The sequence below is a fragment of the Amblyraja radiata genome, chromosome 25, assembly GCF_010909765.2.
Source record: "Amblyraja radiata isolate CabotCenter1 chromosome 25, sAmbRad1.1.pri, whole genome shotgun sequence".
In the NCBI taxonomy this organism is placed as follows: domain Eukaryota; kingdom Metazoa; phylum Chordata; class Chondrichthyes; order Rajiformes; family Rajidae; genus Amblyraja; species Amblyraja radiata.
The window spans coordinates 5,506,497-6,083,212 of record NC_045980.1 but is presented as its reverse complement, the minus strand read 5'-3'; the positions used below and the strand labels follow the sequence as shown (position 1 = coordinate 6,083,212).

The following is a 576,716-nucleotide window of genomic DNA, read 5'->3' as shown; positions in this document are numbered from 1 at the left end:
AAATGAAATGAAATTAGTTGTTTGGCCTGCCCTGTGCTGAAACTGCAATGGAAATGGAAATGGAAATTAGGTGTTTAGCCTGCCCTGTGCTTGAAATTGAAATGGAAAAGGGAATGGAAATGAAATGAAATTAGTTGTTTGGCCTGCCCTGTGCTTGAAATTGAAATGGAAATGGAAATGGAAATGGAAATGAAATGAACTGAGTTGTTTGGCCTGCCTGAAACCACAAATTGTGGCCCAGAATGCTCGCCAGGCCAGGAAAAGTCCAGAAAAAGTGCCTTTCACTGAGATTTCACTCAATTTGTTTTAAAGAACCCATGTGGCCCATCAGGCCTGTACTAGCCCAGGAGGAGTCCCTTCGGCCCATCAGCAAGTTTTCCCCCAGCAAGTATTAAACCTGTATTTTTCTCCCTCCCTTCATTGGCTTCCTGTGAGATCCTGGCCAGGATAGACTTTCCTCCTTCATTGCTGTGATCTACAGAAAAAGATGGAAAATGTCTAAAATTCATTTTCCACCCTCTCCCCCTTCTCTCTCACACTCTCACCTGTTTTGGGCAGAATTTCTGGCAGTTTCTGATCTGCCAGGCCTGAGTGACTGAGCTGCCAGCCCACCAGGCCTGAGTGACAGCTGCCAGTCCACCAGGCCTGAGTGACTGAGCTGCCAGCCCACCAGGCCTGAGTGACTGAGCTGCCAACCCTAGAATCCATTCGGCCCACAATGTCCATGCTAGCCCTCTGGAAACCAGTCATTTTGGCCCACAACACCCATACTAGCGCTCCAGAAAGACTCTCCCCCCCCCCCTCCCCACTGCCCACCAATATTGGAATATGTGGAGAGGTGGAATATTGCGTTGGGGGACCATCCCTCCCATGTAAACATGGGTCCCAACGGGTCTCACTTAGTCTAGTTATAATATACAATAAACAAAAAAAGACAATAAATTAATAACCCTAATACCAGTGCAAAAAAACTAATGTCCTTAGTGCAACATGGTTCATAGTTGAGGTTATTATCATGTAGTGTTGAAAATCCTGATGGTTGTTGGGATGAAGCTGTTCTTGAACCTGGTGGTCAAAGTTTTCACACACTACATTGTTCCAGGTGGCAGGAGTGAAAGTAGAGCATGGCCAGGCCGGTATGGGTTTTATGATGATATTGGCAGCATTATTGAGGCAGTGTCTCCTACAGATCCGAAGATAGACAAAAGAATGCTGGAGTAACTCAGCGGGACAGGCAGCATCTCTGGAGAGAAGGAATGGGTAGCATTTCAGATCTGAAGAAGGGTCTCGACCCAAAACATCACCCAATCCTTCTCTCTTGAGATGCTGCCTGTCCCGCTGAGTTACTCCAGCATTCTCAGAGCCAGATTTACGTTTAAGCTAGACAACCTTAAGCTTAGCGCCTCGAGATCTAGGGGCACCTAATCACCTCACTGCCTCACCGGACCCGTCGAACCTCGCCGTCCTACCGACCATCTGCCCACCGGGACCTCCAACTCTTTGCACGCTGACCCTGACCACTCCACCGCCCTCCAGCAGCCCGCAGCCGCCACCATCGCCATCGCCTTACCTGCAGCCTGGTCCAAGCGGTCCAGCAGCAGGTGGAGAGCCAGCCACAGGTAGCAATGCTCACATCTGTATCAAGCCAGGTGCTAAACCAATCTTGTAAGCTTTGATTTTTTTCCATTGGCATTAGTGAACCATAAAACACAGAACAGTACAGGACAGAAACAAGCCATTTGATCCACAAAATCTATGCGGACCATGATACCAGTTACAGACACCACATCTGCCTGGACATGGTCAACACCTCTTCATTGTCTGCCTGTCCCTGTGCTTGTCTAAATGCATCTTAAACATTGCTATCGCATGTGCTTCCACTACCACTCCTGGCATTGCATTCCAGACACCTCAGTGTAAAACCTTGTTAATTCTTCTTTAAACCTTCCTCCTCTGGCCTTCAAACTATCCCCTTTAATATTTAACATTTCCATCCTCGTGAAGGAAAACCAGATGAAGATAAAGTAAATACTACTGACCGCAAATCATAGAGACAAGAAAATGTCGATGCTGTCTAAAAGAAACAAGGCACTGATGCCCTATGCATCTGCAGTTGGGGATGTCCACTCTCTCATGCCATGGCTTACCAGAAGCATTAGCCTCAGGTTGTTCCTCAATTTCATTCATTTCTACTTGACCATTTTATGAAGCAAACTGGTATTAAGAATGCACTTCTTTCAATATATTGTCCAACATTAAATAGAGAGATCAGAGGGAAATTTCAAATAAGCTCTGAAGGAACATATATTACTTTTCTCAAGTTTAAAAAAAAAACTGATTAGCAAATTTTCCTGAGCTCCTGAACAATGCTACAGTTCAGAACAGTTAATACAAACCATGTTGAGGTACAAATGAATGGAAGGCTCATAAAATGATTCAGATTAGTTCAGCCAAGAATTTGGGAAGGGAGTGGAAGGGAACAGGTGAGGAACATTCTCTCTGTGACCACGTTGGCTTCCTCCAGGTGCACCGGTCCCTCCCAAATCCCTGAAAAGCGTGTGGGTTTGTAAGTGTACATTGTTCCCAGTGTGTAGGGAGTTGAAGTGAAAGTGGGATAACATAGAACTAGTGTGATCAGGAGATCGACGGTCGGCAGGGAATCGGTGGACCAAAGGGCCTGTAACCACGCTGTATCACTAAACTAAATGAAACCAAACTAAAATCTTGATTTTGCTGTGGATAGAAACAATTCAAATAATGCAATGGTGCTTATGTGTTGACACCTGTAGTATCTGGTGCTCAGGGATGAAATATTTCAAATAATCAAAGCACGTGAAACAAAGTGAAATCTGGTGGATATAGGAGATAAAATCAGAAGTGCTCAAATAAATCATTTAATTTCAATGGGATGTACTTCAAATATGAGAGAACGACTAAGAATGATGAGTATGAGTGCACTGCACTAGCTGGTTTAATGCAGATGGGGACATAATGATATCAGCTTCTGCTGGATTAAGTCAATTCAAGGAGAGGATACAGTGGCATCAATGAGAACATCAAATAGACAGAAATATTGTGAACAGGTTAAATCTGTAAATAATGCTAATGAGCACTCTTGTCAAAAAGGGAAGAACAGTGAAGTGCGTGTGAATGTATGATGTCTCCCCACCCTTTTGTATGGAGCTGAGTCATGGACCACCTACAGCAGGCACCTGAGAGCCCTGGAACAATACCATCAAATTTCCTTATGAAAGAGTCTGAGGATCTGCTGGGAGGACAAACGCATTTGGAGGAAGCCAACATGACCAGCATCACCACAACAATAATGCAGGACCAACTTCGATGGACTGGCCATGTCATCCGCATGTCCAACACACGTCTCCCTAAACAAATCCTGTACTCTCAATTGAAGGCGTGTCAGCGAGCCCCCGGTGGGCCAAAGAAACGCTTCAAGGACAACATCAAGAACAATCTGAAGAAATTCCACATTACATCGAGCAACTGGGACACATTGCAATAGACAGGCGCTCCTGGAGGAAATCCATGCCGGAAGGAGCTGCACGTCACGAAATGGAACTACGCCGTGTCGCAGAGACAAAGCGACAGCACGGTAAGGAGAGAGCGAAGGGGGCTCGACGACTACCAACCACCGCCAGTCTCCACTGCCCACATTGCACCAAGGTGTGTGGATCGTGGATCGGCCTCTACAGACATCTGCATACCCACAAGTAGACGACCCTATGGAGAGGAGAGGACAGTCATACTTGTTTCGAGTGACCGCTGATGATGTTGAACATGTAGGGCACAAAAGCTCATGTGCGGTTAGACTGAAAATAAGACTGGCACGATGGCACAGCGGGGAGTTGCTGCCATACAGCGCTTGCAGCACCGGAGACCCGGGTTCGATCCCGACTACAGATTCTGTCTGTACGGAGTTTGTACGTTCTCCCCGTGACCACATCGGTTTCCTCCCACACTCCAACGACAGACAGGTTTGCAGGTTAATTGGCTTGGTATAAGTGTAAATTGTCCCTTGTGTGTGTAGGATAGTGCTTATGTGCGGGGATTATGTGGGTGCGGACTCGGTGGGCCGAGGGGCCTGTTTCCACGTTGTACCTCTAAACTAAACTAAAAAATATATATTTGAGCAATTCTCCACATCTCTCCATCATCCTCAATGCTACCCTGACTTTCCAGGACAATACATCGCAACGTTCACTAAAACCTTTGTCTCCCTCAAATTGCTACCAGCCCCGGGGTGAGATATATTTTCATGCCGTCAGCAAGAAGCCATGTGCTTGTTTGACGTTTGAATCAACCAGACTTCCACAGCCCAGGAGTACACAGTTTGTAAATTGTGTCATTATTTCTCATAATCGGGATGTGTAAATAGATATTTCCGATTCTGAAAACTGTGAATTCTTTATTCATATAATTTATATGAATAGAGTTAGTACGTAGACACAAAATGCTGGAGTAACTCAGCGGGACAGGCAGCATCTCTGGGGAGAAGGAATGGTGCCTGTCTCGCTGAGTTACTCCAGCATTTTGTATCTACTTTTGATGGTGTCTACCTTCGATTTAAACCAGCATCTGCAGTTCTTTCCTAGACTTACTATGTGTTTGAACATAAGACAGAGGAGCAGAATTAGGCCATTTGGCCCATCAAGTCAGCTCTGCCATTCAATCATAGATTAACTATTTTTCCTCCAAACCACATTCTCCTGCCTTCTCCCCGTAACCTTTGACGCACTTACTAATCATCAACCTCCACTTTAAAAGTGCCCAATGACTTGGACTCCAAAGCCGTCTGTGGCAATGAGTTCCAGAGATTCACCACCCTCTGGCTAAATAAATTCCTCCTCATCTCTATTCTAAAAGACTTTATCTCAGAAAAATAGTCGTTTTGTTTATCTATAATAATATGCGCCACACATTGGACTCTGGTAACCATCAGTAAAGTGTAAGCATTATTTCATGAGCACAAATTCTCATTGGTTGTTATCGTTGGTTCTGCAGGGAACTGCTGGTGTTCAGTCATTTTCAATAAGGTCGCAAACTTTCTCCATCAGATGGGAAAAAATCCAAGCAAGACCCAGTATTTAGAGTGGCACAGATTGATCAAGGACCACCAGCAAGGATTTGTTCAGTGAAATAGTCTGAAGAAGGATCCCGACCTAAACACTGTCTGTCCATTCTCTCCACAGATGCTGCCTGGCCCGCTGAGCTCCTCCAACACTGTTTTAGATTAGGGGTAAGTTTGTATGACCTCATGAATTTTTGGAGAAGGTGACAAGGCAGACATTTGACCTTATATTGATAAGGCATGTGATATAGTCCCGAATAGCAAATGGATCAAGATTTCTATGGGATCCAAGGGAAAGTGGGAAGTTTAGTTTAGTTTTAGTTTAGAGATACAGCGTGGAAACAGGCCGCTCAGCCCATCGAGTCAGCGCCAACCAATAATCACCCATACACTCGTTCTATGTTATCCCAGTTTTGCATTCCACACACCACGGACAATTTACAGAAGCCAATCAACCTACAAACCTGCACGTCTTTGGAATGTGTAGGAAAGAACTGCTGAAGCTGGTTTACACCAAAGATAGGCACAAAATCTCTGGATAAAAGGAATGGGTGACGTTTTGGTTCGAGACCCTTCTTCAGACTTCCACACATCTGAAGATAGATCTGGACGCGAAACGTCACCTGTTCCTTCCATCCAAGGGATGCTGCCTGTCCCGCTAAGTTACTCCAGCATTATGTGTCTGTCATTTTTGGAATGTGGAAGGAAACTCAATCGCCTGGAAAAAACCCACGTGGTTACAGGAAGATCGGACAAACTCTGTACAGTCAGCACCCGTAGTCAGGATGGAACCCGAGCCTCTAGCATTGTAAGACAATAGCTCTACCACTGTGCCATTGTGCTGCCCCAGTGGATTAAAATCTGACTCGGTGGCAGAAACCAAAGGTTAATAGTTGACAGAATGTTGGTGGCAGGAAGGCTGTACGGAGTAGGGTCCCATAGGTTCAGTACTGGGCTCCTTCATGGTGTCGGCCACTATTCAGGTGTTTGCCTTTGGTGTTAACATTGACAATGTGATCGAGAGTGAAGAAGAAAACTGCAACTGCAAGAAGATATCCACAGATTAGTCAGCTGGGCAAATATAACTCAACACAGTGTAGTGGGCAGCTATGTAATTGTGGATGGAAAGCAAGGCAAGACAGTGTGCAATAAGTGGTATGACACTAAGAAATGTAGAGGAATACTTACAGTGTATGTCCATAGATCCCGAGAAATAGCAGGAAAACTATTTCAAGTGGTTCAAAGGGTGGCAGGGTACATACATACTTTTACAGCTGTATAAGACGGAGTGTTGTGTTTGATTTTGGTGACCCTGCTATAGGAAGAAAGTTGTTCGGCTGGAAATAGTGCAGAGAAGATTTACGAGGATGTTGTCAGGACTTGAGGACCTGAGCTACAGGAAGACGTTGGACAAGCTAAAAATGTATTACTTGGAGTGCAGGAGGATGAATGGTGACCGTTTTGAGGTGTATAAAATAATTAGGAAAATGGATAGGGTGAATACACTGAGTCTTTTACCCAGAGTGCGGGAATCAAGAATCAGAGGACAATGTTTGAAGGTGAGGGGGGAAAGATTTAATAGGAGTCTGAGTGGCAACTTTTTCAACAGAGGATGGTGGGAATATGGAACAAGCTGACAGAGGAGGTAGTTGAGACAGGTACTAACAACATTTAAAATACATTTGGATAGATACATGGATAGAAAAGATTTAGATGGATTTGACCAAATGGCTGGTGAGGCTAGCATAATTGGGGCATCTTGGGTGACATAGGCAAGTTGGGCCCAATGGCCTGTTTCATGCTATATGACTATATGACTCTAGATGTAGTGTATAGAAGGTGCACCCCAGAGATTGGAGGAATGCAGGGTTCACTTAATCATTTATCAAAAGCAATGCAGCAAAATCAATATTAGAAAAGAATAGAAATGCAAGCTCTGCCTGTTATTCTAATTTGATGAAGGATACGTGAGAGATGTCAATGAATAACAAAAATATAGGGAAATATCTGGATTAAAAATAGAAAAAAGGGAATCTACCATCGTTGCAGCAAGAATGTTCAAATGCATAAACTAGATTAAAATGCTGTTCTATTTGAAAACACTTTCGACTTAATTTTTCAAATGCCATTCACAACAGTGGTTGTGGTTAATAATTCACAACATGTGTAATAATATAAACTAGTTAATACATTAAAAAAAAATCAATATATTGTCTTACAATCAATTAATGATGACAAGAATTCTGTATCTATGGTCAGCTCCCTTTAATTGAAATTGCCTGCATTAATTATTCACCAGCTCAAATGTTCTTTTGATACTGCTGCATTATCTACAGATTTCAATTTATTGGATAATTTAAATAGGATGTACTGAATAGTCATTATTGTACAGCATGGAAATCAATCAAAAGATAGGTGTATAATCAGCAGGCAATTCGAAATTGCCCATTTTATTCCATTACCCACAGTTGATATGACCCTCATAAGGTTTGAAGTTGTTTCATGAAGTGCTAAATGTTGTCGGAGTCAGATTCAGACTGGAGAGAGCATCCGCTAAACAAGGAAAGACGTTTGGCTCATTTAGTTTATTTCTGAGCGTCCAAAAGTGCTTTGCAGCGAAGATAATCGATGCAATCACTGGGAAAGGTATTGCAGCCATCTCCCACACATCACGTCTCAGAAATTGCATTGAGATAAGTACCTAGCACATCTGGATTAGGGAGTCAGGATCCCATCTGTTTACTCGACTCAATTTTGTTAGGTTCCCTGGGATTCCCTCAGACCACAAGATTGGCTCAATCAACGCAGACAATAGTTGGGCCTTTGCAAAGTACTGCTATGGATTAAGAGGATAATATAAATCCTGGGCATTCGGCTACAATAGGATGTTCATTAAACACGCCGCTAGATTTTTCAATCAGGCAATTCCCTCGGTCTATAATCGTAAGGGGGAGGGGGAGGTGAATTGTTCACTGTCACTTGTATTTTAGGATTTGACAGGGATAAATTTACACCCAAGTATTTGAAGTTTAGCAGAAGGGCTTAGTTTCCATAGAATATGTTTCCATAGAAATGTGCCCTCAGTCCCTTGAGCTGAACATCTAATATGTCAGCTGTTAGTTGTACTCTACTTCCAAAAGTTCAGACCTTACAACCAGCGATGAATTTCAACTTCAAGTATCCCTTGCTTACCCTCTCTCTCCGTCCTTCTCCATCCTAATTCTCCGACTAGTTCTACTGTCTTCCTGATTAAATATTACTGAATGTATGCCACAGTGAACAATGAACCATTTTCTATTTCCTATCGTCATCTGCTTTGATCTGTCGTTTTCACGCTTTACCCTTCCACAGGTCTACGCTCCCTCACCCCTGACTCTCAGTCTGAAAAAGGTTCTCGACCCGAAATGCCACTCATTCCTTCTCTCGAGAGATGCTGCCTGTCCCGTTGAGTTACTCCACCATTCAGTGTCTATCTTCGGTGAATTTCTAAAGGGTCTGTCCCACTTGGGCGACCTAATCCGCGAGTTTGCCCTTGACTCATACTCGCAGCATGGTCGACACGAGGTCGTAGGAGATCTTGGTAACTCTCCTTCATGCTCGTGAGTAATCCCTGTGTACTCGAGGCTTCAGGTAGGTCGCGCCGTATTTTTCAACGTTGAAAAATGCCCGCGAGTAAAAAAGGTCGCCATGGTCAAAATCCGAATTTTTTTTACCCGTAGTTTTAGTCGTAGTAGGTCGGCATGTTAGTCGTAGGTAATCGAGAGTAGTCAAAGGTAGTCATAGATAGTCTTCATCACAGTCGAAGGGAGGTCGAAGGAGATCGAAGGAGGTCGGCTTCACTCTCCACTATTCGGTGTCCAATTTTACCAAACCCAGCACCATCTCAATCAGATACAAGGCCAAACGGATGGTAAAGCTAAGCCTTAGTTTGTGGGATGCATCGTGTTCTACTGTCATATGTTGTGCTGCCTAATGGTAAAGAGTCATAGCATGCATATGGCATGATTTAACTGTCGATTATCAGCACTTTCAGATCATTGAAAGCTATGGGATTTGATCCAGGAATTCCATTGTTACAAATAAAACTCTTTTATGGGAAACTTTCTGAATTAGTTGATTGTCTTTGGAAATGAACAAGGGGGTTTGAACAGTCTAGACACATGTCTGTCTGCAACCTTTTGGAGCAGAGTTTTTTATATTTAGTGTTAAGCATGCACGAGAGCCATAGACTCCAGACACACTTTATCAGGGCTTCCTGGCTACCAGCCTTAATCAATTTGGCAAGCTCACTGAGCAAAACCCTGCCAATTCTAGAGAAAGCACAGAGAATGGAAAATACCATCACAATATGGGGAGAAATTATAGCTACACATGGATTTGGCTTATCAGTAGAAGAATAAGGAAGGAACATGGAAGTAATTTGTCACCAAGAAAGTTATTAAAATATAGAATGACCCCCACCTCAAATACCCATTGAAATAAAACCACAATTCTATTTGTATTGGAAAAGTACATAAAATGTACATAGTGAATGGGAGAGAAATGGGAAGAATGGCTCATGTCTGTGAGCGGAAACCCACATAAAGCAAATAATTGGAGAGAAAGGTTTACATTTTCAACTGCAATTGAGCTGAAAGGGCAATGATGACCCAGGGGATCTTTCTCCTTTAGCCACTGATCGTCCACTTGTCCCCTGAAACACACAAGAAACAACTTCAGAACAAGGGCGGCACGGTGGCGCAGTGGTAGAGTTGCTGCCTTACAGCTCCAAAGACCTGGGTTTGATTCCGACTACAGGTGCTGTCAATAGACAATAGGTGCAGGAGTAGGCCATTCGGCCCTTCGAGCCATTCAATGTGATCATCCACAATCAGTATCCTGTTCCTGCCTTCTCTCCATATCCCTTAACTCCGCTATCCATAAAAGCTCTATCTAACTCTCTCTTGAAAGCATCCAGAGAACCAGCCTCCACCACCCTCTGGGGCAGAGAATTCCACACACTCACAACTCTATGTGTGAAAAAGTTTTTCCTCATCTCTGTTCTAAATGGCTTACCACTTATTCTTAAACTATAGCCCCTGGTTCTGGACTCCCACAACATTGGGAACATGTTTCCTGCCTCTAGCATGTCCAAACCCTTAATAATCGTATATGTTTCAATAATGATCCCCTATCATCCTTCTAAATTCCTGAGTATACAAGCCCAGCTGCTCCAATGTATGAACATATGACAGTCCCGCCGTCCAGGGAATTAACGTGAAACTTTAACGCTGCACACCCTCAATAGCAAGAATGTCCTTCCTCAAGTTTGGAGACCAAAACTGCACACAATACTCCAGGTGTGGTCTCACTAGGGCCCTGAACAACTGCAGGAGGACCTCTTCGCTCCTATACTCAACTCTTCTTGTTATGAAGGCCAACATGTCATTCGCTTTCTTCACTGCCTGCTGTACATGCATGCTTACTTTCAGTTCATGATGAACAAGGACCCCCAGATCCCGTTGTACTTCCCCATTTCCCAAATGTCTGTACAAAGTTTGTACGTTCTCTCCGTGACTGCGCGGGTTTTCTCTGAGATCTTCTGTTTCCTCTCATGCTCCCACGTAGAGGTTTGTAGGTTAATTGGCTGGGTGTAAATGTAAATTGTCGCTTGTGTGTTAATGGGCGGGAATCACTGGTCGGTGCGGGCTGCCTTGCCTTCATCGATCACTTTAATCACCTCCTCAAAAAAACACGATGACATTAGTAGGACATGACCTGCAGCAGATAAAGCCATGCTTACTGTCCCTAAGCCCATTTCCTTCCAAATGGGAGTAAATCCTATTTCGAAGATACCTGTCCAATAGCCTCCCTGACGTCTATAATTCCCTGGATTATCTCTACACCCTTGTTAAACGAAGAAAAATTATTGCCAACTCTTCAGTCTTCTGGGACCTCACCTATGACTAGTGAAGTTGCAAAAATCTTCTCTCAAGGAGGCAGCAATTTCCTCTCTTGCTTTATCAATAACCTGGGATAGAACCCGTCAAGCCCTGGGGATTTATCCACCTTAATGCCCTTCAAGAGCCCCAACATCTTCTCCTTCAGGACCTCTTATTGCCTTTGCATATTAGTATTCTCCACACTGATCTCACTGTCTGCTGTGTCCTTTATTTCCTGCTCCCATTAAACTCACCAGGTTCACTTGATTTTTACATTTTACATTATTACATTGCCGTTTAAAATGGAAAAGAGAAAGATAAGTTAATTTGGGTATTTACAGAAATAACATCCAATAATCTGAAATATTGGTGAGTCTACACCGCCCAAGTCACGGGTGCCCAATTATTGGAATTTTACTGATCCTCTTTATTTCTCCGCACATTCTCATTAACACCCTCCAGTTCAAGCATTTTTCTACACACGTGCAACTATTTAGATGACCGACTGACCTGTGAAAGGAAATCGGGGCACCCAAAGGAAATCGATGCGGTCACAAGCAGAACATGCAAACTCCACACAGACAGTGTTAGAAGTCAGAATTGAACCTGGTTCATTGGAGCAATGAGGGAGCATCTTTACTAGCTCTGCCACTGTGCCGACCTTTTAATTGAAGCAATTCTAATATAACCTCAAGCTACCAATCGTAGAATCATTACATTTTCTAAACATAAAACAATGCAGTGCAGGAATATGCCTTTGGTCCTCCAATGTCCACATCAACCAAAATGAAAGCTCATTTTTTGTCCATGTTGGAACTTCGTGATGCCGATGACTTCAGTGCTGAAGCAGCTAAGGTTTTGGGTGATGTTTTTGACCTAACGACCGGTTGACACAGACTCTGCGGGCTGAATGGCCTGTTTCTATTCTGTATCAGTATATGGTGTGATCACTTTTTGGAATAGTTGCAGGCATCCTACAGTGCAGACTAATTTTGGATGGTCTCCAAGAACGGATGAATGAAAAGTTCAAAACATACCCATATTTGCCACTAAATTGTTTTCTCTTTTGGGAAGAGAATGGAAGCTGTGCGAGAGGAAGAGAAGTAAAACGTGCAAAGTGTTGTTTGTTCTGCAAAGGTTATGTGTAGGGATGGGGCCAGGGGGAGCTTTGCTGCCTTTTGTTTTATTACAGCACCCCTGAGAATCTCAAATGGAAACCATTTGCTTGTCTTACATTTCTTGGCCAGCGCTGGTGAAGGTTTTCACAGCCTGGTGATTATCCAAATTAAAGACTCCCAGCATTTGTCAATGCCTGATGAGCATATTTCTGGGCAGTCTGTCTGATGAGAAATCAGGACCAGGAAGCTGATGGAGCACGGATCAGGCCGTGAAACTCCAGCGCCATTACTGCGACATAAAACCACCCACACACTTACGTAGTATTCCACGGAAGATGGCACCTAGATATCCTTGAAGGGGAAAGGAGTATCTTTGAGTTTAGTGATACTCACACAAAAACTGCATTATATACTAATTACTAGAAGAGCATAGGAAGGAACTGTGCAGATGCTGGTTTACACCAAAGATAGACACAAAATGCTGGAGTAACTCAGCGGGGCAGGCAGCATCTCCAGATAGAAAGAATGGGTGAAGTTTCGGGTCGAGACCCTTCTCAAGTAGAGTGGTTTTTATGAATGAGTATTTACCTTTGAAGTGGATAACAATATATTCCAGTTAAAATACTGTGTAGGAAAGAACTGCGGATGCTGGTTTAAATCGAAGGTAGACACAAAATGCTGGAGTAACTCAGCGGGACAGGCAGCATCTCTGGAGAGACGGAATGGGTGACGTTTCGGCTCGAGACCCTTCTTCAGACTAGAGTCAGGGTAAATATCTCTCGTTTCTCTTTCCCCTGTCACTCAGTCTCAAGAAGGGTCTTTACCCGAAATGTCACCCATTCCTTCTCTCCAGATAAACTGCCTGACCCATTGAGTTACTCCGGTATTTTGTGACTATCTCCAATGTAATCATCACTAGCTACCCACAAAGAAGCATATTAGAGTCCAGGTACCTCGACAGCAGTCAGACACGGGAGCATCACTTGACTGTGGTACAGTCAAAGCAAATATTAATGTCCCAGTTACTGTCCCTGGCTGAGGTCAGCTAACACGGCCGAGTTGGTTATGAACAATGTTGTCGCCTCGGATCGCTTACTCAGCTTCTTACTCTTCTCTACAAATAAAATCAGCCTTCCATTTTTTGCATCAGTGAACTTTTCCATTTGAGTTTTGCCCTTGGACACCAAGTTGGCCTTCGGGAGAGGTGGGGGGGGAGGGGGGAGTTGACTCAATAACACAAGCAAACCTCACCTTTCCAATGACAGAATATTCAACTTTACATCCTGCAGCAGAACGCAGAATGCTAACAAGATCATGGCAAAGATCAAGTGATCCAACTTGAAAATAACACCAAGATTTTCTCACAATGGCATTGTTACAACATATTTTATTTTATGATAATCCCCTTATTTACTGCTCTGTATTATTATGCTTTTCTGTGTATATTTTTGTTGCATTTCGTTTCCCCAATCTGGGAGGATTTAATTCTAAGTACCCTGGCTTCATCTTTTCATCTACACAACCACATATGCAATTACAGCCGTTGCATTCATTATATCAATTTTGTGCTTGTATTATTAATGGACCCTGGCTAGCTAGGAATCTCTTTGTCATTCAGCAACATAAATTACAGTCATTCTTATTTCTTCTTTTCTCAATGTCACTCATTTGTCATGCGTCGCCGGATAAATCTTCTTCTGATTTCTCTCAACATTATAACCTTTTAGAAAAAATATTCAAACAGTGTGTCCAATTGAAGGGCTTTAATTGATTACTTTTCTACAAAGCAAATATACTTTGCTGATTTTTCTCAAAATAACTAAAGTATCATGATAATCATTCCATTATGCGCTGCATAAACACGTGTTAATATATACCAGGATCAGAGGAACAAGGTTATATTTACCCTTATTAAACTAAACTAATAAGATTTTCGAATGGCTAAATATCACTTTGCATTCAGTTATCTCCAGTCAAATATTTGATCTCTTTTGAAAATTAAACCTTTGCCCTATTTAATCTATTTTGGTGTGAAATAAGAGTATATTTATTACATATTTATGAATAATATTAATAATGCATAACAATATCAATAAAATAACACATGGCAATAGCCGTGGTCAATAAATTAACAGTTCAAAAGCGCTTTTTGCATTTTGGCAATAACTCTGCATCTCAGGCGCAGCCAAGAAAGGTTAATGCTTATGTGCCCAAGAATGTTTGAATTAATCTAACCCAAACAATCCATCAGAATTGTCATTTTATTTAGATCACAACAGGTGCCGTCTCACTTGCCTTGGGGGGCTATTCGCAGCTGAGAAATGCGGAGTGTTCTGCGCAAAGCGCACCCATTACCAATGGGCAAGGCCACTGTTAAACTGTGAGGGTACGCCACTGATGCCACATCGTTGGGCGATCAAAGAAAAGAAACAAGGCAATAAAGTCCAGCAGTGAGGGATTAGCAATCACATCCATATTTAATAAGCGTAGATCAAGTACACTGCTTGAATGATCATTGCACTACTAGATAAAACTTTGCAGATCAATACAGTGCTTTCAGCCCTGAGCATCTTTGTGATTTATACAATATTTTATGGAAAATAAAATTGCTTCAAGTATTTTACTTCAAATGTTTCCGACGACAAAGGATGAGGCAAAGTAAATTAAAAGTTGTACACATTTAAAGGATGGATCTCATTCAATTTTACTTATGATCAGCAAACGACAATCCTCAAATATACCCTTGTAAATTCCCCCTTGATAATTAACACTATAGTCTCTATATATGCTAATATATCTGTTAATGCCTTACTTAACATTCTGTGAGCATATAATAGCATCACATAGCAAAGGAAACAGTATTACGGCAATGATGAAGTGTAATATGGTAGTGTTTAGGAATTCAATTTTTATTCAATACAGAAGGGGCTTAAAAGTGTGCGATGAATCTTCTGGAATGCTAATCTCAAAGCAGCATCCAATTTCTTTTCACTCGTGTGGCGACAATAAGAATGCAGTTCAGACAGAGTGCAGTGTGTGTAACTATTATCATGTGTCTGATGCATGTTAAGGGTAGAAAGCCCATCCTTGTGGAAGTGATTTATCATTATGACACCTCACAACGCCAGGCTGGCATGGCCAAAAATGACGTCTTGGATAATTGAATGCAGACCGGAAGGAGACTGAATAAAGGGACCTACATTCGCTGTGGTGCAAAGCCTTTATTTCTCCTTGCGTCTGTTCTGGTTTCTAAATGAATTGTAATTTTTTTGTTCAGCCCAGTTAAAAAACAACCTGTCATTTTGTTCGATCTCTTTCATTATCTTTCAATCCATTCAAGCGGTTCTGTAAAATACAACACATTGTTTGCACGCTGTTAGCAGGCTTGTGTGTAATGACTTGTAATTGTACTGGAGTGTGCTCCCAAGCTTAACAAATTTAGACAGAGGGTTCAGACAAACAACTTCAGCACCCCCTAATGGTAAATACATCCATTGTAGTCTGTAGATCTTCCATTGTGTGCTTCAGAGTTCTGACAGGCTCCACCAGATATAAACAATTTTTTTTAATTAAAAGTAGAATTAGTAATTTGAACAATGATTTTTATTTTAAATTTTGTTATTCACAGTGCACCTTTGAGAAATGAAATAGGAAGCATGGGTGAAGAATTCAATTCCTGCCCCTGCCTGCAGGCTTACACAGGTATTTTAAGTATTCATATAATGTATTTTCGTAGGCACAACAATGGCTGCAAAGTCCCATAATGTAGACTAGAGGACATCTCCACATGAATACTGCAACATATTTGCAATTTGATTTTGATTCACACATTTTGCCATTGGAACTTCTAAATTAGTTGTAAACAGAACGATTGCAAACATTTACCCAGCCCTCTGCATTTAAAGGGTTAACTACCTTTCCCGGCAGGAGGATAGTTGCTGGCTTCTGTTAGTGGCTGAGATTATAAAGGCTTATTCTGGATTCCTGTAGTTTTGCAAAGTTAATCTTTAGATTCTTTATTTTTTCCTTCTGAAATACCCAAGTCTCCGGATATCAATTTATGATGTGCTTCTTTTGTATTTTTACATTTAATATGTTGTTAATTTGAGTAGTTTGATACTGAACGCACCAAATATTGACGTGGATTTGCTTTTCCGTACTCTGTGAACTCATTATACATCACTATTGTGTCTGAATGCACTGTAAATAAAGCACAGATGGGGTTGACATGTTTGGTCATATCTTGTGCAAAACTGCAGAAGCACTTGAGCAAGGTGGATATATCGCTTATCATCTGGTGTCAAATGCTTAAAGTTAATACCGTGCCTATGCAGTGTACAAATGTGGCTTTCAGGGTGAGAATATGTCCCTGCAGCAATCTAAGGCAGATCATGGTGCTGAGGGCTACACTTCAGGTTAAAGTCAAGCACAGTATTGAGCCATGCTATAATTATTCTTAAATGCACTTACAACAAAGAATAATGATCATCAATTTAGATCTGGCCAATTTTATACTGTTTACTATAAAATAGCCGAGAGCCATTCCTTTCCTTTGATATATTCACTTACATGACCAATGAAAGTAGACAAGGTATGGTGAACTGTGGAATTTGTATTATCTGAAAAATCTAAGCACTTGAGATCATTTGCATATGTATTAGAGCAATATGATGCAGACGTTCAGATGAAAATTATCCATCCATCATGAAAGCAAATAGATGAACCCATTTATTTGAACCCAATTAAATAGCAGATAGGAAAAAAAACGGTATGTGAAACTTAAACATCCGCACTCTAAACACATTGAGCTTAGATCCAAGGTCTGAATCATTTGGCAGCAGAGCTGTGGCTAAATAGAGCAGATGGAAGTCACGGCTGGTAAGGTTTGGAAGGTGGATGATGCTTATTTTAAATGTAACATCATAGCATTATGATACCATCAGTGGAAACACAATTTTAGTCTTCTATTTTTGTCATTTTTTCTTCAGTATTATAAGATCACCCTTCTCTTAAAATGAGACTTGGCCAAGATTAAATGCTCTGTCATTTTAGGATCAAGCATTAAAGCAGCCAGCGCAGAGCTTATTATTTTTGTCTCCAGCTCATGGCTTACCGACAACTTCCAAACCTGATGTATTTGTGATCTATCACCAATCAACTTCCGTTCATTGAAGATCATTTAAACCACATAGACACATATTCATACATATGGTGACGAATAAATATTCGGTTAGTGATTGCTCTAATATAATGCAGGTAAGGATTCATGCAATAGTGTTAATGCCTATGTTAAAAATAAGAGCTTAGCAGAAATTAAAACCTCCATTACATGATCAGGTCTCATAGAATTTGCTGGGCAATGACAGTGTTTTTTCTTGACTGCATTTCTTTTTTTTTTACTTGTATTTCGCTAAAATCTGCATACAGACATCTTCATCCCAAATCAATACAACTGCATTGTGAAAGTGACCTAAAATTGGCAAGGCAATAATTGGAAATGGGATACTGCCAGTTTAGTGATGAAGTAATGTGTAATCCCTGAAAGTCAGAAGCATATACGGTAACAGGTTCTGGAATTAGCTAGTAACTGATTGCCATGTAACGGAAATGTATATTTAGATATGGAGGTATATGACGAGAAAGAAAATCAGATGCTTTATTTCTTACATTTTACATTAGATATATTAATAAATGCTTCTGTGTGTGTGTGTATTTACTTAGTGGAAGCATAGCTTCAGTACGAATATTAGACAGTCTATGCCATTTCTCATGATAAAATGAGAGAACAAGAGGCAAGAAAAACACGTCTAGCCTCAGGCGGAATGGCTTACGTTGAGACTCCTGCCGTTTGCAATGAAAAGGAAACGGCCATCAACATTCATCCGTTTTCCCCTTCTATCCAAAAACCTCTTCTTCTGAGGCAGTCCCTCAGGAACAAGGACGACTTGCTTCAGTTCCGGTTTGCTAGGCTCTGGGGTCAACATGAGAAATGCAAACAGTCAGGGCTGGAGGCATCTGATGGGGCAGTTGGGACACACGGTGATTTTTTTCTATAATCTCAATAATAAATAATCAATAATGAAAAATCTCAATAATAATATCTTAATAATCAATAATAAAGATTCAAAAGCAATTTTCCTTTAATGCATGACATACAGAGGGATTATAACCAGCATCAACACCTCCACCACTTATGACTGAGACTAGATGGAATCGCTCTTGGCTCTGCTGTTCATTGTCTTTAATAATATGCCGTTGTCTTTAATAAAAGTTATTAAATGCTTCAAGGGTCTGAACTTTGGCCATTTTTTATTAGTTCTCCAGTGGAAACTGAAGTCATCCCTTTGTTTGACCAGTATCTGCATTTCTATTCCATCTTCCCATTTATGATTTACGTTGGCTGATTTGTTTGGCAGTACTGTGGTCAAAAAGGCTTTTGCACATAGGACTTCATCAGCCAGATGTATGATTGAGTAGGAAAGTTGGGAGGTCATGTTGCAGTTGTATAAAACATTGCTGAGATCACATTTAGAGTATTCTGTTCAGTTCTGGGCACCATGCTATAGGAAAAATGTTGTCAAGCTGGAAAGGGTACAGAGAAGATTTATGAGGATGTTGCCAGACTAGAGGGTCTGAGCTATAGGCAGAGATTGAGTAGGCTTGGACTCTATTCCTTGGAGCACAGGAGGATGAGGGGTGATGTAATAGAGGTGTACGAAATCAAGAAAGGAATAGATCGGGTAGACACACAGAGTCAAGAGTCAAGAGTGTTTTATTGTCATATGTCCCAGATAGAACAATAAAATTCTTACTTGCTGCAGCACAACAGAATATGAAACATATTACACAGTAAACAATGTGGTAAACGAGAGAAAAAAAAAGTTCAGTGTGTACATATACACATACTAACAAGTACACATACATCTATATTACTAAAAGTAAGATCTTGACTGCTTTTGACACTGCAATGTGATTTCCTAGAGAACGGCGCCACTTACGGCAGTCATTTTTGGCCACCTCGCTCAGAGTCCCCCTCCACTGGACTGGAGGATTATTCCCATCGATGAAAAAGCAGAGAGATATTAATGTTTTTTTTAAATTCACCATTCTCTCTGCTGCCCCCGCTGGCGGCAGGGGGGAGGAACTATAAAATCCGGAAATGTCGTGGCTCACTCGGTCTCTGCCAGACGGAGGAAGCGAGAGGGTCATGGCTCTCTGAGCTGCGAATAACACTGAACGCACGTCTACTACACGGGATGTGGTTTTCAGCAAATTTGTTTGTTGTTTGCAGTGTTTGCCCAATTAGGTTGGCTTTTTTAAGGGCTTTCAGCAAATGTGTTTTGTTGGCTTGCAAAGTGTTTTTGTCCAATTGACTTGGCTTTTAAAGGGCTTGTTTGCAACAGTTTTCGGATGGATAAAGCATGAATAAACATTTTATTAGATCAGGACTGTGTTTAATTTCAAAATTGGCGCTTATTCTGTGACTTTCGCTTAGTTGCAAGATGGCGCTGATAACGTCATTTCCGGTTAGCAGCATGCTGGCGCTGAGTGCGTCATTTCCGGTTCGTGGCAGGAAGCGAGAGGGTGACGTCAAGATGGCGCCGAGTGCAGGTGCCGTTGAATAATTCAAGAGAGCTGACTGCTCTGTCTATGGTGAGTGTGTTTGTTGGTTGTTATGTTAAACATGTTTTTGCTTCAGCAGCAGCAGCAGCCTCTACAGGAGGCTTTAAACATTTGTTTTACGCACTGTATATTCAACACGTTCTGAAGTTACTTGGCATTTTAGTATTGGGTGAGTGTGTGTGTGAGTGTGTGAGTGTGTGTGTGTGTGTGTGTGAGAGTGTGTGTGTGTGTGTGTGTGTGTGTGTGTGTGTGTGTGTGTGTGTGTGTGTGTGTGTGTGTGTGTGTGTGTGTGTGTGTGTGTGTGTGTGTGTGTGTGTGTGTGTGTGTGTGTGTGTGTGTGTGTGTGTGAATGAGTGTGTGTGTGTGTGTGAATGAGTCTGGCTGTGTGTGTGTGTGAATGAGTGTGTGTGTGTGTGTGTGTGTGTGTGTGTGTGTGTGTGTGTGTGTGTGTGTGTGTGTGTGTGTGTGTGTGTGTGAATGAGTCTGTGTGTGTGTGTGTGCGAATGAGTCAGTGTGCGTGCGTCTGTGTGTGTGTGTGTGTGCGTGTGTGTGTGTGTGTGTGTGTGTGTGTGTGTGTGTGTGTGTGTGTGTGTGTGTGTGTGTGTGTGTGTGTGTGTGTGTGTGTGTGTGTGTGTGTGTGTGTGTGTGTGTGTGTGTGTGTGTGTGTGTGTGTGTGTGTGAGAGAGAGAGAGAGAGAGTCTGTGTGTGAGTGTTTATGTGAGGTGGAGGGTGTGTGTGATCAACAAATAACAAAAACTATATACTAGACTAAGTGGGAACCAACGGGTCCCATGTTCACAGTGGAGGGCTGGTCCCCCAACACAATATTCCACCTCTCCACCAATTCCAATATTGGTGGCCAGTGGGGGGTGGGGCTTTCTGGAGTGCTAGTATGGGTGTTGTGGGCCAAAGGGACTGGTATACAGAGGGCTTGTGGGCCGAATGGATTCTTGGGGTGGCATTGTGGACCAAATTATTGGGCTGGCAGCTCAGTCACTCAGACCTGGTGGGCTGGCTGCTCAGTCACTCAGGCCTGGTGGGCTGGCAGCTCAGTCACTCAGACCTAGTGGGTTGGCTGCTCAGTCACTCAGGTCTGGTGGGCTGGCTGCTCAGTCACTCAGGCCTGGTGGGCTGGCAGCTCAGTCACTCAGACCTTGTGGGTTGGCTGCTCAGTCACTCAGGTCTGGTGGGCTGGCAGCTCAGTCACTCAGGCCTGGTGAGCTGGCAGCTCAGAAACTGCCAGAAATTCTGCCCAAAACAGGTGAGAAACTCCGTGAGAGAGAAGGGGAGGGTGGAAAGTCAATTTTAGCCATTTTTCATCTTTTTCTGCAGATCACAGCAATGAAGGAGGAAAGTCTATCCTGGCCTAGATCTCACAGGGAGCTAATGAAGGGAGGGAGAAAAATACTGGACTGAGGTTTAATACTTGCAGGGGGAATACTTACAGATGGGCCGAAGGGGCTCCTCCTGGGCTAGTACAGGCCTGATGAGCCAAAGGGACTCTTAAAAAAAAATCTAAGTGAAATCTCAGTGAAAGGTATTTTTTCTTGACTTTTCCTGGTCTGGCAAGGACCTTTTGGGCCAAAATGCTCCTTCTGGGCTTACACGGGCATTTTGAGCAAAAGGGACCGGCTTCTCGGCTAATGGTCCGAAATTAGTGTTTTCAGGCAGGCCAAACAACTCATTTCATTTCATTTCTATTTCCATTTTGCATTTCCATTTCAAGCATAGGGCAGGCCAAAGCACTCATGGCATTGTCATTTCATTTCCATTTTGCAATGCAGTCTCAAGCACAGGGCAGGCCAAACAACTCATGGCATTGTCATTTCATTTCCATTTTAGATTGCAGTTCAAGCACAGGGCAGGCCAAACAATTCATTGCATTGTCATTGAGGGCTAACAAATCATTTATTGCAAGTACATTGCAGACTCACAGTTCAGTTGATTCACAGCTTAGAATCACAGTTGTGGCCTCTCCTTCGCGATCTTCCAGAATGACTGACTCACGTCCAGGCATCCGGGGTTTTAGAGTCCTGACCTCCCACCTCCCCCCGGAAGGACCTTACCTTCATCATGTGATTGACAGGCAAGAGGACCAATCAGCTGATCTCAATATCAGATCAGAGTCATTACTTTTTTATTCTTCATCGACCGGAAAAATCCTTGGGGCTGCCTCAGCGGAGGAGGTCTTTGAGTAAGATGGCCAAACATCATAGTGATATAGGGTAGCGTTTTTTCTCTAATCAATATACATCGCAGACAGTAAGTGGTCAAGGTGAGACTTTTAGTTATATAGATACACACACAAATACTCAAGAAACACACATAATAATAATAATAATAATAATAATAGTCTATTGTAGTTCAGAGCTTATTTGAGGTTGTAGTGTTTAATAGCCTGATGGCTGTAGGGAAGAAGCTGTTCCTAAACCTGGACATTACAGTTTTCAGGTTCCTGTGCCTTCTTCCCGATGGCAGGGGTGAAATTAGTGTGTGGCCAGGATGGTGTGGGTCTCTGATGATGCTGGCTGCCTTTTTGAGGCAGCGAGTACGATAAATCCCTTCCATGGTGGGGAGGTCAGAGTCAGCGTCTCTTGCCCAGAGAAGGTGAATCGAGGACTAGAGGACATAGGTTTAAGATGAAGGGGAAAATATTTAATAGGAATCTGAGGGGTAACATTTTGACACATAGGGTGGTGGGTATATCGAACAAGCTGCCAGAGGAGATAGTTGAGGCAGGGACTATCCCAACATTTAAGAAACAGTTAGACAGGTACATGGATAGGACAGGTTTGGAGGGATATGGACCAAATGCTAGCAGGTGGGACGAGTGTAGCTGGGGCATGTCTGCCAGTGTGGGCAAGTTGGGCCGAAAGGCCTGTTTCCACAATGTATCACTCTATTACTCTATTGTTGCATTGAACAAGAAAGTTGAGAGTTAAGTGATAAAGTCAGAAACAGCCCCTTTTACCCTCCATGTCTCTGTATGGTTCTGTTTCTACCAGACCCTATAGCCACATTATGTCCATGGCCTTCAATGCTTTGGCAATTCACGTAATTGTCCAGATGATTATTAAAGGTCATACGAGTATAATTGGTATTATTCCCGGTGGTCTGTACAAATTTAGATAATAATAATAATAATAATGGATGGGATTTATATAGCGCCTTTCTAATACTCAAGGCGCTTTACATCGCATTATTCATTCACTCCTCAGTCACACTCGGTGGTGGTAAGCTACTTCTGTAGCCACAGCTGCCCTGGGGCAGACTGACGGAAGCGTGGCTGCCAATCTGCACCTACGGCCCCTCCGACCACCACCAATCACTCACACACATTCACACACATTCACACACAGGCAAAGGTGGGTGAAGTGTCTTGCCCAAGGACACAACGACAGTATGCACTCCAAGCGGGATTCGAACCGGCTACCTTCCGGTTGCCAGCCAATCTTTGGTCAGAGGCTTTAACAATCCAAATCAAATGTGAAACCAGAGACCAACACAACACCAAAGCCAAGAGAGGGATGTACATTTGTGTAATGTCTTGGCAGTGTTTGTTTCAATATCATCTTGATTTCATTAGCATGAACAATAAAAACAAACCAACTATACAGTGCACCTCTGAAGATATGAATTTAAAAGAGAATGATCATAGACCTGAAAAAACAAGCAAGTGGTTTTGCAAACACCTGCAGTGATTGATATTCCACAAGCCGGTTGAATCAGACGACACTAAATGATCTAAACTGTTGCTCCAGTATCCTCACTCGCGTCATTTGCATCTTTATTTCCGCATCCAATTGGAAAATGAGTCATGCAGAAGATTAGAGTCTGCCATGGGAGGACATTTTACAGTGAAAGGGACAATTAAATGGCAGCATCACAATGAGGGTCAAACATTCCAAAGGAGTTCAGTGAATGCTAAGCCATTAGAGACATTGGCTGAGAGGTGGAAGAATTTAGGAATCAACTCAAAACGGGCAAAAAAAAACAAAACCAAAAGCATTGTGCTGTGTCTTACAGATTATACTAAAACATATTCTGCCATCTCAAATAACATTTTGTAGTTGACCAAGAGAATTCTCCTGGGATTCTAGCCAGCAATTGTCTCCAAACAACATCATTAAAAGAGATAATCTCACCATTAGTAATTGAAGTTTGTAGGACCTTACTATGTATAAATTGACTATTGTTATTCCTTACTCTGCAAGAATCGGGACCCGGAGCAGGGCCTTACATTGCCCGGCGCGGCTTTGAGTGGCCGTGGGACTTGCTAGCGCCCGCCGGGGGCTTTGACTTTGACTTCGGGAGAGGAATGGAGAGCAGGGGAGAGACAAGACTTTGCCTTCCATCACAGTGAGGAGGAGATTCACTGTGATGGATGTTTGTGTAAATTGTGTTGGTGTGTGTCTTGGTTCTTTTCTTGTATGACTGCAGAAACCAAATTTTGTTTGAACTTCATGTGAGGTTCAAATGACAAATAAACGGTATTGTATTGTATTGTATTGTATTGTATTGTATTGTATTGTATTGTATTGTATTGTATTGTATTGTATTGTATTGTATGGCAATGCTTCAAAGTAGTGCTTAATTATCTCTAGCCTATCTATAAACTCTAAACTGCTTTGGGAAATCCTAAGATTATGAAGGCACTGCAAAGATTCAGAGACTTTTTGACCGTACACATTTGAAAACAATACAATATCATTGCTATTTACCTGTCAAAACTGGATGGAATTTTGCAATGGAGCTTTCAATAGTGAGAATATTCATTAATATAACGAAGAATGTTTTTTGAATTTCTACCATCTGGAACACCAATCATTTGAATAATCTTATTTTCTCCCGCCCTTTTTCTTATAAGCAAGTAAATTGTGAATATCATGGGGAAATGAGAGAACTCTTCTTGTGATAGTAAAATACGAAATGAGGAATCAGGAAATCTGTGGGTGCACAATCCTATCATGCAATCCACATGAGTATGAAGAACGGTTGCGACTCGAAAAGTCACCTATTCCTTCTCTCCAGAGATGCTGCCTGTCCTGCTGAATTACTCCAGCATTTTGTGTCTATCTTCGGTTTAAACCAGCATCAGAAGCTCCTTCCCAGACCTATCATACTACCTGTTGGATCAACAATGGCTGTATAAAATCTTTAACCCAGTAGCTTACCACTTGAGCTACCAATAAAGTGAAGATCGGGTCATTAAAATTTTGATCATTATGCTAAAAACACATGTCGGGCATATGAAAAGAATTAAGTCAACACAAAGAATTTCTCACTACTATCATTAAATAACTGTGTTGAGAGGAATCTTTCATAATTCAATCTGCATAATTCATAAAGAACTACATTAGCTATTAATTCACTCGTGACATGGGGACAGAAATGTGGTTTCTTAAGAGTGATATTTGAACTAGTCTATCTATAAATCCATTGATTATATTTAACTACTAATTGTAACAAAAATATTATAATACAATTGTAATATTAAATAAATATATTTGAGGATTGTTCATACACCTGGAAGAAAAGTATACATTGCTATGTTCTCAAAACTTTTCAGAAAGATGACCAAGAAACTTACTTGTCTGTTTCACATTCACTTATTTTCTGCCGGGAGCAAGAGTTCTGAATGTAATAATAGAGAAATAGTTTGTCATTACTCACATGCCGATGTTTTTTTTTGTTGTTGTTTAAATGGAACACAAAAATACTCTTCTGTGCCTAATCTAATGAGCTAAGCAATGAATCAAAATGTCATAGTTCACCAAGTTCAAACGCTCTAATTAATCCTCTTTGTACCGCTCGAGATTTTCTGAACACAACTACTAAACATGTCAAGGAGTTTTCAAAGGAATCTTTAAAATTACATTACATTACAGAAAGTAAATTATTCTTTTTTTTTTTCTCTCTTCTCAGCCACTAGACACTGAGGAAAATAAAGCAACACGTGTGGAGCAAAAGAAAAAAGATTGAGCCAGAGAGGAATTCATGAAGCAAGTGAAATAACTGATGATCAAGGAAGTCATTCTCTTTATACATTACAGCTAGACCTGAGACACGACTTCACTGATGATTTGCTTGTGGCCGCATTTGCAAATCCCTCAGGCTCGCTCACACTGCAACACTGTTTCAGCATCTGAACAGAGATGACGCATTCCTTTGCACAGAGTGGGTGTTAAGCAGTGAACTGCAATTAAAATATTTGTCATTCACAGGTGAGTGAATCAGTGCCTTTCCACAACAGAAAGAAATCGTTCTCAGGCAAAATTAAATAGTGAAATAAAAGTGAAATTGAGCTGCCATCATGGTGTTGAAATTGCATTGCAGAGTTCATATTTGGCAGCTGAAAATAACTTGGATAATTTGTGCTAATTATAGCAGCATTTCAGGCAAGGAATGCTTTAAACTGTGCATTCTTTCAAGTAATATGATGTAAAACAAAACAGTCAAGGATATATTTTTTCATTTATTTTGGAGGTTTGGCCATTGCCAGCAATGCCTGCATTTATTGTCCATGGTGGTGAGCTGCTGCCTTGAAATATCAGTCTTTCTGGTTTAGTTTAGTTTAGTTTAGAGGCTAGAATGTTGTGTGGGGAGCTCTGGGATCCAGTCCTGGTGATGCTGAAAGGCTGGTAATATATTTGCAAGTCAGGATGGTGTGCTACTTCAAGGTAAAAATGGAGATTGTGGTGTTCCTATGTGCCACCTTCCCTTAGTGGTAGATGTGGCTGGTTAGAGAGTTCCTTCAGAGAACATAAGCAAATAATTCCAATGCTTGTTTTTGATGGTGCTTTCAGTCGCTGTTATTCATCGGCTACTGACAAATGTTTAGGAGGTAGTTTAGTTTGGTTTAGTTTATTTTAGTTTAGTTTAGTTTAAAGATTCAGCGTGTAAATAGGCTCTAGGTCTTGCTGCAGCAGGGATAGACTCTTCCATTTGCTGAGGGCTTGCGAATGGAATTAAGTGTCCACTCCCACTTCTGACACAAGTGACACAGGAAAAGGAACATTGATGAAAGATCTGAAGATGAAAATGAAAAGGGATTGCAATTATGGAAAGTCAGAAAAGCAGAAAATGCTGGAAATTCTCACCAGATCAGGCAGCGTCTGTGGAAAAGGAAACAAGGATATTGTTTCCTGTCCAAGACTTCACCAGGACTGTAATCGAGAGCAACAGAGAAGGTGGGAGAAAGCTGAATATCTGTGATAGGGCGAGACCAAACAGGTTAATGTGGCAGTTAGAAGCTTTTTTGGCAGTGTTATGTGTTGCTGGAGGGCTTGGCCAGGAGGACAGGCTGTGCTAATGGGGAGGGAATAACTGAACCATAACCACAGATGGGTGACTGGCAGAAAGGGCCAGTTGAGCGTGTTGAGCAGGTTGTCGGTGGGTACGGGCTGCTTGATAATAGCTTCCATCATTTTACTGATGATTGAGCCAAGACTGTTGGGAATTAGCTGAATGGGATCCATCCTTCTATTTTTGAACAGGATATGGATGGGCAATTGTGCACATCACCAGGCAGATGCGAGTAATGGAACAGCTTGGCTGCCGGCGTTTCTGGCTCTGGAGCACAGGGTTGCCGCACCACAGCTGGGAAGGTATCCGGCCTCAGAGCCCTCCCTCTATCCAGTGCTCTCAGACATTTCTTGACATCACATAGAACATAGAACGTGGAACAATTCGGCACAGGAGCTGGTCCTTTGGCCCACAACATCTGTGCCGTACATGATGCCAAGAAAAACTAATCTCATATGGCTGCAAATGATCTATTTCCCCTCCATTCCCTGCATATCCATGTGAATATCCAAAAGCGTCTTAATCACCACTGTGGACACAAAGCTGGAGTAACTCAGCAGATGAGGCAGCATCTCTGGAGAGAAGGAAGGGGGCGATGTTTCGGGTCGAGTCCATTCTTCACCACTATCATATCTGTCTCCACCACCTCCCTTGACAGTATGTTCCAGGCACCTACCATGCGCTGTGTAAAATAAAACCTGCCCCACACATCTCCTTTAAACTTAGCACCTCCTACCTTAATCCCATGCCCTCTAATCGTTGACATTTCCACCCTGGGAAAGATGTTCTGATGGTCCATCCTATCTATGCCTCTCATGAAGTGAATCAGATTGGCTGGAGTCTGGCTTCTGTGGTGGTGAGGATCTCGGGAGCAGAAACAAGAAGGGTAGTTTCTGCCGAAGATAGACACAAAAAGCTGGAGTAAATCAGTGGGTCAGACAACATCTCTGGAGAGAAGGGTCTGAAGAAGTCTCGACCCGATACGGTACCCATTCCCTTCTCCAGAGATGCTGCTTGACCCGTTGTGTTACTCCATCTTTGTGTGTCTATCTTCAGTTTTGCAAACCAGCATCTGCAGTTCCTTTCTGCACAGGGTAGTTATGTGGCGTTTCCAATTGAACATGGCTGTGAATGTTTCAGCCTCTCAGAAACCAAGCCCCTCCATCTCTGACAATGGGGATATTCTTGGAGCCTCCTCCTACATCCATTAGTCATTTCATTCACGACTACCATTCATAAGTTCATAAGTCACAAGTTAATTTACCACCAGATGTGATAGAACTGCAGAGATTTTCATTCTGATCCCTTGGCTGTGAGATTGCTTAGTTCACACTATTGTACACAGCGTTTGCTGTTTAACATGCAAGTAGTCCTAAGTTGCACCTTCGTTATGCTGGCACCTCATTAATTTTAAGTATTATTTTGTACTGTTGCTACAATATCATTCAGCACTCCTTAGCTTCCAGTTCTACTGTTTTATGGTTTACTTTAGTTTAGTTTAGCTTAGTTTAGAGATACAGTGCGGAAATAGGCCCTTCAGCCCATCGAGTCCACAGCGACCAGCGATCCCCATACATTAATGCTATCCTACACACACTGGGGATAATTTCCATTTTTTTATATCAAGCCAATTAAACTACATACCTGTACGTCTCTGGAGTGTGGGAGGAAACCAAGGATCTTGGAGAGAGCTCACGCAGGCCACTGGGAGAACGTGCAAACTCCATGTTGACAAGCACCCGTAGTTAGGATCGAAACTGGGTCGGGGGAGAGTGGGTGTGTGGGGGAGGGGTGTGGGGGAAGGGGTGTGTGGGGGAGGGGGCATGTGGGGGAGGGGGGCTGTAGGGGAGGGAGGGGTGTGTGGGAGGGGGAATCTTCAAAACATTCATCACTTTTGTACTATTTCACTGATCGGAACAAAACTTATTGGATTTGCAGCAGAGGAGAATGGTGAGTAAGGTGGTGAAAAATCGTAGCGCTATGGGGGATCATTTTTGCACAAATTTAATTACAGCGCAGACAGGAAGTGGTCAAGATGAGAGTTTTACTAATATACTAGACTAAGTGAGACCCGTTGGGTCCCATGTTCACACAGGAGGGCCGGTCCCCCAACGCAATATTCCACTTCTCCGTCAATTCCAATTGGTGGCCAGTAGGGGGGGGGGGCTTTCTGGAGCGCTAATATGGGTGTTGTGGGCTGAAAGGACTGGTTTCCAGAGGGCTAGTATGGACATTGTGGGCCAAAGGGATTCTTGGGGTGGCAGCTCTGTCACTCAAGCCTGATGTGCTGGCAGCTCACTCATGGCTGGTGGGCTGGCAGTTGACTCATGGCTATTCCTTGAAATTCCATTTCAAGCAGGGTGCAAGGCCACCAAATTCAAATGCAGTTTCCTACCATTTCAAGCAAGGTGCAAGGCCACCAAATGTAAATGCAGTTTCATGCCACTTTTAGCAGGGTGCAAGGCCACCAAATTCAAGTGCAGTTTCATACCACTTCAAGCAGGGTGCAAGGCCACCAAATGCTAGTGGAGGAGGAGGAGCCATCTTGGTGAACGGCTGCTAGCCAGCAGCCGTCCGTTTTAAATTCGTTTTTTTAATAGTTTTTAATGAGTCCTGTTTTTTTGTTTGTAGGGGATATGGTCTTTTAATGTGGGGGGGTAGGTGTAACTTTATTTCTAGGTCCCTACCTGGTCGGTGTGGCAGCCTTTTCTCCGGGCTGCCCGTCGACCCGTCCTCGTGGCCTACCTGCGGGCTTGGAGCACCGTTTCCTGGCGGGGACCGCCCAGCTATTCGGCCTCGGTGGCGGCACAGCGTTGGAGCGCTGGAGCGGAGCGGAGCGGGCGATGCCTTGCCTGGGTCGCCGCGCTGGAGCTCTGGTGAGCTGGACCGCCGAGAGCAACATCTCCGGGCTGCGGGTCTGCGGAGCGGAGAGGCGGCGTGCGGAGAGGCGGCAGTGCAGAGAGGCGGCGCCGACTTTATCATCAGGAGCCTGGGAGCTCCAAACTGGCGCGGCCTTGTCGGCTTCGGCAGCCGCGGGCTCCAACCAGGAAGCGGCCGTTCCAGGTGGCCCAGCCGCCGAAAGGACTCTCCCGACGAGGGTGCAAGACCACCCGGTGAGAACGGCCAGGGACATCGGGCCTCCGTAGAGGCAATTGCGGTGGCCTCAATAGGCCTGACTTTGGGGTGAACATGGGGTGGGGACTGGACATTGTGTCTTCCTCCACAGTGGTAACCATTGTGGGGGGATGATTTTTTTGTCTAATTGTAGTCCTGTAGGTCTGTGTCCAAGATGGCTGCCGTGAAGAGAGAGTGGACGCTGGCGCGCTTTGGCTGCCGCTGCTCTCTCTTCACACTGTGTTTTCGATTTTCTGTTTTTGGATTGAATTCTGTTTTTAATTTGTGTCTCTGTGATGTCTTTTTTACCTGTTCTATTCCGATTATATGTTTTTATTCCGATTACTATGTAAGGTGTCCTTGAGATGTCTGAAAGGCGCCCATTAAATAAAATGTATTATTATTATTATTAGTGCTGTTTCATGCCATTTCAAGCAGGGTGCAAGGCCACCAAATGCTACTGCAGTTTCATGCCATTTCAAGCAGGGTGCAAGGCCACCAAATTCAAGTGCAGTTTTGTACCACTTCAAGCAGTGTGCAAGGCCACCAAATACAAGTGCAGCTTCATACCACTTCAAGCAGGGTGCAAGGCAACCAAATTCAAATGCAGTTTCATACCATTTCATGCAGGGTGAAACCACCATAAAACCACACAAAACACCACATAAACAACACACTCACAGTTCCGTAGACATTCAGTGTGTTCAGTTGATTCACAGCTCAGACAGAGTCATGACCTCTCATTCCCCCATCTTGCAGAGACTGAGTCACACCCACACTTCCGGGTTTCATAATCCCTCCCACCTCCCATCGGAAGGGGAGTGGCCTTCATGGCATGATTCACAGGAGAGAGATTCGCAACATTTTTTAAACACTAATAACACTTTTATTTTTCATTAATGGGAGGAATCCTCTGCATCTGATGAGCGGGGGGGGGGGGGTAGGGGGGCTGAGTAAGATGGCCAAAAATCACAGCCATAAGTGGTAGCATTTTCTCTAAAATCAATATATAGTTCAAACAGGAAGTTGTCAAGTTTACTTACAACCATTTGCCATTTCGAACCAACCACCACCAACAACCATTTTCAGTGCTTTATTTCAAACCAACAACCATTTGCAGTGCTTTATTTCAAACCAACCACCACCAACCACCATTTGCTCAAACCACATTCTTCCCACCCTGCTTCCTGTAAGGACTCCATCCCCTACTCCCAATTCCTCCGTCTACGCCGCTTCTGCTCCCAGGATGAGGTGTTCCACACTAGGGCATCAGTAATGTCCTCATTCTTTAGGGAACGGGGGTTCCCCTCCCCTACTATAGATGAGGCTCACACCAGGGTCTCTTCCATACCCTGTAACACTGCTCTCTCTCCCCATCCCCTCACTCGCAACAAGGGCAGAGTCCCCCTAGTCCTCACCTTTCACCCCACTAGCCGTCACATACAACAAATAGTCCTCCATCAGTTTTGCCACCTCCAACGTGACCCCACCACTCGCCACATCTTCCCATCTCCCCCCCTGTCTGCCTTCCGCAAAGACCGCTCCCTCCGTAACTCCCTTGTCAATTCTTCCCTTTCTTCCCGCACCACCCCCTCCCAGAGCACTTTCTCTTGCAACCGCGAGAGATGCTACACTTGTCGCTTTACCTCCCCCCTCTACTCCATTCAAGGACCCAAGCAGTCATTCCAGGTGTGATAGAGGTTCACCTGCATCTCCTCCAACCTCATCTATTGCATCCACTGCTCTAGATGTCAGCTGATCTACATCGGTTAGACCAAGCGTAGGCTTGGCGATCGTTTAGCCGAACACCTCCACTTGGTCCGCATTAACCAACCTGACCTCCCGGTGGCTCAGCACTTTAACTCCCCCTGCCATTCCGTATCCGACCTCTCTGTCCTAAGCCTCCTCCATGGCCGGAGTGAGCACCACCGGAAATTGGAGGAACATCACCTCATATTTCGCTTGGGGAGTCTGCATACTGGTGGCATGAACATTGAATTCTCACAATTCTGTTAGCCCTTGCTGTCTCCTCCCCTTCCAGCTCTCTTAGCCCTCGGGCTCCTCCTCCTCCTTTTTCCTTTCTCCCCCCGGCCCCTCACCCCCCCCCCCCCCTCCCCACCCCCTATCAGTCTGAAGAAGGGTTTTGGCCTGAAACGTTGCCTATTTCCTTCGCTCCATAGATGCTGCTGCACCCGCTGAGTTTCTCCAGCATTTTTGTGTACCTAAAGGGCACTCAAGGTAATTAAAACCACACTCACAGTTTAGTAAACATGTGTTCAGTGTTATTCACAGCTGAGACTGAGAGACGTGACCCTCTCGCTCCCCCATCTTGCAGAGACTGTCTGAGGCACTCAACACTTCCAGGTTTTATAGTCCCTCCGGAAGGCGCATGGCCTTCAGGAGAGAGAATCTCAACATTTTTTAAACACTAATAACTCTTGAATTTTTAATCGATGGGAAAAATCCTTTTGTCCTGCACAGAGGAGGGGGACTCTGAGTAAGATGGCCAAAAATCAATGCGTAAGTGGCAGCGTTTCTTCTAAAATCAATATACAGAACAACAGGAAGTGGTCAAGATCAGACTTTTAGTAATATAGATAAAAGATAGATGAATGAAAGATATGCAAAAAGGTAACAATGATAAAGGAAACAGGCCTTTGTTAGCTGTGGAATAGATGAGAACAAGTACAGGCAATGAGACTCAACAAGACGACTTTGAAGTTAGTACGACTTGGGTGGGAGAAGTATGGAAAGATATGACTGAGTTTACAATATTTAGCATAATACTGAACTGATTGTGTAATTGGAATGATGTAGTAGTTCATAAGTGTCATTAGCTGATGTTAAATGTAGTACTACAGTTGATGTTTAGAAAATAATCCGTATAATGTATTAATAGTCAAGCATTGTTCAGGTGACAATTGTATTACACGATGTGAGATTTGTTATTATGAAGCCTATTTCGAGAAAAGAACTATGGAAATTGTCAATGCCTGGAGTGGATTCTGTAGACATGTTAATTGTTGTTTATAGTGTAGAATTTGAAGTCAAGAGGACAAACAACCTGTCTGAAGAAGGGTTTCGGCCCGAAACGTTGCCTATTTCCTTCGTTCCATAGATGCTGCTGCACCCGCTGAGTTTCTCCAGCATTTTTGTGTACCTTCGATTTTCCAGCATCTGCAGTTCCTTCTTAAACAATCTGTAGATTTATGATTGCTTCAGTCTATTTATAGGTCTTTGTATATAATTAGTTCATATATATCAATAATCAATTATTAAATTTATGTAAATAGTTGATGGTTTGCATGGCTTCATTATGGTCTAGTTATCTAGTATTACTGATTATCATATATTTAGTTGTTGTGTTGTTACATTAAGGTATCTGTTAAGCTGCACCAAGTAAGAATGTAATTATTCCATTCCTGGTGCATATGACAATTAAACACTCTCGCCTCGATACTTGGCTACATGGTGGAACAGTGGTAGAGTTGCTGCCTTACAGTGCTTACAGCGCCAGAGACCCAGGTTCGATCCCGACTACGGTTGCTGTCTGTACGGAGTTTGTACGTTCTCCCTGAGACCGAGTGGGTTTTCTCCAAGATCTTCGGTTTCCTCCCACGCTCCATAGGCGTACAGGTTTGTAGATTAATTGGCTTGGCATAAATGTAAAAATTGTCCCAAGTGTGTGTGGGATCGCTGGTAGGTGTGGAATCGGTGGACTGAAGGGCCTGTTTCCACGCTGTATCTCTAAACTAAATTAAACTAAACTTGACTTTATTATCCTTCATTAAGGTGGACTATAGTGTGTACGAATGTGATGTCACCTTTAACAACTGTGTGAATCATGACTTTTAGTTCGATTGTTGTGTCAGCCATTGCTGTTAGTTAAATGATGACAGCCTTCAGAAAAAGATGCCTCATTAGTAGCTTTCTGTGTTACTTCTCAGAATAAACAGCAGAACAAAACACCATATTACCACAAGAAGTAGAACAGGAATTAGCCATTCAGCCTCCTGTCTTCTCCAGGGTTGATCCAATATTTTCCTCAACTTCACTTTCCAGCCCAACCCCCCCCCCCCCCCCCATTACCCTTCATTCCTTACTGATTAGAAATCAATCACAGCCTTAAATATCTATAAGACGTTTCCTCAGCAGTGTTCTGTAGCAAGGAGTAGCAAGACTCACAGCGTTCTGTAAGAAGAAATTCTTCCCCATCTCTTAAATGGGAACCTCCTTAAAGTGCCCTCTGGTCCCAGACTCGAATCCTCTCAATATTTACCCTGTGTAGATTTTAAGAAATGTATTTATTTCAACAAGAACACATTTCATTCTTTCACACTCCAAAGAGTCCCAGCCTGTATAATGTTTTGTTGGAGAACAATCCCTTCCAAACTGGGATCACCCAAGTGAGCGTTCTCTGAATTGCCTCCTGTTCACAGTGCTCTAGGTGTGCTCTCTCTGATGCCTTCTGCAGCTGTAGTACCTGTACACTCCAATGCCCTTAAAATAAGGGCCAGCGTTTCATTAGCCTTCCTACAATTGCTGGCGTGCTGTGCTCCATGCACAAGTACCCTGAATCCCTTAGCACTGCGGCTTTCCACACCATTTCCTTTAAGATCTACGGATTTTGGCCAAACACAAGCAGGTGGGACTAGTGTAGCTGGGACATGTTGGCCGGTGTGGGGGAGTTGGGCCAAAGGGCCTGTTTGCACACTGTATCACTCTATGACTATGATTTCAGTTACCCGAGCCAGCAGATTGATCAGACTTTAGCTTCATCAGTTTGCCTAATATTATTTATCTTATGCTACTGATGGTATTTAATCCCTCCCTGACATTATTCAACATTCTATAGGATAACCCTGGTATCATTAAGATTGATGCAAAATATCTCATTAGCTCCTCTACCACAATTATTTTCCAATATTCACTTCTTCATCTTCTTCATAAGTTTTTATTGCCTCTTTTTATTTATTTTTACTAGCTTGCCTCATAATTTATTTTCTCTCTCTTTATTATCTTTGTGATCATCCTTTGTTGGATTATGAATTTAGCCCAGTCTTTGCGACTACCACCAACATTTACTTCCTGGTGTATTTTCCCTCGTAACCTAATACCCTCCTTAACATTCTTGGCTAACCATGATTAGTTTATCCCTCCCTTGGAACCTATCTTCCATTTTGAAATGTAGTTTTTTTTTGCAATTTTGTGAATCTTGTCCATAAATGACCTCCACCACTTTCTCGCTGTCTTTCCTGCTAATCTGCCACCCATCCCACTTTAGTGAACTCTCTTCTTATCCCATTGGACTTCTTTTAAGCATAGTTAATTTTAACCCAACATATTTACACAGCGTCTCTAACAATGGCAGGTATAGGTGATTGCTCAGAAATTAATTTACACTCATTAACTGTGAAGCTGCTACCCTACATCACCAGAGTTCAATCCTGGCCTTGAGTGCTGTCTGCGTGGTGTTTGCATGTTCTTCCTGTGACTGTGTGGGTATCCTCTGGATGCTGCAGTTTCCTCCCGCATTCCCAAAAGATGTGCAGGTTTGTAGATTGACTGGCCTATGTTTATTAGGCTTAGTAAAAATTCCGAATCAATTTCAAGATCCTCCTCTATGTCTACAAAGCCTTCAATGGGCTTTCCCCCACCTACATTAAAAGTCTTCTCACCCACCACTCCACCTCCAGGTCCCTCAGATCGGCCGGCGGGGTTGCTGAATATCCCGCGGTCTAGGCATAAGCTCAGGGGCGACCGACCGCGCCTTTGCGGTTGCAGCTCCTAGACTGTGGAACATCATCCCTCTTCCCATCAGAACTGCCCCCTCCATCGACTCCTTTAAGTCTAGACTAAAAACTTATCTGTATTCCCAAGCCTTTCTTGACGTCCTCTGAGCGAGGGCTATATGTATATATGTATGTAGTTTGTTTGTTTATACTATTCTTATAACAAATGTAAAGCACTTTGGCCAACGAGAGTTGTTTTATAAATGTGCTATATAAATAAATGTGACGACTTGACTTGACTTAGTATGTTGGGACTGGATGGGAAAATGGGAAAACATAGAACTTTTTACCAGAATGCTGCCTGGATTAGAGGGTTTCAGCTGCAAGAAGAGGTTGGGTCGACTTGGATTGTTTTTTCTGGTACGTCAGAGATTATGGGGAGACATGATAGAAGTTTTTTAAATTATGAGAGGCTTAGATAGGGTAGACAGTCAGAACCTTTTCCCCAGGGTGGAAGATTACAGATTTGTGGGACAAGCTTTCTACACAGAGAGGGGTGGGGCCTTAGTTGAACGCATTGCAAGGGGTGGTCCTGGAGGCAGATACAATAGTGGTCTTTAAAAGGCTTTTAGATAGGCACATAGAGATGCAGGGAATAGAGGGATATGGATCATGTACAGGAAGATGAGATCAGTTTAACTTGGCATCATGTTCGGCACAGACATTGTGGGCTTGTGATGTACTGTTCCATGTTCTATGTTCTATAACTAGTGCGAATGTGTGATGAATGGTTGTCGTGAACTCAGTGGGCGGAAGTGTCTGCTTCCATGCTGTATATCTTTCAATTAATTCTTTCAATGAATACAATGAATTCTTTCTCACTGTCTTTCCAAATTCATTCCTTTATATTCTGCCCCAAAATGCAATTTATTGACTTCAAAGGAAGTGAATTCTGCAGGCACAATGCAGCACAATATATTCAACGCACGGCATACTGTACTCATCTTCCTGAGTAAGCCCTCATGATCAAAGATGACTTGCCTCCACTCCAGTTTTTATGGGTTCGGTGGTTGTTAATTCAGCCAATGTAGGAACTATCAACGCTTCCACAGACAGGACAGGAGGTACTAGATGGTACAAGTGGATGGCTGCTTTATGAATTGGTGCAGTCCTTCCATTCCTTGTGCAGGGCTTCTGTGTGCTCCTGATGCATGGCTCAAGGTTATCAATACCATCCCAAATGGTCCTCCACTTTTAGTGGTCATGGGCTAGAAGTTGCCAGGATGCGCCAGTTGCTGGGACTTCCCTTTCTGCCTCTATTTTTGGAGGGGATCCATCTATGAGCTCCTTGGATAGAGTGAGAAGTGGCAATTGGCCATCTGAAGAAGAATGTGAACGATTATTTATATTTATTCCTAGGATGTGAGCTCACTGCCTTTTGTTTTTGTTCCACAGCTGCTCTCAACAGCGGTACAGCTTATTAAGCTGCAGCAGAGGACAACTCTTCAGTGTGGAGATACAGGTCATTCAAAGTAACAATGTACTTAGAAACATGCTTAGAAGGACAGCGCTGAATTCATTTAGTTTAGTTTAGAGATACAGCATGGTAACAGGCCCTATAGCCCACCGAGTCCGCACCGACCAGCGATCCCCGCACATTAACACTACCCTACACACACTAGGGACAATTTTACATTTATACAAAGCCAATCTGCCTACAACCCTGTACATCTTTGGAGTGTGGGAGTGTAAATAAGCTTCCTCCCCCCAGTCTAGTTCAGTTAATAAAACACTGATTCAAGCACTGGAACAGCTAAACTTTATTTTTGGATAGCACAACAAATTCCCCTATACGATACCTAACCAACCGTGAGTTTGATTCATGTATCTGCCTGGCCAAGCTCTTCAGCCTCGTGCAAGCAGAGACACTCCAAAAGGTCACGCAGTTCCAAGCGCTCTTCCAGAAGATCAACAAAGGACCTCATGGGGGCTGCCTTTTATAGGTCCCCGAACCTTGAGGGGCCGAACTACAGAAGGGTGGTCTGTTTACAATCCAATTAAACATAACAGATTACAACAATACATGATTGACAGTTACACAGACCAATGATAAACTCTTCTTCACAGTGTTGCAGAAGAAGCTTCTAGAGGAATCTAACAGAACTTGAATAATGCAACATTTACTCTGGAATCCAAACAAACCAGCTAGGGGCTTAACACTTTAACCAATCAACAACAGCAGAGTAACTGTCTAGCAACATTATTTACAATATGTACACTTAGTTTGCATTCATCCAATTAACCTCATGCATTTTACATTTCCTTGGATGTTCTCTGCAGAACTCCCATCCATCTGTCAATTGAATATGCAACACTGATGCCCCAGCAATATGCCCCAGACTTATTGGCACCATTCAGAAGCTTGTCCTTTTTCAGCAGAGAACACCAGACTTGACCGAAATGGCCTGTCAATACATGAGTTCTTATTAAGTTTTGGGTACTATGGCGGCCAATTTCAGCCAGGATTAACAGGAGCAAACCAAAGATCTTGGAGAAACCCCACGCAGGTCACGGAGAGAATGTACAACCTCCGTACAGACAGCGCCCGTAGTCAGGATCGAACCCGGGCCTCTGGCGCTGTAAGTTAGCAACTCTACCGCTGCACCACCATGCCGCCCTGCTGCAATGCCATACTGCCCCTGCGCACCTCCATGCTATTTATTTAAGGGCATTGGAGAACATTAGAAAGGTGAGAGCAGAACTGAGAATATGCAACTATTAGAAAAGGCTGTAGGAGCGAAGAGACAGAGAGGTGACCAATTGAATGTACATCAAATTATTAAGGTGTTCAAATAGGTCGATGCAAAGGGAATACACAACCATAGACAGTGGATATAAGAGGCCCACTATTTAACCCATTAAGGAATTCAATAGAATATTCTTAACTCAGGAAATAATAAGACTGTGGGCATTTCAGTCTGCAGAGTGAATATTCTGAACTCATTTAAGGTGAAGCTATGTAACTGGAAGAGGTGAAATTAAACAGGAAGATTGATAAACTGTGCTGAAGTGAGAAGCCTTCTATTTCTTTATCTTAGGGCAGCACGGTGGCAGCGGTAAAGTTGCTGCCTTACAGCGCTTGCAGCGCCGGAGACCCGGGTTAAATCCTGACTACGGGTGCTGTCTGTACGGTGTTTGTACGATATCCCCGTGACCTGCGTGGGTTTTGTCTGAGATCTTCGGTTTCCTCTCACATTCCAAAGACGTACAGGTTTGTAGGCTAATTGGTTTGGGAGTGTAAACTGTCCCTAGTGTGTGTAGGATATTGCTAGTGTAAGGGGATTACTGGTTCATGCAGACTCGATGGGCCGAAGGGCCTGTTTCTGCGCTGTATCTCTAAACTAAACTAAACTAAATGGCGTGTATCTGTCTTGTAAGTCCAAAATAGTTTAGGAATAAATGACATGGGTTTGAGACTGGTAGTGCCAACTGATATTTATAGCCATTTGTTTCAACTAAAACCTACAACTTTTAACTATATATTGAAATTCTGAAAGTTTCACAGCAAAATTTAAATTCAATTGGTCCAGCAATAAAACTGCTTAGCTAACATTGTCCATTACAGGCGTAAGGTGACGTCAACATATTAGGAGGATTTTATATTTGCAAGGAAGATAATATATTTCCATCTGGAATTTCACCTAACAGAACAGGTTCAAAAGCAATCCACCTCAATGGTTTCAGAATCCAGTGTAACAAAGTCCACCATCTGCTGAAAACAGTTACGGAGGCACATTGGCTGATGCCAGCGAAATAAGCTGACAGATCTTGGCAGACATAAGCCACATAGAATGGGAACCATGCAAACATTTTCACAGTTACAGTGTTCAGGCTCTGGTTTCAAACGCTTCTGCAACTCGTGGCAGATGCTGCAAAGTCCTCTCACTAAACCTGACTGACTTGGTTGTTCCAGAAATCAGTTGGTTAGTGGATGGGGAGAGAGGGGGAGGAACGGGCCTTTGTGCTGATGGGGGGGAAAGTATACATCGGGACTTTGTCTCCTCAATCCTGCAGCACTCCAGCACGAAAGTAAACCCAAAGTTTCTGCTGACTTTGGCATTGCCTGGACTGTATGTTTGGTACCTGTGTGGATTTAACAGATGCCAACACCAGGTGGAGGATTTTATTAAACACACATCACTTTGCACATTTGGTTTATTAAGACTGCTATACTCTTTTGAACATGCAGTCTGTGTGTGTGTGTATTTTTCAGATTGTGTTTCCCTCTCCCCATCCGCTCCTCTCCCATTGACTCCTTTTCATGGTACATTGTCCCCTCGGAGTTGCCATTATACATTGAAGAGCCTCTTCAATCAGTGGAAGCTAATTGTTCACCTCAAAGGAAGCATCATTTATTGAGTCTAATCCAGTCAATATCCATCACACATACATAACCTCCCCAATGACGTCTTTTATTCTTAGTCCAGCATTCCCTGTTTGTTTTAAGCAGCCAAAAACATAACTTTTTTAGGCAGGTACACAAAAATGCTGGAGAAACTCATCGGGTGCAGCAGCATCTATGGAGTGAAGGAAATAGGTAACGTTTCGGGCCGAAACCCTTCTTCAGACGCAATTGGCCCAATAAGATTTATTACAGACATCAATTTGGGCTGAATGAAAGTAGGCATTGTTTAATGTAAGGTACACAAAATTGCTGGGGAAACTCAGCGGGTGCAGCAGCATCTATGGAGTGAAGGAAATAGGTGACGTTTAATGTAATATGGGCACAAGTGATCTAGGTTCAACGTCTGGCCATAATTGGGGTTGCCATTCTTGAGGTAGATTTGAGAAAGGATGCTCCTAATTGTCTTAGCGCATCCAGGCTGGAGAGAGGACAACGGGTCTCTGACCACTGATGTGTGGCTGAGATTTACAGCATGGAAACAAGCCCTTCGGCCCACCCAGTCCACACTGACCATCAATCACCCGTTCACGCTGGTACTCTCTTATCCCACTTTCTCATCCACTCCCTACACATTTGCAGGGGCCAATGATCCAACAAACCGCATGTTCTCCCTGTGACCGTTGGGTCTTCCTCTGGGAGCTCTGGGTTCCTCCCACATGCCAAACATGTATGTGCAGGTTTGTAGGTTAATTGGCTTCTGTAAATTGTCCCCAGTGTGTAGGGTAGAACTAGTGTACAGGTTGGTTGGCATGGACCGAAAGGCCTGTTTCAACGCTGTATCTCCAAACTAAACTAAACGTTACCGACTGCAGCACCGTGCCGCTGAGGTTATATTAGGTGACAGGCAAAGAACGAATCATATCCAAGTGAATAAGCCAAAAGCTGGTTCCCTTTCTGTACTACAATACGTTTCCTCACACAGATATGGAGTGAGAATGTGATCACTAAAATCCAATAAACGCAGAAGAAAGAGTTATAAAGATCCACAGAAGTACTAATAGGAGACATTGAAAATGCTGGAGCATCTTCCTTATGTTTAAAGCTGAGGATCCATTGGATTTTGTCAGTTTGCTTTGAAGGAAGATGTTGCCTCGTGGAGAAACCTGAGAAATACAAATATAAGATAGAGGAAATCAGAGGACAGCAGAGCTGGAATCTGGGGCTTGCTAGCACATTGAGCAGTCAAGGCACAGCTCTTGGATGTGTTTCAGAATGTTAGATAAGCACGGTGGGGAGAATAGAGTGAAAGGCTTTACAATGGGGTGAGATGAAGAGAGGTGGGTTACAACTCCACATAAATACACATGGATGAACTGGCCTATTTCAGGGCTCTATATTCACAACAATTCTATGAAGTAGACTGCCAATAGTCAGTGTCCATCAGCGTCCATCTGGTACTTGGATGAGATGCCCTGAGGCGACTAATTCTTAAAGAACCAACAGGAGATATATATATGGAGAGAGAGAGAGAGAGAGAGAGAGAGAGAGAGAGAGAGAGAGAGAGAGAGAGAGAGAGAGAGAGAGAGAGAGAGAGAGAGAGAGAGAGAGAATGAGAGCAGACGAGAGGAGAGATAGAGAGAGAGAGATATAGCGATGCGCGAGAAGCTAGTGAGAGGAGCGGCGGATACATAGTCGAGGCTCAGAATTCTAGCTCAGTGCCATCTTCTCCTCTCGCGCTCCGCTTGCGCTCTCGCTGCTCTCTCTCTCTCTCGCCGCTCTCGCGTCAGCTCGACAATGAACGCGCGCTCGCTCTCCTTCGAATGCGACTCGAGAAATATCTGCCGAGATCTCTCTCTCTCTCTCTTTCTCTCTTTCTCTCTCTCTCTCTCTCCCCCCCTCACTTTCTCTCTCTCCTTCTCACTCGCCTCCTCTCACACACACATGCGTGCGCTCACACACAGTAGCATTTGACAACAATGCATAAAACACATGCAGATAGATGCGCACACTGTAAATAGGCATATAATTCCACACACATACAAATGGACAAAATACACACAAAGTGCACAACAAACATCCTGACACACACACACAACGAATACCACACACTGACATACAACACACAAATGCACAACACTAACAGCTGCATTGTAAAGCAAACACTGACACACACTTTCTTTCACACACACTCTTGTAAAACACACTGACAAATGAAATACACACAGAAAAACACACAGGATACAGCTCACCAAACACAGACCAACAACACATACATATAAAGTATGTTACAAAATAATATACTTAATTAGCACAGGGAACACATGCAAACATACACAATAAAATACAAACAAATGCAGAATGTAAAACACAGAGTACATAAACAAAACATTCTGTGGCATACACGCAAGAAACACACACACACACACACACACACACACTGACATAGAGCACACATTGAATGCAATCACCTCCTATAAGGCAAAATCAGGAGGCAGCTCAAATGTCAGCTAAGCATCACTCCTTGACGAGCTCAATGCGTTTTACGCACGCTTTGATAGGGAGAATACTGATGTGCCTTCCCGAGCCCCCATTCGCCGTGATGGTATTTCAGTCACAGTCACAGAGACCGACGTCAGAAGATCCTTCAGAGGGGTGAACCCTCGGAAAGCACCTGGACCTGATGGTATACCCAGCATGTTTTAAAAACCTGTGCAGACCAACTGGCTGGAGTTTTTACGAACATTTTCAACGTCTCACTTCTGAGGTCTGATGTTCCCACCTGCTTTAAAAGGGCATCAATAATACCAGTGCCCAGGAAGAGCAAGGTGGCGTGCCTCAATGACTATCAACCAGTGGCACTAACGTCTGTCGTGATGAAGTGCTTTGAGAGGTTGATCATGGCGCAAATCAACTCCTACCTCGACAAAAACCTGGACCCACTGCAGTTCGCTTACCGCCACAACAGACCAACGATGGATGCGATCTCACTGGCCCTCCACTCCACTCTGGACCACTTGGACAACAAAAACTCATATGTCAGGCTGTTATTCATTGACTACATCTTGGCATGTAATACCATCATCCCCTTCCAAGCTGGTTACCAAGCTCTCAGATCTGGGTCTCTGCGCATCCCTCTGCAATTGGATCCTCAACCTCCTCATTCACAGACACAGTCTGTCTGTTTTGGTGGATATGTGTCATCCTCAATAACAATCAGCACGGGAGCACCTCAAGGCTGCATGCTCAGCACCCTGCTGTATTCACTCTATACTCATGACTGCGTAGCCGGACATAGTGCGAACTCCATTATCAACTTATAGAAACTTACAAAATTCTTAAGGGGTTGGACAGGCTAGATGCAGGAAGATTGCTCCCGATGTTGGGGAAGTCCAGGACAAGGGGTCACAGCTTAAGGATAAGGGGGAAATCCTTTAAAACCGAGATGAGAAGAACTTTTTTCACACAGAGAGTGGTGAATCTCTGGAACTCCCTGCCACAGAGGGTAGTCGAGGCCAGTTCATTGGCTATATTTAAGAGGGAGTTAGATGTGGCCCTTGTGGCTAAAGGGATCAGGGGGTATGGAGAGAAGGCAGGTACGGGATACTGAGTTGGATGATCAGCCATGATCATATTGAATGGCGGTGCAGGCTCGAAGGGCCGAATGGCCTACTCCTGCACCTAATTTCTATGTTTCTATGTTTCTATCAAGTTCACCAACGACACCACTGTTGTGGGACGTATCACTGATGGGGACGAGTCAGAGTATAGAAGTGAGATCGACCGATTGACCAAATGGTGCCCGTACAATAACCTGGCCCTCAACACCAGCAAAACCAAGGAACTGATTATGGACTTTGGAAGGGGTAGGATGGGGACCCACAGTCCCATTTATATCAACGGGTCGATGATGGAGAGGGTCAAGAGCTTCAAATTCCTGGGCGTGCATATTTCCGAAGATCTCTCCTGGTCCGAGAACACTGATGCAATCATAAAGAAAGCACATCAGCGCCTCTACTTCCTGAGAAGATTACGGAGAGTCAGTTTGTCAAGGAGGACTCTCTCGAACTTCTAAAGGCGCAACGTAGAGAGCATGCTGACCGGTTGCATCGTGGCTTGGTACGGCAACTTGAGCGTCCATGAGCAGAAAAGGCTGCAAAAAGTAGTAAACTCTGTCCAGTCCATCATCGGTTCTGACCTCCCTACCATCAAGGGGATCTACCGCAGATGCTGCCTCAAAAAGGCTGGCAGCATCATCAAGGACCCGCACCATCCTGGCCACACACTCATCTCTCCACTGCCATCAGGTAGAAGGTACAGGAGCCTGAAATCTGCAACATCCAGATTCAGGAATAGCTACTTCCCCACAGCCATCAGACTATTTAACACAACTTCAAACAAACTCTGAACTATAACAGCCTATTGCACTTCATCTGTTTATTTATGTGTGTGTGTACATATGTATACTAGACTAAGTGGGACCCGCTGGGCTGGTCCCCCAACACAATATTCCACCTCTCCACCAATTCCAATATTGATGGCCAGTGGGAGGGGAGGGGCTTTCTGGAGCTCTAGTATGGTTGTTGTGGGCTGAAGGAACTGGTTTCCAGAGGGCTAGTATGGACATTGTGGGCCAAATGGATTATTGGGGTGGCAGCTCAGTCACTCAAGCCTGATGTGCTGGCAGCTCACTCACTCACGGCTGGTGGGCTGGCAGGTGACTCACGGCTATTCCTTGAAATTCCATTTCAAGCAGGGTGCAAGGCCACCAAATTCAAATGCTGTTTCCTACCATTTGAAGCAGGGTGCAAGGCCACCAAACTCAAGTGCTGTTTCATACCATTTGAAGCAGGGTGCAAGGCCACCAAACTCAAGTGCTGTTTCATACCATTTCATGCAGGGTGCAAGGCCACCGAATTCAAGTGCAATTTCCAACCACTTCAAGCAGGGTGCAAGGCCACCAAATTCAAGTGCAGTTTCCTACCACTTCAAGCAGGGTGCAAGGCCACCAAACTCAAGTGCTGTTTCATACCATTTCATGCAGGGTGCAAGGCCACCACATTCAAATGCAGTTTCATACCATTTCAAGCAGTGTGAAACCACCATAAAACCACTATAAAATCACTATAAAACACCACATAAACACCACACTCACAGTTCAGTAGACATTCAGTGTGTTCAGTTGATTCACAGCTCAGACAGAGTCGTGACATCTCCCTCCTGCATCTTACAGAGACTGAGCCAAACCCACACTTCCGGGTTTTATAATCCCTCCCACCTCCCACCAGACGTGGCATGGCCTTCATGGCGTGATTGACAGGAGAGAGATTCTCAACAATTTTTAAACATTAATAACACTTTTATTTTTCATTGTTGGGAAGAATCCTCTGCATCTGATGAGCGGAGGGGGACTGAGTAAGATGGCCAAAAAACACAGCCGTAAGTGGTAGCGTTTTATCAAAAATCAATATACAGTGCAAACAGGAAGTTGTCAAGTTTAGACTTTTAATCATTTGCCATTTCAAAGCAACCACCACCAACCATTGGCTTTGCTTTTACTTCAAACCGAGCACCACCAACCATTTGCTGTGCTTTTACTTCAAACCAAGCACCACATTTTTATTTTCAAACCACATTAAGGGCACTCAAGGTCAGTAAAACCACCCTCACTGTTTAGTAGACATGTGTTCAGTGTTATTCACAGCTCAGACTGAGAGACGTGACCCTCTCGCTCCCCCATCTTGCAGAGACTGACTGAGGCACTCAACACTTCTGGGTTATATAGTCCCTCTGGAAGGGGCGTGGCCTTCAGGAGAGAGAATCTCAACATTTTTTAAACACTAATAACTCTTTTATTTTTCATCGATGGGAAAAAATCCTCTTGTCCTGCGCCGCGGAGGGGGACTCTGAGTAAGATGGCCAAAAATCACAGCCGTAAGTGGCATGATTTTTCTAAAATCAATATACAGAATAACAGGAAGTGGTCAAGGTCAGTATAGATATTCTATGGTATATGGACACACTGATTTGGTCTGTATTTATGCCTACAATATTATGTTGTGCTGCAGCAAGCAAGAATTTAATTGTCCTATCTGAGACCCATGACAATAAACTCTCTTGACTTGACTTATCACAAACCATTGACAGAGAGAACAAAATATTGCCCTACAAAAATACATGCATAACAAAATGCAGTTACTTGAAATACAAGCCAAGGATGCAACAAAATACACATTATACATTTGAACCGCCGCTGACACATGTATAGGTCTCCAACAGCAGCAAAACATAGAAGCACACACATCAGGCCCACATCACATAAAGAGCATTCAACAATAGAGCCATATTGACACTCAGTTCATGCATGCCTACACACACAAAAATGACATACTGGGACACACGTGCACATTCGTACACACACACACTCGATCAATGACCAGATCACTTAAGGAAAAAGGGAATTTGAAATTATTTAGAAAATAATTACATTTTAATTACAGTATCCAAGCACTGGATCTCATGCACAAATGTAATATTGTTGAGCAAGTAAATAATTAATGACATGAACAGTTAAATCATTTCCTTTCATCAACTTCTTCTCTGAATTGCTCATAGTAATTCTACAGATTGTCATCAATATTATTCTATTTGAGAATTCAAAGTAGTTTCAAGGACATTAGAGCCAATATATGGAGATTATGAATTTGTTTATATTAAACACTCATACTTGGAGTCTTGCCAAAAAATGATCAGCAAAAATGTTTGAATTTATATGAAGTCATTAAAATAAGGTTTGGGACCAAAATATAATGACTAGCAAACAATGTGGTTCTAGATAATCATTTAGCTGTGAAAATGCATGAAAATGTGATTATTTATGCCTGAAAAATCATTTGTTTAGAGTCTTGTGTTTCAGTCTTTTTTTTTTAAATCATCATTGGGTCGATTCCACCGAGCACTTAACCCAGCATCTGTGAAAATGAATTTTTAATAATATTTTAAAATCTGACTAAAAGCAAAGGAGGTTAATGTGCTCTGTTTGTGGCAGAACTATCTTGTATTGCAGTGAATCTGTTCTGATTGTTCTAACCTAATCCAATTTGAACTCAACAAATCTTAATTACTGGATTAACTGCTTTTTATTTCAGTAATTGAGATTTTTTGGAGCTCAGATATAAAGCACGGCTCCCAAGGTGATTCAGTGAGTAAATACAAGGGCCAGTTCTCTAATCAAAGGGGAAAACGAACCCACACTTTCTCTCTCTCTGCAGTGTGTATGTTTTCAAATGTGTGGGACTGCTATTTACATAATTAGAATATGGCGGGTGTGGATAGGGTAATGCTTAATTAATAGACACAAGAGGTGGGGTGATTCCTGACTGCAGCACCCTTCAATGACGGATGCTTTTGTTGAGTTTTCCTGTTTCGAAGGGCGGCTGTTGCTTGCGGAAATGGATGGAGGAACACTGAGAATTGCTGCGTACGTTGAAATAAAGCTACAGGCTCAAATCACAACAGGGAGATATTGTAATGATGATAGTCTTTGTAAAATAAACATACATTAAGCACAGGACAATAATAGCGAACAAATTCACTAGAGTTTACAATATTTAATGTCGGAGTAAATGTGAACAAAACAAAATTGTGTTAATAGACACGAAATGCTGGAGTAACTCAGCAGGACAGGCAGCTTCTCTGGAGAGATGGAATGGGTGACGTTTTGGGTCTCGACCCTTCTTCAGGTCCTGAAGAAGGGTCTCGACCCGAAACGTCACCCATTCCTTCTCTCCAGAGATGCTGCCTGTCCCGCTGAGTTACTCCAGCATTTTGTGTCTATCTTCGGCAGGCACGGAAATCGCTGTCAAAACGTGCGGGGGACACAATTTCTTGGTGGCCGCGCGCGCGCATGCGCATACGCACACGCGTGCGAGGTTTGGGCCGTGGGCCCTGTGGACGGTAACATCGGGAGCTGACCTGGTTAGTGACCGACTCCGAACTCCAGCAAAAGCAGCTTCGATCGCCCCGAATCGTGGGGCTTGAATCGTCCCGTTCACGGGGTCTTTCATCGGCCGGTGGGGGCTTCAACATCAGGAGCCTCGATCGTCTCGATGCAGCAGTTTGATTTTAAGCCGCACCGGGCACTGAAATGCCCCGCGAATGGGCCGATTCAGCCCTTAGAAAGCGTCTGATAAAGTCCGGATTACAAAACATGGGTGGGGGGAGGGAAACGTGTTCCCCTGTCCCTCCCCCCAGGGTTTCTGCCCCTGATCTTCGGTTTAAACCAGCATCTGCAGTTCCTTAATGTTGATCTGAGTGAAATTGTCCAATTAATGCAAATGCACAATTAAAAAAAATATTTATGCCCATAAAATGTATTTATGACCATACTTTTCATTAACTTAAAGATGTCTCAAAAGAGAATTAAAACCCAAGAATGGCTTTGAAGCAAAGACATATTTAGAATTACGGGAGCATAGTGCCGAATTGGTAAAAATGGTCAACAGAATGCACAGCAAGCAGTTAGTTTGTGTTGTGATGGCACATTAATGACGCAACTCGCCCCGACCATACTCTTTATAGCCCCAAAGATAGACACAAAATGTTGCAGTAACTCAGCAGGACAGGCAGCATCTCTGGAGAGAAGGAATGGGTGACGTTTGGTGTTGAGACCCTTCTTTAGACTATGTGTTAATCTATCTTGATCTAATTTATGCATTAAAACATTCTTGCTGGATCAATTCCCTTTTCTATTTTTTCTATTTATAATCCAGATATTTCCCTATATTTTTGTTATTCATTGATATTTATTTATCAGACATTCCAATAATGTGATGGGATCATTTTTTGTTCATCTGAGATGGTGGCCAGGGTTTGACCCCTCAATGGAAGATGTCACTTGTGAACTGTCAAAGCTGCACTGGTGATCAGCCAACGGGTTTTGTTTGAAAGACGTCTGAAGAAGGGTCTTGACCTGAAACGTCACCCATTCCTTCTCTCCAGAGATGCTGCCTGTCCCGCTGAGTTACTCCACCATTTTGTGTCTATCTTCGGTGTAAACCAGCATCTGCGGTTCCTTCCTACACTCTTTATATCCCCTCACTCTAGCTGCAGCTCCAACCACAGGCTTCCTTCGCCAAGTTCCTAATGTTTCCAGACCAACTTGCACCAATTCTCTTCCTTCGGCTTTGAAAGACTGTGGCAGGATGGAGAAACTTCATATCTGGCCAAATAAAGCCTAGACGTAGCCTATGAATGATGGCCCTTAGAGCAGCTCCACCCCTCTGTTCTCACCTTCCAACATTGACCTGCCATAATTCAGGGGGGTCAGATGTCGGGGTCAGATGCCGCGGAAGCAAGGTAAAAGACACTTCACTTCATTCTTCGTGTAGGAGGGAACTGCAGATGCTGGTTTACATGGAAGATAGACACAAAATGCTTGAGTAACGCACCAGGACAGGCAACAACTCTGGAGAGAAGGAATGGGTGACGTTTCAGGTCGAGATCCTTCTTCAGACTGAAGGATCTTGACCCAAAACTTCACCTATTCCTCTTCTCCAGACATGTTGCCTGGCCCGCTGCATTACTCCAGCACGTTGTGTCTATCATTTAATTCTTCAAATATATACTTTAGTTTAGTTTAGTTTAGTTTAGTTTAATTTAGTTTTATTTTGTTTCGTTTCGTTTAGTTTAGTTTCATTCCATTTAATTTATTGTCACATGTACTGAGGTACAGTGAAAAGTTTTTTTTCATTGCATGCTATCTAGTCAGCGGAAAGACTGTACATAAGTACAATCAAGCCATTCACAGTATACAGATACAGGATAAAGGGAATAGCATCTAGTGCACGATAAAGTCCAGTAAAGATTGATTAAAGATAATCTGAGAGACTCCAAAGAGGAAGTTGGCAGCTCAGGGCCGCTCGCTAGATGATGATAGAATGGTTCAGTTGTTTGATAACAGCTGGGAAGAAATTGTTCCTGAATCTGGAGGTGTGTGTTTTCACACTTCTGTGCCTGCTGCCTAATGGGAGAGGGGAGAAGAGGGAGTGTCCGGGGTTTTACTGCAGTTTATACATACAGTCCTCATTGCTGCGTAATGTTGTGCAACACACCACAGGTACAGGCCATTTGGCCCACAATGTCTGTTACAAACACAATGTTGTTAACTGATCTCATTTGCCTGCATTTGATGTTAAGGTCAGGTCTTCTTTCCTCTTGGACTCCCTTGCTGTTTGACCAATACCTTGCTCTGCCATGTCTAATTAGTGGCTGATGTGCCATCAAAAGAGGTTGCACAGAATGCTGAATGTGGAATAAGTCTCTTTTACAAGAATGATCCCAGGAATGAGTAGGATAACCTATGATGAGCGTTTGCCCTGTACACGCTGGAGTTTAGAAGAATGAGTGGGGGCCTCATTGAAACATACAGAATAGTGAAAGGCTTGGATAGAATAGATGTAGAGAGGATGTTTCAACAAATGGGAGAGTCTAGGACTAGAGGTCATAGCTTCAGAATTAAAGGACATTCTTTTAGGAAGAAGATGAGGAGAAATGTCTTTAGTCAGAGGGTGGTGAATCTGTGGAATTCTTTGCCACAGAAGGCTGGAGAGGAAAGTCAGTGGATATTTTTAAGGCAGAGATAGATAGATTCTTGATTAGTACAGGAGTCAGAGGTTATGGGGAGAAGGCAAGAGAATGGGGCTAGGAGGGAGAGATAGATCAGCCATGATTGAATGGCAGACTTGATGGGCCGAATGGCCTATTTCTACTCGTATCTCTTATGACCTTATCACCTTATGAAAGGGACAGACTAAGGTGAACAGAGAAAAGAAAAACAGAAATGCTGGAGGGGCTATGGAAAGAGCTATGGAAAGAGAAAGTAGTGAATGGTTCAGATCAGGGACACTTCCTTATATATATGAATGTGAAATGACAGAACATATTTGCCATTGGAATATCAATAGGTAATCTAATGATAGGTGAGTCAAGAGTCAAGAGTGTTTTATTGTCGCACTAGACTCAGTGGGACCCGTTGGTTCCCATGTTCACACGGGAGGGCTGGTCCCCCGATGCAATATTCCACCTCTCCACCAATTCCAATATTGGTGGCCAGTGTGGGGGGGGCTTTCGGGAGCGCTGGTATGGGTGTTGTGGGCCGAATGGATTCTTGGGCTAGCAGCTCAGTCACTTAGGCCTGGTGGACTGGCAGCTCAGAAACTGCCAGAAATTCTGCCAAAAACAGGTGAGAGACTGTGAGAGTAAAGGGGGAGAGGGTGGAGAATCAATTTTAGACATTTTTCATCTTTTTCTGCAGATCACACCAATGAAGGAGGAAAGTCTATCCTGGCCTGGATCTCACAGGGAGCCAATGAAGGGAGGGAGAAAAATACTGGGGTGAGGTTTAATACTTGCAGGAGGAATTACTGATGGGCCGAAGCGACTCCTCCTGGGCTAGCACAGGCCTGATGGGATGAAGGGAATCTTTAAAAAAAAATCTGAGTGAAATCTCAGTGAAAGGCACTTTTTCTGGACTTTTCCTGGCCTGTCACGGGCCTTTTGTGCCAAAATGTTCCTCCTGGGCTAATACGGGCATTTTGGGCAAAAGGGACTGGTTTCTCAGCTAATAGGAGCCTTGTGGGCTGCATTAGTGGTTTCAGGCAGGCCAAACAACTCATTTCATTTCATTTCCATTTGCATTTCAAGTACAGGGCAGGCTAAACAACTCATGGCATTGCCATTGCCATTTCATTTCCATTTCCATTTTGCATTGCAGTCTCAAGCACAGGGCAGGCCAAACAACTCATGGCATTGTCATTTCATTTCCATTTTGCATTGCAGTCTCAAGCACAGGGCAGGCCAAACAACTCATGGCATTGTCATTTCATTTCCATTATGCATTGCAGTCTCAAGCACAGGGCAGGTCAAACTCATAGCATTGTCATTTTATTTCCATTTTGCATTGCAGTCTCAAGCACAGGGCTGGCCAAACAACTCATTGCATTGTCATTAAGGGCTAACAAATCATGTATTGCAAGTACTTTGCAGACTCACAGTTCAGTTGATTCAAAGCTGAGAATCACAGCTGTGGCCTCTCCCTCGCGATCGTCCAGGCATTCCCCCCTCAGAAGGGGCGTTACCTTTATCATGGTGATTGACAGGCGAGAGGACCAATCAGCTGATCTTAAGATTGTTTAATCACTCATAACTTTTTTATTTTTCATCGATCGGAAATATCCTCTGGGCTGCCTCAACGGAGGAGGATTGTGAGTAAGATGGTGAAAAATCATAGCGATATAGGGTAGCGTTTTTTCTAAAATCAATATACTGCGCAGATAGGAAGTGGTCAAGATGAGACTTTTAGTTTTTAGATGTGTCAGACGGAACATTGAAATTCTTACTTGCAGCAGCACAACAGAATATATAAACATTGTACACTGTAAGTGTGTATATATGCACATACTCACACATATATATATACACATAAAAACAAACAAACAATATTAGTGGTTTAATAAAAAATAATAGTTGATGTGATTCAGAGCTTATTTGAGATTGTAGTGTTTAATAGCCTGGGTAGACAAAAAATGCTGGAGAAACTCAGCGGGTGAGGCAGCATCTATGAAAATAATAGCCTAATGGCTGCAGGGAAGAAGCTGTTCCTGAACCTGGACATTACAGTTTTCAGGATCCTATATCTTCTTCCCAATGGCAGGGGTGAAATGAGCATGTGGCCAGGGTGGTGCAGGTCTCTGATGATGCTGGCTGCCTTACTGTAAATCCCTTCGTTGGTGGGGAGGTCAGAACCGGTGATGGACTGGGCTGTGAGATTCTATACTTTTAGGACTTGCAATAGCATTGTGACGTGGTGTCACAGGGAGGGCTTTCTCCACTTTGTCTTGTGTGCAGGTGAGCCCTCTGTCAGTGGCTCAGTTTGGTTTTCATCTCTGTACTGTCTGCAGATGCTGGAAGTACCGACCTTCCCTTGGGAGAATTCTGCTCCCTGCTTCAAACCTGGGGCAGTCGCGGCCTGCACTGAATCACGTGCAAACAGCAAGTCAGAACTTGTTTTTCCTGGAGAATGTTAATATATGCAGATGTACAACCTATGCATATTCCATGAGAAACATAACCTTGAAGGTCCGATAACCAGGGAATAATAATGGAAAATATCAGGACCTTTGATGTTGAAAATTATTGATCAGTAAGTCCAAGAAAAACAATATTGTAGCTTTAAAATGTATATTAATCTATCTGGGATCTAACTGTTGTAGGAGTGGATGGTTGAACTTCAATATTTTAATATTTTATCGTGATATTGACATATTATCAATAGGCATCAGGGGAGCTAGTGCTGGTGATGAACTTCCTTTCCTTCTGAAAAAAGCAACATATGTGCTGCTGGAAAAGTACAATCATTCTGTAACCATGTGTTAAATATTCTAATGCAACAATATGTTACATTCTGGTATTTATGTTGCTCTGCAAGATATTAAAGCAATATTTTAATATATGCGACAAATATCTTTTTCTGCGCCACTGTTGTACTTCCGGTGGCGCTGGTGCCAGCAGCCTCCACCTTCAGCCCGGTATCTTTTTGTTTTTTTGTTTTTTTAATTGTGTTAAAGTGTGTTTTTTATGTTTTTTTAAATGTCTTTATGTGGGGGAAGAGGGTACGGTAAGGGGGATACCGTCCTTCGGTCGCTTCCTGGAGAGGACGCGACTATTATTCGAGTCGCGTCCTCACCCCCCCAGCGGCCTACCTACTGGATTGGCGCGGACTTTCCTGCCGGGATCGACCGGAGCTCCAGCAGCGGCGGGACAGCGCTGTAACATCGCGGGGCTGGCGATGCCTTACCGGGGATCGCCGTCTGGAGCTCGGAGTGCTGGGCCTGCGGCACCGACATCCTGGAGCTGCGGTTTGCGGAGCTCCCAACGCGGGCGGCGCTGATGGACAGCGCGGGGTCCTGCGACTCTGCCCGGCTCGGCCTGCGGACTCGGGAGCTGCGGACTCCGGCTGCGGGAGGCGGCTGATCAGGAGGTCCGGGCCGCTGAGGAGGAGGATGTTCACCGCCGGGGATCGGCGTCGGCGTTCCACCAGCCCGGCGTGAGGGCCTGAACATCGGGCCACCCGGGGCAGCGACTGCGGGTGCCCAGAAGGCCCAGACCACGGATGAACATCTGGGAAGATCAGAGGGGAGGCTGGCTGGACTATGGTGCCTTCCTCACCTTGGTGCCACTGTGTTATGTTGTGTCGTGGACTTTCTGTGTTTGTGCTTTTCTTTTTTTAATTCAATTTTATTTTTAATATGTTTTATTATTTATTATTTATTTATTTTTATGATACTGCCTGTAAGGAAAATTCATTTCGTTGTCTCTAATTGAGACAATGACAATAAATTTGAATACAATACAATACAAAATTACTGCCTCCCCATCACCCCCACCCCCAGAACCTGGCTCCTAAACGCTTTGTATCTGTGCAAAAGATCCAAATCTCTTGATATACTTCATATCTGTGGAGAAATGAATTATACGTTCTATATTTTTTATTTCAATTTATAATAACTAAACTTATATTTATAACTATACTTTATAATTGTACTTATGTTTATATATTTTTAAATATTTACCATAAACTAAGGATAGTTCTACCCTTCAAGTGTGGGTGAAAAAATGTTGTCCGTTTTTCAGATGGATTATTACCATGTGAAGTTTAATACATACCCGTCATTAACATTTTACAGGACTTTACATAATCAAAATTCTACAATGGTCTGAGAGCATTTCTTTGCTTTCTGAGATTCCAGGACGTTGACTTCATTCAACCATGAACAAATGTCATTGGCTTAGATGCATTTTATTTAGAATTCCTTTTCAACTCGCAAGGAACGTTCATCGAGGGACCATTTTATGAATGTATCTTGAACAATGGAGCCTTTTATTCCTACTGTTCATCTTGTGCAGTGCCTCCACAGTAAGTTATAATCACAAACAAAAAAAATCCTTAGAGTTAGCCTAATGCTGTCAGATGCATTTGAGAATGCGGTTGAGAGTTTGTATGCATCAATAAAACAATCGCAGTAGCTAAAACCTTCAATATTCACCACCGTCAGGTATCAGTTCTAAGGGACCTCCTGTGTCAAACTTACTGAACAGGCAATAACACTTTGGAAATCGTACAGATGTTATAGCTTGCTAGATGAAAGTTGCAATATCCACAAATTTAGTTTTTTTAGTTTATATATACAGCGCGGAAACAGTGATCCCCGCACATTAACGCTATTTTGGCGGTTGCAAGAACGACAACCAAGTTTTATTAACTTATTTATTTCGAAAATAACTTCTTGATTCCCAGGTCCTTACAAACACGTCTGGCCACAACGGTGGTAAGCACACACCTGCCACGCAAAAACGAAACCGCGCGGAATCAGCAGTCCCTCCCGAGTCACATGACCGCGGCTTCCGAACGCCGGGTTCGATACCTGCGTGCGCCAACAGGCACTGCTACACTATCCTACATACATTAGGGACAATTTACAATTATACCAAGCAACTTAGTAAGAATGTTACAACATTTTGAGATTTTAAAAATCAAGCCTGTAATCTACCCAATCAGATAAAGCATGAAAAGAACGTTCATTTGATACCCAATTCACTTTCATATCTGCAGTATTTAAAAAGTTGTGGTCATTTTCATACTCAAAAATTAGCATCCTGTTCCCTATTGCTTTTCCATTGACAACACAAAACCTGTGATCAAGGACAATCAAAAGCCCATAACTTTCTTAAAAATTAAGAGAACAGAATGAAATTTTCAGTTATTGTAGATTGAAGCATTCTGAAACAAATATAAAACATCTTACTTGGCTGACCTGAAATTAAAGCATATAATTAGATAATTACCTAATTGTAGCTAATTACAAAATTGAATGCTGTGACAGAAATAGTAATAAACAGCCAGACTGCCTTGAAAATTCCAAAATGTGATATTCTCAAGATCAGAACATTAATATTTTTGTATTATATGCTGTATGTCTGTAACAGACAGGTAAAGAAATTACAATTTCTAGCAAAAGTCTTTATGGAGAAGATCAGCTGCTAGCTGGTACATTGGCATATCATAATCAGTAGCATCATCATACTCCTCAGATTGCAACCAATAAGTAACTCTGTACACCATGTTTTTCCTCAAATTTACAATTTTGGCATTGTAAACTACAAGTTTTTGCTCTTAAAACCATGCATGACATGCTTTTCTGCCCACTACTTTCCCATTAAGAATTACCTGTAGATCATCACATTTGGAGTAGTCCAAATTCAGGTAATCTCTGCGAATGCTGTCTAAATCAGTCTCTTTCAATTTTTTTCCTAGTTTTTTCCTCTTTTTCGTGTCCCGAGCACGCTCCTTGTCTTTATGTCGCTTGATGATTTCTGCTCTCAATTCCTTCTGTTTTTTCTTCCATCTGTGCCTCTGCACTGTCCCCCATGTCACTGCCTTACAGAGCACCTCCTCCCTACGATGCTCCTCAAGATTATCAAGATAATTGACTGATCTATTCTTGCAGGCCCGCATCCTACATGACAAATAACACATGGTGGCATTGGGAGATTTCTGTTTCGATGAGCTAAACATCCCCATTATCTCCTCCGCATCAATGTTGGGTGATCTCCACCTTCAGTTTCTCAGTTTCAAGTTTCAAGTATTTACTATACTGCCTTTCCAACACAGTGATGACAGCTTGAAGACAGCTCCTCATCTTTGAACTGAACTGTGGATGCACTGGTAGCTCCCGAAGTTTTGTCAATGTGGCATGAAGATGCACCTCCTCACCGAAGAAATCTTCCCTTGCCATTATCAAGTTCTCTGGATTTTCTGTGGCTTCCTTTAGAGCAGCAATTACCCCCTTAACCACTTTGATGCCGTCAACATGGTTGATCTGATTCTGGTTTGAAGTGTAGAAGCGCTTCATCCAAGGCCCAGTCAGATATTTGCCAAGTAAGCCTAATATCTGAAGTTCTACTTTTGCTTCAGCCTGGGTGAAGTCATGGAGGATGGCGCTTCTCAACCCCCCACAGGATGTTCCGCTATTCAGCAGGGCAACAAAGTCATCATAATGTTCTATGAGCTTGCCAATAATATGGAAAAGTATTTGCAATCTGTTGCCGCGGTAACAAGGACACCTCGGGGGACGTTCCTTTCATCCAAAAATGCAACAAATCCTTTTGGGTCCCCTTTTCCATTCTTGTAGCGAAGTTTGTTCATCTACAGTATGACATTTCCTGCTAGACAGTCTTTTACAAACAAGAATTTTCCTCTGGATTGTTTGTGCATTTTAAGGGCTGAGGGAACTGATGTTGCGATGGAGTCAAGAGGATGCAAGTGGCAGTAGAGCTCATTCAAAGATTTACCCCACTCACTGTTCACAATCCTAATAGCAGCATGATTAGCTGCACACCTGTCACTCAGTGTATGTTGTCGATTATCTTTTGCCTGGTGTCTTGGAAATCCGCTTGCTCATTGAAATAAGTGTAAGTTGTTCACAAATTGTCAACAGTATTGCAAATATGTTGCGCATAGTCCTCAGCAGTCCTACCAGCCAATTCATCGACTGCTGCAGAAAGACATTTATTTGTGGTGGTGAAGTGTACACTGCTAATATGGGTCTCTTCTTGGGTGGTTGCATCAAAACCCACAGTCAAATCCTTTGTTGCTAGGATCATCTCTGCTGTCTGCAACTCAGCAATAGCTCCCAATTCTCGGGCCATAACGTCAACTGCACTGTGTCGAGGAACATGATCCGGATTAAGTCCACTCCGCTTGTAGAACTGGCTTATCAGGATTGGAATGTTTTTACAAACAATATGGATAAAGTTATTAACTTCCTTTCATAGAATGTGAATGAGTTGAACCATCCCATTAAGAGGAACATTTTTTTTTAAAGTTCTTCGTAGACTAAATGCTCAGATTATCTTTGTTCAGGAAACTCATGTAAGGAAAGGCGACAATCAACGATTTTTTAAGTTTTGGAGAGGACAGCAGTTTCATTCAAATTCACAGGCTAAGGTGAAAGGAGTCTCTATTTTTATTGACTCCTCAATTTCGTGTGTTCATTATGAAACAGTTTCTGATCTATATGGTAGATTTTTGATGATTACTGGTGTTCTTCATAACCAAAAAGTTGTTATGGTGAATGTTTTTGCATCTAATACTGATCACCCTGAGTTTTTTAAACAGTTAATCGTATCCTTTCCTAATTTAAATGAACACCTTTTGATAATGGGTGGAGATTGTAACTGTTGTTTGAACCTCTTGATGGACAGATCTGTGTCTGATCATGTGCTTCCAAATAAATCAGCTAGTTTTATCAATTCTTTTTTACTTGACTCTGGAATATTAGATGTCTGGAGATTCCTACACCCAAATGACAAAGATTTTTCTTTTTTCTCTCCATAGTCACTCCAGGATTGACTACTTTATAATAGATTCTCGGCTCGTTTCATCGGTCACTGCGTGTGAGTATGATGCAATTGCTATTTCTGATCATGCACCATTGAAACTATCAATTAAACTTCCTGATTCCAAGTTTAGTGCTAAACAATGGCGATTTAATACTACTTTGCTTCAAGATCTAAATTTTGTTAATTTTATTAAAGGTCAGATTGCTTTTTTCTTCTTAACAAACTCTACTGAAGAAATATCCAATGGTGTAATCTGGGATGCTTTTAAGACATATATTCGTGGACAAATTATTTCATACTCCGCGGGATTAACAAAACAAACTCAAAAAGAAATACGCACATTGGCTGATGGAATTAAAGAAATTGTTAAAAAATATTCAAAAGCTCCTAGCCTAGAACTCTATAAGAATAGAGTTGAACTTCAATTGAGACATGATTTGTTATTAGTATCACCGATTGAGAATCAGTTACTCAAAACCAAAAGTCAATTTTATATACATGGCGATAAATCTGGCAAATTACTCGCCAATTAGTTGAAAGCTGTGTCAGCCAAACATCAGATTATTAAAGTAAGTAAACGGGATGGTACATTGACTGTAGACCATGATGATATTAATAAATCTTTTCAGGAATTTTATTCCTCCCCATACCAATCAGAATGTCCTACTGATTCCAATATAATGCATGAGTTTTTAAAGAAACTGAACTTGCCAAATTTACCACATAATGAGTCTGTTGTTAGATGAACCCATCACAGAGGAAGAAATACAGAAAGCAATCCTCTCGATGAATTCTGGTAAAGCTCCTGCTTTAGATGGGTTTACAGTAGAATTTTAAAACTATTTCTCAAGTTTACTGTCTCCCTGGTATGCAAGGTTTTTAAAGAAGCCTTTTTAATGAATAGATTGCCACAATCCTTTTATGAAGCATCTATTTCTTTAATTGTTAAAAAAGATAAAGACCCTACTGAAGTGACATCATATAGACTGTTAGGCGCTCCCCCCCCCCCCCCTGGTGAATGCTATGTACTTACCTCTCTGTTTCTCTCCCAAGCACAGGCCTCGTGGCTGTGAGTCTGGAATCGAGGGGTTAAAGGCTCCTGTACCCGATTGGCCCAGCTGCGTCAGGTGACGGGTGACTCATCTGAAGTATAAATACGAGAGCTTCCCAGGATTCTCTTCTCTTCGTCGTAGACTCTGACTGATGAGCAGACTGTTGGTGGGGGCCGAGAAAGCCTGACCACATGGCATAGAACTTTGTGTATTTTCACCATTCCTTGTTAACAGATATTGAGTTGGGACGGATAAGGGCTGACCTTAGAGTTTTCGTGTATTTTGGTTTCAGGGTTGTATCTCTTTGGGCAGGTTTTGGAATCTCCGGTTCGACGGCCCATGGCGTGGCTGGCTGGAGCATTGTTAAATTGTTTGTCGGTTTATCCATATCCCTGACTGGGTTGTTTAAATCAGGTTTGAGTTTTGTGTTCCAATGAATAATTAAAACTGTTTTTTTGAACCTGAACCTGGTTTTTGACTTGTGTTACGTGGCTCTGAAGTACTTGCATTCGGGAGTCGTAACATAGACCTATATCACCGTTAAATGTAGATTCCAAAATTCTTTCCAAAATATTAGCTATGAGATTGGAAAATATTTTACCGCAAATTATTTCTGAAGATCAGACAGGTTTTATTAAAAATCGTTACTCATACTGTAATCTTTGGAGATTAATGAATATTGTATATAGTGTCAAATAAAACTTCAGAATTTGTCATTTCACTTGATGCTGAGAAGGCGTTTGATAGAGTAGTATGGGAATACGTATTCAATACACTGGAAAAATTTAAGATTGGTCCAAAATGTATTTCTTGGATCAAGCTGATATATCATATACCTCAGGCCTCTGTACTAACAAATAATCAGAGATCCTCTTTTTTCAGGCTCTTTTGGGGTACTAGACAGGGCTGTCCTTTGTCCTTTACTGTTTGATGTCGCTTTGGAACCTTTGGCCACCGCTATTAGGGAATCCCCTAATATTTCTGGTATTGTCCGTGGGAATTAGACACATAAGCTATCTCTTTATGCAGATGATCTGTTATTATTCATCTCTAACCCTGAGAAATCTATTCCGGCAATAGTAGCACTACTTAATCAATTTAGTAGTTTTTCTGGTTACAAACTAAATCTTAATAAGAGTGAGCTTTTTCCATTAAGCAATCTAGTTTCGAATTATGAACAGTTTACATTTAGTCTGGCTACCGAATGTTTTATTTATTTAGGCATTAAGATTACCAAGAAACACAAGGATGTATTTAAAGCCAATTTTACGCCTTTAATTGACCATATCAAACATCAGTTTACTAAATGGTCACCAATGTCCTTATCTTTAATCGGCCAAATCAATGCTATTAAAATGTTTATCTTACCTAAATGTTTGTATTTATTTCAGACGATACCAATTTTTATTGATAAATCTTTCTTTGATATTATTTACTCCAAAATGTCTTCATATATATGGCAGAATAAAAATTCCACACTAAGTAAAAAATACTTACATAAATCAAAAAAAGACGGCGGTTTGGCACTGCCGAACCTTAGATACTACTATTGGGCAATTGCTCGCTATCTAACGTTTTGGACAAAAGATTTAGAAGATACCCAATGCCCAGGATGGATAAATCTTGAACGTGATTCTATGCAAGGGCTATCACTGACCTCTAATCTAGGGGCCTCGTTACCTTTTACAATTAGGAGATTAGCAGATTATTATGACTAACCCAATAATAAGACATACATACCGAATATGGTTTTAATTTCGCAAGTTTTTTGGATTGAATTATTTTATCTTATCGAGTCCTATCATATATACTTTTTTCTTCCAACCTTCTAGTACTGATCAAGTCTTTCTGTTATGGAAGCGGAAGGGATTAGTAGCTTTTCGTGATTTGTTTTTGGTAGTTGTTTTATGTCTTTTGAACAACTCTCCAATAAACAGAATCTACGTAACTCACATTTCTTTAGATATTTACAAATTAGACATTTTTTAGGGCTATTTTACTCTTTTTTCCATTACCACATCAAACCAAAATCTTGGAAACAATTTTACATTTGAACCCTTATCAAAAAGGCTTAATAACGACTATTTATGAGATGAAGGGGGCGCCGTCCTGTGTGGTATTGCTGCCCAGCCTGCAGCTGTCCGTTTTTTCTCTCTTTTTTTAATTTTTAATTAGTTGAGTTTTTTGTTCTGGAGTTCTAGCCTTTTGTATGTGGGAGGTGAGGGGTGGGAGGGGGGAAACTGCTTTCTAGGGTTCCTACCTGGTCGGAGAGGCGGCTTTTCTCCGGGCTGCACCGTCGACCCATCCTCGCGGCCTACCAGCGGGCCTGGAGCGGCGTTTCCTGTCGGGGACCGCCCAGAACCTCGGCTTCGGAGGCGGCACAGCGCTGGAGCGCTATCGCGGAGCGGGCGATGCCTTGCCCGGGTCGCCGCGCTGGAGCTTCGGTGAGCTGAAGACCGCTGATGAACATCGAGGAGCTGCGGGTCTGTGGAGCGGCCAGCTGCGGGCGGCGGTGCTGACTTTAACATCGGGAGCCTGGGATCTCTCGGCGAGATCACCAGTTGTGGAGCTCCATCCAGCGAGGCCTTGTTGGCTTCGGAAGCCGCGGTCTCCGGTAAGGGAAGCGGCCGTTCCAAGTGTCCCATGCCGCTGTGAGGATTCTCCCGACGCCATCACCCGCCGAGAACGGCCTGGAACATCGGGCCTCCATAGCGGCAACTGTGGAGGCCTCAATAGGCCCGACTATGGGTGAACTGGGGATGGGGACTGGACATTGTGCCTTCCCTCATAATGGGAACCATTGTGGGGGGATGTTTTTATGTTTAATTTTTTTTATTACGGTTATGTCTGTATTCTTTCTTTATGTGCTGCATGGCAAGAAGCATTTCACTACACCTAGGTGTATGTGACCAATAAAATAATAAAATAACCTTTGAACCTTTGATTTTGAAATTACAAATAGATACCTTTGATAAAATTAAGAATGACTGGGATAGAGAACTCCAAATTTCTCTATCTATAGAGAAATGGGAGAGGATTCTTCAATTAGTTAATACTTCCTCAATGTGTGCAAGACACGCTTTGATACAATTCAAAGTGGTTCACAGAGCTCATATGTCAAAAGATAAGTTAGCTCATTTTTATGGTCATATAAATCCTACCTGTGACAGATGTAATTCTGAAGTGGCCTCATTGACTCGTATGTTTTGGTCCTGCCCACTTTTGGAAAAATACTGGAAATAAATTTTTGATACTATTTCTGTAGTTTTAGGTATTGATTTACAACCTCATCCTATTACTGCAATTTTTGGGCTTCCAATGTTAGATTCTATTCATCTGTCCCGTTCCGCCCATCGGCTGATTGCTTTTACCGCATTAATTGCCAGAAGATCTATTTTATTTAAATGGAAAGACTCTAATCCTCTGACCACACTCCATTGGTACTCTGAAACAATGTCATGTTTAAATTTAGAAAAAAATTAGGAGTGACATTGTTGAACCCTTGGTTAAATTTGATAGGGCTTGGGGAAGATTTATTCAACATTTTCATACGACATAAATTGTGTCCTCTCCAACTGTTATAATAATTATTTTACCTTCACACGGTGGAACGGACTTGACGACAAACAGGGACTTAAATTGTTGAAATTCTTCGCAGCCCAGATTCTGTTTTGCTTTTTTTTTCTAGTTTAGGGGAGTTTTGTTTTTTTCCTTTTTTCTCTTTTTTTCTTTTTTTTCTTCTTATCTTTTTGTTTATATATATATATAAGTTCTCTTTTAAACACTTAACTATATTTACATAGAGACCGGGAGGTCTATATTCAATGTGTATTTTGACACTGGACTCATATTTAGGTTATACCTGTTATTAATCTAATCGTGATCCCTATGTATCAATATTATTGTTATGTTTATCATTATTTTGTTGTTGTTTTGTTTTTGTTTTTGAAAAAAACAAATTAAAAGATTTTATAGGAAAGAAAGGATTGGAATGTGGGAGTTTTGTTTACAATACAGTCAAACACATGCATCCTTGTTGTTGAGGAGTAAGTCTTCTGGTCCACCTTTGATCAAGATCAAGATCAAGATCTAGATCAAGATACATTTAATTGTCACATGTGCCAGATGGCACAGTGAAATGAAATTCCCATACAGCCATACAATAAAAATAAAGAACACAACACACTATAGAATTTGACATAAAACATCCCCACACAGCAGAATCCAAGTTTCCCACTGTGTGGGAAGGCACCAAAGTCAGTCTCTTCCTCCACTGTTCCTCGTGGTCAGGGCCTCCCCAAGCCCTCCGCAGTTGCAGCTACGGGCGGCCCGATGTCCAGGACCGCTCGCCGGGGTGATACTAGTCCGACGTCGGGGCTGCGGGACGTCCTCAGCGGCATGAACACCAGAGTCGGCCCCCTCCTACCGGAGTCGGCGGCTTCCAAAGTCCGCAGGCCGCGCCGGGTGGAGACTGCTGCTGTAGACCCTCTGCAAGGCGCCCCAGGACTCCACGATGTTGTTCAGCGCCGCCCGCGTTGGAAGCTCTCCGCACCAGAGCTCCACGATGCTGGAGCAGCGGCCCAACGCTCCGGAGCTCCAAACGGCGACCCAGTTAGGCATCGCCCGCTCCGCGGTAACTCCAGCGCTGCGCCACCGCTGTAGCAGCCCCGGTCCGGTTCCCGGTCCCCGGCAGGAAAGGCCGCTCCGATCCAGCTGGTAGGCCGCGAGGTGGGGGGCGAGGACGCGACTCGGAGAAATAGTCGCGTCCCCGCCAGGAAGAGACTGGGAAACGGTTTCCCCCTTACCCTGCCCCCCTCCCCCACATAGAAAAGTAAAAGTTCCCCCCAAAACAGACTTTGGACTAACTGAAAATTTAAAAAAAGATAGAATGACAGACAGGCTGTAGGTAGAGGCTGCTGCCAGTGCAGCGCCCCTAGAGGACAGCGCCCCTAGAGGACAGCGCCCCTAGAGGACAGCGCCCCTAGAGGACAGCGCCCCTAGAGGACAGCGCCCCTAGAGGACAGCGCCCCTAGAGGACAGCGCCCCTAGAGGACAGCGCCCCTAGAGGACAGCGCCCCTAGAGGACAGCGCCCCTAGAGGACAGCGCCCCTAGAGGACAGCGCCCCTAGAGGACAGCGCCCCTAGAGGACAGCGCCCCTAGAGGACAGCGCCCCTAGAGGACAGCGCCCCTAGAGGACAGCGCCCCTGGTGACTTGACAATACTGGCAGCCTCCAGAGTTTTGATTGTTTCTTTGAGGACATGATTGTCAAATTCGAGGTGTCTCACATCCTCTTCCCTGTCCTTTAGTTTTTCCTGAACTTTCCTGTACTGGTGAATTGAAACAGTTTTCATCTTTTTCTTACTGCCACGAACCTTGAGCAATTGTCTGTGTGCTTTTTTAAGTCCCAAAAACTCTGCCTTGGTCTCAGCACACTCTGGTGCAAAAGTATTCCCACGTAATTTGGTTTTGAGTTCCTGAATCTTTCTGTCCTTTAAATCTATTTGGTTTTGCTTTCTCTTTAAGGCTTGATTAACCACACGTTTTGGAGTTTTCAACTGTGCCCTAAGTTCACTGATCTTTGTGCGATACCTTTGTGCAAGAGCGACCTTGGATGTGGACAGAAAGTTTAGACTTCTCTTCGTTTTCTGTTTCCTTGGTGAAAGACTTAGAAATTCTCTGCTACCTCTTGTTGAAACACTATTGGTTCAGGTGAGGCAGCTGCTGTTGTTGGCGTTGCTAGATTCAGTGGAGGATGCAGACTATGACTATCATCGCCCATGTCCTCAGTGTCTTGAAATATGGGCACTTGGCTTTCGGCTGATGTCAAGGATTCAATATCTTGAGCACCAGGCGGTGGAATGTCATCTAAAGAAATGTGTTGACTGCCTTCTGGAAGTTTAAAAGTTTCATCACAATTTTCATAAATGCTCCAAGTTCCTTGGGATTGCTGAGTTTTTTAAACTTAAGCAAAGTCCGATTAATGAGAGTCCTCACCTTTGAGTTAACAGCAGCACATGAATAGCTTTCTGCATCCGACAAAGAGAAATGTGAACTCAGCAATTTCTCAGTTTCAGACAGACTTTTTCCAAATGAAGTACAAGATGTGTCCATTTTTAAGATCCCTCTTAGACTCGGGCATGACTGATAAATTCACTTCAAGGTGAACTCTAGCTATGCCTGGCTGGGCTTTTGGATTGACAAATTTGCATTTCTTCGTCAGAGACATCTGTTTAAAATGTAAAGAAAAAAAAACACTTAACAGCATTAACAGAAACAAGTTATTATTTGCAGTTTTAGAAAAAAAGGTAGAAATGATAAAGTTAAAGGCTAAAACAAATAGTAAATACCCAACAAAAAACTCATATTCATCGGTTTAATCAAATCAATTCAATTCATCTAATCAATTCATCTATTCATCTAAATTCAATTACTAGATCAAAGCGTCTAGCCATTTCTGAAAAGGCTAACATTTTTAAATAGCCTAAATATCCAAATAACAAATAACAAACTGATCCCATTCACACAAGAATTCACAATATAATATGATTTTTAAATCTCTCTTTGTCATGAACTTATGTGCCAAATGGAAGGAATTTAATGTTCAATTCCCATAAATTAATCCAGAAACATCCACTCTCAAGATAATCAAAATCATTATTTTTTGCACAATACATCTGACTAAATCTGTACTGTGGATATTTAGAATGAAAATATTGGTCATGGATGGACAATAACACAAAATATAGATGATTTAGATGTTCTTATGACATGATTGTGCAAAAAAATAATGAATTTGATTATCCTGAGAGTGGATGTTTCTGGATTGTGGTCGATTGGAATGTTGCCGTTGCCATATATTTTAAGCCCATATCGGCAGGCAAGACACGGCCAATTCGTATGGGGCCTAAATAATATTTTCGCATCATGATTAGAATGAAGCCACGCCAAAAAGCAAGATAATATTTTAAATAAACAACATACCTTTTGTTTTGTCCTGATCTTGAGATCCGTGATGTTGAAGGCATTGAAGGTGTTAGAAGTCGCTTTTTACTTCAATCCAGCGATTAAATCGTCCAACAATTTTTTTTTAAACGAACCGGGAATGGAAGCCCGAACGGTTTTTCTTCATCAGCTAGCAGCCTGAGGAAATCCCTCTCCGACAACCAATACAAACCTGCATTTTAATCCCGCCCCGCCCCCCCCCCCCAAAGCCTCCGGAGTCGCATGCACAGGCAGTGGCAGATCTGTAGCACCGCTGATGGTAGGTTTTGTAACAATGCCACACTTAGCCTACAAACCTGTATGTCTTTGGAATGTTGGAGGAAACCAAAGAACCCGGAGAAAACCCACGCAGGTCAGGGGGAGAACTTACAAACTCTGTTAGGATCGAACCCGCGTCTCTGGCGCTGTAAGATAGTAACTCAACCGCTGCGCCACCTTTCTGCCCCTGTTAGATAAAATATAGTTGAAATAACATATTACATTTTTTAAAGTTTAAAATCACCTATGTTGATAGAATTATAGTACACATACATAAAATTAGTTTTTGAGATGGGGTTTGCAAGAGAGCAATTATATCTCAGCACAACATTGAAAATTAAATGAAGTACAAGAGTTTCAGGATTTGCACTCAAAGCACTCAAGGGATGTCTTGAATCCAGATACCCAGAGCTGTGATCTGCTGCACCACTGTGCTTCCCTTGCTTAGTTTAAAGATACAGCATGGAAACAGGCCCTTTGGCCCACTGAGTCCACACTGACTAGCAATCACACATACTACACACTATAGTATGTAGTAAATTGTGAACTGTGACCTCCAAGTTCAAGGTCAACTTCGACCGAGCAATGATCAAGCTCTTAATCACTGCACAACCCTAACCATTATCTCAGCAACTAGGATCTTCAATGGACTTTGTACTATGGACATTAGCTCTGCACTATCATGGTCTGCTTACCCTGTATTAACTATTACTGATTTAGTGTGTTATTTATTGTACATATTTTTGTGCATTTTGCATTAATGTAGCAAGTAAGAATTTTATTGTTCCATTGCAGTGCATAGGACAATTAAACATTCTCGATTCTTAACTCATGAAATATTTTAGCAACCAGTACTTGTCAAAGACAAAACAAAATCTTTTACTCACTCTGTGCATAGTTTTCAGTACTTTCAATTCCAAGCACTAGTATAATTGCAGGCATTGATCCAAACCTGATGATGATCCCAACAATAAATGCTATATCTTTAATGTAGAAATATGCACCAGAGCTCGTCACAAACAATCGACTGAGAAAGAAATAGATTCTGATGGAAGGACATACTCGGGTGGTGAACTAAAGCCTCAGTCATTTCGATTGAGGAAATTATGACTGATCTTTGAGCAAGCAGACTATCAGCAAAAATGCAATGGAGAGGTTGAAAAAGCTGTTGGAGATACCTGGTGGGCCAAAGGGCCTGTTTCCATGCTGTTTCAATCAATCACGAAGGACCTACCTCTGATCAGATTAACAGTGCCTAATTCACCACAGACCAAAATCAATCAATCTGATGCCTTTCTGCTCAGTATTGTTCAGTCTCAGCCTTGACTTAGGGTTCAGGAAACCTTGCAATGTAATAGAGACTTTTGTAACCCTTATCTTTTATGCAAAAGTTATGTGCCTCCTTCTTTATCGCAATGAAAGCTAAAATGCTTTTATTCAACTTTATTTCCAGTTAGGCCAAAGAGTAATGCATATTTCGATAAATGTAAAGCTGAAGGTATTAGGAGGCAGAATTTGTTTTTTTCTGGCTCTCTGCTGCCATCTTCCTGGATTCCTCACTGCACAACCAATGGTTCTAGGGACCAATGTGAAAATTAAAACGTATTCCATCCTATCTGCCTTTAATGTAGGCCAGGTATCGCAGCTTACCCTAAGGTATTTTATTCTTTTAATTACTTCACAGGAAAATTCACTTAAAACTGCAAATCATCAGCAGCAGACTGGGACATTTCAGTTTGGAACAGACCGACAACCTATATTACTTATGAATATTGAGTTCTCTAATTCCATCCTAGTCGTCCTACTAGTTTCACTGTCGTCCTGCTTAGTTTCACTGTTCCTATCCCCTCGCTATCACCTATTCCACAGCCAACAATGGACCATTGTTGGCTCCATCTCTCCTTGATCATCGGCGCTGGCTTTGATGTGTTCTTTATTCATTTGTTCTTTGTACCTTTTCACACCTCTAGTTTCCCTCTCCCTGACTCTCAGTCTGAAGTAGGGTCTCAACCAAAAAGATCACCAATGCCTTCTCTCTAGAGATACTGCCTGACCCGCTGAGCAACTCCAGCATTTCGTGTCTGTCTTCGGTGTAAACCAGCAGTTCCTTCCTACACAGAGAATAATAGTTCACAGATATCTTCAAAATTATAAAATGGTTCATCGGTTGGATACGGAGATATGGAGGAGCTTCTCATTTGCAGGCGCGCAAAACAGGATCATATGAATCTGAGCACATGCCCCAGAGAATCAATGGCATTGATACAAAAGCTCATTTATAAAGCATTAGAAAATGAACTGCATTTTAGTTTAGTTTAGTTTAGAGTTACAGCGTGGAAACAGGCCCTTTGGCCCACTGCCACGACCAGTGATCCCAGCACAATTTTACATTTAAACCAAGCCAAGTAATCTACAAACCTGTATGTGTTTGGAGCGTGGGAGGAAAACAAAGATCTCGGCGAAAACGCACGCGGTCACGGGGAGAACGTACAAACTCCATACAGACAAGCTCCCGTAGACAGGATCAAACCCAGGTCTCTGGCGCTGTAAGGCAGTAGCTCTACCTCTGTACCACTGTGCTGGCCTTCATCTGACCGTCGTTGAAGGAGCGAGAATTTGGGTGGCATTTCCTTTCAATAAGACAGCTGAAAAATGGGGCCAGTATCTGATGCTATGCAGTTTAAAGTAAATATTCCTGTCAGTAATGGAAATAATGAAATACTTTAGGTTAAGGTGAGATATCTTGAAGGGGTTGAAGCAGAAAGCATTGGCACCTTTAAGGAGGGTAGGTCGGGTGCCAGATGGGAAGTCGCCCAGTCCAGTTAGACAGAAGAGCCAGTTACTATGCTGTGGATTCCTGAAACACTCTCTACCTCTTTGGTGGCCCTCGGACTATCCTTGATGGGGCTTTGCTGGCTTTACCTTGCGCTAAATGTTATTCCCTTATTGTGTATCTATACACTATAAATGGATCGATTGTAATCATGTATTGTCTTTCTGCTGACTGGCTAGCACACAACAAAAGCTTTTCACTGTACCTCGATACATGTGACAATGAACTAAACCTGGAAACACACAAGGCTTATGTTCTATGATTCACTTTGTATAATATTTGATTTGTATTAAAATCCTCATAGCAATTTGTTCAGTAATGTTTAGGCTTAAGCTAAGGTTACTATTGTCACTTGTGAAGAGGTACAGTGAAAAGCTTTGTTTTGTAAGCTATCCAATCAATTCAGATAATACTAGATGTCATAAAACCAGAAGGCCACAAGACATAGGATGAAATAGGCCATTCGGCCCTTCGAATCTTCTTTGCCATTTGATCATTGCTGATCTATTTTTCCTCTCAACACTATCCTCCCCGTAACCTTTGACACCCTTACTAATCAAAAACCTACCAATCTCTGCTTTAAATGTACCCAAATATTCCACAGATTCACCACTCTCTGACTAAAGAAATTCTTTCTCATCTTCACTCTAAAGGTATGTCCTTTTATTCTGAGGCTGTGTCCTCTGGTTCAGAGTCTCCCACTAGTGGAAACATCCTCTCCACATCCACTCTATCCAGGCCTTTCATTGTAAGGTAGGTTGCAGACAACAATAAACTACCTTAGGGGCTCCAACTCCAGATTTTCTTGAGGTTTACTCCTGGAGCCTTTTCTATGACTGGATATGGCCACAAGGCAGTGGTGGTTTTAAATCAGAGTATTCCCTCTCCGAGATGGATTGCCTTCCCAGGCTGACGAGCCCCATCTGCCCGAGACTCGTGGGGGTGGGACTGTCTACCTTCCCGTGCAGGTCTTGGCTTAGACATTAAGGATAATGCCAATGCACTTTGGTGAAATCGTTGCGTGGTTTTTTTTACACCCACTGATGAGGACAGAGAGTTTAATGCCTTAAAAATTACAACAAATGTTGTCCTTAATTATTATTAAGGGTATTATGCTGATGAATGAAAATGTGTTTTATTACTGAGTGTAATAGGAGACAGCACGGGCTAGCCAAATTGGGAGAATTCAATGTTAATGCCATAAGGACGCAAGGACCCCAGACGGAATATGAGGTGCTGTTCCTCCAATTCTCCCAATTTGGCTAGCCCGTGCTGTCTCCTCCCCTTCCTTAACCCTCTAGCTGTCTCCTCCCACCCTCCCATCCGCCTGCCCTCGGGCTCCTCCTCCTCCTCCTCCCCTTTTCCTTCTTTCTTTCCCCACCCCCCATCAGTCTGAAGAAGGGTTTTGGCCCGAAACGTCGCCTATTTCCTTCGCTCCATAGATGCTGCTGCACCCGCTGAGTTTCCCCAGCAATTGTGTGTACCTTCGATATTCCAGCATCTGCAGTTCCCTTTTGAACACTTAATCTACAAACCTGTATGGCTTTGGAGTGTGGGAGGAAACCGAAGATCTCGGAGAAAACCCACATGCTCACAAGGAGAATGGACGAACTCCATACAGACAGCACCCGTAGTCAGGTTGAAACCCGGGTCTCCGGCGCTGCGAGCGCTGTAAGGCAGCAACTCTACCGCTGCGCCACCATGCTGATCCTGCCAATTCTTCTTTGATTTTGTCTCTGCACAATGGGAGGAGCTTTCAAAGGAAATAAATTAATGTGACTTCCCTCTTGTCTTAATTCTTGGACAAAATGTACCAACCTGTGATAGAATATTGTGAACTGTGGACTCAGTGAACAATTGGTGTCTTCCAACGGAATGTCACCTTTGCACACACATTCGTGCATAAATTACAGCCTGCCGCCTCTTAGACACTAAATTAAAATTCTGACTACCCTGTTGACTAGATGTATGTGATCATCATGCATTATTTTCAAGAGTTCTTCCCCAGATACTTATCTCTCAAGCCATATCAAAGCAGAAGGCATCACTTATAGGATGAGGCAAGTTGACCTTGGAGACAATCCTGTTACGACAATTCAGCGTTATTTTTCTCCATTCACCTTGTCCACATAATAAAAAGTTGATGTGTGCAGTTTGCATGTGTACTAGGCGGGCACAAAGCAACGATGGAGAGATGAGGGCAGCCCTGCTATAATACTAATTTGGCACCGCATTGTACCATGATTCTGCACCGGAACATCTGCCAACATTAAACCCCCCAAAGGACTCTCTCAAAATGAAGATGTGAAAGAATAAATTAGTAAACAAGGATTTTATTATAACACTAGGATCAATACGTCTTTGTGCTCACCCAAACATTGAATTTAATTGCAATTAGCTACTGTCTGGAAACCTGCTGGCAGTGAGAACTGATGGAAGGTTCACGTATCAATATTGGAGGATGTTCAGATTGGGTTTGATCGTGATTCTTCCTCAGTCAAGAAGTCCTCCAAATCATAGAGTGCCAGCTGGCACTGGGCTGGCCAGCGGTGTCCGGACCGGCCACCATTTCCCACCTCCCCATGGTCTCAACCCGAAACGTCACCTATTGCTTTTCTCCAGAGATGCTGCCTGACCCGCTGAGATACTCCAGCTCTTCCTTCACCCAGAACATGAAAGACATGTCTCAAAACAGACTGGGCTCCATGCCACAAGTGTCCCAGACATTGTAACCCCCCGACTCACCTTACAAACACCCCCTGATGAACATTGCTGTTGGCATTAGCTTTTTAAATCATTTTTAAGTCTCTGATAGTCAACGAGATTTGGAAACTGTTCAAATGTAATGCTGAGGCTCTATAAGGCACTGGTCAGGCCGTATTTGGAATATCGTGAGCAATTTTGGGCCACCACATCTGAGGAAGGATGTGCTGGCTTTTGAGAGGGTCCAGAGGAGGTTTACAAGAATAATTCCAATCAGGAGTCAGTGGGTTAACATTTGATGAGCGTTTGACGGCACTGGGCCTGTACTCGTTGGAGTTTAGAAGAATGAGGGAGAACCTCATTGAAACATACAGAATAGTGAAATTGTCCCTAATGTGCACGGAGTGGATGCAAAAGCAGGACTGGAACTGGAACTGGAACTGGAACTGGAACTGCTCCGTTCGATGGTTGATGGTCAGTATGGACGCGGTGAGTTGAAGGACCTGTTTCCAAGTTGTATCTTCCAATCAAACAAGATAAACTTAGAAACATTAAACTGTCAAAGTCGCCACAGCCAGATATAAAAACAACTTTTTTCCACGAGCAGTAGCTCTACTCAACAGCCAAATGTCTGTAGCCTCCTTTTGCTCTGGTATTTTATTTCATTCTTCACATGTTTAAATTATAATGTTTCATTTTTAATTGTCTACTATAATAATAATGGATGGGATTTATATAGCGCCTTTCTAATACTCAAGGCGCTTTACATCGCATTATTCATTCACTCCTCAGCCACACTCGGTGGTGGTAAGCTACTTCTGTAGCCACAGCTGCCCTGGGGCAGACTGACGGAAGCGTGGCTGCCAATCTGCGCCTACGGCCCCTCCGACCACCACCAATCACTCACACACATTCACACACAGGCAAAGGTGGGTGAAGTGTCTTGCCCAAGGACACAACGACAGTATGCACTCCAAGCGGGATTCGAACCGGCTACCTTCCGGTTGCCAGCCGAACACTTAGCCCATTGTGCCATCTGTCGTCCCGCCTACTGTATATCTACTGTATGTTACTTGCGAGCAAAACACCAAGGCAGATTCCTTGTATGTATACATACTTGGCTCATAACATTTATTCAATTTATTCAATTCAATTAAAATCAATTCAATAAAGATTTTTTTTTAATTCAATCACTTGGCTACAGTCAGTGTTTTTCTTAGAGTCAGTCCTCTTGAATGTAAAATCCACTGCCGGGCTCAATGGTGAGTCTTGTGTTAGAATGGACATGGACCATAAGAAAGGGGAGTGGGTAGACAGGACCAGTATTCCCAACACTGCTCTAATACATTAGTGAATGTGGAGTCAGAGAGAGTTGCAGCACAGAAACAGGCCCTTTGGCAACCCAGCAGTATGAACATTGACTTCTCCAAACACGTAACCGTTGCTTTCCCGCTCTCTACATCCCTCCCCCCTTCCCAGTTCTCCAACCAGTCCGATTGTTCCGCTGAGTAAATTTTATCTCCATATGCTTCGTTTTCACCTTCTCCTAACTAACAATAATCCATTCTACGTTTTCCTTGATCTACATCCCCTTTGATGTCTCATTTTCACACCTTACACTTCCTTATCTCTGTGTCTCCCTCTCCCCTGACTCTCAGTCTGATGGAGGGTCTCAACCCAAAACTTTACCCATTCCTTCTATCCAGAGATGCTGCCTATCACACTGAGTTACTCCAGCATTTTGTGTCTATCTTCAATGTAAACCAGCATCTGCAGTTCCTTCTACTGACCACCAACCACCCACTTATATGATCTTGTGTTTGATTCTCCCTGTATTCTCATCAACAACCCTGTATTCTATCACTCACTTACACGCTGGGGGCAATTTACCTGTAAACCTCCTCGTCTTTGAGATGCAGAAGGGAACCAGAGCACCTAGAGGAACCCCACACGATCACAGGGAGAACGTACCAACTCCACACAGTCAGCACCCGAGGTCAAGGTTGAACCTGGTTTTGTATCTGGTACCGTGAGCTAATTGCTCTAATGGCTGCATCATTGTGTCTTCAGTCAGGACTACGTCCAAAAAAATTATGGGTTCTAGCAAAAGGTTAATCGATGTGAAATATTGCCTGTTCCAACATACACTGCAGATCCATTGAGTAATTCTACCTCTTAGAACACAAAATGCTGCACTAACTCAGCAGGTTTGGCAGCATTACTGCAGGGCATGGATATGCGATGTTTCGGGTCAGGACTCTTCTTCAGACTGAAGGAGTCTTCTGAAGAAGTCTGAAGTAGTCACAACTTGAATCAGCGCCTATTTGTATCCACCAAAAATGCTGCCTGAGCCGCCGAATTACTCTGGCAGTTTGTGTTCTATGTGAAATTCCAGCATCTGCAGTCCTTTGTGTGTGTGCGTCTCTCTCTTAATTCTACCACTTTTGACTTTGAACTCAGTTTAAAAGTCAAACGAGGGAAATTTTCAAACATCGCTGCAGCCTGACTTTGCAGCTTTGAGGGATAATGTTTAAAAATGTTCACAGATATATTCTGAAATTGGGGAATAGAAACCATATTCATTTGAAATACTAATACCAAGGGGCAGTTCCACAATTACAGCTAAACGTGAGTGAAAAAAATGTGTTGCCTATTTTCGAGCAAGGAGTTTGGGAAATGTAATCTTTACATTCTCACATTGGTTTAACACTGCAAAGCGGCAGGAACTCAGAGGCAGCTGTGTTTATGTCATAGATGGATTAGCATTGCCTCTGAATGCCTAATTCTCAACAAACATCTGTGTGTGGTGTGGAACTACTGAACCAAGCATAAATCGCCACCTACCATGTACAACCCACGTTGGAAGAAGATGAACACTTTGGAATGTAAAACACATACTCAAGCTGCCATTTTAATATGAAGTAAGTATGTATATGTTATTAATATAGGCCTATGAAAATTTTTTAATTGCACCTATTATGTCTCCCCATTCCCCACTCGGCTGTCAAGTGCACACTACTACACACTAGAAAGGAAAGCTGTTTCTGTCATTAGGCAGCCGTCGAGAATGCAGTAAAACATAATTAACAGACTAAGGAATCATTTCTTTTCACTGCACCATCTACCAACTAACTCTTGCATGACCTTGCTCAGATATTGAAAGAATGAAGGTCTGACTATCATGTTTTATTATTAATGTCAAAATGGACACGAGGTGGATGTCCATTGCAGAATAATTAAACACAGAAGTTACATTTACATTGCACCTTTCACAATGTCACCATTCTCTGCAATGCACAATAGTCAATTAAGTGCATTTGAAACAAAGTAACTCTTGTAATGTCCAGGAAGGAACTGCAGATGCTGGTTTAAACCGATGATAGACACAAAAAACTGGAGTAACTCAGCATCTCTGGAGAGAAGGAAGGGTGTTATTTCAGATCGAGAACCCAAGTCTGAAGAAGGGTCTCGACCCAAAATGTGTCCCATTCCTTCTCTCCAGAGAAGCTGCCTGTCCCGCTGAATTCTTGTGTCTATCTTCTTGTAATGTCTGCTCTGACTTCTGTTAGGGAGGAGATTACCAGAGAAAAAGGTTCAAGGGCGTGTTCACAGTTTCCTTGAAAAAATGCTACCTCCCTGGTGACTCCTGGCATCTGTACACCCCTGACTGTTCTAAGTGGAAGAGGAACATTCATGATGGTCGGGAAGCCGCAGGAACTTGGCAAAGTAAGCCTATGGTTGGAGCTGCAGCTATTGTGACACCAGAGTGAGAGGGGATAAAGAGTGTAGGAAGGAACTAAGTTCAAGTTCAAGTTCAAGTTCAAGTGAGTTTATTGTCATGTGTCCCTGATAGGACAATGAAATTCTTGCTTTGCTTCAGCACAACAGAACATAGTAGGCATTGACTACAAAACAGATCAGTGTGTCCATATACCATTATATATAAATATATCCACACATGAATAAATAAACTGATAAAGTGCAAATAACAGATAATGGGTTATTAATGTTCAGAGTTTTGTCCGAGCCAGGTTTAATAGCCTGATGGCTGTGGGGAAGTAGCTATTCCTGAACCTGAACTACCGAAGATAGACACAAAATGCTGGAGTTACTCAACGGGGCAGGCAGCATCTCTGGGGAGAAGGAACGGGTGATGTTTCGGGTCGAGACTGTTCTACAGACAGAGTTACTCCAGCACGTTGTGTCTATATTCATGATGGTATTCAGCACGTTGAGTCCATGCATTGGGACCACATAGATATGTGGCTCCCTCCACAACTTCTTGATTCACTCATGCCTTCTCACACAAACCACCCCCTCCCCAGGTACTTTCCACAGCAACTGCAGGAGATGTAACATTTGTTCTTATACCACCTCCCTCACCTCCATCCAAGGACCCCAGACTCTCCAGGCGAGACAGATGTCTACGTGAACCTCATCTACTGCATTGAGTGTTCCCAATGTGGCCTCCTGTACATCGGCGAGCCCAAGCATAGACTTGGTGACTGTTTCGCTGAACACTTGCACTCGGTCCACCAAGGCCCACTGGATCTTCTGTTTGCTAGCCATTTCAACGCCCATCCCCTTTCCCACACTGACCTTTCCATATTGGGCCTCCTCCATTGCCAAAGTGAGGCAACAGGCTAACTAGAGTAAGAGTACCTCATATTCCACTTGGGTATCTTACAACCCAATGGTCTGAACATTGAATTCCCCAATTTCAGGTCACCTCTAACTAATTCCCCCTCCCCCCCCTCACATCACTACCCTCCTACTCTTTTCCCCCCTCTGGATTCACAACCCACAACTCATCAACCCTGTCTCACACCTTCTGTTCTTATCTTTGGCCTTTGTTCCAACCTTATCGAAAAACACCCTCACCTATGTCGGCCTATTACCCTTTGTCCCGCATCTTCCCTTTTCCAGCTTTCTTCTCCCCACCCTACAATCAGTCTGGTGAAGGGTCTCAACCTGAAGCATTGCTTATCTATGTTCTCCAGACATGCTGCCTGATCTGCTTAGTTACTCCAGCACTTTGTGTCCTTTTATGTAATCTGGCTGCTTGAAATATCAGATTGTTGGTTGCTGTGGATCCATCACCTGGCAAATGTCAACCTGTCCAGGAGATGGCAGGCAATTGAGAGAGATGTGGGTAGAGAAGCTTGTGAAATAATCAGAGATGGAGCATATCATGGGCAGCTGTCTGCCAGAACTGTTAACATAAATCACATCACTTTGCAGATCAGAATAAGCTTCCAATGGCTGTTTGTGGGTTTGTTTCCATAATCAGAAATGTGTCCTGGTCTCATCAAAATGAGTAAGATGAAATGGATTCTATTAAAGACTGTAACAACAAAGTGATGGGCAGACATTGACAGCTGAGCGGGGATTCCAAATGGCAAGAAATTCACACCATTGCCAAACAAAGATAACATTATCATTTGATGGATATGGAATGAACTCAATTTAGATTATTTACTAATTTTATGTATGCATTTCAAAGGAAATCTGCTATCTAGCGTGGCACGGTGGCATAGCGGTAGAGCTACTACCTTACAAGCGCCAGAGACATGGGTTCAATCCTGACTACAGGTGCTTGTCTGTATGGAGTTTGTATGTTCTCCCCGTGACCTGCCTGGGTTTTCTCCGAGATCTTCGGTTTCCTCCCACATTCCAAAGACGTAGGTTAATTGGCTGGAGGTAAAATGTAAAATTGTCCCTAGTGTGTGTAGGGTAGTGTTAATGTGTGGGGATCGCTGGTTTGCACGGACTCAGTGGGCCGAAGGATCTGTCTCCACGCGGCATCTCTAAACTAAACTAATCTATAGCTCAAATGGTAGTCAATAGCAGTGATTATTTAATTGTTGCTTCTCCAGTACACTTTAGTTTCATGGAAGCAATAAGTGTTGTAGATTATTTTAATTTCAGTTTGTTATTGAAACTTTACGATAATATGCAATGAGGCCTTTAACTGCAGCTTCAAAAAACATTTTTCTTCACAATTCACTCAATTGCTGCTTTGGTTGCAAAATACACAATTCCCCCTGCGAACCAAGAATATGTCCAGTATGCAATGTCAGTATATTTATTTTAATCAAAAAGAAACATATTTTGGTTTTACACTTAATACGCATTCTTACTGTCCATTGCACACAGTGGATGGTGATGATGGTGTAGATAGGATTAGTGCAGCAATCTGACCTACTTCACAGCATTAGTGCCATCACATATTGTCCTGTGTTGCCATGCAGCAAATGTTGCATGTAAAATGAATTGTTAAAAATAAAACTGATTATGATCTGAAGACCATGACAAACTGCCCTCTTCTAAATCAGCTAAAAATTAATAAAGTTGTGTTTTTTATGTTTGTCTTTATCCATCGTCAGGAAGTCAGTGTACTGATTTGCATCTAAAGTGTACTGATTTGCATCTAAATTTGTCAAAGACTGTATGTTTTTCTCCAAAAAGGCAAGTACAGATGGAGAACCGGATGTGTTTGTTCATGGAACAAAACTTAAAATTGTAAAGGAATTTAAATATTTAGGAACCGTGATTGACTCACAGCTCGGTTTTAAACAACAGGTAAAAAGAACAGTGAATTAAATTAAATTTAATTTGTCCAATTTTAGATATATTAGGAATAATTTAACTACTGATTCGGCTAAATTATATTTTAATGCTATGATTATGCCATACATGACCTACGGTATAACGACTTGGTCATTGGCATGTAAGTCCACGATAAAGCCTGTTGAAATTGCTTACAAACAAGCCTTAAAAACTCTTGATAAAAAGCCCAGAATGTACCATCACTGCAGCATCCTTAAAAAATTTGATCTGCTGAGCTGGGAAAATGTAATAAATTATTCAGACTCAATTTTAGTTTATAAAATCATCCATGGACTAGCCCCACCTCCGTTAAAAGAATTTATAAAGAAGAACATAAATAGGTCGACAAGAGCAGCATCCAGGGGTGATTGTGTTGTCCCGTTTAAGAAAAGTGTATTTGGCCAGACAGTATTTTCCTATAGAGCGTCGCATACCTGGAACGCGATCCCCTGCTTCATACGGGATCTGCCAACCATCACCACATTTACAAAACAACTCAAAAAATGGTTACTGGAAAATCAAACCTGTATTCATAATCAACCGTAATATAATCATCTGGCAGTCTTTTATTGTTACTTTTTAACTTTATTGTCTGTTTTGTTATGTTTTTTGTTTGTCTTTTGTTTTGTTTTGATTCTTTTCTTATGGATTGAATGTGTTGTGATGTGTTAACCTGGTTTACCAGAGGGACTACAGATGGAAATTAGCCTATAGCTATAATCTTGCGTATTGCATGCAAATGTTTATAAATATGCACTGTCCTTAATAAAAACATCTAAAAATTTTTTTGTTTTAAGTGCCAATCGGTGGTTTCTGCTCAGGGAGTGATGGATCATTCCCGTGCATGGCTCCTCGACCTTCCTCAATTACATCGCCACTGTACTTGCGCAAGGCCAAGGAGATGTGGAAAGAACGTTTCTACCAATGGGGGAATGCAAAAGCAAATGCTGAATGTAGAAATTACTCTCAAAGAAATCTAGGGGAAGAAAAAATGTCTCTGCTCAACATATGGGTGACGAGGTCCATATCACCAAATTGCATGGGGGGGGCACCAAGGTGATAGCATCATGCACCATTAAACAGGCCATTTAGCCCAACTTGTCCATACCAAAGAAGTGGCCATCTAAGCTAGTCCTGTTTGTCTGTGTTTGACATATCTCGCTAAATCTTACCAATCCATGTACCTGTCCAATTATCTTTTAAATGTTGTTATTACCTACCACAACCAGAGAACAGTGCTGATCTACTCTCTACCTCTTTGATGGCCTTCAAACTATCCTTGATCGAACTTTACTGGCTTTACCTTGCACTAAAAGCCTTATCATATATACACTGCAAATGGATCAATTGTAATCATGTATTGGCTTTCCGCTGACTGGTTAACACTACACAAAAGCTTTTCACTGTGCCTTGGTACACGTGACAATAAAACTAGACTGAAACTGAAACTATTGTACCTGCCTCCATCACATCGCCAGGCAGCACGTTCAATACACGCACAACCCTCTGTGTTAAAACATTGCCCTTCAGATTTCAATTAAACCTTTCTCCTCTCACCTTAAACCTACGCCTTCAAGTTCTTGTACCCGGAGAAGAAAACTCTGTGCATTTACCCTATCCATGCCTCTCATGATTTTATCCTCCAAGCCTCTCGTGATTTTATCCTCCAAGAAAGATCACCACCCCCCCACACACCGTCCAAGCCTGCCCTTCATATAACTCAGTAACCCCAAGTTCTGGCAACAACCTTGTAAATCTTTACTGCACTCTTTCCAGCTTAATGGCATCTTAACCCTAACAGGGGCTAAGCAGTTCAGCCTTCAATACCATAATACCGAATAAGCTCATCTCTAAACTCCTGGGTCTTGGTCTTGGGGGGCTCCATCTACGACTGGCTTCTGGACTTCCAGACCGGCAGACTTCAGTCAGTTAGAATTAGTCATAACATTCTTCTCACCCTGAACCTCCACATTGGTGTTCCTTAGAGTTGTGTGTTCAGTCCACTGCCCCACTTCTTGTACACCCATGACAGTGTTGCTAAGTCCAGCGCCATGTTTATCTTTAAGTTGTGTAGGAAGGAACTGCAGATGATGGTTTAAACCAAACATAGACACAAAAGGCTGGAGTAACACAGCGGGCCAGACAGCATCTCTGGAGAAAAGGAATAGGTGATGTTTCGGGTTGAGTCCGAAGAAGGGTCTCGACCCGAAACGTCACCTTGTAGCAGCACCCAGTGGTGAGGGTGGGAAGTCAGAACCCTCGTCATTGGTCGGCACTGTCACGTGACCGCGGGGGTTAGTTCCTGGGCTTTTAGTTAATAATTAGCGCTCCTCGCTTCGACAGGAGCTGTACCCGTTAGCTAGATTAGGTACATGGTATTACGAGCTTTCGTTTGTGTTTTGTTAATAAAAACCATTTTGCTCAATCTGCCTGGTCTCACTGCAACCTAATCTTTTAGTTCTCTTATGATATCACTATTGTCGGTGGGATCAATGACAACGACGAGAAGGAGGACACAATAGAGATTGGGAATCTTGTGTCATGGTGTCAGGATAACAACTTAGCGCTTAATATCAGCAAGATCACACCACATGGTCCACAGCAGCTTAACCCTCAAAATAGAGGAGCATGAGGTGAGGCGCACGCTGCGGGCCATCAATCCGAGGAAGGCTGCTGGACCCGACGGCGTCTCTGGACGCGTGCTGAAGGACTGCGCAGACCAGCTGGCTGGAGTCTTTACGAGGATTTTCAACCAGTCTCTGGCCCAGTCCACTGTCCCACCCTGTCCGAAGTCCTCCACCATAGTCCCCTTGCCCAAAAAAACCCACATCTCCAGCCTCAACGACTACCGGCCAGTCGCAGTCACACCAGTGGTGATGAAGTGCTTTGAAAAACTGGTCCGGGGTCACATCACATCACTCCTGCCCCGAAGCTTTGACCCCCACCAGTTTGCGTACAGAGCGAATAGATCTACAGAGGACGCTGTAGCCACAGCTCTCCATGCTGCACTGTCCCACCTGGAGCAGCGGGGGAGCTATGTGCGGATGCTCTTTGTGGACTACAGCTCTGCTTTTAATACCATCCTTCCCCACAAACTGGTGGACAAACTGGGGGACTTGGGACTTCCACACTCCACCTGCATGTGGATAAATAGCTTCCTGTCGGGTCGCAGCCAGAGAGTCAGAGTGGGCCATCACACATCCACGGCCCTCAGCCTCAGTACCGGCTCTCCACAGGGCTGCGTGTTGAGCCCCCTGCTCTACACCATCTACACACATGACTGCACCCCCGCCCACCACAGCAACACCATTGTCAAATTCGCGGATTACACCACGGTGGTGGGGCTCATCTCTGGGGGGGATGAGTATGCCTACAGGGATGAGGTGGAGCAGCTGACAGTGTGGTGTGGAGAGAATAACCTGCTCCTCAACACCTTAAAGACCAAGGAGCTCATAATAGACTACAGGAAGAAGAAAACGGACATTACACCATTAATCATCAGAGGGGACTGTGTGGAGAGGGTGGCGGATTTCTGCTTCCTGGGAATCCACATTGAGGAGGACCTGACATGGAGCATGAATACCTCTGCGCTGCTGAAAAAGGTCCAGCAGAGACTGCACTTCCTGAGGGTGCTCAGGAAGAACAACATCACTCAGAGACTTCAAGAAGTCTGAAGAAGGGTTTCAGCCCGAAACATCGCCTATTTCCTTCGCTCCATAGATGCTGCTGCACCCGCTGAGTTTCTCCAGCATTTTTGTCTACCATCACTCAGAGACTGCTGCTGTCCTTTTATCGGTGCTCCATAGAGAGCATCCTAACATACTGTGTATGCATGTGGTACACCAGCTGCACAGCGGCTAAGAGGAAAGCGCTCCAGAGGGCTATTGACAACGCCCAGAAGATTGTCGGCTGCCCTCCCCTCACCTTGGAGGACCTACACAGTTCCCACTGTCTCAAGAAATCCCAGAACATTATAAAGGACATTTCCCACCCCGGACACTCCCTGTTTGAACTGTTGCCGTCAGGCAGACGGTACAGATCAATGAGGACACGGACAAACAGACTCAAAAACAGTTTTTATCCCACAGTAATAACTACACTTAATATAGCCACCAAATGAGCGCAGGTGCGCTACATACCAAAGGGATTGTGCAATCGACAGAAGAATGTATGGTTCTGTGTTTATGCTTGTTCTTTTTTCATGTTATTTATTTTAGTTGTTTATTTCAGATATTTTCTTTTACGTATCGTTAGCTTTTAGATAATGTGTGAATGGTGCACTGACTGAATAGAATAGAATAGAATAGTTTCTTTATTGTCATTGTAACATGAACCATGTACAACGAAATTGTAAAATGTCAGCCAGTCAGTGCACCATTCAAACATTTGTAAAAGCTAACGATACATACAAGGTAAAATATTTAAAAAGATAAACAACTAAAATAAATATCATAAAAATAGCACGCATAAACACCCAGCCCTACATCCTTCTGTCGATTTCACAGTCTCTTAGTATGTATCGCCCCTGCGTTCCTTGACGGCTACATTTAGTGCCTTTATAGCAGTGGGGTAAAAACTGTTTTTAAGTCTGTTTGTCCTTGTCCTTGTAGATCTGTACCATCTGCCTGACGGTAACAGTTCAAACAGGGAGTGTCCGGGGTGGGAAATGTCCTTTATAATACTCTGGGATTTTTTGATGCAGCGGGAACTGTGTAAGTCCTCCAAGGTAAGGAGAGGGCAGCCGACAATCCTCTGGGCGTTGTCAATGGCCCTCTGGAGCGCTTTCCTCTGAGCCGCTGTGCAGCTGGTGTACCATACGCATACACAGTATGTTAGGAGGCTCTCAATGGAGCACCGATAAAAGGACAGCAGCAGTCTCTGAGTGATGTTATTCTTCCTGAGCACCCTCAGGAAGTGCAGTCTCTGCTGGACCTTTTTCAGCAGCGCAGAGGTGTTCACGCTCCACGTCAGGTCCTCCTCAATATGGATTCCCAGGAAGCGGAAATCCGCCACTCTCTCCACACAGTCCCCTCTGATAATTAATGGTACCATGTCCGTTTTATTCTTCCTGAAGTCTATTATTATCTCCTTGGTCTTTAAGGTGTTGAGGAGCAGGTTATTTTCTCCACACCACACTGTCAGCTGCTCCACCTCATCCCGGTAGGCGTACTCGTCCCCCCCGGAGATGAGTCCCACCACCGTAGTGTCATCCGCAAATTTGACAATGGTGTTGCTGTGGTGGGCGGCATTTATAATTTTGTTGTACATGTTTACATGTTATAATGGCAATAATTGTATTGTATTGTATTGTATTGTATTGTATTCAATTTATTGTCATTATCTCATATTAGAGACAACGAAATGAATTTTCCTTACAGTCAAGTATCATAAAAGATAAATAAATAAAACATATTAAATAAAACAAAAGCACAAACACAGAAGTCCAACACACAACATAACCATAACACAACACAGTGGCACCAAAGTTGAGGAAGGTACCATAGTCCAGCCAGCCTCCCCTCCGATCCTCCCAGATGTTCACCCGTGGTCGGGGCCTCCCGAGCACCCGCAGTCGCCGCCATGGGCGGCCCGATGCTCAGGCCCTCACGCCGGGATGATGGGACACCGACGCCGAACCCCGACGGAGAACATCCTCAGCGGCCCGGACCTCCAGTTCAGCTACCTCCCACTGGAGTCCGCGGCTCCCGAGTCCACAGGCCGAGCCGGGCGGAGTCGCAGGACTACGCGATGTTGATCAGCGCCGTCCGCGTTGGGAGCTCCGCGATGTCGGTGCAGCAGGCCCAGCACTCCAAACGGCGATCCCCGGTTAGGCATCGCCCGCCCCGCGATGAATCCAATGCTGCACCGCTGCTGCTGCTAGAGCTCTGGTCGGTCCCGGTAGGAAGGCCGCGCCAATCCAGTAGGTAGGCCGCTGAAGGACGGTATCCCCCTTACCGTACCCTCTTCCCCCTAATAAAGACATAAAAAAAACACAAAAATCGCACTTCAACATAACAAAAAAAAACAAAAAGATACCGGACTGAAGATGGAGGCAGCTAGCACCAGCGCCAATCCTAAAATGAAGGAGTTGGCTGTTGACCTAAGGAAGCAGGAGAGTGAAGATAACCATCCTAAACAAAGCTGCTGTCAAGATTGGCATATAGACTGCTTCATGGTCTGTGGCATTCATTACCCCAGCACCTTAACTGGGCCCTTTACAATGATGCAATGATCAAGGAAGCACATCAACAAATGTATTTTCTCGGGCATCTGAGAACATTTGGCCGATCCACAAGCATTCTCTCAAATGCCTACAAAGGCGCTATAGAGAGTATTTTGGCAGGATGATCTCAGCGTGGTATGGCAACCGCTCTGCTCTTGATTACCAGAGAGTGGTGAACACTGCCCAGTCCATCACAGGTTTGTCACTCTCCTCCATCTAGTCCATCTTTGCGATGGGTTGCATCGGGAAGGCTGGAAGTTTGTCATGGATCCCTGCCACCCTGCACATCCCCTTTTCTATCTTATACCTTCTGGGAGGAGATACAGGAGCTCGCAAGCTTAGACATTCACACATCTACTCCCGCACTGCTAATGGACTCCTGAACAAAGATCATAGATCACAATGAATGGTGGTGCGGGCTCGAAGGTCCGAATGGCCTCCTCCTGCACCTATTTTCTATGTTTTTCTATGATCTTTGCTCCCGAACTACTGTAATCAACTCTTTCACACCCCCTTCATGGAGGTAGTGTCATGTCCTCTTACCCTCAACACTACTATGGAAGTTATATAGAAGAACACTTAATTAAGACATTTATCATAGCCAGCAGGTGTCAGCTATTTTACGTAATCAGACATCAGCTTATGTACTCACATGATTGTTAGCCATTAAATCAGCACTTAATTAAATCATTTATCTAGTAATTAAGGCGCTAAACAAGTTACTTATTTTTACTTTTGCACCTTTGTATTCTTAATAAATATATTTGTATCTTTGTGTGTAAACTTATAACCTAATATGTAACAGCATAATATGGTGTGTGTAACCTTGGCTTTAGCTGAAACATAATGGTGGCAGGACATAGCTGAGAGATTAAAAGTTCAATTTAAGGGTGGCGAGCGAAGGAGAGATATGAGGGGAAATGTAAAGTTTAATAAGATTGAACCAAGGTCGGAAGTTAACGGTGGCGAGACAGAGAATATTAGAATTGAAGATAGATTGATGCGAAAGGAGTACAGCATGCAAGATGATGTAGCAGAGATAGGGCTGAAGAACTGTAATAAAAACCTGCTTGGTTCTGTGGATCGGAGAGCAATTAGAGAACGGACAGGTGGTGTCCTCTCTGAATGTTCCAGCCGAATATTTGCAAATAAAGGCTTTCGGCTTCTTGAAGAATTCTCCGTGTCTGTGTCATCCTATCCAACTTTGAGTCTTAAAACCACGACACTACCTCATCCACTTATTCTGATATTGTATTTCAGTATTTTTTTTTGCTCTACTTCAGATTGCAATCTGTTGACTGGCTTTTGCTGGCTTTACCTTGCACTGAATTTTATTCCCTTATCATGTATCTATGCACTGTAAATGGCTCGACTGTAATCAAGCATTGTCCTTCTGCTGACTGGATAGCATGCAACAAAAGCTTTTCGCTGTACATGTGGCAATAAATTGCACTGGCAGTTGTATTTATTCTTGTATTGATCATTACTAAATGTGGCCTGTGGAGTATTCACTCTGAGAGCTTCATGTCAACAAGGAATTTCATTGCACTCTGGTGCATATGACAAGAAACTGATCTGAATTTGAATCAGACATTTTGAAAATGAAAATGTGAATATTCCTTTAAAGTTGGTGTTATTACTTTTTCAGCTTCTTTTTCACACTAATGATTTTTGTTTAGAATATTCATTATTTCATGTTGGCTGTGTTCATAAACAGGTCTTAACTGCAATGTAAATTTACATTATGAATTATTCAGAATCATTGAAATGTCTTCAACCACCAGAAATGCAATAAAATTGTTAAGCTGTTAAAATATTTTGATTTCCTGTGATTCCTGAATATTCCATTACAAACACAATCATACCTTTAACTGAAAAAATACACCAGACCATTTAATTTAGAATCTAATGGGAAAATGTATTTGTCCATTCTGGACCTCTGTGGCCTAGATCTAATTCACAAATATATATTGCATTAATGCGGTAATTGTTGTATCAACATTCATGGAGCATTTCTATAGTTTTGCTCAAACTCTGAAACATTATTTTGGAAGTGTGTACTTTTAAAGCCTTCTAGTGTAAAGATGCAGTTTTGAGGTTGTAATCAAAGCAGACCGCGCCACTGCCCCCTCCCCGAGCCAATCATAAGGCCCCCTTGTCTGCAACAAGCGGCAGGGGGCAGGGGTGGTCTACCCAACTATTGCTGTTGTGTTTTGTTCACCAACGTTACGCATTTCCATAGAACGGCCTGAGAAAGGCTATGCTCCCAAACAATGAACACGGGTGCGAGGTCAATTCTAGGAGATAACGTGTTTTGCAAGATTCTCATGATCTTCCCTGCAGCTGGTCAATAAGAGATGCCAATTGCCACATCCGCACAGCCTTTTCCCAACCATAATTAAGTATCTGGAGATTTTTAATTTTCTTCCACACACACTGAGACTCAACAGGACGAGTTTGAAGCTGATTGACGCACTGAGTTACTCCAGCACTGTGTGTCTTTTTTATAAACCAGCAGTTCCTTGTGTCTAATTTCAACAGCGGCAGTTTCCTCAATGGAGCCCAGTTTAGACAGTTACATACAATTACCCAAATACATGGCAGCATTGACTGCACCAATGGTTCACCGACTCAGCATTATGATATTCTGGGAACACGTGATGTGCAGATCAAATGTTCTCCTGTGGTTTAGTGTGGAAGCCAGAATACAAGCACGATTCCTTGGAAACATGGGTATTCCCATTCCAAATTTGGTAGAAACCCAAAGAGGGCCTTCCTCAAACTTTTGGTTTGACCTGACATGTTGATTAAATAATTGCAGTATATGCCATACAAATAACCCTTGCCACGAAAGGTTGTGTAAATACTGACTGAAGTGGATCTGCCACAGGTTTGAGGGTGTGACCTGGATGGTCTGGCCCTCCAGCTTGGATCCCTTGTTGTCTTACGTCTGTTCTTACCAGGCTAGACACAGATGATGGATTTTGCTGGCCTGATGGGGGCGCGAGAGGTCACGACTCTCAGTCAGAGCTGTGAATAACACTGAACACATGTCTACTAAACTGTGAGTCCCCTTAATGTGGTTTGAAAATGAAAATGTGGTTGGTTTGAAAAAGCAAAGCAAATGTGGTGGTGGTGGTTGGTTTGAAAAAGAAAAGCAAATGTGGTGGTGCGGGTTGGTTTGAAAAGGCTTAGCAAATGTGGTGGTGCTGATTGGTTTGAAAAAGCATATAATTAAAAGACTAAACTTGACCAATTCCTGTTTGCACTGTATATTGATTTTAGAAAAAACGCTACCACTTACGGCTGATTTTTGGTCATCTTACTCAGAGTCCCCCTCTGCTCATCAGGTGCCGAGGATTTTTCCATCGATGAAAAATAAAAGAGAAATTAGTGTTAAAAAAAATGTTGAGAATATCTTTCCTGCCAATCACGCCATGTAGGCCATGCCCCTTCCGGCGGGAGGGGGAGGGACTATAAAACCCGGAAGTGTGGGCGTGGCTCAGTCTCTGCAAGATGGGGAGAGAGAGGTCATGACTAACTGTCTGAGTTGTAAACCAACTGAAAACACTGAATGTCTACTGAACTGTGAATGTGGTTTTTATGTAGTTTTAAGTGGTTTTATGTGGTTTTTATGTGTTTTTTATGGTGGTTTCAGCCTGCTTGAAATGGTATGAAACTGCATTTGAATTTGGTGGCCTTGCACCCTGTTTGAAATGGTATGAAACTGCATTTGAATTTGGTGGCATTGCACCCTGTTTGAAATGGTATGAAACTGCATTTGAATTTGGTGGCCTTGCACCCTGCTTGAAGTGGCATGAAACTGCATTTGAATTTGGTGGCCTTGCACGCAGATTGGTCTCCTGTCTTGTCATTCACCGTCGGTGCCCGCCTCGCCCAGTGTTGTCCGGCGTTGCATGGCCACAGCCACAGCCACACAGCCAGTTGGCCGGCAGCGGCTGGAGAGGACGGCCACACTATCACCTTGTGAAAATAATGATGACAGCAATTGTTAAGTCAATTCTAACCATTTTCTGATTTAATATAAATAATAAACAGAAAGATATTAAGCAGCCGTACTTCCATGTAAGAGTCACATGAACAATTTATGTTACTAATGTAATTACTATCAGCCATTAATTTGGATTTTTTCCTATTAAGAAGTTACTGAAACATTAACGTTTATTGAAAATAAAATTTAACTGTTTTCTAATTAGATGGTAGCTTTCCAACCAATATTTTTCAATGCATCTGTTTTGTTTTAATTCCGTGGATGTAATAAAATCTATGAACCCCACCTGAATTTCCCACATTAAAAAACATGAGTCTGAAGAAGGGTCTTGACCCGAAACATCGCCTATTCCTTTTTTCCAGAGATACTGTCTGATCATCTGAATTACTCCAGCTTTTTGTGCCTACCTTTCATGTAGAATGTACTCTGAAATATCAGCTATGTATCAATATGTATATTTTAGTAATTTATACGATGGTTCAGTAAAGCACAATTCTTGTATCACTTTCCATATTGGATTGTTAATTAGGCAACTTTTATTATCTAGGTTTCACTGATGAGGTTTCTTATTACATTGAAACTAAACCAGACTATCGTTAACTTAAAGTGCCTTTCTAATTGACATTTTATTTAAATTACATTTGCCAGAATTGACCATTTATTTCGATAATTCCAAAGGCTTTCTTTGCTGAATACTAATGATTTTATTTTATTCATTCAGACATTGTATTAATAATACAACTGAAAATGAATAAACTTCATAAAATCACTTCAAATTTGTTAAATATATCTACACTAGCATTTCAGTGTAACTATCAGTAACATAGCCAAAGAAATGCTGATACTTACACTCTGCTACATGCTGGATGGTCACAAAGTTACAACGTTTATACATTGTAGCGGAAGTAGACACAAAATGCTGGAGTAACTCAGCGGGACAGGCAACATCTCTGGATAGAAGGAATTGGTGACATTTCGAGTTGAGACCCTTCTTCAGATTGAGTATCGGGGAGACATAGAGATATGGAAGGGTAATGCGTGAAAACGGGGATGAAGTTCAAGGAATACGTAGAATAGATCATTGTTAGCTAGGGGAAGGTGACAACACGGCTCATAAAGATAAAATTTAATCAGGAGGACAGTCAGACTGGTCGGAGAATTACGATGGGGGATGGATGGAGAGAGAGGGAAAGCAAGGGTTACTTGAAGTTAGAGAAATCAATTATCATACTGCTGGGTTGTAAGCTGCCCAAGCGAAATATGAGGTGCTGTTCCTCCAATTATCCAGGCAGCTTAGCTAACTATGCCCTAAAATAGAGGATGGCTTGATCACAGCACCAAAGTCAATGGGCACAGAATGTGATATGATCTTCCATCATAAATATTGATGCATGTCAACTGACATGAACTTTGCACAGCTTTGTAGAATAGCTAATGTTTAAGTTTGTATGTAGATAAATTGATCACCAACAAATCAATCTGAAGGTAAATGCAATTTTCAGTGAATCCCATACATAGGGAACAGCATTGTAAAGTAAAATATTAGTTGGTATAGTATTGGAATATAGATTAGAATGATTAATGTCGATTTTAACTTTGAGTGATTCTGTATGACAGTTGATAGTGAGTTTGCAGTTCCATTTACATCTCTGTATTTTTTTATTCTATTGCCTTCAGAGGAACTAAAGGCCAGGAGAGATACAATATGAATGTAGCCTTGTTTTTACCCCTTCACGATCCGTCCCAATGACGAAAGCAAGTAAGTAAGTAAGTTTATTGGCCAAGTATTCACATACAAGGAATTTGCCTTGGTGCTCTGCCCACAAGTAACAACATGACATACAGTGACAGTTACGAATGACACTAAACATTAATAGGTACACATAAATGCAGCAGCATCTATGAAGCGAAGGAAATAGGTAACATTTCGGGCCGAAACCCTTCTTCAGACTAATGTAATGTAAAAACATTAATAGGTGTTTGACTCAAGTATTGTCAAAACTCAGTGAGCATTTATTTGCCCTTTCTCCAGCCATTTGTTGTGTGCATTATTGTGAAGTTCCTACCAACAACACAATGATGTCAGTTTAATGTTGCATTGCAAAGGGCATTGGACCCACCGCATGATTATGTTCTGCTCATTTTGTGCTGACAAATTCTGTTTTAATTTGAATCACTTGGTAAATCCTACTCCTTTCAAGCAGAAGAAATATGAAACTCCAAAGACAGAAGATGTTATGCGCTGTCCCTTACAAATGTAAACTCAAATCTGAAGAAAATCAGTGCTAATTTATAAATTTGCAGGTCCAAATGGATAAAGATCCTCTTCATTTGCTACAATTGAGTTGGTCCAGCTACACATGGATGCCTGATCAATATGTTTGTGCCTGTGATTGTGCCAGATAACAGGCTCGGGCAAAGACCAATGTCACTTGGGTCCTCTTTAATGCAATGCCTTTGCTGTCACGGTGATGGATGCCCTAGTTTGAAAATGCTGATCCAGTCTCTCCGCTGTGCCATTTTAACATAGCCCGAGCTCTAATAATAGCTTCATCTTCCCTCACCAATTAAAGAAGTTAGTTATGAATTTCAAAGTTCAGTTAAATATCATCTGTTAATTCCGAGAAAATTACATTTGAAATGATAATGTGCTTCATTTTGAGAAACGCAGACATGACAAACAAAAACATGCTGCTGAACAGATTAATCAACAGTATCAAAGAAAGATTCAATTAACCAAGGCCAACCAACCATTTAATCTCTTCTGACAGAAACTTCATAAAGATGCCATGGATTTTAAAATACAAAATATTGTAATAAAATTATAAATGTTTTTGCTAATATCAAGCCTTTGCAATTTCTTGTTGAGCTCAGGGTTTAAGTGATCAGTCACACTGAGCTTTATGATAATTATAGGGCTTTCAACTGCAAATCAGAAGGAAGAGCTAATAAATCAGCTATGTGGGCATTTTAGATGCGATGTAAACATCATGAGCTAAATAAACTTTCAGATACTTTTAATGCACATTCTGACTGACATTAACCATTGAGTTCAATGGAAACATAAATGACAAGGGGTGTACAAGGTGCTGCTGCCTCATTTCCCCCACTTTTATCAATTAATAACAGCCTTGAGATTATAGCAGTCTGTTATTTGTAAATTTATGTGTGCGAATACACTCTCACTTCTTTCAGTACCGTAGGAATTTTGTATTTCCCAATTTATCCCTCTTTATCCAAATGCATTGACCCTTGCCGCGACGTGGCTCCACAAGTGTGAATGCTGTCTCCGCCCCACATCCATTCTCTATGCGTCATTGAGCATTGGCAGGCATTTCCGAGACGAGTGGTATCATCAGTAGACTTGATCCTAGACTCACTGACTTGAACACCCGTGGACTTTCCAGCAGAGGTCACTGTACAGCATTAAAGTGTGGAACCTGAACGATCGGTCTCTCTCCCTCTGGAAACAGTCGCTCCGTGGTTGCAGGCACAGTGCATAGCAGCTAACTTATCGAGCGCTATCAAACACAGAACCTTTTAAAACAAGTTTGTGTGAGAAAGAACTGCAGATGCTGGTTTATACAAAGAAAGACACAAGAGAAGAGACAGACACTTCAGGAGAAGGGTCTTGACCCAAAACGTCACCCATTCAATCTCTCCAGAGATGCTGCCTGTCCTGCTGAGTTACTCCAGCATTTTGTATCTACCTTTTGAAACAAGATCACCCTTACAATGTGGATCTTGCGAGCAGGGCTGATATTTATCGTCCATGCCTTTGGAGCGTGTGAAGTGCTTTCTTCCTCAAATACAGCCCTGTGGCAACATTTGTAATGCTGGTGGGAAACTGGGAGAGTGGCACCTGACTGTCACTAAGATTTCACTCAGATTTATGTTCACCAATAAGAATTTAATGTCATCATCAGGTCCTGAGTCGGGAAAGCAAAACACATTTCTTACTAGATTGAGGTTAACGCAGCAGATTCATCATGAAGATAAAAACCAAAGAGATCCAAGGAAAAATTACAATTGTATGGAAAACTGTTTGATTGGAAGAAAGCCAAGAAGAATGGCCAACTTGAGTTCGAATGAGTGAAGGACTGAGTGCTATGGGTTCAGGAGCCGTTTCCTCACTGTGTGCGATATATATTAATGCTTTAATCATGGACCATACAAATAGAGTTTGCAGGTGACATTAAAAAAAGGCAGCAAAGTTGACAGTGAGTTGTAAGTTCTGAGCTTCATGAAGATACTGATTGAGGTCATAAAATTTTAAGAGATAAAGACAGGATAGATAGTAAGAATCATTTTCCTTTTTCGTGGGTACCAAAAACGAGAGGACGTAGGTTTGAGGTGACAGGAAAGAGTTCATGGAAAAGAAGGGGATCAGAGGGAGAATGTATTTTTTGTGCACGCACACGTTCAACACAGTTGGGTTGGTTATGAGGAGAGATCAGATAGGGAGAGGAGTGTGTGTGTGTGTGTGTGTGTGTGTGTGTGTGTGTGTGTGTGTGTGTGTGTGTGTGTGTGTGTGTGTGTGTGTGTGTGTGTGTGTGTGTGTGTGCGTGTCAGAGTGTGTGTGTGTGTGTGTGTGTGTGTGTGTGGGGGGGGGGGGGGTTTGCTAGAGCAAAGAAGGCTGATGAATGACCTTACAAAAGTTTGTACAATTATGAGAGGCATTGATAGAGTAAAAATATCGTTTTTCCCCATGGTAGGGGTATCAATAACAAGAGCATACATTTATGATGAAAGGTATGAGCTTTGAAGATGATCTGAGGGATAGTTTTTTTTTCCCCACACAGAATCAGATATTAAACTATGTTTATGAGAAATTTAGACAGTCACCTGGCATAGAAAGGTATTGGTCTAATGGAGGCAAATGGGATTCGTATAAATGAGCAAAATGGGTGAATAGTGGAGGGCCAAATAGCCTGACTCCGTGCTGTACAAGTCTGTGATTCTAGGAAGTGGGTGCAAAAGCAGAAATTGGAATTCAGTCCAAAGTAATGTGAGGTCATGCATCTGGGAAGAGTGAACAAGGCAAACAAATACATGATAGATGGGAAGATTATGAGGCATTTTCAAAATCTTGCAGTGCATTGCTCAAAGTAATAGGGCAGCTAAGTAAAGTGGTTTGGAAGACATGGCCATTTGACTTTTTTCACTAAGGTATAGGGAGATCATGTTGGAAGTGTATGCTTTACTTGTTAAGGCAGAGCCGAGTTTTCTAGTTTCTCCATCCACAGATGCTGCTTGGACCTGCTGAATATTCCAGCATGTACTGTCATATTTCAGGTCCAGTATCTGTACTGTCTTGCTGTAAGAGTCCTTTGGACAAGAGCTTTGCAAGGTTGTTGTCAGAACTGGAAAGGAATATTTATATAGTAGAAAAGTAGAAAATGCTGGGGATACTCAGCACATCAGGCATCACCTTCGGAGAGAGAAACAATTACATTTCAGGTTAGTGACCATTTAATGCAGGACCATGGACCTGAAATCTTAAAAATGCTTTCCGCAAGAATCAGTGCTGAACCATCACTATTTACAATCTATTTATAATATGAGGTAGTTGAATGGACAGAGGATTTGTTGATAATACAAAGGTGGGTGAGAGATGGTCACAGAGTGTCTGCAAGGGGGTATGAACAGGTCAAGTGAGAGAGTAATTAGTTGGAATAGGGAATTGAAAGTGCGAAAAAGTGCGATTTTAGCAGGCAAAAATAGATTTTTTAATATATGGATATGGGGTGAAGGCAGGAACGGGGTACTGATTGGGGATGGTCAGCCATGATCACATTGAATGGGCCGAATGGCCTACTCCTGCACCTATTGTCTATTGTCTATTGTGTCCCCGATGTGGCCTCCTTTACATCTGTGACACCAAACATTGACTTGGCGACCACTTCACTGAAACCTGCACTCAGTCCACCAAGGCCTATTGGATCCCCCAGTTGCTAACCATTTTAAAATCCAGTGAGGCTACACGCAAACTGGAGAAATAGCACCTCGTTTTCCGCTTGGGTACCTTGCAACTGAATGATATGAACATTGAATTCTCTAATTATGGTAACTATCCTACAAACCTTACCACCATTTTTTCCCCCAACCTTCCTCTCCTCTCACCTCCCTGTGTCCCACCAGAACATGCCAACATGTGTCCCCCCCCCCCCCCCCCCCCTCCCCCCACCCATCCCTTCAACCTACGTTGCTTCCACTAACTTCACAATTCACACTTCTAATCTCACAGTTTTGTATTTTCATCTCTGGCCTTTGTCCAACCACCTGCTTATCAAAATTCACATGTATCCACTATTAATTCACCAGGTTTTATCCTGTCCCTCCTGCCTTCCAACTTTCTCCACCCCTCACCCCCAGCACAGTTTGAAGAAGGGTCCCACTCTGAAGACTCACGTATCCATGTTCTCCAGAGATGCTGCGAGACCTGCTTAATTACTTCAGCGTCTTTTTATGTAAATGAGCATCTGCAGTTCTTAGTTTCTTCTGCTTATGTTGATATTTATTTTGGATTTCAGTGCCTATGTAAGAAAGTTAAAGTATTCTCCAGTACTGGTACAGACATTCGATTTATGCATTTAATACGTTGTATTTACAAAATGTCAATTAGGGGCATTTTTTATAATATATTGAAAAATAAATTGCACTTGATTGCATTTATTTTATTACCATGTAATTTAATATTGACTGTAACCATAATTTTGTACTCCCCTCCATGAATGGATCAATTTCAGACTACAGCTAAATCTTGGATAGACAAAAAAAGCTGGAGTAACTCGGCGTCTCTGGAGAAAATGAATAGGTGATGTTTCGAGTCAAGATCCTTCTTCAGACTGGGGTTGTAATGGAGGCATTTCGATGAATTTACTGCCCAGTGGATTTTCCCATCCCTCTGGCCCATAAACAGTGGTACAAAGGGATAGGTACATGGTTCCCTGAAAATGAGAACACGGAAAAACAGGGTGGCAAGGAAGGCAAATGACACACTTGCCTTCATCGGCCAAGGCATTGAGTACAAGAATTGGGATTGACAGAAAACATTCCCAAGGATGATGCGTGGATTGGAAGACTTGAGTTATCAGGAGAGATGAGATAACTTGGTTTATAGTAAAACAGCCTTAGAATCTGAAGAAGGGTCAGGACCTGAAACGTCATCCATTCCTTCTAACCACAGATGCTGCCTGTCCCGCTAAGTTACTCCAGCATTTTGTATCTATCTTCGGCGTAAACCAGCATCTCCAGTTCCTTCCTACAAAGCAGCCTTAGATGTGATGAGATTGAACTACATCTATCCATCTATATAACTAAAAGTCCACTTTTAGTTATATGGATATAACTAAATATGGACCACTTCCTGTCTGCGCTGATTTTAGAAAAACACTACCATATATTGCTATGATTTTTGGCCACCTTACTCACAGTCCTCCACTGCTGAGGCAGCCCCGAGGATTTTTCCGATCGATGATAAATAAAATAGTTATGTTTAAAATATCTTGAGATTAGCTGATTGTTCCTCTCACCTGTCAATCACCACGATGAAGATAACGCCCCTTCCTGGGGGGGGGGGCAGGGGGCAGGACTATAAAACCCCGGATGCCTGGACGTGAGTTAATCACTCTGGAAGATTACGAGGGAGAGGCCACAACTGTGATCTGCTGTGAATCTACTGAACTGTAAGTCTACTGAACTGTGAGTCTACACTTTATGTGTTTTATGTAGTTTATGTGGTTATGTGCTTTATGTGGTTATGTGCTTTATGTGGTTAACCCTTTACGTGCTTGCAATAAATGATTTGTTAGCCAGCAATGTGCTTGCAATGAATGATGATTTGTTAACCCTTAATGTGCTTGCAATAAATGATTTGTTAGCCAGCAATGTGCTTGCAATGATTGATGATTTGTTAACCCTTAATGTGCTTGCAATGAACGATTTGTTAGCCAGCAATGTGCTTGCAATGAATGATGATTTGTTAACCCTTAATGTGCTTGCAATAAATGATTTGTTAGCCAACAATGTGCTTGCAATGAATGATCATTTGTTTATCGTTAATGAGCTTGCAATAAATGATTTGTTGGCCCTTAACGAAATGAAATGAGTTGTTTGGCCTGCCCTGTGCCTTTGCTTTTACTTTGCATTTGCTTTGCTTGACCTCAGCTGAAATGAAAGCAAATGGGTGGTATTGTTGGCTGGTCCTGCCTGCCCTGTGCTTTTGCTTTGCCTTTGCTTTGCTTGAGCTCACCTGAAATGAAAGCAAATGGATTGTATTGTTGGCTGGCCACACCTGCCCTGTGCTTGACTTGACTTGAAATGGATTGACTTGACATGAAATGGTTGAAAAGGATTGGTAGAGAGGTGGAATATTGCGTTGGGGGACCAGATCTCCCGTGTGAACCTGGGATCCAACAGGTCCCACTTAGTCTAGTAAAGTAATATAGGGTACAGGGTAGATTGGGTAGAGAGCCAGTCTGTTTTCCATGATTGGGGTGTCCAAACCTGGACAGCATAGATGCAAGACTCTTGCCTCTTTTTAGCAGCGAGGATTCCCAAGGCCTGTAAAGCCAAGTCAGTATGCATTGAAAAAGGGAAACACTGAAAGTGAAAGTATGCACCTTCCTTTACAACTGACTCAGACCCTACAGATCCTTCATCATGCTTCAGTTAAAACTAGAAGAGAGTAGGATAAAAAGAAGGGTCTCAACCCGAAATGTCGCCTATTCCTTCGCTCCACAGATGCTGCCTCACCCGCTGAGTTTCTCCAGCTTTTTTGTCCACCTAGGATAAAAAAGTAAGCTGTGTCCGTTTCATGAGTTTATCTTTTTAAACACCTTGGCTAACCATGTAGGAGCTAAGATTACTGCAATACAGTAAGAAGCCATTTCACCTTTATCATCTGAGCTGGTTCTTCAAAAGAGACAATCATTGCTTCCACTCCCCTGTTGCTTCCCCTTAGTCCTACAAAATGTTTCCTTTCCACATGCTTTTGAATACAAGTTATATTTAGAAAATAAAGGCAGCAGGGTGCCATCTACTTCTTCGATTAACAACAGGATGATATAATTCAATAATAAAATGAGGTAGAATTAAACATGTTGAGAGATACCGAGACTAAAACTCTGAATTATTGTGAAGCTCCAGGTCTCAAATAATAACGTAATGAAGCCGAAACATTTTGCTTTAAAAATAACCCTCAGACTGCAAAAAGGTACATATTTGCTAAGGATAGATAGACAATGCTGGAGTAACCAACCCAGTGGGACAGGCAGCGTCTCCGGAGAGAAGGAATGGATGATGGAAATATCACCGTCCATCTCTCCAGAGATGCTGCCTGTCCCACTGAGTTACTCCAACATTTTGTGTCTATCTTTGGTGCGAATCAGCATCTGCAGTTCCTCCCTATACATATTTGCTAATATTCATTGTTTAAAGTGTTGTAAAATTATAAAGAACTAAAAGTGATTCTCTGCCCATGTCCTCGGCATTAATTTGCCCCTTTCTTCATCAGACTGAATGGGAAGAAATGGCTGGTGATTAGATGTAGAGTGACTGAACATATCTCAACATTTAGCGGTGAGCCATTAACCGTAGCAAAGTGGATTGGTTTGCAACTTTAACCTTCTGGCATCCATCACAAAACCTGCCCATATTTCATTTTGCTCTTATCTCTCCACAGTTCCTCTTGACATTACTGCAGTCCTTGTTTTGTCAAAATGAAACCTAATCCTGATGAACTATCATCTCCTCCAGATGAATATACATGGCATCCTCACAGACAATTCTATCAAAGATCATCTTCTTCTGTTCTCCTTATTCATTGTTTTTTATTGTGTTTGGTGCATTTCGCTTGGATTAAGCCACATTGTGGCATCTTGGGGATTTTTTAAACATTAAACATATTGTGCAGTGACACGTTGTTGTTCCAAACAAACAAACAGATCGAACACAGAAAAGGAACAACTGAGTTCTCTGAGTATCACCACATACAATATGGAAACAGGCCCTTCATCCCACCGAGTCCACGATGACAATCGATCATCTGTTCACACCAGTTCTACATTATCCCACATCCTCTTCCATTCTGTACACACAGGGCATTGTACAGAAGCCAATTAACCTTCAAACCCGCACGTCTTTGGGATGTGGGAGGAAACAGGACCATCTTGAGGAAGCCTACGCAGTCAGAGGGGAAACGTGTAAAATCCACACAGAGGTCAGGATCGAACCCAGGTCTCTGGCGCTATGAGGCAGCAGCTCCACCAGCTGCACCACTGTAATTGCAATAGTAATAAATGGAATTAGATTTGCCTTTTATCAAAAAACCTATTAATGATTCAATGGGTGTTTAAATAGCTTTAGAGCTTTAAAAAAGACTCGAAAGGGAAACAGTTCTGGAAATAGTGATTCAAGATTCAAGATTCAAGAGAGTTTATTGTCATGTGTCCCAGATAGGACAATTAAATTCTTGTTTTGCTTCAGCTCAACAGAATATAGTAGGCATGAATAAATACAGAACAGATCAGTGTGTCCATATACTATTGAATATATATATATATATATATATATATATATATATATATACACACATAAATAATCAGATAAAGTGCAATTTTAATGTTCAGAGTTTTGATTGAGTTGAGTTTAATAGCCTGATGGCTGTGGGGAAGTAGCTATTCCTGAACCAGGATGTTGCAGATTTCAGGCTCCTGTACCTTCTACCTGAAGGCAGCGGGGAGATGAGTGAGTGGCCAGGATGGTGTGGATCCTTGATGATGCTAGCAGCCTTTTTGAGGCAGCGACTGCGAAAGATCCCCTCGATGGTAGGGAGGTCAGAGCTGATGATGAACTGGGCAGTATTTACAACTTTTTGCAGTGTTTTCCGCTCCTGGGCGCTCAATGTGCCGAACCAAGCCATGATGCAACTGGTCAGCATGCTCTCTACTATGCACCTGTAGAAGTTCGAGAGAGTCCTCCTTGTCATACCGACTCTCCGTAATCGTCTCAGGAAGTAGAGGCGCTGATGTGCTTTCGTTATAATTGCATCATTGTTCACGGACCAGGAGAGATCTTCAGAGATGTGCACGCCCAATAATTTGAAGCTCTTGACCCTCTCCACCATCGACCCTTTGATATAAACGGGACTATGGATCCCCATCCTACCCCTTCCAAAGTCCACAATCAATTCCTTGGTTTTGCTGGTGTTGAGAGCCAGGTTATTGTGCTGGCACCATTTGGTCAAACGGTCGATCTCACTTCTATACTCTGACTCATCTCCATCAGTGATACGTCCCACAACAGTGGTGTCGTCGGCGAACTTGATGATGGAGTTCGCACTATGACCGGCTATGCAGTCATGAGTATAGAGTGAGTGCAGCAGGGGGCTGAGCATGCAGCCTTGAGGTGCTCCCGTGCTGATTGTTATCGAGGCTGACACATTTCCACCAATACGGGCAGACTGTGGTCTGTGAATGAGGAAGTCGAGGATCCAATTGCAGAGAGATGCGCAGAGACCTAGTTCTGCGAGTTTGGTAACCAGCTTGGAGGTGATGATTGTATTAAATGCCGAGCTGTAGTCAATGAATAACAGCCTGACATATGAGTTTTTGTTGTCCAAGTGGTCCAGAGTGGAGTGGAGAGACAGCGAGATCGCATCCACCGTTGATCTGTTGTGGCGGTAAGCAAACTGCAGTGGGTCCAGGTTTTTGTCGAGGTAGGAGTTGATTTGCGCCATGATCAACCTCTCAAAGCACTTAATCGCCACTGACGTTAGTGCCACTGGTCGATAGTCATTGAGGCACGTCACCTTGCTCTTCTTGGGCACCGGTATAATTGATGCCCTTTTAAAGCAGGTGGGTACCACAGACCTCAGAAGTGAGAGGTTGAAAATGTCCGTAAAAACTCCAGCCAGTTGGTCTGCACAGGTTTTTAGAACATGACCGGGTATACCATCAGATCCAGGCACTTTCCGAGGGTTCACCCCTCTGAAGGATTTTCTGACGTCGACCTCTGTGACTGTGACCGGAATACCATCACAGCGAATGGGGGCTCGTGAAAGCACTTCAGTGTTCTCCCTATCAAAGCGTGCGTAAAACGCATTGAGCTCGTCAGGGAGTGATGTTTCGCTGACATGTGTGCTGCAAGCATATGTGGAGAGAGAAAAACAGGGTAACGGTATTAGGTTAAAAACAATCTGCTCGAGGAACTCATCGTATCAGGCAGCATCAGTGGAGGGAAATGGACAGTCGATGTTTCAAGTTGAGACTCTTCTGCTGGACTGGCACTGAGACCTCACCCAAACCATCCATTTCCCTCTAGAGATGCTGCCTGACCCGCTGAGTTCCTCCAGCAGCTGATGTTTTGCTAATGATTCTGATCTTATAGAGGTGTATAACAGCATGAGAGGAATAGATCGGATAGATGCACAGAGTCTCTTGCCCAGAGTAGGTGAATCGAGGACCAGAGGACATAGGTTTAAGGTGAAGGCGAAAAGATTTAATAGGAATCTGAGGAGTAACATTTTCACACAAAGGCTGGTGGGTGTATGGAACAAGCTGCCAGAGTTTTCAAGAGAGGGTTAGATTTAGCTCTTAGGGCTGAGGGAATCAAGGGATATGGGGAAAAAGCCAGAGCATGGTACTGATTTGGGATGATCAGCCATGATCATATTGAATGGCGATACTGGCTCGAAGGGCCGAATACCTTACTCCTGCACCTATTTTATATGTTTCTGTAGGAGATAGTTAAACGCAGGGACTATCCCAATGTTTAATAAACAGTTAGACAGGTATATGGATAGGACAGGTTTGGAGGGATATAGGCCAATAACACAATGTGCATTAAAACATAAGCTGGAGGAACCCATCTTGCTTCTTATGTTCCTAAAATAAAGTGTAAACCAATACATAAAATAATTAACAATACTTCTAAATAATGAGAAACATTAAACTAAACTCACAATTTATTCAGAGGCCTATATTACCTTGAGCCCACACAGCTGTTTCTCGCCATTCAAATAAACAGAGTAGCCTTTCCCGACACATTTCCTCTCGATGGATTCCCCAGTTGGTGACTGTGGGTTTGTGCTTCACCATTGGGCTCCATGAGAGTTTTTAGAAGTGTGTATATTTCATTCCTTCATCAAAGGATTGAACACATAATTCACTTCTGAGAATGTTGCAGTCCGTCAGCAAGAGGAGGCAGAGAGATGCGCAAAGGCAATCTCACAGTCCAAACATGGGCCAGTGGACTACCTGGGAAAACATGGAGCATCGTAAGCTTACCTGGAAGGATCTGTGGGAGATGGAAGGAGCTTCATCATCAGAGCCACCTACGATGTTCTTCCCACACCCAAGAACCTAAACCAGTGGTTTGGAGAAGAACCATCATGTTCTCTCTGCCAACCCCCCCCCCCCCCCCACCCTTGACTCCATTCAAGGACTCCAGCAGTCTTTCCAGGTGCAACAGAGGTTCACCTGCACCTCCTCCAACCTCATCTATTGCATCCGCTGCTCTAGGTGTCAGCTGTTCTACATCGGTGAGACCAAGCGTAGGTTTGGCTATCGCTTCACCCAACACCTCAGCTCGGTTCGCAATAACCAACCTGATCAACCAGTGGCTCAGCACTTCAACTCCCCCTCCCATTCTGAATCCGACCTTTCTGTCCTGGGCCTCCTCCATGGCCAGAGTGAGGCCTACCGTAAATTGGAGGAGCAGCACCTCATATTTCGCTTGGGCAGTTTGCACCCCAGCGGTATAAACATTGACTTCCCCAATTTTAGGTAGTCCCTGCTTTCTCCTTCTTTCCACTCCTTTTCCCAGCTCTCCCACAGTCCACTGTCTCCGCCTCTTCCTTTCTTCTTCCCGCCCCCCACCCTCACATCAGTCTGAAGAAGGGTCTCGACCTGAAACGTCGCCCATTTCCTTCGCTCCACAGCTGCTGCCTCACCCGCTGAGTTTTTCCAGAATTTTAGTCTACTTACATCATCCCTGTCGTTTTACATTAAAATAAACAGAATATTCTCAAATAGATATTGATTTGAATACTGTTTGCTAATGTTTGCGTTTGGCCTTTGGAACGTGTTTATTTTAGGCAATCGACATGTAAGCAGAAAGCTAACTTTAAGACTCAAATGACCTCAGCCAGACAAGCTGGTCTGGGCCTGGTGCTCCCAGCTCATCAAAATTATTAATTAGTGTGTCAGCTGCAGTCCCTACATGCCTCGATAAACATATCTCTACATTAGTCAACACTGTTTGGCTGGAAGCTGAAAGAAAGACAATTTGCACCTTTCCCTTAAATTCCTTCTTACAGGCAGCAAATCACAATGAGCAGATTGTTTGCCTGATGCAAAAACAAATCTGTCAAATTAATGGGGATTAAAATTTGTCCCAAGTGCACGCTTCTTTATGTAGATTCTGCGCATCTCCTGGTAGTTCCATATCCAATTTGTTTTGACAAACTAGTATGATAGATACCTCCATATATTCAGATCGTTCTGCAAGCCTGATCTCTGGTCATTTCTTTATCCTATTAACAGAAAAGAAACATTTTAGGTTATGTATCTTCCCCCAAACTATCATTGTATTCTTTTTCAAAGCAAAAAGCTGCCGGTTTTATAGCATTTTTGCCCATATACCCAGAAAATACTATTGAAAAAGATTACATATAACTAAAGAATGCGTTGAATGATAATTTACCACAAGTAGTCTTTAATAGCATTGATTCAAATCAAATTAATTTCTTACAAGGCAAATTAATATTTTCTGTCAAAAACTAGATGATCAATTTTTGAAGATTAGGCAAAAAAGCTCTGATGTTTTGAATGTCCAATACCTAGTTAAAAGACCCAAGAAACATAAGCACACTAAAAAAAACACAATCCTATTAACTTTTTCGCTGAATTCAGGTTGCTTGAATCATTGGAAATCACAGTCACGGAGAGATCACTGTGAAAGATTGATGAGAATTAGGACTTGAATTATAGAAAATAGGTACAGGAGGAGGCCATTCGGCCCTTCGAGCCAGCGATCGTCCCCAATCAATAACCCGTGCCTGCCTTCTCCCCGTACCCTTGATTCCACTAGCCCCTTGAGCTCTATCTAACTCTCTCTTAAATCCATCCAGTGATTTGGCCTCCACTGTCCTCAGTGGCAGGAAATTCCACAAATTCACAACTCTCTGGGTGAAAACGTTTTTTTCTCACCTCAGTCTTAAATGGCCTCCCCTTTATTCTAAGACTGTGGCCCCTGGTTCTAAACATTGGGAACATTTTTCCCGCATCTAGCTTGTCCTGTCCTTTTAAAATGTTATATGTTTCTATAAGATACCCCCTCATCCTTCTAAACTTTAGTGAATACAAGCCTAGTCTCTTCAATCTTTCCTCATATGACAGTCCCGCCATCCCAGGGATCAACCTACGCTGCACTACCTCAATCACAAGGATGTCCTTCCTCAAATTAGGAGACCAAAACTGTACACAATACTCCAGATGTAGTCTTACCAGAGTCCTATACAACTGCAGAAGAACTTCTATACTGAAATCCTCTTGTTATGAAGGACAACATTCCATTAGCTTTCTGCACTGCCTGTTGCACCTGCACGCCAACTTTCAGTGACTGGTGTACAAGGACACCCAGGTCTCGCTGTACTTCCCCCTTACCTAACCTAACCCCATTGAGATAATAATGGGAGGTAATTATAGAAGGTAAATATCTGTATACAATCGTAGAGTCAGTGTGATACAGTATGGAAACAGGCTTTTCAAACCACTGGCCACCAACATCCTATTTATCCTAATCCTGAAATAGACACAAAACGCTGGAGTAACTCAGCGGGACAGGCAGCGTCTTGTGGAGAGAAGGAATGGGTGACGTTTCGGGTCGAGACCCTTCTTCAGACTAAGAGTCAGGGAAAAGGGAAACGAGATATGGAAGGGAACAAAGAGAATGTGAAAAGGACAGATCAAAGCAGACGATGATCAAGGAAATATAGAATGGTTTATTCAGACCACATTCTAACTAACTCCCTTCAGATTCTACTGCTCACCTATGTACTAGGAGTAAATTACAATGGATAATTAACATACTGACTCTCGTGTTTTGGGGATGTGACAGGAAAGTGGAGCATCCAGAAACAATCCGCACAGTCACAGGTAGAATATGTAAATTCAATACAGACAGCAAAATAGAGAGCACCTGAGGTCAGGTTTGAACCCAGCTGTCTGGTGTAGCAACACTGTGGCTCCACTAGCTGCACACCCTGCTATAATGTTAACCACATCATCTTCATCAAAGGCAATGCAGTTAGTGTCACAGTGCAAATGGGAGAAGACAAATATTAGATAGGGTAAAATATATAACATGGAACTGCTTTATGGATTGGCTTCACTCAAAGTTATTACCGTTAAGTATTTTTGTCCAAAGGGTATATTATAGGTAGCTGAAGGAAGCCAGATTGTAAATAGCAGAAACTGCAACCACAGTCTTTCCATTGATTCTTATACAATAGTTGTACCAGAGGACTGAATTGCTGCAATGGTACACTTCTGTTGATAAGTTTAGTCTAGAGATACAGCCCGGAAACAGGCCCTTTGGCCCAACGAGTCCGCACCGACCAGCGATCCCCACACTATCCTACACACACTTGGGATAATTTGCACTTATACCAAGTCAATTAACCTACAAACTGGCACGTCCTTGGAGTATGGGAGAAAACCGAAGATCTTGGAGAAAACCCATGCGGCCACGGGAAGAACCTATAAACTCCATACAAACAGCACCCGTAGTCAGGATCAAACCCGGGTCTCTGGCGCTGCAAGCGCTGTAAGGTTAGTAAGTTTAGCCATCTCCCATCTGCACGGTGGCGCAGCGGTAGAGATAGCTAAACTTACTAACCATAGCCAGAAAAGTACTAGTGATCAATAGTTACCGACTAAGTTAATTCCCACCTTAAGCATGGGCCTAGAAGCAGGAGCCACCATTGATGTCTTAAAGACAAATCATTCAACTAACAGATTGATTCCTCAAATGAAGTAGCAGAGAGTGCTGATGGGGAAACAAGGAAATCTCATTAAACTATCTGTTGCTAATTATTCTCACTCATTAAGAATATAGTACATAACTCAAGTTAGCACATTATAAGAGGAATGTCTGGAGGGTTTCGAGAAGGTTTCGTGGGGCAACACCAAGGAACGAGTGCTTCAATTTTGTGGGAAGGTTGAAGAGGTTTGATTGACGAGGAATGTTCCCCAGAATAGTTGAGGAAATGTGAGATCAAGAGTCAAGAGAGTTTTAGTGTCATGTGTCCCAGATAGGACAATGAAATTCTTACTTGCTGCAGCACAACAGAATATTTAACATAATACAAAACACAAGATAAAAGTTCAGTGTGTCTATAAACCATAGAGCATATATACACAATAAATAAACCGATATAGTGTAATAATAATAAGAGACTGTTATTGTTCAGAGCTTATTTGATGTTGTATTTAATAGCCTGATGGCTGTAGGATAGAAGCTGTTCCTGAACCTGGATGTTCCAGATTTCAGTCTCCTGTACCTTCTTTCCGATGGCAACGATGAGATGACTGTGCACCTGTAGAAGTTCGAGAGAGTCCTCCTTGACATACTGACTCTCCGTAATCTTCTCAGGAAGTAGAGGTGCTGATGTGCCTTCTTGATAATTGCATCAGTGTGCTGGGACCAGGAAAGATCTTCGGAAATATGCACGCCCAGGAATTTGATTTTTTTTTACCCTTTCCATCATTGTCCCGTTGATATGGGATCGTGGGTCCCTATCCTACCCCTTCCAAAGTCTACAATCAGTTCCTTGGTTTTACTGGAGTTGAGAGCCAGGTTGTTGTGCTGGCACCATTTGGTCAATCGGTCGATTTCACTTCTATACTCTGACTCATCACCATCTGTGATTCATCCCACAACAGTGGTGTCGTCGGCGAACTTGATGATGGAGATCGCACTATGTTTGGCTACACAGTCATGAGTAGAGCCAGGATGTTTAGGTGCTAAAAACTCTGAAATAGGCAGGCAAAAAGGCACAATAAAATTACAAAAAAGGCACTAAAAAGGCATTTATTGACAAAAAAGGCATAATAAAGCATGCATTTCCACCTTCAAAATATGGTTAAAAATGATAATATAATGGTATTCTACATTAAGTGAGCAAAGTTGCCTGGTTGCACATAATTACCAGCATTTTTATCAAATTGTCTAGTGTTAAACTATGCTGTCTGTCAGACAGAATATGCTACTGTTGTGAGAAACTTCTTTCTACCGCAGCTGAGGTCACTGGTGCATACCAGAAACAAGCTACCGACTCTATATTCATGTTGATATCTTGTGCATAACAACTACCTTTGAGACTTTAGCTATGCTTTGTATTTCTTCAAGATCTTTGTTAGCTAAATTCACTCTCTCACATTTTCCTTGTATGTCTTTACCTACATCACCAGGAATTTTACGGATATCGTCAGTTACTTTGTTGAAAACCTGCAAGTTATTCACTAATGTTTCGCCACGTTTCTCAAGGGAAGTGATAGCTTGTGGGAAGTTTGCAAAATTGGAAGCAATAAACACAAGATCCCGGTGGAGGGACATTTTCTGCAGGATTTCACTGACGATCCTGACTGCAGCAGATTCTTCTTCTTCAAAACAGTTGACTATTTCTTTTATCTTTTCAAAATTTGCTGCATAATAGAGTACAGCAGGGAGCCATGCGCCTAGTCAAAACGGGCTGAGGAAGTAGCGGAATCTCGGGTGCCATTTCCTTGAACAACTGCACACGTGACAGTGCTTTGAGGAAGATTTTCTTGATATCGGAAACTAGGCGATCGCCATTTGGAAACAAGCTACGTATGTGCTTGACAATTCTATGAGGTCCTTGAGCTAAGCATGTCAAATGCAACATTTTGGGGAATAAAACTTTAAGAGCACGAGCAGCTTTTTTAATGTACGGAGCAGCATCAGTCACAAACAGAAGAACATTCTCGTGTTATGTACCTTCTGGCCAAAGTACAGCAAGTGAAGATGTAAACAACTGAGTAATAGTTGAGCTGTTTGACTTCTCCAATACTTCCGATGTCAACAAATACTCCTTTGATGGTTGACCTGCCTCCAGGGTACCAATGACCACATTAGCAACATATCTCCCCACAGCATCGGTTGTTTCGTCTACTGAGATCTATATTTTGTTGTATACAACTTCATCTCTAATTTTCTGCACAACAATGTTGAAGTTGCTGTCAACATAATTTTTCCGTAATGATGACTCACTTTGTATATGTTCCTCTGTGTATTTCTCTAAAAAACCACTGAGAGATTTGTTTTCCAATTTCCACAGTGGAATTCCAGCATCAATGAATGCCTTGCACAGATCATTCAAACTCAAATTTGCGTCTGGAGCCAGCAGTAAATGTAGTGAGGAGACAAGCTTGGGTATTTGGCTTGGGTAGTCTACACCCCAGCGGTATCAACATTGACTTCTCTAATTTTAGATAACCCTTGTCTTCTCCCTCGCCATACCCAGCTCTCCTTCTAGTCTACTGTCTCCGCCTCTTCCTTTCTTTTTCCTGCCCCTCCCCCCCACATCCGCCTAAAGAAGGGTCATGACCCGAAGCGTCGCCTATTCCTTCTCTCCATAGATGCTGCCTCACCCGCTATCTTTCTCCAGCATTTTGTGTCTACCTTCGATTTTTCCATCATCTGCAGTTCTTTCTTAAATATATCTTGGAGAAGGCTGAACCAACGGGCAGCGGCACGAACGAATGAACGACCGACGGTGGCGCCCCCCCCCCCCCCGTTTTGCCTCAGTGGTGGAAATTTTCTTGTAAGTTATACTATGTTAACACGTTAATAATAACATTAATATTAACGTGTTAACATAGAAAACATAATTGTAATCACGGTACAATTAGAGAAAATAGCACGACCCATTAGCAAAACGGCAAAAAAAGTGATTTTGGCACGATTGTGAAAAAGGCGGTATCTTGATGAAATGATCAAAAAAAGGCATGAAAAGGCACATGGCATTTATGGCAAAATACTGGCCCTAGTCATGAGTATAGAATGAGTACAGCAGGGGGCTGAGAACGCAGCCTTGAGGTGCTCCCGTACTGATTGTTATCGAGGATGACATATTTCCACCATTACGGACAGACTGTGGTCTGTGGATGAGGAAGTCGAGGATCCAATTGCAGAGGGATGCACAGAGACCCAGATCCGTGAGTTTGGTAACCAGCTTGGAGGGGATGATGGTATTAAACGGCGAGCTGTAGTCTATGAACAACAGCCTGACATACAAGTTTTGTTGTCCAAGTGGTCCAGAGCAGAGTGGAGAGCCAGTGTGATCACATCCGCCATTGACCTGTTGTGGCGGTAAGCAAACTGCAGTGGGTTGAGGTAGGAGTTGATATGCGCCATAATCAACCTCTCAAAGCACTTCATCACCACAGACGTTAGTGCCACTGGTCGATAGTTGTTGAGGCACGTCACCTTGCTCTTCTTGGGCACTGGTATTATTGTTGCCCTTTTACAGCAGGTGGGAACCTCAGACCTCAGAAGTGAGAGGTTGAAATTGTCTGCAAAAACTCCAGCCAGTTGGTTTGCACAGATTTTGAGAACACAACCGGGTATACCATCAGGTCCAGGCGCTTTCCGATGGTTCAACCCTCTGAAGGATCTTCTGACGTTGTCCTCTGTCACTGTAACTGAAATACCATCAGTGAATGGGGGCTCGGGAAGGCACATCAGTGTTCTCCCTTTTAAAGCGTGCGTAGAACGCATTGAGCTCCTCAGGGAGTGATGCTTCGCTGTCGTTTGAGCTGCCTCCTGATTTCGCATTGTAGGAGGTGATGGCATTCAAGCCCCGCCACAGTTGCCAAACATCCGTCTCATTCTCCAGCTTGGAGCAGAAGTCAATTTTGGACTTTTTAATGGCCTTACCAAGGTCGTATCTGGACTTCTTGTAGACCTCTGCAATGTCAGACCTGAATGCCCGATCTGGTCTTCAGAAGAATGCAGATCTCATGGCTCTTCCAAGGCTTCTGGTTAGGAAACACTCGGAAGGTTTTTGTTGGGCTGCAGTCTTCCACACATTTCTTTACGAAGTCTGTAACGACTGTGGCGTATTCATTCAGGTCCATTGCCGAGTCCTTGAACATTGCCTAGTCTATAGACTTCAAGCAGTCCTGGTGTTCCTCTGCCTCTTCCGATCAGCTCTGTGCAGTCCACACCTCTGGGGGTGCTCTCTTCAGTTGCTGCCTGTAGGCAGGAAGAAGCAGCACCACAGTATGGTCGGATTTACCGAAGTGAGGGTGATAGGCATCTTTGATGGTCGTGTAGCAGTGGTCGAAGGTGTTTGGTCCTCTGGTGCTGCAGGAGACATGTTGGTGGAAGTTAAGGAGCGATTTCTTCAGGTTGGCTTTGTTGAAATCCCCGGCAATGGTGGTAAACGCCCCGGGGTAGGTTGTCTGGTGCTTGTTGACCACGGCGTGCAGCTCCACCAGTGCCAGATAGATGTCTGCCTGGGGTGGGATGTAGACAGCGGTCAAGATGATGGAGGTGAATTCCCTCGTTAGGTAGAAGGGGCGGCACTTCACCATCAGATGTTCGAGATGTGGAGAGTAGGAGGTAGATAGGACTGCTGTTATGGTTTGTTTCACTTCAAACAGACGAAAAAGCAATAAAATTAGTAATCAAGTAGTAAAATCGTTATTTTGCCAGGGGGGTGCAGTAGTAAATGCATACAGTATGTAAGAGGAGGCGCTGTCCTGTGCGGCTGCCTGTCCTGCAGCTGTCCGTTTTTTCACTTCTTTTTTATTATTTTTAGTACGTTAAAGTGTGTAGTCGGGGGGTCTAATCTTTTTATGTGTGGGGGGTGGTGGGGGGGAAGGGGGAAACTGCTTTTTCAAGTCCCTACCTGGTCGGAGAGGCTGCCTTCCTCCGAGCAGCACCTTCGACCTGTCCTCGCGGCCTACCAGCAGGTCCTGGAGCGACGTTTCCTGAGGGGACCTGGCCAGAACCTCGGCTTTGGCGGCGGCACAGCGCTGGAGCGCTATTGCAGAGCGGGCGATGCCTTTCCTGGGTCGCCGCGCTGGAACTCCAGTATGCTGGGACCGCCAATGAAAACATTGTGGAGCCGCGTTTCTGTGGAGCGGCCAGCTGCGGCGCTGAACTTTACATCCCGGAGCCTGGGATCTCTCGCCAAGATCGCCAGTGTGTGGAGCTCCGTCAAATGCGGTCTGTTGGCTTGGAAGCCGCGGTCTCCGGTGGGAAGGCGGCCGTTCCTGGCACCCCAAGCCGCTGAGGGTTCTCCCGACGCCGGAGCACCATCACCCGGCGAGAACATCGGGCGCCGTGGCGGCGACTGTGGAGGCCTCAATAGGCCCGACTCTGGGTGGACAAGAGGATGGGGACTGGACTTTGTGCCTTCCCCCACAGTGGGAACCACTGTGGGGGGATGTTTTTGTGTTTTGGTGTTGAACTTCTTGAATGCTATGTTGTATTTTTATTAGTGTGCTGCAAGGACATCTGAATTTCCCCTGAATAAGGGGAATAATAAAGTAAATCTAAATCTAAATATACAGACTATGGGTTCACTCTATCCCCACACAAAGGGGTAATGTTTAATCAGATATATTTATACCGCAATAATCAGCGATTCAGCAATACTTTATCTTACAGAGCATTGTACAGCCTCTTGCTTCTTAAGATTGACAGGTTCTTCCAAGAGAGGAAAGGTTTGCCCATATGTGGTCATGATGAGGAGGTTATTTTTCTGCAGATCAAGCATTTTGGTTTTTTACTTTATTGACGCACATTATAATCTTATAGAGCAAGGGTAGGAGCCAAGCGTCTGAACATTCCCTTGATTGTTTTGCTCTATGTTAGAAACATTCAAGTATGTGCTGTTATCTCGCTAGTGTTATGGAAGAATGGCAAAAACATATTTGTTAGCTTTGCTAGTATATTAGGAGAAAGGTGAAAGCCTTTCTTTGCTTCTAATTTTACAGCTGAATCCATTTTTGTGACTTTTAAATCTTTTAAACTTTCTCACTGCCACGTCTGAGCACCACGCAGAGTTGACTCTGAGGTTGACACCCCCTCCTCTCCCTTTCCCAGTTGACAGTGTACGGTCCATGCGATGGATGGAGAAACCTTCAGGCTGGACTGTTGAGTCTGGGGAGCTGGGGATGAGCCATGTCTCTGTGAAACAGAACACAGAGCATCACAGATATAAAAGAGGTTTACAAAATTAGGCGTTTTAATAATGTAGGAAGAAGGTGCTTCCTTGAGCAAATGGTACAGTGGGTTAAAGGACCTGTTTCTGTGTTGTATAACTCTATGACCTGGCCAGTGGAACTATCCAAATACAATGTCATGCACTGTGCAGTCACACCTGTGGTATTCCAGATACACCTTTACAATGCTTAAAGAAAGAATTATTCTAGCTGGAGTCGGAGATAGAGGAGGTTGCCTTATGCCCCTGTCCCACTTAGGAAACCTGAACGGAAACCTCTGGAGACTTTGCGCCCCACATAAGATTTCCGTGCGGTTCTCGGAGGTTGCAGGTGGTTGCAGGTAGTGGAAGCAGGTAGGGAGACTGACAAAAACCTCCGGGAACCACACGGAAATCTTGGGTGGGGCACAAAGTCTCCAGAGGTTTCCGTTCAGGTTTCCTAAGTGGGACAGAGGCATAAGGATACAGAGGGAGTTAAATCAGCTGGAAAGTTGGGAATATTCAATTTAATCCAGACAAGTGAGAGATAACACACTTTGGGAAGTCAAATTCACGAAGCACATGTAGAATAAATGTCAGGGACCTTAGGAGCATTAATGTTCAGTGAGAACTTAGAGTGCAACTCCACAGCTCGCTAAAAATGACAACACAGATGGAGAGTGTAGTGTAGAAGGATTTGGTATGCTTTCCTTCATAGGCCAAGGCATGCAGTACGAGCTGGGACTTCATGTTGCATCTGTACAAAACATTGGTTACACTGCATAGAGTAATGTGCACAATTTTAGTCGTCACACGACTGGAAGAGTGTGCAGAAGAGATTTATCGGGATGTTAGAAAAGGAAACAGAACATTTGAAAAACTCAGCAGGTCAAGCAGCATCTGTGGAGGAACTAGATGGGGAGGATATGATGGTCAGGCAGAACCAGGTGGGTGATGGGAATGGGAGGGATAAAAAAAAAAGAGAGAAGAAAGCTAAGAGACAAAAAAAGCTGGAGTAACTCAGCGGGTCAGACAACATCTCTGGAGAAAAGGAATATGTGACGTTTTGGGTCGTGACTATGTCTGAAGAAAGGTCTCAACTGGAACTATCACCTATTTCTTCTCTCCAGAGATGCTGTCTGGCCCACTGAGTTACTCCAGCTTTTTGTGTCTATCTTCGGTTTAAATCAGCATCTGCAGTTCCTCCCTACAAAGAGAGCTAGATGGTTTTCACTCCCATACCCTCTGCCAACATGGTTCCACCTGCTCAGCATCCCCTCTACCTGTTTCTCCCCATCACCTATCAGCATCCACCCCACTCACCTGTCTCCACCATGTTTCATCTACTCATCTTCTCCTCTCCACCTGCTTTACCCATCACCTACAAGCCTCTGTCTCAACCCACCACATCCTGGTATATACCAGCAATCTTTCCTGTTCGCTTAGTCCTAATGCAGGGTCTTGATCTGAAATGTGGACTTATGCCTCCATAGATGCTGCTTGACAGAGTTCTTCCAACACTCTGTTTGTTGTAGATTCCAGCATCTGCAATCTATTTTGTCTTCATCGGAGATTGCAGTTATAGAGATTAAATCAACTGGATTTATTCTCTCGTTTCCCTTATCCCTAACCAGTCTGAAGAAGGGTCTCGACCCGAAATGTCACCCTTTCCTTCTCACCAGAGATGCTGCCTGTCCCGCTGAGTTACTCCAGCATTTTGTGTCTGAGATGTTATCTTTGCATTAGCACTGTAATTTTATTTGGTGCAAGTGATCAATGTTAAATATTAAATTTGGTTCATGACCGAACTTAAAGTAATAGATTATGGTAATAATTAGGAGTTTCAAAAATACAGGTTTATTAATAATATATAGAGACTACTCCCTGTGGCTTTATTAAATATGATAGTCATATTTCATCCACAAGCAATTTATGCCATCTAAAACTGTGTTAGTAAGATACTAAAAATATATGCACTCCCTGACAAATGCCATGTTATTCATGATCATTAATATTACTCGTGTTAATGGGATGGAACACCGGGTGACAAAGTGAATTATACAATTGTTCTTTTAAGATTAACTATGATAGTTAATTTATCCATCTAATGCACTTGACAAGACAGAGGTTAAATTTTAACCAAAGCTCAATCAGGAGAATGGCAACCAAAATTTCGTTTACTTACAAATTAACAACAATATTCCAGCCACTGTCTTCTCCACAGTGGCCATTATTGGGCAGTCAAATCAGCTACTTGTGTCAAGCAGTCAGTTCTCATAACTCTGATTTTGGTGCACAGGCACACTGTTGCGACTGGGACAGAAACTGTGCCTGGTTCATTCAGGTCTATCTGAAGTCACTGCCAAAGAACACCCTAAAGGTAAATTGTTATTGATTTATAAGAAACAACAGCAGTATCAGAAGCATTTGAAAATATGATGCCACTGTAAAGTGGGAGGGAGGTGAGGCAGAGCCCGAGGCATAAAAGCAAAGTGTTCAATTATTTAACTGCACAATAGATACTCCAAAACAAATGACCTAACAGACAAGAGCAAAAGCTAAAGTATCAACATTAAATAAGTAAACAGATTCAGTAGGTTAAATGTATTAGTTTGAACAATGTAAGTAACTAACATGGTATTAAAATACTGGAGAAACTCAGCGGGTGAGGTGGCATATATGGAGCGAAGGATTTCATTCGCTCCATAGATGCTGCCGCACCCGCTGAGTTTCTCCAGCATTTATGTCTACCTTCGATTTTCCAGCATCTGCAGTTCCTTGTTAAACATGGTATCAAAGATGATTCAATGAGCATAATAGATGATAAACAGTATATAAATTTATTATTTTAAAAATGTAGGTGTAGCAGGACTGCAGAATGTGGCCATTTATGGATCGTGCAATTGTCCCAGATTTGGACCAAGAAACTGCCTGGACAAGCTTCAGGGTCAGATTTATTGAGCTGGAGTCCTAGTTAATGAGGCTCCAAGGTGATAGTGGAACATTTGAGTATTTTATTCCAAATGAGTGATTACGGATGGAAGAAATTGGAGAAGAAAGTTCAAATTTGACCTTCAGAGTAGGGAAAAACAAATAAAAGCATTGCAGATGGTGTACGGGATATCTCAAGTTCAATCACAGCATCAGGCTCAGAACATAGGTATCCGTGGTTTATGCTATCGTGTTTTCCAGATCATGAGGTTGTGGAGTCAAATACTGTGTAGGAAGGAACTGCAGATGCTGGTTTGAACCGAAGATAGACACAAAAAAGCTAGAGTAACTCAGCGGGTCAGGCAGCATCTCCGGAGAGAAGGAATAAGTGATGCACCCATTCCTTTTCCTCAGAGATGCTGTCTGATCTGCTGAGTTACTCCAGCTTTTTTGTGTCTACCTGGAAATACCAATGCCCTGGACTCAAGATAACATTTACTGAACTCTAAACATTCTACATTTGACGTTGCAGTCTTGTAAATTCCAGTGGGATTGTTCAGTTGTCAAGTGGGAAGAAAGAAATGCAATTAGTAGGTCTGCAGGCAATGAAGAGACCAGCTGGGAAGAGTTCCAGTTAATGAGGAGAAAGAAAATGCAGGAACTCATTATAGGGGAAAATGTGGGGTGTGTGCAACAAGCATGTTGTTGGCCATGGATTCAAAGCAGCGTTTGGGAAGCTAAATAGCTTTCTGTTTTGGACCTGCAGTGGGCTGCAGATATCAAATGTGTGACCAGCCTTACCTTGCCCAGCCATTCAGAAACAATTGCATGGAGTCAGTTGGCAGGCAAGATCTTTCACAAAGGGTGAGGCTGCCAGGTGGCAGGGGAGAGAAGTGGGTCTGCAGCTGGTCAGAATAGGCCACTAATGTGTCAAATCTGAAAAGCTTAGGGGGAAAAAAAAGCACTTATTCCTTAGAAAACAATACATTTTGGAAGCATTCTGTTGCTTTCTATTTAAGGACTGCCAATTAGTTCTCTCAACAGCCAGGTTCCACCATGCATCCTTTATACACATCCCATTGGAGATGACTTCCAAATTCTGCAGTTATAAAACTGGTGGTCCTGGATGAGCAATCAGTTTCCAACCCAGTTATTCACACACACTTGCTTACATTCAAAGTAACTCCCTTTGCAAATTCTAATCACTTTTTTCAACTGGTTTCCATAATTAAATGGACTCCTGCCTGTTTCGGACATGGCAGGTGCATGCCCATGAAAGTGGCTACCTGAAAGTTGCTTCAGATGTACAAATCAGATAACATCTTCAATTGCAGACACACATCTTCAAAGTGAAAATGTGCCAATTGCAAATGCTCATTTACTATGCAAATTGCTCTCTAGTTCCAGTCAAAGTATACCTTGGTAAATACTACAGACGGAGTCCAACTGACACAATAACGACTGCCAAAAAGTATGTTTATGAGTCACTGAACTACCTATTTCATAATTACCCCCTCTAAGGGCAGCACGGTGGCGCAGCGGTAGAGTTACTGCCTTACAGCACTTGCTACACCAGAGACCCGGGTTCGATCCCGACTAAGAGTGCTTGTTTGTACGGAGTTTGTACGTTCTCCCCATGCCCGCGTGGGTTTTCTCCAAGATCTTCGGTTTCCTCCCTCACTCCAAAGACGTACAGGTTTGTAGGTTAATTGGCTTGGTATAACTGCAAATTGTCCTTCGTGTGTGCCGGATAGTGTTAATGTGGGGATCACTGGTCAAAGGACCTGCTTCCACACTGTATCTGTAAACTAAATTAAACTTACCCACAATTCGGTCAAGATTATAGGAGGTGCAAATTCAATTTCATAGGTCTGTATGTAGTAAATGTATGAATGAACAGGGTAACAAGGCAACAGTAAAGGGGCTGTCCCAATGCGGCGACCTAATTGGCGAGTTTAGAAGAGTTTAGGAGAGTTTGAAAAAATGTCATGTTGAAGACCTCCTTCGACTATGTAGAAGACCTCCGTCGACCTCCTTCGACTATGTTGAAGACTAGCTTCGACTAGCTTCGGGAAAATTGGACACCGAATAGTGGAGAGTGAAGACGACCTCTTTCGATCTCCTTCGACCTCCTTTCGACTATGTTGAAGACTATCTACGATTACCTTTGACTACCTTTGATTACCTTCGACTACCCTCGATTACCTACGAATAACATGCCGACCTACTATGATCTACTTCGACTAAATCTACGAGTAAAAAAATAGTTTTTTCCATGGCGACCTTTTTTTACTCGCGGGCAGTTTTCAGCATGTTGAAAAATACGCCGTGACCTAGCTGAGGCCTCGAGTACGCGGGGACTACTCTCGAGCATGAAGGAGAGTTACAAAGACCTCCTAAGACTGAGTGTCGACCATGCTGCGAGTATGAGTCGAGGGCAAACTCGTCAGAACTCGTGGATTAGGTCGCCGCAGTGGGACCGCCCCTTAACACAAAGCCCTCTGCCAGGTGTGATGAAAGCCCAATGTCAGCATCAGCATGCAAATGACTGTGATGTACTCACTCACTTCCCATTGTCTCGCAGTTAATGAATTATTCAGAAGCAAGCTGTTTATGATGTTAAAATAGCTGGCTCAGTCAGCATTTCAGCAGCAAACGTAAACCCTTTACATAACTTGCATTTATCTCAGAAAAAAATTAATGCATAAGTTTAACCACGCAGAAATATCATACAATTTGAGCAAAAATCCTTGCTTGGCCAAATGGCAAAAATTCTGAAAGCTTTAACAAATTAGCATTCATACTCTTTCTCTTCTTCCTTCTGTGAAATTACATTTCTCAATTGACACCCAAAGATCTGAACTGAATTCAGAAAGATAATTTCAATTAAAATTTAGGCTTAATGTGAGAACAGAAGTAGAAGTATGCCTCTGATCCCCTATTCAATAAGATTATGCCTTTCCCACTTTACCACATGTTCATCAAATTATGACATAAGACTGCTCAAAAATCTATTGACAATGTCTTTCGATTGTTGTTATTGGTTTATTATTGGGCCATATTTCACCCCACTTCCTCAAGTCAATGACCAGCTCCTTCGTTTTGCTGACATTTTGCTGACATTGAAGGAGATTATTTTATTGGCACCATGTCAAGTTTATCGTCATATGCACGTACAGCGAGGTACAGGTACTATTAAAATCTTGCTTGTAGCTGCGTCACAGGCATAGACTCAAGACACAAATACAAATTATAAAGAAAGATGGTGAAAAAAGAGTGCAAAAAAAAAGACATCTGTGTAAAATGGCACAATTAGAAAACAAGTCCAAAGTAGTACAAGAGGTCATACTTAATGTTCCATTGCTGAGGTAGGATTGGGGCTGCAGTGGTGTGGTCAAGAACTTAACAGCTGCAGGAAAGTGTTCTTGAACTGGGCAGTGGGACTTCAGTCCCTTCTGTCCAAAGCAAGAAGCAGCAAGAAGAGGATGTGGCCCAGGGCTACCTTCCTTTACTTCAACTAGTCATTGTTTGAGATCGAGCCCACTATGGTAGTGCCGCCTGCAAAAATGGAGTTTGAACAGAATTTAACAGCTCAGCCGTGAGTATACAGGAAGTTTAGTAATGGATGAAAATGCAGCATTGTAGGGCACCAGTATTGCGAATTATCATGGACGATGTTTTGTCAACTATCCTAACTGATTGAGGACTATGGGTCAGGAAGCCAAGGATCCAGATGCAATAGGAGGTGTATAGGAAGGAACTGCAGATGCTGGTTTATATCATAGACATAAAATGCTGGAGTAACTCAGCAGGACAGGCAGCATTAGAGAGAAGGAATGGGTGACGTTTCAGGTCGAGACCCGAGTCTGAAGAAGGGTCTCGACCCGAAGCGTCACCCATGCCTTCTCTTCAGAGATGCTGCCAGTTCCGCAATAGTTGAGTTGAGTTGTTGGTCCTGGAGTTTGCTTGAAATTTATTACTTATGCCATTTAATTCAAAGAAGATGATTCAAATAGAAAGCATTTTATCAGGACGCATCACAGCTTGGTTTGAGAATAGCTCCATCCAAGAGCGCATTAAATTAAGTGTTGAAAAAGGCACACCTCCAGATTCAGGGAGCTTCTTCCCAGCTGTTATCAGGCAACTGAATCATCCTACCACAACCATAGAGCGGTCCTGAACTACTATCTACCTGATTGGTGATACTCGGACTATCCTTGATCTGACTTTGCTGGCATTACTTTGCACTAAACGTTATTCCCTTATCATGTATCTATACACTGTAAATGGCTCTATTGTAATCATGTTTTGTATTTCAGCTGACTGGATAGTACACAACAAAAGCTTTGAACGGTACATGTGACAATAAACTAAACTGGAACTGAAATGTGCTTAAATTCTAACTTTGTTAATTGAAATTATTGGATAGTGCATTTTTGGTGCGAAAAACAATCAAAACTGCCCTGCACTTCCACGCAAATTGGACAAACAGCACTTAATATTTTGCTTGGGCAGTTTACAACCTATGGTGATTTATCTCATGTCAATTAAACCCTGCATCCTCTCTCTCCTCATAATATTCTCCTCCTCTTAAATATTTCATCCTCCTAAATATTTCCTCACAGTGAAATTACTTAAAGGAACAAATTTCACCCCTACCACATTTTCTTTACATTGCTTGGATATAGGTTTGAATAAATAATCTCAACACTGGAGGAAAATGACTACCATTTAGTAAAGCCTGGGAAAATGAAATACATACCTGAACACAGCCATGAGGGATGCTTATCCATTGCAGATTTCACATTGGTTTGGTAATTTTCACTGTTGACTCTGTGGAGCAAAATAAGACACAATGGAGGCGGTATTCTTCCACCTCTAAGTATTCTACTAGCAAATCTACAAAGGCGGTGAGCGTCATTCATACATTATTTGGTTTTAACTGCTGGACATTCAGTGGATTTTAAAATAAAACCACAATTGACCTTCATTTGAACGTTTAGAGAGCAGAATTTTACTCACTTTTGGAAGAAACCCCTATATAGTTCCCTCCTGGCCAACATAGGTAGCAATCTAACCAAGAATGTTAGTGGTGAATCATATAATCTTTTCAGATTATGCTGTCTGTCTGAAATCTGAATGGAAGCTACCTGTCTCAAGCGAGTACCTACAATGGAAGTGCACTTTTAAACATTGTAAATGAGGCTGATTCAGAATAGAAGCTTGGAGCAGGGAATGAGGTGAGCGGGTGTGGGGGGGATGCCTGTAGTCAGTGGGAGATCAAGACACAAAATAATGAGTATGGTTGCAAGTTACTGATGTCAATTCTTATAATTGTCATTTAATTGGACGTTATTCCATTGACATTAAAAAAATGGTTATACATCTTGTAGTTACATTTCCATTTAATCGCATACACAAATTAAATTAGATTACATTAAGTTAATAGAAACCTCAAATAGGAAATATAAAATAGAAGCACATGATTTGTTCTAGCCCTCAGATTGATATTCTCTACATCATACTTCAGACATAAACATATAGAATAACAATTGTCTCATTTTAGCGTTTTCTTTTTACTAATCCTTTGTAACCAGCTCATCTGCATAGAGACTTTCAAATTAAAAAAAAAATAACGCCTTTCAACCTCAAACAATCAATGAAAATTCATGATTTTAAAATTGAGATTATTACAACCATAGGGCTTGTTTTATCTACAATTCCAAAGATTTACTTTATTCCAAAGATTGTCAGGAAACTCGAACAGGCTTTTCCCCCCTTTTTTTGTTTTTATCTATATTGTAGAAAATGTCCCTCTAGACTTTTGCTTAGTCTTTCATTGATTAATGGGTTGTCACCTTGGGAGTGCTGACATTATCAGGAACATGGAAAGATTACAAATGATCTTTAGTTTGTGCAAAATGAAGTACAATATCACAGAATAGAAACTTATCCCATGTTGCTCGCACTATATGTTGTAATCATGCACAAAGAACTCAGCTACTGAAATTCTGTTACATTGACTTCAAATAAATTGAGTATCAGAGACAGAATTCAATGTGCTTTCATTACCACATTGCAAGCTACCAATACTACCAAACACAAATCTCTAACCCCATGATAATATAGAAGGTATATTGTCAATATACAATATTGCCAATAAACATGATATTTATTATATTAATTGGCGATATCCTAATGTCAACAATGCCAGCACTCTCCATAGTTTGCATTCTATACATCACTAAAACATTTCAACTCTGCTGCTGCAAATATCGCAGCTCACTTGTCTCCAATATGCTAGTGTCCTTCATAAATTGGCAAGACTTAGTGACAATCAAGCAAGCAAGACGCCTGAACTGCTCATAAATCAAGTGTTGTGTACATCTTAATTTTGATAAACATATGCATATATTTACATATCTTGCACAGATTAATTTCCAAATATGCAAATAAACTGTAATTAGTGTAGCAGATGATTCTTTATTTACTGGCAGTAGTCTGCTCAGGCTGCAATGTTCAGCACAACACTAATTACAGATTTGGATGGATACTGTTTGGCATTTGGTTGTCTTGATTGCTGCAATCAAGGCAGTTCAAAAGCGACAACAAAATAAATATTAAATACTGATATAGAAAAGAAAGTTATTGTAGTTTCTTATTTTAAGAAAATCTGTATTCCTTCCACAGTGAAAGTTTGCCCAAACAAAATATGCCTTAATTATAACTCCCATTTAACATAGATTACAGCGGAAGTAGTTCTGGCAGATCTTCTCCATAGCAATACTTTGCAGCAGGATCTCGGTAGTTATTTTCATGTTGAACGCTCTGCAAGGAGGACAAATACATTAGTTATATTGAAAAGGGAAAGCTTCAAGGCATTGTCATCAAATAATAATAATTGAAGACTATAGTAGCAGTGCAGTCCATAACTCCAATTAGTGAAAATGTAAGCAGGTTGTAGGAATTAACATGGAAAGTAAAATAAGTGAAATTGTTTATTCTCACAGGCCTTATTGATATTCTGCCAATGAATTAGTCAACCTTTGATCAGAAACTTTTGGAAACTATTCAAATTACTTCTTTGGTCATTGCTTGGGCTTCAGAATGACCAACTTGCACTTCAACATTTAGAGATGTGCAAGAAATGTGTGCGTGATTTTCTTCAGTAAGGGATAGCCTGGGAAACTAACTACGGACCTGAAGGAACCAAATCTTGGTACATTGGTGGTGAGGTGCAAGATCACTGATGACCAGGCTCTGTTACATGGACTCCTCAGATGCATACATAGATTCACCCTGATTTGCATAACAACTGCACACACACATTCAGACACAGACACTTGCACACTCTTGCTCAAAATTGAGACTGTTCCTCCTCCTTAACCCATCTCTACTTCCATTTTCTCCTCCCTTCCAACCAGCCCCCTCCCCTTTTCTCTCACTCCTTCTCTTCCATCTGCAGTTTCACTTTTCTCTACCGCCCTCAACCACACTCCGTGTCACATAGGTTCTTATAATAGAAACATGTTTTTCTAAGCTGAAGGGGCCTTGTGGTCAAGAGATCTCTTATTGTTTTTCAATATTTTTTGTTGCAACGTCCCTGAATGGTGATATTATCCTCAGTTTGCTCAAAAGGCATTGAATTAGGTAATAGCAAATATAGAGAGGAGGAAATTGTTTCTCTTGGAGAATGTGAATCTTTAGAATTTTCCACCTCAAATATTTGTCTTCCCAGAAGTTGTGGCAGTGGGAACATTCTGTTAGGTTTCATCAGAAATATCACACTGTTTTCAACAGTCCTTGCTATACTTTCAGGTTATTTCTTCAAAATATTTTGCTATATGTGTCGATATAATAAAATTAGAAACTATTCAGTGCATTCAGACTACATAATGTTTCAAAACTAAATGCAGCCCTTTTGAAAGTTAGCCATTTGAATTGTTGTAACGGGACGATAATATTTCAAATAAAGATTTTGCTTACAGAATAATGATAAATTTAATTTGACAATGTATAATTATCTAAACAAAAATATAATGGTAATCATAATTAACATAGCATGCATCTGTAATATGTATTTTTCTGATGTGCAGTCACCAGAATTCAATTAACTACATACCTGAGAAGATGTTCTGCACTTTGCCAGGCAGAGCTCAAAGTGGTCCTCAATTGCTGTAAACAGATTTTGGAAAACTTCTGCAGCCCTGTTTAGGAAATGTTCTAATAGAGGTTGCTGAAAATGAGGAAACAACCAGATTACAAATGCAATTAGCAAAAAATATTTCAAAAACTTATCCAGAAATTAAACAGCTTTATATTCGTATGGTTAACTCAAGAAGAAATGTTGCACATGACAGAACTTTCCAATAAAGCTCATCAAATTAGCACTGAAGGAAAGAGTTCTTCGTGTAAATTCCCAGCAAAGCCAGATTATTCACTTAATAGATGAACTATTTAAATGAATGAAATATTTCTACTGTCTACTGCAAAAGTTTTAAAATGCAATTATGATTAAGTTGAAAATCCAAGTACTTTTCAACTATGACATTTACAAAACAATACTATTTATAAAATAAACGCTAACTATTTAGCAAACATCATTGGGACAAATAAAATAGAAACTGGTCTAATGCATGGACTTGCTGTTTCTCTGCCTCTCTGCACTTACCTGGGCCTGAAGAGTAGTCCTCATTTTTGAGAGGCTTCCAGTGTATTGTGTACAGAGTAGTCCATGGGTAATATAACATAGACATAAAATGCTGGAGTAGCTGAGCAAGACAGGCAGCATCTCTGGAGTGTAGGAACGGGTGACATTTTGGGTCGAGACCATTCTTCAGACCCTGTGTTTATAACCTTTTTTGGTTTAAACCAGCATCTGTAGTTCCTTCATACACCATGGGTAACATAGTCCCCACCCTTCTGCTCTCAAATGGCTTGTCAGCCTTTGACTGCTCGCAAGGATGATGCCAGACATTGAGAGCTTGAATTACAACAATAAGACTCGATAGGCTGGGGCTGTTTTTCCTGGAGCGAATCTCAGGGATGACACTATAGAGGATTATTAGGAGAGGCATGGATGAGGTGGATGGTCACAGTCTTCTTCCCAGGGTAGCAGAATATAAAACTAGAGGATAGACACAAAATACTGGAGAATCTTAGTAGGACAGGCATCATCTATGGAGAGAAGGAACAAGTGTTGTTTCGGATCGAGACCCTTCTTCAGTCTGAAGAAAGGTCTCGACCCGAAACATCACCTGTTCCTTCTCTTCAGAGATGATGCCTGCCCCACTGAGTTACTCCAGTAATTTGTGTCTATCTTCGGTTTAAACTAGCATCTGCAGTTTCTTCCTACACATAAAACTAGAGGATATAGGCTCTGGATGAGAGGGGGAAAATATTTGATGGGGACTTGAGGGGCAACATATTCACACAGAGCAAGGTGGGAATCTGGAACAAACTGCCAAAGAAAGTGATAGAGGCTGGGGTAATCCCAGGAACCCAGGAGTGAGTAGGATGTCATATGATGAGCGTTTGATGGCACTGGGCCTATATTTGCTGGAGTTTAGAAGAATGAGGGGGAACCTCTCTGGAGAGGATGTTTCCACTAGTGGAAGAGTCTATTACTGGTGGTGATAGCCTCAGAATTAAAGGATGTTCTTTTAGGAAGGAGATGAGAAGGACTTTCTTTAATCAGAGGGTGATGAATCTGGAATTCTTTTCCACAGAAGTCTGTGGAGGCCAAGTCAGTGGATATATTTAAGGCAGAGATAGATAGATTCTTGATTAGTATAGATGTCAGAGGTTATGGGGAGAAGGCAGGAGAATGAGGTTAGGAGGGAGAGATAGATTAGCCATGATTGAATAGCAGAGTAGACGTGACGCCAAATGTCCTAATTCTACTCCTGCCACTTAATTATATGTATAACGTTTAAAGTCATTGGGACACAGATACATCAACAGGAAGGCTGCGGACGGATATGGACCAAACACAGATCAGCTTAGGAAAGCACCTTGGCCAGCATAGATGAGTCGGGCTAAAGGGCCTGATTCCGTGGTGTATAACTTCAAAGCAAGGCTTCTTCTGCAACCTTTTTTCATATAACCACAAAAGCTAAACTTTACTTCATAACTGATTTTTGAATGCTGAAACATTCAATGGTTAACTCATAATTAGGGTGGCACGGTGGCTTAGCAGGAGAGCTACTCTGCCTGACAGTGCCGGAGAACCGAGCTCGTTTCCGGCTATGGGTACTTATTTGTATGTAGTAGTAAGTTCTCCCCGCGTGGATTTTCTCCGAGATCTTCAGTTTCCTCTCACACTCTAAAGGCGTACAGGTTTCTATGTTAATTGGCTTGGTATAAATATAAATTGTCCCTAGTGTGTGTAGGATAGTGTTAGAATGTTGGAATCCCTGGTCGGCACGGACTCGGTAGGCTGAAGGGTCTGTTTCCGCGCTGTATCTCCAAACCAAACTAATTGTTTCAAGTTAGGATTTTAATTATATATATACACAACAACATTCAGTATTCACAATCTAACAGATATCTATATCCTGAAATAAAACATTTACTCACCTTATTTGGCTGTAGACAACAAGAAACACAATACTCATACACACTGCAGCAGTCATTAGGCAAGCAGGTGTCACATGCATGCAGTTTTGTGCTTGGTGCATTTATACTGCAGCAGCCATTTACAAGCAAGTTCTTCCTTTCACATACATAACCTACAAAAAAAAGGATAAAAAGTAAACAATGTTAAATCTCTAAACACATTTTTCGGAATGCACAGCTTGTACCAGAAAAAAGCTGTTAATATGTTAAGGAATATACATTATTCAGAAGATCAGTGTTTTAAAAAAACATAATAATTCGTGCACTTTCTGGTGTATTTAAGAAAATGAGGAGGTGGACGCGATCAGTCCTTGGAAACCAGGTCCTGACGAGTTGTCTCACCTTGTTCATCTGTAATTAGCAGTTTACCCTGGACAGAATTTCGACATTGCTCATTTTGTCTGCTGCTGTTACCCAGGTTAAAACGCACTTTCCATACAATTCGTCGTTCAGGACCTCGAAGCTGCAACAAATTTCGGTCGAGTACCGTTCTTTCCTCCTGAAGGGAGAAGATACAAAAATGTCATGACACCAATCATCAGGCACGTTGGAAAAAGTGTGATGCTTTTTCCTCTTGAAGTGTCTCAAACCATTGCATCATAACGAATTTAAATATTTTTGAAGTGTTATGATCAGTATAATAACGGGAATGCAAGAGCGAATTTGCGCATATCAATCTCTTTGACGAGATGAACAGTATGAGACAGTATTTTGGATACAAGTGTCAGACAACACACTGGGAGAAGTCCTCTACTCTTTTCCAATAGTCGTAACCATATGAAAGGGTCAAATTCAGTTTAATATTTTATCTGATAAAACAGTTCACTTCATGCTACCATGGAAATAATGAGCATGTCCTGAAGTGGAGCTTGAATCCCTGGTGTAATACAAGAGCACCCATCATTTCCTAATTTCTATGTTTCCTTTAAATCAATAAAAGAGAACCATATCCATAAGTCGCACCCACTCCCATCACATATGCTAAATTTTCAGCTAACGTTTTTGCGTTGATTTGAACTATTGTACCCATCAATGATAACCTTATGATATATTTTTTAACCAATTCTGTGAATAATTTTGCAATTTGGAATTTTTGTATTATATTACAAATTAAGCTACCATCATTATTTTGGTCAATTTAGTTCTACTTGCTTTACACAATGGAATGAACTACTCAAAAATACAAAAAAATTAATATGGCTCTTAAGTGGTTGTTTCGCACACCACCAATGTGTTAACAACTCAACTAATTACCTGGACAGGATGTAGAATTTTTAACATCTGTTGCTTGTACAACAGATTATAAAAAATGTCATTATGAGTAAATGACAATTTTAATTAAAAATCTTTCTTAAATAGATGATTAAAAGACTCATCAACAGCTTTGGCTATTACTATGATTCATGTTTTACAAATGTTAGAGGACGCGATACATTAATTTTCACAAGTAATCTCAATGAAAATAAAATTCAGTGAGCAGATATTCACATTTCTGCCAAAATCTTTACTCTCGTGACTCAGTTATTTTAGCTATAAACACTTCAATTTAATATTACCACCTACATTTTAAGTGTACATTATCTACTACATCTTTCATTTCATAAAGGAGAAGCTTATCTACTTTTGATGACGTTGCATTCAAGTAAAAAGGGGCAATAAATCCAATCAAAATTTAGTGACATTAAAAAGCTGGTCTCATGCCGGTTTCAAGTTGTTGCTGCAAAAACCAAACATAACTAAAACCTGACTTCTAATTAATTTTACTGACTCCAATGGCTTAATCTTAAAACATCCATAGTCCACGATCGTCAATGTCATAATTCCAGCTGACGCTTCCAACCACTCTCATGGCAGCTAACTGGAAATAATACATGAGCTTAAAGAGAAAACTATTTGGCTGCATTATCCTCCCACCCACCTGCAGTCTGTCTCTTTTCACAAGCAGATGTGGCACAATAACAGATGCAAGAGTCTCATTAACAGCATCTATAAAACCATTTCCAACTTTGACTGGATGGGTTAGTTTGCCTGGTTTTTTTTAACTCAGATTTCGCTTTCTGCATTTTCTCCCTGCTGACTATCTCATTAAGAATAATTCCAAAATTATTTATCTTTCTGCAAATCCATTGCTGCCAATTGGTCTGAAATCACTAATTAAAGTTCAAAGTGAATGGATTTGTTCTTCAGACAATGACACCACACAAACTCCATGTCTCATTTCACATAAAATTCAGATTCAGATTCAATTTTAATTGTCATTGTCAGTGTACAATACAGAGACAACGAAATGCATTTAAATAAACCTTTAATGAGTTCCCTTCCAAGAGTTAGGTTCACTGTAACAAGATTCTAACTACCTCGGGCCCTTTGGAAAGATCTACTCCATAAATTATTTATTCTATTTGGAGAGGCTAAGCCAAATCTCAGTGTTTCACTATTTTGAGAACATTTGTACACTAATATAATCAAATAAGTTAAACATCTATCTATTTTCCCATTTTGCAGCAATGTTATTTTGTTTTAGACCCAATCCTACATAATTCAATCTGACACTTCAGTGTAGTTTAGCAGGTCAGACAGCATCTCTGGAGAAAATAATAGGTGACGTTTTGGGTCGAGACCCTTCTTCAGACATGACCCGAAACATCACCTATTCCTTTTCTCCCGAGATGGTGCCTGACCCGCTGAGTTACTCCAGCATTTTGTGTCTATCTTTGGTTTAAACCAGCAGTTCCTTCCGACACACTTCAGTGTTGTTTTGCAGGTGTGCTGCAACACTAGCGGTTACTCTTTATACAAGATGTTATGCCTTGGATGCAATCAGATGGATTTTAAAAAAACTCCCCCAACATCGGGAACATTTTCCAGTGAATATGCCCAGTCGACCCATTCTTTCATCATGTCAGTCCTGCCATCCCGGGAATTAACCTGGTGAACCTACTGCACTGATTTAACAGCAAGAATTTCCTTCCTCAAATTAGGAGACCAAAACTGCACATAATACTCCAGGTGTGGAGTCTAATAGTCCCTACGTTGCTCAAAATTAATACTGTATTAATATCTTCAACGGGGAGTTCCAAAAGAGGCTAAGTACAGAATAGCAAATAAGTAAGGAATATCAACAATAAGCCAGGTGATTTATTCTTTTTCTGGTTGTTTAGTTCTTCATAATGGTGACATTGGTGGCCTGTCACTAAAACAAATATTGAATGAAAGAAATAATATTAGTATATGACAGATTTCAAAGAATATATCACAATTTCAAACATTCGAGAAATGTCTTTTGACTTTAGACAATGTTTATTTCTCTGCACACTGGCCTTAACACCATTCATAGCCTCACTGCGTGTGTGTGTGTGTGTGTGTGTGTGTGTGTGTGTGTGTGTGTGTGTGTGTGTGTGTGTGTGTGTGCGTGTGCGTGTGCGTGTGCGTGTATATTATATCTTGTGACAGCACTATATTTTACAAAGTTTCCATTTGGGACTGGGGATCGGCAACATGGTCAGTATGTTGCCACGCCCATTGAATTAACACCCAACCTTAATGACTAAATAGTCTAATCTCCTTTATGTCTTAATGTATAAAATTGCTTCATCTAATGCTAATCTTAGCTACTAAATAATTTAGAGGTGATTTTGTGTCATGCTCATCTAAATTTTATAAATCAACAGATGTTAGAACAAACTGATATTGCTGTTATTTATCTTAATTTATGTCCAGGTAACATGCAACAATTTGTGATAGAAGCAACCCTGGCAGTAGAAGATTTGAAAATAAACATCTGATTCACAGGTGGAGATTATTTAAAAATTCCTATTCAATTATTCTAATTGCATCGTCCCTGGGTGACTGAATTGGTCTGTCAATTTTTTTTAAATGCTATAAAAACAGAACCATACAGTTTCAGTGCATTTTTGCTGCAGCATCTGCAAGGGAAGGGGTTAATGACTTGAAAGCATTATTTAACAAATTGCAATTTGAAAAATAACGCAAGATCAAGATTAGGAAGACATGGCAACAAGATTGGAATTGTTAACCATCTGCCAATTGACACCTAAATTACTCGTTATTGCTACGTCCACAGTGTGTTAATGTGAGTGGTAGAAAGATTTACTGTGGCTCACTTCCAATAGCAACTAGTTTAAAAAATAATAAAATAATAATATTTGGGGAATATGCTCACAAAATCTGGTGGCATAAGAGAGTGGTTGAACATTTTTAAAATTATTTATATCAACTAAGTTGCTGTATTTATTAATTTCACTTTTACAGAACAATTTTTTTTATAAGAGAGCATTCAGCTTTTTAAAACACTGCCCCTTTTTGTGGAAGTGTTAACTTTGATATATAGTTCTATTACCTCCTCTCTGGCTATTTCTAAAGAACCTTAAGAAATAATTGAGGGTCATCGATTTAACTGTGGGGCTTTTCTATTAGAGAGTTGTTCCCATGATCTCTCCACACCCATACTCAAAATGCCCTGCATATGAATAGTACTTATAACACAGAAAGGGTCTGACATTATATTACAAAGGGGCTGAAGAGGAAGACAAGAAGGACACAGAAGAAAAGAAGGTGATTAAAATCTCAGTTCAAATGCATGCTTTGTGAACACTGATAAAGAACAAAATATCTAGCCCAGGTTTAGAATTTATGGACGATTGGCTGAATGATGGATTTAAAAAAAAGGTGACCATGAAGTAAAAAGCCAGACAGCTTCAGCCATGGTTCCAAGTGTGCAAAATACAGGCAGCAGTTTATTATAGATAGACACAAAATCCTGGAGTAACTGAGCAGAACAGACAGAATCTCTGGATAGAAGGAATGGGTGACGTTTAGGGTGGAAATCCTTCTTCAGATTGAGTGTTAGGGGAGAGGGAGAAACAGAGATAAGGAAGTGTAAAGTGTGAAAACAAGACACCAAAGGGGAAGTTGCTCACGGAAAATGTAGAATAGATCATTGTTAGATAGGAGAAGCTGATAATGAAGCATACAGAGATAAAATGTAATCAAGGGGACAGTCAGACTGGTCAGAGAACTACAAAGGGGGAGGAATGGAGAGATGGAAAGCAAGGATTACTTGAAGTCAATATTCATACAGCTGGGGTGTAAACTGCCCAAGCGAAATAAAGCAAGTGGGAAGGAACCAGCATCTGCAGTTTCTTAAGCTGGAGGAGCACAATCTGGCTCTACGCTACACATGAGCGGTGTTTGGACCACAACAAGAAGGTAGAGATTTGATAATTGAATGCAGATGGTATTTACCATTAAACACTAATAGGAGATGCTAACAGGTTGTTTTCAAATTGGCTCAGAATTTATTTGCGGTTTATGGGACTCAGTAGATTTACCAACAAAATGGAAGTTTGGATAACATCTCAGGAGAGTATGTAAGCTCACGTATCAGTTTGTTTCAGTTCCTTCAAATAAATACTTGGCAGGACCATCGAGTATGCAAAAAGATTTATTCAAGCATTTCGGATTGCATGAGGTGGGGTGGAAGGTATACCATAGCACAGATAGAGAGGGAAACATCATTAACCTGGACTGTTCTGACATGAGCCTATTAAAGATGAAAGCGACACATTTCCATCCCATAGCACTTTATAAAGGTTTAGCTTCCTTCATCTCCCACAACAGCAACACCTCTTAATGGTAAACTGATACTTTAATGTCACATGTTCCTAAGTACAGTTAAATGCTTTGTTTTTGCATAAAACCCAGTAAAATCATACAGCAGACCTTACACAAGAACAGTACACAAGAATCGCCCATATCTGCCGCCGACAAAGTTAGAAAAAGTTAATCAAACAGCTTTATCTTCTGCTTACCAGACATGAGTACGGTTCTCATATCAGGTGTTGGTAGATTTCCATAGGAGCAGCTATATCAATCACCACCATCCCCATGTTTTTGCTCTTGATCCTTTCAGAACAATACCCAGGGTGGAAATGTTAAATACTAGATGAGAGGGGAAAATTTTAAGGAGATTTACGAGACAAGTTTTTTTTTGTAGAGAATTGTAGGTACCTGGAATGTGCTGCCAGGGAAAGTTATGGAAGTAAATACAATAGCAATATTTAAGATGATTTTAGACAGGCACAGAAACCAGCAAATAGAGGGAAGATGGACACAAAACGCTGGAGGAATTCAGTGGGACAGGCAGCATCTCTGGAGAGAAGGAATGGGTGACGTTTCAAGTCAAGACCCTTCTTCAGACTGAGGATCAGGGGAAAGGGAAACGAGAGATATAAACTGAGATATAGAACAAAAGAATGAAAGATATGCAAAAAAGTTATTTTGATGATAAAGGAAACAGGCCATTATTAGCTGTTTGCTAGGTGAGAACAAGAAGCTGGTGTGACTTAGTGGGGAGGGGTGGAGAGAGGGAATGCAGGGGTTACTTGAAGTTAGAGAAATCAATATTCATACCACTGGGTTGTAAGTTGCCCAAACAAATTATGAGATGCTGTTCCTCCAATTTGCATCTGGCCTCACTCTGAAAATGGAGGTGGTCCAGGACAGGAAGGTCTGTATGGGAATGGGAATTAAAGTGTTTGGCAACCGGGAGATCAGGTTGGTCCAGGCAGACTAAGAAAATGTGTTCAGAGAAATTGTCACCCAGTCTACGATTGGTCTCGCCGATGTATAAGAGTCCACACCTTGAACAGCGGATACAGTAGATGAGGTTGGAGGACGTGCAAGTGAACCTCTGCCTAACCTGAAAGGACTGTCAGGGTTCCTGGACAGTCGAGGGAGGAGATAAAGGGATAGGCATTACATCATCCTGTGGTTGCAGGTGAAGGTACCTGGGGAGGGGAGGGGGTGGTTTGGGTGGGATGGGATGAGTTAATCATGGAGTTGCAGATTGAACAATATCTGTGGAAGGCGGAAAGGTGTGGAGATGGGAAGCTTTGACTACTGGTGGGATCCCTTTGGAGGTGGCTAAAATGTCGGAGGATTATGTGTTGTATGCGACGGCTTTGACTTTGACTCTGACTCTGACATCGGGGGGGAGAGTGCAGTGGAGAGATAAGTTTTTTTTTGCCTTCCATCACAACGATGTGATGGATGTTTGTGTCAACTGTGTTGTGTCTCGGGTCTTTTTGTTTTGTAATGTATGGCTGCAGAAACGACATTTCGTTTGGACCTCAAGGGGTCCAAATGACAATAAATTGAATTGAATTGAATTGATGGGGTGAAAGGTAAGGACTAGGGGGACTGTCCCTATTGCAACTCTGGGGAGGGGGAGCAAGGGTGGAGCTATAGGGTACCGAGGAGACACGTGTGAGGGCCTCATCTAATGATGGAAGAGGGGAACCCCCGTTCCCTAAAGAAAAAGAACATCTCGGATAGAGGGATCTATACCATGTGCTGGCCGATAGGATTAGTTTAAACTGATTTCATGATTGACACAGACATTGTGGGTTGAAGTGTGTGTTCTGTGCTGAACAGTTCTATGCACTAATACAGGTCTTCTTCTTCTTCTTGCGTATGGCGTGCACAGCCTAAAGTTGTAAGGACAACTTGTTCTATTTGATCTTATTTGATTGTGCACACCAGGTTGATTGCATTCGTCGAAACAGGCGGACCACGTGAAGGTTGCAATCTCCCACCCCACTAATACAGATGACATACTGAATCTACTATTCATAAATGCAAAAATCTGCTTATAAATACCAGCGATTATTTAAATTTCCCAACACGTTTGTCACAGTGAGAAGCTATCATCTCATCTCCAGCTAGTTCTCCAGCCTCATCTCCAGCACTGCATCCCCAGACCCATGCTTGAAACTAGCATAGTGAATGGACTTTGTACAATGCAAACTTTACTTCTTCTTTCTTTGGTTTGTGATATTTTAATATTTACCAATGCATTTAATAATAAAGTAATTAAAAAGTAGATTCAGGCTTTTTGATTAGATGCTGACTTTTCTCAATATTTCTTTTATTTTACCTCTAGGAAAACACCCCAAACCCAGTTGAACCACCTGAGTAGATTTGAATATTTGCTTTCTTCAAGCAGGTATAAATCACTCTCCTGTGGTGTGAAATCAAACTATTTATTCTTTAGCGCAAAGTTCTGCAGAAATATGGCTCAAACCCGCAAGTACCAGATTACTCAAACCCAGACAAAAAATGCTGGAGTAGCTCAGCGGGACAGGCAGGATCTCTGGAGAGAAGGAATGGGTGACGTTTCAAGTCGAGACCCATCTCTGGACATGCCTGTGCCTCCATCCTTTACCTCATGGATTCCAGCTCTGGTTCCAGACATCCCAGTTCACATCCAACCCGGAATTTCTCTCCAGAGATGCTGTCTGTCCCACTGAGTGACTCCAGCATTTTGTGTCTACCTTCAATTTAAACCAGCATCTGCAGTTCTTTCCACCACATTACTCAAACTGAACTGCTGCCATCCACAAGCAAATTGCTCTCTTTCCCTGCAGCAAGAGAAATAATGTAGGAATTAGATAATCTTGGTGCATGTTGATCATAAACATAATTCTACATTTCCTGCTGCAGCATCGACTGCCATCAGTAACGCACTATCCTGCATTTCCAATACTTAGACATGCTGGGCTGGATCACGCTGACTGTCATCAGCAGTTCCAGTCAATCCGGCCAAATTCAGCCCCAGCCTTATGAACCCTCAGCCGTCTGGAGGGGTGGAAGATTGCAACCTTCACGTGGTCCGCCCTGTTTCGACTAATGCAATCAAGTCGACGTGCACAAACAGAAGATCAAATAGAACAAGTTGTCCAACAACTTTAGGCTGTGCACGCCACACGAAAGCAAAAGAAGCCGTCTGGAGAAGGGTCTCGAACCAAAACGTCACCATTCCTTGTCTCCAGAGATGCTGCCTGGCCCGCTGAGTTATTCCAGCATTTTGTGTCTATCTCCAAACTTATGCAAATGTGTAGTGAAATGCGGTGTTCTGGGACTTAGTGACAGATTTTGCCTCCATGCAGCACAACTCTGCCTTGCTATGATTCCCCAGCATTAAAGGACAGGAGTTATATCTCCACTGATAGCCTTTAGGGCACAGATATGTGAAACACATGGGAAGGTGTCGCTTTTCACAAGAAAAAATTGCTTTTATCTCATATTTGAATTATTTTGAGGTATTCTGCATTTATAATTTACTGTGTTTAATAATGATTTCCTTCTAATTATTTATGTCAAGTTAATCGTTTTTAAATTTCTCTGAATGTTGGCTCAGGCATGCAGAACAAGCTGCAGTGTGTATAGTACAGCTTTGGTAAGTCCAGGCATGTAGCAACAGGAGGAGCGATTACAGGCAGCCTTTCTCCGATATTGCTTCAGGCTTATTAATATGGAACCAATGTTCTCAATTTCTCAGACCATATTTTGCTTCCCCGAATTCCCAAAGATCTCAATCATGGCTCCAGACTCACTTTTTCTTAATTAAAAATATGTTCACATCCAAACTCTTTCGATATTTTTACGGCAGAGATAGATAGAATTTTGATTAGTACCACTGGGTCACGCCGTCAGCGATGGCAGTCTCGCCAACGGTTTGTCTGTCTTTTCGTCTTTTTTGTTATATTTAGTGTGTTTTTAAAAGTTTGTGATAATGTTCTCTGGTTTTATGGGGGGGGGGGGGGGGGGGGAGAACTTTTTTTTCAATCTCTTACCATGCGATTGTTTTTCGGATCGTATCTCCGGTGGCTCTGCAGCCTAACATGATGGAGCTGGTGGCCTTGCTTGAAACTGACTTTGAGCCCCACCACGCGGCCGTGGACGTACCATCGGAGCCTGCGATCCCTTGCCTGGGATCGACGCTCCAACCGCGGCCTGTGAATTTCACCATCGAGGAGCTCGCAGTCTCGGGTAGAGACTGATGTCGGGAAGCTTCAAAGTCGCAGGAGGTTCGACTAACCCCGACCCGGGTTCCGATCGCCCTACGCAGGGGAGCTGAAATTCCCCCCGATGCGGGAGCTTGATCGCCCCGACGTGGAGGGCCCAACCACCGGCTATGGGAGTCAAGATTGTCTCGTCAACGGAATGCTCGAGGCCCCCGACCGTGGGAGAAGAAAGAAGGGAAGAGATTGAACTCTTTTTTCGCCTTCCATCACAGTGAGGAATGTGGAGGAGTCACTGTGGTGGATGTTTATGTTAAAATGTATTTTGTGTGATTTGTTGCTTTTTATTGGTATGACTGTATGACAAATCAAATTCCTCGTATGTTGCAAAACTTACTTTGCTAATAAAGTATGATTATGATTAGTATAGGTGTCAGAGTTTATGGGGAGAAGGCAGGAGGGAGAGATAGATCAGCCACGATTGAATGGCAGAGTAGACAATGGACCGAATGGCCTAATTCTACTATCACATGACCTTATTGAATCCCACTGAATTCAATGGATAATCAGATCACGCTTTAAACATTTTCCTCCACGAACATACCACGCTCACTGGCAGAGTTTATTGATTCATATATCATTTCTCTTTGCACTGCCAGAAATAATTTTTACTATTCTTAAATATAGTTCTGGTCGACAGAAAATATAAAGTGAAATACATCGCCTATTTCCATCCTCGTTTCTTAAATTATTTTTCTGCAAGGCCTGTACCATAGTACAGTGAAAAGCTTTGCTTTGCATGCCATCCAAACAGATCAGATGTACTATACATATGTACAATCGTCAAACTTAATTACAATAGATAGAAGAAAAGAGAAGATGCAGAATATAGTTCTCAGCATTTTGACCCAAAACAGCAATTATTCCTTTTTCTCCAGAGATGCTACCTGACCCACTGAGTTAGTCCAGCAATTTGTGTCTATCTTGGGCATTAGTTCTATAGACTGCCCAATGTCCACAATGGGGAACTGGTGAATCAGGCCCAGTGTATGGAAGGACCATTCAGAAGCCAAATAACACAGGGGATGATGCTGTTCCTGAGTCTGATCGTTCGCACTTTCAAGCTTTCATACCTTCTGTCGTACGGGAGTTTGAAACATTAATGAATTATTTTGCTTCGCATCTTTGATTTTCCCTGATATTAAAACCCTACTCTATATGACTGAGGAATATAATTTTAGTTTTTCGGAAAATTACTGAATGTAAATTGGCACCCACATTTTCTCTATTAGAATCACGACTACACTGCACAAACAGTACTTTGGCTGTAATAACCAGACGGATTCCTGAATCCTGGTTTAACCAGATTTGCATTTTCATTGAGAAGATTGAATGGCGATCCAATTGAAATTCACGAAATACAGATAGGGCTCGAGAGGCGAGAGGATGTTTTCTCTGGCCCAGATTGAGGTGCCAGAGTCTCAGATTACAGGGCTAGAGTATTAGGATTGAGATGAAGAGAAATTTCTTCATTCAGAGTTGTGAACCAGTAACATTTTCTAACACCGAGGGGTGGTGAGGCCATTAAGGAGATAAATAAATTATTCTGTTATTCTGCTGTTGCTTGAGAAATGCTGTAACTGGAATTTGGCAGATTAGGTAATAAAACTGAATCTCAACACATTGTTTTTGTCACATTGCTCAGAAATAACAAAATGAACTTGCATTTAGATGTGGAAATAAAAGAGGTTGTGATGTAGATCTTATTCGTAGATGAGTGGAATAGATTTATGGTTAGGAATTCCAAGTTTGATGATCTGGACACCAGAAAACAAGGCTATATAATAATGGGGGGGAAGACAGTAAGCAGGGACTGCACAAAGAAAGACCTTTGCATATGACAAACGCCAAAGAGATGTAATAACAACAAAATGTAAATATCAAGCAAGTCAGACTTCACCTAAGAAGAGAGAGAATTAATGGCTTTTCATCAGGACTATGAATAGTTACAAATCAATGTTTTAAGTTGCAAAGAAGGGGGTGGTGATAAGCAGTGGGGACATCTGGAGAGAATATAGGAAATGTACGTGTGAGAAGTGAGACAAAGTTAGAATGAATAACAGAAAAAATGGTGGTGCTGGCTGAGAGGGGTTGATAAAGGCTTGTTAATCACAGCTCCCCACCTTACCGATAATGTAGCTGAAACATATCAATGTCAAACAATCACATACTGATGGGAGGTCATTGACCTGAAATCACTATTTCTCTTTTCATAGTTACACCTTCCTCTGTGTAATTTCAGCATTTGTGTTTTTCATTTCAGACTTCTATGATTTACATTTTGCTTTTAAATGACTTTGAAGTGCAATTGCTACTGTTACATAGTATAAATAAAACCCTGGAGTGCTAGAAACATTATGGAAACTACAGCATCTGCGAAATGAGAAACATTTTTAGTTTTTTAAGTTTTTATTTCAGATTCCCAGCATCTGCACTTTTTTTGATATTCGTTCAGTGAAATACTGAATGCAGGAGCATGTTTGTAAACAGGATAGACGCAAAATGTTGGAGTAATTCGGCGGGTCAGGCAACATCTCTGGAGAAAAGGAATAGGTGACGTTTCAAGTCGAGACACTTCATCAGACTAATGCTAAACAGGATGATATCATCAAGTGTGGGAAAGAAACTGCAGATGCTGATTTTAATTGAAGGTAGACACAAAATGCTGGAGTAACTCAGCGGGTCAGGCAGCATCTCGGGAGAGATGGAATGGGTGATGTTTTGGGTCAAGAACCTTCTTCAGACCATCATCAGGGTTGGTTAAGAGAAAAACAGTCAAAACACCATATAATCTCCGAGCTCTGGTTCATATCAGGCCTTTAAAATGCAGTTGATCACCAGAATAAATTGTCAGGGCAGGTTTAACAAACAATTCAAGGGTGCAGTATTCCTTTCATTTTGTATTGAATTGTCAAACTAGATTTTGTTCTAAATCCTGAATTAGAACATGAACTACGGGTTTTTTGACATTCGAAGGATTGAAGAGCTTTTAGACTTTAGAGATACAGTGTGGAAACAGGCACTTCGGCCAACTGAGTCCGCGCTGACCAGCGATCACATTTTACACTAACCTATATACACTACGGACAATTTTTACAATTTACTGATGTCAATTATCCGACAATTCTGTACGTCCTTGAAGTATGGGAGGAACGGGAGCAAACCTATGCAGTCACAGGGAGAACGTACAAATTCTGTACAGACTGCACACGCAGTCAGGATCGAACCCAGGTCTCTGAAGTTGTAAGGCAGCAACTCTACCATTACACCACTGTGCTGCTCAATTTGTCAATGCAATACTCTTTTAATTTTTTGCCAACACCTTTACCATCCCCATTTTAGATCTGCCTTCAAATAATCATAAATCTGCTTCTCTTTGCCTCTTTTCTTCCTCATCCCTTATCCTTAGATTTTAATTAAAAAGCAAATAAGCAATCTCAGTCTGATTTCAACGGGTTGCTTACCAGTATTCTAAAAGCTATTTTTACAGTGTATGTCCAACAAAGGAATATCTGCTAATCTCTTGGTTTTCCAAGCACAGGAGTCCAATTAAAGTCTCCCTGGAACAGGTGTACTATTTTCTGTCTCTTTTGCCTTTTTAGAAGGTTTTGTAAAATGTGTCCTACCTCCAGCAATGTATGTTCTATACTCCAAACCGAGATCCAATTAGTTCCCCTCTACCAATACCCTTTAGCAGCACTTTGATGTATATTTGCAGAGCAATGACTTGCAGGATATAGACATGTCGCTTACCAGGGCATCGGAGATGTGATCATTCTTTAGGGAACAGGGGTTCCCCTCTTCAATTATAGATGAGGCTCTCACCAGGGTCTCCTCTATATCCCGCAGCTCCGCTCTTACTCCCCATCCACCTACTCGTAACAAGGACAGTGGGTGGATAGTCCCCTTTGTCCTCACCTTCCATCCCATCAGCCGTCACATACAACATATAATCCTCCGACATTTTCGCCAACCCCAACGGGATCCTACCGCTGGCCACATCTTCCCATCTCCTCCCCTTTCTGCTTTCCGCAGAGACCATTCCCTCCGTAACTCCCTGGTCAATTCGTCCCTTCCTACCCAAACCATCTCCTCCCCGGGTACTTTCCCTTGCAACCGCAGGAAATGCTACACTTGTCGCTTTACCGCCCCCTTCCACTCCATCCAAAGACCCAATCAGTCTGAGGCAGAGGTTCACCTGCACCTCCTCCAACCTCATCTACTGCATCCGCTGTTCCAGGTGTTAACTTCTCTACATCGGCGAGACCAAGCGCAGGCTCGGCAATCGCTTCATCCAACACCTCCGCTCAGTTCGTACTAACCAACCTGATCTCCCGGTTGCTCAGCACTTCAACTCCCCCTCCCATTCCCAATCTGACCTTTCTGTCCTGGGCCTCCTCCATTGCCAGAGTGAGGCCCAGCGCAAATTGGAGGAACAGGACCTCATATTTCGCTTGGATAGTTTACACCCCAGCGGTATGAACATTGACCTCTAATTTTAGATAGCCCTTACTTTCTCCCTTCTTCCCCTCCCCCTTTCCAGCCCTCCCATAAAACCACTTTTTCCGCCCCCCCTCCGACATCAGTCTGAAGAAGGGTCTTGACCCGAAACATCGCCTGTTCCTTCTCTCCATAGATGCTGCCTCACCCGCTGAGTTTCTCCAGCATTTTTTGTCATACCTTCCAGCATGTTTATATTCTCTTTTGTCACCCAATTATAGGGCTGCGGCCTCACAGCGCCGGAGACCCAGGTTCAATCCTGACGAGCAGGTTTCTAGGTTAATTTTCCCTAGTGTGTAGGATGCAAAACTGGGATAAAATAGAATTATCGTACGGATTGATGATTGGCGTGGACTCAGAGGGTCGAAGGGCCTGTTTCCACACTATACCTCTACACTAAATTAGAATCATGTTTGGTCTGAGTCTTCTCAGTAAACTACTTGTCTAGTTCAAAATTCTAGAGCTGTCAATGTTGACAAAGTATTAAGAATGATGAAAATGAAACATACTTATCCTGAAAGCTGACTTTATCAATCACCTGTGACTGGTCATGCCATACAAACAGAACACCACAAGTAAAACCACCCATCACCTTTTCCTTCGCTCCATAGACGCTGCTGCACCCGCTGAGTTTCTCCAGCACTTTTGTCTACCTTTTCCATCCATCTTATCCTAAAACCAAATCACTGTATTACACTCCCCAAACTATACAAATCTAAAGATGCCCCTTTCTGATTGTGTTGGGGGAATCTTAAACCAGTACAGCAAAAGATGGGGCCTTTGGGCCCACAATGTTAGAAACATAGAAAAATAGGTGCAGCGTTAGGCCATTCAGCCCTTCAAGCCAGCACCGCCATTCAATAGGATAATGGCTGATCATCTAAAATCAGTACCCCGTTCCTGCTTTTTCCCCATATCCCTCGATTCCTTGAGCCCTACGAGCTAAATCTAACTCTCTCTTGAAAACATCCAGGGAATTGGCCTCCATGCCTTCTGTACCAAACTTGATACCAAGCTAAACTGATCACATCTGTTTATACATGACCATATCCTTCTATTACCTGCACTTCCATATCAGGGCTCGAAATTAACGGTTGCCCGGGTGCCATTGACCACTCAAAGCGCCGCTGGGCAACTAAACACCGAGTAATTTTGCCCGGCTTGGCAACCAGATACTGGTTTGTACCGAAGATAGACAAAATAAACTGGAGTAACTCCGCGGGTCAGGCAGCATCTCTGGAGAAAAGGAACGCAACGTTTTGTGTCGGCGGTGACGGCTGTATTGCGTGGGAAAGATACTAGGTGCGGGGTGAGGAAGGGCCGCAGCGAATGCCGGGACCCGAACAGCAGCTCCATCTCCTCCTCCTCCCGCCCCCCGCCCGCCCTGATAAGGGCCGCTGCTTGCAAACCCGCGCTTTCAATACAAACCCTCCCGCACGCCGAGGCCGGGAGGAGGGAGGGAGGGGGAGGCCTCGGCGTGCGGGAGGGTTTGTATTGAAAGCGCGGGTTTGCAAGCAGCGGCCCTTATCAGGGCGGGCGGGGGGCGGGAGGAGGAGGAGATGAAGCCGCTGTCGCTCGCTGTTCAGCGCCCATCATTCGCTCCGACACTTCTGAAGCAGCTGCACCAAAGATACTATAGCTATAGGATCTTTGAGCTGCACCGCTCGGCCCGGTTGGCTGGTGGAGGAGGGAGGCGGTGGCGAGGAGTTCCCAATGGCCAAGGCAGCGGGGCAATGTTGTTCGAGGAGCGCTGACCCTCCTTCCTCCCCACCTCGCCCCCCTTCTCTCTCTCTCTCTCTCTCTTGTACGCCCCCTCCACCCCCCCCCCCTTAATCCAGGGACCCCTCCTCTACATCCAGCACTGATGCCCATTCCTGCCTCTATTCAGTCCTCACTGACATCCCCTGTGCTCCCCTCCCCATCTCCCCCCCCCCAATCTATTCATCCTGCGCTGATCACCCTTCCCACCTCGCATTGATTCTCCTGCCACCCCCCACCCATCCTGCACTGGTTCCCCAATTCACCCTGTACTTACCCCTTTCCCATCCATCCTGCACTTCTCCTCCATCCATCCTGTACTAATCTCCATCCATCCTGTACTAATCCACACATTCAACCCGTACTGACCCACCCTCCATTTACCCTGCACCTTCCCCTCATTCATCCTGTAGTGATCCCCCATTCATCCTGCACAGACCCTCCGATCCACACTGTACTGACCCCCCCCCCCCCCATTCATCCTGCGCTGATCTCCCCCCCCATCCATCCTGTACTGATCCTCCCATTCAAGAAGAATGGGGGGAACAGTCTGAAGAAGGGTCTCGACCCGAAACGTTGCCTATTTCCTTCGCTCCATAGATGCTGCCTCACCCGCTGAGTTTCTCCAGCACTTTTGTCTGTCCCCATCCATCCCGTACTGAACCCCCCCCATTCAACATCACTGACATCCCCCGTGCTCTCCCCTCACAATTTTACCTACTCCAACCAACACGTACTAATTCACCTGCCTCAATCCATCCATTCTGCACCGACTACCTTCTAATCCCCCTCCCCCCCCGCCATCTATCCACCCTGCACTGATTCACACACACCCCCCTCCCTGACCCTATTGTCCTGGAAATGTCTTCAGAGTGAACATTGACTATGTTTGATAACGGAATGCAATCAAATGTGTTTTAATTCCCAATGTTATTATTTGTTTTAATCCATAAAGATGGATTAATTTAATTATGAACACGTGAAACATTAAAACCGCAGTGTTCGATTGTCACTGCTACCGTTGACACGTTATTACAGAATTCATTTTAACGGCAAATCAATGCTCTTAATATGGAATATTAGTTATTTAATGAGCAACATTCACAACTATACGTACGCATATATGTTACCATGGTCCAGGATTTATTGACACAGGTTGATCATACGCTGAATAATTCAACCACATTTTTGCTTGGAAGTGGAAAGAACTAATAGAAATTGCATCAATTGCAATGTGTAAAAAGAGTTGAGATACTGCCTTATAATTTTGCTGCATGTCATTGTGGGATATATCATGTCTTGATTGGTGAATGTTTAGTTTGTGACTTTATTTGAAGCAGAAATAATATGTGAATGCTTCATTGGGTACAATTCTGATTGGTAACTATGCACTTCGTCCGAGCACATTATCGCACGCGTCATGCAAGCCATCTTAAATGACCACCTAAACTGTCATTTGGCAACCTAAAAAGCTGCCAAGGTTGCCCGGCTGGCAACAGGGAAAAAATGTTAAGCGAGAGCCCTGCATATGCCAACGTAAAAGCTTCTAAAACGCCACTATTGTATCTGCCTCTTCCACCACCCTTAGCATTGTGCTCCAGGCCCCTTCACTGTATAAAATACTAGCCCCACAAAACTTACCCCCTCTCACCTTATTGCTCTGCCCTCTAATGCTGGACAGTTCCACCCTGGGAAAAAGGTTTTGACTGTCTACCCTATATATGTCACTCACAATTTTATACACTGCTATCAAATCTCCCCTCAACCTCCAACATACCAGAGAAAACAATCGAAGTCTATCCAATGTCTTCCTGCAGCTGAAACCTTCTAATCCATGCAGCATTCTGATAAACCTTCTCTGCACTCTCTCCAAAGCTTCCACAACTTTCCTGTATTGGGGCGACCAGAACTGCATGCAACATTCCAAATGTGACCTAACCAAAGCCCTATTGAGCTGCATCATGATTTCCCGACTCTTATATATATATATACTAGCAAGGAAGGCAAACATATCATGCCTTCTTTACCATCCAATCTACTTGAACTTTAGTGAGCTATGAACCTGAACTCCAAGATATTGCACACATTCCAACTCTCTTTCTCTCCCTTCTTGCACAATGTGTCCATGGTATCGTGAATGCATTTTGTTAAGCACAGTAGGAATAGTAGTAGACCATTCGGCCTTTCATGAATGCCGCATCATTAAGATCAAGGTTAATCCTCGCACGTTTCATGTTTTCTAATTTATCCCTCAAATCCAATATCTTCCAAAATATCTCCGACTCTAAAATACATTTAAAAAAATGACCATTCACAGTTTTCAATAGCCATAGAATTTCAATGGTCTACAATTGTCTGAGTGAAGAAAGTCTTACTGTCTCAGTTCTAAATGGCTAAACCTTTATCTTCAGTCCTCTGTGCTCCCCTCAAGCCACCTGGAGTACTCGAAACACATCCTGCTCCACTGCACCTGGGATTGTTGGAATCTATGATGAGATAGGATTCACTAAATTCAAAGGTTATCAGCAATGTTATTAATCCTTCAGATTTATTTGAAAGCTATGCTATACAAGACAAGATACACCTCCAACGATTTATAAGATAGCACTCAACTGTATCATGAAAACCATAAGAAATAGTCATGACATTTGCAGGCAGCTTTTCATGTGAATGTGAAAAACAACATTTTATAATAAGCTCTGGGAGATAGGAAAACCAGTTGTCAATGAAGAATTGCATATGAACATAACAAACACGTATAGCAGTAAGCCTTACAGCAGATCGAGCATGCTCTGTATTCAGAGCAGGGCAGATCCAAGTTGACCACTACACCACTCTTCCCTCTCACACCCCAAGACTCCCTCATAAACTGCCTCTTGGTGTAAAGAACTCCAAAGATTCACAATCCTCAGAGAAGTCTTCTGCTCACCTCTATCTGAAATGGGTAATCTCATCTTCTGAAATCATGCTCACTAGTTCTAAATACCCCAGGATGGGAATAAGCTCCTCTGAGGACCAATCCTCGCGATCCGATTACACTGTGTGTGTCAATAAGACCACCTTTAATTCTTCAATACACAAATGAGTATAGGCCCAAGTTGATCAACCTTATTTCAAACAGCAACTTATTCATCCCAAGAATCAATCTACAGAACTTTCTCAGAGATCCCCCCCCCCCCCCCGGAAGTCCCACCTAAAATGTGGCGTCTGGGCCGGCTGAGGCCGATGATCTCGACTTCATTGGGACTTCCCCCCACGATCAGTGGATCGGACTAACCCCTGCGGCCGAGGCTCTGGAACTCTGGCCCGGCCGGAGCTGGCAAATCTGGTCCCATAGCCGACTTCCGAGGACGACTTTATGGACCGATATCCCAGAACGTTCCACATTTGCCTAGGCGACCCATTCCAGTACTGTTGGACTCCTGTCTAAAGCCGTGTCCTCTGTTGGTCCACTAAAACAGATAGTCCAGCAAGACTCTGAAACCAAGGATGCCGGAAAATTGGAATTGTGGTCCTTCAACCACAATTCATCCACAATTGTTTTGTTACAAATCAAAGACCGCTAGCAAATTTGTCACACAATTTCCCTCTGATAAAACTCCTTATACTTCAAAATGCCCTGTTTTTACCTCCTCAATATTGGATTTTAGCATTTTCCCAGATAGTTGTTAAACTAACTAACTGCTGTTTTCTCTCCCTCCTATGCAACCTCTCCAGAATCCAGGTGGTTTACAACCAACATATCTACCAGTTCACAGCCTCTTCCTTTGAGATCCTAAGATGCAGACCATTAAGGGACTTAGCAACCTTTAGCCATGTTAGTTTGTCTGGAACCTTCAACATCTCAGCTTCCTGGTACAGATAAAGGAATCATTCTGAGATTCCAAGTGTACATCCCAGATAGCAGCTGTGAGCCATATCAAAAAAAAGTTATATCTTAATGTCATTATTACTACTACTTAGAAAAATATTTCAGTACCAGTTGATTCTTATCTTTCATAAACTGAAGCGCTAAATTCAAAAAATTAGGTCCAAAGGAAACCAATTGAATTGAATTGAATTGAATGCCTTTATTGTCATTCAAACCTTACGGTGATCAGAATCTGGGAGGAACACAAAAGGATGGAGGTGGGGAAAGTTGGAAACTTGTGACCACTTGCAGCTCAGATGGTTGAAAGATGACGGGCTGGTTAAACCAGGTAGGGAAGGTACCTCACTTCTCTAGATATGTGAGAGGGAGGAACAGTGGCCTCACCTCTCTGGATATATGGGGTGGGGAGGGGGATCACCTGACACTGTGTGGATGGGGGAGGGAGGTTCCGTGGTCTAACCTGTCACTAGACACATGGGGGTGTTATGTGCAGTGGCCTCACATGTCTCTGTACACATTGGGGAGAGAGTTATAGTGGCCTCATATGTCTGTACAGATGGGGAAGGTACAGTGGCCTCACCTGTCACTAGACACATGGGGGTGTTAGGTACATTGGCCTTACCTGTCTCTGTACACATGGGGGAGGGAGGTACAGTGGCCTCACCAGTCTCTGGGTGTATTGGGGGTGTCGGGTGCACTGGCCTCACCTGTCTCAAAGTGCTGCGTAAGAAATAGACGAGCGAGAGACCGAAGACCAGGGCGAGGACCCAGCGTTTCCTCAGCACCTTGCGCCACACCATAGAGATGCAGTGCACCATGAGGCGGCCAATCCCCGAGCGCTGCTACCGGCCCTAACACATCACGTCCCCGGTCAACGATGCACGATAGTCGGCCGCCAGTCCACAGCGCGCCCCGGACTCAGGCCGCCCGCCCGACTCAGGCCGCCTGCACGCCCGCCCGCTCACTGCGCGCCCCCGACTCAGGCCGCCCGCCCACTGCGCGCCCCCGACTCAGGCCGCCCGCCCACTGCGCGCCCCCGACAGGCCGCGCGCCCCCGACTCAGGCCGCCCGCCCACTGCACGCCCCCGACTCAGGCCGCCCGCCCACTGCGCGCCCCCGACAGGCCGCGCGCCCCCGACTCAGGCCGCCTGCACGCCCGCCCACTGCGCGCTCCCGACTCAGGCCGCCCGCCCACTGCGCGCTCCCGACTCAGGCCGCCCGCCCACTGCGCGCCCCCGACTCAGGCCGCCCGCCCACTGCGCGCCCCCGACTCAGGCCGCCCGCCCACTGCGCGCCCCCGACTCAGGCCGCCCGCCCACTGCGCGCCCCCGACTCTGGCTCCGGCAGCAAAACAACCGCGAGCACGCCGCAGGAAGTCCCGCCCAAAGATCTTATAGCGGTCCCGCCGCTCCTCCAGCGCCTCTCTGCGATTGGCCCAACCTCCCCACGCCGCTGCACAAACCCCTCGCTCATTGGCGGATCCAGCTGCCGATCAACCCATCTCGACCGCTCACACGTAAGGCGCGGTGACGTCACGTGCGGGGCATGGGGAAAGGTGAAAGGTCAAACAACAAAGGCAGCCCCCGACAGTCAGGTGGCTACTGCTGCAGGGGATGCATGGGGTTGAATGGAGCAGAGATGCTCCCTGTACCCGGGACTATTTAACCTTAAACTCTGTGACAAACCGTCCAAATGCAGCATAGCAGCCCCCTCCCCTTTATACAATAACCCCAAAGCCATCGCCAATGAATATTAACAGTTGAACTGGGCGTTTCCACTCATGCTGAGAAAATGTAATAATCAGAATATTACTGTCTGCAAATTGATGCTTTATTCCAACATGATAGTAAATAGGCCTAAGACAGATGAGAAAAGATTCAATGTAATGCTATTTGTGAAGTGTAATTTCCAGAGCTGCTCAATTTACTGCTCGTTTTATACAAAATGTTGATTTGAGTATAACATGTTGCTACATCCTTCACTATCCAGCATGATTAACATCTGTGTTACAAATTTCCGTTGCATTTAGATTTGTTTTTCCAATTTACGACGGACTGGAAGAAGATGCAAAGAAGGCATAGTAGTAATACAGATAACGTTCCACCGGAGAGGTAAGGCAAATCTACAGTTATTTGATTAGAAATAAGTGGTGGGGAAGGCCAAGTATCATACTTGTCAATCTCATCTTAAAAAATATTTCATGAATATTAATGTATTCATTTGTATATTGCAAATGTGAGTAGTTAGCTTTAATTATTTTACAATGGGGGAAAATTGATTTTTCAGTAACCTACCTGTTTGTAAGATATTGGCATTTGATTAAATTTGGATTTCTGTGTCATTTTAATTCTTGAGAAAGATCACAGAAGATCCACAAGTATTATCATGTTTTAAAAAAAAAACATTTTCTATTTTCTCTCTTTAATGATGAGCCTTTATAAAAAATTTTTTTTTAATTCCTGTAGTTTACATGAACATTGTGTGTCTAAAATACAACTTCAGAGATTTAAGATTTGTAACGGTTTGAATTTGTCTATTTCCTCCACCAATTATCCTATAGTTTCTGAGTACTGCCATATTTGTACGTATGCATTATTTATTCGATCCTTCGTCCGTTGAGCTCAAGGGTGGCCATGGTATCACAGGTTGGTTTGAATTCTGTGGGCACGTGGAAGGCTGCTCAGGATAATTTGTGCTTTGAACCGCACGCGGCGCGTTGCAAAGGAGATTCTGCTTTGAGTTGCATGATTAACGATGAACGGGTTGCAGTTGTGAGATCATTGCTTTCGCTTCTGTTCTACCTTGGTTCATAAGCTCTACATTCACATCGACAGGTGGAAAGATAAAGAGTAAGGTTCTCCCAGTTCTCTGGCATATATTAAAATGCTTCAAGGGTGATTAAAGAAACTCTTGAAATGTTTATTTTGCCATTAGCGGGAAGGCTTACTGTTCTTTATAACCTGTCATTGAAGATCTCCTTTGTTAGTCACCCATCTGATCAGTATTTAAACCTACCTGTGTTTTAGCATCAATATGCAGGACTTTCTCATGCCATCGTATACTTATCAGCTTCCTCTGACAGCCTATGTGGAACTGGCTCAGCATTACTGCATGGTTACCAAGACATTAGATGTCACCCTCCTTTGGCGTGTAAAACATGGGCTGTGTAAAGTGCTAACACCCACTCGGATTTCATAAAATAAATTTAGTGAAGGATGTAGTAGGTAGGAACTGCAGATGCTGGTTTACACCGAAGATAGATACAAAATACTGGAGTAACTCAGCGGAACAGGCAGCATTTCTGTATAGAAGGAATGGGTGATGTTTCAGGACGAAGCCCTTCACTCTGAGAGTCAGAGAGACACAGGCATAGAAAGGTAAGGTGTGAAAACAAGGCATCAAAGGGAAATTCAGCTAAAATATTTTTGACGGTAAACAAAAAATGCTGGAGAAATTCAGCGGGTGAGGCAGCATCTATGGAGAGAAGGAATAGGCGATGTTTCGGGTCGAGACCCTTCTTCAGACTGATGTCGGGGGGGGGCAGGAAAACAAAAGGAAGAGGCGGAGACAGTAAGACTAATGGGAGAACTGGGAAGCGGGAGGGGAAAAAGCAAGGGCTGTCTAAACTTAGATACCGCTGGGATGTTAACTACCCGTGAACTATGAGGTGCTGTTCCTCCAATTTGCGCTGGGCTTCACTCTGGCAATGGAGGAGGCCCAGGACAGAATGGCCAGTTGACTTCTCTAATTTTAGATAGCCCTTGCTTTTTCCCTCCTTCCTCTCCCCAGTTCTCCCATTAGTCCTACTGTCTCCGCCTCTTCCTTTCTTTTTCCCACCCCCCTCCCAGACATTAGACTGAAGAAGGGTCTCGACCCAAGACGACACCTATTCCTTCTCTCCATAGATGCTGCCTCACCCGCTGAGTTTTTCCAGCATTTTTTGTCTACCTTCAATCTTTCCAGCATCTGCAGTTCTTTCTTAAACATATAGAATATTTTTGAAGCAGCTCCCTCGAATTTTGTAGTCACATACTGAAGGGAGCTGTGTCTGGTTCCCAAAGGAAGAAAGCCACTGTTAAAGAACTCTCCCTGTGCCACACACAGCAAAATGGCAGGGAAGACTGCTTGATGAAAAAGAAAAATGTGAAAAGGGGGGAGAGGAGGAGTGGGAGGGGAGGGGAGGGGGGGGGTTGGGTGGGGGAGTGGAGGAGGAGGAGGAGGTATGGCATTGCTCCTGTGCATCTGACCAACCCTCGTGGCTTGATCACTTTCTCTGTCATGGATTACACAAAGCCATGGCAAGTTGTTATCCAGTTTATAAGACTCGTGTGAAAGAAGTGGCTTTGAATTTGTGGGACATTGGTACCAGTATTGGGAAAGAAGGGAACGGTTCAGACGGGACGAACTCCGCCTGAACCCGACTGGAACCAGTCACCTGGTAAACCGTATAACCAGGGCTGTAGATAGAGCTTTAAACTAAATAGTGGGTGGGGGGGGGGGGGGTCAGCAAATTGGAAGTATAAGGATGGAGTTAAATGGAAAAAGAGTGCAGGAAATGCTACAGAAGTCTCCCAAATTAATGGGACTGTAAATTCAAGAAGGGATAAGAGAGTAAGGTCGGGTAAAATTGGGACCGGTGTGAGAAAGGAGGTGAATATTTGAATGGTGGTGTATTTGAATGCGGGTAGTATAAGAAACAAAGTGGATGAGCTTGTAGCACAGTTAGAGATTGATAGGTATGATGTTGTGGGAATTATAGATGTGGCTGCAAGAGGATCGGAGCTGGGAGCTAAATATTCCAGCTTATGTTCCAGGTTATACGTCATATCGGAATGATAGGAAGGTGGGCAGAGGGGATGGGGTAGATCTGTTGGTCAGGAATGAAATTTAGTCCTTAGTGAGGGGTGACATAGGATCAGAAGATGTAGAGTAATTGTGGATAGAGCTGAGAAATTATAAAGGTAAAAAGAACGTAATGGGAGTTATTTATAGGCCCCCAAACAGTAACCAGGATATTGGATGCAAGTTACATCAGGGGATAAAATTGGCAATTGGTAAAAAAGGCAATGCTACGGTGGTCATGGGAGATTTCAATATGCAGGTAGACTGGGAAAATCAGGTTGGTACTGGATCCCAAGAAAAGGAATTTGGAGAGTGCCTCCGAGATGGATTCTTAGAGCAGCTCGCCGTGGAGCCTATCAAGGAAAAGGCAATTTTGGATTTAATGTTATGTAATGAACCGGATTTGATATGGGAACTCAAGGTAAAGGAACCATTAGGATGTAGCGACCACAACATAAGTTTTAATCTGCAATTTGAGAGGGAGAAGGTGAAATCGGATGTGTTGGTATTGCAGCTGGGCAAAGGGGACTACAGAGGCCTGAGGGAGCTGGCCAAAGTTGATGGGAAAGGAACCCTAGTACGGTTGATGGGAATTTCTGGGAATAATCCGGAAGATGTAGGATTTTTTCATTCCAAAGAAGGAGAAAGATTCTAGGGGGAGAAAGAGGCGACCGTGGCTGACAAGGGAAGTCACGGACAGTATAAAGCTAAAAGAGAAGGCGTATAACATAGCAAAGATTAGTGGGAAGCCAGAGGATTGGGAAGCTTTTAAAGAAGCACAGAGGAAGAAAATACGGGGAGAAAAGTAGAAATATGAAGGTAAGCTAGCCAATAATATAAGAGATCCTTCAGTTATATAACAATGGTACGAAAATAGGTGGAGGGGCAGGTAGTGCAGAGAAAGCAGGGACTCTGCAGAAGGACTTGGACAGGTTGGGACAGTGGACAGAGAAGTGGCAGATGGAATATAGTGTAGCAAAGTGGAGTCATGCATTTTGGTAGCAGGAATAAAGGCATACACTATTTTCCAAATGGTGTGAGAATCCAGAAATCAGAGGTGCAAAGGGACTTGGGAGTGCTGGTGCAGGATTCCTCAAAAAGTTAATCTGCGAGTCGAATCGGTAGTAAAGAAAGCAAACTCAATGCTAGCATTTATTTCAAGAGGGCTTGTATACAAAAACAGGGATGTAATGTAAGATTGCGTTTGGAATATTGTGAGCAATTTTAGGCACCATATCTGAGGTAAGATGTGCTGGCTCTGGAGAAGGTCCAGAAGAGGTTTACAAGAATGACCCCAGGAATGAGTAGGTCAACCTATGATGAGCATTTGCTGGCACTGGGCCTGTACTCGCTGGAGTTTAGAAGAATGAGGGGGGGAACCTCATTGAAACATACAGAATAGTGCAAAGCTTGAATAGAATGGATGTGGAAAGGATGTTTCCATTAGTGGGAGAGTCTTAACTAGCGGTCATAGCCTCAAAATTAAAATTTTAGGAACGAGATGAGGAGAAATTTCTTTAGTCAGAGGGTGGTGAACCTGTGGCATTCTTTGCCACAGAAGGCTCTCGGGGCCACGTCAGTGGATATTTTTAAGGCAGAGATAGATTCTTGATTAGTACAGGTGCCAGAGGTTATGGGGAGAAGGCAGGACAATGGGGTTAGGAGGGAGAGATAGATCAGCCATGATTGAATGGTGGAGTAGACTTAATGGGCCACATGGCCTAATTCTACTCGTATTCCTTTTGACCTTGCGTCCTTGTCATGGGTTAGTGATCATACCGTGCAGCTAAGAACTGATTTGCACATTGAGGCTACATTGCATACTTCAGAACAGACAGCAAAATGGCTTTGTAGATGTTCATTTTTGTTAATTGACTGATGGCTCTGCCCTCCTACATAACTGCATGTAGATTGCCAAAGGCTACATTTATTTTGGTAATTCTGCTGTTGAATTTTTAATCAATGTGAATTGCAAAAGTAAATGAACTTTGGTAGATGATACATCCAACAATGTATTGCTTGTATGAGTCCAGTTTTAAACTGCAGTGTATTTTCTGAACTTGTTTTATTTTCTCTTTTGCAGATTAAGAAGTCAGACAGTTGGTTCAGAGACCAGCGTGGATGAGAATGGTGTTTTTGAAGGGCTCAAACCTGAAAGCCCATCACCTCAGCAGATGTTTGCTGGTTTGACTGGTCTTCAGGCAGGGCCAATAAGTGCAGCTTCATTCCAATCTGGTCTAGTATTGGGATCCTCACTCGGTGCCTCAGTTGGAACTGGAGACGTGTTTATTCAGATGACCCCGCAGGAGGAAGGAGCCATTCGCACAGAGAACATGCAGTACCATCACCGCCACAGGCATCACCATTATCACCACAGCCACCACCGCTCCTCCCTGTTACATGTTTCTGGTGATCGCCATGGCAATGTGGAAGATGGCAGTGATGAGCCTGGAACGCCGGCCCCAGCACTGTCTGAGCTCAAAGCTGCCATTGCATGGCTTCAGAAGGGGCTTCCTTTTATCTTGATATTACTGGCAAAAGTTTGCTTTCAGCATAAGCTTGGTATGGGTATTTTAATGTTTTTCAAACTTACTTCTGTTAATAACAGTTTGCTGAGCTACAAATTCTGTGTTGATTATTACTGATTATTAATTACGCCATGGCAACTTTTGCAGTTAGTCTTCGGATTGCCAGAATGAGTACTTGAGAGCTTTTGTGTTCACATCAATCGGGTCTCCTGTATATCTGCTCTGATTCCATTTGCAATCCTGTTATTCCAGATAGTAAACCAATAGCAGAACATGGTTTGCTTAAGTTCTACAAAGCGCATCAAACGCTCTTATTTTAACAGCCTGTTTTAGTTTAGAGATACAGCGTGGAAACAGGCCCTTTGGCCCACCGAGTCCGCACTGACCAGCGATCCCTGCACATTAACACTATCCTACACAATTTTTGCATTTATACCAAGCCAATTAACCTACAAACTTGTACATGTTTGGAGTGTGGGAGGAAACCAGAGATCCAGGAGAAAACCGGGATGATACTAAACATTCTGAAGGAAGATATCTAGGCCGAATCACATTACATTAAACAACCCTCTCGTTCCATTTAATGCATACAACCATAGTTCCCACTTGTGGTTATCCATTGTTAATTCATTCTCCCTGCATTCTCATCACCTCTCCCCGAGATTCTACCACTCAGTAACACGAGAGGCAATTTATAGTGGCCTATCAACCCACAAGTCTTTGGGGTGTGGGAGGAAACCAGGGCATCTGGAGAAAAGACAGTCATTGGGAGAACACAGGAGTAACTCTTCACTAAAGTAGAGGTTAGGATTGAATTGAGGTCATTGGAGCTGTGAGGCAGCAATTCTACCAGCTTCACCACTGTGCTGTCCTACATCTGTCCTGTTATATGTTTGGGTTTTCCGGTTGTTATTGGATTTCTCCACAGTGCTTCTAACCCTCTGACCCCATAATGGTGCCCACCTACTTGTATTGAGCTGGTCTAAGAACAGAGGATAAACTAATTAACTCTCTAATCATGAGAGCAAAGTGGAGCAGATAGCAAGAGAGCCACAGTCATTTCCTCCGGAAGTGTTACCTTAAAGGGTTTCTTTGAGTCATGCAGACCCTTTAGACCACCATAGCCACGCTAACCATTCTACCTATCTATTTTAGATCATTTTGCCTGCTCTTGGTCCATAGACTTCAATGCCTTGGTGATTCAAGTGCTTGTCATCTTAAATGACGTGAGAACACTTACTTCCATTGTGTCCTTAGAGAGCACTTTCCAGATTACAACCACTCTTTGTGTGAGAAAAAAAAATCCCCCCTCAGATCCCCTCCAAGCATCCTACCTCTCACTTTATCTGTGCCCTTTTGTTTTAGACAGTCGACCAAGGGAAAAGACTCTTAAGGTCCTGTCCCACTGTATGAGGTAATTCAAGAGTTCTCCCGAGTTCTCCCCTGATTCGAGCTCGTGTAATGTATGTAGGAGCTCGTGGATGTCACGTAGCGGCTCGTACGCGTAACGGTAGGTAGTCGGGAAATCCGGTCAACTCGTGACGTTTTTTCAACACTGAAAAATGTCCACGAGTAAAAAAATACCCGTGATGAAAAAATGTTTTACTTTTTACTCGTATGAGCCCGTACCCGCAACGTACATTACACAAGCTCGAATCAGGGGAGAACTCGGGAGAACTCTTGAATTACCTCGTACAGTGGGACTGGCCCTTTACTATGTACACTATCTATTCCATTTTGACAACCCTCGCCTGCCAAAAGCCACTAAACTATTTTTAAATGTCTGATAATCATTAACATTTTGAAACAATTCAATTAGATTTAAATGCAAATAAATGTAATTTTATGAATCACTTTAAATTCCTGAAAATTAATTAAAATTAAATCTAACATTAAGATTAATGTAGTATTTACTTATGGCAATGGTGCCTTTAATTTCCATGGGGTTATGCAACTTGAGTCAGCTACAGCTGGGATAAAATGAAGGGCACAGTTGCAAAGTACATCCAGTCCCTTGACTCAGAACATTGAGACTCTGCCACAGGGCATTTCTCTGGCTTCTACATTTCCTATGCAAAATTCAGAAATGAGAATCAAATACACCACTGTAGAGCTAACAGTTCACCATGCAACTACGAGCTGCAGAATACATCACAATATTACTACAAATGAAAACATGGCCTTTTTATAGCTTAAACCTCACCCATTTGTAACATTTGATTAGTTCTGCTTCAATGGGGTTTAAAATGGGTGGCATTCTTATAATTACAGACCATTAATAGTTCATAGTCATAAAGCAGGAGAAGCTGGGCAGCACGGTGGCGCAGCGGTAGAGTTGCTGCCTTATAGCGCTTGCAGCGTCATAGACCCGGGTTCGAACCTGACTATGGATGCTGTCTGTACGCAGTTTATATGTTCTCCCGTGACCTGCGTGGGTTTTCTCAGAGATCTTCAGTTTCCTCCCACACTCCAAAGACGTACAGGTTTGTAGGTTAATTGGCTTGGTATAAGTGTAAATTGTCGCTAGTGTGTGTAGGATTATGTTAGTGTGATGGGGATCGCTTGTTGGTGCGGACTCGGTGGGCCGAAGGGCCTGTTTCCGCGCTGTATCTCTAACTAAACTAAATTAAAACTGTCTCTTCAACACCGTGTTCATGCTGACTCTCGACTATCTTCATATTTGTCCCAGCTCTTGGATCATAGTCTTCTGTTCCTTGTTGTATCAAGTGCTTGTCTAGACATCTTGTGAGAATACCTGCCTCTAGAATCCAACCAACTTCTATGCAATTAAGGTCGTCCTTGCATTCTCTCTAAACCCTTTATCCTAAAACTATGCACTCTAGTTCTAGAAATATTATATCTATTAAGGTTTCCTACTGTCTGTCGTATTCATGCCCCTCATAATTTTGCGTACCTCTATAATGCCGTCCCTCTGCCTCCTCCGCTCCAAGGAAACTAACCCAGCCCATCCTGTCTCTTGTTAGTAGAAAACTCTATTTCAGTCTGGTGAATCTCCTCCATACCCTCTCCTCTCCATAGTGTAATGACCAGAAGTGTAATTTACCACATGTCTACAAAGTCCATACAATATCTGGTCACACTTAGCAATTGACAAAATGGAAACAAGGAATAAACACTTCTTCGCATTGAATGTGTGACATTAAAGTTACCGGAGTTTGCCATTTCAACATCTAATATGTTTAAGCATGCTTTTAAAATAGCATTTTAAATATTAGATTGACCAATTGTGATGGAAGATTATTGACTTGAAGAGTTAATTTTATTTCTTGTTCTATGGTTATTGTCTGATCCATTGAATATTTCTATTCTTTACATCAAGGCTGCTTTGCTTATGATTATTGAATTGAAACTGCCTTTCAAACTAGCTTTATTCATTTTTAATTAGAAGCTGCACAGATATGCAAAAATATGTAATTTGAAAATCGGAGATCTGTCAATATTTGTCATGTTGTGTATTATTCAATAATCAATTGAGCAACTATCACTTCAGAAACTGGTTCTGGCAGTTCAATATCACCATCTCCTTGCAGCTATGTTTGAGAATGTTCCCAGTGAAACCACTTATAGGTAATCTACAACTATCCTTCAAATAAGATGATCTTCATCCTGATCAGAAGGCGGATTCATTTTACTATTGAAACTATGTTGCCAAGTGTACACCTCGACCATTGCTCAGAATATCTGAATTCATTCGATAAGTAACTGATTCTAATTCTATAAGACTAGGGATGATGACAATGGAGCTGGGTTTTACTAGTCAATTCGCGTATTTGTGAAGGGTTGGAAAACTGGGGTGAAATAATACCCTGAAACATTATCTTTTGAAACCACATACAACTGTTTTTGTTTGCATTTAATACAGGGATTGCTGTATGCATTGGAATGGCTAGTACTTTTGCTTATGCAAATTTAACAGTGAAGCACCAAGTTTCTTTGAGAGTAAGTATTTCATCCTTAATGGCATTTCTATTTTTACACCCTTCAACCAGATAGATTTTGTTTTAAAATTCCTCCCCCTTTCCAATTCCAAGTCTGAAGAAGGGTCTCGCCCGAAAAGTCACCTATTCCTTCGCTCCATAGATGCTGCCTCACCCGCTGAGTTTCTCCAGCATTTTTGTCCACCTTTGATTTTTCCAGCATCTGCAGTTCCTTCTTAAACATTCCAATTCCTTTTATTTTTTCACTCTTTGCCTTTTCTGTGGTGTTGTTCTGCAGTTGTAGAAAAACATAACTTCACATTCTCCATTCATTCTTTGGACCTTTTGAATCAGTGATAGTGAGGAAGTTATGTATCTGTCCTGCTGTTCTGAACTTTAGGGTTCCTCAGATAAATTCCTTAATTGTGTGACATTATATAAATAGGGCATAGTGAGATCAGCTGGAAGGGAATCCACTTACTACCAAGTATGTTTGAAAAAACTATATTAGTTTTAGCTTTTTAATGATTTATTATCTGATTGCCATTGTATTCATTACTTGACTGCAGCTAGGTTTTGACACTTTATTTTGCCTGGGGTAAGATTGTGTTTAAGAAGGCTTCCTTTTAGTAGCTTACCCATACTGCAGTCCTTATCTGAGCCAAGGCAGTAAGTCTTGACAAGCTGTTCATCTTTTGGAAAGCGCAACAATTGAGTCCACTCTGCCCTCAATCACATCCACTCAAGCAGTTTTCAGCAGGACCACTGGACCTGGACCAAGAGTGGGAACCTTGCCTATTTTGCCTCTCATTTGTAGCTCCCTAGAGCCACGCTGCATGAGATCAACTAATTTGGCACAGACAGGCTCTGTATCTCATCACACAGGTTATTACAGTTCACATTCTGTTTAGAGTTCCTACTTCTAACATTTTGCGAGGAAGAAGATTGATCATTTTGCAGTGTTGATTTCTGTTAATTCCTTACTGATTTATTAGTTGAGAACCTTATAGTTATTTTAACTGAGCGATGAATCCTTTAACAATTGACAGTATCACAAACAAATCGCATAAAACATCCAAGAAAATAATGTCATTCTGATTTTAGAAAAAGGGGTGAAACACAATAACATTGCTTAATGTTGATGTATTAAAATAAGATTTCAGCACATTTTACAGTGAAGCAATCTTGCTTCCCACGTTGAGATCACTCTATAAATCAATTCTGATTTTTCTTTTCTCACATTTGAGGCCAGAGTGAGCTCACTGTACTTTAATTCTTCTTAAGTATTTTTGCGTATATAAAATGGAATGTCATTGCCATGTTGCACTCATCTGGTACTGCACTTTCCAATTAATCTAGAGACCTGACTAATGATGTTAAAAGGAACACTTGACAGTTGACTGCTACTCCACTTATGAGTTCACCTTTGCCTTTAAAACAAAATTGTATTCAGTTATTCTTTCAATATCCTATAACTTGTATTTTATTTTCACACACTTAAGCCATTGCTACTTGCATCTGCCCCAGAGATGAATCTTTGGCTCTATCCCTTAGATTCCCTGCCCCTATAATTCCCAGTCCCTTTATGACCTTATCTGCACATGTACATTTACAATCTCTCCACCTCCCCTCTTCATGTTTCAAGTACAGCTGCATGGTTGAACATGGAGACTTGGGTGATTTGGGATTTACTGCAGCTAAGCGGGAAAGGCGAGTCCTTCAGCATCAACTTCAGCATCCAGCAAAAACTCCATTCACTTGTCACTGATTCCAATCTCTCTCTCTCTCTGGCTACTGTCTGAGGTTGTATAAGACTATCTGCTGTGTAATAATTACCCTAAATATTTGCTGAGCTTTTGGTCGAATTTCTTCTCCAATGCAAGGAACATTACTGACCACAGAGATGTCCAATTAAGGTTATCTACTATGAAACCCCTCATCATATCTTTAGCAACACAATATTTGACTCTGCAGTAATTTGGCTCTCTGTCCTTCATCTGACAACTTTGTTTTATCTAATAATATAAACCTGCCCCACATCAAACCCGGCCCTTCCATTCTTGTTTCCTTTCAATTCCTTGAATTTAAAATGTTCTCATCTGATATCTAAATTCCTTTGTTACATTATTCAGCCTATGTTGGCAATCTCCCCTAATCCTAAATTTCCTCCGTACCTTCCGACTCATCACATCTCCATCTTAGCCCTCTCCTGTCCTCAATTCCTTTACTCAAATATTTGGTAAATAGAACTGTGGTCACCTAGTCCTCATGTCTTATATTTCCTGTCTAAACCTTGTTTTACACTCCATGCTCCAGCATTAAATTCACCCTATATCCTTGACAAAGCCTCCTCTGCTTAATAGCATATAACTTTTGATGATGATTCCTTTTAAAATCGCAATGTAAATGCAGAGTCACTTGTGTTTTTGACAATCGCGTTACAGTAAAATATATAGCTATTTCTTGGAAGCCTGCTAAAGGTAAAGACATTTTTTTGGAGACTAAAACAACCTCAAGAGCATTTTTTGTGACAAAGATTCAATGTTTTTAATGTTAGTGTTTTTTATTCCAACAGGAGAAAAGATCAGTACTTACAGCCCTGTGGATATTGGTATTCCTCATAGGGAACACGGTGTTTTTGTATTATACTTTCAGCACCCAAGAGCTCTATAAAAGGTAAGATGTTTAGGTATAATATTTTCCTTTAAATGATATTTATTTAAACGTGTTATTTTGAAGCTTATTTGTTATTGAGAGGTTTTCCTTTTTCAGAATTAATTTTCAAAGTTGCAGAGCATTTGTCAACTTGGTATTTATTGTCCATGTTTTGACCCTTTGAAAGGATGAACTTTGCTTCTTATTATTCGATTATACTTGATAGAACATACAAGGCCACCTCCGTAGGTAGTCATGTAGACACCGGTTAATATAAGAATGGTGGGTACGTTTTCCCAATGTCATCAGTTACTAAGCTTAATACTAACTGAGGTGTTAATACCTTGTGTGCATTTTGAATTCTACTTCACTGCAAACAGAGACAGGAGAGCATTGATCGGCATTCAGTCATTGTTTATCCAATAATCAAACGCCCAATTCATTGGATATTAAAGATCGATAATGCGGCAGTTCTAAAATGTAGAACAATGATGGATGTAGAAAAGTGATCCCATCAAGTTGCAATGCATTGACAACATTACTAAAGGAGCAACAATGGAAATACTCCCAAATCTCCTTGCACGAAAAAGTACTAGAGGATTGGAAATACTGCATTATTGTTTAATATTAAGGAGCGAGGTAAACCTGGCGACTTTAGCCGGTTGGCTTAATAACTGTGGTGGGAAACTCAATATTTAATCCAGGTAAATTGAATGGTACTTGAACAAGTATTATTAATATAGACAGTGCACAGATATTAGATAGATTTGCCAAAAAATAAAATCCTGCGGGGTTATGGGGGGGACTCGGGTTGGTGGTGTGAAATGGGCTAAGCCATAGAAAGCAGGCAACAGTGGTGAATGGTTGTTTTTGTAGTGGAGAGACCTACGTGCCAGTATTGTTGCCAGTATTTAAGTTTGGGCCACTGTTCTATTTGCCATCAATTAATGACTTAGACATTAATTACACAGTATACAGCATGGAATTTTAGCAGATAACAGGAGCATTAATTCCTTTGATGGACCAGTGGAGGACGAGACGTTACTCATATAAAATAAAGGGGGAGAGAATTAAGAGTGATATGAAGAAAAAATTACACGATGTGTAGTTGTAATCTGAAGGTAGACACAAAATGATGGAGAAACAGCGGAACAGGCAGCATCTCTGGAGAGAAGGAATGGGTGACGTTTCGGGTCGAGACCCTTCTTCAGACTAATCTGAATGCAGGCAAACAGATTCCATTGTAGTCTTCCAGAGGGAATTGTATAGAGAGGAACATTTTGTAAGGCTGTGGAGAAAGGGTAGGGTGGGGATTCCTAGGTTGTTCTCACAGAGCTGGTACAAACACGAAGGGCCAAATGGCCTCCTTCTGTGCTGTACTCATTCCATGGTTCTGTGAAATTAGATAGCTGCTTCAGAGCAAGTTCTACAGCAATTAACTAAATGGCTGCCTTTGCTCTACAATTGCAGGCAAAAATACTGAGCAAATTTACATCACTTTCCTTTGTTTTAGGAGCCGTCCTTTGTACAGATGTGGCAAGAAGAGAATCGCACATTTTTGTTTAACACGATTGGAAACTTTATTTGCACAAAATTGTGGTAACCAACTATGAAGCAGAACTAGTTGTGTAGTGCAAACCAGAAGCTTTAAGTGAATGTAGATCAGTAGTCTGAGCTGAGACCAGTGCAAAAAAAACCCCACCAGGATTTGGAATTTATAGTTGGAGCATAACCGGTATGAGAAATTGTACTATTTAGAGAGTCTATTTTTACATGTTTACAGATTTGCTAGAATTTTCTCAGCTTGACTGCCCAAGAAAGCTAGGTATGAGCACTACAAAATGTGTAGGAAGGAACTGCAGATGCTAGTTTACACCGAAGATAGACACAAAATGCTGGAGTATCTCAGCGGGACAGGCCGCATCTCTGGAGAGAAGGATTGGGTGATGTTTCGAGTCGGGACCCTTCTTCAGAACTTCTGAAGAAGAGTATTGACCCGAAACATTACCCATTCTTTCTCACCAGAGATGCTTCTTGTCCCGCTGAGTTACTCCAGCATTTTGTGTCTATCTTCGGTATGAGCACTATATGCATGCAGGAAAATTAATTTCCTATAATGTTTATCCCTTGGCTTTTAATAATGACAATATCAGTACAAATATTTAGGGTATAAAAAATCTAATGTGTAAGCTGCGTAATGATGTGAATATTACATTCCACTATGTCAATGATTGGGTATTAATTACAGTACAAACTTTTGTTAATTACCTTTCTTTCAATTATGTTCTCATGGAATTATTTTGGTCTTTATTTCACCCCTGCATGGCTTACAAGTTGTCATTTTGTGTTAACATTGGTTTTTTTATAGGTTTCATTTTTACAGTCAGATTTTTGAACGTTAGTTGAGCCAAGTGTTGTGTTAAACTGAATCTCTCATGCAATGTGAGTATTTGATTTTGTTTCCATTATTTCATACTTCACTTTTTACTGCTCTATGTAATAGCTAAATACAGACCCAATTTATATTATGATTTTTGAATAGCCTTTGACTGTCAAGAAAACATTTCACATTTCAAAATAATTAATAGGAACAGCATTAGGGCTTTCGGCCCATCATATCTATCCCGCCATTCAATCATGGCTGATCTGTCTTTTCTCCCTCAACCCCATTCTCTTGCCTTCTACCCATAATCTTTGACACCCTTACTAATCCACAACCTAGCAATCTGCTTTAAAAATACCCAAAGATTTTCTCTCCACGCCTGTCTGTGGTAGTGAATTCCACAGATTCACCACCGTCTGGCTAAAGAAATTCTTCCTGATCTCCTTTCTGAAGGTACGTTCTTTTATTCTGTGTGTTCCCTCTGGTCCTAGACTCTCTCACTAGTGGAAGCAACCTCTCCACATCAACTCTATCCAGGCCTTTCATTATTCGGTAAGTTTCAATGAGATCTCCCCTCATCCTTCAAAACTCCTCCGAATATAGGCTCATCCCTGCTTTTATATTCTAGTCCAATTGAATGCAAACATTGCATTTGCCTTCCTTACTACCGATTTATCCCTCAAATTAACCTTTTGGAAATCCTGCACCAGCAAAACTGACATCTCTGAATTATAATTCCTCTCCCCATTTAGAAAATAGTCTATGCTTTTATTCCTATTACCATTGTGCATGACCACACATTCCATCTGCCACTTCTTTGTCCGCTCTCCCAACCTGACCAAGTCCTTCTGCAGACTCCCTGCTTCCTTTACACTACCTGCCCCTTCACTTATCTTTGTATCATCCGCAAACATGGCTACAAAGCCATCAATTCCCTCATCCAAATCATTGATATACATCATGAAAAGTAGCAGACCCATCACTGTTCCCTGTGGAACACTGCTAGGCAATGGCAGCCAACCAGAAAAAGCCCCCTTCATTCCCACCGTTTGCCTTTTGCCATTCCACCAACCTTATATCCATGAAAGTTTCTTCCCTCTCATACCATGAGTTCTCATCATGTTTAACAGCCTCTCGCGCAACATCTTATCAAAGGCCGACTGAAAATCCAAGTAACCAACATCCACTTACTCTCGTTTCGCTATCCAACTATTTACTTCCTCAACAAATTCCAACAGCTTTGTCAGGCAAGATCACCCCTTCACAAAATCATGCTGACCAGTCTATTTTATGATGTGTAAGAAGGAACTGCAGATGCTGGTTTAAACTGAAGATAGACACAAAAAGCTGGAGTAACTCAGCGGGACAGGCAGCATCTCTGGAGAGAAGAAAAGGGTGAGGTATCGGGTCAACACCCATAAGGGAAATGAGAGATATGGACGGTGATGTGGAGAGATAAAGAACAATGAATGAAGGATATACGAAAAATTAACGATGATAAAGGAAACCGGCCATTATAAGCTGTTCGTTGGGTGAAAATGAGAACCTAGTGTGACTAGGGTGGGGGAGGGATAGGGAGAGAGGGAATGCCGGGGATACCTGAAGTGAGATAAATCAATATTCATACCACTGGTCTGTCAGCTGCCCAAGCAAAATATGAGATGCTGTTCCTCCAATTTGCATTTAGCCTCACTGACCATGGAGGAGACCGAGGACAGAAAGGTCTGTGTAGGAATGGGAAGGAGAATTAAAGTGTCCAGCAACCGGGAGATCAGGTAGATTCATGCGGGCTGAGCGAAGGTGTTCCACGAAATGATCGCCCAGTCTGCGTTTGGTCTTGCCGCTGTATGAATCCACATCTTGTACAACGGATACAATAGATGAGGTTGGAGGAGGTATAAGTGAACCTCTGCCTAACCTGAAACAGAGTCGAGGGAGAAGGTATTGCGATAGGTGTTCATCTTCTGGCGGTTGCTGGGGAAGGTACCTGGGGAGGGGGTGGTTTGGGTGGGAAGGGATGACTTAACCAGGGAGTTGCGGAGGAAACCGTCTCTGGGGAAGGCGGAAAGGGTTGGAGATGGGAAAATGTGGTTAGTGGTGGGATCCCGTTGGAGGTGGGCGAAATTTCGGATTATGTGTTGTATGCGACGGCTGATGGAGTGGCAGGTAAGGACTAGGGGGACTCTATCTCTGTTGCGACTAGGGGGAGGGGGAGTAAGGGCGGAGCTGCGGGGTACCGAGGAGACACGATTGAGGGCCTCATCTACAATAGAGGGGAACCCCGTTCCCTAAAGAATGAGGACATCTCGCCTGTTCTACTATGGAACACCTCATCTTGGGCGCAGATGCGGCGTAGACGGAGGAATTGGGTGTAGGGGATAGAGTCTTTGCAGGAAGCAGGGTGGGAAGAAGTGTAGTTCGAGATAGTTGTGGGAGTCAGTGGGTTTGTAATTGACGTCAGTCAATAGTCTAATTCCTGTGATGGAGACTGCGAGATCAAGAAAGGGGAGGAAGATGTCAGAGATGGCCCAAGTAAATTTGAGTGAAGGATGAGAATTGGTGGTGAAGTTGATGAAGTCCATGAGTTCTACATGGGTGCAGGAGGTAGCACCGATGCAGTCATCAATGTAACGGAGATAGAGTTCGGGGATAAGACCAGTGTACGCCTGGAACAGGGATTGTTCAACGTACCGTACAAAAAGGCAGGCATAGCTGGGGCCCATGCTGGTGCCCATAGCTATGCCTTGGACTTGGAGGATGCTGCCTGTCCCTCTGAGTTACTCCAGCTTTTTGTGTCTATTTTATCATGTGCTTCTAGTACTTAGAAACATTCTTAATAATGGACCCTAAAATGTTACCAACCACTGAAGTCGGGCCAACCAGCCTATAGTTTCCCCTCTTGCCATGCTCGCTTCTTGATCAGTGGAGTAACATTTGCAATTTCCCAGTCCTCTAGGACCACTTCTGTCTCTAGTGATTCATGAAAGATCGCTACTAATGCCTCCACAATCTCTAAAGCTACCTCTTTCAAAACTCTGGGGTGTAGGTCCATCTGTTCCAGGCAACTTATCAACCTTCAGACCTTTCAGCTTGGTGAACACCCAGCATGCTACATTTCTTTTGGAACTGATCCAGTAACCAGAGATTTAAAAACAAGTTTTTTTTTAAATGCAGGATTCTGAAATTGGGAGACATGTCAAGGACAAGAAATCTTATAATTGAAGCCCAAATATTATCACCCTATTTACCCTTATTACTCCATTGGTAGTATATTCTATTTAGGAACTTCACTGTTTGTCATCCTTTGGCATTTCACAGCGACATGAACAACCAGGATAGTCACCAAAATCATGGTTGAACACGTTAGTACTGGGAAATTTAAAAAAAAGGATGGAAGCTGTTTATAGATGAGGGCTTCCTAAAGAGTAAGGTCAAGTCAGCTGAAGGTTCTGCCAGTAAGCAGATATGAAGGGATAATGGGGTACATGAATGTTGAAGAGAAATAATCAAGTTATTTCCGATGGGCCCGACCAAAATATTCATAGCGTTAGAGGAGGGGAATTAAGTCCTGGGATGGTTGATGAACAAGTGTGTTAAGTTCAGGACCACTTTGAAATAAAATGTATTTATGTTGAGGTTCACAGAGCCTGTGTGAAGAGGAATAACTGGTGAATAAGATTTGTCACAGGTTAGCATGTAGAGGCAGTTAATCCAGTCTATGGTTATAAAAGAAATAGAAGTGTTGAAGTAGAAGGACAAATATTCTGGTGGAAAGTAGGTTTGGGGCTTCGAGATGTCAACTGAGGTCAAAAACAAGGTCACATAGAGTCTTACAGCACAGAAACAGGCACTTTGAACCAAGTTAAGAGAGAGAGAGAGAGAGAGAGAGAGAGAGAGAGAGAGAGAGATATGGAACTGTGATAAGGAGGCAAAGTTTGCAGGCTTCAGTAGTAGGAAGCAGTGGTTCATCCAGGGTAATATCAGGCAGACTTCCTGGCAGCACAAACGTCTGCAGAGGTGAGTTTATGACGTGGATGGAGTTGTAAAACCTTAAGTCATTTCTGCTAAGAGGCAACATTTAGGGAAGAAAATCAAGGAGAAAACTTAGAGCATCTCTGATCTTCTCCAGGGGCAGGGTACACAGATAGAAAGGAGGCCATCACTGGAACTATCGTGGTTCCTCTTGGATTGATAAGAATATAATCCAAAGGAGATTTTATGAAACTGAATAATTAGTAGGGACAAGACAAGTAAGGATAGATGTCCTGGAGAGAAAAGAGATGAAAGTCATCATAAGTGATGAGAATATCATTTGTAATTGTGGTTAGAGCCGGCTTGGCATTATGCATGAAAGGCTTTGCCTGGAGAGAAAGGGAGCATTGATATTCTAAATGATACAAACATGAGAATAAATGAATTTATAGGAGTATGGCTTTAAATTTTATATTTGACCACAGTATATGCCAACGTAGGTCAGGAAGGCCAAATATTGAATAATCTTACCTCATTAATCAATTTCAAATATAGAAATTCTGTGTTTTAATTCATTCTTGCTGTGCTTTTTTAAGTTACTGACATTTTCATGCACAGAAAATAACATTCCTCCTCTATAATACTATATTTTTAAATGTTTGAAAACTGCATCCCCAAAATGTAGTCAAAACAAAGGATGGCAGCTGCGTGAAAGCTGGTCAGGTAGCTTCTGTGGAGGGAAATGGACAATCAACGTTTTGGGTCGAGATGAAGATTCTGCAGTCTCTTGTGCCTCCATATTCAAAATTTAATTGGGAATCCCCAGAACCATCGGATGTGTCCTCATCCGGTGATACATATCATGTCAGTGACAGTAGTTATCAGGAGGATTTCCCTGCTGTGAAATCTTCCGGGTGGCAGATTGTGGTTGCTACTTTACATTAAAAATATGCTGCTTTACCTAACTTCTCTTTTGATTTCCATTATTTACTCGAACTATAAATGCAAAATTGTTGTACCTCTGTGCGATAACTTGTGATTTATGCCTTGATTTATTTACGTGATTTATTGCTAAATTATCTGCACGATTGGGTATAATAGTATTTTTGAACATAATTCAGATATTTTACATGTGTCCTTGTGCTCTGTTTTTCTTTTCAGTTTGATATTTCTGAAGACTAGTGTGGAAAGCATGGATTTCTTTGATTTACTTTGGATTGCAGGAATCACAGACTTTGTCCTGAAATACATCACAATTGGTTTCAAGTGTTTGGTCCTTATTCTGCCCAGAATTATCTTAGCTTTCAAGACAAGGGTATGTTGTTCCAACTTCCTGTTCATTCCCATGCAAGGATTATTATTATTTTTTTATCAGTGATGCTTTAATTTGACACAATTGTAATTCCATTCTAAATGCTCTCTTTTCCAAAGTGTGGATTAAACAACAGTTTGTATTATTTCAAATTGACAGAGGAATGTTTCATGATCAGCAAAATAGTGTCCAATAATCTTATTTATGGAGGCTTGGCCTCGAAATTGCTGCTGCATTGTGCAATATTTTGCACACCGTCCAGTATTATCTTTATAGATCAGGTAGATGTACAGAGTCTCTTGCCCCTAGAGTAGGAGAATCGAGGACCAGAGAACATAGGTTTAAGGTGAAGGGGGAAACGATTTAATAGGTATCTGAAGGGTACCTTTTTTACACAAAGGGTGATGGGTGTATGGAACAAGCTGCCAGAGAAGATAGTTGAGGCTGGGACTATCCCAACATTTAAGAAACAGTTAAACAGGTACATGGGTAGGACAGGTTTGGAGCGATATGGACCAAACGTGGGAAGGTGGGACTAATGTGACTGGGACATGTTGGCCGGTGTGGGCAAGTTCGGCCGAAGGGGCTGTTTCCACGCTGTATCACTCTGACTCTATCTTTTTTTTTAATTTGACTGCGAAATTTGATCCAATACTTTGCCAACTGCTGTACTGGCTCACCTGCTGCGATTTGATGCAGCTCTACCCTGTTATGATGCATAGAGGTGTAAATTGCTTCTTTCGATGTCACTCTGGAGCATTGCTCACAAAGGGAGGCTTAATGGGAGGTTTGATGTTTGATAGTTACCCGGACATTGGTACATTGGCCACTGTCATGGTCTCCTTCCCGGTGAGTGCCTTCACTGTTTATAATCTACGCCACCAACCCCTCATCCCTTGCAAACTCATAATCCTTTTATAGAAAGTGCTTCCCCATCTCCCTCTCCCCCCCGGCGCCCCACCCAATCATCTTCTCCCCATCCAACCCCCACTCTGTATATAGCCAAATTCAGTTGTATAAAATCTTTTGTATCACACGTGTTGTCTGGGGCTGCTTCAGGCAAATGTGTTGAGATGTTGTGCAAAACGGATCAGTACTGCTTTACCATGCACTTCAAGGCATTTTGCAATATGTAGATGCCTGGTTTTAAATTCACTGGAACGATTAACTATGCCAGTCGATTGTACGATCACTTATCAGGATTATAATTTGAAATGACCTATTTGCTTGTCTTCTGTTGATGCACTAATCAATATTTGTGGCTGGCCGTGTATATTATGTGCATGGTGTAGCTTTTTAAAATGATTACAGCTTGACGAATGCAATCTGTACTTCAGTATTCTATGAACCTGAAGTTCCTACTTATTTATTGTTAGTCAAGGAAATTTTATGACATGAAAGGATACCCATTGTCTCTGTGACAATCAGGAAAAACCCTATCTAACCTAATTCAACCTTATAGCACCATCTCCGTAACCCCAAACGCCATGGTACAGTTTAATGTGACCAAGGTTTCTGACTCTGATTTCTCTCTAAATCCTTCTATCAATTGTGTTCACGCTAAGCCTAGTCAGAGTACTGGAGTAACTCAGCGGGTCAGGCAGCATCTCTGGAGAACATGGATAGGAGACGTTTCAGGTTGGGACCCTTCCTGAGGGATCCTGACACAAATCATCGCTTATCCATGTCCTCCTGAGATGCTGTCCAAGCTGCTGAGTTACTCCAGTGTTGTGAGCAAGATTGCAGCATCTGGAGTTCCTTGTGTCATCCTCTTCTTCTTGATTCCTCTGCCAGGAGAAATAGACCCTTCCTAATTATCTAGTCCACTTATAATTTTATATACCCCAATTAAGTCTCACCTTAGTTTCCCCTGTTGCAAAGGGAAACAACCTAGCTCATCCAATCTTTATCAGACCTCGTATCAACTTCGTACATCTTCTCCTACACACTTTGTAGAGCAATTACAGCTTTCCTTTAACATGCTAATCAGAACAATACTCAAGCTGCTGCTTCATTATTTTCCGTACAGCTTGAGTGCAAGCTTGAGTCCTGCCCTTGTGTTCTGTGCCTTAGCTAATAAAATTAAGTATTCTTTTTAAGGTATACTTTGTTAACCACCTTGTTTAGCTACCTTAAAAAAATCTGTGGACAGGCACTCCGAGGTCCACCTGTTCCAATACGCCATTTAATTTCTTGTGATTTTTCTTTATTCACTTGCCCTGTTGCCACCAGCAGAACGTATTTTCTGACCATCTATGCGATGCTCCTTGACCATCCCTACCCATATCCCCCATCATCCATGGCTTCTCTGATCTGCAGTGATCCAAGGTAGAAGATGTGGCATGTTTCTTCATGCTTTCCTCAAAATTGGTGGCAAAAAGACCACAGGCACTCTTTTATCAATAATATAAAAAAAGTATAAAGAAAAACATTTTTTGCAAGACATATTTATGTGAAAATTTACTATTATAGAGTGCATGAATGCAACATGGATTAAGGAAGGTCTAAATATTGATTGACATCAACCTATGTACAATATGGCTCCATAGATAATGTTCATTTAAGTAAACATGACAAAGAATAAGTTCTGGATGGATTCCTCAGTTTTGTTAACCTTTTATTAGACAGATTAAAGTGCAGGGAGAAAACAACAGATTGATGAACAAGTTAGCCATTGCTGAAGATAAATTGAGCTCCCCTAGTGCAGATCTTGCCCTTGTCAGATTGTCAGAATGAGTGGTTAAATTGCTATAAATCTTGCTCAGACATCACCCTTAAATTTGGGTCACTTAAACCAATGCCAGCACCACTGACTCTTGTTTTCTAAGCAGTTACTGAATCGCCCTAGAAGGCCAGTGGAGATTGCTGTGAAGTATGATGTCATTATATCGATTGAAAGATCCTTTCATGCCTCATTACCATAAGATGCTGTTGGGACATAACTTCCATGACCTGTTATTCCTGTTCCTTCAGTGTGCTCTGGGTTGAAAGATTTTGTGGTGATAGCTGCAGATTCATGCCATTATACATTGTCACTCATATTTTAAGTAAGTTGCCAATTTGACCTCCGATTATCTAGAGGTTAATGTATTTTATGACAGAACAAAAGGCAAATCCTTTTTATTAAAGGAAGGCACAGCACCCACTTTTTTTTCTTCACCAACCAGACAATAAATATAACAGCTTTAGTGATATCTGCTAACCAACTTAGATAATGTTCTTGGAGTGAAGAGTAAAGAAAAAAGCAGGCAGATTAATGTGATGAGAATTATTGAAAACACATAGACAATTAAGTTACCAAAGATCAATTGTGTGACTCAGCAGATAGTGGATAAAGTAGGGGTCTAGCAATTAATTACCTTTGATATTAACTCTTTCCAACAAAGGTCATTTTCCACATTCCCTTAACTTTGTTCCTATCTTTCTTCAGTTTTGGGTAAATTTGGAATCCAAGTTGATTGGGAGCGTGGGTCCTGAAAGCAATAGTTTTCCTGCTGCCAAACTTTCTTTGGCACGACTGATGAGGAATAAAATGGGGGATATTTGAGGATCCTAAGTAAGACATAAAAGATGATTAAATGTTTGTGGTATTACTGAGCAAGGTAGAATAATGAACAGCTACCAGGCTCTGGCTTGTACCATATGCACATTGGATTATTGAAGAATCAATAAAAACGTGCAGCATGTAAATATTGTAAACAACAGGGAATTCACACCGATCTAAGCTGGAAATTGATCTTCCAGTTGGATACTGATAGCAAATGTTGTGATGTAATTTGCGAAATTGTTGTGCGCTGTCATGTGAGGATTTTTTTTCATACTGGATGTTTGAGCAGATTGGTTGTACACCCCATATCAATCTTTGCAATACTCTTCTGCCAATGCTGTGGTGAAACTTGGAAATGGTGCCCTTGCTGTCATCTTAGCTAATTGATAGGTCTGAACTCAATTTCCATTATTGCACTCTTGCCTCCGTCAAATTATGCACCTTTTCCTCGATTGTATTGAGGGATGTGGGAGATTGCAACCTCATGTGGTCCACCCTGTTTCGACTAATGCAATCAACCCGACATGCAGAAACAAGATCAAATAGAACAAGTTGTCCTACAACTTTAGGCTGTGCACGCCATACGTAAGAAGAAGAAGAAGAAGAAGGGATATGATCTAGTTTTTTTTAAGGAGTTTTAGCATGGGAACTGATTTAGAGGAGCAGGAAGATGAGAACTGAGATTTGCCTATTTGCATATTGTAGCGGTTTGCTTATTTAAAAGTTTTGGACAATATATTGATGGTCAAACCTGTCTTTGTAATTTCTATCCCAGTGGTTAAAGTAGAAAATAGTTAGATTTTCCATTATATTGTTACATTTGGGGTGGGTTTTAATTCCAAAATAAATTGATGACAAATTTATCATCCAGTAGTGATACCTTCTAAATAGAGGTATTTCATCATCAGTGAGTAAAAATAATAATACATTGGGAATTCAGTGACAAATGGGGAGGACACTGTCCAGCAGCACCCTCACATCACGAATGGATATTAAACCTAAAATTGCCAAACCCTTCTTTGTGCAGGTAGACACAAATTGCTGGAGTAACTCAGTGGGACAGGCAGCATCTATGGAGAGAAGGAATGGGTGACATTTCGGGTCGAGACCCTTCTTCAGACTGATGTCATGGGAGTGGGTGGTACAGAGATAGAATGTAGTCGGAGACAGTAAGACTGGTGGGAGAACTGGGGAGGGGATGGAGAGGGAGAGAGAGAAATCGAGGGCTACTTGAAGTTAGAGAAGTCAATGTTCGTGCCGTTGGGGTCTAAGCTACCTAAGCGAAATATGAGGTGCTGTGCCTCCAATTTGCGCTGGGCCTTACTCTGACAATGGAGGAGGAGGCCCAGGACAGAAAGGTCAGATTGGGAATGGGAGGGGGAGTTAAAGTCCTGAGCAACCGGGAGGTCAGGTAGGTTAAGGTGGACTGAGCTGAGGTGTTCAGCGAAACGATCGCCATGCCTGCGCTTGGTCTAGCCGATATACAGGAGTTGACCCTTGAAATAGCGGATACAGTAGATGTGGTTGGAGGAGGTGCAAGTGAGCCTCTGCCTCACCTGAAAAGATGCGGCACAGACGGAGGAATTGAGAGTAGGGGATAGAGTCTTTATAATCTATTATTTAGCTGACTATCCCAATTCCTCCGTCTACGCTGCATCTGCGCCCAGGATGAGGTTTTCCATACCAAGTTATCGGAGATGTCCTCATTCTTTAGCAATGGGGGTTCCCCTCTTCCATTATAGATTCCGACTACATTTTTTCTCTGTACCACGCACTCCCCTGACATTAGTTGAATAAGGGTCTCGACCCGAAACGTCACCCATTCCTTCTCTCCAGAGATGCTGCCTGTCCCGCTGAGTTACTCCAGCATTTTGTTCCTACCTTCGATTTAAACCAGCATCTGCAGTTCTTTCCTACGCCTGCTTTGTACAGAGTACATTCTTTGTCAGTGAGACAGTGCTGTATGTTGTGATGTTTTGATCATTGGATCGCAATCTGGAGAATAGTGAACTTTGGGTTAAGCAGGGGTTATCACCAGCTTTCTTGCAAGTTCTCATTTTGAGTTCTAAAGTCTTTGCAAACTTTACAACACAAAGACTTTACAGTCTTTATACTTCATTCACTCCTGGACATCCACTGGAACAAAGCAAAGTACTTTGAAGTGTAATGTAGGAAACAGCAGCCACTGTGTCTTGAGTATTGCCACAGAACATTAAGCATCAATGTTTAGATAATCTGCTTTCAGTGATGTTGATTGAATAAAAACGCTGGCCTGAACACCAAGATCTCCCCCACTGCTCTTTGAATCTAAGATCTTTGCTTTGAATAGAGGTGCACGATTTTTAACTTACACTTGAGAAGGCAAACAGGGCTGTAGGTTTAGTAGCTCGGTTGAAAGGTGGTACCTGTGGCATTGAATACCTTTCACTTTTACATTGCAATATCAGCCTAAACGTCTGAGCTGGAATCTGAACCTATGTAAATCTGTGTCGGAGCACAGGGGAAGATTGCCATCACTGCACACAAAGCAATGCAGCTCCCACTGTGAAGGGTGGAATCAGAAAATACTCAGTGATTTACAGAATCAATAATAAGTGTGTGGTTGGTGGCGAGCAGAAGGAATTAATATCATATTATAATGGTTTCATTGTTTTACAACAATTTGACTTTTCCACTCGAAATTTATTATGACAAAACATCCCATGTGTTTTTCAGGAGCATTATTAAACCAAAAAATAGCTCAGACCCATATAATAAGACAAAAGTGCACTTGATTACAAAGAATGACATTTAAGATGGCATCTTTCAGGATGGTAGAGGAGTAATTTGGGGAAAGTAATCCAGAGCTTAGGCCTTGACAACTGAAGGCAGAGTTGCCAGTGGTGGAGCAACCTTGATTTGGGATGATCAAGAGGATAAAGTTAGAGGAGTGTGTAGGAAGGAACTGCTGGTTTAAGCAGAAGACAGACACAATAAGCTGGAGTAACTCAGCGGGTCAGACAGCATCTCTGGATTAAAACATTTTTATTAAAACTCTACGTCATGGCGGACCCGGAATTCATTGAGGTGGGGGCGGAGGGAACGAAGGTGAGGCCTCTGTTGAGGACAGACTGTTCCAAAAACTGGGTCTGAAGAAGGATCTCGATCCGAAATGTCACTATTTCTTTTCTCCAGAAATGTTGTCTGACCCGCTGAGTTGCTGCAGCTTTTTGTGTCTATCTAAAGCAAGATAGACCACTCCTTCTAAATGCAATGGGCTGACGTGTAGTACGCAACGGAGCGGAACGTGGGCCTTTTTTTCCATTCATTTCAGTAACCTGACCCGACTCGCAGTGTAATCAACGTTGCGGGGGAACAGTTTGTGTTAATAAATTATGATTCTGAAAATGAGGAGAAGATTTTTACCAAGTAACTTTTATTTTTACTAGGATGTTTCCGTATCCGGCTTCCGTCTCCGCACTAGTATGGGATCTTTGGTGCGGAGACGGAAGCCGGTTACGGAAATGGGGCCGAAAATTACCCATGAATCTGCCCATGACCGTACTACGTCTTTTTCGTCGAGTGATCTATCTTGCTCGCTATAGGATCTTTGATCTAAAGTTAATGGAGCATTAATATCTTGAAGGTAAAGAGGCTGAAGGTGTGAACAAGGATAATGAAGGGTGACGCCTGAGGGGGGGGGAGGGGGATATGAAATAAGAATGAGAATTTTAATAAAGGAATGTTGCTAAGCAGAACCCGGTGCACATCTGCAGAGACAGGAACAATGAGTGAATGGGAACTGATGTAGGGCAGTGTGGTTAGTAGAGTTCTTGATTACCAAGATGTAGTAACAAGGAAATAGAGATTGTTGAGTTAATAATATTTAATTCAGGTACATTGAATGTCAACTTCTTGAACGCTTTAAAGACAGTGGAGTAGATGAGTTAATGATGAGCTGGAGCTAGGTGGGATCAGTTCAGAACTTTTACCACGTTCGAAGATTGCATCATTGAGAGCCAGCTTATGAATAAGAAATCTGAGGAGGCAAAGGATAGATCCTTGGGGAATGCCAGATTTAACAGCATGTGTGTGGAAGGCGGGATGGTGGCACAGCAATAGAGTTGCTGCCTTAGTGTCAGAGACCCGGGTTTGATCCTGACTATGGGTCATTATTTGTACGAAGTTTGTACATGTCCCCTGTGACTGCGTGGGTTTTCTCTAGCATCTCCTGTTTCCTCCAACACTCCAAAGACCCACAGGTTTGGAGGCTAATTGGCTTAATATAATTGTAAATTGTCCCTAGTGTGTGTGGGATAATGTTAGTGTGTGAGGATCGCTGGTCTGTCGTACTCGGTGGACCGAAGGGCCTGTTTCCATGCTGTATCTCTAAACCAAAGTAAAAAGAAGCTATTGCTGATGAATCGGGGTCCATGATCGGATGGATATGAATGGAACAATGTGAATGTACTTGCATTTAGTTAAACCGGAAGGGAGAGATGTTAGAGGAGGGTGGTGTAATCTAGCCATCATCCTCATTGACAAAAACAAAGAAGGAAGTTATCTTTATCAAAGTATTACAGAGTAGGACCTCTCTGTCCTGGGTCTCCTCCATGGCCAGAGCGAGCAACACCGGAAATTGGAGGAACAGCACCTCATATTCCGCTTGGGGAGTCTGCATCCTGGGGGCATGAACATTGAATTCTCCCAATTTTGTTAGTCCTTGCTGTCTCCTCCCCTTCCTCAGCCCTCCTGCTGTCTCCTCCCATCCCCCAGCCTTCGGGCTCCTCCTCCTTTTTCCTTTCTTCTCCCCCCCCCCCCCCCCCCATCAGTCTGAAGAAGGGTTTTGGCCCGAAACGTTGCCCATTTCCTTCGCTCCATAGATGCTGCTGCACCCGCTGAGTTTCTCCAGCTTTTTTGTGTACCTAGGATTTGTGATTGTTTGGCATTGTAGCAAGGGTGGGAATTTCATTGTGGTGTTCTGAGTGTTCAAAGACATTGAAGAGGAAAGGGCATTGGACATGAGATAGCAATTAGTAAGGCTGGAGGTGGTGTTGTTTATTTTGGAGGAAAGATGGAAAGTCAGAGTTAACAGACTGGATGATCTTGGTCTCAGCAATTTAATAACGTCCATCAAATTCTTGATGTAATTGGGGTTAAAAGTGGAGGAGACGGAGCTGAGGGGCTTAAGAAGACAGTTTGCAGTAGAGAAGATACCAGGGGGATCTATGAAATTTATGTTCATCGTGGAGCGCATCATGGAGCGTGGAGGCCGCCCAAACCATCAAAAACCAACCTCCCGTCCATTCACTCCATTGGCAAGGCCAGCAGTATAATCAAGGACGCGTCGCACCATGGCCACTCATCCCCTCTCCCATCGGGCAAAAAGTATAGAAATGTGAAAACGCACACCTCCAGATTCAGGGATAGTTTCTTCCCAGCTGTTATCAGGCAACTGAACCATCCAACCATTACTATAGAGCAGTCCCGAACTTCTATCTAACTAATTGATGACCCTCGGACTATCTGTGATTGGCCTTTACGAGCTTTATCTTGCACTAAACGTTATTCCCTTATCATGTATCTGTACACTGTGAATGGCTCGATTGTAATCTTGGATTGTCTTTCCGCTGACTGGATAGCACGCAACAAACGTTTTTCACTCTTTTCACAAAAGTTTTTGTTGCGTGCAACGTTTAGTGCAAGATAAAGCTCGTAAAGACCAATGGAGTGAATGGACGGGAGGTTGGTTTTTGATGGTACACATGACAGTAAACTAAACCAAACTTAATCTAAACTAAGCGAAACAGTGAGTGGTTTTATTAGTTAAAAACATAGCCGTTGCTGCTTTATGTCGTGTCACCAAGTGTCATCAAGAATAGATACATTAGTTATCGAACAAACTTGTTCTTGGAAAAGGCAGCCATTGGATTGGTTGAGTCAGTTTATTTCTATCAGAGCACCAGAGAGAGATTTCAAATGGCAGCCGGAGAACTGGTTGAGTGATCAAATTTAGCTAATTGAGCAGTACATTTTTTTAAAAGGCATGGTGTAGCAGAGCGGCTGATTGGGAGCAGGCATGTTGGGAGAGAGGCTGCGTTGAGGGGATGTGCTGTGTGTTGGAGGGTAAGCGTGAGGCTTCGGCGAAGAGGCTGAGCAAAAGCTGAGCTGAGGAGAAAAGGGGGTAAAGGTACTGTGCTGTCTCTTGTGTGTGACTGTTCTCTTTTCTTCTTTCCACTTGGTTTTAGTGCAGTCGTAATGGCAGGCAATATGCTCCCTGCAGCATGTGGGAAGTCGGGGAAATGCTGGTATCCCTGATGACTACACCACTGGGAATTGTGTCCAGGTGCAGTTCCTTACAGACCACGCCAGGGAACTTGAGCTGTGGCTGGTGGACCCATGGAATGTCTGGGAGAATGAGAGCTGCATTGATAAGAGTTATAGTGAAATAGTCATGCTTAAGGTACAGAGAATAGGTTGGTAACCTAGGACAGCGTGTAGACAAAGATTGCTGGTGACCCCTGTGGCCATTCCTCTTCAAACCAGGTGTGTCCTTTTGGATACTGTTGAGGGAGATGACCCGCCAGGGGTGAGCAGCAGTAGCAGTCAGGTCTGTGGTACTCAGCCTGGCTCTGAGGCATAGTGGGGAAGGGTGATGTCAGGCGGAGCCGTAGTGTTAGGAGACTCGTTAGTCAGGGGGGCAGACGGGAAATTCAATGGCAGCAATCACGATTGCAGGATGGTGTGTTTCCTCTCTGGTGCCATGGTCCAGGATGTCTCAGAGCGGCTACATGACGTTCTCAAGGGAGAAGGTGAGTCGTTGTGCACGTTGGCGCAAATGACATAGGTACGAACTGGGATGTGGTCCTGCAAAATGAATATAGGAAGTTAGGCAAAATGTTAAAATTCAGGACCTCCAGGGTATTCTTCTCCAGATGATTCCTGGTGCCACATGCTAGGAAGTATGAAGGTAGGGACAGGACGATAGGACAGATGAATGCAAAGCTGAGGAATTGGTGCAGGGGGCAGGGATTCTGGTTTTTGGACCATTGGGATCTCTTCTGTTACCAGGACTTGAGGAGCTGAACTATGGGGATAGGCTGGGCAGACCAGGACTTTCTTCATTGGAGCACAGGAAACTGAGGGATAATCTTATGGAGGTGCATAAGATCATGAGGGGAATAGATTGGGTAATTCAGAGTATTTTACCCTTGGGGAAATCAAGAACCAAATGATATATATTTGTGGTGAGTGGTGAAATAATTAATAGGAATTTGAGGGGCAATTTATTCACACAAGTATGAAAAAGTGGGTATACTGGACAGGTGGGTATACAGGAAGAGCTGCCAGAGGAGGTAGTAGAGGCTAGTACTATAACAATATTTAAAATACATTTGGACCGGTACACGAGTAAGAAATATTTAGGATGGGCCAAATGAGGGCAGGTTGGTCTGGTATAGATAGGGATCTTAGTCAGCATGAGCAAGCTGGGTTCAAGAGTCAAGAGTGTTTTATTGTCATATGTCCCAGATAGAACAATGAAATTCTTACTTGCAGCTCTTTGATGTATAAAATATGGATACAGTGCCTCCATAATGTTTGGGCCAAAGACCCATCATTTATTTATTTGCCTCTGTACACCACAATTTGAGATTTGTAATAGAAAAAGTTATGTGCTTAAAGTGCACATTGTCAGATTTCATTAAAGGCCATTTTTATACATTTTGGTTTCAGCATGTAGAAATTAGAGGTAGATAAAAATGCTGGAGAAACTCAGCGGGTGAGGCAGCATCTATGGAGCGAAGGAAATGGGCAACGTTTCGGGTCGAAGCCCTTCTTCAGACTGATGTAGGGTGGGGGGGAGGGGTTGGGAGAAGAAAGGAAGAGGAGGAAAGCCAGTGGGCTGAGGGAGAGCTGAGAAGTGGAGGAGACAGTAAGGGTACCTGAAATTAGAGGTCAATGTTCATGCCGCTGGGGTACAAACTGCCCAAGCGGAATATGAGGTGCTGCTCCTCCAATTTCCGGTGGTGCTCACTCTGGCCATGGAGGAGGCCCAGGACAGAAAGATCGGATTCGGAATAGGAGGGGAAGTTGAAGTGCTGAGCCACCGGGAGAGCAGGTTGGTTATTGCGGACCGAGCGGAGGTGTTCGGCGAAGCGATCACTAAGCTTACGCTTGGTCTCACCGATGTAGAGCAGCTGACATCTAGAGCAGCGGATGCAATAGATGAGGTTGGAGGAGGTGCAGGTGAACCTCTGTCGCCCCTGGAACGACTGCTTGGGTCCTTGAATGGAGTCAAGGGGGGAGGTAAAGCGACAAGTGTAGCATTTCTTGTGGTTGCAAAGGAAAGTGCCCCGGGAGGGGGTGGTTTGGGTGGGAAGGGACGAATTGACCAGGGAGTTACGGAGGGAGCGGTCTCTGCGGAAAGCAGACGGGAGGAGATGGGAAGATGTGGCGAGTGGTGGGGTCACGTTGGAGGTGGCGAAAATGACGGAGGACTATTTGTTGTATGTGACGGCTGGTGGAAGGTGAGGACTAGGGGGACTCTGCCCTTGTTACGAGTGGGGGGATGGGGAGAGAGAGCAGTGTTACGGGGTATCGAAGAAACCCTGGTGAGAGCCTCATCTTTGGTAGAAGAGGGGAACCCCCGTTCCCTGAAGAATGAGGACATCTCCGATGCCCTGGTGTGGAACACCTCATCCTGGGAGCAGATGCGGCGTAGACGGAGGAATTGGGAGTAGGGGATGGAGTCCTTACAGGAAGCAGGGTGGGAAGAAGTGTAGTCCAGATAGCCATGGGAGTCAGTGGGTTTGTAGTGGATGTCGGTCAGAAGTCTATCACCTGCGATGGAGATAGTGAAGTCGAGAAATGGTAGGGAAGTGTCGGAAATGGTCCAGGTGTATTTGAGTACTGGGTGGAAGTTAGTGGTGAAATTATAGCTTTGTTTATACATAGTTCCCCCATTTCAGGGCACCATAATGTTTGGGACACATGGCTTCACAGGCATTTGTAATTGCTTATGTGTGTTTAATTGCCTCCTTAATGCAGATAGAAGAGAGTTCACAGCACCTAGTTTTTCCTCCAGTCTTTCCATCACATTTGGAAACATTTATCAATGTGAGGACCAAAGTTGTGCCATTGAAAGTCAAAGAAGCCATTATGAGACTGAGAACCAAGAATAAAAGAATGAGACATCAGCCAAACCTTAGGCTTACCAAAATCAATTGTTTAGAACATCATTAAGAAGAAAGAGAGTACTGGTGAACTTACTAATCGCAAAGGGACTGGCAGGCCAAGGAAGACCTCCACAGCTGATGACAGAAGAATTCTCTCTATAATAAAGAAAAAACCCCAAAAACCTGTCCGTCAGATCAGAAGCACTCCTCAGGAGTCAGGTGTGGATTTGTTAATGACCACTGTCTGCAGAAGACTTCATGAACAGAAGTACAGAGTCTACACTGCAAGATGCAAACCACTGGTTAGCCGCAAAAATAGATAGCTGGGTTAGAGTTTGCCAAGTAGTACTTAAAAGAGCAACCACAGTTCTGGAAAAAAGGTCTTCTGGACAGATTAGAATTAGAATTAGAATTAGATCCTTTATTTGTCATTCAGACCTTTCGGTCTGAACGAAATGTCGTTGCCTGCAGCCATACATGTAATAATAAACAACAAAACACACAATAAACACAAATTAACATCCACCACAGTGAGTTCACCAGGCACCTCCTCACTGTGATGGAGGCAAAAATCTTAGGGTTACTGTCGCTTCCCTCCTTCCTCTGCGGTGAGGCGATACCCCACCGGGCGATGGTAAGTCAGTCCCGCGGCTCACCGAACTCCGCGAACGGGCCGGTTCAAGCTCCGCGGCCCGGGGTGGTCGAAGCTGCCGCCCTCCAGTCCAGCGGACGCAGCTGTTGCCGCGGCAGCTCCGGAAAACAGGCACCAGCCTGTGTCCTGCGAGCTCCCGACGATGTCGCCTGCTGGCCCGCAGCCGAGCCCCGGATTCAGGTCGCCGCCACCAGAATGCCGCCTCAGCCACCGGAGCACCGTCCCCACGCCGGACCGCCCTCACGGGAGCGCCGCTCCAGCCCCAAGCCGGGCCGCCCCCACGGGAGCGCCGTCCCAGCCTTCGAGTCGTGCCGCTGCCACCGGAGCGTTTCAGCCCAGCACCGGGCCGCCCTCACCGGAGCGCCGAGTCATGCCGCTGCCCGAACGCCGCCACAGCTCGAAGACGGCCAGCCTCGCGTTGGTGAGTACTGGCTGGCTCTACCTCCGGAACCTCGAGGTCGGTCGCAGGTTGGAGGCCGCCAGCACCGCCGTTAGGCCTCAGTGCAGACGGAGGCAGAGAATGAAGATGAGATGAAGATTAACATATCAGAGTGATGGCAAGAGCAAAGTATGGAGGAGAGAAGGAACTGCCCAAGATCCAAACCATACCACCTCATCTGTGAAACACGGTGGTGGGGGTGTTATGGGTTGGGCATGTATGGCTGCTGAAGGTACTGGCTCACTTATCTCCATAGATGATACAACTACCGATGGTAGTAGCATAATGAATTCTGAAGTGTATAGACACATCCTATCTGCTCAAGTTCAAACAAATGCCTCTTGGTTTCTTGGTCTTCCAAAATATTCCAAATGGAATTTAAACTGGAGGTGGTACCTCATGGTGGTACCCCATCTCCCCCCTCCCCCACACCTCTCTCCCCTTCCCCTCTCTCCTCCCCTCCCCCACCCCTCTCTCCTCCCCCTCTCCATCTCCCTCTCCTCACCCCTCTCCCTCCTCCTCCCACCCCCATCCCTCTCTCCCCCACCCCCCTTCCCTCTCTCCCTCCGCCCCCTTCCACCTCCCCCTACCCCTCCCTCCCCACTCTTCCACTTCTCCTACTTACCCCACTCCTCTCCCTCTCCCTCCCCACCCCTCTCTCCCCCCTCCCTCCCCTCTCATCCCCCACCCCTTCCCCTATCCCTCTGTCCCTCTTCCACCACTCCCCCTACCCCTCCCTCCCTACCCACTCTTCCACTTCTCTCCCCCTCTCCCTCCCCACTCACTCCCCTCTCTCCCCCCACCCCTCTCCCCCTCCCTCCACACTCTTCCCCCTACCCCATCTCCCTCCTCCGCAGCCTCAGCTCCGAGTCGGGCCGCCGCCGCCGTCTCAGCCCCGAAGACGGCCAGCCTCGCGTTGTAAGTCCTGGCTGGCTCTGCCTCCGGAGCCTCGAGGTCGGTCGCAGTTGGAGACCGCCAGCTCCGCCATTAGGCCTCAGCGCAAAAGGAGGCAGAGCAGGGGGATACAACAAGAAAAAGTCGCATTCCATTGGCCGGTGGTTCATTCTACAGCAAGACAATGATCCCAAACATACTGCTAAAGCAAGATTAGGAGTTTTTCAAAGCTAAAAAAAAGGTCAATTCTTGAGTGGCCGTCAATCACCCGATCTGAACCCAATTGAGCATGTCTTTTATGCTGAAGAGAAAACTGAAGGGGACTAGCCCCCAAAACAAGCATAGGCTAAAGAGGTCCCATTCTGGAGAATACGACCCAATCTCCATTTATGGGGAAAGTGTGGAGAGAGTGTCCAGCTTTAAGTTTCTGGGCACTCACATTTCAGAAGACCTCACATGGTCCACAAACACCGCCGCGCTGGTCAAGAAGGCACAGCAACGACTGTTCTTCCTGAGGACATTAAAAAAGACTGGTCTGCCCCAACAGCTGCTGACAACGTTCTACCGCTGCACCACAGAGAGCATACTAACGTATGGCATCTCTGTGTGGTATCTCAGCTGCACGGAGGCGGAGAGGAGAGCTCTTCAGCGCGTCGTCAACAGAGCGCAGAGGATCATCGGGACAGAGCTACCAGCCTTGGAGGGCATCTACCACACGCGGTGCCTCAGGAAGGCCCTCAGCATCCATAAGGACTCATCACACCCCTGCTACGGTCTGTTTCAACTACTTCCCTCCGGCAGACGTTACAAGGCCTTCTACGCCCGAACCTCCAGACTCAGGAACAGTTTCATACCAAGAGCTATAGCGGCTCTGAACCGGCCCTAATGAGTGCCCCCCCACCCACCCCCTTTGGACAGTCTCCCTCAGATGGTCACGTCAATCAATTCAGCTTGTTTATTTATGTATTGTATTTATTTACCTTTCCTGGACATCAGTAGAGCTGCACACTAAATCTCGTTGCACTGACGTGCAATGACAATAAAAGATATATTATTATTATTATATTATTATAGATGGCTGCAATACAGGCCTGGCAGAGCATCACCAGAGAAGACACCCAGCAACTGGTGATGTCCATGAATCACAGACTTCAAGCAGTCATTGCATGCAAAGAATATGCAACAAAATACTAAACATGACTACTTTAATTTACATAGCATTGCTGTATCCCAAACAGTATGGTGCCCTGAAATGGGGGGACTATGTATAAACACTGCTGTAATTTCTACATGGTGAAACCAAAATGGATAAAATGGCATTTATTAAAATCTAACAAAGAGCACTTTAACCACATGTGATTTTTTTTTCTCTATTACAAATCTCAAATTGTGGAGTACAGAGGCAAATCAATAACTGATGGGTCTTTGTCCCAAACATTATGGAGGGCACTGTAATTGCTGATGAATTTAAATTAATGACCACTTCCCAATTAAGTTACATGAATGAGTAAACTGTTGAAGCTTTGCTTCTTTGAATACTGCATGATGCTTATACTTGTCCTTTCATTGCAATGAAAATAAATTTAGGACGGATATAAAACAGTTTGCCAATTTGCTGTCCCCAATTGTACACAACCTAATAAAGTCAAAATAATGCCATTCTGTGGCATTTAAAGAATTCTGCATGGAACACTAATTGATGCAAAGCATTCCCTTTATATGCAGTGAAATGACGTAACCTTAAAGCACTGGTTCTGAAAAAAATTATAACATTGATGGAACCCCTTTAGTATAACAGATAGAATGCTACAGTCTGATGGATCCTAAACTTTTCTCCAGAAATAGGTTTACTGGTGGACTCCTGCAGCAAGCATCTATTGGGAGCAAAGGTAAACAACCAATACCGACCGCTTATGCAACAAGGTCCACCTTTTTGACAGCCACATGCTTTTACCAATACGTGAGAGGACTGTTTCCATTGTGTAATGGGACCAAAACTCCCACTCACCTGATCGACTGTGAAAAAGTTACTAACGTATCCAGAGAGTATTGTCACCGCTTTTAATTATTAAGTCTGTTGAAAACCATTAACTGTAATGCTCACTTTATTTTTCTGCATATTTATTTAAACTGGAAGTACTGATTACATCATGGAGGGATTTTGCTTTCAAGAGCTGTTGTCTTTGGAGATCTAACCATTAATCAGGAGTACTCCAATTTTAATTGTATAGTCCAAGTTAATTTTAGTTCCTTTGCACCACTGGGCACAAAGATTGCTGCAGCCCAATTTATCTACATGATATCATCACTCTGCACTCACATATTAAAGAAAATATTGTTTCAAATTTAATTTTAGGAGAACATGATGTATTTAAGAGGTAACTAGATAAGTACTGAAGGAAAGAGGATAGAAGAAAATGCTGACGGGGCTTGCGCCAGGCATAAAAAAAATAGCCTTAGCCAAAATATATCTGTATTGCAAATTCAATGCAATAACTACAATTCCCATTAAATTACCAATTGCAAAAATCATTTTTTTAATCCTTTGTCCACTTTCCCCCTCTGCTTTATCCCTCCCCTCCAAGGCTGGTTAATTATATTGGAGAATGTTTCCAGGGGTGCTGGCAGGCTACTTGTCCTTTACCCAAACGGCCATTCTTCATGTCTGAGTCTAGTCGGTGAGTGCCAATTGGCAGATCCATCACAACCAAGCTCAGATCCTTCCTGCACCTGTCACCAGCTCAGGCTATCCAGCAGGGGTCACTGGATAGTGATCAGGACTGAGGAAACCAGGCCATTTCTGCACCCTCCCCCCATCCCTCCCCCCACCACCCTCCTCTCGCTCCAAGCTTCAGGATGCACGACTAATTGTAACAACAACATTGATCTTAAATAGAACTGCTACGGTTGTTTTTTCCCACATTTGTGATGTCTGAATTAAACACCTCATCTGGAAATAGAATGAGTCATTTGGGGCCATGTCAACAAACCTTGCCTTATGTAACCAGCAAGGTTTTAGTAATTATTGTTTTAGTCCTGTTTTGTGCAAGGTGTTGCTTAGTAGTCCTGTAATTGCTTTCTTTTTAGAAGTCTCATTGTACAAAATGTTGCCAGCACTGGTGGCTCTACTGGCTAATTGGGATATTAGATCTAAAACAATTGTGGTCATATATTTGTCCGAAGCTGTTAGCTATACGGACTAGAAATGAAAACTGCCCGGGCTGCTTGCTGCAGAACTGACATCACTCAATTCCCTAGAGATATGAGATCACAAAATGCCAAAGCTATGAATGATTATAATTGTTCAAAGCACAAAAGATTAGAGTGACAGCTTGTTATATGATCTCATCCCCGAGTCCCATGAGATATCTGTGCAGTTTTATTGGGTGTTACAGTATAAAGTCTGTCCTCCAGCACCAGGCAAGGGGGAAAAGGATGACACGTGAATGTGGCGATGTCAGATTTGACTCATGGTCTGTGGACCGCAGGCAGGTGACTTTTTATTCCTGTTGCAATGACATCATGCTATCTTTGCAAGGACCCATGGTTTCCATGCCAACTGTTGTGATGCAGCTGCTCTTGGTGCAGTTTGTGTTTATACCTGAAAATGTTGCAGTCGCAACCTTTCGATCAGTCAGACGAGGAAAACTTAACCCCTGTCTCCAGGTTTTGGAGAATAAATGAATTAGAATGTCAATTTGCTAATCAGCTAGATAAAAAATTTAAAACGTGCCAGTCTCTCAACAGAACAAATTGTCAGTACCTGAAAATTAAAAAATATCTGTTCTCTTTTGGGCTGCTTACATAGAGGTACATCTGTGTACCTGCTAAGGAGCTGTTAGTTTTTTGGGAAGTAAAACCACAGTCAAGTAAGCTTTCAGAGAGTTTTGAAAAATGGAATAACAAGAATATCAGTTTTAAAGGATCTCTGAGGAAAGAGATCTGGAACTGTCAGTGAGGGAGTGGGGGGCGGGGGTTGGGGGGGGGGGGGGGTAGAAAGAAGGCTTGTGGCACTTGTATCTGGGAAATCAATTTTTGAGATGTCGGAATAATGTATTTCAGGCACAGAGAGACCGAGGATGGATGCAAGTGTATTTGTTTTTAGCTGACATTGAGCTAAAGAAAACTTAAGTTCTTTCAAGACTTCCTGTTAATATGGGCAGTGAACTAGCGTGGCACCTGCCTTGTTAGTTGGCTGAGTCTAGCATAATTGAGTGTCACCATAATATTAAAGGATTCGTTCCTTTGTTTGAGGAAATCGCTACTGAAAGGTAGCATGCAAGTGATTAATATGATGGGACCAAGATTGCAGCCATGGGGCATGTCATTCAATGGCAAAACATTCGTAGTCATTTGTCTTCTGACAGATAAGGACGGAACCAAAGGAATTTGATGTCAGTCTGTCAGAGTTATCTGAATGGTGCACTCTCGTATCTGATTTGGAAGGTCATGGGTTCAAATCCCAATCTAGAGATTTGAACTAATTTGGTCTAATGCTCCCCAGCCCTCCAAAATAGAAACATTTGGGGGAAAAGCAATGGTCTTCTCCTAATATACCAAACAGTTTGTTCCATACATTTTTCTTAAACTACATTGTTTTTTTTAAATCTGGTAATTTAATATATTTGGTTTCAGGGACCTTGTATACGGTGGCTAATGTGTTTACATTACAACAGAGACTACGTCAAAAAATACTTCAGTGACTGAAGCACTTCTGGTGTCCTGTAAACATGAAAGACACGATGAATACAGGCTTGTTGTTCACTCGGGATGGATCATAGGAAAGGCATTAGAGGAAGTGAGTAATCAAAAGTACTGCTGAGAGTGAGGCAAGCAAGTATCGAGAGACATGTCTGATTCCCAGTGATGCAAGACACTAACTTTCTATGTTGGATCCCTTGTCAGGGCAATATTTATGTTCCTTTTCGGACTTTAAAAAGTTTGCTTTGTGCTTGTAATAGGTTTCATCCAGGTCCAGGCGTTTGCAGTTTTTCTGTTCATCAGATTGGCCTCAAATAATCAATTAGCTGTAGTTTTATTTTCTTTCTTTTTACTTTTACAGGCATGTGTTAATAAAGTTGTGAAATTATGGAATAGAATTAAAGACAACTACAGATTAAATTTGTGTTAAATGACTTGTGCCTTTCTGGAATACAGTAGTTCCTCACTTTGATCACTAGTTGAGCAACTAGAACAGTTTGTTTAAGAAGGAACTGCAGATGCTGGAAAATCAAAGGTAGACAAAATTGCTGGAGAAACTCAGCGGGTGGGGCAGCATCTATGGAGCGAAGGAAATAGGCAACGTTTTGGGTCGAGACCCTTCTTCAGACTAGAAGATTAAACTAGAACAGTTTAATAGTTCAGTATTGACAACGTTCAGAATTGTAAAATAATTTTGTTTCTTTCTAACCTAAAGGTGAAGGGGAAAAGATTTAATAGGAATCTGAGGGGTAACTTTTTCACACAAAGGGTGGTGGGTGCATGGAACAGGCTGCCAGAGGAGTTGGTTGAGGTAGGGACTATCCCAAAATTTAAGAAACTGTTAGACAGGTACATGGATAGGATAGATTTGGAGGGATATGGACCAAATGCTGGCAGGTGGGACTAGTGTAGTAGTAATAATAATACACTTTATTGTCATTGTACATACATACAACATTGTACACACATCCAACATATCAGATAATAATGACAATGGAAACAAAAAAAACGTAATCGTCAGAATGTGCAATATTTCACAGTATAGTGTTGTGGCAGTACAAAATATTGGCTATGGGCTGTGTTCAGTTCAGAGTGGTGATGGCCTTGGGGTAGAAACTGTTTGTTAATCTTGTGGTGTGTGATTTGATGAACCTGTAACGCTTTCCTGCAGGCAGAAGGGCAAACAAGTGATGTGCGGGGTGAGACGAGTCCTTTAGTAAGCGTGATGCCTTCCGCAGGCAACGAGAGCTACAGATCTCTTCCAGGGCCGGCAGGTGTGTGTTGGTGATCTTCTGGGCTGTATTGATGACTCTCTGCAGAGCCTTCTTGTCAGCCGCAGAACTGTTGCCATACCATGCCAGGATGCCATGAATCAGGACACTCTCTATGGAGAAATGTCATAGTAGAATGACACTAGCAGCTGTTGTCGCAAGTTGGCACTAGCAGCTGTTATGGCAAGTTGACTTTCCTGAGTGATCTTAGGAAGTAAAGCCGTTCTTGTGCCTTCTTTACCAGGGAGTGAGTGTTAGTTGATCACCTGAGATCTGCTGAGATGTATGTGGGTGCCCAGGAACCAAAGATCCTATATCAAGCAAGATAGACCACTCTTTCTAAATGCAATGGGCTGACGTGTAGTACGCAACGGAGCGGAGCGCAACGTGGGCCTTTTTTTCATCCATTTCCATAACCCGACCCGACTCGCAGTGTAATCAGCGGAACAGTTTGTGTTAATAAATTATAATTCTGAAAATGAGAAGATTTTTTCCAAATAACTTTTATTTTTACGAGAATGTTTCCGTAACCGGCTTCCGTCTCCGCACTAGTATCCTATGGGATCTTTGGTGCGGAGACGGAAGCCGGTTATGGAAATGGGGTCGGAAATTAGTCATGAATCTGCCCATGACCGTGCGACATTTTTAGTCGAGTGATCTATCTTGCTTGCTATAATATCTTTGCTGGAGACTCTGTTCACTCTTTCTCCATTGATGTGCAGTGGGGGATGGTCACCCTGCTTCTTCCTGAAGTCAATGATGAGCTCTTTTGTTTCCTTTGTATTGTGCTAAGTTGTTCTCTGAGCACCAGCCTATTAACCTCTGTACTACCTCCTCCCTGTAAGCGGACTCATCACCCTCAGTGATCAGTCCAGCCACTGTTGTGTCGTCTGCAAATTTAATGATGGGACATGTTGGCCGGTGTGGACAAGTTGGGCCGAAGAGCCTGTTTTCACACTGTATCACTCTGACTTGAACCTAAAGTGGATCTTTATTTTCAAAAATTTTAATATTATCCAGGTAAAACAAAATATTCTCGTGGGCAGTCTTGTAATTAGACTTTTTTTCATGAACGAATACACTTGAATTCAGACCAACCTGACTCAAATGCTTTTCCTGAAGTTAAGAGCTGAGAGCATAGTTCTCCATAGCATTATACCAAATAGGATATGTCACAGAGAGAAGTTTGACTGATCTTTCAAATGCAAATTTTCACACTAATACAGTGGAGGGCATGTTGGGTGACAATCTATTTTTATTATTGTAAGATAAGCATTGCAATAGAATACTTCTGACTGATCTGCATACAATAAGAAAAACTAAATATCAGTATTAAACAAATATTCATTTATATTCATAATAACCCCATTGAGGTTCAAACGAAATGTTGTTTCTGCAGTCATACATACAAGAAAGAACCAAGACACAACACAATTTACACAAACATCCATCACAGCGCATCTCCTCCTCGCTGTGATGGAAGGCAAAGACTTATCTCTCCCCTGCACTCCCCATTCCCCTCCCGATGTCAGAGTCAAAGTCAAAGCCCCCAGCGGGCGATGGCAATTGTCCCGCGGCCATTAACGCCGCGCCGGGTGATGCAAGGCCACGCTCCGGGTCTTTTGACATGCTAAATAACATTACCTATTAAAAATGGATAATCCTTGATATGATGTCCTAATTTTGAAGAAAAATATTAAAGCATACTTTTCGTGATGCCTCTAGGCTGAACGCACCATGTGTTGTAAGATACTTACAGTCGGGGAAAAGCCAGGTTTGATCTGTTGTTGTTGCTGAATTAACTCCAACCAGTGTGACAGCGGGGATGCAATAACTGGTTAAGGAAATGACTGAAGGTTTTTTTTTTTTGTCCTGATTACAGTTTAGTAATCCTAACTGAAAAGTGCGCATTGTGTTTACGAAGTGAGGAGCGATATGATTCAATGTTCTGGGCTCACATTAAGGATGCCTACTGTGGTGCAGGGGACGATGGCAGTGACAATAGCGATGCTGGCAGTAGGGTGAACTCGCGTGATATGTTTTATTTACAGTGACAAGAAAGACCAGGACTGCATTGGGGGTGCTGTCCCTTGTTGTCATGGCACACCTGCTGCGGCTCTGGCGATCTCGGGCTTTTCCCGACAGCTCTGTCCTGGTCTCGAAGGAGGAGGCTTGGCAATCTCAGGCTTCTCCCTGGTGATCATCCTTACTTCGAGAAGAGGTGCTGGCAGTCCCAGGCTTTTCCTTGCAGCTCAGCTTTGGGGCTTGAAGAGGCAGTGCTGGTGGTCTCTGGATTAGCCTGGCGGCTCAGATGTTGCATGTGTGTGCGCACTGGCATCTCAGGTTTACCATGGCCTCAGTAGAGGTGCTGGCTGTCCAGGGCTTGTTCCTGGCAACCCAGTCTTGACCATGTGGTTCCGTTGGTGATCTTGGGTTTATCCCAGAGGCCTATTCTTCCGCAAATCCCATTCCTCCCATCTCTCCCCTCCTTGCTGGAATGCCTGGGTTTTATATGGAGTAGACAGACAAGGTTCAGGTGGGCTAACCCGATGTCAGCTAACTGGACCCAGCTGTTACCGATGATGCTGAGGGTTGGCCTCTCCTGGCCTCTGCCAGTGATAGAGATCAGAGCGACATGCGAGGGAAAGGATGCTGTCACTCTTCCTCATCAAATTCACCGGTGATTGGCTGTGAAGCTGTACCTTGTGGCATTTAAGAATAAAGGTGGAAAAATTGTAACTGAGGAAAAGGGGACCAGCATTTCTGAACTAATTATCATCCCTAGGCACTGAAAGTTTGACCTGTTTTCCAGGACTCACGATATAGTGGCAAACTGACTTAATAGACGCCATTTCAGCTGTAATTAGTGACCCAAAATTAAGGAGCCAGGCAAGGGCATATACTGAAGACATCTTTTACAACAGGGCGACAAAAATGCTGGAGAAACTCAGCGGGTGAGGCAGCATCTATGGAACGAAGGAAATAGGCAACATTTGGGGTCGTAACCCTTCTTCAGACTGATGTGAGGGTAGAGGGGGTGGGAAGAAGAAAGGAAGAGGAGGAGCCAGTGAGCTGAGGGAGAGCTGAGAAGGGGAGGAGAAAGTAAGGACTACCTGAAATTAGAGAAGCCAATGTTCATACCATTGGGGTGCAAACTGCCCAAGCGAAATATGAGGTGCTGTTCCTCCAATTTACGGTGGGACTCACTCTGGCCATGGAGGAGGCCCAGGACAGAAAGGTCGGATACGGAATGGGAGGTGGAGTTAAAGTGCTGAGTCACCGGGAGATCAGGTTGGTTATTGCGAACCGAGCGGAGGTGTTCTGCGAAGCAGGGCATTGGTGTTTATGTTGTATAATCTTGACAAACGGTGGAGTTAAGAAGAAATTGTCATAGAGTGATACAGTGTGGAAACAGGCCCTTCCACCCAACTTGCCCGCATCGGCCAACATGTCCCAGCTGCACTAGTCCCACCTGCCCATATTTGGCCCATATACCTCCAAACCTGTCCTAACAGTTTCTTAAATGTTGAGATAGTCCCTGACACAACAACCTCCTCTGACAGCTTGTTCCATACACCCACCACCCTTTGTGTGAAAGATTGCGTTTGGTAAAAGAGGAGGATGGTAACAAATTAAATGAATGGATTAGATTAGAGACATTGCTGTGATGTAATTGGTGCTGGGTCACTTTGGGCAGACCTATGGGTCACCAAACGATGACAGTGATTAATTGACATTAGACCAACCAAATGGTCATTGTTCAAAAGCATCTTCATAGTTTATATGTCGAAACGAAAGGCAAGAAGTAATACACCTACTCATTCTTGCTTTCCGTTTTAAATTGAATACATTGAATCAGAACAAAGTATAATTACTGGAAACAAAGTGCATGTACATAGCAGGTGTTCCAGTTCATGGAATATAAGTGTAGCATTGCTCGAATAATGAAGGTAAATTTGTCTAATTTAATGTAGAGTTAAGTATTTTAAAATTGTTTTGCAGGGATCTCTGTACCTTCTGATAGAGGAAGTGAGCCAGTTACTGAGGTCTTTGATTCCTATCCAGCTGTGGTACAAGTGCATCATGGAAGGAGAATCGACTAATAGCTATTTATTGGAAGGAACCCTCATTGTTCTGTATAGTCTTTGCAAGGTGAATAATTTTAAATAAACTGAGGACGGCTTTCTAAAAAGTTATGCTTTTAGTCTTGTGCTAACAAAAGGTTTATTGAATTTGTTATGTTCTATTGCAGCAATAACACGTGGAATCAATTTAGAGTTGATTTATAAGCTTTTAAATATTCTGAAGTTTCAAACCTTTTCATTGCTCTGCAGAAATAATCTCTTCAGGACAACAGCTCGTTCGTTCCACTAAGTGACCACAAAACTAAGAACAAAAGTACAATTTGCAGAATTTACTTTTTTTGTGCTTTTTCAGAGAACACTTACTTTGTGCTGAAGATAGACGCAAAGTGTTGGAGTAACGCAACGGGTCAGGCAGCATTTCTGGAGAGAAAGGATGGGAGATGTTTTTGGTTTGAACCCTTCTTCAGACCCAAAATGTCACCCATCCTCTGTCTCCAGAGATGCTGCCTGTCCCGTTGAGTTGCTCCAGCACTTTGTGTCTATCTTCAGTATAAACCAGCATCAGTGAAATATATCTGCCTCAGTGATGTTGCTTTAAATAATGAAACTGGATAGGATATCACTTTATGTGCATTGTTTCTACAGTTTATCCACCATTCTTGCTTTGACCTGTAGCGCATTCTCTCTTTATAACATGCTGCAGTTCTTGGATGTCTGTGGTCGAATCGGTGGTTTGCGAAAGGCCTTGAAGATCTTGTGTAAATCACAGGTAAGTTTATTTTTGCAATATTTTCCTGGGGCATTTTTTTACAGTGAGGATGGGCATATGCAAGGGCACTTTCACTGCACAACTGGTGGTCAGGTTAACACAGACATGTCAGCATGCTGACTGTTCCTATCCATCGCCAAAGATCCAGTGGTGCCCACAGGTGATGATATAAAGAAAATGAAATGTTTTTATGCATTCTAAATTATATTAGGTGTTTGTGTTAAAATTATTCAGTGTTTTACAGAAGTTTGATGGAAATGGGCGGTGCAGGCAGGATTGTGGTCAATGAACGGGTGCAAGCAGAGATCTGATGGAAATGAATGGACACAGGCAGAGATCTGATGGAAATGAATGGGCACAGAAAGGGCTCTGGTGGTCAATGATTGGACACAGGCAGGGCTCCAGAGAAATGATTTGAACCAAGGCAGCGTAAAATGTATCCTGATGAAGGGTCTCGACACGAAACAACACCTATCCTTTTCTCAAGAGATGCTGTCTGACCCACTGAGTTACTCCAGCTATTTGTGTCTGTAAAATGTATCCTCCTGGTTTTGTGATCATTTATGCTGCTCATTTGGAACAAGTGGATACAAGTCTGGATACAAGTGGGTTGAGGATTGAAATGGAAACAAGGGGTCCGGAGCTAAAATCTCATTATGAAAGTGAATCCCGTAAATCTGGTAATTTGTGAGGCTGGCAACATAACAATTGCAATGAAAGCTGACAGATTGTTGTTAAAACCCAGCTGTGGACGAATATCCTCGAGGAAAGGAAACCTGGTGTGTAGGAAGGAACTGCAGATGCTGATTTAAAGAGCTGGAGTAATTCCGCGAGTCAGGCAACATCTCTGGAGTCTGAAGAAGCGTCTCGACCTGAAACGTCACCTATTCCTTTTCTCCAGAGACGTTGTCTGACCCGCTGAGTTACTCCAGATTTTGTATCTTATCTCCGAAAGGAAACCTGGGCTGGATTGTTTCATGCGGCATGGGCTCTATGGGCCGAAGGGTCTCGCTTCTCTGCTGTCACCATTCTCTGCTGCTATAAACGATCTGTACCGGGACTGATCGCAGACCACCCAGTCTCTGTGTGATTGACTCGATGCTCTCAGCAGCAGCCGAGAAAGCCACTCGTGTAAAGCAATTGCCTCCAACACCTCCGAGCGATTACGGAGGGATGATAAATGGAATTGGCAAAATGCCCGCGAGCTGGTCGCTCGCTGTTCCGCCTTCACAAGGACTCGGAGTGTGGTCGAGACATAATGAAGAAGAAAATAAATTTAATGTGGGAAGCCAAGGAAAAAAATTAAGTCAAAATATCTTTCATTGCAAATAAGGACGGGGCTTTACAGCATAATTGATGTCAGGCTAAGAGCCGCATTAATTTTACAGCTACTGATGTAATCTACAACTCCAGAGGAGGTTGAAAGCAGCATCTGCAGTTGCTTCCTACACACTCCAGAGGGGCGACTACGTTATAGTTTTGAGTGTGAATTCTATTCTAATCAGGTTACATACTTAGCGCTGACTTCCAAATCATGGCAGGCTCTCCTCGGCGTTATAGCAACACAATTAACCTCATGTCAGCTCACTTCGTCAGATGTATTTAATATATATTATTTCTTAACTTTAACAATTGGGCTGCCTTTGTATTCACATCACCAGCCGCCCAAATACATTGTGAATAGCCCCCAGAGGGCAAGAACAAATGTATAAAGATACGGGAGACCTGGGATCTTAGCGTTTTACATATTAAAGCCTCGGTATTTTTTTTCTCTACATTGGGGGAATGAGGCGATGTTAAAGCTGTGCACCACTCATTGCATTTGCCTCTCTTGTGCCAGAGCTGCGGCGTGCGAGCGACCAGCCAGCAGTGCAGCGAAGCTGGGGAGATCTGCCCGATCTGCCAGGCAGAATTTCGAGAACCTGTGATGCTGGTTTGCCAGGTAAGCGAGAGTAAAAGTAAAGGGTTTTATGCGTGTGTGTTCACGCATGCCCGCCAGCCAACCCTTCCCTTGATAATCTGCAAATCTGGCGGCGATCTCGAGTTTCCCGGGCAGAAGCTGACGGTGTTAATCAAGGTAAGCGGTCGATATGAACATTAATAGCGGGCGAGGTCGCTAGATAATAGCCCCCTTTTTAGTGAGAAAACCATCAATTATCGCTGCGTTACATTTGAGAGTTTTCAGCCTGTAATTTTGTAAATGGTGGGAATCAGAGGAACATCGCGACAGAGGCCTTCCTTCCTGCAGCGATGCAGAACTGCATGGGGAAAGCCGGCAACACTCCGCGGCGGGGCAGGGGCGCGCTAGGGAGAGAAACACCTCAGGCTTCAAGGCCGATCAGATTTATCGACCTGAATAAAATGGTACTACTTTGGCCTCCACGGAGGGCGGCTGGCCTGTTGAATGTTGCCAGCGCCTGCCTATTTTGGTGACGAGAAAAGGGCTTGCTTTCACAGTACCGTTATGTTTTGGAAGATGCGTTAGTTCGGCAGGAGGCGAAATGTGGTTTAAAAGTGCAGTGTAGAGTAGAGTCTAGAGCAGAAACGCACCGTAAGCCTGGGTTACAGGTGGATCTGTGATCACCTGTATCCAGGGCAACCTGTGATTAGAAATGTAGTGTATGGGCTGTAATTGTAATGTGAATGAGCACCAGAAATATTAATCACCTAACCCTAACTCAATGGGTGAAGTTTTGGCAGAGAACAGAGATCTTACCCCATCCACCCCCCAAAGACCCTCTAAAACAAATCTATTTGCTGAAAAGAGAGTTAATAGTTGCGCCGTGGTCGGGAGATCAACTCAGAGGACTTCTTGGGGCATGGTTTGGGGGACTTTTGTGTTCGGTTAGCGGTACATCGCCTGCTGCAGCTTTTCATTTTGGGGAATGTTACTGACTTTCTGTCCGCTCTGCTCTCTCTCCCTCTCTCTCTCTCTCTCTCTCTCCTCCTCGCTGCTCAAAACGCCAGCACGTCTTCTGCGACGAGTGCGCCTGCCTGTGGTTCGACCGGGAGAGGAGCTGTCCATTGTGCCGAACCTCTGTCACCGAAACCGTGCGCTGTTGGAAGGACGGGACCACCTCGGCGCACTTCCAGGTGTACTAAACCCCGAGTGAGATCCATGGTCAGCGCTCGCCGCCGACAATACTGAAAGCTTCAGCAGCCCTGGGGAGATGCGTGGATTTGTCTGCGCGACAGCTGAAATGGAGCTTAATATTAAGCGAAGAGCCTGCTTCTAACATCTTCAAATCGATGCATAGATATCTCGAGTCATTCGCTGCTTTCTACATTTATGGTTTAAACAATCATTTTAAAGAACCAATGGAAATATTTATTCGTGCATTTCAATATTAACCTTCACCTTGCAGTTGAATGTTCCATTAAACATGTTTGGTCCCCATTTGATTGCTGTAGTTTGTAGAAGATAATCCTCCTTAAGTATCCGTTTTCACTTAAATCACATTTGTGATCATTTAAAAGATCTTGGAGCACTTCGCTGGTTAGTAAACATTTATTTAAAGGTTCAAGCGCGTTTTCAATCATTCTATGAAACAACAGTCTAAAAACATGACCCACATTGTTCACGTGTATTTACAGTAAGAACAACTTCTTAAAAACTCTTGTACACTTACAGTTGCATGCAGTAGAATCAGCGACTCTATTCAACTGGTATAAAAACCGTGGTAACAAATGTTGCACTCCACATTTTTAAAACATGCATTTTTTTTTAAATTAACTCTGATGTTCTGATCAATGGAGGCGGTGCAAATGTCTTCGGTATCTCTCCTCCGCATTTCCAGTGGTTTGTTCAGCCCGGGTGTGGGCTGCGTTTCAGTCCAGAGCAAAGCCCCGACCTTTATTGCATCGGTTGAATGACAGACCTGTCACCTGAAAAATAGGAGGGGAGAAAAAATCATTTTGATATTGTTTACTATAATTGAATAAATGTTTCTGTCGCAAGATTTATGAAGTTTTTTTTCTGTAAACATGGGGGCCTGGGTAATATCACGCAACATTTCTTTCAACGAAGCGCGCGAACCCAATATTTGGAGGCTGCTTGAAATTAAAGGAAGTTCACAAAGTACAAGTAATATCTGAAGTCATTGATGGAAGGCCACTGCTCCATTGACGTACTCCACTTGGGGGAGAAGTGGGACGGTGGCGAGAAGTAGATCTTAATTATATCTTAAGTTCTAGAACACATGTTGCAGGAAGTCTTGTAAGTTAAACCGAACACGTTGGTCGCAAACAAAACGAGTATCCCAGAACTCAAATGTTCTTAAGTTTCACCCATCGCCTCAATTGTCCTTAATTTTCTCTTCCTCTCCTTGGGAGGTAGCAAGTGCAGCGCGAGTTCCACTGGCCCACTACAGTCCTGCTGGACCCAGTTAGTGTGAGTTCAATTGGCACACTGTACAGGGCAAGTGGACCCAGTTAGAGTGAGTTCCCCTGGCACACTACAGCATTGGTGGACCTAGTTAGTGTGAGCTTCACTGGTACACTGTACAGCGCAAGTGGACCCAGTTAGAGTGAGTTTCACTGGCACACTGTACAGCGCAAGTGGACCCAGTTAGAGTGAGTTCCACTGGCACACTGTACAGCACTGGCGGCCCCGGTTAGTGTGAGTTCTCCTGGCACACTGTACAGCCCAAGTGGACCCAGTTAATATGAGTTGGTAGCCGATGGGAGACAACCCAACTAAGAAGCATTGTATCGTCAGAACACATACACACATGATGCAGCTGCGCTGACTGGCTCTGAATCAAAAGGAAACCTGGCTTATTTTCACCATCAGCTCAGAGATGGCGTTGTTGGCCAGGCCAACTGCATCATCCCCTTAACTGTCCAGCTGAGATCAGCTCCCTCAATGGAGCCCAAGACTTTCCCGATAGTGTGACTCGGTGCCACAGAGTCCGGTGAAGCAAGAGTTGGTTAAAGGGGCTCGTTTAAAATAAAGCTAGATCTTTGGATGTATGCATCTTTGTCTTTCAATTAAAAGGATCAAACAGAGACTGGTGTCAAAGCTGCAGAAACGCCATAGACCTATTCTTTTTTTTTTTAATATGAACTAAATTCTAGTTTCAAACGTCCCATTCCAAGCGGAAAGATATTTTCATTAATGTTATTATTTAAAATATAGATTCAGCATCTCAAACCAAAAGTGATAATTCATTTAACCGAGAAGATTAAGTACTCTGGTTTGATGTGTTTAATCATAATACTGGGCGATTGAAAACCCCGTCGGCTCCGCTTACCTGTTGAAGTCCAGATCCCAGGTGTCAAACTTCCTACAGGTGTTTATTTCTGATGAGGATGAGGAGCGCTGTGACATGGACGAGCGTACAAATGGTATAGAGGTGCCTGTTGCTGACGTTTGTACAGGTCCTGTTCCTGTCGACCGCTTTCCTCTGTGCCCTTTCTTGCAAATGGTCCCCTATTATCCTCAACCTTCTGGCGACCTCTTGCACTTCGGAGCAGCGTTCGTCCGGCCGGCTTGAGGCGCACAAACACACCGTCCTGTCCATATCGCCTGCTTGCTGACACATTGCTAACCAACTGCAACTACCGAAAACCTCAAAAGTCAGTGCGTCCGTCGTTAGGAGCTGTATTATTAATTAAAGCTGCCTCCAAGTGTCACATGGCGTTCCGAGGGATTTACATCATCTCTCCCCCCGTGTTCAGCTTGTGTTGGAAGGTAATTCTTAACTCTTTAGGTGCTGGACCTATTATTTAAATAGTTGTTCCTCCGGGTTTCCAGGCATTGCATTAAAGGTATAAGCTTGCTGCAATATATTCCACTTACTTTTATATTCTGTACTCTTGGAATTGGATTCCCGGACTAATTTGTAGTTACAGATGAAAGATGTCAAAAGTTTCAGAAAATACTTTCTACCACACATTTGCTACTTGAAGTTTTTAAATTGTGTTTAATGTGTATGCTACCAAAATATTTTTTTAATAAAGGTTTTCCTCTTTTCTTGACGAAGCACGACATTTAAATTACAGGATGGAAATAAATATCGCCTCCGAAAGATGTTGGGGGCAGATGGCTAATTGTTTTCCCCTGTGGTGCATTAGGAATTTATACCTGCAAATTTGTCACATTCTCTACAGAACCCTGTTGTCAAAACTAACCAAGTGTGAAATCAAATGATGAAAGTTCCTTCACAGTTCCAATGAACATGTCTCTAAGTTTGCTTCGCGTTTTACACCCCAGTTTATTTCAGTTCAATTGGCGACTATCACTGGTTGGACACAAGACAATTTTCAATTAATAACTTGCGTGTTTTAAAAGATTATTGAAAGGCCGAATTGATACATTGAAGGATTGATGGCCCACCTTGAAAAAAACATTAGAATAGCGACCAACCGATTACAAAAACGACTTTGAACCAATGAATCAATTCATCCCAAGTTTCTGGAATAGGTCCACCTTTGCTTTCTTTTTCCCCCATTTCTCCCAGTTCCATCTCGCAACGATATTTTATGTCTGAAGAAAGGCCCCTACCTGAAACGTCGCCTACCCATGTTCTCCAGACATGCTTGTTGGCCCGCTGAATTACTCCTGCACTTTGTCTCCTTCTTTGTAAACCAGCACCTGCAGTTCCTTGTAACGACTTTTTAAAGTTTTTATTGGTCGTACTCATTCCCCCGGGGTAGATATCTCATGATTAAAGGCAATGTCTTCCTTTTCCAAACTCGTCCTCGGAATGAAACTCTTTCTGGGTGAATGATATCTCTTTCTCTCTCCGATTGTAAAAAACGAGGTGAAATTAGTTTGGGCGGTCCAGATCTAGTCTTTAACGTGTCTTTAACGTAGTCTTTAACATACTCACAGCACAAGGCTTCACATATGTGCCATCTTAAACCGGCAAGCAAGAAGAACGACAGATGACGCATTTGAGAAAAATAGTTAGAGTAAGTTGTACAAAGAGCCAGTAGATACTGCCAACAGGATAAATATAACTTTTATCATTTCTAGTATTGTTGATGGTTGGGAGAAAAGACCTTCTTTTGTTCAAAGCGAAGGGTGGTCTTGGTGGCGAAGGGTGGTCTTGGTGGGCCGAGAAGAAACACGACATTATTTTTGTACGTTTTAAATTCTGATCTCACTTTAAAAATGCCCACAACTACGACGGCGTCAGTAAAATGTAACAAACCTCACACGATCACATCTAAATATAATAAAACACGATAAATAATCTAAAGAAGGGTCTCGACCTGAAACGTCATCTCTTCCTTCTCCACAGAGATGCTGCCTGTCCCGCTGAGTAACTCCAGCATTTTGTGCCTAACTTCGGTATAAACCAGCACTTGCAGTTCCTTCCTACGCAAATAATCCTAAAATCTATCACCTAGGAGTTTGCGTTTGCTAAACCGGGTTGTCCAGAATTGCTTTGCCAACACATAATGACATTACACATTCTCTAAAACACTCTCACAGGGTATATTAAGATAAGTGTTTATGTAATACAGTATAATCTTTCTAATATGTTTTAATACAAGACATAAGGCATAAAAGCCTGAAGAAGGGTTTCGGCCCGAAACGTTGCCTATTTCCTTCACTCCATAGATGCTGCTGCACCCGCTCAGTTTCTCCAACTTTTTTGTGTACCTTCGATTTTCCAGCATCTGCAGTTCCTTCTTAAACACTAAGGCATAAAACATCGTGTACAAACACAGGAGACGGCATATGCTGTAATCCTTGGTAAAAAAAATAAACAAAGTGCTGGAGGAACTCAGCTGGTCAGGCAGCATCTGTGAAGGAAGTGTAGATGCGACATTACGGGTCAGAAGCCCTCTTCAAACTATTACCCCGTGCCTTTGCATCACGAGAATATGCTAAACACATCGTTGAAGTGCGTTCATTAATTTTTATACAAGTAAAATGATCTTACATGATCGACATGTTCTGTCCCAGAAATACTAGGGGACCGAGGATCCAGTGGGAGGGAGGAACTGAAGGGAATCCACATATGTCAGGAAATGGTGTTAGGTAAACTGGTCGGACTTAGGCAGATAAATCCCCAGGGCCTGATGGTCCGCATACCAGAGTTCTGAGGAGGTGGCCCTGGAAATCGTGGATGCATTGGTGATCATTTCCCACTGTTCTATAGACTCTGGGTCAGTTCCTGTGGACTGGAAGTTAACCAATGTAACTCCACTTTTTTTAGAAAGGAGGGCGAGATAAAACGGGGAAGTATAGACCAGTTCGCCTTACATAGTGGGGAAGTTGCTGGAGTCGATTATTAAAGATGTGATAGCAGCGCATTTGGAAAGCAGTGACAGGATCAGCGAAAGTCAGCATGGATTTATGAAGGAGAAATCATGCTTGACGAATCTTCTGGATTTTTTTGAGGATGTAACAAGTAGAATGGATAAGGGAGAGCCAGTGGATGTGGTGCATCTGGACTTTCCAAAAGTCTTTGACAAGGTCCCACACAAGAGATCAGTGTGCAAAATTGGAGTACATTGTATTGAGGGTAGGGTATTACATGGATAGAGAACTGGTTGGCAGACAGGAAGCAAAGAGTAGGAATTAACGGGTCCTTTTCAGGATGGCAGGCAGTGGCTAGTGGGGTGCCGCAAAGCTCGGTGCTGGGACCCCAGTTGTTTACAATATATATTAACGATTTAGACGAGGGAATTAAATGTAACATCTCCAAGTTTGAGGATGACATAAAGTTGGGTAACCGTGTGAGCTGCGAGTATGATGCTATGAGGCTGCAGGGTAACTCGGATAGGTTGGTTGAGTGGGCAGATGCATGGCAGATGCAGTATAATGTGGACAAATTGAGGTTATCCACTTTGGTGTCAAGAACAGGAAGGCAGATTATTATCTGAATCTAAAGTAGTAGCTGGACACTTTAATTCTCCCTCTCATTCCTACACAGACCTTTCTGTCTTCAGTCTCCTCCATTGTCAGAGTGAGGCTAAATGCAAATTAGAGGAACAGCATCTCATATTTCGCTTGCCAGCTGACAGCCCAGTGGTATGAATAATAATTTCTCTCACTTCAGGTAGCCCCGGCATTCCCTCTCTCTATCCCTCCCCCACCAACTTCCCTCCGCATCGCCCTGGTTAACCCTGGTTCTCTGCCACAGAGGGCGGTGGAGGCCGGTTCTCTGGATAATTTCAAGAGAGAGCTAGATAGGGCTCTTAAAGATAGCAGAGTCAGGGGATATGGGGAGAAGGCAGGAACATGTACTGATTGGGGATGATCAGCCATGATCACATTGAATGGCGGTGCTGGCTCGAAGGGCCGAATGACCTACTCCTGCACCTATTGTCTATTGTCATCCCTTTCCGCCCAAACCACCCCCTCCCCAGGTACCTTCCCCTGCAACCACAGAAGATGCAACACCTGTCGCTATACCTCCTCCCTCGACTCTGTCCAGGGACCCCGACAGTCCTTTCAGGTTAGGCAGAGGTTCACTTGCACCACCTTCAACCTCATTCACTGTATCCGTTGTTCAAGATGTGGAATCTTATGCAATGGCAAGACCAAACGCAGACTGGGCAAAGGTTTCTTGGACACCTTTGCTCAGCCCGCGTGAACCAACCTCATCTCCCGGTTGCTAGACATTTTAATTCTCCCATATCTACACAGACCTTTCTGTCCTCGGTCACCTCCATGGTCAGAGTGAGGCTAAACGCAAATTGGAGGAGCAGCATCTCATATATCGTTTGGGCAGTGGTATGAATATTGATTTATCTCACTTCAGGAAGCCCCGGCATTCCCTCTCTCTCTATCCCTCCCCAACCCAAGTCACACCAGCTTCTCATTTTCACCCAACGAACAGCTAACAATGGCCTGTTGCCTTTATCATCGTCACTTTTTTGCATATCTTTCATTCATTGTTCTTTATCTCTCCACATCACCGTCTATACCACTCATTTCCCTTATCCCTAGCCAGTCTGAAGAAGGATCTTGACCAGAAATGTCACCCATTCCTTCTCTCCAGCCTGTCCCGTTGAGTTACTCCAGCTTTTTGTGTCCATCTTCAGTTTAAACCAGCATCTGCAGTTCCTTCTTACACATTATCTAAATGGTGTCAGATTAGGAGAAGGGGGTGCAACCAGACCTGGGTGTGCTTGTGCATTAGTCACTGAAAGTAAGCATCCAGGTACAGCTCGCGGTGAAGAAAACTAAAGGCATGTTGGCCTACATTGCTAATTTGAGTTTAAGAGCAAGGAGGTCCTACTGCAGTTGTACAGGGACCTGGTGAGACTGAACCTGGAGTATTGTGTGCAATTTTGGTCTTCTAATTTTTTGGAAGGATATTATTGCTATTGAGGGAGTGCAGGGTAGGTCACCAGGTTAATTCCCGGGATGGTGAGACTGACATATGATGAAAGAATGGGTCGACTGGGCTTGTATTCACTGGAATATAGAAGGATGAGAGGGAATCTTATAGAAACTTAAAATTCTTAAAGGATTGGACAGGCTGGATGCAGGAAAAATATTCCCGATGTTGGAGGAGTCTAGAACCAGGGGCCACAGTTTAAGATTAAGGCCATTTAGGACTGAGATGAGGAAAAACGTTTTCACCCAGAGAGTTGGCCAATTCACTGGATGTTTTCAAGATAGTTAGATTTAGCTCTTATGGCTAAAAGAATCAATGGTAATGGGGGAAAAGCAAGAACGATCATCCATGAACATAGTGCATGGCGATGCTGGCTCGAATGGCCTAGTCCTGCACCTATTTTTCTCTGTTTCTCTGTACATAGTAAGCTGTCACATAAAGTAAACTAGTCCTGTCGATTGGCGGCCAAGACAGCAAATAACATTAAACTCATCTTTAATGAACGTGTAGGTGATAGATGGAGTTAGTGCATTGGGAATGGGGGCGCGGGGGGGGGGGGGGGGGGGGGGGAGGCGGAGCAAGATGGGCGCGGGGTTGAGAAGGTAACGGCGCCAGCTACTCAGCCTCCCTCACCACTGCACTGATACCAGTCACTCTTTGTCCGGTTCTTTATGTGGTTGAACCTCATCTTTCTGACCGAGTCAGGGAAGCCGACAACAACTCGTTATCCCAGGAAATCTTACAGAGATGTTATCTGAATAACTTTAAAAACTTAAAACTTATGCCATTTACAATAATGCATGCAGGGTTTGGGATGTTATGAAGCTGCCGAGAAACCACCTGAACACTGAGAATCCACAGGGTTTTATTCCACTCTATGATACAGAAAATGTACATTCTATTTATATTTGATGCATTTGTTATTGCATTGGAGTGTTAGAACGTCTTGTGTAAAACACAGAGTGCTGGAGTAACTCAGCGAGTCAGGCGGCATCTGAGGAGGGAATGGAAGAACTTGGGTTCCGACCCGAAACTTCGCTGCCTGTCCATTCCCCCCAGAGATGCTGCCTGGCCGCTGAGTTACTCCAGCACTCTGTGTTTTACACAAGACGTTCTAACACTCCAATGCAATAACAAATGCATCAAATGTTGGTTTCATTTCAACCAACAGTCATGAATCGCGAAAGATCTTTCTCAACTACGCCAAACCAAAAAATGTTGCAGCGTTGCATGTTTTCTATCCTTATAACGATCTGCATAATTACCAGAACTGCATGAATCTTTAAAATGGAAATGTCATCACCACCCAGACCTTCTGCAATGAAGAGGGAAAATATATTCAAAATACGCACAGTGCAACTCACTTTCTGTAACAATCTTGATTTAAATCTTTTTATTTGAATTTCACAGCAATTTGCATACATACAATGATAACAGACAGTGACAGTCAAGGCATAATTGGGCAACAGTATGTAAGCGACCATCAAAGCCCTTACCCTTACCCACCTTCAACCCACCCGAATCAGGTCGGAACCAAACGGGGACAAACAACACTCACATACATACACATCCACACAAATACAGTAAGATAAACGAAACAAAAAGTACTAAAAAAAAAAAAAAGGGGTCACTAATAACAGTAAATAAGTAAGTAATTAAATAAATAAGTGTGGGGAGGGGGGGGGGGGGGGGTTAAGGGGAGAGCAGCTGCAGTAGAGCAGAACAATGGTGGAGAGCACTCAGTCCTCTTCCGAGTCCGGGGACAAGTTGAGAGAGTTAACAAGTTCCAAGAAAGGGTTCCATGTATCTAGGAATGTCTTGGTAGAGCCTTTGAGAGAGAACCTAAGTTTTTCAAGCTTTAAATTGTAAAGCACCTCCTAAAACCAGCAGGCGTGTGTCGGGGGACAGGTGAGCCTCCAGTTAAGCAAGATCAGTCTCCGGGCTAACAAGGTTGTAAAAGCTAGAACCCGTTTCACCGCAACAGAGAGGTTGGTGTTGGGAGGGGTACCGAAAATGGCTGACAGTGGGTTTGGAGTAATAGTCTGGCCGTAGGCTCTGCTTATCAAGTTGAAAGCACTCCTCCAAAAGGCTGCTAGCTTACGGCAAGACCAAAACATATGGCTATGGTTGGCAGGAGATTGATTACATCTGTTGCAGGTGTCCCTAACAGCGGGGTAAATTCTAGATAATCTTGCATTTGTGTAGTGGACTTTGTGAAGGACTTTGCATTGGATTAGGCCATGACGGGCACATATGGAGGACGAATGGATCAAATCCAAGGCAGAGTCCCATTGCTGGTCTATTAGTTTCGTATTCAGCTCGCCCTCCCACGCAGCTTTTAATGAGGTATGAGGTTTCAATATAACCGACCCTAACAAGTTATACAAAACAGAGATGCATTTCTTCCGGTTGGGATCTAGAGCTAAGATGGTATCGGTCAGGGTTTCAGGGGGGCGATTTGGGAAATGGGGGAATGTCTTCTTCACAAAATCCCTAATCTGGAAAAAACGAAAAAGGTGGGAGTTTGGGAGGCTATAGTTGGACGAGAGCTCCGCAAAAGACGAAAAGATGCCATCCTTGTATAGGTTTTTGATACTACTGATACCGTTGCTATGCCAGGTTTTGAATGCGTGGTCTGTACTTGAAGGTTTAAAGATGTGGTTTTTAAGCAGTGGGGTCAAGATGGAAGGGCCTTGTAAACCGAAGTTTTTCCTGAGTTGACTCCATATCTTGAGCTAGAGGGACGCAATTGGGCCTGCACCCACAGATGTTATAGGAAGGGGGAGTTGGGAGCATAGGACAGACCGCAACGGGTGACGTGAACTCGCATTTTCCATGTGTACCCAGGTCGGTAGGTGGTCGCAATCATCATTCATCCAATACAGGAGTTTTTGCAAGTTAGCTGCCCAATAGTATCGCCTAAAGTCAGGAAGTGCCAAACCGCCGTCACTCTTAGGAGACTGCAGTATCGCCTTTCGGATTCTAGCCGGTTTGCTACCCCATAAAAATTTAGATATTGTCCTTTCTAATTTATCAAAAAAAGATTTAGTGATAAGTATAGGGACGTGCTGGAAAAGATACAGGAATTTGAGTAGGACGACCATCTTGACCAGATTTATCCGGCCCACAAGGGATAGCGGTAAAACTGACCAGCGGTCAAAATCTCTTTCAGCTTTCTCAACCAGAGGCAGGAAGTTTGTGCGGAACATATCAGATAAGGGTGTTGTGACAAAGACGCCGAGGTAGCGAAACCCGTCCTCTGCCCATTTGAATGAGGTTAAAGAGCGTGGGAGCTGCTTAGCCGATGAGTTAATCGGTAATAGCTCACTCTTTTGGTAGTTAAGTTTATAACCAGAATACGAGCCAAACCGTTCTAAAATATTCGTAATCACAGGGAGAGAGCTGACTGGGATCGAGATGTACAGGAGCAGGTCATCCGCATACAATGAGACTTTATGAGTTGTGTCGAACCGTGTAATACCTTTAAAGCCCTTCTCTGAGCGTAACCAGACCGCCAAGGGTTCTATCGCGACAGCAAACAGAAGTGGTGATAACGGGCAACCCTGTCTAGTACCTCTCTGAAGGGGGAAGTGGGGCGACAGTGTGCCGTTTGTTTGTACTGAGGCCACCGGGGACGAGTATAATAGACTGACCCAAAGAATAAAACTGTTACCGAGGCCAAACCTGTCCATAGCCTCATATAGGTACCTCCACTCGACCCTGTCAAAAGCTTTTTCGGCGTCGAGGGAGACCACTATCTCCGGGGTCTCACTACTCGGTGAATGGATGATGTTAAGGAGACGCCTAGTATTGTGGGAAGACTGTCGGCCTAGTATGAACCCTGTTTGGTCTAACGAGATAATAGAGGGCATCACTCGTTGAAGACGGAGCGCAAGGGCTTTAGAGAGGATTTTGAGGTCCACATTCAGGAGCGAAATTGGTCTATAGCTACTACAAAGCAGGGGATCTTTCTCCTTTTTAAGAATTAGGGAGATAGTAGCCCACGACAAGGTGGGCGGTAGGCGACGATGTAAAAACGCCTCATTGTACATATCTCTCAGGACTGGTGCGCGGAGAGCAGAGAAAGATTTGTAATATTCTACAGTGAAGCCGTCAGGGCCCGGTGACTTCCCGCTTTGCAGCGATGTGATGGCTGCTTGGACCTCAGCAACAGTTATGGGACCACCCAAGTCTCTCGTGGCTTCATCGTCAATTCGGGGAAACGTCATACTACTGAGCATGTCACCTGCAGTGGGAGGACAATCGGAAACGTATAGTTCAGCGTAGAATTTAGCAAATGCTTCATTAATTCTAAGAGGATCAGTATGAATCTCCCCTAAACTGGATCTAATGGCTGGAATTAGCCGTGAAGTCGCCTCGGTTCTGGCCTGATGGGCCAAAAGCTTCCCAGCTTTATCCCCAGATTCAAAAAAGTGTTGCCTAGATTTAAGCAGTCGTAGCTTGGCTTTATTAGTAGACGTGAGGTCAAAGTCTGTTTGTAACCTAAGGCGTTCTCTATAGGTGTTCAAAACGGAACTGTAGATGCTGGAATATCGAAGGTACACAAAATAGCTGGGGAAACTCAGCGGGTGCAGCAGCATCTATGGAGCGAAGGAAATAGGCGACGTTTCGGGCCGAAACCCTTCTTCAGACTCCAGCGACTCCAAGACTCTATAGGGTCTGGGTCAGATGCATATTTGTCGTCAATGTCCTTTAATTTTTGTAACATGTCTGCCGTTTGGGACGTCTCGGTTCTTTTCAGGTTGGAGACAAAAGAGATAAGTTGGCCTCTGTAACAATATTGATTAAAACATTGCGACCTGTTTTTTTCAGTGCGAGGTTGGAATACGGTGCGAGGAGAGCAGAGAAAGCAGAGAGCGAGGTTGGAATACAGTGGTTTAACCTGTCTCACAAGTGTTTAGGCAAATGTATTAACTGGAGTGCATTTGCAGCAGGAAAAGACACAGCGCGCTGGAGTAAATCCGCGGGTCAGGCAGCATGAGCGGTTGGAAAGAGGTTGTACAAGATGCCATGTACATCCGAGGTCTTTCGAAGAATGCCCAATGTATGCTTTTTACTCTGCGAATGATCCCGCAAAGCCAGCGAAGGCGTATAATAAAATACTTTAATTTAAAGCAACCTTATTCATGTGTGCTCACCAGAGGTGAAGAAGATTTGTCATGGGTAACAAATGACTCAAACTGTGTGGGGGAAAAGTAGCCATAATGCTTTCCGTTTTGGTTAAAACTTCGCTCTCCTTGGCCTTTACACGCTTGTTTCATCTGCGAACCGTATCGTGTCCGGCGCTTGATCTATTTTATTTGTGAAATATTAACCCATAAAATTGGCTGGTGATTGGAATGCGGAATTATAATTAACTATAATTAAAAATAGTAACTTGTTTTTAAAACCAAGGAGCTAATTCCCGCATTTAGATTGCATCAACTTTAATTAGACCATAAACGATCTGTAAACCAAATGCTGGAGTAACTGTGCTGGATCGGGTGGCATATCTGGAGAAATATTCAACGGATTAGGCAGCATCTCGGGCTCTTCTCCAGAGGCGCTGCCTGACCCGCTGAGTTACTCTAGCACTCTATTTCATTTTTTGCAAACCAGCATCAGGACTTTCCGTCACAGGAAATTGATTGTGTCTGCATTTACTGTTGATTAGACTGGAGAACGGTTCCACTGTTTTTAAAGTTCCGAACTGAGGTCCACGAGCTAGCACAGTGCCGAATGCTCGAGGTGAGGCTTGAAGTCGTCGGAAGGAACAGATCTGTCCTTATCAACGTTATCGTGGTAGTGATAGCAAAGCGGATTTCATATTCAGCTTCTTGCAAACATGTAACCGAATGGCAAGGACCATTCTCAGTCAACACGTGAACAAAAGGTAATGAACAATTGTAAGTACATGGAGGAAAGATACGTAGAATAGAGTCTTCTTTCTCGGGATAAAAATGTAATCCTGGAATTGAAAACAAACTAATCTGCAGCATTAATAATTGACACAGACCTGAGTAAAAGTGGTAACGAGTGAGTGAGCAAAATCCTCAACTGATGGACTCCACCCACAGAAGATAATCTCCCAGACAATGGCCATTTCGGAGAATCAGAATCAGAATCAGAATCACACTTTATTTGCCAAGTATGTTTTGCAACATACGAGGAATTTCATTGGCCAGGTCAGTCATACAATTAAAAGCAACAGATCACTCAAAAACATGGAACAGTACAGCATAGGAACAGTCCCTTCGGCCCAGGGCATCTGTGCCGAGCATGTTACCAATCTGAACTGCCATACTAAACTGTAAATGTGCCTGCACATGGTGGACATCCCTCTACTCCTTGTCTGTCCACGTTCCTGTCTAAGTGCTTCTTACAGGTTGCTCTTGCATCTGCTCCCACCACGTCCCCGGTAGTGATTTCAAGGCACCTACCACTCTATGTGTGAAAAAAATGCCACGGCAACCTTCTTTACATTTTCTCTCTCTCTCACCTTAAAGCTATATAATCTACATCTGTTGATATTCTGCTCATAACAAACACTCTCTAATCCAGACCGACTTCATGATGAACCCTTTCTGCACCTTATTCTCAATTTACACACCTTTCCTGTAACGCAGTGACCAGAACTGCACACAATGCTCCAGGTGTGAACCGAAGACTCTATAGGATCCGCTATAGGATCTTTGGTGTGAACGGATGATCGATGGTCAGCGTGGACTAGGTGGGCCAAAGGACCTGTTTACAAACTGCATCCTGTATCTCAAATCATAATGAAGCTTAACCAAGATGTGTTGCTATCTTTTATACTCGACGCCCCCAACCAACTGATGAAGGCAAGCATGCTCAACGCCTTATTTACCACTTCATCGTTCGTGTTGCTATTTACATGGAGCTATGGACTTGCTCCGCAAGATCTCTCTGCGCATCAAGGGTGCTGCCATTTGCCATACATTTCCCTCTTACATTTGATCATCCAAAGTGTAACATCTCACATTTGCCCACATTAAACTCCACCTGTCCTCACTGTCCACAACTGTGCCCATTTTTGTGACATATGCAACCTTACTAATCGATCCGACTGCATTTTCGCCCAAATTCCACCTAGATGCAGGGCAGAACGCCTCAGGAGACCCTTCTTCTCTGCGGCTATCAACCTTTACAACTCCTCCCCCTTGTATCGTGGGGTAGACTGAGACTGACTGCCCCCCCCCCCCCCACCCCCACCCCCCAATCTTTGCACAGCCCTAATCCTTTCCACTCGTCGCTTTAATTTCATGTTTCAAGTATTTTGTATTTTATATGACTGTTGGTAGATCAATTTCCTTCCTGGGATCAATAAAGTTCTATCGTATCGTATCGTATTATTTATAACAGCAGAAGGCACACGACTGTTACATGCGGAACGCCACTGGCCAGACACCTCCAGTTAGAATATCACCGCACCCACCACTACCCTCTGTGACCAAGCCAATTTTGAATCTAATCCACCAAGTCACCTTTCATAAAGACAGTTTGCAGATTTCCGTTAGGTCTGCAATGCTACCGAGTCATTACTTGCTGCTGTGGTCCAAACTTACCATCAAAGTATGCGCACCATTGGAAATACCAATAGAACAAAGCTTACCGAAGTTCCATTTCCTTTCTCCGCTTTGTTACTAAAAGTAAAATTAATATAAAATAAATGAGGTGACCATTCTGCATAATCCCGTCACCATAATACCTCTAACGTGCAGGTATGTACCTGCGAGGCGATGTGTCAATAAAAGTTGCCTAGCTCTGTACCAAAAGTTACCAGGAGAGTTGCGCAACTGCAAATGAGAAGAGAGTGTACGATGGGACTTGGCTGTAACACACACCGATGACTGAAGGAAGACTCGCGGTTGTAGTGCGAAATTCACGGCCCGAAAAGTTTTAAGGGCCAATGAGTACTTTGGAAGTTCAGTCAATCTGATGTGGAGACATAAAAGTAATTGGAAAAACACTGGAACGCAATAACTGCCCATAAGCACGAACTGGACATAAAACAGGACAGTTGCTGAGATGTGTTCAAGGGTCGTTTATTGTATTTCCGAAATGATGTTTTTGCATTCCCGCTGTAACTAGCCTAGCTTCGGAAGTTGCCAGGATTTCAAGTTCAAGTTCAAACAGAAGAGGGCGAGGTTTTCTAATTTATCTTAACTCCGACTGTGGTAAAGTGAGGGTACTCTCGCACAACGGGAACACAGAGGGATTGGACTTTATTCAGAGGGTAAGAACATCCTTGATTTTTTTTAATGGGCAATCTAAATGTGCAACATATGAGGCTTTTTGGAATGATGAAAAGCATCGTGTTGGCAGCTGGAAGTACGCAGGTTATACATAGTAACTGATGCATCATAGCGCGGGACCCGGGTGCACCACTGACATCAAACGACCGACATTACTTAGATATAGGTGTGCATGTAAAAAAAAAATCAAGATTTGCTGATACGGAACATGAAATCGTGGGGAACAGTTGAAAAGATGATATAATTCTGGAGGATCCGGTGGACTGGCAGAATGGGCGGGGAAGTGGGAGGTACAATTCAGTACTTATAAGATTAAAAAATGGCAGAAAGAACCAAGAAAGACAATTGAGACTATGCGGCACCGTTCTAAAGAGTATGCAGAAACACAGGGATATGCATTAAGGTTACAAAGTGACAGGACATGCTGAGAGAGCAGTTAATATAACATATGGGATCCTGGGCTTCTTAAGTAGAGGCATAGAAAACAGAGAAGTAATATTGAACCTCTTTAAAGTGCTGGTTAGACCACAACTAGAATGCTGCAGTCAATTCTGGTCACCACACTTTAGAGAGGATTGATTGATTGAAAGATACAGCATGTGAAAAGCCCTTCAGCCCACTGAGTCCATGCCAACCATTTATCACCTCTTCACACCAGATGCAATTTACAGAGGTCATTTAATGTACAAACTCGCACGTCTTTGATATATGGGAGGAAACCTCAAGCACCCAAAGGAAACACATACAGTCACAGGGAGAGCATGCAAACCCCTCACAGACAGCACCCAAGGTCAGGATCAAACCCGGGTCTCTTGCGTTGTGAGGCAGCAGCTTACCAGCTTCACCTCTGTGCCGTCCTAAAGGGTGTGAAGATCCTTGAGAGAGTGTGGAAAAAAATACACTAGAATAGTTCCAGGTTGAAAAATCCCAACGGCAAGTTTAGGCTGGAGAAACTGGGGTTATTTTGCATGGAACTAAAGTTGACAGGAGGTTTAAAGGAAAAGTACAAAATAAAGAGAGGATAAATAGATAGAAGCTGCTTCTCTGCCTGGATGTTCCCATGTACAGATGGGGATTCAGGGATGGAGGTTAGGAGAAAGTTCTTTCATACAGAGTTCATTCTGGAACTCACTGCATGGAAGGGTGCTGGAAAGAGATAATCAGGGGTTTGAATAGGGAACTGGTAAGCCTTGAGGATAAATCATTTGTACTGAAGAGAAAGAGTGAGACAATGGAATTGCTCTGATAGGAGCTCCTAAATTCTGAAAGTTGAAAGCAAAGTCTAAAGCTGACATGGACAATGGGCCAAATTAGTTATTCTCTGTTGCACTCAATCTATGATTATTGAACTGTTATCTGCAATAAGGTCTTAATTAATTTGGATCAGACAAATAACTTTGTATCACACTTCAGTTTTGACAACCTGCAGCTAATTAGAATGTCAGAAGGTTCTAAATTCACGCTTCATCCCAGAGACAAGGATAATATTCCCGGCTTGTATTCCACTGAGCAACTGCTGAAGAAGTTATTGTTTGGATGAAACTAAAACCAAGGAGTGTGGTTTACAAAGGCAAGTTGTGAACAGGTAAGTGCCTTTGGCGCTACCTTGAAGCAGTGAAATGAGTTGTCTTCTGCAGTGCACATGGCCGATATCTATTCCTAGATTCATGCAGCATTTTCACATTTTCCAATGAGAGAGGAGACCATTCCACCCATCATGTCTCTGCTGGATCTCGGAGCATTTCCTTCATATGGTCGTAAGTTCATAAGGAATAGTAGAATTAGGCCATTCGGCCCATCAAGTCTACTCCGCCATTCAATCATGGCTGATCTATCTCTCCCTCCTAACCCCATTCTCCTGCCTTCCCATAACCTCTGACACCTGTGCTAATCAAGAATCTATCTATCTCTGGCTTAAAAATATCCACTGATTTGGCCTCCACAGCCTTATGTGGCAAAGATTTTCAGATTCACCACCCTCTGACTTCAGCCCCAATCCCCCACGTATTTGCCAAAAACAGATTCCCCATGATTCTCCGGCCATCCATATACATGTTGCGATTGACGTATCACTACATCTTTGCAACATTAGGGATAATTGTGTGGACATATCAAAGTCTACTGATAGATTAATTATAAATGATGGGACATAGATTACGTTTGTCGCAATCATATACCACTTTGTAAATTGATATCAACAGATGCTGTCGACATTTTATAAAACGAAAGCCCCAAAACAATGCAGTCCATTCTCTGAGAGTGGCTGAAAGTCTTCTGCTCTCCTTGTAGATGTATCAACCATAAATAATCATAGATATTTATGGTCATATTTATTTTATGGTTATGTTTACTTAATAAGCAATAAATAGTATAATTTTATATTTTACTGCTCACACTTTACAAATTATTATATTTCTTATTTAAACCATTCAACAATCTTGACTGTACTTTAACATGTCTGCTTTTGTAAAAAGTGCTCACCCTTACAGAGAAGGGCATGTTTTACTCCCCAAAATTGATTTATTTTCTTTACATTCGACCTTTAGCTGTAAGATTGTAAGCAACGTGCTAATCTCCCAGTTTTTAATACTCGAAACGCCTTATGCAAACTTCTTCTTAAATTGGTTTCCAAAATGTAAATTTTATCAGACAAGACCTCTTCCACAATGTTTTAAAACTACACATTAATTGGAAATGATCTGCCTTGTTTGTATATTCAGTGGACATTTACTCCATCACAATGTGGGAATCAGGTTTGCACACTTGCACCTATTTGTGGTAAACTAATCATTGCTAAAAGAGCAACAAAACACATCAGTAGCAGTAAGGAACGTGTGTCAAACACAATGAAAGACGATTCTTTGAAATATCACTATGAAAAGAAGCTAAATAAGCTAACTCCATCATCAAGTTTGCCGACGACACCACTGTTGTTGGACGGATCACAGATGGTGATGAGTCAGAGTATAGAAGTGAGATCGACCGATTGACCAAATGGTGCCAGCACAACAACCTGGCTCTCAACACCAGTAAAACCAAGGAACTGATTGCGGACTTTGGTAGGGGAAGGATGAGGACCCACAATCCTGTTTATATCAACGGAACGATGCTGGAGAGGGGCAAAAACGTCAAATTCCTCATTGTGCATATTTCCGAAGATCTTTCCTGGACCCAGCACACTGATGCAATTATAAAGAAGGCACATCAGCGACTCCAGTTCCTGAGAGGATTACGGTGATTCGGCATGTCGAAGAGGATTCTCCTGAACTTCTAAAGGTGCACAGTAGAGAGCATACTGACTGGTTGCATCGTGGCCTGGTTCGGCAACTTGAACGTCCAGGAGCAGAAAAGACTGCAAAAAGTTGTGACCACTGCCCAGTCCAACACCGGCTTTGACCTCCCCACCTTCGAAGGGATCTATCGCAGTCGCTGCCTCAAAAAGGCAGCCAACATCATCAAAGACCCACACCATCCTGGCCACACACTCATTTCACCATTGCCATCGGGAAGAAGGTACAGGAGCCTGAAAACTGTAATGTCCAGGTTCAGGAACAGCTTCTTCCCTACAGCCTTCAGGCTATTAAACACAACAACAAATAACCTCTGAACTGTAACAGACTATAATTATTATTGCACTATATTTGTTATTTATTGAGATTGAATATGTGTGCATGTGTATACACAAACTGAACTTTTTTTTCTTCTCCCGTTATGTACCAAGTTTACATATTCTGTTGTGCTGCAGCAAGCAAGAATTTCATTGTCCTATCTGGGACATATGACAATAAAACACTCTTAACTCTTGAATATATAAAATAAAATAATTTGAATCTATCAATAAAAGTAAGGAGAGTCATCACCAATCCAATGAAGTCTGAAGAAGGGTCTTGATCCAAAACGTCACCCATTCTTTCTCTCCAGAGATGCCGCCTGGCCCGCTGAGTTACTCCAGCATTTTGAGTCTGTCTTCGATTTAAACCAGCATCTGCAGTTCCATCCTACACATTCTCCAAATATATGTGCAATATTACTTTAATTACTCCTTGATTTCTCCATTGAACTGAAGGCACACTATCGGAATGAATATCAGAATGTTCCAAACTCCTTTACAACCAATTGATTACTATTGAAGAGAACAGCACTCACGGTGGTCAGAGGTATCCACAGGCTCCTAAAAAAAAACCTTAAGACCAGCACCACCCGTATTCCATGCAGAAACCAACTAAGTGCTTTGAATTAATCCATAGCAAAAGCTAGAATGAAGGAAATCCAAAGAGTACAGCAAGCCACAGTTTGTGTCCTCACCGACACACAAACGTGAATCAGTAAAGCATACACCAAGGATCTATTATTTTACATTGGGAAATCAAAAAGCAGAAGCTACAAGCTATCTAAGAGCCCAAGATATCACAAAGGTTTAGATGGGACTAGTCTAGTCTCATGCATCCAGACCTATGCATTCCCAGATTTTACTCTTCCACCAATACCTCAGTTTGAACTAGCATATCTAAAGCCACCCAAATTGAATGGGAGACTCTTGATAAAGTACAGCAAACAATTTGTTTTCAGGCATGTTACAATTTGCTAACTGGCACTTCAGAGGAAACAGCTGGGCCAGGCTGGGGAAGCAGCTGGACCAATGGAGAGGCAACACTGAGGCAGCTATTGGGCTCTGGGATGGGCCAAGCCAAAGAAGGAATCACGCCAACAACATGGCCAGAACGAAGGAGGAGCTGCACAACCGATGGACAATGGTGAGGAGCAACTGGGCCAATGGAGGAGAGCAGCGAGAGAGCGGCTGGGCATCCCATGATCAATCTGCATATTTCATTAACCAGCACCTGTCAAGTCTGCCTTGTGCCAGAGTAGAAAAACATCATTGTGTTGATGTAGAAACAAAGAACTGCAGATGCTCCTTAATACACAAAAGGACACTGGAGTAACTCAGCAGGTCAGGCAGCAACTCTGGAGCATGTGTATAGGTTACGTTCCAAAGTCTGAAGAAGGGGCTCGACCCAAAAACTTCAACTATCCATGTTCACCAGAGATGCCACATGATCTGTTGTGCTACTCCAGCACTTTGTGTCCGTCATTGTATTGATATTTTGTATGTTGAAGACTACCATTTGCAAATCGGAAATGTTTCTCCTGAGTTGATAAATCTTTTGCTGTGCCTTTTGAAGCAGTTTGGAGAATGGGATGGAGGCTATTCAGTGGTGAAACAATCAATTATGATTATACTCTGAAAAAAGAAAGAAAAGCCTAAAACAAGGATTCCCTTAAAGACCTCAATTAGGATTTTGTTGCCTTCAAAACCAAGGCTTAAAATGTTACCCTTTAGCATGAATGATGGATTAAATGGCTCACAGTCACAAGTCTATGAGTTAAAGTCCAGAGTTTAAAAGTTATTTTCTGTTCAGTTGCAGCTGTCACCTAATCATACACATGAATTTAGAAGATTGAGGGGGGATCTTATAGAAACTTACAAAATTCTTAAGGGGTTGAACAGGCTAGATGCAGGAAGATTGTTCCCGATGTTGGGGAGGTCCAGAACAAGGGGTCACAGTTTAAGGATAAGGGGGAAGTCTTTTAGGACTGAGATGAGAAAAAAAAATTCACGCAAAGAGTGGTGAATCTGTGGAATTCTCTGCCACAGAAAGTAGTTGAGGCCAGTTCATTAGCTATATTTAAGAGGGAGTTAGATGTGGCCCTTGTGGCTAAAGGGATCAGGGGGTATGGAGAGAAGGCAGGTACAGGATACTGAGTTGGATGATCAGCCATGATCATATTGAATGGCGGTGCAGGCTTGAAGGGCCGAATGGCCTACTCCTGCACCTATTTTCTATGTTTCTATGATTGGTATGCTTGGAAGTAATTTGCAAATAGCAGACTAACTGGTGTAAAGGTAGTAGGGTCCAAGTAAAGAGAAAGGCAGGAGAGACTGCAATTTCAGGAAGGTTGCTGTATCAGTAATCTGCAGACTCTGCTTTTATCTGGTGGCATTAATATTTTATGTGTTGACAACCTATACAGATAAGATTGATAACCTAAATATTGCTGAACCTACAAGCATGTTAAAGGCCCCAGGAGAAAAATCTTCTATCTCCATAGTACGGGTATGCATTCAGCACATAGGTGATATCACCATCATAATGTCAGCAATATTTCACTGTATCATGAAAACTTAATAAGCATTGATTAATAAACAATAGACCATTTCGGCATTAGATTCTCCACTAATTTACTGTAATCACTACTGAAATGAATAGCATAAGCAAGTGAGAGGATCTGCTGTGTCAATATGAGGGGCAAGCACAAAAATTAACAAACAAACCACAAAGGTAAGAATTACCGATTTTCATTGTAACTTGGCACACGTCACAACAATGAACCTAAACCTACGCCTAACCGAGCCATGTACAACTTGGCACAGAGGCAAGCAAATCAGAGAGTTGAATGTATGGCCCAAAGGGTGGCATAGGAGAAAGAGGTTTCAATTTATGAAGCACTGGCAACAATACTGAGGAAACAGAGCTGACTCAAGCTTTACTTGAATTAGACTGAGTCCAGTGTTCTGGAAAATTTAATAATTAAGGCTGTAGATGAAACTTTAAGATAACTAATGGAGTTATTTACGTATGGGGTTACGATAAAGGTAAATGTAGAAAAAGGGGCCAGGCAAGAGCACATTTTAGCAAAATGAGCGAGAATAAGTAGTGTCAGAGGACAGTGTTGTGTAGTGGGGAGGGGGTCTGTGGTCCTATTAGAAGAGGATCATTGCTGTCTCTACTCATAGTCATAGTCTTCGAGGTCAGAAACAGATCCGCTGACCCACCAAATTTTTGTTGATCACCAAGCACTCATTCACACAAATCCCATTTTATCACAGATTGCGATTCTCTCTCCCCAGACTCCCATCTATTTCTGCCAGATTCTAAAGCTCACCTTTAGTGACCATTTAACCTACCAATCTGCAGGGATGCAAGAGGAGGCGGGAACAGGGGCAAGAAATCCACAGGGTCGCAGGGGAACGTACAAACTGCACACATGCAACACTAGAGATGAGGATTGAACCCAGGTCATTGAAGCCATGAGGCAGCAACTCTACTGGATGTGCCATGTGCCTCCCCTAATTCTACTATGCTGTCCATCTTATACATGTGGAGTTAAAGGGCCATCCTTTTGCGTGCTCCAGTGAATGAATTAATGATGGTTTGGAGCTTGTTTTCATACTGCAGCTTCATTACTGAGGTTGGGAAGACCTTGGTTGTGAAGTGTAATCATCAGAAGATTAGCTCATTCCTATGGAAAGTTTCTTGAAAGTATAGTATAGCATTGCAGTTGGAAAAGGGGTTGGGGGACTTGGTCAGCATACTGGGCAAGCCATGCTCAACTCTCGACTGCCAAAGCAGACATTCTGTGATAGAAATAAATTACCAGGCAAACTGAAGAAAAGATGCAAGGATGTCATAAGGTCATACATCATGCACATAGCCCCTTCAGCTCAACTTGTCCATGCTGACCAAGATGCCGCAAGCTAGTTCCATTTGCACACGTTTCATCGCCAACAGACCACAATCAGCGAGGCTCGGAGACAAATCATCTTCTATGATAATCCTCAACACTGGTGCTCCACAAAGATGCGTTCTCAGCCCCATTCTTTACTCCTTATACACCCACAACTGTGCAGCCAAGTACAAATTCAACTCAATTTACAAATTTGCGGGCAACACCATCATAGCGAGCTGGATATCAAATAATAATGAGTACAGGATGGAGATTGAGAACCTCGTAACCTGGTGTCAAGACAACACCCTTTCTCTCAATGTCAGCAAGACAAAGGACATAGTGATCAACTTCAGGAGGTGAAGCATACCCTTAATGGCACTGAGGTACAATTGCATGAAAGCTTCAAATTCCTTAATTATCATCAGCAACCTGTCCTGGACTGGCCATATTGAAGTAATGGCCAAAAGAATCCTCTACTTATTTAGAAGGCTGAAGATGTTTGGCATGTCCCCAACAACTCTCACCAACATGATGCGCTGTAGAAAGCATTTTATCAGGATGCATCACAGCATGGTTTGGGAACTCCACCATCCACAAGAAATTACAGAAAATTGGCACAGCTTAGACCATCTCGCAAACCAACCTCCCCTCCATTGACTCCATCTAAACTTCACGCTGCCTCAGCAAGGCCACCAGCATAATCAAGGATGAGTCTCACTCTGGACACACCTTCATCTCCATCAACTAGGATGCGGTCCTGAGAAACCATTTACTTCATTGGACACCCTTGGGGCGGAAGATTGCAACCTTCACGTGGTTTGCCCTGTTTCGATGAATGCAATCAACCCGGTGTGCACAATCAAACAAGATCAAATAGAACAAGTTGTCCTACAACTTTAGGCTGTGCACGCCATACGCAAGAAGAAGAAGATTGGACACCCTCAAACTATTTTCAATTGCATTTTACTGGACTTCATGTTGCACTAAACGTTATTCCCTTTATCCTGTAGTTGTGGAAGACTTGATTGTAATCATGTATAGTTTTCCTACTGCCTGGTCAGCACGCATCAACATTCCATCATTTTTAAATAATAAATTATTTACTTAGGAAAATGTCAGCAAAAATAAGATGGGGTTCATATCGCATGTTTCAATACATCAAACCTAAATTAAGATTGCACTAAAAAGCAATTACTATTATAAAAATCACAAATTCACGAAAAAGTTTTTTTAGCTCAATAATTGAGGGAACTATCAGTCCATAGTGTTTAATTTGCAAACATGGTTAGTTTATAGTTGGAAATGAGTTTATTTCTCCTGTTACTTAATATTTTTTAGAACGGAAAGGAATGAACACAGCCATATTGCATTTAGTGAAAAAGGTTTTTTATCATGATAAATATAAGAAAGTGATGCCATTTCACAAGCCTTACAAACATTTTTCAAATATCAGCTCTCCTCCCTGCATGATGAACAGGATCCACTGATAATGAATAACTGGTTGTAGATTTGTATGGCGAGTTTAATACAGAAAAGATATATTGAGACTATGGCAAATTAGAGCAGAAAATGTTTCAATGCTATTGATTGATGAAAGTAGAGTTTACCAGAATGCAGAAAAACCTAGTCAAGATCTTTAAATTTAGTTTTAATTTGTTTGCAAATAAAAATACAAAAATAGCTTCAATTTCATGATTCAGATTTGGAACGAAGAATGGAAAAATCTAAATTTTCATAAAATAAAAGTGCGTTGGCAGTCACAGTTAAAGTTAATTTTATTGTGTTCTGCCTTTTACAAATGTATCAAGAAGATTCTAGTTACTGAAAGCTACAGCAGGGCTGCCAACACTGGGTCAGAGTTGGGAGTGAGAAATTGCGAGAGACCAAGCCCGAGGGAGCATAGCGACGGGGGGGGGGGGGGGAGGTGGGAGGGGGGGAGGTGGGAGGGGGGGGGGGGGGGGGGAGTTGGGAGGGGGGCCTCCCCCTCCAAGTGGAATTGTGCAATATGGTGCATACTGCAGCGAGTCTTTTAACTTACACTTGAATACAATATATATGCTTTAAATTGGATTGGAGCGTTTTTGAAAGGGGGGAGGCTGTGCGATCACTGATCACTGACCTTGGGGGTACCCGGTGAGGGAGTGGAGCAACCGAGTGGGGAGAGGGTGTGGAAGAAGGGGGTCCCCCCTCCAAGGGTAGGAGCTTTTTGAAATTTGATGTATTAAAATCATGTTTTAGTGCCCTGTAGAAGTATGATTTCAAAGTTTTTTGTATGAAGTATTTTTAAGAGGTAACTTTTTAAGGGGTAACTTTATCCACACAAAGGGTGATGGGTGTATGGAACAAGCTGCCAGAGGAGGCAGTTGAGGCAGGGACCATCCCAACATTTAAGAAAAAGTTAGACTGATACATGGATAGGACAGGTTTGGAGGTATGGACCAAAAGCAGGTAACATAGCTGGGACATGTTGGCGGGTGTGGGCAAGTTGCGCCCAAGGACCTGTTTTCACACTGTATCACTCTATGACTACATTATACCTCCACCATGCATGAATGCTTCAAAATCAAGTAATCGAGTTTTATTGCCATATACTCAAGCATAGAAACATAGAAAATAGGTGCAGGAATAGGCCATCGGCCCTTCGAGCCAGCACTGCCATTCAATATGATCATGGCTATTCATCTAAAATCAGTACCTCTTTCCTGTTTTTCCCCATATCCCTTGATGTTGTTAGCCCCAAGAAAAAAATGTAACTCTCTCTTGAAAACATCCAGTGAGTTGGCCTGCACTGCCTTCTGTGGCAGAGAATTCCACAGATTCACAACTCTCTGCATGAAGAAAGTTTGTCCTCCATCTCAGTCCTAACTGCCCCCCCCCCCCTTTATTCTTAAACTGTGACCCATGGTTCTGAACGCCCCCAACATCGGGAACATTTTTCCTGCAGTTACAGTAAGTGAAAATCTAGCAGGCAAGCAGGATGCTTTCTCCAACCACCCCCATTTGAAGTCCACTATCTTCCACCGTTTCTACCCAGTGCTTGGTACTTACTTCCAGCAGCCACTGGTTGTCCTCCAGGATGCACTCTCTCTCCTCTCAACCCCCCTTTATCTCTCCCCTCCATCTCTCTTTCCCCTCTCTCTCTCTCTCTGCCTCTCCTATCACCCCTCTCTCCCCTGTCTCCCTCACTCTCTCCCCTTCCCTCTCTCTTCTCTTCTCTCTCCCCTCTCTCTCCCCCCTCTTTCTCTCCTCTCTTCCCCTCTCTCTCTCTTCCCCCTCTCTCCGTCCCACCTCACTCTCCCCCTCTCTCCTCTCCCCCTCCTCTCTCTCCCCTCTAACTCTCTCTCCCCTCTCTTTCTTCTTTCTCTCCCCTCTTCTCTCCCTCCCCCTCTCTCTCCCCCTCGCTTCCCCCTCTCTCCCCCTTGCTTCCCCCTCTCTCTCCCCCGTCCTCTCTCTCTCTTTCTCCCTCCCTCTCTATCTCCCCCTCTCTCCCTCTCCACACTCTCCCATCTCTCTCTCCCTCTCTCCTCTCACTCTTGCCCCCCCTCTTTCTCATCTCTCTTTCCTCCTCTCTCTCTCTCCTCTTTCCCCCCCATCTCTCGCTCTTTCCCTCTCTCCCCTCTCTCTTTTACCACCCCTCTCTCTTCCCCCTCTCTCCCATTCTCTCCTAACCTCTCCACCCTCTCTCTCTCTTCCCTCTCTCTCTTCCCCCCCCTCTCCCACCTCACTCTCCCCCCTCTCTCCCCTACCTCTTTCCCCCTCTCCCTCTTCTCTCTCTCCATTCACTCCCCCCCCCCCATCTGTCTCTCCGCCCTGTCTCCTTCCCCCCTCTCTCTCTCCACCTCCCTTTGAGAGTCTGTCCCTTCGGCACAGAGACTCTCGCGGCAGCGGCGGTTCCGACGCCTCCGACGGCCCGGGACACTCGCACTGTCCGGAGTGCTCCACGGCCGAAGCTGCAGCGAGCGACTCGCTAGCCGCGCAAATACCCGTTAGCCCCGCAAACTCACCAGTCCCGGCTCCCCGCATCTGTATCCGCACGCTGCTTCCATCCCTCCCTCAGCCCCGGCTCTCCAACACCCGCGGACCATGCAGTTTATCCGAGTTTTGACATTTTTGTTGATCACAGAATTTCTCACCACAGAGCGTGAGAAATTTCTAATCAGTGTGAGGGCGTGAGAGTTTGCTTGAGGGCGTGAGTCTCACGCTCAAAGCGTGAGAGTTGGCAGCCCTGCTACAGGATCCCAGGAATGAGTAGGTTAATCTATGTTGAGTATTTGTCGGCACTGAGCCTGCACTCACTGGAGTATAGAAGAATGAGGAGGGACCTAATTGAAACATACAGAACAGTGAAAGGCTTGGATAGAGTGGATATGGAGAGGATGTTTCCAATTGTCTAGGCCTCAAAATTAAAGGACATTTTTTTAGGAAGGAGATGAGGATACATTTCTTTAGTCAGAGGGTGGTGAATCTGTGGAATTCTTTGCCACAGAAGGACGATATTTTGATATTTTTAAGGCAGAGATAGATAGATTCTTGATTAGTACAGGTGTCAGTGGTTATGGAGAGAAGGCAGGAGAATGGGGATAGGAGGAAGAGATAGATCAGCCATGATGGCGGAGTAGACTTGATGGGCCGAATGGCCTAATTCTATTCCTATCACATGACCCTTATGAGAGGGAGGGTGGGAGGTATTATTTGAACAGCGAATTAAATGTTCATGCCTTTGGTTTGTAAGCTACTTGTGCCTATATCTTGTATGGGACAAGATCCAGGAATAAAAATACAAAAAGTGCAAATATTTGAAATCAGAAATAAAAACAGAAAATACTTAAAGCACTTAGCATGTGTGGAGAGAAAGAACGTTAACGTTTCAGGTCGGTGACTGCAACATAACTTTACATCTGGTGAAGAGCATCTATCGTTTGTGGGTAGACAAAAATGCTGAGAAACTTAGCGGGTGAGGCAGCATCTATGGAGCGAAGGAATAGGTGACGTTTCGGGTCGAGACCCTTCTTCAGACTAATTTTTACCACCGTTTGTGGGATCAGTGCACAATATGCCAGCTACATGCATTCGACGGAACTAAATATGAATGCACAGAGTTCTGCACGGTGCATTTTACAGATGGACCGCAAACGGAGAAGAAATGTGCAGCGAGAGAAAGTCTCCGGGTAGCGGGCTGGTTCAATCTGAGAGTCTGCAATCTGAAGTCTGCGGATATGGACTATGGGCGATAAAGATTTGCAAGAGTTTCGGCAGCAGTGGGAGGAGGAGATCTCTGGCCGCGACTGCTCCAACAGAGGAAAGGGCTCAAGTTGGGAGGAGAGGAGCAGCAAAAGGCGGCGGCGCCAGGAGGGCCCGGGCCCCGGTTGCCATGGAGACGGGGAGAGCCTGGGCCCCGGGGAGAGCCCGGGATCGGAGTCTGATCCGCCGCCGGCCAACTACTTGCGCCTGGCGGTGAGTTTGTTGGAGGGCCGGACCAGCCCGCTGAGGGACCGCATCCAGAGCGCAGGCCGCCGCAGAGGGGCGGCAAAGCCGGGAGAAGGTGGCTGGAGCCCCGCAGGCCGCATCGCACAGGGCCCGGGCGGCGGCCAGAGGGAGAGTCTGCTCGACCAGTTGATCAGTGACCTGGTAATCTTTCTTCTCCTCCTGCTTTCATCGCCACTGGCCTTCAACGGCTAATTGTCAGCATAAGATAATCGAATCGGTTAATTTACCTTCAGTTGGCACTTTATGTACAACTCGAGGTTATTACTGGAAATTGGTGTTGTGTTCACTTGTGCACTTGCATTGTCTTACTCTCCATTACTATGAGAAGTACTCACAACGCTGCGTGTGTGCTGTCAGATGCGTGTGATTAGCGATCAAGGAGGCCGGGGAAACCAAAGGCAGATGCGGAATTCCCTGGGGAGAAGCTCAGTGCTCGATATTGCTGCAACGCGGTTATTTGTGGTTGTGCTGCACCATGAGTCAAACTGTTTGATCACTGATTAGTTAAGGTCAGAGGCGCAGCTGACAGTCGTGATACAACAATTTCAGAAGCTGCAATTTTCGAATCACTGTAAGTGGTGCTCTCTTCTAAATGCTACTTACTAGCGGAAAATTATGTTTAGAAACTGAGCTGTATGTGGGAGTGAAAGTCATTAGGAACTAACCACCAAGCGATCCCAAGGGTACTGTTACTGCCTCTTCATTACATGTGCGAAAACTCTGCTGCAAGTCATAAAACTAATTGAAGATTATTATTTGCGAGAAGTATTGGGGTTAGAAAGGGTACCACGATTCACAAAAGTTGTTATTTCCGGGTTGCGTTTGTTTGTTTAAAGACATCAAAATAAAAGTTCTCAAAACATGGAATTACAGTCATGGCAACTGATTGCTCTGAAGTAGTTTAAGTAATTGGGAGTGCAGAGTTTATTTCAATAATTAAAATATATTAAGATGTTATCGATGCTTGTAAGACAGGGAAGATGAGAAGAAGCTTAATTCAATTGGATCATTTCATTTGTGGTTAAATATTTCATAAATTAGTTGATTTCTCAGGAGATTGATGGCAACACAATCACGGAAATATTATCACAAATTTTTGTTTTGCGAAGTTTGTATGAATTTCATATTATTTTCCAATAATTACTGGTGGAACTGTTGACTGCATTTTAATTTATAAATGCACTATAACATTTTTAGAACTTCAGAATGTTGATAGAATTGTGGTGGCATTGATTCCTGATAAGGTGGCAGAACATAATTTCATCAATTTGTGATCTTAATATTTAGTATTTTCAAGTGTATAATTATATAATCAAGCTTTTACAAATAACAGTTGTACGGCTTAAATGCAATATTTGATTGTTTCCCAGACCATTCTAAAGCAATTTTAGGGGATTTAGTTTGAGATTCATTTTATTATACTGTTCTTATTGAACTATGGCAGTAACCGTAACGCATAAAAGTTGCAGATAATGTATATCAGTTTTTAAAAAATGTTGTAAATGCTCAGCAGGTTGCGCAGGATATGTGGAGAGAGAAACAGATTTGATGTTTTTGGTAGGTGGTCTGTCAGCAGAACTTAGAAAAGTTAGATAACCAATATGTTTTAGGATGGAGAGAAGGTAGCAGGGTGGTAAAAGGAAGGCGCTCAAGAGAGACTGTGCTCTGCAAAGAGTGATGGTGCTGACTGAGATGATGAAAGTTTGTCAGTCACAGTTGATTTGTATGGTGGAGGTGTGAAGAGAGGTAGATGAATGAGGACAGTGGAAAAACAAAACAAAACACAGAAAATGTAGACACAAGGAACTGTAAAAGTTAGTTTACAATAATAGACACATCGTGCTGGAGTAACTCGGCCTTCTTCAGACTGAATCTGAAGTAAAGGCGAATTTTGAGATGTGTAATTCTAGAATAATGAAAAGCAGTCTGGCCTTGAGTCATGATTCTGTGTTTAACATTCTTTTCATTAAAACTGCTCCATAATCCACTTGCATGCCTTATTGTGTTCAAAGATTTGTTGCATTGATTCTTTGCCTCGTATTTACTGCCAGAAATGCAGTAGGCGGGGACGGAGCTTGTATTGATTTATTCAGATTAGTGTTTTTTTTTTAATTAAAATTTTGACTATGTAATTTTAGACAAAAGAAGTGGCACATGTTGCTTACAAGACTGGAACTGATTCCAAAGTGCTCTTTGTTTTTCTTCTTGTGTCATTGTTTCAGTTTATTGTAGATTAATTGATAGAGATTGGTTGTGACTATCATTTGTCAGGATGGTAGCATAGAAACTCTACAGATTGTTCCATGGTTGTGCCTGTATGCAGTAAGTGGGCAGGACCTACCTAGTGAATGCCAGGGCTCTGGGGAGTGTTGTAGAGCAGAGGAAACTATGAGTGCAGGTGCATAGTTCCTTGAAGGTGGAATCGCAGGTAGATCAGATGGTCAAAAAGGATTTTGGCACATTGGCCTTCATCAGCCAGAGTATTGAGTATAGAAGTTGGGAGGTCATGTTGCTGTTGTATAAGATGTTGGTGAGGCCGCATTTAGACAATTGTGTTCAGTTCTGGGCACCATGTTATAGGAAAGATGTTGTCAAGCTGGGAAGGGTACAGAGAAATGTTATGAGAATGTTGCCAGGATTAGAGGATGTGAGCTATAGGGAAAGGTTGAATAGGCTGGAACTCTATTCCTTGGAGCGCAGGAGGATGAGGGGTGATCTTATGTGTATAAGATCATGAGAGGAATAGATCGGGTAGATAGATGCACAGAGCCTCTTGTCCAGAATAGGTGAATCAAGGAGCAGAGGACATAGGTTTAAGGTGAAGGGGAAATGATTTAATAGGAATCTGAGGGGTAACTTTTTCACACAAGTTGCCAGAGGAGGTAGTTCAGGCAGGGACTATCTCAACATTTAAGTAACAGTTAGACAGGTACATGGATAGGACAGGTTTGGAAGGATATGGACCAAATGTGGGAAGCTGGGACTAGTGTAGCTGGGACATGTTGGCTGGTGTGGGCAAGTTGGGCCGAAGAGCCTTTTTCCACAGTGTATAGGGCCTGTCCCACTTGGCGATTTTTTTCGGCGGCTGCCGGCGTCATTGAATGACGTACCAGGTCGCCGAAAAGCCATCAAGGTGTACGACAAGCTATGACGCAGTTGACATCAAGCTGTGACAATTTACGTAATCCGTCACAATTTTTCGGGACCTGGGACAACCACAACAGCGACAACATATAACAACCTACGACCGCATAGACGTCAAACAACAACAACCGAGGTCAACCTATGTCCACCCACGACATGATACGGCAAGATACGACAAGCTACGACACTGTCTGCTACATCTGAAGACAACAGGACAAGTAACGTTATTTTGATCCATTTCTTGATGCAGGCACTGTCACCGGTTGACGTATGATGACGCAGGTTGTCGCAAAAGGAATTCGCCGAGGTCATGACCTTGTGACATCGTACGTCACCTGGCATCAACCTGGCGACAACCTACGACAGCACCTACGACAGGAGACGGCAGACAACATCAGGCAACGTCAAGCCCATTGTCGCCGCAAGGTTTTGAACATTTCAAAATCCAGCGGCGATAAGAAAAAAGTGACGACACTTGCGGAGATAGCTCACGACAACACAGGCGTCAGCCCGCGTCACGCCACGACCATGAGGCGATAACCTATTTGTCGGCTGTCGCCGAAAAAAGTCGCCAAGTGGAACAGGGGCTTATCACTCTATGACTCTATGTTTAAGTGGGTGCTTGAGCCCCAGTTACTTACAATGCATTTCCAAGGCTTGGCTGAGTGACCAAATATTACATTCTTAATGTGAAAATGTGAGTAATGATGAGGATACGAAGAAGATTCAATAGATTATTAAAAAACCAAGTGAGTGGGTAATAACTTGACAGATTGAGTACCGTGGGAAAATATGAGTAATCCACTTCGATAAGTATAGACACAGGGCATTCACCTCCAATGATACAGTGGCCTACATGAAGACCAAATACGACCTTGGTAAGGCCATCAAAAAGGCCAAAAGGGACCTGCTCCAAACTGGAGGACGAGACAGATGTTCGGCAGCTGTGGCAGGGCCTGAATGCAATCACCTCCTACAAGGCGAAACCAGGAGGCAGCTCGAATGTCAGTGTAACATCACTCCCTGACGAGCTCAATGCGTTTTACGCATGCTTTGACAGGAAGAATACTGATGTGCCTTCCCGATCCCCCATTCGCTGTGATGGCATTTCAGTCTCAGTCACAGATGCCGATGTCAGGAAATCCTTCTGAGGGGTGAACCCCCGAAAAGCACCTGGTCCTGATGGTATACCCGGTCGTGTTCTAAAAACCTGTGCGGACCAACTGGCGGAAGTTTTAACGGACATTTTCAACCTCTCACTTCTGAGGTCTGAGGTCCCCACATGCTTTAAAAGGGCATCAATTATACCGGTGCCCAAGAAGAGTAAGGTGACGTGCCTCAATGACTACCGACCAGTGGCACTAACGCCGGTGGTGATGAAGTGCTTTGAGAGGTTGATCATGGAGCAAATCAACTCCTACCTCGACAAAAACCTGGACCCACTGCAGTTCGCGTACCGCCACAACAGATCAACAGTGGATTCGATCTCGCTGGCCCTCCACTCCGCACTGGACCACTTGGACAACAAAAACTCACATGTCAGGCTGTTATTCATTGATTACAGCTCGGCATTTAACACAATCATCCCCTCCAAACTGGTTACCAAACTCGCAGAACTGGGTCTCTGCTCATCCCTCTGCAACTGGATCCTCGACTTCCTCATCCACAGACCACAGTCTGTTCGTATTGGTGGAAATGTGTCAGCCTCGATAACAATCAGCACAGGAGCACCTCAAGGCTGCGTGCTCAGCCCCCTGCTGTACTCACTCTATACCCAAGACTGCGTAGCGAACCACAGTGCGAACTCCATCATCAAGTTCGCTGACGACACCACTATTGTGGGGCGTATCACTGATGGGGATGAGTCAGAATATAGAAGAGAGATCGAGCAACTGTCCATATGGTGCCAGCGCAATAACCTGGCCCTCAACACCAGCAAAACCAAGAAACTGATTGTGGACTTTGGAAGGGGTAGGAGGGGGACCCACAGCCCCATTTATATCAACGGGTCGATGGTTGAAAGGGTCAAGAGCTTCAAATTCCTGGGTGTGCACATCTCTGAAGATCTTTCCTGGTCCGAGAACACTAACGCAATTATCAAAAAAGCTCATCAGCGCCTCTACTTCCTGAGAAGATTACGGAGAGTCGGATTGTCAAGGAAGACTCTCTCTAACTTCTACAGGTGCACAGTCGAGAGCATACTGACCGGTTGCATCGTGGCTTGGTTCGGCAATTTGAGCGCCCTGGAGAGGAAAAGACTACAAAAAGTAGTAAACACTGCCCAGTCCATCATCGGCTCTGACCTTCCTTCCATCGAGGGGATTTATCGCAGTCGCTGCCTCAAAAAGGCTGGCAGTATCATCAAAGGCCCACACCATCCTGGCCACACACTCATCTCCCTGCTACCTTCAGGTAGAAGGTACAGGAGCCTGAAGACTGCACCAACCAGGTTCAGGAATAGCTACTTCCCCACAGCCATCAGGCTATTAAATCTGGTTCGGACAAAACCCTGATTATTAATAGCCACTTTCTGTTATTTGCACTTTACCAGTTTATTTATTCATGTGTGTATATATTTATATCATGGTATATGGACACATTTATCTGTTTTGTAGTAAATGCCTACTATTTTCTGTGTGCTTAAGCAAAGCAAGAATTTCATTGTCCTATACAGGGACACATGACAATAAACTCACTTGAACTTGAACTTGAACAAAGAGAAATGCTGATTTTTTTGGGTAAATATTGATAATTGAGATGACAAAATATTGATATTCAATGGAACCAGAATGTGCTTGAACATGGCAGTGTAAGCTGGCGTGCAGGCAGTTCGGAAGCAAAGTGGAATGTTAGGTTCTATTGTAAGGAAATCCAAGTACATCATTGGCAGCTCTCAGTCTCGAAAGACCGTGCTTCTGCGGCACGGTGAGGTCTCCTGGGTCTTTGCACACGTTGCCAACGTCTGATATGGCTGACCAGCCCAATTCCCGAGTGACAATCTTTGCTGCAATGGGAACAGATAAAGCAGCCCGTTGGGGTTGTAGAAGCCCGTTTCTTGCCGCTGGCCCTCCTCTCTGCAGCACGCAAGTTCCTGCCCACACCCGCCCTCCTAAACCCCTACCTGAACAATCTCACGCCATGTGCAGCGATCCTCTGCCTTAGCGTCCCAGTTGTCTGTGTTGATGCCACAAGCCTTCATTTCCCGCTTGCAGGCATCTTTGAAGCGGAGGACAGGCCGTCAGTTGCAAGCTGGCCATACAAGATGTCCTTTGGCATGTGGCCATCCTCCATTCGTCGAACATGGCCAAGCGAACAGAGGCGTCGCTGACTCAGCAGAGAGTACATGTTGGGGATTCCAGCATGCTCCAGGATGTTGCTGTAGGGGATGCGGTCCTATCAAGAGATACTGAAAATCCGTTTCAGGCATCGCACATATGAAAGGTGTTTACACAGCGCTCCTGGTGCATGTATGCAGACCATGTCTTGCTGCTGTACAGGAGGGTGCTCAGGACGCATGCCTGGTACACACATATTTTGGTGTTTTCAGCAAGGAGCTTGTTCTTCCACACCCTCTTAGCAAGCCTGGCCATGGTGGCTGCCGCTTTCCCGACTCGTCTGGTGATTTCTGTGGACAGAGACAGGTTGGTGGAGATTGTAGATCCGAGGTAAGTGAAATCCTCAACCACTTCCAGTGTGTGGCAATAGATTTTAATGCAAGGTGCGTGGCTAGCGCCCTGCATTCTGATGTTGGTCATTTTCAGGCTGATTGATAGTCCGAACTCTCTGCAGGCATCTGCAAATTTATCAATGAGCATCTGCAGACCCTCCTCTGTGTTGGATACAAGTGCTGCACCATCGGCGAAGAGCATTTCTCTGATGAGGACCTCCTTCACTGTTTTAGCATGCAGGCGAGCCAGGTTGAAGAGCTTTCCCCTGGATCTGGTGTGTAGATAGACACCATCCAGGGATGACTCGAAAGCGCAGGTCAGCAGCAGGGAGAAGAATTTCCCCAAGAGGGTCAATGCCAATACACAGCCTTGCTTCACACCACTGATGATTGGGAAAGTGTTCAGATGACGATCCATCGTACACAACTGTACCTTTTATGTCCTTGTGAAAGGAGATGATCATGCTGCAGAGCTTAGGAGGGCAGCCAATTTTCTCAAGCAGTTAAAACAGTCCCTTTCTGCTCACCAGATCGAATGGTTTGGTGACGTCTATAAACAACAGGTAGAGTGGCTTCTGCTGTTCCCTGCATTTCTCCTGGAGCTGTCGCACTGAGAAGATCACCTCGATGGTGGACCTGCCTGCTCTAAAGCGACACTAGGATTCTGGGTACACACCGTCAGCCAGCACATGAAGCTTGTTGAGAACTAACGTACGAAAACCTTGCCCACAGTACGCAGCAGCGAGATTCCTCTGTAATTATGTGCGACTGATGTTTCTTGCAAATATAATTCAGAGTGGTGTTCCACCCATCTTGCCATCTGCTGGTTGAGGTCGACTATAGTCTCCCCTTTGGTGGATTTCAGAGGTGCTGTCATTCTCACTCTGGGGCCTCCTGCTCTCTTGATACTATGTACCTTTCATGCCCTGTATGTTCCCGCAGTCAGCAGAGCACTGGATCTTTGCACACAGTTTCAGCCAGTAGTCATTTGCGCACTTCCTGGCAGTACGCTGTGCAAAGCTCTGTGATGCGCTGAGAGCAGATAGGGTCTGCTCACATGGATTGCTCTTGTAAGAAAGACCAGTGCGCTTGACTTCGATGACTGGCAACATCTACTAGGACATAAACTGGCCCTAAACCAATCCTGGTTTGGTCATAGCCGTGCCAAAAGTGGAGATGGCAGCTTCATAGATGGTATCTGTAATGGAATGTCATCTTACAGAGGCATTCTGCTGTGGGAGATGGCGTAGGGACTCCACAAGGGTGCTCTCAAAATATTCATTATATTTGCTGTCAGCAGTGTTGGCAGTGTTAATGCAAGGGCGACCCTTAGGTTTAGCTCGGTGCAGCTTGCCAGCTGTAGTCGCACTTTGCTGCACACTAGAGCATGGTCAGTGTCACCGTCTGCACTGTGATAGCTCCTCACTGCTCGTACACTGCCCAACACCGATCGTCTTGTGATGAGGAAATCCAGTTGGTGCCAATGGTGGGATCTGGGGTGTTTTAATGACACTTTGTGGTGGTGCTTGCTTTAAAAGAAGGTGTTGGTAATACAGAGACCATGGTAAGAACACAGTTCCAACAGCCTCTGTCCATTTTCATTCATTCTTCCAGTGTCATGGTGACCGATGCATGACAGCCACGTCAGCTGGTCTGCCCCTACCCTAGCAATGAAATCTCTGAGGAGGAACAGGGGCTCAGTTGTTGGAATCACTGCAATCAGTTTGTTGAGCTCATCATAGAATTTGTCCTAGTTATATATCTTTACAAAAGTCAAGATATATAACTGTTACATTGATCCAAACCTGGGATGTTGTGCATGGTTTTAGCCTTCTTACCTACAAGAAGATATACTTGTGAGAGTGCAACAAAACTTCAGAAGGTTGATTCCATGGTGGTGGAACTACGATAGGAGGAGAGGTTAAGTAGGCTTTGCCTCTCTTCTCCGGAGCGTAGAAGAATCACCTTATTGAAAAATTCTTAAAAGCTAGATACAGGGAAAATACTGAGAAAATGTTTCACTGTCTTATGAGTTTAGAATTATGAGTCAATCTCAAAGTTGGTTGTAGACATTTAGGGCTGAAACAAGGAGATTTTTCTTCACTTGGATGATTGTGAGTTTTTAGACTTCTGTAGCAGGGAGAGGAAGGGAGGTTCAGCCATTGACTGCATTTAACACAGAGATTGAAAGATTTATGGATATTAAGGGAGTCATTGGATTTGGGGATAAGGCAAGAAAATGCAGCTTGTTGAAGGATAGAACTTGTTGACAGGCCAAGTGGCATAGTCATAGAGTCATACAGCATGGTTACTGGCTCTTCAGCCCAACTCGTCTATGCCGACCAAGATACTTATCTAAGCTACTCACATTTGGTCCTTATCCCTCTAGACATTTTCAATCCATGTACCTGTCAAAGTGTCTTTTAAATGCCATTATAGTACCTACCTCAACTACCTCCTCAAGCAGCTCATTCCATATACCTACCACCCTCCGAGTGAAAAGTTGCCCGTCAAGTTCCTATTAAATCTTGCCCCTCTCACCTTAAGCTTGTGTCCTGTGGTTATTGACCACCCTAGCCTGCGCAAAAGACTCTGTGTATTCACCCTATCTATTCCCCTTCTTCTTTCGTGTGGTGTGCACAGCCTAAAGTTGTTGGACAACTTGTTCTATTTGATCTTCCGTTTGTGCACGTCGAGTTGATTGCATTAGTCGAAACAGGGCGGACCACGTGAAGGTTGCAATCTTCCACCCCATCTATCCCCCTCATGATTTTATACACCCCTATAGGATCACCCCTCAGCCTCCTGTGTTCAAAGGATTAAAGTCCTAGATTGCCCAACCTTTCCCTGTAGTTCTGATGCTCAAGTTAGTAGCAATAGTGTCATAAATCTTCTCTGCACTCTTTCCAGCTTAATGACCAAAACTGGACTCAGCACTCCAAATGGTGCCTCACCAATGTCTTGTACAACTGTAACATTCCATCCCAACTTCTATACCCAACACCCTGACTGATGAAGCCTAATGTACCAGAAGCATCCTTGATCACCCTATCTATTATGATGCCACTTTCAGGGAACTATCTACATTCTTATTCATTCTTCTATATCATGCATTTCTTGTGTTGTAGTTCTATCTTCTTTGCTCCAGTATTTTCTACCATTATCTGATTCTGACATATTCTCCCTTTGACCCACCTCAGCACACTCACCTGCTTTTTATAAGAAATTCATTGGATGCAGATGGTAGTGTGTGACTGAAACAAAACTTGTGACCTTAATCACAAAGAGAAAAGAGCAGCAAGAACTCGGGAAAATCGGTGGTGGTCTGCATCATTACCCTGAGTTTGGGACGTTATAGTACAGTTGTTCAAGACCATCCAGGTTTGGAAATAGGCACAAAATGCTGGAGTAACTCAGCAGGACTGAAGGAATGGGTGACATTTCAGGTTGAGACCCTTCTTCAGACTGAGTCTGACGTCTGAAGAAGGTTCTCGACCCGAAACGTCACCCATTCCTTCAGCATTTTGTGCCTACGGTGTAAATCAGCATCTGCAGTTCTTTAACAGGTTTTTAAATATATTGCTGCCTCTTTTTTGCCACTGAGTCTAAATCCTAGCACTCTCTACACACCAACATTGTGGGAGTACCTCCACAGGAAGGAGTACAGTGGCTATGTGAATTTCTGCAAGGCCACATTCTTGTACCCTCCCTTCAATTTCCTTCCAATATCATGGAACATATTTCGCTCACATTTAACAATGCGTCCATTTCTTTTGCTTGCTTAAGTGTTCTGGCATCTTAGTTTTATTTCATTGAATTACACAGAAGCAATCAATCACTATTAATTTAAGAGATTACTTTACTAACTTATATTAAATGGAATCATGGCCTAAATTATTAGAAAGGGAGATTAAACATTGAGGTCAGTAATTAAGTACAAAACAAAAATTGCTTTTGATGCCAAAGATATAAAGCACTCTCATTGGGCCTCGAGCTATTTTCCACCTCCATGCAATGAATAATGTAGTAGTCAATACACAGTCAAAATATTGAGCTGCTGCAAACCATATTTTAAAACAAATTATTTTGCAAAGTAGCTTCCCCATCAGAAAATTGATTTATACATCTTGAACTTAGTAGTATTTGAATAAATATTTCATGGAGCATATTTAACACTGTTCAGAATAAGAAATGGAACAAAATAGAATCAACATCTTGCAGCGCTGGAGGAGCTGTGCCAGCCTTTGAAAAAACTGTCTAATTAGTCTCGCTGCCTTGGTTTCTCCCATGACACCTTCAAAAATCTATCCAATTCCCTTTTGACATTTGCTATTAAATCTGTTTCCACCACTCTTTCAATCAGTGCATCCTAAATCATCTTATTCCATTAAAAATTCTCTTTTCCCTTCTGTGTCTTTAGTCAATTATTTTGCCTTTGGTGACTGATGCTCATATCAGAAAATAGCTTCCCTTTATTTATTTCATTGTAATCGCTCATAGTTCAGAATGTTTGTGTTTGTTCCCTTATTTCCTATATGGAGATCAGTCCCAGTTCTACAGCTTCAATAATGCAGAAATCCCTCATTCCTGTTATAATTTAATAAATCTCCATTGTATCCTCTGTTAAGGCCCAACATCCATTCTAAAGAATGGCACTCAGAAATCTAACAGTCTAACCCATGATTTATAAGGTTTAGTATTACCTCCATGACTTTGTGCTCTATGTGTTGATGGTGGTGTTGGCAGGGTTGTGGGCAGTGGGGGTTGTGGGGGGGAGGGTGGTGTGTGGGCGAGGGGTGTTGGGGGGTTTGTGGGGGGGAGACATTCTTGGGTATGACCACTAGGTGAATTTGCTAACAATCAGACACATCTTCAGTTGTGTACCTCAACGTCACTGGGTGTTTCGGCCTTTTATCACAAGACACCCTCAGTCGAGGCAGGCCTACCGCAGGTTGATCAGACCTGGGTGAGGGTCTTATTGTTAGCCTCTAGATGGTCATGTGGCAGCCCAGACAGCATCTTTCCTCTTCAGCCACAGCCAGTGACTGCTCCGTTCGGCGGTATTGGCAAGTTTTTTGTGCCTGCTCCTTTGTGCCTGCCCTTTGACTCCTACTTCCCTCAGGAGCCTTGCGGTGGAATTGGCTACAAAGCCCCTGCACCCCACCTCCACTGGACACACCCTTACACTCCAACCTCTCTCCTCTGCTGCAAGGTTTGAATATTGGAGCTTTTTCCTTTCATAAGCCTCGTCCACAGCCTCCTCCTATGGGACCGTCAGCTCAATGATGAAAACACGCCGACAGGAGTTGGACCAGAGAACGAGGTCTGGCCGCAGGTTGGTAACTGCGATTTCAACTGGGAACGAAAGCCTCTGGCCTAGGTCAACACGCATTTCCCAGTCCCTGGCTGTGTTCAGTGGGCATGAGTTGAGAGGCGAGGGGTTAGTCCTCTGTTTCTCTCCTTCCCGGATGAAGGATGGTATTTGCGGGAATGTTATCTGGGCATTGATAGGCATGGCGTTGGTGGTAACTCTCTTGCACTCGAATTCAGCTGCCAAACACCTCAGCACCTGGTTGTGTTGCCAGGTGTATCTGCCTTGTGTTTGGCTGGTCTTATAACCGACCAGGATGTGCTTGAGGTTTGCTAGAACTGCACACAGGGGGCAGGCTGGTTCCTCTCCCAGCCAAAGATTTAGGTTTGTGGGAGAGGGAAGGACGTCATATGTATGTCAAGCACACGGTATTGGGGGTTCAGTATTGATGTGGATAGAGAAATGGCTGGCAGACAGGAAGAAAAGAGTAGGAGTAAACGGGTCCTTTTCAGAATGGCAGGCAGTGACTAGTGGGGTACCGCAAGGCTCAGTGCTGGGACCCCAGCTATTTACAATATATATTAATGATTTGGACGAGGGAATTGAATGCAACATCTCCAAGTTTGCGGATGACACGAAGCTGGGGGGCAGTGTGAGCTGTGAGGAGGATGCTAGGAGGATGCAAGGTGACTTGGATAGGCTGGGTGAGTGGGCAAATGCATGGCAGATGCAGTATAATGTGGATAAATGTGAGGTTATCCACTTTGGTGGCAAAAACTGGAAAGTAGACTATTATCTGAATGGTGGCCGATTAGGAAAAGGGGAGATGCAACGAGACCTGGATGTCATGGTACACCAGTCATTGAAAGCAGGCATGCAGGTGCAGCAGGCAGTGAAGAAAGCGAATGGTATGTTAGCATTCATAGCAAAAGGATTTGAGTATAGGAGCAGGGAGGTTCTACTGCAGTTGTACAGGGTCTTGGTGAGACCACACCTGGAATATTGCGTACAGTTTTGGTCTCCAAATCTGAGGAAAGACATTCTTGCCATAGAGGGAGTACAGAGAAGGTTCACCAGACTGATTCCTGGGATGTCAGGACTTTCATATGAAGAAAGAATGGATAGATTCGGCTTGTACTCGCTAGAATTTAGAAAATTGAGGGGGGATCTTATAGAAACTTACAAAATTCTTAAGGGGTTGGACAGGCTAGATGCAGGAAGATTGTTCCTGATGTTGGGAAAGTCCAGAACAAGGGGTCACAGTTTAAGCATAAGGGGGAAATCTTTTAGGACTGAGATGAGAACAACCTTTTTCACACAGAGAGTGGTGAATCTCTGGAATTCTCTGCCACAGAAGGTAGTTGAGGCCAGTTCATTGGCTATATTTAAGAGGGAGTTAGATGTGGCCCTTGTGGCTAAAGGGATCAGGGGGTATGGAGAGAAGGCAGGTACAGGATACTGAGTTGGATGATCAGCCATGATCATATTGAATGGCGGTGCAGGCTCGAAGGGCCGAATGGCCTACTCCTGCACCTATTTTCTATGTTTCTATGTGGCTCTGATAATGAAGCTCAACTTATTTGACTCCATGCTCCACAGCTCTCTCCATGTGATCTTCCTCCTCTCTACGCCATCCCACATCATCCAGCGACCTTGTTTAGCTTGGGATATGGCTTTGGCACACCTGGCTGCTTCTTCCTGGTGGCGCACCTCCTCCACCACCGGGTGCCGACGTTCAGCTGGAGTAGCCTTTTGCCAGGTAGGTTTCATTGCTCCCAGGCCAAAGCCCCCTCGGCCTTGTTGGACATGGCCCACTATGTCCCGGTGATGGAGGGCGGATTTTGCGTCCAGTACCACTGCTGCTGGAGTCCATTTCTTCCCTGTTGCTAGGGTTGGAGCGACACCTCTTATTATTGGGTCCCGGGATTCTGTTAGTGTCATGTCCAGCCTCACTTTGGCACATTTGTACTCCTCCACCAGGCTTGAGACTGGCAGTGAGAGGGCTCCATTCCCATAGAGCCCTATGCTGCTGAGGCATCTCGGTACCCAAGCCACTTCCTCGCTTGTGAGTTCACCAGTCTCTCCAGCTGGTTGACATGGGATAAAGTGACCTCGTAGATGGTAATTGGCCACATGAGTCGGGGCAGTAGACCGAATTGAAGGCAACAAAGCTTCAGCTTCCCTGGGAGAGCAGTGTTGTTGATTTGCTTGAGGCCACTGATTGTATCCTGCCTGAGTTGTTCCACCGGCTCTGCATCCTTGAGGTATGTGGTGTACCATCGCCCGAGGCTTTTGACAGGCTTCTCCAGGACAGTTGGTATTGTCTCGTTATTGATGCAGAACCTTTCATCAGTGAGCCGGCCGTTGACGATGGAAATACTGCAGGATTTGCCCATTTGATGTTTTCCTGGAGTTTATCCAGCATGCATTTGGTGCATGCTTTTGTTGTTGTTATTGTGGTCATGTCATCCATGTACGCCCTGATTGGAGGAAGACGCAGCCCACTCTTCAAACGTTCCCCTCCGACCACCCATCGTGATGCTCAAATGATGAGCACCATTGCCATGGTGAAAACCAGAGGAGAAATGGTACAGCTTGCCATTATGCCTACCTCAAGGTGCTGCAAGGCGGTGGTGTTGTCCTGTGTTGTGATGCAGAACTGGAGGTCCTGGAAGTAGGCTTTTACCAGCTTTGTGATGACCACTGGGACCTGAAAGAAATTAAAAGCTGCCCAAAGAGTCTCATGGGGCACCGAACCAAAGGCATTGGCAAGATCTAAGAAAACCACATGCAGATCTCTCTTTTCCTTCTTGGCAGTTTGTATCTGGTGCCAGATGACATTTGCATGCTCCAGACATCCTGAGAAACCACGTACCCCTGCTTTCTGCACTGACGTGTCAATGAAGTTATTGCTCTGCAAAAATGCTGAGAGTCTTTGGGCCACAACACCAAAGAAGATCTTTCCTTCCACGTTCAGAAGGCTGATCTGGCGGAATTGGCTAATGGTTGAGGAGTTCTTTTCTTTGGGAATTAAGATCCTTCCTGCCTTTCGGCATGCCTTAGGTATGATTACTTTCCCCCATGCCACTTTCATTAACTTCCAAAGGTATTTCAGGGCACCAAGGGTGTTCTTATTGAGCCTTTATGGAATGCCATTGGGCCCTGGGGCTGATGCTGTTCTTGCCCGTTTGACTGTGTTCTCCACCTTCCAAGTAGGAGACCTTATGTCCATCTGGTGCTCAGGTGGGTGGATAGGTGGCATGTCATCTGGAATGGTGACTGGGCTCATGCCTCCGGTTGTCAGAGTATGTCTTCCTCAGGTGCTCCTCCAATTCCCTTACAGATACTCTCAGGATCCCGCTCTTCTCCTTGACAAAGAGGCTTTTGACAAACTTATATGGATCTCTGTAGAAACTTGTCCTCGCCCGTTCTTTCTTCTTGTGTTGCTTTCTCAGGCATTCTGCTCTTCGCAGGATTGCCAGGTGCTGCTTTATTTCTGCCTGCAGTGCCTCGAGTCCTTTCCTTTCTGCCTCTGTGGCCTTCCCCCACTGTTTTCTCAGCTTTCTTTCACCAGTCTTTTGATCTCCTGCTGCCTCCTGGACTTGTACTGGATTGCTGGTTCCTTCTGTGTCCTCTGTTTCATGACCTTCACCCCAAATGGTTAATGTGAGGCCCCACACCAAGCTCTCTCAGGCACTTTTTCCTGCCCTGGTGGATCTTGAGACCCTTCTCTGATGTTATCTTTTCCCAGCCACAGATACAACTTTGTAGCTTATGTCCTGCCGGTACTGCTGCTCTGTCAATTGCTGTGCTACTTGTAATACTCATAGTCAATTCCGTTCCTAGGTCTGTTGCCGTGTGGTCTGTCGATGAGTTATCTTGCGCCCCCGCTCTCGCAGACGCAAGGGGCATTCTTCCTCTTGACTTTTTCGTAGCAATATATGGGTGAATCCAAAACGCTGATGAGCGATGGATCCTGCTGGCATGAGGAGCTAGCCCATGCCAGCCCAGGTCTATATGGGGATTATTATGTGCAATTTTGGTTGCCTCATTACAGAAGGATGTGGATGCTTTGGAGAAGGTACAGAGGTATATCAGAATGATGGTACACAAAAATGCTGGAGAAACTCAGCGTGTGCAGCAGCATCTATGGAGCGAAGGAAATAGGTAACGTTTCGGGCCAAAACCCTTCTTCAGACTGACAGGGGGTGGCGGGGAGAAGGATGTCAGAATGATGCCTGGTTTAGAGGGTTCAGCTACAAGGAGAAGTTGGATAAACTTGGACTGTTCTCTCTGGAGGTTGAGGGGAGACTTGATAGAAGTATGAATGAATGAATGAAAAAGTTTATTGGCCAAGTATTCACATTCAAGGAATTTGCCTTGGTGCTCTGCCCGCAAGTGACAACGACATGCAGTGACAGTTAGGAATGACACATAAAGCATTAAACAATAATAATAAAACATTATTGATTAAACATGTGAATTAAATAAAATACCAGAGCAAAAGGACGCAACAGATTTTTGGTTATTGAGTAGAGCTACTACTCGTGGAAAAAAGCTGTTTTAATGTCTAGCTGTGGCAGCTTTGACAGTCCGGAGTCGCCTTCCAGAGGGAAGTGATTCAAAGAGTTTGTGGCCAGGGTGAGAGGGGTCAGAGATGATCTTACCCACTCGCTTCCTGGCCCTTGCAGTGTACAGTTCATCAATGGAGGGAAGGTTGCAGCCAATAACCTTCTCAGCTGATCGGACGATTCGCTGCAGCCTCCGGGTGTCGTGCTTGGTGGCTGAGCCAAACCAGACCATGATGGAGAAGGTGAGGACAGACTCTACGATGGCCGTATAGAATTGGACCATCATTGCCTGTGACAGATTGTGCTTCCTCAGCTGCCGCAGGAAGTACATCCTCTGTTGTGCCTTTTTGACTGTGGTGTCGATGGTAGCCCCCCATTTAAAGTCCTTGGAGATGATGGTTCCCATGAACTTAAAAGACTCCACAGATGTGACTGTGGTGTTGTTGATGGTGAGTGGGGTGAGGGGAGGGGGAGCTCGCCAAAAGTCTACTATCAATTCCACTGTCTTAAGACCATTGAGCTCCAAGTTGTTGCGATTTTGTATAAAATAATGAGAGGCTTAGGTGGGGTAGACAGAACCTTTGAACCATTTTTTCCCAAGGTGGTAATGTGAAACACTAGATGGCATAGCTATATGGTTTGAGGGTGAAGGTTTAAAGGAGATGAACAGGAAACTTTTTTTTACACCAAGAGTGGTGGGGCCTGAGACGCATTGCCAAAGCGGGGTGATGGAAGCTGATATGATATTGGCTGTTAAGAAGCTTATGGATAGCACATGGAAGTGCAAGGTATAAAGGGGTATGGATCATGTACAGGCAGATGAGATTAGTTTAACTTGGCATTGTGTTCTGCACAAACATTGTGAGCCGAAGAGCCCATTCCTGTGCTGCACTCTTCTATGTTCTATGTATGTGCTATATTGTTTAACGTATACTTTTAAGCAAGCACTTGATAAGTTTGCAAATCACATCAGTGCTTCAAAACTGCACTTTTTTTTCCTTCAAAATTTTAAATTATTAAACCAACATTTCAAAGAGGAAAATTTAGAAAATTCTTCATAACTATTGTTTGGTGATGTACCAAGGACTGCAATAGTCACATATTATTAAGCTCTCGGGTAAATTCCCTACAGTTTAGGACCGTTAAAGCTATTACAAATAAAGTCATTACAAATTTCTAAATTTGTTTAAGTAAATTATGCACCTTTTACTGAATATGAATCAAATTACAACGGGGAATGTAAAAACTTCTCTGAGCATGTATTAAAAATTAATAGTCAGTGGTAGGTCCCTGTAGTCAGATATGGAAGAATTCATAATGGGGACAGGGAAATGACAGAGCAATTCAACAAATACTATGGAAGGCCATGGGTACGCCAGTCTTCCAGAAAGGTTAGGGAACCAAGGATCCAATGAAGGTGAGGAACTAAAGGAAATTAGTATTATTGAGAGAATAATGCTGGTGAAGTGAAAAAATGGAATGATGTTCAAACTCTTAGAGCCTCTTAAGTTGAATCTTGGAAGAGTAAAGGAGGTACGTATCGAAATACCAGATGCATTGATTATCATTTTCTGGAATAATATGCAAAGAATCAACAGATTGGAGGGCAGCATACTCATTCACTCTTTAACATGGGAGAGAGGAATAAAAGATGGTAGGTTACTGACCTGATGGCAAAGTGAATGAGAAACAAATGCATGTGGAAAATATTAATGGGGTCTTACCTTCCACTACCTGCAACCACCTGCAACCTCCGGCAACCACCTCGAACTAGCATCGCAACCGGCTTCGACTAAAAAATTACCGATTTTTAAAACGGCAACCTATTTTTAGTAGTGGCTGGTTTTGAATTTGTTTAAATAATCGCCGGAATATAGAAGAAGCGGAAACCACTTTCGACCATTCACTACTGACAAAAACCTGATAGAACCGCACGGAAACCTTGGGTGGGGCGCAAAGTCTCCAAAGGTTTCCGTTCAGGTTTCCTAAGTGGGACAGGGGCATTACTTTCTGCAGCGCAACAGAATATGTAAACAAAGTACATAACGGGAGAAAAATGTTCAGTGTGCTTCTATACACATGTACACATACTCAATAAATGAACAAATATAGTGCAATAGTAATAATAGTCTGTTGTAGTTCGGAGCTTGTCGTGTTTAATAGCCTGATGATTGTAGGGATGGCTCAGTCCTGCCTGGGCTGGTATATTTTGCTTGTGTTTGGCCAGAGAAGTACCACACTGAACAGTACGTAGATTCAAAATCTCTATCAAACGGGTTGTCATTGGCACATAACTAGGGATTGTGGATTATGTAGAGATGCAAAGAGGCTTCCACACAGCTTAAAATGAGCAAGTGGGAAAAATCTTAACAGAGGCATTATAACGTGGATTTTTCCCATTGTTAGGAAAAACAGAATGATGGTGCATTCTTTAAATAGCCTTTGATTGAGAAGTGTTGATATGAATAGAGACTTGTACATGAACCGCTGAAAGTAAATATGGTCGTTGCAGCGTACAGTTTAGAAGGGAAATGGTATAGTGCCTTTCATTATCAAGAAGAAATGGCTGGAGGGGCAAGTACATTTTGACATAATTGTGTTGCCCTGAGTGAAACTATATCTGGAAGATTATGCACAATCTTGGTCTTCCATGTAAGAAAGGATATTCTTGTCACTCAATGAGGGGAACTCATTGAAACTTCCAAAGCCTGTCAGGGCCAATCTGATTGGATGCAAGGAAGATATTTCTTCTGGTGTGGATGCCTAGTAGGAGTAATCACCGTTTTACTATTTATTCTTTTATTCTATTCGAAATAAATAATTTAAAAAATAAAATAAAAAATAACTATAAGGCCGAAGACATTTCAAACTGAAATGAGAAGAAATGTCTTAATTCAGGGTGATGAGGTGTGTTATTCATTGTCCAAGAGGGCTGTAAAGGCCAAGGCACTGAATCTATATACTTAAAACTCTGATCTTGGGTGTGTATTTATTTGTGTGTTTGTGTGTAATCACATCTTCGCGGAAAAAAAACGACGCGCTAACAGTAAATATTTTACATATTCCGGTAGAAGTTTTTCCCGTGGAGTCAGAACTTGCCTTATCTGAAAATGTCATGCTTTATTTCATGAGTTATTACTGAAAATGTTCAAAAATCTGACAAAATTTGAAATAAAAAGGACTGTCTTTCGCTGATACGTCACAATGGATCTGCATGCAGTCTTCCTCTCGCTGCGAGTAACGTCACCCCTTCTCCTCCCCTCCCGTTATTTAAAAGATGCAGAAAGAACGAGCGTCAGGCAGTGGATTGAAGCCGCCGGACTCGCAGTCCTTTGGTTCATGCCCGCTCCGCTCGCCGCCTCTCCCCCCCCTCTCTCCCCCCCCCCCCTCTCTCCCCCCCCCCCCCCCCTCTCTCCCCCCCCCCCCTCTCTCCCCCCCCCCCCTCTCTCCCCCCCCCCCTCTCTCCCCCCCCCTCTCTCTCCCCCCCCCCTCTCTCCCCCCCCCTCTCTCCCCCCCCTCTCTCCCCCCCCCCCTCTCTCCCCCCCCCCTCCTCTCCCCCCCCCCTCTCTCCCCCCCCCTCTCTCCCCCCCCCCTCTCTCTCCCCCCCCCCTCTCTCTCCCCCCCCCCCTCTCTCCCCCCCCCCCCCTCTCTCCCCCCCCCCCCCCCTCTCTCCCCCCCCCCCCCCCCTCTCCCCCCCCCCTCTCTCTCCCCCCCCCCCCTCTCTCCCCCCCCCCCCTCTCCCCCCCCCCCCCCTCTCTCCCCCCCCCCTCTCTCCCCCCCCCCCTCTCTCCCCCCCCCCTCTCTCCCCCCCCCCCCCTCTCTCCCCCCCCCCCTCCTCTCTCCCCCCCCCCCTCTCTCCCCCCCCCCCCCCCCCCCCTCTCTCCCCCCCCCCTCTCTCCCCCCCCCCTCCTCTCCCCCCCCTCTGCCCCCCCCCCCTCTCCCCCCCCCCCCCCTCTCCCCCCCCCCCCTCCTCTCCCCCCCCCGCCCCCCTCTCCCCCCCCCCCCCCCTCTCCCCCCCCCCCCCCTCTCCCCCCCCCCCCCCCCCCTCTCTCTCCCCCCCCCCTCTCTCTCCCGCCCCCCCCTCTCTCTCCCCCCCCCCTCTCTCTCCCCCCCCCCTCTCTCTCCCCCCCTCTCTCTCTCTCCCCCCCCCCTCTCTCTCCCCCCGCCCCCCCCCTCTCTCCTCAACCCTTCTCCTCTCCCCCCCGCCCCCTCTTCTCTCTCTCCCCCCCCCCTCTCGGTCTCCCCCGCCCCCCGTCTCTCTCCCCCCCTCTCTCTCTCTCCCCTCCCCGCTCCTCTTCCCCCCCCCCTCTCGCTCCAACCCACCCCTTCTCTCCTTCCCCCCCCCCCTATTCCCCCCCCCCCTCTCCTCCCCCCCCCCCCTCCTCTCTCCCTCCCCCCCCTCTCATCTCCTCTCCCCCCCCTCTCTCTCCCGCCCTCTCATCTCATCCCCCCTCTGCTTCTCTCCCCCCCTCTCTCGCTCCCCCCCTCTCCTCGTACCCCCATATCTCCCCCTCTGCTCTCCCCTCGCCTCTCTCTCTCTCCCCTCTCTCTCCGTCTTCTGCCCCTCTCTCCCTGTTTCTGCCCCCTCTCTCTACCCACCCTCCCTCTACCTCTCTAGACGCGCCTGCGAGTTGGGGGCTATGCATGAGTGGATAGGTTGGGGATGGGGTAAAAGGAGTGAAATAATGATAACATAATATTGAAGGGAGTGGTTAGTGTGTGTGTGGGGGGGTGTGGTTAGTGTTGTGTGTGACGCTCTAGATTGGAGTTACTTCTTGATTCCAACTTTGGTTAAATGCTGCTTTGATGTCAAGGATAGTTGCTGTTGCCTTGAATTTAGCTATATAATAATAATAATAATAATATATCTTTTATTGTCATTGCACGTCAGTGCAACGAGATTTAGTGTGCAGCTCCACTGATGTACAAGAAAGGTAAATAAATACAATACATAAATAAACAAGCTGAATTGATTGACGTGACCATCTGAGGGAGACTGTCCAAAGGGGGTGGGTGGGGGGGCACTCATTAGGGCCGGTTCAGAGCCGCTATAGCTCTTGGTATAAAACTGTTCCTGAGTCTGGAGGTTCGGGCGTAGAAGGCCTTGTAACGTCTGCCGCAGGGAAGTAGTTGAAACAGACCGTGGCAGGGGTGTGATGAGTCCTTATGGATGCTGAGGGCCTTCCTGAGGCACCGCGTGTGGTAGATGCCCTCCAAGGCTGGTAGCTCTGTCCCGATGATCCTCTGCGCTCTGTTGACGATGCGCTGAAGAGCTCTCCTCTCCGCCTCCGTGCAGCTGAGATACCACACAGAGATGCCATACGTTAATATGCTCTCTGTGGTGCAGCGGTAGAACGTTGTCAGCAGCTGTTGGGGCAACTTGGCCCTTGCTTCAAGAAATATGGTGACGAGGTGTTAACTTGAGTGTTCCTAAAGGGACCCAACTTGGGGATTGGTGAGTATAACGTGATACCACTGCTGGTGGCACTTCTGTTTTGGTGATTTCCAAATTCAGCAACAATATGTGCAGCTTTAGATTTCAGTATTTTTAGACTATGAATTCCAACTTTTATCGACATTCTGCTATTGTTGAAATATGTAAACAGTGCCAATGTAAAATATCTATGTAATGAACAAATAGTCTAAACTTGACCACTTCCTGTTTGCACTGTATATTGATTTTAGAAAAAATGCTACCACTTACGGCTGTGATTTTTGGCCATCGTACTCAGAGTCCCCCTCCATCTGTCAGGGCCAGAGGAATTTTCCCATCGATGAAAATTAAAAGACTTATTAATGTTTAAAAAATGTCTCCTGTCAATCACGCCATGAAGGCCATGCCCCTTCTGGTGGGAGGGGGGAGGGACTATAAAACCCGGAAGTGTGGACGTGCCTCAGTCTCAGGGGTGGAAGATTGCAACCTTCACGTGGTCCGCCCTGTTTCGACTAATGCAATCAACTCAGCGTGCACAAACGGAAGATCAAATAGAACAAGTTGTCCAACAAATTTAGGCTGTGCACGCCACATGAAAGAAGAAGAAGAAGCCTCAGTCTCTGCAAGATGGGAGAAGCGAGAGGTCACGACTCTCAGTCTGAGCTGTGAATAACACTGAACACATGTCTACTAAACTGTGAGTGTGGTTTTACTGACCTGTGAGTGCCCTTAATGTGGTTCGAAAATGAAGTTTGAAAATGAAAATGTGGTTTGAAAATGAAGTTTGAAAATGAAAATGTGGTTGGTTTGAAAATGTGGGTGGTTTGAAAATGAAAATGTGGTTGGTTTGAAAATGTGGTTAGTTTGAAAATGTGGTTAGTTCGAAAATGAAAATGTGGTTGGTTTGAAAATGAAAATGTGGTTGGTTTGAAAATGAAAATGTGGTTGGTTTGAAAATGTGGGTGGTTTGAAATAGAAAATGTGGTTTGAAAATGAAGTTTGAAATTGAAAATGGGGTTGGTGTTAAACTGGTTGGTTTGAAAATGTGGTTTGAAAATGAAAATGTGATTTGAAAATCTATATAATGAAAAGTCTAATTTTTACCACTTTGCGCTGTATATTGATTTTAGAAAAAATGAATTAGGCGGCCTTGCACCCTGCTTGAAGTGGTAAGAAACTGCACTTGAGTTTGGTGGTCTTGCACCCCGTTTGAAGTGGTATGAAACTGCACTAGAGTTTGGTGGTCTTGCACCCTGCTTGAAGTGGTATGAAACCGCACTTGAGTTTGGTGGCCTTGCACCCTGTTTGAAGTGGCAGGAAACCGCACTTGAGTTTGGTGGCCTTGCTCCCTGCTTGAAGTGGCAGATAACTGCACTTGAGTTTGGTGGCCTTGCACCCTCCTTGAAGTGGCAGAAACTGCACATGAGTTTGGTTGCCTTGCACCCTGCTTGAAGTGACAGGAAACTGCACTTGAGTTTGCTGGCCTTGCACCCTGCTTGAAGTGGCAGGAAATTGCACTTGTGTTTGGTGGCCTTGCACCCTGTTTGAAGTGGCAGGAAACTGCACTTGAGTTTGGTGGCCTTGCACCCTGCTTGAAGTGGCAGGAACCCTCATGTGAGTTTGGTGGCCTTGCACCCTGCTTGAAGTGGCAGGAAACCACACTTGAGTTTGGTGGCCTTGCACCCTGCTTGAAGTGGCAGGAAACGGCACTTGAGTTTGGTGGCCTTGCACCCTGCTTGAAGTGGCAGGAAACCGCACTTGAGTATGGTATCTTGCACCGTGCTTGAAGTGGCAGGAAACTGCACTTGAGTTTGGTGGCCTTGCACCTTGCTTGAAGTGGCAGAAAACTGCAAATGAATTTGGTGGCCTTGCACCCTGCTTGAAATGGAATTTCTAGGAATAGCCGTGAGTCAACTGCCAGCCCACTAGCCGTGAGTGAGCTGCCAGCACACCAGGCTTGAGTGACTGAGCTGCCATCCCAAAAATCAATTTGGCCCACAATGTCCATATTAACCCTCTGGAAACCAGTCTCTTCAGCCCACAACACCCATTCTAGCGCTCCAGAAAGCCCCCCCCCCCCCCCCCCACCCCACCCCCCACTGGCCACCAATATTGAAATTGGTGCAGAGGTGGAATATTGCGTTGGGGGACGAGCCCTCCCGTGTGAACATGGGACCCAACGGGTACCACTTAGTCTAGTAAATAGATAGATTCAATAGTATGGAATGGTAGGTATGGCAAGAAAGAAGCAGATGCATAAAAATAAAATAATAAGGTTACTACAAGCATAATTAATTTTGACTGGGACATGTATTTCATTTAAATATCTAATGTAATCTATTGCTTTGAAGTGCATTATCTAATCCTGCATGTTCTTCTGTTGCAGAATGAAATAAATGAGATTCCCTTTTTTGATATTGACCTGCCATATGAGCTGGCGCTGAGAATATTTGCGTATCTTGGCAGAACTGAACTTGGAAGATGTGCTCAGGTAAATGTAACAGTTGAATCTCATTATGAAGAAAAGTTAAAGTGCCTTTGTGCTTTTCATCTTGCAATATTTGATTAAAGATCTCAGAAGATCTTTCACTGAATGGAACCTCAATCGAGAAACCTTGAATGTGAATACTGGAGAATTGAAAGAGAGGGTGTAAGCTGAAACAATCTGTAAATTTGGAACGGACTTCATCATAATCATCTTAACTCACCCAGTCCATTCAATTTAAATGCCATGAAAAACTTTTAAATTCAACTAATATCAAGATATCTGCTTACATTGATTTAAAAAAGTGATCAGACTAATGATTACATTAAAGTTGTGGGTTTGATGGAGTTGCAGAACCAATGTTTTCATTCATCTGCATTTTTCATAATGTTAATGAAACCCAGGGAGCAGTGAAATACACCTTATAATGAAGGTATTTAAAAACAATGGCTTCTGAGAAATACATGAATCATTTGGGTTATTTGACACCTTGATTTTTTCTTGAAGTTGTAAGCATAAGTGTGGTTGCTTGCACATTGGGGAGGTAATGGTAATGTTCCTCGGAGTTTGAATTGGATGTTATATCCATAACCACATGGAATATTTAATCTTCATAACCAAAAAAACATATTTGTTTTTCAGGTGAGTAAAACCTGGAGGGTTATTGCTGAGGATGAGGTACTTTGGTATAAACACTGCTTGAAGGAAGGGTACGAAACAAAGGCGGATATTGGTGACTTCATCGGCTGGAAGGCAGTTTTGCGAGATTCCCTGAAGAAGGAACAAACACTGCAGACCAACTGGAAGGTAATCTCATAATTCCTTAAAGTCTTATTAGTTATTATATGAACATAAGCATGAATACATTAAGCAGTCCTTACGAAAGCATTGAAAAATAGTTGTTGTACTTCAATTATCACACAATAAATAAATTGGAAAGCAGCAGACTAATATAGTTCACTTAGATTGTTTTTGGTCCCTTAAATAGCACATCTTTTTGTTAGCAACACGCTTCCACTGCAAGTAAAAGTGAAAAACACATGATCTATTCTAACTGATTTTAGCAGGGGGAATGATGTAAGAATTACAGGTTGCTACAGTATTCTCTGGGTGGTGTAGGTGATGAGGAACAGATAAGAAACACATATTCTGGTTCTTTATCATCATCTGGGCATTTGTAGTGAAAATGTTCATGCGAATTATGCTGAATGTAGACGATCTACTCTGCCAAGGTTTGCACCTGACGCACACTCGTGAAAATTTGCTTCTCTAATTACATTTCCACCATTGACACCTAAGGACTAATGTCTTCAATGAGACTGGTGAGGAGGGGAATGGTGGATGGTTGTTTTTGAGACTGGTGGCCTATGACTAGTGTGCCTCAGGGATTTGTGCTGGACGCATTGCTATTTGTGGTTTGTATCAATGCTGATATGTTTGTAACATGTTGAAAAATTAGCCGCGGCTAGAATGAAGCCGCCATGGAGAGTAGGGAGAGTATGGAGAATTCCCGTGCCGCAGGTGGGTCACCAGGAGGTCTTAGTGGGTTGCCAGGATGTCGAAGGTTTTCGTAGGTTGTAACCGGTGCTGACCGGTGAATTTCATTGGCTCATTGGGGGGGAAAAAAAACGTAAGCAGTAGTTTTCAGAACCAAGGATAATCGACCAGTAATGTTAATGTCCGCCGAGCTTCACAGCCGTGTATCTCTGGTTTCTTAAAAGTTGTCTCCACTCCTTCTTCCCCCCCTCTCCCCTCCCCCTCCCCCCTCCCCCTCCCCCCTCTTGTAAAGGACTTACCGTACACTGCTTTAGCCGTCTTAATTACAGCTCCAACCTTCCTGTTCATCGCGGTGTGTGTCTGTATCACCTTGGCTTTGCACCGTCTGAATTTTACTCAGACAGCACTCCCCCGCTTGCCCTGTCCCTTGCCTGCATAACAGGCTGGTGAAGGAAGCAATGTGCGTGCGTGCGTGTGTGTTCCACTCTGACAGTTGCCGGTTTTTCAGGCGCCTGAAATATCGCATAAGTGGGACATGACCATAAGTTTGCAGATTACACTAAAGTGGGTGGTATCATACATAGCGGAGATGGTTATAAAAAATGACACCACACTATGTTGATCAGTTTGGCAAATGGGCTGAGGAATGGTTAATGGATTTTAACGCAGATAAGATGTTGCATTTTGGGAAGTCAAACCAGGGACTTTCACAGTGAATAGTGGGCCTCTAGCGAATGTTGTAGAGCAGAGGGATTTAGGAATGCAAGTACATGGTTCCTCGAAAGTGGTGTTGCAGGTCGATAAGTTGGTCAGAGGGCTTTAGGCACATTGGCCTTCATCATTCATAGTATTGAGAAAAGAAGTAGGGATAAACACAAAAAGCTGGCGCAACTCAGCGGGACAGGCAGCATCTCTGGAGAGAAGGAATGAGTGACGTTTCGGGTCGAGTTCCTTCTTCACACTCTGAAGATGGGTCTCGACCTGAAACGTCACCCATTCCTTCTCTCCAGAGATGCTGCCTGTCCCGTTGAGTTACTCCTGAAATGTACATTCGAATCCTGAGACTTCTCCTTGTCGGCTTTGTCGGCTTCGGCAGCCGCGGGCTCCAACCAGAAAGCGGCCGTTCCAAGTGGCCCAGCCGCCGAAAGGACTCTCCCGACGCCGGGGCAAGACCACCCGGTGAGAACGGCCAGGGACATCGGGCCTCCATAGAGGCAATTGCGGTGGCCTCAATAGGCCTGACTTTGGGGTGAACATGGGGTGGGGACTGGACATTGTGCCTTCTCCCACAGTGCTATCCACTGTGGGGGGATGATTTTTTTTGTCTAACTGTAGTCTTGTAGGTCTGTGTCCAAGATGGCTGCCGTGAAGGGAGAGTGGACGCTGGCACGAATTGGTTGCCGCTGCTCTCTCTTCACACTGTGTTTTTGATTTTCTGTTTTTGGATTGAATTCTGTTTTTAATTTGTGTCTCTGTGATGTCTTTATTATTTGTTATATTCCGATTATATGTTATTCCGATTAAATGTCTATTATTGTTATGTCTGTATTCTTTCTTTATGTGCTGCACGGAGAGGACGCTGGCGCTGTTTGTTCGCCGCTTCTCCGTTTGCTATTGTCTGTTACTATTGTAAAGCGACTTTGAGTCTTAGAAAAGCGCTATAAAAATAAAATTTATTATTATTATTATTATTCTCCACGATGACATGCTTGCCACAGTCATGCCAGCAACAGCAACTGTGAGCCGTTTCAAGTCAGATCAGGAGTGAAACAGGGATGTGTGATTGCTCCAACACTGTTCACCATCTTCATTGTGACAACCATCCATATCATCCAGGACGACCTACCCACAGGAATCAAAATCGTCTACAGAACAGATGGCAGACTTGTCAACCTTGCCCGTCTCAAGTCCAAAACTAAGACATCTATGAGCTCCCTCATCGAGTTCCAATATGTAGACGACAACTGTGCTGCAGCTCTCTCAGAAAATCATCTGCAACAGATCCTGACCGCCATCAACAGTACATACACGAAACTTGGACTTGCCATCAACTCCAAAAAGACTCAGGTTATCTACCATTCGTCACCAACTGAGACAAATCGGAAAGAACCGTCAATTCAACTTGGTGAAACAACCCTGGAAAATGTGGATCACTTTCCGTACCTTGGAAGTCACCTCTCCTCCAATGTCGACCTTGATGACGAGATCCAACATCGTCTTAAGTGTGCTGGAACAGCTTTTGGACGTCTTCGAACGAGAGTCTTTCAAAATCGTGACATCCGAACAGACACCAAAATATTAGTGTACAAGGCAGTGGTGATTCCAACGCTCCTGTATGCATAGAAACCTGGATACCATACCGACGCCATCTGAAAACACTTGAAAAGTTCCATCAACGATGTCTTCGAAGCAGCCTAAATATAAGTTGGGAAGACAGAAGAACCAACATCAGTGTGCTGAATGAAGCAAAAACATCTAGCATCGAAGTCTTCTATTCCCAGCTTAAAGAAGGCAAACGGAAAAGAGGTGGACAAAAGAAGATATTCAAAGACGCCTTAAAAGCCAGCATGAAGAAATGTGCAATCAACATCGACAATTGGGAAACCAATGCCAAGGACAAGAAATTCTGCCGAACCATCATCCAAGAAGGAACAGCGCCCTTCAAAGCCAAGAGATGCGCAGAATTAGAAGGAAAGAGAAAAAACCGGAAAGAGAGGCAGCACCAACCAAAGCCCGATCTGCCATCTGGAATTACCTATCCTGAATGTCGAAGAACTTTCAAAGCCAAGATTGGACTCATAAGCCACCTGAGAGTCCACAAAAACAACAGAACGTAGACCATCATCCTCGACCTCGAGGGATAGCCACGACCATGATAGGATCATGAGGGGAATAGATAGGGGAGATGGACAGAGTCTTATCTAGAGTAGGGGAATCAAGAACCAGACAACATAGGTTTACATTGAGATTTAGTTTAGTTTAATATCGTCATTTTCACTGAGTGAAAACCTTTTTTGTTGCGTGCTATTCAGTCAGCTGAAAGACTATACATGATTACAATCAAGCCGTCCACAGTATACAGATACAGGATGAAATGCAACAAAATTCAAACTAATTGAACGTTAATTATTTTGGCAGCAAAATTTGGTAGCTGAGATTTCTTTAAATGATTTTTTCTTCCTTTTCTGAAGACACTCACACTTATAGGATAAATAGAATAGAATAGAATGCATTTTATTGTCATTCAAACAGCTTGGTTTGAATGAAATTGCATTTTCTACAGTCTTAACAATTACAAAAAAAAACAAGACCCACACTTAACACACTTTACACAAATATCCATCACAGTGAATCTCCAACACCTCCTCACTGTGATGGAAGGCAAAAGTCTTATCTCTTCCTTTGTTCTTCTCGCGCGATCCAGCAGTCCAACTGCAACGTCGAGGCGTTAACACGCGCCGGGCAATGTTAGGCCCTGCTCCAAGTCATTTCACCCCGCGATATGGCGGGAGAAGTTGCCGTTGTGGGAGCTCCGAAAAGCGGTCTCCCACCAGGGACCTGCGAGCTCCCGATGTTACCATCCACTGGGCATGCGGCCGGAGCCTCCGAAGCTCCGAAGTCGGGTTGCAGCCGCGCGCCACCACAGCTCCTCCCGCTCCAAAGCCCGCCAGCTCCGCGATGGCAGGTCCGCAGGCTCCGCGACTGGAGCCCTCAGGTTGGTTCCGGCCGGAGGCCACCACCGGCTCCACGATGTTAGGCCCAACGACATCGGAGACCCGACAGGGAAAACGGTTGGTCCCCGAACAGGTTTCCCCCACCCCTCACATATACACAGCTAAAAAAAATAATAAAACTAGAATCAAAACATACATTTATCGAGACAAAAATAAAAAAAAGACAGACGGACTGCAGTTGAATTGAATTGAATTGATTTTTATTTGGGACAGTGCATATTAATAAACATTTGCATGTAATATGCAAGATTGTAGCCAGTAGCTAATTTCCATCTTTTGTCCCAACACAAGGTAAACACATTCCAAACAAGGTAAAAACAAAAGACAAAAATAAAAACAAAACAAACAATAAAGTAAAAAAAATAGCAATTAAAGAGTACCATAGGTTATTTTTAATGTAGATTATGATTGTAATTTTGATTTTGCAGTAACCATATATTTAGATGAACCGCTGCCGTTAGGCGCCGCCACACCACAACCATCTACAAAATGAAATATTCTTCAGCTACTCATCCAAATGGCCATTTCAACTTCTATCTATACACATGCAGGGCTCGAAATTAACGGTTGCCCGGGTGCCAATGACCACTCAAAGTGCCGCCGGGCAACCTAAACGGCGAGTCATTTTGCCCGGCTTGGCAACTTGGTTTATACCGAAGATAGACACAAAAAGCTGGAGTAACTCCGTGGGTCCGGCAGCATCTCTGGAGAAAAGGAACGTGACGTTTTGTGTCGGCGACGGTTGTGGGAAAGATGCTAAGTGTGGCGTGACGGAGGGTTGGAGCGAATGACGGGCCCCGCACAGCAGCGGCAGTGGCGGTGGCGGCGACGGCTCCATCTCCTCCTCCCGCACCCCGTCCCGCCCTGCCTGTTAGCGGCAGCTGCTGTCACTCCGCCAACGGCGCTTTCAAAACAGACCCTTGGAGGTGGGAGGTGTCGGTCAGAGGCGGAAGTAGAGTGGGGGTGGGGGGTGATTGGAGGAAGGAGACGTGCCAAAACACTCTCGGCAGCCCTGCACCGCAGCCAGGTCCCAGGTCTCCGGCGCTGCAATCGCTGTCGAACCGCCACTGGGCCATCCCCGCCCCCACCCGAGAGCCTCCACACGCCCGGGGGTGGCCAGAGACGTTGGAAGTCAGACGGGCCCGGTGCCCCCAGGCCCACAGCCAGCGCAAAACCCAGCTCACTCTGCCTGTCCCGCCAGGTTAACCAACAGCCATGTCTGGATTGAGACGGGGCTGTAGGCGAGACAGGCAGCTGAGCTGCATTTAGCGCTGGATTAATCTGAAATTACCGTTCACAGAAGCCTCCGAAGCCTAGCGCATGTGTGTGAGTGTGCGCATGCGCGCGCGGCCGCCAAGATATTCTGTCCGCAGTCCCCTCTATATTTTGGTTGCGATTTCCCTGCCTGACAGGTGTTGTCCGAGGAGCGCTGGCCTTCCTTCCCACCTCCTCTGCCCCTTCCTCTCTCTCTCTCTCATACGCCCCCCTCCACTCCCCTTATCCTGAGACCCCTCCTCTCCATCCCACACTGATCCCCATTCCTGTCTCTATTCAGTCCTCACTGACATCCCCTATGCTCCCCACTCCCCCAGCCCCCCCCCCCCCCCATCTATTCATCCTGCACTGATTGCCCTAGCCACCTCACATTGATTCTCCTGCCACTCCCCATCAATCCTACACTGGTCCCCCAATTCATCCTGTACTGACCCCCCTTCCCATCCATCCTGCACTGTTCACCCCTTCATCCTGCACTGCTCACCCCTTCATCCTGCACTGCTCCCCCCATCCATCCTGCACAGATCCCCCCCATTCAACCCCACTGACATCCCCCGCGCTCTCCCCTCATAATTTTACCTACTCCAACCAACACTCACTAATTCCCCTGCCTCAATCCATCCAATCCACACCGATTGCCTTCTCAAGCTCCCCCCCCCACCACCATCTATCCATCGTGCACTGATTCATACACCTCCCCCCCTCCCTCCCCCTCCCAACCCTATTGTGCTGAAAATGTCTTCAGAGCTAACATTGACTATGTTTGATAATGGAATGCAATCAAATATGTTTTAATTCCCAATGTTATTATTTGTTTTAATCCATAAAGATGGATTAATTAAATTTTGAACATGTGAAACATTAAAACCGCAGTGTTCGATTGTCACCGACACGTTATTACAGAATTCATTTTAATGGCAAATCAATGCTGTTAATATGGAGTATCAGTACTGTAGTTATTTAATGAGCAACATTCACAACTATACGTTGGATTTATCCAGGTTTTACTTCTACAGTCAGTCATATACATCACAAATTTGGTCAGGAGATATTTCAGTTGAAATTTTAACGTTAATTCTGAAGTGGGAATGATGGAAAAAGCGTTTATCACAAAAAAAAATTTAAATGGTGCTTACAAACTGGGTATCTTCATTGCCACATACATCTAATCTGAATGTCTGGTAATGTGGCGTCATGACACTTTTAAATATATTACCAAACATTTGCTGCATTTATGTCCTTTGGCCATCTCTTGTTAGTTAGTGTAATGTCAGATGGGTATAGTCAGTTTTGTCAGCTATTATCATAAAATGCCTTTAGAATATTCCTTGCAACCTGTATATTTTGTTGTGGATAAATTATGTGGGAAGCGAGAGTGTTTCTGTACCAATAGCAATAACGACCCATGCTCTGGCCATGTCATGATCATTTTCGGTCTTTCACAGAAAACATGCTTGCATCAATCTGTAGTGTGCATGGTTAAGCATATATGTTATCAAGGTCCAGGATTTATTGACACAGGTTGATCATACGCTGAATAATCCAATCACATTTTTGTTTGGAAGTGGAAAGAAATAATAAAAATTGCATTAATTGCAATGTGTAAAAAGAGTTGAGATACCGTATTATAATTTTGCTGCATGTCATTGTGGTATATATCATGTCTTGATTGGTGAATATGTTAGTTTGTGACTTTATTTTAAGCAGAAATAATATGTGAATGCTTCATTGAGCATAATTCCGACTGGTAACTACGCACTTCGTCCGAGCACGCGTCATGCAAGCCATCTTAAATGACCACCTAAAATGTCATTTGGCAACCTAAAACGCTGCCAAGGTTGCCTGGCTGGCAACAGGGAAAAAAAGTTAAGCGAGAGCCCTGACATGTTCACAAATTGCTTCAGAGAACTGAGGCCAATTTTACTTCGGAGTCACGCGAGTGACTAGGTGAAGAACCCCGCTAGGACGCATGCGTGTCATATCACTATACGCATTGCAACGAGTCACAGCAGGGGGAACGACGTTCCCCTAAGCGGCAAAATTTGAAAGCCGGGAACAGCAGGTAAGAAGACTCTGCGTTCCAGAATTTGAAAGTCGGGAACAGCAGGTAAGAGACACTGCGTTCCTTCCACTTACCTTTTAGATGGAGACATGGACCAGACCCACGAAGGCTGCGGGAACGCTGACGGGGGAGAACCGCAGAATTGCGGGCAGCCGGCAGCAGCAGCAAACGGCACGCTGATCTCCCGTAATGGGAACAGCTGTGCCCGACTTCGCTCCCGCGCCGGCCCGGCCGGTCGGGAGAGGAGCAGCCACGAGCGACCAGTGCCCGTGTGCATGGGGGTCGGTTTGAGCGGCTGCAGGAGAAATTAAGCAGCCGCGAGCGACCAGTGCCCGTGAGCACCGGGGTCGGTTGGAGCGGCTGCAGCATGCAGAATAAAGAGCAGCCGAGAGCGGCCAGTGCCCGAGAGCATTGGAGCCGGTTGGACCGGCTGCAGGAGCAGTACCCCTTGTGGGGCTGCAGAGTGGAAATACTCCAAAGAGGCAAAGCCACAGTGGGCAACTAACAAGCCCACAGCAGTACTCCTTGTGGGGCGGCACAGAGTTTCTCACTCATCAGAGGGGAACACCGAGAGTCAATCCTGGGCTGGCTGCCGGAACTGGAGTAGGAGCAGCCTCAGGAGTAACGGCTTCAGGAGTAGCCGCGATGGCCAGTGATCATGTGCATTGGAGCCGGTTGGGTGCCCGAGAGCATCGGGACCAGCTGGAGCGGCTGTTGGAGCATGTAAGTGGCAGCTCCATGAGATGGAGACTAGTCACAGAGGGGCAGCTAGTAAGTCCTACAGCAGTACCTCTTCTAGGGCTGCACAGTGTTCTCCCTCATCAGAGGGGAGTATAGGGGGTCAATTTTGGGCTGCACTTGAACAGGAGAGCAGAACATACCCCTAGTACACTTAGGGTGCAGATAACCTATGGGCAAACACTTACCATCAGGGAACTGCAAACCTGAATGTTCCCAGTATCAACCAAAACATGGTAGGGCAGGGAATTGAAACGAAAGAAAGTTCTAAGTCCTAACAGCGGGATGGGATCGGTCGCACTATAAACAGAGACATGACACTAGATCACCAGGATGCACTAGCCTTATATGCTAACCTGGAACCTCCCAACCTCCAATATTAAAATTTGGAGGCATCTTATCTTAACAGGGAAAGAACTTCACATAGAGGGAACTCTGGGGCACATTAAGGAACGTCTTAAAAACTACTTCCTGGGAAATGTGCTACCCTCATCAGACACCGGCACCCCAACGACCACGGAGGATGCCGAAATAGTAACACACCTACTAATAGTAACCAGGGAGGTTGGTGGGAGATAACAGATCCATCTGTATGCATAGAATTATTCTACCGACACTTAAAATTCAGAGTTATAAGGGTATACCTTAGAATTATTCATTCCATTATCCTCCAGTTCAGCATGTGCCGAACTGAATGTTCATGCTTAACGGGTAAGAATCAACTAAAGCACATACTGAACTACAGTGCCCATATATTATAGGAGTTATGGAGGACATCCAACATGTATCACAAGGAAAGAAACATCGTCTGCGGTCCACCGTTAACACAGTTCACATGGCAGTGACTTTGCCGTAAGAAAGGGTACAGCCTTTATGGAAGCTTGCAGGGAACTAAACCATCCATCAGACTGGTAGTAGAATAATTGGCATTAGGGGCTGTGTGACAGCCACATGATATCGGACCTTTACATAATCATAGTACAGAGCGTAACACGCGTCACTCAAGAAATTATGTGGGGTTCATTCTGACAGACGAATGAAGCAACCAACAGAGGCCACTATGGTACAAAAATGGTGGAACATACATTAGGCATTGTTCCTAACCAAACTCAGTTACCCGTCTATGGAACCACATACTGATGGGCCTTGGATTGGGATGCTACTAATTCCATCTCCAGCTGAGGGGGAGATGGAATGCTCAGGAGGCATCACTACTAACGTTGGGCATATATACCTGGGGAAGTGAGAGCTAGTCATGGCTTTAAGTCATATTGTTTTGGGTTATATCACCAGTATGTTAGTCTACAAATTGACAACACCACCGGGGTAGCATATGTCAACCATATGGGTAGAAACATATCGACACCATTTGACTATCTGGCCAACACTATTTGTGAATTGAATTGAATTGAATCCTTTATTGTCAGTCAGACCTTTCGGTCTGAACGAGATGTTGTTGCCTGCAGCCATACATGTAATAATAACAACACACAATAAACACAAACTAACATCCACCACAGTGAGTTCACCAAACACCTCCTCACTGTGATGGAGGCAATAGTCTTAGAGTTACTGTCTCTATTAATCTGGATTAATAGCGTATCCAGATAGAGGTTGGATATCAGCTTCCAACTACCAGGGAAACTGAATTTAGTGGCAGACAACAGGTCTATTATAGACACTAAGTCTAAAAACACTGTATGGATGTTGGATAAAATATGTATTGCTGGAACAGCCGGTATGGAACACCAGATAACGACCTAAGTCTAAAAACACTGTATGGATGTTGGATAAAATATGTATTGCTGAAACAGCCGGTATGGAACACCAGATAACGACCTATTCACATCCATGCTCTTACCAGTTATCAAATTATGTTCTTGGGAGCCAGAACCTGGGGCAGTGGTTCAGATGTATCTTCGCTGATTGGGGGATCCTTTATGCATCCCTCCCTTTGCCTCATCAGTCGGGTATTTAGGAAGAAACTATAGACTCCACGTCTCGAATTTTGATAATACCTGATTGCCCTACGCAACCATGGGTACTGGTGATATCAACTTGGGTCAGAACCATACATCACCATCCATCATAGACCTAACTTACTGGGTCTTCCCGCAACAAGGGGAGTTATCCATGTCACTATTATATATTAACCTATTTATTTAGAGTTGTAAGCACCTCTGCTACACCTGGGACTGACGGACCGAATGCGGAATTATTTCAGCGGGTCACAGACAGTCCACCCAAACATCAGTACTTGGTATCATCTAGTAATGGGAAGTACTGTCACAACAATAATCATCACCCACAGATCTATGAACATCCCGTCTGTTCTGGAATTCCTGGCAAGCCTCCATTACGATGAGAGGCTCAGTCATAGTGCCATCAACTGCGCCAGAAGTGCTCTGTCAACATACCTGTCGAAGGTAGAGAGCGGCATTCTGTTGGGACAAACCCTGGTAAACAAACTCATGAGGGGCATTTTTAAAATTAGTCCCCAAGAACCAGGTACTCCCAAATATGGGATGTGAGCATTGTACTGACCATGTTAAGAAACTGGTCTCCAGCTACAGCTCTGTTCCTACGGAAACTGACAATGAAAACAGTCATGCTGATGGTCCTGGTCACGCCACAAAGGGTCCAGTCACCACAGAAAATAAGGTTGGACAACATGATTAATTCATCTGGAATTTAAGGTTTACATCAGTGTAATAGTCATACAGAACAGACGCCTAAAAAAAACACAAAAAAAAAACAGAATTCAGAGCCTACCCTACAGATGGTCGTCTCTGTATTATAACTCACTTACTATCATACATGAAGTATACTAAGATCATCAGAGGGAAGAAATGTCACTTTAATCAGCTACTAACAACCATTCAAAACAGTGACAGTCCAGACCTTCTCTAGATGGCTAAAACAAGTCCTAAATAGGCTGGAGTGGACACTAGCATTTCAAATCTCACTCCACCAGGGCTGCAGGTACATTGGCAGCAATGAAGTTGGACGTACCAATGGACCTAATCCTCAAGACAGCAGGATGGTCAACGGAGGAATTTTCCAACGACTTTATAACAAACCAGTCATTGAACCTGGAACATTTGCAGAAACAAATTTAAGTTCTGTACTATAATATACCCATAAATAGGGGCAATAATTGGTGTTAATATTTTTACTGTTGGATTTCAATATCGTATTGATGTCTAATGATGTTAACTCTATTCTCCCCAAAAATCAAGGCAGATGTGATGCATGGACTCGTTCCACAGCATGAAATCACAGAGCTTTAAAATCTTCACGTAGTCACTCACGTGACTCCGAAGTAAAATAGTAAGATTAAACGAGAACTTACCAGTTTGAAGTTTGATCTTTATTTTATGAGGAGGAACGTTGAGGGACTACATGCCCTCCGCTCCCACCCTTGATCATAGTCTGAACTGGTATCTGTTGTCTAATCTTACTATGTTTAGTCATTACAGTTATCTGTGATTTCACACCGCTGCTTTGAAGAATGACACGCATGCATCCTAGCGGGATTCTTCACGTATTCCCTCAACGTTCCTCCTCATAAAATAAAGATAAAACTTCAAACTGGTAAGTTCTCATTTAATCTTACTAGTTTGGTGCCTCACAAGTGAACCGGCATAAAATGAACCTGTCTGAAGGTGGTCTGAGGTCTTGTTTGAAAATCATGCGCTGCATTAATTTGTTGTTAAGCTGATCAGATGGGGAAGGCTTTTTCCACTTATGAGTGTTGTGGACAGCATATTTTCTAGTGCGCCATCATTTCTGTAACTATGATGAAGCTGAGTTTATGCAGCTTTCAATCACACAGGTCTTTGACAGTACTTACTATTGTATGAAAATTTGATATAGAATTTATTTTACTAGCTACTTAGTGAGAAGATTAATTTATAATTTGGTATATATGCCACTTAAAAAAAAAAAAATGACTATAATTGTTTTTGAAAACCAAAAACAACCTTCCCTCCAATTCTTCTTTGCATGCTGAACGTCCAGCCTCTTTTTTCTATTTGTAAATGGTGATGGACCTGTGCTTGCAAATTGTTGAAATTGGTGACAGCAGAGTTCAGAAATAGTCTACAATATTTCTCACATCCTATATATTAAAAAAATTATTTAACGTACAGGAAAATATGTTTGGCAGATGACCTCATTAATGCCAGTGCATGTGAGGAGGTTTCATAACTGCTGCTCACTCATGCAACAAAACAAAAACATCTTTTGTTGCTCAGTGAATCAAACTCTTGCGCAAAATATCACATGCATAATATTTACTAAGAATTTCATCTCCACCACCAATTCTGCGCCTGCAACCACCACCCATTGTCACATAGAAACATAGCAAATAGGTGCAGGATTCGGCCCTTCGAGCCAGCACTACCATTCAATATGATCATGGCTGATCATCCAAAATCAGTACCCCGTTCCCACTTTTTCCCTCATATACATTGATTCTGTTAAATCTAGAACTAAATCTAACCAGAGGCGCCCTGAGATTGTGGATAATTGAGTTTTTCATTGCACATTTTATCACTGCCTGCTGTAGTAAATAAGAATAAAAACAGATGAACGCAGTTGGATGCTCAGTAAATTCATTAGAATTCACTCTAATGTTTTTGTTCTGAATTACTGTTGATGGTCTTAATGTTGGGGGTGCCCCATTTGTCCATAAATGTCATTATCATATATTGTTTATGGAAGTTGCAGATTTATATATTGCACTCCATCAGCACTCATTCTTGACCTCACTGCATCAATATACCAGTGAAATGGCCAGTTGCAAGTTTAATTTGGTATAGAAGCTGAACAGTTTGTATACTTGAAATATTGTCTATGTATTTCATAATGGTTTCTTTCCCGTATAAATTGCCCAAGTGATACGTAAATTAGCAGTGCCATGATATTGATTCATATTTTACATTGTTGCATGAATTGCAGGACTTTAGGTATGAAGAGAGATTCAATGTGCTGAAATTGTTTTCCCTGGAGTGAAGACAGTTGAGGGGTGACTTGATAGAAATTATTAAAATAATAAGTACAGATAGTTAGAATCTTTTTTTTAAGTTAAGGTTATCGAAAACAAGTGGGCATAAATTTAAGGTGATGAAAACGAGGTTTACAAAGAATTTGAGGGGAAGGTTTTTTTACACAAAATGGCTGATGATAATAATAATAATAATAAATTTTATTTATGGGCGCCTTACAGAATTTAACAAGAGTAAAAAACATATAATCGGAGTAAAATAAATAATAAAGACATCACCAATACACAAATTAAAGACAGAATTCGATCCAAAGACAAAAAAATCAAAAACACAATGTGAAGAGAGAGCAGCGGCAGCTAAACCGCGCCAGCGTACACTCCCTTCCGACAGCCATCTTGGACACAAACTAAAATAATCACTTACACACAAAAATCATCCCCCCACAATGGTTACGACTGTGGGGGAAGGCACAATGTCCAGTCCCCATCCCCAGTTCTCCCAAAGTCAGGCCTATTGAGGCCTCCGCTATTGCCTCTACGGAGGCCCGATGTTCCTGGCCGTTCTCGCCGGGTGCTGTTGCCCCGGCGTCGGGAGAGTCCTCTCAGCGGCTGGGCCACCTGGAACGGCTGCTTCCTTACCGGAGACCGCGGCTTCCGAAGCCGACAAGGCCGCGCCTGTTTGGAGCTCCCAGGCTCCCGATGTTGAAGTCGGCGCCGCCCGCTCCACTCCGCAGACCCGCAGCCCGGAGGTGTTGAACTCGGCGGTCACAGCTCACCGGAGCTCCAGCGCGTCGATCCAGCGCGTCGATCCAGCGCGGCGACCCAGGCAAGGCATCGCCCACTCCGCTCTGCGATAGTGCTCCAGCGCTGTGCCACCACCCAAGCCGAGGTGCTGGGCGGTCCCTGCCAGGAAACGGCGCTCCACGCCCGCTGGTAGGCCACGAGGACGGGTCGACGGGGCAGCCCGGAGAAAAAGCTGCCTCACCGACCAGGTAGGGACCTAGAAATATAGTTACCCCCTTCCCCCCACATTAAAAAGTCTATTTCTCCCACAAACAAAACACAGGACTCACTAGAACTACAAAAAAAAGTGAATTAAACGGACAGCTGCTGGTTAGCAGCCGTTCCCCAAGATGGCTCCTCCTCCATCCTCCTCTGATGCCTGAGACCCATTGCCAGAGGAGGTGTAGGAATCAGATACTATCACTACATTTAAAATATATACTTCCAGGCACTTGATTAGGCAATGCATAGAAGGATATGGACCAGTGTAGATCGGCAAAAAGGTTAGCATGGATTTGGAGGGCCAAAGGGCCCACTTCTGTGTTGCACAACAACTGACTATTACAGTACTTGTGTAGTTTTAGTTTAGAGATACAGCAAGGAAACAGGCCCGTTGGCCCACCGAGTCCACGCCGACCAGCGACGTTATCCTACACACACTATGACAATTTACAATTATACCAAGCCAATTAGCCTACACACCTGTACATCTTTGCAGTGTGGGAGGCAACTGGAGATTCCAGAGTAGAGCCACGCAGGTCAAGGGAAGAACATACAAACTCCGTACAGACAGCACCTGTAGTCAGGATCGAACCTGGGTCTCTGGTGCAGTAAGGCAGTAACTCATCCGCTGCGCCACTGTGCCGCTCTCACACGATAAATAGAGCACCTATCGGTATAAGAGGATCAAAAATGAATAATGTGGTAATCTTTGCATTTTTTAAATTAGTACAGGAATTTTTGAAGTGTGATTATATTTTCAGGCAATTTCTCTCTTTACAGCAATTTTGTATCCAGACTGGCCAGTTAAATATAAGTAGGAGTTGATAACGAAAGGATGCAAACAGTGAAACTAGCAGACGAGTAGGATGGGGGAGGGACGGAGAGAGAGGAAATGCAAGGGTTATAAAAATGAGTGAGATCAATATTCATACCGCTACAAAGACAAATACACCTAATCCACTCCATTGTTTACCTCCAGAGCGTTACCTAAATAAGCCACCATCACTGCTGAAAACATTATTATGTAGCATTTAACCATAAACATTATTTTTACACTGCCAACCTCCCTTGATTTTCCATGACCAACAAAATGATTTTGACAGCATCAATCTTTCTTATCAGACGTCTGAGATAGTGGTCTATTTAAACAGTATTATGTCAATGATGACAGAAAGGTTTGGATTAGGTTACTGTGTATATTATTTTCTTCTGCCACTATCAGAGGTGGACCTTTTTGTCTCTCTGCCACTACATGCTAATTGTTTTTAGCCTTTTTACCTTCCACCTCTCCTGGACTCTGGAAACATATTAAACATTTTTGTAACATGCCTTCTGCCACAAATGTTTAATGTCAAGTGTTCCAATTTTTCTCTTTACCACAATTTTGTATCCAGACTGGACCATTAAATATAATATCTTGTCAGCATAGTCAAGGCAGTAGATTTTCTTCTTTGGCTGGTGTGCTTGAGGAGACCAAACCACGTTTTTTGCTCTCAGTACTTTTGTATGGATTACATTTGCACACACAAATCCCGTTTTTGGTGACTATTTTAATTTGTTTAAATCTAAAATTTCATGCAAAAGAAAAATGTGTTAAATATGATTCAATTCAAACTTTTTTGATGTTTCATAAGACCTTTTAATTTCCAACAGAATCGTATTGGTGCTGCAAGCCAGTTACATTATGATGTTGGTGGAATATTATGCGATGTTCATTCATGCAATGAAATGGTAGTTTCTGGGTAAGAAAAAATCTATTTGAATGGTGTTGTGGTAGAATTAAAGAATTGCATGTTAAATAGTAACAAACAGTATTCCCTGTAGTAGCTAGCAGGCCAAAATTTAATCGAGGGGTGGGAACCAAATATATTTGATGTTAAAAGTGCTTCTGAATTCTTTGATTTTTAAAAAAGTTTTTTAAGTTGTATGTATGATAAAATGCATGTGATTTATTTTGCATTTTGTTTGTAGTTTATTTTCTATGGTAGATGTTATCGCTGAGTAAATACAATGCTGGTGAATCATCCCTCTTAAAGTACGAAAATTTGAAAATCTTTAACTAATGGGAAATTGAGTTATTGTATCTCTGTTTGTTGTTGCGTGCTCTGTTTATCAGCTTCAGTTTTACATTTAATAATAAGGTCCAATCAGTATTATGAAAGAACTACAGTTACTATTGAAAACTTGTGAAATTATCAATGTACAAATCAAAATATGTTCCTAGATGTTAACAGTGAAACGACAGACAGTCAGATGTTGTTGAATTTTCAATATACTTTATGCAATTTGGCATGCAGATGAAATTGCTTTTTATATTATACTAGGCTAAGTGGTACCCGTTGGGTCCCATGTTCACACGGGAGGCCTGGTCCCCAATGCAATATTCCACCTCTCCACCAATTCCAATATTGGTGGCAAGTGGGGGTGGGGGGGGGGGGGGGGGGGGAGCGCTAGTATGGGTGTTGTGGGTCGAAGGGACTGGTTCCAGAGAGCTAGTATGGACATTGTGGGCCGAATGGATTCTTGGGCTGGCAGCTCAGTCACTCAGGTCTGGTGGGCTGGCAGCTCCGTCACTCAGGCCTGGTGGGCTGGCAGCTCAGTCACTCAGGCCTGGTGGGCTGGCAGCTCAGTCACTCACGCCTGGTGGGCTGGCAGCTCAGCCACTCAGGGCTGGTGGGCTGGCAGATCAGTCACTGAGGGCTGGTGGGCTGGCAGTTCACTCATGGCTATTCCTTGAAATTCCATTTCAAGCAGAGTGCAGGCCACCAAATTCAGTTTCATAGCATTTCAAGCAGAGTGCAGGCCACCAAATTCAGTTTCATAGCATTTCAAGCAGAGTGCAGGCCACCAAATTCAGTTTCATAGCATTTCAAGCAGAGTGCAGGCCACCAAATTCAGTTTCATTGCATTTCAAACAGAGTGCAGGCCACCAAATTCCATTTCATAGCATTTCAAGCAGAGTGCAGGCCACCAAATTCAATTTCATCTCATTTCAAGCAGAGTACAGGCCACCAAATTGCCAAACAACTAATTGCATTGAAGGCATCATTAAAGGCTAACAAATCATTTATTGCAAGTACATTGCAGACTCACAGTTCATTTGATTCATATCTTAGAATCACAGTTCTGGACTCTCCCTCACGATCTTCCAGAATGACTGACTCACAACCAGGCATCCGGGGTTTTATAGTCCTGCCCCCCCCCGGAATTTAACTGTGGTGATTGACAGGTGAGAGGACCAATCAGCTGATCACAAGATTTTTTTAAACATTCATAACTTTTGGATTTTTCATCGATCGGAAAAATCATCAGGGCTGCCTCAGCGGAGGAGGACTGCGAGTAAGATGGCCAAAAATCAGAGCGATGTATGGTAGCATTTTTTCAAAAATCAATATACAGTGCAGACAGGAAGTGGTCAAGATGAGACTTTTAGTTAGATAGATACTTTTAAAAACTCCAATCACTGGAATGTTTTCCCCTTGATATCCATCGACTAAAGTTTTATCAAGGATCCTTTTTGCATCACTCAATCAAATTTTGCTTTGGTGTCAAGGCAGCTACTCAAGCTCTTCCTGGTTTGTTCTGACCAGTGTTGTAATGAGATCAGGATCTGAGTAGTCATAGCAAATTCCAAATTCAGCTTTGGTGAGCAGATTATAGTTAGATAAATGTTGCCTGGTAACTATATTGATGACACTTTCCATTACTTTTTGGTAACCCGGATTGCTCTAGAACATGAGACTTTAGTGCTATAACCAAGAGGTTGTCTGGTCTTACGGTCTTTGTCACATCTAGTGCTTTCAGCTGCCTCTTGATATACAGAGTGAATTGAATTGGCTGAAGTTTGAATAGTAATATTAATGGGACCTCAGGACGAAGCTGGGTTGGATTGCCCATTTGGCAGTTCCTATTGAACATGATTGTGAATAATTGAACTTAGCTTTTGTTTCTCACATGCTGGGCCTCTCCAAGAATGATGATGGGGATGTCCTTGTATCCTCTTCAGATTACAGAGCTTTAATGTGATTGGTTGTGGATTGCTTAATTCTGCTTTTTGCAAGCTGTTTTCGCTCAGCAATCATGCACTAAAATATCAGCCTACATTTTGTGTTTTTAATCTCTGCAGGGGAATTGTACACCCAATCTCTGGTACTATGGCAAGAATATACGATTAATGTTATTGAAATTTTTGTCTTGTATCTATGTTGAAGGGGCCTTTGGATTAATTGAGTTTGATTGCACAATATTTCTCTTGATTAGTTGGGAGATTGGTTCTTAATATTTTATGTGGTATTTGTGCATTAGTAATTAGATATAATCGACCATCATGCAGTGAGGGGAAAAAAGTTGATTACAAAAGTTGAAAAGTTGTTCATTCTAGGTTACATAGGGCCCAGTCGTATGTGAGTTAAACGCGTCTATAGGTGAAAAAGTTTGAACACGCAGGGATCTCCTCAGATTTAAAGCGATGTTGTGGCATTTTGGGTGAGGAAAGCCTAAATAATAAACTAAACAATGTTACAAAGAAATACCTATCTTTTGGATTGTTGGCAATTATTTTCACTTGAGCATTTAAGCAAGCAATAATTCTTTATTAAATAAGAGAATTGCTTCATAACAAAACATGTCAAGGCTGAAGTTATATTGTCTGGCATAATTGCTAATTTATATTGATTAAATGTTACGTTAAAAAAAATTATTGTCTAAATCATATTAAAAATCATCATGGATGGAAATGCAGTAGGGAAAATGGTGTTAAATGAAAGCACAATGAATGTTGTCCTGAATATTAGATGCTTTGTTTTAATAAGCAGCAACAAAATAATTTAAACAAGTATGGTCAGGTTTCTAGTTATTTTTAAATCTTTATTTAACTTAGTTTAATTCAGTAAACAAATGCCTTCTGTGATCTTAGACTGATTGTTTTGTTCTTAAATACCATTCATGCATCAGGAAGGAGTACATATTAAGAGACTAAATATGATTTTGAGATATTAAGTAGCTAGAATTTAGCCGAGAATACTGAGCAAATTGGAGCCTGCTACTTTAGACGTTAGATATACACCACAGAAACAAGCCCTTCGGCCCACCGAGTGTGCCACCAGTGATCACCCAGTACATTAGCACTATTATATGCGCTAGGGACAATTTTCAACTTTAACATAGCCAACTAACCTACAAGACTGTACGTCTTTGGAGTGTCACGGGAAACTGGGGTCCCCGGAGAAAACCCACATGGTCACAGGGAGAATGTACAAACTCCGTTCAGGCATTACCCGTAGATAGGTTCGAACCTGGTCTCTGGCACTGTAAAAGGCAGCAACTCTACCGCTGCACCACTGTGCCACTGTTAATAACTAGCAATGAAATGGGTGGGAATGTATTTTTCTTTTCTGTCTCAGAATGTTATTTCTCATCACTTTTATTAGGATACTGGACCAAGTGCAGACCCATTAGGTCTGTTCCCCCAACGTGCGGTTGTGGGGGGGGGGGGGGGGGGGGGAGGCTGCATACAGCGTCACACACTAACTATCCCCCCCCCCCCACCCCTGCACTCACGCTAATTACCCCCTTGATATTATATTAATATTATTAATTTGCTCCTTTTACCCCATAACCACCCTATCTACTGACGCATAGCCCCCAACTTGCAGTCACATCTAGAGGGGGGGGGGGGGGGTAGAGAGTGAGGGCCGAGAGAGAAGGGGCAGAGGCAGAGAGAGAGAGAGACAGAGACACAGAGAGAGGGGCAAGAGGGATAGGGGGTGGAGAGGAGGATAAGAGGGAGGATGGGTGAGGGGGGAAAGGTGGGGGAGGAGGGGAGGAGAGAGCGAGGGTGAGAGAGAGGGGGTGCTGAGAGGGGGGTGAGGGGGGGGGAGGGGGGGGGAGAGGGGAGGGGAGAGGAGGGGAGGGGAGGGAGGAGAGGAGAGGAGAGGAGAGGAGAGGAGAGGAGAGGGGGGGAGGGGAGAGGGGGGGAGAGGGGGGGAGGGGGGAGGGGGGGGGGGGGGGGGGGGGGGGGGGGGAGAGGAGGGGGGGGGAGAGAGGAGAGGGGGGGGGGGGGAGGGAGAGGGGGGGGAGAGGAGGGGGGGGTGAGAGAGGAGAGGGGGGAAAGAGAGGAGAGGGGGGAAGAGAGAGGAGAGGGGGGAAGAGAGGAGAGGGGGGAAGAGAGGAGAGGGGGGGGAGAGGAGAGAGGGGGGGGAAGAGAGGAGAGAGGAGGGGGGGGGAAGAGGAGAGGGGGGGGAAGAGAGGAGAGGGGGGGAGAGAGGAGGGGGGGGGAGAGAGGAGGGGGGGGGAGAGAGGAGAGGGGGGGGAAAGAGAGGAGGGGGGGAAGAGAGGACTGAGGGGGGGGGAAGAGAGGAGAGGGGGGCGGAAGAGAGGAGAGGGGGGGAGACGAGGAGAGGGGGGGGAAGAGAGGAGAGGGGGGGGGAAGAGAGAGAGGGGGGGGGAAGAGAGGAGAGGGGGGGGGAGGAGGAGAGGGGGGGGGGAGGAGAGGGGGGGAGAGAGGAGAGGGGGAAGAGAGGAGAGGGGGGAAGAGAGGAGAGGGGGGGGAGAGAGGAGAGGGGGGGAGAGAGGAGAGGGGGGGAGAGAGGAGCGAGGGGGGGGAGAAGAGAGGACGAGGGGGGGGAGAAGAGAGGAGAGGGGGGGAAGAGAGGAGAGGGGGGGAAGAGAGGAGAGGGGGAAGAGAGGAAGAGGGGGGGGAAAAGAGAGGAGAGGGGGGGGGAAGAGAGGAGAGGGGGGGAAGAGAGGAGAGGGGGGGGAAGAGAGGAGAGGGGGGGAGGGGAAGAGAGGAGAGGGGGGGAAAGAGAGGAGAGGGGGGGGAAGAGGAGAGGGGGGGAGAGAGGAGAGGGGGGGGAAGAGGGGAGGGGGGGGGAAGAGAGGAGAGGGGGGGGAAGAGAGGAGAGGGGGGAAGAGAGGAGAGGGGGGGAAGAGAGGAGAGGGGGGGGGGAGAGAGGAGAGGGGGGGGGAGAGAGGAGAGGGGGGGGGGGAAGAGAGGAGAGGGGGGAGAAGAGAGGAGAGGGGGGGGGAAGAGAGGAGAGGGGGGGAAGAGAGGAGAGGGGGGGGGGAAGAGAGGAGAGGGGGGGGGGGAAGAGAGGAGAGGGGGGGGGGGGAAGAGAGGAGAGGGGGGGGGGAAGAGAGGGGAGGGGGGGGGGGGGGGGGAGAGAGGAGAGGGGGGGGGGGGGGGGGAAGAGAGGAGAGGGGGGGAGGAGAACCTAAAAAAACATTTTAGAACCAAAAAAGACACATTCTGCAAGCATTGTAGAACCAAAACAGACACTTTTTACAAATATTTTAGAACCAATAAACACTTTTTGCAAACATTTTAGAACCAATAGACACATTCTGCAAGCGTTTTAGAACCACTAAGGACACTTACATTTGAGTAGACATGTGTTCAGTGGTCAGCTCAGAGAAACGTGACCCTCTGCCTTCCTCCAGCTTGCAGACACTGATTGAGGCACACCACTTCCTGGTTTTATAGTCCCTCCCCCCTGCCGCCAGCAGGGGCAGCAGAGAGAATGGGGAATTTTGTAAAATGATTAATATCTCTGTCGTTTTTCATCGACGGGAAAAATCCTCGGCACACATACGGCGGAGGGGGGCTCTGAGTAAGGTGGCCAAAGATGACGGCCGTAGGTGGCGGCATTCTCTTGGAAATCGCAGCACAGATGGCCAAAACCGGTCAAGAACAGACTTTTAGTAATATAGACTAGACTAAGTGGGACCCGTTGGGTCCCAGCATCACACAGGAGGGCTGGTCATCCAACGCAATATTCCACCTCTCCATCAATTCTAATATTGGTGGCCAGTTGGGGGGGGGGTGCTTTCTGGAGCGCTAGTATGGGTGTTGTGGGCTGAAGGGACTGGTTTCCAGAGGGCTAGTATGCAAATTGTGCGCAAAATGGATTCTTGGGCCGGCGTCTCAGTCAATCAAGCCTGTTGTGCTGGCAATTCACTCACTCACGGCTGGTGGGCTGGTAGTTGACTCACAGCTAATCCTTGAAATTCTATTTCAAGCAGGGTAATAATAATAATGGATGGGATTTATATAGCGCCTTTCTAATACTCTAGGCGCTTTACATCGCATTATTCATTCACTCCTCAGTCACACTCGGTGGTGGTAAGCTACTTCTGTAGCCACAGCTGCCCTGGGGCAGACTGACGGAAGCGTGGCTGCCATTCTGCGCCTACGGCCCCTCCGACCACCACCAATCACTCACACACATTCACACACAGGCAAAGGTGGGTGAAGTGTCTTGCCCAAGGACACAACGACAGTATGCACTCCAAGCGGGATTCGAACCGGCCACCTTCCGGTCGCCAGCCGAACACTTAGCCCATTGTGCCATCTGTCGTCCCTAAGGGTATAAGGCCACCAAATTCAAGTGCAGTTTCATACAATTTTAAGCAGGGTGCAAAGCCACTAAAGACAGCAAGCCGTGACCTCTCCCTCCTCCATCTTGCAGAGACTGAGCCACACCCACATTTCCGGGTTTTATAAACCCTCCCCCCCCGCACCGGAAAATGTGTGGCTTTCATGGAGTGATTGACAGGAGAGAGATTCTCAACATTTAAAAAAAAAACTAATAACACTTTTATTTTTCATTGATGGGAAGAATTCTCTGCACCTGCTCAGCGGAGGGGGACTGAGTAAGATGGCCAAAAATCACAGCTGTAAGTGGTAGCGTTTTATCTAAAATCAATATACAGTACAAACAGGAAGTAAGTGCATTTACAGTAGTGCCAATTAACTTCAAGCCAAAGCACCCAAGCCACCATTTGCAGTATGTAGTGCCTTTCAACTTCATGCCACCATTTGCAGTAAGTGGTGCCTTTCACCTTCAAGCCAATGCACCCACGCCACCATTTACAGTAAGTGGTGCCTTTCACCTTCAAGCCAATGCACCCACGCCACCATTTACAGTAAGTAGTGCCTTTCAACTTCAAGCCAATGCACCCACGCCATCATTTGCAGTAAGTAGTGCCTTTCAACTTCAAGCCAATGCACCCACGCCACCATTTGCAGTAAGTAATGCCTTTTAACTTCAAGCCAATGCATCCAAGCCACCATTTGCAGTAAGTAGTGCCTTTCAACATCAAACCACACCCAAGCCACCATTAGCAGTAAGAGGTGCCTTTCAACTTCAAGTCAAAGCTCCCAAGCCACCATTTGCAGTAAGTAGTGCCTTTCAACCTCATGCCACCATTTGCAGTGCCTTTCAACTTAATGCCAAAGCACCCAAGCTACAATTTGCAGTAAGTAGTGTCTTTCAATTTAATGCCAAAGCACCCAAGCCACCATTTGCAGTAAGTAGTGCCTTTCAACTTCAAGCCACAATTTGCAGTAAGTAGTGCCTTTCAACTTCAAGCCAAAGCAACCAAGCCACCATTTGCAGTAATAGTGCCTTTCAACTTCATGCCACCATTTGCAGTAAGTGGTGTCTTTCAACTTCAAGCCACACCCAAGCCATCATTTGCAGTAAGTGGTGTCTTTCAACTTCAAGCCACACCCAAGCCACCATTTGCAGTAATAGTGCCTTTCAACTTCAAACCAAAGCCCCCAAGCCACCATTTGCAGTAAGTAGTGCCTTTCAACGCATGCCACCATTTGCAGCAAGTAATGCCTTTCAACTTCAAGCCAATGAACCCACACCCCCCATTTGCAGTAAGTAGTGCCTTTCAACTTCAAGCCACACCCAAGCCATCATTTGCAGGAAGTAGTGCCTTTCAACTTCAAGTCAAAGCTCCCAAGCCACCATTTGCAGTAAGTAAGCCAAAGCAAACAAGCCACCATTTGCAGTAATAGTGCCTTTCAACTTCAAGCCAAAGCAACCAAGCCACCATTTGCAGTAATAGTGCCTTTCAACTTCAAACCAAAGCTCCCAAGCCACCATTTGCAGTAAGTAGTGCTTTCAACTTTAAGCCAAAGCTCCCAAGCCACCATTTGCAGTAAGTAGTGCCTTTCTACTTCATGCCACCATTTGCAGTAAGTAATGCCTTTCAACTTCAAGCCAATGCACCCACGCCCCCTATTTGCAGTAAGTAGTGCCTTTCAACTTCAAGCCACACCCACGCCCCCTATTTGCAGGAAGTAGTGCCTTTGAACTTCAAATCAAAGCAACCAATCCACCATTTGCAGTAAGTAGTGCATTTCAACTTCATGCTACCATTTGCAGTAAGTAGTGCCTTTCAACTTCAAGCCAAAGTAACCAAGCCACCATTTGCAGTAATAGTGCCTTTCAACTTCAAGCCAATGCACCCACGCCCCCCATTTGCAGTAAGTAGTGCCTTTCAACTTCAAACTACACCCAAGCCATCATTTGCAGGAAGTAGTGCCTTTCAACTTCAAGCCACAATTTGCAGTAAGTAGTGCCTTTCAACTTCAAGCCAAAGCAACCAATCTACCATTTGCAGTAAGTAGTGCCTTTCAACTTCATGCCACCATTTGCAGCAAGTGGTGTCTTTCAACTTCAAGCTACACCCAAGCCACCATTTGCAGTAAGTAGTGCCTTTCAACTTCAAGCCAAAGCTGGAGCACTAGTATGAACCATTTTAGAACCAATAGACATTTTTTTTGCAAGCTTTAGAACCAATAGAGACACTTTTTGCAAGCTTTAGAACCAATAGACATATTTTTACCAGCTTTAGAACCAATAGACATTTTTTTGCAAGCTTTAGAACCAATAGACATTTTTTTGCAAGCTTTAGAACCAATAGAGACATTTTTTGCAAGCTTTAGAACCAATAGACATTTTTTTTGCAAGCTTAAGAACCAATAGACATTTTTTTGCAAGCTTTTGAACCAATAGACATTTTTTTGCAAGCTTTAGAACCAATAGACACTTTTTTTGCAAGCTTTAGAACCAATAGACACATTCTGCAAACATTTTAGAACCACTAAGGGCACTTACATTTGAGTAGGCATGTGTTCAGTGTTATTCACAGCTCAGAGAAACGTGACCCTCTGCCTTCCTCCATCTTGAAGAGTGAGTGAGGCACACCACTTCCTGGTTTTATAGTCCCTCCCCCCTGCCGCCAGCGGGGGCAGCAATGAGAATGGGGAATTTTGTAAAAACATTAATATCTCTGTCATTTTTAATCAACGGGATAAATCCTCGGCTCACATGCGGCGGAGGGGGGCTCTGAGCAAGGTGGCCAAAAATGACGGCCGTAGGTGGCGGCGTTCTCTCGGAAATCGCAGCACAGATGGCCAAAACCGGTCAAGAACAGACTTTTAGTAATATAGATAGATAGGGTCAGATAGTTTAGATAGGGTTTTTGCCTGTTTCCCAATACCTCCTTCGGTTACCACATAATTGTAGTACATTTTCTGCAGCCAGAATTACTCGCACAACGTTGATAGATCCATACTTCAAGGCTTTACTGATGTATGAACGCATTTGTTAATTCAAATGTGTTGCAGAACAGAGCACCATATGGGACTGATCAGCACATATGAAGGTATTCACAAATATTGAAGTGCTTGTCTGTCAGATGCATCATTATGCAGACATACATTTTTGAAATCTGACCTTGTGGTGATGTGGTTGCCCTATTTAAAGTTCATGACCATAATAAAAGTATTATATTACAATGTTAAAACTAAGCTTGTATGACCCTTCATTTTTTATTAATGCATTGCAAGTGTTTGCTGTGCAGGGAATGACAGCACCATGCTACTAATAAACTTTTAGGATATTTGTTTGATCGGTGATAATGTTTAAATTGCCCTTTTGTTTTCTATGTTGATTATTTTTGTTGACTTATTTCTAATTAATTTGAATATTGGAAATAAATCCTCACTTTTTATTATCTTTGTAAATTAGTTTAGAATATTATAACTTTTACTAGAATGTAGAAGGTAGTTATAAAACGCTTCCCTAATATGTACAACCTCATCAATTTACTACATTTAAAAGGACTGAATTTGGTGGAAGGAACTTTGGGATATTCTGAAAGTGATATGATGCATAAATGTGAATCTATTTTTCTAACTCGGACATAAAACTTGCGAGAACCTTATGTTGACATTTTTATACTGTAAACATGCTGGTGTTCAGTATTATCCAAGGTTGTGTTTTGTCTGTGCTTTAAAATATTAACGCCTCATTCTCAAAGTATTCGAAATATGGCATTGAATGAGTCACATGATTAAGAGACCCTGTGTATTCTGCCCACTGTGGTTCCGTTTAAAGATTAAAAGTAACGTAGAAGTAAAAACGTTTAAATTCCCGTTAGAAGTAAATATTGGGGTGGGGGTGGGGGGTTTGGGGGTGGTGTGGGTGGGGGGGGGGGGGGGGTTGGGGGTGGGGGGGGGGGGTGTGGGATGGTGGTGGTGACAGAGTACTGATCTTACTGTCCTTAAGCAGGAAGGAAATGTACAACATAACACTTTTTGTCTAATTTATTGGCTAGGCATGAAATGTAATTTATCTTGGAAATGGTAGTTTCAATTGGCATTCAAGCAGGTGTACTGCAACGAGACAAAGAGGAGAGAGAAAAAACGGAACAATAAGCTATACAGCCAGCCTGTTGCGGAGAAAAAGATTGATTTTATTATTTGCCTGGTAACAGAATACTTGACAGCGGGTGGGAACAGAACACTTGTTAAAATTTTAAAAATCACCATGTGCATATCTTTTGCCAAGATCCTCCAGGTTTGTTGCTGCTCATGGACTTCACCAGTGCAGTGCCAACCTTCTCAGATTTCCCAGTACACTGCCCATTCAAAGTCCCCTTCACAAACATCTTGGAATAGGTATAAATTGGAAGCATTGACCCACAGCTCAAAACTGAGCATCCACGAGGTAGCGTGGTCTCCCCACAGCATCAGAGATGCAGTCCACTACTGTTGCCAGTGTTGTTACCTCTGAGTTTTGAAGCCTACTTGAAGAATATGCCAGAAGCATTGGCAGCATTTTATTAAAAATGAAGTTCCAGTAAAACCTCAATAAACCTAGTAAATAGCAAGAACTCCATGCCATAGAACTAACGGATCGTAAAACCAATAAATCAGGATAAAGCTCTGAAGTCCTTCCACTTGCAGTAATGAATGGAAGAAGATAATCAAAGAAATAACAAGAAGTGTCTTCACAAATACACTCATTCTCAGTCATGGTGGATATTCCAGTGGAAAACAGTGCAGAACTTGCAAATGAGTGTAAAGGGTCGAGTGGAAGATCCATTTTTGCCATCTTGTGAAGTACCCAACACTGTTGAAGAAGGACATTAATTCATTGCACGATATGTTGGAAAACATGATTCTATTCTGATTGTAGTGTTAAAGACTGCTCCAGACTTATTGGTGCCTTATATCAGGCAGTCGCAGTGGCAGTATAACACTGCCATTTATTTGACAATATAATTTAACAGCAATAAGCAAATTGCCGGAGGGGCGGCGAGAATGAAGGGGAGCCCAGCGGGGAGGGGGTGCTGGGGAGTGGGAGGGGGGGGTGGTGGCCTGCTGCAACATGTGGCAGGCAGTAGATAGGACTGTTAGGTGAATGTTTATAACTGTCGGCATCAAAACATTTTATCGACACTTGTGTGCTCCATAGGTGAGATTTGCTAGATGATTTTACCGGGATGTATGCAAAAGAAAGCATTTCACCATACCTAGGTATATCTATCTATCTATACTGTTACTAAAACTCTCATCTTGTCCTCTTCCGGTTTGCGTTTTTTTAAAATTTGCGCAAAAATGGTACCATATATCGCTATGATTTTTTCGCCACCTTACTCACCGTTCTCCTCTTCCAAGCACACCAAGTTTTGTTCCGATCGGTGGAATATTACAAAAGTTATGAAGGTTTAAAAATCGTGAGATCAGCAGATTGAACTTCTTGCCTGAAGGTAACGCCCATTCCGGCACCCGTTGTCAATCACCGGGGTGAGGAGAATAAAATCCCGGAGGCGGGGCTGAGTCCAGAGTCCGTGAGTGAGAGAGTCCAGAACCCGTGAGAGAGCCCAGCTGCCCAGCCCGAGAGCCGCCCAGCCCGAGAGCCGCCCAGCCCGCGAGCCGCCCAGCCTCCCGGCCTGAGAACCCCCACAACCCCTTCCCACTCCCACACATCCCCCCACCCCCACTCACCTACTCCCCCCCACACCACCCTCTCCTCCCTCCTACACTACCCTGCCCACACACACCCCTCCTCACCTCCCACCCCACACCCTCTTGCCTCCCTCCCCTCCCCTCCCACACATGAAGAGGAGGGGAGGGGGTACTGGGGGATGAGGGGAGCTGTGCCTGCACAGTTAGGGGCTATGGGTGAGTGGTGGAATATTGCGTTGGGGAATGGGTTGTGTTGGGGGACCAGGCCTCCCGTGTGACTGGGGCCCAATAGGTCCCACTTAGTCTAGTGTGACAATAAAATGTAATTGAATCACTGAAAATTCACCACTTGCAGGAATCCGATCTAGCTCATGTGAAAGCACTTTTTATAATTGGAGCCAGTGGCAACAACCAAGTCTCCAAATCTACTGGAGTTCTTTGATTGTTTTTCCGCTGATTCTATGGTGTATAACTTGCCTCTAATACCTTAAGCCTTTTCACCAAGAGGCAAGAGTGTTTTATTGTCACATATTCAGAAACAGAATAATGAAATTCGTGCTAGTAGCAGCCCATTGATATGTAAGCATACTACTCTATAAACAGCATAATAAACAACAAAAAGAAGTGCAGTGCACAAAAAAACATTAGTACAAATACAAAACAATGCCCCCCAAGTCTATGTAGTTTGGAGCTTAGTTGGCGGAAGTAGTGTTTAATAGCCTGATGGTTGTTGGAAAGAAGCTGCTGCTGAACCCGGACATTATAGTTTTCATACTCCTATACCTTCTTCCTGGTGGCAGGAGTGAAGAGGGTGCAGCCAGGGTGGAGTGAATCCCGGATGATGTTGGGATTTGAGGCAGCAACTCCTGTTGATCCCTTCGATGGTGGAGATATCAGTACCATGATGGACTGAACAGCGTTTACCACATTTTGCAGACTTGTTTGTTCCTGGGCATTCAAGTTGCCAAACCAGGCAGTGATGCAACCAATCGATATGCTCTCTACTGTACACCTGTAGATGTTCAGGAGAGTATTCCTCAACATGACAAATCTCCTAAATCTTTGAAGGAAGTAGAGGCATTGATGGGCTTTCTTTATGATTGCAACAATGTGCTGGATCCAGGACAGATCTTTAGAGATATGCATGGCCAAGAATTTGAAGATTTCAGCTCCCATCAACTGTCCCATCAAGAAGGTATAAGTCCAGAGGATGATGGAATGCTTTCCACTTTGTACGAACCTAAAGGACTTGCAATGAAGCTCAACAACATTCAGGCAACAAAGGCTGGCACCCCATTCACTGCCATACCATTGATCTACAGATGTACTGCATTTTTTAATCAGCACCTCCCAAACTATATATCCATATGTCACACTGCCTCAGGGCGGCAGCCAACATAATCAATGACTTGTCCCATCCTGGTTATTCCAACTTTTCCTTGATCCCATCCGGCAGAAGATACAGAAGCATAAAAACATACACCACCAGACTCAGGAACAGCTTCTTTCCTCTATTACCAGAACTATTCTTCTGAACAGTTTTCCCCATAAACTAGAGTACTGTCCAAATCACCTGTACCCCATTGGGGACATTGAAGTTTGCATATGGAACTGATGCATTACGAAGCTAACTATATTCTGCACTCCATATCTTCCACTTTGCTCTATCTATTGTACTTGAGTTTGACTTGATTGTACCTATGTATGCTATATCTGATCTGTTTGGATCAATGCTATTCACTGTATCTCGGTACATGTGACAATAATAAACCTAAACCTAAACTACCATCAAATTTACCTCCAAGCCTTTTAGTTTAGTTTTAGATAAAAAGTGGAAACAGGCCCTTTAGCCTGTCGAATCTGCACTGACCAGCAATCGCCCATGCACTAGTTCTATCCTACATACAAGAGACAATATACAGAAGATAATTAATCTACAAACCTGCATGTCTTGGAACCAGCATCTGCAGTTCCTCCCTACAGGCTCTGCTACCTTAGATTAATTTGCTTTACTTGGCAGGAACCAGGATTCACAATTGGACATCTTGCATCTGTTTGACCTCTGTTGGTGTGCTATCAGTGATGCCTATGGTGATTGGTACACTCTCTCTTCTCATTTTGAGTATTGCATAAATTGAAAACAAGGTAGTTTTTGACAGCTGAGAGGACATTTTACAAGACATTTATTTACCTCAGCCAATTACAATAAACTTTTGGTCCAAGGTCTGGAACTATCTGGAATTTGGCATAATTAACAACCTCCGAAGCACAAAGGAGTGTGAAATATGAGAAAGATTTCTACTGTACTACCAAGTGGTGGCTTTTCCAACATCAGTTAAATAGGCACGAAGTGCTGGAGTAACTAAGGCTGAGTCCCGCTGAGTTCCTCCAGCATCTTGTGTCTATCTTCAGTGTATACCAGCATCTGCAGTTCCATCCTACATATCAGTTAAAGAGAGACGCCTTTAACTTTCAGTTTCCTGACTTGAGAGTTCTTGATGCAGATAATGGAGGTGTGACTTAATATTGACCCATTCCCAGCACAGACATCTACCAGTCATGACAAGCTCACAAGACTGATACTGAAATTCATCTGAGATTTGAAGATGAGTTCTTCAAATGATTAATCTTTGATCTGAGCCAATATTGCCAAAGCTGGTGGACTAATTTTATTGGATGAAGTGGATCACATTGATCGATTAGATTCAAATCTCTATCAACAGTCACACACAAAGTTAACAGGAGTGAAAAATTCAAATTTTAGATCATTTTGAAGTCTTTAAAATAAATAATGCCATTCAACCTTTAACCAATTAAATTCTACCATGGTGGGTCCACATCTTGAGTATTGTGTACAGTTTTGGTCTCCTAATTTGAGGAAGGACATCCTTGAGATTGAGGCAGTACAGCATAGGTTCACGAGATTGATCCCTGGGATGGCGGGACTGTCATATGAGGAAAGATTGAAAAGACTAGGTTTGTATTCACTGGAGCTTAGAAGGATGAGGGAGGATCTTATAAAAACATATAACATTATAAAGGGACTGGACAGGCTAGATGCAGGAAAAATGTTCCCAATGTTGGGCGAGTCCAGAACCGGGGGCCACAGTCTTAGAATAAAGGGGAAGCCATTTCAGACTGAGGTGAGAAAAAATGTTTTCACCCAGAGAGTTGTGAATTTGTGGAATTCCCTGCCACAGAGGGCAGTAGAGGCCAAGTCACTGGATGGATTTAAGAGAGAGTTAGATAGAGCTCTAGGGTCTAGTGGAATCGAGGGATATGGGAAGAAGGCAGGCACGGGTTATTGATTGGGGACGATCAGCCATGATCACAATGAATGGCGGTGCTGGCTCGAAGGACCGAATGGCCTCCTCCTGCACCTATTTTCGATGTGATTATGTTTCTATGCCTCCAATAGCTGAAATGTCTGCTGCACAAAATCTCTAGATCAATAGATGTTTGAATTCTGAAAGCTGTGAACTCGAAAAAGTGATTAAAGGAATCTATATAAAGGTCACTTTTTGATGGTTAACAGAATGGGGCAGTTTTTCCCCCAACTTTTTCCCTGTCCAAATTCATAGGGTTTGAAAGTTTAGAAACAGAAAAAGTGAACCTATTCTGAAGTGAGTGTATTCCTTCGCATTGTATCAGTACTTTCCATGTTTTGCACTGAGTTCCTAGCAATGTTCAGCTGGCAGCTGCACTGGCTGTAAATTTATTATTTTTAAGATAATGTGAACTTTCTTTCCATGGGTATCTTATGATTAAGGGATACTTTAAGAGGTGACAATAGGGATTTATGTGGCCTGGATGAGATTGAACGCAAAACAAAGATGTGAACATTTTTTTTAAGTTTGTTTAATTTCCAGGTATAATAGTTGTTGTTCTGGAACTGACTTTAAGTCAGTGAGCTTTCCAGTCTTAATTTCTCAGAACAATTCAGCCAAAAAGCTCACCAAAGTACCATACCACTCATTACAGATCGGTGTGGAACACTCAAATACGTTGTGCCAATGTACTGCTGATAATTGAGAGTATGGGAAAATTGGTTACTTTTATTGGATAAAGTGGATCACATTGATCGATTAGATTCAAATCTCTATAAACAGTCGCACATAAAGTTAACTGGAGAGAAAAAATTCAAGTCATATTGAACTCTGTAAAATAAATAATGCCGAGCTGAGCTATCCTGTGAGTAAAGGTAACTGATGCTTGGTAAGCTTTTCAGGATAATAGTAGCCACTGCTGATCCCTCACCGATGTTGTTGTAAATGATCTCAAGTGACCAACAGTTGGGCTACTTTGATTGTCTTTTGTGCTTACATCCAATTCAGGGTCATTCAGTTTACGGGCCATTGACACCTGCTGATATTATATACTAGTATATGTATCTAATTATAGCATTTCTGCTGCAGACATCCATAATCCTTGTTCATACATAACGAATGGCCTTATAGTTCTATTAAGCGGTCTGAATTCAGCATCGGTATCCCTGAAGGAGAACAGATGAAAATTGGGAAGAAAATGTAAACATGAAATTTATTGAATTCCACCCTGTTTGATTGAAACCCATAACATCTATACATAACTAAAACTCTGATCTTGTGATCTTCCGGTTTGCACGGTTTTTCTATTTGCGCAAAAACAGTACATGATAGCGCTACGATTTTTTGTCAGCTCACTGACTGTTCTCCTGTGCTGCAAGTGCAACAAGTTTTGTTCCGATTGGTAGTATGTTGTAAAAGTTAGCAAGGTTTAAAAATCGTAAAAAAATGCGCCCCCGCAGATCGATCTCCTCTCCTGCCAGTCAACGCCGTGCGGATTGGTCTCCTCCTGTCACTCCGCGGGACGATCTGCCGCTTCCTGCGCCATCGTGTCTTCACTGAAGCTGAGGGACGCTCTGGATGGCCAGCGAAGTCTCCAACCGGGCACAGGTTTCGGAGGGACCGGAAGCGGCCCGGCCCGGAGTCGGAGGTGTCGACAAACGGAAAGTGGAGAGTCTGATCCTGGAGGAGGAGAGCGTCCAGTGCTCGCTGTAAGTCCTAAAAGTACCTCCATCGCAACGGCCCGCAGCTCCAGCCCCTTCCCCTCTGATCCCCCTCGCTGGCTCCTGCCCCCCTCCCTCGTGATACCCCCCTTCTCCCCCATGGCTCTTCCCCCATCTTTTCTCCAAGCTCAGCCCCACCACCCCCTCCCGCCGTGGCTGTAGCTGCTGGTGCTTCCGGGCCAATCCGAGTCCTGGCTCTAAGGACGCCGATGGCTGATGTTCATCCGGGGCACGCAAGAGGGGAGAGGAACGGCAACCTCAAGAGGGAGGGAGAGGGCGAGTGGGGGAGGAGAGGGGATAGAGGGAGAGGAGGAAAGTAGGGAAGAGAGGACTTATGGGAGGGAGGGAGTGACTGAGGGTAGGGGAAAGGAGAGGTGAGGGAGGGATTGGGGGAGGGTAGGAGGAGAGGGAAAAGAAGAGGGAGGAGGGGGAATAGAGGGAGAGGAGGGGGGTAGTAGAGGAGGAGGGCGTGGGGGAAGGTATTGAGTGGGGAATAGAGGGAGAGGAGGGCAGTGGGGGAGGTGAGAGGGATAATGGGGAGGATAGGGGGAGGTGAGTGAGGGAGGTGGGGGATAGAGGGGAGGGAAGGGGGTGGGGAGGGGAGAGGAGTTATGGAGGGAGAGAGTGAGTGACAGAGGGTAGGGAAAAGGAGAGGGAGAGAGAGGTGAGGGATTGAGGGGAGGAGGAGAGGGGAAAGAAAAGGGAGGGCGAAGAGGAGATGGAGAAAGTGCTAGGGATGAGGGGAAATGAGCTGCGCCTGTGTCGTTGGGGGCTTTGGGTGAGTGGTGGAATATTGCGTTGAGGGACCAAGCCTCCTGTGTGACAGGGACCCAACGGGTCCCACTTAGTCTGGTGGAATATAATTTTGAAAAGAGATTAGAGCTTGAGGATTTCTTCATTTAAAGAACTCTGATAAACTGTTGTTAGTTTTACTGGATGCGCTGTCATAATAGCCACACATCACTGTGTGTGGTTTTACTTACCTGACAGTTTCATTGCAAGCATGCGTTGTAAATGCTTTTAAAAGCTGCCACATTAATGGGGCTAAATCTAGTTTTATGATAATTCTATTAAAATCTGTCAACATTTGATTCAATTTTATCTGTCTCTTATTTAATTTGTCCTAAATTAGAAAATTTCAGGAGAGCAACCTACGGGTCTTTCCACTCCCTCGAGAGTTGCCTCTTTTTTTTTACCCCTGCTAATTTACTGAGTGCAACCAAGAAGAACAGAGCAGAATTTCATTTATTGATCTGATGAAATATGAACTGCATGGCAATACAGTCCTGTGACTTTTTTCATGACAATAGAGCCTCATGTTTACAGTCTGACATAAGCCAATTTAATCCAGCATCTGCTCCAACTGTCTTGTGTATATCATTAAAAATTTATCAGGTGGTAGAAGTGGCTGTATACTTGGTCAACCCTTGATCCTTGCCATTTGAGACTGTGACTGTGGTTACCTCATTCTCAATCAATGTTGTACAATCCAGATTTTCTTTTGCTTCATCTTCAACTTGCTGAAATACAAAACCATTTAAAAAGTACTTCATAAATATCAACTGTAGTTATCCACTGCAAGTTCTTGCTCCCCCCATCACGTGGAATTAATCAGCAAATAGTTAGTTTCATCATGCAACAAAGTCTCGTATTTGTTAAAATAAATCTTTTGTAACATACAGATCCAGATCTTGAAGCCTGTTATACTGTATTTTTGATGTAACAGGATCCAGTATGGTTTGCTAAGTGACAAAATAATGGCCGCAACTTATTTTTGTTACATTGCTTGAAATTCCCTTGGGTATTCCAGTCATGTTGTACCTTGTACCTTGTACCTTCCGAAGAGTCCACCAGGGACTATACTGGAAGTTGGACAATTTTATACTGGACAATTTTTACATTTATCAAGCCAATTAACGTACAAACCTGTACGTCTTGTATTTGGCAGCTTGAAGGGTCTCATTTTCAGCTCACCACACCGTTTCCCAAATGTGACCCTCTACTTGTATAATATTCTGATCTACAGAACAGTAAACAATGAGCTGGGTACACAAAAATGCTGGAGAAACTCAGCGGGTGAGGCAGCATCTATGGAGCGAAGGAAATACCAGCGTTTCGGGCCGAAACCCTTCTTCGGGGGGGGGGGGGGGGGGGGGGGGGGGGGGGGGAACTGAGAAGGGGAGGAGAAAGTAAGGACTACCTGAAATTAGAGAAGTCAATGTTCATACCACTGGGGTGCAAACTGTCCAAGCAAAATATGAGGGGCTGCTCCTCCAATTTAAGGTGGTCCTCACTCTGGCCATGGAGGAGGCCGACAACAGAAAGGTCGGATTCGGAATGCGAGGGGGAGTTGAAGTACTGAGCCACCGGGAGATCAGGTTGGTTATTGCGAACCGAGCGGAGGTGTTCGGCGAAGCGATCGCTAAGCCTACGCTTGGTCTTACCGATGTGATCCTTTGCTACTCAAGTTGACCTCATGTGCCATAGTATTATTAACCAAATAAAGATTAAAGTAGAATAGAACATCTTCAGGGATGAAATCGGTTAGAGGAGAAGTTAGACAAATAACATGTTGACATATTAAAATGAGATAATTTTATTAGTATCCAGTGCAACAAAGAAAAAGTGCATTGGCTTTTTTTCTAATATAAACAGTTTTGTATTTTCTTTGTTGAGGTTTGATGTCAATTCTCATGTCGCATTTACATCTTTTATCAAAATTGCTCAAATCCAAATTCTTCAAATTGAATTTATTCTAATAGTTTATCTTATTGTTGAGCTCTCAAAATTAACAGTATGCTTGATTTCCCACATGTTCAAATTATCTCCTATAAATGGCTCTAAAAATGAGTGTTGTCATTATTCTTGAATCCATTAGGCGCTAGACAAAGTTTGTGCAGGTTGTAGAATTAGACAGCAACATTAATTTGTATTTCTGTAAATGATCTTAGTTTTTAAATTTGCAGCTCGACACCATCTTTCCTATAACATGGTTTCTATAACATGGATTTCCTGATTTACCCTTCTGAAGTCCATGATTAGTTCCTTGGCTTTGTTGACTATCTCCTGCCACCCTCGTCACCCTGCTCATTTCCCCTTCTCCATATGCTTATCTTCCCTCCCCCTTGGACCTTCCACCCATATCCCTCTCTGGCTTTGCATTTCACACCTTTCCTTATCAAACACCCTTTTGTCTCCTTTACACCTCAAACCTTTGGCACCTTCTCCATCCATCTGCAATCACTCCCCCTCATCTGTATTCACCTATCACTTGCTAGGCATTGCCTCACTCTCACCTCTCTTTTCCAGCTTTCCCCTCAGTGCTTTATCAGTCTAAAGAAAGTCTCGACCTGAAACGTCTGTCATTTCCCTCCGCAAATGCAGCCTGACCCACTGAGTTTCTCCAGTCTTTTGGTTTTTGATGATATGAACATTGTTGTACAATGATATTTGATAATGTTATTTTTGCCCCACCATATATTCACTATATTCCACAGGACAAAGCCCAGCACTATGTGCGCTTACCCGAATCGTTCATTGCAGTAAAACACAGAGGTGAGGTCAATGATTTTGTTGACTGGTGTGGGCTAAATCACCTGCAGCACACCAACGAAAATGGAGTTCACGTTCAACAAGTCCTTTTCTTCTTTATCCTTCGTTATTCTATATTTGAATAATGGAAGACCCTTTATCACAATTCTGTAGTTCTTGAAAATTTCCTCTCATCTCCTTCCCAATATTTAATGATCCATTGATAGGGGTGTTCCTCTCCTTTAACTCCTTAGTCTTGTCGGTGTTGAGCTGCAGGTGATTCAGCCCACATCACTCAACAAAGTTGTTGACCACAAAGTTCAGTTTTCGGTCTTTCACTGATGCAGCCCACAATTGCAGAATCATGTGAAAACTTCTGCAGATGGCAGGAGCTGGAGTTATATCTGAAGTCCGAGGTGTAGATGGTGAACAGGAAGGGAGAGAAGACTGTCCCCCATGGGGCCCCTGTGTTGCTCATTACCATGTCCGAGATACAATTCTGTAGCCTGACATATTGTAGTCGTCCAGTCAGGTAGTTGGTGATCCAGGACACCAATGGAGCATCCACTCACATCTTCGTCAGTCTGCTCCCTAGCAGTGCAGGCCGGATGGTGTTGAAAGCACTGGAGAAGTCAAAAATCATGACTCTCATGATTTCCCGGCTTATCCAGGTGAGCATAGGAACGATGGAGCAGGTGAATGATGGCGTCCTTAACCCCTATCTTTGTTTGGTAAGCGAACTGCAGGGGGTCCAGGTAGGGTTTAACCAGAAGTCGCAGGTGAGTGAGCACCAGCCTCTCCAGGGACTTCATGATGTGTGAAGTCAGTGCCACCGGTCTGTAGTCATTGGAGGAGCTGGGACGCGTACTTTTTGGTACAGGAACCAATGTCTTCCACATTACAGGAACCCTCTCCAGGCTCTGGCTCAGGTTGAAGATATGCTGGAGTACTCCTGGCTGGCACATGCCTTGAGTACCCGAGGGCTGACACCATCGGGACCCTTGGCTTTGAATTGGTATCTCCTGCCTCTGAATCATGAGTGTACTAGATATTACTAACTTTTAAGGTCCTGTTTTTAAAATTTCTGTCTAGTTTCCTGGATATCCTAAATCTTTTATCTTATGTCATTGAATTGCATCTCTATCTATGCCTTTCATTATTCTGTAAATTTCAATGTGGTCCCCCCTCAATCTTCTAATGACACTGTTCTGTTTAAGGTTATGTGTACTTGTCATCGACTCACCAAGTATACCGGTATTATTAACAATTTGAGTGAAACAAATATGGTTGTTAAATATAACTGAAGTGATTGCGTTTTATTAAAAAAATTACTTTCATGCCACAATTAAAGAGCATAAAGAGGGGGAAAAAAAACTGGCTATTAACATAAAAAGCATGTGTGCACATTGGACAATGGGGAAAAGGATACATTAGCAGAGAAGTGTGTAGCCAACAAGTACAATAGTGTTCTCAGCATCCAGGCAGGATGCCCATTACCCACATGCCATTTAGCAACTTCTGCCAAACTAAAGCAGGAGAAAATGATGCCAGTGGTTCCTCTCAGTAAAGCCTGTGGTACCACAAATTGGGTCAATAACAACACATTATCAGTAATAAAAGAAATCTGAATTTATTTGTTGAAAGTCAGTTCATAGACAAAATCTTGACTTTGAACTATTTAATTTCAAATGTAGCATAGCTCCTTGTTGTTTAAAAAATATCTCTTAAAGTGATTATAATGTGTGGAATTAGCCCTTGTGGACTTATTTTTAAACACAATTTAGCTGAGAGTATCTACATATAAATGGTTATAGTGGCTTGATTTTTTATGTCACTTTGCTTGCTCTCACGGTGTCTGAAGAGTACAATATTTACATGCCGTAACTGTTGTGCTGCTGCAAGTAAGGATTTCATTGTCTCAGGCCATATGACAATAAAACACTCTTGACTCGTGAAATTGAAGAATCCTAACTAATCATTGTTCATCTAAATCATGAATTTTAAATGAGAGTATTTATTTGATTGCAATATTTTTGGTACCTTATTAAAGATGTTGTTTCTAATTCTTCAATTTAAATACAGTTTATACTCAAGATCAGTTGAATAACTGGTTACCATGGTATTCTTGTATTATATGTATTTAACCACTATAGTAAAGTGCTTAATTGGTTAAAGTAGACAATCTTTTCAAGAGAGAGTTAGATTTAGCTCTTCGGGCTAAAGGAATCAAGGGATATGGGGGAAAAAGCCGGAACAGAGTACTGATTTTGGATGATCAGCCATGATCATATTGAATGGCGGTGCTGGCTCGAAGGGCCGAATGGCCACTCCTGCACCTATTTTGTATGTTTATAAACACTTGTGGCCTAAAATAATTTGCACATGATTTATCTCTTTATATTTGTGCAAAGGTTATATTTTCCCCTTGAGCACTCACCAAAGTGCGTTTTTCATTCATTTAATATGCATAAAAGTATTATTTGTGAGAAAATCAGAGGACCTCATGCATAACAGCTAACTTGCAGTCATGCGGATTATTGTATTAAAAAATGGGCATTTTAAATGGATGAATATCCAAGCAGCTTTACTTGAAAGAGATTGTGGATTTTCAGAAGATTGCTGACACGGTCTGGTGTCTGCTACTTATCGAGACCATACAACTGGATACATTTATTTTTTGTGCTGTGAAGTTTGCGATCTTCTGTAGTTTAAATTATGCTCTGTGACCACATTCAGAGCTTTTGAATCATAATCATAGCTGCTTATATTATTTCTAATTAGTAACTTCACTAGGTGGCCAACATTGTGAATAAACAAGCAGATAATTGAACTGGTTCTTTCAGATACACATCAGGAGACGTGAGAATGTGGGATATAAGCACCTGGGACAGCAGTGCCTTGTATCTGGAAACGTCACGCAGCTCTGCAGAACTTGGACTACAGCCACATGTCTCCTTTGTGAGGATAAATAGCACCATAGCAGTGGCGGCTTACAAGGGTGGTGAGTACCAAAAACACCACCACAGGGCTGTTCAACGATTAACAGTGGCAGCTGCTGTAGACATCCACTGTGAGGTTTAGATAGGAACACTTCTGGCCAGTAATCTAAATGCATTAGTGGGCAGCACAAACCCATTACCATTAAAGTTTCTATTATGTCATCCAAAAAGTGAAATGCCAGTATTTCAGTTCCAGCATTGTGTTGAGGGAAGAAACCATTTTGGCTCCATGGTGGTAAACCCAGTTCTTTCAAAACTAAGTAAGTTAGTACACCTCAAAAGACAAACATGAGCAGCAATTTGACCAAGAGCAATCGATGAAAATACATTATTGTTAAGTTTTTAATTATTAACCATTATGTTGCCATGTATAATATGATTTGATTTATTTGTATACATTTATAAGATGAGTTTATTTTTTGAATGCAGGAAGTTAATTGCAGTAAAAGTTAATTCCAGTTAATTCCAGCATGGTTGGAACTTTGGTACCATACTGGCTGATTTTCTGGACGATTAGATGTTTTTTTCTGTTGTTACCCCCAACACATTTTAAAAACTTTTTTATAGATATTACATAGCATTGTAATATATTTCATTCTGAACCAAGCACATTTAAAGAGAGCACGGTCCCAGTGAGTTGAAAAGAGCCCAGGAACTGGCGGATTTACAGATATTACAGGAACTGAGGTCTGATGACTAAGGAGTGTGGAAACTGGGACCCCAGTGAATGGAAAGTGAGTGAAGAGAGAACACGGGAAGTGAGGCACCAGTGATGGAATAGGTGCGCGGTAACATCGGCCTACATGACTGGAAAGGGAGTGGGGGAACCAGGGTCCCAATGAGTGGAAAAGAAGAGACAACATTACTTGGTGAGCAAGATGCCAAACCATTGGAATTTCTGAATAATTGGGTAGCAGATTATCAGAGTTTTACTTTAATGTGGTAAATGAGGTGCTATATAATGTACAAAAGAAAATGCATAAGCAAATTCTGTGCTCCTCTTCCACTGGACCACGTTCTTTCAAAACCCTATTTAGTTCCATGATTTCATACTAAAAGCCGAGTCTCACGTTGCGAGTTGACACAAGAGGTACCCCGAGTTAAAACTCGTGGTAATAACGTACGATTAACGTACGGAACTCGTGGACGCAACTTAGAGACTCGTGGCGCTAACGGCAGGTACTCGTGAAACTAGTCAACTCTTGCAAAAAATCAAACATGTTTAAAATTTTCCACGAGTCAATTTTACTCTTGTGGTTAAGAATTGAAACATTTTAACTCGTTGTAAGAACGTAGTGGCCCGTGCGTTTACCTTAGTGTATCGTGAGTCTACCGTGGGAACTCTTTAACTCAGCGGGCAGGCAGCAGCAGATTGTCGCTCCCTTCAGTTTTCCAGCGACAATCACCTGCCATAACGCGAGAGAGATCATGCACTGTTGTAGGTCTCCTTTGCACGTCGGCGTTTCTGTCTTTCTCCACTCATTGTTGGCCCTATCTGTCACCACCCTCACCTACACCTCTCTGCTTCCCGGCCATGTGTGTGACCCCTTCCCTCCCCTCTCCAGCCCAGCCCTGCTCCAACTCCAGAGGAACCCGCTCCCCGTAGGGGCAGAAGCTGATGGTGTGCACGGTACGTCTTGTTCTTGGGGTGGCGGATGAGGGGGCGCAGCTCGGGCTGTGGGCGAACTGCCACTCGTCGCCGTAGCGGCCCATCGGGGTGCGGTTTCCTCTGGAGTTGGAGCAGGGCTGGGCTGGAGTTGCTGTTCGCTGCGGGTCTCTGGGTTCTCCGTGCTTGCAGTGGGCCTGTTGGGCCTGGGGGTCGGTGTCCCGTTGGTCCTGACATCTCCGGCCACCCCCTTGGGCAGGAGCTGAGACTGGGAACTGTACCGCCCTTGCCCCCTCCCTCTGCAACTGCAAACAACCCCACTCTCCTGCTCACCTAACCCACCCATCTCCCCCCCCCCCCCACCTTTCCCTCCCAACTCCAGTCCCGTCCCGACCTCCTGGGAAACTGAAGGGAGCGACTGCCCCAGGGCACTGACCTGCTGGCATCGCCGACGTGAAGACAGTGCAAAGCCCCCGCACCCGGTGCAATGGGCGGGGAGCTGGAGAGGGGAGGGAAGGGGTCACATACATGGCCGGGAAGCAGAGGGGTGTAGGTGAGGGTGGTGACAGATGGGGCCAACAATGAGTGGAGAAAGACAGAAACACCGACGTGCAAAGGAGACCTACAACAGTGCATGATCTCTCTCGCGTTATGGCAGGTGATTGTCGCCTGCCCGCTGTTCCTGACGCTAAAGCCTTGGGATCGTTGCCCTTCGTGTTGGCGTGGAGGGGGAGGGGGGTATTGTGCTGTTTGATCGCCCCCTACTATCCCAGGGACAGGGAGACACAGCGGCTTTTGAGACTGGTGGGCAATCACTTCCAAAGTGTCTGCCCACACAGTCAGTACACCTCTCCTACACTTGTCTCCCGCACCAAGATCATCCCGCAGAGAATGATCCCAGCCTAACCCAAGAGACATGTCACCCCAGACAGATTAATGACGCCCCCCCCACCAACCTCTCTCCGCCTCAACTCATGCCTGGGCACCAAAGCAGCTCAGGAGGCGAACCCTGAGCTCCGTCTCACAACAATCTGATGTGCACATCCGTCCACATTCAAAGATTTAATCTCCCGTCTCCCCGCAGTGTGTAGACATGGCAGTAAATTCAATTAAAACATATCAAACCTGTGTGTTTCAAACAAATCATAAGTATAACTGCTCTGGCACTGGATGGTGCGCATTTTCCCTTTGTAGGTCACATCAATAGATGCGGCCGCGCTGAATTCTATCTTTAAAACAAAGCCACAGGATGGAGAGGTCTTCTTTAACACTGTTGCTTATTAAAACATAACACTGTTGTTTATTAAAACAAACCTTCAATCAGGATTGGCTCAAGAGTAACTCGGGAGACGAACTTGGAACATCGCAGAAATACCAAGTAAACGGCAAACTTGTCATACCCGTGGGAACTCGGTTAAACTCTTGATCATACACTTGCAATCTCGTACACAACCACGAGTCTTTCACTCGGGGGACCTCTTGTGTCAACTCGCAATGTGAGAGTCAGCTTTAAATACATTTAGAAATGGCTAAAACCATCTGAAGATAAGTGTAATAACGTGCAAGATTTCTAGGCTGTTCAAAGACTCAATAGTCTAATTCTGGTTAAACCAGCAACATCTTTACTGGATCATTATTTTGATTGACATTTGAAAGACCTCATCAGCAAAATGTAAAAATATGTCTTTTATTGTCAAAACCCCAAACCACATTTTCCAAAAGGTTGACTGCTGTAAAACAAAATACAGATTTAATGGGCTGACAGCCTCCTTTCATGATATAATCTTTTTATTATACCACTAGACTAAGTCATGGGAGGGCTGGTCCCCCAACGCAATATTCCACCTCTCCACCAATTCCAATATTGGTGGCCTGTGGGGGGGGGCTTTCTGGAGCGCTGGTATGGGTGTTGTGGGCTGAAGGGACTGGTTTCCAGCGGGCTAATATGGACATTGTGGGCCAAATGGATTCTTGGGCTGGCGGCTCAGTCACTCAAGCCTGTTGTGCTGGCAGCTCCGTCACTCACGGCTGGTGGACTGGCAGTTGACACACAGCTATTCCTTGAAATTCCATTTCAAGCAGGGTGCAAGGCCACCAAATTCAAGTGCAGTTTCATACTATTTCAAGCAGGGTGCAAGGCCTCTAAAGACAGTGTGTCGTGACCTCTCCCTCCTCCATCTTGCAGAGACTGAGCCACGCCCACACTTCTGGGTTTTATAGTCGTCGTCCCCCTCCCACCAGAAGGCGCATGGCCTTCATGGCGTGATTGACAGGAGACAGAATCTCAACATTTTTAAAACACTAATAACTTATTTTTCATCGATGGGAAAAATCCTCGGCACCTGATGAGTGGAGGGGGATTGAGTAAGATGGTCAAAAATCACAGCTGTATGTGGTAGCGTTTTTTTCTAAAATCAATATAAAGCGCAAACAGGAAATGGTCAAGATTAGACTTTTAATTATATAGAAGGCAAGGCTACTTTAATTAGGCAAGGCAACTTTAATTAGGCAACACAGCTTTAGCATTTCCAAACCAAAGGCAACACAGCTTTAGCATTTCCAAACCAAAGGCAACACAGCTTCAGCATTTCCAAACCAAAGGCAACACAGCTTTAGCATTTCCAAACCAAAGGCAACACAGCTTTAGCATTTCCAAACCAAAGGCAACACAGCTTTAACATTTCCAAACCAAAGGCAACACAGCTTTAACATTTCCAAACCAAAGGCAACACAGCTTCAGCATTTCCAAACCAAAGGCAACACAGCTTTAGCATTTCCAAACCAAAGGCAACACAGCTTTAGCATTTCCAAACCAAAGGCAACACAGCTTCAGCATTTCCAAACCAAAGGCAACACAGCTTTAGCATTTCCAAACCAAAGGCAACACAGCTTTAGCATTTCCAAACTATATTTTCAAACCACATTAAGGGCACTGACAGGTCAGTAAAACCACTCACAGTTTAGTAGTCATGTGTTCTGTGTTATTCACAGCTCAGACTGAGAGGCGTGACCCTCTCACATCCCCATCGTGCAGAGACTGACTGAGGCACTCAACACTTCTGGGTTTTATAGTCCCTCCGGAAGGGGAGTGGCCTTCAGGAGAGAAAATCTCAACATTTTTTAAACACTAATAGCTCTTTTATTTTTAATTGATGGGAAAAATCCTCTTGTCCTGCGCAGCGGATGGGAACTCTGAGTAAGATGGCCAAAAATCACAGCCGTAAGTGACAGCGTCTTTTCTAAAATCAATATACAGAACAACAGGAAATGGTCAAGATCAGATTTTAGTAATATAGATAGCACCTAATTGAAAACAATTGACCTAAAGAATGCTACAACAGGAGATGTTTCTACCATTAAATGCACAATTGCTTTAAAGCCCTTGTATCTTGTATGTACTTCGTACATATGGTATTGCAAAATATAATCCAAACAGTTTTCATTCCGATAATATTGAAGGTTGAGATACGGCATAAAATAAGGAACATAGAAAATTGAAACTAAACCTTCAATTATGTGACAACAAAACCTGGAATTGTGAAAGTTGTTGAATTTTTGCATTTAGTCCACTTTGTCAATAATGAAAATATTTTTGTATATTAAAGTATTTTATTTCTAAATAATGTAATCTGACATACTGCAAAACTCTCATGACGTCCCGAAATTGAAATCAAAGATTAGTATGAAGCAGGAACTTCATGGGAAAACTGCTTTGTTACGTTTCTCATGTTAAAAGCATAACATAAAGCGATACTCATTTTGTGCATGATACTTCACAAAACTCCATTCCTTTGTAATCAACTGATAAAATCGAGGTAGTAAATATGTTTTGCTTGGCTCTTTTGATTAATACATATAATGGTCTTTTCGAGATCATCCAAATATAATAATATAATAATAATAAACTTTATTTATAAAGCGCTTTAAACAACCGCAGTTGCCACAAAGTGCTGTACATGAGAACTCATGGACAAAAAGTTATTACAAACCATTAAAAACCGTAAAACGAAGGACTAAAAACAGTAAAAATTAAAAGACATTAAAAGCACTAAGAACAGGAGCACTATGTAACCAGCTAATTAGTCTTGACGCATCTTTATTCGTGTTTAGTATGGTATTTAAATGCAGAAACAGACAATTTAGTCTGGTAAATCCCTGCCATTTTTCCACTGAAGCCCCTTACCACCCCTATTCACCTTATTAACCTATTTCTTCCTCTTTTGTGCATTTATTTGGATTTTCCCTAACCATATCAACAACTCCTTGTGACAATAAGGCCTAATTCTATCTGCCCTCAAGATAAACGTTTCCCCGGAATTCCCTATTGAAGTTATGAATGCTAATCATATATTTAATAAAACCTTGCTATTGTCTGGCTTCTCAACATTTATGACTTGCTTCAAAATAAAGTATGGGGGGCAAGTCCAAAATTAGTATAGTAAATGACTATCTATTGTGAGGTGTGATGATTGAAATAATTTATAGCACCGTGCTCTATAATGAGCTGATGTGAACAGAATGGACCAAGTCGCTTATTTCTGTGTCATATCGTTCAATGACCCCATGAGTAGATTTATTTTTAATAAGCAGATATTAACTAATATTAGGACCAGAAAGGGATCTATATTATGTGAAATTAGGAACAGGTTTACTGAAAGTTTCATGGTACTTGCAGGAGATTACGTATTAGGATGCTGATAACGGATCCAAACACGCAAAATCTCAAGAAAATTTTAAAAGACTGAATGCTTGAAATTCTTTAAAACATTACGTTAGAAATGTTGTATGTGCAGATAACAGATGTTCTTAAGGAAGGAAATGTAATACTACTTCAATCAGAATGCTTTCAATTCACTGAAAATGTTTAGTGAAGTCCGATGTTTTTAATTATTGTCGGTTTCAAGTGAGCGGTATCAAACTTCAGTTTTTATAAACTCCAATCAAATTGAAATTGGTGGTAACAATACTGACAGAGTAGTTCAGGCTGTGCCTTAATAATTTGTCAAAACCTTCATTTCATGTAATTGTGAACAACCTTTTTAAAAATGTTTTACCCTATTTTTGTCTGCATTTTTACTCTTCTGATTTTTGCATCACAATTAGTGCATCCCTCAAACAAATGCAGTTGGTCATTGGCCTAAATAAGGATTTGTAAACACTGTGAACAGCATACTTTTAGCGAAGTGAATGAAAATATAAATTCTGCAAGATCAGTATGTAATTGGCATAATTTCTGTCAGTGCAAAACACTAACAACTAATCTTTTTCATTTTTTTTTCTCTTTTAATGCTTAAAAATTCAAATCCTATTTATCTGTTTATAATGGTTGACCGCCAACCTGGCTCATCCTTTTAAAAGATGGGACTGCTGAGATACTCCCTTGAGAAACCAGTCTAAATATTTCATGAGATCAATTATTGTTGGTGTTGGAGCTTACTACATAATGCAAATAATTTTTTTGTCATTACAACAGTTAAAATAAAGTGTTATGTTCGTAATGTGAAAACATATCTGTTAACTGTTGTTTAAATTGCGCAACAAATACTTCTTAAGATGCTATTTGCGAATCTTGTGAGTAACATTTCAGTAACCTTAGATTCAGAAATTCCTTGAAGTTCCATAAATGTGTATTTTATCATGTGAAGATTGCTATTAATCATTGTTTAATGTATGTGATAGATTATGCCTTATCTGCTACATGGCAAGTTTGGCTTGTAATATTTTGTCAGAGCAGTGACTATTATGTGAAATAATATGATAATTAGTGATGGTTCTATCATTGAATGTAGTCTGAAATGCCCTTGTCATATAATGACATTTATGAATTATGTGGTAACATTAAATAGACCAAAATGGATATCCGATAGCCATTTCCTTGTAATCCTTGATTTCAATTACTCTGACAGTAACTGAACAGTTAAAGTTGTTGTGACATTCTAAAGTATTGGAGCAGTACTCAAATGTTTAACAAGTTCTGAAATTAGACATTATTTTGTATTATTTTTCACTAACTATATTATCTATTATAGCCCTTTGATTCTTGACTATCAATTGTTTTAATTGTAAAGATTTTTCTTGGTGCAGCATTTGTCATTGTGGACAACACCTGTGCTGGTGCTTCCCATTCTGTATTGATATCTGCAGGGAGTGTGTTGGTTGAGCCAAGGTCTTTCATCAACTTGGGACATACCCAAGCACTTAACTGCAGGGAAATATTGTTTCATACAGAAAATGCATTGCATACATTTTTCCCAATATGATTACTGCTAATATATTTATCAACTGTGCATCATAATTTAAGTAGTGTTCTACTGTGTCATTTTACCAAATATTGCAATGTCCCTTATTTTAAAACAAAATGTGAATTCAAAAACAAAATCTCATAGAGAATGGAAATCAATTGCTTTTCTGTTGTTTTTTCTATAATGAACAACTAAACCGAGGAAAGTAAATAAATCTTAAAAGAGCATGTCAGATTATCCACAGAATCATGAATGAAGGAGCAAAAATGTTGCTTTACACCATGTTTGCATCATGTGGCAAATTTCCTTAGGAATAATCTGTAGTAGTTTAATATTTTCGGCAATTTCAACTAATTTCTTGAGAAGGAATTTGTGCCGAAGTAGTCTTCCTGTGTATTTCACCTGTTGGAGTTTACTAACATAGATATAGCTGGGTACAGGCAATAAATTCTTGTTTCTTATAGAAACTTACAAAATTCTTAAGGGGTTGGACAGGCTAGATGCAGGAAGATTGTTCCCGATGTTGGGGGAAGTATAGAACAAGGGGTCACAGTTTAAGGATAAGGGGGAAATCTTTTAGGACTGAGATGAGAAAAACATTTTTCACACAGAGAGTGGTGAATCTCTGGAATTCTCTGCCACAGAAGGTAGTTGAGGCCAGTTCATTGGCTATATTTAAGAGGGAGTTAGATGTGGCCCTTCTGGCTAAAGGGATCAGGGGGTATGGAGAGAAGGCAGGTACAGGATACTGAGTTGGATGATCATATTGAATGGCAGTGCAGGCTCGAAGGGCCGAATGGCCTACTCCTGCACCTATTTTCTATGTTTCTATGTTTCAATGAGGAGATCAATCTGAAGAAGGGTCTCGACCCAAAACGTCACCCATTCCTTCTCCCCAGAGATGCTGCCTGTCCCGCTGAGGTACTCCAGCATTTTGTGTCTACCTTAAGGAGATAATAAATCTGCTGAACTTCATGGTGTTGATTTCTTTAGTTTACTTTAGTTCAGTTTAGAGATACACATGGAAACAGGTCCTTCAGCCCACTGAGTCTATGCTGACATATGATTATCCATTCACACTGGTTATCCCACTGCGCACTAGGGCCAATTTACAGAGGCCAATTCACCTACAAACACGCACGTATTTGGGAAACAGGAGAACCTAGAGGAAACCCATGCACAGGGAAAATGTGCAAAATCCACACGAAAAAGCACCTGTCAGCTTCGAACCCAGGCCTCTGGCGCTCTGAGGCAGCAGCGTTACCATTGCACCATCAGAGCTTCCTTGATCATTATTTGTTTTTCATCATTGAGTGGGAGAGGGAACAACCCAAATCGTTTTACGCGCAGCCTGCCTGATTACAACCATTTGAAGGGTTATTTGTTATGGAATAATTACTCTGATAAATAATTTGTTATTGGGAAACTGTTTATAATATATAAATTATGTAATTACATCTAGAAAACATTCAACTCTGTGTTTTGTTTGGAATTCACATATTGAATAACAGAAGTTGCATTTGCAAAATTAATCAACTGATATGCAGTATGACTGTTTTCCATATGGCAGTAAATATACCATCAACATTTTGACCAGATAAGGGTTATTGCGTATATGATACATGTTTTGCACTGAAGTTGTTGGTTAGTGTTTTGTGTGTGACTTCAGTGCCCTTGCATATTAAATTTGTTTTCCCACACTTTGGCATTATACCAGCCTGATTTTATCACTAATTGCATTGTGAAAATGTAGCTGAAATGAATCAAATAAAATGCTTTAGTTGAACCATTAGATAAAATGGCAGAGCTGTTTTGATAATGAGCAGATGTAGCTAATGCATGGAGATTTGGCCATTTTCAAGTCCCATCTGCTATATGCCTGCCTGCATTTGGCGGTGAGCCACTGCTCAGCAGCCAGACAACTTCTTCACAGTCACACCATTTGTCTCCAGTAACGAGACTGCCTGCAGAACCATTTTCAATTTGAGAAAAGAAAAGCCATTTAGTGTAAGTGAACACAATTTTTCTGTGTAAACACATTTCGGCATTCTACAATTTCATCACTAACGGACAGCAGACTGAGGAGGTGAAGAGCTAACCAAAGTTGTGCATTAATCAAATTATTCATGAGATAGAAAAGTATGAAAGGTCAAGGTAAATAGATTTTATATTTCAGGAATATAAGAGGAATTTTGTTTTCAATTGAAGGTGGGGTCAGAACATAGGGGGAACAATGTTGGAATTGTTCCTCAGTCAAAAAAATAATTTAACATACTCCAACTGTAAAAATGCATTTAAATATTTAATTTGACAATCTTGTACTATTGTGATCAGATGTGCAGGTAGGATAATGCTGGAACAGCATTTCGAAATGTTCCTTTTTTTCAAAGGGGTTTTAAAAAATTTCAATTAAACCTAAATCTCTCCATTTATTTGTCAATGCTAGTTAATCCAATAGGAAAACAATGGTCTCAGGCGTATGCGATTCACTACAACGTGTAGAAAAGAGCCAAATCCGAACATAAAGGATCAAGCGTAGCAGTAATGTAGTAAAGTATTAAAAAGTAATAAAGACGAATAAAATAATTACAAATACATTAGAACAAATGCACTTCATTTCACTCTACAAGCATCTTTCTCCTACTCCTTGTTCCACAGTAAGAAATAAATTCAGGTATTTAGTTAGACTTATTTATTTGTTAATGTCGACTGATTTTGCTGAATAAATAAGTATTCATCCCAGTCCTGATTTCTAAATTGGGAGGGTATAAATGTTAAAATGGCCCTGCAGATATATCATACATGGAATTTTTTAAACTTTCTGACAAATAAAAGCAGAGAAAGTTTCTTGACGCACAATTATTGGCAAGTTACTTGCAGTTTCTTTATGCTTTGCCTAAAAAGCATCTTCTTAATTGTGTCTACTTATAATATTGTAGCCACCGCCTTGTTAAATTGGCTTCCAATTCACCCTTCAGCCGGCACGACAATAAATGGATTGAAATATTACACGAAAGGGCAAAATGCCAAAACATCATCATTGAAGGGAAATGGAATATGCTTATTTGTGGGCTTGATAATATTTATCATCTTATCATCTTTTCAAATTGAGAAGTTGCTTTGACTTTGAGTGTTTCATGATTGGTCAATAATGAGTTGAATCCAATTCTATAACATTAAAGTAGAGGGATACTATGACCATATTGTAGAAGAAATATTGCAGCATGCTTATTCTGTGTTACAAATTGAAGGATGAGGTGGATGTTAGCAATTTCTCAGAGGATTGCCCAACATGAATTTGAAATGTTTTTGTTGGTTCTTCTTTATGTAAGAGTCTTTCTGGCTTAAATGGCCCCTTGTATAACATTCTTAGTAATGGGAAATTTCAAACCACATCATTCCTCTGCAGTCTGTTGTCTGAGCAAGGCTAATCCAATATGCCTTAGGGCATTGGTGGATGATTGAACATTCAGTTTGGCTGATTATTGGTACTTAATAGGGTAATCCAGAATCGTGGCCTTAACTATTAGGGCGGCATTAACGTTGTAATAACTCAGTCTTTGAAAATACATATTGCACAATATTTTTTCTGCAAGGAGTCGATGCTTAATAGCACAGAGCTGATAAGCTGTGTGATTTCAGTGAGATAACTGAAAAGGGATCGCACAGACTTGGCACGCTTGCAAGTGTGCGCCATTTTTTCTCCAAATGTTTCTTTACAGGTGACGCTATGTTCCATATTAAGCTAAGGTCCGTGACATAAATGGATTTCATGGGATTTCTGGGCATATTGGGCACCTAATGGGGGATAAAAAATATTGTTAATTCATGCTAACAGCTTATGCTACCAGTGTTTTAATTAACGAGTATTTCAATAACGTCATAACATACTTGTCTCAATAATTTGCGCCGTTAAATAGTGCCCATCAGACTACCACTCCATGTTGAAAACTTCTATGACTAATTTACATAAATGTTTCAGAGATGTATCAATTGGTATATTTATTACTGTCAACATTGCTAGGGTAATAATTCTTCTGGCAACCACAATGTGAAGCATATTTGGTGATAAAAGATAAAAAGTGTAAATTTTGCCATAAAACTTTAGGCAAATCCAGACCATATATTTTGAAAGAATATACGCTTAAATAATAGTAGGATTACTAATAGTAGGGTAGCTTGCACCACAGCAGTATGAACATTAACTTCTCTAACTTCAAATATCCCTTGCTTTCCCTCTCTCTCCATCCCCTCCCCTTCCCAGTTCTCCCACCAGTCACTTTCACCAACTACATTCTATCTCTGTACCGCCCACTCCCCTGACATCAGCCTGAAGAAGGGTTTCGACCAAAACATCACCCATTCCTTCTCTCCAGAGATGCTGCCTTTCCTGCTGAGTTTCCAGTCTTTTGTGTCTACCTATACTTAAATAATAATTTTTTTTAAACAAACTAGGCAACTTTGTATATTTTCACATTTATCTATTTATTTTTGTCTTTAAATAATAGTCCTGGTATTTATCATAGTGAGATTTCCAAATAAGGGTCAGGAGTTTTGGTTGGGAAACTTTGAAATATACATTTCTGTGACTGCATTAGAACACAGGCCACAGTTGCATGTGTTTAAATAAGCTCCCCATTCTGAAGTCAACCAGATTCCCAGAATGAGCATTGTCAAGCAGAGAACATTGCAACAGTGCGAGCATGTCAGGATTTCCTCTCCCTTGAGAAGAGATTGATTGAATACAGTGTAGTTATAGGACAGGAGTGATTGTGGCATGACACATTGTATCCTTAATTGGACTTTAAGGGGCTGTCCCAATGCAGCGACCTAATTGGCGAGTTTAGAAAAGTTTAGGAGAGTTTGAAAAAGTGTCATGTTGAAGACCTCCTTCGACTATGCTGAAGACTAGCTTCGACTAGCTTCGGGAAAATTGGACACCGAATAGTGGAGAGTGAAGACAACCTCCTTCTACCTCCCTTCGACTATGTTGAAGACTATCTACAACTACTTTCGACTACCTTCGATTACCTTCGACTGCCCTTGATTACCTACCGACCTACTACGACCTACTTCAACTAAACCTATGAATAAAAATCGATTTTCTTTCCATGGCGACCTTTTTTTACGCGCGGGCATTTTTCAGCATGTTGAAAAATACGCCGCGACCTAGCTGAGACCTCGAGTATGCGGGGACTACACTAGAGCATGAAGGAGAGTTACAAAGATCTCCTAGGACCTCGTGTCGACCATGCTGCGAGTATGAGTCGAGGACAAACTCTTCTAAACTCACCAATTAGGTCGCTGCAGTGGGACAGCCCCTTTACCCTGCACTATGTTTCTGTACACTGTAAATGGCTCGATTGTAATCCTGTATTGTCTTTTTGCTGACTGGATAGCACGCAACAAAAAGCTTTTCACCCTAAACTAACACGTGACAATAAAATAAACTGAATGGCTAGGGGTCGTCTGCACAAGGCTGATGACTGCATGAGGTAGAAATGCTCCATTCCCTACCAAATTTGATCCAAGCTGCAATTTTTGGTTCTCTTTTTCTACCTGGTTTTCCTGGGAAATACAGGAGGCGCCGGGTTGTTTATACTGGGAAAATGGGGAAAAAAATATGGGCATCTTAATGATCTACCATTCTTTAGCACTGTGTTCTGTTTTCATCTGTCCTGCATCCTTTAAGATAAGAAATGGGCAGATTTAAGTTAAGTCAGTCCGTTGGTCGTTATTGAAATTATAGCATTCTATCCAATGCAAATCCTCTTTTGGGACAGTTAAAATTGTACACAATTATACCAAGAAGCAGGGAAAGTAGAATAGGAAAACTTGGAACTAAATCAGGTAGCCCAAATGACTTGTCTCAGCCATGTAACATAATTACTGTAAATCATCTTAAAAATAATGGCTGTAATAAGCCAAGTTATTGAACTGATGATGTAAGCACAATAGAGCTAATGGTTTCTGGTGTGTTTAAAATTATCTTTATCTCTAATTTGCTTGGATCAAATTTAAAATTAGTTCTATAACTTTTGGGTTAATAGGAACATGCTTAATAATTTATGATGAAACAATCACCGCACAGAATCCGCCAATTGCTTGATTAAATTAAGTCCTTACAGGAGCAGTATTCTTGCGCTAAAATAATGTTTTCTTCTTGATTCAGATAAAATCTAAATGAAACAATAGTGAAATATGATCTGAACGATTTACAAAGTGGTCTTTTTGGAGCTCTTTAAACTAAACCAAGAATTTGGTGCAAGTATGAGACTTTGTGTTTCTTGTATTGTCTCAAAGTTATCTCTCTGTGCGTATTGGCATCAATTTTCTTTGTTTTATGTGAAATAATTTATTGCCAATAAATAAATAAACAGAATCATTCATTGCAATACAAATTAAAAAATTACAATTTAAATCCCTTCATGTATTTTCTTAAATTGAATACAATATGGTATTTTCCTCTCATAGGGAAATCTTACAATGGGCATTATTCAGAATAATGTGTGCAGTTCTGCTTGTTCCATTACAAGGCGGATGTAGAAGCTTTGGGAATGGCGGAGAAGAGGTTTCCCGGAAAATATTGCCTGGGTTTGAGGTCAGAGGTGGTTCTGGAGGTAGATATGATTGGGGCATTTAAGAGGCTTTTAGATTGGCATATGGATATGCATGAATATAGGGATATGGATCACATCCAGGCAGAGGAGATTAGTTTATCTTGGCACCAAGATCGGCACGGTCATTGTGGGCTGAAAGGCCTGTTCATTGCAGTACTGTTCTATGTTCTTATGAGGCCCACGTGGCCTAGTCCTGCTGGTACTTCTTCTTGTGCTCGTGTGGCAGAAAAAAAAGATTAAATATTTTGTTTTACATTTTAAACTATACTGTATATATTTTTGTTACTTGGTTTGAGTTTCTTTGTGTCATCATGGTAGGGTTGCCAACTGTCCCGTATTAGCCGGAACATCCCGTATATTGGTTTGTTCCATACGGGACCGTCCTTGTCCCGTATTTGACTGCTACTAGCAGGTGCATCTCAACTTACGATGGGGTTACGTTCCGATAAACCCATCGTAAATCGAAAATATCGTAAGTCGAAAATGCATTTAAAATACCTAACCAGAGTGTTCAGGGTTGGACCGCCAGGTGCTTGTGGGCTTCCATTCTCCAGGTTAGTTCCCCCCCCCCCCTCTCCTCTTCAGCCCTCTTCTCTGGGAGTGTTTTTAATTTCCACGTTTTAATTATGAAATCTCTTCGGCATCTCCCCCACTCCCACTCCCATCACCAATTCCCTGAACACCGACGCCCCTTAAATCTCCCGAGTGCCAGGCCCCGCAGGAATGAACACATGGCGAATTGTCACAACAGGTAGCAGCTCTGAGATTTCATCAACCGGCTCATCAGATCTGTTGCCGTTCAATGTCCATCTCGCCTCCTGCAAGATTCCTCATGTCCCTCCCTCGTCGCTTCCTCCCACGGAAAGGCTAACACGGTTCTCTTATCTCCCTGCAAAATCGCGCCGTTCTCTCTCTCTCTCTCTCATTCTTTCTCTCTCTCACATTCTCTCTCCCCCTCCCCCCCTCTCTCCCACTCTCTCTCTCTTCCTCCCCCTCAGCTCAGATACGTTGCATACAAACAGCTGACTCAATTAACCTTACATCAAGATAAATAGGACGAGCGAGTGCATCTGCTCAACACAGCAGGCGTAAATCTAAATATATCACAGGAAAGCAATTTTAATTAAACAGTAAAGCATTACCGCTTAAATTATCAACGCAGCCCAACACTGCCACGAGGCTAGGCTAGTGAAATACAGTTTCTACTGAATGTGTATCGCTTTTGCACCATAGCAAAGTCGAAATATCGTAAGTCGAAGCATTGTAAGTCGAGGAGCATCTGTACTCTGTAATTACCAGAGCACACGCTTACAGACAGATCCTAGATCTGATACAACAACGTGCGTGCGTGTTGCATATGCTGTTGATGCCATGCACGAGTGATTCACCTGTCATCCAATCACAGGCCCACTTATGCGAATCAGTTGTATGCTATATTTTGCCAATTCCCGCCAAGACAACAAGTTTCAGTAACGCCTGGTGTTGTTTGTCGGTTTGGCATGTGCAGATATGGATAAACCTGCAAAAAAGTAAAGTGTGCAGCTATAACAAGCAATGGGAAGCAAAAAAGACCTGGGTTAAGCCCGTCAGCGGTGACTCGACGAGGGCCTTCTGTACTTTATGCCGTCGGGAATGTGTCCCTTATTTTGACCTTTTGACCCTTATTTGGGAGTGAGAAAATTGTCAACCCTACACCATGGGGAACTAATGAGGAGTTGTTGTTCAAATGTGTTCAATCCAAGATGGCGCCCAACCTAGGTGACTCTTTGTGTGTGAGTCAGAAGTGGATCTGCAATCATACATTACAATCATTCCACTCTTTCAATTCTCTACTAACAGTCGCACCCTGACCACTCCCTCCTTTCCCATCGTGCAAAAGGTATAGCCTTTCCCCAATTTAGCACTTTCTCTCAAGTTCCATCACATCCATGACTATCGGAAAACTTATGGCATTAACCAGTAGAAATGGAGGTTTTTGGCAGGAAGATGGGAAGAATAAACAAATCAATGACATCCTTGAATCTAAAGCAAATGCTGGAAATCTACGGTGGTAGAAAGAGAAAATAAATGTATCACATCAACATGACTGAGAATAAGACGTATCATGAAGCAAAGAACAAATCTGTAGTTTATACAAGATTGACAGGTGAGATGGTAGAAAATTGGTCTAAAATTTATACAAAGAAGCTCCTCATCCCTGGTTGCTTGTTGCCTGTCCACTGACCCCACTTATTTAGAGCAGCTCCCCGGGCATAAATTTCACCAAAGTAGGCAGTTTTGAAGGGTGAAGCCCCACAGAAATGTTTTAAGGACAGTTAAACTGGTTTCTCATAGTTCAAGAATTAAAAACAATGATTAAACATCTCATTTAACATTTAAATAAAGTACTTGTAATTTGCCATTCCCTTGCTGTTGTTTTTTGCTCATTGCTCAAGTTGGGGGTCCTTGAATAGTGTACGTGTTAAGAAATTTGCGAGTCCAGCACGAGTCAAGTACAGTCCACCTCTGATGAACAGACTTAACGTTTATTCAGACTTTTAGAAATTCTGCGTTTGTCCTGAACTTCTTGCACTAAAGGCAAATAATCCTATGTGAAACAGCTTTCATTTCAGATTAAATTTCAGACCATTATGCTTGAGTTTTATCCAAGTTCATACTTTTTAAATAGGTTCCCATCATTGATTTAACGATCATTCAGGGTATGAAACCCATGTGAGTAATAAATTAAGTTTGTATATATATAATTCAAACATCATGGTGTTATTTAAATCAGGGGGGGATCTACTATGAAGCTTAAGCTTCAGGGCACCTAATCCTGGAGGGGCCCAGAAGAGACTTTAGTCCACATATTCTTCCAATTTAAATCGGAATTCTGATTTTTTTATTTTCCTAGAAATGAATCTGATTTTTCACCTCGACTAAACCCCTCGCCTCGACTAAACTTCACCTCACACTTTAACCTCAACTCACTAAACCTCGCCTCGACTAAACCTCCCATCTCACACATAATCGCCGCTCCTGCAGGGAGGGTCTGCAGCTGCCGTGGGGGCGGGGCTAGGGCTCGACGACAACATCAGTGCGCGTGCGGTGTGCTGCTAATGGAGATGAAACCACTGCCTTCTGGGCAGAGAATTCCACAAATTCACAGTCTGGGTGAAAAAGTTTTTTCTCATCTCAGTGCTAGGCAAAGAGGCATTTCAGGTAATATTTTTTGGAAAGATTTTTTTAGCTGTATGAGCCCATTTATTGAAACATGTAATGCCCCGTCCCATTTAGGAAACCTGAACGGAAACCTCTGGAGACTTTGCGCCCCACCCAAGGTTGCCGGAGGTTGCAGGTGGTTGCCGGAGGTTGCAGGTGGTTGCCGGAGGTTGCAGGTAGTGGAAGGAAAGACCTTCCACTTCCTGCAACCTCCGGCAACCACCTTCAACTAGCATCGCAACCGGCTTCAACTAAAAAATTACCGATTTTTAAAATGGCAACCTATTTTTAGTCGCGGCCGGTTTTGAATTTTTTGAAATTATCGCCGGAATATAGAAGAAGCGGAAACCACTTTCGACCATTAGGGAGACTGACAAGAACCTCCGGGAACCGCACGGAAACCTTGGGTGGGGAGCAAAGTCTCCAGAGGTTTCCGTACAGGTTTCCTAAGTGGGATAGGGGCATTAGATTATTAAGGGTTTGGACACGCTAGAGGCAGGAAACATATTTCCATTGCTGGGAGAGTCCAGAACCAGGGGCCACAGTTTAAGAATAAGAGGTAGGCCATTTACAACGGAGATGAGGAAATAATTTTTCACACATTGTGATCTGTGGAATTCTCTGCCTCAGAAGGCAGTGGAGGCCAATTCTTTGGAGGCTTTCAGGAGAGAGATAGATAGAGCTCTTAAAGATAGCAGAGTCAAGGGATATGGGGAGAAGGCGGGAATGGGGTACTGATTGTGGATTATCAGCCATGATCACAGTGAATGGCGGTGCTGACTCGAAGGGCCGAATGGCCTACTCCTGCACCTTTTGTCTATTGTCCATTTCATGAAATATATATATTTTGGGGATTATTTTACTGCTTCTGCGTTAGAAAAATTCCAAGCTTCTGTTATGTAAACTACCAGCAGAAAGCTTGCGAATCACTTTCAATTTATTGAAAATGCAGGAGCTTCAGGCCCCTGGACCCCGCCAGGTCCAGCGTGGTCCTAGCCAGCCTGTCGTGGAACAACCCCATTGAAGAAGATAACAGTGGTTTCCCAGACCTCATTTCTGGTTGTGAAGGGGTCCACATAACAGTTCAAACTTCAGGGCCCCAAAAATGTATGTCTGCCACTGATTTAAATATAAAACATCATATAAAGCTCAGAATATGTCAGACCAATGAAATAGTGCACATGCTTAACTTTGATTATTAATTATTAATGTTTTTTGTATTCTCTTTCATGGTAATAATTTTTAAGAGGTCATTCTGTGGTCAATAGTTGAGATGGCATTTAATGTACTAGTTCACCTTTCTATTTGCTGATTTGTGATTATGTTAAGTATGCAATAATGGTGTCATTAATATTCAATTACATGATAGATAAGTAATGAGGATACATAAACTGCATGAAGAAATATTTTGCTGTCATCTGAATTTGAGACCAGAGTCCGCTCAGGAACAAAATGTAATTTCCAACTGTGCAGGTACTAAATTGTATTTAAAAACACAGCTGTGTTTCTGTGTGCTTGTGTGCTCCGAAATCAGTTTGTACCATTGAATTATCCTGACTGTGATATTCAATTTTTAAACAAAGGAGCAGTGTTTATAGCATTTGGAGTATTCATTGCAGTTTATTTATTTGTTTAAAGCTCAGTCTGTATAAGTACATCAATTGACAACAGTTTTCTGGATGCGTTTAGTCACTAGATTTCCCATGGAGTCGAATGGCTGATAGCTGACCAGAAGCTTGCTGCAATTACGCAACATTCATGGTGGGCTCTCTGATTCTGCACCATGTTAGACTGCATGTGAACTGTAAAGACAATGTAGAAACATCCATAATCATATTTAACCAAGTGATTATGCAGCCAGCATCATTTCTTTACCACCTGAGATCCCACCATCACAGAAGTCTGATTCGCTCGGTAATTATTATTGTCAGTATGGTTTAATATTGTCATGTGTACAGAGGTACAGTGAAAAAAAATAATTTGCACGCTATCCAGGTAACTCATACCATACATGAACACAATGAGTAGTGCAAGAAGCGAAAGGAAACAGAGTACAGAATACAGTGTTACAGCTACAGAACATATCGCATTACAGTTACACATTAAAAAAAGCTCTAGGGCTGCATGAGATAGATTGAGAGATCGGAAATATATCCATAACTTATGAGTGGTCCATTTAACAGCCTGATAACAGCAAGGCAGAAGCTGTACATGAATCTGGTGGTACCAACCTTTTTTGTCTTTTGCCCGACATGAGAGTGGAGAAGAGTGATTGACCTGGGTGTGAGTGGTCCTTGATTATATTGCTTGCTGGGGTAGGAGATTCCAACCTTCATGTGGTCCACCCTGTTTCAACGAATCCAATCAACCTGGCGTGCACATTCAACTAAGATCAAATAAAACAAGTAATCCTACAACTTTAGGCTGTGCATGTCATATGCAAGAAGAAGATATTGCTTGCTTTCCTGAGCCACACAAAGTGTTCAAAGAGTCAATGCTGGTTTGCATGGTGCTGTGTCCACAATTCTCTGCACATTTGTGATCTAGGGCAGGGCAGTCACCAAATCTAGCTGCGACACAATTCGACGGGATGCTTTCTATGCTGCATCTGTAGAAATTGATAAACTTTGGGGATATGCCACATTTCCTTAGTCTTCTGAGGAAGTAGAGGCTCTGGAACTAGAGATGTTGTTGTGCTATAGCGTTAATGTGGTTGGTCCTGGCCAAATTGTGTACATATTTATGTTGGGAACTTGAAGCTTTTGACCATCTCCACTTCAGCACCATTGATGCAGACTTGGGTATGTAAACCACCCCACTTCCTGAAGTTGATGACACTGAAGTTTTGCTGACACTGATGGAGAAGTTGTTGTCTTGACACCATATAACTAAAGCTCTCTATCTTCTTCTTACATTTCAATAAATGTCTAAGAACACTGGATGCAGCAAAGACATTGGGATCAGATCATGTCCGATTTGATATCTTAAGCTCAAAACAAGCTGCACTTCAATCCAAACCATACCAGTATAGTTACAATATTTGCATCAAGCTGATAATGTGGGGATTTGTATGAGTATGTCTCGTCCACAGAATGTCAAACAAATCCAATCAGGCTAATTGCTACCCAATTAGTGGACTCCCCATCATCAGTTAAGTGATGGAAGGAGTTATCATTTGTGCCAGCCAACAGCCATTTCCAGCAAGAGAGAGTCCAACACCTACATTGTACACAAAATGGTGGAGTAACTCAGCTGGTCAGGCAGCATCTCTGGAGAGAAGGAATGGGTGATGTTTCGGGTTGAGACTCTTCTTCAGACTGATGCTGAGTTACTCCAGCATTTTATGTCCACCTTCGATTTAAAACAGCAGTTCTTTACATTCAGGAGTACAATGAAATGCTCTCCACTTTCCCCGATTGGAAAACATTAAAAGTTCAAAACGCCTCAGAACAAATTCTGAGAAGCCCATTTGAATGGAACCCAATTCATATATTTAAACATTCATTTCTTCCACTCCTGGGACATTGTGGCTGTAGTGTGTACCATCTACAAAATGCATTGCAGCTACTCACCTAGGTTATATCTGTGCTATCACCCATACCCATGACCTCTACCACCAAAAAAGACACAGCACTGGAGTAACTCAATGGACCAAGAAGCATCATTGGAGAACATAGGTGATGTTTCAGGCCGGAAGGGGAGGGAGTTGGAAGGGGAGGGAGACTAGGAGGGGCAATGCCATCACTAACCGGTTTCTCTCCAAAGTACCGCATCTTGTCTTGCAAATATATTGCTATCCTTGGTCAAAATCTTGGATCTCTTTACCCGACAGCAATGTGGGAATACATCTTCCTGGCCTGCAGCACCTTAATGCTCCTTCCCAAGGTAAATTGTGCTACAGTGAGAATGAATGAATGAATAAGTTTATTGGCCAAGTATTCACATACAAGGAATTTCCCTTGGTGCTCCGCCCACAAGTCACACAGTGACAGTTAAGAATGATACATAAAACAGTAAACATTAATAATAAAACATTATCGATTAAACATGTGAATTAAATAAAATACCAGAGCAAAAGGAGGCTACAGATTTGTGGTTATTGAGTAGAGCTACTACTCGTGAGGGGATGGGGAGCTCTCCTAGAGCCTACAATCAATCCCACTGTCTTAAGAGCATTGAACTCCAGGTTGTTGCGATGGCACCCAGGATGCCAGCTGTGAAACTTCCTGTCTGTAGGCAGATTCCTCCCCATCCTGGATCAGTCCAATCGGGGTTGTGTCATCCGCAAACTTGAGAAGCTTGACAGAGGAGTCAGTGGAGGTACAGTCATTGGTGTAGAGAGGGTAGAGGAGAGGGGAGAATAAGCAGTCTTGCGGTGCTCCTATGCTGAGGGTTTGCGGGTCCGAGATGTGCTTTCCCAGCCTCACATGCTGCTTCTTGTCTGTCAGGAAGCTGGTGATCCACCGACAGAGGGGTTCAGGCACAGTCAGCTCGAAAAGTTTGGAGTGTAGTAGCTCTGGCACAATGGTGTTGAATGCAGAGCTAAAATCAACAAACAAAATCCACGAGTAGGTCCTCTGGTGGTCTAGGTGCTGGAGGATGAAGTGCAGGCCCAGGTTGACTGTGTCATCCACAGATCTATTGGCCCGATAAGCAAACTGCAGAGGGTCCAGCAGGGGGTTTGTGATATTTTTCAGCTTGGCCAGCACAAACCTTTTAAGGGTCTTCATGACTACAGAGGTCAGTGCGACAGGCCTGTCGTCATTAAGACCAGCAATCCTTGCCTTTTTTGGGTACAGGGTCAATAGTGGAGACTTTGAAGCAGGCAGGGACAGTACAGGTTTGCAGGGACTGGCTGAAAATGTCTGTGTAGACCGGTGCCAGTTGTTTGGCACAAAGCTTGAGAGTAGAGGGGGAAACATTGTCTGGTCCTGGAGATTTCCAGCTTTTTTGTCTTCTGAAAAGCCTCTCCACCGCCTCTATTTTTATTGTTAAAATTGGATAAATGATGTTGTGCAGCACAGAGGGTGTGGGTAATTGGGTGTGAAGTGGTGATTGGAGAGGGGTGGGTCGAAAGGGTCCAGTCTTTTCAGACTGGAGTCTTGCTTAAGTATGTGTGAAGTGGTGAATGTGGAGGAGTGGGTGCAGAAGGGCCCAGTCTTTGCAGACTGGGGTCAGGCTGTGAGTGGGTGCAAAGTGTTGGTTGTGGTGGGAATGGGTCCAGTCTTTTCAGACTGGAGTCTTGCTTTAAGTAGGTGTGAAGTGGTGAATGTGGAGGAGTGGGTGCAGAAGGGTAGAAGGCTCCATTCTTTGCAGACTGGGGTCTGGCTGTGTTTGTTGGGGAGGGGGCGAGGGGGTACCAGGGTTACGTTTCTGCTTGTCAAACCTGCTGTAGAACTCTTTCAGGTCGTTGGTCAGCTGCCGATTGTCCAAAGAGCGGCGGGGAGGGTGCTTTCCTCTTGTAACTGATGATTTCTTGCAAGCCCTTCCAAACTGAAGAAGAGTCACTAGCTGAGAACTTGCTCCTCAACTTTTCAGAGTACCTTTCCTTGGCAGCTCTGATTCCTCATCTCAGCTTGTACTTGGCCTGCCTGTAGAGGTCAGCATCCCCGCTCCTGTAGGCTTCCTCTTTAGACTGGCGGAGCTGTCTGAGTTCTGCTGTAAATCAGGGCTTGTCGCTGTTGAACCAGGTCCGGGTCCTAATTGGAATGCAACTGTCCTCACAAAAGCTGGCATATGATAATACAGTGTCTGTATACTCATCGAGGTTTGTTGTTGCTTCCCTGAACACATTCCAATCCATGCAATCAAAGCAGGATTGTAGGTTTTCAATGCCCTCACTTGTCCACCTTTTCGTTGTTCTGACCACAGGCTTAGCAGATTTTAGTTTCTGCCTGTAGGTCAGAATAAGGTGAACTAGACAATGATGAGAGAGACCCAGACCCGCCAGGGGAACAGAGCGATATGCGTTCTTGAGTGACGTATAACAGTGGTCAAGTGTTCTCTCCGCTTTGGTGGGGCAGGTAACCTGAAGTCTGTACTTTGGAAGGTCACGGCTGAGGTTAGCTTTGTTAAAGTCCCCCAAAACAATGACCATTGAGTCCGGGAAGTCACTCTCTACCCTCATTACCTGGTCAGTGAGTTCTGTTTGTGCCTCATGTAGGCAGGCATGGGGAGGGGATGTAAACTCCAGCGAGAATAAAGGAGTTAAATTCCCTTGGTGAGTAGAAGGGTTTGCAGTTTATAAAGAAGGATTCTAGGTTGGGAGAGCAGGAATTTGACAGTGCCGTGATGTCGCTGCACCAGTCCTGGTTGGTATAGAAGCATATTCCACCGCCTCTTGATTTCCCCGCTGCCTCCACTTCGCGGTCCGCTCTGTGAAGTTGGAAGCCAGCCAGTTGCAGCGTGCTGTCCGGGGTCGACTCACACAGCCAGGTCTCGGTGAAGCACAGGGCAGCGGCTCGAGAGAAGTCCTTGTTTGTCCGGCGCAGGAGTTGCAGTTCGTCCACTTTGTTATTGAGAGAAGATACGTTTGCCAGGAATATGCTCGGAAGAGGTGTGCGTGATCCTCGTCGCCGGAGTCGGGTAAGTGCTCCAGAGCGCATCCCACGGGTCCTCCTCCGTCTCCGAATGTTGGTCTTGCCAATGATGCCAGTGTTCTAAAACATGAAGGAATAAAATTCTCGTAAATGGGGATAGTGGTGTGTGGGGAGAAAAATAAAGTGTTTTGTTTGTATTTTTTGAATTATTCACCTTCTGAATTGAATACTGAAGTCTAAAATCTGTTCTAATGCAGAAAACTGCAAATTCAAGAGATCTGAAATAACAAAAAAAAAAAATCTGAAGATACTCAGTAGATCAGGCAGCTTCTATGAAGATAGAAACAGAATTAATATATCAAGTTGATGACCTATAATTAACGTGAAAAGTCAACCCTGTTTCTCTCTTCGCAGATGCCGCTTTACCTGCTGAGTATCTCCAGCAATTTTGTTTTTAGTTTTGCTTTCCTGCCTGCCACCTGATTTAAATAAAAGCACGATGATGTATTGTTAAGAGTGATTTACCAGAAACCAAAGTCCCTAATGAATAAGATAGAAAGTTGCCTGACAGCTGTAATTCTTTTCACCATGTATGAAAATATATTAATTGCTGCATTAGTCCATAGGTTCGAGGTCACTTTTTTTTTAGCACATCTCTTTATACAAGTACATATAAATGCTTTAATCATTACCTATCACATTTTCAATCAAAATCTATTGTTCATTTCTTGTTCATTCATTGGCTGATGCAATCACTTGGATTTTGCTTGCTCCATCTACATTAATGCATTTTATATTGATTCCATCTCTTTGATTTTAGAGATCTTTTGCAATAAGCAAGAAAGAGAGGGAGGTGATTTATTTCAACAACTGTATCATGGCACAAAACAGACATTAATTATTGATTGCTAAGTTGTAAACCGAGACTCGGTTTGAGTTGATTATGTCTGGCCATCAGTGAAATGTCAGATTATCAGACGCATTAGCTGTGAGGATTAAATTGGAACTGAGCATGGTGCAGGATTGTAGAAAACACTGTCTGAAATGATAAAATTGATTTGTGGAAAAAAAATCATTCTCAAGTATTGTTCTGCAAATGGCTATTGTTGGTGTTGGAAAAACATAATTCAGATTGTATTTGATGCAGATCCAAGTCTTCCAAGAGGCTCATTTCTTCCAAACACCTTAGCTAATCTGGAATTTATTGATAATACCCAACAGTAACATAAAACATCACTGCAGTCTAAGAAAGATTATGAAACAGATAGCGGTGCAGCTTGTTGGCTCTGAAGCATGATGTCTTTAGACAATTTTGAAACGAAAGCCTGGTTTGTCATAGTACTCGCACTGTCATTTTTGATCAGATTGCTTGTAATTTCTAAGGATTTTAGTGAGGGGATCAATATAGAAGAGTAAAATTGTAGGTATAATCTAATGTATTTCAAAGAATTACTGCGTGCTACAAATGGATTCCCCTTGGATATTTGAAAGACTGTGATTGAAGCTCTGAGTTTATCCAAGTGTGCATTTTGTAAAGAGGGTTTGTTGAACTGGTAAAACAAGACAGTAACTGAGCTGTCCAGAAAATGCCTTTTCACTGCTCTTGGAATGATGTCATTGCACTACTGAAATGGTGCAGATTACAACAGGAGCACATTGCATTGTGTGGAGATCTTCTCCTATTTAGTGGTCAATGTAGTCGAGAATTTAGTGAGGTTACTAATAGTATGCCGACATCTGTAACTGTTCTTCAAAAGTGATTTGAAAGTGATTAGCATACCTCATCCGAAGTATCAGTTTCCTGCCTCTTGATAAGCTAACAATAACTACTAATACACAAGATTCCTTACTGTTTTCTGATATACAGTTTATAACATTTATCTGTACTACTAAAATAATAATTGGATAATTGGAACCATCAATCTCATGTTGTCCAGGCTTTCCTCATAAATTGGTAGAAAGAATCAGAATGTGAATTCGGTAAGTGTAATGAACCGAAGGTTTCCTTTGACTTCTCCATGCTTGTGATTGATTTTCCACCTATTACTCTGCTACCCCGCCTGGGGAAATGCACCCCAGTGTCACTGCCGACAAGGCAGTCAGCCTAATATTCATGTTTAGTTTTTTTTACTATAGCTCAGAGACACGGCATGGATCCGGGCTCTTTGGTCCACCGAGTCCGCACTAACCAGCGATCCCCACGCATTAAAATTATCCTTCACACAATAGGGAAAATTTTACATGTTATACCAAGCCAATTAACCTACAAACCTGTATGTCTTTGTAGTGTGAAAGGAAACCGAACATCTCGGAGAAAACCCACACAGGTCACGGGGAGAACGTACAAACTCTGTACAGACAAGCACCCGTAGTCAGGATTGAACCTCGGTCTCTGGCGCAATAAGGCAGTCGTTCTACCGCTGCGTCAATATGCCGCCCTTAAAAATAAATGTCTTAGAAAGGATAGGCTGTTTGCGGAGGCATAAAAGATGTTCAAATCCAAGTCTCATTGTGGGCAATTCCATTTGTTATGACATATCCCGTATAGGAAGTGCCAACTATGGGCATAAAAATATTGAGAATTAGTCAATATAAATTATCTGTAATTGTTTAAGATCTGTTTGGGTCTAGATATAACACCAATTTTTAACGTGATGTATCTCTCTTCACACTGTGTTTTTGATTTTCTGTTTTTGGATTGAATTCTGTTTTTAATTTGTGTCTCTGTGATGTCTTTATTACTTGTTATATTCCGATTATATGTTATTCCGATTACTATGTAAGGTGTCCTTGAGATGTCTGAAAGGCGCCCATTAAATAAAATTTATTATTATTATTATTATTACCCATTCCTTCCTATTTTTAAAAGTCTCATATCATCATTTATTATCACATAGTGAGAACTGAGTTATTGAAAATGCATATTATAGAAGCAAATAAAAAATACAGTACGAGTGAGGGAGGGAGTGCTATTGAGGGAGTGCAGCGTAGCTGTAACAAGGTTAATTCCCGGGATTGCGGGGCTGTCATATGCTGAGAGAATGCAGCAGCTTGTGGGCTTGTACACTCTGGAGTTTAGAAGGATGAGAGGGCATCTCATTGAAACATATAAGATTATGAAGGGTTCGGACACGCTAGAGGCAGGAAACATGTTCCCGATGTTGGGGGAGCCCAGAACCAGGGGCCACAGTTTAAGAATAAGGAGTAAGCCATTTAGAATGGAGACGAGGAAACACTTTTTCTCACAGGGAGTGGTGAGTCTGTGGAATTCTCTGCCTCAGAGGGCAGTGGAGGCAGGTTCTCTGGATGCTTTCAAGAGAGAGCTAGATAGGGCTCTTAAAAATAGCAGAGTCAGGGGATATGGGGAGAAGGCAGGAACGGGGTACTGATTGGGGATGATCAGCCATTATCATATTGAAGGGCTGGCTCGAAGGGCTGAATGGCCTACTCCTGCACCTATTGTCCATTGATTATATATCCAGTGATCTAGATTTAGGACATAAAATATTGTTAAAATCCCTCCAAAGCAGCTGAGAATTTTAAATTGGTTGATTAATTTATTTAAAATTGTCTATTGTCTAAATAGCTAATACTAGACTAAGTGGGACCCATTGGGTCCCATGTTCACACGGGAGGGCTGGTCCCCCGACGCAATATTCCACCTTTCCACCAATTCCAATATTGGTGGCGAGTGGGGGGAGGGGGGGGGGGTTCTGGAGCACTGGTATGGGTGTTATTGGCTGCAGTGACTACTGGTCTCCAGAGGGCTAGTATGGACATTGTGGGCCAAATGGATTCTTGGGGTGGCAGCTCAGTCCCTCAAGCCTGATGTGCTGGCAGCTCACTCACGGCTGGTGGGCTGGCAGTTGACTATTCCTTGAAATTCCATTTCAAGCAGGCCATAAAATTCAAGTGCAATTTCATACCACTTCAAGCAGGGTGCAAGGCTACCAAATTCAGGTTCAGTTACCTACCACTTCAAGCAGGGTGCAAGGCCACCAAATTCAAGTGCAGTTTCATACCATTTCAAGGATGGTGCAAGGCCACCAAATTCAAATGCAGTTTCATACCATTTCATGCAGAGTGCAACGACACCACATTCAAATGCATTTTCATACCATTTTGTGCAAGGCCACCACATTCAAATGCAGTTTCATACTATTTCAAGCAGGGTCTGCCATAAAAACCACCATAAAACCACACAGTAGACATTCAGTGTGTTCAGTGGATTCACAGCTCAGTCGTGACCTCTCCCTCCCCCATCATGCAGAGACTGAGCCACACCCACACTTCCGGGAAGTTGTCAAGTTTAGACAAACAACCATTTGCAGGCAGTGCCTTTTCACTTCAACCCAAACCCCCCAAACAACCATTTGCAGGCAGTGCCTTTTCACTTCAACCCAAACCCCCCAAACAACCATTTGCAGGCAGTGCCTTTTTACTTCAACCCAAACCCCCCCAAACAACCATTTGCAGGCAGGCCTTTTTACTTCAAACCACCCATATATTCATTTTCAAACCACATTAAGGGCACTCACAGTTGAGTAGACATGTGTTCAGTGTTATTCAGAGCTCAGAGAGATGGCTTCCTCCTTCTTGCAGAGACTGAGTGAGGCACAGCACTTGCTGGTTTTATAGTCCCTCCCCCTCCCTCCAGCAGGGGCAGCAGAGAGAATGGCAATTAAAAAAAAAACATTACTATCTCTCTGATTTTTCATCGATGGGAAAAATCCTCTGGTCCCGGAAGGCGGAGGGGGGCTGTAGGTGGTGGCGTTCTCTCGGAAATCGCAGCACAGTGGGCCAAAAGCGGTCAATATCAGACTTTTAGTAATATAGATAAGTAGTGGTGATCAGATTTCATTAATGATACATATCCACTCGATTCAGCAATATTTTTAAGGGAAGGAAATCTGCTTTCCTTGCCTGCTGCTGCTGAAATGTTACTCATAATTCACAGTAATGTGACTAATTCTTAACTTTGTTCGGAAATGATCTGTAAAGCTTTGTGACAAAAGTGCTGTTAGAATCCACCATCAACCTGGAGTCTTGTTGCGCAGATGACTAATGTATAGATTGTCCAACTGACAATCATCTGGGTATACATGTATAACACCTGACATGGTCATACTGGCAGAATCATTAATTTTATTCACTCAATCATATAACCATTCGCTCACTCCACCACCAACAAACAGTAGCAGCAGTTTGTATGATTTATAGGGCGTACTGCAGAAACTCACCAAGACTCCTTAGACAGCACATTCCAAATCCCCGACCTCTACTAGCCAGAAGGACAATATCAGCAAAAGCATGGGAATCCCAGACCTGGAATTTGCCCTCCAAGCCACACATCAAGTTGACTTGAAAAAATATTGCCGATTCTTCACTGTTAATGATACAGCTCCGCAGTTGTGCCACATGCATTATGAATGGTAGTAGACACTAAAAAACTGCCTGCATATGACAAGACTTGAAAGTGTTCATGGGGACACAGAGACAGCAGATGTTGGAATCTTCAGCATAAACAAACTGCTGGAGGAACTGAGCATGTCGAGCAACATCTGTGGAAGCAAAGCTATGGTCAACGTTTCAGTGCTGCTACAAGATCTCAATCTGAAACGTTGACTATCCTTCTGTCTCCACAAATACAGCTGGATAAACTAAAGCAGATTGTTTTATCACGATGCTTGTGTTTGGTAGATGTGGCAAGCAATCAAGCCACAAAATGCTGAACAGTGGTCATCACTAACAAGAGAATCTAAGCACTTCCCCTTGAAATGTGGTGGCATGGTCATCAACACCATGGAGAAAGGTGGGGAGCAATCATGAATCCTGTACAGAAGAATTTAAGATTAGTAATGAATGTAACTTCAATTTCCATGTTCCAAATCTGTCTTTTTTTATATATAGAAATACTTAACATCCATCATGAAAGGTCTAATTTGTAAACTGTATGGGTGAATAACTCTTGTTGTTCTCAAATGGTGCAGAGATTTCTATAAGATACTCAGAGCACTTTGGTTTAACATCTCATATGCAAAATGGCATCTCCAATAGTGTGATGTTCTGTCAATGCTTTACTTAAATATTAGACTGATGTCTGTTATCTTTCTCAATAATTTTCTGTACCTTCGAAATTTTGTGTACAAAAGTGTACAAAATCACGAGAGGAATAGATCGGGTAGATGCACAGAGTCTCTTGCCCAGAGTAAGGGAATCGAGGACCAGAGATCATAGGTTCAAGGTGAAGGGGAAAAGATTTAATAGGAATCTGAGGGGTTACTTTTTCACAGAAAGGGTGGTGGGTGTATGGAACAAGCTGCCAGAGGAGGTAGTTGAGGCTGGGGACTATCCCATTGTTTAAGAGACTGTTAGACAAGTACATGGATAGGATAGGTTTGGAGGGATATGGACCAAGCGCAGGCAAGTGAGCCTAGCGTAGCTGTGACATTGTTTCCACACTGTATGACTCTATTTAAATATTCCATGAATAGCCAACACAAGGCCCTTCAGATGTACTCTGCTAGATTTTCATAATGTGCTCTGTTTTAGAGTTTAAATTAACATGGATTGTCTCACATTTGCCACATTAAAGTCCATTTGCCACATTTTTCCATGTGTTTAATCTCTCAAATTTCCATTGCCACTGGTTACAAACCTTCCTATTTTTGTGTCATTTGCATGCTGCAAACTATATGTAGCTATCCATGCCAATAATACAAATAATCAAATAAAAGGATTGAAAGCTATTGAGTTCCCCATTACTATTTCGTCACCTGTCTGATATTAAACATGATGTCCAAGCCACGTCAGAGTTAGATTAATGTGTGCTGCTCAATTTCCTGCGTTGTGAAGTTTGATCTATGAAATTTCCCCAGTGATATGAGTAATGGTACACATTTTCAAAATTAAAATCAATTGATGAGTGACAGAATGCGCTGAGGTTAAAAAGCATTAAATATAATTGTGAAAGACTTTTAAAAATGAAAGTACTAACATTTATGTTCAAAAGTCATCGTTGTACAAACATGTTATCAATTTTCTCTTATGTTCACTTGCAGGTGCTGTTGATGTATGGAGCACAGTTCTTGGGCGAGAACCAATACATCATTATCAGCACAACCAGGACATTCAGGCTATAGCTGTGGCTATAGATAGCGCTGCAGTAGCAACTTCCTCATGTTATCAAGTAAGATTAGAATCCAGCGACCAGAGAGGATATTGGCAAACAGCATGCCAATTTGAACTTCAGAAACTGGTGGGTTTATGATTCCATTATTTCTCACGTGTACACATCGGTTTTCTAGTCGTTGCTGAAAGCTTTACATGAATCCATTTATTATTAGAGAATCAAGAGGTTTGTCAGCATCCATTGGATTGATAATGTTTTATGGAATGAGCAATTCAAAGAAAGAACAAACATTAACCAAACTTTTTTAAAGAGAAAGGTCAATCTGACTACGGCAATAGCACTTAAAATTATAGAATACCTTATTCTGTTGAAAGGTTTCAAAAACCCTTTGGCAATTAAATGCTTTTCAAATGTGGTGACTAATGTTATGACCAAAGGTCATTTGATCTGGCAAGCATGTTTGCATCCAACTATCAATTGTGTATTTTCAGAAATATATTAATATTCTTCCTAATTCCTCCGTGGTCATACAAATTCCAGAATGGTATTTCTAGTTGTTTTTGACCTACTGTTTCTTTTCTATAAGTGACACAGAATTGATTGTATTTATTTTGCGTGCCTTTTAAATATTTGTATTACTTTCTCAAACAATGATTTATCTTTATTTTAAATGATTTATATACTTTCACTGTTATATGATTTTTAAAAATATTTTCTTTGGATATAAGCATGACTGGCAGAATAGCACTTGTCCACTCTTAAATAATCTGGGTTACTGCTGTCTAATATTGTATGTTGAAACCCACCCACTGCCCTTGTAAGTGGTGGAGTTGTGATTTGAAAGGCACTATCTAAATGTCCCTGACAGCCTGCACTTCTGCTTCTTGCAGACATATAGCAGACACAGTGCAAACTTGGTCGAGGGCATGCTTAAGATTAAGGAGGGGTTCCTGTCAAGTTAACTGATTTTTTTCGCACTGTGCTGTTGGAAAAGCAACCCTCCAGGCATGAGGAGAGTATTCAATCACATTGCTGACTTGACCCTAGGTAGATGTTAGAAAGGCTTTGGAGTTGGGCTTTGAATAGATGGCTAGATTATCTCTTCATGGAAATTGCTGGAGACTTACTATCCAAAGTCAAACCTTCACCAAGTCTTCCTGGATGTAGAAATTGCTTCCTGGATGTAGAAATTGCTGAAATTCAGCACTGTGCTGCCATTGGTTAACATCCCGACTTTTGATTTTACAGTAAATTTAGTGGATTAGATTAAGGGCAATTCTCTGGGAAATTCCTGCAATGAGGTCCTTGGGCTGGGGTGATCGTCTTCTAACTAATATATTAACTTCCTTTTTGCTTGGAAAGGGAGTTACCCGAGATTGTTATTCATTTCAGTATTACAGGTATTGATGCCACACACAGCAATTGCTGATGTGGTGTTAATGGCTTACTTACTTAAAGTCCACTGTATGAGTGCAGCTCCAACTACACTCAAGAAGGTTGACACCATCCAGGACAAAGCAGTCTACTTGACCATTACTTTCTTAATCTTTCATTTCTTCCACCATTAGCACACTGCTGCTGCAAAGCGTACACACATTTACTCACACATGCAGCTCTTGACAGCACATCTTCCTTTGAAGAATCTTGATGGCTTCAGGAGCATGGGAATATCACCACTTGCACATTCTCCTCCAACTTGCATACCATCCGCGCTGTGATATATATTGCTGTCATTTACACGAACACTGGCTTGTACACGCTAGAATTTAGAAGATTGAGGGGGATCTTATAGAAACTTACAAAATTCTTAAGGGGTTGGACAGGCTAGATGCAGGAAGATTATTCCCGATGTTGGGGAAGTCCAGAACTAGGGGTCACAGTTTATGGATAAGAGGGAAGTCTTTTAGGACCGAGGTGAGAAAATCATTTTTTACACAGAGAGTGGTGAATCTGTGGAATTCTCTGCCACAGTAGGTAGTTGAGGCCAGTTCATTGGCTATATTTAAGAGGGAGTTAGATGTGGCCCTTGTGGCTAAAGGGATCAGGGGGTATGGGGAGAAGGCAGGTACAGGATACTGAGTTGGATGATCAGCCATGATCATATTGAATGGCAGTGCAGGCTCGAAGGGCCGAATGGCCTACTCCTGCACCTATTATCTATGTTTCAAATTCTGCGACTCCCTACAGCATGGAAGGTCTTTCACCGCCTCCTCTCGAGTAGTGTGGGGAGGGGAATAAATGCCAGCAATGCCCAAATCTGAAAAATATCAATAAAATAACAAAGCCCAGATTTTCTCCCAAGTTCAGACTTTAAATCAGTCAAGATGCAGAAACGTAGTTTTTGGTGTTAATCATGTTTTGAGGACATTGAATTTAAACAATCATGCATTATAATGGTATCAAATGATGGTTCTGTTGACCTATGTCAGCATACATATAAAATGTAACAGCTATGTTACTTTGCAGCCATATTTTTTTTGCATACTATATTGCGAAACCATGAAGTGAACTTCACTGACAACAAGGTTGGTGAAATGCCAATTCAGTATTGCCAAGTGTAAAAAGGAAAAGAACCAAGAGAAGACCTGATATAAGAGCTTGATGTATTCACTTTTTCTTCCTTTTTAAAGAAATGGTTAATATCCTATCTGGCTCACTATAGTAAATTATTTATTTGACATTTGTTTGATCAACAAATAAGTATACTTACAGAGCAAAACAAAAATACATATGTAATTGTGGAGCAGTCCAGTGCTTCCTAATATATCCCTATCATGTGGTCCCTAGTTTACGAGTTCACACATACTCTGTTAACAAAATATGTTAGCCAATCTCAATTTCTCCTTCTCTACCGCATCTGTTATTGAGATAAGATTTTCCACTCTAGGACATCAGAGGATGTCTTATGGCATTTCTGTCACCTTCAATATGACCCCAACACCAGTCATATCTTCCCATCCCCACGCTTTCCAGTTCCTGCAGAGACCACTTCCTCCGTAACTCCTTGCTTCACTCATCCCTTCCCAGGGACAGGTGTTACATCACCTGGGTTGGGTGGGAAGGGATGAGTGAAGCAAGGAGTTGAATGGTGGTGCTGACTTGAAGGGCCGAATGGCCTACTCCTGCACCTATTTTTCTATGCTTCTATATTTCCGCACTTCTGCCCAGGGACCCCAGGTGATCCTTCCAGCTGACAAACCTCGTCTACTGTATTTGACGCTCCCAATGTGTCCGCCTTTAAATCAGGGAGACCAAGCGTAGACTAGACAACCATTTCACCAAATACTTGGACTCTATCAGCCAAGGTTACGAATGATTTTAAACCCATTCTCATAGCGATCTTTATCTCCATGGCCGCCTCCATTGACAGAGTGAGGTCACACGCAAACTATAGGAACAACACCGCATATTCCATCTGGTAGCTCATAACTAGAGCCAGGATTTTGCCATAAATGCCTCAAGTGCTTTTCATGCCTTTTTTTGATGATTTCATCGATAACGCCTTTTTCACGATCGAGTGCCTAAATTTGCCTTTTTTTGCCATTTTGCTAAAAGGTTGTGCTATTTTCTCTAATTGTACCATGATTACAATGACGTTTTCCATGTTAGCATGTTAATATTAATGTTATTATTAACGTGTTAACATAGTGTAATTTACAAGAACATTTCCACCACCGGGGCAAAACCGGGGGCGCCACCATCGTTCATTTGTTCGTGCCGCTGCCCGCTGGTTCAGCCTTCTCCAAGATCTGTTTAAGAAAGAACTGCAGATGCTGGAAAAATCAACGGTAGACATGCTGGAGAAACTCGGCGGGTGAGGCAGAATCTATGGAGAGAAGGAATAGGTGACGTTTCGGGTCAAGACCCTTCTTTAGGCTGATGTGGGGGGGGGGCGGGGTGGGAAAAATAAAGGTAGAGGCGGAGACAGTAAGACTAGAAGGAGAGCTGGGGAGGGTGAGGGGGAGGAGGGAGAAGACAAGGATTATCTAAAATTAGAGAAGTCAATGTTGATACCGCTGGGGTGTAGACTACCCAAGCCAAATACCCAAGCTTGTCTCCTCACTACATTTACTGCTGGCTCCAGACGCAAATCTGAGTTTGAGTGATCTGTGCAAGGCATTCATTGATGCTGGAATTCCACTGTGGAAATTGGAAAACGAATCTCTCAGTGTTTTTTTTAGAGAAATACACAAAGGAACATATCGAAGTGAGTCATTATTGCGGAAAAAATATGTTGACAGCAACTTCAATATTGTTGTACAGAAAATTAGAGATGAAGTTGCATGCAACAAAATATGGATCTCAGTAGACGAGACAACCGATGCTGTGGGGGGATATGTTGCTAATATGGTCATCAGTACACTGGAGGCAGGTCAACCATCAAAGGAGTATTTGTTGACATCAGAAGTATTGGAGAAGTCAAACAGCTGAACTATTGCTCAGTTGTTTACATCTTCACTTGCTGTACTTTGGCCAGAAGGTACATAACACGAGAATGTTCTTCTGTTTGTGACTGATGCTGCTCCGTACATGAAAAAAGCTGCTCGTGCTCTAAGTTTTATTCCCCAAAATGTTGCATTTGACATGCTTAGCTCAAGGACTTCATAAAATTGTCAAGCACATACGTAGCTTGTTTCCAAATGTCGATCGCCTAGTTTCCAATGTCAAAGCAGCATCACGTGACGGTCCTCAAAGCACCGTCACGTGTGCAGTTGTTCAAGGAAATGGCACCCGAGATTCCGCTACTTCCTCAGCCCGTTTTGACTAGGTGGGGTACATGGCTCCCTGCTGTACTCTACTATGCTGTAAATTTTGAAATGATAAAATAAATCGTCAACTGTTTTGAAGAAGAAGAATCTGATGCAGTCAGGATCGTCAGTGAAATCCTGCAGAAAATGTCCCTCCACCAGGAGCTTCCAATTTTGCAAACTTCCCACAAACTGTCATTTCCCTTGAGAAACGTAGCAAAACGTTAGTAAATAACGTGCAGGTTTTCAACAAAGTAACTAACGATATCCGTAAAATTCATGGCGATGTAGGTAAAGACATACAAGGAAAATGTGAGAAAGTGAATTTAGCTAACAAAGATCTTGAAGAAATACAAAACATAGCTAAAGTTCTCAAAGGTAGTTGTAATGCACAAGATATCGACATGAATATAGAGTTGGTAGCTTGTTTCTGGTATGCACCAGTGACCTCAGCTGAGGTAGAAAGATGTTTCTCACAACTGAAGCATGTTCTGTCTGACACACAGCATAGTTTGACACTAGATAATTTGATAGAAATGCGAGGAATTATGTGCAACCAGGCAACTTTGGTCATTTAATGTAGAATACCATTATATTATCATTTTTAACCATATTTTAATAGTGGAATTACATGCCTTTTTATACCTTTTTTGTCAATAAATGCCTTTTTCTTGCCTTTTTAGTAATTTTATTATGCCTGTTTGCCTGCCTATTTCAGAGTTTTTTTAGAGTCTAAACATCCTGGCTCTACTCATAACCCAATGGAATGAACATTGAATCCTCCAATTTCAAGCAAAACCCACTACCCCCTGTGGCCCCCACCTCAATGTTCATCCATTTCCACCACCATATCCACCCTGCTGTCACCCTGCTTCATTCCCCTCCTTATACACTCATCTCCCATCCTTGAGTCCGTCATTTCTCTTTTATCCCATTTGGTCCCCTATGCCCTCTTCCAACTATAACCCTCCCTCTGACTTTACATTTCACTCCTCTCCTCTCCTTGTCTGATGTCCTTTTTCTCCTTTTCTCCCATAGCCTTTGTCACTTAAGGGCCTGTCCCACTTGGCTGTCATTCGCGCGCCATTTACGCGACCTGCTAGCGTGTGGACAGCGCGTGAGTAGCGTGGGACGGGCGCATGGAGTGCTGTGGAGGAGTGTGGACTTCGTCCTGCATGAAATCTTCGTGCGCCACCGGCCTGTCGCGTAACTGGCGGCCAAAGTGGGACAGGCCCAAGTCCAACAGCAGCAGAAACAGGCAAACGATCGCCGAGCTCAGCCTGGGGCTCACGGCCGTTGCGGATCCGGACCCGCCCCCTTTCCTACACCCAGAGCGGGGCCAAGACGATTGGAGACAGACACAAAATGCTGGAGTAGCTCAGCGGGACCGGCAGCATCTCTGGAGAGAAGAAATGGGTGACGTTTCGGGTCGAGATCCTTCTTCGCACTGAAGAAGAGTCTCGACCCGAAACGTCAGCCATTCCTTCTCTCCAGGAATGCTGCCGGTCCCGCTGAGTTACTCCTGCATTTTGTGTCTATCTTCAAATGACGTCACGTGCTCCAGGCGGCTGTGCGGACGCATGATGACGCGCGCGACCATCGCGCGTCAGTCCCTACCGGCCTGTCGCGTAAATGACGGCCAATTGGGACAGGCCCTTTACTCCACCCATCTGCCAGCCTAACTCCCCTCCTCTGTTCTCACCAATCATCTGTCCATTCCCTCCGCAGATGATGCCTGATATACCGAGTTCCTCCAGCACTTTTGGGTTTTGCTCAAAACTCCATCATCTGTAGTTTGTGTGTCTCCATGCTAGCTAATGTTGTTCCTCTTGTAATTTATCCATTAAAATCTACCAAAAAGTAATGAGACCAATGATTTGGTTTGAGCTAAAATGAGACAATCTTCCTGGCATTTAATTCCTGCTGTGCCTTTTTGTTGCTCTTTAATTTTGTATACTTATTTTTAGATTGTATGTAATGTATTGATTGTATTCACTGGGGTGGGGGTTCATGAACATTGTGGATATTTTGCGCTGTTGTATTTTACTCTGAATAATTTTGTGTCCACATTACAACAGTTATATTTTAAATGAAGTTCTCTCCCAATGAAATATTTTGAATCGTTCAAAGGATGGTCTCAAAGCCAGTTTGCTTAAGAGTGCGTGCTTTATTTCTTAAGAAAATTAGTCTGCTTTTAAAACTGCTAACATAGAACATAGAACATTACAGCACAAGAACTGGCCCTATGGCCACAATGTCTGTGCCGAACATGATGCCACGACCAGTTGCTTTGTACACTGTATCCTGTTGTACACTGAACAATAATATGGTGTAGAACTGGCCTCTGAACCAAGATGTAGAGCGTACATGTGTCTAAAATATATTTTGAAGTTGAAGGGAGAAAACTGGTTAAAAGCAATGTATAATAAAATTGCACAATTTTAGACATTTTAATTTTTAGCAAACTTTTAACTGAAATGCAAAATTGAACAGCTGATATATTTTCAGAGAAAATAGTTTGTGGAAATATGTATTAATATGAGGACCAGTGTACTTGCACAATAGTATTTTAAAATGAATGAAATCCCAGCAGTCGAGTTTTCATTTAATTATTTAACTTAATCAGCACTTTCTACTTAATCACAGGAGTTCATTATATCTTAAGCCATTGAATCATGATTCACTACTTGCCATGACATTTTTTTTTAACCAAGAAGTATATCATTTTTATTGCCAAATTAAAATAATTTTGAGTTAATTGACTCATTTATAACAATTTAAAAAAAAAAGTTTTTAGATAAGAAATACAATAAATATTCAATCAATTTAAAAGAAAGCAGAAGTTGCACTATGGAAGCTTTAATGAACCATCATATTAAAATTACCTCCAAATGATCATGGAAATTTGCATGGTCACAGATTAATAAGGTGAATTTAGTTTGTTGCATCGCTCCCATTCTTTGCTGTTTTAGCTTGCAATATTTGCTGTTGCTTGAATTGCTGGTCTGTTGGCTCAATGCCCTCCCTTGCACTATTTAAAACTACAGCCATTGAACCTGTCAGAAATCCATCAACATTTTTTTTTTGATGGATTTCTATAATATTTCTATATAAAATCTAGCCAGATTTTATATAATTGCTTTAAATATATTTGTGTTTGATGGCACTTAGTTTAGTTAACTGTCAATTGTTTATATATAGCAACTGTGCAATGCTGATTTTACTGGAGTTTGTGTATAGGATAACTGGAGATGGCTATATGTAGCAATGTTACAAAATTTTGAGATTTAAAAAATCAAGTCTGTAATTTATCCCATCAGATAAAGCATAAAAAGAAGTTTAATTTGACACCTAATTCACTTTCATATCTCAAGTATTTAAAAAGTTATGGCCATTTTCATACTCGGAAATTAGCATCTTGTTCCCTATTGATTTTCTATGGACATAACAAAAAAGCTGTGATCGTGTGCAGTCAAAAGCCCATAACCTTCTTAAAAATTAAGAGAACTGAATGAAATTTTCAGTTATCGTAGATTGAACCATTCTGAAACAAATATAAAATAATCTTACTTGGATGACCTGAAATTAAAGCATATAATTAGTTAGTTACCCAAGTGTAGCTAATTTCAAACCAATTACTAGATCTAAACATCTATCCATTTCTTAATAAATGATTAACATTTTTAAATAGCCTAAGTGTCCAAATAATATTCACAAATAATTCACAATAAAACATGATTTTTAAATCTCATTTACATTAATTTATAAGCCAAATGGAAGAAATTTAGTGTTCAATTGCTGTAAATTAAAGTCCATTTAAATCAGCTTTCTAGTGCGATCCTGTGAACGAGCTGGTTTGGAACGTTCACATTGCGGTAGATTTGTGCCTCAAATGCCCAGAAAAATACTGCGGGATATAATGGGTCCAAAATAAGCTACTCGCAATATTAAACTTTGTATAAAGGGATCTTAAGAAGTCCTTTTTAATGTAAAAATAAGCAGCATACCTTCAATTATTTGCTCTATGAGACCCTGCGGTTGCTGGTGGTCGCGGGTTTAGAGATTGATTTTTAAACTACTATAACTATTATACGAGGCCTTTAAAACTAATAATAGCTTTTGCGACGGGGTCTTCCAGCGATTTTTCGTTAATAATTAACTAGGCTGAACATCTTCGATTTGAACAGCCTAGAGAAAATCGCGTTTTAAACCCGCCCCCCTCTAAACGGCGCCAAAATCGCGCACACCTGCAGCGACAGATTTTCAGCGACGCTTCAGGTAGGCTTTGCAACATACCTACTATATGCATCTCTGATGCCTTTTCCCCCCACAAATAACGAGTAGGTAATGATTGTTGACTGAATAACATTTTTTGTCTAGCTTTCTTGGGTTTATTGTATCGGTCAGGTTAGTTGTGATTGCAGATAAGCAGCTCTAATGCCAGCGACCTGCCTGCCTAGAGCAGGATACAGGTGAGTGGAGTAGAAATAAAACCACCCAAGTTGTAATTCCAATATACTGGCAGGTGACTGAGGGCGGCATGGTGGCATAGCGGTAGAGATACTGCCTTTCAGTGCCAGAGACCTGGGGTTCGATCCGGACCACGGGTGTTGTCTGTATAGAATTTGTACGTTCTCCCCATGACCTCCGTGGGTTTTCTCCGAGATCTTCGGTTTACTCCCACACTCCAAATACGTACAGGTTTGTAGGTTAATTGGCTTGGTAAAAATGTAAATTTGTCCCTTGTGTGTGTAGGATAGTGTTGTAGGATGTGCGGGGATTGCTGGTCGGTGTGAACTTGGTGGGCCGAAGGGCCTGTTTCCACGCTGTATCTCTAAACTAAACTAAACTAAACTAAGAGTCATTGAGAATGAACTGCATGAAAAGGAATAGTGTAGTTTATTTTAGTTTATTGTCACGTGTACCAAGGTACAGTGAAAAGCTTTTTGTTGCATGCTATCCAGTCAGCGGAACGACTATACATGTTTACAATGAAACCATCCACGGTGTTCAGATACAGGATAAAGGGAATCATGTATAGTGCAAGATATAGTCCAAGGGTCTCCAATGGGATAGATGGTAGCTCAGGACTGCTCTCTAGTTGTTGATATCAAACATATTTAATTGATACTTTGTTTGCGTGTGTGATGTGTAATCCATAAAATTCCTTGAACCTATTTGTTCTCATTATTTTGCAGGTTGGCTCACTTCAGTTTGTTCCCAACGGTCTGAATATAGATGGAAATGAAACATTGCTGGCAGCAGCTGAGGATACAGTTTATTTACTCAAACCTGAAACAGAGCCAAAAGTACTTCACTCCATCTATGGAAATACTGTGACCTGCCTGGAAGTATCCAGTAATCGGGTTGCCTGTGGTGTCAGAAATGTTGGTTGGATAATGAGTGACGGCAATAAGGTAAATTATTTTCAAAGCCTATCATAAAGTATTAATCGTAAAAATGGACAACAGTTATGGTATTTACTACTTTAATAGATGTGTTAGGCAGAGCTGCTTGGAACACAATACATGACATGCTGATTTAAAAAGTTGTGCTCTGCAACAAACTATGTGATGGAATTTAATCAAAAAACAAATCACTCAACATGATCGAGAACTAATTTCACCAGAAGTACGGCCTTGGATTTTTCTTCTATGTCCTATGTTGTATTAAACATGTATGCAAGGAGATCACTGTGTATTTCCATTTATGCCAGATAATGTTCAACACTATTTCTGAGGAGGGGTTACTGTTGGGGAGTGGGGTGTGAATCTGGAGGAAGGACATGGATTGTGAGTTTGGGAGAAGTTTGAGGTTTTGGTGTTAGAAACAAGCGAATCATAAGGTAATGGGAGAAAATGGATCTTGGGGATGCAATTCTAAATCTGTTAATACATTTGAACTTTTAACGTTCATTATCAGATTAGCTGGTGATTCTGTGCAAACTCGCCAGAATTTATCAGCAAAATCCATTGTGTTGGCATTGTTAGTAGGGCATTCCAAGTTGTATAATCAGGAGCTTGCAAAATTGCATGTCAAATGTGAGTCGCAATACTTATCTGGCAGTGATCAATCTTTTGTATTAATCAAATATCATTAAAAAACTATGAAAATGAATTTTGAGTAGCTGATTAACTTTAGTCTGAATTTTTAAGGTGGCACTTTTGTGAACAGAGCATGGTATCTATAATCGTCTCCGATAAATGTACTATAATTTTTATGTTTTGGGGAGGTCATTATCTTAGTCACTTTTTCAATTAACATGGTTGGTCTGCCATTTTATGCATGTGGACATTCACACTGGAGATTAATGATTGTGCTTACATTGTAGGTTGATAATAAAATGACGAGCTGAGTATATAATAAATGTAAAACTTACCGAGCAGAAAGAAGTCTGTTAGATGTATAAACATTTCGCATGTCTGCTAATTACCATCACTTATATTGAAACCTGTTTAAAGGCTTTTATTAAATACCTTAATTATATTTTAGGATATTCTTTGTGTAACCATTTTACTTTCAACTCCAGCCGTATACTTACAATAGCAATGAATATAAATGGTATTTGTAATCAGCTGCTGGTAACTGTGCATTGCCAGATTAAATCTCACTGTATCAATAAGTTAAATTAGTGTGCTACAGCACTGCAACAGAACTTTTGGCTCAATATATCCATTCTGACCATCGGGTACCCATCTGTTCCAATCCTATTTTCTAGCACATGATATGTAGCTCTCTCTGATAGTTCACGTTATAGTAGAATTAGGCCATTCGGCCCATCGAATCCACTCTGCCCTGCAATTATGACAGATCTCTGCCTACGAACCATTTTCCTGCCTTCTTCCTGGAAGTGGCGGCGCTGTGAAACGGCTGCGGCTCGCCTGCAGTCTGTCTGTTTTTACTTTTTTATGTTGTTTTTTTTGTCTAGTTCAGTTAAATTTTTGGTTATTAGGTGGTGTTATGTGTGGGGGTGGGGTGAAACAGGGCTTTCTGTCTCTCCCTTCGGGGGAATGCGACTTTTTTGTCGTATCCCCCTTCTCTTCCCCCGCCTGTGCTGAGGCCTAATGGCGGAGCTGGCGGCCTCCAACCTGCGACCAACCTCGGGGATCCGGAGCAAGGCTGACCGTCTTCAAGCTGCGGCGACATTCGGGCAGCGGCACGACTCGGCGCTCCGGCGAGGGCGGACGGCGCAGGGGCTGAGACACTCCCGGGCGGGCGGCGCGGCTACCGGCTGGAAGGCGCTCCCGTGAGGGCGGCCTGGGTCCTGGCTGGAAGGTGCTCCGGTGTGGGCGGACCGGCTCCCGGCTGGAAGGTGCTCCCATGGGGGCAGCCCGGTGCGGGGCTGAGACGCTGCCGTGTGGGCGGCCCGGTGCGGGGTGGAGACGGTGCTCCAGTGGCTGAGGCGGCGTTCTGGTGGCAGCGACCTGAATCCGGGGCTCGGCCGCGGGCCAGTGGACGACATCGTCGGGAGCTCGCAGGTCACAGGCTGGTGCCTGTTTTCCGGAGCTCCGGTGGCAACAGCTGCGTCCGCTGGACTGGAGGGCGGCAGCTTCGACCACCCCCGGGTGGTTGAACCGCGGGACTGACTTACCATCGCCCGGTGGGGTATCGCCTCAGCGCAGAGGGAGAAGAGGAGGGAAGAGACAGTAACTCTAAGACTTTTGCCTCCATCACAGTGAGGAGGTGCTTGGTGAACTCACTGTGGTGGATGTTAATTTGTGTTTATTGTGTGTTGTTATTATTACATGTATGGCTGCAGGCAACAACATTTCGTTCAGACCGAAAGGTCTGAATGACAAATAAAAGGATTCAATTCAACCCTTCACACCCGTTCTAATCAAAAAATTGTTTATTTCTGCCTTAAAAATATCCACCGATGGCCTCCACAGCCCCCTGTGGCAATGAGTTCCACAGATTAACTACCTTCTGCCTAAATAAATTCCTTCTCACCCCCTTTCTAAAAGAGCACCCTTTAATTCTGAGGCTATGACTGGTCCTAGACTATCCCACCAGTGGAAACATCCTTTCCACACCAATCTATCTAATGCTTTTCATTATTCTGTAAGTTTCAATGAGATCCCCCCTCAACCAAAGGTTTCGAGGGCGGCGCTGTAATGGCAGCGGCCCCTGCAGTCCGTCTGTCCTTTTAAAAAATATTTTTTTGTCTCGTTCAATGTAGTTTGCTGTGGTTTTTTTAAATATTGTTTTTAACTGTGTATATGTGGGGGGGGCGGGGGAAATGTTTAAATCTCTTCTCTGCACGGGAGACTCGACCTTTTCCTTGTCGGGTCTCCATTGTCGTTGGGGTCTAGAACCGTGGAGCGGCCTCCAGCCGGAACGACCTGGGAGCTCCAGTCGCGGAGCCTGCGGACTTACCGTCGTGGGGCAGGCCGGCCTCGGAGTGTGGGAAGATGTGGTGGCGCAGGGCTGTGGCTGGACTTCGGAGCTTCGAAGGCTCCAGCTGCAGGCCTGTGGCCGGTGACATCGGGAGCTCGCGGGTCCCTGGTGGGAGGCTGCTTTTCGGAGCTCCAGCGGCGGCCACTTCTCCCGCCCGAGTTGCGGGGTTGAGGGCGACCCGGAGCAGGGCCTGACATCGCCAGCGCAGCCTTAACGGCCGCGGGACTTACCATCGACGCCGGGGGCTTTAACATCAGGAGAGGATGGAGAGCAGGGGAGAGACAAGACTTTGCCTTCCATCACAGTGAGGAGGAGATTCACTGTAAACGATGCCTGTATGAATTGAGTTTGGTTGTGTGTCTTGTAAATTTTTTTCTTTTTGTTGTATGGCTGCAGAAACCAAAGTTCCTCACGGAAAAATAAAGTTCATTGTATTGTAATCTTCTAAACTCCAGCGAGTGGGAGCCCAGTGCCATCAAACGCTCATCATATACTAACCCACTCATTCCTGGAATCATTCTTGTAAACCTCCTCTGGACCCTCTCTGGGGCCAGCGCATCCTTCCTCAGATATGGGACTCAAAGTTGCTCACAGTATTCCAAACGTGGTCTGACCAGCACCTTATAGAGCCTCAGCATTACATCTCTGTAATGTGATTCTCCTGATATCCTCCCTAAACTTTGTACATATATATCTATATCTAACCTAAATATCTGTTCTGCCCTGGGTTTCCTTCACTCCAAAGGAAACAAACCAAGCCCATCCAGTCGCTCCTTATGTTTGCAACGCTCCATCCCAGGCAAGAGCCTGGAACCTCCTCTTCATCCTCGCCAGTCCAATCATGTAATTCTGTGGTATTGTATAGACCTTGAAATGTTCTTCATAATTTGTTTTCAAAATCTTATTATTGATCTCCAATTCTGTTCCACAAGCAATAATGACTGAAATAGAAATCTACAGAACAAGTGGATCTCTTCAGAAAAATGGGAAAAATAGTTTACTTTCCTTCAAGCAGTAATAAAAGCATTTTGAAAGTATTGTGGAAGATCATGCATAATATTTTGTGTTGATTTTCAAATGTTATATTTGTTTTACTTTTCATCTCTAAATTTAAGTTATCCACATAGAAAAAATAATGGATTGTCACTCTCCGTTCCCTTTATGAATAGAGCGCAGGTATACCTGGCTCAATGATCCCCTGTGCTGGATCATTGCATTTTATGATTATCAATAAGGTTTGGTCTGTACCACATTGGGTTAATAATCTCACAAGTGGTCAGCATTTTGCTTGGTTTGTCACCTGTCAGAATTTTAATTACACTTACTGGTGAGTTTAATAAACAGTAGGATCTTGTAAAAAAAACGTGTCAAGTTGAGTATGGTATTCATTATAAGCAGTGCATGAGTTTAGACTGCATGTTTTGATTTAGGAATAATCTGTCTTGATTCTCAAGAGATGCATGTCAAAGAAGGTCATATTAGATAAATTGTATTTTATTTTGTCTTCATCAGCACCTGTCTTCCACAACTGAGATGGCTTAATCCTACACATATCAAATCTGTTTAATCTTACAGCACTACAAAGATTTTTTCTTTAATGAAAGCTACCGGTAGCGCATAGGTTACTTCATGGATTGCAGATAAAGTTGTGCATATAAGCAATTGCAGTCACTTTTTATTCAAGGTGAAAGGCACCACTAGTGGAGAATTTAAAAAAATCTATTTTTCTACTTTATTATTATCTACCACTTAGAATTGATTGAAGCTGGAAACAATGTTTTTCTCAATTTACTCTGCTGCATTGTTTTGCAGGCAGGAGAGATTTTAGTGGTGAGGTATACTGTGGTCAAATATGTATTTTACTTCATTGTTAGAAATTGATTTCATAATTGCAGTGTGGCAAGATAAATTCATACCTAGATGCTCATTGTGAAAGTGATCAGTAAAAAATGTTATGCATAATGATTTAGGTGACAACTGTATTGAAAGAAAGTGTCTGTAAATGTGACTGGGTATTTAAATTAGAGTTTTCTATATTGACTGGACAATACAGTTAAGTGGACTTCATGGAATTTTATCAGCTATCAAAATCTGCATTTGAAAATGAAATTTGTTTTTCTGTTTGATTTTGATGCATTCTGACAGATGTAAGTTATTTTTAAAAAAGTTTTGAACAATTTTCAGTGAGCAAAGAAATATACGTATTTGTGATCCTTTACTTTCTCAGATCCCCTCTAAACATTTTACATTTTACTCTAAATCCATGCCCTCTAGTTTTAGATACAAATACTGTGAGGAAAATGCTCTTACTATTTACACTATGGCACTCATAATTTTGTATACCTCGATCAGATTTCACTCCCCTCTCCCAGCTTCCTCTGCTCATACCCAACCTATACCTTCTCTCCTTATAATTGAAAAACTGTTGTGAATCTTCCGTGCACCTTAGCCAGGGCATCGCATACTTCCTGTAGTGTGCTGGCAACACCTGCACTCATTACTCTGGCTGTTGCCGAATCAATGTTTCATAAAGTTCTACTATAACCTCTCTGCTCCTACATTCCATGCACTCGCTATTGAAAACAAGTATCCCATATGCTGCCTTCATCACCTCATCTACCTGTGCTGCCACCTTCAGGAATCTTTGGACATTTAGTTATATAGCATGGAGACAGGCCTTGCGACCCAACTTGTCCATGCCAGCCAAGTTGTCTACCTGAGCAAGTCCCATTTCGATGTGTTTGGCCAACATCCTTATAAACCTTTTCTATCCGTGTAGTCAAAATGCATTTGAAACATTGTAGTTGTACCTGCCTCTACAGCTTACAGCATTTTAAACATTGTAGTTGTACCTGCCTCTACAGCTTAGTCTGGCAGCTCAGTCCATATAGCCCTGTGTGAAGAAGTTGCACCTTAGATCCCTTTAAATCTTTCTCTCTCATCTTAAACTTCTGTGCTTTTGTTTTAATAATAATAATAATGGATAGGATTTATATAGCGCCTTTCTAATACTCCCCTACCCTGAAAAATACTGTGACCATTTACCTTGTCGATGCCCCACATATTTTATGTACCTCTTGCATACCTTTTATATCTATATAATTAAAAGTCTAATCTTGACCACTTCCTGTTTTCGCTGTATATTGATTTTAGAAAAAACGCTACCACTTACGACTGTGATTTTTGGCCATCTTACTCGGAGTCCCCCTCCGCTCATCAGGGCCAGAGGATTTTTCACATCGATTAAAAATAAAATACTTTTTAATGTTTAAAAAATGTTGAGATTCTCTCTCCTGTCAATCACGCCATGAAGGCCACGTCCCTTCTAGTGAGAGGGGGGAGGGACTATAAAACCCGAAGTGTCTACGTGGCTTCAAATGGTATGAAGCTGCATTTGAATTTGGTGGCCTTGCACCCTGCTTGAAGTGGTATGAAACTGCATTTGAATTTGGTGGCCTTGCACGCTGCTTGAAATGGTATGAAACTGCATTCGAATTTAGTGGCCTTGCACCTTGCTTGAAATGGTATGAAACTGCATTTGAATTTGGTGGCCTTGCACCCTGCTTTAAATGGAATTTCAAGGAATAGCCATGGGGCATTTGGATAGCAGTAAAAGGATTAGTCCAAGTCACCATGGATTTATGAAAGGAAAATCATGCTTGACTAATCTTCTGGAATTTTTTGAGGATGTGACAAGTAAAATGGATGAAGGGGAGCCAGTGGATGTAGTGTATCTAGACATTCAGAAAGCCTTTGATAAGGTCCCGCACGGGAGACTGGCGACTAAAATTAGAGCACATGGTATTGGGGGTAGGGTGTTGACGTGGATAGAAAATTGGTCTTGCACCCTGCTTGAAATGGTATGAAACTGCATTTGAATTTGGTGGCCTTGCACCCTGCTTGAAATGGAATTTCAAGGAATAGCCGTGAGTCAACTGCCAGCCCACCAGCCGTGAGTGAGTCAACTGCCAGCACACCCGGCTTGAGTGACTGAGTTGAAAGCCCAAGAATCCATTTGGCCCACAATGTCCATACTAGCCCTCTGGAAACCAGTCCCTTCGGCCCACAACATCCATGCTTGCGCTCCAGAAAGCCCCCCCACCCCCACACACACACTGGCCAGCAATCTTGGAATTGGTGGAGAGGTGGAATATTGCGTTGGGGGACCAGCCCTCCTGTGTGAACATGGGACCCAATGGGTCCCACTTAGTGTAGTTATCTATATAATTAAAACTCTAATCTTGACCACTTCCTGTTTACGCTGTATATTGATTTTAGAAAAAACGCGACCACTCACTGCTGTGATTTTTGGCCATCTTACTTGGAGTCATCCTCCGCTTATCAGGGCCAAAGGATTTTTCACATCGATGAAAAATAAAAGACTTATTAATGTGCAAAAATGTTGCGATTCTCCCTCCTGTCAATCACGCCATGAAGTGGGAGTGGGGAGGGATTATAGAACCCGGAAGATTGGCAGATAGAAATAAAAAAATAGGAGTGAATGGGTCCTTTTCAGAATGGCAGGCAGTGGCAAGTGGAGTGCCGCAAGGCTCGGTGTTGGGGCCGCAACTGTTTACCATATTAATTAATGATTTGGAAGAGGGAATTAGGAGCAACACTAGCAAGTTTGCGGATGACACAAAGCTGGGTGGCAGTGTGAACTGTGAAGAGGATGTTAGGAAGTTGCAGGGTGACCTGGACAGGTTGAATGTGTGGGCAGATGCGTGGCAGATGCAGTATAATATAGATCATTGTGAGATTATCCACTTTGGTGGCAAAAACAAGTGGGCAGATTATTATCTCAATGGGGTTAGGTTAGGTAAGGGGGAGGTGCAGCGAGACCTGGGTGTCCTTGTACACCGGTCACCGCAAGTTGGCGTGCAGGTACAGCAGGCAGTGAAGAAAGCTAATGGAATGTTGGCTTTCATAACAAGAGGATTTCAGTATAGGAGTAGAGGTTCTTCTGCAGTTGTATAGGGCTCTGGTAAGACCACATCTGGAGTATTGTGTACAGTTTTGGTCTCCTAATTTGAGGAAGGACATCCTTGTGATTGAGGCAGTGCAGCGTAGGTTCACGAGATTGATCCCTGGAATGGCAGGACTGTCATATGAGGAAAGATTGAAAAGACTAGGCTTGTATTCACTGGAGCTTAGAAGAATGAGGGGGGATCTTATAGAAAGATATAAAATTATAAAAGGACTGGACAAGCTTGTTGCAGGAAAATTGTTCCCAATGTTGGGCGAGTCCAGAACCAGAGGCCAAAGTCTTAGAATAAAGGGGAGGCCATTTAAGACTGAGGTGAGAAAAAACTTTTTCACCCAGAGAGTTCTGAATTTGTGGAATTCCCTGCCACAGAGGGCAGTGGAGGCCAAATCACTGGATGGACTTAAGAGAGTTAGATAGAGCTCTAGGGGCTAGTGGAATCAAGGGATATGGGGAGAAGGCAGGCACGGGTTATTGATTGGGGACGATCAGTCATGCTCACAATGAATGGCAGTGCTGGCTAGAAGGGCCGAATAGCCTCCTCCTGCACCTATTTTCTATGTTTCCATGACTCAACTGCCAGCCCACCAGGCTTGAGTGACTGAGCTGAAAGCACAAGAATCTATTCGGCCCACAATGTCCTTACTAGCCCTCTGGAAACCAGTCCCTTCAGCCCACAACACCCATACGAGTGCTCCAGAAAGCCCCCCCCCCCCCCCCCCCCCCCAATAACTTTCCAATAAATTCCTACCATTGATATTAGACTCACAGGCACACTTGAACTCTTTTGATTTGTGAATTTGGCAGATTTATTTGTTATTGAATCACACTGCTGGAAATGCACTGCAGTACATATATTATAAGCCAGCTAAGAAAATATCTGGTGTGTGTTAGAACTGTTACGACATCAAATAGATTGCTTATTGGTTTATTAACATGAAGATTTTGGAGGGACACGGTTACCACCAGACAGCTTTCAAAGTAAAGCCGAAGTCATGTCTAGAAATGTGGATTTATTTTATGGTGCTATCCAAAGCTGCATTCAGTGGCCACACAACTTGAACCTGATAGTACCTGACTATGTGTTTGCTTTAGGTTGCATTAGCTGCATTTGAAATATTTGAGTTTAGTTTGGTGTTGCGTTATGCTGGTGAAGCGATCGCCATCGCCCAACACCTCAGTTCGGTTCGCAATAACCAACCTTATCTCCCGGTGGCTCAGCACTTCAACTCCCCCTCCCATTCCGAATCCGACCTTCATGGCCAGAGTGAGGCCCACTGTAAATTGGAGGAGCAGCACCTCATATTTTGCTTGGGTAGTTTACACATTGACTTCTCCCATTTCAGGTAGTCCCTGTTTTCTCCCTCTTTCCCCTCCCCTTCCCAGCTCTCCTACAGCCCACTATCTCCGCCTCTTCCTTTCTTCTTCCCACCCCCCCCCCCCCCCACATCAGTCTGAAGAAGGGTCTTGACCCGAAACTTCACCTATTTCCTTTGCTGCATAAATGCAGCATCACCTGCTGAGTTTCTCCAGCATTTTTGTCTACCAGCCATCAAATTGGTGGTTTTCATTAATTATATCAATTATTACTATTGCACACAGCTTTTCTGTTGAATTGCATTAGAGCAATGTCTGGGAAATTGACATTCTCACAAGCAACTAGCTACTAAAGATATTCTAACACCTGGCATTTATATGGGAAAATATGTATTTGCAGTTCTAGATTCTTTCCCATATTGCAAACTGAGTCGTTACAGAAGTACATTTCTCAGTTTATTCGGGTTTTTTTTTTAAGTGATAATTCTCGGTTCTATCATGCACAGTTGTTGAATTGTTTTTATTCATGTTGTGCAAATGTGCAAGTAAGTTAAAGTTGGATGTTTCTGTTTTAAGTCAAACATCCAAATAAGAGAGAATAGCCTTGCGCGGAACTTTTTTTTTCTCGAACTGAGTCAGTACTTTCACAAAAACTAGGTAAACATTGGATCATCTGTTGCGTATCTTGTGAGGATATGTTCAGAATAACTGTGTAACTGGACAGAAAGGAGGGGCCCTGAAGGATTGATAGGTGAATTTAAATTTGCATAGCCAATTGAGTGTGCATGCAGTTGCTGCAAGGTGAGGTTGGTACAGGTGTCTGGAGAAAGCCACAGGGAAACATTATGAATCAGTGACATCACTTTGATCGTCAGGCAGCACAATATTTACTGACTCTGTTTGGCACATGCTTGTGTTTATTTTCTAAAATGGAATGTCTTCATCATAATGAGAGAGCAAGTTTGATTAAAATGTGACATAATTAGTTTGGTATTAAATACGGTCTGAAAATATATTATGTATTTGGAGAGAAGAAAATACGTCATTCTTTAAGTGGAGGTATATGTCACAGAAGTTCTGTCCTCTGTAATTTAAAAGAAACTTGGCTCGGTACTTCATAGTATTCCAAATCCTATTGCATTATATTTAGTACTTTTTGTTGGCAGTTATTTATCATTTTATCCCTTTAGTTACCCTATATGTGATGTGTCTCTGAGAGAGAAAACCTTACAACTTGTTATCAGCATAATGTTGCTCATAATTATATATTTGTCCCCTAAAATCTAATTTCATCTAGACTGGGCATATGCTTATTTAATTTGGAGTTCGGATTTCACTATTGATCAAATATTAAATTATTTTTCATTGATGAATGGTATTCCTTTGAACAAAATAAAATGGCAAATATATATGCTCACCCCCTTTAGACACCAATTTCTTCAAGACAGTAAATTTATTTTATTTCTTCTGTATTGTTTCTGTAGAACATGATCAAAACTGGAATATTAATTGTAGAAATGATTCTTCAGCTGCACTTGTAAAATGCAGCGTGATCAGATGTGCCTTCTGTAAACCAATAAATGCTTTGGCTTGTGTTCAAAGATTACATCATTTAAAAGAAGAGTAAAACTGTTCTTCAATTTGCTATGCATTATTCATGCACACAAGTTGCTTTGTTATTCTTCCTCACCATTTACCGTATGAATTATTTCATAATTTTTCCTCCCTGGACTATACTGCAGAGATATTGCAGATCCATCAACTGCACTTAAGCAGTTGGTATCCAATCCTGTCTAACAACAGTGGCCATCGCAATTGCTGTCTTTGTAAATTTGCACTTCTGATGAATCATTTCTTTGTCCCAAGATGAGCTTTTTTATGAGCAGCTGTCATGTTATAGTTCTTGGCCTGTCTGAGACCTCATCTGCTTGACATTTAGAGATGACCAATTCCAAGTTAAGACAGGTTTGGTGATTGGAAGCATTCATAGGTGCATCACAGTTTTTGAACAGTCTTTATCCACGAAAAACTAGCTCCAAAATGTTCACTGCTTGGCCTTGACAGAAACTGCCTACTGCAGCAAGACCATTATTTATTAGCTATCTTGTATGATTACCATGGAAAAATTATAGATTAATAAATCCAAATTTTGTTGAAAAAACAATGCTATCTCTATAATAGTCTGTGAAAAAGAAGCAGGAGTTGGCCGCTCGTGTTTGTTCTGCCATTCAGTAAGATCCTGGCTGTTCTGTTGCTGCTCAATTAACCTCACATTTTTTAATTCCCAAAACTATAAAAATCCATTTATCTCTTTCTTGACTAATCCTCCATGGTAGATTCATGACCCACCATGTCCCGGTCCTGAGCGATTGACCCCTTATTTTGGGATGCTAAATTCTAGTTCTAAACACCAGGTAGAATTTTGTATAATTCAAATTTTTTTTAAATTATCCTAAATTTAGTATGTAGTAGACCAAGTGCAGACCCGTTGGGTCTGTTCCCCCAACGTACGATTGAGGGGGGGGGGGGTCGGCATGCGGCGTCACACACATTAACCCCCCCCCCCCCGCACACACGCTAACTACTCCCCTTGTTAATATATTAATATTATTAATTTGCTCCTTTTACCCCATAATCGCCCAATCTACTGACGCACAGCCCCCAACTTGCAGGCATGTCTAGAGAGGGAGGGGGGTAGAGAGTGAGGGCAGAGAGAGAAGGGGGGGTAGAGGGAGGGGGAGAGGGAGGGGGGAGAGAGGGAGGGGGAGGGGGAGGGAGCGATAATCAACTGCCACGGATACAAATAATGTCATACACAAGAAAGGGCAGATGCTGGTTGACAAAAAGTGAACACACAGTGCTGGAGTAACACAAAGACGCAGCAGAATTTTGGAAACGTCATCCCGTCACCCATTCCTTCTCTCCAGAAATTCGGCCTGTCCCGCTGAGTTCCACGGTACCCACGGTAGACTCACGAGTCACTACGGTAAACTCACGGGCTACTACATTCTTACAACGAGTTTAAAAGTTTAAAAATTTTAATTATTCTACGTGATTACCACGAGTTTGATTTGTTTTAAACTTGGGATCACTCGTGGTTTGACTCGCACCGTGAGACGGGTTTAACTCATTTGCACCTAGCCCACAGCTAACAATGATCTGTTTCCTTTATCATTGCTACTTTATTTTGCATATCTTTAATTAATTTGTTCTACATCTCTCGTTTCGCTTTAGCGAGAGAGAGACAGAGAGAGAGACAGATATAGACAGAGACACTTTCTGTATTATTCCCCCAGTTATTTGGAGGCGAAGCAATAACAAAACATTCTAATTGTGCCTCCCTCTCCCCGAAGCATAATTTTCCACGGCCCCTGATAATCTTGTGGAAAATTTGTTAGTCCTGCACCACCAGAATCCCAAGTGCTGGACTATCAATTTTATCAAGTATAGATAGTAAATTATTGTGCACCAAGAACTGATCCTTGTAACTCCACTGTTCTACATTTTTGTAGCCTGATAAGGATTTGGTTGTTCTGACTCATTATCTTCTTTGCGATAACCAGTCTTGCATGTTAACATACTTCCATCAATACCATGAGTCACCTAATCTTAATCCATTCACGTACAACAATGTGTTAAATCAGCATGCTTTTTTGCGTTTCATGCACAAGAACATGTAAATGGTTCTGTACTTCACTTATCCCGAAGTGCTTCACTAGAATAGTAAGCAGTACATTTCTTGAGATAAATAATCAAAAGCAAGTTTTAGTCATAAAGACCATCCATATAATAATTCTGTGTTATGCACTTCAATAGTTTCCCACAAGTTCCACATTCCAACTATGCAGAATAAAGACAATTCTCATGAATATCTTTTGGGATTTATGATTGGCATTACTATTTGTATCCTGCTTATTTTGGGCCTTTTGTGGACCATTTGTTCTCCATTCAAATGGGAAACATCATATTTATCTCCACCCTCCATCATATCAAATATTGTCATAAGTTATGAAATGAGATTCAAGATCAACAGGTTTTGATAACTTGTCATATCTTTTGATAACTTTTTTTCTGGAAAGATATATTTTCTCTTTATTAAATTAAAGACTGCTAGCCTGATCTTTCCTCTAGAGTATGAACTCAATTTTAAGATTGATCAAGAAATTATTTTTGCATTCTTTTTAATTCTTCTATATGCTCTTATATATGAGGGCTAGTATTGCTCAGACCACATCCTGTATAGCTGAATCAAAGTCTATATAAGTTTAATGTAATTCCTCTGCTATCTAATTCTTTACCACAACAAATTAACCCACTGCTTTGTTTAAGGGCCTTGATTGGTTCATAACTTAACTGCATATCCATTTTAAACATCTTTTAATATTTTGTTGGATTTTGTCGAAATCCTCCTTTGCACTAATTACGTCCTATTTTAATGCCATCAGTGGAGTTTGAAATTGTACTTTCAATATGAAAATGTATTAATGAACAACATTCCCAGCACTGATCTTTGTGGATCACCACTAATCACTAAACTTAGTGTCTAATCGCTATTTTCTCCTTAGTAAACAGCTTGCTATCCAATCAGCTACTTGTCCTCTGACCACGCATTATGATTTTAATCTTGGTCTATCTTATCAAAGATCTTCTTAAAATCCTAGTATTAAAAATTTATTGCATTACTGGGAATTTTCTGGGGTGGGGCTAGAAGGTCATTCACAGTATTCAAGGAGGCTGGTTAAACATCACCTTCCCTTTGAAAATCCATTCCTATTATTCTTTGTTACTTTGTCTGTTATTATATGTTTTACTATTACAGTTTACTATTACAGAAAGATGAAGATATATTTTACTGGGCTGAAGATTTGATCTTTTCTGATGTTAATTAATGATCTCCCCATTTTGAAGCATATTTTTATGTATTTGTTTTCTTGTAATATCGTATATTGTATCGCATCACCTTTACACAAGCACTCGCATACATTCTTCCACATGACCCTCCCTAGTAAATAGTGTGGCAAAGTAATTATTTGATACGATATGATATGACAGAACTTTATTTATCATAGGAGGGAAATAAAACACAACAAGATACATGAAACATGAAATTAAAGTGATGAGTGGAAAGTCTAGGATTGGGAATGAGCAAAGCACCAGCCATATCATTACCACCACCTGATGATTTGATTCTATGCTTCCCATTCTGATCCTCTCCGTATCCTACCTCCAAATACCAAGACTATTTCTAGTTCTATGATTGTCAGTATTTTTTCCAAGTTCCGTCCTCGTACGCAATTATTTTGCAACTCATCACCCTGGACAATCTGGTAGCAATGTGGGTTGAAGTTACTTATAAAAAAATCTAATTACTGATAATCTAAAGATCTTGGTTAAAGGTCCAGCAATATATGTTCAAAGCCGTAGCAGTTAGGAAATTTACAGTCAGCAAATTGAGGAAATGGATAAACAAGTCATTATCCATAAATGAGTAATTATCCACACACAGAAATAACACCTAGATAGTCCACATCTCAATAATATGAACATTGAATTTTCCAATATTAGGGAACCGTCAGCTCCAGTGTGTTCACCCCCCCTCGCCAAATCTATGGTGATGTTGTCTGCGAAGTTGTAGATTGAGTTGTATTGGTATTTGGCTGCGCATTTGTGTGTCAGGAGTATAGCAGAGGGCTGAGAACGCATCCTCGTGGGCAGCCAATGTTGAGAATTAACATAGAGAATGATTTGTCACCTATTCTCACTGATTTTGGTCAGTTTGTCAGGAAGTCGAGGATCCAGTTGCAGTGGGGAGTGCGGACTCCAATTTCTATGAGTTTGGATATGGGCTTGGTTGGGATAATGGTATTGAAAGCAAAGCTATAGTTGATGAATAGGTCTGACATAGGTGTCCATCTTATCCAGGTGTTCCAGGGATGAGTGTATGGCCAGGAACATTGCATTAGCCGTGGAGCTGTAGTGGCGTTAGGCGAACTGTAGTGGATCAAGGCTGGTTGTTCGGCTTGAGTTAACGTGTGTTATAACCAGCCTCTCAAAGCACTTCATGGTGGACGTCAAGGCCACTGAATGGTAGCATCATGGCATGAGATCTTGCTTTTAGTTTAGTATAGTTTATTATTATCATGAGGTACAGTGAAAAGTTTTGTGTTGCGTACTATCCAGTTAGCGAAAAGACTACATGAATACAATTAAACCATTCACATTGTACAGATACGTGATAATGGGAATAACATTTAGTGCAAGATAAAGTCTAATGAAGTCTGATTAAAGATAGTCCAAGGGTCTTCAATGAGGTAGATGGTATGTCAGGGCTGCTCTCTAGTTGATGATAGAATGGTTCAGTTGCCTAATAACAGCTGTGAAGAAGCTGTACCTGAATCTGGAGGTATGCATTTTCACACTTTTGTACCTCTTGCCTGATGGGAGAGGGGAGAAGAGAGTGACCGAAAGACTTGTCCTTGATTATGCTGGGGCCTTACCGAGGCGGCGTGAAGTGTAAATTGAGTCAATGGAAAGGAGGTTGTTTTGTGTGATGGTCCACAACTCTGCAATATCTCAGATGAAACTTATCCCCAACTTTGCTGTGATGCATATTGATAAAATACTTTCCACGGCACATCTGTAGAAGTTGGTGAGTGGTGTTGGGTCAAGCGAACTCCTTAGGCCTTCTAAGGAGGTAGAGGCATTGGTGTGCTTTCTTGGCCATTGCTTCGATATGACACTGGGATGATTGCAATCTTCTTGAAGCAGGTGGGTACCTCAGAACGGAGTAGGGAAAAATTAAAGATGTCCATGAATACTCCGGTTAGTTGGTCCGCGCTATTCCTAAGGATGCGGCCAGGGAATCAAACTGGGCCACTCCCTCGGGAAGTCCGATCTTACTTCCGCCACGATGACCATGGGAACAGGTACACTCAAGTCCGACGCAACAGATGTCATCTCCCTGTTTGCCTTCTGCTCAACGCAAGCATGGAATGCATTAGATTCATCAGGAAGGGCCACACTATCTCTAGCGATGCTGCCTGACCTTGCTTTGTCACCAGTTGTAGAATTCAGGTCTTGCCACAGTTGGTGGATATCCGAGTAGTTATGCTGGGACTCACGTTTGTGCCAGCATAACCACTGGGTATTGTTTCTTGGCATTCCTGGTGGCTTTATGAAGATCGTAGCTGAATTTCATGTACCACGCGATCGTTTGACTTGTTCGCAGTGGTCTTATCCTTTACCTGGGAATGGACCACAAGGTTCATCCATGGTTTCTGTTTGGGGAACACTCAGATTGTCATCTTCAGTGCACATTCCTCTATGCACTTACTGATGAAGTCTGTCACGGCAGTCTGTATGTTTTTCTCCAAAAAGGCAAGTACTGATGGAGCTCCTGATGTGTTTGTACATGGAACAAAACTTAAAATTGTACATGAGTTTAAATATTTAGGAATCGTGATCGATTCACAGCTCTGCTTCAAACAACAGGTGAAAAGAACAGTAAATTTAATAACATTTAATTTGTCCAACTTTAGATATATTAGAAATAATTTAACTATTGATTCAGCCAAACTATATTTTAATGCAATGATTGTGCCATACATGACCTACTGTATAACAACTTGGTCACTGGCATGTAAGTCCACACTAAAGCCTGTTGAAATTGCTTATAAACAAGCCTTAAAAACTCTTGACAAAAAGCCCAGAATGTACCATCACTGTAGCATCCTGAAGAAATTTGATCTGCTGAGCTGGGAAAACGTAATAAAATATTCGGACTCGATTTTGGTTTACAAAATCTTCCGTGGACTAGCCCCACCTCCGTTAAAGGACTTCATAAAGAAAAACACAAATAGGTCGACAAGAGCAGCCTCCAGGGGTGATTGTATAGTCCCGTTTAGGAAAAGTGTCTTTGGGCAGTCAGTATTTTCATATCGAGCGTCGCAGACCTGGAACGCGATACCATGCGTCATACGGGATCTGCCAACCCTTACCTCATTTACCAAACATCTAAAAACATGGTTACTGCAAAATCAAAATTGCAATCATAATCTACCTTAAAATTATCCTATGGTACTCTTTTATTGTTACTTTTTTACTTTATTGTTTGTTTTGTTTTGTTTTTGTCTTTTGTTTTGTCTTTTTTCTTATTGATTGATTGTGTTGTGATGTGTTTGCCTTGTTTACCAGAGGGACTAAAGATGGAAATTAGCTACTGGCTACAATCTTGCGTATTACATGTAAATGTTTATCAATATGCACTGTCCCCTAAATAAATAAATTACAAATTACAATTACAATTTAGGTTGGCTGCAGATTCCCTGAATATGGACCAGTCCACCGACTCGAAGCAGTCGAGTAGGATGTCATCCGTTTCCGCAGACCAGCACTGAATGGCTTTCTGTGATCCGTCTCCTGTCTTCCCATATCCCTCAACTTCACATCGCTCCGTCTGTCCCCCTCCCGTGCTTGGTTCCATCCACCCACTGTCCACACATTTAACATACCAGCTCCTCTGTCCACCCCCCTAGTTTCATGTGCCCTTTATCTCTCCCTTTTCATTCCCATTATCACCTTCCTTACTTATCAAATTGCTTGTTGTGATAAATAAGTAAATTGGATTAGTTTATTGTCATATACACCAGTGTGAAATTAAACTCACGAATCCTATGGGGTAACATGATAATAGATACAACATTAAGTATAACCACTGATGCAAAACAGCAGAATTGCCAAGACTGTTGTGCAATGATGACCATGCATTTACGAGATTACTATAAAAGACCATAATTTAGGACTGAAAACCTGCAACCCACATCTGCTGTGGCCTGTATGTTAAACTAGAACCACAGCAATGTTGTTGACTCATGACTCTGAAGTGGCCAGAACACTACAAAATTAGCACCAGCAGCACCATAGCTGTTCAGATGACTTATCACCAATTTCCCAAAGAGAATTATTAGACTAGATTATCCAAATTGAGATTTGTCCATCACTCATTGAGAATCTGCAGCTCACAGCTGGTTAACAGGGGAACACTGGGAGATGTTTCTCAATTGTGCCCTTTGTTGATTTGGCTGCATTATATGCCACTCCACTGCAAATAAGGATGCAACTGACAAATGTCACCAAGATTTTCCATGTCAGTCAGCAGGTAGGAAGAGTATTTATCAAGAAAAATCTTGGAGACATCTGTACTTTAAAAAAATTGTACAAATATGTACAACGCTGTATTTGCCTTCTCCAATTCCAGACATCACCCTTCCTCTGTTACCCTTCACTTCCACCATACTAGTCTCAGTGTAAGCTAGAGATCGCATTCCTTCTCAGGATTCACCCAGTCTGAGATCTCCCAATACCTGGAGGTTTAGGTGTGTTGAAAAATCATGGTAGAGTCAGGATGGCTGAAGTAGGAGGCTATGCACTGACCAGGATATTGTGTGCACAACACAAAGTACTGGAGTACTCAGCGGGTCAGGCAACGTCTCTGGAGGGGATGGATGTGATGTTTTGGATCGGGATCATTCTTCAGAGTCTAGAAGTTACTGAGTTACTTAATTGCTTTGTGTTTTGCTCAAGACTCCAGCATCTACTGTTCCTGTTCCTGTAGACCTTGGGAATTATTGGTTGCTTAAGATTATATCTTTCTAATGTAAGTGAGCGTTGGCACAGATTCACAGCACTGTGGTCAATATAAAGTGTTTATAGTAGATTGTCACTCAAGAAGCATGAATTATACTCTCCAGCATATTCCTTTGTGTATATGCAAACATATAAAAACAATAGCTCGATTAAGGGATTGCAGAGTGTAACATGTTATACATTTGTTACACTCTTTTAAGTGCCATGTATGTATGAATAATTTATCAGATGGGGAAAGGAAAATGGATGGCTTGTTTGGTCAGCTTGGAAAGAAGAAATGGTCTATGATACTTAAAGCATCTTAATTTAGCAATGATCAGCACTGAGATTGCTAATGTTTTTTTATCTTTCTCATTATGATAATAACTGAATCTAATGGTAAAGTTCATTTGGGATTTGTAAATTACTAATATCTTCTCTTAAGTAACTTTTAATCTAGTTCTAATTGCACAGATATTTCACGAATGTAAGTTCCAGTTAATATGATATTGTCTTCAAAGCTTGTTTCAGTCTGCCAATTCCTGGTAATTTATTTGTGTGTAAGCTTTGCTGATTATGCAGTCTTTTCATTCACAAACATTTGCTTTATTTGTGAAAGTCCATGCTTAAATATAAATAAAAACACTACAAATAAAATATATAAAGCCATATTGGAGAGGATTTCCTTTCATGAATAACCAACATTGGCAGATGATGTAGACTGAATAGAATATAGCATTATATCTAGATGAAGTGGATGAAGCAAGATAAAACAAGTTGTGCAGTCTTTCAGTAAGCTTTGCTCTCCAAGTTTCAGTATGTTTGATGATGATGTTGTTATATGAAGATAACTGATATTTTTACTTTACGCTTCAGTTTATCTTAGTGATTTTATCCAAACGGAAATGTAAGAGTGATGGCAACCTTTTGTATTTAACAGTGTGATTTGATACACACTTTGTTAAAGGGAAGTGAATTGGGGCAGTCAGGATGATGATTGAAGAATAGACGAGAGTGTCAAGGAGGAATGGTCACTGCACAATGCCTAACGTGAAAGGAAGGAGCAAACAATGTATGTTGCTTGTGGTGTCTGATGATTTTGGGATGTGGTGGAAGAAGTGGGGAGAGATGTGCAGAGAAGCATGTGAAAATGGAGAAGGTGCAAGAATAAAAAATAAAAATGCAAGAGGTAAGATGGGGAAAAGTAATCAATGTAGTTGCGAGAGTCAGCAGTGCGAAGTGAGTATTAGTTGGTGGCCTGGAAGCAGCAGTGGGGATACTACATTGAGAGGTACAGGAAGTGATGCAGTTGGACCAAGGAAGGGGAGGAGTGGCATTTGACAATCTTCTTCTTGCGTTTGAGGCAGCAGGGTGATGCCATCCATAGGTGCCCGCCCTAAAAGGTTGGTTGGTTGGTTGGCGCCAAGCTACAGCGCTGCTGCTGTCTCTGTTTGTTGTCGTTCGCCTGACTGAGGTCAGTTGATAGGGCTCACCACGGGGAGATGGACAACATGAGCCCCATTTGACAATAAGCAGTCATGACATTTAATTGTTCTGTGTGAGAGTAAGAATGGAGCATAACAGCATCAATTCTGAAAGAGGTGTCGCCTTCAATCAATTGGATTAAATACCACTTAATGAACTCACATCTTGTTTAATTGCAGATATAGTAGCTAGGGAGAGCCACAAATCCAATTTATTGTATCTATATTGCAACTTTAACATGGATAGTGTTCAAAACCACTTCCCATGAAAAGTGAGTATAAAACTCAGTCAGGAAAAAGGACAATCTGCTTTTAGTATAGTTTATTTTTGAGCTACAGCGCCGAAACAGACCATTCGGCTGACCGAGTCCATGCCAACCAGTGCTCCCCGCACACTAACACTATCCTGCACAAACCTCGGAAAATGTACAATTTTTCTCAGCCAATTAACCTACAAACCTGTACGTCTTTGGAGTGTAGGAGGAAACTGGAGCTTCCGGGGGAAAACCCACACAGGTCATGGGGAGAATGTACAAACTGTATAGGGAGGTTTCACGGCAGTCGGATCACGGCCCATGACCCGTACTGTTGCTACGCTACGCCAAGTGGAGTACACGCGTTGAACTACAGGTAAGCACTTACCATTGTTTCCAGCGTAGCGGGCCCGTTAAAACCCGCAGAAATGGTCAATTTCTGCGCTGTAAATAACTATGGAAATCGGGATAAGCGTGAGAGACATTTAGCCTACTTCAGAATTCCAAAAGTGAGGAGAAATGACGGTAGATAGAAGCGAGAGCTGAAGGGACAACAACAGCCAGAGTGCTTGGCGAACATTGGCCGTTTGCTCACTGCATTTCATCAACAGTAAGGCATTATTTGTGTTTTTTCTTGATTCATTTGGCATCTAAAAAGTTTCAGTAGTGATAAATCTGGCTGTAAAATTTTAAAATCGCCCATGGTTCTCAAGTGGGTTTTTACGTACCCAAAGAAAACGCCTCTGAAGCAAAATTTACAGCCAGATTTAATACTTCTGAGACTTTTTAGATACCAAAGGAATCAAGAAAAAACACAAATAATACCTTACTGTTGATGAAATGCAGTGATCAAACTTGATAATTCCCAATATTTTAAATTCCGATATCTGCACAGCCAATGTTCGCCAAGCACTTTAGCTGTTGTTGTCCCTTCAGCTCTCACTTCTCTTTACCTTCATTTCGCTTCACGTTTGGAATTCTGAAGTTGGGTACATGTCTCTCACACTTACCCCGACTTCCACAATTTTTTACAGCGCAAAAATTCAACATTTTGGCGGTTTTTAACAGGTAGGAAAGTACGCGTTTCTTGCATTAATAACATATACCGGAAGCTACGGATGTCCTCCAGATGGATTGAGCGGCTCCGTGCGTCAAGCCCTATGACCCAGTGACCTTACGTGCAACCCCCCTATACAGACAGTGTAAATTCCTCGTTCTAAGCTTCCCCCCAGTCTAGTTTTAGTCAAAAATCACTGAATCAAGCACTTGATCAACTAATCTTTATTTTGACAAAACACAATTACAGTTCAACTGCTGTACCTATCCCACCGCGGGTTCGATCCTCGTATCTGTCTGATCTGTATCCTCGTATCCTCGTATCTGTCCCTCTAGGCATCGCTCAGACAGAGACAGTCCAGAAGGTCACGCAGTCCCAATCGCACACCCAGAAGATCGACGCGGGACCTCGTGGCAGCGGACTTTTATAGGTCCTGGGACCTCGAGGGGCCGAACCACATGGGGGTGGTCTCTTTGCAATCCAATTACAGATATCGATTAACCCCACACATAACAGACATTTCCCTAACCCAATAATACAGCAGCTAATACATTGTATTCAAACAGGGCTTCTCAAGGAAGCCAACTTAGAAACATTTACCCTGATCTGCAAGAAACCCAGACAAGGCTCAATACATCATCCAATCAACACTCGGCAAAGTAGAACTGTGCAACATTATTTACAATTATTTACAAGGCGTATGTCTAGTTTGCAGTCATCTAATCCATTCTATGCATTTTGCACCTAATTGACAGGGTTTGCAGATTTCTTTTTCTTATTCTTTTCCTGCAGCTTGTATCTAGGCTCTAGACAAACTGGCACCACTCCACAGCTTGTCCCAGTTCTGCAGAGAGCAATTCCAAATTGACCAAATCTTCCAGCAGCCCTGAAGCTTTTACCCCATTTTAAAGTCCTAGCCTCTCCAATCTGGCCAGGATTAACAGCACCCGTAGTCAGGATCGAACCCGGGTCCCTGGTGTTGTAAGGCAGCAGCTCTACCGCTGCGCCACCATGCTGCCCATTACGTGAGAAATGAAAATAATATAAATCCTAGTAAAATGGTAGTTTAAATCAATATTGGAATTGATATTGATTTGTTTTTCTGACATGTACCAAGATATAGTAAAAAGCTTTATTTATGTTATCCTCTCAAATCTTACTGTACATGAGTACAATCAAGCCATACAAAAGAACGATGACATCTCGGATGACTGACGTCTATTATATACCCATTGACTCCTACAGCTATCTAGACTATACTTCTTCCCACTCTGCCTCCTACAAAGACTCTATCCCCTACTCCCAATTCCTCTGTCTACACAGCATCTGCACCTAAGATGAGGTGCACTATACCAGGTCATCTGAGATGTCCTTATTCTTTAGGGAACGGGGGTTCCCCACTTCCATTATAGATGTGGCCTTCACAAGGGTCTCCTTAGTGTCCCGCAGCTCCGCTCTTGCACCCCCTCCCCTCAGTCGAAACAGGGACGGAGTCCCCCTAGTCCTCACCTTTCACCCCATCAGCCGTCGCATACAGCACATATTTTTGCGACCACTAACGGGATCCCACCACTAGCCACATCTTCACATTTCCACTCCTTTCCACTTACCGTAGAGACAGTTCCCTCCGCAATTCCCTGGTTAACTCATCCCTTCACACCCAAACCACCACCTCCCCAGGTACTTTCCCCTGCAACCGCAGGAAATGCAACACCTGTCCCTATAACTCCTCCCTTGACTCTGTCCATGGATTCTGACAGTCCTTTCAGGTTAGGCAGAGGTTCACTTGCATCTCCTCAAATCTCATCTACTGTATGCGCTGTTCTGTGTGGACTCTTATATATCGGAAAGACCAAGCGCAGACTGGGTGATTGTTTCGCTGAACACCTATGCTCAGTCTGCCTGGGCCTACGCAATCTCCCAGTTGCTAAACATTTTAACTCCCCCTCCCATTCACAGACTAGCTTTTCTGTCCTGGGCCTCCTCCACTGTCGGAGTGAGGCCAAATTCAAATTGGAGGAACAGCACCTCAGCCTAGAAATTTTGTAGTGCTGAGAAAGACAAACGTTAATCATGCAGAGGTTTCTCAACAACTATTTTCAACAACTATTTTCTCATCAACTATAATCTCACCGAGCATACAACTAGTTTTGTGCACTGCACATATCCACTACAAACTAATGACGTATCCTGTTTTTTTCACCTGGGATTCCTCACATCTTTCAGTATAAAATATCCTTCTCTCATTTGTCTTGGGTCTGGGCTGTATTTGTTTTAGGCTTTAGAGGTGATACTCTTTGTTCTCTATACACCCCTAGCTATTTTAATAAACTTCCTAAATAGTATGTAATAATTGTACATTCTAAATAGTATGTACAAATTTCTCCTACAATTCCCATAGCAATGTACTTTTCAGATGAACCGAAAATGGTATCACACAAGCGTTGAAGTGTTGCGATACATAAATGCAGTATTCCGTTTTGCAGATTTCTAAAAGACTTTTCCAACTTTTTGTATGGACTGTGTATTGGACTCTGTAAGGCCGCAGGCCAAATGATTCCATTTCACAATGGAATCATCACTCTCACCATTATTCTCTCCAGAGGGATCTATACAACAAATCTGCTCAGGCATTCAAAAGATGATTTATAGCATTTTTATCAAGCAGAATATTTCAGTCATATAAATAGTTAATTTTGATTGGTTTTATAGGCATTGAACGGCTTGTGGTCAGGATTGTTCCAAACTAATCGCAATGATATATATAATTACTGTTATTTCAATTTTTTGTTTGAAATGTATTAAAGATGAAATTGTGCAAAATCAAAAGTCCAGGACAAAGGACATTTATTGTCACATACACCATTTCTGGTGTAGTGAAATTTGAGTTGCCATTTGCAGCGCATCAATAAAAAATAAAACACATTAAAGAATTTAACATAAAAACATCCCCCCACAATGGTTCCCACTGTGAGGGAAGGCAGCAAAGTCAGTCTTCTCCCTCTATGTTCACCCCATGGTCGGGGCCTATTTGAGGCCTCCACAGTCGCTATAACGGTGGCCCGATATTACACGCCCTCTCGCTGGATGATGGAGCTCCGGCGTCAGGAGAACACTCTTCAGCGGCTTGGAATTACTGGAACAGCCGCTTCCTCCCTGGAGACCGCGGCTCCCAAATTCCACAGGCCGCGCTGGTCGGAGCTCCGACACTGGCGATCTCGGCGAGAGAACCCAGGCTCCGCGGTGTTCAAAGTCAGCGCCGCTGCAGCTGGACGCTCCGCAGACCCCACAGCTCCGCGATGTTGGAGTCAGCGGTCTCAGCACTCCGGAGCTTACCACACGGTGACCCGGATAAGGCATCGCCCGCTCCGCGATGGTGCTTCAGTGCTGTGCCGCCGCCGAAGCTGAAGTTCTGGCCAGTCCCGGCAGGAAACGCCGCTCCAGTCCTGTTGGTGGGCCACGAAGAGGGGGCGAAGATGCGGCTCGGAGAAAAGACGCATCTCTGACCAGGGTGAGGACTGAGAAAAACAGTTTCCCCCTTCCCACCCCCCACATAAAAAAGATTAGACCTCCAAAGCGAAACTTTTTAACATACTAAAAAAAATTTAAAGGGTGAAAGGACGGACAGTTGCAGGCTGGGCAGCCATACTCGACGGCGCCCCCACTCCCCAGCTACTTGCTGCATTTATACTACAAAGTTGTGCGGAGCTGCTAATTTAATAATGGAGTAAATCTTATAATCTTCTGTTCTTCATATAATTATTTAATTCACCATTATAGTATGAGAAGAATAATATAGACACGCTTCTGTAAATGTTGCTTGATCTATCCTCTTCTAAACATTCATGCTAACATTTAATCTACAGTATAAGGTGACTTACTGTAAACCCATTTGTAACTGCAATATATAGCCCCATGATTCACATATTATAATATAGACCACTAAACCACTTTACTAATGTTTCTTGGATCAATACCCTGAGTTTTTAATTTTATTAATACATTAACAAAGACACCCATATGTTACTAACACGTTGAAAGCTTTAGTATCATATTTCAAATAATCAACCCTTCTGGTTATAAAGAATATATCGGGATTATAAAATACATATGTTCAAGCAATAAAATAACCAAGTTACAATTGATATTGAAAATAATTATTTCGAGTCGATTGAAATGTTTGAGTGTTCTTAAGATTCTTAAATCTGGTCCAAAAGATCATTTGGTGCTCAAGTAAAATCAATAGGACCTTTGAGAGAGTGAGAGAGAAAGAGAGAGTGTTGCATCAGTCGGCAGCATAATGCTTCACTACTGTACTTCCTTGCAAGATCTTTTTTCAATCTCAGCAAAATAATGCGAGATGGCAAGACAGCTCACATTCAATACAACATGATTTGGAAATGAGATTTATATGGATGGGTATTTGATTACCAGCATGAACATGGGAAGGGGGCTGAAAGGCCAGCTTCCATGCTGCATGACGTTATGCCCGTTGCTGAGAAACTAAATTGCACAACATTGCATTTGCCAACATTATGTAATTGGAAATTGTTTTATCCAAAGTGAAAGGAGATAACTTCCAGACATAAATTATCCTTGTGTCCCTGATGCTTTTTGTGTGTCAGGACCACACAGGATGTCATCTTTCTTTGGGCATAGCTCCTGGTGGGATCAATTAAACAAAGGTGCCTGGCAACAATCTTCTAGGATGACTGGTGTTCACCAGTGCAGCATCAAAGTGGGGTGCCTTCCAATTATCTTCATACTTTGGGACTACTCCACACTGCACCATGTCTTCTTCATTCCTGTATCTCTGATCTTTTTGCTGTCCGTGTTGAGCATCCAAGGTCACAAATTCTTGATCTTTGACCCAACAACTGCTTTGATACAAAGCCCTTACCGATAACCATTGAAACTCCTGCTATCATCTTGATTTTTCCGCCCAGTCTTCCCACCAGTATGCTGAAAGCTGTTGATTTCCTCCTCCCAACCTCCTTCAACTATCCAAAATTGTGTTGTGATATTCTTTTAACCAACCCTACAGTTCTTCCAGCAGTGCTAGTATCCATTTTCCTTTTCTCCCTTCCTCTCCACAGCAGATTCAAATTAGTTTGTTGTCATATACACCACAGTGCATTGAAATTCCTTGTTCACATGAAGCTCATAGATTAAACAGTGTACACGGTGAGGATAAATACAACTGATGGTACAATTAATGCTAAATACACCTGAAGTACTTTAAAAAACCTAAAGTGGAATAATTGAATGAGGTAGGGATAAGAATAATAATACCTGGCAGCACCCCCGGGAAGTGGGTGTGGAAGAGGGGATTGGATCAGGAGATAGTAGTGGGGCAGGAGCTGTTTATAAGTGTAGGGATCTGATGACACATCTGCAATCCCACTCTGCTCCAACTATTGGCCTCAGCACAGGTCTAATCAGCAGTGTGGTTGTTAGCCATCCAAATTCAGATTCAGAAAGGAGAACCAGAAAGGCACCTTAAAAATGTGCAATATTTAGTCAGTTGCATAAGAAGCTTCAGGTTTCTCTTGTTAAATACCCATTAACAGTTTAAGAGAACTAATTTTCAGTAGTGTACTGTGACCACTTCTCATTGAAGGGCCTATCCCACTTGGTGAATTTTTCAGCGACTGCCGCCGTCATATCAGTGTTGCCAAAAGATTTTGAACATTTCAAACTCCAGCGCCGTCAAAAAAAATGTTGCGGCACTTGAAAAAAACACAGAGTGTCATACGTCATCACGCTGCGTCACGCCGCAATGCGTCGTGAATTTTTCGATGACCTGATACATCAGTCAATGATGCCGGCAGTCACTGAAAATTCACCAAGTGGACAGGCCCTTGAGTCTCTCAAAGGCAGCATAGTTTGGTTGAAGGTACACAAAATTGCTGGGGAAACTCAGCGGGTGCAGCAGCATCTATGGAGCGAAGGAAATAGGCGACGTTTCGGGCCGAAACCCTTCTTCAGACTGATGGGGGGTGGGGAAAGAAAGAAGGAAAAAGGGAGGAGGAAGAGGAGCCCGAGGGCGGGCGGATGGGAGGGTGGGAGGAGACAGCTAGAGGGTGAAGGAAGGGGAGGAGACAGCACGGGCTAGCCAAATTGGGAGAATTCAATGTTGATGCCATAAGGACGCAAGGACCCCAGACCTTATATGAGGTGCTGTTCCTCCAATTTCCGCTGTTGCTCACTCTGGCAATGGAGGAGACCCAGGACAGAGAGGTCGGATTGGGAATGGGAGGGGGAGTTGAAGTGCTGAGCCACCGGGAGGTCAGGTAGGTTATTGCGGACTGAGCGGAGGTGTTCGGCGAAACGGTCGCCCAACCTACGCTTGGTCTCACCGATGTAAATCAGCTGACATCTAGAGCAGCGGATGCAGTAGATGAGGTTGGAGGAGATACAGGTGAACCTTTGTCGCACCTGGAACGACTGCTTGGGACCTTGAATGGAGTCGAGGGGGGAGGTGAAGGGACAGGTGTTGCATTTCTTGCGGGTGGAGTCGAGGGGGGAGGTGAAGGGACAGGTGTTGCATTTCTTGCGGTGATAGTTTGGTTGATGCTCATATACGATAAAACTTTATTAATCCCCGGAGGGAAATTGGTCTGCCAACAGTCACAACACACAAGGTACACAAAAACTTGAAATTAAAAGTGAAAACAAAAAGAAAACGACAAGCGACTGTTGTCTGGCTGCCGTGTGCACAGCGCCTTCACCGGAACAAACAAACACAGACGGGCAGAGGATTCTAAACTAGAGTGCAAAAGGATGCATTCCAACAAACAGCCCTTGTCACTTCTGCCACTTTCAGAGAGTGTTGCAGCCAGATAACTATTTATGCACCATCTCCGAAATATGTACTCACACAGAATTCAAGGACTAAAGATATAGTTGAAATGGTTCTTTGGTAATTTCAGTAAAGGATCAGCTCAGTGTAAGGTTTTCTGTTCATTCTTTTCATATCGAAAATAATTTGATTTAAGCATTGTATGAGAGTATTTCCTACAAATGTATTTTCATGGCTCAATATCCCCATGAGTATTAGTGGAAAGGTAAAAATCAGATCTCCATTAGTGTTGTTGGTGAAATTACATTCAAGTCTTTCACCATTTTGGTTGCTTTTTAATGGTGACAGGGCTCCAAATGAAAGAAAGGCTCAGTAAATACTAGATGCTGTTTTAGACCTGGCTTGGTGGTCCATTAGAGCTAGACAGAACTTCAATCAAGTTCTATAATGCTCTTTCCAGTTTCCATCTGGACACTGGAGGGTTTGATTCTAATTCAGACTCTCAATGGGAAACATCACATACATATCAGCAAAGGTTTCAATACACCTCAGGTGTTGGGTTAGATTGTGTAGGAAGGAACTGCCGACGCTGGTTTACGCCTAAGATACATAGATACATAGAAAATAGGTGCAGGAGTAGGCCATTCGGCCCTTCGAGCCTGCACCGCCATTCAATATGATCATGGCTGATCATCCAACTCAGTATCCCGTACCTGCCTTCTCTCCATACCCCCTGATCCCTTTAGCCACAAGGGCCACATCTAACTCCCTCTTAAATATAGCCAATGAACTGGCCTCAACTACCCTCTGTGGCAGAGAGTTCCAGAGATTCACCACTCTCTGTGTGAAAAAGTTTCTTCTCATCTCGGTCCTAAAGGATTTCCCCCTTATCCTTAAGCTGTGACCCCTTGTCCTGGACTTCCCCAACATCGGGAACAATCTTCCTGCATCTAGCCTGTCCAACCCCATAAGAATTTTGTACGTTTCTATAAGATCCCCTCTCAATCTCCTAAATTCTAGCGAGTATAAGCCAAGTCTATCCAGTCTTTCTTCATATGAAAGTCCTGACATCCCAGGAATCAGTCTGGTGAACCTTCTCTGCACTCCCTCTATGGCTATAATGTCCTTCCTCAGATTTGGAGACCAAAACTGTACGCAATACTCCAGGTGTGGTCTCACCAAGACCCTGTACAACTGCAGTAGAACCTCCCTGCTCCTATACTCAAATCCTTTTGCTATGAAAGCTAACATACCATTCGCTTTCGTCACTGCCTGCTGCACCTGCATGCCTACTTTCAGATGCAAAATGCAGGAGTAACTCAGCGGGTTAGGCAGCGCCTCTGGAGAGAAGGTATAGGTGAAGTTTCGGGTCAATGTCCTTCTTCAGACTCAGTCAGGGGAGTGGGAAACTAGAAGTATGAAAAAGTTCAAAACAAGTCAGAGCCAGAGCCGATGACCAAGGAAAGGTGGAGCCCACAATGGTACATTGTACAATCAGATTTGTGGGCATGAGGTAGATTGTGGTTATGGGAGGAGAGATAATTTATAACTGAGGTAAAGGAGAGGATTGGGAATTGGAAATAGTGAGGCCACGCATTTTTCAAAGAGGTGGGAATAGCAACATTGTGAGTGGCAGACATGATGTGAGAAGACAGACTGAGTAAAAATAGGACTTCATCCGGACTAAACAAGAATAACAGTTTCTACTGGCATATGAAACATGTAGGATACTTTTTTCCTGTATATTTTCCTTAATTTTATTTGGAAGTGGGTAACAAAAAGTGAGTTTTTCAAGTCCGGGGCAGTTTAAGACAAAGTAACCCTGAAAGGAACAAAATGCTGAAAATATTCAGCAGGTCAGATGGCATCTGTGCAGAAAGAAATTGAGAACGTTTCAGATCAATGAGCTTTCATTAGTACGAGAAACAGTTAAAATACAAACTTTTTAAGTTGCAAAGAAAGTGAAGGCCAGCGGAGAACAAAGGAAATATCTGTGTTATGGTCGAGACCGAGAGAGACTAAACAATGCGAGTGGCGATGTTGCTTACTGTGATAGTGGCGAAGGCTTATTAATTGTAGTGTATCTGTCTGGAGTTATAAATAAAAGGAGATGAATAAGAACTGGGATTAAAAAACTTGCTAGAACCATAAGATACAAATGCTGCAGGTGCTGGAACTCTGAAATAAAACAGCAATGTGTCAAGAAGCAGCTGGAGAGAGAAGAATGGAGTCAACAGAGGAACCATTTAGTTCACACCCTCGACCAAGAGCCCCATGCTAAGCAGTGAAATATTTTTGTAATCCCACAACATTAATTCTTTCCCACAGATGCAGGCTCATTTAAGCCAGTACAGCACCTAAGAAATAGTCTTAAATAAGTGTGATGCAATCAATTACTACCATTGTTGTACTGCATAGTGGAATTATTCATGATTTCAAAGAAGCCTTGTACAATTGTGAATGTTATTCCTCATTACCTATACATTACTTTCACTTTTCAACTCAATTTAATCTCAGGAGAAGCTGCATATCGTTATGTCAAAGAGTTTTGCCATTTCCCAAGCTTTAAAAAATAAATTGGCCCACTTAATAAAATAACTATTTAGGGTTAGAACAATACAAAGTAGCAGGGCGACTCAATAAAGTCAGAAACCCACAATAATCTGCTCTTGATTCAATGGAAGACCAAAGCATCAGCTGCAAATAGTCACTTAATCAAAGAGTACAGTCAGTCATCTCAGGGACTTCTTTAAAACTGCAGCCTATTTGGCATATCATTCTGTATAATTTCACACCCAAGCCCGTACTTTGATATCCACGCAGGTCCTACAGCTACTACAAATCCATGGTATATCAATGCAGGAATACAATAATATACTTCAAATATATAACTTTCTCTAAACTTCTGATACTCTTTACCTATCAATCAGTTTTGAATGATTGTCAGAAAGGAAGGCATGAAAGGCAGTATTTTCTGTTGAAAAGCACAAAAAACTGCAAATAATGAAAATCTGAACTAAAAACAGAATATCTTGGAAACTCTTAAAGGTTCAAGTCAAAGGAAGGGGATTTGACCTGAAATGCTACCTCTGTTTGTCTTCACACAGGTGTAGTCTGACCTACTCAGTATTTTGTGCCTTTGTGATATATGGAATCATGCAATAGAATTGCAAAATTGAGATAATTCTCATGTTCATTCAGACATTTAAAATCACTCATTGCCTACTTGTCTAGCCATAGGATCCTTCTGATTGTTGACTTTTGTGACTATCCTACCCCTATAGAAAGTCACCATTGAGCCATGTGAGTTTGTTCACTATTATTGCTAACTTGAAGTCATCATGCTGCAAGGGAGTCTGACAGTTGCAGGCTGCTGTGACAGCATTGATTGCTCTCTTATGCCAAACTCAATAATAAATCAATACCAACATAAAATCTGGGTTCAGAACACCCAGTCTGAAGAAGGGTCTCAACCAAAAACGTCACCTATACCTTCTATCCAGAGATGCTGCCTGTCCCGCTGAGTTACTACAGCGCTTTGTATATATCTTTGGTTTAAACGAGCATCTGCAATTCCTTCCTACAACAATACCAACATCAGTCAGGTACCCCATGTTGCCTGATGGCGCGGCACCTTTGACTGACCTCACATAGCATGGCTCATTGTTTACGCCTTTTAATTATTCTCTGAAAGTTATCCTTTGAATCATGCAAGACTGAGATTTCATATTTTTACAGCACATAAAGATGGGATGCACATTATATTTATTTATATAAGTATTTATCTTATGCTTTGCAGTGTTAATGTACAAACGCCAGTGCATGAGGCTGATGCACCTTGGTTAATTAAAGATCAACAGGGACAAATCAAGTTAAATGGCTTTACGTGCATAAATGAGCAATAACTTTAAAACTATATTCGGCTGCAAATTGCTCACTGAAACAATAGCACTAAATCCAGTCACTATTAGTGCCTCTTAATTTTTGTAATTTTTAATATAGGCTTGGAAACCCTATGACTACACCATAGTTGATGCCTACAGGCTGCAGGAGAGCTGGCTCTCTTTTTTGCCCAGAGATACAGATGTCCCCTCAGGATGTTCATGATGAGTGTGTGCTCATGATAAACTGCTGTATCCCAACGGGTATACTTGCAGTCAGGAGGATCAATCTAGGCTGCTCGTTGTTTGAGAGCCAGGGACCTTAAGTTGGATGCTGACATTCTGAGGGGGAACAGGAGTCTCGGTTCCTCCACTGCCAACTGGACCTACACGGCACCAGGCAACAGTGTGATCAATTGTTGTTGGCCAGATTGCATGATTGCCACCGCAGCCTCCAGCACGCTGCTGAGACTGGCAGATAAACCCTAGACTACAGCTGTCTGCTCCCTGTTAGCAGCACCAGTGTCCTGTAGAGCAACAATCTGCTGTCCATGGGAAGCAGACTGCTGCTGGTTCAGGGTTAGCACAGTTCTAGAGGACCAGGACAGTGCCTCAATGAAGGCTGAAACATGCTCTCACAGTCACAATATTTCCTCAACATTGCATGGAATGGAAGACAACATATGTTCCAATGTGAATGCAAGGTTCTCCCGGCTCTGCATCAGCCCCAAGAGAATGTGGACCTGGAGTCCTTCATGCTCCTAGTCATCTCATGGAGTTGGCCTGTTCAGTCTACTGTAAGCATTTTAGATTGCCTATCAAAGGGGCAAATGTTTCATTCTCCTGGACTCAGTCTACCATTTCCAAGACAACGTCACAGAATGGATTCAAACTCCATAAACCAAGAACCTCCATAAACCTCTGACAGACTGCATGCTGGTAGTGCTAGGTTTCTTACCTCATGCAATGCTCCTCCGATCTCTTTCCTCACAGTATCCGAGCTGGTGTTCCACAGAGGCAGAAGTACAAGTGCAACAGGCTGTTCTTCATAACAATTGGTGTGTCATCATCTCCTCGTCTGCAGAAAATTCCTGAGTCCTCTGAGGAGCAGATGGCCACAACTCAGTTCACTTTTCTGTCCTGGTGGGAACACCCCAAAAAGAAAAATAATATGTGTAAAATACTGAACCCCAGCACTACTTGCTACCGACTGTACATGGCATCTTTCTACAAGTATGCACTGCTGGACATCAGAGAAGGGATTATTTGTTATTTGTCTTGGAATAAATAGTTTATGTTGAAACTAATAACCCAGGGTTGGCAGGCACTATCAATCACGTTTACAGGAGACAGCATTTTCATTGAAAGCTAAATTACCTATGACTGTCCAAGATTAAGAACATGCACCATATTATAACTTTTTATGACATATCTATGTTGCAGCTGTAGTAAGGTTTTGCACAATGTGCGAGCCCAATGTTGTGAGTCCTGTATCACATGCCACATGTGTACTGATTGCTCTCTTATGATATTTGTTTGGAAATGGTAAATGAGTACAGGCGTGGTCTTCCGCATTAAACATATGAGTTGATGTAGGGCCTGGGTGAGTGGCAGTGTCCCTTTGACATGTTGCACTGAATTATAAAGTACAAATACATTGATTTTAAAATGCTGCATTGCATAAGCCTTTGACTCCTTTTGAATGTCCATTTGGCCATGATAAACTCAATGACGTGTGTTATGGCCCATTGTTTGTATCTGACAAATATTCTTTTTTATGGATGTCAGAAGGTTCCATTCATTCAGAGTGCTTATAAATGAGGTACAAGAGACTGCAGATGTTGGAATCTTGAGCAAAAAACAAAGCGCTGGAGGAACTCAGCATGTCGGGTGGCATCTGTGAGAGAAGTTGACAATGTTTTGGGTCAAGACCCTTTGAAGAAGAGTCACTACCCGAAATGTAATTTGTCCATTTCCCTCCACAGATGCTCCCTGACCTGCTGAGTTCATCCAGCACTTTGTTTTTTGCTAGTAAATGAACATTTGTGAATGTAGGTGGAATGCTGGAAAAACATAGCAGCTTAAACCATCTGACTTTGGGGTCACAAGGAACTACAGGCGCTGAGATCCTGAGCTAAACACAAATTGCTGGAAGAATTTAGCGGCTCATGAATCATACATTGTGAAAACAGGCACAAACTCCCATGTCTGTGCTGGTCATCTAGTGCATGGCTATAGCTAAGACCTTTTTCATATATAAGGTTAAAAATGTAGACATTCATGAATAGAACAAAATGTTATGTTTTCATCTAAAATGTTCTTTATTTTATCATAAATATTATTTTTCTTTTAAAGTGGTTAATCTTAACAAAAGTAGAAAGGAATCTTTAATTGATAGATATATTTGTGGATTAATATTTTATGTAATTTAACAGCCTATCCAAAAGTAAGGTATCATAATTCCTATTGTGACCTTGTAACAAGAACACGGCTGTTTAATCTTTAAAGTATGTTTTGAGATTCAGTGAGATTATGGCTGACCTGTGACCAGGTACTCATATACCCACCTTTTCTCCACTTTGCTTAGTATCTCTGGCTCTCCAAAATTGATAATTTATTGTTTAAAGCTAAGAATTGGCCTACCATCAACTTTTCTTGGCAGAAGTGAAATCCAATTTCCAGTCTCCCCTATTTCTGGGATCACTTGCTGTAACACCTGGGACTAACTTCTGAACTGGCTCTGGCCCTGAACTGCCCAAACCACTGGAAAACCATTTACTACATCTATTCAAGAGAACTCCTTAATAACATATTTACTCTCATTCACAATGTACACATTTTTATTTGAGCCTCCATATTTATGATCGGCAAGGCATTAACATTGTACTGAAGCACTAAATAACATTCAATTCTACCTGATGTTAGTAGATGCCTATGTTTCCACATTCAAACACTCTTGGGATTTTCCACTTATAACCATTTAACCTCTGACCACCACTGCCAACTTTTTTTACATTGTGTTTCACCCACATGAACATTTTTTGTGATATAAATATTTGTGCCAAATAAGGTCAAAATTATATAAATTACCAATTATTGATTTATAGCAGAATAATTGTGAAATACTTTAGACTTTTATTGGTGCCATTTAATCTTTATATAGTACTAGACTAAGTGGGACCCGTTGGGTCCCAGCATCACACAGGAGGGCTGGTCATCCAACGCAATATTCCACCTCTCCACCAATTCTAATATTGGAGCGCTAGTATGGGTGTTGTGGGCTGAAGGGACTGGTTTCCAGAGGGCTAGTATGCAAATTGTGCGCCAAATGGATTCTTGGGCTGGCGTCTCAGCCATACAAGCCTGTTGTGCTGGCAACTCACACTCACGGCTGGTGGGCTGGTAGTTGACTCGCGTCTAATCCTTGAAATTCTATTTCAAGCAGGGTATAAGGCCACTAAATTCAAGTGCAGTTTCTTACCACTTCTAGCAGGGTGCAAGGCCACCAAATTCAAGTGCAGTTTCATACCATTTGAAGTAGGGTGCAAAGCCAATAAAGACAGCGAGTCGTGACCTCTCCCTCCTCCATCTTGCAGAGACTGAGCCACACCCACATTTCCGGGTTTTATAACCCCTCCCCCCCGCACCGGAAAAGGTGTGGCTTTCATGGAGTGATTGACAGGAGAGAGATTCTCAACATTTAAAAAAAAACTAATAACACTTTTATTTTTCATTGATGGGAAGAATTCTCTGCACCTGCTCAGCGGAGGGGGACTGAGTAAGATGGCCAAAAATCACAGCCGTAAGTGGTAGCGTTTTATCTAAAATCAATATACAGTGCAAACAGGAAGTAAGTGCATTTACAGTAGTGCCTTTTAACCAAGCCAAAGCACACCAAGCCACCATTTGCAGTAAGTAGTGCCTTTCAACTTCATGCCACCATTTGCAGTGTGGTACCTTTCAACTTCAAGCCAATGCACCCACGCCACCATTTGCAGTAAGTAATGCCTTTTAACTTCAAGCCATTGCATCCAAGCCACCATTTGCAGTAAGTAGTGCCTTTCAACTTCAAACCACACCCAAGCCACCATTTGCAGTAAGTAGTGCCTTTCAACTTCAAGTCAAAGCTCCCAAGCCACCATTTGCAGTAAGTAGTGCCTTTCAACTTCATGCCACCATTTGCAGTGCCTTTCAACTTAATGTCAAAGCACCCAAGCTACAATTTGCAGTAAGTAGTGCCTTTCAACTTAAAGCCAAAGCACCCAAGCCATCATTTGCAGTAAGCAGTGCCTTTCAACTTCAAGTCAAAGCTCCCAAGCCACCATTTGCAGTAAGTAGTGCCTTTCAACTTCAAGCCACACCCAAGCCATCATTTGCAGTAGTTGGTGTCTTTCAACTTCAAGCCACACACCAAGCCACCATTTGCAGTAAGTAGTGCCTTTCAACCAAGCCAAAGCAACCAATCCACCATTTGCAGTAATAGTGCCTTTCAACTTCAAGCCAAAGCAACCAAGCCACCATTTGCAGTAATAGTGCCTTTCAACTTCAAACCAAAGCTCCCAAGCCACCATTTGCAGTAAGTAGTGCTTTCAACTTCAAGCCAAAGCACCCAAGCCACCATTTGCAGTAAGTAGTGCCTTTCAACTTCAAGCCAATGCACCCACGCCCCCCCATTTGCAGGAAGTAGTGCCTTTCAACTTCAAGCCACACCCAAGCCATCATTTGCAGGAAGTAGTGCCTTTCAACTTCAAGTCAAAGCTCCCAAGCCACCATTTGCAGTAAGTAGTGCCTTTCAACTTCATGCCACCATTTGCAGTGCCTTTCAACTTAATGTCAAAGCACCCAAGCTACAATTTGCAGTAAGTAGTGCCTTTCAACTTAAAGCCAAAGCACCCAAGCCATCATTTGCAGTAAGCAGTGCCTTTCAACTTCAAGTCAAAGCTCCCAAGCCACCATTTGCAGTAAGTAGTGCCTTTCAACTTCAAGCCACACCCAAGCCATCATTTGCAGTAGTTGGTGTCTTTCAACTTCAAGCCACACACCAAGCCACCATTTGCAGTAAGTAGTGCCTTTCAACCAAGCCAAAGCAACCAATCCACCATTTGCAGTAATAGTGCCTTTCAACTTCAAGCCAAAGCAACCAAGCCACCATTTGCAGTAATAGTGCCTTTCAACTTCAAACCAAAGCTCCCAAGCCACCATTTGCAGTAAGTAGTGCTTTCAACTTCAAGCCAAAGCACCCAAGCCACCATTTGCAGTAAGTAGTGCCTTTCAACTTCAAGCCAATGCACCCACGCCCCCCCATTTGCAGGAAGTAGTGCCTTTCAACTTCAAGCCACACCCAAGCCATCATTTGCAGGAAGTAGTGCCTTTCAACTTCAAGTCAAAGCTCCCAAGCCACCATTTGCAGTAAGTAGTGCCTTTCAACTTCAAGCCAAAGCAACCAATCCACCATTTGCAGTAAGTAGTGCCTTTCAACTTCATGCCACCATTTGCAGTAGTTGGTGTCTTTCAACTTCAAGCCACACCCAAGCCACCATTTGCAGTAAGTAGTGCCTTTCAACTTCAAACCACCATTTGCAGTAAGTAGTGCCTTTCAACTTCAAGCCACACCCAAGCCATCATTTGCAGGAAGTAGTGCCTTTCAACTTCAAAGCTCCCAACCCACCATTTGCAGTAAGTAGTGCCTTTCAACTTCATGCCACCATTTGCAGTAAGTAATGCCTTTCAACTTCATGCCACCATTTGCAGTAAGTACTGCCTTTCAACTGCAAGCCAAAGCACCCAAGCCACCATTTGCAGTAAGTAGTGCCTTTCAACTTCAAGCCACACCCAAGCCATCATTTGCAAGAAGTAGTGCCTTTCAACTTCAAGTCAAAGCTCCCGCCACCATTTGCAGTAAGTAGTGCCTTTCAATTTCAAGACACTCCCAAGCCAAGCCAACCAGGGGAGGGGAGGGAGGGGCGGGCGCTTTCTGGAGCGCTTTGCAAGCTTTAGAAGCAATAGAGGCACTTTTTGCAAGCTTTAGAACCAATAGAGACACTTTTTGCAAGCTTTAGAACCAATAGAGACACTTTTTGCAAGATTTAGAACCAATAGACATTTTTTGCAAGCTTTAGAACCAATAGACTTTTTTTGCAAGCTTTAGAACCAATAGACATTTTTTTGCAAGCTTTAGAACCAATAGACATTTTTTTGCAAGCTTTAGAACCAATACATTTTTTGCAAGCTTTAGAACCAATGGAGACACTTTTTGCAAGCTTTAGAACCAATAGACACATTCTGCAAGCATTTTAGAACCACTAAGGGCACTTACATTTGAGTAGACATGTGTTCAGTTATTCACAGCTCAGAGAAACGTGACCCTCTGCCTTCCTCCATCTTGAAGAGACTGTGTGGCACACCACTTCCTGGTTTTATAGTCCCTCCCCCCTGCCGCCAGCAGAGAGAATGGTGAATTTCTAAAAACATTAATATCTCTGTCATTTTTAATCGACGGGAAAAATCCTCGGCACACATGCGGCAGAGGGGGGCTCTGAGCAAGGTGGCCAAAAATGACGGCCGTAGGTGGCGGCGTTCTCTCGGAAATCGCAGCACAGAAGGCCAAAACCGATCAAGAACAGACTTTTAGTAATATAGATAGACAGATAAGTAAGTTGTGTATTGAAGAAAACTGAAAGCTAGAATAGTACATTTCAAGAATATTATGTGTGAAATGTTTTAAGTTTCATGTGCGATGCTCCGGTATTCCCTGGGAAACGTCTTCTCATTTTGCACTGTACAACTGTTGCTTTGCAAGATGACAATAAAGGTTGAATAAGAATATTTATTGCCCACAAAATCTATTCAGATTCTGATATGTGCACATCAGAAGTGGCTCTATTCTGCGAGCTCTAAATTATGCTTTGATTACATTTGATACCAATGGTTTGTCTAGGATATCTATTAGGCTTTAAGTGCAGTAATCAGATGCATTTTGATATTTTTGGGTAAAATATAACAGTAATTATGCATAATTCTAGCCTGCATTCTGTCATTCGCTCCTGATAGCGTGACTCATTTTTCTAGTCTGGAATACTGAAAATTGAATTATTCACTTAGTGGCTTCTTGCAGTCAGTCCATTACTGTTTCAAAAGCCATGGTGTGCTCCTGGGAACATTACTTAACTCTTTTTGATGACCTTCCTAAAATGTTGACGAGTTGACCAAGTACAGCAATAATCAATACATTAGGTAACAAAGAAAATAATCAATTAACTAAGTCTGTAATGGATTTGAAAGACAATCCTGTGACCTGTATAAAATGACATAAATGGAATGAAAAGTATTACTAAATATAAATTTGAAGACCAGAACATTCATACTTAAAAAACAATCTTTATAATTTAATATTGTTAATAATTAGCACTTAGTAATTTATAGTTAATCCATCTGGCAAAACTGACAACATTCAATTATTTACAGTATTGTTTACTTGTCAACATAACACTTGCTTTTTTGTAGGAAGGAACTGCAGATAGACACAAAATGCTGGAGTAACTCAGCGGGACAGGCAGCATCTCTGGAGAGAAGGAATGGGTGACGAAGGGTCTGAAGAAGTGTCTGGACCCGATACGTCACCCATTCCTTCTCTCCAGAGATGCTGCCTGTCCCGCTGAGTTACTCCAGCATTTTGTGTCTAACACTTGCTTTTGATATGTTTGTACAATACATTAATTTATCAGGGCAGATTTGAAAGATTGCTAGATTTTTCATCCATTGATCATTGGAAAATGTAGATTGAAATAGGTAGTGAATGTTTCTGCTGCTGGAGATATTAATGTTTATGAGAGCATAGAAGGATGATGGGGTTTTTTTTAATTTGTTGTTCTGGTTCCTTGTTGATCATGTTTTGGTATATTAAAAAATTACAAAACTTTAATTATCTTCTAGGTCCACATTTATTGCCTACAAACAGCACAACCTTTGTCAACACTGGGTAATGCTCTAGGAGACTTCACCTGCGTGAACTTAAGGGATAGTCCTCCTTATCTGGCTGTTACCGGGAACAAGGACAGGAAGTATGTAAAAAATATTTATCCAAGACTAAATCTTAACACATTTGTTTAATTTTCATTTCTTTATTTTTAGTCCCCTAGCAATGGGGAAAAAAGCAATATAATTTTGCTTCAACATTTCGGTGAAATGTCTATCAGATATTATCAAATCACATATGCTATTACTTTATCAAATATCGGAACCCTATTCAACATGAACATTATTGTATTGTACCTCGTCATTGAAGCAAAATTGGAAATGTACAAACTCAATAGCCAACTATATCTTATTAGTTCTCAGATTTAATTCAGAATTACTGCTGATACATATAAGGACATAGAACAGTCTGAAGAAGGGTCTCGACTGGAAACATCACCCATTCCTTCTATCCAGAGATGCTGCCTGTCCTGCTGTGTTACTCCAGCATTTTGTGTCTATCTTTGGTGCAAACCAGCATCTACAGTTCCATCCTACACATAAAACAGTACAGCACTGGAACAGGCCCTAATGCCCACAGGTGTCTGCGTCGAGCATGCAGCCAAGTTAATCTCCTCTGCCTGCATGTGATCTATATATCCACATTCCCTGCGAATTAATGTGCTATCATATTTAAAGGCATTTTAAATGCCATTAGCGAATATGTTTTCACCACCAACCCTGGCAGCACGCTTCAGGCACCCACCACTCTAAGTCTAAAAAAAATTGCCCCTCTGATCTTAAAGCTATACCCTCTTGTCTTTGGCATTTCCACCCTGGGAATAAGAATCTGACTCAGTACCCTATATATTCCTCTCATGATTTGATATACTCTCATCAGGTCTCCACTCAACCTCTGACACTCCTGAGAAAACAATGCAAGTTTGTCCAACCTCCCCTTGTAGCTAATACCCTCTATCTAGGCTGTGTTTTAGATTTTAAGAGGGCACAAAGTGCTGCTGTAACTCAGCTGGAGTAACTCAATCTGAAGTAGGGTCCTGACCCAAAACGTCACCTATTCATGTTGTCCAGAGATACTGCCTGACCAGCTGAGTTACTCTAACACTTATTTTTTGCAAACTAGCATCTGCAGTTCCTTGTATCCATCCTGTAACTTAGTTGTAGAGTGATACATTGTGGAAAGAGGCCCTTCGGCCCAACTCCCACACCGGCCAACATGTCCCAGCTACACCAATCCCACCTGCCTGCGCTTGGTCCATAATCCCTTCTGCTTCCTCTCCAAAACTCGCCATCTTTCCTGTCATGGGGCAACCAGAGCTGCTCACAATACACCAAATGCAATCTAATCAAAGTTTTATAAAGCTGCAATGTGACTTTGTGACTTTTATACGCAACGCCTACTTAAAGAAAGGAAGGAAGGAAGAATGTCCATGCATCTTTAGCTTGTTTCCACTTGTGAGTACAGAAATGTTAAGTGTACCTTTGGCTTCAGTTACAGGTCTGCATCCCACTGTTCTCTCAAACACCTAGTATTTGACAGCTTTTACTAATTTTCCATTCCATATACACAGACATTAGACTTCATAGTATATTAAAACAGAAGGGACAAAACTCCAACAATTTAGAGCATGCAATCTATTTTCAGCTTGTAATCATTTCCAGCTGTAGCAGTATTATCTTATGGAGTTTATGCAGTCATTGAATTAACATCTAAGCATATTAGTTCAGCAACAAAATATTACAATCTTGTTGTGATATATTTATGCTCAGCCACAGTTTCTTCCTTTAATTTCAATTTTCCTTCCCTTTCAATGTATAATATCAATATAATGTGTTCTGCCATTCACATTGCACTTGTGTGATGCTAATGCCAACTTTATACACAATGCCATGAAATCAAGCCTGTTTTGAGTTGGTTGAAAATTCAAAACAAAATCACAGCACATACACATCAAGAACTGGGACTGCCATATCCACGTCAGCATGCAGAGCAAGCTTTTTTTTAAGTAATCCCCAAGCATTCAAAATTTGAATCACATCTGCCTCAACTGTGTTGGAAATAAGTCAAAGGAATTATTTATCCTGTTAACACTAATGTGGTTGTGTCATTTTTGGCTTCACTGTTGTGATCATTAGTCAGGGAAATTATTGATGCTGTTAGCATTAATCTGCTTGCATCAGTCTTACTCGCATTGCAGAATTATGTTACATTTCTGGATCATGTTCATTAAAGAGTCTCAAGTGGGACTACTAGTGGAAGGTTTGTAGATTTAACAAAAAGCGTCTTCTGGGATTATTCTTACTTCGCTATAACATTACAAAAGTGTATATATATATGCTATTTAATTTTGTTGTTTGGTCCCATTGTGCTGTGGGAGTTAATTACTAAGCTTCAGCAAGGCCTCTCCATTGATTCGGATTGTTTCTTGCATTAGTTTGCCAGCAATGTCCGGTAATAAGGAGTTATTATCTGGTATTAGCCAACTTGATTCTTGAATTCAATGTAAACATTTCAAGCTGTAGGAAAATGATAGAGCTATTTCACTGTTGAAAAAAAATATTGGCAGCGAGCCAAGCAAATAATCAGAACGAAAGCATTAATTTTATTAATACAATGTTTTTACATTTTGAAATGAAAGCCTATAAAATGAAATATTATTTATTTTTAAAGGAAATGGGAAATTTGTCCATAGAAAAGGCACCTTCCTTTTAAATGTAGGAACTGTAGATTTGCTTCTTTCTATAACTTTTCACAAACCAGGGTAAGACCTTCACGGTGAATAGCAGGGCTCTGGGGAGTATTGTGGGGAAGGGATCAAGAGGTACAGACATGTAGTTCCTTGAAAGTGGCGTCACAGGTAGGTAGGATGGTTAAGCAGGCTTTCGGCACATTGGCCTTCATCAGGTATTGAGTATAGAAGTTGGGATGTTATGTTGCAGTTGTACAAGACGTTGGTGAGGCCAGATTTGCAATATTGTGTTCACTTTTGGTCACCTTGTTATAGGAAATTTGTTGTTAAGCTGGAAAGAGTGCAGAAAAGATTTGCGAGGATGTTGCCAGGACTTGAGGGCTTGAGCTAAAGGGAGACGTTGGGCAGGCTGGGACTTTATTCCTTGGAATGCAGTAGTAAGGGGTGGTCTTATATAAGTTTATAAGATCATGAGGGGAATAGATAGGGTGAATGGATCGAGTATTTTACCCAGAGATGTGGTATCAAAAACCAGTGGACATGGTTTTAAGGTGAGAGGGGAAAGATTTAATTGCAACCTGAGGTGCAACTTGTTCACACAGAGGGTGGTAGTTGACACAGGTACAATAACAACATTTAAAAGACAATTAAACAGGTACATGGATAGGAAACGTTCAGAGGGATATGGGCCAACGCGGGCAGGTGGGGCTAGTGTAGATGGAGCATCTTTGTCGGCTTGGACCAAAAGGGCTGTTTCCATGCATGACTCTGTGACTATGACATTAGTGAAATAACTGCAATTTTGATGTGACATAAAGTGCTATTTAGTTGGTCATGTTTAATGATTCTTTGGTATGGAGCTTTCTGACCTGCCATCCTTTCTGGTGCGGATACTTTTGGGTAGCAAGTGGAAAGAATTGCTGTGTGTTAGTAAAGTTCCACTGCAAGTTTAAGCCATATTTAACCAATTTTACATCTTATTATGAGTTGTGCTTGGCATTCGTCATATAATTCCCTTCGGCATGTGTGTGAAATTGTGAATTTGCAGATAGAACCAGGATTTTTCCACATAATACATATAACCAGGCTGACTAATGATAATGGAGACATGAAAGATGGCACCTGCTGGAATCTTGACCAAGAAACAAAGTGCTGAGGAACTCAGCAGGCTTCAGTATGAAGAAGAGTCCTGAAATGCCATCTGTCCATTCTCTCTACAGATGCTGCCTGTCTTGCTGTGTTCTTCCAGTACTTTGCTTTCAGACTAATGACAATACAAGGTGGGTGCGTCCGTCTGGCTGTGTATTGGAAAACCAAAACAGTTTTGTTTGGAGGGAGCCATGATTTATATGAAACTGCAATAATTATCTGCTCGTGCTCATGTGGCTTGCGAAAAGAAGGGACAGAGGAAGAGAACACACTCGTAATGCCTCAAAGGGAAGGGAACAAGATGCAGCCTGGGATCAATGGAACACTGGAATCTGTGACTGGAAAAGATTGCTTAGATAGTGTAAATAATTAGAGAGTTTGATCGATGAGGAAATTGCAGTTAATTTATTAAGGCATGTAAAACCTGACGAGGCTTAAGTATTTTTTAGAGGCCCAAGGCCAGCTGAGTATGTATTGATGAAGGAATGCTTTGAATTCATTATCATTTCAGTAGGGGCTATAAAGAACTAGAGGAGGGTTAGGATCAGTGTTGGTGAAATAATATAGTATCCTTATTAACATCACAGCAAAAGGGCAGAAGGTTCACAAATGAGCCTATTGTGGTGGTGGGGAAGATTCAGTGCCATGCCGTGATTAATTACTCAAGGTAGGCAGACAGTCGGCTTTTTAAAAAAAATCTTAAAATGCGCATGCGCAGATTGTTCTCTCTGTAAAAAATAAAAATAAGTAACAATTCAATTTGCCCAAGGCTTCTAAATCTCCTTCATTTTTTAATTACTGAATGGGTGGGGGACGGAGGTTGAAGGCAGGTGGAGAGATGGTGGGAAAAACGGGAGCACTCCGGGACAACATGAATCAGTTGTCATCTTATTGAATGACAATACTAATTCAAGGGACCAAATGGAGGGAGAGTTCCTTTCACAGTATGTGGAGAGTCTGTGCCAGAGGTTAAAGATGCGGAGCGGGCAGGAGTGTTGAGAAGGAGAGGGTGGAGCTCATGTCAGACTCACTCACTGCTGCAGCAGCGCTCCGGGCACGGACAGCAGAACAGGCCGCCACTTCCCGGGAGGGAAGCAGCTCGGGTGCCTGCGAGCGGCTGCCGGGACCCGACAGCAGAACCGGCTGCCACTTCAGCACCTTCTGCCGGCCTGCTCACCTCTGGCAGTGCTCTCCGTCTGAACATCTCTTACCTGCCGCTCGCCGGCTTCGCTCATGTCAGCCGCTTCCCACAAATCCTTAAATTCCATCAGCCGAGTAACCTCAATTGGTCCCTTGAGCGCGCTGTCGGAATTTAAGGATTTGCGGGAAGCGGCTGACATGAGTGAGGCTGGCGAGCGGCAGGAGAGAGGTTTTCAGATGGAGAGCACTGCCAGAGGTGAGCGGGGACCGGCAGAAGGTGCTGTCCGGTCCCGGCGGCCACTTGCAACCACTCAAGCTAATTCACTCCCCAGCCACAATGTGGTGGCTCCGTGCCTGGAGCATCGCGGCAAGTGGGTTACTGGCCCTGATTCCCTCCTTGACAACGCTCCTGCCCTCCCCGCAACTTTACCCCGGGCCAGACTCCCCAAATGCTGTGAAAGGAGCTCTCTCCACCCAGGATATACGGTATTTAAAAACATAAAGCACCAAGAAATGTACTTACCACGTTAATGGTACACAAACTCCATTCTTCTCTCTTTGTTTCTTAAGATACTCTTAAAATAATGACAATCCATATTTGAAAAACCCGCCAAGGAGCTCGCGCTGCGCATGCGCAGTACTGCAAAGGCAGAAATTCAGCTGCCTTCAGCCCTGCTTGTCATTAACGGCTTCAAGCAGCGCTGACGGCACGTGGGCTGCACAGACCTTCGCGTGTTACAAGTGCTGCGGATGAAAGGCACGGAGAATTATGCCTACCTAAGAGATCGATCTCTTAGATAGGCATAATTCGTCCATGCCTTTACTATTTATATTTAATAATTGCCATTTCATAATTTTAGTCAGGGTAGGCAGTGCCTACCTTGCCTACCCTGATGGCACGTGCCTGGGAAGATTGATATCATCAATAAATGCCTCCAGGTTCTGCTGATGTTATGCTGGGGGAAAAATCATATTAAGATTGCAGAAGCATATAATTGGTGTAATAACTGCATTGCAGCAACTAAACCAGGCAGCTGCATTAGTGCCTGTAAGTGTGTGGTATCGTGCAGCTGGAAGACAAGGGCAACAGTGTTCATCACCTCCACAAACACCTCCCAATATCATTCTGTTCCTTCTTCCTTATTTGCCAGGTCAATATCCAGGAATTCCTGACACAGCTATGAGAATACTTTCACCATAAAAACCAAAGTGATTGAAATAGGTTTAGCTACCTTCAACTTCTCAAAGGCCATGAGTGATGAGCACCATATGGTGGCCAAAACTGTGCAGGAATACAAATGTTTTAACATTGACATTGCAATTGTAAATCATGTAATAACTCTATTCTGTTGAGAATAGAACTGCAAGCATTTTGCTTGGAAAGTATTGCAAATGTACAGCATTGTTGTGGGTCAAAGAATACAGTTGACTTTCCCAGGGACCATCAGCTGCTTTGTATCCACCCATGTGTTATTTTTATGTAAAACAATATTTGGTATTACAATAGATGTGACGTTTTTTCCTCTTTTATTTACAAAGACTTTTGTTTTCATAAAGTGACCTATGTAGAGATGAGTTGAAACTTGATACCTGTGATCATCTTGAAGACATTAATTTCAAATGCAAGATGGTATGAAGAATGTCATTTACTATAAGTGAAGGATATAACTTGTATTTGTACATACCAGCAAAAAAGAAAGGTTATCTGTACATATGCATGAATTGGATTTTTTGATGGGGGAAAAAATTAGAATCCTTTATTTATATCTATATTTTATAAGCTGTTCTTTTATTGGAAAAATAAATCAGCAAATTGAATACTTCGGGGGTATTGTCCCTCGGGTTGGCTTTTTTCTCTAAGTGTATTTGCAGCATTTGGCTGATACAATTGGTATTCCAGTGAGAACTGTTAAAGATTATTCTTTATGTCTATAGCATTTATTTGGCAAGAAACATCTAGCTTTAAAATTAAAGACCAAATGGTGTTTCACATAAAACCAGGGAATAAACACAAGTGCACTGAGGGCTACAGTAGTTTGTGAGAGAGCTCCAATGAACAGATTTCAGATTCCATTTAGTTGATTAAAGGCATCAAAAAGATGCTTGTTTCAGGTGCTTTAGAGATTTCCTCAAACAGTCCTTTGGCTAAGCTGCTCAAAATGATAATCCAAAAACAGTGGGGAAATGGAAATAGAAGCACAAATATTGCACATTGTGGCACAAAGCCAAGGTCTAATGGATTTTTCTTTGCTTCTGAGGAGCCGGTTTTTAGTTGTAAATCGTGGGTGCAGTTGGCAGCCCAGTCCCATGGTGAGTGTCAGATTGTGGGGCATGGTTTGCCTGCCAAGAAAAGTATACTCATGTCTGAGGAGCAGCTTGCAGAATAATTGATTAATTGTCAAATTACTTTATGAACTTTAGATTGATTAATTGTAGAGCACTTTGCCTGCAAATTCTTACAAATGAATAAGAAAAGCTCTTGTTTGTCTTTCTATTTAAATTGATACTAATTCAGCATTAGCAGATGTGAGTGTCTGTAAAAGCATCGGTTGTGTGATGAAAGCTCATTGTCTTTTCCCCATGGTGATTCTCTTGCAGGAATACAATTTGATTTTGTTAGTAGCTTTTGTGGAAAAAAATATAAGTGTTGGGTATGAATTTTGTTGTCATTTTGCAAATGGCTTTGAAGTGACACAGCTTCCTTTTGAAGATATGCAGGAACTCAGCATGTAAACACAAGCAGTGCACCAATAAAGTTTGGCCCATAAAGTTTGTTCCACTATATAGAAATATCACAATTGATCTCATGATAACCTAAAATCTGCACATCCATATACCTACAGTAATCTTTTACCCCTTTACTTATCAAGTATTTTTCTCCGGGTTAAAGAAAAACAAATAGTATTTCTACTGTACCGTGAAAAAGGAGATTTCAAAGAAATGTTTGGTTTAGTTTAGTGTATTATTATCATGAGGACCGAGATACAGTGAAAAGCTTTTGTTTGCATGCTTTTTAGTCAAAGAAAAGGCTGTGCATGAATACAATCAAGCTGCCCAAAGTGCACAGATAAAGGATAAAGGGTACAACATTTAGTGCAAGTTATAAAATTGAAGTTCAATAAAGTCCGATTCAAGATAGTTCAAAGATCTCCAGTGAGATGGATGGGAGGTCAGAACTGCACACTAGCTGATGAGAGGACCGTTCAGTTGCCTAATAACAGCTGGGAACAAACTGTCCCTGAATCTGTAGGTAGGCATTTTCAAACTTCCAGCCTGATGGGAGAGGTGAGAAGAGGGAGTGACCGGGATGAGGCTGGTCCTTGATCGTACTGGCCGTCTTGCCGAGGAAGTGTGACGTGTAGATGGAATCAATGGAAGGACAGTCGGTTTGAGTGATAATCTGGGCTATGTCCATAACTCTTGCAATTACTCATGGTCTTGGATGGAGCTATTCCCAAACCAGTTTGTGATGCATCCCGATAAAATGCTTTCAATAGCGTATCTGTAGAAGTTGGTGAGAGTTGTTGTGTACATGCTGAACTTCCTAAGGTTTCTAAGGAAGTAGAGGCATTAGTGTGTGAATAGAGGCATTAGTGTGCTAGTAGAGGCATTAGTGTGTGAGTAGAGGCATTAGTGTGCTAGTAGAGGCATTAGTGTGCTAGTAGAGGCGTTAGTGTGTGAGTAGAAACATAGAAAATAGGTGCAGGAGTAGGCCATACGGCCCTTCGAGCCTGCACCGCCATTCAATATGATTATGGCTGATCAACTCGGTATCCTGTACCTGTCTTCTCTCCATACCCCCGATCCCTATAGCCATAAGGACCACATCTAACTCCCTCTTAAATATAGCCTCAACTACTTTCTGTGGCAGAGAATTCCAGAGATTCACCACTCTCTGTGTAAAAAATGTTTTTCTCATCTCAGTCCTAAAAGATTTCCCCTTTATCCTTAAACTATGACCCCTTGTTCTGGACTTCCCCAACATCGGGAACAATCTTCCTGCATCTAGCCTGTCCAACCCCTTAAGAATTTTGTAAGTTTCTATAAGATCCCCCCCTCATACGCCTCCGCTGATCGAAGTGGGACCGGCCCCGCGAGGCAGTTCCCCCTCCCTGCCCCCCCTCCCTCTCTCCCCTCCCTCTCGCTCTCTCCCTCCCTCTCTCCCCCTCCCTCCCTCTCCCCCCCTCCCTCCCTCTCCCCCCTCCCTCCCTCTCTCTCCCTAACCCCTCTCCACCCCCTTCCTCTCCCCCTCCCTCTCTCTCCCCCCCTCTCTCTCTCTCCCCCCCCCCTCCCTCTCTAGACACGCCTGCGAGTTGGGGGCTATGCGTCAGTAGATAGGCAAATTATGGGGTAAAAGGAGAGAATTCCACAGATTCACGACTCTCTGTGTGAAAAATAAAATTATCATATAGCCATATAACATATAACAATTACAGCACGGAAACAGGCCATCTCGGCCCTTCTAGTCCGTGCCGAACACTTATTCTCAGCTAGTCCCATCTACCTGCACTCAGACCATAACCCTCCATTCCTTTCCCGTCCATATACCTATCCAATTTATTTTTAAATGATAAAATCGAACCTGCCTCCACCACTTCCACTGGGAGCTCATTCCACACAGCTACCACTCTCTGAGTAAAGAAGTTCCCCCTCATGTTACCCCCAAACTTCTGTCCCTTAATTCTCAAATCATGTCCTCTTGTTTGAATCTTCCCTACTCTCAATGGGAAAAACTTATCCACGTCAACTCTTGTCTATCCCTCTCATCATTTTAAAGACCTCTATCAAGTCCCCCCTTAACCTTCTGCGCTCCAAAGAATAAAGACCTAACTTGTTCAACCTTTCTCTGTAACTTAGTTGCTGAAACCCAGGCAACATTCTAGTAAATCTCCTCTGTACTCTCTCTATTTTGTTGACATCTTTCCTATAATTTGGCGACCAAAACTGTACACCATACTCCAGAATTGGCCTCACCAATGCCTTGTACAATTTTAACATTACATCCCAACTTCTATACTCAATGCTCTGATTTATAAAGGCCAGCACACCAAAAGCTTTCTTTACCACCCTATCTACATGAGATTCCACCTTCAGGGAAACTATGCACAGTTATTTCTAGATCCCTCTGTTCAACTGCATTCCTCAATTCGCTACCGTTTACCATGTACGTCCTATTTTGATTTGTCCTGCCAAGATGTAGCACCTCACACTTATCAGCATTAAACTCCATCTGCCATCTTTCAGCCCACTCTTCCAAATGGCCTAAATCTCTCTGTAGACTTTGAAAATCTACTTCATTATCCACAACACCACCTATCTTAGTATCATCTGCATACTTACTAATCCAATTTACCACACCATCATCCAGATCATTGATGTATATGACAAACAACAGTGGATCCAACACAGATCCCTGAGGCACCCCACTAATCACCGGCCTCCAACCTGACAAACAGCCATCCACCATTACTGTCTGGCATCTCCCATTCAGCCACTGTTGAATCCATCTTGCTACTCCACCATTAATACTCAACAATTGAACCTTCTTAAGCAACCTTCATCTCGGTCCTAAAAGACTTCCCCCTTATCCTTAAACTGTGGCCCCTTGTTCTGGACTTCCCCAACATCGGGAACAATCTTCTTGCATCTAGCCTGTCCAACCCCTTAAGAATTTTGTACGTTTCTATAAGATCCTCCCTCAATCTTCTAAATTCCAGCGAGTACAAGCCAAGTCTATCCAGTCTTTCTTCATATGAAAGTCCTGCCATCCCAGGAATCAGTCTGGTGAACCTTCTCTGTACTCCCTCTATGGCAAGAATGTCTTTCCTCAGATTAGACCAAAACTGTACGCAATACTCCAGGTGTGGTCTCACCAAGGCCCTGTACAACTGCAGTAGAACCTCCCTGCTCCTATACTCAAATCCTTTTGCTATGAATGCTAACATACCATTCGCTTTCTTCACTGCCTGCTGCCTACTTTCAATGACTGGTGTACCATGACACCCAGGTCTCATTGCATCTCCCCTTTTCCTAATCGGCCGCCATTCAGATAATAGTCTACTTTCCTGTTCTTGCCACCAAAGTGGATAACCTCACATTTATCCACATAATACTGCATCTGCCATGCATTTGCCCACTCACCCAACCTATCCAAGTCACCTTGCAGCCTCCTAGCATCCTCCTCACAGCTAACACTGCCCCCCAGCTTCGTGACATCCGCAAACTTGGAGATGTTGCATTCAATTCCCTCGTCCAAATCATTAATATATATTGTAAATAGCTGGGGTCCCAGCACTGAGCCTTGCGGTACCCCACTAGTCACTGCCTGCCATTCTGAAAAGGACCCGTTTACTCCTACTATTTGCTTTCTGTCTGCCAGCCAGTTCTCTATCCACATCAATACTGAACCCCCAATACCGTGGCGAGGCGAGTAGAGGCGTTGGTGTGCGAGTAGAGGCATTAGTGTGTGAATAGAGGCATTAGTGTGTGAATAGAGGCATCAGTAAGTGGAAAAATGGCAGATGGTGTTTAATTCGAGCAACTGTGAGGGATTACACTTCGGGAGGTCGAATGTAAGGGGAGAGTAAATAGGTAATGGCAAGACCCATAAGAGCATTTATGTATAGAGAGATCTTGGTGAGAAACTGTGCGATCGTTTCGCTGAACATCTTCGCTCAGTCCGCCTGGCACTACACGATCTCCCGGTTGCTAAACACTAACTTCCCCTCCCATTCTCATACTGATCTTTCTGTCCTGGGCATTCTCCACTGTCAGAGTGAGGCCAAACGCAAATTGGAGGAACAACACCTCATATTTTTCTTGGGCAGCTTACAATCCAGAGGTATCAATATTGGTTTCTCCAACTTAAGTAAAGGGGCTGTCCCACTTGGTGACTAATTGGTGAGTTTAGAAAAAATGATATGTTGAAGACCTCCTTCGACTATGTAGAAGACCTCCTTCGACTATGCTTTGAAGACCAGCTTCGACTAGCTACGACTAACTTCGGGAAAATTGGACACCAAATAGTGGAGAGTGAAGACGACCTCCATCGATCTCCTTCGACCTCCCTTCAACTATGATGAAGACTATCTACGACTACCTTCGACTACCCTCGATTATCTACGACTAACATGCCGACCTACTACGACTAAACCTACGAGTAAAAAAAGTGTTGATTTTTTCCATGCCGACCTTTTTTTACTTGCAGGCATTTTTTAACATATTGAAAAAAATGCCGCGACCTAGCTGAGGCTTCGAGTGCGTGGAGACCACTCTCGAGCATGAAGGAGAGTTACGAAGACCTCCTACGACCTCGTGTCGACCATGCTGCGAGTATGAGTCGAGGGCAAACTCGCCAGAACTCGCGGATTAGGTCGCCCAAGTGGGACAGGCCCCTTAACCCTTGCTTTCCCTCTCTCAACGTCTCTCCCCCACCCTAGATCCCCTACTATCCTCCTAATTAATTTTACTGTTTGTATGCCTCGTTGTCAGCTTCCCCTCAGCCATCAATGAACCATTGGACATTTCATTGATCATCATCTGCTCTATCTGTCCTTTTCATGCTCTTTGTAGCGTTTCATATCTCTAATTTCCCTCTCCCCTGACTCTCAGTCTGAAGAAAGGTCTCGACCCGACACCTATTCCTTCTCTTCAGAGATGCTAGCTGTTCTGCTGAGTTACTCCAGCATTTTATGCTTATCTACAGAAGGTGTATAATATGCTTGCCTTCATCTGTCAGAGCATTGAGTATAAGAATCAAAAGTCATGTTACAGCCTTACAGGAGTTTGGTTAGGCCGTATTTGGATGTTATGTACAATTCTGGACGCCCCATTTCAGGTAGGATGTGGAGGCTTTGATAAAGGGTGCAGAGAAGGTGGACCAGAATGCTGCCTTAATAGGCTAATAGGAGAAGTTATAGGAGAGTTTGAACAAACTTGGATTGGTTTCTTTGGAGTGTTGGATGCTGAGGGGAGACCTAACAGTAGGCATAGATAGGATAGACAGTCAGAATCTTTTTTCAGGGTGGACATGGAAAGGGAATAGCTTTAAGGTGTAAGGCACAAAATTTAAAGATGTGTGTGCAAGTTGTTTTATACAAAGGAAGGAAGTTACCTGGCATGTACTGGCAGAGAGGGTGGTGAGGCAAATACATCAGTGCCATTTAATTGGCTTTTAGCTATTCACATGGATATGGAGGAATATGGATCATGTGTAGGCAAAGGAAATTAGTTTAACCTGACATCATGTTCAGTACAGACATTGATTCAATGGTTCTTTATTGCCACATGTACTGAGGTGCAGTGAAATTATTTTTTTTACATACAGTTCAGTAAAAGTATTGTAGTAGCCATTTAGCATAACTCAGTATGTTACAACTATAACCAGTTACCTTTAAATTTTATCTGCCTGTAATTATGTGGGTGGGATTTATACGTAGTCGGAGGCGTGTTTGCGGCTGGGATTCTCGCGCAGACGCCCTAGTAGTGTTTAGTTTAGTTTGAAGAAGCATGCACAGCTGCCAAGTAGTACGGATTTTCCGTATTTCGTACGGAAATGCGATACGAATACGGAAATACGAATTTGCATTGATAAATACGGATTTTTTTAAAAAAACGACCATGGATTATCGTTACAACGAGTCACCGCTGCACCGGCCATGTTGCAGCAAAATCGCCTAGGAATTTTATATTTTTAAATAGCTCGGGTTTAATGAATACTGCAGAAAGATTGGAGTCGTTTATCACTTGATTCAACTGAGACGAAAAAGATTTGTTAACTGCCACTGTTACCACTTGTTAACAACCAGTAGTTAACACATAGTTATACAATGTGTCACCAATACATCTGTCTGCATTCCTCAGGAAATATAATTGTGTTTTGACCAAGTATTAATGACGCCGCGTTCCTTTGAATAAAATTAATGGGAGAATTTCTTAAAAGTCACTGTCATTTAAGGGCTCTTAGGGCATGGGCTTCTTCCTGGTGTGCAGGTACAGTCATTCACCCACGTTATTTTTAAGAAGGAACTGCAGATGCTGGAACAATCGAAGGTAGACAAAAATGCTGGAGAAACTCAGCGGTTGAGGCAGCATCTCACCCGCTGAGTTTCTCCAGCATTTTTATCCACCCGTGTTATTTAGTAATTTTTTACCTGTCATTTAGGGATGAATTTAAAAAAATTAAGTTTATGTGTGTTGCTTTTTCTCTCTCCTTCAAGGTTAGTTCTTCTGTTTACCTTTATTTGCTTCAGTTTTATTTAGTGTTATTTATCACGTTGTGGTTGTAGCTTTTGAACGATTTAGACAATAGACAATAGGTGCATGAGTAGGCCATTTGGCCCTTCGAGCCAGCACCGCCATTCAATGTGATCATGGCTGATCATCCCCAATCAGTACCCCGTTCCTGCCTTCTCCCCATATCCCCTGACTCCGCTGCCGTTAAGATCCCTATCTAGCTCTCTCTTGAAAGTATCCAGAGAACCGGCCTCCCTCTGTGGCAGAGAATTCCATAGACTCACAACTCTCTGTGAGAAAAAGTGTTTCCTCCTCTTTGTTCTAAATGACTAGCCCCTTATTCTTAAACTGATTTAAACATATCGGATTTTAAAAATTCATATAAATTCATAGCATCGCCCGGCTATCTTTCACTACTTGACTCGTGCTCATGAGATATGATTTCAGGATACTCAGATAATCTTCTAATGCGCTCATTGTACCCGAGCGCTAAATCCCTTCAGCTGTACCTGCAACTGAATTCCAATTTCTGATTTTTTTGTTTTCCTATTTGTCATTTTTTTGTTGCCCGATTATTTGGAGGCCAATCAACCGCTGTCTCTAAGGGGGTTGCATTCAATCACCGACCAGCTTCCCTTAAAATTCCCGTCCAATCAACAAATCGGTCTCCTCCCGTACAATCAGCCGCTGTCTCCAAGGGCATTGTGTCCAATCACATAATGCACTGGTCACTCGGTGACCGACCAGCTTCCCTTACTGAAGCAGACAATGGCTGCAGCCAACACAGAGAGAGAGAGAGAGAGAGAGAGAGAGAGAGAGAGAGAGAGAGAGAGAGAGAGACAGAGATATGCAAGAAAGCAGCTATGACATATAATACACAATAAACTGTATTACAAATAAACAATAAACAAGTTATGCATTCTTGTACTCTTACATGGGTATGACCGCACATTAAAAATATAATTCAGCCAAATGGCATTGTGTAAAAATACTGATTTCCTCAGTAAAATACTGATTTTCAGGTACTAGAATACTGAAATGCTCTGACGAAACCTGGCAGCTCTGAGCATGGGGGAAAGGTCACGGCTTTCCACCATGCACAAGTTTCACTACGAGTAAGATCAAAATGTACTTAAACAAGAAGAAGTTTGGATAAATATATTACTGTTTTTATTACTGCAATAAAGAAACTATTAATTAAGAAACTGCGTTTGGAAGATTTATCTTTGGATGGCATTGAATGTCTCGTGGAGAGCTCGTGAATGCGTTTCGATTCATCTCCTAAACCCCTGTCTTCAATCATAGTGACTAAAGGAAAGATTCCTTGAACGATATAAAAATCTGTCACTGCAAAAGCGCAACCTTAGATTAAATATAAGTGTATATGAATAGTGTACTGAGATAGTATACGAGAATCACCAAGTTTTGGCACCATTTTGAAGTCCAAGCTGTTATTTGCATATTTCCAAAGATCTTTCCTGGTCCCAGCACGCTGATGCAATTATAAAGGAAGCACATCAGCGCCTCTACTTCCTGAGAAGTTTACGGAGAATGGGTGTGTCAAAGAGGACTCTCTCGAACTTCTACAGGTGCACAGTAGAGAGCATACTGACTGGTTGCATCGTGGCTTGGTTCAGCAACTTGAGCATCCAGGAGCAGAAAAGACTGCAGAAAGTTGTGACCACTGCCCAGTCCATCATCGGCTCTGACCTCCCCACCATCGAAGGGATCTATCGCAGTCGCTGCCTCAAAAAGGCTGCCAGCATCATCAAGGACGCACACCATCCTGGCCACACACTCATCTCTCAGCTGCCATCAGGTAGAAGGTACAGGAGCCTGAAATCTGGTACATCCAGGTTCAGGAACAGCTTCTTCCCCACAGCCATCAGGCTCTTAAACTCGCCATCAAACAAACTCTGAACTATAACAGCCTATTGCACTTTAGCTGTTTATTTATGTGTATATATGGTCTATGCTATATAGACACACTAAACTGTTCTGTATTTATGCTTACTATATTCTGTTGTGCTGCGGCAAGCAAAAATGTCATTGTCCTATCTGGGTCACATGACAATAAACTCTCTTGACTTGACTTATAAGTGAAGGGTTCTTAATCTGGACAAAAACGCCAGTTGTTCCGCGGCTTTGCAGCAGCCTGGCCAAACAAAGCTGTTGGAGTCCTCATCCGCTGCTGCTCCCCATGTCTGGTCCCACTTGGAGCAGCGTCTGATCCAGTTGAGCCCCAAGCTGCTGCAGGGCCTCCAGCATCCCATTCCACTGTCGCCTCGATCCGTATCCACACATCCGCCAGCGAACCGTCATCTCTTTGTACCCCAGGGGTTTCTCCCGCAGTAAGACCCCAGTTCTGCTTACTGGCCCTTCACTTCCTTGCATCCGCTGCTGCTGTCATCTTGAATCTCATCACTCTCCTCTCCAGCCCTCGGGGCCAGGCAGAACAGGGTTCAATGGCTTGACTCTCGGGGTCAGGCTTGTGGGCTGAAGGGATCGTCCCTGTTCTGTACTGTTCTATGTTGTTAATATTATACATAATACTCTAGACGTGGTGTCACGAATGCCCCATAGAACTGAAGCATAATTTTCCTATTTTTGTATTCAAATTTTTGGAGAAAACGCAGGAATGGTGGATGATCAGCCATGATCATATTGAATGGCGATGCTGGCCTGAAGGGCCGAATGGCCTACTCCTACACCTATTTTCTATGTTTCTAAATATCCTAGCAATTAAATATAACATTCTGCTTTTCCTGTGTACAAATACTTTTTAAATCATGTACGAGGACTCCTAAATTCCCTGACATATTGGAGCTCTCCAGCTCTCACCGTTTGATAACATGGTGCACTTTTTAATTTTATTTGTAAAATATACAATTGCACGTTTTTTCCACATTCCACTCCATTAGCCAGAACGTTGCCCAGTCCCGTGGTTCAGCCTCATCGTTTCCAGCCTCCTCTGTCAGCAAATTTAGCAACATTGCTTCAGTGCTTTCATCCGTCATTTATATAAAGTGCAACATGTTGATGTCCTCGCATCAATCCCTATGACACATCACTTTCTGTATCTTGCCAACAAGATAAGCTCCGTTATGCTTATTTTCTGTTTCCTGTTAGCAAGCCTATCTTCTATCAATGGCATGAGCCATTAAACCATGGACTTTAAAAATGTCCACAGTAATCTTTTATACTGAACCCTAAAGAATGTTTCTGTAAATCTTGGGCGATTCCCTTTATCCATAGCACATGTCATTTATTTAGACAATTCCAGTAAATTTGCCAAACATGAGCTCTCTTTAAGAAAATCATATTGATGTTGTAAGTGTTCTGCCATAACATATTAGCTTCTGACATACTCTCAATTTTAAGTTAACTGGCCTGTAGTTTCCCACTTTCTGTTTCTTCCTTTTTCAAGTTGAGCTATTTCAATTTTAAGATAAGGGATTTTTAAAATAATTATTTAAGTTCAACTTGCAGGAGTTTGAAAGTGGCACAGTGTAGAGTTGATGCCTTAAAGCGTCAGAGACCTGGGTTCAATCCTGACTACGGGTGCTGTCTGTTCGCAGTTTGTATGTTTTCCCCGTGACCTGTGTCGGTTTCCTCCGGGTGTTCCGGTTTCCTCCTACACTCCAAAGACGTACAGGTTTGTAAGTTAATTGGTTTTGGTTATAAACTGGTAAAATTGTCCCTATCGTGTAGGATAGTGTTACTATGCGGGGATCGCTGGACAGCACGAACAAGGTGGGCCGAAGGACCTGTTTCCATGCTGTATCTCTAACACCAAACTAAATTGCTTTCTGTTCCTTTCTCACCTTGTCCCATCTGGTGGGTGGATTTGCCATAATTTTAAGAAACCAATGCTTATGGCAATATAGTCCACTGATGTTTGTTCAGCTGCAACATGAAGCTTAATATAACAACATCTGTTGCTGTGTTGTATCTGAACCTGCAAAACCAAAAGGATCATGTTTCCTTGCATTGAAATTGTCCTTTGGAGTTAATAGTGCGGCTTAATGTTCAGTCTGGCTCAGAAACCTCATGAGCATTTCCATTCTTCCAAATCCCAAATTTGAATTTTGGTTCCCATGAAAAGAAAAGTAAAGCCAATTAAAATGAAAAATGAATTGAAAATAAAAAGTGATTGAGTGAATGAGTAATTGATTAGATGTTGATGCGGGGTTGGGAACACTAGCATTGGATTAGGAAACTATTACTGCAAACATACGCATTGCCAGTTAGTCATACAGCACAGAAACAGGCCCCTGCTGACCAAGGTGGCACTATTTACACTAGCCCCACCTTCCACTATATGGCCCATATCCCTCTAAACATTTTCTATCCATGTACCTATCCAAATGCTTGCAAAATCCTGTTATAGTACCTGCCTCAACTACCTCCTCCAGTTGCTCGTTCCAAAACCCACAATACCTTTCAGGTTCCTCTTTTCACTTTCACCTTAAACCTATGTCCACTGGTTCTTGATTCCCCTACTCTGGGTAAAAGACTGTCCATTCACCCCATCCATTCCCTTCATGCTGAGCTGTTGTGCAGCTCAGTTCTTTTCCCAGGAACCCACAAAATAAATGGACTGAATGTTTATGTGTGATTAAGTGGACAAATGAATGAGTAGTACCAATAAAAACCTAATGCTCATTTAATCCAAAAAATTGTAGAAGGACTGAAAATTGCTTAATTGAAGAAACAAGTCAAAGGGAAAAAATACAAAATATTTCAATAATATCTTCTCCCAATTGGAACTCATAGCCTTCTCTTGCATTCTCCACTTCTCCAAACTTATCTTCATTGGATGTGCAAGGTTAGTGAACCTTGATTAGGTTCAAATGACATAATCAAATGATGTGGGTGAACCAGAATAAATGCTACTCACAAAACTCTTTAAGACAGGTGGCAAAGTTTCTAACCATTAAAAACTCTTGACACCTTTGACAAATGAATTCTGTATGAATATTGTTGATATTTTTTTAACATTTAAAAACTATTAAAAATAATTAATATTTATTAAGTTTGTTTACAAAAATTAACAAATAGCATATCAACTACTTCATTAATAATGAACACAAATGTAAATCAAAAAGATTACGCTAATTCGTCCTTTTTTTAACCCTATATATCTGCCATAAGATTGGAAAACAAATTTCCCTATGTAATTGTAAAGAAAACCACAGCTTTCTCCTGTTCTGCCATTGAATACCATGAGGGATCCACTAGTGAACTGCAGCCAAGAAATCCATTGCAGAGTCAGTCATCAAGGTCAAGGTTTAGACACAAGTAACTGCAGATGCTGGTTTACAAAGAGAGACACAAAGTGCTGGAGCAACTCAGCTGGTCAGGCAGCAGCTCTGGAAGACATTGATAGGCGAGGTTTTGAGTCAGGATCCTACAGACTGACTGTTGTATGGGGGAGAGAAATTTTGAGAAGAGAGGTTGAGAACAGGGCCTGGCAAGTGGGAAGTGGATACAGATGAGGGTTTGTATTTGGCAGATGGGTGGACAAAGGCCAGAGATGAAAAAAGAGGATTGCCCATGCGGGTGGGACACAGGAAAGAGAAATTTGTTGGACAGATCTGCCCAACAAGTAGATTGGATAAGAATGGAGAAAGAGGATTGCTCCCCTTTTAATATAGGAGCGATCCTTTTCTCCCCGATAAAATTGAACAATATAATATATAAGAAGAATCCAATTATTCACAGCGCAATACGAATTTGGAAACAAGTAAAAGTATTGAGGAATTTATCGCTTCTTTCTCCAATAGTTAATAATCCCTCATTCAAACCATCTACTATTGATAACACGTTTACCCATTGGGAAAGAATAGGAATTAAAATGATTGGAGATATGTATGAAATGGGAAACCTTCTACCATTTCAAAAATTACAATTAAAATACAACCTGAAAAGTAATCAATATTTCAAATATCTTCAAGTTCGAGACTACTTGAAAAAATACATACAAGGATATCAAATCTAACCTCAGATTTATTAGATGAAGGAATGAATAGAAAGACACTCAAGCAATATAATATCATATTTATATAATATAATTTTAAATATAGAAATGCCTTCGACAGAGGCAATTAGAATGGATTGGGAACGAGAATTACTGATAAAAATTCTGAAAGACAGATGGGAAAAACACTTGCTATATGTACACAAATGTTCGATTAATGTAAGACATAATTTAATTCAATTTAAGATTTTACATAGATTATATTACTCGAAAACTAGACTGAATAAATTTTTTCCAAATGTCTCTCCCATCTGTGACATCTGCATCTCAAAACGCCACTATAACACACTCTTTTGTCTCCTGTACAAAACTTTTTACAAAACTATTTAACACAAAACTGAACCCCAATACAGAACTAATTATCTTTGCATCAATGGAAGACGGATGTAAACTAACTACGTTTCAAAAATCTCTTCTTAACTATGGCTTAATAACGGCAAAAAAACATACTTACATTTTGGAAAAATACAGCCACACCAACGCTCAAAATGTGGATTACAAATATGTCTGAAATGTTACATCTTGAAGAAATTAGACCTCCTTTCAGGCAAAGCAGGCCAATTCTTAATGATTTGGTCTTCTTTTATCGACTTTTTACAAGCATATGGTGCAACATAACCTTAGAAATTAAACCTTTCAGAACCGGGTGAAGGGTGGATAAAGATATTAGATAGGTATATCTCTTTCAATCTCTTTACTTTTATTTCCTTTCTTTCTCTCTATCTTTTTCTTTTTCTCTTCTCTTTTTTCCACTCTATCCCCTTCTACCTTTTCTTCGGGCTTTCTTTACTATCTCACGAACTAACACTATCGTCACGGCTTATGATACTCTTTTCTTCTCTATCTTGGCTTGTCTCATTTTCTGTTCTATTCTGTTAAATTTGAAACAAGAAGTTTAACATGAACTGTAATATCTCATTATGTATTAGGTACTTATGAACTACATTATTGTACAATAAAAAATATTAAAAAAACAAATAAAAAAAAGATTTGCAAGCTTGCATTTCCATGATCCCCTATTCATAGCAGTGTTACAAAATTTTGAGATTTTAAAAATCAAGTCTGTAATTTATCCCATCAGATAAAGCATAAAAATAAGTTTAAGTTGACACCTAATTCACTTTCATATGTTCAGTATTTAAAAGGTTATGGCCATTTTCATACTCGGAAATTAGCATCTTGTTCCCTATTGCTTTTCCATTGACTTAACACAAAAGCTGTGATCGAGAACAGTCAAAAGCCCATAACTTTCTTAAAAATTAAGAGAACTGAAAGAAATTTTCAGTTATTATAGATTGAAGCATTCTGAAACAAATATGAAACAATCTTACTTAGATGACTTGAAATTAAAGCATATAATTAGTTAGTTACCTAATTGTAGCTAATTACAAAATTCAATTACTAGATCTAAACATCTATCCATTTCTTAAGAATAGATTAACATTTTTAAATAGCCTAAGTGTCCAAATAACATTCACACAAGAATTCACAATATAACATAATTTTAAAATCTCATTGTCATGGGTTTATAGGCCAAATGGAAGGAATTTAATGTTTAATACCTGTAAATTAATGGCCATTTAAATCAGCTTGCGAGTGGGTTTCTCTGGAACGCGATCAATTGGAATTATAATAATAATAATAATAATATATCTTTTATTGTCATTGCACGTCAGTGCAACGAGATTTAGTGTGCAGCTCCACTGATGTACAAGAAAGGTAAATAAATACAATACATAAATAAACAAGCTGAATTGATTGACGTGACCATCTGAGGGAGACTGTCCAAAGGGGGTGGGTGGGGGGGCACTCATTAGGGCCGGTTCAGAGCCGCTATAGCTCTTGGGATGAAACTGTTCCTGAGTCTGGAGGTTCGGGCGTAGAAGGCCTTGTAACGTCTGCCGGAGGGAAGTAGTTGAAACAGACCGTGGCAGGGGTGTGATGAGTCCTTATGGATGCTGAGGGCCTTCCTGAGGCACCGCGTGTGGTAGATGCCCTCCAAGGCTGGTAGCTCTGTCCCGATGATCCTCTGCGCTCTGTTGACGACGCGCTGAAGAGCTCTCCTCTCCGCCTCCGTGCAGCTGAGATACCACACAGAGATGCCATACGTTAGTTGCGGTTGCGGTGATTTAGTCCCCATATCGGCAGCAAAAACACTGTCGGTTCGTACGGGGGGAAAAATCACCGTTTCTCAACTTAAAATGTGAATTAAATGCATCTTAAGAAACACTTTTATACATAAAAATAAACTTCTTTCTTTTACCTGTCCCCTACGTAAAATCCGTCCCCGTTGTCGGCGTTGACGGCTTCAGGAGCTGATTTTAAAATCGCTCCAGCGATTAACTTGTCGGGCGAATTTTTAAAAAAAATACACGGAACGCCCATTGGAACGATTCTTCAGCAAAAGCTTGCACTCCAACAAAATATAATCCAGCACAAGGTAGGAGAAAAGCGCGTTTTAACCCCGCCCCCCCCCCCTCAAACGCGCCAAAATCGCGCACACGGCCAGTGGCAGAATTGCAGCGCCGCTGAAGGTAAGTATTGTAACATACCTACTATTCATGCACCTCTGAAAATAGTACCATTTCATTTAAAAACAGAAAATATTGGAATTACTCAGCCTGTCAGGTACATTTGTAGAGAGAGAAAAAAACAGAATAACTGATTGGATAAATTGTATCTACATATTTTGTTTCTCAAAATCTTTCCACTGACTGGATAGCACGCAACAAAAGCTTTTCACTGTACCTCGGTATGTGACAATGAATTAAACTAAACTAAAAAAAAGTACAGGGGTTGTACACAACTATATTAAATTGCTTCCATCTATCAGTCATTTCACCAAACTGCCTCTTACATGGGCTTCTTCTTCTTGCGTATGGCGTGCACAGCCTAAAGTTGTAAGACAACTTGTTCTGTTTGATCTTCTGTTTGTGCACGCCAGGTTGATTGCATTTGTCGAAACTAGGATGAAAGATGTTGGAAACTTAATTTATGCTTTCAAATTTAAAGTTAAAATCCATCAATTTCTAAAGATGATTTTTCTCCCGCAGCTTTTATATTTATTTCAGACAATACCGATATATCTTCCCAAATCTTTCTTTAAAAAAAATGATCACTAACTTCATTTGGGACTACAAAAGGTCACCGAATACATAAACGACACCTGTGCAAATCCAAAGAGAATGGAGGACTAGCCTTACCCAATTTCCTCACTTACTACTGGGCAACGAATATTAAAACCATAATCTTCTGGTTGGATGATTCACACCAACAGGCCAACTGGCTAAAAAAGGAAAGAGAAGATTGCTTGCCTTTCTCCAAAGGCTCGATTGTCCTGTCTCCAATACCCCTGAATAAGTCAATGTACGATCATAACCCTATAATACATGGTATCTGGAAACAGTTGAAGTTCAGTCTCAAATTGAGAGACAAGTCTCTCATTCTTCCTATTGCAAACAATCCCTCTTTTAAACCCTCTACTTTAGATGGTGTTTTCACCCACTGGAAGAACAAAGGAATCAACACTGTGCGAGACCTATATTGGAAGGGGACCTTTTCCTCCTTCCAAGAGTTGCGGGAGAAATACGATTTGAATACTAATAATTTTTTCAGATATCTTCAGGTTAGGGACTATGTGAAAACATACATTCAAGACTACAACACTGCAAGTCCAGATAAACTCGATGAATGTTTGAATAGACATGCAGATACAGAGAAGTTGATATCCTACATTTACAATGTTCTTCAAAACATCAACACCCCATCATCTGAGGTTTACAGGTGTGGATGGGAAGATGAGATGGGTCAATAAATCTCAAATGATATATGGGACGAAAGCTTACAATATACCATTATTTGCTCCTTAAATGCCAGACATTGCCTGATACAGTTCAAAGTGCTGCACAGGTTATACTTACTCAAAAACCAAACTGAACAAAATTTTCCCCAGTGTTTCCCCTCTTTGCGATAAGTGTCAGTTCCAAGAAGCCACTTTAACCCACAGTTTTGTACATGGTACAAAAATAGAAAGTTTTTTGCCGGATGTATTCAGCGTCCTCTCCAATATACTGAAAATCCCATTCGAGCCAAACTCAAAACTGATAATACTGGGAGTATCAGAGGCATGTAGTAAATTGACTGCTTTTCAGCTACGCTTTGTCGGCTATGGACTAATTTCAGCAAAAAAACTCATACTTAAATTCTGGAAAAATGCTGAAGTTCCTCCAGTGAAGATGCGGATTACAGAAATGACTGACACATTACATCTAGAGAGAATTAGGTTTATCTTGAATGATAAACCGGAGCAATTTTTTAAAATAGGGTCACCTTTTATTGATTTTCTCGAGCAACACAATATTTGAACACATTCGAAATTCCTCTTAGGGCTGGATGAGCGGGCGTATGGGTGGGTCGAGGGGTATATCTCCCCTCTTTTTTCTTTTTTCTCTCTTCTTCTTTCTCTCTCTTTTAAATATAATGTCTTTTTTGGAATGTGTTAAAATTGAAGCTATTCACAAAGCTGTAAAATTGTCAAGTTTTTTGTACAAATGCTTCCAAGAAAAACATTGAAACCAAAATGCATAAATTTCTGTCAGATTGCTTTCGAATTAAGAAGCATGAAATAATGGATGCCATCGACCACATCATTGTTTTATAACTGATGGCACTAAATTTGTGTTGATAGTAAATTAAATATGATTTAGTTATTGTCAGTAGGATTATGAGACTTTTTATGTATGAGTGTGGATTTCACATCAACACATTGAATACTCTTATTATGCAAATAGTAACAGAACAGTTAATGCTAAACAATCTGCTTGAACTTGTTTGTGAGGAAGAGTTGCATTTAAATCACTGTCCAATTAATATGGTACATGTTGCACCATTGCTCATATCTAATGCAGTAATTACTAACATGTTTCACAAACAAAAAAAATACACTGTCTTTTTAACACCCTGAGAAAAGTATGTTGCACTAGAGCATTGTGGTAATCTATAAAATAATCAAGCTGGTATTTTAAGAGATTAATATATCAATAAAATGTTTTACAAAGTCCCATCTGTCAATGTCATACTATTTATAGTTTGGTGGTCCTAATGTTGTTGCGAATGTGTAGATTATATAGATGCACATGAGTCCTTTAAAAAAAAAGCATAGTGGTGCAGCTGGTAGAGCTGCAACCTCACAGCACCAGGGTCCCAGGTTTGATCCAGACCTTGGGTGCTCTCTGTGTGGAGTTTACACGTTCTCCCTGTGACCACATGGGTTTCCTCTAGCTTCCTTCCACATCTCAAAGACGTGCAGGTTTGTAAGTTAATTGCCCCTAGTGTGTCAGGAGAGGATGCAAAAGTGGGATAACATAAGGCTTGTGTGAATGAGTGATCGATGTTCAATGTGGATTCGGTAAACTGAAAGGCCTGTTTTCTTGCTGTATCTTGATATTAAACTAAATACTTCAACACAGCTTTAAGTGTATCTCAAATGTTTTCTTCTAGGGTGAGAGTATATGACCTTCGGACAAGCAAGGCAGTGATATCTCTTTATGGCCATCAACTTGGTGTATCTTGTGTGCAGATGGATGACTGGAAGATTGTCAGTGGTGGTGAAGAAGGATTGGTTTGTGTGTGGGAACAAAGAATGGGAACAAAGCTCTGGGAAATGCATTCCAGGTATGAATTCATTAAACTTGGAATCTGATTTTTTTTAATGTAATAGAAGGTAAATATTTATGTTCTATTTCTGAAAACCTAAAGGAAATAAATTTCAGTTGTAACATTTCATTCACTAAAATGTAGCTTTAATTCAGGCAGTCAAAACCAGAAGGATTGAATGGAGTTTTCTGAAAATCTATTTTTCATGGCCTAAATTTGAACATTTCCATTTGGTGTGTTTATCCTAAAATAAGTTTTAAATTCTGATTTGTTCTTAATGTGCAGTTGCTGTTAAATAGGTAATGTTAAAGTTTGTTTCCAACACAATCAAAAATAGTATATAAAATAGCAGAGGCAAATCATGGCTGATCTTGTAGTGTCATTTTCCTGCACTAACCTCATATTCCAGGTTCCCTCATAAACTATGCGATTAATAATAAACTGAGATTAATAATATGTTTGTTTGATTAAGAATTGTTAACCAGAAGACAAATAAATTTCCGCCTTTTAGAATAATGTCAGAACATTTATTTGAAGTTTGCACAAGATATTTTACTTAAAGGACAGCATTGCTCAGCCTATGTACTATTGCAGTAGTAATATTTACTCAAGAGTGTTAAGAACTCAAATTCTTGAAATTTGAACAGACAACCATTTGAATTTCCTGTTCTTTCTTCAGGTTAATAATGTCTCCTTGCTCGGGTGTGGTTCCATAACCACTAGAGCCTCCTGAACATTCCTAATGTTTGAGGCTTGTTGCTGTGCATCGGCAGACTATTCAGTCATGTGCCATCACCACATCTGAACCCAATTATATCTTGAACAGAGGACCATACATGCAGAGCAGGAATCATTGGATAACAATTAAGAAAACAGTCTGAGCCCAGAGCCTCATAAAGCAATTGGACTGGCACTGCCTCTTCATTGAAATCAGTTCTATACTGTTAAGAGATTGAATTAAACCTTCTTGTTCCAAAATTGACTTAGCAAATCCAGTCAGCTGAACGGAACACTAAGATATTTTTAACTTGATGGTTTAGGGTACATATATGTTTCTGAAGCATCTAAATGTAAAATAAAGCAAGAAATAAATAGAGAAATACTAAGTGTTGGAAATATAAAATAGTAATAGAAAATGAAACAGTTCCATGGATTATTAATTTATATTTTGAAGGATAAAATATTGTGGATTAGAACTGCTATTCTTCAGTTGCTGATTGACTATCCATAGAAAAGAGAAATTGCAGTTACAAAGAGAACCCAAGTTAATTTTGTCATTTAAAATTCCAGACACCCTGTACGGCACCTACGTTTTAGTGCACACACACTGATCACAGCAAATATACCCAATGAGAAATGCCCAAGAGGTGCCAGCATCATGGATGATGACTTAACTGCTCATCGTAGGTAAGACAAATTAAAGCATGATTGTGTCATATGTGTGCAAATCACAGACAGAGAATATCATCTATGCCTCCTTCAGTTAAAGTTAACAATAAAATTTTACTCATGCGCCTGTATTGTGTATTTGTGAAAGCTTCATTTCAGCAGGCTAGGCAGATAGGGATGTAGGTAGAAATAAGTGGCTTTGGCACACTGATACAAAGCTAAGTTACGGGTCAAATCTACGACCAATGTTGTGAGCAGCCGAGCCTGGTTTCAGCCAGGGCATCATGGAGAGGGATGGAGCTGGAACCTGGGGAATAGAGTTTGTCTTTGTCCGTCCAATTGGATGAACATTCCGACAGTGACTCTTATTTTAAAGGCTTTGTCTGAACCTGAGACACATGACTGCTTTGGAATCATATAGATAAGGTTGTTTAATATGGAAGATAGACACAAATGCTGGAGTAACTCAGCGGGACAAGCAGCATCTCTGGAGAGAAGGAATAGGTGGCGTTTTGGGTTGAGACCGTTCTTCAGACTTCAATATGGAACTGGTTATTTCATTCCAATGCAACTAAAATGATGAAGCTACTGGAGTTTTTAAGACTGTTGCTGCCAGTTGACACAAAAGCAAAAAAAACCCAACTGTAATAAAGATAAGCAACAAAGTTTTAATTACTTCTTATGCAAGAAATGGATATGTTCTTTATTTCTCCTTCACATCTCCTTCACCCTGCTAAAATAACACAAAATATAAGAATTTTTCTTATCAAACGTGAACTTATTTTCCAATTCCTTAATCAAAATGTAAGCACTGAATGCATAATGATCTTTTATGAAAAGCTGCACTAATTCACAGATTAAATTACAAATTTATTGCAAGATTTTTAAATATCTCTTAATATCAGTTACCATTTATTGTTTTACAGACATCGTGGAATTATTTATGTCTACGACTTCTCAGTGAATAAGTCAGCCCCAGTATTACCAATTTGTTGTTCGTCGTATGATGAAGATGTTGGCTACAACTATAACATAGCACTTTCAATGCCATATGATCGGATCAGATGAGTATCTGTCATCTTATGAAGATATTGGTTCTATTAACATCACAAATTAATTCTGAAAGCAAGCTTGCATTTCTTTATGAAAGGAAATATCGCTTCACAAGAAATCAAAGGAGGCAACAAAATATTGGAGAGACAATTGAACTGAAAAAGAACTTCTCCAAAAGCCTTTTCTATGTTCCTATCGAATGGCAAAGAAATACGATATAAGCAGCAATTTTTAACGATATTTCCGTGGAATCATCAGCTGCCCATCACAATACATTTGTGAAAGACCTCATCTTTACTTTTCAGTTATTATTTATTTTATTTGCTATTCTCTTTTTCATGTTCCATGTAGTAATTTGGATTTTAGAACAATGCTGGGGTGGGAGGAGACAGCGGCACAAACTTTTGATTCAGATGAAACAGCATAAATCACGGAGAGGTTTATCTGTAAATTCAAAGTTGCAAATAATGGAAGGAAAGCTAAATATATAACTATTTTGAACAAATAGTGTTTGCTTTTATATTTGATTTTTAACAAATTTCTGATATTATGATTGACTCTTCAATTAGACCCTTTGAATCAAATCCCACCGAGAATATCAATCCAATGGAATAGCAGTTTCCATATATGCAATTTGACCACTTGTTGTTTGATCAAAGGCAGTGATGGACAAGCCACATTTTTTCCACACAGATCCTTGGACCGTAATGGAGTGTAGGTATTGGGACTGATTCATTTTGTACTCATTAGCAGAATCAAGGTGCCATTGACAAGCCCAGCAATGCAGGATATAGGCACCATTGGGAAGATGGTGCCTTCTGCAACTATTCCAGTAAACACGGTGAAGATAATCCTGGTGCACTGTTCGGAGTAAATTCATAACCAGGTGACTATGAATGGACAGCAATATTTCTGCTTAATTCCATTTTCATTTTGTGATGTGGCTGAGAACTTGTGGTATTCCATTGCGCACACTACGCTCACTGCTGGAAGAGTTTGCAGATTTAAGAATGACTTTCAAAGAAACCTTGGTGGATATTTGCAGTGCATTTTGTTGTGGATACATGCACACTGCAGACACAGTGTGCAGGTGTTGGGAGGAATGAATGCTGACATCAGCTGAACTACTATGTTTTGGAAAAAAAATACAATGTGATGGAATAACTCAGCAGGTCAGCCAACATCTAAGGTGAACATCAATAGATGGCATTTTAGGTCAGGACCCTTCTTCAAACTCTGGTCTATAGAAGGGTCCCGACCTGAAACATCACCTATCCCATGTTCTCCAGAGATGCTGTCTGACCCGCTGAATTAATCTAGCAATTTGTGTCTTTTTTTGTAAACCAGCATCTGCAATTTTTTGTTTCTGCTTTGTTCTGGATGAGTGTTAAACTTTGTGTGCTTTTGGAGCTGCAAGAATCTAGGTAGATGGATATTATTACATCACATTCCTGACATAAACCTTTTGATGGTTTAAAGGTTTTGGGGAACGAAGAAGTGAGTCACGAGCTGCCTCAACCCTGCTTTTCAATTTACCTTATTTATCCGGCTGCATCCGTTAAATCATTGGTCACCGTGATCCTTATCCCTCTCAGGATGTTAATGGTGAGGGATCGATTATGGTAATTATCTTGAATGCAAAGAGAAGGTGGATGATCATTGTCTGGTATCTGTGTGGTGCAAACATAGCTGACACCAACTGTTATTCAGATCATGCTTCACATAGACATGGGTTCGTTCATTATCTGACATAGTGGAGGGAGGGAGGGAGGGATTGAGCAGCTCAAGATTGGTTGAGCTTGGGCAACAGCAATAAGGAACTTCTGCACCAACCTCTGTTCCAGCAGCTACAAGTACGTTCCGTTGAGCTTGATATGACTCCATTCAATGAAGAGTATTGCCCTTAATCTCCTTCAGCTTCACTTTTACTACGGTGCCTTGGTCGCATACTTCATTGTTGTCAAGTGTAGTAACTTTCATCCCATCTGACAATCTGCTCTTTTATACACATGTACAATCAAAGGTCCTGGCAGAGACCAACTAACAGGTTATCAGTGAATAAGTGCCAAGTCTAAGTACTCCTGATGATAACTTTATTCACTGTTGTGATGATTGGGAATATGGTAGCAATTGGTCAAATTACATTTGATCTGCTTTTCCCCATGAAAGAATATACCCGAGGCAATTTTCTACATTGTGGATTAATATCAGTATTATATAGCTGCACCATTACTGCGAAGATCAAGATCTTAAGACATACAGTACTACAAGATCTCACATTTTAGATTCAGCCATTTTAGTTTTAAGCCTCACCCTGGTTAAGGTTATTTGCTCATTATACTCGGGTGCAAGCCTTGAGCATCTGACTCGAGTAAAATATAAATCATAACTTAGACAATATCATCTATTGTTTATATGCCAAATAAATGATTAACTGTTTAATTTTATTAATATACAGATATATATATATTGATAGCAAAGCCAGCACTTTCAGTCCTTTGAAAGATGGTAATATTTGAACCATCACAGTCTGTCCGATGAAGATATTCCAGAGTGTGATGGGAAGAGGAGTTCAGAACTAAGACAGAACGACAATGAAGGAACAGTGAAATGTTTCTACATTAGCTTGTTGTGTGACTCGGAGGAGAACATAAGTCGATGGTGTTCTCATATGCTTGCTGCCATCATCCTTCTAAGTAGTGGAGGCTCTGGGATTGGAAGAAGAGGTGCTGCTAAAGCTTTAACGTATTTCTGCACTACATTTTATAGATGGTATCCACTACAGTTGGTTGTGGTGGAAATATGTATTTAGGATGGAGGAAAGAGTAACATACAAGTAGCTGCCTTTTCCTGTGTGGTGTCCTTTATGAGAATTATTGGAGCTGCATTCATTCAGGCAAATGGTGACTATTCCATTACACCAAATCATATATCAATTTCCACCCAGCTTATACTTTCACCTGATGATTTCCCCCCTAACTCTTCCCTTCAATACTTTTGTTACTCTCCAGAGAAGAGGATAGTGACCAATAGCCACATCAAACTCATGACTTCTATGGCAACTTTGACTACATTTCCTCCCATTCTACTTGTAAGGTTCTTAAAGATGTAATCACATGTTCTCACAGCTCTTCCTTCCACTCTACTATTTCCAATGTGTCTCCCTTTTCCCTCCTACTGGTTTCCAATTGGCCTTAGTTGACAGGGCTCTTAATCATTGTTGCATTTCCCCCAGTAATGCCACCCAAAACAAAGATAGCATTCACTTTCATGTCACTTTCAGCACCCAAGCTTCACGGTTCAATGGATTGCCCTCCTTATGTTTGTATTTCAGTATTCCATTACACTTCTGACGTATAATGATGGAAAAGGTCTAGGTCAGATGTTAATCACTTGCGTAAGGATATCCAGCCCCTGACCTCATACTGTATGTAGCTCTATTATTTATATGGTTCAGTGGTTTCTTTCTTATCACGTGTTCCAAGGTGCAGTGATATAAGCATAAGCACGATCTCCTGGTTAGTACAGAATGTACAGAACAGCTTACTGAGTCTGTGTGCGAGGCGCCATTTTACAGTCTTAGTTACAGCTGGCCACAAAGGCCCATTGGAATCATCGCCACCATCCCTGTTGTCCCGTGAATAATTGTCCATCTCCTTGCATGCCCCTCTTCACCCCTTGTTCCCCGGGGTGGAGGTGTTGGAGGGGATGGGAAGGGGGGCAGCCAACCTCGAGGGCGCAAAATATAAGACCACCCGGATTCGTCGACCAGGCCCTTTGTCCAGTGTTCGCCACCGTCGCCCTCCATCCTCCTCGTGGGTTCCCTCTCTGGGCGGGTTCTCGATTCCACGGCAGGTGGGGAGCCAGGCCCGCCATTGGTATTGGCTGCAGCTCGCCGGGATTACTTTTGCCGAACACGGCTCGCCTGGTTCAATTTAGTTTCTTGTAATGATGTCCCACAATTATTAAACTTATCAACCTCGGTGAATGTCGAGGATAAGTGGTGAGATTATTTTATTGTAGTTGGTCATATGCTTGGCAGCTGTAATGTAAATATTGTAATCCATACCTAAATGTAGTCCAGGTCGTGTTGCATGCAGACATGGCCTTCTTTATTTTCTCAGAAAATAAAACAAATAGTTGGAACTCCTCAGCAAATCGGACAGCATCAATGAAGACAGGGAGGGTTCAATGAGCATTAATCAAATGCCAAAAGGCAAAAATAAAACCAGTTTTAAGCTGCATGAAAATTGAAGAGAGATGGTGAGAACATAAATGTTCGTGTTAGAGTAGAGAGCAGGAGAGATTCAGTGACAAAAGGATGATTGAACTGAGTGAAAGTGGATGTTAAAGTCTGTAACAAGTAACAAATCGTTTGATCAGGTGGTGTAAATAAAATAACAATATCAAAAATGTGAGATACTGAGGCTGGAATTGCAGACTATCTGAAATAGTTCACCAATGTTAAGTGCAGAAAATTGTAATATACATTATTGAAAGATGTGGCATTGAACTTCAAGGTTGCATTGGACATCATTGGATAGATTAGAAATAACCTGGAGAAGGTTAGGTTTATATTTGCAGAATCTTGTACATTTGAGATGTCAACATATTGGTTAACAGATCTTGTAAAGTATTCTTTTCTCAAATATAGATACTGTAAGTTAAAAAAGAATTTTTTAATCAACATTTGATTGTAAGAACCTAGGTAAGAGGGCTGGGCAGAGTTGTCAAAATAAATAGGTAACAGAAAAATAATTTACATTTGATATTAAATGTTTTCTTTCTATTATTAAAAAAATGTTAAAGGCAGCTGTAATGTCTGATTTGTTGTCTAATAGATCATGAATGATCCCATATTGATATGATGATTAATTGGCAACAGATTACTTCAGCAAAGTATATTGATTCTGATTTATGAGTGTTTTCTATGACTTGCATAAAATGAAGCAAGGCTTTCATTTTGTTTAATTATCAGGTTGCACTACTGCAAATGCATTACCATTCATCTAGTAACTTTGGAAAAATGTAGGATTAAGTCAAATGCAGATTTATAACTGGTGAACATTAAAACTGTGCTAGGTTCAATGACAAAGTAAAATTATCTCTCTCATCTGAAAAAAAATTATACTAGTGCATTGGAATAATAAATCCAAGGATAACAAACCCACCACAATCAATAACATTACCCCGGAGATAAAGGAATGAATTCATTTGCCTGGAAAAGTGTCACTGCTATAACATAACAGGGGCACAGAGGAAAGTAAATTCAAGAACTAGAACAGTCAATCTGTTCTTTATCTCGCTGTGGAACATCTGGATATGGGCATAAATATAAATGAAGACAAATAAATGTAAGCTTCTTCCATGGTGATGTCCATAGCACATTTTTAAATAGCATAGAATACTGAAATCGTACGAGATGAATTCACAAACCAGGGACCTTTTAAATCAACTGCTGCATGAGAGAACAAATGCAGATTATCTTTCAAACGGTTCAAAGGATAAGTTAGGCATGGTTGAGCTTGACAGTGGTGCTGAATACAACCAGACACAAAAAGTACCAGACTGGGGTCCAGAAAGGAGGCCTAACCAGGGTTGGCCCAAGGACACGTATTGAAGCATAGAGGAGACAAAAATTGTGTGGCATCATCAAAATGGCCACAGCACGGACACTCTCTCAAAAAAAATCTCATGGACCATTTTGTATAAGGTTATAAATGAAAAAATTAAGCAATTTCATTTTGATGATAACTGTAAAAAATATTTTTCTATTACAATCAAAATGATACAATTAAGATTTCTTAAATCCAACTTTTTAAGTATTGAAATCCCATTTTACTAGCTATTTACATTGCTCAATGCAAATTAATGGATAACCTAATGCAAATTAATGGATAACCTAAATCTTTTGTTATTTGATTCCATTTTGATGTAGATTAATTCTTGTTGTCGCCGCAATAACAAGCATATTGTCCGCAAAGGTTGGCAAGATCATGATTCAAGAGAATATCTGTATGATTACTACAAGACAAACTGATTAAAAAAAAAACAAATAAAGAAAATGAAAAGGGCATTATGATTTAAATCTGTAATTGAAATATCAAGTACAAGATCCCAATGTTTTTCAGACTCTTCATAATTTCATTTCAATTGTTAATCGTATTGTGGTTTTGAAATATTTGTGAGCTTCAGCCTTGAAATGCACTGCAAATCTTTATTTACAAATATTTATTATGAACCACGTTCCACCACTATGACTGCTGTCTATAGTTTCACGTTAGTTAGTAATTGTTAAAATGGTTTCCAACGAGATACAGTGACTGTTTAAATTTGTTTACAATCGTTCATATATCCAACAACCAACAGGTGTTGAGTATTGTATATGAAGTTTTGCTTGCATTATTTTTGTAATATTTTTGATAGTATTAAATAGTTTTGAAAAACATCTTTTAATCAATTTCCTTGAATTTTTCAAAGAATATTTCAACCATAAAAAAAATACCCTGAAAAATATTTTGAGTTTCGAAGTAAGTCATTTCAGCCACTAGATGGCAGTACAATTACATCCTTATAAAGAGATAATCATAATTTTAAAGCACCGCTCACTGGTGAAAATATGTAGTTTTACAATAATATACTACAATATTGTAGAAAGGTTATATTGATCATGTACAGGAGGTAGAATAAAGCAAATGCAGCATGTTTAATATAAAGTTCATTTGTATGCAGTTTTATTACAACTTTCAACAGAATTATTATATGATGAATTGAAGTAATCATCGGTGTTCACTCAAAACGAGTATGACTGTCCTCTCCTCTCCATAGGGTCGTCTGCTTGTGGGTCTGCAGATGTCTGTAGAGGCCGATCCGCGATCCACACACCTTGGTGCAATGTGGGCAGTGGAGACTTGTGGTGGTTGGTAGTCGTCGAGCCCCCTTCTCTCTCTCCAGGCTGTGCTGTCGCTTTGTCTCTGCGACTCAGCGTAGTTCCATTTCGTGACGTGCAGCTCCTTCCTGCACAGATTTCCTCCAGGAGCGCCTGTCCAGTGCAATGTGCTCCCAGTTGCTCGATGTGATGTGGAATTTTCTTGATGTTATCATTGAAGCGTTTCTTTGGACTGCCGGGGGCTCGCCAACCTTTCTTCAATTGAGAGTACAGGATTGTTCAGGGATACGTTTGTAGGACATGCGGATGACGTAGCCAGTCCATTGAAGTTGGTGCTGTATTATTGTGGTGGTGATGCTGGTCATGATGGCTTCCGCCAAAACGCTGATGTTGGTGCGTTTGTCCTCCCAGCTGATCCTCAGACTCTTTTGTAAGGATCTTTGATGGTATTGTTTCAGGGTTCTCAGGTGCCTGCTGTAGGTGGTCCATGACTCGTTTCCTTACAACAGAGTGGAGAGGACAACGGCTCTGTAGACCAGCAGTTTTGTTTGAGCCTTTAGGTCTCAGTCTTCAAAGACTCATCCTGAGTCTGGCGTAGGCACAACTCAGGCGATGGTTGACCTCAGAGTTTTTGAGGAAAGAATGCTGCCAAGGTTGGGGAAGTGGTCAACATGTTCAAGTATGGTGTAGTCCACTTTTATAGTGGGTTGGGTAGATGGCTGGTTGGGTGGAGGTTGATGTAGGGCCTGGGTCTTTTGATATTTAAGGCTAGGCCCATGGCTCTGTATGCCTTGGCAAAGGCATTCAGGTTGCCCTGGTGGTCTTCTGCAGAGTGTACTGCAATGGCGCAGTCATCCGCGTACTGAAGCTCCATGATGGCGGTGTTACTGACTTTGCTCTTGGCCTTCAACCTATTAAGGTTGTAGAGTCCACCATCAGTTCTGTAGAGGATAGGGATCCCCTGTGGCAGCTCTTCACCTCTCAATGAGGTGAAGTATTAAGTGGGGGGGGGGGAGGGGGAGTGTGGGGGGGGAGGGGGAGTGTGGGAGGGGGGAGTGTGGGCGAGGGAGGGGGGTGTTGCGGGGAAGAGAGCTCGGAGGAAAAACGGGGGAAGAGCCATGGGGGAGAGGGGGGTATCTCGGGGGAGGGGGGCAGGAGCCAGGAAGGGGGACCAGAGGCAACGTGCTGGAGCTGGGGGGGTGGAGGATTTTTAAACCTCACTAACTTTTGCAATATGCCACCGATCGGAATGAAACTTGTTGCACTCGCAGCACAGGAGAACGGTGAGTAAGCTGGCGAAAAATCGTAGCGCTATCGCGTACCATTTTTGCGCAAATATAAAAAAACGCGCAAACCGGAGGAGCACAAGATCAGAGTTTTAGTTATGTACTAGACCCGTTGGGTCTGTTCCCCCAACGTGCGGTTGAGAGGGGGGGGGCGGCATGCGGCGTCACACACATTAACCACCCCCGCACACACACTAACTACCCCCCCGCACACACGCTAACTACCCCTCCTGTTAATATATTAATATTATTAATTTGCTCCTTTTACCCCATAATTGGCCTATCTACTGACGCATAGCCCCCAACTCGCAGGCGTGTCTAGAGAGGGAGGGGGGGGGGGAGAGAGAGGGAGGGAGAGGAGAGAGAGGGAGGGGGGAGAGGGAGGGGGGTGGAGAGGGGTTAGGAAGAGAGAGGGGGAGAGGGAGGGAGGGAGGGGGGCAGAGGGGGGCAGAGAGAGGGGGGGAGGGAGGGGGTGAGAGGGGGGGGGGGACAGAGGGGGGGGCAGGGAGGGGGGAACTGCCTCGCGGGGCCGGTCCCACTTCGATCGGCGGAGGCGTATGAGGGGGGATCTTATAGAAACTTACAAAATTCTTAAGGGGTTGGACAGGCTAGATGCAGGAAGATTGTTCCCGATATTGGGGAAGTCCAGAACAAGGGGTCACAGTTTAAGGATAAAGGGGAAATCTTTTAGGACTGAGATGAGAAAAACATTTTTTATACAGAGAGTGGTGAATCTCTGGCATTCTCTGCCACAGAATGTAGTTGAGCTATATTTAAGAGGGAGTTAGATGTGGCCCTTGTGGCTAAAGGGATCAGGAGATATGGAGAGAAAGCAGGTACAGGATACTCAGTTGGATGATCAGCCATGATCATATTGAATGGCGGTGCAGGCTCGAAGGGCCAAATGGCCTACCCCTGTACCTATTTTCTATGTTTCTATGAGTTGTGCGGGGCTGGTCCCGACATCGCGCGGGGCTCCAAAAATCTTGCACTGTCCGATAATCTCGCGCGCCAACGGCCTGTCGTCCCGCAGGCGCATCTCGACGGCGTACGCATAACGCGTGGCGTTGCACGATGACGTCACCGCCCGCGTGCCATTGCGTGATGACGTCACCGCCCAACGCCGTGCAACGTCCAAATTCAATCGGCCCGCCTCCTGCCCAGCTGATTGATGAGTATGATGTCGGGACCAGCCCCGCACAACTCCATACGCATTGGGACCGGCCCCGCGCGGCTGTACGCCTCAACGACCACGTTTGGTCGCGCTAGACGCAGGCAATCGCATGCTGGTGGGACAAGCCCTTAATACCCCGCGCGACAATAACTGCCGCCACCATGTTCAAGCTGGTGTCCGGCTGTGACCTCCGGTGACCTCCCGATCTGCAGAGTATTTTGAGAAGGGGGGAGGGGGTTGGAGTGAGCTGGTGGGCGGGCGTGGGAGCTGCGGGAGGCGTGGCGCGAGCGTACTTGGAGCGGGGGGGGGGGAGTGGAGGTGAGCCGGGCTGCCAAATGACGAGAGAGAATCGGCTTGGATTGGTCGGCATGTGGGCATTGTGACGTTAGCAGCTGGTAAGAGCCGTTTAGATTTAAAAAATTGAGTTTTGTTTGTTTTGTGATCAATTTTACTCAAAATCTGGGGGAAATAATTGACCAAGGAGTGGATGTGCGAATGTAAAAGCGAAATGGTAAAAATCTCAGCGTTTTTGCGTCTGGTTTTCGCGGCGTAACGAATCAAAGGCAAAAATCAATGGCAAAAAAAGGCAAAATTATATACACCCACACACAGAGTTTTAAAAATATACTAGACCAAGTGCAGACCCATTGGGTCTGTTCCCGCAACGCGTGGTTGCAAGGGAGGGCGGCCTGATGTCATGGCGCAACGCCACGCGCTAGGCGTAGGCCGTCAAGACGCTGCGAACGACGTCAAGACGCTGCGTACGACGTCAAGACGCTGTGTACGTCCATCGAGACACTGCGTACGTCCTCGGTATGCCTGCGGGCCGACAGGCTGTTGACGCGCGTGATTTTCGGAGAGTGCAAGCCAGCGAGGACGGCGAAAAGCAGCGGGGGGAGCAGGCGATCTTTGGCTTCGGCCAGCGTGACAGAGCTGGGCCGAGGGGGGGGAAGTGAAATCGCTAGCGAAATGGGAAAAATGTCGGCGTTTTTCTAGGAGAGCCGGGCGGCAGCAGCCATTATGGTCGTTGGCCCACAGGAGGCGTAAAAATGAGTGAGTGGGGCGGGGGCGAGGATTTTATTAAAAATGTGTACAGAAAAATGACGAAATTTGATGAGGAGTGAATGAGCGAATGTAAAAGTGAAATCGCTAGCGAAATGATAAAAATCTCGGCGTTTTTGCATGTGGTTTTGGCGGAGTAACGAATGAAAGGGCAAAAAAATGAGATAGATAGATAAATCTATTAGATAGATAGATAGATAGATAGATAGATAGATAGATAGATAGATAGATAGATAGATAGATAGATAGATAGATAGATAGATAGATAGATAGATTGATTAAATTCTTGGTTGTAGCAGCACAACAGATATGTAAACATAGTTAAAACTCTTTAAACACCATAATAAAGAACAAAAAAGTTCAGTCTTTTTAATAAACAAGCAAAGAAATAGACAATAATAATACAAAGCTTTAAAAAAAAAGTCAAATCTACAGTGCCCTCCATAATGTTTGGGACACCTGGTTTCACGGTTGTTTGTTATTGTTCAGGTGCGTAATAATAGTCTCCTTTATGCAGGTATAAGAGTGCTCTCAGCGCCTAGTCTTTCCTCCAGTCTTTCCATCACATTTGGATCCTTTTATTGCTCTTTATCAACATGAGGACCAAAGTTGTGCCAATGAAAGTCTAATAAGCCATTATGAGACTGAGAGACAAGAATAAAACTGTTAGAGACATCAGCCAAACCTTAGGGTTACCAAAATCAACTGTTTGGAACATCATTAAGAAGATAGCGAGCACTGGTGAGCTTACTAATCGCAAAGGGACTGGCAGGCCAAGGAAGACCTCCACAGCTGTTGACAGAAGAATTCTCTCTATAATAAAGAAATATCCCCAAACACCTGTCCGACAGATCAGAAACACTCTCCAGGAGTCAGGTGTGGATTTGTCAATGACCACAGTCTGCAGAAGACTTAATGAACAGAAATGACAGCAACTGGTGATGTCCATGAATTGCAGACTTCAAGCAGTCATTGCATGCAAAGGATATGCAACAAAATACTAAACATGACTACTTTCATTTAAGTAAGTAAGTAAGTAAGTTTTTTGGCCAAGTATTCACATACAGGGAATTTGCCTTGGCGCTCCGCCTACAAATAACAACATGACATACAGTGACAGTTATGAATGACTCAGAAGACACTAAGCATTAATAATAATAAAACATTAATGATAAAACACCATTGATCAAGCATGTGAACCAACAAAATACCAGATCAAAGGGAGGCTACAGGTATTTGGCTGGAGAGCAACTAATCGTGGATAAAAACTGTTTTTATGTCTGGCTTTGACAGTCCGGAGTCGCCTTCCAGAGGGAAGTGATTCAAAGAGTTTGTGGCCAGGGTGAGAGGGGTCAGAGATAATCTTTCCCGCTCGCTTCCTGGCCCTTGCCGTGTATAGTTCATCAATGGAGGGAAGGTTGCAGCCAATAATCTTCTCTGCTGATCGGACGATTCGCTGCAGCATCCAGGTGTCGTGCTTGGTGGCTGAGCCAAACCAGACCATGATGGAGAAGGTGAGAACAGACTCTACGATGGCCGTGTAGAATTGGACCATCATTGCCTGTGGCAGATTGTGCTTCCACAGCTGCCGCAGGAAGTACTTCCTCTGTTGTGCCTTTTTGACTGTGGAGTCGATGGTAGCCCTTCACTTAAGGTCCTTGGAGATGATGGTTCCCAGGAACTTAAAATACTCCACAGATGTGACTGTGGTGTTGTTGATGGTGAGTGGGATGAGAGGAGGGGGGGCTCTCCTAAAGTCTACAATCAGTTCCACTGTCTTAAGAGCATTGAGCTCTAGGTTGTTGCGATGGCACCAGGACGCCAGCTGAGACACTTCCTGTCTGTAGGCAGATTCCTCCCCATCCTGGATCAGTCCAATCAGGGTTGTGTCGTCCGCAAACTTGAGATGCTTGACAGAGGTGTCTGTGGAGGTGCAGTCGTTGGTGTAGAGAGAGTAGAGGAGAGGAGAGAGTACGCAGCCTTGCGGTGCTCCTATGCTGAGTGTTTGCGGGTCCGAGATGTGCTTTCCCAGCCTCACATGCTGCTTCCTGTCTGTCAGGAAGTTGGTGATCCACTGACAGAGGGGTTCAGGCTAATATAATTTACATTATATTACTGTGTCCAAAACATTATGGTGCCCTGAAATGGGGGGGACTATGTATAAACACTGCTGTGATTTCTACATGGTGAAACCAAAATGTATAAAAATATCTTTGGTGAATAAAGATGCAAAGTATTTGTTTAGTACCTCACCTCCATCTTCTGACTCCAGGCCTAGATACCCGGCTTTATCATTGATCAGTCCTACCTTCACTCTGGTCACCCTCTTATTTTTAACATAGTATAAAATGCTTTGGAATTTTCCTTAATTTCTTAACTGTGTCGTCCTTTTCTTCTTTGTTGTTTTTTAGTAATCTGTGAAATGTATGTTTTAGTGCTCTTTAGCTTTGTTATTTGTGCGGGGTTGGGAGAAACTTTTTTAAAATCTCTTACCTCGAAGGAGATGCGATTTATTTTTTCCGTATCGTATCTCCATCTTCACTGCGGCCTAACATCGTGGAGCTGGCGGCCGCTTGCTGGGGACCTACTTTGGAAGCTCCAACCACGGGAGCTTGCGGACTTAACATCGTGGAGCTGGTGGTCCCTGTCGGGGATCGACCTCGGAGCTCCAACCGCAGGAGCCTGCAGAATTTAACATCGTGGAGCTCGCTTGTGCAGATCAATCACTATTGCTGATTTGATCCATGTCTGGTTTTACTCTTGCTGACCCGATCTGTAATCCATGTCGTGTTTCCACTATGCCATCTTGTGGAATGTAAGCAACCGTGCTTTCAGTTTGTACTACGATTTATACAGCTTGGTTAGGGAGTTCCAAGCCACAGGAGCTTCAACAGCCCCGACTGCGGATGGTATGACTGCCCCGACTGCCGGAGAGTAGGGAGGGAAGAAGATTAGACTTTATTGCCTTCCATCACAGTGAGGAATGTGGAATCCGCTGTGGTGGATGTTTATGTTAACTTTTATATAGTTGTGTGCTTTGCTGCTTTTTTTTAGTATGGCTGTATGGTAAATCGAATTTCACTGTACCTTAATTGGTACATGACAATAAAACACCTTTGAACCTTTGACCATTTCATGGCCCCTTTTGGCCCTTCTAATTGCCCACTAGAGTTCTTCCCTACTCGGTTTATATGCCACCTTCTTAAACCTGAAACCTAAAAATTCCCTTTTCTTCCTGACCAAGTTTTACAACCACCTTGGTCATCCTTTCTGGAACATGCTAATCCTGCACTTTGATGAGCTGGCCTTTGAACGACTCTCATGTCATCTATGGATTGACCCTATAACAACTGCTCCCAATCTACCCTCATTAACTCCTGCCTAATGACCATGTAATCTGCCTTGCACCAATTAAATGCCTTCCTCAACATCCAGACCTGTCCCAATTTAAAACAATCTTTAAACTCATGGAATTGTGATCAATGCAGGAAACAGATGTTCTTAAATTCAGTGGTATGAGTTTTCATGTTTTTGGATCTTCTGCCCAATTTGAGAGAGCTGATTTTATTTGTTATTTTGATTTTATTTTTATCTGTTCCTGAATATCCTTGATTTTATTTGTTCCTTTCCCGAGGCAGCCTGAAGTGTAGATTTAGTTTAGAGAAACAGGCCCTTCGGCCCACCGAGTCCACGTAAACAGCGATCCCCGCACATTAACGCTATCCTACACACATTAGGGACAATTTTGCATTATTCTGCCAATTAACCTACAAACCTGTACGTCTTTGGAGTGTGGGAGGAAACCGAAGATCTCGGAGATAACACGCGCAGGTAACGGGGAGAATGGATAAATGCCGTACAGATAGCACCCATAGTCAGGATCAAACCCAGGTCTCCGCCGCTGCAAGCGCGGTAAGACAGCGACTCTACCGCTGCGCCACCGTGCAGATGGAGTCGATAGTGTGGAAGCTGGTCTGTGCGACATGATCTAAGCTGCTCGGAAACTGAATGATATAAAAGTATTTACTCATCATGAGAAACAGATATTCTCTTTAAGACGCTCTCAGTAGAATCGCCAAACTCAAAATATATAAATTTATTTTACTCTTAAGATCAAAGATAACAGTAGGTAATTCAATACAATTTCAATAGCTACAATGATATTGATTAATTAGATATTTTTAGGCTGACACAAGGTTCCATTATATTACACATTAATAATGTAGCTGACAAGTCACTGCTGACCAGGTAGCGCCAGCAGTGGCTGCCTCACCAACAGTCTGTCCCTTTTGTTGTTTGTTTGTATGTGTTAAATGTATCTTTTAGTGTCCTTTAGCTTTTTTATGTTGGGGGGGGGAGGGGTTGGGGAAACTTTTTCTAATCTCTTAGCTCGACGGAGATGCTTTTTTTCCCCCCTGTATCGTATTTCCATCCGCACTGCAGCCAAACATCGAGGAGTTAGCGGCCTTTGCTGGAGACTGACTTTGGGAGCTGCAGACTTCCCATCGTGGAGCTCACGATCCCTTTGCCAGGGATCGACCTCTGAGCTCTACCGCAGGAGCCTACGGACTTTAACATCGTGGAGCTCGCGGTCTCTGGTCAGAGACCGACCGGAAGCTCCAATCTGCAGGAGCTTCGATCGCCCCGACGCGGGAGATTCAATCGCCGGCTGCGGGAGCTTCAATTGCCCATACTGCAGATGGTTTGACTGCCCCGAACGCGGGAAAATAAGGAGGGAGAAGATTGGATTTTATGGTTTGATGGAGGCCAATTAACATACCCCATTGTCTTACATTTGGATGATGCATGCAGGAACAGCCAAACTGTCTGTTGGCAAAGTTGTGCCTTTAATTTCCAGCTGATTACTGCTTGCATTGTTCATTAGATATAATCAGAAAACTTGTTCTTTGAATTAATGCCTGCTACAAACATATAATTTCATAACTCCTGAGTAATCCCTGATTTAGGCTACATCCACAGCTCTGAAATTTCTTTTGCGGCATTGGGCAGAGAAACCAGGCTGTGATACATCCCAATAAGATGTTTTCTTCGGTGCATCTATAGCCCTTGGTAAGAATCATTAGACATATGCCAAACTTACTTAGTCTTCTGAGGATGTAAAGGGGTTGGTATGCTTTCTTGGCCTTAACTTCAATGTGATTAGTCCAGGACAAATTGTTGGTGACCTTTATACCAGATAAAGCTCTCGACCATCTCCACTTTGGCACCATTGATGCTGATGGGCCGTGTTCTCCACCTCATTTCCTGAAGTTAATAACTATCTCCTTCATTTTGCTGATATTGAAGGTCAGATTGTTGCCATGACACTGTGTTACTAAGATTTATATCTCCTTTCTGTACTGTCTGGTCATTGTTAGAGATCCTGCCTACTACATTGGTGTCATCAGCAAACTTGTAATTGGAAGTAGAGCAGAATTTGGCCACACAGTCATGAGTGTATAGGGAGTATAGTAAAGGGTTGAGAATACATCCGCCGGGCACCAGTGCTGAGAATTATCATGGAGAATGGTTTGTCACATCCTCACTTATTATGGTCTATGGGTCAGGAAGTCAAGAATCCAATACTGGAGAGGTATGCTGGTTCCTAGGTCAAGGCGTTTAGGCAGGACTTGTAATTTTGCATCTTAATATCTGTACATTTCTCTCAAGGAAAAGGGGTAGTTTATTTCCTGATGTGACCAAATGGTTCAAATCTATAAGGTAATTTATTTTTAAAGAGAGAGTTAATTGTTTAATTCACACACATTGAAACTCTGACAGTTTTAAGTGTTGTTCAGACTGGATGAGAGGCTTAACCAGTACCAAATCACGGTAGTAGGTTATGCTTGTACTTGCACACCACTTAATGGTCAGAATGGACACAGAGTGCCCTCACAACCAGGTTGAAATGGACTTTGAGGACAAATGCAGATTTGGCAAGTAGGCAACTGGTGAATGTGATCAGGGGATTTCAGGTCATTGTCTTTAAAAGCCAAAGGACAAAGGACATTTATTGTCACATACACTAATTGGTGTAGTGAAATTTGAGTTGCCATTTGCAGCACACCAATAAAAATAAGACACAACATTAAAGAAGAATTTAACATTAAACATAAAAACATCCCCCCACAATGGTTCCCACTGTGAGGCAAGGCAGCAAAGTCCAGTCTTCTTCCACTGTGTTCACCCTATTTGAGGCCTCCGAAGTCGCTGCAACGGCGGCCCGATGTTTCAGGCCCTCTCGCCGGATGATGAAGCTCCGGCGTCGGGAGAACACACTTCAGCGGCTTGGGGTGTCTGGAATGGCCGCTTCCTACCGGAGACCGCGGCTCCCGAAGTCCACAGGTCGGTCTGGTCGGAGCTCCAACACTGGCTATCACGGCGAGTGAATTCCAGGCCATGCTGTGTTCAAAGTCAGCGCCACCCGCGGTTGGACGCTCCGCAATGACAGCTCCACGATGTTGGAGTCGGCGGTCACAGCACTCCGGAGCTTACCGCACGGCGGCCCTCAGTAAGGCATCGCCCGCTTCGCGATGGTGCTTCAGCGCTGAGCTGCCGCCGAAGCTGAAGTTCTGGCCAGTCCCGGCAGGAAACGCCGCTCTAGTCCCGTTGGTAGACGGCGAAGAGGGGGCGAAGATGCGGCTCGGAGGAAAGACGCATCTCCGACAAGGTAGGGACAGAGAAAAAAGTTTCCCCCTTCCCCCCCCGCCCCCCACATAAAAAGACTAGACTTCCAAAACAAAACTTTTTAACATACTAAAACAAATTTTAAAGGGTGAAAGGATGGACAGCTGCAGGCTGGGCAGCCATACTCGACGGCGCCCCCACTCGGAGACCATTGACCTATTTTAGGGTATTCAAAGATTGATACTTGTCAAGTCAAACCTCAAGGACAATTTTAGAAGTGACAAAGAACCTAGCTCTGTATTAATTTTCCAGGATGTGGAATCACCATCAAGGTCCGCCTTACTTTGGTGAGCCACCACTTTGCTCTGCCAGTCTTGTGTGATGCAAATACACCTATAATGTGGCGAGTAATGCATGGGCCACAGAACCGGGGATTCAATGTCTCCGGCTTTGAACGAGGCGCTGCTGTGCTCTGAGCAACCTGGTCGTGGGTGTTGGAGAGCCGGGGCAGAGGGAGGGATGGAAGCAGAAGCAGCGGCGGGGGCAGATGCGGATGTGGAGCCGGGGCTGGCGAGTGTTTGCCGGGCTGTCGAGTCACTCGCTGCAGCTCCGGCCATGGAGCAGCCTCAGTGCAAGAGTCCCGGGCCGTCGGAGGGTCTGAAGCATTGCGCCGCTGCCATGAGAGTCTCTGCACCGAATTCGCCCTGGTGAACGGCATGTTCCAGGCTGCGGCTCGGTGCATCCTGGAGGACACCCAGTGGCTGCTGGAAGTAGGTAACAAGCACTGGGTAGAAGCGGTGGAAGATAGTGGCCTTCAAATGGGGGTGGTAGGAGAAAGCATCGTGCTTGCCTGCTAGATTTTCACTTACTAACTGCAGGAAAAATGTTCCTGACATTGGGGGAGTCCAGAACCAACAGTCACAGTTTAAGAATAAGTAGTAGGCCATTTAGGACTGAGATGAGGACAAACTTTCTTCACCTAGAGAGTTGTGAATCTGTGGAATTATCTGCCACAGAAGGCAGTGGAGGCCAATTCACTGGATGTTTTCAAGAGAGAGTTACATTTGGCTCTTGGGGCTAACAGAATCAAGGGATATGGGGAAAAACAGGAAAGGGGTACTGATTTTAGATGAACAGCCATGATCATATTGAATGGCAGTGCTGGTTCGAAGGGCCGAATGGCCTATTCCTGCACCTATTTTCTATGTTTCTATGCTTGAGTATATGGCAATAAAACTCGACCATTTGATTTTGAAGCGTTCATGCATGGTGGAGGTATAATGTAGTCAAAGAGTGATACAGTGTGAAAACAGGTCCTTCGGCCCAACTTGCCCACACCCGCCAACATGACCCAGCTACACGACCTGCTTTTGGTCCATATCCCTCCAAACCTGTCCTATCCATGTATCAGTCTAACTGTTTCTTAAAAGTTGGGATAGTCCCTGCGTCAACTACCTCCTCTAGCAGCTTTTTCCATACACCCACCACCGTTTGTGTGCAAAAAGTTACCCCTCAGATTCCTATGAAATCTTTTCCCCTTCACCTTAAATCTGTCCTCTGGTCCTCGATTCACCCACTCTGGGCAAGAGACTCAGTGCATTGAAATGTACATTTCTAATGCATTTTAGATTTCTCGAAAGTCTTAATTTAAAAAAAGTAAAGTTTCCACGAACATATACCCCCTTTATTAATGTCATGGTTTGATGATTCTAAATTCAAATCAAAATGAAATAGACGTCAAAAAGAGAACGCATACTTTCAAAATACTCAGATTTTTTTCCCCCGAGCAAAACATAATTTGTATGACTTTGCAAAATCAGGCAATGTTATGATTATTTCTTGTCCCTTTTTCCAACAAAACAAAAAAAAAGCACTTGAAATTATAATATTTCAAAGTTTTTTGTCAAATTTTCTGTACCGGGGATGGCACTGGCATCGATCCGGGGGTGGGGGGGGGGGATGACGGATATATCCCCCCCACTTTTTGAGGTGGGGGATGGCCTGTATTATTATCCCCCAGTTTTTGGAGGTCAAGCAATAACAAAAATAATAACCACCTGCTCCTACCTCTCATGTAGGCCCTACATTATCTTAAAAATATTTCAAACAAAAAACATTGAAACTTCTACGATGCACTAAAACATGATTTTAATACATCAAATTTCAAAAAGTCCTTACTGTGGGAGGGGGGCATCCCCCTTCCCCCACTCGGTTGCTCCACTCCTTCGCCGGGTACCCCCAAGGCCAGTGATCAATGATCGCTCAGACCCCCATTTCAAAAACGCTCCGCAGCCCCTGTAATGAGTGTCAGTCTCTGGACCCGGTGACAACAAAGCTGATTCATTTCCAAGTCAGGACCGTATGCAACTGAAAGCAGAATGTTCAGATGGTGCCATCACCTTTAGGTTAGTATCCTTAGCCTTCTAGGTGGCAACTATTGAAATCTGAAGCATCAAAATGGCTGGGTGAATCTGAGCAACCAAACTTAAAGTTGAGGAGTGATTTGTTTCAAAAAGCAATTACACCGAGGAGATTGTTAAGATACATATTATCCTTTTTTATTAAAAAAGCAGGGTGCAATTTCATCATAAATGAAAATATAATTCTGTAACTTGTCCTATGAGCCCACCAGGTAACACAAGTGTAGATTATTTGCAGTAAGCGCCAGTGTGAATATCCAGAAATTATTTCATCTTGTATAGATGAACCATACTTCATTCGAGGTAAAGTGCAGAAATTGGAGGCTTTGAAGAGTGGTTAATGATACCTTCAACCATTACCACCTATCCACAATAGTCTGCAGTGCTATCAAACATTAAGAGCTACTATTTTAAAGCCACAAATCCCAGCCATTTGATTTAACATACATATCTCCTCGAATAGTTTTTCCAGTTGGAAATCGGATCCTTGTGTAAAATCCCACAACAGCTGCGATGCTGGCCTGCCTTGAAACAAATCAGCCTTTATTACAGCAAAGAATTATTAGCCTTTAATAGGCAATTGGCAGCAAACTAATGCTGAATCAGGTGCAGTGTGCCTTGTAGCACCTGTAATGGAAATTACATGGAATTGGGTGTCATGAATATTTTTTTATATAAATTCAGATCCTGATTAATGTTAATTTTCTGATTGTTTAGTTGGTTGGTTGGTTGAAAAACATGCCAGCCAGCTGGTTCTATCCAGTAGTTTAATTAAAACAAACATATCCTATTTCCTCTCTGGTCCTCTAATTCATGATTTGGTATGGAGCCATGTTAAATATCAAAACTGAACTGTGGAGAATGTACAAAGGGCCAGAATCAGATGCAATGTGCTTTTGAAGCAGTTTGGTATGGTGTAGAGGAGAGGTGGTGACTTTAAAGAAATGAAAGTAAACATGATAATTAAACGGTTAAGAATTGAAGGATCAGTGAGAATCAAAAATGATATTGAGGTTGTAAAGATTAGTTCAATCGGAGGTCAGAAACACTAACCCTAATACAGTGATTGCACCAGAATTTGGTGCGAGAGTTTGAAACTGACATGATGCACAAGTTAGGGAATAAGCGAGTTTGGTATTCCGACTGCGCATGCCCAGGTCATAGATCACTAGCTATAAACTGTCTCGGCAACGGTAGTGCTGCATTGTGTGCAGGTTTGCGTTTCGTCGCGGTCGGGTCCTGCTCTCCGTCACTGCTGAGTTGCTGCTGGGCCGTCCCCGCCCTCTCCACGGTGTCCCATCCCTGTCCGGAGTGGCCCTGGGCTGGCGGGGCGACCCCGAACTTGCAACCGGCACTGCAGCCGCTGGCTCCAGCTCGGCTCTGCCTGTCCTGCCAGGTTGGTCGGCAGCACTCCACTCCACCACCCTACCGTCAGTCCGACACCAAGATCCTGCTGAAGATGGGCAGCCGCCGGCCCTGCTCGAAGAGGGGTGACTCAGAGCTGCTGCTGTTGGAGTCGTCCTGGTTGGAGAGAGTGTCTGCGGACGGTCTCCTGCCGGCCATGGGCAGGCCGGGCACCGGTTGGAGCTGCTGGTGGCAGCAGCAACCTCCTCTCCCTCCCTTGCCCGGCCCCGAACCCAGAGTCTGAGCCAGCTCCAACCTCAGGTCAGGGCTGAAGGCCGCCCGCTGCGCGGCCCAGTCAAGTGCCAAGCCGGAGGAAGGCAAGCCGAGGCCGGGGCCCTCGCTCCTCCTCGGGTTTGTGGATGAAGTGGCAGCGGGTACGAAGGGGCAGAAGACAGTGGTGTGCTTGGTACATCTTGTACTCGGGGTGGCAGCTTGGGGAGTGCAGTTCGGCCAGGCCGTGGGCGAACTGGCACGTCGACGTAGCGGCCCATCGAGGAGCGGGTTCTCCACGATGGCTGTGGGCCTGGGGCCACTGGTGTCGTCGGTCCGGGGCTGTCGGTTGGCCCAGCGGGAGAGGCGGAGGTGAGTGGGGTTGGCGCTTCTTCTCTGCGCTGGCTGTGGGCCCAGGGGCCGGTGTCCCGTCGAGGATGGGACACTCGAGTGGGGGGGGGGGACGGGGACGGTCCAGTGGCGGTTCGGCAGCGCTTGTGGCGCTGGGAACCCGGGTTCGATCCTGGCAGCCGATGAGGCACGGGTCTGTGTGTGTACAGCTGCCAAGAATGTCTCCGCCGGTCCAGTCTCCGCTTCCCCCCCCCCCCCCCGGTCTCCCACTCGCATCTGCCCCCTCTATCTGCCCCCAGACAAATACAAACTTGAAAAAAGACAAAACAAATCGGACCCAAACTATACTCCCTGTATCTAGCTTTGTTCGATTTTTATTTTGACCTTTGACAAATCCAATGATTCATTGCGATTTTCAGAATACCGAACTCGCTTATAGAGATGACTTCAACCTAACAGACAAGGAAAGCAATTGCCGGGAGAAAATAAGCCTTGTTTACATACACACATGTATACATAATAGCAAAGGATAGCAGGATTGAACCTTCGTAATCTGAAACATTGGGATATCGGAATGAATCTGAGCAACCTAAATCTTATACTAGTGGCTTCTTGATAAAGGGAATTACATAGAGGAAGTTAGGTGGGATGCAGGTTATTGTTTAGTTTTTAGTTTACAGCATTGAGACAGGCATTTCAGCCCAGAGAGTCCACACCGACCATCGATCACCATTCACACTAAGTTCTATGTTATCCCACTTTTGCATCCTCTCTCTACATTTGCAGTCTACAGAAGCAAATCAACCTACAAACCAGCACGTTTTTAGGATATCAGAGGAAACTGGAGCACATGGAGGAAACCCACCTGGTGCAGGGAGAACGTGCAAACTCCAGAAAGACAACACCCGAGGGCAGGATCAAACCCAGAGCTTTAGCGCTGTGAGGTAACCGCTCTACCACCTCCACCACCATGCCACCCAAAATGGTTGTTTCTCAAAGCTAAATAAGCATATTTTAATGACACTGTGAATTAAAACATAGTTTTATTATGAAACCTTCGAGCCCACGGGGTAACACATGCATCTATCCAGAGATAACACAACAATGGACAATTATGGGCTCTACCCTACCTGAGGTCATCTGTTGCCATCCCTAATTTGTTTGGGGCTTTTCTTGTCTCCAGTTTATATTCAACCACCTCCCCCCGCCCCCCCCCCCCCCGCCTCCACCTCCACATTCAGTCTGAAGAATGGTTCCGAACCAAAACATCACCTATTCTTTTTCTGTAGAGATGTTGCCTGATCCTGTTTATCTTCAGTATAAACCAACTTCTGCAGTTCCTTCCTACACAAGCAAAGTCTCCTAGCTTCTCATTTGCATTTTCAAAGAAGATGCACTGTGATTACATCATAAACAAGCTTTACAAATAAACAATAAATCCTCAAAATGTGTGTCTATAAAATGCAATATAATGGGGAAAAATAAAATATCAACATGCTTAAAACTCTCCATTGTTTCAAATGATTTCTCAAATTTTCAAATATTCCAATTACCAATTTCTTAAAACATCGATTTATTTCTAAAGTGTGGTAATCTCTTATCTTGGAAATAAAACCCTTATATTTCTGACACCTCACATGACCACTGTGGAATCCATACTTTTCGTTCTTTCACATCAATTCCAATGAAAGATAACAATCTTAAAATAGAGGCAAGAAAAAGAACAAAATCACTGTTTTAGTTTTTCTTCATAACACTATTGCAAATAACTGAAAAACTAAGAATGAACAGTTGATTCCCACAGTGAAAAATGTGAACACATATTCCGAGGAGGGAAAGAAAAGATGGATGGGTGTAGCCCCCACACAATTCACACAACATCTTAATGCAGTCCTGCAGATTCAATTCACATCAAGTAACAGGTTATTTTTATTTGTCTTATTCAATTTCTTTCAGGAATAGGATTAATATTTAAATCTCCCCTTCATATTATTCACAATCAAGTAACAACCTTTTCATGTGTTCATTTATCCAATCTCTTTGCCCATGCAATTCACAGAAAATGACTTACTCTCAAGTCAAAGTACTCTAATTAAATTACAATTAAGATTTGCCCAAGAACTAAACCTTCAACATTTAGACGGTGACAGAATGCATTTGACAAAACTGTACAATCACACACCTCTTACAGAATCATATAAACTTTAAAGACTTTAAAATAAGGAATGCATTTTCTGGACATATACATTTTGAAGTTTTAGTTATTTTACAAAGCTAATTAATGATGTATTTACAGTGTCTTGTAAAAATGCACATGAGCAGCCTTGCTCAAATGTTGTAATGGGTGATATACAATCAAATATTCAAACATCCGCTAATCAACCACAACTCCAACTAATTCCAAGGTTTCTCACAACTCTGATAGGACCTTTATTGTATGACCTGTTTCCTCCAGTTCCAAGTAATGTACCCCACTTTGCAACGATTAAAACACGTCTTTCCAGGAGCATCTTTTCTTTCAGAGACTTGCTTCCAACCATGTCTGGACTCTGTGTGTCTTGGAGGAGAGTGAGGGTGAGGCAGGTATTGGATTGTTCCATTGTTTCTGCCTTGCTTGATGAGCAAATCTTCATACTGGCTACATACACCACAGCCACTTTGTGCCCTCATTCCGAACTCTCTCCCCAGCTCAAGACGCTATTCCAGAACGGATGGGTCCCTCTGCTGTCCCCTAGTCCAAGACTTCTGGTGGGCTGATCTCAAGCTTTCATTGAGCATTTTCAGAAAGACTGATTCATTCTCCTAACCCTTTCCTCTTTCCTGGATTGACTGCCTCCGATTAATCCTTATAAACCTGATATATCAGAGGACTGGTCTTTGTTGCCTTCCCTCACAGTGGGAACCATTGTGGGGGGATGTTTTTATGTTTAATGTTAAATTCATTAATGTTGTGTTTTATTTTTTTATTGGTGTGCTGCAAATGGCAACTCAAATTTCACTACACCAATTGGTGTATGTGACAATAAATGTCCTTTGTCCTTTATCTGTTCCACATGGTCCATGGTGGGCTCTTTGACCTTTGGACAACTGATGTCATTATTCCCGTTATTCTCATCTCTCCGCACCCACTGCCTTACTTTCTGTTTAATGTTTGATACATCATTTCATTACTGGCATTCCCATTAGGTTATCCATGCATCATCCTGCACACTGCATTAACCAAAACGGGCACTTCTGGGAAGTGTCAATCATTTCTTCTAGTTCAATGGAAATTAACCCATGTTTCTAAGTGGGGTAGCTTCTCTCCTAGGGTGAAGGGCTACGATGATGAGTGTAAAGGGTTGGCTTGGGTAAGTGTTCTGAGCTTGCATAACTTCTATAGGTGCCATCCAGAAAAGCATTGCTGGATACAACCATTTCAACAAGTACTTCCATATTAATCCCAAAAACAAGGAGAAGGAATGAGTTACTCTGAGTTATCCACTGAGTTACTCCAGCACTTTGTGTCTTTATTTTCAAAACCAGTGTACACAAGCTCTCTGCATTGTGCCACCGAGCTCATGTTGCCTGTTGTGTTCCACACTCAAACACATACAAGTGTTTTGCTGTGAAGCTATCCCGATTGAATATACATGCTCCTCTCTAACATTGTGAACGGTACCTTCCATGCTACCAAGCAGTAGCCATGCTGCACTAACACCACTGTACAGCTGTTCATACTGCTTTGAATGTCCAGGCCCGTACGAAGCTTTTCAAAAATGGGGGTGGCATGACATAATTTGCGGAACCAGGGTTGGTTTACAGGGCAAGGCCAACGAATGCCCTTGCATTAGTAGAAGTAGTGGTAAATGGCAATATACATTCAGGAGCACCTGTTCCGTTGTTTTGCACAATCCGCAGGCATTGCCACTTTCATTTTACTGCACATCGTGTATGTGTATGTGACAAATAGACTTGACTTACCTTGACTTGACGACCTGACGATAAGTGATTTCCTGTCGTTCACAAACAAGGCACAAGGTAGGCAAAAGACGCCATCCACATGATCGCTATCTACAAGCCAGGGGTATGCTCGAAACCAGTCAGGGTTAAATCTTCCGCCAGCATCCATTCTTATAGAAGGCACAATATTTGTATGTTGGACCCAGTTTAAAATGATTCTGTATGAGGTACAGCTTCTGAGCATCTGAGAGGTTGGCAATAGCTTTAGCAGCTTCTTCATTGGTTGTGGTAGAATTAAGGAGAACTAGACCAAGTGCAGACCCGTTGGGTCTGTTCCCCCAACGTGCGGTTGCGGGGGGGGGGGGGCGGCATGCGGCATCACACACATTAACCACCCCCACACATTAACTACACCCCCCGCACATGCGCCAACTACCCCCCTTGTCAATATATTAATATTATTAATTTGCCCCTATTATCCCATAACCGCCCTATCTACTGACACGTAGCCCCCAACTCGCAGGCTCATCTAGAGAGGGAGGGGGGGGAGAGAGTGAGGGCAGAAAGAGAAGGGGGGAGAGGAGGGAGGGAGGGAAACAGGGAGGGGGGAGAAGGGAGGGGAGGGGGAGAAGGGAGGGGAGGGGGAGAAGGGAGGGGGAGAGGAGAGAGGGGGGAGAGAGAGAGAGGGGAGAGAGAGAGAGAGAGAGAGGTGGGGGAGAGAGGGGTGAGGGGGAGAGAGGGAGGGGTGGGGGAGAGAGGGAGGGGTGGGGGAGAGAGGGAGGGGTGGGGGAGAGGGGTGGGGGAGAGGTGGGGGAGAGGTGGGGGAGAGGGAGGGGGGAGAGTGAGAGGGGTGGGGGGGAGCGAGAGGGGGGTGGGGGAGAGAGAGGAGGGTGGGGGAGAGAGGGGTGGGGGAGTGAGAGGTGGGGAGAGAGAGAGAGGTAGGGGGAGAGAGTGAGAGGAGGGGGGAGAGAGAGAGGGGGGGAGAGAGAGAGAGAGGTGGGAAGAGAGAGAGAGAGGAGGGGGAGAGAGAGGGGGGGGGAGAGGAGGGGGGGAGAGGAGGGGGGGAGAGAGAGGGGGAGGGAGAGGGGGAGAGAGAGAGGAGGGGGAGAGAGAGAGGAGGGGGAGAGAGAGAGAGGAGGGGGAGAGAGAGAGGAGGGGGAGAGATAGAGGAGGGGGAGAGATAGAGGAGGGGGAGAGATAGAGGAGGGGAGAGAGAGAGGGGGGAGAGAGAGAGTGAGAGAGGGGGGGAGAGAGGAGGGGTTGAGGTGGGGGAGAGAGATAGATAGGTGGGGAGAGAGAGAGAGGTGGGGGAGGGAGAGAGAGAGAGGAGGGGGGAGAGAGAGGAGGGGAGAGGGGGGGGTCGCAAGGTTTTTATCAAAGGACTTGCGAGCGGCGCGGAAAGGATTCAGAAGCCGGTGGCCTCCGGTGACCAGCTGTAACCTGCTGTGACCTCCCGATATGCAAAATGCATACATGTATTCAAAAAATATTTTACTGAGAGGCTGCATATATGTGAAGTTTTCACAATTCTTGTAAGAACTCATGATATAGAATCATAAAAGGTTTGTTTTTTACTGCACCAAGGAGATCTTCCAACTCCATCTTCTACCTAGCTTCCACAGCAGCAACATCATCAATGGACTGCTGCCTTACTGCAGACAGATCCATGATGACCATGAAGACCATGAAAACATGCGGATTTTTGTAATATTTAAATTATATTAAAAATATGCTGCAAAAAGAGTCACAAACTTTGGAGTTCATATTTTTCAGTTTGTTATCAAGGCAAAGAAAGCAGTTCCAATTGTTTGATATTATTCATGAGGAAAAAGTATAATAGCTCTAAAACCTGCCTCAATTTTACAATCTCATTAAAGATATTCCCCCTTTCCCTCTCCCCTCCCCCATATCTCTCCCCCTTTCCTTCCCATCTCTCTCTCTCCCCCCCCCCGTCTCACATCCCCCCCTTTTTCTGGCAGGGGTGGGCCGAAGATGAAATGGTGGCATGGCCCAGAGGGGGCATCGGGGGTGGCGTGAATCAGTGAGGGCAGCGTGGCCGGCGGAGGTGCCGTGGACGGAAGATGGTTTGGGCCCCGGCGGCGGGGGGAGGCGTTGGCAGCGGGCCCTGCCACAGCGGCGTCTGGTGTTAGGGTTACAGCCGCTCCCGAAGGTCTCCTGGTCGTCAGGCTGGCCGATGGCGAGGCTCCGATGCCACGGATGGAAACGCTGGACTGGACCGGGCAGACACCACACCGCACCCCCCCCCCCCTCCTTCCACTACTTACCTGGAGTAGACGCGAGGCATCGCTCTCAATGGGTGAAGTACAAATGGCAGTCTGATCCCGCCCGGGCCCACTGCGCACGTGCGGAGAGACAGTGCCATTTTGCGTCGCTCTCGCTTCCCCAACTGTGCAAGTGCAGATGGGCGCATTTGTTTCTCCCCCAGCGGCCGGAGCTAGAATTTCGGGCGATTTCCCACAAAGTGGAAACGCTGATTGTGCTCCGATTTAAAAAAAAATTCTGCGGATTTTTTCTTACTCTGGGGGGAACAAAAGGGGGTGCGGTCGCACCCCCCGTTCAGACGGCCATGATGTCTGACAAGCAAGTATACATCCCACCCCCACAACCCCACCAATACACATCCTGAGCAGAAATTTACCCCCTCAGTTGTCGACTCACCTTCTACTTCTTCTTTCTTTAAAGAGTAGTATCCCTCCTGCTTTTGTGAATGGATTCATGACCCATGTCTCTATGTCCTGCAATTCTGCTCTCCTCCCCTCCCATCCATAACTAGCTGCATCCATAACTATCTGCAATATCTTGCAGTCTTGCATAGAACAGTTGCAAAACCGAGTTGTGATGCATTCGAGTTGGATGCTTTGTTGGGTATCCGGACACCCAAAATCGCCTTATTTCAACACCCTGCAGACAACAGTATTTATTCATGCAGTAATCTTGGTGCTAGATTAAAGAATAGTTATTTGTATTGTGTAGGAAGGAACTGCAGATGCTGGTTTAAACCGAAGATAGATGCAAAATGGATGAATAACGCAGGCAGCATCTCTGGAGAGAAGGAATGGGTGACATTTTAGGTCGAGACCCTTCTTCTTTGTATGAAGACGGCTCTCGACCCGAAACGTCATACATTCCTTCGCTCCAGAGATGTTGCCTGTCCCGCTCAGTTACTCCAGTTATTTGTATTGACTGGCTGCTGCCCTCATAACTCCTGAAGAATGTCCTACACCCAACCACACAGGAGACTGATTAGCCATTAATGGGAAAAGCCTATGAACAGTGCAGTGCAGGTCTTTAGACAAGGTGCACTTGAAAACAGAAAAATACACAGAACAGGCAGAAATTGTCAGCTTGAAGCAGCCAACACCATTTAACAAACACAAACGATAACCATTGCTAAAATATAATTATTCATATCCTTGTGCCTTCCCACCACAAACAGATCAAACCTACATCCATCCTGAACCATAATCCTATCCCTAATTTTTACCTTCACCCTAAAATATCCATCAAGATCACAATCCCAAACATGACTGCTCTTTAAACTACATACTTTAGTTTAGTTTAGAGATACACCGCGGAAACAGGCCCTTCGGCCCACCGGGTCCACGCTGACCAGCGATCCCTGCACATTAACACCATCCTACACCCACTAGGGACAATTTTTACATTTACCAAGCCAATTAACCTACAAACACGCACGTCTTTGGAATGTGGGAGAAAACCGAAGATCTCACAAAACCCACACAGGTCACGGGGAGAATGTACAAACTGCGTACAGACAGAACCGGTAGTCGGGATTGAATCCGGTTCTCCGGCGCTGCATTTGCTGTAAGGCAGCAACTCTACCGCTACGCCTACTCTTTGGGAGCCATACATTTTTCTTAAAGCCATCCAACATAAGCCTGATCAAGGATAGATAATGCCAAATTAAACTGGACATAAAATAGTGTACATATTGGCAGCCATCACTTAAATAAAAACATGGTAGAGAGTATAAAAAAAGCTAAACTATACCGTCACAGCCTTGGCTTCACAAAGGAGCCTAGAATGAGTTCACAGCCTCATGTCAACGGGAAAGTATGGTACACCAGTCATTGAAAGTAGGCATGCAGGTGCAGCAGGCAGTGAAGAAAGCGAATGGTATGTTAGCATTCATAGCAAAAGGATTTGAGTATAGGAGCAGGGAGGTTCTACTGTAGTTGTACAGGGCCTTGGTGAGACCACAACTGGAGTATTGCGTACAGTTTTGGTCTCCTAATCTGAGGAAATATATTCTTGCCATAGAGGGAGTACAGAGAAGGTTCACCAGACTGATTCCTGGGATGGCAGGACTTTCATATGAAGAAAGACTGGATAGACTTGGCTTTTACTTGCTGGAATTTAGAATGGAGGGGGGATCTTATAGAAACTTACAAAATTCGTAAGGGGTTGGACAGGCAAGATGCAAGATTGTTCCCGATGTTGGGGAAGTCCAGAACAAGGGGTCACAGTTTAAGGATAAGGGGGGAGTCTTTTAGGAATGAGGTGAGAGAAAAAAAATTCACACAGAGAGTGGTGAATCTGTGGAATTCTCTGCCGCAGAAAGTAGTTGAGGCCGGTTCATTGGCTATATTTAAGATGGAGTTAGATGTGGCCATTGTGACTAAAGGGATCAGGTGGTATGGAGATAGGGCAGGTACGGGATACTGAGTTGGATGATCAGCCATGATCATATTGAATGGCGGTGCAGGCTCGAAGGGCCAAATGGCCTACTCCGGCACCTATTTTCTATGTATCTATGTCTGCTGTGACAGCAAGATTGGGTACTTCACCCTGCCGTACATCACCTTTACTCAATTCAATTGCTCTGGTCATTATGATTGATTCTCTGATGTGCATAATATCACTCTTTTTAATTAATCTATTCTTGACCCAACTATTTAAATGCCTTTTACGAGCCATTCCACCTTCCAAACAGTATAAACATGTTCATAAAAACTCTTCTGTCAGTACTTTAATTTCACATCTTGTCCCACTCACCAATGCCAAAGGTCATAGAGCTTTGGCAGCTCATTCCATCACCCACCACACTTTGTGTAAAAAAGATATCCCTCAGGTTTCTATTAAATCTTTCCCCCTCACTTTAAGCCCATGACCTCTGGTTCTTGATCCCCTACTCTGGGCAAAAGACTGTGCATTGACCCGATCTATTCCTCTCGTGATTTTGTACACTTCTACAAGATCCCCCCACATCCTCCAGTGTCCCAAGGAATAAAGTCCTAGCCTGCTCATCCTATCCCTATAGTTCAGGCACTCGAGTCTTGGGAACATCCAATATAAATCTTCTCTAAACCCTTTCCAGCTTGACAACATCTTTCCTATACCATGATGTCCAAAACTGAACACAATACTCCAAATATCCCGTCACCAACATATATAACTGCAAAAGGACCTCGCAACTTCTATATTTCGTACTCTGATTGATGAAGGCCAATGTGCCGAAAGCCTTTTTGACCACCCTTTCTACCTGTGATGCCACCTTCGAGAAACTGTACCTGCACTCCTAGATCCCTCTTCTGTACAACACTCCCCAGGGCCCTACCAGGTCCTGGCCTGGTTTTACTTTCCAAAATGCGACGCCTCACATTTCTCTATCAAGATCAAGATCCTTCTACAATTTTTGACAACCATTTTCATTATTTACAATAATAATAATAATAAATTTTATTTAATGGGCGCCTTTCAAACATCTCAAGGACACCTTACATAGTAATCGGAATAACATATAATCGGAATAAAACAAGTAATAAAGACATCACAGAGACACAAATTAAAAAACAGGATTCAATCCAAAAACAGAAAATCAAAAACACAGTGTGAAGAGGGAGCAGCGGCAGCCAAAGCGCGCCAGCGTTCACTCTCTCTTCACGGCAGCCATCTTGGACACAGACAATACCACTCAATTTAGTGTCATCTGGAAATGTGCTAATCATGCCATGTACGTTCTCATTCGAAACATTCAGGGCTCGAAATTAGCGGTTGCCCGGGTGCCACTGACCACTCAAAGCGTCGCCGGGCAACCTAAACGCCGAGTCATTTTGCCCGGCTTGGCAACCAGATACTGGTTTGTACCGAAGATAGACACAAAAAACTGGAGTAACTCCGCGGGTCAGGCAGCATCTCTGGAGAAAAGGAACGCGACGTTTTGTGTCGGTGGTGACGGCTATATTGCGTGGGAAAGATACTAGGTGCTGGGTAAGGAAGGGTCGGAGCGAATGACGGGCCCCGCACAGCGGCAGCAGCGGCCGCGACAGCGGTTCCATCACCTCCCCTTCCCGCCCGCCCTGATAGTGGCCGCTGCCTGCAAATCCGCTAACGGCGCTTTAAAAACAAACCTTCCCACACGCCGAGGCAGGGAGGAGGAAGGGAGGGGGAGGCCTCGGCGTGCGGGAGCATTTGTTTTGAAAGCGCCGTTAGCGGATTTGCAGGCAGAGACCCTTATCAGGGCGGGCAGGGTGCGGGAGGAGGAGGTGATGGAGCCGCTGTCGCGGCCACTGCTACCGCTGTTCGGGTCATTCGCTCCGACCCTTCTGATGCAGCTGCACCAAAGATACTATAGCTATACGATCGTTGAGCTGCACTGCTCGGCCCCGCACCTTGCTGTTGGCTGGCGGAGGAGGGAGGTGGTGGGGAGGAAATCCCAACGGCCAAGGCAGCGGGGCGATGTTGTCCGAGGAGCGCTGACCTTCCTTCTTCCATACCTCGCCCCCCCTCTCTCTCTCTCTCTCCCTTGTACGCCCTCTCCACCCCCCCCCCCCCCTCCTTTTATCCTGGGACCCCTCCTCTCCATCCCGCACTGATCCCCATTCCCACCTCTATTCAGTCCTCACTGACATCCCGTGTGCTCCCCATCCCCCCCCCCCCCAATCTATTCATCCTGCGCTGATCCCCCTATCCACCTCGCATTGATTCTCCTGCCACCCTCCCATCCATCCTACACAGGTCTCCCAATTCACCCTGTACTTACCCCTTTCTCATCCATCCTGCACTTCTCCTCCATCTATCCTGCACTTCTCCTCCATCCATCCTGTACTGATCCCCCATCCATCCGGTACTAATCCACACATTCATCCCGTACTGACCCACCCTCCATTTACCCTGCACCTTCCCCTCATTCATCCTGTAGTGATCTCCCATTCATCCTGCAGACCCTCCGATCCACACTGTATTGACACCCCCCCCCCCCCCGTTCATCCTGCGCTGATCTCCCCCTCCCCCATCCATCCTGCCTCACCGCTGAGTTTCTCCAGCACTTTTGTCTACCCCCATCCATCCCGTACTGATTCCCCCATACAACACCACTGACATCCCCCGTGCTCTCCCCTCACAATTTTACCTACTCCAACCAACACGTACTAATTCACCTGCCTCAATCCATCCATTCTGCACCGACTGCCTTCTAACCCCTCCCCCCCCCGCCATCTATCCACTCCTCACTGATTCACACACACCCCCTTCCCTGACCCTATTGTACTGGAAATGTCTTCACAGCGAACTTTGACTATGTTTGATAACGGAATGTAATCAAATGTGTTTTAATTCCCAATGTTATTATTTGTTTTAATCCATAAAGATGGATTAATTAAATTGTGAACACGTGAAACATTAAAACCGCAGTGTTCGATTGTCACTGCTACCGTTGACACGTTATTACAGATTTCATTTTAACGGCAAATCAATGCTCTTAATATGGAGTATCAGTACTGTAGTTATTTAATGAGCAACATTCACAACTATATGTACGCATATATGTTACCATGGTCCAGGATTTATTGACACAGGTTGATCATACGCTGAATAATCCAACCACATTTTTGTTTGGAAGTGGAATGAACTAATAGAAATTGCATTAATTGCAATGTGTAAAAAGAGTTGAGATACCGTCTTATAATTTTGCTGCATGTCATTGTGGTATATATCATGTCTTGATTGGTGAATAGATTAGATTAGATTAGATTAGATAGCCTTTATTGTCATTCAGACCGAAGTCTGAACGAAATTGCAGCAGTCAAACATACAATACAATACAATAAAAAACAACAATAAACACATATTAACATCCATCACAGTGAGTCCACCCAGCATCTCCTCACTGTGATGGAGGCAAAAGTCTTAGGGCTGCAGTCTCTTCCCTCCTCTTCTCCCTCTGCGCTCAGGCGATACATCACCCGGCGATGTTAAAAACTGTCCCGCGGCTCAATCACCGCGCCCCGGGGTGGTCGAAGCTGCCGCCCACCAGTCCTGCTGACGCAGCCGCTGGCCCGCGGCCGAACCCCGGACTCAGGCCACCACCGCCAGAACACCGTCCCAGCCACCGGAGCACCGTTCCAGCCCCGAGCCGGATCGCCCCCACGTGAGTACCGTTACCGTCTCAGCCCCGCGCCAGGCCGCCCCGACATGGGCGCCGTACCTCCCTCGGGCTGGGCCGCCCCGACATGGGCGCCGTACCTCACTCGGGCTGTGCTGCCCCGACATGGGCGCCGCTCCTCCCTCGGGCTGGGCCGCCCTGACATGGGCGCCGTACCTCACTCGGGCTGGGCCGCCCCGACATGGGCGCCGTACCTCCCTCGGGCTGGGCCGCCCCGACATGGGCGCCGTACCTCACTCGGGCTGTGCTGCCCCGACATGGGCGCCGCTCCTCCCTCGGGCTGGGCCGCCCTGACATGGGCGCCGTACCTCACTCGGGCTGGGCCGCCCCGACATGGGCGCCGCTCCTCCCTCGGGCTGGGTCGCCCCGACATGGGCGCCGTACCTCACTCGGGCTGTGCTGCCCCGACATGGGCGCCGCTCCTCCCTCGGGCTGGGAACGCCATACCTCCCCGAGCTCGGCCACTCCGACGGAAGCACCGTTCCTTCCTCGGGCCAGGCCGCCCTCCCGGGAGCGTCACAGCCCCTCACGGAAGCACTGTTCCAGCCCCGAGCCGGGCCGCCCTCACGGGAGCGAGCTCAGGGCGAGTCCTGGCGGGCTCTGCCTCCTGAGCCTCGAGGTCGCCAGCTCCGCCATTAGGCCTCATCGCAGACGGAGGCAGAGAAGGGGAATACGACAAAAAAGTTGCATTCCCCCGCAGGGAGAGACAGCAAGCCCCGTTTCAACCCCCCCCCAAACACAAACTAAAAAACAAAACTAGACTAACCAAAACGAAATAAACAACACAAAAAACACAAAACAAACAGGACTGCCGGTGAGCCGCTGCAGCCAGAGCCGCGCCGCCACTCCGAATATGTTTAGTTTGTGACTTTATTTGAAGCAGAAATACTATGTGAATGCTTCATTGAGTATAATTCCGACTGGTAACTACGCACTTCGGCCGAGCACATTATCGCACGCGTCATGCAAGTCATCTTAAATGACCACCTAAACTGTCATTTGGCAACCTAAAAAGCTGCCAAGATTGCCCGGCTGGCAACAGGGAAAAAAAGTTAAGCGAGAGCCCTGACATTGTCCATTTCTTGTCATCAACTGCCTCGCTGCTTAAGCTTTGGACTTTGCTCACCAACGTCCTGGCCTCTCTCCTCCAAAAACTAGGAATCATGTAGCTTCATGCACGTAAACAGGATCGCAGAGTTTAAATTATGACAAGCAGGTATAATTGTCAGGATAATAACATAAACAAATGTATACTGCACCTTTCCTGACTTTGAAGTCTCTAGGTGCTACACAATAATTAATTAATTACATACTGATCGTTAAAAGCCAAGTCTGACTGGATTTACCTATTTGCCTCATTTACTCGTACTTCACTTCATAAGTTCATAAGTTATAGGAGTAGAATTAGGCCGCTCAGCCCATCGTCTGCACCACCATTCAATCATGGCTGATCTATCTTTCCCTTTCAACCCCATTCTCCTGCCTTCTCTCCATAACCCCTGACACTGTACAAATCTCCTGCTCCATTTCTAAGTTGCCGCCAGTGTACTCACAGATGGAATACCTTCACCAGATATTTTTGATGTGATCGGTGCATCTTTTTTTGTTTCCAACATAAGCTGCATTTGGGCTTGAGGGGCGCACATCTGGGTGGTGGTGGGGAGAGGCTGGGAGTGAGGGGGGAGAGGGGGCAGATTGGGGGTGGAGAGAGGTTGTGGAGGAGAGAGGGCAGACTGAGGGTGGGTAGAGGCCGAGGAGGGGGGAGGCTGAGGCTGGGAGAGGGGGTAGGCCAGGGAGAGGCTTAAGGCGGAGCGGCCTCACCTGGCGGGTGGGGAAGGGCTGGGGGCCGGGAGAGGCAGAGGGGGGAGGCCGGGGGCGGTGATAGACATGGGCGGAGTGAGGGGCGGGGACGGGGAGAGGCCGAAGGCGGAGCGGCCTCACCTGGCGGGCGGACGACGAGCTGGGGGCGGAGAGATGCGGAAAGTCGTGACAGGCTGGGGGAGGAGAAGATCGGGACCGGGGGCCATGCCGCTGCACCTGGCGGACGGCGGCGGGACGGGACGGGCCGAGGGCGGGGAGAGGCCGCACCTGGCGGACGACGGCCTGGGGGCGGAGCCATGCTGTGGGCGGGAAGAGTGACGGAGTGAGGGGCGGGAATGGGCGAGGCCGCCTCACCTGGCGACGTGCTGGGGGCGGGGATCTGCGGGAGGCGGTGACGACAGGTGAGCTGAGCCGAGCTGCAGGGCGCGCGCTCTCCCAAACCGCCCGCCCGCCCTCCCTCGCGAGCAGGAAGAGCCCGAGCCCCGGGAACTAACGCGGGACGATGGGCCCAGGGTCGACGGGTCGCGGCCGACACCTGCCGTTCGTCGCTGTGTTGGGCCTCACGCTGTACGCGCTGCTCGGAGCAGGTAAGGGCTCGGCTTCTCCTCCCAACATGAACGATCGGATGCTGCGTGGAAATGGCTGATTTCCCTCGGACCCAACTCCAGGACAAGTTTGGGCTCGGCGTGTTTATATGGGTTGTTTTGCAAACTCTCTTTGCCTCATTCCCAGATACGATTTTAACTTGTTTAGATTTTAATTTGATCTAGGCACGATGGGTAACGAATATTCTTGATGGGGTTGTAATTGCAGTTATTATTTTCTAATTATGTGACTTTTATTCTAGAAATTAAGTGTAGTTGCTTACTTTCGTTAAACTTGAACTGCTGTATCTAACTGAGCTAATCCCAATGTTTCTTTTGAATGCTATTCCGAGAAAACCGTGTTGCTTTAATTGATTGTGGATTCAGCAATGCATGTTTCGCAGTGTACGTTAATTAATACCTTCATTGCGCCTCCGGCTCTCTGCACACTTGGGAATGTACCACAGATGGAATACGTTCACCAGATTTTCCAGATGTAATTGGTGCATTGAATTAGAGCCAAACCTGCCTTTCAGAAGATGGTTGGAAATACTCTGGTGGCCAGGCAGCATCTGTGCAGAAGAACAACAGTTAACATCTCCAGTCCATGACATTTCATCAGAATCATGATCTGATGAAAAGCCACCCAGCTGAAACTTCAACATTTTCTTGCTCGACACATGCTGCCAGATCCCTTGAGAAGTTATAACATTTTCTATTTTTATCCTGGGTTTCCAACCTCTTTGTTTAATCAGTAGATAGATTAATCTATTTGGGGACTTCCTTAATTCGCCTCATTGGAACATCCAAACCTTAGGGTTTAATCTTCCTCCATTATTTCCACTAACACCTTATTCCACCTATTGCTCACTTGAATGTATCAATGATTTCCTATTATGTTTTTTTTTTAAACCCACTGGTATTGCTAAGCCTACAATGTTAGTTTGTTTGTACAGTTTGATTTAAAACAATGTTCTTGAGTATTTTAATCCTGTAATATGTAACATACTGGAGAATCATTTATTTTACAAAACTGATCAGTCTAAACTTTGATTCAGATTTCCTGCAGAGGTCATCATTGGAAACCTGTATTCTGCTACTAAGCTTTATAGTCTCCTGATGATCAGGGCTGGATGCAGTATTCAAAGAGTGGGTTGAATAGAGCTTCTGTCTAACATTGGTGCAGTTAAACATGAAATTAGCATTTCAGATCAATAGGCTCACTTGAACTAAGTTATCATTATGTTCTGGGGTACACAAAATTGCTGGAGGAACTCAGCGGGTGCAGCAGCATCTATGGAGCGAAGGAAATAGGCGACGTTTCGGGCCGAAACCCTTCTTCAGACCCTTCTATCATTATGTTCTATTGGGTTGGTTGTGATCAACATGGTCTGTTGTTGATTTCCATACCGCATTAGTTGAATGTATTTAGTACAGAGTCCATCGAGACTTTTCCTGGGTGTCCATCAACACCATGTGGTGAAGTGAAGAAACAAAGTACTGCAAACACCAGTTAATACACAAAAGGAAACAGTGTTGGAGTAACTTAGCAGGTCAGACAGTATCTGTGGAGAACATGGACAGTGATGTTTCAGGAACTTTGTGCCTTTGAAACAATAGGTGCAGGAGTAGGCCAATCGGCCCTTCGAGCCAGCACCGCCATTCACTGTGATCATGGCTGAATAATCATCCACAATCAGTACCCCGTCCTGCCTTCTCCCCATATCCCTTGACTCCACTATCTTTAAGAGCTCTATCCAACTCTCTCTTGAAAGCATCCAGAGAATTGGCCTCTACTGCCTTCTGAGGCAGAGAATTCCACAGGTTCACAACCCTCTTTGTGAAAAGGTTTTTCCTCATCTACATTCTAAATGGCCTACCCCTTATTCTTAAACTGTGGCCCCTGGTTCTGGACTCCCCCAACATCGCGAACATGTTTCCTGCCTCTAGCGTGTCCAAACCCTTATATGTTTCAATAAGATCCCTCTCTTCCAACTTCCAGAATATACAAGCCTAGCCGCTCCATTCTATCAACATATGACAGTCTTGCCATCTCGGGAATTAACCCTGTGAACCAACGCTGCACTCCCTCAATAGCAAGAATGTTCTTCCTCAAATTTGGAGACAAACTGCACACAATACTCCAGGTGTGGTCTCACTATGGCCCTGTACAACTGCAGAAGGACCTCTTTGCGCTTATACTCAACTCTTGTTATGAAGGCCAACATGCCATTAGCTTTCTTCACTGCCAGCTGTACCTGCATGCTAACTTTCAGTGACTGATGAACAAGGACCCCCAGATCTCATTGTTCTTCCCATTTTCCCGTCTTGACACCATTCAGATAATAATCTGCCTTCCTGTTTTTGCCACCAAACCTCACATTTATCCACATTAAACTGCATCTGCCCATTCACCCAACCTGTCCAAGTCACCCTGCATCCTCATCACAGTTCACACTGCTTTGTGTCAGCTGCAAAATTGCTAATGTTACTTTTAATCCCTTCATCTAAATCATTAATGTATATTGTAAATAGCTGCGGTCCCAGCACCGACCCTTGCGGTACCCCACTAGTCACTGCCTGCCATTCTGAAAGGGACCCATTAATCCCTACTCTTTGTTTCCTGTCTGCCAACCAATTTTCTATCCATGTCAGCACTACTCCCAGTACCACGTGCCCTAATTTTTCCCACTAATCTTCTATGTGGGACCTTATCAAATGCTTTCTGAAAGTCCAGGTATAGGACATCCACTGGTTCTCCCTTGTCCATTTTCGTACATACAGTGGCTTGCAAAAGTATTCATACCCCTTGAACTTTTCCACATTTTGTCACGTTACAACCACAAATATAAATGTATTTTATTGGGATTTTATGTGATAGACCAACACAAAGTGGCACATAATTGTGAAGTGGAAGGAAAATAATACATGGTTTTCAAATTTTTTTACAAATAAAAAACTGAAAAGTGTGGCGTGCAAAAGTATTCAGCCCCCTTTACTCTGATACCCCTAAATAAAATCCAGTGCAACCAATTGCCTTCAGAAGTCACCTAATTAGTAAATAGAGTCCACTTGTGTGTAATCTAATCTCAGTATAAATACAGCTGTTCTGTGAAGGCCTCAGAGGTTTGTTAGAGAACATTAGTGAACAAACAGCATCATGAAGCCCAAGGAACACACCAGACAGGTCAGGGATAAAGCTGTGGAGAAGTTTAAAGCAGGGTTAGGTTATAAAAAAATATCCCAAGCTTTGAGCATCTCACGGAGCCCTGTTCAATCCATCATCCGAAAATGGAAAGAGTATGGCACAACTGCAAACCTACCAAGACATGGCCGTCCACCTAAACTGACAGGCCGGGCAAGGAGAGCATTGATCAGAGAAGCAGCCAGGAGGCCCATGGTAACTCTGGAGGAGCTGCAGAGATCCACAGCTCAGGTGGGAGAATCTGTCCACAGGACAACTATTAGTCGTGCACTCCACAAATCGGGCCTTTATGGAAGAGTGGCAAGAAGAAAACCATTGTTGAAAAAAAGGCCTAAATGCAAAACGCTATGTGTGGCGGAAAACGAACACTGCACATCACCCTGAACACACCATCCCCACTGTGAAACGTGGTGGCAGCATCATGCTGTGGGGATGCTTTTCTTCAGCAGGGACAGGGAAGCTGGTCAGAGTTGATGGGAAGATGGATGGAGCCAAATACAGGGCAATCTTGGAAGAAAACCTGTTAGAGTTTGCAAAAGACTTGAGACTGGGGCGGAGGTTCACCTTCCAGCAGGACAATGACCCTAAACATACAGCCAGAGCTACAATGGAATGGTTTAGATCAAAGCATACTCATGTGTTAGAATGGCCCAGTCAAAGTCCAGACCTAAATCCAATTGAGAATCTCTGGCAAGACTTAAAAATTGCTGTTCTCAGACGCTCTCCATCCAATCTGACTGAGGTTGAGCTATTTTGCAAAGAAGAATGGGCAAAAATTTCAGTCTCTAGATGTGCAAAGCTGGTAGAGACATACCCCAAAAGACTTGCAGCTGTAATTGCAGCGAAAGGTGGTTCTACAAAGTATTGACTCAGGGGGGCTGAATACTTTTGCACGCCACACTTTTCAGTTTTTTATTTGTAAAAAAATTTGAAAACCATGTATCATTTTCCTTCCACTTCACAATTGTGCACCACTTTGTGTTGGTCTATAACATAAAATCCCAATAAAATACATTTACGTTTGTGGTTGTAACGTGACAAAATGTGGAAAAGTTCAAGCGGTATGAAAACTTGCAAGCCACTGTATATCCTCAAAAAATTCCAGAAGATTAGTCAACATGATTTCCCCTTCGTAAATCCAAGCTGACTCAGACCGATCCTGTTACTGCTAACCAAATGTGCCGCTATTTCATCTTTTATAATTGCCACCAGCATCTTCCCCACCACCGATGTCAGGCTAATTGGTCCATAATTCCCTGTTTTCTCTCTCCCGCCTTTCTTAAAAAGTGGGATAACATTAGCTACCCTCCAATCCACAGGAACTGAACCCGAGTCTATAGAACATTGGAAAATGATCACCAATGCATCCACAATTTATTGAGCCACTTCCTTAAGTACCCTGGGATGCAGACCATCATGCCCTGGGGATTTATCAGCCTTCAGTCCCATCAGTCTACCAACACCATTTCCTGCTTAATGTGAATTTCCTTCAGTTCCTCCGTCACCTTAGATCCTCTGGCCACTAGTACACAGGGAGATAGTTTGTGTCTTCCTTAGTGAAGACAGATCCAAAGTACTTGTTCAACTCGTCTGCCATTTCCTTGTTCCTCATAATAAACTCACCTGTTTCAGTCTTCAAGGGTCCAACTTTGGTCTTAACTAATGTTTTCCTCCACATACCTAAAGAAGCTTTTACTATCCCCCTTTATATTCTTGGCTAGCTTACCTTCGTACCTCATCTTTTCTCCCTGTATTGCCTTTTTAGTTATCTTCTGTTACTCTTTAAAGGTTTCCCAATCCTCTGGCTTCCCGCTCATCTTTGCTATGTTACAATTCTTCTCTTTTATTTTTATACTGTCCCTGGCTTCCCTTGTCTGCCATGGTCACCCCTTACTCCCCTTGGAATCTATCTTCCTGTTTGGAATGAACTGATCTTGCACCTGCTGTATTATTCCCAGAAATACCTGCCATTGTTGTTCCACTATCAACCCTGCTAGGATATCTTTCCAGTCAACTTTGGCCAGCTCCTCCCTCATGGCTCCATAGTCCCCTTTGTTCAACTGTAATACTGACACTTCCTATTTTTCCCTGCTCCCTCACAAATTGTAGATTAAAAATTATCATATTATGGTCACTACCTCCTAATGGCTCCTTTGCCTCGAGTTCCCTTTATCAAATCCGGTTCATTACACAACACTAACTCCAGAATTGCCTTCTGCCTGGTAGGCTCCAGTACAAGCTGCTCTACGAATCCATCACGGAGGCACTCCACAAACTTTCTTGGGGTTCAGTACCAACTTGATTTTTCCAGTCTACCTGCATGTTGAAATCTCCCAAACAACCGTAGCATTACCTTTGCGACATGCCAATTTTAACTTGATTCAACTTGCACCCTATATCCAGGCTACTGTTTTGGAGCCTGTAGATAACTCCCATTGGGATCTTGTTATCCTTTCAATTACTCAGCTCTATCCCTACTGGCTCTATGTCTCCTGATTCTATGTCACCCCTTGCAAGGGACTGAATTTCATTCCTCACCAACAGAGCTACTCTGCCCACCTGTCTGTCTTTTCGATAGGACGTATACCCTTGAATATTCAGTTACCAGCCCTGGTCCTCTTGCAGCCATGTCTCTGTAATTCCCACAAAAGGTTCAAAGGTTATTTTAATGGTCACATACACCTAGGTGTAGTGAAATGCTTCTTGCCATGCAGCACATAAAGAAAGAATACAGACATAACATTAATAAGAGATTTAAACATAAAGAACATCCCGCCACAATGGTTCCCATTATGAGGGAAGGCACAATGTCCAGTCCCCATCCCCAGTTCACCCATAGTCGGGCCTATTGAGGCCTCCACAGTTGGCTCCACGGAGACCCGATGTTCCAGGCCATTCTCGCCGGGTGATGGTGCTCCGGCGTCGGGATAATCCTCACAGCGGCTTGGGACACCTGGAACGGCCGCTTCCGTTATGGAGGCCGAGGCTTCCGAAGCCAACAAGGCCACGCCGGATGGAGCTCCACTACTGGCGATCTCATCAAGAGATCCCAGGCTCCCGATGTAAAGTACAGCGCCGCTGCCCGCGGCCGGCCGCTCCACAGTCCCGCAGCTCCGCGATGTTTTTCTCGGCGGTCTTCAGCTCACCGGAGCTCCAGCGCGGCGAGCCGGGCAAGGCATCGCCCGTTCCGCGATAGCGTTCCAGCGCTGTGCCGCTGCTGGAGCCGTGGTTCTGGGCGGTCCCCGACAGGAAACGCCGCTCCAGGCCCGCTGGTAGGCCTCGAGGACGGGTCGAAACTGCAGCCCGGAGAAAAGCCGCCTCTCCGACCAGGTAGGGACCCTGAAAGATAGTTTCCCCCTTCCCCACCCCCCACATAAAAAGGTTTAGACCTCCAGAACAAAAACACTTACTAAATTAACTAAAAATAAAAAATAAAAGAGATGAAAAGACGGACAGCTGCTGGCTGGGCAGCCATGCACAGGACAGCGCCCCCTCTCCCATCATTCTTTCCAATTTCTAACTAAGCCTCAAGCGAATCTACTTTATTTATTGTATTTCACGCATTCATATACAACACTTTAACTACGGTGTTCACCTCCCCTCTCACACTGGTCACTATTGGCCCTGATCTTAATCTCTTATCTCTTCTCAAACATTCCTTCGGGAGTCTTGTAAATTTTCCTGTGCTCACTTCCACTTTAACACCATCTTTATACTCCCAATTTGTCAACCCCTCCCCTCCCACTATTTAGTTTAAATCCACACATGTAGCACTAGCAAGCCTGCCAGAACGTTGGTCCCCATCCAGTTAAGGTGTAACCAGTCCCTTTTGTACAGGTCACCCCTGCCCCAGAAGAGATCCCAGTGGTCAATAAATCCAAATTCTTCCCTGCACCAGCCCCCAGTCACACATTCAGATCCCCTATCTCCCTGTTTCTGCCCTCACTAGCACGAGGTACTGTAAGCAATCCAGAGATAACCACCCTAGAAGCCCTGCTTTTCAGTCTTCTTCCTAACTCTCTAAACTTGCGTTGCAGAACCTGCTTCCTCTTCTTTCCAATGTCGTTTGTGCCCCCGTGCACAACTACTGCCGGCTGTTCACCTTCCCTCTCAAGGATGTTCTGAAGTCAGCTCGTGACATCTTGAACTCTGGCACCAGGGAGGCAACAGACCATCCTCGCATCTCGCCTGCCACCACAAAATCTCCAGTCCGTACCTTGGACAACAGAGTCACCGATTACTATAGCTCTGTCCAACGTCGGTCTCGCCAGTCGAGTCTCATCGCTAGGATTGGAGCCACCGACCTGTCCATCGCTTGGACTGGAAGCGTCGTCTGCCCCGACAGCTCCCAAAAGAGTGTACTTGTTTTCATTCGGCACAGCCACTAGGGTCTCCTGCACTCCATGTTTACTCTCCTTTCCCCCAGTCACCCACCTTCGCTCTTCCTGACAACCTCACTTTAGGTCTTGTCCATGAAACTCTCGTGTTCTCGGATGGCCCTGAAGTCATCCAGCTACTTCTCCAGTTCCCCAAAATATTCATTCAGGTGCTGCACCTGGACACAATATATTTTGCAACATTAAAAATAGGAAGAAGAGAAGTCAGTGATGTTATCCACAGCAAATGTAAAAATATTTCTAAAATCTGTGGGATTAAATACAATCCCATTTTATCATGTAAAATTATTTATGACCTACATTGATGACTTTGGAGATTTTTTGGCAAGACACGCTTCATAACCTGAAATTATCCAGCCCGCAGGCGCATTTTTCTCTTCTGAGGACCTCCGACATTCAGAATCTCAGAACAAGCGCACGATGTGTGCGGCAAAACCAAAGATCATAGAGCGGAGCTGTGCTCTATGATCTTTGGGCAAAACCACGACCAGCTGTGGTAGGAACCGACTGCCCCCCAAAACCGTCCCTCCCCTCCGCTCAACGGCCAATCACAGCGCGGTTCACAGTCGAGATATGGGGCAGTGTGAGATATGGACCAAGCGCTGTGATTGGCCGCCGAGCGGAAAAGAGGGAGGGTGGGCCTGTGGGCCCCGAGAGAGAGAGAGAGTCAGTGTCAGTCGGCCCCGAGAGGGAGTTAGAGAGAGAGTCGGCCCCGAGAGAAAGGGATAGGGGGGGGGGGAATGGGGGATATATCCCCCTCCCCCCCCCATTTTGAGTTGGGGGATGGCCTGTATTATACCCCAGTTTTTGGGTGTCGAGCAACAGAAACAAATAACCATTGTGCCACCCTCCCTCACCAGGTACCCCCGAGGCCGGTGATCAGTGATCGCTCAGCCTCCCCACTTTCAAAAACGTTCCGCGGCCCCTGACTCGTATCACTAAACCGACTCGGGGAGCTAAGATATTTTAATTTATTTTTTTAAGTCCTTTTTTTCTCGACTGGTTTCTCGATTCACACCCAAAAGGACCACTGGCCTTCAAGATGCACTGTAGTGTATGTAAATGTATTGTGGTAGTCAAAATATAATTGTTACAGTTGGTGTAAATATCTATGAAACCAATTTGGATTATTATTTTGTTAAATCAACTGAAAGTTCCAATCACATGGGGTTTTATTTTATATTCAGTAAAGTCCAAAAGCGGCAAAGGAAAATGAAAAATGATCCCCACCCTCCCGTTTTCCCGCGGCAGTGATGTGATGGACGCGGGGGTCTGGACCAATTGCTGACATGTCCCATCCCCTGGTGGCGTCACGTCCGTTATTTGGGTTTTCGGCGATGCATTGTGCCGTTAGTTGGCTTTTCCGCGATCTGACCTTTCGGTTAGTTGGCTTTTCGGCGATCCGCCCTTTCAGTTAGTTGGCTTTTCGGCATCGTTTCCGTTCGTTTATTTGGCTTCCACTTCTTCGCTTTAGCATCTTGCTCTTCGACACCACGTCCTGGTTCCGTTTTAACAAACTACATTTTTAATTCCAGGAAAGAAATGGCCAATGTAAAATTACCATGTAGTTGGCAAAACATTTCTAACCAACTGCTGTCAAAGTTGTGAAGCAAAGCATTTACCACCACAAACTTTTGAAGCTAAGCATTTAAAATAATGTTAAATGGAGATTGCTAAGTTTACTTCAGAAATCTGTTTAATTTTATTTTCAGTTTAACTGTTTTTCTTCAACATCCAAATTACACAGAATTGAATGCTGCTTCCAGAGTGTGAGCTTTAATTGAATAATTTCTCCGACTCTATTACTCTTGGGAGTTGCAGACATTGTTGTTTTGAACTTTAGCAAACATACTGATATTGCATTGCAGAATTAAAGGCACCAAATTTGCCTCCTGAATGTGTTGGGAATAATGCATAAGATACTATCTTAAAGAAATACAATTCCCATCAACCTACATTCCCGATTCATTTTGGAATAATAGTGAATGATGCATTTTTTTTCCTACTTTGACCAAAAGGTCTTTCTTTCCATTTGCAGTTGATGCTGAGGAATTTACCGTCACAATTACTCCTGGAGAAACATTGCCAAATGGGACAATCTATGTAATCAAACACTCAAAGGTTTCATTTAACTGCTCAAGGAGGTCACAGCAAAAGTCAAATATATCTTGGAACTACATTGGTCCAGATTCGAGGCAGGAAACATTTGCCAAGGTTGAGGGGACCTATTTAGAATTTACACTTTTCAACGTGGACAGTGATAACCAGGGGAACTATACATGCTCAACAAATGAGAATGTCACCAAGGAGGTTCTTGTCTACCGTAAGTTACTCTCTGCTAAATTTAAGTTACTCTCTGCTAAATTTACATTTTTCACTGGTACAAGATATTTTCTCGAAATGTATTGTAAATTACCATTAAACTCACATATTTACATTTTAAATAGCTTATGGGCCTCGTGTTATTTTCCAATGCACTAGTGAAATTATGTTATTTCATCTAAATTGCCATCATTCAGTTAAACCTAAGGCAGTATCTGCCTTCTCAAATATCATAAATATGCATTTATGATGCATAAAGAACATTGCATAATTTTGAAAAGCAGAGAGATTATCTCTTGTGTCCTGGTCAATATCCAATCAAACAAAATCGGAATGTGGACATCAGCACACGATTTTCTGGGAGTGCCTTGTGGACAAATTGATCACCGTTTTTCCAACATTTGGATCAACCTGACATTTTAGAGGATGCCATGTAATTCCAGTGCTTTGTTTTAACAGTATTAAGTTTTGTTTTGTTTTTTAAATGGTTTCGATTTTTGATTTTTTTTCCATCATTCTGGACTTCGTCAATGCATAAAAAGATACCAAGAAATTTTACTTTTGGTTGGAAGTCTGTTTTCACACTGGGGTTTTATTATAGTTTGAATCATGATTAGAGCAATCAGTAGGATGAGAGTAAAAACAGCAGTGAATCTCAACAAAGATGTGGAGATGGATTAAGTTATTGGATGGTTATATCTGCATGATTCTCAATCTATTTAACTGATGACTAGCAGGTAGATCAATCCTTAAAAAAAGAACAGGGAAGAGATCTGGTTCAAATGTAAAGTGGATTCTCTGACCTGACCTTTGATGTGATGTCAGGGTACACGCTACAGGCTTGCTTAAACTTAGTCGTATTTCTTTGAACTCAGAAGATTGATGTAATCAAGGTTTTAAAATGATAGAAAGACTTCAAAGGGATCCATATAATAAAATAAAATCCTTTTTAATGAGGGAATTCAAACAAATCGATATTCCTAATAATAATACTTGATCATTTAGGAGTAAAGTTGGGAAGTACGTGCTAAAAAATAAAGTTCTTTAGAACCATCTTCTAAAATATATAGATTCTTGGTGGGTTACACTCCAATAATTCTGATCGGAAGATAAATTCCTTCCCTTGCGGCTGAGCATGCTTGCCTTCGTGGGTTGGGACATATGAGTATAAAGGTGAGTATAAAGTTGGGAAGCTATGTTCCAGGTAAATTAAAACTTTAGTAATTTTATTATGAGAAAGAGAAACACAGATTCAAGGTGCGAGTGGAAAGGTTCATAAAGGATTTGTACGGCAATTTTTTTTTTTTTTTACAGAGTGGTAGGTGCCTGAAACATGCTGTCAAGGCACTTGCAGTAGCAACATTTAGGGGGCACTTCGACAGATATTTGAATAGAGGGATATGGAACAATGCAGGCAGATCGGTTAGTTTTGGCGCAATGTTACCCCGCTATGTTCTAAACTTCTTTCCATGCTTTTCATTTCATGACACCTCTTAAAACCAATGTCTTTGCGAGGTTTAGGTCATCTGTCCTAATGAATCCTTAAGTGACTTGGTAACTTCCTCTATTTGAGAAAGCTCCGAAAAAGCACATTAGGAAGTTTACTGAGTTAAAAATCTTGCGCCGATATAAGTTTTTATTTTCCCAGTGAAATAAGTTACCTTGCTTTTTCAGTGGGTGTTAAGGATCCACAAAGAAAAGGGAATGTTTTCTGTTCATGAAAGCCATAATATCCTTGCTAGCCTGATTTTAGCATGTTGATATTGAATTCTAATGTATCCCATGTACAATATTAAATTTCAGCATTAGGAAATTAAAGACCAATTAAAACATTCCTAATTTAGGTCTAGGTTTGTTTTTATTGTAAAGACTGCGATCAAGAAAACAGAATGAACTGCAGGTTGAATTCATTAATTTTCATGAAGAGAAAAGTAATGGATTTATCAACCCAAATTGGATTTTATAGTTCCACAAAAAAGATAATGTAAAATAAAAATGTGAATGTTTGCAGGAACAACAAAGTTATCATTCTAGAATGTGAGCAAGCATCAGGATTTGAAATTCAACTATTGTAAAAGAATCCAGTGGGAAAATTAGGAAATGGCTGTTCACTAAACCTGTTGAAATAATTGTTCAGAACAGAGGGCAGAAGAGTTCCTGGGGAAAGTGTGATATTTGTTGTATCTTACTTGTACCTTAATATTTACTTCTTGGAAACATAAACCTTGTTTCATGTTCCATTCAACAGGCTACAGCAACACAGCCAAATGACGATCTGTTCTTGACATTTTAATTTTACAGATCCACCAGAAGGACCTCCCTTGTGCCATGCAGAATCTTCTGATAATTACGTGAATCTGTTTTGTTCTTGGACCGAGGGATATCCACATCCAACATTTGTTTGGTCAAATGCGACTGGGAATTTTGGATCTGGTGATCAAACCCATGGGCAGACAGGATTAAATGACACCATGGTCCTCCAAGTTAAAGGGTCAGAAACATACGATGGTCAAATATTTAAATGTGTGGGTTCACATGTTGTATATGAACAAAGGATGGAACCATCGTGCTCATTGTTATTGAGTAAGTAAGATATTCAACAATTCCAATAGAAACAGGAATTCTAATGTGCCATGATAGGATTTTTCAAAGGCTTTTGGCACTTTGGCCTTCATCAATCAGCGTATTGAGTATAGAAGTTGGGAGGTCATGTTGCAGTTGTGTAAGACATTGATGAGATCGCATTTAGAATATTGTGTTCAGTTCTGGGCACCATGTTATAGGAAAGATATTGTCAAGCTTGAAAGGGTTCAGAAAAGATTTACGAGGATGTTGCCAGGACTAGAGGGTGTGAGCTACAGGGAGAGGTTAAGTAGGCTGGGTTTCTATTCCATGGAGCGTAGGAGGATGAGGGGAGATCTTGTAGAGGTATATAAAATCATGAGAGGAATAGATCAGGTAGATGCACAGAGTCTTTTACACAGTAGGGGAATCGAAGACCAGAGGACATAGGTTCAAAGTGAAGGGGAAAAGATTTAATAGGAATCCGAGGGGTAACTTTATCTTACACAGAGGGTGGTGGGTGTATGGAACAAGTTGCCAGAGGAGGTAGTTGAGGCTGGGACTATCCCATAGTTTAAGAAACAGTTACATGGATAGGACAGGTTTGGAGGGTTATGTACCAAGTGCAGGCAAGTGGGACTAGGGTAGCTGGGACATTGTTGGTCGGTGTGGGCGAGTTGGGCCGAAGTGCCTGTTTCCACACTGTATCACTATGACTCTAAAATAATTTCAAAACTCACTTTTATTCAGTCTATAATATTGGTGATAGACGGAGCAGATGACGAACCATTAATTCTAGCAAATGTCCGAGCTGATATATATATTTTTAAAGGCTTATTTATAATCAGTAATTTAACCTGCTGCAGTATCTGCACCTTTTAAACATGTGTCTGGCACTTGACACCATATACTCTCTGTACAAATCTTAAGATATTTACGTGTATTGACCAATGTTCCCTCTAATTTTTAGTAGTTCATGTCGCAGAAATCTTGTATTGTGCAATTTATTATGCTGTTACAAATGTGTGTGTGTGTGTGTGTGCGCAAATATTTGACCTCATGAGCTTTTGGTGTAGCAGTTTTTACTATTTCGTTAAGCCATTCAACTTTAAACCAGCTCGCAGTTCTTTTGCGCTTCACACCCTTTATATTCTTTGAATTTGACATGGTGAATCAAAATTTATTTCAATAAACTCAATAAGCCAGCTACAGAATTTGAAATGGATCTTTGTAACTGTACAATAAAGTCAATATGATTATGAGATTTTTACAAATAAGTATAATATATATAATTATTGATTACTACATTTTAGGTAACATTGTAGTGTCTATGGCAGGGGCTTCCAAACCTTTCAGCATGAGGGTCACATTATATATTTGGCACATTTTTGCGGGGCATAGGAAAAAATAAAGAAATGTCAGTTTAAAAAATTTAATGAGGGAGGGAGAGAGAGAGAGAGAGGGGTAGAGCGAGAGAGGCAGAGAGAGAGAGAGAGAGAGAGAGAGAATCCCCCTCTCCCTTTCTCCTCCCCCTCCCTCCTTCCCTTTCCCCCATCACCTCCCTCCTCTCCAAGTCTAGTCCCGTCCATTTATTGTTGGGTTCCAGCCAGCAGCGCAGCCATCTTTGAGGAGGGCAGCCCTGGCCCTCCCCCTGGTGAAGCAGCACCCGCGGACCGGATTTCCCCAATGCCAGAGCGGGCTGCAACTGTCCCCAGTGCCCGATCGGGCCGCGGATTTTGAAATTCAGGGGAAATAAGTCTCCGCTATAAAATTTGTCCGCTATCATTTAGAGCGGAGGGATTTTATAGCGGAGATTTTTTTTTTCCCCAAATTTCAAAATCCGTGGAAATACTTTTGTGCGCACATAAATTTTCTTTGTGCGCTGGTTTCAAAACTTGTGTGCGTGCGCACATGTGCACAGCTTAGAGGGAACATTGGTATTGAGTATATACTGTACAAATCTTATGGTAGTTACGTGTATTGAGTAAATACATTCACCATGTGTCATTTCTATCAGTGGTGAATGGCAAAGATAATTGCTATGGAGGTAGTTCAAACACCATGTTTTGTGTGAATAGGTCCTTAATACTGCACCATATGTCCCTACTTTTACAGTATTTCTGGAGAAAATGCTATATTTTGTATAGCTTGTCTCTATCCAAGACTACTTGCAACAAATAAGAAATGTTAACAGATTGGAAGCCTTATATCATTCACATTTTTACTTGCTGTTAATTTGTTCCAATATAACATTGACTATATAGTCCAGTTGGAAAATATTCTCAAGAATATATCTGTTTTATTCAGTAGGTCTGGTCAGGTGATTGACTAATATATTAAATATTGTTCAGGGTTTTTATTGTAATTTTATAGACCACTATTCATCAAAATTTGTTTTTTAATGTGAGTCACCAATGGTAAAAACAGAACAGTACAGCACAGAAACAGGCTCATCGGCCCCTGATGTCCATGCCCAATACAATGCCAAGTTAAACTAATTTCTGTCTGCACGTGATCCATATATACCTCCATTCCTTGCATATCAATGTACCTCTCCAAAAGCTGCTTAATTGCCACTGTTGTATCTGTAATATCTCCATACCTATAAAAGTCTCATCGTGTATGTGTGTGTCCGTGTTTGTTTCGTATATTCCTCAAAACGCTACGCGCAAGTGCTTAAATGTTTACATATTCTAACTCACATTTTTCCTGTCCATGCCGTGCTCAGGTTCACTTAAGATTTCATCCTATATTTCACAAGTTATCGACGATTCAAGTTTTTTTTTAAAAAAGAGGAAAAAACAGTTCTCCCACAGCCAGTACCACAATGACAGCACAATGGGACATTGCCAACGGTAACCACAGCACGAGGTTGCTGCCCCTGTACCAATATCTGATGGGGCTGCTCCTCAGGTTCTGGTTCCATTTTAGTCCCAGGATCACAAGGCAGGGAATGTGGAGGGCCAATTGCCGGGGGGGAGGAGGATCTCCCTGTCGGTTTGCTCTTGGGCCTGGCCGAGATGCCCATTCGCGGGTCCCGGCTGTGGCCGGTTGGTGGTCACACCAGAGTCGGCTGCATGCCCCTCTTCCGGGTCTACGTCCATGCTCGCGTGTACATGTAGAGGGAACACTCGGTGTCCACGGGGACGCTGGAGGCCTTCCGTTAATGCTGGTCGCCGTGGGGGGGGAGGAGAATGCGCTGCGCTGCCATGTAGAGAGAGAGAGGGAACCCGCAACCCCTCCCTCACGTCGAGTCCACGCTGCCTGCCCGCCCCCATCCCCAACCCCTTGGACCATCTTCCCACCCCCGCACCCCCATTGTCCTACACCTCATTCTTTCCCTAAAATAATGTTAAACATATTTTGGCCTTTTGATTAGTTTAGTGCAAGGAAGTTTACCACATGTATTGAATGATGATATACTTTGATCTTGGTATATTTCAGAGGCTCCGCTTCCTGAGACACAACCTCTTGTAACCGGGTTTGAGGGAAAGAATATCACGTTGACCTGTCGCGCTAAGGAAGGAAATCCTCCTCCGAAATTAACCTGGATACGAAACAACAAGACTGAAATTTTCACCAACAAAAAATATATAGTCTTACAGGAAGGTATTACCTCACTCTTAACAATACAGAGGTCCTTGAAAGCACAAGATGAAGGGAGTTATATCTGCAAATGTGAGAATCCTCTGGGGATTAAAGAAATGGAAATATGGGTGTCATTTAACAGTGAGTTGAAATTTAAACCAAAAAAAATAATTGAAATCATTTTGTAATCACTGCTGTCTTCTAAATAACAATTTATATGTGTTCTTTCTTTGGACAAACAGATAAAAACATTTCTGGATTGGTTGGAGTAATTGCTGTCCTTGCACTTCTATGTATTGCAGCAATTTTGGGAATTTTCCTCTATAGGCACAGGAACCTGTTTGTCACCAGTAAGTATTCAATGGATATTTTAAATTCAGCATAACTTCTTCAGCATTATGCATGAATAAACATTTATGTGGACTTTAATTACTGTATGGCTTGATGAGTATTTTGTAGAAAGTCTAAATGAGCTGTGCTCTCCACAGCAATGTATAAGTGAGTGATCCTGAGTTTTTTTTAGACCTGGTTCTAAGGTATGCCTTGAGGCAATTAATTACTTAAGTATAACACTACTTCTGCTTTTGCAATAAGGTCTTTATCTTTATCTTCTTCCATGCAATAGATAACTAGTTAATTACTTTGTTAGGGTATAAGCTTTATACATATATATTTCAGAATATTAGATTGATCTATTCTAATGATTTGTAATTTATAGTATTTACATTTCATAAGGATTAAACCTTGAAATTTACCATGCAATAGGTCTTTAAATTCATTGCATTTTGTCACAGGCCATTGCTAGGTGCTTGCTAGAGTTCATGTCAAGATAGAAGGTTGCTTCTGAATTTATTTCGTACAGTCTCTATCTGTACATTTGAACAACAGAAGTAAACATATGAATTGTTAATGCTCTTATAATGTTGTTTGGTAAATAAGCTTCTCAGTTACCACAGCAGATGGACATTCCTGAAAGCAAGTTTGTAATTGCATTTTGAGTTCAGTGATGTAATTGTACCCCAGTGACTGAAGTGAAATACTTGTATCATCAAGGATGGAAAGTCTTTAAAATGGTACTTCATTGAAGTGTTTGTTCTTTGATTTGAAGACTTTATTTTGTTAAACATGTTGGCATTGTTGAAAAAGTTCAGTTGAAATATTACACTCAGTTAATTGTGAATAAAAGAAAATACATTGTCATGTCGCCATCAGTCAAAATGGCTGGTGTAGATTTCCTTTCCCTCTTGCTAAATCCTGTTCATTTGAACCAATGAAGATCAAATAAACCTTAACAGTAATGCATAACTATATTCAGTACTTATCGAGTTGTACGTTTCAAGAACAAGTATCATTGGTATTATTTTTGGCATGAGGATGTATTCTAGTATTCTCGAAGAAAAAAGAATGAGAGGGCATCTTATTGAAACATATAGGATTATTAAGGGTTTGGACAGGCTAGAGGCAAGAAACATTTTCCCGATGTTGGGGGGAGTCCAGAATCAGGGGCCACAGTTTAAGAATAAGGGGTAAGCCTTATTGTTGGGTCCACTGTTGTTTGTCATGTACATCAATGATCTGGACGATGGTGTGGTAAATTGGATTAGTAAGTATGCAGATGATACTAAGATAGGTGGGGTTGCGGGTAATGAAGTAGAGTTTCAAAGTCTACAGAGAGATTTATGCCAGTTGGAAGAGTGGGCTGAGAGATGGCAGATGGAGTTTAATGCTGATAAGTGTGAGGTGCTACATCTTGGCAGGACAAATCAAAATAGGACGTACATGGTAAATGGTAGGGAATTGAAGAATGTAGGTGAACAGAGGGATCTGGGAATAACTGTGCACAGTTCCCTGAAAGTGGAATCTCATGTAGATAGGGTGGTAAAGAAAGCTTTTGGTGTGCTGGCCTTTATAAATCAGAGCATTGAGTATAGAAGTTGGGATGTAATGTTAAAATTGTACAAGGCATTGGTGAGGCCAATTCTGGAGTATGGTGTACAATTTTGGTCGCCTAATTATAGGAAGGATGTCAACAAAATAGAGAGAGTACAGAGGAGATTTACAAGAATGTTGCCTGGGTTTCAGCAACTAAGTTACAGAGAAAGGTTGAACAAGTTAGGGCTTTATTCTTTGGAGCGCAGAAGGTTAAGGGGGGACTTGATAGAGGTTTTTAAAATGATGAGAGGGATAGACAGAGTTGACGTGGAAAAGCTTTTCCCACTGAGAGTAGGGAAGATTCAAACAAGGGGACATGACTTGCGAATTAAGGGACTGAAGTTTAGGGGTAACATGAGGGGGAACTTCTTTACTCAGAGAGTGGTAGCTGTGTGGAATGAGCTTCCAGTGAAGGTGGTGGAGGCAGGTTCGTTTTTATCATTTAAAAATAAATTGGATAGTTATATGGATGGGAAAGGAATGGAGGGTTATGGTCTGAGCGCAGGTATATGGGACTAGGGGAGATTATGTGTTCGGCACGGACTAGAGGGGTCGAGATGGCCTGTTTCCGTGCTGTAATTGTTATATGGTTATATTTAGACTGGAGATGAGAAAACACTTTTTCACACCGAGAGTTGTGAGTGTGGAATTCTCTGCCTCAGAATGTGGTGGAGGCCAGTTTTCTGGATACTTTAAAGAGAGAGCCAGATAAGGCTCTTAAAGATAGCGGTCAGGGGATATGGGGAGAAGGCAGGAACGGGGTACTGATTGGGGATGATTAGCCAATATCACATTGCAGGCTCGAAGGGCCGAATGGCCTATTCATGCACCTATTGTCTATTTTATCAAAAGGGTTAATTTTATTCTTAGTTAGCCTTCAGTATTTAATTTGACAGCCAATATAATATTGCTGGGACTTACCACAATTGCAAAGAAAGCCGTTCTTAATGCTTTTACTCAAAACAAATGTTGGCACTGGGGTTACATTAGAGGCCATTTCACCAGATTATTAAATTATTTTGTGTTTCATGAGATGTGATATTTGCATGTTACTTGAGCTATTGTTGATTCTACCTGGATAGTCTTTATTATTTTTTAAAAGCAAGTCAATATATATATTTTTTAAATACAATTCTCTAAGATTGCTGCACTATGCATGGAATCATTTTGTGGAGCCTTAGTATTTTAACAAATACTTCGATACTACGGCTACTAAATGTACAAATTTACTTTTCCTTCTTTTTTTCCAGGAAGACGTTTTTGGTAAGTAAAATATTTTTAAATCTTTATTAATAACATTGAAACCTGACCAATAGGTATTTTAAGGTATAATAGAAGGTGTGTCATTACACATAGTCGGGTGTCAGTTGGGTATATCTGGAATTTTTGTATTGATGATCATGGTCTATCTTGTTTAACAAGCTCTAATATGCGAAGCTATCTTTTCTGGAGATGCCATCATATATCCCAGTCTCAGTTTATGTAGAAACTGGACCCCTAGAGCTGAGACCAGTACTATCAGCATACTGTTTTTAAATTGCACCAGAAATGTCCCCGTCCCCGTCCCCCCCCCCCCCCCCCCCCCCCCCAGGGACAGGGACATTGCTGGTGCCCCTAGCAATGTTAGTACAACACTGACGTCCCAGATCTGGGAGTACTTCCCTCTAGGAGGGTTGGTGTTAAAAATAATCCTCATAAGTTTGACAACTAGAGGGTGAGATCCCATGGAGAGTTGTCGTGGCGCCTGCCACCAGCAAGCTGACAGGGCACTCCTGCATAATTATAGTACTGCAGCTCAGTCCTTCATCTACATGAAGGCTGGATAGGAATTCTCAGGACGTTGGTGGTTGTAGCTGTATTATACGCTACACCAGTCCTTGTTGGTTCTTGATAGGCTGCCGTGATCATGCTCATGGTCCTGTCCGCCAGCCCAGATTTAGCATGGTGGACTATGGTTCAGAGACTATGTCCGAGACCACAGGGATCCATGGCTGTGTAGGCCAATCAGGTACTTTCAAGACACTTGATGTTGAGTCCATATGTGTTTTTGCTTAGGATCCGACTGATGAGGCAGGAGGGAAAAACATTGTAAACAATTATTCCGCATTAAGTGAGTAACGTCCATTGCTGCTGCCCCAAGTGTGGTTCACAAGCGGCATATGTTGGTAACTGGTGATTGGGTCTAGATGCAAACGGATCGATATCTGGTGTCCCTCTTTTGGTAATATCAGCAACTTTTTTGTGGTCCAACAGCCATTCGATGCTGTCATTGAATTTTCATGACCTGGTGTGTGGCTCAGTATTGAGCTTACCTGGTAGGTAAGTTTGCTGATAGCCAAATATGTATGTTAACACACCATAGCCAAATATATTGGCCAGATTGACACATGGTATCGATCTTTTCTCCCATATGATTAATATATGCCACCACTGTGATATTATCAATTCGTAGGCGGTCATGCAGATGGTGCATTGTTAGCAGTAGGCTTTTAGCCCATAAAACGCACCCAACACCAGTGTTTTTAGTAATTAATTATTTTGTAGGTTTAACTAAGTCTGCTTTACTCTTTGGCAATGTTACAGTCATATGGATAACGTTAATTGTAAATCCCAGAAAGTCCAGTTGTGGATGCCGTCGACTTAGATTTATCTGGATGGAGATGACCCCAGAGTTTCACCCTATGTTTGGTAGCTAAAACTGCTGATTTAGCTAGATCCAGGGTTTTTTCCCCACAAATGAAATATCATCAAGATATGCCATGACAATATGTTTTTGTTTCTAATATTGCCAAGGCCCGTTTTAATATCTTGGTGAAAAGTCTTGGGGCTGAAGTTAGGCCATTAGGCAACGCTATGCCCTGCCATAGTTGCCCCATCCAGTTAAATTTTAGGTATCGACAATGATCCCTCCATGTCTCCCAAAACAAGTGTATTATTCCCCCTGTTAGTACAGGTCGTACACCTTTGTGTTCTGGAAGGAACCAGATCCACCTACTTACCTGGTTGCCGGTGGTACGTCCATTTCTTCAATTTCTGCCTCTTCTGTGGAAGAGGCGCCGGAGTGCGGGGTTGGCACGTTTTCCATGAGGGTCGCTCTGGGCCTTGGCCTAAAAGGACCTTCGTGGTGCTGCGCGGCCCTCATGCTTTCACCAGCGTCCTGGTGTTGATACCTGCTGGTGGATGCATAGGGGTGCTGTCGTTGCTGATGACGCTGTTATGAGCCCGACGGCTTTAATCTCTTCGTCGAGCTTTTCTCTGTACCATTGTCTGGGCGAGCAACCAATGATATGCCCGCTGTCAGAATTTTAAAAATCTTCTGTAGTTTGACCTCCTGGGTTTTTGTGCCAGTCCCACTGTACCCCCAGATCGCATTGTTTGCTGCAGGCATTTTTAAAACGAAGTAAATTTCACAGGAGGCCTATACTTCTGCGTAATTTTGTTGCCTGTTCCTGCAGAAGATGGAAGTACAGGTAGTCGATGCTGGCCGCCAGCCTGGTCTGTAATGGTACTTTTCGTTGATCTGTAATTTTGGTGATCACTCCCAGTAGCTCCTTAGGATTCTGCACCCCCTGCACACTGCCGTTTTCTTCAGCCAATGTCCCCTTCTTCCGGACCAGCCCAGCCCTGGTCCACAATGCATTCCTCTATCGAGGGAGATGCATTGTTTTACAGCCCTCGATATGGTGCTGTTGTGGGGGTGCGAAGACTCCCATAGTGAGCTTGCTCCATCTCCCGGAGCAAGTCACGGGCGGACCTCTACTGCACTCGGGCAGCGCGCCTCTTCGGCCGGACTCAGATGAGTATGATCGGCCGGGCTGAATCCTGCTGGGCTTTGCCTCCAGCCTGCTGCGCTGCTTTGAGTTGTACGACTCATGGCGCTGGATTCAGCTTGGAGTCGGTAAGTGGACCTTAGTAACCACGCCAACGGTCACTTTCACTGCCCTTAGGCAGTGCGTCCTTCTGGCCGGACTCCCTGAGTCTATTGGCCGTACCGACTCCTGCCTGCCTGCAGCCCGCTGTGTTGTTTCCAGGTATACAGCTCGCGGTGCTGGGCTCAGCCTGCGCCGGTCGTACCCGGCTGTCGGCTGCTGGAACCTTCCTAGTTCCTCACAGCCTGCGGTCCTGGAACCGCTGTTTGCATATGGCTGTGGGCTGCCGGAACTTTCCCTAGTTCCCCGCAGGCTGCGGTCCTGGAGCCGCTGTTTGCATATGGCTGTCGGCTGCCGGAACCTTCCTAGTTCCTCACAGCCTGCGGTCCTGGAACCGCTGTTTGCCCATGGCTTGTTGGCTGCCGGAACCTTCCTAGTTCCTCACAGCCTGCGGTCCTGGAACCGCTGTTTGCATATGGCTGTGGGCTGCCGGAACTTTCCCTAGTTCCCCGCAGGCTGCGGTCCTGGAACCGCTGTTTGCATATGGCTGTGGGCTGCCGGAACTTTCCCTAGTTCCCCGCAGCCTGCGGTCCTGGAACCGCTGTTTGCCCAAGGCTGTCGGCTGCCGGAACCTTCCTGGTTCCCCGCAGCCTGCGGTCCTGGAGCCGCTGGACGTTAGTGGTGTTGGCTGCCGGGACCTACCTGGCTCCCCGCGGCAGCCTGCGGTCCTGGTCCGTTTTTTCTTCCCCTTGTCCAACGTGCTATAACATAAAGCACAGCAAGGGGAAGAATACAAGTTCAGTTTTTCCTTACCTGTGTAGGTCCGTTTGAATTTTTCCCGCGGGAGCGCTCCACCCCCGCCCGTCGCTGTTGCACTGCGTGAGACGCAATGTTGCGCACGCGTGCTGGCGGGTCTTCACGTAGTCACTCACGTGACTCCAAAGTAAAATTGAATATCGTGTCTCAAAACTAGCTCTCTAGATTGCAAGATGAAATTTACTGCTATCACTTGTTTGTGCTGTTTGCTGTAACTAACTGGTTATCATGATATTGATGAAAAAATCTTCTGATCTAGTGTAGGTAGAGGTAATTGGACAGGGATCAGACACTTTATTTTATCACTTACTGACAAACAAGTGGGTGTGTGGCAAACAATTTCAGGAGAAGGGAAACAAATTTGCAAATTGGGGATACCATAATGCAGAGATGACGTATTATAACAAGAAACTAAAATAGGCACACTGTGGAAAGGTAAAGAAAGAAATACAAGTGCAAAGCAATCCAGGAACATCCATTGCCTAATTCTTTTGATGTCCAGCTATATTTTACTTTAATGAGTACTATCCATAAGGAAAGCAGGACCATTCGATTTTTTTTTTAAAGGAAGGAAATTAAATAAATCAATTCTATTGTTTGTGGTAGCAATACAAATCTCAATTGATGTCGTAGAAGAGATGATGATGTAAAATGGAGAAGACCAGGGAGATTTACCCTTGTTTCCTAATATTACTGCCATTGGGTGCACCCTGTTATGTCCAAAGAAAGTTCTTGCAACTGTTTCTTCAGATCTCTCTACTGATGCAATATAATCATGAATTTGGATGAGTTTCTTGTTCAGATATGATAATTTAATCTAATAAACTGGATCGCGTGTGAAGCAATTTAAAGGGAAATTCACAATAAAATTAAATCATAACTGTCCGACAGTTCAGGATAAAGCAGAACTTCTGAATTGCAATGTTGCCAACGTTTCCAGAAGGTATAGGAGCCTGAAAACTGTAATGCCCAGGTTCAAGACCAGCTTCTTCCCTACAACCATCGAGCTATTAAACACTCCAACCTTCAAATAAGCTCCGAACTACATAAACTTGGAAGTGGCATTGTTTTTGTCCTTGTGCTATTATTGTTTGTATATTTTATACACTACACTTTTTGGGGGCTTTTACAGAGTACTGTGTTTATATATCTCTTGTGCTGCTGCAAGTAAGAATTTCATTGTTCTGTTTCGGGACATACGACAATAAAACACTCTTGACTCTCTCTTGACTGTAATCGAACACATATAAAACGTGACGTGCCTTTATGAGAAAGATTCAAATGTTTAGACAGCCTAAAAACTGATCCACATTAATTTATATTTTAACAGTTATAAGTGTGACGTGTTCTAGCTCTGCCACAAGATTACCTTTACATGTTAAAAGCCCTGCTGCACTGCAGGACTTTGCCAGTAAGGATCAGTGTGTCTGTCCCTGCAACTCCCTGCTGAAGGGTGCAGAAAAATTAAGTATGAATTAATTCAACCAATCAGCCTAAGTGTCTTGTCACTGCCTTCTAAATCTGGGTTGTGGTCTTGCTGTTTAGTTTAGAGATACAGCACGGAAACAGGCCCTTCAGCCCACCGAGTCCGCGCCAACCAGCAATCCCCGCACATCAACACTATCCTCAGGCACGTGCCGTGAGTAATTACTCAGGGTAGGCAGTCAGTCGGCTTTTAAAAAATATTAAACTGCGCATGTGCAGATTGTTCTCTCCGTAAGCTGTCAGTCGACTTTTATAAAGTCAAATCTCTTAATAAAGTACCGTATTTCCCGGCAATGAAAACGCACCCCTATTTTGAGTTGCTAAAGTTTGAAAGAAGGCTGGTGGGACATAGAATTTCTCATGCTCAAAAAAATAAAAATAAAGTAAGTAATTTGCCCAAGGCTTCCAAATCTCCTTCATTCTGAATTACTGAATGGGTGGGGGGTGGAGGGTGACGGCAGGTGGAGAGATGGTGGGAAAAACGGGAGCACAATCAGTTGTGATCTTATTGAATGACAATACTTGTTCAAGGGACCAATTGGGGCGGAGAGTTCCTTTCACAGCGTGTGGAGAGTCTGGCCAGGGGTAAAGTTGAGCATTGAGAAGGAGGGGGTCGGGGATCATGCCAGTAACTCACTCACAGCTGCCGCGGCACTCCAGGCGCAGAGCCACCGCATTGTGGCCGGGGAGGGAAGCAGCTCGGGTGGCTGCGAGCGGCCTCGGGACCTCAGCACCTTCTGCCGGCCCGCTCACCTCTGGCAATGCTCTCCGTCTGAACATCTCTCACCTGCCGCTCACCGGCTTCGCTCATGTCAGCCGCTTCCCACAAATCCTTAAATTCCAACAGCCGAGTCACCTCAATTGGTCCCTCGATCGCGCTGTCGGAATTTAAGGATTTGTGGGAAGCGGCTGACATGAGTGAGGCCGGCGAGCGGCAGGAGGCAGGTTTTCAGACAGAGAGCACTGCCAGAGGTGAGCGGGGGCCAGTAGAAGGAGCTGAGGTGGCGGCCGGTTCCACTGTCTGGTCCCGGCGGCCGCTTGCAACCACCCGAGCTACCTCTTCCCCCGGCCACAATGTGGTGGCTCTGTGCCCGGAGCATCGCGGCAAGTGAGTTGCTGGCATGACTCCTGACCCCCTCCTTCTCAAAGCTCCTGCCCTCCCCGCAACTTTACCCCGGGCCAGACTCCCCACACGCTGTGAAAGGAACTCTCCCCTCCTCTGAAGAAATCTGAAGAAGGGTTTCGGCCCGAAACGTCACCTATTTCCTTCGCTCCATAGATGCTGCTGCACCCGCTGAGTTTCTCCAGCATTTTTGTGTACCTTCGATTTTCCAGCATCTGCAGTTCCTTCTTGAACACTCTCCCCTCCTCAGCTGTGCTGTCCTTTTACAGCCGCTTCCCATCAGCTGCCAGCAATGAGGGATGGACTTGGCTATCCCTCAGGACAACAACATCGTTCTTGATGTTGCTCTACTGAGGGATAGCCAAGTCTGATCTTTCTTGGCTAACAACCTTCCAACTTCGGCTTCCAAGACGCATGTAAATTTCGTGCCTTATTTTTGGGTAAAAAATAGCGTCTTCATTGCCGGGAAATACGGTATTTGAAAACATATAGCACCAAGAAATTTACTTACCACATCATTTGTACACAAACTCCATTCTTCTCTCTTTGTTTCTTAAGATACTCTTAAGATAATGACAATCCATGTTTGAAAAACCTGCCAAGAAACGTGCGCAGTATGCTGCTGCGCATGTGCAGTACTGCAAAGGCAAAATTTCAGCTGCTTTCAATACCCTTGAAATTGACGGCTTGAAGCAGCATCGACGGCACGTCAGCTGCACAGACCTTCGCGTGTTAAATGTACTGCGGATGAAAGGCACGGAGAATTATGCCTACCTAAGAGATCGATCTCTTTGGTAGGCATTATTCTCCCATGCCTTTACTATTTATATTTAATAATTACCATTTTATTATATTAGTCAGGGTAGGCAGTGCCTACCTTGCCTCCCCTGACAGCACATGCCTGACCATCCTAATAATAATAATAATAATAATAAATTTTATTTAATGGGCGCCTTTCAGACATCTCAAGGACACCTTACATAGTAATCGGAATAAAAACATATAATCGGAATAGAACAGGTAAAAAAGACATCACAGAGACACAAATTAAAAACAGAATTCAATCCAAAAACAGAAAATCAAAAACACAGTGTGAAGAGAAAGCAGCGGCAGCCAAAGTGCGCCAGCGTCCACTCTCTCTTCACGGCAGCCATCTTGGACACAGACCTACAGGACTACAATTAGACAAAAAAATCATCCCCCCACAGTGGATAGCACTGTGGAGGAAGGCACAATGTCCAGTCCCCACCGCATGTTCACCCCAAAGTCAGGCCTATTGAGGCCACCGCAATTGCCTCTACGGATGCCCGATGTCTCTGGCTGTTCTCACCGGGTGGTCTTGCCCCGGCGTCGGGAGAGTCCTCTCGGCGGCTGAGCCACCTGGAACGGCCGCTTCCTTGTTGGAGCCCGCGGCTGCCGAAGCCGACAAGGCCGCGCCGGTTTGGAGCTCCCAGGCTCCCGATGATAAAGTCGGCGCCGCCTCTCCGCACTGCCGCCTCGCCGCACTGCCGCCTCTCCACACGCCCCCGCTCCCCAGACCCGCAGCCCGGAGATGTTGCTCTCGGCGGTCCAGCTCGCCAGAGCTCCAGCGCAGCGACCCAGGCAAGGCATCGCCCGCTCCACTCCGCTCCGGCGCTCCAATGCTGTGCCGCCGCCGAGGCCGAGGTGCTGGGCTGTCCCCGCCAGGAAACGGTGCTCCAAGCCCGCAGGTAGGCCACGAGGACGGGTCGACGGGCAGCCCGGAGAAAAAGCTGCCACACCGACCAGGTAGGGACCTAGAAATAAAGATACACCCACCCCCCCACATTAAAAGACCATATCCCCTACAAACAAAAAAACAGGTCTCACTAAAAACTATAAAAAAAACGAATTTAAAACGGACGGCTGCTGGCTAGCAGCTGTTCACCAAGATGGCTCCTCCTCCTCCTACACCCTACACCCTCCTCCTACATCCTACACCCATTAGGTCCTGAGCTCATTCAGTGGTCGAGTGCAAAATGTATTTGCAATTGTGTAAAATTCTGTGGCTTAAACTTTTGTGTAAGTGCTTTGTTTAAATCTGTGATTATAGTGTTGGTAATCTAATTACATTTTTTGTTGTATTCAAAATTTCAACATTGGTTATTTTACCATTTAAGACCGTTTTCTCTTAACTTATTTTGATCACCATGTTCCCAAATATACAGGCAATCGGGTTCTAATGTTTTTACTCTGGTGGATTCGGAGGAAGAGGAAGAATTTGCGGATGAGGGTTCATCAGGAATAACCTCGGTTGTTAATCATCAATCTGCTGAGCCAATGAATGGCCACGTTTTCGTTGAAGGTAAGTAATCTTTGACCTGGACAATGAGGAAAGGCATTTGTTGAACATCTGTGCCGTGACATAGCTAAAACGCAGTTCTACTATTTGATTTTAGTCAGGATTGGAGTCATTTGAATAACTAATTCGCTATGAATATTGTTAGTATAGGATAATTTTGACCTGTTTTATTGGCCTTTTAAATTTTGCCTTGCATCAGTCTTCCTGTTTCGTGCAGCTGCCACGTTTTACGATTAATGAGGAATTGGTGTATGAAATGGTGGGAGGGGAATGTGATCAATGTATGACAGAGATGGTGGGAATCAGCTCTGTGTAATAATACCAGCAATATGTTGAAACAGTTTGAGGAAACTTATGACAAACTTTCCAAATTCGGCGAAAGCTTGGATTTCCCATTTGCAAATTCTGATAAGCATGTGTTGTGGAGCAAAAATAACCACTTGCAGGAGTCGAATTCGGGTCAGAAGTCATTTATTACGTTGCAGGGGAGAAAGAAGGATCTGTTCACCTTGTTGCATCCCACACAATCTCCCTGATTTTATGCATTTTGGAAATTAGATGCATCAATTCCACCAAAAGTAGCAAAGATCGGTTGTAATTTCTTAACCAATCTGAAATGAAGAAAATGTGTGATCAGACACTTCTAAAGTTACTTTCCCTATGTGCTCATCATGTGCCTTGGTGATCCCTGGTTTTGGTCAGTATCGAACAACCTTGCCTTTTGTTACTAATCACATCTCTAACAAAGCACCTTGTACCCTGTATTTCTGCAGAGATTAATTATTTAGGGAACAGCTCTTTGATCAGTTTTTATCTTTTCACAGCAGCCATCCATCACAGGTAAAGCTGTTCATTTGTTAATACCTTTCACCAGAGGCTCATCGGTGTCAATATCTTTGCTCTGTCCACATCAGCTAATCCAAACCCATGTGTTCTGAAAAGAATATGGCACACACAGTTGACTCCAAATGTGTTAAGTCTTCATACATGTTGCCCTTGCATTTTCATGCGCTGATCCAGGCCCCTAAGCAGAGTGAAGTTATTTTCTAAGGGAACTTTCCTGTTGGCTGTTTGATCTGCTAAGCTTACACAAACCAAGTTTGTTGTTGGTGATGCAGAAATACACTTTTAATTTACTATGTGTTTTACATTATGATCCCAAGCTAATCCTACCTTTTATTTTAGCAATAGCAATCCTACCTACCTTCTATGTCTAGATGTTAATGTGAATTAAAATGTATGTTTCCTTACTGTAAATACCTATTTCTGTACAATTCCAACAATCTGCAACCCAATTGCTCCAAGATCCCAATGGTTCAGTATCTGGCTCACGAGAACTTTATTTTCCATGCTCCCTTTAAACTTTGCAGGTTTATTGGAAAACCTGTTGTACTACTGTAACATCTTTAAAAAGTAAGTTAATTAAGTGTGAGGTATTAATTGGAGAATTATTCAATAGTCGGGAAAATCTGCCAGTCTAGCATCACCAAAACCCTAAGGATGTCTGATTATCAGAGTTTGCCCATTTATCTGCATTTCTTTAAAATCAGTTATTTGAATTATATCAACAAATAAACACGACCATTCCCATTATTCCCCCCCCCCCCCCTGTAAACGTCATACATCACCTTCCACAAACCCATCCTCCTTTGCTCTTTATATCCAATGCTTTAGAGTTCCCTTCTTTAAACTTTCCTCTTTGCTCTTCATCTTTTGATTACATAGAAACATAGAAATTAGGTGCAGGAGTAGGCCATTCGGCCCTTCGAGCCTGCACCGCCATTCAATATGATCATGGCTGATCATCCAACTCAGTATCCCGTACCTGCCTTCTCTCCATACCCTCTGATCCCCTTAGCCACAAGGGCCACATCTAACTCCCTCTTAAATATAGCCAATGAACTGGCCTCGACTACCCTCTGTGGCAGAGAGTTCCAGAGATTCACCACTCTCTGTGTGAAAAAATTTCTTCTCATCTCGGTTTTAAAGGATTTCCCCCTTATCCTTAAGCTGTGACCCCTTGTCCTGGACTTCCCCAACATCGGGAGCAAACTTCCTGCATCTAGCCTGTCCAACCTCTTAAGAATTTTGTAAGTTTCTATAAGATCCCCTCTCAATCTCCTAAATTCTAGAGAGTATAAACCAAGTCTATCCAGTCTTTCTTCATAAGACAGTCCTGACATCCCAGGAATCAGTCTGGTGAACCTTCTCTGCACTCCCTCTATGGCAATAATGTCCTTCCTCAGATTTGGAGACCAAAACTGTACGCAATACTCCAGGTGTGGTCTCACCAAGACCCTGTACAACTGCAGTAGAACCTCCCTGCTCCTATACTCAAATCCTTTTGCTATGAAGGCTAACATACCATTCGCTTTCTTCACTGCCTGCTGCACCTGCATGCCTACTTTCAATGATTGGTGTACCATGACACCCAGGTCTCGCTGCATCTCCCCTTTTCCTAATCGGCCACCATTTAGATAATAGTCTGCTTTCCTGTTTTTGCCACCAAAATGGATAACCTCACATTTATCCACATTATACTGCATCAGCCAAACATTTGCCCACTCACCCAGCCTATCCAAGTCACCTTGCAGTCTCCTAGCATCCTCCTCACAGCTAACCCTGCCCCCCAGCTTAGTGTCATCCGCAAACTTGGAGATATTGCCTTCAATTCCCTCATCCAGATCATTAATATATATTGTAAATAGCTGGGGTCCCAGCACTGAGCCTTGCGGTATCCCACTAGTCACTGCCTGCCATTGTGAAAAGGACCCGTTTACTCCTACTCTTTGCTTCCTGTTTGCCAGCCAGTTCTCTATCCACATCAATACTGAACCCCCAATGCCGTGTGCTTTAAATTTGTATACTAATCTCTTATGTGGGACCTTGTCGAAAGCCTTCTGGAAGTCCAGATACACCACATCCACTGGTTCTCCCCTATCCACGCTACTAGTTACATCCTCGAAGAATTCTATAAGATTCGTCAGACATGATTTACCTTTTGTAAATCCATGCTGACTTTGTCCAATGATTTCACCACTTTCCAAATGTGCTGCTATCCCATCTTTAATAACTGACTCTAGCAGTTTCCCCACTACCGATGTTAGACTAACTGGTCTGTAATTCCCCGTTTTCTCTCTCCCTCCCTTCTCAAAAAGTGGGGTTACGTTTGCTACCCGCCAATCCTCAGGAACTACTCCAGAATCTAAAGAGTTTTGAAAGATTATTACTAATGCATCCACTATTTCTGGAGCTACTTCCTTAAGTACTCTGGGATGCAGCCCATCTGGCCCTGGGGATTTATCGGCCTTTAATCCATTCAATTTACCCAACACCACTTCCCGGCTAACCTGGATTTCACTCAATTCCTCCAACTCCTTTGACCCACGGTCCCCTGCTATTTCCGGCAGATTATTTATGTCTTCCTTAGTGAAGACGGAACCAAAGTAGTTATTCAATTGGTCCGCCATATCCTTGTTCCCCATGATCAACTCACCTGTTTCTGACTGTAAGGGACCTACATTTGTTTTAACTAATCTCTTTCTTTTCACATATCTATAAAAACTTTTGCAGTCAGTTTTTATGTTCCCTGCCAGTTTTCTTTCATAATCTATTTTTCCTTTCCTAATTAAGCCCTTTGTCCTCCTCTGCTGGTCTCTGAATTTCTCCCAGTCCTCCGGTATGCTGCTTTTTCTGGCTAATTTGTACGCATCATCCTTCGCTTTGATACTATCCCTGATTTCCCTTGTTATCCACGGATGCACTACCTTCCCTGATTTATTCTTTTGCCAAACTGGGATGAACAATTTTTGTAGTTCATCCATGCAGTCTTTAAATGCCTTCCATTGCATATCCACCGTCAACCCTTTTAGAATTAATTGCCAGTCAATCTTGGCCAATTCACATCTCATACCCTCAAAGTTACCTTTCTTTAAGTTCAGAACCATTGTTTCTGAATTAACAATGTCACTCTCCATCCTAATGAAGAACTCAACCATATTATGGTCACTCTTGCCCAAGGGGGCGCGTACAACAAGACTGCTAACTAACCCTTCCTCATTACTCAATACCCAGTCTAAAATAGCCTGCTCTCTCGTTGGTTCCTCTACATGTTGATTTAGATAACTATCCCGCATACATTCCAAGAAATCCTCTTCCTCAGCACCCCTGCCAATTTGATTCACCCAATCTATATGTAGATTGAAGTCACCCATTATAACTGTTTTGCCTTTGTCGCACGCATTTCTAATTTCCTGTTTGATACCATCTCCAACTTCACTACTACTGTTAGGTGGCCTGTACACAACGCCCACCAGCGTTTTCTGCCCCTTAGTGTTTCGCAGCTCTACCATACCGATTCCACATCCTCCAAACTAATGTCCTTCCTTTCCATTGCGTTAATCTCCTCTCTAATCAGCAACGCTACCCCACCTCCTTTTCCTTTCTCTCTATCCTTCCTGAATATTGAATATCCCTGGATGTTCAGCTCCCAGCCTTGGTCACCCTGGAGCCATGTCTCCGTGATCCCAACTATATCATAGTCATTAATAGCTATCTGCACATTCAACTCATCCACCTTATTACGAATGCTCCTTGCATTGAGACACAAAGCCTTCAGGCTTGTTTTTACAACACTCTTACCCCTTATACAATTATGTTGAAAAGTGGCCCTTTCTGATTTTTGTCCTGGTTTTGTCTGCCTGCCACTTTTACTTTTCACCTTGCTACCTATTGCTTCTACCCTCATTTTACACCCCTCTGTCTCTACGCTCACACAATTAAGAAACCCTTTCCCTTTAACTCCATCCTCCACTATCCCATTCGACGCCCCACCCCCCTTATTCAGTTTAAAACCACCCGTGTAGCAGTGGCAAACCTGCCTGCCAGAATGCTGGTCCCCCACCTGTTAAGATGCAATCCGTCCCCTTTGTACAGTTCCCCCTTACCCCAAAACAGATCCCAGTGATCTAAGAATCTAAATCCCTGCCCCGTGCACCAGTTCCTCAGCCACACGTTCAGGTCCCGTATCTCCCTGTTCCTGCTCTCGCCAGCACGAGGAACTGGAAGCAAACCGGAGATAACAACCCTGGAGGTCCTGCTTTTCAGCATTTTTCCGAGCTCTCTAAAGTAGCCCGTTAATTATCCATCCTTTGGCTTGAGACCAAGTTTCTTAGTACCCAAGTGAATATTTGGATTTTTCATACCTTGCTCGTACTCTGTACGTGGTACAAGTAATAGTTATCTTCCATGCAGCAGAGGTGAAAGGTTGTACTTGCATTTATTTTGACATATTTTCCTGAAGAGGACTTACTTGTTGAGTATTGTAACAGGGCGTTGTCAATCTTAGAAGTTACTTTTAATATATCATGGTCAATCTGAAATACATATCATTCTAAACCTAAAGTAGCTAAAGAGCTGATAATTAGTACTTTGTACTTAATGAAAGGGTATTAGATTTCCAACTAATCTTCAAGTGCAATTATTAAACTGTAGCACATGAATTTGAGTGAATTATCGGATTGGGGCGCCAGAGAATGGGGATCGATCCTGACTATGGGTGCTGTCTGTACGTTCTCCCCGTGACCGCGTGGGTTTTTCCTCTGGTGCTCCGGTTTCCTCCGACACTGCATAGTGTAGGTTTGTAGATTAATTGGCATAGGTTAAAAAAATTGAAAATTGCCCCTAATGTATGTAGGATTGTGCTAATGTAAGGGTATCACTGGTCAGCACCACCTTATCTTTTCACCACCTTATTCACAATTGTCCTGTAGTGGTTTGTGTCAAGTTCTGTTCAGATTGATGTTATATTTCATAAGTTATTAACATTTTTAGATTGACAAAACCCCAATTTGAGAAACATTTCTTCCCTGTGCTTACAGCTATGACGTCACAAAGGGACTGTAGCCCTGCTCACAACAATTTTTGCTATCCAAGTACACTGAGTTCTGCTAGCACTAGCACGTGGAAATGCTTTTTTTTTTTAAAGTCACAATACACCGAGTTCTGCTAGCTAGCAAATGCAATTGCATTTTATTTTCTAAATTTAAAAATGAGGGAGGGTGAATAAGACAAAATGAGCAGCCCCTGTGCAGTTGGGGGCTATGGGTGAGTGGTGGAATATTGCGTTAGGGAAACGGGTAAGTGGTGGAATATTGCCTTGGGGAACGGGTTGCGTTGGGGGACCAGGCCTCGCGTGTGATAGGGACCCAACGGTAAATTATAGTAAATCTATAAAAGTTGAATGAAGCCAAAAAAAGGAGAGCTACTGGGGAATATCTGGCTGCATTGGTGGAGGGAATGGGCAGAATGTTTTGGGTGTGATTCTTCTTCAGGAAAATATGTCAAAATAAATGCAAGTACTAGCCTTAACCAACTTACAGCATTGAGCTAAATTAATTTGGCTCCCTCTGCTGCCTACATAGTAACTACTATTAATTGAAAGAAGTGAGGGGTTGGGGGGGTTTTTGTTTCAGATTCCAGCATCTGCAGTTTCTTGTGCCTCCTTAAATAACATTAACTTTTATCTTAAACGCCCAAGTGAACTAATATCTGGTGTAATTTTTAAGATGAGGGGGAATAGATTTAAGAGGAATCTGAGGGGTAATCTTTTCACACAAAGGGTGGTGGGTGTATGGAACAAGCTGCCAGATGAGGTAGTTAAGGCAGGGCTATCCTAACGTTTAAGAAACAGTTAGACAGGTACATGGATAGGACAGGTTTGGAGGGATATAGACCAAACACGGGCAGGTGGGACTAGTGTAGCTGGGACATGTTGGCCGATGTGGGCAAGTTGGGCCAAAAGGCCTGTTTCCACGCTGTATCATTCTATGACTATGAGCAGAATAAATTATTTATTATTTGTATTAATGACCTGGAAGAGGGGGCAGAATGTCAAGGGTCCAAGTTTACCAATTGACAAAATAGTGGAAGGATAATTTATGATGGGGGCATTGTGACTCAGCAAGGAGATTCAAGGTAGATTGAATGAGTGATAGAAAGTTGGCAAATGGAGTTTAATGTGTGTGCATGTGAAATCGTGCAATCAAAAGGCAAATTACCATAAAAATGGCAAACTGCAAAGAAGTGAAGGACAAAGCAATTTGGGTATTCCTGTGCATGAATAGAACCAGGCACATGCTACAAGCAGTTAAAAGGGAGGTTTACTCCAGAGTGGCAGGGGGTTGGGAACCAAAGTAGTGGTCAGAAACTGGAAGGAGCGATGGGAAGGTGGAGGTTAGGACTAATGTCTAAGGAACGACAGGAATATGATGATGCTGATGAGTTGAAATGTGTTAATTTCAATGCAAGGAGTATTGTGGGGGAAGCAGAATAACTTGGAGCTTGGATTGGTGCTTGGGACCACGATGTTATGGCCATTGCAGAAACATGGTTGCAAGTGAGATGCGATTGGCAGCTCAATGTTCCAGGGTTTTATAATTTCAGACATAATAGAGAGGAAGGGAAAAGAGGTAGAGGCATTGCGCAACTAATCAGGAAGCCAGTCCCAGCGGCACTCAGAGAAGATGTACTGGAGGATTCGTTTGGGTGATATCGCTGGAGCTTAAAGATAAGAAAGGTGCAAGCTATGAAATGGGATTGTGCTATAGGCCCCCTAAAGGCAAGCCAGAGATGGAGGAACAGATATGTTTTCAGATTACCAGAAATTGCCAAAGCAACAGAATGTCTTAGTGGGTGCATTCAACTTCTCCAATATTGACTGAGACTTACTCAGTGCCAAAAGCATAGATGGGGCAGAATTTGTTAGATGTATCCAGTTAGGATTTATTGAAGAAGTATGCAGATTAGATTAGATTAGATTAGATTAGATTAGATTAGACTTTATTAATCCCCTTATTCAGGGGAAATTCAGATGTCCTTGCAGCACACTAATAAAAAATACAACATAGCATTCAAGAAGAAGTTCAACACCAAAACACAAAAACATCCCCCCACAGTGGTTCCCACAGATATTCCAACCTGAGAAGGGAACCTACTGGACCTTATGTTGGGAAATGATCCTGACCAGGCGATTAGCGTTTCAGTGGAAGAGCATTTTGGGAATAGTGATCACACCTCCATAAATGTTTATATTCCTTTGAATTGAGTGCAGGAAGGTACTAAATTGGAGTAACGTAAACCACAATGTTATTGGGCAGGAGCTCAGGAGGGTACATAAGCAGCAGTGGTTATTGGGTAAGTCCACATCTGACATGTGGGAATTGTTTGAAGGCCAGTTGATCAAAGTTCAGAACTAGCATGTTCCAGTAAGGAGGAGGGTTAACGACAGCAAAGTAAGGGAATCTTGGATGATCAAATAGGTTGTAAATTTAGTGAATATAAAAAAAGAAGTGCATGCAAGGTTTAAGAGGATGAAATCAAACGGGGCCTTTTGAGGAATATAAAACGAGGAAAGAACTCAAGCAGGCGTGCAGAAGGGCCAAAGGCTAAAAAAGGGAATTTGTGCTTGGAATCTGGGGATGCAGGCAAGGTAATAAATTAGTATTTTGCTTCTGTTTTCACCAAGGGGAAAGACATGGAGGACAGTGAGATCAGTGTGGAGAATACTAATATGTTAGTGCAGTTTGAGATTGAGGAGGTGTTAGGGCTCTTGAAGAGCATTAAGGTGGCGAAATCCCCAGGGTGTGATGGGATCCATCCCAGGTTATTGAGCAATGTTTCTTTGTGTGTCTTGTGTGGGGGGTTGAGGGGGAAACCGCTTCGGTCGCCTCCTCCACGGAGAGGCGACTTTTTCCAGGTCGCCTCCCCCGTGGCCTAACAGCAAGGATCGGCGTGGACTTTCCCGGAGACGCACCCGGGGCTTCAGCGGCGGGCGCAGCGTGGACTCTCGGCGTGGAGCGGGTGAGCCCTCGCTGGGGCTCGCCGGAGGAGAGCGCTCCGATTCGTTGGCCCGCGGCTACCGGCAGCCTGAAGCCGCTGTCTGCAGTGTTTCAGCTGGCGCGGCGTCTGCAGCCCGGGATCCCTCGTGGGGGACCCGGGGGGAAGAAGGAGCTCTGACCGTCGGCCCGCGGCCAACTTCTACCGCGGACCCGGCGTGGACTTAACATCACCCCTGGAGGGGAGCTTTGACCGCCGGCCCTGCAGTCTGCGGTGCTTCTGACTGCGGCGGGGACTTTAAATCTTCGACCACCGGCCTGCGGCCTACACTATCCTGAAGCCGCGGTCTCCGGTGGGGAAGAGCCGACTATGGACTGGCTCTGGACTCTGGTCCCGACCACGAGGGGAAATGGAGGAGGACTGGCCAATTGTTGTGCCTTCCACCACAGTGATGAATGCTGTGGTGGATGTTTGTGTTAAATTTTTGTTGTGTATTGTGTGTTCTTTCTCATTGTATCGCTGCTGACATATTCATTTCACTTGCACTTTATGTGCAATGTGACGAATAAACCCGTATTGTATTGTATTGAGAGAGGCAAGGGAGGAGATTGCATATGCCTTGACTAAGGTCTTTGCATCTTCTCTGGTCACAGGCTACGTACTGGAGCGTTGCTAATGTTCTTGCTTCTCAGGTCAGTGGAAAGGAAGCCATGCAGCATCGGTTTGTCTGATCAAGCTGTCTGTTGGTTTAAAAACTATCTATCAGGCAGATCCTAGTGTGTGCGAGCAGAAGGTATTACTTCTAGCTCTCTTAATGTATCCAAGGGTGTGCCACAGGGATCGGTTCTAGGACCTTTATTATTTACTATTTATATTAATAGTCTAGATCATAAAGCTCCGAACGTAAATTTTCACTTTTATGCTGACGACACAGTGATATATTGCTCTGCGTCTACCCCAAATCAGGCTCTCTGTCAGCTCCAAATTGCTTTTAACACTGTGCAACGTAACCTGTGTGATTTAAAACTTGTTTTAAATGCTGACAAGACAAAGCTCACGCTGTTCACTAAAGCTAAATCAAAGCCCTCGGACCTCCCTCCTATCACCACTTTGCAGGGCTCTGTGATTGAATCTGTGTCTCAATATAAATATCTGGGAATTATAATTGACGATTCTCTCTCTTTTAAACCTCATATCCAGCAACGTGAAAAAACTAAAGATAAAATTAGGTTTTTACTTTAGAAACAAATCTTGTTTTTCTTTTGAAGCCAAAAAAAGACTTGTTGCTGCAACGTTTATGTCTGTGTTGGACTATGGTGATGTTTTATATATGAATGCATCTTCAAAATGCCTACAGTCTTTGGACACGGTCTACCACGGAGCACTGAGATTTGTTACTAATTTTAAAACCCTCACGCACCACTGCTCTTTGTATGCTCAAATTGGATGGTTTGCCCTGTCCACCCGCAGACTCCATCACTGGCATATCTTTATTTATAAGACTATCCTCGGTGTTTCCGTCATACCTACAGAAGTATGTAATTCGAAAAAGCACAGGAACTTATCAGCTCCGCTCTGAGGACTTGTTCTTACTAACTGTACCTAAAGTCCGTACTGAACTGGGGAAAATGGCATTTAGTTATGCTGCTCCCTTCACATGGAACCAGCTGCAGAATGAACTGAAACTTAAGGAGCTGGTTTCTATAAACAGATTTAAATCCCTTCTTAATGATGTTGAAGCGGGCTCTTCTGTCTGTACATGCTTTGTTTGATGATGTTCTGACTGTGACTCTATTTATATGTTCTCTGTTGTTTTTAAATTATTGTCTGTAACTGTGGAACTGTGCTGCTGTCTGTCTTGGCCAGGACTCTTGTAAAAGAGATTTTTAATCTCAATGAGACTTCTCCTGGTTAAATAAAAATAAAATAAAAATTAGCGAGGATTCATCAGGTTGGGATTTGATCCCATTTCTAAGAGAATAGGCACAGTTAGCATATATTTCCACACAACATATCGTGCCTTCCTAACTTGATCATGTGGATTTTGAGGAGGTGATGAAAGTGAGGGTCCGTAGATAGATGTTCTCTGTGGATTTAAGTAAGGCATTTAATAAAATCCCCATAGTAGGCTGATCCAGATTACCAGTGACTTAGTCGTATGGCTTCAGAATTGGCTTAGATAGAAGGCAAGACATTTGTAATGGGAGGACAATATTTAGGCTGGAGATCTGTGATCAATAATGTTCCGCCAGGATCTGTTCTGGGGCCACTGCTGTTTGAGATATATATAAATAACTGGATTTAAACGTAAATGGGTTGGTTAGTAAGTTTGCAGATGATGTCAAGAATACTGGTGTTGCGGACTGAGAGAAAAGCTGTCAACGTATACAGCGGAATATAGATCAGCTACAGAAATGGGCAGAGAAATGGCAGATGGAGGTTAACCCAAGCACGTGTGACATGTTGCAAATTAGGAGATTGAATGCAAGGGGAAAGTATACAATCAATGGCAAGACCCTTAACAGCACTGATGTACAGGGGGATCTTGGGATGCAAGTCCATAACTCCCTGAACGTGACAACGTAAACAGTTGCAGTGGTAAAGAGGACACTTGGTGTGCTAGCCTTCATCAGTCGGTGCATTGCGTATAAGAGACAGGCAGTCATGTTACAGCTCTATGCGCCTTTAATTGGGAGTATTGTGTTTAGTGCAGGTCATCCCAATAGTACATGGAACTGTCTGTCTCGTCCCTCCCTTCTTTGTTGTTTTTTAGTATGTGTTAAGTGTATGTTTTAGTGTTCATCAGCTTGTTTTATGTGGGGTGGGGGGGGGGGGGGGTGGGTAGGCATAAAAAACACTTTTTTATCTCTTACCTTGACGGAGATGCAATTTTTTTCTGTATCGTATCTCCGTCTGCACTGTGGCCTATCATCAAGGAGCTGGTGGCCTCTGCTGGAGATAGACTTCGGGAGCTCCAACCGCGGGAGCATGCGGACTTAACATCATGGAGCTGGCGATCCCTGTCGGGGATCGACGTTGGAGCTCCAACCGCAGGAGCCTGCGGACTTTAACATCGTGGAGCTCACGGTCCCTGGTTAAAGACCGACTTCAGGAACTCCAAGTCGCAGGGGCTTCGACCGCCCCAACGTGGGGGCTTCGATCGCTCCGACTGCGGATGGTTCGACTGCCCTGACCGCAGGAAAATAAAGAGGAAGAAGATTAGAGTTTATTGCCTTATATCACAGTGGGGAATCTGCTGTGGCGGATGTTTATGTTAACTTTTATGTAGTTGTGTCTTGTTGCTTTTTTTTAGGATTGCCATGTATTCTATGTATTTTCTGTCTGCGTTCGTTTTGAATCTGGGTTTGTTGGTTGGGGGCTTCTGGACATCTGAATTTCCCTGAGGGGATCAATAAAGTATTTAATATAATATAATATATATAATATGGTAATTTGAGTTTCACTGTACGTTAATTGGTACACGTGACAATAAGCAGACCTTTGAACAGTGCGGCACAGGAACAGGCCCTTTGGCCCACAATGTTTGTACCCAGCATGATGCCCAGTTAACCTGATCTCATCCTCCATTACATGACCCATATCACTCTATACTCTGCGCTTCCATGAGCCGGTCTGAAAGCCTCTTAAATGTCACTATCGTTTCTGCCTCCACCACTAGGATGGTATTCCAGGCCCCCACTACTTTCTGTGCGTAAACAAAAAACTTGCCCCACACATCTCCATTAAACTTTCCCCTCTCACCTTATGGCTTTGCCCTCTAGCGTTGGACATTTTAACCCTGGAATAAAGGTTCTGACTGACTACTTTATCAATGCTCCTCATACTTTTATATACTTCTATCAAGACTCCCCATAACTTCCAAAGTTTAACGGAAAACGATCCAAGTATATCCATTCTTTCACTGTAGCTGAAACCCTGTAATCCAGGCAGCATTCTGGTAAACCTCCTCTATACTCTCTCCAAAGCCTCCACTCCTTTCTTGTAATGCGGCTGCCAGAACTGCATGCAATACTCCAAACATGTCAGGAAGCTGCATCATGACTTCCTGACACACATTCAATGCCCCTAGCAATGAAGGCAAACATATCGTACACCTTCTTTACCACCCTATCTACCTTCAGCGCTATGAACTTGGACTCCAAGATCCCTCTGCACATCAATACTGCTAAGGGCTTGCCATTAACTGTATAATTAACATTCAACCTCCCAACATTATTGTATACATGGATTTCAGTAAGGCATTCAACAAGGTTCTGCATGGTAGGCTGCTCTGGAAGTTTAGATTCCATGTGATTCTTGACAAGATAGCTGAATGGATAGAAAATTGTCTTCATGGAATGAAGCAGAGGGTGACAGTGGAAGGTTGCTTTTTGGACTGGAGGCCTGTGACTAGTGGTATGCCTCAAGGTTTGGTGCTGGTCCCATTGCTGTTTGTCATTTAAACCAATGATTTGGATGAGAATGTACATGGCATGATTAGCAAGTTTGCAGATGACACGAAAGTGGGTGGTATTGTAGATAGTGAGGAAGTCTTTTGGCACATGTCCTTCATCAGTTAGAGGATTGAGTATACAAGTTGGGAGGTCATGTTGCTGAGGCAGCATTTAGAGTATTGTGTTCAGTTTTAGGCACTATGTTGTAGGAAAAATGTTGTCAAGTTGGAAAGGGTGCAGAGAAGATTTACGAGGATGTTGCCAGGACCCGAGGGCCTGAGTTATAGGGATAGGTTAAGCAGGCTAAGACACTATTCCTTGGAGTGCATGAGGATGAGGGGTGATCTTAGAATGTACAGAATCATGAGAGGAATAGTTTGATTAGATGCACAGTCTCTTGCCCAGAGTAGGGGAATCGAGAACCAGAGAACGTAGGTTTAAAGTGGAGGGGGGAGAGGGATTTAATAGTATCCTGAGGTGTAACTTTTTCACCTGAAGGTAGTGGGTATATGGAACGAGATGCAGGAGGAGGTAGTTGAGGCAGGGACTATCGCAACGTTTAAGAAACATTTAGACAGGTACATGGATAGGACAGATTAAAGGGCCTGTCCCACTTACGCAACTTTTTCGGCAACTGCTAGCACCCGTAATAGGTTGTTGAAAATTCGGCGGCGACCAGAAAGACGCTACGACTCTTTGGGTGTAGGCAAATTGGGCCGAAGGGCCTGTTTCCACGCTGTATGACTGACTTTATAATTAATTAATTGCAATACTATGAAAATGTACAAATCATTGGTTTACATCTCCAATTTCTTCCTACAGATAACCCACCAAAAATCTATAACGACAGGCTTCCAAGTGAAAAAAGAAATGAAACTGATGCTTAAAGGTAGAACATTCATTTTGGCGGTATAATGTTAGATTATTTTACTTTTTGATAAATGGTGTGGCAGTTTAACTTTCTGGATATGAAAAGCCCAGATGATGGGCTAAGCCTAAAAAGGCAGGACAAGCTCCATGGGGGAATTAAAAAAGTGAAGAATTCATTTGGTCATATAACTCAAATTGATATTTATATATATTTTTCCCCCAAACCCTCCAATTTTCATTGACAATAACAATCTTGTGGAGGACGCAGTGGTTTGGAGAAGTCTCTATTTTGCTGGGGAGATGGGAATTATTAGGACCCCTATTCTATCTAAGAGTGAAAACATGGCTCATTCTTCCCTGCAACGCCTCAAATGCTACAGGACAGGAATTTGGAGCCATCAAAGGAATATTTTATGTTTGTTAGAATACTTTACAGTTAATCATTAACCTGAAATGCATTTAATTTAACATTTTGAATGTATTTCATTCTGGTTGTAATTCAGGCATTGGCTGCTACTTGGCAGTTTAATATTTATGTCACATGTGCTATCATCTCCAGCATTTTCTACCTTAACATTGAATCTCACTAATTCACCGGGTCCACCCTCAACCTCATGTGGTTCACCAATAAGCCAGCCACATAAGCATTGTAAGAGCAGGTCAGGGTTTGGATATCTGGGGTAAGTGATTTACCCCAGCTCTCAAATCCTTTCTGCCATTTACAAGGCACGATTTCAAAATGTGATGGTATATTTTCTTTTTAAGTGGAAGAATGTGGATCCAATCCTCAAGCAGTGCACCACCATACCCAACAATGCAACATGCTTGATTGGCACCACAACCTTTGAGTTTCTCCAATGTTGAAGCATGGCAAATGTGTGTCATTTACTTGCCCAGATAACTGTTGACAATGTCTCAAAATAGGACCAGTACTATTAAGACTATCATCACCCGCAGATTTGCCTCCAGCTCAAACACAATCCTGACTTGGGAAGCTATCACTGTCTTCATCGTGTTTGGGTTTAAAACCTGGAATTTAATGTAGTGTAACAAACCGGATTTGATAAAGGGAACTTGAGGTTAAGGAGCCATTAGGAGGTAATGACCATAATATGGTAAGATTTAATCTACAATTTGAAAGGGAGAAGGGTAAATCGGAGGTGTCAGTGTTACCCTTGAACAAAGGGGACTATGGAGCCAAGAGGAAGGAGCTGGCCAAAGTTGACTGGAAAGATACCCTAGCAGGGATGACAGTGGAACAACAATGGAAGGTATTTCTGGGAATAATACAGAAGGTGCAGGATCAGTTCATTCCAAAAAGGAAGAAAGATTCCAAGGGGAGTAAGAGGCGACTGTGGCTGACAAGGGAAGTCAGGGACAGTATAAAAATAAAAGAGAAGTACAACGTAGCAAAGATGAGCGGGAAGCAAGAGGATTGGGTAATGTTTAAAGAGCAACAGAAGATAACTAAAAAGGTAATACGGGGAGAAAAGATGAGGTATGAAGATAAGCCAGCCAAAAATATAAAGCAGGATAGTAAAAGCTTCTTTAGGTATGTGAAGAGGAAATAATTAGTTAAGTCCAATGTTGGACCCTTGAAGACTGAAAAAGGTGAATTTATTATGGAGAACAAGGAAATGGCAGATGAGTTGAACAGGTACTTTGGATCCGTCTTCACTAAGGAGGACACAAACAATCTTCCTGATGTACGTGTGGCCAGAGGATCTGGGGTGACGGAGGAACTGAAGGAAATCCACATTAGGCTGGAAATGGTGCTGGGTAGACTGATGGGACTGAAGGCTGATAAATCCCCAGGGCCTGATGGTCTGCATCCCAGGGTACTTAAGGAAGTGGCTCTAGAAATCGTGGATGCATTGGTGATCATTTTCCAATGCCCTATGGATTCAGGATCAGTTCCTGTGGATTGGAGGGTAGCTAATGTTATCCCACTTTTTAAGAAAGGCGGGAGAGAGAAAACAGGGAATTATAGACCAGTAAGCCTGACATCGGTGGTGGGGAAGATGCTGGAGTCAATCATAAAAGATGAAATAGCGGCACATTTGGATAGTAGTAACAGAATCGGTCAGCATGGATTTACGAACGGGAAATCATGCTTGACTAATCTTCTGGATTTTTTTGAGGATGTAACTAGGAAAATGGACAAGGGAGAGCCTGTGGATGTAGTGTACCTGGACTTTCAGAAAACATTTGATAAGGTCCCACATAGGAGATTAGTGGGCAAAATTAGGGCACATGGTATTGGGGGTAGAGTGCTGACATGGATAGAAAATTGGTTGGCAAACAGGAAACAAAGCGTGGGGATTAATGGGTCCCTTTCAGAATGGCAGGCAGTGACTAGTGGGGTACCGCAAGGCTCGGTGCTGGACCGCAGCTATTTACAATATACATCATTGATTTGGATGAAGGGATTCAAAGTAACATTAGCAAATTTGCAGATGACACAAAGCTGGGTGGCAGTTTGAACTGTGAGGAGGATGCTATGGGAATGCAGGGTGACTTGGACAGGTTGGGTGAGTGAGCAGATGCATGGCAGATGCAGTTTAATGTGGATAAATGTGAGATTATCCACTTTGGTAGCAAAAGCAGGAAGGCAGATTATTATCTAAATGGTGTAAAGTTGGGAAAAGGGAAAGTACAACGGGATCTGGGGGTCCTTGTTCATCAGTCAATGAAAGTAAGCATGCACGTACAGCAGGCAGTGAAGAAAGCGAATGGCATGTTGGCCTTCATAACAAGAGTAGTTGAGTATCGGAGCAAAGAGGTCATTCTGCAGTTGTACAGGGCCCTAGTGAGACCACACCTGGGGTATTGTGTGCAGTTTTGGTCCCCTAATTTGAGGAGGACTTTCTTGTTATTGAGGGAGTGCAGCGTAGGTTTACAAGGCTAATTCCCAGCATGGCAGGACAGTCATATGCTGAGAGAATGGAGTGGCTGGGCTTGTATACTCTGGAATTTAGAAGGATGAGAGGGCATCATATTGAAACATGTAAAATTATTAAGGGTTTGGACACGCTAGAGGCAGGAAACATGTTCCCGATGTTGGGGGAGTCCAGAACCAGGGGCCACAGTTTAAGAATAAAGCGTAAGCCATTTAGAACAGAGATGAGGAAACACTTTTTCACACAGAGTTGTGAGTCTGTGGAATTCTCTGCCTCAGAGGGCAGTGGAGGCCAGTTCTCTGGATACTTACAAGAGAGAGCAAGATAGGGATCTTAAAGATAGCGGAGTCGGGGGATATGGGGAGAAGTCAGGAGCGGGGTACTGATTGGGGATGATCAGCCATAATAACATTGAATGACGGTGCTGGCTCGAAGGGCCGAATGGCCTACTCCTGCACCTAGTGTCTATTGCCTATTGACATTGGACTTTGACTCTGGAACTGATGTGCTACAATGCTAAAAACAATATTCTGCCCTCCGTATCTTTGACATCTACATACCTGCGTTTGGCTTGATTGTATTTATGTATGGTATTTTATCTGATTTGATTGGGTATCACACAGAACAAAGTGTTTCACAGTGACCTCAGTACACGTGACAATAATAAACCTAAAGCTAGATTAAAACAGTTCAATGTTCAGACCCATATTGAGTTAGAGATGAGCAATAAATGTTTGCTTTCCAGCAACAGCTATATCCACAAATAAAAAGGGGCAAAAATGGATCTGTTGTATCTTTTAAAGACACTTTGTGTCCTTTTATTTTAACCTCTTTAAATATCGCACTTTTATCTCGTGTTAATAATGAGAATGGAATATAAAGATTAATTTGCATTATATTATATCGTAGCCATGAAATCCATGTCACCCAGGTAGAAATAGAGTGTAAAGAGACAAAATTCATGCAGTCACAGAGTGACCATACATCTGAGAAGGCGGATGATAGTTGATTCTGGTATTTTTAGAAAAAGTTTAACTCATTTCCTGTGTTCTATTCCTATTTTTCCATAAATTACTTGAAAACAGTCATTGCTTTTCAACGGGAATTATTCTCTATGATATCTATTATCTATAATTGCACATATAACATAATCATTCCCAATAACACATGCAGGAGAATACAGATTACAACTCATGGGAAAAGCTAACAGCTCCTGTTGAGTTGTAGAAGACATTGAATGTGTGGCATTGAGATAGTCCATATAGCCTATTCTGCAGTTCATTCAGTCTTATCAACATCTAATTTCCCCCTCTCATATTCACTTAACATTCACTTAAATGTGTCTGTCTATACATTTGCGTCATCTGCAAGTTCCACATTCTAACCACTCGGGGCCAAGGCGTTTCTCCTGGATTCAACACTTTATTATGGCCACTCCAGGAGACGTAAACTCTTTCTCTATATCTCCGATCACAATCTTGAAGCCCTCTATGATATTGATCTCTGCTTTCTCTTTTCTAGAAAGACTTATTTTAGTGGATTTTGAACCCTAGTTTAAAGTTTTGTTTTAATTTTTAGAGATGCAGCGTGGAAACAGGTGCTTCAGCCCACCAGGTCCGTGCCGACCAACGATTACCTGTACACTAGTTCTATGTTATCCCATAGAATGGTAGCCATCTGGCCCAAGCTTCCAATTTTCAATAGCCAATGAAAAGTCATTGGAGTTCCCAGCCTCCCAGCCATCCCAGCTATTAACCCTGTGCAACTTAGACAGTTACTTTGCTCTGTTATGTTTTATTTCCCCCTTTCCAGTGATTGATAACAGGTTGTTGATTTCTTTTTCATTCCATCCACATTTATTTCGAGGTTCATTGAAGTTACTAACAGGGAACCTCCCAATTCCCCCATTCCCACCCCCAATTATTTTTTTTAAGTACCTTCTAGGTGAAAGATTGCCCAGGGCAAAAACAGTTTGGAAGAATATATTCTAATTACCTTCTTCCATTCTGCTGTGAGTGCCTGCGTTTTCACTGTGTTGTGGCACTTCCCCAGAGTGATAAGCTGCCTGCATTCACTACTTGCCTCCCCACTAATCCTGCTCTTATCTTGAATGACAACTTGGTGTCTAATATCAGCTTCGTTGAATCAGCCTTCTGGTTGTTAATACTTGGACAGGTATTTAAGCCACATTTCTTTGGTCACCAGCGATCACTGCTGTCAAAAGCATGAAAAACAATTATAAACATTCAAATCTATTAACAGTGAAAACATTTATTTTAACGCTAAGGTATTTGAAGTAACAGATTTTATTTGATGAAGTAAATTACCTGAGGCTTTCTCTCTCCCTCAGCTGCGACACCATCCATTAAAATGAATGAAGCTGTAACAGGTGCAATTTCAGATAACGCAGGAATTTCATACTTAACCGCTGGAGCAAGTGAACTTGGATGTTAGACTCATAATTGTGATCCACTGAGAAAGTTCTGGACTTCTCACATGATTGCTCCAAAGTAATGAACTTAGCATGGAACGGCGGGCTTTTTTTCCCTAAGATTTCAGGCATTATTGCTTTCAATTAACTGCAACAGCCCTTTAAAAAATCTCTCTTGACTGAATTGTTACAAGTAATTCCTTTAGAGCCTGTTGTAGAAAATGAAAAAAAATCTTCATTGGATATGCCTGCTGATCTTTGAGGAAATAACCACCTAAAGCGCTAAATCTTCACAATTTATTATTCAAAACATGTCCTTTAATACCGTGAGCAAAACTCCATTGCTGGAGGAAATGGGTCTAAGAAATGCTAAAACGATGTCTGTCCATTTCCCTCCACTGGTGCTGCTTGATCTAGTGAGTTCCTCCACCAATTTGTTTTTGCTCAAGATTGCAACACCTTTACTTCCTTGTGTCTGCCTTAATACCTCAATGTCGAATTGTCTAATGTGGGTCTCATTGCTGAGTGAACTTGAGTCAGAATTTGTCACCTAACTATGAGCTAAACCAGTGAATGGAATTCCTAATACTAGCTGAATATTCTTAACAACAAAAATAAACAGAAGCTCACGTTAGCACGTGAGCATGGAACAAAGACAGATCAGTCAAATTCTCATGTGCAACAGCTACCTCATAAGGTCATAAGTGATAGGAATAGATTTAGGCCATTCAGCCCATCAAGTCTACTCTGCCATTCAATCATGTCTCTGATCATTGTTTAGTTCACCTTATTCCGACCTACAGGCAGACACTAAAATCTGCTAAGCCTGTGGTCAGAACAATGAAAAGGTAGAAGAGCGAGGGCATTGAAAACCTGCTTTGACTGCACTGATTGGAATGTGTTCAGGAAAGCAACCACAGCCTCGATGAATATACAGACACTGTGACATCATATTTCAGCTTTTGTGTGAACAGTTGCATTCCCACTAGGACCCAGGTCAGCTTAAACAATGACAAGCCCTGGTTTACAGCAGAACTAGGACAGCTCCGCCAGTCTTAAGATGAGGCCTACAGGAGCGGGGATGCAGACCTACACAGGCAAGCCAAGTACAAGCTGAGAAGAGGAATCAGAGCTGCCAAGGAAAGTTACTCTGAGAAGTTGAGGAGCAAGTTCTCAGCTAATGACTCATCTTCAGTGTGGAAGGGCTCGCAAGAAATCACCAGTTACAAGAGGAAAATCCCCGCTCCTTGGACAATCGTCTGCTGACCAACGACCTGATGAGTTCTACTGCAGGTTCGATAGACAGAAACATAACCCCGGTACCCCCTCCCTCCCTCACCCACTCCTCCCTAAACACCACCACACCCACTTACAGCCTGACCAGTCTGTAAAGACTGGGCCCTCGTCCACTACCTTGCTGCCCAACATCAGCCTGGCCACTTCTCCATCACTAACAATAGTAATTGAGGAGGTGGGAAAGCTATTCATAGGCCTGTCGCACTGACCTCTGTAATCATGAAGACCCTTGAAAGACTTGTGCTACCTGAAAAATATCACAAACCACCTGCTGGACCTCTTGCAGTTTGCATACTGGGCAAATAGATCAAAGAAACATAGAAAATAGGTGCAGGAGGAGGCCATGCGGCCCTTCGAGCAGCACCGCCATTCATTGTGATCATGGCTGATCGTCCCCAATCAATAACCCGTGCCTACCTTCTCCCCATATCCTTTGATTCCACTAGCCCTCTTTCTTAAATCCATCCAGTGATTTGGCCTCCACTGCCCTCTGTGGCAGGGAATTTCACAAATTCACAACTCTGGGTGAAAAGGTTTTTTCTTACCTCAGTCTTAAATGGCCTCCCCTTTATTCTAAGCCTGTGGCCCCTGGTTCTGGACTCGCCCAACATTGGGAACATTTTTCCTGTTGGATGACAGTCAACCTAGGCCTGCATTTCATCTTCCAGCACCTAGACCGCCAGGAGACCTAGGCAAGGATTTTGTTCGTGAATTTTAGCTCTGCATTCAACACCATTGTGCCAGAGCTACACACTCTCCCTGTTGTCTGTGCCTGAATCCCTCTGTCAGTGGATCATCAACTTCCTGACAGACAGGAAGCAGCATGTGAGGCTGGGAAAGCGCATCTTGGACCCGCAGACCCTCAGCATAGGAGCGCCACAAGGATGCGTACTCTCCCTTCTCCTTTACTCTCTCGACACCAATGACTGCACCTCCACAGACACCTCAGTCAAGCTTCTCAAGTTTGCGGACAACACAACCCTGATTGGACTGATCCAGGATGGGGAGGAATCAGGAAGTGACACAGCTGGCGTCCTGGTGCCATTGCATCAACCTGGAGCTCAATGCTCTTAAGATGGTGGAATTGATTGTAGATTTTAAGAGAGCTCCCCCTCCCTCACTCACCATCAACAACACCACAGTCACATCTGTGGAGTAATTTAAGTTCCTGGGAACCATCAACTCCAAGGACCTTAAATGGGAGACCACCATCGACTCCACAGTCAAAGGCCCAACAGAGGATGTACTTCCTGCGGCAGCTGAGGAAGCACAATCTGCCACGGGCAATGATGGTCCAGTATTATACTGCCATCATAGAGTCTGTCCTCGCCTTCTCAATCATGGTCTAGTTTGACTCAGCCACCAAGCACGACATCCGGAGGCAGCAGTGCATCATTCGATCAGCCGAGAAGGTTGGTTGCTGCAACCTTCCTCCCATCGACGAACTGTACACTGCAAGGGCCAGGAATCGAGCGGGTACGATCAACTCTGACCCCTCCTCTCACCCTAGCCACAAACTCTTTGAAGCACTTCCCTCTGGAAGGCCACACTGGACTGTCAAATCCACCACAGCCAGACATAAAACAGCTTTTTCTCCACAAGCAGTAGCTACTCAACAACCAAAAGTCTGTAGCCTCCTTGTGCTCTGGTATTTTAGTTCATTCTTCACCTGTTTAAATTATAATGTTTAATTTTGAATTGTCTACTGTATATCGTGTTGTTACTTGCGAGCAACACACCAAGGCAAAATCCTTGTAGGTATACATATTTGGCTAATAACATTTATTCAATTCAATTTTCCCCATAACCTCTGACACCTGTACTAATCAATAATCTATCTATCTCTGCCTTAAAAATATCCACTGACTTGGCCTCCACAGCCTTCTGTGGCAAATAATTCCAGATTTGCCTTGTTTGACAATGACTGAATTAACTGCATTGAGTTAGGAAAACCCCAATTTTGCAATTTTGTCATCCCATTTTGATAATGTAAATTTTGACAATGATATGTAAATTTATAATTTAAGTATTATAGCTGTTATTTAGAAATTACACTGCAGTTCCATTGAGCAGTTCCATTTGTCAGCTGTCCCTGTAACCAGATACTTGCCTTGGTACAGGATTATTTCTGAATGTGCAGAACTAGAATTAATTTCTTTGGGATATTGCAAATGTTGAATGGGTAGCTATCACCTTCTGCTAACGTTCTGGCGTTAATAATAGTAACCGAGATATCTATTTCAAATCTACTAATATGTCAGCTCATTGTTCTTGAGAGTGCACCAATAGAATAGACATACCTCCAATAAAATTAGAATTATGTGTCCATGTTTAGCCCTTTGCCTATATTTAGCAAATAGTTCATTCTTGTAAAAAGGTTTGCGACAGCTATTTGTTTTCTCTAGTGTTGACCTTGGCTTTCTATTTGAAAGCATTGGCGGTACAGTGACGTAGCGGTAGAATTGTGCCTCACAGCGCCAGAGACCCGCGTGTGATCCTGACTGCGGGTGCTGTCCGTACTGGGTTTGTGCATTCTCCATGTGACCGTGTGGGTTTTCTCTGTGTGCTCCAGTTTCCTCCCACACTCCAAAGATGTACAGGTTTATAGGTTAATTGGGTTCGGTAAAATTATAAATTGTCGCTGGTGTGTAGGATAGTCCTAATGTACAGGGTGATCGCTGGTCGGCGAGGGCCAAAGGGCCTGTTTCGGCACTGTATCCCTAAAGTTTAGCCTCAGCATTGTCAAAGGTCCTGAGTTGGGGAAGCAGACAGTTATCCACAGCTGTTTTCCATACCTCAGAAAGATGGAAATAAGTTAACAACTTTAGATTGTAGAATTAGATCTCTAATATAGACACAAAAAGCTGGAGTAACTCAGCGGGTCAGTCAGCATCTCTGGAGAAAAGGAATAGGTGACATTTCGGGTCGAGACCTTTCTTCTGAAGAAGTGTCCCGATCTGAAACATTACCCATTCCTTTTTTCCAGAGATGCTGTCTGACCCACTGTTCTTCCAGCTTTTTGTGTTTGTCTTTGATTTAAATCTGCAGTTCTTCTTACACATGATCTCTAATATGCAGGATATAACAAAGAAGAAAATACCCAGTGCCAATATGCAGAGGTACTGTACATAAGCTCCTTACATTGACATGTCATGTCATGCTTGTTTTTTCAGCTATGTTTGCTTACCAAAGTAGTCTTCTAAATGCAGAGTTCTTGGCACGTATCAAAAGTTTAACTTTTTTTCTTTTTCTTTAGGGCCGGTGGAAATCTGATTGCTTTTGTGCAATATTTTCTACCCAAATCTGTTGTGAAGACTGCTGTTGGGGATTTCCAGTCAGCTCTTGTTGAGCCAATGTACCGTTTGGGAATGATTATACTAATTTTATTATTAAGTATAGTCTTTTTCTAGATACACTGAAACAAATGACAAGAAAACATTAAGAACTGTTTTTAAAAAACAGAATGTAGACTGGCAGAAAGATTATTGCAGTGTGCTCAGGATTTAAGTATGAAAGGTAGGTTTAGTGTGTTTGTTGTATCTGTATCATATCTAACCTGTTGGCTTGCAACTAATTTAGTTTAAAGTGCTCCGTCTGTTGCTTTTTATAATATAATGCCTTGCATTCCCTCTGAATGATATTTTTGAACGTTTATGTAAGCAGAATTTTTTGTAAAATTATTCAATGTAAGTATATGTTAAATTGATAATGTAAATCTTGGTTAGGTTCAGTAATTGACTTATTTGTGCAAATAGGAATCAATTTTATATTAATACACAACTATCACATGTACATTTTAAATGGTTTTTCTGTTTGTCTAGCTTAACCAATGTCTTTTTTTACTAAACGAAACCTGTAATGTACTTTACTTTTCTGCAAAATAAAGATTTCTTTTGGATCAAATGGATCCATACAACACTATTCTTTAAAGGTTAATGGTGGAGAATCAATCTGGTGAAGCAGAAGGTTGAATAAGCTTTCTATGAATTGTGTATCTGCAGATGGTATGCACGTTATTAGTTCATCATCGGTGGCACAGTAGTGCAGAGATAGAGCTGCAGACTCGTAGCTCCAGAGACCTAGATTCGATCCTGACTGCAGATGCTGTCCGTGTGGAGTTTGTATATTCTCCCTCTGACCGCATGGGATTTCTCTGGGTGCTCTGGTTTCCTCTCACATTCCAAAGACAAGGGGGTTTGTAGGTAAATTGCCACTCGTGTGTAGGATGCGAAAATGGTCCAACGTAGAACGAGATGGTCAGCATGGACTCTGTAGGTTGAAGGGCCTGTTTCCACCCTGTATCTCAAAACTAAACAAACCAAAGTCATTAACCTCATTGATTCTAAGGCCTTGCAGATCAGGAAGGTCTTAAGAATACCTGCATGCCTCGAAATGACTGTACATTGTCTTGAATGTCAATAGATCTTGGTATCTACCAGGGAATCAAAACCATGTTTTTGTCTCCAATTCATGTACATTTCATTTATAACCTAGATTACGACACTGAATATTAGTGCTACAAACAAGGTTCAGTTGGGTATCTTACAGTGTTGAGCCTGCTGGTGTTGCAAAGGAGTCATCCACTGTACAATGATGACATACAAAAGAGGTATGTAGCAGGACCGGTAGCTACAATACTAGTGATCCAGAAATTAAAGCAGAATCTAAAAACGTGTCAAATGGCATCTTCAAAGAGAGAAACATAGTGTTTCCGGTGATTATAGTTCCCTGGCACTGGAAGAAACTAGTAAGAAATCCAAATTTGTGGACTATTAATCAAAGGAAATTCAAATCTAACCATGACTTCTGCTGAATTTCATATCAATTAATTAAATAAACTGGAATAAAATCAACAATAGTGACCATGAAGTTACCACGGTGTTGTAAATCTCTATCTGGTAAACTAACAGGGGTATTCCTCTATTTCCCATAATTAATGCACATTTTTCATTACCACAGAATGTCTTTGAGTTCATTTTCACTTTAACAAAAATGGCAAATCATCCTCCATCAATATTTCAGCATGATGAAAACAATATTTCAGCATGATAAAACAAAAACCCATCAACACTAAAGTACTTTACACTTAGGGATATGATAGAAGTGACCGCCAGCCCACGGATAAATCAAACCACAACCTTTATATTGCCTTTCTTCCAGAATTGTATATTTTTAACCAACGTTCCTCAGAATTCCTGGGAATGTCTTGTCCCAATGACATGCCGCCAGTGATGCCAGCAATTTTAGTTTAGTTTAGAGATACAGCATGGAAACAGGTCCTTTGACCCATCGATTCTGCACCGACCAGCGATCCCCGTACATCCCACACACACTATGGGCAATTTCCACATACACTAAGCCATTTAGCGTACAAACCGTTTAGCATACGTCTTTGGAATGCGGGAGGACACCGAAGATATCGGAGAAAGGTCACGGAGAGAACGTACAAACTGCGTACAGACAGCACCCATAGTCTGGATCGAACCTGGGTCTTTGGCGCTGTAAGGCACCAATGCCACGGTGTGCCCTATCAATGTGTCAGTTAGGTGGGCGGTGCCCTGAAATACTTGATTGGATAAACTAACACTAAAAGTAAGATGAAAGGTCCCGACACAAAACGTTAGCTATCCATTTCCCTCTAGACCTGCAGCCTGAAGCGCTGGATTTCTCCAGCAGTTTGATTTTATGGAAAGAGTTTGTCAGTTTCAGTACATGTGGGCACTAGCTCCAGGTGGGAAGCCCTATCTCTCCAGATTTGCCCTACCTGGCCTGGTGCAGAGCGGAAATATTCTTCCTCGGCAGAATAGTGCAGCACCATCAGGTAACTCTTTCCATCAGGCAGGTTGTCTGCACCTATTTCACCTGGCACTTATTTCTTCAATTTGGGATGCCTTCTCAAGACCTTGTGATCTGGGATGAAGTGTGCATTGATTCACTGCACCTTTTCTTCTGCCACATCTGCTGTTAGATGAGGGCTTTATGGCCTCCAGTTCTTAATGGTGGCAGGCATTTGGTGCCTGTTTAGTAGAAATGTGACTGACTTGGCTGCCGCTTACATTCTTGCCTTCAACTCCAGCAGCCTTTCTGTTGTTGGGGGAAGAAATATAGTTGATCTACTGAGTCTCTGTTACGAACTACTCATTATTCCTTTGGTTGGGCTATTACGGGATGAGCTATGTCTATAACGACTGACCCTTTTCAAAAGTGCCTTGACTGCCCTCCTAATGTTCTCCACCAATCCATTACTCTGGAAAGTGAGCTGATGTCCACTGATCAGGCTGCATGACCTCGGAGAGCTTGACAACATTTTCTGCTGTGTATCACTTATGCTCATTATCTATGATTTGTAGCTGAGAGATGCCATCATGAATGGGTGTTTCCCAAGATCAGTCAGTCTCCCAGAAATCTGAAAAATAGTTTACTGTGTTCAGATTTTCCCCCTTGATGTGTCGGGTCTGAGCAGTCTGTTACGCATGCTTTCTCGTGGGCTGGGCAGGATCTTGCTCGCAAAGCTGATGAACCCCCAGAAACCATTGAACCCCTGCAACATCTGTTGGCCTTGGCATCTCTTTCTTCACAGCAACCTTTGCTGGATCCAGCTTCAATCATCTCTGTTAATTGACTGCCTCCATTTTGAACTTTGTTCATTCAAATTAAGTTGCATCACCCTTCATCGGCTCATCAGGGCTCGCAGCTTGCAGTCTGAATCAAATTCTGCTCCTTCCACTAATTTCCCTTCTCTAAATATCAATACATTGATCTACAGATTAATTGTTGTAGACTTTACCCCACTGACCCTCAAGTGAAGGCTTAAGTCTTTATTGGAATGCCTCTGGTACTACGTAGATATTAGAAAATAGTATTCTTCAACAATATCAACTGAAGAGTTAAAGTAGGTTAAACCTGAGCTCTCCTCAATGTGTGTCACCTGCCCAAACCTGCTTGTTGCTTCCAGCTTTGTAAATATACTTGCCCTACTTGCATCTGACAAAACTATCTATTGTCTTGTTCTCCAGTCTAAAGAAGGGGGTCGACCAGACATATCAACTATTCCTTGAATTGAATTGAATTGAATCCTTTATTTGTCATTCAGACCTTTCGGTCTGAACGAAATGCTGTTGCCTGCAGCCATACATGTAATAATAACAAAACACAATAAACACAAATTAACATCCACCACAGTGAGTTCACCAAACACCTCCTCACTGTGATGGAGGCAAAAGTCTTAGAGTTACTGTCTCTTCCCTCCTCTTCTCCCTCTGCGCCGAGGCGATACCCCACCGGGCGATGGTATCAGTCCCGCGGCTCTGGGGTGGTCGAAGCTGCCGCCCTCCAGTCCAGCGGACGCAGCTGTTGCAACGGGTGCTCCGGAAAACAGGCACCAGCCTGCGACCTGCGAGCTCCCGACATTGTCCTCCACTGGCCCGCGGCCGAGCCCCGGATTCAGGTCGCCGCCGGAGCACCGTCTCCGCCCCGCACCAGGCCGCCCACAATGCACCGTCTCAGCCCTGCACTGGGCTGCCCCCACGGGAGCACCTTCCAGCCGGGAGCCGGTCCGCCCTCACCGGAGCGCCTTCCAGCCGATAGCCAGGCCACCCACACGGCAGCGTCTCAGCCCCGCACCGGGCTGCTTACACGGGAGCGCCTTCCAGCCGGTAGCCGTGCCGCCCGCACGAGAGTGTCTCAGCCCCGCGCCGTCCACCCTCACCAGAGCGCCGAGTCGTGCCACTGCCCGGACGTCGCCACAGCTCGAAGACGGCCAGCCTCGCGTTGGTGAGTCCTGTTACCTCCGGACCCTCGAGGTCGGTCGCAGGTTGGAGGCCGCCAGCTCCGCCATTAGGCCTCAGCGCAGACGGGGGAAGAGAAGGGGGATACAACAAAAAAGTCGCATTCCCCCGAAGGGAGAGACAGCAAGCTCTGTTTCACCCTCCCCCCACACACATAACACCACCTAATAACCAAAAAAATTACTAAACTAGACAAAAAAAACAACACAAAAAGTAAAAACAGACAGACTGCAGGCGAGCCGCAGCTGTATCACAGCGCCGCCACTTCCTTCTCTCCAGAGATGCTGCCTGACCCGCTGAGTTACTCCAGCATGTTTCTGTCTCTTTGGAATCTGTCTCTTCTGCAGAGCTCTATTGCGATTTCTTTGGGCCAGCAAATTATTAACCTACATTTTATTTTCTCAGTACACACCTAGCTGAATATGATATATGCTAAGGTGTTGAAAGGGCTTAGTAGGTGCCCTGTTAGACATTACCTTTCATCTACACAATGGTTATTTGCCACTTTGTTTCTCTGTGAAAGAAATCTGCATTTGCATCTGTGACTTGTGTAGTTGAAGTGATTGCTTGATTTTAAACTATTTTCTTTACAATGCCAGCATGTTCCTTTTACCTTCACCTCCTGGGACTGCTGCACAGAATGGATGTGGTAACTTTGCAGTCAACTGCACCTTTGAAGAACATTTTCCAGCAAGCTTCTGTATAATCATTGATAGCACATGACTGATTGGATTTAATTGAGGTCTTTATGGTACAGTGCAATGTTCTCGGTGTGAATGCAATAAGCTCATCTCTACTTTTATTTGTTCCGGTTCATCTTGCATAGCCAGCTCAATATACAATGGCCGATGTTTCTTCATTGTTCTCATTCTTAAGACACGTTGCTTGCCTAAAAATCTGGCGGCTTGAATGTCTTCATATTGTTCATTGAATGACATGGTTTCACTGACTTTCGATGCATGTTGACATGTCACCTTAATATTCAGATGCAGAGTCTAAGTTTCAAAATATCATTAATCAGCACTTCTGATAACATATATCAACATTTCTCTGGAAGATGTTAAACTTAGTAGCGCAGCGGTAGGTTTTCTGCCTTACAGCGCTCACTGTGCCAGAGACCCTAGTTCGATCCCAACTACTGGTACTGTCTGTACGGAGCTTGTACGTTCTCCCTGTGACCGCGTGGGTTTTCTCTGAGATCTTCGGTTTCCTCCCACACTCCAAAGACATACTGGTTTGTTGGTTAATTAGTTTGGTGTACATGTAAATTGGCCCTAGTGCGTGTAGGATAGAGTTAATGTGCAGGGATCGCTGGTCGGTGCGGACGCGGGCCTAAGGGCCTGTTTCTGCGCTGTATCTCAAACTAAAACTAAAGTAGCAAAGTGGCAGAACAAATCATTTTGTGTGTTTACACTAGACAACCAGTTAGTTGGAGTCAGTTCAATACTTACAATGCAAAATATGCTTCCAAAGTAGCTGCTCACATTTCTGAAAGAGACACACACCTATTATTATATGTGTAGGAAGGAACTGCAGATGCTGGTTTAAAATGACGATGGACACAAAGTGTCACTCAGTGGGTCAGCCTCTTTGGAGAAAAAGGAATAAGTGACTTCTCGGGTTGAGGCCCTTCTTCAGATTGAGATCCGGATATTCACCAGATCTGGTTATGAATAATGTTGGACAATTAAACAATCATTAGGAGGAAGAGACTGCAAAAACATCCTCCTTCTTCAGACTGAAGGGTCTCTTCCCGAAACAACACCTATTCCTTTTCTCCAGAGATGCTACCTGACCTGCTGACTTACTCCAGCTTTTTGTGTCTTTCTATTATTACATAATCCATATCTGATACCATCACTAGTCGAGTCCAAAAAAATATGGCTACCAGTAAACAGGATGTGAAAAGAAAAATCTGAACCCTCTCCTTGCCCATCCACATATTGCAGATACATATTGCACGTATGGTCATGAAAATATTAGGACCAGCCCTTATATGGTCAGTCCCTTTTTCACAGTCTCATCAATGGTTGTGTCACCTGCTGAATGGAATGGATTCAGAATACATCTGGTTAGGAAAATACACGGTATCCTCGAAGGCCTGTAGCCTAACGGCATCAGTAGAATTATATCATCCCATAACCTGCAACTGCATCTCTTGGAATACCCCTCATTTGTCTTGGCCAGTGAGTCAGATAATCAATGGAGAGTGCAGAAGTCTGTGGCGATGGAAGCAGGACACCATGAAAATAAAATGCTATCGCAACACAGCTACAACACAGAATTAGTATCATGGAAAGTAGTGATTGCTACAGAAATAATCGATTTCCCCAATGTTCAGATCGAAGATCCAGATGTTTGCCACATCTGGTCATAAATAGTGTTGGACAATTAAACAATCATTGGGAGGAAGAGACTGCAAAAACATTCCCATTCTTATTAACTGTGGAACCTAGCACGAGTGAAATGGTTGAGGCTTTTCTATTTCCATTTGCAATTATCATTAATCTTGAATTCTGAGAGGATGATCCATCTCTCCCATGTGGATCCCACCATTGTGGCAATCAAGCCAATTGAATACCCCCAGATGATATCAATAATAGATGATTGTCTTGGGTTTGCAAACAAAGTGGGCCCTGATAACATCCCACATGGATTGCTGATATGCTCCAGATCTTGCTGTGCCACTTTCTACTACAACTACAGCACTGTCAACCTACTGGATAATGTGGAAAATGGTCTATTGTCTAGTCCGTCAGTTGGTTAGTCATCGTTTACTGCCATTATGTAGGTGGTGCAAGCTGGAGACAAAAACTCAAACACAATATTTGCTGCTGTCAAACAAAGCTGCGTCATCACTCCAACCACTTACTCAGAATTTCACCTCATTCTCAGAAGCTTAATGCTGGAATGGAACAGATCTACAAGACAAATGAGAAAACGTTCAACTTCAGTTGCCTTCACTCCGGAACCAAAGTCAATCCAATCTCAGTTACATAGAGGACACTTCTGTTTGCGCACATTCAGAGACCGGAGCGCCGGAAAACGTTTCATTTTCAATATCCATGAAGCCATCACTCCATGAGAGCAGAGATCAATTTCAATACATGCACTTCCTCAACACAACTTTTGGTCATCTGATGAAAATTGTGCTTGAAGATGAAGCCCTCAAACCTGGCTCATGGTCTACTATCCACCTGTTAAATTCAGAGACGTGGACTGCCTGCAGCTGGCATATCAAAGCTCGGATGAAATGCCACAATTGCTAAGTCTGCAAAATCCTCCAAAGCCGCTGACCAGATGTGAAGCAATGTATTAGATCATCAACGACCTAATTCTTCTCAATCAGTCCTGCCAGTAGTAGAAGGAATGAATATTCTGCAAGGTTTACCACTCAACTTGGTGTTCTAGTTCTACGGTATTGACATTCTTGAGTGTTAGTACAAGTGGAAGTGAAATTTGAGGTCTTTGTTTTCAGAGAGTCATGTGGTGACTAAGATGTTTTAAAATATACAGCTGATTTGCTCTAGTACCCATAGCACTTGTTGAACTTCCGTGTTATTGTTGTTTGGCCATTCAGAAAATTAAGGCATTGATCATCAAACTGAGATAGTTCGATTTTAGCTATTTATATATGGTCTGGCATTTATGTTACTTGTCATGTAGCCCAATTGGCCCAACTCAGCTATGTCGACCATGTAAGCACGTCCCATTTAGCCGCATTTAACAGGAAACATAGGCAGGAAACAAGTTCCCGATGTTGGGGGAGTCCAGAACCAGGGGCCACAGTTTAAGAATAAGGAGTAAGCCATTTAGAACGGAGACGAGGAAACACTTTTTCTCACAGAGAGTGGAGAGTCTGTGGAATTCTCTGCCTCTGGTGGAGGCAGGCTCTCTGGATGCTTTCAAGAGAGAGCTAGATAGGGCTCTTAAAAATAGCAGAGTCAGGGGATATGGGGAGAAAGCAGGAACGGGGTACTGATTGGGGATGATCAGCCATGATCACATTGAATGGCGGTGCTGGCTCGAAGGGCCAAATGGCCTACTCCTGCACCTATTATCTATTGTCTATTTAGCCCATATTCCTCTAAAGCATTCAAAGTTTCTGAAGACATAGGAACAGAATTAGGTCATTCAACCCATAGAGTCTGCTGTGCCATTCTCTGTTCTACCCTTCTTAACATAATTCTCCTGCCTTTTCCCCATAACCTTTAACACCCTTACTAATACAGAACCTATCAACCTCCACTTTAAAAATACCCAAAGACTTCTCCTCCACAGCTGCCTGTGGCAATACATTCACAGATTCACCATCCCCTGGCTAAAGAAATTCCTGAAGAACGGTCTCGAACCAAAACATCACATATTCCTTTTGCTCCAGAGATGCTGTTTAACCCGCTGAGTTACTCCAGCTTTTTGTGTCTATCTTCAATTCTTTCACATCTCCTTTCTAAAGGAGTGTACTTTTATTATGAGGGTGTGTCCTAGACTCCCACTAGTGAAAACATTCTCTACGCATCCACTCTATCTAGACCTTTCACTATTCGGTCAGTTTTAATGAGATTCCCCCCTCAACCTAAGCTCCAGCGAGCACATGCCCAGAGCCATTAAACGCTTTCCTAACCTGTTCAAATGTCTTTTAAATATTGTTATTGTCTGACAAGGTTTTGTTCTATTTTCGAAGCAGACATGTATGAAACAACATTTACAACAAAAATCATATTTTTATGAAGATGTTCAGAAAGATTGGGCACTGTCCTGAGAAATTCAATTTATAATATCGCAAGGGACTAATGACCCAAATCATAGCCATAGTCATAGACTATGGAAACAGGCTTTCCAACCCACCGAATCTGTCCCATTCAGCAATAACTCCTTTACTCTATTCCCACTTTTTATTCTCCCCACCAAGAGGATTCCAATGGTCACAGGAAGAATGTACAAACTCTGCACAGTCAGCACCAGTGGTCAAACCAGCTTCAAAACCCAAGTCTCTGAAGATGTGAGGCAACAGCTCTACTGAACAGCCCCCGCTCACTTAGCAACAATCCCAATATTGTTTTTAAACCTGCTGACCAGGGAGGAGCCATTGTAGTCTGGCAAACTGACCGTTATCTTGCTGATCCAGGGGTCAGCTCTCGCATGCTTCCTCATTACTTAACTGCTTGACCATGACCTCACAATCGAACACCAGGCTATCATCTCCCAGGCTGTTTCCGATATCATCACCTCTGGCCAACTCCCTTCCACACTACCAACCTTATCATCCCCCAGTCCCCACATTCTGCAAAGCAGACTGCATTGGCTGACCCATTCTTTCTGCCTGCTCCTACCCCACGGAACTCTCCAAATACCTTTGATTGCATCCTATCCCCTCTTTGTCCAGTCCCTTCCGACCTACATCTGATACCTTTCAACTTTTCAATAACTAGGTTTCCTGGCCCCCAATTGCCTCATTTTTACTATGGACGTCCACCTCCCTTTACACCTCCCTCCCCCACCAAGAAAGTCACAAGCCCCTCCAATTCTTCTTTGAATAGAGACCCAATCAATTACCCGCACCCACGGCAACTTCTCATTTGACTCCTTTCACTTTCTCCAAGTTAAAGGTGTAGCCATGGGCATTCGCATAATATAAGATAAAACTTTATTCATCCCCGGAGGGAAATTGGTCTGCCGACAGTCATAATACACAAGGCCCCAGCTATGCCTGCCTTTTTGTTGGTTACATCGAACAATCCTTGTTTCAAACCAACACTGGCACCATCTCCCAATTCTTTCGCCGCTAAATTAACAACTGCATCAGGACTGCCTCCTGCACCCATGTAGAACTTGTTAATTGCATTATATTTACCACTAATTTCCACCCTGCCCTCAAATTCACTTGGACTATCTCTGGCACCTCTATGCCCTTTCTTGACCTCTCTGTCTCTATTTACAGGGGACAGACTATAAACTGACATCTACCAAAAAAAATCTCAACTCCCACAGTTATCTGGACTACCCTTCCTCTCACCCTGCCTCTTGCAAAGAAGCTATCCAATGCTCTCAATTTCTCCATCTCTGCCGCATCTGCTCCCAAACATTATGGAGGGCACTGTAAATACATATCCCTCTCCCTTTCTCTCTTCCCTCCCATTCCTTGTGCTCCACCTGGACTTCCAATTATTTCTCTCCTCCCTATCTACTTACATGCCTTCCTCGAGCTTCACAATTCGCAACTCTTCAAATCTTTTTTCTCACATCGATTTTAATCACTAGCCTTTGTCCACCATTTGCCTATCAAACTCCCATCCCCCTCGCCTGTATCAATCTATTACCTGCCAGGATTTGTCATACCCCCTCCTCTCTTCCAGCTCTCCTACCCCCCACCCATAATCAGTCTGAAGGAGGGTCCTTCACCGAAACATCACCTATCAATGTTCTCCTGAGATGTTATATGCTGAGTTATTCCAGCATTTTTCTGTTTTCTTTTGCAAACCAGCATATGCAATTCCTTGTTGTACTGGCGGTGCCACTGGTTTGAGTTGAATATCGCCCAGCTATTCGGATGATTTTTTCTTGATTTCATCAACATTTATTTTATTAGCATTCCTTATGTCACACTTGTTTAAATGTTGTTTAATGCCAAGGTTGGTCACTCACACCACCTCTGAATTGATCTTCTATCAATTTTTTGCTTCGTTTAGAGATACAGCGCGGAAATAGGGCCTTCAGACCACTGAATCCGCACCGACCAGCGATCCCCGCAAATTAACGCTATCCTACACACACTAGGGGCAATTTAACACTTATACCAATCATGTCAAGTCAAGAGAGTTTATTGTCATGTGTCCCAGATAGGACAATGAAATTCTTGCTTTGCTTCAGCACAACACAATGGAGTAGGCATGAATACAGAACATATCAGTGTGTACAAATCTGTACGTCTTTGGAGTGTGGAAGAAAACCGAAGATCTTGGAGAAACGGTCACAGGGAGAACGTATAAACTCCGTGCAGACAGCACCCGTAGTCGGGATCGAACCCTGGTCTCTGGTGCTGCAAGCGCTGTAAGGCAGCAACTCTACCAATGGACCATTGGAGAAATTGGCCAAGCCGGCATACTGGTGTCAGGGGTTATGGGGAGAAGGCAGGGGAATTGGGTTAGGAGGGAAAGATAGATCAGCCATTATTGACTAGCGAAGTAGACTTGATGGGCCGAATGGCCTAATTCTGCTCCTATCACTTATACCACTGAGCATCCGTCAGCAGATTATTGATGAGAAGGTAGTATATATTTTTAGTTGTATATATTTTATTTCGAACATGTAAAACAAAAAAAGTTAAAAACAAAGCAAAATAACAATAAAATGAAATGAACAATAAACCTATACACAACTCATTAAATAACTTCTCATAAACATCACAAATTAAATGTTACATGTTCGAAAAGGAGTAAGGGGAAGTATACATTTATTTATTTATACACCAACGGGTCAGGAGGGTAGTGAGGGGAAAGGGGTTATGGAGAGAGGAAGGGAGTGTGAGGGTAGGGAGTGGAGGAGGAGAGGGGAGAGAAGAGGAGGAGGAGGGAGTGTTGGGGATGAGGGGAAATGAGGCGCGCCTGCGCAGTTGGGGGAACGGGGCCCAACGTGTCCCACTTGGTCTAGTAAATTACTAAATCTCTCATCTTGTTTCTATATTTGCCCAGTTTGTGCTTTTGTGCCTATATTTGCACAAAAACGGTACACGATAGCACTACAATTTTTGCACCACCTTACTCACCATTGTCCTGTGATGTGCAAAAAATAAGTTTCATCAGATTGATGTTATATTTTACAAGTTATTCACATTTTTAACTTTACAAAATCCAGTTTGAGAAAGATTCACTTGAACACTGCGGTGGCAGTTACAGCTATGACATCACAATGGGATCGCATTTACATAAACTGCCCGTGAGCAGTGCTCCATCTGACAATGACATCACAATGGGATCTAATTTACAAAAACTGCCCGTGAGCAATGTTCCAGCCCACAATGACATCACAATTAGATCAGCGGCTTTCACCTCAAGAGGGGTAGGGAGAGGAGAGGGGTTATGGAGGGAGGGAAGGAGTGAGATTTTAAAAATAAATCCATTTTAATCAAATTCTTGGGGAAAGTTTCATTTACAAAATAAAAAGCGATTTTCATTCTGGGGGTCGGGGGTGGAATAGGGGAGAGGTTTCATTTACAAAACAAAATCCAGAATTTTCCTTTTGGGGTGGTGGGATGGGGGGAAGCTAGTGCTGTGCACCCCCCCCCCCCCCCCCCCCCCCCCCACCACAACGTGGGGACTATTGATTGGCTCAATGGAGCTCCGACCAACGCTGTCCCCAACATGAGGTTTCACTTACAAAAGAAAATCACGGTGTTCATTATGGTGGGTGGGGGGGGGGGGGGGGGGTGTGGAATAGGGGAGAGGTTTCATTTATTTAAAAAAATTGAGATTTTCATTGTGGGGCGGTGGGATGGGAGGGGATGGTGCCCCCCCACACCCCCACGTCGGGGACAATTGATTGGCTCTGGGGAGCGCCGACTGAGGGTAGGGGAAAGGAGAGGTGAGGGAGGGACTGGGGAAGGGGAGGAGAAATATTATTTAAACATTGTGTTCAGTGGGGGAGTGAGATAGGGGTGGGGGAGCAGGGAGATAGATGTAGAGGAAGGGGTAGAGGGGAGAGGAGTTAGGGAGGGAGGGAGGGAGGGAGGGTAGGGGAAAGGAGATGGATGGAAAGGTGATGGAGGGAGTGGGTGAGGGTAAGAGGAGAGGGGAAGAAGAGGAGGGGGAGGGATTGCTGGGGGATGAACGGTAATGAGCTGCGCCTGCGCAGTTGGGGGCTATGGGTGCAAGTTTCCACGACAAAGAACCTTCATCGGAATCTCCAGTAAAACAGGCATCAGTGAAGCCCTCTCAGCCATGTTGTGTGCTAGCCTGAAGCAAAGCGCGTGATTGGCCAACTGGCATACAACTCAATGTTAAACGTGCTTTGATTGGACTAAAAATACCCGAAATTATTCTGTTTTTTCTCTAATTTAATAAAAATGTGCAAGCCTTGTTCATGACGAGTTTCAGGGGTAATTTATATAATTCTTTTACACAATATGTGAACATTTCAGGTAGTTCTGTGACTTGGGTCACAAAACACTGGAATAAAGCTCCTCGGCCCACAGCCTATAAACAATGTACGGTTGTTTAAGAAGGAACTGCAGATGCTGGAAAATCGAAGGTAGACAAAAATGCTGGAGAATCTCAGCGAGTGAGGCAGCATCTATGAAGCTAATGAAATAGGCAACGTTTCGGGTCGAGACCCTTCTTCAGACTGATGTGAGGGTGTGGGGGGGGGGGGGGGAGGGCGGAAAGAAGAAAGGAAGAGGCGGAGACAGTGGGCTGAGAGAGAGCTGAGAAGGGGAGGAGAAAGCAAGGACTACCTGAAATTAGAGATGTTCATACCGCTGGGGTGTAAACTGGCCAAGCAAAATATGAGGTGCTGCTCATCCAATTTATGGTGGGCCTCACTCTGGCCATGGAGGAGGCCCAGGACAGAAAGGTCGGATTCGGAATGCGAGGGGGAGTTGAAGTGCTGGGCCTTCGGGAGATCAGGTTGGTTATTGCGAACCGAGCGGAGGTGTTGGGCGAATCGATTGCCTAGCCTACACTTGGTCTCACCGATGTAGAGCAGCTCACACCTAGAGCAGCGGATGCAATAGATGAGGTTGGAGGAAGTGCAGGTGAACCTCTGCCGCACCTGGAAAGACTGCTTGGGTCCTTAAATTAAGTAAAGGGGAGAGGTAAAGCGACAAGTGTAGCATTTCCTGCGGTTGCAAGGGAAAGTGCCAGGGGGAGGGGTGATTTGGGTGGGAAGGGACGTATTGACCAGGGAGTTACGGAGGGAGCGGTCTCTGCGGAAAGCAGACAGGGGAGGAGATGGGAAGATGTGGCCAGTGGTGGGATCCCATTGGAGGTGGCGAAAATGTCGAAGGATTATTTGTTGTGTGTGACGGCTGGTAGGGTGGAAGGTGAGGACAAGGGGGACTCTGCCCTTGTTATGAGTGGGGGAATGGGGAGTGATAGTAGAGTTACAGGGTATAGAAGAGACCCTGGTGAGAGCCTCATCTATAGTAGAAGAGGGGAACCCCCGTTCCCTGAAGAATGTGGACATCTCCGATGCCCTGGTTTGGAACACCTCATCCTGGGTGCAGATGCGGCGTGGACGGAGGAATTGGGAGTAGGGCATGGAGTCCTTACATGAAGCAGGGTGGGAAGAAGTGTAGTCCAGATAGCCATGGGAGTCAGTGGGTTTATAGTGGATGTCGGACAGTAATCCATCACCTGCGGTCTAGAAATGGTAGGGAAATGTCGGAAATGGTCCAGGTGTATTTGAGTGCCGGATGGAAGTTAGTAGTGAAATGGATGAAGTCAGTGAGATGTGTGTGGGTGCAGGAGGTAGCACTAATGCAGTGGCCGATGTAATGGAGGTAGAGTTTGGGGATAGGGCCACGGTACACCTCGAACAAGGATTGTTCAAATGTACAACGCTTTGTGATTCATAATATGCCTTGTTCTACCCAGGACTTCAATGCTCCTTGCCAGCTTTGCTCGCACATGTTTTGTATGAGGTTTCCACCAGATTTAAAAATCACACCTAGAAATTTATGTTCATATACTCTTTCTCAGAAAATATATTAGTATCGTCAGCAAATAAAATAAATTTCAATATTTTTGATACTATACATATATCATTTATATGCCGAATGAACAATTTTGGTCCTAATACTGACCCCTGAGCTACTCCACAAGTAATATCCAAGCATTTTGATTTATGCTCACCTATTTTCACAAACTGTTGCCTGTTACTTGAACAGCTTCTCAACACCACCCCCCTGATAACATACCTTTCCAATTTATCAAGTAATATATTGCGATCAATGGTATTCAAAGTAACATTAGCAAATTTGCAGGTGACACAAAGTTGGGTGGCAGTGTGACCTGTGAGGAGGATGCTATGAGAATGCAGGGTGACTTGGACAGGTTGGGTGAGTGGGAAGATGCATGGCAGATGCAGTTTAATGTGGATAAATGTGAGGTTATCCACTTTTGTATCAAAAACAGGAAGGCAGATTATTATCTAAATGGTGTGATGTTGGGAAAATGGGAAGTACAACGGGACCTGGGGGTCCTTGTTCATCAGTCAATTAAAGTAAGCATGCAGGTACAGCAGGCAGTGAAGAAAGCGAATGGCATGTTGGCCTTCATAACAAGAGGAGTTGAGTATACGAGCAAAGAGATCCTTCTGCAGTTGTACAGGGCCCTAGTGAGACCACACCTGGAGTATTGTGTGCAGTTTTGGCCTTCTAATTTGAGGAAGGACATTCTTGCTATTGAGGGAGTGCAGCATAGGTTTACAAGGTTATTTCCTGGGATGGCGGGACTGTCATATGCTGAGAGAATGGAGCGGCTGGGCTTATATACTCTGAAGTTTAGAAGGATGAGAGGATATCTTATTGAAGCATATAACATTATTAAGGATTTGCACAGGCGAGAGGCAGGAAACATGGTCCCGATGTTCGGGGAGTCCAGAACCAGGGGCCACCGTTTAAGAATAAGGGGTAAGCCATTTAGAACGGAGACGAGGAAACACTTATTCTCACAGAGAGTTGTGAGTGTGGATACTTTCAAGAGAGAGCGAGATAGGGCTCTTAAAGATAGCGGAGTCAGGGGATATGGGGAGAAGACAGGAATGAGTACTGATTGGAGATGATCAGCCATGATCACATTGAATGGCGGTGCTGGCTCAAAGGGCCGAATGACCTACTCCTGCACCTATTGTCTATTGTCTAGTCTTTAAGTAAAGAGTTTTTCCAGTATCTTGGAGAATTGGGAAAGTAAGGGAACAAGCCTATAATTCATTAAGTGGTGTCTATTCCCACTTTTATACTATTTCCATTTTCATTTTGCTTGGGAACATACCAGTTAGAAACGTCAAGTTACAGATGTGCGTTAGTGGTTTTGCAATACCATCAATGACTTTCTTGACTATTGTCATGTAAATTTCATTCCAGTCAGTAGAAGTTTTATTCCTACATTTATTTACAATATTCATGATTTTGTTTTCTTCTACTGCTCTTAAAAAAAAGTGAGCCTAGGTTTCTTTCTCCATAATCATCATCAGTCCCATCTTTGGGTGCCTCTGGGTCATTGATTTTTTCTGCCAATTATGGTCCCATACTTACAAAAAAATTGTTGAAACCACTAACCACATCATCCATATTATTTATGGTCTTATCGTTATCAATGAAATACTGAGGGTAACGAGTTTCTAGATCCATTTCTAAAAATACTGTTTAACACACTCCATATACCTTTAATGTTGTTTTATTTTTATCTAATATTTCATTATAGTATTCTTTCTTACATATCCTCATAATATTAGTTAACTTATTTTTATATTTCATCTCTGCCTTTTTAGTTCTAAACTTTATGAATTCTCTGTATAAAGTATTTTTCTTTTTGCAGGCACTTCGAAATCCCTTTGTAATCCATGGAATATCTATTTATTTTTGTTTTCTACTGTATTTATTTCTTGGACAGTTTTTGCCATACAATGTTTTGAATATTTTTAAGAATGTTTCATATGCATTGTCAATGTATTCTTCCTCGTTTATTATTCTCCAATCGTGTGATAGTAATTGATTTCTAAATGCATTCATAGATTCTTCCGTCCTCATTCATTTGTATTTCAGGTTATCGACATTCTTATCCTTCTTATAGTTACTGTCATAGATTGCAAAAACTGGCAAATGGTCACTGATGTTATTTATTAATAACACGCTCATTATATTATCTTCCATAACATTTGTGAATATATTATCTATTAGCGTGGCACAGTGAGATGTAATTCTGCTATGTCTAGTGATTGTTGGACTAAAGCTCATACTATACATTGCATTCATAAACTTTTCGGTCATTTTATTTGGATTTAACAAATCTATGTTGAAATCCCCGCAGATGAACATAACCTTTTGAATTGTTTTACCAAATATTTCTTCCATCCAATCCTTAAATATTTCAATATTAGATCCCGGTGCTCTATGTATACAGCTCACAATTACATTTTTCTTCTTTTCCATGCAGATTTCTATTGTGACACATTCTAGCACGTCCACTTACAAAGCCACGCCCCCTCCATTCTTGTTCTGCCTGTTCATATAATTCAATTCATATCCAATCAACTCAAAGTCCACATTCTTCTCTGAGCTGATCCAAGTCTCTGATATAGCTATTATATTGAATGGTTTCTTGAATTGACATATTCTTTGATGTTTTCGAAGTTGGCATATAGGCTTCTGCTGTTAAAGTGGATAATTGATATTTTATAATCTGACTTAACCTTCATGTTAAACTGTTCATCAGCAATTGTTGTTGATATTGTTGAAGAAATTATATTCTGGATCATAATCATTTTCCATATCTTGTGATTTATGCTCGGTATATTCAAAAGTTTTCAAACCATGTTTATCATATTCTGTCATCCTTGTTGTTTGTGGTTCACCATTATCTCCCAATATGACTTCTTTCAGAACTTGTCATGGTAGTATGTAGTGTGTTTATTTAGTCCCTCATTTTTCCATTACCTTGTTGTGTTGTTCTTTTGGTCTCACTGGTATTTGTCCAATTCCAAAAAGGTTGTGGCAGACAGCATCTTCTCCTATTTTGGTGATGACTGGGAGTAAAATTGCGTAAAGTACCCTTGTTCTTTGCTGTACTCTGCAAGGGACTCTTTAATTTTTTAACCTCATCAAACTGCAAATGCTGGAAATTTAAAATAAAAACAGAAAATGTTGGAAACACCAGCTGGGCCAGGCAGTCACTGCCAGAAGAGAAACAGTGAATGTTTCTGGTCAGAGACTTTTTACATCTGTCTCGGAGAACAGATGAGGGACTACTTTAAGGAATCATATATTGTATAGTATAGCAATGGGCCCATTGTCCTACCACAAAAATGCTGACTTGTTTACATATCAACACTAATTCCATTTGCCTGCATTGAATCCATATCACTCATTGCCTTGCTGATTGGAGTGTCTGTCTGAATGCCTATTAAACATAGTAATTGTACCTGAATCCACCATCTCCTCTGGCAGTGTTCCAGATATCACCACTCCCTATATAAATACCTTTCCCCTCAGATCCTCATTTAAACTCTTTCGTCTCACCTTAAATCTATGGCCTCTTGTTTTTCATATCCATACCATGGGGTAATTAATTCTGACCATCTACCCTATCTATGCATTTCATGATTTTACATGCTTCTATTAAGTCACCCCTCAGCCTCCTTTACTTCAGGGAAAACGAGCCCAGCCTATTGCTTATATCCTACCCCTACTTGACTTCATATTGCACATGTCAGGATTGGATTGCATCTGCCAACACTCTACTGAGCTTTCCATCTGATCTATATCCTGTTGTACCTATCCGTAATGTAACCAACAACCAAGATGGGTGGAATAAGTGACAAAGGCTAGAGATGAAAAGGAGACAGAAGGGTGTAAGATAAGGAGAGAAACAGCGTGATATGTGAAACCAGAGGGAGGGATAGAGGTGGAAGGGAGCAGGAGAAAGTTCATGTGATAGGAGCAGAATTAGGCCATTCGGCCCATCAAGTCTACGCCACCATTCAATCACGGCTGGTCTATCTTTCCCTCCTTACCCCATTCTCCTGCCATCTCCCCAGGACCCCTGACACCCACATTAATCAATGATAAGGTTTTGGGATAGTGGAGGAAATGCACCTGGGTGGGAGGCTTAGAGTAGAAGGGGTGGGTGGAGTGGTGTTACCTATAATTGGGGAATTCAATTGTCATATTGTTATGTTGTAAGCGACCTGAGTTGAATATGAGTTAAAAAGCACTTTGGGCGTGATGTTTTTAATTTCACTTTCCTTGCTGGAAGGAGCGGTGTGATTGATTGGGTATCACGTGGAAAGGCTCAGCTGGTTGGAGGTAGGGTCCGTGTGGCGTGGACATGCACGGTGTTGCAAACAACACTCTCAGCGTGATCAGCGCCTGGACTTTTGACACGTAGCCGACCAGTGACTCACTTTTCCTCTTTCCCCCACACACACACAAAACATGTGCATGTCTTCCCGAATGGAGTGGGCGGGGCGAAAGGGGAATGTTTGAAGCTGTACGGGAATCGAAAGGTAAAGTAGATTGATACTTCACCCTTTCCATGAGGACGCAGGAGGAATAGCTGGTTGTTTCTTGTTGTTTCTTGTTGTTTCTTGTTGATGGACGAGTATATTGAATGCAACGCAGGTAAGCAAACACAGGAGGGATAAATCTCCATAGAGCACGCTTTGCACGTAGCTGCATTGCATGTTACGTTATCCTCGAATTGTTATAAAATGTAACGTGTTTATTATATATAATTTGTTGAACTGTATTATAACTGGTTGCAACTACCAGCTGGGCTGTCGGAAACGTGACTGCCTGCAGTTATTGCAACTAAGAACGGCAGTCTCCCCGTGTTCAATGTGTGGAGGCAACAGCCTAATTTAATAACTTTGTGTCTACAATTTTATTGCAAAATAAGAGAAACAATTAGATGTTTTGTGACCAGTCACTAGTTCAATCGAAGGGGTATCATGTTATCAAACGAGAAGGATTGGTCTAGATGCTGATTCTGCCAGATGTTTCCATGTTTATATATTTTAAGAGTACACGACAAGGAAAAGACCACTCGGCCCCTCAAATCCTGCCCTACATTTCAATATTATAATTGTGGCTGATCCACTCTAGACCTCGTTATCTCTTCCGTGCCGTTTCCCCGTGGTATTCGATCCCCTGATATATCAAAAATGTATCTGCATATTTTAAAATACATCCCGTGATCTAGTATCCACAACTCGTGTTATTGCGAAATCATTGGGAAAAGAAAAGGCTTTTGGAGTGAGATACGAACCAATAATTTTCTACCTCCAGAGTAGGAATGCTGTGTCTCAGCCGTAATGCACAGTAATTAGCAGTGTTTTTGAAGGGTTTGATTATTTTTGTTTTGCATCGGTCAGGGGATAAATTTTGCTAGAGTATTAGGTTCCTACATGTTTTAATGAGCATGGAGAACATTTTAATTCCCTTGCCAAGATAGGAGTCATGCCCCTGATTGTCCTACAGGGAAATCACTGTAATAACCCTTACTGTAAGGTTAATTGTCATATGTAATGACAATAAAACAATTAAATTCTTACTTGCAGCAGCAAAATAGACCTGTAAACACAATGCATATGGATAATAATATATTATAAGCAAAAAATATATATCAATAAGTTAATAAACCCAAAAAAGCTCAATACACTTAGTGAAATCAAAGATGGTCCATAGTCGAGTAGTCGTGTTGTGTAGTGTTTAAGAATCTGATGGTTGTTGGGAAGAAGGTATTCTTAAACTTAGTGGTCATGGTTTTCAGACTGTTTTATCTTCCCAATGGTAGCAGTGAAATGAGAGCGTGGCCAGGGTGGTGTGGGTCTTTGAGGCAGCGTCTCCTGAAGACCTCTTCGATAGTGTGGAGGTTAATACCTGTGAAAACATTCATCTTTTTATAACGCTTATCTATTCATAAGTCTTTGATAAGGACACTGAAGGATAATGCTATTTTCATTTCCAATTACCCAGTGTGAAGGTTGCACCTTTAGATCTTTTCATAAGAAATTCTGAAGTAATACAGCATAATGAATTGTGGTCTGAAAGTTCCTATGCAAAAAGGCCCCAGGCCCACCTTAATGTGGAAATGTTTTAGAGAAAGAAAAATGAGTGGCACTTTATTGACATGTGGAGTTTATTTTTGGATTGTAATCTTTCAAAATTGGAAAAGTTGATCACAAAACAAATGTGAATCAAAAATGTGATTGATTTTGAACTAAATTCATTTTGAGGACAGGAGGTGATTGTGTTTCACCACTCAATGGTAACGATTTAACAGGCATGGGGGAAATCACGCCTTTTTTTCCATTGAAAAATAAAAGATTTTTTTAATTGGAACTCTTCACACAATAATATCATGTAAAGGTGTTTAAAACTAAAGGTGCAAAAGTGAGGAAAGACCTAATGTATGAGTTATGCCTAAAAAGTCAATGTGATGCAGTTGCATGTTATGCATCAATTCATGAAGGAAAATGTGTTAAATGCAGCATGACTTTTCTTACAGAACCTAGGTCTCTTTTGGTTGCAAAGCTTGTACCCAACCGATCTCCGGAATTAGATTTTAAATCTGGCTCTGAAACTTGGGGTGTGGCATTTTCACCCGACGGCTCGTACTTTGCCTGGTCGCAAGGATACAACATCGTAACATTGATTCCTTGGCCACTTGAAGACCGCAGAATGTAAGTTTTAAAATTTAGTCCTTGAGGAATCGAACAAAGCTTTGGTGACTGATTGTTATTCTTTGTGATTATTCTTGAGTTTTTTTTCGCTGCGATGCCCTCTCAAAGTATGCTCTTGTGAGCTCCAATGATAGCCCATTCGACTCCATTAAGATCACTTGGTTTGAGATGGCTGGTTAGTATAAGTACTTGAAATGTATGTCCTCTATTTGTTCTCCATATATCCAAATATATACTTTTGGCCACAGGAGTCATGGCAGAATGGGAACTGTGCTCTGTGTGTGACCTAAATGCAGGAGTGCACAGGAGATTGAGGTCAAATAATCTACAGTTGTCCATCAGTGTTATATTTTAGTATTAGTGCATTTGTGGAAGGCTGAGAGAATTTTATGTTGCATTACTTCTTGCCTCTACGATTACCTAATTCGGTTCCTCTTAATGTGTGTGTGTGTGTGTGTGTGCGAGTGTGTGCGCGCGAGTGTGTGTGCGCGAGTGTGCGCGCGAGTGTGTGTGCGCGAGTGTGCTTGTGACCAATGCTATCATGCATCCCACGGGTAAGATGAGATAAAATTCCAATAGCTATCAAGTACTTTAATGGCTGCATGGGGATGGATGTAACAACTACTCCAAACTTCAAGCTGCAAGCTTTTATTTGTTTGGATGAAGATGCAACGTTACTGGGTCACACCCTAAATTCATGAGGAACACTCTAACCTGTTTTACTGCCTTGCGTTCACAAGGATGTTACTCCTTTCACGTGAATCATAACCACTTGCAGTTTAAACAAAAATATTCTCAACATTATGTTGTGTGACTACAAATCTAGTTCATAAGTTATAGGAGCAGAATTAGGCCATACAGCCCATCCGTCATTCAATCATGGCTCATCTATCTTTCCCTCTCAAGCCCATTCTCCTGCCTGTCCGTCAATCTCTGCCTTAAAAATAACCATTCACTTGGCCTCCACAGCCTTCTGTGGCAATGAATCCAAAGATTCTCCACCCTCTGACTAAAGAAATTCCTCATTTTTCTAAAGGTACGTACATTTGTTCTGATGCTACGCCTCTGGTCCTAAGCGCTCCCGCTACTGAAAGCTTCCTAACCACATCCACCCTACCGTGGCCTTTACTATTCAGTAAGTTTCAATGAGGTGCCCCCTCATCCTTCTAAACTCCAGCGAGTACAGGCCCAGTGCCTTCAAACGCTCACAACATATGTTAATCCAATCATTCCTAGGATCATTATCATTAAAAAAACTCCTGGACCCTCTCCAATACCAGCACATCCTTCAAATATAGGGTCGAAAGCTACTCACAAAACTCCAAATTCGGTCTGACCAGTGCCTTATAAAGACCAAGCATTATGTCCATGTTGTTATATTCTCGTACTCTCAAAATAAATTTCAACGTGTAAATTAACTTTTTGTGTACCAGCACTCCGAAGTCTCTTTACACCTCCGATTTCTGAATTTTCTCACCATTTAGAAAATAGTCTACGCCTTTATTCCTACTACCGAAATGCATGACTCCACACATTGCTACACAGTATTCCATCTGCCACTTCTTTGCCCACTCTCTCAACCTGTCCAAGTCCCTGCTTTCGCTACACTACCTGCCCCTCCACCTGTCTTCGTACCATCTGCAAGCTAGGCTGCAAAACCTTCAGTTCCCTCATCTAAATCATGGATATACAACGTGAAGAGTAGTGGCCCCAGCACCGACCCTTGCGGAACTCCTGCCACTTCACCTTCTGCCATCCAGCCAACCTGCTATCCATGCTAGTATCTTCCTTCTGATACCATAGGCTCCCAACTTCTATAGCAGCCTCACATGTCGTACCTTATCAAAGGCCTTGTGTAAATCCAAGTAAACAATGTCCACTGACACTCCTTTGTCTGTCCTGCTATTTACTTCTTCAAATAATTCCAGCAGATTCGTCAGTCAACATCTCCCCTTAACAAAACCATGCTGACTTTGCCTGATTTTATCATGTCTTCCTAGTGCTGAAGCACATCATTCTTTATAATGGACTTTAAAATTTTACCAAATACTGAAGTCGGTCTAACTGGCCTATAGTTTCCATTCTAAGGGGGCTGTCCCACTGCGGCGACCTAATCTGCAAGTTTAGAAAAGTTTGCCGTCGACTCAAACTCACAGCATGGTCGACACAATGGTCCAAGGAGGTCCAATGAGATCACTGGAACTCTGCTTCATGCACGAGGGAAGTTCCCGCATACTCGCAGCCTCAGTTTGGTCGAGGAAAATTTTTCAGCATGTTGAAACATTTTCCACAAGTAAAAATTGGTTCTTTTGAACTCGTAGTGCAGTGGGGTTGCTATGTAGTTACAGGCAGTCGAGGGCAGCTGTAGGCAATCTCCTTCGCTGACCGGGCATTGGCTCATTGGAGTTTTCAAGGAAAACCGACCGTTAATGTAAAATGCCCGCTAAACTTTATTATAAGTTGTCTGGCTTCTTAAAAGTGTCACCACTCCTTCTCTCCCCCTCTCACCTCCCCTCCGCACTCTCTAAAGGACTTACCGTACACTGTGCCAGCCGTCTCTTACATTTCTGTTCATCGCGAGTGTGAATTTCAGACAGCGCTCCCCCGCTTTCCCTGGCCCCCGCCTTTGCGGTGTGTGTGTGCGCGCGCGCGCGTGGTCGTTCGATCCAGCTCGAGGTTTTCCAGGTGAGTGCCCTCGAGCTTGAAGGTCGAAGTCAGTCGCTAAAAGGTCGCATCACTGGGACAGGCCCTTTATGCTTCCTCCCTTCTTGAACAGCCGAGTAATATCTGCAATTTTCCAATCGTCCAGGACCACTCCCGACTAGTCATTTTTGAAAGATCATTACTAATGCCTCAGCAATCTCAAAAGACACCTCTTGAAGAACCCTGGGGTGCAGTCCATCCGGTCCAGGTGACTTATCCACCTTCACACCTTTTAGCTTCCGACACACCTTATCCTTAGTAATATCCACTCCACTAACTTCCATCCCCTGACTCCCTTGAATTTCAAGCATGTTACTGGTGTCATAAGTGATAGGAGCAGAATTAGGCCATTCGGCCCATCAAGTCTACTCTGTTATTCAATCATGGCTGATCTATCTCTCCCTCCTAACCCCATTCTCCTGCTTTCTCCCCATAACCCCCGACACCCCATGCTAATTAAGAATCTATCTCTTCCTTAAAAATATCCATCGAATTGGCCTCCCCAGCCTTCTGTGGCAAAGAATTTCACAGATTCACCACCACTAAAGAAATTGCTTATCTCCTTCTGAAAGGAACATCCTTTAATTCTGAGACTATGACCTCTAGTCCAAGGTTCTCCCATTAGTGGAAACATCCACTCTATCCCATGATGTCTTCCACTGTAAAGACTGATGCAATAAAACATTCAATTCATCTGCCATTTCTTTATTCCCCATTATCACTTCTCCAATTCTCCAATTTCATTTTCCAGCAGCCAATGTCTACTCTTGCCTCTTTCTTACGCTTTATATATATCTGAAAAAACTTTTCTTATCCTCTTTTATATTATTGGCTAGGTTACATTCATATTTCATCTTTTCTCCCCATTCGTTCCTTTAGTTACCTTTTGTTGTTGTTTTTTAAAGCTTCCCAATCCTCTGGCTTCCCACTAATCTTTGCAATGTTATATGCCTTCCCTTTTAGTTGTATTTTGTCTTTGACTTCCCTTGTCAGCCATGGTCACCTCATTTTTCTTCCTCTTTGGAATGAAAAGATCCTGCATCTTCTGCATTATTCCCAGAAATTACTGCCATTTTTTTTTTTCTTTTCAAAATACACTTTATTCAAGTAATAAATATATACAATACATGATCCGTGCAAAATATACATCCAACATTTTTCGGAGCCTATACAAACATTCCATACTGTTTACACACATTGCTCAAATTTCACAAATGTATTCCCCCCCACCCCATGCCACTCATGTGGCCCACCTAACAATTTCTAACTGCGTTATAAGCTCATCTTCTTTGTTCTGTATACTATGTGTATTCAAATAAAACACCTTTAGTTCGGTATTCACCAACTCTGTTCTCGCAATGATCCTGATTTTACCTGTCTTTAGTCTCTTATCCCTTAAACATTCAGTCCTATTACTTCGGAAGGCTTCAGTAACCTGTCCTGCACTCTCCATTAACTTCATCTATGCATTTCCAATTTATTGACCTCCTCCCCCCCCCCCCCCCCCCCCCCCCCCCCCTCCGTTTAGTTTAAAGATGGTTATGCAGTTTGCCAGCACCCTGGTCCCAGCCAGGTTCAAGTGGAGTCTGTCCCATTGGAACATCTCCTTCCTTCCCCAATACTGTGCCAATGTCCCACGAATTAAAATCCACTTCTTCCGCACCAATCTTCTGTCAGTCATAAAGATAATACAGATAATGCAACCCTCAGTATCGCAGCCAAGATTTGGTTGTTCCTGCTTAAAGTGGGCTGGGGGATTGTAAAATCCCTATCCCACGGTACGAGTTCATTTCAAGAGCTCTCACGAGTTTAAAAAAAAAATCAAACTCGTGGTAAGCACAGAGAATGAACGTAGCGGGTACGTCGGAGCTCGGGGACGTCTCTTAGCACTAACGGCAGGTACCCGGGAAGACTCGTTAACGGCAGGTAAGCACGCTAAGACTCGTGAAGATTTTTCAACATGATGTCCACGAGAGCCCCGCGTACCAATGAGTGGCCATTACCGTAAATCTCCGTGTTCGAATCAGGGCAAACTCAGGAGAACTCTTGGAGTGAACTCGTACTGTGGGGCTGGGCTTTGATTGTAATTGATCTGTATGTGTTTAGTGGAATATAGGTAACTGACCAACTTTCCGTAGCTAACTAATAATGAATGTTAGTATTCGGATAGCGCTGACAGCTCTGTTCATTGGCAAGGCACATCAGAAGAGATCTGTATCTTGTGTGGAATGCAAGAATTGAAGTTGGCCCACATCAGGAGATACAGGGTTACTGTGGTCTATAAAATGGCAAATGCAATGTCTTACCTTAAACAACATTGCAAGAACATGCTCAGTTTAAACTTTGGGAAAGTTTTTCAAAGCACTAAATTGGTGAGGAGTAGTACTGGAAATTAACAACCACTTAAAATTTGAGTTATGACAGGATGATAATGGGAATTTAAAAGCAAACCTGACTTAATATGTGTTCAAGAAGGAACTGCAGATGCTGGAAGATCGAAGGTACACAAAAATGCTGGAGAAACTCAGCGGGTGCAGCAGCATCTATGGAGCGAAGGAAATAGGCGACGTTTCGGGCCGAAACCCTTCTTCAGACTCTGACTTAATATGTTTGGTGTGGCAATGTGGCAAGTTGAATGAAGGAATGTGTGGATGTCATCTTTGTGGATTTTGATAAGTTATCCACATAAAAATATGGTTTCTGAGAATAAAGAGTCTGGGCTTTGTGGACAAAAAGGACTGAGTTGAGACATGGTAAATGGTTGTTTTTCAGTTTGTGCCCATGTGAGGACCATTGCTTTTGTTGTTGATTTTAACACTGATGCAAATAGTAGAATTGGCCAATTCCAGTTGGTGCAATTAGTGAAGGTTCAGAAGGTCTTTGGGAGAGTACAGCAAAAATATATTACTAAATGGTTCCAGAGCTGAGGAACTCGATGATATTTTATCTCCCTTGGTCAATAGTAATTGGCACAAACCTTTTTTTATATCAGTCCGAACCCACTCTATCACCTTTTCTACCAGCTGTTTTTGTCCCCCAAGATGATGAATTCCTTTATGGTGTATTCAATGGTCATTCCTCAGCCTCTGCAATCTCGCTTGAGCCGGTATTAGTCAGTGCTGTTTTACGTGAAGAGTATCACGTCAGCTATCTTACCTTGGCTGGTGGACATACACAATTATAGGAAACAGGAATATGAAAGAAGGAACTGCAGATGCTGTTTTCAACCGAAGATAGATACAAAAAGCCGGAGTAACTCAGCGTGACAGGCAGCATCTCTGGATAGGAGTGGGTGACGTTTCGGGTCGAGACCCTTCTTCAGTGTGTGTGTGTTTAGTGGAATGCAGGTAACTGTCCAACTTTGAGTGGCTAACTACTATAATGGCTTCTTCAGTCTGTAGAAGGGTCTCGACCCGAAACTTCACCCATTCCTTCTCTCCGGAGATGCTGCCTGTCCCCTGAGTTACTCTAGCTTTTTGTGTCCATCATAGGAAACAGGAACTCTGGCTGGTCTTTTTATCCGGTACAGTAAATGGCAGGACCATGGAAAGTGTTGCAGAATAGAGGTACCTATGGAAATGTGTACATCATCCCTTAAATGGTGTCACAAGTAAGGATGGGTGGAGGGGGGGTGGAGGGGGGGGGGGGGGGGGGGGGGGGTGGTGAAAAGGCATTTGGTGTGCTTGCTGTCTTTGTTCAGGATATTGAGTACAGGACTTGGGACATTGTGTTACAGCTGTCCAATTTGATGGTAAGGCCACATTGGTGTCCTATGTACTGTTCTGGTTGTCCTGTCCTAGGAAGGATGTCATTAAGCTGGAGAGGATTTTCAAAAATGTGGAAAAAATGTTTCCGCTGGTGGGAGAGTCTAGGACCAGAGGTCATAGCCTCAGAATTAAAGGGTGCTCTTTTAGAAAGGTGAGGAGGAACCTCTTTAGTCGGAGGATAGTTATTCTGTGGAACTCATTGCCACAGAGGGCTGTGGAGGCCAAGTGGGTATTTTTTAAGACGGAAACAAATTCTTGATTAGAACGGGTGTCAAGGGTTATTGTGAGAAGGCAGGAAAATGGGATTAGGAGGCAGAGATCAGCCATGAGTGAATGGTGATGGGCCGAATGGCCTAATTCTACTCCTATAACCTGTGAAAAAAGATTTACGATTGACAAGGAGAGGCTGGATAGACTAGGACTTTTTACTCCAGAGTACAGGAGCCTGAGGAGTGATCATATGGAAGTATAGAAAATCATGAGGAGCATGGGTAAGGTGAACAGCCACAATCTCTTCCCTGGGTTAGATTGGGGATTTCAGGTCAGAGGGAAAAGATTGAGGTCCAGAACGTTCTGCATGCAGAACAAACTGCTAAAGGATGCTGGTAGCGGTAGGTGCAGCATTTAAAAGACACTTGGGCAGGTACATGGATTGGAAGGGTTTGGAGGAATATGGACCAGAGTCGGGGACTAGCTCGTTTGGGCAATTTGGTTGGCTTGGATGAGTTGATACGAAGGGTCTGTTTCTGTGCTGGAAAACTCTACTGAGGTGGTGGTAAAGAAAGAATAATAGAGATAGTAATGTAGCCATGGTCAAATGTGAACCTAAGGACTGCCAAGAAAGATGTCCCAACTGGTCATTGTCTCATTATTTTAACTAATGGACTTGATGAAGTTCCACGATTTTTTTTTAGATGGAAATATCATTGTCAGCCCGCTAATAAATGCATTACTGCTTTACCATCTGATTGGCCAGAATGTGGAACCACTTCCACGTGAACTGGGACGGCGTTCTGGCTGCGCCCGTTGGATTGGAGGGCGGCAGCTTCGACCACCCCGGGCCGCGGTGTTTGATCCGGCCCGTTGCGGGGTTCGGTGAGCCGCGGGACTGTTTGTACCATCGCCCGGTGGGGAATCGCCTCAGCGCAGAGGGAGAAGAGGAGGGAAGAGACTGCAGCCCTATGATTTTTGCCTCCACCACAGTGAGGTGCTTGTAGGACTCACTGTGGTGGTGTTAATTTGTGTTTATTGTTGTTATTATTGTATGATGTATGTATGACTGCAGGCACGAAATTTCGTTCAGACCGTAAGGTCTGAATGACAATAAAGGCATTCAATTCAATTCAATTCAAGTAGTTGAGTTAATAGAATTACACATTTCACAAAACTTGACCACGGAAAGTGTGTATACAATTATTCTGTAGTGTAGTTGAGGAAAGCTGGTCTGGCCTGGCCTGTTTCCATGCTACACATTGTAGGTAAATAAGGTTGAGTGTATGTAGGATTATCATGAAAATAGCTACAATTAAAACAATTAGTCATGCTGCATGGAATGAAACCCTCATTCCAACCCCCTGCTAACCAAGATGCTCCATCTAAGGTAGTCTCCTTTTATCCATATCCCTCTAAACCTTTCCTATCCATGTTCAAAAGTCTTTTAAATGTTGTAATTAGACCTGCCTCAACTACTTTCACTGGCAGCTTGTTCCATACACCCACCACCCTGTGTGGAAAAGGTTGCCCCTCTGGTCCCTGTTTAAATATTTTTCTTCTTACCTTAAACTTTTGCCCTCTTGTTCATAATTCCCCTGTTGTACAAAACAAATCTATCCATTCACTCTATCTAGTCCCCTCATGCTTAATTTATCTCCGTAAAACATCGCCTCTTGGTCTCCTGTGCGCCAGAGAATAAAATCCTAGCCTGCCCAATCCCTTCCTTGTAGTTCAGGCCCTCGGGTCCTGGCAATACCTTTGTAAACCTTCTCTTTGCAGCTTAATGGTGTCTTTCCTGTAGCAAGGTGACCAATACTGAACACAATGTGCGAAGGGTGGCCTCATCAACATCATGTGCAATTAAATTCTTCAGTAATCATGAAGGAAGCCATCTTTAGGGTGGCACGGTGGCGCAGAGGTTGAGTTGCTGCCTTATAGCCCTAGCAGCGCCGGAGACCCGGGTTCGATCCTGACTACGGGTGCTGTCTGTACAGAGTTTGTACGTTCTCCCCGTGACCTGTGTGGGTTTTCTCCGAGATCTTTGGTTTCCTCCCACACTCCAAAGACGCACAGGTTTGTAGGTTAATTGGCTTGGTAAGTGTAGGGTAGTGTTAATGTGCGGGGATCGCTGGTCGGCGCGGACCCAGTGCGCCGAAGGGCCTGTTTCCGCGCTGCATCACTAAATTAAACTAAATACTGCCACGGGTTGTTTTTATTTCTTGTAAAGTGTCTGGAATATCTTGCTTTGCACTGAAAAATGCAGTCTAGGTTAGTTGCTGATCTAGTGCAAGCGATGTGTGCATTTGCATGGACAGAGGCTTGTAATCCCGAATGATCAGCATATCATCAGTGAATTTCTTTTATTTGGCAAACATTTTTGTCTCTTTTTACAGAAGCCATAAAATTGCAAGTCGTTTAAAATTGGACAGAAAAGGAAGAAGTCAATGTGGGGAAAAGATAATCGATTGTGGTCAGAATGTGTGGGGGTTAGCAATTGGTGCACCCCAGCCTGAGAATGGAGGTCGGTCGTCAGTGAACCAAAGCAAATGTGTGTCTCGGATCTCGGGGATGGTCCTCGCCACAGGTCTCGCCAATGGAGAAATCAAACTGTGGGAAGTGCCTTCTGGTAAAATGTCTTGATGTCCTGTTACTTTGGCAATGCTGTTGTTGTGATACAATGTACTTTTCACCCTGGGGAAACAGCAGCTTTTAAACTATTTATATGCAAAAACGCCTTGAAATTTCCCCCTCTCTTCAAAATATTAACCTCTCACTGCCATTGTTGAATGAACATCTCTCTGGAGTGATTTATTTCATTAAATATAATAAGTAGCAGAGGTCTGGTATGAATCCTTGACAGATGGTGTATTTCTGGAGGATCATAGTTGTAACTCGTCTTCTCGTCCACAGGTTACACATTTCTGACAGTGTTGCTGTCTAATGATTGTGGAAATTTAAAGTTGTGTTTTCCTTTGCTAATTCAAAGACGACTAAAATAAATTGTAGTGCTGTGAGGACTGCTCCAGTGTTCATCAAACTTTTCGTACAAGCTGCAGTTTTCCTAATTGGTTAAAGTGTTTAATGATAAATAGTCAACTGTTTGGAGAGCTGCAAACACCTCGTGAACAGCAGCACTGAGTCATTACCTAGGAGAAACAAGTTTCAAATTATTTCTGTATAACAATCAATAAGTTAGGCTAATTATAAAAACCCTTCCACGCTAAAATCTGGTTATTTTTCCCATGTAAACAAAGGAACCAAAAAAGGAGCGATGAATTTCGAGCTGAGTATAGGAGAGGTGCCCAGCTGCAATTGTCAAGTTCCCTGCTCTTGTCATTGCATGGATGATCGATAACAGGCATCATGGTGGTGCAGCGGTAGAGTTGCAGCCTTACAGCGCCAGAGACCTGGGTTTGATCCCGACTATGGTTGCTTGTCTGTGTGGAGTTTGTACATTCTCCCCATGACCTGTGTAGGGTTTCTCTGGTTTCCTCCCACGCTCCAAAGACTTACTGGTTTGTAGGTTAATGAGGTTGGTATCCCTTGTGTTTGTGTGTGTAAGATACTGCAAGCGTGTGGGGATCACTGGTTGGAGTGGACTTGGTTGGCCGAAATTCCGCACTGTACCTAAAACGTGCAAGGAAATATACCAGTTGGTGGAATACACTAATTGATAGTTTCCTTATGTTACATCACTGGATTTGTATGCATTACCTTCAACATGGAGGTTTAATCTAGAAATTCAAACACATCAACAGGAGTGCCTTCCTCCATAAGGAATTCAATCCATTCCTGTGTTTGCAATTGGTCAAATACAGCAAAATTACTCCCTTTTTTCTATTTGGTCTTCCATAAGACATAGGAGCAGATTTAGGCCATTTGGCCCATTGATTCTATTCTACCATTCAATCGACTAATCTATTTTTATTTTTTTTCCCCCTCAACCCAATCCTCCTGCCTTCTCCCCATAACCTCTGATGCCCTTAGTAATCCAGAACTATCGATCTCTGCTTTAAAATACCCACTGTGGCAATGAATTCCACATATTCACCAGCCTTAAAGAAACCAGTTAAAGAAACTCCTTTTCTTCTCCATTCCCTCAGTCATTGGGCTAGACTTTCTGTTTTGGGGAATTGTGTTGGTCAGGGGTGAGTTTTTACCAAGGTTCATTTACATTGTTAACATGCACTACAATCTTCAACAAACAGGAAGCTAAATGGAAGATAATTTTAAAATGAGGTTGGTGTAAGGAATTTATTCCATCGTGTATTTGAATGGTAATTGTGTGCTTTCAATGAAACTGGTGAATTGGGTTCATCGTGACAAGTGAACTTTTTTATAAAGATGCCCAGTCCTCCTTCTTAAAATGCTTTTCTCTTACAATATGGAATATTGAGCCAGTTAACGTACGGCATTCTCAGTATATGAATTATGGTAAAGAACTTACTGTAAAATACTTATCTATTGTGGAAGAGAATGTAGCAGTACACAGCACAGAAACAGCTGAGCCCACTGCAACCATGTTGACCTTTTTTTGTTTTTGTTTTGTTTGCCTATCATATTTTCTGTACCTTGACTATTCAGGTGCCTGTCTAAATCGCCCTTAAAAGCAGTGATTGCATTTGATTCCACCACTACTTCTGGCAGAGTGTATAAAAAGAAAACACTCTCTTTTAAATGGAAATCCTTCTAAAAGCTCCTTGCTGTAAATCTGTATTTTTTTTTTATACCCCTACGATGGGAAGAAGATTGACTATATGTCTTATGCTTATAATGTTACATTCTATCAGATATCTCTCGGCCTTGTTCACTCCATGGAAAATAAGCCCAGCCGATCCAATCTTTCCCTATTTACATTTATAATTCCCCACATTTAAAAAAACAATTAGCTGGTCTTGCACACTGGCCTGTGCTTAGATTGTTATTTTATCAATTTCATACCGTGGAACATGAATTTATAATGTTTTTTGCAATTTTTGGAAAATAGTTGTAGAAAGCACAAAAAGATATTTAAGTGGATGTTACCTGGTCTGGAAGGTTTGAGTTCTAAGATAGGCTGGGTCTTTTAACTCAGGAGCGCAGTTGGCTGAGGGTTGACCTTACAAGAAGCATATATAATAAGGGCATGGATAAGGTAAATAGCCACAGAAACAATGTGGGGCAAGCAAAGGCAAGTGGGAATAATTAAATAGGTAACTTGGTCAGCATGGATACCGGTTTCTGCACTGTATATATCTCTTAAGATATTTTACCGCATGAAGCAACTAAGTGTATTATCCAGTTTACAGCAGCACAGGTTTAAAACACAGCATAGGGATTTATGTTTGCAATTGCATTTACACGTTCGCAAGTTATAGGAGTAGAATTAGGCCATTCGGCCCATCGAGTCTACTCCGGCATTCAATCATGGCTGATTTCTACCTCCTAATCCCATTTTCCTGCCTTCTCCCCATAACATTTGACACCCGTACTAATCAAGAATTTGTCTATCTCTGCCTTAAAGATATCCACTGACGTGGCCTCCATAGCCCTCTGTGGCAATGAGTTCCACAGATTAACTACCCTCTGACTAAAGAAGGGTCGGAGGGTCACCAGATTTTAACCATTTTCTGGTTAAAGGTATCAAGTTGTTAAATAATTAAAAATGTGTGCCCCTTGCATGGAATAAAATCAAATTAACATTTATTTTTACAAGTTATTTACTGATGCTTGACTATGATGGCAGCCATTTGATTAGCATGCTGTTGACATATTGGGGTGCTATGCTATTGTGGTGAATAGATTCAATGAGTTCTGAGAATTACGCCTCTAATCCTTCAGAAGGCCGTGGGATCATCATGTATGACCTTGTAATGCAAGCAACAGGTCCCTTTAAAAGTTCTGAAACGGCTAGAGAAGTGGGTTGTCTCGGGGTACTGATGGTGGCTTTCAGTCTGAGATTCTGCTATGTAGGGACAAAACTCATTGGTGGTTGAAAGTATAAGGGATAATAATAATGAAACATATACAATTTTTAGGGGTGTAAACAAGGTGGACTCTGAGAGGATGTTTCCTCCTTGTGGGGGAATCTGGAGTTCAGTGCACAGTATTGGAATCCGTTCAGTTCAAAATAAAGCGTCACTCATTTAAGATGGGGATGAGAATGAATTTCTCCTTTTAAGGTTGATAAATCTTAGGAATTCTTCATCGCGAGGCTGATTTAATGAACGTGGTCAAGGCTGAGATGGACAGATTTTTGGCATTTGAGAGATTGGAGAAATGGGCAGGAGTCTAGACATAAAAACAGTCATGGTCTTATTGAATGATGGAGCCTTTGACATCCAAGCTTTATTCTTAAAAATGTTCTGCTTCTACTTTGTCTTGTGCTCTTATGTTAAATGTTATAGTATAGAGGGGAACATCTATCCTGGGATCATAGCTGTGTGTTGCTGGTCAAGCAGTGTGCATGTACTGGAACGACTTTGTCCACTGAGGTTGGGCATTTTACAAGCCCACACATTAAATAATGGGATAAAGAACAGCCGCTTAAGTGGGAGATTAGGAAGCTAACCTTTCTGGAAGCTTGTCCAGAGAGAGTCCCAACAAATTTGCCATGCATTGATGTGTGATGGAAATGACAATATTTTCATATCACAGTATTTTCTGTTTCTGTTGCAGCACATCTACTTTTCAATTTAAAAGGGCATCAGGCTGTGGTGAGGAGTATTGCTTTTATCTCCAATGAAAACTTCATGCTGGTCTCTGCATCACGAGACACGACTTTGCGGGTATGGGACCTACAACAGGACGGTAAATGAAAATCTTTTTGTTTTGTTATGTCCCCCCCCCCCCCCCCCCCCCTTACAATGAAGTATTAATGTATAATTAGGGTTTTTATCTGGAGCCTTCAGGAAAACGATTGAAAATGCCAATCAATAAAGGGGAAGCCATTTAAGACTGAGGTGAGAAAAAACTTCCCCCATCGTCCCCAATCAATAACGCATGCCTCCCCATATCCCTTGATTCCACTAGCCCCTACAGTTCTATCTAACTCTCTCTTAAATCTATCCAGTGATTTTGCCTCCATTGCCCTCTGTGGCAGGGAATTCCACAAATTCACAACTCTCTAGGTGAAAAAGTTTTTTCTCACCTGAGTCTTAAATGGCTTCCCCTTTATTCTAGGACTGTGGCCCTTGGTTCTGGACTCTCCCAACATTGGGAATTTTTTTCCTGCATCTAGCTTGTCCAGTCCTTTTCAGTCAGGGAGCAAGTAACTTTTTTTTTAACGTATATACCTGGGACAATGACCCTATCTTAGAAATCACTCCGAAGATAGACACAAAAAGCTGGAGTAACTGAGCGGGTCAGGCAGTATCTCCGGAGAAAAGGAGTAGGTGATGTTTCGGGTTGAGATACTTCTTTAGACTGAGAATCAGGGGAAAGGGAAACGAGAGATGTAGATGGTAATGTAGAGAGATATAGAATAAATGAGTGAAAGATATGCAAATGTTGATAAAGGCAGCAAGCCATTGTTAGCTGTCGCCTAGATGAAAACAAGTATAGACAATGGGACTCAAGACGACTTTGATGCTGGTATGACATAGGTGGGGGAGGGATGGAGAGAGGGGGATGCAAGGATTACGAAGTTAGAAAAATCATAATTCATACCACTGAGTTGTAAGCTGCCCAAGCAAAATATGAAAAATTGTGAAATCACTCTGGTGAGTCCTTGTCATATTGTCATTCCATAGGTAGGGAAACTAGACATTTTCCAAGTTTGGTCTCACCAAGATGCTATTTAATTACATGACACTTTCCCATTTTAACTTCAGTTTGTTGCCAAATGAACTGCTGGACAAACTCAACAGATTGAGCAGCATCTGTGAGGGTGGGGAGAATTGAGCAACATCTACGGGTTAGGATGGAAGGGGGGGGGGTCAGGATTTATTGATGTTTTGGGTCAAAGCCCTGCAGAACTATTGAAATTCTCCCCGACCCCACAGGTGCTGTTCAACCTGCTGAGTTCCTCCAGCAGTTTTTGTTCCAGATTCCAACATCTGCAGACCCTTATCTCCATTTCAAGTGTCACTTTATTCAGCTGAGAGTGGAAACAGTTTCTCTTTAATAATTTTTTTGAAAACATTTGTTCTAATTTTGAATACATGAGAAATCTCTTCTGAACCTTCCCTAATAGGGGGAGAACCCAAACTGCTCCAATCACTTCAAGTGATAGAAGCCCTTCTTCCATGGTTGATCTGGCAAACCTCTCTGCATCTCATCAATGGCCTTTGCCTGGTTCCAGAAATGTGATACCCAATGCTTTTCCCGACACCAACCCAGTGTTGGGATAGATTTAGTATAATTCCCTACCTATATACTTTCTGCCTCTTTTATACCTTAATTATGATTCCTTATTGAAGACGGTATTATTAACTTGTCCTACCACCTGCAAAGATTTGTGCAGGTACATGCTCTTGACTCCAAGTTTTCTAGTTCCTATAATCATCTTTAAAATTGTACTATTTAGTTTGTTGCATTGATTTCAATCATTCATTCTCCCAGGATGTTCAGCATTAAATTCATTCTGCCCACTTCACTGGCCTGATTTTGCCTCCCTAGGGTCTGTAATCCTACCTATGGTTTAGTTCCTTTCAAAGTTTTATATTACCCTGCATTCTTTGACATTTATCTTATTTTGAAGTCCAAAAGTTAATAGATATCCAAGAGAACACCGGGCTTAATACTGACACCCAAGGGACGACACCGTTGTATCCTACATTCTGGAAAAACTGTTCACCACATTCACATTCAAAAACTGTTCAACCACTTTCACATCCATCAGTCTCATTCTGCCATTTATTTCCTCGTAACCTATTCTCACTCTTGTGGCCACCAACTTGCTCTGAGTATCCTGCCACCCACCTATTCTGAGCAGAAGGGCCCCGTCCAGGAACATCACCAATCTATCTTCACCAGAGATGCTCCCTGACCTGCTGAGTTACTCCAGCACTTTGTGTCTTTCTTTGTAAACTAGCATCTGCAGTCCTTTGTGTTTTGAGCAATTTACAACGTCTATCAAACTACAGGCATTTCTTTGGGTAATAGGAGGAACACAGAGCATGTCTGTGCCAAGACCAGCCCTATCTGCCTGCACATAATCCATGTCCCTTCCTTTTCTACATACCCATGTGCTTGTCCAAAAGTATTAAAAGCCACTATTGTATCAGTCTCCATCACCACATCCTTCAATGCATTCCAGGCACTCGCCACCCTCAGAGTAATTAAAAATTAAAAAAAACTTGCTCTGCACATCTCCTTTAAACTTTGCCTCTCTCACCTTAAAGGTATGCCCTCTTGCTGTTGATATTGGGAAATGGGTTCTGACGGACTCATCATTTTATATACTATCAGGTTTCCTTGCAACCTCTGGTGTTCCAGAGAAAATTATGCAATTCTGCCCAACCTTTCCCTGTAGCTGATGCCCTCTGATCTAGGTATCATTCTGGTAAATCTCCTCTGCACTCTTTCCAAAGCCTCCACCTCCTTCCTGTAAAGGGGCGACCAGAACTCCACAGGAGCGAGAACTGCACAGTGAGAGAGTACGAAAGAAGAACAGACAGAAAATGATCTAATGAAAGCTGTTTCCATTTTAGAAAGAGTTAATATTTTAATGTGTTAGGCAGAGGATTTTGCAACATCCCAAAAATGCATGAATCATTCAGGCTCGGACCTACTCCTTTCATTAAGAAATGAGAGATGCATTCTGTGGATGCTATCTGCAGTTGAAATTCCTCATGACAGGAAATGTTTCTTAAATTGGGTGTTCCCCTGTTGGCTTTCTGCCTCGTGTAGAAATGTTTGACTCATTCACAATTATGAAATCCTATAGAGAAGATTATTTAAGTGTGACAAACTGTATCTGGTTTATTTTCTCTTTCTATTCTTCGCAGGTAATCTACTGCATCTATTAGATGATCACAGACAATGGGTCTATTGTTGTGCTGTGTCTCCTGACTCAAGCAAGCTTTGCTCTGTGGGAGGAGGAAAGACTGTAAGTTCCCAATTTTTAACAGTAAATGCCAGTCAGATGAGGCTTTGAGAACATTTTATTTTGCCATTTGATTTAGCCTGATGAAAAAAATGCCAACTATTTGTGTGGAAAATAGCTTAACTATAATTTCCTTTGAGCATAATTGCAATTTGAGATTGTTATCTTCGTCTCATGGGTAAAATCAAATTGGCCTGCCAGTTGTTACTGTTCAATCAAGTATTACGTGATCAATTCTTCCTGTGACTAATGGATTATCCTGCTTCTGCCTTGTTAATGAAAACGTGCGTCCTAGCATAAAGATCACCAAGGTTAACCCACTGGGAGATTAAGGGTGTATCTGATTTATTATTTTTGGCATTCATTCCTTTTTTATTTATTACCTTTTTGTTAAGAATGTGGAATATAGGACAGTCCTGCACAGGACCAGGCCCTTCTGCTCACCATGCCTAATACTGTATGATTCTGAATTAAAATTATCAAATCTGCCAATGCATGATCCATAGCCCTCAATTCCCTGCAATCTCACACTATCTAAAAGACTTGTCTGTGTGAGCCAGGATTGTGTTGGTTTTCTTGTAATCTCCTTAATTTGTATCTTCTTCCAAACACTAGGCCCCAGCCTTCCCATTTTCACATATGCTACTCGCATGTTTTCCGCCGACCGGATAAATATCTTCCCGTCGCACTTCAACCTATATTTCATAAGTTACTAACCTTTTAAAAACAGCTACAAAATATTAAAGTTTTCAACGTTCTCATTTTGAAGAAAAAAAATTCTGACTCGCGTCACAACTAGCAAGACACGACGGGACACTCCGCACGGGAGGGGGACCCCCACTCACCCCCTCACCCCTCCCCCTCTCACCCCTCCCCCCTCCCCCTCTCACCCCTCCCCCTCTCACCCCTCCCCCTCTCACCCCTCCCCCTCTCACCCCTCCCCCTCTCACACCTCCCCCTCTCACCCCTCCCCCTTTCACCCCTCCCCCTCTCACCTCTCACCCCTCCCCCTCTCACCCCCTCCCCCACTCACCCCCTCCCCCACTCACCCCCTCCCCCACTCACCCCTTCACCCTCTCACCCCCTCCCTCACTCACCCCCTCCCTCACTCACCCCCTCCCCCACTCACCCCCTCCCCCACTCACCCCACTCCCCCACTCACCCCCTCCCCCACTCACCCCCTCCCCCTCTCCTCCTCTCACCCCCTCCTCCTCTCACCCCCTCCTCCTCTCACCCCCTCCTCCTCTCACCCCCCTCCCCCTCTCACCCCTCCCCCTCTCACCCCTCCCCCTCTCACCCCTCCCCCTCTCATCCCCTCCCCCTCTCATCCTCTCCCCCTCTCATCCTCTCCCCTTCACCCCCCACCCTCTCTACCCCCCTCCCTCTCTAAGGAGTGGTGAATATTGGAACCTATGGTGAGTGGTGGAGTATTGCGTTCGGGGACCAACCCTCCCCTGTGACGCTGAGCGCCCCCCCTACCCCTCAATCTCAACCCCTCTCCCTCTCTACCCCCCTCACCCTATCCACCCCCCCACCCCTCTCCCTCACTGGCAGCGTTTGCGTATTTGGGTCTATGTGCGAGCGGACAGGGCGGGGGATGGGGGAAAAAGGAGCCAATTAATAGTATCAAGGGGGGTGGGGGTTAGTGTGTGTGTGATGCCGCAGGCCGCCCTCGCCCCTGCAACCGCTCGTTGAGGGGACGGGACCCAACGGGTCCCACTTGGGCTGGTCTCCTTTAAATTTTCCCCCTCACACCTTAAAGCTGTGCTCTCTGTATTTGACATTTCCATGGTGGGAAAAAGATTCTGACTGTCTACCCTGTCTATGCCTCTTACTTTGGTACATGTACCTTGGTACACATGACAATAAACTAAACTGATTATTTAAAACTTCTGTCATGTCTCACCTCAGCCTATGATGTTCCAGAAAAAACAATCCAAGTTTGTCCAACCACTCATTCTCGTACTGTCCCGGTAAACTTCCCTTGTACCCTCTCCAAAGCTTCCACATCCTTTCTGTAATCGAGCAATCATAACTGCACACAATACTCCAAATGTTGCCTCATGAAACTTCATAACATTGCATCATCATTTCTTCCTGATACTCATGTCTCAACCATGTAAAAACTGGTGTTGCAACTTTCATGGAGCTCTGGACTTGAACCCCAAGATCTCTCTAATCAGTGCTGGTAATGGTCCTACAATTAATTGACCCCCCTCAAAGTGCAGCACCTTACCCTTGCAGTAAGTCAGCGGGACAGACGGCATCTCTGGATAGAAGGAATAGGTGACATTTCGGATTGAGATTTTTCTTCAGACCTCGCTGTGTTCTTTGCAAGAAAGACTGCCAGCCTCCCAAGAATTGACACCAACTGCTTGTATTGTGGAAGTGAAATTGGAAGCCGTATTTACGTGTCATTAGCTTCGTTTTAAGATCATGTTCTGATTTCAGTGACCTGTTACTTTTTTAATTATGTGCAGGGTGCTGTCACGATCTAGTTTGCTGTTGTTAGACACCACTTTCTGCGAATCTGTTCGATAATCTCTTCAACCTGCTGTTTGACCGTGCTTGTGGTTTTACTTCCCAATACCACCTCCTCCTTGATTATTTCTCTGAGTGCCCTTCATTTCCCGCTTGCAACTTGAAAACTGACTTGAAATCCGTCTTTTTATTTTGTCTTGGCTCCAAAATTGTGCCATCATTTTACTATAGCAGTCGCATATGTATGTACTTGCAGCACTGCACTTTTTGCATTTACAGGAAAAAGAGGCAAATTGTAGTAGAATGCACCTCGCTATACAGGAAAAAGGTGGCACGATTTGTTATATCAAGGTGGGGGGGTAAGGTCCTTGAGTTACTAGCCTAATGTCTTGGATAAATCCTAATTGCACTATTAACATAGACTTCATTTGATGTTCAGGGGAGGAGGAGCCATCTTGGTGAACGGCTGCTAGCAGCAGCCGTCCGTCTTAAATTCGTTTTTTTTTTTTTAGTTTTTAGTGAGTCCTGTTTTTTTGTTTGTAGGGGATATGATCTTTTAATGTGGGGGGGTAGGTGTTACTTTATTTATAGGTCCCTACCTGGTCGGTGTGGCAGCCTTTTTTCCGGGCTGCCCGTCGACCCGTCCTCGTGACCTACCAGCGGGCTTGGAGCGCCGTTTCTTGGCGGGAACCACCCAGCACCTCGGCCTGGGTGGCGGCACTGCATTGGAGCGCCGGAGCGGAGCCGGCGATGCCTTGCCTGGGTCGCCGCGCTGGAGCTCTGGCGAGCTGGACCACCGTGAGCAACATCTCCGGGCTGCGGGTTTGCGGAGCGGAGAGACGGCGTGCGTAGAGGCGGCAAGGCGGCAGTGCGGAGAGCGGGCGCCGACTTTTTCATCGGGAGCCTAGGAGCGCCAAACCGACGCGGCCTTGTCGGCTTCGGCAGCCGCGGGCTCCAACCAAGAAGCGGCCGTTCCAGGTAGCCCAGCCGCCGAAAGGACTCTCCCGACGCCGGGGCAAGACCACCTGGTGAGAACGGCCAGGGACATTGGGCCTCCGTAGAGGCAACTGCGGTGGCCTCAATAGGCCTGACTTTGGGGTGAACATGGGGTGGGGACTGGACATTGTGCCTTCCTCCACAGTGCTATCCACTGTGGGGGGATGATTTTTTTTTGTCTAATTGTAGTCCTGTAGGTCTGTGTCCAAGATGGCTGCCGTGAAGAGAGAGTGGACGCTGGCACGATTTGGCTGCCGCTGCTCTCTCTTCACACTGTGTTTTTGATTTTCTGTTTTTGGATTGAATTCTGTTTTTAATTTGTGTCACTGTGATGTCTTTAATTACTTGTTTTACTCCGATTATATGTTTTTATTCCGATTACTATGTAAGGTGTCCTTGAGATGTATGAAAGGCGCCCATTAAATAAAATTTATTATTATTATTATTATGTTGGCTAGCTAACTCTGTAACAATTCTGCATTAGCGTTGGCAGTTATTTGTGGATAATTTCAGTTGTATTGCAGTTGCAGGTTCTCCTGTGGAGCACAATTTCGTATACAGTGATTCGGAAACTCGAAGGACATAATGCTGATGTAGTTTCGTGTGAGTTTTCCCCTGATGGAGCTTTATTAGCAACTGCATCGTATGATACGCACGTAATCGTATGGGACCCACACACTGGAGAAAGCCTGATGAAGCTGAGGTAAAGCAGCATCTGCGTGAAATGTAATGGCTCTATTGTTTTTGTCGCTTCATACCTTACACAAAATATGATAATTGTGTGTGAGTGGCGGTGGGGTTCAATTATCCCAGCCCCAGGACCTCACTGAAGATATTCTTCAGGGCAATGGCATGATAAAATTCTATCCATGCACATAACTCCCACAAAGTTTGCAAACATGCAGGTCAAAGCAACCTGCTTGATTGACACTCCTTCCACCACCTTAAATATCCTTTTTCACCCGCCATAAGTTATAAAAGAATGAGGCCATTCGGCCCATCAAGTCTACTCCGCCATTCAATCATGGCTGATATATCTTTCCCTCTCTACCCCATCCTGCCTGCTCCCCATAACTCCTGACACCTGTACTAATCAAGAATCTATCTCTCTCTGCTTTAAAAAATATCCATTGACTTGGCCTCCACAGCTTTTCGTGGCACTCCATTAGAATACAGTGACATATGTATCATCTGCAAATGTGTTTCATTCACATACCTATACCACTCCCATGACCTCTTAACACCAAAGAGGGCAGGAACTACAAGGTTTATGTGAACACTAACAACTGCAGGTTCCCCTCCAAGTGGTACACCAACCTGATTTGGAAATATATCATCAGTATAAATCCTGGAACATTACTAATACTGGGTGTAACCTCATCATGGCTGCACCACAGTTCAAGAAGGCAGCTTAGCACAACTTCTCGAGGGCAATTAGGGATGGGCAGTTAATGCTGTCCTGGCTGGCAATGCTGTCCAATCTACAGTAAATTAACTTGAAATACTCGGGATATCAAACAGCATCTCGGAGAACAACCATGTTAGATTAAGGATGTAGATGATGGACTAAATGGCCTCCTCCTTTGTCACAAACTTTGTGATCTCATGACTTTCAAATGGACCTGGTAGACGATGACAAAGAACAAGTATAAAGCCATAGGAAAGGCTGAGTGAATGGCTGACACCACTATGTTGCAGAATTGTAGTTGGTGCAAGTCACAGTGAAGCCAAGAATATTTACTCAGCAAACAGTAACAGAATGCTGGAATTAGCAATTTGAAAAAAATAAACAATTGAGTTAATGTATTAAGCCAGAACAAAGCAAATATAAATTGGGATTTCCCAGTTGTTAATGATATCAACTCTCCTTCCCATACTGACAGTTCTGTTCTGGGACATGTCCATTGCCAGAATGAGGCCACATGCAAACTGGAAGAACAGTTTAGTTCAGTTTATTGTCACGTACAGTGAAAGGCGTTTTGTTGCGTGCTAACCTGTCACCTCGTAACAGCACCTCGTACCGCCGCTTGGGTAGCTTACATCCCAACAGTACAAACAAATGAAAATTTTCCAATTGTAAGTAACCTCTATCAACCCCCCCCCCCCCCCCCCCCCATCCCTACTGCACCCCACTTCGATTCATACCCATTTCTCTCCTCCCCCTCCACCTACATTCTACTTCTGCTTGTTCACTGCACAACCGCCAACAACTGGGCTAGCTATCTCGTGCAGGTTACACTTGCATGGGCACTGGTTGCAAAAGGGTTATTTAGATTTTTATGTGGGCAAGTTTGGTGAGATGATCCATGTCCAAGTTGTCGAGCTGTGACTTGAAGAGTGACAAGGTTGGTGCACACCTGGTGGTGTCGGGAAGGATGTTCCACTCTGGGATAGACCATGGATATAGTGACTAGATAGCTATTTTTGTTTGCTCTAATTCTAGTATAAACTAGACCAATTGCAGACCCGTTGGGTCTGTTCCCCCAACGTGCGGTTGTGGGGGGGAGGCGGCATGCAGCGTCACACACATTAACTATCTCCCCCCCCCCCTCCCCACACACACATGCTAATTACCCCCTTGATATTATATTAATATTATTAATTTGCTCCTTTTACCCCAAGCACCCTATCTACTGACGCATAGCCCCCAACTTGCAGTCACATCTAGAGAGGGGGGCGGGGGTAGAGAGTGAGGGCAGAGAGAGGGGGCAGAGACAGATAGAGAGGCAGAGACCGAGAGAGAGGGGCAAGAGGGGGTGGAGGGGAGGAGAAGAGGGAGGGTGGGTGAGGGGGGGGAAAGGTGGGGGAGGAGGGGGGAAAGGTGGGGGAGGAGGGGAGAGAGGGAGGGGAGAGAGAGGCTGAGTGAGGGGGAGAGGCGGGGAGGGTGGAGGGAAGGGGGTATGGGGTGTGGAGGGGAGGGGGGTTTAGGTGGGGGGGTTTAGGGGAGGGGGGTTTAGGTGGGGGAGAAAAAGAGGGGAGAGAGAGAGGGGGGCAGGGGGAGGGGGGAGAGGAGAGGTGGGAAGAGAGAGGAGGGGAGACTTCAACTTTTTACTTCAACCCAAACCCCCCAAACAACCATTTGCAGGCAGTGCCTTTTTACTTCAAACCAACCATATTTTCATTATCAAACCACATTAAGGTCACTCACAGTTGAGTAGACATGTGTTCAGTGTTATTCAGAGCTCAGAGAGACGTGATCTCCATCTTGCAGAGACTGAGTGAGGCACACCACTTCCTGGTTTTATAGTCCCTACCCCTCCCTCCAGCAGGGGCAGCAGAGAGAATGGTGATATAAAAAAAATCATTAATATCTCTCTGATTTTTAATCGATGGGAAAAATCCTCCGGTCCAGGAAGGCAGACGTGGGCTCTGAGTGGGGTGGCCAAAAATGACGACCGTAGGTGGAGGCGTTCTCTCGGAAATTGCAGCACAGTGGGCCAAAAGCGGTCAAGTTCAGACTTTTAGTAATATAGATAAAGTGACCTGAGGACTGTCTTGTAGATTTCTGGTCATTGGATTGAATGAGGTGAGATATGTTACTGGGGATGATGCCATGAGTCTCCTTGTGGACAGTACATAAGCGGGCTTTGGTGTGTTTTGACTCCAGCGACTCCCAGCCGAGGTGATTTAACATATCGAAAACACTTGACTGTCTTGAGTAGTCATTACTAACAAACCGGGCTGCACGTCACTGAACCTTGTCTCGGGTGTCAATGTTATTTTTCTGGTGTGGGTCCCATATTGTCTGGCAATGCATTCCTTCTTCTGGCTTCACTATTAGCAACTCTTCAAATCTTTTCTTTGATATCTTGCTTTTTTCTCTCTCTGCCCTTTGTCCAACCATCTGCCTATGACCCCCCCCCCCCCCCCCCCCCCCCCCCCCCCCCGCCCTTCGTCTGTGTTTACCGATTACCTGCCACACGCTTTGTCCTGCACCTCCTATTTTCCAGCTCTCCCCCCCCCCCCCCCCCCACCCCACAATCAGTCTGAAGCAGTGTCCCGACCCAGAATGTCACCTATCCATATTCTCCAGGGATGCTATTCCAGTAAGTTCTCTTTTTTTGTAAATCAGCTTCGTTGTTTCTACAAATAAATATTTGTCGACTTAACGATGGAACTAGTAACAATCTATGGTAAGGATTCCTAACAGTAGCAAGTTGAGTTCTTCAATAAAATGCAGGGAGAGATTAATTATAGAATCGGTCCCAAATCTCTCTAGCAATGGATGCCTGAGGGAATTGTCTGATAATTTCCACTGCTGCCAGGAATAGCGGAGTCATTATATGTAAGGGGATTAAGTGAAGAAAGAAAATACGATTCGGTGGAGAGGATTCATTAAAGGGGTGGGTACAAGATAAAAGTAGCTATTGATATAAACATAGAAACGGCCTGGAAATAGGGTCTGTAAATAGTTTCAAAAAATGGGAAATCTAAAAATGCATTTAATCACATTATTTGTGTCACAGGTGAGGCTACAATTTACTGCCCATTCCTAACTGCCCTTGATGGAGACTGAGTTTGTGCTATGGAATTATTCACACTGGAAGTTCCAGGATAATAACCTAGTAATGAAGGAAGGTGTTGATTAATATTGAAACAGACAGTGAGATTTGGAAGAGGGAAATAGTGGGTTTCATATGCACCTAATATTGCACGCCTTTTAAAGTGGTAGAGATTATGGTATGTTCCACTGAAGAATTATTTAAATGGTACAGACTGCAGCCAAGGTGCACTGATTGTGAATGTTTAGGGTGGTGGGTGGGTTGCCAATTAAACTGCGGTTTGTGCTTGTTCATATTGCATGTGTTGCTGGAACTGCTTTCATCCAGACAAGCGGAGGATATTCTCTTGGGCATAAAGGCAAGTCACTTGCAATAATCCAGCTGGTCTAATCTGTCTCTTTTTCTGTGGTTGGTCCAGTTTGTATCTAGTCATTGGTGTCCCCCCTGCATGTTTATAGTGAGATATTTGGAAATGCAGTACTGTTGTTGAGCACAGGGAAGTGATTGTTGGCTGGCACTTGTATGGTGCTAATATTACTTTCAAGTCAGCCCACTCTTGTATGTTGTTGAGTTGTTACTGCTTCTGGGCATGGACTACTTCATTAACTGATGAGCTGTGAGTAGAATGTTGTGCATTCATCAATGAACATCCCTGCAGCTGAACCATTGATGGAGATGAGTTAATTGATGAAGCAATTGAAAAAAGCTGGCACACGGAGAAGGCACAACTGATTCATCTACCAAAATCACGACTCTCTTCCATTCAAAAGGCATGATTGGAGTTGGTTTTCCATTCTGATTCCTAATAGTCTAGTACATTTTGTCAACATTCTAATGCAGACACTTCTAAACTGCCTTCAGAATTCATAGTTTAGTTGGAACCCAAATTTAATATATTTTACAGCCTGTTAGTAAATGCCACATGATCATATAAATGACAAACTTGTCCCATGCATGCATGACAAACCACTGAATTGTTGCAACTAAATATTGACTCAATTTCACAATAAACGTGATCATTTTAGGCAAATAATGCATTTTAGTCACCATTTTGATTTTCAAGTTGCAGATGTGATTTGTAATTGTGCCGTAGCACAATTTCTGGCATGGTGTAAGATTTGTTTCCCCCTTATATCTTACGAGAGTAATTATTTGTGGATTTTGGTCCAGAACAAAGTATCAGTTAACCACAAAGGTTTATACAAAATGCTGGTGTAACCCAGCGGGACAGGCAGCATCTCTGGAGAGAAGGCATGGGTGACGGGTGGAGACCCTTCTTCAGGTTAATGTCAGGAGAGTATGCGGAACAGAGATAGAATGTAGTCGGAGACAGCGAGACTGGTGGGAGAACTGAGGAGGAGGAGGGGATGGAGAGAGGAGGGCTATTTGAAGTTAGAGAAGTGAACGTTCTGAGAGAAGTGAGAGTACCCAAGTGAAATATGAGGTACTGTTCCGCCAATTTGCGCTGTTACCTCGTTCTGATAATGGAAGAGGCCCAGGGCAGAAAGGTCCGATTGGGAATGGGAGGGGAGTTAAAGTGCTGAGCAACAGGGAAATCAGGTAGGTTAAGGCGGACTGAGTGGAGGTGTTCAGCGAAACGATCGCCGAGCCTGTGCTTGGTCTCGTGATGTACAGAAGTTGACACCTGGAACAGTGATACAGTAGATGAGGTTGGAGGAGGTGCAAGTGAACTTCTGCCTCACCTGAAAAGACTGTTGGGGTCCTTGAATGGAGTCGGGGGGGAGGTAAAGGGACAGGTGTTGCTGGGGAAAGTACCTGGGGAGGGGGTGGTTTGGGTTTGAAGGGACGAGTTGACCAGGGAGTTACGGAGGGAACGGTCTCTGCGGAAAGCAGAAAAGGGTGGAGATGGGAAGATGTGGCCAGTAGTTGGAGGGGGCTAAAGTGTTGGAGGATTAACCAGTCAGTTAACCACTGTTTTAGAGAATTATTTTTAATCAACCATATTAAACTGATAATGTAATACTGCTATATTGTAGACACTGTTCACCAGCTGCTGCTACTCTGGATGTCGATGATGGTTTCAGGACTGCCTTTGTACGAGCAGTCTCATTTTCCCAGGAAGGTCTAAATCTTGCCTCGGTGACTGATGATAGGTGAGATGCTTAATCTTTTTTAAATTGAAGTTAGCTAGTACTGCTTTGAGAACTTTTCCAGTGAGCCTTTGAAGCTGCAAGCTTTCAATAGGAACAAGCAAACCTCTTGCACATTCTCTGCTCCTTGGGTGGGTGTGCAGGGAAGAAACATGCATCTCCCCCTGTGAATTTGATGCTCTTCAAATTAGATTTGTAATCTGTTTTTAAGAGTAGATGACTTGTTAGTTATATTGTTGCCCCTAGTTTGCTTTTTGTGCGCTTGGGTGATAAAACTAATCTTTCCTCAGTCACAATCTGTAGATTATAATCTTGTAATGAAACTCTTTTTGTTTAGATTGCTGAGAATTTGGTCCTTGGATTTACAAAGGCCAATAACAGTTGCCCCTCTGGCCAATGGCTTGTGTTGTACATTCTCTCCACATGGTGGTGTACTGGCTACAGGGTAAGGATGTTTTGTATGATTAATTGTCCTGTATGATTAGTTATATGCTTGAGTAATATGTTTGATTTACATTATGTAGCCAAAATTTTGGTTAGCACTGTTGGGAAGCAGTGTTTTGGAATTATCTTGTAACTCCCACCAACAGATGAGAATACATTTGATTGTTGCTATTGCCTTATGCCACAATTCTATTGTACCCAAGAATATTGAATAGTTTAGTTTACATTTATTAATGTGGCCTACACTTTTTCTTTCAACTATTCAAGGACACGAGACGGTCATGTTAAATTCTGGACTGTATCGAGGGTCCTGCCAACTCTACAACACATTTGTCGCAGTACTCTACGCTATGTGATGTCAACCCAGCAGATTATGCTCTTGCAAGTGCCAAAGAAGATAAAAGAGTTTTTAACTTACAAGTCATTTTAGTCTATCACAAATGGGGTGTAAATTACCCGAGGAAAAGATAATTGTCATATCGTGTCATATCAGACAATTAGCTGTAAATTAAAAAAAAAACAAGATTTTGATGTGCATTTGTTACTAGAATTCTCTACAATTATGCCACAATATTAGTCATCAAAAGACCCCTTTTATATCCTTACAATTACATTTTAAAAGTGATTGCTGTTCAAGAATCCCCTTGACACAGATATTGATTGGCCCACTGAGGTCCTCCCAACAGTTTGATGTTTTTTTTGCTCCTAATTCCAGCATCTGTAGTCTTTCTCATCTCAAGAATATTTTTGTCTATCTTGTGAACTTTTAATATTTAGAATAGTCACAACCTAGCAAATGTGCTTACATTGTCACTACGTTTATATTTTTGTTTTGGGGGAATATGATTTGTCATATATTTGAAACTTAATTGCTCTAGAGTAACAAATCACAGAAATGTTCTATTCTTTTGATTCCACATTGATGAAAAACACTTTCTCCTTCCCAACCCCTCCCCTCAAACCATGGACTACATCATGATTAAGTTAGGTTCAATAAAAACAAAAAAAACTGCTACACTCTGGAATGCCCGATTGTATCTGTGGTTAACACTGCAGGTTGAAACCCCTTTACAAGATGTTAGGTACTGGGTAATTTATTTTAATTCATTTATCCAGAAAGACTGCGGCACATCCTTATTACATAATTTAATTTATTACTTTATGGATATTGATTAAATGTTTTGATGACGCTGAAAATGATCCTAAATTTACCTTGACTCATTTGTAACCTCCTATAAGCTGGTTAAAGTGATAATAATTTGATTTACCTTTATCTTTTTACATGATTGGAATCTCTTTGCAACTGCGAACCATAACCATTTAATGTTTAACGATTGTATTTGGTTAATGTTCCTTCATTTGTTCTCATTTAGTTTTTAATTTTACTTTCACTTTAGATAATTTGCCCTGGAATTAGATATAGTCGTATAAAAGTAAATTGGTAATTTTCATAGCAATATGATTCCAATATGGGAAGTGCACAGTTTAAAAGATTAATTTATGGATTTTTAATTCCAATTTTATTTGAATGTTAAGCCTGACGTATGTAAGAATTTTTATTTGTAGAATTTTACAGTAAAGAAATTAGTGCACACTATGTGACTTAATACACCTGTATTCATCTGCCTTCTAGTTCTGCACTTCCATTGTTTGCCATGATGTGGTTTTAATCTCTGGTTTTGGAATTGAAAGTAACAAATATAGATCAAATAAAGGAAATAAATTGGGAGAAGTTTTTTGTAGTTTTGCTGAAATTGCCAACCAATGGTACTAAAAATGGAATGGGTTTGCCCTTTCATCATTTTTTAGATGACAACTATGCACGTCATATAGAATTAAACTATGTATCACATTTTTCGATACAATCATTCACAATTTTATAGTTCTCCAGCATCTAAGTGCCCTCCATTTTCAGTATGATTTAACATACTAATTGTCTTAAGAGGCTTAACTTTCTGTATAAACCTATTTAAAATAGAATATATTTTGTACATTTAACTCTAATAAAGATATGCTTTGAATGCACGTCAGCACTTTAAATACACTGCCATTTTAAGCTAAACAATTGTTACAATTTTTTTTGCTCAATTCTCTCCACATTATCAGTCTTTGCCACAGTCTCCTCCTCCCACTACCGACACACCAGTCTCTGCTTGAAATGATCGCTGCAAAGAATTGTATTTACCCTTGCCAATTGATTCCAGTCGTCTTGTCCCATATTACCTTTGTCCTTGGCTTCAAGTCAATCCATGCTCTTGCTGCTCACAAGGGCTGGTTTATCCATTCTTCTTCTAGTCATCATTGTGCTCTGAACAATCCTGTTGCCCATTACTATTTCACTGTTTTTTAAACTCAACCTCCCTTTGGTCCTCTGCTTTCTTGCTTTGCTTCTCCACAGCGGGGGGGAAAAGCCAAGGATTAGGCATTTCTGTCCAATCCTGTGGAATTCAGATCTTGTTTCATGCAAGTTATCTTAAGTGAAATACAACGTGTTTGGAAGCAGAATCAGAGGTGAAGAGTGCGGAACAAGTTCTGCAGCTGTTTATGAAATACTACAGGTACTACATTTGAACAAACACTAACTGCTACAGTATGCAAGCTAGCTTGGCATCCTCATGCAGAATTGTAGAATATCTAAAATAAAAATCTTGCATTATGGTTTATTGAAAATGTAGGTTATTAATTATTGTAATACATAGAACACTTTTAATAATCTGCCTTAATGCCTATTAATTCAGCAAATGTATTCATTTAACAGGCTGACCTTGGGTATCTAAATTTAACAATTATGCCAGGTAATGCAACACATTTTAGCATTTATACCATTTTCAGCAACTTAAATTCCAATCCTTGGGAATAATTAAATATCTTGCTACCGTAAGGAATTATTGAATCAGGCAGTACAGAGATTTGTTATTCACTCTCCCTTTAAATGTTTGGCAAGAGAGGTTTATACTAAGATTGAAGAAAGATGAGAAGACCATAAATGCAAGCAGGGTCCAGACCCAAAACTTTGTTCCCCATTTCCTCCACAAATGATGCCACTGCATTCCTCCAGCATTTTATGTTCTGCTCTAATATTTTAGTAGTTGATGTTTTATGTGTCTCCATTAGTTTAGATCTGTGTTGTAATGCTATGTAATCTTAGATTGGGGATATATGCTTAATAAAAAATGTTTACAATCTTACTTTGAAGTTTCTGGTGAATTCTAAGAAAAGTATAATAAGGTACTGTTTGAACACCAGTAGAGGTGCAGAATATATTTTGCAGCGTGACAGAATCGCTACTATGTGTATTGATTTCACTGCCATAATCAAACAAAACTAAATGCAAGTCTAAATATAATTCAGTTTTCTTTTGACCAGTATTTGTATACCTGTCAATATACAAGGTGATGACACTGCACAAACATTGGATTTAAGGTTTATATACTTAAAAAACATCTGCTGTAAACCAAATTCTCAAAACTGTTGGCAGCTGTTAAATTTGCAAATTACATTTTCATATGCACTGTCTAGTTCGGGAAAATATCTTGGTCAGAATATACAGATTAAGTTTTGGCACATTTAAAGCCCAGTCTGACAAAACTGAGAAATCAGTTTTATTTTCCACAGAACCAATGCCCACTCACCCATCGGAGCAGTAAAGATGGGCAGCGATAAAATATAGAAGAATTAATCAAATCTCAAACTAGCAGTTACACTCTGGGTATTATAACATTGTAGCCCATCCCATGAAAGTGCATAGGAATTTTTAGTTTTGTTTTAATAACCCCACCTGTTCTTGAATTTTAATGGGCATTGGACAAAATACCAATTAAAGCCAGTTTCCAAATAAGAACATGTTTAATTTGTCAGTATTATTCATCGCAACCAAAATATTAAACACTAAGCTTCAGCTACAACCATATTGCGGGCAGCTTGAAATGCAGCAATAAGTGAGCTTAACTGGATCTTCTCACTGGTTCCCGATGCTAGTCTATACCTGTGAAAATAAAGGAAATGGTCAACATTGTTCAGAATCACACCCTTTAGCCAAATTTTATTTCCTCCAGATCTCTGGGTAATGTTTAATACCACTTTTGTTTTTAGTTATTTTTAGGATATCAAATAATGTATCAGAACTGGGTAGCAAGCCAATGCTATACAAACCAAATACTCTGGTATATTACTTAACTTATCAAAGCAAGTTGTGGCATTGACCACTTTATGTTCCAATTAGATTTTTTTTAAATCCTTATTTATTCATTAGGATTGAATATATGGAAGTCGGCATATATGTTAGATTCCAATGTGATAAACAGCCAGTTTTTGATTGGACTCTGTTGTACATGGTATAGCTTCTGCCTTTGTTTTGCAATGATCAAAACATTCCACATGATTATGGTTGGGGAAAAATGCAGTTAACTGGTGAACCAAGGTGTGCACTTCCTCTACAAAACTGAAATTTGAAGGTGAATGAGATTTTTCAATGTTTAAGTGGATTCCCCATATTTTTTTCCCCTTCTATGCCAAATGATCTGGTTGAGCAAACATTATCAACCTTCTACTTACAGTCACTGTTCATGTGGGAATATGATCAGTAAGTGTTAATTGGCTGTGCAGCATGGAAGGAGTGGAACTGGAAATAAATTGCATCATATTTAGCTTTAAGCCCAGATGTCTGATTGGAAATCATTGCTAGTGTTATTTGTCTAGCTGCAGAACTGTTTTCCAAAACAAATTGCAAACAAGAGTATACCATCCAGCCCCTTAAGCCTCTTCTAGTATTCAGTAAGATCAAGCCTGATTCTCCACTCTCTTTGCTTCCATTGGTCTAAGAGCTATTAAAGATTTGAATTGTCCTCAACAGCAAAAAGTGACTGTTCAAAGATGAGAAGGTTCAACCTTCTCCTTAGCTTAGTCCTTAGTTTTAATGCTACAGCATGGAAACGGGCCCTTCAGCCAACAAACTGCACCAAGCATTGATCACCAGTTCACACTAATCTATGTCATCCCACTTTCTCAGCCATGCAGTGGGGGCAATTTTAGTGGCCAATTAACCTATAAACCCACATGTCCCTGAAATGTGGGAGGAAACTGGAGCACCCCGACACAGGGAGAATGTTCAAACTCCATACAGACAGCACCAAAGGTTAGGATTGAACCCAGGTCTACAGCACTCTACCAGCTGTGTCACCCAAATATAGTCAATTCCCTTCTTGATAGGGGACACGGTCTCCACTTTCCTCCTGTTAAATCCTTTCAGGATCATGAACAGAATCAGTTCAAATCAGAATCAGTTTACCCAGCCCTGCAGAAGTCTATGATGGTTAATTTCCAAAATTGTGAAAGTATAGTACTTAAAACAGGTAATACTTGTTCTTTTAGTCTCTTCCTTCCTCCATGTCTTTATATATGCCTGCTACCTATATTTGTGTCATTTTGAGCAGAGATTATCTAATAATTATGAGATTAACATAGTGCTTTTTTCCATCTGTCATTGCTCTTGCTGAAGTAACTACCACACAATTCTATTAAGAAATTTCCATCATAAAAGGTGTCAAGGCAAAAGAGGAAAGAAAGTAATTTTACTATATCATTATAAACCAACTTTCAAAATAGGAGCCCAAGCTTCTAGAAACTGCTGAATAAAATTCTTAAAACAATTTCAAAGATCACTATTCAAAAATATTTGACACCTGGCTTTAAGTCATCCATTTCATATTTTGAGGCTCAGTGAAACTGAAGAAGAGTTTTTATAAAAAGCAGCAAATGGTTAAAATCTGGAGCATACTATCATGGATTGTTGTGGAGATAGATTCAATTGGTCAGGTGAGTAACAAAAGAAAAAGCACTAGTGTCTGGAAGAAAGGTTGACAGCTGGGTTGCCTTCCATTTATGATCGAGATTGTTTCTTCTCCAACCCTCACACCCCATGCTTAAATCATATACCCGTTTATATACCAATCCTCAAGTATCCACTTAAAGATAACAAATTTGAAGTTACTTACTCAATATCTGCCATCTTGATCAACAAATGAATACGAATTGAAGGTGGTAAATCAACTGAAAAATAACATCATAATAAGATTAATCATAAAAGCATCTGATTTGTTTTTTTAAGCGGATTTCTCAATGTGTTGGGATGAAACAGAAGTGAGACACAAGAGATTGCAGATGCGGGAATCTTGAGCAAAAAAATTACTGGAAGAACTCAGCGGATCAGGCAACATTCTTGGAAGGAAAAGGACAACCTACTGAAGAAGGGACCAACCCAAAATGCCGTCTGATCACTTTGCTCCATAGATGTCACCAACAGTTCCTCCAACTTTTTTTTTAAACAAAAGTGACATGGGTGGCCGAGGAAGCATGTTCCATTGGAAGTATTATGCCAATCGATTAGTTATTTGAGTTCAATAGGATAGGTGGTAAACTACAGAACAATAATCCTAAATTCCCACCAGAACAATTTGAAAAAAAAAGGATACAATTGGATTTAAAAAGTGAAACTAATTGGGTATAAAACAAATTATTGAAACACTCAACCGGTCAGGAAGTTTCTATGAAAAGGTGAATAATGTTAATGTTTCAGTTTGACGGTTGCGATGACCCTGAAGATTACCAGCATTTGCAGTGTTTTAATTTTCAAAGTGCTTTGTTTAGCCCACCAGTCCCTACATTTACAACCTTTATCACAGCAAGAACTACATGGACGCAGTAAGGACATTTGGTAAATTTATTAGAATTACGTAAATCCACTTAATAGTTCGATTCTGCAATTGCCAAGCAACAGTATCAGCGTACATCTGGAATACCCTTCAAAAGTAGGAAAGAAACCATCTATGTGACAAAGTGGCGAGAGAAATTAGGAAAGGAATTTTTGATCCAAGTGGCAAGTTTCAAAAAACATTTTGGGTGAAAATGGAAGGGTTGACCATTATATCTTAAGGAGGGCATCTGAGACAGAGCAAACAGCTACTTTGGAAGTAATGGTGACACAACAGATAAGTAACAAAGACCAAAACAGAATATTACCATTTTTTTCTATCAGAATCTAAATGTTTTAATGTTTAGAGCAGAAATAATCTTAATGCACAAAGTAAAGATAAAGTTGCTAATCTACAATTAGGTGTTTCAAAGTGTTCAGATTTAGAAACATTGCAATCAACAATATATACAAGTTAACCTGGTGTACAAACCATGACACGAGTTAAAATGTGGCATATTCCTGGAACAAACTGTTAATTCAAAAACTGACAAGTGGTATGATCGAGCGTGATGCAGATTAATATCTGCTAAAGATAAATAGAACAATTGAGAGGAACATTTTCATAATTTATTAAATTATATTCTCAAAAGCCACCTAGTGGTTCCTCCTACAAGAGAACATTTTGTTGTTATGGAAACAGCATTGGTCTCCAGGGAGACAAAAGCTTGAAAACATCCAGCATCACCCAGCAGATGGTGTCAGTTTGAGGAACAGGTCTCTGCTAAGAATTTGACTGCACGCAGCTGTAACAAAGCTATCAAAGTATACTGTTTACTAAATGCAACCTTGAGAATTCCCCAAGCATCTTCTCTAATCTATTGCAACATGAAATGCCCAGTTTAAACACAAGACACAAAGAATGGATCTTGTTCCACTCTGAGTATAATCAATCATAATATCATAATTTAAGCAGTGTTTTGAATTTCATCATAGCACATTCATGTTACTGGTGTAATCTAGTCAGATCCAATTTTAATATATAGAATGACATCATTCAAGATGCTTTGGATTGGGGCACCTTACAATTGTCATATTAAAGATAACATGTTAATCTCAAAATTAATGTTGGGGTTGGTGGGGAGAGACAAAGTGCTAGGATTCAGGGAGAAGAATTTAAAACCCAGATTAGCTACCCTAAATAGAACATAAATTAAAATTTAACTCAAAAGATGATGATCTTAAATCTCTTCACTTCTCCTAACCAGGGGACCACCCATCCCTATTTATACAGGGCGTTTATGACTTTTACAAAGATCAGGTTCCAGTTCCATGTTGAGTGACTGCACTACTTTTCCTTGTCTTCCAGATAGTTTTACTGTGGCTGTGGGTCTGGCAGGACTTCTTCGTGACTTTACACAGGAGGGAAGCAAAAGCAGAAGGTGGAAAAAGAGGGAAGATGAATGGGAGGATGAGCATAGGTCAGACTCACAATGCATTATCAGCAAAATCCATTCATTCTTTAACTTCATTAAGGAAGTTGTCTGTGCAACTCTGCCTGAAACTGCTAAGCTACGATGGGCCTATTTACAGCTTCCAACTTCCAAAAGAGGCCCCATGCAAAATACAAAATATTTTGCTAAAACCCACATTTGATTATTGTTTTGGTTATCTGCTGCAATATTTCAAGTGTGACGTCACTTGATGGTCAGACCACTTACTGTCGAACCCTCGTTAGTGGTTACGAGGACTGTCATGTGAAGTCATGGGTTAAGGGGAGTGTCCTGCTACATCAGCAGATCTTACCTTGAGATCATCAGTCAACAGGTAGCTGAGCTCAGCAGCAGCAGCAGCAATGACTCTTATGTTTGAGTGTCCCAAACGCACATGTATGTTAAACTTATCTCACCAAATTAAGTAGCCGTTTGATCACAAAGTTTGGACTCGCTACACAAGTAGATTTCTGTCTGTATTTTGATTTCAGAACCCCTAAGTAAGAATTTACTGCTTCAAAAGGCACAACTAAACTTTGATGTTGATGAAATGACACCTTTCAAATATTTGGTAAGGAGAAATATACAGGGACTGGGGGAGATTTATGGGAGAGATAGTGCAGACATAAAAATTGTCCTTTACTACACTTGAGCCCAGTGTTGAAAGAGCTTGAGATGCAATGGAAGAGGTGCTATAATCTCTGAGCTACTGTCGTTTGGGTAGCTTCTCAGTTTGATTCAAGTTAGTCTGGGCTCTGATCCTTCAGTGTGAAAAAGAGTTGTGCAGTAGGGTCAACTCTGAATTGCTGTTATTCTGAATCTTTGTAGCATCTGAAGGAGGGTCTTGACCTGAAACGTCACCTATTTGTTTTCTTCAGAAATGCTGCCTGACCTGTTGAGTTAAGAGTCAGAGTGATACGGCGTGCAAACAGGCCCTTCGGCCCATCTTGCACACACTGTCCAACATGTAAATAATAATAATAATAAATTTTATTTATGGGCGCCTTTCAAGAGTCTCAAGGACACCTTACAAAAATTTAGCAGGTAGAGGAAAAACATGTAAGGGGAATGAAATAAATAGTAGAGACATGACTAGTACACAAAGTAAAGACAGAATACAATTCAAAAGACAATATGAGGCAATTAATGCACAGATGAAAAGGGAGGGGGACATGGGGCTAAGGATAGGCAGAGGTGAAGAGATGGGTCTTGAAGCGGGACTGGAAGATGGTGAGGGACATGGAATTGCGGATCAGTTGGGGGAGGGAGTTCCAGAGCCTGGGAGCTGCCCTGGAGAAGGCTCTGTCCCCAAAACTGCGGAGGTTGGACTTGTGGATGGAGGGGAGACCGGCTGATGTGGATCTGAGGGACCGTGAGGGTTGGTAGGGGGAGAGGAGGTCAGTGAGATATGGGGGGGCCAGATGGTGGAGGGCTTTGTAGGTGAGGATCAGGATTTTGTAGTTGATCCGATGGGAGATGGGAAGCCAGTGAAGTTGTTTGAGGACTGGAGTGATGTGATGCCAGGATTTGGTGTGGGTGATGAGTCGGGCGGCTGCGTTCTGGACCAGTTGGAGTCGGTTGATGTAGGTGGAGCTGATGCCAAGGAGAAGTGAGTTGCAATAGTCCAGTCGGGAGGAGATGAAGGCATGGATGAGTCTTTCAGCAGCGGGAGGTGTGAGAGAGGTTCTGAGTTTGGCGATGTTGCGGAGATGAAAGAAGGAGGTTTTAATGACATGGCGGATGTGAGGCTCAAGGGAGAGGGTGGAATCAAAGATCACGCCAAGGTTGCGGGCCTGGGGAGATGGGGAGACAGTGGTGCCGTCGATGGTGAGAGTGGGGTTATTGATTTTGCTGAGTGTGGCTTTGGAGCCTATGAGGAGGAATTCTGTCTTATCGCTGTTGAATTTGAGGAAGTTATGTTGCATCCAGGTTTTTATAGCTGACAAACAGGAGTTGATATGGGAGAGGGGGGGGTTGTGGGGGGATTTGGTGCCGAGGTAGATCTGGGTGTCATCGGCGTAACAGTGGAAGTCCAGGTTGAAGTGGCGGAGTATCTGACCAAGGGGGAGGATGTAGATGATGAAGAGGAGGGGGCCGAGTACGGAGCCTTGGGGAACGCCTTGAGTGACTGTGGCTGTAGCAGAGGTGTGGTTGTGGAGAGAGATGAAGTGGGATCTGTTGGAAAGGTAGGAACGGAGCCAGCTACGTGCAGAGCCTTCAATGCCGAGGTCTTGAGTCTGGTGAGCAGGATGTTATGGTTCACTGTATCGAAGGCTGCGCTCAGGTCGAGGAGGATGAGGATGTTAAGGGAACCAGTGTCAGCAGAGGTGAGGAGGTCGTTGAGGACTTTGAGGAGAGCAGTTTCTGTGCTATGGAGGGGGAGAAAGCCAGATTGGAGGGGTTCAAGTAGGTTATACGCAAGGAGGTGGGAATGAAGTTGCGACGCAACGATACGCTCCAGGGTTTTTGAAAGAAAGGGGAGGTTTGAGATTGGGCGGTAGTTAATGAGAAAGGAGGGATCAAGACCAGGTTTCTTTAAGATTGGTGTGACAGCAGCAGTTTTGAAAGCGGAGGGGACAATTCCTTGGGACAATGAGGAGTTGAAGAGATTAGTGAGGTAGGGGCAGAGAACGGGGAGGGGAGTGGGGAGAGGGTCGAGGGAGCAGGTAGTGGGTTTGGAAGAGCTGATGAGTTTGGAGATTTCAATAGGGGTGACCAGGTCAAACTGAAAGAGGAAGCAGTGTGGAGGAGGGGTAAGGAGGTCAGTGGAGATGTTGAAAGGAGGGGCCTTGGTAGGTGGTGGAGTAGATGCTGGGGAGTCGGGTACAGGGGATAAAGATTGATAGATGGTGCTGATTTTATCAGCGAAAAAGTGGAGGAATGAGTTGCAGAGATCCGGAGTAGGGGTAGGGAGAGTGTTTGCTCGAGGCTTGAGGAGGTTGCCCACTGTGGAGAAGAGGGTTCTGTGGTTTAGGCAGGGATCAGTGAATATGGAGGAGAGGTAGGCAGATTTTGCAGCAATCTTTGTAATCAGCTACGCTAGTCCCACGTGCCTGCATTTAGTCCATACACCTCCAAACCTATCCTATCCATGTACCTGTCTAACTGTTTCTTAAATGTTGGGATAGTCTTGGCCTCAACTACCACCTCTGGCAGTTTCGGCCCAAAACATTGCCTATTTCCTTCGCGCCATAGATGCTGCTGCACCCGCTGAGTTTCTCCAGCATCCACCCACCACCCTTTGTGTGAAAAAGTTAACCCTCAGATTCCTATTAAAAATTTTCCCCTTCGCCTTAAACCTATGGTACTTTATTCCCCTACTCTGGGCAAGTCTCTGTGCATCTACCCAATCTATTCCTCTCATGATTTTATACACTTCCAAAAGATCACCCATCATCCTCCTGTCCTCCAAGGAATAGAGTTCCAGCCTAAACCTCACCCTATAGCTCAGACTCTCTAGCCCTGGCAACATCCTCGTAAATCTTCCCCATACCCTTTCCAGCTAGACAACTTATTTCCTATAACATGATGCCCAGAACTGAACACAATACTCTAAATGCGGTCTCACCAACATCTTATACAACTGCAACATAACCTCCCAACTTCTATACTCAATATGTAAGAAGGAACTGAAGATGCTGATTTAAACCAAAGATGGACACAAAAAGCTGGTGTAACTCAGCGGGACAGGCATTTCTCCAGAGATGCTGCCTGTTCCGCTGAGTTACTTCAGCTTTTTGTGTCTATCTTCTATACTCAATATTCAGACTGATGAAGGCCAATGTGCCAAAAGCCTTTTTGACCACCTTATCTACCTGCAACTCCACCTTCAAGGAACCATGCACCTGCACTCCTAGATCCCTCTGCTCCACAACACACCCCAGAGCCCTACCATCCGCTGTGTAGGTCCTGCCCTTGTTAGATTTCCCAAAATGCAACACCTCACATTTCTCTATTAAATTCCATCAACTATCCCTTATCCCACCTGGCCACTCGATCAAGATCCTGCTGCAATTTTTCACAGCCATCTACACTATCTGCAAAACCACCCACTTTTCGATCATTAGCAAACTTGCTAGTCTTGCCATGTATGTTCTCATCCAAATCATTGATGTAGATGACAAATAGTAACGGGCACACCACCAGTGTTAGGCCTCCAGTCTTTTTAAGTAACATTTAGCATTCCAAGTTACTCCAGCAGTATGTGTCTATTTTGACTGTTGTTACTAATGGGAATATAAACCTTGCTCCTTTTTCAGTTGGCAAAGGAAACAAAATCAGTATGGGGAATAGAGGTTGCAGTAGAGTGACGGAGGCCATAATGGTTGGCTGGGGGAGGGTGATGAGGTACCTGTGGGAAGAGAGGCCAGGGATCTATCATGCATGCCATATGGTCTGATTATGTGATGCAGGACTGGGCAGGTCACTAGATCTAAGCTATCATCCACCCCACACCCTTTAAAAATAAGATGTTATCTTTCAGATAAGTGTCAGATCAATCCTATATTGTGAGATCTCCTGCACCATAAACCAACAGGGAGACTAGGATCAAACGCCTCACCCAAAGCTGCTCTAAAATGGCGTGTGTTCCATTTTGAAATGTGGTCACTCTACCTAGAGAAGGTAACCCATTGGTAAAACTGCCAAGATGGTCACATAGCTGCAAAAACAGAGCCTACCAAACATCCTCATTTACAACAGGGGCACTTGAGGAATAGAGCACAGAACTATTTTCAAATTTCCCACTGAAATGAAATTTGTCTCTCTTCCAACTCTGCACCCAGCCCCGGTCCTTACCACATTCCACCTCCACAAAATAAAATTAAATCATAGCCGCTTGATTATGATGTGGGATTTGTCACTACACAGTTATTAAATGAACAATATTTAAACAATATTTAAACAAACATGCAAGTTTGGAATAAATATAGTACATTTGTTCCACTCAACTTTTACTAGACATTATTTAAAGTTGAGTGTTTTTTGCGATTCTTGAGCTCAATCATTTGACCGTTTCAAAATATTTACTTATTTACAAAATATCACAGATCCATTTATTTTGCTATCATTTAAAAGCTCTAAGTTGCAAAGGAAACACTAGTAATTTAAATATATACACTGCAAACACAGTGATACTAGATCATGGAATCATTTATGTTCTGCAGGCAACATTGTGCAGCAGATTTCCTTGTTCCTGTGACTGCCTGGATATATGGTGCAAATGGGCAACAGAGATAACATACTGATATGGATTTTTTTAGCAACAATGTTGCATAATTCAGGCAATCCAATAGCTCAGGTGGAGGATAACAATGTCCATTATTAGGTCCACATTAGATGCATAATTTAATTAGTGTATCATGAATATGCTCACTGTACTTACAAGTAACGAAAACCAAAACAAGTCCAGGTTAGTGCTAAGCCAATTAATAGAAACTACACCAGATATAGGAAACAGAAATTGGGTGGATAATCCCGATTAATGAAAAGATAACAAATAATTGAACAAGTTTCCAAATCTAAGTTAAAGATAGTCCTATTTGGAGAGAATTCTTAAAGAGATAGGCTTTACTCACATTTGGATGAGAATGGACTACTTGGAGATAGCGAGGACGGCTTTGTACGCAGCAGGTAAGCGTCTCACTAACTTGATTTTTGAGGAGGTGACAAAGGATCGTGATGAAGGTTGGGCGTTGGAGGTTGTATACATGGACTTTTGTAAGGTTTTTGATAAGGTCCATCATGATAGGCTGATGTAGAAGATTAAGATGCACGGATTCACAATGGCTTAGTTGCATGGATTCGGAACTGGTTTATTCGTTAACAGAGGGTTGTGGTGGTAGGTAGATATTTTGGCTAAAGATGTGTGATTAGTGGTGTTCCGCAGGGATCTGTGCTGGGACCTCTGCTGTTTGTGATATATATATAAAAGACCTGGGCGTAAATGTAGATGGGTTGGTGAGTAATTTTGATGGCAACACCAAAATTGGAAGAGTTGCAGACAGTGAGGAATGCAGTTAGAAGATACAATGGGATATAGATCAATTGCAGAAATGGGTGGAGAAATGGCAGATGGGAGTTTAACCTGAGTAAGTGTGAGGTGCTGCATTTTAGGAAGTTGAATGTGAGGAGTAACCAGTTAATGGCAAAACCCTTAACAGAGAGATCTTGGAGCCCAATTTCATAGGTCACTAAAGGAGGTGGCACGTACATACGGTGGTAAAGAAGGCTTATGGTATGCTTGCCTTCATTGCTGGGTGCATTGTGCAATATAAGATTCAGGAAATCATGATGCAGCCCAAAAGGACTTTTGTTAAGCTGCGTTTGTAGTATTGCATGCAGTTCTGATCGCCCCCATTACAGGAATTAAATGGAGAGTTTGGAAAAGGTGCAGAGGAGGTTTACCAGAGTGCTGCCTGGATGAGAGGGTTACAGCTATAGGGAGAGGTTGGATTTGATTGTTTTTCTCTGGGATGTCAGAGGTTGAGGGGAGACTTGATAGAAGTATATAGAATTATGAGGCATATTGGCAATAGAGTCAGAATCTTTTTCCCAGGATAAAAATGGTTAATACCAGAGGGCACAGGTTTTAGATGAGAAGGGGAAGTTTAATGGAGATGTGCTGAGCATGTTTTGTTTTTTAAACAGAGTGGTGGGGGCCTGGAATGCATTACCAGGGATGGTGGTCGAGGTAGATATAATATTGGCAATAGATATAACTTCACAAATGAGGAGTGCAAACAGCATCTTGGAAAGTATGTAAATTCAATATTTACTATATGACGTTTACAAAAATACCAACTAAATTGCAACATGCAACAAACCTATAAGTTTTTGTTTCATTAGATTCAATCCTCTTACCTCGATGTACAAAAGTATGAACCTCAGTCAGAATGTCATGCAGAGCTAAACCTTTCAATGTCTTTAATTCCATGATATCTGATGAAAAAGTTAAGGGGTTTAAATAAAATCTTAAACTAAACATCCCACTAATTCACCCAATAATGAAAAAATACTGTTGGAGCCCGGGAAAGTTGTACGTGTCCATTACACATAATGAAATTTGCCAATTAAATTTTTTCCCTTGTGCACAGCCTTTTTTTACGGGTATTGTGCAGAAACTGTAGAATGCTCTGGGGATCATATTAGTGCCTCGATTTTGAAATAATGACTGTGTGTATGTTGGGAACACAATCATACTAAAAGCGCTAACCACTAATTCTAATTTTAAAATATATTTTTCATTTTTCTTTCTTTTCATTTAAATGCTTCTGGAAAGGTTTCCAAACACATTAACTGGGCAGGAGTTCTACCTGCCCGTAATTTATTTTAAATACTATTTAGCTATTCCGTCATCACAATAACAAGAACATGTGGCAAGTTATAAAGATGATGCAATGGCGTGTTATTGCAAAACTTAAAGAAGATGGCAGCTAGGCATACTGTACTATGGGAAGGATAGAAATCAAAGTAATTGGAATGTTATCCAGCTAGAGAAAATACAAATATGAAGTAGGACATGAATGAACGCTGCTACATTCAGAAGGGATTTAGGTATGATTCGATAGAGTTGTTCAAAATTTAGATTGGTATAGAGTACATAGACCGACTGTTTCTCATGATTCACAGACACAAGATTAAATACAATTCACGACAGGCAGTAATTGACCATCTTCATCTCACTTCGACTCTTCTGGAAAAAGTACTGTTATATTGTGTAATTCCTTCCTCACATAACCACAACCATGCTCCACTTGTTGTCACTTTCATTCCTTGAACTGCCATATTCAAAAAGATTCTCTATTTGCTCTATAACATTATAGCCAAATTTGATTTCCTTTCTCCCTTTTCCACAATTCCTCTGCTACCTCCCTGACCATTTTCTAGTCAACCACTATAAACCATCTCCATGGCAAGCCCAGTAGCAACATCCAAGTTTTACTTCTTTCCTTCCCGGATCCCAAACAGCCCTTGCAGATAAACGACCAATTTTTTTTAATTTAGCAACCTGCAATTACTATTAACGATGTTGTTTCCTCTATACTTGTCCTCTCAAATATAGTATAGTTCAACAATTGTTTCACAGAATTTGTCAGTTCAGTGTACAAAAGTAACCCTATACTTCTGGTTGCATGCCATTTCCATTCATCTCATCTTCATTCTATCCTCACAGTTCTTGGCATCCTAGATTAGACTTTCGATCGGGAACTCAACTGACTTCTTTCTTTCACATAGTTCAACAATTTCAGTTCATAAACCCTGCACTCACTTTTTTGTGCAGTTGGAGCTAATAATAGATCTGTAACGCACATTTGTACTTTCTTTGGTTCCATCATTACTTTCTACTTATGGCTTTTCTTTTCATTTATTTCTAGGCTAACCTTCACTGCATAATCTTTTTGTTTTGTTTTTCCTCTGCCTTTCACATTCTCTCTCTTCTACACTTGTTTAAAATGAAGTTAAATCCCTTAACCTTTTTTTAATTTTAATGAAAAGACATTGACCAGAAATGGCAACTCTTTCCCATGTTCACCAACTAAGGATGCCTGATCTGGTCAGCATTTCCATTTTTTACCACCAACATATTTACCACCAACTTATCCATGTCGACCAAGATACCTTATTTAAGCTAGTCCCATTTACATGTGTTTGGCTCATTTCTCTCTAAACCTTTCCTAAAGTGGATGAACTAGTTGGACAGAATAAACTGTTTCCATGATTTAGTTTCTATTAGTTCTGATTGTTGTTTTAATCTGAAAAAAAGCACTGTTGTGCTATATAATCTTGTCTACTTTCAATTAAAAGGATACTCTTATATGCAGTGGTGAAATCTTTGTTGAGCATCCAATCCAGGATGTTTGCGATATCTGACTTTAGTGGATGACCAGTGCAGGTGTACACTGTATCCTCAGTGACTTTGTCATATGCCATGCTTGTGCTCTGTCAATTGAGAACACAATTGGATTAGTTTCAATGTGATCAAGAAATACCCAACAATTGTAATTCCTGTGCACTGTAAGAAAACTCACCTGTAAAATATTTAAAGATCGTCGCATGTCACCATTGGAAAGTGTCAAAATAGCCTTTAGTCCATCTGGAGTTATGTTGACTCTAATGATATGATCACAATATATTTTTCTTAATTTATCAATTATTGCATTTCAAAAAAGAATCCAGCTGTTTCTTACAAGGTAAAGTATACAATAGATTATCAGTGACAGATCAGTAAGTGTATATTTCCCTGGGGGAGTGAGTTAATTTTTAATCTTTTAGATCCATGGAAGATTTTGCTGTTGAATATCCTGGTAACATCCTGATCAGGGCCTGATTGAAGTGAGGAAGAGAGATAACATTTGCTGAAAGGAGAAAGTACAGATGCAGTAAACTAGAAAACAAAAAAATGTTGTAAACACTCTAGAGGTCTGTGGAGAGAAAAACAAAATTCAAAGGTATCAAAGGTATTTTATTAGTCACATTCACATACACCTAGGTGTAGTGAAGTGAAATGCTTTTTGCCATTTTGCAGCACACAAAAATAGAATACAGACATAACACCAATGAGAGTCTTAAACACATAGAACATCCCCCCACAATGGCTCCCACCATGAGGGAAGGCACAAAGTCCAGTCCCCAACCCCAGTTCACCCATAGTCAGGCCCATTGATCAAGAAGGCTCACTCTGATCAAGAAGGCTCACCAGCGTCTCTTCTTCCTGAGGAGACTGAAGAAGGTCCATCTGTCTCCTCAGATCCTGGTGAACTTCTACCGCTGCACCATCGAGAGCATCCTTACCAACTGCATCACAGTATGGTATGGCAACTGCTCTGTCTCCGACCGGAAGGCATTGCAGAGGGTGGTGAAAATTGCCCAACGCATCACCGGTTCCTCGCTCCCCTCCATTGAGTCTGTCCAAAGCAAGCGTTATCTGCGGAGGGCGCTCAGCATCGCCAAGGACTGCTCTCACCCCAACCATGGACTGTTTACCCTCCTACCATCCGGGAGGCGCTACAGGTCTCTCCGTTGCCGAACCAGCAGGTCCAGGAACAGCTTCTTCCCGGCGGCTGTCACTCTACTCAACAACGTACCTCGGTGACTGCCAATCACCCCCCCACCCCCTGGACACTTATTATCACTTATTATTATTTATTTAAATCATTTGCTATGTCGCTCTTCCAGGGAGATGCTAAATGCATTTCGTTGTCTCTGTACTGTACACTGACAATGACAATTAAAATTGAATCTGAATCTGAATCTGAATTGAGGCCTCCACAGTTGCCTCTACGGAGGCCCGATGTTCCTGGCCGTTCTCGCCGGGTGATGTTGCTCCGGCGTCGGGAGAGTCCTCCCAGCGGCCTGGGAACCCTGGAACGGCCGCTTCCGCACTGGAGGCCGCGGCTTCCGAAGCCAACAAGGCCGCGCCGGTTGGAGCTCCACAACTGGCGATCTCATCGAGAGATCCCAGGCTCCTGGTGTAAAGTTCAGCGCCGCCGCCCGCAGCTGGTCGCTCCACAGTCCCGCAGCTCCGCGATGTTGTTCCCGGCGGTCTCAGCTAACCGGCGCGGCGACCCGGGCAAGGCATCGCCCGCTCCGCGATAGCGCTCCAGCGCTGTGCCGCTGCCGCTGCCGAAAGCCGTGGTTCTGGGCGATCCACGACAGGAAACGCCGCTCCAGGCCCGCTGGTAGGCCGCGAGGACGGGTCGAAGCTGCAGCCCGGAGAAAAGCCGCCTCTCCGACCAGGTAGGGACCCTGAAAGGTAGTTTCCCCCTTCCCCCCCCCCCTAGACCTCCAACAAAACACGTTAACTAACTTAAAATAAAAATAAAAAGATGAAGGGACAGACAGCTGCTGGCTGGGCAGCCGTGCACAGGACAGCGCCCCCCTAAATTAATACATTTAGCGGATTTGGTATCATCAGAACTGATGTCAGAATGAAATTAACCTGCCATTTCCCCACCAATTTCTATAGCTGATCAATATCACACTGTATACTTTCACGGTTTTCCTCACAAGCTGCAAGCCCAGCTATTTTGGTATCATCTGCAAAACTTACTAACCAAACCCTCTACATGTACATCCAATTTATTTATATACATCTCAAACAACAGAGGTCCTAGCACAACATTTAGATGGACATATAAACGCGTTTAGATGGCCAAGGGCTTATTGAGGATAGTCCACATAGTTTTGTATGTGGGAGGACGTGTCTCACAAATCTTATTTGAGTTTACTTTGGTAGGTTAGACCTAATGGGATCCAAGGAGATAGCCGAAAGGATAGAAAATTGTCTCCATGGAAGGAAGCAGAGGGTGATGATGGAAAGTTGCTTTTCAGACTAGAGGACTGTGACTAGTGGTATGTCTCAGAGTTTGGTGCTTCGCCAATTGGTGTTTGTCACCAATATTGATGCTTTGGATGAGAACATGATCCAGAGCATGAGAGCATGAATAGCAAGCTTGCAGATGTCACAAAAATAAGGGGTATTGTAGATAGTGAAGATGGTTATCAAAAATGATAGCACAAACTTGATCGGTTGGGCAGGTGGGCTAAGGAATGGTTAGTAGATTTTAATACAGAGGAATGTGAGGTGTTGCATTTTGGGAAGTAAAACCAGGGCAGGTCATACACAGTGAATGTAGGGCTCTGGGGAGTTTTGTGGAGCAGAGGGATCTAGGAATGCAGGTACATCTATATAACTAAAAGTCTCATCTTGACCACTTCCCTTCTGCGCTGTATATTTATTTTTGAAAAAACGCTACCCTATATCGCTATGATTTTTGGCCAGTCCTCCTCCGCTGAGGCAGCCCCGAGGTTTCCGATCAATGAAAAAAAAAGTTATGGGTGTTAAAAAAATCTTGAGATCAGCTGATTGGTCCTCTCGCCTGTCAATTACCTTGTTGAAGGTAACGCCCCTTCCGGGAGGGGGTGGGGGGGCTATAAAACCGCGGATGCCTGGACGTGAGTCAGTCACTCTGGAAGATTGCGAGGGAGAGTCCACAACTGTGATTCTAAGCTGTGAATCAACTGAACTGTGAGTCTGCAATGTACGTGCAATAAATAATTTGTTAGCCCTTAATGACAATGCAATGAGTTGTTTGGAAATTTGGTGGCCTGCACTCTGCTTGAAATGCTGTGAAATTGAATTTGGTGGCCTGCACTCTGCTTGAAATGGAATTTCAAGGAATAGCCGTGAGTGAACTGCCAGCCCACCAGCCCTGAGTGACTGAGCTGCCAGCACACCAGCCCTGAGTAACTGAGCTGTCAGCCCACCAGCCCTGAGTAACTGAGCTGTCAGCCCACCAGCCCTGAGTAACTGAGCTGTCAGCCCACCAGCCCTGAGTGACTGAGCTGCCAGCCCACCAGGCCTGACTGAGCTGCCAGCCCACCAGGCCTGAGTGACTGAGCTGCCAGCCCACCAGGCCTGAGTGACTGAGCTGCCAGCCCACCAGGCCTGAGTGACTGAGCTGCCAGCCCACCAGGCCTGAGTGACTGAGCTGTCAGCCCACCAGGCCTGAGTGACTGAGCTGTCAGCCCACCAGGCCTGAGTGACTGAGCTGCCAGCCCACCAGGCCTGAGTGACTGAGCTGTCAGCCCACCAGGCCTGAGTGACTGAGCTGCCAGCCCACCAGGCCTGAGTGACTGAGATGCCAGCCCACCAGGACTGAGTGACTGAGCTGCCAGCCCAAGAATCCATTCAGCCCACAATGTCCATACTAGCCCACTGGAAACCAGTCCCTTCTGCCCACAACACCCATACTAGTGTTCCAGAAAGCCCCTGGACACTGACTCTGACCCTGCAAAACTCTACTGGTCACAGGAATACTCTGACTTCCAGTAAGCCAGTTCTGAATCCATATGACCAAGTCACTGTTATTCCCAAGCATTTTAATCATAATCGTATCAGCCTATCATGGGGGACTTTATCAAATGCTTCCATAACTAAAATCCATACAGACAACATGTACCATGCTACCCTCATCGATCACCTTAGCTCAAAAAACTCAATCAAGTTAGTAAGGCATGCTATGTACAAAGCCATGCTGACTATCACTAGTTAACCCATTCTTTTCCAAATGGGAATAAATCCTATCCTAAAGAACCAATAGCTTCCCTACCTCTGACATGAAGCTCATTGGTTTATAATTTCCTGGATTCTCTCTACCTCGGTGGCGGCACAGTGCTTAGCGCTATCGTAGAGCGGGCGATGTCTTGCCTGGGTCGCTGCGCTGGAACCGCCGATGAAACATCGCGGAGCTGCAGGTCTGTGGAGCGTCCAGCCGCGGGCGGCGTCGCTGACCCTAACACCGGGAGCCTGGGATCTCTCGCCAAGATCGCCAGTGGTGGTGCTCCATCCAGTGCAGCCTGTCAGCTTCGGAAGCCGCGGTCTCTGGTAAGGAAGCGGCCGTTCCAGGTTTCCCAAGCCGCTGTGAGGATTCTCCCGACGCCGGAGCACCATCATCCGGCAAGAACGGCCTGGAACATCGGGACTCCGTAAAGGCGACTGCGGAGGCCTCAATAGGCCCGACTATGGTTGGACATGGGGATGGGGACTGGACTTTGTGCCTTCCCTCATAATGGGAACCATTGTGGGGGGATATTTTTTATGTTTAAATTTCTTTATTATTGTTACGTTGTATTTTTTAATGTGCTGCAATGGCAATACGCATTTCACTACACCAATTGGTGTATGTGACTAATAAAGAACCTTTGAATCTCCCTCCTGAAGCACAAGAACATTATCTACTCTCCAATCTTCTGGGACCTTGTCTAGAGAGGATGCAAGGCTTCCCTGATCTCCTATCATGCCTCTCTCAATATCCTGGGATAGATCCCATCAGGCTCTGGGGATCCCCCAGGCCCCAAGATCTCCAAGGTATTTTTAGTTGCTAAACTGCCCTTGCATGTTCGTATTCTCCAAACTGACTCCACTGTCCTCGATGTTCTCCTTCTTGGTGAAAACACATGCAATGTAATCGTTTTGCACCTTATCTGCTTCCCCTACATCTAGATCTGCATCTAAGCACAAATTCCCTCCTTTATTCTTGAGTCACTGGTTACTGAAGATGGACATTATTAGAGGTAGAGCCTTGGATGTTTCACATTAAAATGAGTTTGACCAATGGTCAAAACAGTGGCAAATAGATCCTAGGCAACTCAAATGTGAAATTATCCAGCCTGGGTTTATAAAGATCAAAACAGAGTATTTGTAATTGATGAATCTGGAATCAATGAAAGTCCAAATGAGCTGAGAGGTGTATTTTAGATCATTAAAAATAAATGACTATAATAATATTAAAATACAATAATTCAAAGGGCTTGAAATGTTGGCCTTTTCTATTCCCCTATGTCTAGTCCTCGTGAGTACAAATCCTATAAAAACCACACCATAACCAGCTTTGACTTGGGCTCACATTTCTCAGAATTTTTTCTAGCCCTCAGAGGAAATGCAGAGTGGATTTACCAGAATGAAACCTAGTCCAAAGGTTAAATTACAAAGAGGGATTACATAAAGCTGAATAGCAAAACTCGAGGGGTAATGTGATCTGTCTTTTAATATATTGATGGCAAATTGACAAGATAGATAGAAATAAACAGTTTCTGCTGGTTATAGAGTCCATGACCAGGTGTCAACCATCTGAAAAATTAGAATCGCATCTTTCAGGAGCAAATTTAGGAAACACTTCTTAATGCATAGAAAAATGGATAAGTGATAATTATTGCTGCACCAATAATTGAATTACGCCAATAAATGGAAAGGTTTAAAGGGATCTGGCCTAAATGCATCTTGGTTGGGCTGAAGGGCATGTTTCTGCACTGTATGACTCCAGGACTCTATGACCCATCATGGATTTGTTAAGAAAATGTATCTGTCCAACCAAATCAATTATTTGTAACAGACTGAAATTAAAATAATGCAGTACAGACTATAACTGAACTTTCAAAGTAGCATTTGATGAAGTGCAGTCCAGTGGTCCTTTTTGCGAAATAGAAGCATGTGGTATTAAAGGTACTTTCCGTACCCAAGGATAGGAGTTGGGATTAGCAGAGATCAAATACAAAAATCAGGAAATGCTAGAAACATTCAGCAGATCAAGCAGCATCTGTGGAAAGATAAACAGTCGTTGTTTCCGTTCTGAGACCCTTGGTCTAAATCAGATTTGAGGAAGGATCTTCTTGATTTGAAATGTTAACTGTTTCTCTTTTCACAGATGCTGTCTGACCTGTTGGGTGCTTATAGTATTTTCAGTTTTTATTTCCCACTTCCAGTATCTGTAATGATTTTATTAAAAGCAAAGGAGTGGATGGGAAAGAGTGACAGCTGGTGCTGTAAGGCAGCAACTCTACCATTGCGCCACTGTGGTGCCAATGTTGTCCTTTGGTTTAAGAAAGGAAAGAGAGAATCCAGGTTGTAAGGAAACTATTGGAGAAAATTCTTCAAGATAGGATTTACTCCCATTTGGAAGACAATGGGCTAATTAAGCACAGTCAGAACGGCTTTGTGCGCGGCAGGTCATGTCTCACTAACTTGATTGAGATTTTTGCAGATGTGACAAAGGAGATTGAAAAAGGTAGGGTGGTGGATGTTGTATATATGGACTTTAGTAAGGCTTTTTAAAGGTCCATCATGGTAGGCTGATTCTGAAGATTAAGATGTACGGATTTCCCGATTACTTGGTTGTATGAATTTGAAACTGGCTCATTCATAGAATGCTGAGAGAATGGAGCAGCTGGGCTTGTACACCCTTGTGTTTAGAAGGATGAGAGGGTATCTCATTGAAACATAGAAGATTGTTAAGGTACACAAAAATGCTGGAGAAACTCAGCGGGTGCAGCAGCATCTATGGAGCGAAGGAAATGGGCGACGTTTCGGGCCGTAACCCTTCTTCAGACTGATGGGGGGTGGGGGGGAGAAAGAAGGAAAAAGGGAGGAGGAGGAGCCCGAGGGCGGGGGGATGGGAGGAGACAGCTCGAGGGTTAAGGAAGGGGAGGAGACAGCAAGGGCTAGCAAAACTGGGAGAATTCAACGTTCATGCCATCCGGACGCAAGCAACCCAGGCGGAATATGAGGTGCTGTTCCTCCAATTTCCGGTGTTGCTCACTCTGGCAATGGAGGAGACCCAGGACAGAGAGGTCGGATTGGGAATGTGAGGGGGAGTTGAAGTGCTGAGCCACCGGGAGTTCAGGTAGGTTATTGCGGACTGAGCGGAGGTGTTCGGCGAAACGATCGCCCAACCTCCGTTAAGGGTTTGGACACGCTAGAGGCAGGAAACATGTTCCCGATGTTGGGGGAGTCCAGAACCAGGGGCCACAGTTTAAGAATAAGGAGTAAGCCATTTAGAACGGAGACGAGGAAACACTTTTTCTCATAGAGTGGTGAGTCGGTGGAATTCTCTGCCTCAGAGGGCAGTGGAGGCAGGTTCTCTGGATGCTTTCAAGAGAGAGCTAGATAGGGCTCTTAAAAATAGCGGAGTCAGGGCATATGGGAAGAAGGCAGGAACGGGGTACTGATTGGGGATGATCAGTCATGATCACATTGAATGGCGGTGCTGGCCTACTCCTGCACCTATTGTCTAAGACAGAGGTTTGTGTTGGAAAGTAGATATTCTGGCTGGAGGACTGTAACCAGTGAAGTTCCTCAGGGAGTGGTACTGGGAATGTGTAGGAAAGAACTGCAGATGCTGGTTTATATCGAAGGTACACACAAAATGCTGGAGTAACTCAGCGGGCAGGCAACATCTCTGGAGAGAAGGAATAGGTGACGTTTCAGGTCGAGACCCTTTTTCAGAACCGAGTGGTACTGGGACTTCTGCTGTTTGTGATATAAATGACCAAGAAGTAAATGTAAATGGATTGGCAAGTTTGCTGACGACGCCAAAATGGAGGAATTGCAGACAGTAAGGAAAACTATCAGAAGATACAGCGGCATATAGATCACCTGCAGAAATGGCAGAGAAATGGTAGATAGGGAGACTTGATGGAAGTATATAAAATTATGAGACACATCTATGTGGACAGTCTATGTACAAGGTACATAGTCCTTGTACATGTCCACTTTTCACAGGGTGGACATGTCCAGCACTCGAGGAGATAGCTATAAGGTGAGAGGGAGAAAAGTTAACGAAGATGTGTAGCGCAAGTTTTTTTTCACTGAGGGTGGTGGGGGCCTCAAACGCATTGCCGGGAGTAGTAGTGATGGCAAATACCATAGTGGTGTTTAAGAGGCATTTAGATAGGCACATGGAAGTCCAGGGAATAGAGGGGTATGGATCATGTGCAGGCAGGTGAGATCAGGTCAGCTAGGCAGCATGTTCGGCACAAACATTGTAGTCTGAAGGGCCCGTTCCTGTGCTGACTTATTGTATGGTCTAAATGTGAGTAAATCCTATCCCTAAGTATCCTTTTCAATAGTTTCCCAACCACTGATGTGAGACTCACTTGAATATCTCTACTTCCATTCTTTAACAAAGGATGAAGATTTAAATTAAAAGATGCAGCATCTCGTTTAGCATGGACGAGTTGGGCTGAAGGGATAGTTTCTGTATGATTCTAAGATTTGATTAACAGTCTGCAGAAAAGGTGGAAGCTTTATTAAAAACTACATCACACAATATAATATTTCCTGTATGAACAATTACAAAGACTTACTTTTCTTCCTGAATGACAAATTCCAATCTTGGGCTCATCTGTTCTGTTGTCAGTGGTCCAAAGCGGAACCTTGTACATCGAGACTGCAAAGCAGGGATGATCTTTGATAGGTAGTTACAGATCAGGCAAAACCTTGTGTTTTCTGTAAATTTTTCAATCACTGCACAACAAATAATTAATAAAATTGAGTTAAAAACGTGGTTAACATTTTGACAGCATTTAAATGTTTGAAAGAACGTTTCCTTAATAGTGCCAGAGCACCAGTCTCCTCAGGTTTTTGAATCCTGGAAATCTGAATTTATGCAAATTCTCCCATACAGTTTTAAAGCTTGTTTTCACATTAGTATTACTATTAATAATAACAATAATAATGATAATAATACATTTCATTAATGACTGCATTCAATACAGTTCCCTCCATAATGTTTGGGACAAAGACCCATCATTTATTAATTTGCCTCTGTACTCCACAATTTGAGATTTGTAATTAAAAAACAATCATGTGGTTAAAGTGCACATTGTCAGATTTTAATAAAGGGTATTTTTGTACATTTTGGTTTCACCATGTAGAAATTACAGCTGTGTTTATATATAGTCTCCCCATTTCAGGGCACCATAATGTTTGGGACACATTGCTTCACAAGCTTTGTAATTGCTTAGGTGTGTTTAATTGCCTCCTTAATGCAGGTATAAGAGAGCTCTCAGCACCTAGTCTTTCCTCCAAATTTTCCATCGCCTTTGGAAACCTTTATTGCTGTTTATCAACATGAGGACCAAAGTTGTGCCAGTGAAAGTCAAAGAAGCCATTATGAAACTGTGAAACAAGAATAAAATTGTTAGAGACATCAGCCAAACCTTAAGCTTACCAAAATCAACTGTTTAGAACAACATTAAGAAGAAAGAGCACTGGTGAGCTTACAAATCGCAAAGGGACTGGCAGGCCAAAGAAGACCTCCACAGCTGATGACAGAAAAAATCTCTCTATAATAAAGAAAAAACCCCAAACACCTGTCTGACAGATCAGAAACACTCTACAAGAGTTAGGTGTGGATATGTCAATGACCACTGTCCGCAGAAGACTTCATGAACAGAAATACAGAGGCTACATTGCAAGATGCAAACCACTGGTTAGCCACAAAAATAGGATGGCCGGGTTACAGTTTGCCAAGAAGTACTTAAAAGAGCAACCACAGTTCTGGAAAAAGGTCTTGTGGACAGATGAGACGAAGATTAACTTATATCAGAGTGATGGCAAGAACAAAGTGTGGAGGAGAGAAGCAACTGCCCAAGATCCAAGATCTGGATCATTGGGACCTCTTTTGGGGAAGGTGCGACCTGTACAGAAAGGACGGGTTGCACTTGAACTCGAGGGGGACCAATATCTTGGCGGGGAGACTTTATACTAGTATGGTTGGGGGGAGGGACTCAAATTGGGAAAGCTAGCAGTCAGTGTGTGAGGCATGAGGCAGAGAATGGTAGCACTCTGACCCAAAATGTAGGGGAGAGAGAAGAAAAAGACAATAAACAGAGAATAAGAGAGGGTGGGTTTCTTAAATGTGTATATTTTAATGCTAGGAGCATTGTAAGAAAGGTGGATGAACTTAGAGCCTGGATTGACACCTGGAAGTATGATGTTGTGGCGATCAGTGAAACATGGTTGCAGGAAGGCTGTGATTGGAAACTAAATATTCCAGGATTTCGTTGCTTCAGGTGTGATAGAATTGGAGGGGCAAGAGGTGGAGGTGTTGCATTGCTTATCAGGGAAGATATTACAGCAGTGCTTTGGCAGGATAGATTAGAGGGCTCGTCTAGGGAGGCTATTTGGGTGGAACTGAGAAATGGGAAAGGGGTAGCAACACTTATAGGGGTGTATTATAGACCGCCAAATGGGGAGCGAGAATTGGAAGAGCAAATATGTAAGGAGATTGCAGATATTAGTAGTAAGCACAAGGTAGTGATTGTGGGAGATTTCAATTTTCCACACATAGACTGGGAAACACATTCTGTAAATGGGCTGGATGGGTTGGAGTTTGTAAAATGTGTGCAGGATAGTTTTTTGCAGCAATACATAGAGGTACCTACTAGAGGAGGGGCAGTGCTGGACCTCCTGTTAGGAAATGAGACGGGACAGGTGGCAGAGGTATGCGTTGGGGAACAGTTCGGGACCAGTGATCACAATACCATTAGTTTCAATATAATTATGGAGAGGGTCAGAACTGGACCTAGGGTTGAGATTTTTGATTGGAGAAAGGCTAACTTTGAGGAGATGCGAAAGGATTTAAAAGGAGTAAATTGGGACTTTTTGTTTTATGGGAAAGATGTGGAAGAGAAATGGAGTACATTTAAAGGTGACATTTTAAGAGTACAGAATCTTTATGTCCCTGTTCGGTTGAAAGGAAATAGTAAAAATCGGAAAGAGCCATGGTTTTCAAGGGAAATTGGACACTTGGTTCGGAAAAAGAGGGAGATCTACAATAATTATAGGCAGCATGGAGTAAATGAGGTGCTTGAGGAGTATAAAGAATGTAAAAAGAATCTTAAGAAATAAATTAGAAAAGCTAAAAGAAGATATGAGGTTGCTTTGGTGAAAACCCAAAGGGTTTCTACAGCTATATTAATAAGAAAAGGATAACGAGGGATAAAATTGGTCCATTAGAGTCAGAGTGGACAGCTATCTGCAGAGCCAAAAGAGATGGGGGAGATATTGAACAATTTATTTTCTTCGGTATTCACCAAGGAGAAGGATATTGAATTATGTGAGGTAAGGGAAACAAGTAGAGTAGCTATGGAAACTATGAGATTCAAAGAAGAGGAAGTACTGACACTTTTGAGAAATATAAAAGTGGATAAGTCTCCAGATCCGGACAGGATATTCCCTAGGACATTGAGGGAAGTTAGTGTAGAAATAGCAGGGGCTATGACAGAAATATTTCAAATGTCATTAGAAACGGGAAAAGTGCCGGAGGATTGGCGTACTGCGCATGTTGTTCCATTGTTTAAAAAGGGGTCTAAGAATAAACCTAGCAATTATAGACCTGTTAGTTTGACGTCAGTGGTGGGCAAATTAATGGAAAGGATACTTAGAGATAATATATATAAGCATCTGGATAAACAGGGTCTGATTAGGAACAGTCAACATGGATTTGTGCCTGGAAGGTCATGTTTGACTAATCTTCTTGAATTTTTTGAAGAGGTTACTCGGAAAATTGATGAGGGTAAAGCAGTGGATGTTGTATATATGGACTTCAGTAAGGCCTTTGACAAGGTTCCTCATGGAAGGTTGGTTAAGAAGGTTCAATGGTTGGGTATTAATGGTGGAGTAGCAAGATGGATTCAACAGTGGCTGAATGGGAGATGCCAGAGAGTAATAGTGGATGGTTGTTTGTCAGGTTGGAGGCCAGTGACTAGTGGGGTGCCACATGGATCTGTGTTGGGTCCACTGTTGTTTGTCATGTACATCAATGATCTGGATGATGGTGTGGTAAATTGGATTAGTAAGTATGCAGATGATTCTAAGGTAGGTGGGGTTGTGGATAATGAAGTAGATTTTCAAAGTCTACAGAGAGATTTATGCCAGTTGGAAGAGTGGACTGAAAGATGGCAGATGGAGTTTAATGCTGATAAGTGTGAGGTGCTACATCTTGGCAGGACAAATCAAAATAGGACGTACATGGTAAATGGTAGGGAATTGAAGAATGCAGGTGAACAGAGGGATCTGGGAATAACTGTGCACAGTTCCCTGAAAGTGGAATCTCATGTAGATAGGGTGGTAAAGAAAGTTTTTGGTGTGCTGGCCTTTATAAATCAGAGCATTGAGTATAGAAGTTGGGATGTAATGTTAAAATTGTACAAGGCATTGGTGAGGCCAATTCTGGAGTATGGGGTACAATTTTGGTCGCCTAATTATAGGAAGGATGTCAACAAAATAGAGAGAGTACAGAGGAGATTTACTAGAATGTTGCCTGGGTTTCAGCAACTAAGTTACAGAGAAAGGTTGAACAAGTTAGGGCTTTATTCTTTGGAGCGCAGAAGGTTAAGGGGGGACTTGATAGAGGTCTTTAAAATGATGAGAGGGATAGACAGAGTTGACGTGGATAAGCTTTTCCCACTGAGAGTAGGGAAGATTCAAACAAGGGGACATGACTTGAGAATTAAGGGACAGAAGTTTAGGGGTAACATGAGGGGGGACTTCTTTACTCAGAGAGTGGTGGCTGTGTGGAATGAGCTTCCAGTGAAGGTGGTGGAGGCAGGTTCTTTTTTATCATTTAAAAATAAATTGGATAGTTATATGGACGGGAAAGGAATGGAGGGTTATGGTCTGAGCGCAGGTGTATGGGACTAGGGGAGAATACGTGTTCGGCACGGACTAGAAGGGTCGAGATGGCCTGTTTCCGTGCTGTAATTGTTATATAGTTATATGGTTATACCATCTCATCTGTGGTGGTGGGGGTGTTATGGCCTGGGCATGTATGGCTGCTGAAGGTACTAGCTCACTTATCTTCATTGATGATGCAACTGCTGATGGTAGTAGCATAATGAATTCTGAAGTGCATAGACACATCCTATCTGCTCAATTTAAACAAATGCCTCAAAACTCATTGGCTGGCAGTTCATTCTACAGCAAGAAAATGATCCCAAACATATTGCTAAAGCAACAAAGGAGTTTTTCAAAGCTAAAAAATGATCAATTCTTGAGTGGCCAAGTCAATCACTCGATCTGAACCCAATTGGGCATGCCTTTTATATACTGAAGGGAAAATTGAAGGGGAGTAGACTCCAAAACAAGCATAGGCTAAAGATGGCGGCAATACAGGCCTGGCAGAGCATCACCAGAGAAGACACCCAGCAACTGGTGATGTCCATGAATCGCAGACCTCAAGCAGTCATTGCATGCAAAGGATATGCAACAAAAAAAACAAACATGACTACCTTCATTTACATGACATTGCTGTGTCCCAAACATTATGGTGCCCTGAAATGGGGGGACTATGTATAAACACTGCTGTAATTTCTACACGGTGAAACCAAAATGTATAAAAATGGCCTTAATTAAAATCTGACAATGTGCAGATTTTTTTTCTATTACAAATCTCAAATTGTGGAGAACAGAGGCAAATAAATAAATGATGGGTCTTTGTCCCAAACATTATGGAGGCACTGTATATATTCCATTATTTTAACTCTGGGTAATGCTCATGTGATTACTGAATGAAATTATATCATACAAAATGTCGGCAGGTTGATACAATCTGGGTCACTACAGAAAAAGGACATTTCTGAAATAGGATTACAAACAATTCTCAGGATTAAACCGTTACGTAACTCGAGGATTGTCTGTATTCCAGCATTTTCTAAAAACAAATTGCTATTTCAAATGCAATTGAAATGACTCAAAAGCTCTTCTGTAGAGCCAATTTTCACATGGTTAAATGGAAATATACCCAAATAGAAATATTATTTTAAACAATTCCCACATGTTAAAACGACAGCAAAGCTAGTGCCCCTTGTGGGGTTGGAGAGCTATACAAAATCATCACAAGATTTATTTTACATTCATCAATTGCCAAATCACGAAGAGTAGAGACCAGGAATAGGAACTTTTTACCTTCCTGCTTTTACAACCAAAGATTGAAGTGTAACATTCAGGGGCTAGGCGAGATAATGAAAGGAATACATTTTAACAAAAGCATGTGATATTCCTTCCACCCAGCCGTCTGCACCATATTGTAAAACAAATTTATTTGGTTAATTTACTAAAGCAATAATCTGCATGTCAGCTTCTACATCAAACAAAATAAAAGAACAAAATCACATTAAATCTGATTACTGCTAGTTCTCACCTCTTCGGAGGGCATTCTGAGCATCTTGAGTCATAGCATCTGCCTCATCTAGAATAACAAGCTTAAAACCTTTCCTGAAATAAATATTAAAAAAAACATAGGTTTTTACTTCTGAAGAGTTTGGAAGTGATGACCTCAATGGTCAGTAATTAGACAAGAGATTTAAATTATTTAAATAATTATTCTACATAATTTCACATCTTACAGATGATGCTTTGCTGCTTGAAATAGACGTCTTTGTGAATTGAAATAAAAAAGTACTTACTTGAAAATGGTTCTGGTACTGGCAAAGTTCAATATTGGTCCACGCACCGTATCAATACCACGGTCATCAGAGGCATTCAGCTGCAAAAGAAAAATAATGTGACAGTGAATGAATACTATTCCATTTAATTGACACGTAGACTCTAATTAATACACTCACTACCTAGATGCCTGAGGATGATAGAAATGCAAATGATTCTGTTTATAAATTGACGCATCTGAGAAATGGTCTTGAATAATCCATTAGCAACACACAATCACTAAACTCCCATTAATATGGTTCCAATTCAACGTTAACTAAATCATTATTTTTTTCCCAAAGGGGCAGTAAGTTGAAAGCGAGAATTTAAAAATCTTGAATCAAGATTCAAGATTCAAGAGATTCAAGAGAGTTTATTGTCATGTGTCCCAGATAGGACAATGAAATTCTTGCTTTGCTTCAGCACAACAGAACATAGTAGGCATGACTACAGAACAGATCAGTGTGTCCATATACCATTGTATAAATATATACACACATGAATAAATAAACTGATAAAGTGCAAATAACAGATAATGGATTATTAATGTTCTGAGTTTTGTCCGAGCCAAGTTTAATAACCTGATGGCTGTGGGGAAGTAGCTATTCCTGAACCTGGTCGTTGCAGTCTTCAGGCTCCTGTACCTTCTACCTGAAGATAGCGGGGTGATGAGTGTGTGGCCAGGATGATGTGGGTCCTTAATGATGCTGCCAGCCTTTTTGGGCAGCGACTGCGGTAGATCCCCTCGATGGAAGGGAGGTCAGAGCCGATGATAGACTGGGCAGTGTTTACTACTTTTTTAATCTTTACCTCTCCAGGGAGCTCAAGTTGCCGAACCAAGCCACGATGCAACCGGTCAGCATGCTCTCTACTGTGCACCTGTAGAAGTTAGAGAGAGTCCTCCTTGACAAACCGACTCTCCGTAATCTTCTCAGGAAGTGGAGGCGCTGATGTGCTTTCTTAATAATAGCATCAGTATTTTCGGACCAGGAAAGATCTTCAGAGCTGTAATCAATGAATAACAGCCTGCACGGCCAGGAATTTGAAGCTCTTGACCCTTTCAACCATCCACCCGTTGATATAAACGGGACTGTGGGTCCCCATCCTACTCCTTCCAAAGTCCACAATCAGTTCCTTAGTTTTGCTGGTGTTGGGGGCCAGGTTATTGTGCTGGCACCATATGGACAGTCGCTCGATCTCTCTTCTATACTCTGACTCATCCCCATCAGTGATACGTCCCACAACAGTGGTGTCGTCAGCGAACTGGATGATGGAGTTTGCACTATGACTGGCTACGCAGTCATGAGTATAGAGCGGGGGGCTGAGCACGCAGCCTTGAGGTGCTCCCGTGCTGATTGTTATCGAGGCTGACACATTTCCACCAATACGAACAGACTGTGGTCTGTGAATGAGGAAGTCGAGGGTCCAATTGCAGAGGGATGAGCAGAGACCCAGTTCTGCGAGTTTGGTAACCAGCTTGGAGGGGATGATTGTGTTAAATGCCGAGCTGTAATCAATGAATAACAGCCTGACATATGATTTTTTGTTGTCCAAGTGGTCCAGAGCGAAGTGGAGGGCCAGCGAGATCGCATCCACCGTTGATCTGTTGTGGCGGTGAGCAAACTGCAGTGGGTCCAGGTTTTTGTCGAGGTAGGAGTTGATTTGCTCCATGATCAACCTCTCAAAGCACTTCATCACCACAGGCGTTAGTGCCACTGGTCGATAGTCATTAAGGCATGTCACCTTACTCTTCTTGGGCACTGGTATAATTGATGCCCTTTTAAAGCAGGTGGGGACCACAGACCTCAGAAGTGAGAGGTTGAAAATGTCCGTAAAACACCAGCCAGTTGTTCCGCACAGGTTTTTAGAACACGACCGGGTGTACCATCAGGTCCAGGTGCTTTTCGAGGGTTCACCCCTCTGAAGGATTTCCTGACATCGGCCGTCAGGAAGCATCCACTGATTGCAACACTACCAACCTCCATTTTATCAGCACATACACTGAATTAGTTATGACTTCCCACTTGCAACAATTTTGGTAACACAGGATCAAATTAAAGACATTAGAAAAAAGAAAATGATATAGATACTGACCAGGTCAGGCAGTATTAGTGGAGAGTTTATGCTTCAGGTGAATAAGCTTTCATCAACCTGAAAATTGAATTTGTGTCTGCACAGATGGTGCCTAACCTGTTCAGTGTCTTTACTATTTTCAGTATTATTTCAGATTTCCGGCATGTTTTTTTTGCTTCCTAATTAAATCTATTATCTTAAACTTTTCCCATAAGAATATGCAATTACTTTATTTATTGATAACATAGTATAATGGTATGATTTTCTACTAGTGAGATAAATATTACACATTTTATTACACATATAGGTCCTTATTTCTAAGGCTTATATAGTTAGAGCTGATTGCCGCAACATGCTTTTTGGTCATTCTCACTGCCAAGATTACCAGAATATCATCATCTGTAGTGTCAAAAAGATTACTTGATGTGGATTTTGCCACCACAGAAATTAAACGTTTAAATTAAGGATGAAAATGAGACATTTTACGATACAAAGCAAGTTTGAAATATTTTTTTCCACACATGGAACTGCTTAAAATCACCAGACTTGTTAGAATCAAAAAGCTGGAATGGAACCAGGATCCGTGGTTAAACATATGAATTTATTAATATAATTAATAAGATAATGCAATTTCATACACTTGTGGGAGAAAACTCTGAGATGACCATGATAAATGGATTGATTTAAAATTAGATACACTTAGGTCAGGACTAACTTTACCATTAGATTTTTTTTTCATACCTTGACGCCCTTTTTTGGAAAACAGCATTCTGCGCTTGAAGTATTTTTATAGTTTTCCAAATGTATAATTCTCCACCCCTATCACAATCTTTAAAAATACTTGAAGATACTGGATGTATTTTGAAAAATAATTGGCATTCATCCAACATCCAGCCTGATATGCTGATTTTCATATGCGAGTGTAGTTGGTGTATGCATGCAAACTGTTGGATCATTAAGATCTTTATAGTTTCTCAAAAATCTTACATGTCTTCACCAACTCAAGCTAAATCTGCACTGATCAGAACATTTCACCATTATTGAAAACTTAACCAGAAAACAACAGAGATTTGGTTTGTTTCAAAATCAATTAGAAATATGTGACAGTGTTTTAAGATTTTTTTTTTAAGTCAAGAACTGTTAACATTTCTGATTGCTCCAGATTTCCTGGTTATTTGATTAAAATGACAAGTAAGCAATATGAGCCTGGGCCTCTGATCCTCACGGTTCTAAATGAAATGTTATCACAGTAACACAAATATTATAGCAAACACGTTGGCTATTAAGTCTTCATTCTATAATGGCTCCGAGTAACAATTCCGTCAGTTCCATTCTACTCTTTTCCCATTACTTTGCAAATTACTCATCCTCAAGTGCTATCCCAATTTCCTTTGAGTGAAGAATAAAAATCTCACCACATTTACATAGTGCCCTAGTGACACCACACCTGAAGTACTGTATACAATTTAATGTCCTTACCTAAAAAGAATGCACTTGCTTTGAGAAAGTGCAGCAAAAATTCACCAGGCTGGTTCCTGGGATTGCAGGTTTTTCATACGAGAAGAAATTAAGTTGGCTGAGCCTCAATTCTTTGGAGTGTACGTGAGTGAGAAGTGACCTTATTGAAGCACACTAAATTACTAGTGGGCAAAACACAATGCATACAGGGAAAATATTTCCTGTGGCTGAGGATTATTCAAGAAGGGTTGGGATCAAAACTCAGATCAATAGGCTTTTGGATATTAAAGGCAAGAGATATGGCAAGGAAATGGTATTGAGATGAAAATCAGCCACAATAATACTGAATGGTGAGAAGGATCGAAGGGCTCAATGGACTACTGTTGCTCTAATTTATGTTCTTATTAATGCCATTAAAAGGGGGCCTAGTACTAACCCACGGGGAATCCTCTGTTAACTGCTTTGAATACCACTGTCGACTGCTTTGAATACCACTGTCGACTGTTTTGAAAAAATATCAGTTAATCATCACCTACCTTTATAATAAATGCATCCTTAAAATAAAAGCTTCTCAGTGGGAAACTACAACTGCATGTTATTATTAAGTTGGAAGGCCTCACTACAGCATTTTAACATTCCAAAAACATTAATTGTCATAAGATCATAAGTAATAGGAGCAGAATTAGGCCATTCAGCCCATCAAGTCCACCATTCAATCATGGCTGATCTATCTCTCCCTCCTAACCCCATCCTCCTTCTCTGCCTTCTCTCCATAACCCCTGACACCTGTACTAATCAAGTATTCCACAGATTCACTACCCTCTGACTAAAGAAATTCCTTCTCATCTCTTTCCTAAAGGAACGTCCTTTAATTCTGTGGCTATGACCGCTAGTCCTAGACTCTCCCACTTGTGGAAACATTCTCTCCACATCCACTCTATCCAAACCTTTCATTATTCGGTACGTTTCACTGTGGTCCGCCCTCATTCTTCTAAACTCCAGCGAGTACAGGCCCAGTGCCGTCAAATGCTCATCTTGTAAAACTCCTCTGAACCCTCTCCAGGGCCAGCACATCCTTCCTCAGATATTGTGCTCAGAATTGCTCACAATACTCCAAATGCGGCCTGACCAGTGCCTTATGGAGCCTCAGCATAACACCCCATTATCTCTAAAACCTCTAATTGTTACCTCTAAAACCATGGAGTTTAACTCTTTGTTCTTATAAAGTCGTTTGGCACAGGCCAAAATAGTAGATGTTTTCCCAGTTCCTGGTGGTCCGTAGAACAGTAGGTGAGGGAGGCGGTCTTCACTGATAAATCGCTGAACTGTAACGAAAAAAAGTCCAAAGTATGTAATTTTAAGTGTGTCGTTTGAGCTTGCATTGATAAATACAGGTTCACATGTAAAATAGGCTACCGTTAAAATGAATTTGGAATTTTTGGAAAATAAACTATTCATCATTTACAAATATTTGACCTTTTAAAGCAAACCATTTGTAGATTTTCTGGGATGGTGGAAGAAACGGAATGATTCTAGTTTCATAGAAGAAAAACACAACTGCAATATTCACATCCTATAGAATATAGCTTTTAAATTAAAAAAATATGGCTATCAAATCTTGCTGTCAAGCCCTACTCCTGCTCATATTTTGTTTATACATGCATTTAGATGGACAAGGGCTGATTAGAGATAGTCAACAAGTTGTTTACGTGTGAGATCTTGTCTCACGAATCTGATTGAGTTTTTTGAAGATATGTCCAAAAAGGCATAGCTGTAGACATTGCAGATACGGATTTTGGCAAGGCATTCAACAAGGTTCTGCACGGTAGGCTGCTCTGGAAGGTTATAGCACATGAGATCCAAAGAGAGATAGTTGAATGGATAGAAAATTGCCTTCATGGAAGGAAGCAGAGGGTGATGGTAGAAGGTTGTTTTTCACATTGGAGGCCAGTTTGTCATCTATGTCAATGATTTGGATGAGAACGTACATGGCATGATTAGCAAGTTTGCAGATGATATAAAAGTGTGTGGTATTGTAGATAGTAAAGATGGTTATCAAAATTGTAACAGGATCTTCATTGGTTGGGTAGGTGGGCTGAGAAATGGTTGATGGATTTTAATACAGAGAAATATGATGTGTTGCATTTTGGGACGTCTAATATGGCAGGACCTACACGGTGAATGGTAGGGCTCCGGGGAGTGTTAAATTAAATTAAATTTCTTTATTTATATAGCACATTTTTAGTCAACTTGCATTGACCCCAAAGTGCTTCACATAATTACATCCACACACACAGGCAAAGGTGGGTGAAGTGTCTTGCCCAAGGACACAACGACAGTATGCACTCTAAGCGGGATTCGAACCAGCTACCTTCCGGTTGCCAGCCGAACACTTAGCCATTGTGCCATCTGTCGTCCTGTGTTGTAGAGCAGAGGGATCTACAGGGCTCAAAATTAACAGTTGCCCGGGTGCCAATGGCCACCTAAAGTCCCACCGGGCAACCTAAAAGCCATGTCATTTTGCCCGGCTTGGCCCCCCTTTCTATCTCTCTCTGTCACTCTCCGTCTCTGCCCACCATCCGTGTCCGGGCCGCCGAGTCTCCACTCTCCGGCCGCTCCTCATCCGCCTGCATGGCCGGCCGCCTTGCACATGTGCACTGCCACGGCCTGCATATCCTCCCCCTACACATGCACACAACCACGACCAGCACATCTTCCAGAGCCCCGGCCGCAGGGGGGCAAATTCCACCCGCCAATCGGCTGCCGAAGTCCCGATGAGGTCGAGACCCGGCCTAGGCACCACATTTTTTGGGGGACTTCCAGGAGGGATGTTAAGGGCACTCTCATAATTTTGTCCAGATTAAAAAAGGTGCCGGAAAATTTATAGTGTGATCAGCAACAGACAAGTGTAACTCATGTGGATCATGCATTGTAAGGTTTATATGTTGAATCAATTGCATTGTTCATTGTATGAAATCAGCAATACGGATCCTGCATTCAGATCGAGCTGGCTCTGTTTGACATTCATTTATATCCATGATCTGCGGCTTAATATACTTGATAAATGAGCACATTTATGTCACCCATTCCTTATCTCCCGAGATGTTGCCTGTCCCGCTGAGTTACTCCAGCTTTTTGTGTCTAGCTTCTGGATATTAACCTGTTATTCTGGTATTATCCCAACATTCTGTGATAGGAATAAATCTCTAGCTTGAGCCCAGCTCTCTACTGTTCTTTTTGTCCACCTTAAATTTAGTTGCGTCTGGTTGGGTAACTATGGCAGGGTGAAGACTATTCCACGCTTTAATTGTGCGGGGGAACTCCATGGAGCAGCCAGCATCTTTGTATAGAAGAAATCGGGTGACGTTTGCGTAGAGACCCTTCCCTAGACGCCCTCTGGTTTTAGTGTTTTTAGTTTAATTTAAAGATAATGCGCGGAAACAGGCCCTTCGGCCGACTGAGTCCA

General features: G+C 43.0%; 6 protein-coding genes and 2 long non-coding RNA genes across 13 annotated transcripts in view; 5 read left to right on the top strand and 3 right to left on the bottom strand.

Moving 5' to 3' along the window:
- Positions 1 to 63,814: 63,814 nt before the first annotated feature.
- Positions 63,815 to 73,544, top strand: LOC116987194. The gene is made up of 3 exons (XR_004415658.1): positions 63,815 to 63,850; positions 67,636 to 67,641; positions 73,534 to 73,544. It is a non-coding gene; the product is annotated as an uncharacterized LOC116987194 (long non-coding RNA).
- A 47,392-nt stretch (positions 73,545 to 120,936) lies between these two features.
- On the bottom strand, positions 120,937 to 147,224 carry spring1 (SREBF pathway regulator in golgi 1). The gene is made up of 5 exons (XM_033043122.1): positions 146,962 to 147,224; positions 126,584 to 126,740; positions 126,203 to 126,354; positions 123,747 to 123,860; positions 120,937 to 122,452 (listed from the first exon to the last, which is right to left on the bottom strand). Exons 1-5 carry the CDS (start codon positions 147,070 to 147,072, stop codon positions 122,369 to 122,371), a joined length of 618 nt encoding a protein of 205 aa, XP_032899013.1. The 5' UTR covers positions 147,073 to 147,224; the 3' UTR covers positions 120,937 to 122,368.
- A 593-nt stretch (positions 147,225 to 147,817) lies between these two features.
- Positions 147,818 to 197,356, top strand: rnft2 (ring finger protein, transmembrane 2). Of its 4 annotated transcripts, XM_033043118.1 has the most exons (10): positions 147,818 to 148,047; positions 148,284 to 148,365; positions 153,180 to 153,658; positions 157,508 to 157,584; positions 160,138 to 160,238; positions 167,734 to 167,887; positions 192,546 to 192,695; positions 193,332 to 193,397; positions 195,238 to 195,339; positions 196,365 to 197,356. In XM_033043118.1, exons 1-10 carry the CDS (start codon positions 148,035 to 148,037, stop codon positions 196,497 to 196,499), a joined length of 1,359 nt encoding a protein of 452 aa, XP_032899009.1. In that variant the 5' UTR covers positions 147,818 to 148,034; the 3' UTR covers positions 196,500 to 197,356. The 4 variants fall into 4 exon arrangements, with proteins under 4 accessions (XP_032899009.1, XP_032899010.1, XP_032899012.1 ...); XM_033043119.1 differs by lacking the exon at positions 192,546 to 192,695; XM_033043120.1 differs by lacking the exons at positions 147,818 to 148,047; positions 148,284 to 148,365 and adding an exon at positions 148,835 to 148,899.
- On the bottom strand, positions 197,218 to 225,482 carry LOC116987247. Its single transcript, XR_004415674.1, has 3 exons — positions 225,201 to 225,482; positions 204,967 to 205,016; positions 197,218 to 197,282 (listed from the first exon to the last, which is right to left on the bottom strand). It is a non-coding gene; the product is annotated as an uncharacterized LOC116987247 (long non-coding RNA).
- fbxw8 (F-box and WD repeat domain containing 8) lies at positions 224,601 to 407,192 on the top strand. Its single transcript, XM_033043117.1, has 11 exons — positions 224,601 to 225,114; positions 249,487 to 249,591; positions 250,228 to 250,392; positions 266,558 to 266,646; positions 290,376 to 290,533; positions 321,801 to 321,997; positions 331,818 to 332,036; positions 372,352 to 372,479; positions 398,146 to 398,319; positions 399,592 to 399,708; positions 400,617 to 407,192. The coding sequence occupies exons 1-11, from the start codon at positions 224,710 to 224,712 to the stop codon at positions 400,756 to 400,758; spliced, it is 1,899 nt and encodes a 632-aa protein (XP_032899008.1). The 5' UTR covers positions 224,601 to 224,709; the 3' UTR covers positions 400,759 to 407,192.
- Positions 407,193 to 436,727: 29,535 nt separating this feature from the next.
- Positions 436,728 to 489,264, top strand: vsig10 (V-set and immunoglobulin domain containing 10). The gene is made up of 9 exons (XM_033043116.1): positions 436,728 to 436,941; positions 446,579 to 446,863; positions 449,164 to 449,445; positions 452,869 to 453,153; positions 453,255 to 453,362; positions 456,195 to 456,207; positions 464,424 to 464,560; positions 478,669 to 478,735; positions 488,600 to 489,264. Exons 1-8 carry the CDS (start codon positions 436,857 to 436,859, stop codon positions 478,731 to 478,733), a joined length of 1,260 nt encoding a protein of 419 aa, XP_032899007.1. The 5' UTR covers positions 436,728 to 436,856; the 3' UTR covers positions 478,734 to 478,735; positions 488,600 to 489,264.
- An 18,919-nt stretch (positions 489,265 to 508,183) lies between these two features.
- Positions 508,184 to 539,797, top strand: wsb2 (WD repeat and SOCS box containing 2). Its single transcript, XM_033043112.1, has 9 exons — positions 508,184 to 508,464; positions 510,353 to 510,527; positions 519,604 to 519,836; positions 523,868 to 523,999; positions 527,140 to 527,240; positions 531,239 to 531,417; positions 537,214 to 537,330; positions 537,665 to 537,772; positions 538,039 to 539,797. Exons 1-9 carry the CDS (start codon positions 508,437 to 508,439, stop codon positions 538,199 to 538,201), a joined length of 1,236 nt encoding a protein of 411 aa, XP_032899003.1. The 5' UTR covers positions 508,184 to 508,436; the 3' UTR covers positions 538,202 to 539,797.
- A 637-nt stretch (positions 539,798 to 540,434) lies between these two features.
- rfc5 (replication factor C subunit 5) overlaps positions 540,435 to 576,716 on the bottom strand; it is a 75,080-nt gene continuing 38,798 nt past the window's right edge. For all 3 annotated transcript variants that reach the window (XM_033043113.1, XM_033043115.1, XM_033043114.1), the window contains 9 exons: positions 574,439 to 574,575; positions 569,701 to 569,780; positions 569,436 to 569,509; positions 563,596 to 563,755; positions 554,982 to 555,063; positions 554,763 to 554,892; positions 552,814 to 552,891; positions 543,765 to 543,819; positions 540,435 to 541,756 (listed from right to left, as the gene is read on the bottom strand). In XM_033043113.1, coding sequence (XP_032899004.1) covers positions 541,660 to 541,756; positions 543,765 to 543,819; positions 552,814 to 552,891; positions 554,763 to 554,892; positions 554,982 to 555,063; positions 563,596 to 563,755; positions 569,436 to 569,509; positions 569,701 to 569,780; positions 574,439 to 574,575 — 893 coding nt within the window. In that variant the 3' untranslated portion in view covers positions 540,435 to 541,659. The remainder of the gene's footprint in view (positions 541,757 to 543,764; positions 543,820 to 552,813; positions 552,892 to 554,762; positions 554,893 to 554,981; positions 555,064 to 563,595; positions 563,756 to 569,435; positions 569,510 to 569,700; positions 569,781 to 574,438; positions 574,576 to 576,716) is intronic.

Bases quoted from the DNA above. Each gene is read 5' to 3' on its own strand.
- spring1 (XM_033043122.1), bottom strand. From the start codon at position 147,072: ATGGTGCACTGCATCTCTATGGTGTGGCGCAAGGTGCTGAGGAAACGC. The intron at 123,861-126,202 runs GTGAGTAAATGT...CCTCATTTTCAG, and splicing joins GTTGTCTACAGCCAAATAAG to CAACCTCTATTAGAACATTT. The intron at 122,453-123,746 runs GTATGTAGTTAA...TCCTCCTTGCAG, and splicing joins AGTGCAGAACATCTTCTCAG to AGCGTTCAACATGAAAATAA.
- rnft2 (XM_033043118.1), top strand. The intron at 153,659-157,507 runs GTATGGGTATTT...CATTTAATACAG, and splicing joins TTGCTTTCAGCATAAGCTTG to GGATTGCTGTATGCATTGGA. The intron at 157,585-160,137 runs GTAAGTATTTCA...TTATTCCAACAG, and splicing joins AGCACCAAGTTTCTTTGAGA to GAGAAAAGATCAGTACTTAC.
- fbxw8 (XM_033043117.1), top strand. From the start codon at position 224,710: ATGGGCGATAAAGATTTGCAAGAGTTTCGGCAGCAGTGGGAGGAGGAG. The intron at 225,115-249,486 runs GTAATCTTTCTT...CTTCTGTTGCAG, and splicing joins ACCAGTTGATCAGTGACCTG to AATGAAATAAATGAGATTCC. The intron at 266,647-290,375 runs GTAAGAAAAAAT...TGGTTCTTTCAG, and splicing joins AATGAAATGGTAGTTTCTGG to ATACACATCAGGAGACGTGA.
- vsig10 (XM_033043116.1), top strand. From the start codon at position 436,857: ATGGGCCCAGGGTCGACGGGTCGCGGCCGACACCTGCCGTTCGTCGCT. The intron at 449,446-452,868 runs GTAAGTAAGATA...GGTATATTTCAG, and splicing joins ATCGTGCTCATTGTTATTGA to AGGCTCCGCTTCCTGAGACA. The intron at 453,154-453,254 runs GTGAGTTGAAAT...TTGGACAAACAG, and splicing joins AATATGGGTGTCATTTAACA to ATAAAAACATTTCTGGATTG.
- wsb2 (XM_033043112.1), top strand. From the start codon at position 508,437: ATGGACGAGTATATTGAATGCAACGCAG. The intron at 524,000-527,139 runs GTAAATGAAAAT...TATTCTTCGCAG, and splicing joins ATGGGACCTACAACAGGACG to GTAATCTACTGCATCTATTA. The intron at 531,418-537,213 runs GTAAAGCAGCAT...GCTATATTGTAG, and splicing joins GAAAGCCTGATGAAGCTGAG to ACACTGTTCACCAGCTGCTG.